A 576,716-nucleotide genomic window follows, 5' to 3' on the forward strand; every position below is an offset into this window, starting at 1 on the left:
TACCCACAGTGGCAAAATCGGGTTCCACTAACCATCGTGTTGCTTGCCCAGGCCCCAAAGCCTGTGTTGCCACAGCTTCGTGCAGCTGCTCTTCAGCCAGCTGGATTACACCATCACATCTGCCAAGCGCGGTGCGGACGTGGTCTGAATTGCTGTGGGCATTTTATGGCTCAGGCAGCATAATGCTGCTACCTTCATACATGTAGAAAATGATGGCACGGCCACTGCAAAGGAGTGCTGGGAACTACTTCAAATTGGATAAATACAAGACTTTTTTCACTGGAACAAACCCGGACTCTGTAATAGTTTAGATATGGTACTTGCAGTTTCAGTAATTTGAATATAGGAATTGCAAATAGAAATCCATCCAATTATAAAAAATCATGCAATTATAACAGTCAGTGGCCACTGATGTTATCTGCACTGCAGGTAAATATGGCAAGAATGTCTTGTGGCCAATATTTCTACTATTTGATGACCACATGATTATTTTTTGTTAGGTGTTACTATTTCCTTCTTGACTCATTCCTAAAAGGCACCGAAACATCACAGTCTTGTCACTCAGACAGCAGTAACTGCAACTGTCTTTACATCAGTTTTGCAAACCCGCATCCAGAGCATCTCCTACCAGAAGGGTGTGCGCTCTGCATCTTGTCAACTCGCAGTCCCCCCTTTTCTTTGACATGAGCCACACGATCCAGCTTCTCATTTGGGCTTGTTGAGACTGGACTGAGTCTGAGGGGGAGCTGTCTGCACTGCACTGGAGGTAATGCCACACCACGGGAAAATGAGGAAAGAAATGTCGATCTTGTGCAGTGAGGAAGATGATCAGCTATTAGCTGCCATTCTTCTCAGCTGGGTGGAGGTTTTAATCCCCCCACCCCACCTCCGGCAGCTGGCAGATCATTTCACAGCGGTCATCTTTATAGTGTCTGTGTGAACGTGGTGGTGTGCCTTGTACTTCTGAGCACACAGTTTGTTACTATCTTTTTTCATGTCCTGATCAGACTATTGCAAAACCCTATACACAGGCTCCCCAAAATGAGTCATGTCTGCTGGCATGGATGTCTGCAAGATGTTTCTGCAGAGAGGTGTGGAGCCATGCAGGAAGCGTGGGAGAAGACCACCCTGGCACAGGACAGCAGCTTATTTATTAGAGAGAACACCATAGTGGAAGAGAGAGGAGCTAGCGGGTCTGCGCTGGCTATCAGTTAGCTTCCAGGTAAAATGTAATGGGTTCATTGTGACCCCCAAAGCCCTGCACGCTGGCCTGGCTGCCATGGGGGCTGTCCCCCTGTGAAATACATCCCCCCTTGCATCTGCAGAGAGTTGAAGCTATGCTTTGGAAGGGTAATCCCCCAGAGGGACTCAGGGCACTGGGACATGATCCCCTCTGCACCTCCAGGTCCCCAACCTTTCCTCAGTTGTGGCATATTCTGATTTGTCTGGTTTTAGATGTGCCACCTGTGAGACTTTTCCTGTACATCAAATCCTACACTGGGAGAAGGAGCTGCATTACTCATACATAGTTTCAAAACTGTGGGTAAACTGGGTGATTTCTTGCTCCCATAGACGTATGACTTCATCCTCTCTATCTTCCCAACTTCATCCACTAGCACGGGTAGATTTATAAGATGATCCTCTTTGCTTCAGAGGCAGATCCATGCTGCCTTATCGCCAGCTGAACAAGAATTCCTTCCTTACCACCTGTTAAGTGGAAGGATCAGTGTGTGTTGAAGTGGAGCAGCTATGTGGTATCTCTTGGTTTCCACCTGTCAGTAAATTAACTGTATTCAGTTTCAATAACTTGGCTTTTCTTAATATGTTATTTCATTTCTTGTTATTTAAACAAGAAAAAAAATGGGTTGGTATGACAAAATTCAAACCCTCTAAAGCATAGTAGGCTAATACAATAATGTCTTGATATTGAACAAGTGAAAAATATTTTCCACTCAGTAACTCCTGAGCCTTCCATAGCACAGTTACCTGGACAATTTACTCAGGTTATTCGTAGGGAAGTTGTGATTAGCAGTGTGCTATTAATTGCTGAAACCCTGTGGTTTGCTGCTATTGTCCATAAAGGATAAAAAAATCTTAGGCAGCCCAGTTCATTTCAAGCCCTACAATTTACACTCGCTAAATTACTAGGACCAAAACTATATTCAGAAATTGTTCCATCCTACTCTGTGTGCTTCCTTACTCTGTTTCCTAGCATCTCCTTCCAAGTCTGTATTGGACAGTTACCTTACATGCAGAAAATAACATCGGTAAGACTTATCTTGATTTTTTTAATTTTTATTCTCCTGTCATTGCTCAAAAAAAACAAATTACAAAGCTGTGTACAAACTTATATTGAGAAATGGTAATGCAAATTTACACATCTTTCACACTCAATAGCTGTTTCTAGTAGTCTGCCTTTGTCCTTAGGATTTAATTAAATCTCTCACAGAAAACAGAATTTGCTAGTACTTGACCTTTGTTTTCAGAGCCCCAAAGCACAAAAGGCATTTAGAATCAATGACAATGCACAAAACACAATGCAGTCCACTTAGTGCTCAGGGCAACACAATGTGCATCCTTTATATGGAGAGACCCTGGGTTAAAAAGGATTAAAATTAAGCCACAGCATTCTTTTCTAGGTTGTCTCCTGAAGAATCACCACCGCTGCTTCAAGCTGATTATACATTTTGCAGTCCACCAGCACATGACGCCCAACGCTACCGCTCAAACAATCTTTTTCTCACTACATAAACTACATTGCCCTCCACTCTTTATTTGCCTTCACTGGCTTCCTTCCTGTCTCAACTCCTCACTTCAAGCTCCTCACCCTCTGCTTAAAGACCAAACATAATCTCCCCGCTCCCATTTCTGCTCCTGCATCCCCTTCCTCCCAGCAGGACTGCCCACAGCCTGCTTTGCTCCAGCAGCCTCTCCCCTTTTGTTTCTCAGCTGCTCTCTCCTGCATACCTTTAGCTTTTCTTTACACCACTTATATCCCTTCCTTATGTGGCTTTTCGCAGAGATGCTTTACACTTTTTCTTTCTTTTCTCACACCAACTTCTTGCTGGTTTTTTATTTCTTCTTCACTTTGGCAGAGTTAATAGCAGAGATTAGATGGATTTGTGATGAATACTCACTAAAGAAAAAGTGAGTAAAATTTTCATTCTTGCAAAACTCATTGAAACACACATGAAAATTAACACTCTCAGCTAAAACGAAGACTGTGGAAAGATAATTAAGGGGAAGTATGATGTTCAGTGGCCTTGAACTGTGTAGAAAGTGGTCACTGAATGAGAAACTACAGACAATCATTTCGCTTCTGGTCATGTTAACAAGGGACAGTAAGGCACACATTAAATATATTCCTTGAATTAGGAGCAGTTTCAAGTCTGAAACTCTTTTTAGCCTTTGCAGGGAGGCCCACAGTAGGAGAAAGGTGTGCTCTTCCTATCGCATCAGCCAGCCAGGCCCGTAACATTTCCTCCTGTTACTCCCTTAGTCATTTACCGTCTCACGAGCCACAAGGAAGCCCACTCACAGCTTCTTTCCCACCCAGCAGCAGGCTATACCTCTCCCTGCTACTCATGCAGCTGGGGAAAGTTTGTCTGCTTCCCTGAGCAAAAAAGTGGTTTTCTTCTGTCTTCTAGAGCAGTGTCGCTCGGCACAGCTTGCAGCCCCAGGGTTCACAGCCTGGCTTTTAGCTTAACTAGAACCTGGGCTTTTTTTTTTTTTTTTTAATTTCTTGTGGGAGTGGAAGAAGCAACAAATAGAAGTAATATATTTGAGGGAAATACTTGAAATAATTTAAATTATATTGTAACTGATGTTTTTGCCACCAGTATCCTGCAGAAGGATCACCAGGTTTGCTTTGGCATTTTCAGACCCCCTGTAATATTGCTCATGATTTCCACTGCCAAGGCGCCTCCTACGTTTATGGCTTCTGGGATGCCTGGTTCTGGCCCATACAGTACAAATCACATATTTTGAAGCCTTCTGTAGGAAAAGCAGAAGGTGTCCACAACTTATGAAAGCAAGGAAGACTGGGGGGAGATGCATTCCACAGACAGGGTGGCACTGGTCCAATTTCCATCCTCCCTGTTGCTTGAACTGGAAGAGAATATTTTTTTCAGAACAGATTATGCTCGTAGGTCATTTACACAAATTCCTGTAACCTCTGCACAAAATCTGAGGGACTTGCCATGGCCATATATATATATATATATATGGTGGAATCCACCTCTGCCTCTGCTGAGGCCTCTCCAGTGGCTCTGCTGGCAGGAGGTGCTGTGAGGATGTGTGAATCACTAAGGTGTTCCCAATTTCTTCAGGCTGTTTTACCAGCTGCCAGGCAAGTTGCACTGCCACAACCCCCTGCCTCCGGGACTCTCTCTTGCTCGTGGCCCTCTGCCGGGCTCTGCACAAGCAGGGGGGCCTGATTCCGCAGACGGATGAAGGAGGGAAAGGCAGATGTTCTCCCGAAGGAAAAAAAAAAGCGTGAACTCAAGTCACATCCTGTACCATGACTGCACATGCCTACAGAAAGTGCTCCATGTTACTTTGCTGCAGAAGCTGCCTCTCCAGGGCTTGCTTTTCCTTTGGTTTTCCTACGACCAGAAATAACAAATAACAAATTGGTAATCAAAACCTCTATCCACCCCTGAAGCCCTCTGCATTCAACAGAAACCAGTAAAAGGCTGATTTTCTCCAGCATTTTTACAGTAATCTATTAAGCTATTTCCAAATTGCTTGAACCAAGAATAGCCAGAGAATGTCAAGTCCTCCAGTACATGGCTGTACCCCTCATTTCTCTGTGAGATACATTTCCAGGCAAGGTTACAGACCTTGACAATTACATCAAATGTTCATATCAAGAAATGTTATGTCCAAGAGGTAGATAATTTCCCCCCCACCGTGTCCAGAAACAGGCAATATTCTACAACCCAGCTCCTCTGTTTCTTCCCATCACATACGCCAGTCACTGTTGTTTTCCTTATTCTGTCTTTGTCCAGAGTTTTGACCTCTGATTGACTTTGAAGTTTACATATGAGGAGAAACAGTCAGGCAGCTGCTAAAACAAGCAAGGAGAGATCAAACGATTCTGAAAGAATTAAAAACAAACAACTTTTATCTTTTTCTTTTGTGTTTACCAATACATTAACAGATCCAGATAGATGGAGAGATACACAAATACACATACATATATTTAAATGATAACATTAAAAAATTACATTAAAAGAATATTGTTTAGATTAGCACAGCTGAACATTGAAGGATAAGGAAATTAGGAAAATTAGGAAATACCAGATTAAGATTGCTATGCTAATTTATTTCTGCCACTGGGTGTGATTATCCTGTGTTGTACAGAATGAGGCATGCATCCTGTGGGAAAGTCTAAAATATGACTGTGTCATGGAAGGATTTGTAAGAAAACATATGCACATGGGGAGGGACAAAAAAAGATTACCTAGAGAGTCTTAAATCTGCCACTTTCTAATGCATCAGGAACTGACACTGTAGCTTAAATGACACTATTTAATGACTGTGGCATAGGGAATCAGATGTCCTAGCTTGTTTTTTAGGGAGAAAAAAGCTACAGGAGGGTAGCCCCCTATGACATGTATAGAGAAACACAGATTCTGGCCATTTATTCAGTAACACAAGCTGTCATTGCAAGCATTTATTTCATCAACTTTGGAGTGGAGGTATGATGTCAGGCATAAGTAGGAGTTATTTGGTCCAGATCCCGGAGCTGGAAGACCCATCAGTAGAAATCAGGTTTTGTTTCCTCTACCTTACTAACCCTTCCTAACCCTCTTCTCTATTAAATCCGGTCCAGAAATTTCATCCTACTTTTGCTGTACAGTTTCTCCTAATGCTTTGTTGCCTATTACTGTTTTAGTGTCAGTGAGAATTCGCGTCTTTAAAACGGTGATGTTGTCCAATTACTATATTGGCAGATTGCCTTGACCTTTCGTGGAGAAACCAACAAGAGAAAAGCAGTGGTAGTTCCCAACAGTTGCCATTTCAATGAATCTCACACAGAAATTCACAGAACACAGAAAAAATTTTGCCTCTGAGATGAATGACTTTGACTTCCAAAGGCCTGCCAAAAACAATAAAGACATTAAACTTCCCAAAAGATGTCAAATTTCCCAAATACCTAAAATATGTTTCTACAGATATCATACAAGTATGAATAATAATCTAAACCAGAATGTTTTTATTGAGAATAAAACTCTACTTGCTTCCTTAGAAACTTCCTTTTTTTGATTTAATAAGATTACCCTGGCCTGTATAATCTGAACTCTGAAGTGCTCTGTAACATGGGATAGAGACAAACCTGTCTGTGCACTCTCCTGCCCCTTGATATTGCTTATGCAGTTAAGATAATTTCCACAGTCAGCTAATTCAAACCTGCTTTCTTAAATGCTTAAATAGTGCTTAATTACAGGATGCAAATCCTACCAAATGACAACTCTCTGCGTGTCATTTTGCCTCTCTGCCATAGATAAGCCATTGTCTCTCATATAGGCCATAACAAACTATAAAAAGAACCAGTTTGGATTAATGGAAATACATTTTTCTGTGGTTTTTTTAATGCTGAATTTCACAGATTGTTAAGATAGGCTTTGTAGAGCAGAGTATCATTATAAACAGAAGTAGCGTTATCTTTTCAGTATGAGCTTCACAGCTGAAGCAGTTTGTGTACAGCTATCTTCTCCATCTATCCCTTGGGCATAAAGGCAGTGAAAGAATTCCTAAAGAAGGGAAGGAAATTGTGTTGGTCAAGATCAAATTGCAAGCATGCATAATTTGATGCACTAATGACTGTCCACCAGAAATTGCTGCAGGAGACTAGCCAAGATGTTAATTGTCCCAAGGACTGAGGTTTGATGCTTAACAAACATCTCAGTTTTGTTGTAGAATGAAAATTATGACAGCTGCAAAGACTGTTTGTCTTAGCTGAATGTGGAACAGTGAGTAGCGTTGAGACAAATCCTGATTTTAAATGAAAATCTCCTCTGCTTGCAGTAGTAGCTGTTGGTAGGGTTGCTGCAGAGATAGTGAGTGTAACTCCATAGCTTCAGTTTGTGGAGTCAGTACAAGGCTCCAAGGTTAATTTTGAGGCTTGAAATTAACTCAGACTGTAGAGGAGCATGCAATTTTGTATAGCTCTTTCCACTTTTGAAAATGTCAGGTTGTATCATAGAGACAGTCCCACATAGCACAGCGAAGTCCTCCTTTTGTAAAACAACTCAAAGCTGTATTTCACGGTCTCTGCATGGAAGTCTGCAAGTTGCAAACCTTGCATCTTGCCAAGTTGCTTGTCACCTCTCATCTCCAGACATAAGAGCCAACAAGCAGAGATGCTACTTTGTTTACTGTTTTCTGAAGCAAAGAGGTCAGTCAACAGTCCATTAAAAAGACTTACAGTGAATAAAATATTCCTAAGCACAGAAGACTCTTCTAATCTGACTTCTGCTAGGCAAGCCTGCTATTCATTGCCCCAGTGCTGAGCAGCATACATAGTGATAAGAAATATTTCTCTATATAGCACAGAAAATTTTCTTACTTTGATAGCTAGGATTTCGTCCCAGATATTGAGAAAACTCTGACCAAACTAATTGCTATCTGCATAGATCTGCTGCTCATGGATGGAGCAGTAGCCTCATACCAGCCAAGTAGTTGTTGTCCAGCTGGTGAATGATATGGCCTTTCTCTCTGATATTTCTTCTTTCCACCAGACTGAGAAGAATCCTTCTAAATGTATGTTAAAACATCTGATTTGTTGTAGTTGTTACTGTGGAAATTGTACACATTGTGGGCTTGGATTCTGCTTTTGGCTGAAGAAGGTTAGACTGCAGAGGGAATACTTGGAATTACCCAACAGCTATCACACATATGATGGATTGCTGAAGCATGTAGGTGATCAGCATTTCCCATGGGCACCAGTAAAAAGTCAAGTCCTTTTCCTGTGATAATCTTAATTTCCTACCAATATTCTTCTGAAATAAAATTTGGTAGCTAATGTTCATCTACAGCCTATATCCATGATTATTTTAGTTTCCTCTCTGTATAAGCCTACACAGAAAAAAATGATCCAGGATGAGATACATGAATTACGTTCTTGCAGAAGCTACTGTTATCTGTGCTATGATATTCCTAGACAGAGTTCTTGGAAACAAATGTAAGATCAAATAAAAATAAATAATGTTGAGAAAAAATAAAGATATCAAAACAGAAGAATTACTGAACTGCAGTGGTTGAAAGCTGAATTTTCATGAGGAGTACATCCAGATGCCTAAAAAAAGCAGGCACTTCAAAGCTCTGTACATCTGTATTGATGATGAGAAGTAACAGTCATGTCATGGCCGTTCCATGACTGCTACTGGTTCCTGAAGTCCTTGTGTACCTCCAAAGGATGCTGTCCAGCAGTCTCAGCTGATCAAACTGTTAAGCATTTTTTCTCCAAAGCAAAAGAACCTGGCAGCAGCCTGGAGCTCAACCTGGAGTAGGCTGGACAAGTTGTGAGGTGGGGAGAGCAGCTGCTCATCCTGTTTTTGTTTCAGCTGCTGCTTGCGAGGAGTTATTTATCCTGCTACACTTCACAGGCAGCTCCAACTTGCCATAGGCTTTTCTTTCTTTCTGCAGCATTCAAAAGAGGCAGGACTGTAAATCATCTTCTCTGATTACTCTGAATCACCTTAGCCTGCTGCATTTTGTGTAGGCGTACCCCATAGTGACCAAGGAGCTCGGGGTGGCTTTATCAGGCAGGCGATATTGCTGCACCTGCCCTTCCCCGTGTGCACACACGCCCCAGTGTGCAGCACCCCTTGGGGAGCACGTACCAGGGAGCAGCTTCACCCCCAGCGCCAGGGCATCTCTCAGGGCTCCCCTGCTGCAAGAGCAGGGGAGGAAAACCCTGCTCACCTGCCCTCAGGGGGATGCACAGCCAGCGGAAAGGGCAGCCGGTGAGGAATCTACACAGCAGGGACACCATCCTCTAAGACAAAAATCTCCTTGGACACTTGGAAACATTTTGTTTCTAACTGCCAGGGAAAATACTGACATTTATCTTTGGTACTGGTGCCAAATTACATTTTGGCTTGCTCATGCTGAGGAACTTTCTGGCTTGGAGAGAGAAGAAAAAGAAAGCAGGTAGGCCACAATCTTCCTTGCTGCTTTTTATTTTGCCCACCTCTGGGCTGCTGCCTTTCTCCTTACTCTGCAGCAATTCACGTGGGAGGGGGAAGAAGCGACTGCGGCAGCAAAGCATGGCAATGCACAACAGAAACTGGAAACAATAACCTGCATATTGGGACACAGTGACCAGCAACTCTGCTGGGAGCCAGGGATAATAGCCAGGGCATGGTAACCCACACTAACAGCTGGGAAAACTACTTGATGTGCTTCCAGGTTTGCTGGCCTGTCCTCCTCGTACACCTTCCTGGGGAAAGGTGTGGAGCTGCTGCTTGCCATCAGCCCCGCCGTGCACCTCAGAAGAGATTCTCCGTGCACTGAATACTTGCCTCTGGGAGGTGAAGAATTTTTGTTTGCATAAATAGTTCATATTTTATTATTTTAACTTACCCAATCATAAATTGCATTCATTATTTATTTTATTATTAGAAGGTGTTATGTAGTTTATGTAAATATATTTGATTCTCTAACTCCGATTTGGACTGCTGGCTTTGCTTTCCTAGGGAGGAAGAATCCTTGTTTTGGGAAAGTATATATCCACTTTCAGAGGAATTGCCAAAGGCTTGAGACCCAAATGCTGTCCTCCTGCACTGTACAAAGTGAGGAAAATGCCATTGGTGATTATTCCCTTGGGCTGAACTGAGGATGAGCGACAAAATCTGAGGAACATAGCCTGAAAAGGGATGAATGTGTCTGCTTTCTCATCCTGGTCTCCTCTTTGCTCTCTCTTACAGAAGATGTTGGCTTGGGTCAGTTTCTGTGTAGACAAGGTTCTTCTGAAGGGAGCTTAGCCTGGGACACTGGGGTAGCTGAGAACAGCTGCTGAGCAAGAACATTCACCACTTTAGCTTGAGCAAAACACTGTTTACCCCTTTCTCACTCATTTGCCTCTCCCATTTCCCTGTTTCTCACTGGAGGCAATGGCTGCCTGAGGCACGGGAGTACCAGCAGGCCCCGCAGCTGCTATGGCTGTCGGACCAGGAAGGGCACACCGAGCCCCACAGAGCAGCTGCTGCACACCCAGGACCCTTGGAAACCTGCTCTTTTTGCTACATGGCCCTGTTACCATGCCTAAAGTACCCCTGTCCAAAGGCCCTTACACACAGGGAGACGCCACTGCATGGTCTGACCTTCTTCATACGCGTATGCCACCCTGACTAGGGCACTCTGTCATTTACTTCCAGGTGCTGCTGTGCAGCATGCTTATGCATAGCCGGAGCTGAACCCCTTCTTACCACCACCATGCCACTGCTTTGAGATACAAGCAGAGGACCCCGATGCATACCTGCAGAGGGAGGTCTCTAATTGTGGTCCTAGCTGTGCTGGTGCCAGCACAAGTGTCCTTCATACATGGGAAAGCAGAGAAGGAAGAGGCTCAGCAGCTAGACCTGTAGCTGCCTGTGCTCAGAAAGTCTCAGGGGCTCAACTGTTGGCACTCAGACTTGCCTTTCTCTGGGTGTCTGCCCCCCTCCCACTTGCCCACAGCTCTTTTTCAGTCTTGCCTGTCTTCTTTGCAGGGGAGACCAGGAGGCTTGGGCCAACTAGTCCTGCTCACATTGGGTGAAGTGGCTTGGGCTCTGGTTCATCAGGACTGGTTTCTGCATATCTGCAAGGTTCCTTGCTCATCACAGACACTGCCACCCGTGGTGAAACCCCAGGTCCTCACAGTGGACCATGAGGGAAACTACAGCTTGCCACTGGCCAGGCCAGATTCCTCGGCGACACACTTGATGCCAGCAAGGGCAGGAGAGCTCAGGAAGGGGAGCCCAGCTAAGCAGCCCTGGGCATGGCACACGTGTGAAGATAACTCTGACCTGCATGCATAAAGGATCCTGACTCCCCATGCTTGTGTTTTTTGAGTCCTTCCAGTTTTAAATCTGACATATAAGATTTTCTGGACCTGTCTGTGGCAGCTTTGTGTTGTATACATAGTGGATCCAACCCACCTAGCATCAGACCTGTTGTGCACTGACAGCTGCTGTCGGGGCCTGCCTTTCCAATTGGGAGCTGGACGCTTTTGTCTGTGGACTTGTGCCTTCACATGACATTGGAGCCAATGTGCTGAGGGTTGTTTCTACTGCAAGAAGAAATTTTTGGTGGAGCTACTTTTCCTCTGAGTTAGTTATAAGACTGTTTCCTCAGACACAGCAAAAGCAGCCAAACAGCAGGAGGCAGTTCCTTTGCTTGGCCCCACTAGCTCCTGCCACCCAGAGCTCAGCTGAAGAGGCTCTTAATTTCAATTTTCCTCACAGACACATTCCCTCGTTTCCTCCCAGACCACAGGATCGAATATTCCGTTGTTGCTTTGTCTCACAGATTCTCCTGTCTTTTCTGCTTTTCTTTCATATATTTCCAACATGCACTGAACGTCGGCCATAGTCACTTCTTCTCTCACATGTGTCTTGTATGTCTGCTCTGCTACGGGCATTGACTTGCTCCTGTGTTTGGGATGGAGATTGCTACTGTTTGTATGGTCTAGCTACATGGAGATCCCTTTTCATGGAACTATCTTAAATGAGGGGCAGCAGTTAGTCAAATACATAGCTATTTAAAGTATAAAATAGCCAAATTCTTTGAAAAAGTTCACTCCTAACTGTCCCACACTCTCACCCAAAATTAAAAGAAACTTTTTGCTTTGATCCCCATGTTCTGTTTCACATATAGGGATGACAATCCTTCACTTCACTAGTATATTAGAAAGATAAAGAAATATATGCGTATGTGAAGCTCCCAGATATTACAATAGTAAGAAGCATAGAAAAGCCTAGGAAAGAGCTAATATCCTGTCCTTTGAAAATGGGGCTTGGGTCAAGGGAAAATCTCATGCAGAAAAACTCAGTTCTACCACAACCTATTCTTTCTTTTCCTGCCAAACATTCAGCCCACCCCCTGATACTGTGGGACATGGGGGAATGACTAGGGTAGAAGTGATTGCACCGCCTCCACCAGATTACGGCAGCAGAGATCCCCTATTCACCAGGGAGAATCTACTGTGGGAATCTCCAGTCGGTTTAAGTTCACGGTCTGCTTATGCGTGCATAAGCAGAGCAAACTTGGCAGGCTGAATGGTCTGTCCCTTAGGAATATTGACAGATGAATGTAAACTCAATTACCTTGCTTTTTCATTCCAGTTGGGTTACTTGCGCTGTGTACTAAATACATCAGCATCTGGAGTCACTTTGAACAACAGGAGAAAGCATTTTCCGGTGTCAAAAGTAGAATTTTGTACAGTATTTATAACTTGCAAAAAGTCAGGGCTTGGCTGTGCTTTGTGTCCCACCATCCTGAAAAACAAACAAACAAACCAAAACCTATGTAGGAGGTTCGTCATCTCCAAGGGCTGGGGTTTTTCTGGGGGGGTATAGCTAAATGCCTGATAGCCATTGTTTCTATAAGCCTGTAAAACTGAAAGATGTAAAACCAGCTCCTGAATTTTCCTTACTATTCTCACCACCACCACCATCTTCACTATCCATTAACCCAGCTCATTACTGAAAGCTGAAAACACAAAAGAAGTAAACATTAGTTAATAAGGTTTGCACCTGGGGGTGGTAAACAAAGCTGCTCTCCATGCCTATGAGCTCTTGAAGGGAAACTCGCTGCTGTAGGAAAGCAAATCTCAGCACACAAAGGACAGGTCTGCCTGGAGTAGGGTGTGTGTACAGAGAATGGGAAGACTATTTTAATTTTTCTGATTTTGTAATTAGAGAGGGAATGATGAGGAATCAAGTCTTTCCTAAATTTGTCCCTCCAATTAGAAAATACATATTTGACTTCTCTTTGTTTTTGTTGTAGCTAGAAGCAGAAATTGGTGCTAATCTGATTCCTTACTCCTCTGTAGTTTAGGACATTTGAAATCCATATTTTTCATCCTGCGGTTTTGTCTCAAATGGAGAGAATTGAGACTCTGTCTTGGACTTAGAGAATCAAGACTTTGTCTGAAATGCAATAATATGGCGCATGCTAAACAAAACAAGTCTTTGTGTACCATTGTTATCAAAACATTACAGCAGCAGGAAATAGCTAGACATGGACTTTCCTTTGCTAGTTAACTGCTACTATAGATCTGTTAAGGTTCGACTCATTTTACTTTTAAATCCTAGTGCAGTAGCTGAATGCTTTGGCAAAGAAAGAAACAGCATGTAAGACAGTTCTTTACAAAATAGTAATGCACGTATTAAATCAGTATGTTTTCACCTTACCGTTTCCTTCATTCAATCCACACTTCTCTGAATGTGACTTTCACTCCTGTGCCCAGGCGTGACCTCCCTCCCGCCTGCCCGGTGGAGCATCGCCAGCGAGCAGGCAGGAGCACCCGGGGCAAACTGGCTCCTTCGGGAGCTGCCCATCAGGGCCAGGCTCGCCCCTTTGGGCATCGGTCGCCAGAGCCAGGCTCAGTCCCAGTCTTGGAAGATGCTGCTGTGAGTTGTTTGGTGGAAGAAACATGCTGCACGGTTTAATTTCCATGGCAGTGTCTGCTCTCTCTTTTGGTGCTTTCCCCTGTGCAGGGCTATCGTCTGAAAGAAAAGCAAGCTCTATAAAAGCAGACCTCCCTAGGCATACATTCAGGGATGGATTTTCCTCTTCTCCTCTTCTGGTGCTCAAATCAGGGTGAGGATTAACTCCACTGAAGACAATGGACCCAGACCAACACAAGTCAAAGGAGAATCAGGTTGTAGCTCTAAGAAACAGCTATTCCTATTACTTCCCAGACTTTTATTGCTGCAAATATATAAATCTTTGTATTAAACAACTTCAAAGATCATAAAGCCCTAATTGTGTATGCAGACTACTAGTAATGCAGTGTGCTGCTGATGCATAAAGCATGCATAGATAGTACACAAATACACTCAGCCTGGGCTTAAATTTAGCTTCAACCACACAAAAGATATCTTTATAACTAAGAATGATGGGAAGAAAAATCTCATTCCAGACCAGATGAACAACTCATTTTTTCACTGATCCTGGATTTGGCTGACCTGACTTAAATATGACCTAAGACATTTCTTAGTACTTTGGAAATTGCATCAACATACTTGGGTTGGAGATGCCACAGTCAGAAAAAAAATGGGGATTCTATTTTTAAAATTCTGCTGTTCCTTTTAAAAATAGATCAGTGAAGCATAACTTATCCTGTAGCTGTAATTTTTCAGGCTAAGCAAACTCCAGTAATTTCAAAGGCAGTGGGAACAAGGGGTCACTTGGGGTCAGCCAGAAAAAAAATTAACTCTTTGTTCTTTTCCAGTAAAACTTTCATCATGTTATTATTGTTCAAAAGAGCTTATAAATGAAAAGGTAAGCTTTTCCTTGCAAGAAAGAAAAAAACTGAAAAAATATGTAGCAGTAGCGGTCTCAGAGATGTACAAGAATATTAATGAGGGAAGAGAAACACCATCAGAAATTCAGCTATGCATTTGTTCAGTACCTATCACTAGTGCAGGACTAGATCTGGCTAAGTGACAACTGTCACTAGGTAGCTGGTGTCAACAGGAGACTGCCAGGAGCTACGAACACCTTTCAGCAGCAGGAGGCTACGAGCCACACAGTGTACAGGCTTTTCCTGACATTACCATTGGTGCTGAGAACTCCAAAGCCTTTCCCTAATAACATATAGCTGAAAGTCTTCAGGTTTAGGGGGAAAAAAGCCACGTTCCAGCAGCATGACACCTGTGAATACTTAACATGAGTAGAACAGATCCTTGTTTCATGATCGTTTTGTACCAGACAGCTAGATATGCTTCACATAACAAATGTTTTATGAGCTAGTGTGTTAGGTGATTTTTAGATCATACATTTTGTATCAACGTCCAAATAACCGCAAAACACTGAAAAACCCAAGCATAGGTAAGTAGGCTGTCCTTGCCATTAGGATGTGTTTAGCTGAAGGATGGACTCCCAGCCTGAATTCACATCTTTGAGCACTGGCCATCCCACAGATAAAGTCCCTTGGAGTAAAACTCTGTCCTTACTTGACCTGTCAGCTGTAGCTCAGGTTTGCTGATTACAACAGGGACTCAGTTCACATTTACTTAAAAGTTATTTGCCATCCTCCTGGAAAGTCATAGGGAGATGAAATTTTTTTCAATACTTTTCAAGTATGGGAATGGCATTAAAAAACCCCAAACAAATCCCAAGTGGCTTCCAACTGGGTGAAGTAATGATAGTTTGGAACTGGAAAGGCTTGGCCTCTGTAGTTTGAGTGCCAAACTGGGGAAGCTGGGATAGACATTCAGGCTTGGAAAACACCAGCTATCTTCTGTTTGTTTGTATCTACATTTACGTTGGGATAAACAGCTCTCAGCAGAAGAAAATGTAATTCGTTGAAGTATTTCAGCCAAAGGACAGCAATTATAACAATAAGGCACTCCTCTCCCTACCTTCAAAGCATTTGCTAGTATCAACAGTGGACCTGAGACCAAGTCCTGAGGCTTAGATGTCTTCCAACTAAGCCACCTTGACACTTCAGAGATCTGCTATTTGCATTAGACACTGTGAAATGTTACATTTTCTAGCTACAGTGGTTTTGCCCCATTGGTTGTGGAATAGAAGTTACTTTGGTACACTGCAATAACGTTGCAAAGTCCTTCTTGATAAATTAGCTTCTTCATGCCATATTTGCAGAGTGCAATCAGTGGACAGACTGGACACTAATAAATCTCTACTCTCAGGCCATCCAAATAGTTCAGCAGTGCCCTCTGAAATGTCTGTGGTTCCTTAGTTGTCAGGAGATGTGTTGCCTTACTAAATCACAGAAATGTTTAATGATATTTTAACTTACACAGCACTGAGCATGCATTGTTTCTAGGAAAAAAAAAAAACCAAACAGATGTAAGGATTTGAAGTAAAAAAACCCTTGGTGGTCTGGAAGTGTATACCAGGAAGGAATACCCTGTAGCTACAACTTACAGTAGCTGCTCATGTTGGCGTTGACAAAACCAAAGAGAGCCTTCTTCAATGTTCCTGAGATTTCCACTAGTTGATCGGAACACTCAGAACCCTTTGAGCAAAAATTTCTTTTACTTTATAAACAAATGTCTGCAGTATATAAACTATTATAAAGAATAATTTTTAAAGGCTCAGTCATATATAAATTTATTACATGGTTTAAAAATGCTAAAGATAACTTTTAAATCAGAATGGTACGTTTGATTTATGCAGTGCCATTTGATTGATGCAGTAATATGTTTTGATCCTCACTAGGGTCTAAAGCACATAGAGTGCATTTTTTCACCTTGCTGTCTCAGTACGGATAATATAGTTTACAGCAGTCAGAGTCAGTGCAGAGAATTAAGAGATAAGACAGTTAATAGCATTTATTTCTGCTTTTGCCTCTTTGGCAGAGCTGCAGCAAATAATTCCACTGGGTTTGATTCAGTTTTACTGCCAGTGATACTTGAGAACTTTTGTAAAATACTTTACAATCTGTGGTTGAAAGGTGCAATATAAAGGTTAATTGTTCGTTTTGTGTGTTACTGGAAAAACTCTTCTGCTAAAGAAAAAAAAAAAAAGTAGTGCCTTCATCCTTTTTTCTTCCTTTAACTTTTCAAGTATTTCTAAATTTTCATTTTTGCATTTTCTTTCTAAAAAAAGCAGCCTAAATATTGTGCCATAATTACATTTGTGAATGACCCTAACTGGTGCAATGCAGACTGTCATGTTCAAAGACTACAGCTAGATCCTACATGAAACACTTCCCTGAAAATCTAGTCACCTCAGGCAATGGCTATTTTGAATTGTATAACCTAAATAGCACCAGACCACCACTCAGGTGAGAAATATGCAAAGAAAAAAACTTGAAGATATTTTAAGGAGATGTAGTTTGGGGACACAGTAAATTTGGCTTTAGGACTTCCAGTATCAGATCAGAAGTTTGCAGTCACACACTGTAAAACATTTTGGTAAAAAATCATGATTTTAGCTGAATTCTGTTTGAAACAATGTTAATTTTGTGCAGGTGGATCTTGGGCTTGTTCTGATACTGTCAGACAAGTTTCATCAGCCAGTTCTTGACTTTTTGTCATTTTTTCATCTCCAGGTCACTGTTGCTGGTTACTGGTGTCCTTTAACTGGAGATTCAAGTCAGAGCCTCTTTAATCTCTGTACTGCAGCCCTTCCCAGCTACCTACTTCACTTTGCCTCGGATGTCTTGCACACTCCGCTTTTGACCTCTTCTTTTGCATCCACCCTTTGTCTCCATCCTCATATGCTGAAGATGGTGAAGAGATGATCACAGAGCCAGAGCCGGGTTTCTATCTGTAAAGGGGCACACTAGAAGTCGCGTGCACCCTCTGTATTGCCCTAGCCCTGTCTGCCAAAATCCAGCCTGGATCCAGCTGAGGAGCTGGACACATGTTGGCAGTGTACATCACGATGGAGTTTACACTGCCATTTCCATGCAGATGTCGCAGGGTGGACTGGAGAGACCAGAGCGGTGCAGGGGCAAAGCTTCAAATTGTGACTACAAGAAGTCTAGTGACAGGAACAGATGGCCTGATGCAATAGAGGAGACCGCCTATATCCAAAGCAGGTACCTTGGCAGCTTGAGGGCAGACTTCCTTCCTTTGAGCCTAAATGATCTCTCATCAGAAAAAAAAGGGGGTTTCAGGGGTGGTGAGTGGGCTGTCCTAGGAGATGCAGCCACAGGGGAGAAAGATAGGCAGGCAGTGCCTTCTCTGTCCTTGGATGTTGCTTACAAGAGGACTTCGAAGTAAAAAAAAATTAAATAACCTGCCTCTGGCCCAAGTAAGGAAGCCTATTTGAGAGCTCTTTTCTGCTTGCATTTTGTTTGTTTGTTTTATTTCTTTTGTGGGGTGCTCTGGTTTTCTGGGCATGTTGCCAGGGGTTGTGTGCTTTGCCAAGTGGCAGCCTCGCATTCTTGGGCAGGCAACATCCTGGTTCCACCCTATCCTGAACGGGGTGTGCTCACACACCCGCATGTACTGTCAACCACACTTTATTTCAGACAGATGTTTGGTGAAGAGAAGTTAGGCTAAACCTGCATTTCTCCTATGAACTGACCTTAGTTAGTGTACCGGCAGCTATAAAAATGAGCTGTAGCTTGACACAGCAGTGTTGTATCCTTTGGAGAGATCCCGGGAGAAGAGATGCTCCCCGAGAGGCGCACAGGCTCTTTCCACGGTCAGGTTCACCGGGCCTTCTCAGGCAGCACTTGCTGTTGCATACTTTGACACAAATGACAAGGGACTTCAACCAATTAGAAATTATGTGGATCACTGTCACGTTCTCCAGCAGGGCAGAGATTTCACCTGCGGACCATCGCCCTCCACTGACGCTGCCCCCTCGCCTTCTCCATCCATCAGATGCCCATCCATTTCACACCTTCTCACTTGGAGAAACCCACCCCAGGAGTCCACGCACAGACATTTACTATTGCCAGGGCTGGCCCGGATGGGGAAGGAACAAACTAGCGATGCTGTTTAGGGGTCTAAACAGAAAGGAAAAGTGTTAGCTATCTGTGTAGCAGAGGAAATAAGAACTACCTGAATTTTACAACAGTGCCTACGGACAGAGACGTATAATTCAGAGGAAAGATGATAAATTTGCAGCGGTGAAAGCCAGGGAGCAGGAAAAGGCAGCTGGGGCGAGAAGGGAGGACTCAGCTCAGCAGACATGTGCTTCCCTGGAGTGGAACTCTGTTCCGGGGCAGCCACAAGCAGTGGCCGGGTTGCACCCGCAGCCCCTGCTGCGCTCACACATGCTTGCGTACACCCCGAGGGGGTGAGAGCAACCGGCTCGTTCGGGGGAATTGAAGTCCCTCCCGTTAATGTCAGGGTTCTCCTCATTCCGCCTCCCCCCTTTTGCCAGGCGGCAGCCGGGCCTCCGAGGCTCCCGGGCAGGCCACGGCCGCCCCGCAGAGCAGTGGGAGCCGCCCGCAGCCCGGCGGTCCCGGGCGCCCGGGCTCCCGGAGGCAGCGGGACGCGCTCGGTGCCCCGCGGAGGGGCTGCGCGGCCGCGCAGTGGCCGCTAGGCGGCACTGCGGCTGCGTGGGTGGCGCGCCGGAACCGACCGGGCCGGGCCGCGCTAAGCTGCGCCGCCGAAGGGCGGGAGCGCCGGCAGAGCTGGGACTCGTTTGGGGGTTTTGTTCCGTTTTCCTTCCTTGTGGGGAGCTGTGAAAATCTGTCAAAAAAGCATTCTATGTATTAAAAAAAAAAATTAATCACGTTTTTAGGCGCAGAGGAGAGGTTTCGTGGGAGGACGACGTCCTTGGCGCTGCTCGCGTGTGGAAGTGAATCCCCGGCGACCCCGTCCCTTTCCCCCGGGACCCCGGGCAGCGGGGCTGCCGCCGGGCTCGCAGGGGGCGGCAGGCAGCGCAGAGGGATCCCCCCCCGGCTCCCCAGGGCCTCCCCTTGGGGCGGAGCAGGAGCAGTTGGACGTGCTGCGCGCCCCAGCAGGGCTGTGCTGACCGGGTGGGAAACTCTCCCTGGAGGGCGAGCAACGATTTCTGCGGAAAGGAGAGAAGGACAGGGAGGGGCTGGCTTGTGGGCAGACGGGAGAAGGCCGCAGACGCGCGAGGAGGCTGCAGAGATGAAGAGCGGCAGAAATACGGACGATAACTGCATTTGGGGAAAAATGCAAGTGGCGTCACTGCTGCGGAGGAAACCGTGGGTGCCTCAGAAGGCTCTGAACAAGAGCCGTGGATACCAGACATCTTCACGTCAGAAAATGTGTGTTGTTAGCATCCCAGAACTTTCTAAGAGCTGACGGAAGAGTGCTTTGCGTCACTAAGACTCACTTTCAGAAGAACTGGAAGTCCAGTTGGAACAGTATTTTGAAAGGTATACAGAACAACCCGAGCAATTCGGGCTGTGACCTTCCGTCTGGCCCGCAGCCTGACAGTGCCTGGATTCTTCTGGCTGTGGGCCTGATGGAAGTCCATAGCCTCAAATGCGTGCTGCCCAAAATTACTGTGTTAATAAATACCAAAATAAAAGGAAGTACGTTATTTATGCCAACTGACACGGATTTACAGAAAGTAGATTCTGCTGACATAATCTAGTACTTTTTTCAGAAGAGTAAGAACTTAATTCATAAAGATAGGTATTTTCATATAAAACTACTATAAAGCACGAGGCTTTAGTTTTGCACAGTTCTTTGATCCACAGGTTATAGCTAATTAATATACCAGATAGTTCAAAATCCAGTGGTTAACTCAATTGTTAGTCTCAATGCCAAACAATCACTCATCATTGTTTCGTTGTTCAGAATCATTCATTGTTCAGAGGTGTTGACTAGTGGAGCTCCACCTGGATTCTCTCCTGGCTATTTTCCATTTTGATCTGTGATACAGAAGAAAACATAAACTCATTGTATTGCAACAGACCAGAGGAACAGAAACAAAAATAGGTCACTGATGTAATCAGGTGGTAAACAGAAAGCAGGCATATAATATGTTACTTTATTACAGGTAAACATGAAGCTACACATCTAAGAAGAGAGAATGAAGGCCACAGTAGTAAGATTGGAAACTATACCTTGAAGCAGTGGCTCTGGAAAAGAGTCAGAAAAGGGGGGCATAGGAGCTGAACAGAAACTCTCACCAAAAGGGGTCCTAAAAAAGGGGTAATGTAATCTTTAGGCATAAAGGCAGGGGAGTCTTGAGTTGGGCTAATGAAGTTACAGTATTTGTGGATTTGGCACTAATCCTGCCATTATGCTGAAATGCTAGGTCTAGTTCTCCCAGGCTCAGGTCAGGGAGGATTAGTGGGGGGAGAGGTCGGTGTCATTTTGCTGTGTTAGACCCAGAGCACATGAGAAGGAGCCTCTAATGCTCCAGGGACTTCACTTATAGGCAAGAAAATGGTGTAACATAGCAACCAGAATAGCAAAATTTGTGGAAAGCAGAGCTTTTTATATCTGAAAGATTGATTTCTGATAGTTATCAGGTATTACTTTCCTGGAACTGAAACCATTCAATATAACTGAATTTTTCTCATAGGTGGAAGTAAGTAACTTTGAGGTCAAGGTTTGCATGCTTCTCCCCTGTGACTGGGGACAAAATTATGTCCCCTAGCATAGTTATCTTAAACAGGAAAACCTTATACATTTCTGAGGATAAATGCAAGGCCATTTCTTTTACTGGACTTCTGAAAATACCAGACTAAATGACTTGATAGAGTTTCCCCCATTCAGGAGAAAGAACATATTTTGTCCCTCTGGCACTTCTTGGAAAGGAGGTGCAGAAAGAAAGGGTTTAGTATGTAACCGAGTTGTGCAACCAGCTCTCAATGCTGGTTATATTACCTTCCATTAATTCAGAGCTCTTGCTCAGTTTGCTACAGGGGCTCAATTCAAGCATCTTGGAAACAAAATCTGGCAAGAACAAGAATTTGTGCTTTTTCCAGGAGTTTCTTCAACCTCAGGTACCCCTCCCTGTGCCCTCATATTTTGCTGTTGGACTGCTTTCCCGCAGAGCAGCTAACGTCAACACTTGCATGTGTCCCTGCGTGTGGGTTTATGTGTATGCAAGCTACCTGCATCTTAACACCTCACCACTGCATTATTTCTTTCATGTTAGCTACAGCAGCACAGCCTATGTTACTGGGAAGTTAAAAGGACCTAAAAATATCCATTCTTTTGTACTGAGCTGGTACGCAGTTGCTTACTGATGATAAAAGAAAGGGACCCCTGGAGAGCACCTGCTCCAGCCCCCTGCTTAGAACGGGGCTGAGTTAGCACATGCTGCTCAGGGTCTTTTCCAGTCAAGTTGTAAATATGCCCAAGGTTGGAGATTCCTCAGTCCCTCTGGGCAACCAGTGCTTGAAAGGCTTTTTTTTCCTAATGTCGTGGTGGAATTTCCCTTCTTGTTCCCTGATAGGCAAGTGTCAACTGGTGTTTACAGGAGAAGGCAGCATGCTTGCTGGCGATGCGATGAAGGACAAACTTCTTTGCAGGGAGGTGGCATTTACATTCTTCAGCATGCTTTTGGTCTAACTGGTTGCTCAGCAACTTGTCTCCAGTGAAACCAGATAAGATTTGAGTAGCAACATTGTTCTCCCAGTCAGCGGGCAGTTAAACGACCAGGTAATTGACCAAAGTGTTTGATGAAGTCAAAGTAGACTCTGTTTCGACCAGTACTTTAATGATCATTGTGTTTACCTGTCTCCATTTCACGTCCACCTTCTCATGCCAGTTTTAGTAATTTCTGATTCCCTCTCTAGTTGCATCTCTTGAAGGATTTTATAAACTGTTCCTAATATCTGTCTGCTTTCAACTCTGACTTGCTGATAGCACTGGACTCCCTCAGGTCTTCCACTCACAAGTGATATGATTTTCCTCCTACCCTCAACTTCATTTGGAATTGAAAAGTTCAAAGCCTTGTGATTTTCAAGTTTACTTTTGCATAATGCTCAAGTTCCTGGTGCTGATGATCACAGCAGATGTAGACAGGACCCAAGCACCAAAGAGTATAGATGTCTGGCAAGCACTAAAAGTTCCCACCAGAGCTGGAGCCACCATCTGTAAGACAACACAGAGCTCATTTGGTACCTTAGAAACAGTGTTACTCTCAGGCGGTCTATTGAAGAGGTTCCTGCTGAGCCAGACAGCAATATGCCTTTGTCCTGGTTTTGGCTGGCATAGAGTTAATTTTCTTCCTAGTAGCTGGTACAGTGTGTTTTGGATTTAGTGTGAGAAAAATGTTGATAACATACAGTTTAGTTGTTGCTAAGTAGCACTTATCCTAAGTCAAGGATTTTTCAGTTTCCCATGCTCTACCAGCAAGCAGGTGTACAAGAAGCTGGGAGGGAGCATGGCCAGGACAGCTGACCCGAACTAGCCAAAGGGATATGCTGTGCCATAGAATGTCATGCTCAGCATATAAACTGGGGGCAGTTGGCTGGGAGGGGCAGATCACTGCTCGGGCATCAGTCAGTGGGTGGTGAGCAATTGCATTGTGCATCACTTGTCTTTTCTTGTTGTTTGGGGGTTTTTATTTTTATTTTATTATATTCCTTTTCATGACAATTATTATTACTACTATGTTTTATTATTATTATTGTTAGTATTAAATTTAATTTCACTTTAGTTATTAAATCATTCTTATCTCAACCCACAAGTTTTACTTTTTTCCCCACTTGTCCTCCCCATCCCAGTGGGGGGTGTGGGGAGTGAGCGAGCAGCTGTGAGGTGCTTAGTTGCTGGCTGGGCTTAAACCACAACAGCCTTATTTTAATTTTGGGATGCCAAAACCCAAGAGGAATCTTCTGACTTTCAACTACAAAATGTTACATAAAACTGAGTTTACCTATAAGGAAAATCCTTCCTCAAGGGCTAAAGGAAAGCAAAACAAACAAACAAAAAAAAGCAAGCAAAGGAGGGCAGAGATACCATACATGTAGGATTACTGATCTGAAAACACTACTGCTCTGGAAGCAGAAGTCCACTTTATGTGGTCTAATATTTTATGTCAAGTTCATAGATGGCTAAGTGTCATGAGTGAACATAGCAAGAGAATTAGCTGGCTTTTTGTTACTTCAGATGAACAAAAACTCTTGTAAACAAACTAGAAAAGCCAGAGGGATTTGTTTTGCATAACCTGGACCTACCCATTCTCTGGAGCTGCTGGGACATGGACCATTCTATACAATAAACACATAATAACGGAAATTAATAGAGATTAACTATTTTTTATGTTAAAAATAACCCACAGCACTAATGAGTACAGTTTTTGTAGCCCTTGGGATTTTCTTCCTCTTTTTGGCTGACTGGACAGCAGCTGGTTTTGGAACTGTTTCTAACCAGCAGTGCAAGCAGGTAGGTTTCCTTCCCTCCTGACAGCAATCACAATCTTGTCTGTTTAACTGGCAGGAGGTACCAAGAAACCTGTACAAAACCCCCCAATATATAAATAAAACATGACCTGAATCCTCATGTTGCTCATGAGGATCCAACCCTGTCCGAGCTGGGACTGAGGGCTATATATTGGCTGTTGCAGGTTCCAAGGCAAAGTGATGCAGAGGGCTAGTGCAGCAGCCTTCCAGGCTGACCAAGCCAAGTACAAATCCCAGCCCAGATTGCTTTCAAAATTCAAGTAGGGACCCTCCACTGATTCCCTTTCATTGATGCCACCAGAAGCTCCGCGGACATGCAAAAGTTGTATAGCAAGTTGTTAGTAAACATAACTCACTGTGCATTTGGTAGGATCATGTGCTTGAGAGACGGTAATATAGTCAAAGACAGAAAATGATACAAATCTTGACAAAACAACCGACTTCCCTGATGGCCAGATGAATGTAACTCAGTATTAAAACCAGTAGCTTTACGAGACATTAACCTAAATTAATCTCCCAGGAGAGTTACACACAGAGAAAGAAAAAGAGGGGTAGTTAGAAAAAGTATTTGTAATTAATACATTATAACTCAGATACAAATTTATTTTTGCAATAAGGTTTGTAGGCATATAGATACTGCAGCATTTAACTTGTTGGGGTTTGTTGGTTTTTTTCTTTTTTTTTTCAGAAACAAGAGAAACAGCTGGGAGATGAGTGGCTAAAATATTGTGTGTCTGCACACCTGTGGAGTGCAGGTTAAGACAGCCCAATGCCAAGACCCTAGAAGCTGCCCAAGAGAGGCGTGGTGGCTATTAGACATGTTTCTGAAGCTCTGTGGGAAACCTTCGCTGTGGAAAAGCCAGCTGGCAGGTCACACCCCACAGCACACACCTACTTTTCTATGTTCTGAGAGAACTGAGCCAAGCTATCTCTGCATTCACATACCTCTGTAAATTCTTTTGGAGAAGATGGGGAATTTATAAATATGGGAGTAGACAGCTCTGTAGGCTCAGAGATCTGCCTCCACAAGACTAAGAGATCTGCTGTTGACAGCACTTGAGCCTGTTAAGATAAGTGAATGCTGGACTAACTTCACTTAGCAGCTAAGCTTTTCATTAGGATAAAGTCTGGTCTACTGTGATGTGAGTGGACCTGGTAGGAAAACTGGGAGGGGAGTGACTGTTAGTTCTGGCAGCTACACAAGCCTGGGGAATTTACCCTAAGCTGCTATAAGTAGGAATTTTGTCTGTGTAAAGGGAACAGTGACAAAACCAAGAATGGTTAGGGCTTGTGCAGTCTTATCCACCTCAACTCAAAAGTATTTTCCATTTGTAAAAACCCCAAAATCTCAAACACATCTATAACTTTCTGACAGAAACAAAACGAAGTCACAAACCAAGATGAAAGTTTGATACCCTAGATAGATAAACCTCCATAGATTCTAGGTAGTGAAAAATGTAAAGTATTTTTTAAAACACTAAAAATGCCTTGCATTACAAACGTTACATTAAGGCCATGGGTGCTGTAATTGTGAGATGTCTTTCACCTTTAAAATGCCCAATTTCCATGGCTTGACCCCAGTTTGGATTCAGGGCCATTTTCTCTGCTATCGTTAACATTCTTGTTAGTTCATGAGCAGCACCTCTTATGAAGAGCAAATAACTATTTAATAAAAAGGCAGCAAAAATAAAGTAGCTAGTGTACTCACTGCCATTCCCCAGCTGGGTTTGGAATAAATAACCCAACGAACATCAGCCAGCACTGACATATTGGCTTTGATGAGATTCACTGCCCTTACTGATAGTAGCTACAGAAAACATTGCAAATTTGGAATTTAAAAAACTTTTACCATTGAGCTTCACTCATCAAACCATGTCAGTGCCATGAAAAAAACCACCTTTGTCAGCTCTACATTTAATTGCTTATATGAAACTGCCACTTTTCCTGTGTATGACTAACAAGCCAGGGGACTTACAATGCCTGACAGTGGTTCTGTTGCACGTGTCCAGTGGGGAACAACGGGGGGAATTTTTTTATATCCCTGTGGTAAGTGACCAGGTGATCACAAGGAAAGGGACTGCATTCACCTAGTATTGGTGGTATATAGGTGTGCAGTCTAATCTAGGTCTCTAAGCTCCTTCAAAAGTCAATGAGGAGAATGAGGGGAGAGGGGTTGCCTTTTGAAAGTGTTCATTTAAGAATGGGATGAAACTGCCTGCTGGAGGTGCCAAGTTACTTTTACTGTCTGTAAAAAAAAGATTAGAGCTCAAGTCTTAGACAGCTTAAAGTTAGGCAAGACTACCTCCTCTGTAAGTAAGCCCTATTTAAATGGATTATTTCACTCTAGGCTATAAAATAGTTTGATTAGATTCTGTGTTTGGCACTGGAGACATGCCATTTAGGGGTAATGGAGCTAAGTTTCAGTGGTGTCTCTGGGATGGTGAAAGAGCCAGAATATAGCTGAGTATTTTATAGAATAATCAGTACTATGCATACTTTTCCATTTTGTTGAGGTTGTTTTTTATATGGTCTTGCACTTTGAAAACATTTAAACAGAAGGTAGTATTCCTTTTTATTACACACAATTATTTAAGTAGCCATGGCAAAATTCTTTTTTTTTTATAGTATCTCCTGATGAACAAAAGCCTAACCTATATCTGGATATCCCTGGGGGGAAAAAAGTCCTCAGATCTACAGATCTCATCAGTGTCCTACCCATGCTTTCAAAGATACATGAAAATTCTTTATAATCTAGTTAAAGTGAACAAATCCAACTACAATCAGAAAACTCTTCTTGAAACATTTAAGGCAATCAGTTACCATGCTTTTAATTTTCCTTTTAAAAATGATAGAGTATTGATAACATCTTGTTGTATAGTAAAAAATCAGAATGTATCTTCCCACTGTAAGAGGTCAAAATGGATTGTGCTAAATCCATGGTGTGTAAAAACCAGGCTCAATCATAAAACCGGAATTCACACTGTATGATTCATTTCAATCAGCCACAGTCTAAAGTAATGCACAGTTTAGTTACTAAAAAGGATTCCACTGAGAGATTAGTGAATTCTGAAATCAAAATTTATACAAGGAAAAAAAACAATAAAAACTATGTAGAGGCTCAGCTGTGACCAAAAAAGGCTAGCTTATAGAGTTTTCCTTAACACAGAACTTACTTTTTCACAGTAGCTCTGATAGTACTAAAAAGGGGTAGTCCTTTTGCACTGCCTTAGCTGAAACAAATTTGAATTTCACAAATTATTTACAAAATTATAAAGAGAAACACTGTTACAGACATTGTCATGCAGCACAGTTATACAGGTGCCAAAAGTTCTTCCTGATCAAAGAATACCTTTGATTTAGGCAGGGTAATGCATTTTCCCTTTTGCTGGCATACAGTCTGTTAAGGGCATGCTTCTTAGCAAAGGAAATTACATCCTACTGTGTCTTGCACAATAGATGGAGTACAGTTGCCAACCCGTAAACAAGAGCTGACATTGCAATACCAAGTATTTTACAGAAAGTTCAAAAAAATTTGAGAATCTGACTATAGTTTCTACAGTCAGGGTGATTGAGATTCTAGTGATTAGCTCCAGGACTTTTATACAACCATCTGTTTCTTTTTGTGAAATGATTATCTTGTAACAGCGGTCATTCTGCAAAATCCAATCAAAATCAAGAGGGAATAGAAAGCATATGTGTGCCACTGACTATGTGGTACTGCAGGAAAGCCTGCTGATTAGTTGCTCAATTTCTATGGAGTGAGTAATGGAAAGATAGAACAAGTACGTTCTTACTAGTTGTAAGAAACACTCTGTCTCTTTCATCTTACTGTGCACTATCAACTTTTCTTGTAGGATGTGTGCTAAATATTCATGCTAAAAATACTGATGCCAAAATATGTATTTATAGAACATTTCAGTAAAAGAATAGAGATAAGAAAGCTTAGATATGATGACATTGGAATTACAGCAGTGTCTGAGCATCAGGAGATCTGAATTCAGTTCCTAGCTCTGCCCTCAGAGTTTCTGCATTACAAACATTTAATTTTACATACTTCAGCTCCCCATCTCCAGCACTGCTTCCTGTTTCATCCTATCCACCTGTTTCACCCATTTAGAATAAACTTTTTTTTCAGGGAATAGCTTTTAAGTATTTGGATAGTACTCATTTCATAGATGCCTCGATGTTAAATAGACCCAATACAACTTCACAATATTACAACCATGGAAAGAATAATTCACATCACAATAATAATGGGATAAAGGTATAAAGAATCATAAAAGACCATTGGTGATTCATGCAGAAAGATGAAAGTTATTTGGAAAGCTCATACCAGAATTACCCTTCAGGATGGTGCAATTTGCTTTAGCACCAACAAAGGAAGTCAAAGCAAACTTTGCAATCAGCTTTTAACAATGGCAAGACCAGGTCTATGGAATTCAGACAGTTAATTCAGGCAAATTTTAAATTAATATCAAAGGTTTGGTAGGTTGGATCAAATAAAACATTCATACTAATCTTTCTAGGATAGAAATGACTGTTTTTATTATGTATGAAATCGATAGTTCATGAATAACAAGAAATTAAGGCAGAGAGGTTTTTGAAATCTAATTTCTGACCTAAAATCTAATACATCATGTTATCAGTGAATATTTAAATGTAACAGGCATGACAAATATAAATACAAGCTGTAGTTCAGAGAATGATCTAAGGTGAACTGATGACCTTCACTTTTAGGAAAAAAAAAAAGGTTGAAATCTGTTGGGAAGTTTGCCCTCATGGCTAGGAAGGGGGGAACTGTCAATTCCTACTATCCACAGTATTTAGAACACTATATCCCAAAGGATCTTATTCCTATTGCTCTCAAAACCAGAAAATATGAGGAAAGTGAAGAGATACTTAAGGGCAGGGGGAAATGCAATCTATTATGAATGGTCAGGCCTGAAGGATACCTATCAACCTCTGTAGTTCCACCAGGGGCCCATCAATCTTTGCACAAACTGTAATGTTACATTATGTTCTTACACAGTCCTTTATAACAGAAAATATAGGTGATGGTATCTTGCCTTGTGAATATGAAAATGGCCAAACCCCAACCCATGAATGACAATTTTCTTCTATGTTGCCTGGTCAGGGATCAGAAAATGCTGCTTGCCAAACCAGGTGGTTTTTTGATACTGCCTCTTTACCTCAGTATTAATTGACATTGCTTCCCAAAGTGAGCCTCTAATTGCTGTGTGACTGCATGTCTGCTGTCAATAATTCCTAATGATTGACTCCAATTTCTCACTGCTTGAAGCTGCACTTTCTTGTTCCCTCAAACGTTCTTTTGTTCTCAATGCCTGCATGTTCCCCAAACTGTGTGGTCTCTCCTTTATTTCACTCCAGCAGCTGCTTTGGCATTCTGTGTCTTCTGTTTCAGATACATGAGTGGCTCCACGCATTTGTGTTGTGAATATCATGGCTTCAAACCCTGAAAGACTTTTATGTCCCCAAACGTTCCTGTTACAGATTTTATCCTGCCATCTGATGTGCAATATGGCCCACAGATGGTACAGATGAAACCACCCTACAAGCTGTAAATGTTGATAGTCAAAATAGAAAGTTAGAAGAAAACATATAATGAATGTTTCTTCCTTTTCAAAAAAGCAAAACAAAAATAAGTCCAAATAAGAAAAGGGTTACTACATTAAAGCTACCAGAATAATTCTCACTCATTCAGGAGATACCTCTAAGTAAAATTAAACAGTTTAAAATGTCAAGGGAAATCTAGACTGCAATTACTGGGATCAATTTAGATATAATTAAGTAATCTAGGTCAGAATGATAATATGGTATAGCAGATATTCTACAGGAGCCTTGATATGCTTTTAAATCTCTCATGAAGTTTTAATGGCAATAATAAAGTCACTGTCTAAATCTGTCCAGGGTCACATGGCAACAGTATCTCAAGGGTCTGACACTGATATTGCTTAATTCCATTATATTTTGCAGAGTATCAACAGCATAGTTGACATATACAGCATACAAGTGGACATATTAGAAGGGCAGCCTAAACTCTTTCGCAGCTATCTACTTCAAAGCTTCCAGAAAAATTAAGTGTACAACTTAGAATAGGCAAAGTGGCAAAGCTTTAGGACTTGATCCTAAAGCCTGATCTGACTAGGCAACGTGTCTTCAATTCTGCTTTCAGCTAAATTTTTAGCTATCTATTGTTAAGGGTCATATTATTAGCAACTTTATAAATACACAGATACCAAGATAGTTAGGCTAATGGAGGTAGCATGTGTTCAGGTAATCCACAGCTGAAGCCCAGCTCTAAGCACTTCAGGCATGTGAATAGTCCTGTCAAAGCCAACTGATTTAGCTATTTGCATAAATATTACATAATCTCAGAATCAAAGTAGCCAACAAACAAACTAGTTGCAAAGCTTTATTTGGGAGGTACCTTGTTTTTGAAAACAACTGTGACATGAGAACATATGTAAGAAAGTTGGAAAGTTGAGAAGTACCAAAGTACTACAAAGAAGCACCAAAGATGTTGGTAGGAAACCTACTTCCTTTGGTATTTCCTACCAAAGAAGTTGGTGGGGAAAAAGTGTGTATCCAGAAATATAAATTCATATGGATGCATAAAAGGCAGTGATGTATATATGTGTTGCATAATCTGAGATGGCTTGAATATTCTTTCCTGGCAGGTTTGCTATGAAGACTGCATAACGATACACCCCAACCTTTGGTCTCTAACTTATCTACACAAATACGCACACCCATTACTACACTTCTGCATCCCATTCAATGAAATGAAGTGCCAATCAGCATGTCATAAAAAATCATTGCTCCAATTAAAGTAAACCAAAACAGAACCTAGTAGTGAAAACCTCCTTAGTGCCTATCAGAAGGAGTGTGATTAATGCAGAAAAAGGCTAACTTTGTTGAATGTTCAAAACCATCTACATTATCTATTAGACAGACCTCCGTTTCTCATTTCTGGACTGAGCAGCAGTACTGCAGTGCCACACCACTGCTGTGCCATCTCTACTTTCTCCAAGAGGTAAGGACAGTTTTTTTCCTGCCACTTTTTGATGGAAAGTCTCATTATCCGTGGTAACGAGAACACTCACTAGGATGCTGGAACTTAATATTTTAGCCAGCAAATGCAAAAGAAAAGGATGTGAGAAAAGTACTGGACATCTTTTTCTCAATGTCACACCGCAGCAGGTTCCTGTCAAAGAAAACAAACAACACTACCACTTTTTTTGTCGCTATCACTTTTTTCTCAGCTGTTGAGGCAGAAAGATAGGACACCGCATACAATTGAGCCCTATAGTCCCGAGAGAAGAAAAGGGCTTTCTGAAAAGCTCTTAAGAAATATGCCTTTTGAAAAGCGAAAAGTGAAAAAGAGAGGAGATGGTTCATATGGTAGCTTAATCAATCAAAGGTAAAAGGAAGAAAATGCAAAATGGAAAAGTGAAAAAGAGAGGAGATGGTTAGTATGGTACCTTAATCAATCAAAGGGCAAAGGAAGAAAATGCAAAATCATTTTTCCCCAGTTCAACGGATATTCACCCTCAGAGCACCCTGCTGTATTTCTAGTCTCCTTGCCACGCTCCTGCTAAGTCCGACCTTCATCTTTACACACACTAAGAATCCAAACCCGCTGCTTCCCCATGCAGACTCGGGCTCCATTTACAGCTTTAGATGTTCCAGATCCTTCTGTTTCCATCCCGTCCAACACACTCAGATCCCCTCATCTCCCTCATCTCTACCCGCCTTGCCTTGAGCTCTGTTCAGTTTAATCTCTGACACAAATACGTGTACAGTGCCCTTCTCGAGTCCATCTCTGGCGTCCTCCTAGCACAGTAAACTCCTTCAGCTTCTACTTTGCCACTCTTGCACTAGCTCCATTGCTAGCGAACCCTGAAACAAGACATGAGGTGACCCCTCCAACTTCAAACTGCCCAAAGCCCTGACCGGCCCGCACCGCGGGGCCGCCTCTTACAGGGCAGTGCAGGAGGCGATCCCAGTGCCTCCCCCGGCCGCCGAGCCACACCGGATTTCTGACAGGGTTTTGACGCTTCCCAGCTGCCTCCTTGGCTCCCCTCCCTGTAGGACCTCGTCCCTTCCCTCTCAGACTGGAAGCACCCCAGCTCGCTCTCTCCTCACCCGAGCCTCGGCCGCCACGTCCCAGATCTCCCTGCCCTCCGCCTGCCTCCTCCACTAACCCGTGTCCAGCCCAGCGCCCGTTCCCGACCCATCACCTCAGTCCCCGCCACGACGCGGCCACCTCCCTTCCCAGCCCCGCCGTCCTGTCGCCCGGTGGACACCCCCTCACCTGAGCGCGGCACCGCCGCGGCCACCGCCCGCTCCCCTCGCCCGCCGCCCCCCCGACCTCTCTCCCTCCCCGCTGTCAGAGCAGGAGGGGCGGCACCTGCGGGTCCGCCCCATTCTCCTCCCCTCCCTTCCCTTCCCTTCCCTTCCCCTCCCCTCCCCTCCCTTCCCCTCCTCCCGGCGGAGAGAGAGACCGAGACCCGGAGGGAGACGGTGGCACTGAGCGGGACTGCCGAGCGCAGTAGCTCGGTGTGAGGGAGGGGAGGGGAGGGAGGGAGGGAGGGAGGGAGGGGGGAAATAAAAAAAAAATTAAATTAAAAAAAAAAAATTGAGGGAGGAGTGGAAGGAGAGCGCTTCAACTTCTTCTCTCTCTGCCCAGCAAGGTAAGGGAGCGGCGGGGGGCGCCAGGCTTTACTTCGCTTTCTCGCCGGTTTCTGGGGAGGGCACAAAGGTAGCGGGTCGGGGCGGCAGCGGCGCCCCGCTCGCTGGGTCGCGCTCGGTGTCAGTCACCCCGCGAAGCGCAGCACCGGGGGCGGCGGCGTGCCGCGGGCTGCCAGCGCCGCGGCTGGCTGCGGCCGTTGTCACTGGCGGGCTGCCGGTGCCCTCCCCCGGGTGGGTTCCAGCCCTTTGTTACCGTCCTTTCGGACCGGGGGGGGGGGGAAATGACCCCGCGCCGACGGGGCAAGGCGCGGGTGGGAGAGCCCTGGCCGGGCGGCTGTGGGAGCAAAGCAGCCCATGTGGGCGGGCGGGCGGCAAGCAGCAAAACCCCGAGGAGTGGGGGGGAGGTGGTCGCGGGGGGGTGCAGGTGGTTCTGTTGGAGAGCGAGCGGGCGGCGAGCTCTGCCGCCTCGCGCTGCCATGCGGGCGGCCGCCGGCAGGGGGCTCGGCTGCCTCGCCCTCCGCGCCCGGCGGAGGCTTCGCCTGAGGCGGGGGGCGGGGTTGGGGAGCGCCGGCAGTGGGCAGCCAGGGGCGGGGGGGGAGGTGTTGTTAGGAGGGCATTTCTGAACATGTGCCGGCTAGTTTTCTGGTTTTGAGGACGGGAGAACGGGGCGCCGGGTATCCTTCCCGGGGCGGGGCGGGGCGGGGCGTGGGTGGGCCCCGTCCCTGTAGCGGAGGGGCGGCGGTGTCCGCTGGAGGCGCGGCAGCCCAACGGGCAGTAACGGTCGTGCTGGCGGGCACCGAGGGCAGGCTGCCGTCGCGGGCCCTGTCGCAGTCGGCCCTTCGGTGATTCTTTCACCGTGGTGACGGCCGATCGACAGGTCTCGTTTGCTGTTGTGAAGTAAAGGTAGAGGGGGGGGAAAAAGCGGCTGCGATGGTCCTAGCGCCGGCTCTCCAAGGCAGCTCACAGGTTTATGAAGGGTCGCCCCGCCGCCCTCGGCAGCGGTTAGGTACCGTCGGGTTCGGTCCTTCCCTCCCCAGCGCTTCCCCTTCCTCTCCTGAAATCTCCAAAAGGTGAAAACTTTGTTTAAACCGTAGGATTTCGGCCAACCCAGAGGGTGGGCCAAGGGTTACTGTTTGTTTAGGCCCCAAGCCTGCAAATACTTACCTGTATTCTGAAATTTAAGAATTACCAATGGTCAGGTGGGTTTAAAGCACAGGAGACTTTTTAAGTTACCTGGTGGAAAAATATTTCCCATGCCTACTGCTTGTTAGTATGTTTGCTTTAAATACCCTGACCTTTTTTACAGAATTCCTCTTGGCTTTCTTTGAATTAGTGACTCTTATGATTTTTCCACTGAGCTATATTTTAAGCATTATTGAAATAATATTTCACATTTTTCATACTTTATTGATACCTTGTTACAAAGAGCTTTTTAAAACATTGAAATAAAAGGCTGCTGAAGAAGAAAGTGCTGTGTTCGTTTCTGTCTAGGAATAACTGAATTTTTTTTTTTACAATTATTACTGTTGTTTAGAGCTGAGAGTGAAGTGAGTAGGTGCATATTTTAGTTGTGAATATAGTTGTGTATGTGACCTCTAAAAGGACAGCTAAAGCTTTCTGCACTTCTAAATACTGTAATGAACTCTTAAGTTTGGTTTTTATTAAGGGATATCCCCTCTAAAGAAAAAGAAGGGTGGGTCTTCTATTGATTGAAAAGCTTAATACATATGCACCATTGGGATTAAAAGAAATTTCTTTGAAAATATTAAACCTTTTCCTGAAGAATTTATTGGTGAGTAGGACAAAAGCACTTATGGAGCTGGTGGATTAACTTTTTAAAATACCTTTAAATTCCTTTGCAAGGGAATAAGGATTTTGTGAGGATTCTCAGAGCTGAGAAATGTTTATTTATTCCTTGTTTTAATACTTGTGGATTTTGAACACATGCATACTTTTTCTCATGTATTCTCAAGTATTTCCAACAAAATGCTCCAGAAAGTCAATGAATAATGTTCAATATGTGCCTACCTCTTTAAAGAGTTGGGTTCCAAACCCTGAAGGTTTAGTTATACATCTGTTAATAGGATAACAAATACAGTGTATGTTTTTGTTTATTATTGGTAGTGTTTGTGCAAAACAAATTTTTCGCTAAGGTGTTTAACAGAAAAGGAATTTAGTTATAAAAACCAATATGTACATACAAGGAATTTTTATTAGTTGGGTTTGGCTGTAGATAATGTAAGAATCAGAAATAGTGATGATTATTTGGTAAGGCAGTTTTTAAGCCCAGGATGTAACACTAAAGGAAATAAGCAGTAATAGGCCACCTGATTACTGAGCTTTTATTGGGATAATTAAAATATGTGAAGTTTCTTAAGATGTCATGAGGACATCGCAGATGAAAGGAGGGGTGAGCTGACTATGTGAAAAGTTTGTCTAGAATGCAAAAAAGCACGTTTGGTTCAAGGTCTTCTTAAACACATAACTGTTGGCATTGATATTTGGTGGTTCAACAAGTCATGTCCAAAGTATTTTGCAGATACAAGGAAGAAAAAAACTTTGTAGTGTAATTTAGGAGACTCTAATTAGTTGCTATGGAATATAGGGAATGAGACTATTTTTTAAGGGAAATCTGGAAAAATCTCTGTACTGTAAAATATACTCTAGGAAATCTTATTAATGATAGCTAAAAAAAAAAAGAAAGTTTGAATGCATTTCTCTATAATTTTCGGTGTTCCTAGGAAATTTCAAGTGGGCATAGAACTGTAAGGCTTTTACTTTGAGCAGTGTAACCTTTTGTAGTATCTTTCATATTAAGCATTTTAGAGTGGTTTTTAAAAGTGCTATTATGCATTATATGGTTCTGTACCATATGTTTTATATTTAATTCTTTGAATGACCGCTGAAGTGCAGCCAACTTTGGGTGAATGTGGCAACTGTTAACTAGCGCTTAGCAACAGTGCACAATAATCAAGACGGGAAGTGAAGAAGAATACCATGTCTAATTGAAACTACAGGGGGCATTTAGGTAGGTAGGATGTAATTAACAAAACCTGGAGCTTGGACATGATATTAAGGCATCACATCTTTAGTCTTGTAAAAAGGATTGTGAAATGATTAATGTAAAAAACATTTCAAATTCTTGGTTTTATACCTCAGATGGATAGCCTCTTTGAGACATACGTGTTTTGCCTATTCTTGCATAATCATTTCTTACACATAATGCAGAAGACACGTTTTCCTTTGCTTCTAAAACAGAATCGTGGGAAGGAGGACTGTTGAGAGGACTGACAAATGAAGGAGTAATAAGCCTTGACATTTTGACAATGATGTCTTTTAGAGAATTAGTCCTGTGAACTACAGTTCATTAGATATAGTAAATGATTAAGATATCCCTAATATTCTGAAACAGGTAACAGTGGCAGTCATAAAACACTACATTTTTACAATTAATGTGTTGTTATTTTCTCTAAGAATCATTGACTTTCCCCAAATCCTGTCTTGTCATGACATTCCTTAAAGTGTTGTGAAAAGTGTTGCTTGTAAGAATATTTGTTCAAAACACTTTTGCCTAATATAGTTTCAGTTTCATTTTTTAAAAATTTCAAACCTGATCATTTTGTTTCATGCTGTATTCTGTGTGGAGATACATTCAAAGACCAATTTTATGTCTTGTATATCCCAAATGCATCTTGTTTCTAAGAACTCTGAAAATATCCTCATATAATAAGGAGAGAACTAGTAAATGAATTTTCAGTGAGTCATTACGGAGGCTCATTTGCAACTCTGAGCATGGCTAGTATAGCCCCTGTTAATGGATTCGAACTTGCAGGTAGGTAGTGAAGATGACCCAAAACCAAGGACCCCTGCTGTGAAGGTGCTTATAGTGGTGAACTACCCAGTAGCATTAGGCTCTTAATATTTTAACAGAATAATTAATGTTTTTATAATCCAAAAGAAAAAATGCAGAATATCTGTTGGAGGAACTTGTGGATGACAGAAATTTGGAACAGTGTTTATTCACAATGGGAACAGCCAAATTTTGTTCACTGTTGTTGTTGGCTTGGAAGTATCAAATAGATGTATGGAGCTCCTTATAGAAATGACAGGGTGGATTGATGGGCTGAGGCCAACTGTATGAGATTCAACACGGTTAAGGGCTGGGTCTTGCACTTGGGTCACAACAGCCCCATGCAACACTACAGACTTGGGGAAGAGTGGCTGGAAAGCTGCCCGGCAGAGAAAGACCTGGGCGTGCTGGTTGGCAGCCGGCTGAATATGAGCCAGCAGTGTGCCCAGGTGGCCAAGAAGGCCAACAGCATCCTGGCCTGTATCAGAAACAGTGTGGCCAGCAAGAGCAGGGAGGTGATTGTCCCCCTGTACTGAGCACTGGTGAGGCTGCACCTCAAATACTGTGTTCAGTTTTGGGCCCCACTACAGGAAAGACGTTGAGGTGCTGGAACGTGTCCAGAGAAGGGCAACGAAGCTGGTGAAGGATCTAGAGCACAAGTCTTAATGAGGAGTGGCTGAAGGAACTGGGTTTGTTTGGCCTGGAGAAAAGGAGGCTGAGGGGAGACCTTATCACTCTCTACAACTACCCGAAAGGAGGTTGTAGCAAGGTGGGTGTTGATCTCTTTTCCCGAGTAGCAAGTGATAGGACAAGAGGAAATGGCCTCAAGTTGTGGCAGGGGAGGTTTAGACTGGATATTAGGAAAAGTTTCCTCACCAAAAGGGTTATCAAGCATTGGAACAGGCTGCCCAGGGAAGTGGTTGAGTCACCATCCCTGGAGGTATTTAAAAGACATGTAGATGTGGCACTTAGGGACATGGTTTAATGGGACTTGGCAGTGTTAGGTTAATGGTTGGATTTGATAATCTTAAAGGTCTTTTCCAACCTAAATGATCCTATGATTCTGTGATGCTAAAATGTAATTATTTTTGGTTTGGGTGACTCCTGAAGCCATGTCAGCTGGCGTCTGTTGTCTTACTCTGTCATATAGTAACGTCACAGCTTCTGTGAAATTATTCTGGGACATGAGAGGCCATAGAGAATTGTAGAAATGACTGCTTTCATTGAAGTGTATTTAATGTAATTCTCACTGAGTTAGCATTTGAAGTTCCATGGCACTTCAGAGGTTTAATAAAAAACCCCCATATATGTGATCTGAAGATCTTGCAGCATGTATTGTCAAGTGCTTTCATTAATTTGCATTTAATGTTTAATTTTTTTATTGCAGTTATACTACAGTAACTAATAAAATGTTTGTAAAATATAAAAGATGGGAAGAACTGTATGTTGTGACATAAAATCACCAAGAGTGAGATGACAGCGAGCAGCCTGAGTCAGTATGACAAGATCTGATAGAAATCTTCAATTAAGATTCCCCATGTAAGGTTTTAGAGAGGTTATTTTGAGGTAGTTTTTCAAACTGATGGAGCTATGAACAGCAAAACAGTGTGGGCAGACTTAAGATACTGTTACTTAAGAGATTACCAGACATCTGTCATAGTGGTTCCATGAACAAGCGTGGAGTCACTAGTTTTATAAAATCCTGTGCAAAGATCCTTCTGTTCTCTGTCACCTACCTCCATCATAGTCCATAATTAGCTCTTTTCAAGACTGTTGGCATGATCTGAGCAGAGCACTTTGAGGCAAGTGAAGAAGTTAGTTACTGAATGTAACTGCAGTCTGAAACGCACTCTATTAATAGTGTTCGGTTTTTGGTTGGTTGGTTTTTTTTTTTTCCTTTTTTAAATGAGGATTCATCTGTGCATCTCACCAAAAGTAATAGGACTTCCCTGGAACATACAGTGTGAAGTTGTTAAGGTTAGTTACATGGATAACTGTTTTAAACTGATGCTTTTAGGGTGGCAAATGCAATTAAACATTTTGCTAGTACCTCTGTCATTTTGTACGGAATTCTGCTGCATCTTCTTCTGCAGCACTGACTTCTCTGTTGAATGGAGTGTATACCACCAAAATTTCAGAGAAATCAGTAGCCTTCTTTGGAAGACAGTATAGGCTGCTGTTTTTCTCTAGAATCATACAGCATTTAAATTTGGCTTCATAAAGAAGTATTAGTGTGCATATGAAACGTTTTCCCTCTAACATTCTACATATTTGAGAGAGGCTTCCCCCCTCCCTTTCTTTTATAATGCTACCTCCAACTTCAAAACTTGCTTTCTTGTAGACTCTTGAGTCTCTAGATGTAAGGAAACCTAAGGAGACTTTTTCTGGGAGTTTGATAATTTAATTATGCTAATTTGGTGGAATTCCCCCCCCCCCCCCCCCCGTTAATTCCAGCTGTCTTTTAAAAGATAGAGATGGTTCATATGCAATTTTAATGACAATGCTCAGTGAGACTATGTGTACTCTTGAGTTGTATGGTCCCATCCTTGTGTTATCAGTCCAGTGTAATTAGTAGAGTGTTTGGAAATTGCTGTGTGCCTGATCCTCCGCAATCTTCCTAGTAAAGAGGAAATGACCACTTTTTAAAAACTGAAATGTGGCACAGCGTCCTTGGCTTAGTGAGATCTGAGCTCTTTGGAGCTTCCTCCACTGTACCCACTTCAGAGAGATTTTGTAGTGGTAAGGAAGAGCTGTTGCGATAGCTGAGTTCACCTGCTTCTGATGCTGTAAGGAATCTGGGCAGCTACCTCTTTACACTGGAGTCATTGGTGAAATAGGGAAGTTCACAGCAGAGTTTCACAGTCGTTACTGTTGCCTACCCATGTTACAGATGTCTCAGGATGAAGAGCATATGTGGCAAAACCTTGTCTTGATGGCTATCAGTTTGGGATTTGTAGAGACCGAAGTGCTCCATTCCCTGTCCTGAGCCTTGTGTCCTTCCAATGCTGGTAATAGTACTTTGTTGCTATTAGTTCTTTGCTGACTATCGCCTTGATGATAAGGTGTTGGTTGTAACATGGTGATTTACAGTGTACGATTGCATCTCAGTCTTGCCATTCAGCAGATCATGCCATCTACTTTTACTGCTTTTGTTCCTGCCTCACTGACCATCTCCCTGTAGCTTGTCAGGAAGCCCCCCAAATTCTGTGTCCCTTTAGAGCCTTAGGTGGCTTTATTCTCCTTTCCTTTCACCATTTGCAGTCCACTTTGAGAACAACTGTTTCATAAAAGCAGCTTAATCTTGTAACTTCTTTAAACCACTTACATAGAACCAAATTCTTAGTGCAACTAGGTGATTCCTTTGAGAAGACTGGGAATTAGGTCTTGATTTTTACAGCTACAATGCCCTTCACTGCATCAAGAAAAGGGAAACAGCTTCCTGCCAGTTATGTTGTATGTGATATTTAAGAACATGGTGGTTTCCTAGTCTTGTAAGAAATGCTTTCAAAAATTCATTTGTATAGATGAAATGTTAAGACACTGTTGTTGTTACTCTTTCTAATCTTAATCTCTTAGAGAGAAAATTATGGCTGTGAGAACAATAAGAAATTAGGTGGATTAGCCAAGTGATCAGTACCAGCTCACAGAGGAGCAATTTTGAAGAAAACCTAAGGGGAGGGGAGGGAAAGGGCAAAGCCATCCAGGAAGACTTTAATGCCTTGGATAGAGGCACACAGAACTACCGATGGGGTGTCTAAAAGCAAAAGTTCAGAGTGGAAAATATGCATATCCTCACAGTCCCAATTGCAGCAGTTTCAGCAAACTTTGAAGTTTAGCTCTTGCCAATTTTTTTTTTTTTTTTTTTTTTATTAGGGGAGTCATCTCTTAGTTTCCAAGCCTCTCAAGGAGGGGGAAGATGACTTGCCTGCCAGATTGTTATTTTGCCTTCTTCCTCCTGGTCTGCAATCATGATTTTTGCAGATGTGGGAGGCAAGCTGGATTTCAAGGCCATTGAGATTAAAACGTTACCTGTCGCAAGCTTTTGTGTCAAGAGCTATGGAATCTTTCCTATGAAACAGCAGGACATCTAAACATACAGATTTTTTTGTTTTGTAGCATTAACTTAGTAATACCCTCCTTTCCTACTATGTGCCTGAGGGTGTTTTGGGTGCTGCATGGAAAATGCATAGTCAGTTGCCTCCTCCAGAAGTCCTCTAAGCTGTAGGCTTGACAAACTAGGGAGTGTAGTGTGGATGTGTGTGCATGTACACACGTATATATATATTAAAGGGAAAAGGATGTGAATTAGAAATGCTGGGCTCTAATATCATAATGGTCCAATGTCTTAATGGGTCATAGGATTCTCTAATGATTGTTTGGCTGAGATGGCTTATATTAGTCTGAACTCTAACATTGTGTTCACCATTTGCCTTTTTATGTGTGTATGACTAGACCAGGAGTTCTTAGTCTGTGCCACTAGTAATGTTATTCAAAACAGCATGCCTCAGAAGCTCTTAAGCAAAAGCCACCACCAAAAAACCACTTTAATTTTGAACAGCAGATGTGACCTTGTGGCAGAAAAGGCTGAGGGGGGAAAAAAAAAAAAAAAGCAGCATTCTTCTGGCTGTTCTCAGCTATCATAATGAACAGTGTTTGCTTGCTGACTGTCCAGCATGGTGGTTTTATTGAGAGCCTTGTGCCTGGTGGCTGTGCAGATGGATGCTCAATTTTCATCTGCAGCACAGCTGGCTAGCTTTCTGTCAAGCTTGGCTTTGGGGTGATTCCAGTTGTGATGTGGATTTGGTGTAGAAAGAGGGAGGCTGTGCTTGCGATACGGGTTAAGCACTCCCCTACACAGTGCAGTGTATGTTTTCAGCTCCGTTTGCTGTCACTGTAGTAAATCCATTTCTGATTATGTGCTAAGGCCAGACAGATAAACTGCTTGAGTTGAACTTGTGAAGATGCATGTGTGTGTTGCCAGAGTTCCTCCCACTGAAAAAGGCAAATCTGTATAACCTGTAGGTTCAGGAGAGTTGAAAATTCATCCTAACGTTGTTGCTTTGATGTCTGTTTAAAGGGGGGGAAAAAAGGTTTTCTTTTGATCACCATGTTTAAAGGATGCTGTCCCAGCAGTGTAATAAATGAGAATTGGATCTGGGACTTACTTTCAGTAAAAGACAGTATTCTTCCACATGCTTTTTAATTGAATTGTCCTGTGAAAATGGGCTCAACTTTGAATTCAGTAACATGCAGTTCAGGGTTTTACAGCTGAAAGAGAGAGAGGAATGCAACAGATGCTGCATAGTTTTGATACTTCTGATGTCTGATGATACTGATATCTTAAGCTTGTGTTCTCTATTCTGATTCAGTATATAAACAAGTACAGCAGGAACCTCAATGTATAACCTTGACACATGACCGGATCTTTGCTTTGTAGTTCATTAGTAGTTTGTCCAAATTGCAAAAACTGCATATTGGGAAACAGATAAAGTATTTGCATCAATAAAACATTTCATTTTCTTTGAGAAAAACTGTATTTTGTGCCTCTGACTTTTTATTTTTAAGAAACAGACCTTCAGTTCTTGTTTCATTGTAGTCTAGCTGAGAATTACTGAGAATCTCACATTTAAATTTGACAGGTTAGTAAGTCAAAACTATTGATGCAAATCAGCCATGAACCAAAATACATCAGAACAGGGTTTTATTTTCACAGGATTTCCAGTGTGGCCCTGCTTTGAGTGTGAGATTGGACTGGTTGACCTTCAGAGGTTCCTTCCAGCCCAAATTATTCTGTGATTCTGTTTTTTGTTATAAAGTGGGGTAGTACAAAAACCATAAACTAGGCAGTATTACCTATTGGTAAGATACAGCTTCCTGAAACAATTCATCTGGCCCAAGGACTTTGCAAACATACTCAAGGAATAGGCTACTGGCTGTGTGAACTGTTTTGGTAACCTGCTTTTCGCCGTCGTCTTTCTGGTCATTTTTCTGCTGTGTGCTAGATGTGCTTTCTGTATGTCATCAGAAATATGTGCTGATTGCCTATCCAGTCACACACATCAACGGAGAGACACAGTGAGTTCTGTTACTGGCAGCTGTTCACTGGTCTTGTCATGTTACTGGATGGCAACCCAGAAATGGTCTGGTGATTGAGGCATTGCGGGGCATCTGTTACTAGGAAGGCTGCAAAGCTTGAGTGACTCTGTAAGAGGTTGTTTGGCCTGTCTGGGATGGAAGATTGAGCATCAAAGGGTAATAATGATACCTGATGGATTGACATTGTTGCATTGTCTAAAATCAGTCTTTCTAGATTAATAATGTTAATTATCGAACATTTTACTCTAAGAAAACTTAAAATAAGCCCAGTACTATTAATTTTAAACCTTTTAATGTGTGCTTTATTTTAGTCCTGAAAAAGGAGATATTTGCTTATGTGATTTCAATCAATCACTTCTACTTATTATTTTGTTAGTTGGTGAAGTTTGGGAGCTGCTGTTTTCAATTACATGCCCTCGTGCATCTCTCTGATAACTGAGTTGTATGTGTGTCCATATGTTTTACTTTTCTGGACATATTGATTCTTATGTGATGATTCAGTATGTGGGTTGCAGTTTCCCTCTAGCTGCCATATTCTAGCTTAACATACTCCATATGTAGAGGAAAAACAGCCAAGTGTGGAAAGAAGGGGGTTGTGCTTTTTAGTTCCAATTATGAAGAGAGGAATGGAGACTGGATAACAATGTATGTTTTGCTGCTCCAAATGATTAACTGAATAAACCTTGGGAAGTTGAAGTTTTATAAAAAAAGCACAGCAAGGGGGAAAGAAGAACTAGGAATTGGCAACTAGAGATAGGATGTTCTTTGAGAAACTCAATTTTAGGAAGAAGTTGACTGCCAAGTTAACACGGGCCAGAGAGCAGAACTGTTTTATGATTCATAACTAATCCTTTGCCCCGAGGACAGAAAATGAGTGTATTTGAGGCCATATGCCTGGAAGGAGGCTGGCCTCAAGATGAATTCATTAAAACAATTCTGTCCTCCCTGTTCTTAAGTGCAGTTCATACTGGGAGGGACTGATAAATTTCTCATTAAAAAATGCTTGTTGAAAATGAGGTCTGTTCTGTGTGTTGTCACAGTGCCTTTCTGATCTGGAATAAATCACATAAACTGTGCTTCTTTCAGCCAGCATGCAGTGATAAGAGAATACACTGGTGAATCTGTCCATACTGTTGTCTTGTGTGCCAGGAAAAATAGCCCCAGACTATGAATACATAAGGAGAAAATAGTTTAAGAGAAATAGCCTCTTTTGAAATGGGTTGATGTCAAACTGGCAAGTAAACAGTTAAATGCAATGTTGCCATATAGCCATATGAAGGATAATATTCAGATTGTGATTTTCTTTGTTTTGGGAATGACCAGAGCAGGTCAGAGGTAACTGAGGAATGTTCTTGTGTTCTGAACATGGCCAATTGCTATTATGTTCCATGGCAAAAAAGATGGAGATTTGTTTGGATCATTTACAAATATACTTTTTTTTTTTTGCTGGAAAATGGCCTAGTTCAAGATAAAGAGCCAAGTTAAACTTAGTATAATAATAGATTGAGTTGGAAGACCTAGAGTTCTAAACTAGGAGTTTGAGAGCTAGAGAATCCAAAGAAAATCTGTTGTGATTTTTTTTTTTTTTTTAAGAAAAAGATACTGGAAAGCAGGCTCCTCAGACCTCACTTCATAGAATCATGGAATTATTGAGGGAGATTTGAGGTAAACTTGTGTCCTTCTACATTTTGAGCAAAAAATGTGCAATGTGTCTGGTGATTCCACCTTGGCCAAGGAATACGGAAATTTCTTTGGTCACTGAAGAAAAGCACTATGGCATACTTAAGAGGGGAAAAGGAAACAACCTTCTTTCCCCTCTTATGTGGTTCTCTCTCTCTTACCATGGCAGAGTGGTGTGAAGGACATATATTTGTGAACGTAAGAGAAAAGGCCTCTTCTAAAACTATGACAAATGCTTATGCAAAACTACAATGCAGTTTTTTTTTCCCATATGATGAATTATGTACTGGCATGCAAAAAGTATGGGGCTTCTGTTGCCATGGTATATTTCACGCCGTTTACACTGATGTTCAAAAAACCCAAAACCATCGCAGTCCATAATTCATTTAATATGCTATAGCCAAATTACTAACATTCATTAGAGAAAAATTGTAGTTTTTTCATGTCTTATTTAGCCAAATTCTGAATGTGTTAGAAAAACGGGTATATCAGTTCCTGAATAACTCTGGCTTAACTATCATTGCTTGCCTGATCAGAGACACAAGTTTCAGTCAAGAATTGGATTTCAGCTACATGGCTCTCACTAATCTGTGAAGAGGCAAGGAAAAACAGCTGTAAAAATGTTGATGTTGGCCATGGATTTACATAAATAACTTGCTTTCACTTGAATGCTCAGGGTGGTATTACAGTGTGGACTTGGGTCTGCAGAAGATCTGGTTTTACTTTGGAATTCTGCCACTGAGAGAGGACACATGGCTTCTCTGCACCTCGGTTTCCCTATGTCCAAAACAAAGATGGTGGTCCTCCTGGGAGTTTTTTAAGCACTATATTGCAGTAATGATCAGCCGTTACAGTCTTCTATGGCTGAACCTAGAGGGCCCTTAGTTCAAGTCTCCTGTCAGGACCTTGGGCTGCTGAGCTTCATGCTTCTGTCAGTAAGCTTTAGACATAGTAGACCAAATTGTGTTCTTGGCATGCATACAAACAGTTATTAATTTGGCTTTTGTGTTTGAACCTTCTATTTAATTTCAATTAACTTAATTTCAATTAATTGAATTTAAATGTCTCAGTTGCCGGTTTCCCTGCGAGATCTGGTTGCCGTGTGCGGAGGGCTGGGGCAGTGTCTCCACCGAGATGGCTTTGTGGTGAAATGGATTCGAAAGTCCAAGGCCCTTCGTCTGCAAAGCAGCCCGCGGCCGGGGCTCTGTTTACCCACCACAGTGGTGCTAACTGGTATCTGCATTGGTATTAAAGGAGTATATGAAACACCCAGTAAAAATAGACTACACTGTGTCTCACAGAAGGTCTTCAGCTGGCTAAAGCAAGCCGTAGTTGAGGAGGGAGTAAATAAAGCGTTTGCAGGCCTCATGCTGTCACAATCTTTCCCCTCCCCCCATACTCCCCCTCTTTTTTTTTTTTTTTTCTTTTTTTTGGGCCATATGTTTTAGTAGTCTAAGTATGTGTCAGTGGTAATCCAGGCTTTGCGCTTTTAAAGGATGATTAGCCAGTTTGTTGCCAAAGTGAGACTTTTTCTTCCCCATTTAATTTTTGTGAGGGTCCTAATTGTAAACTTTTTAAAAAAAAATTTATTGCAGATTACTCTTTGTATGACTAAATTTAACTACATCTCTCTTTGCGGCCTGCCAGCCTGTTAGCAGTTTGTATGATAGGGGGTTCAAACAAACCAGTTTGTTCTCTGGATGCTAATCTGAATTTCAGAGCCACTGTCCTTTACCCCCTGGCTTTCTGCTCCCCTCCCCCTCCTCCCTCCTCTCCAATACAGCCACATCGGGTCCCTCTCCCCTCCACCCCCCACCACCCCCCTGCCTTCTTTCATGCCCTGGCCCAGCAGAAAAGTAAATGTTGAATATCTTTTCCTACGTATCCCATACCCTGAATAGCTGATTCTCACGTAGGGTGGTTGATGTACTAGAAAATTAATGCTCTGAAAATTGAAATGGTTTGAAAGTCTGCTGGTCTGTATGTTACAGACATATTAAATATACCATGGTGCTTTGGGGGGATTAAATTTTTATGGATTTTTATGGGTTAAAGCAGGTACAAGGTTTTATGATGACTTTTAAAAAAGGGTCACCTCTTCCGTCATGGTGTGATCAGGGTCATGCCGGTTTTATATAAAACAGTCGTCAGGAATTCTCCTCCTCGGGGGAGTCATTTCTCAGGTCTCCAGTGAACCTTGACCGAACATGGAGGGGTTACTAACTAGCATTGGACCCCTGCTTGTAACCCACCTTCATGGTAGGTCTCATAGCATTGTTACAGTTAGCCACCTTCTTGTGTGAAAAAAGGGAAAAGTGTCTAGGGGGCATGCAGAAACACATTGTCATTGCATGGAATAAACCCTCGTACCTGTTATTTAGAAAATAAACAAACCCACAAACATACCTCCCTAGTCGATTGAAATGTATGTGTGTCGGGGAGGAGGGGAATAACACGTAGGAAAAGATTTATGCCTTCCTTTGGGCTGTTGCTTGGTAACAGAAAATGCCTCTTAAGCCTATTTTTGGAGAGGGGAGGGGTGAAACTTGATTCAGTGACCATCTGTCCCGAGCTGGTTGATTTCCTGTTGAGCTCTCCTTTGTTTCTGTCAAACAATTGATTGTTACCCTTTGCAGATAAGAATACTGTTGGTGACATTGCCCTGAATCAGCAGGTTGGCTTGTGGCAACCACAAAACAGACCTATTAAATTTTTTTTTTTTTTTAACGTTTAAGGGGTTTTGGTTCTTCTAAGGCCACTAACTGGTTTTGCTGGGGTCTGTTTATCTGTGTTGTGGTTTTGTTTTGTTTTCTTTTCCTCTTGGGGAATGCCCATAAGTACAGTAGGCAAGTGTAATAAATGTAATTGAAACATTTTTTAAAGAGGATGTAATAATGCCCTTTTTTAGTCTGAAATCGTTGAGAAAAAACAGCCATGGTTTTGGGCCCATTAAGCCTTTTGGCAGTGGGGGGGGAGCAGAAGTTAATTGAAGTCACTGTTGAAGAAATCCCCACTGTTTCTGTGAAAACAAAACCCAGATTCTTAATTGCAAATGCAATATTTGCTATTGTTCTTGCTTAATTGTCAGAAAGTCATTCTCTGTTAGAGTACTTCCCGATGCTTGCTTAGTAGTAGGGTGCTGGATAGATTTGAACTCCAATTAGATTATTTGTAAGTCATCTGCTATATTTTTCCTGTAGTTTTATGCATGCAGGGTGCAAGGTGCATGCATGTGCAAATATGTACGTGTCTTTTGTAGCTGCCATTATTTGTTAAGCATACCAATACTATTTCCTTCCCTGCCCTGAATTTCAGCATTCAGAGAAGAGGTTCATAGTTCTAGGTATCTGCTGAAGAAAAAGTAAGGCATGTGTGTCTAGAGGAGACAGGTACTATCTGCAAAGAGAGAGTAAAGTCCCTCAATGCAATAGGACAATGATAGTCACTGTTATTTCCTTCAGTCAGTGAAACTCTTTCCTGGAGTATTTCCATGATGCTGCATTACAGAGGGGGGGCAAGAAGGAAAGAGCTTCAATATAAATGTCTTAGTATCTTACAGGTCTTTGCTTATTTGAGTTCAGCCTACTTATCACTCAGTAGATGAAATTTGGAGGTAATTCCCAAAGGTCACTTCACAGAGTGGAAGGTGTTAGAAAAGTTCATTTCCCTTTCTCTTCTATTTTTCCCACATGCTCTCCAGATTGCTTTCCACAGGTAGACGAGCTGTTGTCTGCAGCTTTTCAACATGGTCCTGAATGTATGTTGGATTCGGCTCTTTTTGAAGTTGGTGGCAAGGTGCCTACTAAACATTGATATAGTGGATGTAGGGTCAGGCATACTTGTGCGATTTCCTTTCTTTTCAAAGTTGCATGTGGTAATTAAAAATCTGTGATTTGGCTTAATAAAGAAGGTTCATATCAAACCATGTGAATGAGCCTGTGTGAGCACTGTGGCTTGCTGGTTGATTAGCCCTTGCATCCTCCCTGTTGGTTGCCCATTTCCTCACCCCACCCCCAGCCTTTCCCCCTGTTTTGCTGCTGTTTGTTGGCTGTACACTGGGATCTGGCAGAGGAACTGATCCACTTGAAAAACAACTTCTTTTTCCAGATTACTTTTTAGGTGGATCAATTCCTTGATCCAGTTTACCACTGAGTAAAACGCCAAGCTTGGCTGGTGCAGTGGAACACATAGGGGTGGAAGTGATCAGTACTGAGTAGAATCTTTTTTTTTTTTTTTTTTTTAAACCATTAATGCCAATTATACTCTGAGGTGTTTTTAAACATGCATCCTCTGTTAGGTAGAGAAATCTTACTTTGGGATTAGTTTAGAAATTTTGTACACTGAACTGGTGTACAGACATCACTTCTGTAAAATTAATTGAACATGCATATGTGCTGCTTTTTGCCCTTCTTTTGGTAGAAAGTGATAGGTACCACCAACATGCCTTTCAGGTATTTTCAATCTGTCTTGAAATGACACTGAGATTAAAAACACATTTATAGAACTAGTGCCAACTAGCTTGATGTTTGGGGGCCAGGGAGTTTAAACTTGACAGTGAAGGAACTGTTCTGACCTGGTTTGAGAAGTGATTTGAGAACTGATTCAATTTTTTTCTTCTGCAGAACTGAGTTTCTGTGAGAAAAAAAAAAAAAGAAGAACTTGGGAATTTTATTTCAGGCTTGAAAACTCTGTTCTAGATATTTGGAACACAGTTTTGTGTCTGGCATAGAGAAATTGACGAGTGGTGGTTCTGCCCCAGATATTCAGTGTTCCTTTAAAAGAGTGTTACTAAGCTGTATAGCTCAAATTGTAGAGAACTGACAAAAAGTCCAGTTCTCCCAGCATCTGGGGTGAGCAGTTGAGACCATGGCCTGTGCTGATGATAGAGCAGGTGGAATACAGGCCTGCACTTACCTTTGTGCTTTGTCGGGTCGGGTTGTACTGTGCTTCTCCTGTTAAGACAGGTCTGATGTGTCCTTTGTTCCCAGATAAAACCAGCTACAGATTTGCCAGTCAGAAGGCACAGTGCCTGTGGCCTACCTTACACATGGGAGGGCAGTAATTCTAGAAAGGGAGGTAGGTGGGAGACTGCTATCTGCTTGGGTTCACCTTCTTGTGTTGCTGTTGCAAGGATGGAATTATTTATGTGTATTGTTTTGCCTTCTCCCGAATGCAGTCAAGCAGAGTATGAGCAATGCTATTCAATGTCAGGGTATTCTGCAGGGGTTTTGTTTTGGGAGGGAGAGCACAAAGGTAGGGTCATGATCAGCTGCTTTTCCATACTGGGTGAGTTCATGTATGCTCCTCACATACGTCGTTGTTACAATGCTCCTGTTGCAGCTCCGACGCAGCCTCCATTTACGGAGCTGATAGCAGTGCTGTTCTTAATATGAGTTTGAGACATCTCTCTCTCCTGTGATAAAAAGACCTGTTTGTGGTTTGTGGGAGAGAGTTTGGACACTGTAGCAATGACTTCCTGCTGTAAGGAGAAGAATGATGCTATCCTTTCCTCCCCAGCCCACACCCCCAACTCCAAACCCACATGCATCGAAGGTGAAAGTGCCAAGCTTCCCTTCTCCTAGGAAGGTATGGCCATCAGTACCACTGACAGGCTTTCCAGAGAGAAAGCAGCAAAACAAAGGTTTTTAGGGAGCCTTTTGTTTCCAACAAATGGCTTTCTGAAGCCACTAAATTGAAGGTTAACTTTGGAAAGAAAAAAACCTCATATATATGACCAACTACTTCATAGTCCATCACAGCCCTTTTCTGTGTTAGAAGCTATTTGCAAGGTAAACGCTCGCCTTTAGAAGAGCTCCAGGCCTTGGGCGTACTGGACTGTGCTTATCCTCTAATCTTTGCGTTGGCTCGGCTACTGACTGAGCTGCTCCACTTAGACCACTTCTGGCAGATTTATTTTCAACTCTCTGAAAGTGTGTTGCAGGAGAGCAGTCATTATGATCAGTTCTGCCCTGTAGTCTTCTGGTCATCTAACATGCCTCTTGGGTGATAGCTGTGGGTGGTAGGACTGCTTAGTAGTTAGCAGCAGTCTCTGTAGGAAATTGAAATTTCTGGGACTGCTTGTAACTGCAGCTTTAGCCGTTTTTTCATCTCTTGCGGTGAGGGAGTGAGATCCATGGAGAAGTTTCATGGCGGTTAGATGAAATCGTCTGATATATGTTAACTTCAGTTGCGTTTCTGCTTCTTCACAGAGTCATTCAGGGTGTAGGTACTGCTGGGAGAGAATCTGCCTTCTTCCTTGCTGTGGAGGCACCTTTTCAAGGGCTGGCCAAGCCATGGCAAGCAAGCTGACTCTGCTCAGGGCAGCAGTCAAGGCTACGCCAGGCCAGGCAGAAACTGTGTGCGAAACCAGTGTAAAAGTATGAAGCAAGATGTGACAGATTAGAGGGAAGCTTGGAAAAAAATAAAATTTCTGGTGATTTATGCAAACTCATACCTGGTTTTAATAACATGATTCTGAAAATGGTTTGTGTGCTAAAGAAATTCATTTAAATAAGTATTTTTAGGAAGCTTTTTTTGATTTCTCTAAACTCGTGGTTTCCTCTGACATCCTGTTCTCCTAAAAAATAGTTTGTGATTGTGCTTATTTTTCCTTATTGCATCAGAGAACTGAGTGACCAAAAAAAGGAGGGACTGATTGACCCGAAAATTGGACTTCTGAGGCCTAAACTATAATGTCTCAAAACCTGAAATGGCCTTCCTTCTGCATATGGCTGGATAAAATGTGCTCTTTTATAATTTGCTGGCTCATTGCTGTTGTGGATGTGCTTACCGTTGTAGAGATAAGCCTGTTTCTGGACACCTGATTGCACTCAGGAGTGGGGAATAGCAACTCCTTTCTATATATAATCTACAAAATGTGTGAATGGATCGTGCAAGAAGTATTCTTCCATGCATAATCGCAAATTGAATTTAATCTAGATAATCTTTTTGATTTAACTTGGAAGTTGCAGATGCCTAGAGATACACTGCTGTTTTGCCCTATGAGCAGTGCTTTGAGGGTGTAACTTCGGTGTTTATTGATGATGTTTAACATGATCCAGACATTCATATAGCATAGGGTAAAATAAGAGATCTGGACTATTGTGTTGCCACTGTGTGGTACTGCTTTATATATGTGTGTAAATGACTACAGCAGACTGAAAATAAACGGAGGCAGTAGCTCATACATGTATGAATGGTGTCCTGGAATGGCAATTTCTGTGAATGGAAAAGAAATACCTTATCAGTTGGAAAAGAACTGAGCGAATGTAAGGCAAGGTAAGACCAGTGTCTCTGAACTACTGTTACCTTTCAGGCTTTTTGATGCAAAGATTTTTGTCATCACATGACCAAGAAGGCCATTATTTCTACCTTTTTTTTTTTTTCCTCACTGAGCAAAAATAGGTTCCTTTTCTTCCCTTCCTTTTTTCTCACTCTCCAACACTCCTATGCTTTATCATTGTATCTAGAAAGTTGATCAGCCATTTAGAGAAAACTTAAGTTTTGATTAGTAGGCAGATATTTTGGTGGCTGTACTGCTGTGTATTTGTAATTTATGGTTGACCACAGAATTTGCGGGTGAGGAGAGTAGCTGACTTTCTCTAGCTTTCTGAACAGGCCTGGTTTGTACTCGAGGGGAGGAAACTGTGGGCATAAAGCTGTATGTGTAAAGTTCAAGGAGCATTTAGGTGTTCTAGGGGCTGGGTCTAACATAATCCACATGGCTGAGTTTCTTGCTCATTTTTCCAGTGGTTTTGCCTGCGGCTTTTTTTCAGATTGTTTTCCCAAGTGACTAGATAGCAGCAAAGAGCAAGGGGATGGACCTGGAATTAAGCCAGCTAAAGCCAGCGGTTGGGAGATCTTTGTTCTGTTCTGTCTTGACCACAAGCTTCCCAACAGACCTTGGTGGGGGCATGGATCTCAATTCTTTATCTTCTTTATTTGCTCTTCCCCCTCCATGGGTAAAGTGGAAATATAGTGTTATTTAAATAAGCAGCTAAATTCTTCTTAGTGTTTGGTGTTGAATTAACATACCCCGTAAAGCCTGTGAATAAACTGTGGGGTTACAGAAATGTCCTGGGTGGATATGTTGGCCTTTTATTTTTCTTCCAGTACATTTGTTTGAAGTGAATTATCTATTAAGTCCCAGGAAAGTGGCTCTTTGTTTTAGTCTTCTTTTTGGAATGCGATTTATTAGTGATATCCAGAGGGGTCAGCAGCATAAATAATGTTTGTTTCGAGGCTTTTTGGGTGCAAAGGGTGGGGAGGGGTTCACAGTGAAGAGAGCTGTTTTGTTTGGTGTGGCTAATCAGGAGTGAGGCTGGAATTGCTCATAGCTGTCATTCAGGTTTTGTTTCAAAGTCCAAGGACCTACTGGGAAAAACAAAAAGCTAATGAAAGCTGACTGTATTTCAACCCAAACCCTGTAGAATCCAAAATGATGTCCTGACACTCCGTGTATTCTTATTCTCCTGCATTCCCATCGTTACTAAGGTAACAGGTTTTTAGAGGCTTTACATCTTCATTGTCAAGTATTTGCTACACTTATTGTTGCTGTTTGCAGATTAGGGCAATTTAAACAATGCCTTTTGAAATGGGGACCAAAAAATACAAAAAGAAATATAGTAGAAATAGATGTAATGAATCAATTACCCTCTCTTGTTTAAACTTTCAGTGCTACTTCTCAGAAGCTACATTAAAAATGTCACACTGTTTTAGTGTAGGCATTTTAGGCATGGAGAAATGCGTTTTTTTAAGGTGTGTTCATTACAGGACTCTCTGAATACAGATAGTGCCTTTTCCAACCAACAGAATTGTCGTGAAGAAACTTAAGTTCGTATTTGCATCAGGGTGTTGCTTCTCTGCTTATAATACATCTGAGACAGTTGCCTGGATCTTGTAAGCTGTGTTACTTTTGTATTACTGCATCTGTGAAATCATACTTTAAAAATTAAGCAGCTGGGGAAAAATAGGAAAATACTTTTTCTAAGGAAGTTTAACTATGTGCAGAACTCCGTAGCCAAACATGCTTTATTGATGCCCCTCTGTGTCTGTTTAGCTCAAGCAGAAATATGTGTGTTCACATCTTCCCTGGAAAACTGGATTGTGGAGGAAATGGTCAGGCTTGTAAATGTATCTCCAAGAAGATGACTTTTTAAATTGATTTAGTTTCTGCTGGCTTCTTGAAAGTTTGTGCATTGCTGTAGCAAGCATCTTCTGCATCCGTGGTAGGAGAGCTGTTTTTTAAAAAATTGCTGCAAATGATAACTCTTGAAACTAGTGAGGACTTTACATTACACTGCTTGTGGGTTGACTGTTGGGTGAGTGATTTTAAACTTCTTGGGTCATAGTTTTCTTTCCATAAAATATGGATAATGCCAAGCTACAAGTTTGGAAGGAAAACTGTAGATCTTAATCTGTGTGTATAAAGTGCTACAGGAGGTTTTGATGCTATCTATATATGAGATTACGTGCTCAGATCATGACATGCAAAAGATAACGTTGGAACTCTTCCTATTAGTGATTTCCCAATGTTTCAGTTAAGGTACAGTTTTAATTGTATAATTAAATAATTTTAATAGTTTAATAACAATAAAAATAATTTAATAGTTTTAGTTATATGTGTGCTTTAATTTTAAAAAGCTTAGAATTCATTGCACTTAGATGCAGCCAACTAGTGATATGATTGTGTATTTATAACATAGTTCAAACAATTGCTGTTTTTGTAAAAAGGATGAAGTTTAAATCTTTATTGTTTCATTGATGTTTTTCAGTATGGCTTCTTTTTTTACACCCTCCACTGCCATTGCCTCCTAAAGGTTTTTTGCTCTTTGCCTGCTGCAGTTTAAAAGCTTTTAAAGCATCAGAGTTTGTTAGCACCTTGCTGTAGAGCGGCTTACGGCTGATGTCAATAGAAAGATAGTGTGAACAGAGTTGGAAGAGGCAGGGGAAACTCTAAAACGGTTGTTAAAGCTGTTTTAGATTAAAAAATACTACTTCATACATATTAAATAATTCACATTTCTGATCTTTCTTATTGCTAGTAACTGAGTTTGTTGCATCTCTTCATTTAACAAACTGAGCTGCTGATTATATTTTGACCCTGCATAAAAGCCCTTGTTTAAACTAAGTTTCATTAAAACAATATCTCTTTTCAAACTGTATTAACTACATGCCAGAATTTCAGAATAAGTAATCCTACAAAGTAACTTTCTAGGAACAGGCAACACTTTTCCTGTGGCTGAATCAATATTTTTAATTTGCTGCCTCTTCTCCCTTTATAATAAAGCTCTGTCAGAGTAATCGCCTTAAAGATGAGAGTTTCTGTGAGACTGAATGTGTGAAGTGGGCTTGGGATTGAGTTTGGGATGCAGTTTGTTTTGTAGCTTTCCATGTTGCCATCTTGGACATTGCAGCTGTTTTAGTGCTGACTGTTGTGCACAGTTTGAAGCACAATGTATGCAGCTGAGGTACAGTATATAATGAGTCCTTTTTGCCTGGCAGAAATCCTACTAGAAGAGAAGAATCCTACCAGACTGGGGAAGGTAGAGTTATTGTTCTTTCTGTGTGTCCTTGAAATGAGTCTGTTGCCATATACTCCGTGGCCCTTTATTGGACAAACCTATGCAGTGGCACTAATGGTGGGTGAGATCCCCATGGTGCTGAAATAAATCACCACCACCGTTTGTGCTGTCTTCATCTAGGCAAGACTGAGAGTATGCCTTTAGAGTACATTTTTTATAAGGTAGGTTATATAAAACAACATTCTTGCCACTTATTTGTGGCTAAATATAGTTTCTTTAGAAGCATAAGCTGGAGAGGCCCTGTTGAGTGCCATTTTACTAGTTTTGCAGATGCTGCTGACGGTGGTTTGTGCTTAGCTAGGCAAGCGGTTACCCATGTTTGGTTACAACCGTCACTACCCCCAGTATCAGCAAGAGGTAATTTTCTTGAGGTAGACAAGACTTAGGAGGCTAGTGTGCAGATAGTCTTTAAGTACAGAGCAGATTACGCCAGAGAAATGGAGGTGACAGATGGGTAGCTGACACTGGAGGGGTGAAGCGGAATACAGACTGAATTATTCCCTGCAATGAAGAACAGAAGGTGCTTGGCACGCATCTCTCAAATTATTTTGAAGTGTTTGTAGGGAAGCCTTTAAGTTGATTAGGTTATTTCCTTAATAGTTCTACGCTTATGGTTGTTACATTGCCCTGGACAAAGGTGTGATTTGACATCAAAATGTCTGTGAACCTTTAGCTTTGTAATAAGCTATTTATAACAAGAATTAAATCTTTCTGGTAAATACAAAAAGCTGAATGAAGGAATGTATATGTATGTATGGAAATATGTATACTTCTGTGAGATTCCAGAAGGAATGATCATCTTCCTTCCATCTCACTTAAAGGTATGCAGAATGCATAAGAGAAATAAGGTATGCAACTAAAAAAAAAAAAAAAAATCAAATCTATGCTGTGCACCATGGAATTAGAATTGTTTATTAAAATTGTAATTTTTGTTTTCATTTTTTTAAACTTGTTTAAACCTGTTGTCACATTTGCAGGGCTTCTTTTATTTAAATTTCCCAAAAGTTTTATAACAAGAGGGGAAAACAAATTCTTTATACCTCGTGAAGCTTTTGAGATCCAAAGCTACTAGTATTCAACATATGGCAGTTGTAAGCTTACTAAGAGTGCTTGTAAATTCCTTAGTTGGGAAAAAAAAAAAAAAGGTCATCAAAGTGTTAAGACTTGGACAGACTTGAATGCAGTAGGGTCCACAAGAACTTGCCTTTTTTAAAAAAATAGAAAATTCATACTGCTGTTTTATAAACCTGGAATAACCATTGAAAGTTAACGTGGCAGGAGACTGTAGTAACTCCCTGGCAGAATTCTTCCATTCTGTAGTAGGTACCTTCCTTCCCTGCTGGAGAAGGGATGAATGTTCACCCATCCCCGGTGTACAGAGCCCCTCAGAGGAAACCACTGTAGGGAGCGGGGAGGGTGTCTGGGTGCTTTATGTATGCTCTGGCATTCCAAATATAACCAAATATAATATAAAAGCATTTGTGTGGACGTCAAGGGATCCTTGCACTTTGCGAATGAAAACCAACCTTCCTCCTTCCCTCTTCTGCTCCCCCATCCAAAAGGCAGGAGCAAGTCTTGGGCAAAAATGGATTTTTCAACCCATTTTTTTCTTCACTTCTACCTCTTTTGGGTTTTTTAAGCAAGATTTTTGGTTTGAACAGTAGACAATTTCTTTTTTTTTTTTTAACAATAACTTTATGTTCTAATCAAACTGCATTGTAATCACTCATCAGGCAGAGGAAATAAATGGAGAACTGCAGAACTGGAAGCACAAAACTGTAATAGAACCAGAATTAGCAGCTGTTTCTTACTGCACCTCAGCGGGTACTTCAGGCTCATGGGCTTAGGTCAACATATCCAGTGGAGGCAGATATTGCTTGTTTCACATTTGGGAAATACAAGTTTATCTGATGGTTTTAATACCTATCAAAAGAAAAGAATATCTCTAGCAACAGAGAGAAACTGACCTTCATAAAATTAGTGAGTATAGAGAGCCTGTGTTTAAGCAAGTAAGAGTAGATAAACAGTGTGTGCAATTTAAATTAGGCTGACAAAAATACTGGTTTTATTTCTGTGGAAAAAATGGGGAGTAGGGAAAAAGAAGCAAATCTATGAACAAAATGCTTCTTGAAAATACATAACTAGAATCTGAGCAGTTAAAACCCCTTACTCCTTACTCTACATCCTGGATTTTTATTGTTGTATGTGTTAACCTGTTTTGAGCTGTTCTAGGAAGAAAGCTGGTAGGTAAAAGGTAGAGGGGATCCCACAGCTGAGCCTGAATTGAGTTTAACCAGGCCTCCCCACAGCACATGGACACCCTGCTACTGGCCCCTGTTTGAGGGTGCCCAGCACACTTCCACTGGTGTCTTACTGTGCCAGCAGCGGGCGAGCCACTGGAGCACGTAGGGTCTCCTCTTTCTGTCCTTGATCTTTTGTTTGGGATAGGGAGCTAGGTTTAGACTAAGGCTTTTGCTTGTTATGCTTGATTCTGCCACGTACAGAAATTAAAGAGTTGTCTCGGGAGGTTTCACTACCTTTTATTAAAAACGCACAGCTCTGCTTTTTGGAGAAAACGTAGTTGCCCAGAGCCAGAACCTACACGTTTACTTAGGCCAGTTATCAATGCAGCAATGCTGCCTTGGGCCTTGTATGCAAATGCTCTTCAAACACAGCACAAAAGAACATCCATTTGCTATGTGGAAATTTTAGTCTGAATAAAAAAAACAATAATAGAAACCCTATTTGGCTTAGCATAAATTCACAGCAAATCTTACATGCAGTTAAATGGAATGGTTTTACCCACAAAGAATACAAGTTATTCCCTTGTTTGAACCAGGAGCACACTAAGCATTCCAGCAATTAAATCTTGTTGGTTTTGCCCATACTTTCAGTCTTCAAAATCTTTTAAGAGATCTGCAGAAATGTATGCAATGAGTAAGAATGCAAAAAAACCCATTCTAGATAAATCCCATTTATCTAGAATTCTGTGGCCTGTGTTTAAAGCAGGTGTGACCTTGCCATCCTAAGAAATATGGTATTTAATCTCAACAAGAGGCAAGGAGAATCAGTATGTTACAAAAGGCAAATGTTACATATGTGGTAAGCATCTTGTAATAAATGGCAGGTACCAGATAAGCTTCAGTAATAGATATTTCATTAGGGTGTGACATTGAATTTGACATGAAGTATTTTGGACTGGGAAATCCTGAGGACAGGATTCTTCACTTCTTCATGCTGCCCTGTTCTGCTCCCAGACTACATCTCTCTCATGTTTTAAAATGGTGCCAATATCTTCTGTGAAGGTTCTCATTGCCTGGTTTCCAAGTGATTACACACAGTAACTGGTGCTTCCTCCAGTTGCCTTTGGAAAAAGAATGAGAAAGGATAGTTATGCAGAAAATGGGTGCTTAAATAACAAAGAAACAAAAAGCTATTTATTTCTGTTTGGGATTTTTCTTTGCTAAGCTTCAGCTTTTGATTTTGTTCCATATTAGATTGATGGGTTGGGTAGTGCCTGCAAGTATTCCAGGCATGGCTCTTACAAGACATAATTTCCATTTCTGTTTGTGAAAGTTGCAATAAACCATATACCAGCATATTTAATACAGAGTCTAAGTGTGCTAGCTAAAGAGCTTGTTCTGCTCTTCTTTCCATATAGGAATTACTTGACCAGCCCATGTGGAATACTGTTTTTCTGTCAACTTTTTAGATTCCGTTTTAAATTCCTTCTGAAATCTTCTCTTTCACGATAATCTTAAAGGAGGCTATACAATGGAAACCCTTCTCTTGAAAGTGTTTTGGACAAACTGAAGTATGTTAATGCAACCATAAGAAACTTAAACTTTCACGAGGCATTAAGTACATGTTCTTCACTTCAACACACTGAGTGATTAGATTGTAGAAGAGTCTACTAGGTGCTTCATGTGTGTATTTTTAGAAATGTATGTGTAATGTTTCTGTATATTATGTAAGTAAGGGTGCCAACCTTGACAGTGAATTCGACAACAGAATTTTGAAAGATGTTTGAATGCCTTTTTTTTTTTAAATAGCAGTCAGAAAGATTTTTTTATTACATGCCTCTCTAGATCTTTCAACAGTAAGATACTACCCTTCAGTGGGATAGAGTGTATTTACCTTAGTAAGATCCAGGTGTGGTTGAGCACCAGAGAAAACAGTTGCAGTTCAAGTGCCAACAGTCTTGAATTGTTTCTGACTTTTTTTTTCACATAGTTTGGCTGTTAAAAACAAATTAAACTTTGAGTTGACCTAGCTGTTTGCATTCTTACTCATTGCATACATTTCTGCAGATCTCTTAAAAGATTTTGAAGACTGAAAGTATGGGCAAAACCAACAAGATTTAATTGCTGGAATGTTTAGTGTGCTCCTGGTTCAAACAAGGGAATAACTTGTATTCTTTGTGGGTAAAACCAACCTAATGCTTTAGCAGATGTATCATTTCTAGAGAAATAGCACACTATGAAACATATGGATTATAAATGTGCATAATCTGAAACCGAAGATGATCTAAATCTTGTTCTCCTGAGCCATTAGGCAGCCTAGCAGTTTATTCCCATTGACAAATATAGCTGAGGAAGAGGCACAGACATTGCAGGGTCAAGCTATAAACTTCATTCCTGGCACAGTGGCAGCTCTTCAAAATGTCTTGACGACAAAGAAGAAAGCTCTTGCAATGTAAATAAGTGTTGTGTCTCGCAGCCCACATTGAACGAAGATGGAATGAAATGTAAGAATAATCTTTATTTTTGATGAAGTGGTTTTCTCTGATGGGAGAGCAGAACATAGAAATGATTCAAGAACCCTTTTGAGGCTGCAAGATTTTATCCACTTTATATCTTCTTAAAGCAGCCTGTGCTGAAGACCATTTGCTGTAGACCATTTGCTGTAAGAAACAGTGATTGAATAAGACAGGGGTTTCTCCTCAATAACTGCATAAAAGAGGAATTGATAATAAACAGTACAAACCTGTTATTTTGTTTCCCATCCTCTTTCCTTCCTATAAACTGACTTCGTGGAATTTCCACACACAGCCTTTGTAATGAGACAGTCTGGGGACTGACAAGCTGGGGAGCAGCTTTCCTTTTCACCATGAACACAATCAAGCAGAGAGGCATGGGTTGCTCAAGGTGGTTGTGCAGTCTGTCTCCTTGCAGGGTTTAAAGGCTTGACTGGGTAAAGCCTTGAGCAGCCAGGTCTGCTCTCACGTCTGATCCTGGTGTTAGTAGGAGGTTGGAACAGAGACCTTCTGACGTCCATCCCTACCTGAATTATTCTGTGATTCTAAGAAAAAGCAACAGTTAAATCTGTTTGACCTAATTAAATGCAAATCTTCCAATATAAAAGGCAGTTTTCTGTATGGGTTCAACAAGAGCAAAGTCCTGTTCCATTGTATTTGTCTTCACTGAACCAATTAGTGTATGTGCTCCTACTTGAGCCACTTGTACTCTTGATTTGGCTATAAAATGTATAAAAGACAGCTGCATGGTAAATTGTGCTTGGAGGGTGTTGCTTCTGTTGCAGTTCTGCAAGCAGTGGTCTTGGATCTTCAGCATAGTAATGCTGAAGTGGATTAGAGAGTTGGAATGACCCACTCTGTTATCTGTGGAACAGCTTTACTGTGGCTTGTGAATGATTTTTGTAAAGTATTAAACTTATAGAAAAATTCTTAAAGAATGTCCCATTATCGACATGGCAGCTCTCAAATCTGGGTAGAGAAACTCTAGGCCATGCAGTAGTTCTAAAGTAAATTATTCGTTGAGTAACCTCTTCTCTGACATTTAGTGCTTTAATAGAAAAGTGATTATAACATGTCTCATTTATTCAAACAATCAAAACTGAATGTATCTAATGATAATTAAATAGGCAATTTTTGTAATATTTGCATTAGCCTATGAATCTTTCTCATCATTAAATATACGGAGTGCTACAGCCTCTGGTTAGATAGATATTGGTTCAATACCCATAAGGGAGAAAATTTGCTGGGCTTCAGTGCTGTTTCACACTACTACAGTACTACTAAGGCTAAACAAGTACAAAAGATCGGTTGCAGCTAATGTTGGTTTGTAGCAAGGGATACAGTGGAAACCAGAAGGCCAAAGGGGTTGTCTTCCATCTGTGCTGAAGATGCAAAGTCATGCTAAAGGAAAAGAAAGATGACTTTGCCCTTTAGCCTGGATTTAATGTAGGTCAGTTGGGTCACCAGATGACATGACTTTAATGGCCAAACTGCTTTTAACAATTGCCTTGGGCAGTGTTTAATTTCACTGATCTTTGCCAGCCTTCAGGAGAAGAGAGAGGAAGAATCCACCTTATCTTCTGGTTTTCGCATGGTGTGTGCTCTGCTGCTTCTGTGATCTTTTATGACTGGTCAGTATAGAGCAACATGTGCCTATGTGATTATCCATATATGAAAAGTGTCGTTTACTTCCAGATTGCTCACAACCCATCGCACCAGGTTGATATTTTTTTTTTTTTAACCTCAGCTTCTTGCTGCTGAAGGGACTGAGCAGACAGATAAATTACATCCGTATCATCTTTGTAATTGCTTGTAATTTGTTCTTCCTGAAGAACTCAATCAATTCTTTACTTACAGATATCTATACAAATCTGTATTTATATTTGATGATTTAATCCTCTTTTGTGCTGAAATTTCTCTAATGAAACCTATTACCTAGTACACATTTTCTAGTATGGGACGAAGACAGTGTATAGTCAAGTGCAACATTGGTTTGTACTGAGTTTCAGGATGAGTTGATGAAAAGGTTTGTCAGCATTCATGGGCTGTTCAACTGCCATATGCAGAATTTCTGGTCTGCTTATATTGACCTATGATTTATTATCACTCTTTCACATGCAACATCTTCCTTCTTGTTGCAAAGCACTGTAACAGAATCAATCACATACTATAATAACAGGAGAGGAAAGATAGAGCTGAATTCCAATTGTTCTACTTCTTTTCTGTCCTAGTGATGGACTGGGATAGTAGTACAGGGAATATACAATATTCTCTTTCCAAAATTCCTCAGTATACATCTTACAAAGTGCATGCATGTGTGTCAGTTTTGTATAGATGCTCTGAATGGACTATTGCTCAGAAACAATGTATTGAGGTTGTAATGGAGAGTGCTATTAACATGCTAGCTTAATGGTCTGTAATGGTGGGGGGAAAAAAGACAAAAAAAAGAAAATATTCAGAGTTGGAGGTGGGGGGTGGGTGGCAGGAAGGAGACCAAAGCAAAAAACATGATTCTGCCATGCACATGCATCTCTAGTATACCTACATCTTGAAGGTCATGTGCAGTTTGTCTCCTTCCTCTCTCTTCTGCAATACCAGATATTAAAATCGGAAAAAATGCAGAGAAAGCAATAAGGGTGATCGAAGATGTAGAACAACTACTACTATGTAAGGAACAACTATGTTGACTAGTCTTCAGCCTTGGGAGTAAGACAGCTGAGGTCCATAAAATACTGTGGGGCAGAAGGTGATAGCTGTTCATGTCTTCTGTGGAAAAAGAACTGAGGAGCATCAAATGAAATTAGCAGGGGCCATGCTGAATGCAAACAAAAGGTGATAACTGCAAGTGTGAGGTGGGTTGTGGCACTCCTTTCTCAGGATGCAGGCGTGCTGAAAGATTAGGTGGTTTCTAAAGCAGCTGGATAAATCTATGGTTGCCGTTAAATGAGTCTTGGGCTGCAGATCAGTGGAGGTTGGGAGAATATTTTGAAAAATCAGTACTGCAGGAATGTCACAGCGTTTGTATTCTTCTCTGAGTACCTGCTGTTGGCTACTGTGTGACTTAGGGAAGGAGGCTTGTGGTCTGACATGCCATGTCTGGTTTTAGGTTGTTCTGACCACCCCATTGTTCTTCTTTGGTTGTGTGGGTCCCTGGGTTGGGCAAGGTGGGCTGTGGAAAGTGTTCCAGGTCTGTTCTTTGCTCGCAGTTTGTTTTCTGCAGGCAGTGGGTGAGCCAGATGAAAGCAGCATAGAGTTTTCTTTTCTGCACCATGTTGTTTTTATAGGTAGTAAAACTAAGTATTACAAGCAATTCCAGGAGTGCCAGAATAAAAGACGCCTAGTTTCCTAAAGATTTGGATTTCTTGGTTGATAAGCTCTGATTTAAAATGTTTTCTGTATTTAGGATGTGTTTAGGATCAACCCTTCCGATGGCTTCTTTTTGTACTGCCTTTACCTGTAGCTGAGACACAGTGAAATGTCCTAACTGGCTAGGTTTCCTCATGAATACTGAGAGGATGAAATGTCTTTCAGACCTCTGTACTGCTGTCTCATTTGTACAGAGTTGTGGGTTTAAGAGGTACTTGACAGAAAACATGGCAACACAAGCCACATTTCCCTCAGAAACCAGGCAAAAAGAAACAGTACAAAATAAATACATATAACACAACTAAACCAAATAATCTTTCATCTTGCCCCCAAGCAGTAATAATATAGTCAAAAAAGGCCTGTGAATATTAAAAATAGATTTATTTTAATCTTTCTAAAGTTTTAAGTGTAATACAGATTAGTTTCAATGCGCATGGCTATGCACAGGAACAGTGAGGTTTGAGTGTGACATCCAATTTTTCTTATGTTATTTAGTAGCTGACACACATGCTGTGTTCTTGCTGGTTGTTAACAGCATGTGAATTATGAGGCCAAAGAGGTCTTCTTCATGACAATGGCTAATGTTTGTAGAAATGCAAAGGTCATGATCATGACTACTTCTTTCTAATGCCAACTGGATACTGATGACAATTACTGAACTAGACAGATCTTAAAGGGTCAGTTTATTGACTTACCTTCCCTGCTTTGTGAGTGGTGATGGAGTCAATGCAACTGTGCTGTGCCAGTTTAAGTGAGTTTGGCCTTGGATAGTTTTCCTTCATGTTTCCATGAAAAACAGGAGCACCTGGTTCACTAGCTTTATTTTTCTGTAAGGTGCTACCTGATTAGCAATATTATTACCATCTTTAAAAGAGAGAAGCAAATCAACTTCTTAAAACACATTTTCTGCTTTTGGGATAACTTGCTTTTCCTCCTAACCTGTAGCTTAAACTTCAGTGGAACAAAAATTGATTTTGTACTTCTAGACCATATGTGTGGATGTTGACAGTAGTGTATTTTCAACAAATGAACTTCTTTTTATTTTGAATAAAGACCTCTTGAGTTAAGCCTAGGCTGTTCAAACTCAAACTCTTTACTCACCTTTAGCTGACAATATGTGACTGTATGTTTTGGGTTTTATTCAGGCATAATGTGTTTGGAGGGAACTGCAGCTGTAGGAAATGTGGTCATGGATTGTTCTTCTTTCCCCCAGCTCAGGTATTCAAAATTGCATGTCCATCAACTCCAAATTGATTCTGAACCAATTCCTCCATGGTACAGTGATCTTACATCTGTGTGTAAGTGTGTGTGCTGGACAGGTTGGGATTTTGGAAGTCTGCACTTCAATGTGTTGTAGCCATCCCTTACAAAGATTAAAAATTAGGAATGGAGAAGAGAATGCCATTATTTGGGTCTTTGGAAACCATAGTTTCCAATTACTGCACTGGGTGATTTCTGGAGTAGTAAGATACTAGACTAGTATTTTGAGAGAGAGAGAGTGCATGTCATGCACACATCAGGAAGCTGAGTCACAGCTGGAGTGGATACAGCACTAGGCAATAGCTTTCTTAATAGCCCGAGAAGACAATAGGCATTAGATGACCCGATCTTTTTCATCTGAAATTTTTGCTTGTGACTTTTTTCTTCCTAGTTGCCAAGACTAAGTGTGGAGGCCATCTTTTTATTTTCTTTTGTACAGGAAAGTTTCATCAGTGTAGAGCTGCTTAGTTTGAACCTGCCTGAATCTGTAACCTTGTCATGCTGGTATGGTATGTAGAACTTAATTTTATCAGCTGTCAAAACTGTTGATTTATTACTAAAAAGATGAACTTTGCTTTATGATGAGAATCTTTGTCTCAAAAGAGGCTGGAAATTACGCAGTAAATGACTTGGTGTTTGGTAATAGCAAATTTGCATGAACTTTGCCTTAAGTTAAAGGAGTTGGTCTAAAGCCGGTTGTATCAATACAGTAGTTGAGTGAAAGCTTAAAAGCTCTTGTTTGAGTCGTCTTGGGAGCTGGGGGGAGTGGTGACAAGATGAAGTTTAAAAGTCATACTAAGGTTAAAATTGGCAATGAAGGAAGAGTGACTTTTAGAAACAAATTAGAGGAAACAGCAAATACTTTTGGACAAAGATTTTTTTTTTTAAAGTAACTATAGATGAAACTGGTAATGTAATCTGCTGAGACTTGCAAGTAGTTTCTGTTACACAATTTAGTGTTCCAGTGCTTTACCAGACTTCAGTCATTTGTGTGAAACTTGGGCTTGCTGAACAGCTGTTGCAGACTACTCTGTCCCCTTATTTCAATTAAAGTAGTTGGCAGTTTTTGGCATCGGGCGCACAGATGGAGCAATTGCTTTATTTGCAGAAGGGAAAATACTAGAAAAACATTTTTCTTGCTTTCTTTGCCCCCCCCTTTTCTCTTTTTTTTTTTTTTTTTTTTAAAAGGTCCTTGTGCTCTAATTACTTTGTGCTTGGCAGGAGTAGATTTAATCTTGAGTTTGCATCTTTGCTATCCCTTTGGAAGTCAGCCAAAGCTATCCAAGTTAAAAAGCCAAAACTTTGAGTTTATTCATGTTCAGAAACTTGCTAGTGCTGCCCTGCTAAAATTCTGCCTTCCCTATGACTCTGTTACAGCCCACAGCTGTACAAACTTTAGTTGTACCCCTGGTCCTTACAACCTGTCTGAAGGTCAGGCACTGAAACTGAGATTTTTAGGGTTGGTTTTGTGTGTGTGTGGCTGTGTGTCTTTACTGGTTGGATTTAGGCAATGTGCAGGTGGAAGCTACTTGGCTTACATGGTGAGGAAATGGAAAATATTATGGGGGGAGTAAACAAGGAGGCTGAGAAAGACGGGAGCTTGGAGTGAGGGATGTAGAAAGTAAATGGGAATGAGAGTGAACTGGCCGTACAAGAATCTGAGGGCTTGGAAACTAAAGGGGAATCACATGCTAGAAGAAATCAAGATTGGTTTGATGAGGAGGAAGGGTATGGGATTCAGAATAAGAAATGGAGGTGAAGGGGCCATTGGAGACAAAGCTGGCCAATGACACTGAGAATATGTTGGCAATGAGTCTAAGGACTACTAAGGTGAGGGAAAAAAAGATGTGATGAAATGAAGTGCTTCTGTCAAATTCAGATACAAACATGGGATCTGGTTTGTAAGGAGCCTTTGGATGATGGGAGAGAGCTGCTGGGCTAGGATAAAATTTAGGACTGGGATGAGGATCCTATGGGATGACTGGGACTGGCTAGTGGAAGGGACTGGACTGGAGTTGGACAAACCAGTTGGGAGAGGAGGCAGGAGGGTTAGATCAGAATAATATGTTTCCACAGCAGTTCATCCATTGTAATGCCTAAAACAGAATCAAAAGGGGTTTTTAACCTTGTTGTTCTTCTGTTGTCAGTAAATGTCTCAAATCTATTGACTGACAGTGTCTAGCCTCATTGCTGGTGGTCTGCATAGAGCACCATGACCTGAGGGGAAGAACTCCAAAGACCTTTGCCACTTCCAGTTGCGAAGCAGACATGGGAGAAGTGAGCACCATAGTGCTCTCACTGATCTGTAGGAATACTGGCAGTGCTGCTTGACTTCTGCTTGTCTTCATGAAAATAGACCATCAACCAACCGCTCCCTGTTTCCCTGTCTGGGGTTTAAATATCTCCACAAGTACTCTATGATCACTGCTGTGGCTAGGACATTGGTAGGTTTGGCTTAGTGGTTGGCTGAGGCTGCTGCTGGGATAGAAGCAGGTCATGGTCATGGTCAGGGTTGGGAAAACCCAAGGTCAGAGACCAAAGAAGTACAAATGTGTTAATTTTGAGGGCAAGGCAGGGGTGTGGAAGCCAGGCTGTGATGTGGAACGTGGAAGTGCTGGTGTGCCAGAGTAAGCATCGAAGCCTGTAGTCTGGCTGCGGCAGAGGCTGGTTTCAAACTCGGCACCAGAACACAGGAACTCAGAGAAAGGAGTCTGGTGAAGCAGGGTGGTTGCTAATGAGTCCCTGGGTGTCAGAAAATAGGGTCAGGGATTAAGGCTAGAAATTGCAGCATAACACAAGGTTTTAGGAAAACTGGCAAACTCCCAGAAAACCTTCTGTAAAGATGTACCTATGGCTTTCTGGTTGGCCAGCAGAGTTGGGGATTCTGTTCAGTTGTATGTAAAAAAGGTTGAATCAAAGCATAGTTGTATAAGTGCAGATAACTGTTAGTGTTTTTTCTTAACATATTGCAGATGCCTAGGTTTCAGTCTGTAAGGGGAGTGTGCTACAAATGTGTTTGTAGTGTGTGGTGGTACCCTTGTGTTGTTCTGACTATGGCGGGTACGCTGGCGCAAAGGGAAGAAAAACATTGTTACACTGAAATCACGTTTTGAGCTCTGATTTTACAAAGTTTAATGAAGAAGGTCATGATAGCACTGTTAGGAGAGTAAAATCAGTTCTCTGGGAAACAGCTAAGGCCCTAAATTATTACAATTATACACTCGACTATTTCAGAAAATGAGAATTCTTAACTTTTCATTGAGGAAAAGAAGAAAGTGTGTGTGAAAGCTGGTCTGAAATGTTTAAAAAAAAAATGTAATTAGTGAGCTTTCATGTAGGTGAAACCAATCTCACTTATGAAGGCTAACTAGCCCTGCACTTTCATGACTGTAATAACGTTCATTTAATCCTGGCTGCTAGCAACAGAAAGTAGCTTAATATAATTAGTGTGGGATGGGCTCATCTGTGGGTGGCATGTAAGGTGATACCAGGTATCACTGAGGGGAAAATTCATATCTAGGTATCTAGGCTGTCATATTTCTACCACCACTTGCACAGTCAGTGGACCAGATTCCTGCAGCTCCAGTTTAGCCGTGATGGAGTGAGTGTGGGATTTTGAATCTGGATTTCCATGGGACTTTGGCTCCAACAAGTCAAGTGACTTCTACTGTCTTGTGTAAGGTGGAAACTCAGGAAGAACTAAGCTCAAAGACTTGTATAAATAAATACTGATTTACATTTTTTTGAGCTGTGGTGAATTATGTTGAAATATTCAGTGTTAATTCATGGTGGGTGTATGGAAGGGGAGGAAACAGGAACAGAAGTGATTCAACGTTCCTTCAAACTGTGTTAATGTATAACGCAGGTCAGAGGATTTTCCCAGTGGTTTGCACACTAGACCCTGGGTCACAGGAGATGCATAATCATTTTATTTGATTTAATTTGGTTTTCCATCTCTTAAACTTAGTTAATGTCATTGGGTGTTTGTTTGCCTGTTTTCTTTAATTTTGAGACACATATGAGGTGCTTTCCTACAATTTGTTTCACAAGACTAGGTGATGTTTTGGTATATGCACTTTAAAATCTTGTGGGTTTAGGGTGAGATTACCTTAAAAATTTAATCTCTCGCTGGTATGTCAAATTGAATCTGAGAAGCATTTCTATGTTACAGTAAAATTAATTGAGGGAATATTTGAAAATAAAACTATTTCTTCCTTTCTTTTCTCCTGCCTTCAACCAACCCCACTCCCAGTGCCCTAGGAATAGCCTATTAATGTATAAAGCTTCATTCTTCTTTCAAGACTGGTATTTAGTCATATCCTTATATACAATGTTGGCAAGTTGTGAAGGGGCACATCAAAAATTACAACTTTTATTTAGCTTTGTTCTACCTAGTGTGTTTGTCCTGCCTGGTTTTGGTGGAGAGAGCACAGAGTGTTGCACAGGATGGGATGGGGAAAGGAGACAGGGCTAAAGGAATATGCAGCGCTTGACTTCATAAAATTTGCTTTTTCATTTCAAAGCTTGAATTTTTATTTCATGTTTTGTATAACATGGGATTTGGATTCTCTTTTACTTTTTTTGAGTGTACCTCTATTTCCTAGGTTGTAGAAAAGTGCTGTTTATTAGGAAGCAGTCATAGGCAATGATAGCAAATTTTTTGAGCCTACACCCATGCCAAAGTATAATAAGGTTCCATTGATTGTAAAATTTACTAAAATATTTAACATTACTTCGGAGCACTGCCAATCCACAAATTTCTCAAGTATGAAGACAGGTACTTGGTGAGGCTGTTATTTGTGGTGTCCCTCCCCCACCCCCCACCTTGGTTTACTAATAACTGTCATTCTCTTGAAAATTTTCATCCTTCCCCACCCAACAACTGCTTTATAGCTGACAAAAATAAGCCATTTCCTAACCTTATCCTCTACCTATGGAGGTCATAAAAATTGCTAATGGAAACTCTGTTGCCTTCTGTTGTGTGATTCTAATAGGAAAGGGATCACTGCAATTTATGGGGTACTTACCCTTTTTGGTACATGATGAATGGCTCACTTCAAATGATGTTTCCTCATTGATTTCCTAGTATTTATTACCAGAAGCGACAGAGCAGGAAGAACAGCATTTAAACATGAAGTTGATTTTGAAGATGACATCTTTTCACTACAGTGTGAATTCATGGCAATATAGTTTTTGCCATAGTAGAGGAGCAAAAGACATGAAGTCAGTTCTTTAAATTGCTCTTAAGATTAGGTATTTCTAAACCCAGTTTTTGTTACGCTGTATTAGCTTACTTGCCTGTTCTTTGGTAGGGAGAGTGAGAGGCTTACTCCGTGCAGAGGTTTTCATCACACTCTGCCTATTTGTTGCCATGTTCTTGAAACAAGTACACGTGATATTACTATGTCATTAGTCACCTTGTCTATGTTGTCAAGCTCTTCGGGCTATTTACATTTAATTCATGGAAAAATCTATGTGCAAGTAAATTCTGTATGATATTTAGCAAGTGACTCTGAAATAATTGTATTTCTGTGGTATTGTTTTGTTTCATTACATGATGGTACATGAAGAATTAGAAGAATCCCTCTTAACCAGTTTCTCTCTGGTTGGGCTGGATTGACTACAAAATGGAAACTGTCCCTTTAGTTTCTGCAGTGTCCATACGGTCTTTTTTTCTGTGTGTTGCTATGTGAATCACTGGGCAAGACCACATATAAGCAAGGCAGATCAAGGGCAGATACAGTCCTTCAAAATATAGTTGTTTTTAAATTGACTAGAGTAGAAAATTAAGACATTTCCTTTCCAAGAAGGATAGCTTGTTTCAATTTGTAAGGATATTCCAGTTTTGCTGCTTATAAGACTGGCTTAGATTTCATTGACTTGACGGTCTTTGAATACTTAAAACAGTTATAGCTCTGCAGTAATAAAATTGTTTCATTTTCTTTAAATGTTAGTGTTAAGTCTTGTTTGTGTTCTTCATTTTCACAGAGTCCAATGTTGGGTAACTTGCTAGCAAAAATGAGGCTATGTAGGTTAGAAAAAAGCATGGAGTTTCAAAGTCACTTGGTAGCTACTATTGCAATTAGGTTTACTTTTAAATGGATATAAACTGTTCGTTTTTTTTTAAAAATGCACTATATGAAACCATTGAGGCAAAATGTACCTATTCCAGAGAATTTGTAATAATTTTGTTTTAACTTTCACTATGTAACAGCCCAGCTGTCAGTTATTTTCTTGCATTATTTTTCTGCTTCTTGAGACTTGTGATTATAACTTTGCTTTTTTCTCTCTTATTGTTACATGCTTACAGATTTTTAGTTTCAAACTGTGGTGCAAACAATGGAAGTGAAGAATAAAGTCTGCAGACTTTCAAGTCTGTGCAGTTTCCATTTCCTTCTCTCTTTCTGAAAACCATTTTGCGTAAATCTGTGAACAGTCTTTCAGGCTGCATACAGATGACTGGAAAAAATATTTCATATTGTCTACTTCCATTGCTAAGCATTTTAGAATTGGTCTTCAAATATCTGCAGCGTAAACATGCTGGATGTCAAATGAAAAAAAGCAAATACTATCATACCTCTCTGCTCGTATTTGGTCTGAAATGAGCTTCATATAAAGCACAAATTATTTCTAAATGAAAAAGCACTTTTCTGTAAAACCATCATTGCCAACTGTACTTTCTAAAATTAGTATTAACAAGTGTTCCATATTTAACTTTGCCTGCTTTCTCCTGTCCTGCTGCAGTTACTTTCAAAAGAAGGACTCTGAGGTTTGTGTGAGACACCTCACATAAAATAACAACAACAAAAAAATAGTTACCAGCATTGCAAACCACTAGATTATATGTTTAATTCATGTCGTGGGGTAAAAGTTGCCCTATAAAGGATTGCCTCAATTCCCACAGTGTTCAAGTGGAGCACAGTTAGTGACTATTCTACGATCCCTTTGGAAGGGGATGTTAGTTGGGCGGAAACCGAGTAATGAGTAATTGTGTGAAGAATAGCTGCAGCTTTAGATCTGTGTAATATTGGAACTCGACAGATAATTGAAAACATACCTTCGAAACCCAAAAATATTATCCGACTTGTTAGAAGGCAAGGAATAAGCTATATATTTTTACCTTGGGCATGTGTAAGATATGGGTGGAGAAAGGGAAAGAAAAAATACAGTTGGTTTCTCTGCTGTACTTCATCTCCATGAAAAATAACCATAATTCATTTCAACATATCTGCTTTTCTTTGTAACTTAGTGTTTGGTGTACATGCTTGAGTGGCAGAGAACAAAATGTACTTTTTGAAGATAAGAAATGTTCTAAATATTCATGATGAGAACAGCATGCACTGAACAAGCACAAATCATTCGGACACCTCTTTAAATTTCAGATGTTGAATTTAAGTGACTTAAAATTGGGCTGAAGTAATAATATAAAAATATACAGAAGCTTCTTTTTTTTTGTAAATTCAGCTTTTAGAATTTAATTGTACATCAAACAGTCTCTACATAACTGGCCCAAATCTGAGTTTAATAGTATTTTGGGATGAACTGTTTCCAGTCTTTGCTCTTCTAAACCAGCCTTGTCTCTGACAATGGTAGAAACATCTGTATTTACAGTCTTGGCTTTTGCTCTTGCTGGTGATATGGCCTGCATTGAAAATTTCAGGTCTAGAGATCCTGGCATTCTGGCACAGCTAGACAAGAGCATCTGAATTCTGGCAGTCGCAGAGCTGTGATGGGCATGTTTGTAAGGTTAGAACAACGTTGGTTTTGAATAGTGCGTGTTGCTGGAAGATGTCAGGAAATTTCAAAACAAGTGTAATTGCAATAAAACTTTGTCAGAATTTTAATAAAGTTATAATTGCTACATGAGTGTTCAAACCTATTTCACTTGTATCTTTACCTCTTCATTATCTGCCTCATGCTGTTAATATCTGAACATAAGAACTGATTACAAAAGATCTGATGTATGTTCGTGAAGTATTTTAGTGATGCTACCCAATTTTTTCATTACCTTTGTAGTAACGTTTGACAGAGCTTCATGGAACTGTAGACCTCACTGAAAAATACCTACCTGAATTATTAAAATTATGTATGACTAAGACTAGTGGAAAAATTCTTATGGGAGCTTTGGATATGATGGACCCTTTTCTTTATTCAAATAATTTATACTAAACATCTTAAGTTCTCTACAAACTACTGATTTATAATTTTAAGAAACATTTGTATTGTTTTGCTGTTTGTCTTTTAGAGGATAGATGAGAGGGTCTTGTAACTGAGAGGAATTGTGTTTTCATTATCAGTAATTCTATTGGGGGGGTGTTTTTTGGGTTTTGGTTTTTGGTTTTGTTTTTTTTTTTTTTGTGGGGAGAGAAATGTTATCTCTAAATACCATTACACTTTACTATTGGTCATGGTTGAAAATCTTATGTTACTGTAGTCTGAAAAGAGTTGGGTTTGGGTTTTTTTCATTGAAGGTGAATATTTGAACAGAGGTTTCTGTTGGAAATGAGAATTGCTTATTGCTTTGAGTTCCAAAAAGGCAGATTTCATTTAATCCACGCTAGCTCTGTACCACGGAAGAGCACTCCACTGGGCTTCCTTTTGCAGGTGCCAAGTTCTGCATTGCCAGAAGATGCAGCTGTGTCTGTAAGCAAAAAGTCAGAGGAACTGCGGTAGAGAGTGCCACCCACCAGTTTGTTTCTCACTACTTAGTGCTGTTAAATAAATATCTAATAAAACTGTTACATGTACTGGGCTTTTATCTGTTTATCCTGTGCCTTGTGTTTTCTTTCTTTGCTGTTTTTCGCTGTATCTGAAGCAAGTGTTAGTTGTTTTTTGTTTAGTAACTTCTAGTTTCCCAACTTCTTTTGTGGAAAGTCAAAGCTTCTGGCATCTGAGTTGGCAAAAAAAAAATTGTACCACCTCTCATGAAACTTCTTCATCGCTGTCACTCACCTCTAGGACAGAAATACATGCTGTTTTCAAAAATGCAAACTAACAAGCATTTGTATGTTTAGCACTCAGAGACATGACTCTTATTTCTGTGCATCAGAACTGTAATCAAACTCTATAAAATTCTCTGCTTGGATAAAGTTCATAGCAGCTTCTTGTTCATCAGTATAGTGATGGAAAGACACTTCCTTTGATCTAAGAAGGGAAACAATTTATAGTGTCCTACAAACAACTGACTGGTGAAACCCTCCCTCAGAGGGTCAGCATAGAGAAGATATCAGTCAGAATATTCTTTTTCAGTACTCTAAGATGTCATGCAACTTTGGGCTGGAGCTTTTTAGCTGGAGTCAGCTTTCCCTTTAATGTTCTTCCAGAGACTGATGCTCCTGGCATAAATAGGACTACACCTCCCTCTATCTGCCTGCTACTCAGACATCAGGAGGGGAAGGAAGCACTTGAGCTGGTTAAAACTTGTCATGGTGCTGTAAATGATGACTTAGAACCTTAAGCAAGCCAGAAAGTCATAGTGGAGGTTGTTAGTAAAGAGGGAAGCAAATTTTCTGACTGTAGGTTTTTTCTTCACTGGAATTACTTCATTGCCCAACTGCCCTTTGGTCTCCTCTTGCATGCTTTAGTATATGAAGAATATACCTCACTGTGTTATATAGAGATTCTCTGTTTGGACCTGACCAGGCTGGCTCTCCAGACAGTTGTACAGCTTTTGAGGTGGCATTCTGCTGGAGGTCCTTACTTTGGCTAGTCTAAGCAGTAGTGGGGCACTGCCACAGTATGTTAACTGCTGTTTTGCTTGTAGACATCTCCAGCTGGTAGCAGCTATCGTTCATTCAGCACTCTGTCATGGGGTATAGGCATACCTCATGCCATACCTAAATGCTTCTGCTGATTAAAAATGATTGTGCTGTACCTTGGATGAGTTTGTACTGAGAAAGCCTGACTGCTGCTGAGCCAATGTAGACTGGGATCACTGGCATTAACCATCTTACATATTTTCTAGCAGAAGGATCACATTAGCAAATAATACTCTACTCACTGTGGAATTACTTTTCTATCAGTCCCAGAGATGACCTATTCCACATACATACGTAGCATGGCCCTGAAATTATTCTCATATCAAATACCATGTCATTTGTTTACAAGCCAAATGGGTCTCATCTCTCCAAAGAGATTCCTCATTTCCAGTGAAGAACACCTTGCGCCCAAACTCTGCTAGCTGATGACTAAGTGCCCAAGAGGTACTTAGCATTGAGAGGAAAATGTTTTGTACTTGGTGGTGTGACAATTATTGCCAGCACGAAACCATCCACAGTTTTGTGCTCCATGAATTTGCTTTGAATGAATGTGCATATACTAAAGATCTTCTATTTAATATATACAGGGGGAAAAAATCAGTAACAAATGTACTGCCTTCTTTTAAAGTAGCAGTTTACTGTAAGGAATTTGATGTCCTGATCCATCCTACCATCAAACACAAAAAACATGAACGTGGTATTTCTTAGTATGTCTCTGCTGCAGTGCAGTGCAAAGGTACCCAAGCTTGACTGTTTAGAGAAAGGTTGGACTCTGAAAGACACTGACCCAAGATAGCAAGAAGCTCCATGTGAGCTATCCAGTCCACTGCTCAGAATGCACTGCCTGCAGAGCTGCCTGTGGAGCTGCCTGGAGCTGTGGGTGGGCTCTTCCTGGTTCTCAAGCTGCCTCCTGCCTCCAGATATCTTTGCTCTGCCTGTGCTGTGAAGATACAGCCTAGTTTTGGCTGTATGTCAGCTGCGTCCTATGTTAACAAAAGAAACAGTTTCAAAGGCACATCTGATCTTCACACGAGCTGCTGCAGGTCCCAATGCTTTCACCTTCTACCACTGGTGGGGAACTACTCCTTTGATTTCAGGCATGTAATGCAAAATTCAGCAGTCAGATACTGAAATTGTCCTATTTGTTCTCTGTCAGTCAGAGGTGAAGTTTAACGCCTAGGTTGCTTTTGGCCTTTGCAAATAGGAAGGGAAATACAGTCCTGTCAGATGAACAGTGCTAGCGATTCTTGTATAGTTGAAGGCTCATTGAAAATAATTCTTTGCAGTCCTCCAGTGATCTTTAATGCACTTGTCCAGCTCTGTGGTCCAGTAATACTCTATACTGTGGCAGTAAACACTTGGTAAATTCTTGCCACTGACTTGACAATGGAGAGAGGGAGTGCTCAGCTGAGGAGTAGAGAGCTTTTATGGACAGAAAGTGCTGTGATCCCCTCTACTCTGGGGAACTCACCTTTGGCTGGCCTGGGTGTTTGCAAGATTACAGCTTACCATTTATTGATTTTTTTATTATTATTTATTTATTTCCCCCCCTAGTTTTGACTCAGCATTCCCATTCTTAAGAAAATATCATTCCAACAGTGTGGGACTGCAATCCAGAAAAAAGTGCCATTATTTCTGACAGCAAACAAGGTAGCTTGGGTATGAAGGAAGGCGGCTTTCTTGATAGCCCATACTGGGCGAGAGGGAAAGAGAGGAGGCACCAGTCTTGCGCTTATTTTCACATTCCTTAAACCAAGATCTGCGTTAGGGGTGCTTGATATTGGGATTAGAGAATAACCTCGAATTCTGCACCCTGAGGTCCCCATATTCCTTCTGTTTCCCATATCCTTGTGTTCTACAGCCCTTTGTTCATGCTCACCTTTCCTCTGGACTTAGATTGCTCAGCTTTGCTGTCCTGTGTCTCGTCAACCGCAATGTAGTCCCTCCCAGCTTAGAAAGTCCCCTTTCCTCTTTGTCAACATGCAGCAGAAACTCCCTTGCTTCTCCCACCTATGCCCCTTTTGCCTCCCAACCAGCATCCTCGCTGTGTTTAGCCACAGGTCTTTGTGTTTGGATGGTCTGTTCACCCATGACAGCGTTCCCCTTCTCTGCCCCATCCATCATGTTGGCACAAGTACCAATAGTTCCTCTGTCAATTCCTGCAGCTGGCTTGGGAAACTATATGAGGAAAAGCAGGAAACTGCAGATGGCTGTTCCTATTGCTGCCTTAACATCTGCAAGCATAAAATGCCAGCAAAGAGACAGGGATATATTTCTCCAGGTTGTGGCTTACAGTCTTCTTTGCAGAAAGAACAAGTGGGTTTTTGCTCTTGCTCTGACATAAACAATATTTAACTTACAGACTGCTCCAACCTGGTTGGTATCCGTTGAAATTTCATGCAATTTATGGAAAGAACACTGTGTTCACTTCTTGAATGGCTAATTTTACTAAATTGATTTTATACATCATAGAGATAAATACTGCTAGATTTTCTGGTGTAACTGAACAAAAGACGACTGGAGAACTGGTCCAGGCCAGATAGCATGGACAGTTATTTTTATGGAGGGGTAAGTCCTGAATGAAACAGTCAAGGTCAGAGTGGTGCAGCTAAACCCAGGAGTTATTGAGTTCCTGTGACTTGGATGAAGCTGCCTTTCTTGGCAACCTCAGTAAGAGAACACAGACTCTTATATGCTTTTGCCTTGGTTGGTAGATTGGTGAGACAGAAGTCTGTACAGACTGTGGCCTGATTTATATTTGAAATAAGTCACCAAGAACTGAGTCAGACTTGCCCTGGCTGGGAGCAGTTCCCAGAGTGCCATGCCCTGGTCCTCTCTGACCTGAACTGGTTTCCTCTGAGACCAGCAGTTATCAAAGAATTAGAACTTTAAAAGGAGTGATTAACAAAATTTCCACACTCTGTGAGTGCAGAAAAGAATTACATGAACATATAATTATGCCCAAATCTTTTTCTTATCTTTTTTGGGGGGAAGGTGAGGGAGATGAGTGGAGAGGATCTACAAGACAGATATAAATATATATAATTTGTATATAATAAAAATATGTATCTATATTTGCATATTAATTTGCATATTAAGTGCCTGATTTTAAGGAGCATGCAGAATCTTCTTCTTTACATCAGGACATCTGTATTTTGGTTACACCAAATCAGTATCCTCAAAGATACATTACTAGAGTGGAGTTTGGTGTGGTTTGTAGTATCTTCCTTTTAGAAGGCATTTTGTAATGTTTTCCCCTTAAAAACTGAAATTCCTCACAATCTTAACAGGTAAATATGTTAGAACTTGGGGGAGGTAAGGGAAGAGGAGGAAATTTCAACTGCATTATAATAAAAATGATTTTATTTTGATTAATTAGGAATATCTAGCAGGCCCATGATTGGGAGAAAAGGAAAGGAGACCTGGGTGTATGATCCTGCTCATTAAGGAGAGTGAAAAAGGAAGCAACCATAATTCAATTCAGAAAGCATAGTATGCGCAAAACTTTTTCCATTAAAATTTCTACTCTTTCAGTGCCCCTTAGTGCTGACTCCCTCTCTACAATTTGTCTGGATTTTAAATCAGATCAGCGTAATTAGCTAACTTTACTTACTAGCTTGAGCTGACTCTAGTGGTACAATGGTTGAATTGTTTGCCATTATATTTGTTTAACTGCTGTAAAGTAAGTTTCTAACAATAGGTTCCTACACTTAAATAGCACTGTCGAGCACTGGTGCCCTATCAATCAGTCAGACCTTTCCCTCCTGCTGTCTGCTCTGATAGACAGTTCTGCTGATGTGGGGACTCTGGAAGAAGAGATCAGGAAGAAGGGATGATGGATAAAGACCATCTCCTGTCTTGGGAGGAAATCAGAAAAATCCTTTCTTTGACTATCAACAAGCTGCTTTGTCAAGGTGTCAGAAGATTAATTATGCTCATGCGAGAGGCGAGAGCAACTGTTTTCCCCCCTGGTTTTGGTGTAATGGGGTGGCATTCTTCTGAACTGTGGCAGAGAATTGCAAAGAAAGAGGCTTAAGAGATTTCAGTCCTCTAACATCACTGTCCCGTAAGCGTTTGTAAAGCTCTTAGGCATACATCCATGATACCGTGAAGTTCTGCTAGGAATTGATTAATCAAAGTATTTGTTTCAAGTGCAGTATGGACTTGATCTCCTGAAACATCTGGTGCCAACCGCTGTTAGTTTGTCAGCGTTACGGGTAGTTAGGGTATATAAAGATCAAGCTTTCAGTCAAAAGAGATGCAGAAAACCTTTCTATAGCATAACCATGAACGTGAAAACATGTAACTATTCGTTAGTTTTTGAAGTTTATAAATCACTAAAAGGGAAAATCTCCAGTAAGTGTTTGTGGAGTATTTTTTTATTGGAGTTGAGCAACGCTGCTTAATATTTTGGTTTATCCATTGTCCTTTTCTACATTTTTGAATAAAGTAAGCGTAAGGTATAATAAAAAATGATCTTACATTTTGAATTAATCTTTTGGGGAATAAATAAAATGTGCGAACTTGAATTCTGAACAGAATAGGTTTAGGTAAAAAAGAAAAAGTGTTTTTTTCTTTTAAAAAAATATCAGAGACTTGAAGAAAAACACTACTTAAAATATGAGGCCATTTTGACTATGTCGCTTGATATATTAACCGAGTCTCTTCAAAAGCTCTTTAAATCTTGCACAAACTACATCAGTTAAAGGCCTACTTCCGTTTGGCCTGGTCTGTGACTTAGTTCTGTGCTCAGATGGAGGAGAACATTTTTTTGTAATCTTCTGATTTGATATAATTTGGGGTTTTTTTTCTTGAAAGGGTGAAGTCTTGAATGTATCCAAGGGAACTGGAGAATTAAAGAGCCACATCACTTTTTTAGTTTGGTTTCTTTGGAATAGTTTTTCTGGTTTTAATGTTTGCAATGCTAGACTATGAACAGTGGTGTTCTGGGTTTTTTTTGGTTGGTTGGTTTTTTGGTGCTTCTGTGCAGCCTTCTTTCAGATTCATATCAGTTTAAGATGTGTTGAACTCTAATACGCTCTAGCTGAAATTGTAACAAACCCAAACATTTTAAACATGGATGTGCCTGACCTTGAAATGCTGCTGATAAAAGCTAACGCTGTTAAATTGCATGCCAAATTAACCCTCATTTCCAAATGCTTTGTGTATGCATTTCCTGTAGGATAGGCTTTGATCCTACCAAGCAACACTTCTTTTACAATCAGTTATTTTTAATGAAGGAAAAATCAATGAAAAGTTTCAATGCCTGATTTCAGCAGTACTGAAATGAAACGGGTTTTTTTTTGCATCCTGTTACCACTGTGCTTTGCCTACTGTATCGAATGCCTGACATGATACAGTGTTTTGACATAGAGGTAATACTGATTTTCAGCTTAAAACTTTATTTTCACATGTGTAAACCTTATCAAGGATTACAAGTTCATGTGAGAAAGGCACAGGAAACTGGATAATGGACTGGACAAGGAGTAAGTTTCTGAAGCACTTGGGTTTTTTAGTCTTATTGAGGCTTAGCATCAGTAAAGATGGGTTTTAATCTAAATCAGGAGAAAAAGTGTTGCTTGCCTCACAAATACTTTTTTGTGGAGGCATCCAGTTCTCTATTGTTTTAGCAGTTGTTTGTTATGGAGCACACTCAGTACTGGTTTATGTTTTCAATTCAGAAGTTACATTGTAGGAGCATCTGCCTGAGGAATCTATGGGTTTTTTGTTTGCATCTTCTGAGAAGTATGAACTTTGTTTGGGATTTAATGGGATATAATCATGTCCCTTTCTGGACCAGTGGGCCTGTGTAACTCTGGCGGTGTAAACTCCCACTGAAATCAGACAAGAGGCGTGAGCAGAAACTGCTCACATACAGATACTGGCTTTGGCTTGTTCTTGTCTGCTGAGGACCTCGAGCATTTTCATTTTAAAGTGAAAGTGCATCTTTTTATCCTCTGACAAATGAACCACCATCTGCATAAATTCAGTTGAAGGGGACATTATCTTCCTGTGTGAATTTTGGTGGGAAGTGCTTGCAGGCCATAAAGTGAATCATCAGTCTCCCTGGGCCGGAGCTGAAATCTTAGCCTGTCTCCCTGACATCTCCTCTGGGATGGTTAGCTTCCAGTCCTCCCTCCCACGTCCCTTCCCTGTCACTGTGCCTGGACCTCCTCTGTCACCCAGACCCATCCCTGGGCCCGCCTGCCCGGGCCAGGGCTGTGTCTTGTGGCTCCTTCCTGCATAACGCCTCTAACTCAGTGGTTTTGCTCTTTCATTTGGAGTGGGAAAAAATCACTGTCCCGGCTTTCACCTCCCATCTTTGTTGTGTCAGGACTGTGTTTGCTGGCCTGGACAAACGTAGCCTTGTGCCTGGTCTGGGTGAAAATTGTTTTCTGAGCCTGTCACCTGGATTGTGTTACCTTTCTTTTTGCATTCCGCTGCCAGCGTTTTCTTGTCTTTATAGCATTGGACCTAAGCTCTTTATCTTCTCTTTCAAGGACCTCAAATCCCTGAGGGTTTTTTCTGTCCGTTATCTGCCCCTTGTGTCTCCTTGTTATTGAGATGTCAGCCCTGGGACCCATTCAGCCCACAGTGCCTAATGGCACAGACATGGTTGACCTTGATCTAGGGCCAGGCCAGCGCCAGTGAGCCCCGCTGGGTCCCAGATCACTCACACAGTCTCACTTGTGTGGTGCTTTTGCATCTGCGAGGCATTTCGGCTCCGGGGGTGGGAGTGTGATTGCACAGAGCCAGCCCTCCGGCTGCTGAGCCAGTGTGGATGAGCCTTCCCTCAGCGAGAGGCAGCTGGTGGCTCTGCAGGTGCTAACTGTGCTCTGGGTTGTCGTCTTTTCACCATGGCTCAGGCCTGGCCTTGCTCCTTTCAGACAGAGGTGGTTAAATGTCTCTGCTCTGTCGTCCAGCTCTCCAGAGTTGGATTTTTCTGTTATTTGGTTTATTCCAGCACCCACTTCTCTGGGTACAGGGAGGTGACTGTATTCCCTTGTACGCCATGTTGTCTTGTGTGGATGCTTTGGAAAGGAGCCAATCTGTAGGTCAGGGTAGCATCTTTCCTAGTATATATACTGCCAGCTCCAGGGTAATACAAAGCATTGAAAAAGTATATTGTGCTTTACATACATACTTTGGTACAGGCACTTGACTATTTTAGAGCCTCAGGGGGGTGGGGAGGTGTGAAGAGTTGGGAGTCAGCAAGTTCAGAGTGAGAAGACTCTGGATTTTCCAAAGGCTTTGTTTTGTTTGTTCGTGTGCTTGTGAGTTTTTAAAGCAGCATCCTCTTTCCACTCTAAATACAAGAATTAATGTTACTTCAGCAAGTAAACCTTGATGCACAGTTGTTTCTTTATGCAAGCCCGTAATCACTTTCAGCCTGCTTTGAAGGACCCTGGTTTTGCCTCCAGGAAAATCTGGAGGCAAGGTTTCCAGCTTGTGCCTAATGGTGGGGATTTGCAGCAGTGTGAGTGGAAGCGGCCTTCCCTCCGGAGCAGCAGATGCGGCTGGTGGGGGAGCAGATTGCTCATGGCAGTGCTGAAGTGCTGGTTGGAATGGGTGTCTGGAGGTCTAGTAGAGCTCCTGCTCTTAACAGGACTGCTGCTAGCACTTGTGTTAAAATTCACGTTAGAGGAAGAAGAAAAAGGTGATAGGGTATAACCAAAGATGATATTGTATTATGGCTGAAGGAACCTTAGGAAATGCTAATAGCAAGAGGAAAAGGTGAAAGGTTTGTCGTTGCCACTTTTTAGCAGCATTTCTCTGAGAATTTAAGAGAAAATGGATTCTGCTGAAGTGACCCTTTTTTCACCTCTTGCTGGCTCTTGAAAAGCCTGTGTTCCCTGAGCCATCCACACAAACACTTACCCAAACAATGAAAAATCCAAGTGCACATGCTCCAAGGGATAGTTAAGCATCACTAAAAAAAATTCTCATCGCTGCTATTATGTTAGAGGGCAGTAGTTCCTAAGGAAGATTGATATTTTTTTTCCATTTTAATAACTTCAAAATGCTCTCAATCTATCCAGAAGGAAAATGTGATAACTCCTAAATAACTAACTAGAAGCTTTTTGAAGCCAGGAATATCTTTGTTGCCCTCGTTTTGCATATGTTTTCCTGTGACTAAGGATTTTGTCACTTAAAAATAACATTTAGAAAGAGATAAAGTATCTGATCTTGCCAAGTCCTGTACTTTTCTGTAGAAATACAGGGTAATTGAAGATGCTGTTTTTTCATTTTAAAATTGGGTGTACAACAGATAAAATGAGAGCTTCAAAACAGGCTGTTCTGGAAAGGAAGTGAACTTGAGAAAAATGGGCAAATTAACAGGAATTTTTTCTAGCCTTCCTTTTAGCACAAAGTGTTCTTGTTACGCTTGCTGACCCAGTTATTTCACTGTTGTTTCACAGCGTACTTATTTTCCCTTTGATTTTTTTTTTTTCTCTCTATATTCTTGGATAAGGAGTAATGTGCAACATTTGCCTGATACCTGACATTAGATCAAACAGTCACATCTCTGCCTTCCTAAATGAGACTATTTCCATGTAATACTACTTCTTATGTTTTTTGAAAAAGTATTCGAACCAGTATTTTTCTGTTTTGGCAGATTGATGGCTGTGAGTGGCACCTTGCAGTAAAATCAGTGTTTCAGTGCTGTCCATGTTGGGTCTTTTGTATTTATGGGGGAAGAATCCCTGATCACCAGGTTGTTTTCTGTGCAAACACTGGGAGAATGCTGGGACCAACAAGGTTGAGCTGACCTTATGTGCTGGCCTGTTCCCCGCTGCTGACTGTCATGTTTCAAAGGTTAAACTAACTGTGGATGAAATGTAATCAGTAGTGTGCTGGATCCTTTCCAGATCACACTGGAGGAGTGCAATAACCAGCATTGTTAGCTTTGGGAGAGCAACAGACAGAGGTCATTACCTGTGTGCATCTGAGCATGAGGAACCGACTGCCTTTCCTGCTACCTCCCATGTATGTTTATTTAAATCTTATCTGGAATTGTTATCCTGCTGGCCCTTGCTTTAAAAAAAAAAAAAAAGGCTGTTTATTCTTCATACACTGTAATTTTCATCTTTCTGTTGATTTCTCAGAGTTTCCGTGAGATCTCAAACCCTGCCATTAGGTGCGATCTGGATCAATACTTGGGGAAGCAGAAAAGGCTGGAAGAAAGAACTGCTGTGTTTTTAGATGACAGCCAAAAATAGGCCAGGGTAAACCAGATAGTACTCTTAAGACAGAGACATACTGCACCAACAAAGGAAAGGTGATCTCGGTAAAGTTTCTTTCCTTCGCTAGTGGGTAGCTAGGAGAAGAGCTGGTACAGTAGGAAGCTGGAGAGGGACAGAGAGCAAGTGTGGGAGGAGGTGGTGAAACAGAAGCACCAAAGTGAAGACAGCATCTCTGAGAATTGATTTCCTGTTTCTTTCTATACTCAACCACTCATTTTCCCCAACTCCACCTCTCATTTGTGCAGTACTTTCAGTCCTCTGCATTCAGATCTGCAGCAGGAGTCTGTTCCCAGCATCAGATAAAAAGGCTTTCTGGAAGGCACCAGAAGTGAGTAGCATATGGTGGGGAAGTACTGCTTATTGTGATGTTAGGGATTTCAGGGGTGACAGGTGGTGAATCCAGTATTTTTTCTGCCTATTTAGCTGTTACACAACCTGTCCTCTGAAACTGCCTGTGCAATAACAATAGACTTAAGTAGGGAGCAAAAAATTATCTTCCTTTTGAATTCTGTGGAAGGGTTCCTACTCCATCAAAGTGTGGTGCTTTCTTTATAGATCAGTGTATGGGTATGGCCTTGAAAACCAATACATTTAGCAGCAATGGAGACTTTTCCCTGGAAAGAAGAAGAAGGTGGATGGGGGACTCCCATTTCAGAGGAAGTCGGACTTAATAGACCTATAGAGAGGATTAGATTATTTTAATATATGCCTTTGTATACACTCCTGATTGTTATGTTATAATTAACAGCTGGGAATATGAATGCCTTTTCTTTTCCAGGATCTCTCTATATGGGTTTTTCAGTTTATGGATTTTGCAGTAGTTTACAAAGAAGCCCTGACAAGAATAGAGGTCTGTATTGGTTTATAGGAAGGTCAGCTCTGTACTGAGGAGCTCAGTGTAAGTTGGTTATGATGTCAGGAGAAGAAAATGCCGTTATCCTCCTTAGCCCACCTTTACCAGACTCTCTCAGGATTGTCATCACAAGCAGAGAGAGCTCCTTATCAGTGTTTCCATCTGTTGTCCCCCTCCTGTAATTCAAGAGTAGAATGATCTTTTACTTATTCCTGAGTCTTTATGAGATGTCCTCTCTACTTCAATGTGTGTGAGAGAGAACAAGGTGTTTTCTTCCTATTTACTTTTCTTATGAAAGTCTTATTTTTGAAAGGCCTTTTCTTTCCTTGACCAATTTTTTTTCTTTCTCTTCATGCCAGAGCACTGGAGATGTGGAAGAACTGAGTAAAAGCACTAGCAACTGTCTTATCCTTGTGAAACCTGAGTAGTATTCTTTCCCAGTCCCTGTGTCTTTCACCTTGCACTTTGTCTATGCTAGATTTTTTTTAAATTGTTCAAAGAGCAGCTTGGTTTCTCCACCAACCTTAAGATAAAATGCTTCAATATCCACTTTCATAAATGCTCCTGGACTTTTAGCATGCCAAGCAGTGTCTGGATTAGGCTTAATTTCTGTATGAATGATTTCTACTCTACTGGGATAACTATTCTGATACCTGGTATTTGTGGCCCAAAATTTTGCTCAAGTGTATCACTTCAGGGAGCTCTGCAGGCACTGTGGAAGTCTTTATTTAGAGGGCTTTTCAACAAAAGCAGTTTTAATGTGAGAGAGGATGTAGACCCAGTCTTCAGTCATAGAGGATGTAGATCAGCATGATTAGTGAAAATGCCCTGATCTGTTTGTGGTTTTTCCTATCAGGTCTGCAAGAAGCCCATCAATTTTCCGGTGTATGTGGGGGTCTTCATTCCAGGGACCTTCTGCCAGTTCTGCTGAGTGACCTTAGGAAAAAGAAACCAGTTTCCTCCACCTCCCAGGTGTTCAGTCAGCTGCCCAGAACTGGGTCCATGGCAATCCCAGCTGAGGGAGGACTTGTGAGTCAGGTGCTTGCCCCTATCTAAAAATAACTAGAATTCCCCGAAGAGATAAAGGCTTTTAACATTAGCATTTTCGGGAAGGTCTGGCTACACTGTGTCTTTCTGCACAAGCAACAGCAGTTAAGCAGTAAGTCCTGGCAGAGTTTCTGTTTTGCTGGAATATCTTAGTGATGAGGGAACCCGGGGCAGCACAACTTGAAATAGCCTTGCTTGGAAAAGCCCTTTGTAATTAAAATATGGGGTCTGCTTGGATTAAATATTTGAATATTTTTTAATATTCTGAACTGATCAGCTTGCCCTTTTGTTTAGAGTGCTCTGACATTTTTATTAGAAAGATAGTGTGAAAAATCATTAATGGTAATCTACTGTCCATGACTACCAAGCAAAGATCATGTTGTTTTTTCTCTGCAGTATAAAGGCCAACTGCATTGAAGTGGATCATTTTATGTGATTACTAGCTGCATCCATCTTCGTATTCAGGCTGGCTGATGGCTATAAATACAAACACTTAAGTGTTTCTCTGAATGGTGATAGGCTGAATCTCTGAACTTCAGTTTATTTTTCCTTCTCAGTATAAGGGTTCAAGATGACCCTGATGTACAACAGCATCTCATGCTTCCCCTCCATGTAGATTTACATAGCACATATGTGTGCACATTATGGCCACAAGTCATTTTTCTTTTTAAAATCTGCTTCCTTCTTGACTATGTTCCTTACACATTTCACTGCATTTTCCTCCTGTGAATTTATGAAGGCATGTTTACACCTGAGTGCTATTTTGGATAAGAAGATATCTTTAAAAGAACAGTAATAGAAGAGGAATTTCTACTCTGTCTATCTTCTGCCCATCCACCTTCTTTGTCTCCCAGATCATATATGCAGCAAAAAAACTAGGAGCGGCACGGATACCATGGTGATACTCCAAAGCAGAACAGTTTGGAACCAGAGGAAAACCACACATGCACATCTACTCTATACCACCAGACTCTTTTACTCTTGGGTTTGTTCTGATGTCAGTATGTTGGTACAGATGTCCTCGGGGGATGTCCATATTGTATAACTAGATGTGTGCATTATGTCTTTCCTCTGTCAGATGTGTTTAATGGCTTTGTATTTTGGCAAAGTCACCAGGTAGCAGAAGGTGTTTGCAGAACTTATGGCAAGCCTTTCATTGAGCCTTGATAGCAGGATTTCCATGTCGATGCATGCCATATATTTGTATCTGGACACAGCCATAGGTTGTCCTTTTATGCTGTCCCTCTTAGACTCTGCTGAGCTGTTTTTCTGGGTATATTTTCTCTGCACTTGTTGCTAAGAAGAATCAGTTAGCTGTGAATGCGTATGCTTGTGAAATCCCCTCCCTACTGAAGCTAACAGGTTTAGTTGCTATGTGCGTGCAAAAAACAGGTAAGAAATGTTGTTGTGTTAAAGTGGAGGCCTGTTTCCTCATCATGTGTCAGGCTTCTGTGTTTCGTGCTAGCAATTGGAGATGCAGCGATCACAGCTAGCAAGCTGAAGTGTTCTCTGTGTGCCACAGTGTTCTGCAGAAATTTCTTCTAGCTCATGGATATTTCATAGCAGGGCAATTTACTGTCTTGTGAAGAAAGAACAAGGCGTGTTTTGGCTTTGAGTATACAGAATCCTTTATTGTATACGACAATATTGTAGCAATTTTTCCGATTTTAGCCCAGAAAGTTTTGACTTCTATCACTTTAGTATCTACATATTCTTATGGACTTCTGTGTCTCAATTTTGCAGTTTGGTCCTCGTGATTAAAGTACACCTAGACTTGTTTCAGGATAAAAATCCTTTGTTAAGCTTCTGGTAAGGAATATAATATCACTTTTTCCTTTCCTGTTGTTGAGAGTGAGCAAGTGAGACATGCATGGGAGGAGATGGGGACTGGGGAGAGGAGGCAACCATCTCGTGTAATTACATGAGAATATTTGCGGTACGTACATTCTCTGCAGGAGATTTTTAAATACAGATGAAACTAATGAATCTTCTGTTCATCAAGCCTAGCAATACGTGTTAAGTCTTCTAACTGAAATCTGTACAACAGATTTAAAAATCATTATTAAGCCTTCAAAATGTCACAAATATTCAAAGGCAAAGAGGCCAGTTTACATCTTTAAATTATATTGCATTCAGGGATGCATTATTTCAGGAGCTTGTCCAAGACACCACACTGTCACAGCTTCATTGCTTCAAATGTCACTTCAAGTAGGAGCAGTTTTTATAACTACACAGTAAACTCAAGATGGCTTAATGGAAATGATTTCTTCATGTGTCAAAATGACCCCTTTGTTTCTCATTTTACTCTTTTGTTGCCTGCAGCTAATCTGCTTTTTGGGTTATCAGATCCAAGCATCTTACAATGCTGACTCTAGCAGCGTATTCAGCTGGAATGCTGCCTTTTGTTTACTGGTTTCACCAGGCCTCCAGTGCTTTCTTTGGTCATCTGGTGGCTCCACTAATGTGATTTGCACTCCCAGGCTCTGCAGGTAGTCATGGACTTTTATAAGGGAATTAGAGGAAAGCCTGCCACCCTGGTTGCTAATGAATCCACAGGGTATTTCTTGTTTGTGTTTTGTTTTTCCAGCTTTTTTTTTTTTTTTTTTTTTTTTTTTGGAAAGCAGACCATGATCTGTTTTCGGTTTTATAGATTTTTTTTTTTTTTCTCTGCTCGGACTTCAGTTCATAAAGTTGCTTTACCTGGCTGTGGTGACATTCATTTTGCTTTAAATAGAAATACCAAATCCTGTTGATCAGAACGTGCATTTGGGGTTTTCTCAGGATTTGTAAATACAGAAAAATAGATGGCTACACAAATATGCAAAACCTCTTTATTACAATAAATAATATATAAAAATTGTTCCTCGTACTAGTAGATGTAGTAAGGAGAGGCAAACCTCCACCTTCATGAAAATTCTTTCTATTAAAATAGCAAATGTTGGTATATGGAGGGAAGTTGAAGTGTTTTGCTAATGAGGCTGCAGCTGGAATCGTAAATTTTGCAAGCACACCAGAAGTAGATGCAAGTTTAGAAACACCCTCAGTGCGGTCTTATAATTTCGAGCCAGTGAAGGACATAATCAAGTAAATAACCTATTACAGTTTTTGCAAAAGTGCACAGATCTGTAGTTATACTGAAGGTTGTTTTGTTTTTTTTTAATATATGAAAAGAGTATACTCAGAAGAGAAAATATGCTCAAACCATTTTGTACTCTTTTTCTAAAGTAGAGGAGAGTTTCAGGCTGAGGAGTTGAGTAGAATGTCAGATGCTGAGTAAGATGCCATTCCTTCTTACATCCACAACCTCTTCCTTAAGTATCCTTGTGGATTTGAGTGGGGACTAATATAGTGATTAGGTTTTTTTTCAGATTACCCTTGCAGTTTTGCTAGGGCCAGAATTTGGCTTGCACAAAACCAAGCACAATGCCAATGTTTTTAAAGCTTCCTGCTAGTCTAATTCAGACTCACCCTACAGTGGCAGGATCTGCATGTTTTTATCTTTTCATAAAATATTTTTCATCGGTTTCTGTTGCTTTAGAATGGAAGATACCAAATCTGTGATAAAAACAAAATCTGAAAAGGACTTTGGAAATAAACGGGCCCTTTCCATGCAAAAATAGATAATATTCAATCTATTCTTATTGTTATTTACCTTGAGAGCAAGCCTATCTGTTTATCCAAGTCTGAGAATTTGAACTGCTAAGAGTTGCGTCACTGATATGTGGTTTATGGCGTTCAGTCTTAAGAGTAGAAGAAAGCTTTAGAAAAACTGAAGTACATACGCATGTTTCAGTGCCCTTGCTTTGTGCTGTTCTGTGATGTTGATGCTGTAGGATTTATCTGTGATGTTTGGAGGAGGTGTATGTTTCATTTATACATGCATGTGTTTATATTTTTAACATGTTAACTGAGTATCTAAGCATTAATTTCTGTTCAAAGAATGTCAGTAAAGTTGTGGAGTTCGTGTTTCTACTTCAGGAAAAATCATGTAGAAATTCAGGTGCAGGGTTTTTAATAGTGGGCATATAAAGCAAAGGTATATCGATTGAGTTTTACTAGACTGACAGCAGCACTGAAGGTCCTTGTGACCCAGAAGTTTGTGACCCATGAAATATCCATTTTCCTTCTATTGGTAATGTATCTAGAAGTACAGAGGACTGAAAAATGCATCCTGTGTGACCTAAAACACATTGATTATCTACAATTGGAAAATTATTTTGGGCTTATTGCTAAAAATATGTTTGATACTAGTAAATATAAGGGATAGGCTTAAATTATATTCTTAAACAAATGTTCCCTCAGCACAAATTCACTAAGGCAACAGCTGATACTTACAGGTATGAATAAGATCCATTACATTTTTCTTTAAAATGCTGATTTCAGATGCATGGCCATTTTGCTGATTCAGCTTCATCAGCTTGGATGCCAGTGAGCAGAAATCAAAATTTTGCTTTATAAATAGTACTTGTGTCTGATTGAAGGAGATAAATGACAGTGAGGAATTGGGCAGGGTTATTTCTAAAAATGGTAAATATCCAAGGTTCCTGAAAACGAGCCTGTAACACACACATACACCAGCAGGCAGATTTTACAGCTCTGTCCAGAGCACAGAAGGAAGATAAATCATGGCCACCCCCCTCTCATTTTTGAAATGGTTCAACCCTGGGGTTTAGCTGAAGGACTTAAGGAGTTTTTGAAGTGCAAATAGACTGGTGAAGAGTAAACCTTTTCAGAGTTTCATTTAGATGGATTTTTTTTTTTTCTATGTGGATTTCTGGCACCAGCTGACATCTGGAAGGCCACAGGATTTTTTTGTTTTTGATCAATCAAGCAAGCAGAACTTGCCATGGGGGTGTACGTTCTCTGCATACATATTGATCCTATTGTGTTTAAAAGTAGTTAATTTAATCGGGGCTTTTTGAAACCTTCCTCGGTAAGACTTGCATTAATGGAGCTGTCATTTCAAGGTCATGTTCCAGTGTCAATAACTTAGTGGTAATGACAGAAGTTACCTGTAAGTTTAATACCAATATTTTAGTTATTCCATGTTAAAATTGCATTGAATAAGAACTAATTTTATATACATGCATGTAAAAATGTTCAGTTTCAATTGAAAAATGTTGCTTTCATTAAATGAGAGATTTTCAAAGCAGTTTGGTGTTACTGAACACGTTAATACCAACAGTTGTGTTACTATTCACTGCTGTTTGGATTAGTACTCTTAGCCTGCCCTGTTGCATAGGGAGTTTGACTCCAAGAACCTATTTTGCACCTTGTCTCTTCTAGCAAAATGGTTGTAATGTCAGAGTTTTTATTCAGGGCTCTTTCTGGTAGTTTTGACCTTTTACCTCACACTTTGTCTTGTTTAAAAGCAGCAGTGTGCAGAAGATGGATTGCATATTAACTATAAACACTTCTTGCTACTGTGATAAATATTTGGAGATACAATGTGTAAGGACTGTCTGTATGATAAGATGCCCATCTGAGTGCAGAGTATAGATTTTATAAGGCAGGATACAGTTAACTACTTTTTGGTCCATATCTGAAGATCTTAGCATCAAGTATTTCAGATGAAAGCATTATATATTTTCAAGATTTTTCCTGTGAGGATATTAACTGCAGACTTTGTTATTTGCTGCTTTGATTTGATTGGGTTGGAAGGAGCTTCAGAAAGTTATCCCAGACATGGTGACACTCAAGGTACATTTGTGTTGGTGGCGAAAATTGGATTCAGCTGCCATGGCAGAATGTGCCTGTAAACCTCCCAAACTCAGTTTTCTCATTGCTTTTCTTGGTAGTTGAGGCATGCCTTGAGCCCTGATACTTGCTGAGGACTGGGGTTCCGGAGCAATGTGTACTGAGCCAGCTGGGTTGTGAGGTAGAAAGCGGAGTCTTGCATACAACTCTTTCAATCATGTACCAATAATTATCTTCTGTAGAGTTTCCTATATGTAAGTGTTTTCCCCAGTTGAATGGGATTTCATCAAAGATTTCAGTGCCACATCACTCGGTGGCTCAGAATGGGAGAGGAACTCTAAAGGTGGTATGGGGTCCAGAGTTGGGATCTTCTTTAGAAGGACCAAACTTGACTGGTTGTTAGTTTAATTTCCATATATTGGACATCCAAAACAGTACTGTATGGCATACTACAGGAAAATCACCTATATTAAAAAATGGTGTATTTATACCTTACTTCTGTACTTACAGTCTGGTGGATTGATGTTGGCTATGATATGAGAGCACAATAGAAAGATTCCAGATCAGGATAGGGACCTAAAATCGTAACTCATCACAAATTAATAAATATGGCTAAATACAATTAATAAATAAGGCTAAAGTGCATATTGTGATTTTTCCCAGACTTTACACTGAACAGAAGACGTTTGGTTAATAGGCCCCCTATCTTTGTTTTACACTCTAGCTTTTATGTCCATTAAAATCACATGCTGTCGATCTCATGTACTGTAATGATGGTTATTTCCTGCAGTGTCTGAAAACTGATCGTGAGAATCTGTTTAAAGCTTTGCTGAGAAAGAAGGGAATTCTTTGTGTCTCACTATAGAGAAGGGATTCCCAGCATTTGTGCGTCACTTCAGCGAGTATGTCACTGGGAGATGCTAGTATGACCTTTACTTTGTTAAGTAAGAGATTTCTAGCACCACCCAGGACTCTTCTCTCTTCAAAAAGTCTTGTTCCACCAACTGGATAGAGAATTTTGTGCATATTTCAAGTCAGCAGTTTTTGCTTCTGTCTTATTAGGCATAGAGTGCGGATCTTCGTTTAGAAACAGACATCATTCTGTAGACAGGTATGTGGGTGTTGGCTGGAAAATCTATCATTCTAATTTAATTTTTTTTCTAAATGGTGTGTGCTCAAATGTCAAAACACTGGGGGGCTGTTACTGGCAAATTACAGATTTATTAAGCGACATTAAAGTAATCTTACTCTGGCTACAGTATGCTTTCGTCAAGGGCACAGGCTTGCACAATGGTTCTGAATTCCTGTAGAATTTAACTGAGCAACAGCTGGTCTGTAGGATGTGTAGATTTTAACAAGGTAATGTTTGTGTTTTGGCGAAGTACTTGTGTGACATGCTGCTGAAACTGTTTCAAAGTGCCTTCTTCCTGCATTCAAGTCTGTAGGGATCCTGAGACAGTTTTTGTGTGAAATTTCTCCACTTTCTCTGTACCTCTTGATTTTATCACAGGTAAATTCTACAAAATTCTTCCATGGGGTATTAGGAAAAGAAAAAAAGAAAATAAAAAGGCCATCAACAACACTAACTACAGCTACAACAGAAAGAATACTCTTTTTGGCCTTTAATTGCGTCAGATTCCTGTTCTCCGCAAGTGGGGTTTTTTGGTTGTGGGGTTTTTTTTTTCCCCACTTGAGAGACATTTATGGTGCTGTGTCCGTCAGGATAACCCTGTCTTAGGGTTGAAGTTGTATTTCTCCCTGAGTTCCTAGAGGTGATGTTCTTTTTTGTTCACTCAGCAGTATGGTCATTCCTGAGAGCATCTGTCACTTTAGGCATTGTAAGATGGATGAGTCTCAAGTGAACTGCTGGTTGAAGCAAATGGTGAAAATAAGAAAAGACAAGGGGGTTGGGGGTCTTCAGAGGGGACAGACAACAAGGAAGCACTGTTAGAAATCAAAAGTAAACCAGGCTGTAGTGGAAGAAAGAGCCAAGATGGATCACATGTTAGCAGATCCCACAGGTCTTGGAAACGAAGATTGGTGGCTGATGAATTCAGAGGAGATCTTCTGCGTCTTGACAAAAATGCTGCTGATTTGTTTCCTACTTCCAGCAGATGATCTGAACATCAGATGAAGAAATTGGGTTTTTGTCACATTGTGTTGTAAGGTTAGGAAAAATTAATGCTGCCAATAATCAGAAAAAGAGTTAGTGATATTTTGTGTGTCTTAAATATTACGTAAGAATCTGTCAGTACTGAGTGGGCACGTAACAGTATAAAACCAAAACAGCATATCGACAGTTTAACTTTTGGAAAAAAACAGTAAACTTAAAATTTGTAGCCATTTGTATTTCAGAAGGTACTTAATGTTTTTAAAAGAGGGAAGATTCACTACAGCATCTCTGATTTAGCTGGACTAATTGAATTAGACATTTTAACAGAAAGAAAGTGATGTAAAAAGCCGCACATAAGCCCCAAGAAAACTCCCCCCCAAGCCACTGACAAGCAAATCCACCCCCCACCCACCCCAAAGCTGAGCAAAGGTCTGTGTTTGCAAAAGCAGCCGGCTAAGGACAAAAGGCACTTACATCCCAGTGTGTATCATGGTTTGGGAAGGGTCCAGGAGGATCTTGGCTTGAAAAATTATTTTGTCACACTATTGGCATTGGTCCATAAGGGGAAGCCCTGGTTGAAAGGCGAAGAAATTAAGATGATTAGAAGCTTTAAAGCTTCACAAACGGTGGAGTATCTCTCTTCTCAATGGATGTAAATAATAGATGAAAGACCAAGAGTGACAACAAAGGATCAGGGCGTTTAAGAGAATGTGTGCAGCCTGAATAGAGGTCTGTGGCCTAGGGCCAAAGGTCTTAGCTTTGAGTGTAATTAGAAGAAAATACAAAAATGTCATTACTAGCAGGTGAAATGTTCAGCACGTGTCTGAAAAATAGCAATTTCAGAGCCAGGAGCTGTTGGAATTGGATTACTGACATTCTGCAATCATTGAAGTCTCTGCAGAGCCCTACAGTTTGGTTGGGAGCTGTGTGTGTTAACCTTGTTGGCCATCTGCAGTGGATTCACTGTTAGCATGGCAGGGATGCACAGTGCAGGGTAGCATCGGTGGTTCCTGACAATAGAGTTGTTTAATGTCTTTCCTCAGAACACAACAATCCTACCCAAAACCTGTCCTGAGTGAGAGGTGAGGGTTATAGCTGCTGTCTTAAATGGGCTGATTTTTAAAAATGGGAGGAGGGGGAGGAAGCTTAAAGCTGTATTGCTTTTAATTTTAACACCTAGGTTTTGAGGTTTTGGTGTACAGCTGAAAGAGTCGCATTCATTCTGGTTTTGACAGCAGACCCAAGGCTGTGGTTCCAGCTTTAAGCCTAAAATCCCATTTGTGAGCAACAGGGAAAATTCCTTTAAATCTTTTGGCAAAATATTGTCCATTTCTATTGAGAAACCAAACCAGCTTGTGTGCCTAAGAAAGTCTTGTTGAAGTCCAGTCAATGATAACTTAATTTAAAGCTTTTCCTGATGTTAATTACTGTTCTGTACAGCCCTAGGTATTTTAGGAGTTCTCTTCTGCCTGCTGCTTGCTACACCATTGTTGCCATTCTTTGGGGTATTTCAGGTGTATTCTCTTTTATAAACTGCAATTTCTGTTAGAAATATTTTCACTTAAATACCTTAATGGGATGTCAGATAGGAAAGCAACCAGCTAATTCTGATTTCATTTTGAACATTGGTCTCCAGTTTAGCATAGATAACTGCTCACCCATTTAGTTTGTTTCTTTCTAACCAACAGTAAAATAATTATTTCTACATTATCATCTGTTTTTTATGTTATTGTAACAGTTAATTTTCTCATACTGATGTGCTAAGTTCCTAATATTTCATATAGTGACTTCGGTGCCAAAAATGTACAGATTCTGTGACAAACTTGTACTTCTAGTAGAATGGAGAGAAGCAGCCATGCAGCTTCAACCACATATTCCTATAAACAAAAAGATGCTTTTTTAAGTGGTAAGCCCTCCTTTCCCCACCCCAGTTCAGTTTTTGCCCTAGACCAGGTTTAGACCCAGGTTTTGTTGGCTTGTTATAAACTATACGCTGGCACAAGTAATTTTGATTTTTTTCTTCTTTCTTATTTTTCAGCTGTTCAGGAGTTTTAAACAACTTCGCAGCAAGACTTCACAAACTCTTAGCTGTATCCTTTAATCATGACTGCATTTCAAATAGGTTAAAAGGAATCTGAGAAGGTACCGTACTTGTCTTTCCTAATAGACAATACGCTGTATGTTTGTGTTCAGCATCTGCACTTTCATTGCCATTGACTGCATTTTAGGAACAGTGTGGACTGTAAATAATGATTTTATTTTTGCTTTGGGCATGTACAATGTCGAAGTTCTTAAAAAATCTTGAAATCCAGTTCATATAATTAAACAGCCTTCACCAAAGAGGGCTGATTTGTACTTCCATTTTTTTCTTATATATTCACAATGAGGTCAACGTCATTATTTAATGACAGTTCTTTTGAAGCTGTTTTACTTAGAAGCACTGCAAATACCTAAGCAACTAGCTAAATATATGTTTTATGCACTTGGAGGGTGGATGTTTGTTTGTTTCTTTGCCCTCTTGAAGGGTTTAAAACAAATGGGAAGAAGAATGCAGATCTTTGTAACGATCGAGATAGATTTGTGCTTCCAGCTGAGATTCTCACACATCTTTTTTTCTGACTTCTTAAAGGGGGGAGGCTTGTCTCAGTATACAATATTGGGCTCGCATAGTTTCTTGTTGCATTTAAATAGCCAGCGTACGGAGAAGGCTGAAGATCTATTCTTGCTTTATGACCTGTTGTATCCCTGGGGCAAGGGCAGCGCTGAGCAGAGCAAGGGGGTCATGGCCACAGCTCAGGTTCTGAGTGGTGCTTGTGGGTTCCCAAAACCTGCCTACAGGAACATTTTGCTTGGCAACATCTGGAACATGGTAGAAGTCTGGAAGAGGGGGGAACCTCCAGGATTTTGCTTTGCCAGGTGCTAGGAGGAAGCAACATTAGCCTTTTTGATGGGGGGGGAGAGGCAGATTCTGTGGCCCTGAAGTTAGGCTAAACAATTGCCGAGGTCAAAGGACAGCTGAGTGCGGTCAATGAGACACCCTGGGGTGTATTTTGTTACTTAGTAAAAGGAGCAGCATCCTAAAACCCTAAAGGATTCTCTTGAAAATCTGTGTTGTGAAAAGGTTTTATGAGTCTGATGGCAAAAAGTGCTGATTTAGCTAAGGAATGCTTGCTTTTGTCTAAATGAAAGGCTAATCCTTACCAAATGTTGGCAGCTATTATAGTGCAGTCAATGCAGGTCTGAAAGGACAGTTAGAGTAGAAGTGTACTTTGGGATTCCAAATGTTTATCATTTTAATGGTTCCATAACTGAAAAGATTTCTGAACTTTCACCTTTGATCCCTAAATTTATACCATGAGCAAAATATTTGAAAAAGTAAAAAGTAAAAACCTTCACTTATAAATTAAAAGACTGTTCCTTAGGGAGCTGCACCTGCCCAGTTATGCTATATTCGCTGACAAATTCGCTTGAGATTATCAGGATACTGCCTAGTTTAAACTATAACTTCTTTTAATCTGCTAACACTTATTAACTGGTTGAAAAAAATGCGGGTTTTTTCTGGTCTTGAGCAATTTTTGCTGTTCTTGTTCCAATGCTCACAAAAAACGCTAAAGAATGGGTTTTGAGTAATTAATTCCTGTAATTTGTTTAGCATTATCTTCCTTTAAAGCAGCAGCTTATTAACACTTAACATTTGTCATAGAAACAGATAAGAAATCAATGTCAGAGCCAAGACCTTGTAAATAACCCGAAAGGAAATGTAATAATGGCTGTCTTCACCAGAGAGGTGGGGGGGGAAGGACCAGGCATGTGGTAGAAAAGATTCAGTGCTTTTTGTTTTTCTTCAGAAGGGGGGGGTTGCTGCAAGACACAATCCGGGGCCTCCGACTCTTTGGCCCTACTGTCTTACACAAACACTCATTGTTGTATTAGGAAGAAGAAGATATTTGGGAGCCGGCGGTGGTGGTGTTTTTATAGTGACTAACCCGGTGTTTCACCATGATCTTTGAAAGAACACTGTAAGAAGAGTGAAAAAGAATAAATTGCATAATTTTCAAGGGGAAAAAAATGAGCAAAGAAGTTGACAATTTTTTGTTTTTTTGAAAGAAACATGCTTGCAAAATATAGCTCTCTGAAGAGCTTAATTTTTAAACTCTTTAGAAGTACTCTATACAGATGCTTAGCATTGATTTATGTCAAGGTTAAGGCACCTTTAAACAAATAAAGTTGGAAATGGATAAACCTACTAAAATACAAATTGCCTATTAAACACCGAAGATGTTTGTATAGCATTCAGGTTGCTACAAAACTGACACGTCTTGAAATTCTCCTGATAACCCCTTTTAAACTCATCAGGAAATGATAGCATGTGTGTTTGAGGGGAGACGAGGGAGCAGCCAGATAGGATAGAGATGGAAGGTCAGGCCTTAACTTTGACTTTTTAGGCTTCAGCTTCATGCTTTTGCCATAAGGCAATAATAAATGAAGAAAGGATTAAGGTGATTTATTTATCAATGAGATTGGACTGGCTTTTGCTGTAGGAACTCAATGAGATGTCTGTTTGAGTCTATTTTCAGCTTTATCCCTATAAACAATAAATATCACATTTTACATATATATCTATATGAAATTAAGGGCTATATAAAATAAACTGTATAATAAAACCACTTAGAGAAATACATAGTTGAGCTATAATGGTGCATTTTGTTTGTAACCGTAGAATTTAATTACTCTAAGTAAAATGGAAGTATATGGATTATTAAGATTTTTTCCTCATCTACTGGAGAAAATTGTTTTGTATCTATAAAGTGTTTATTTATGAGGTGGGGTTTTTTTCAAGCGGATTTTAGCCCACAGTGAGAATTTCATGCATAGTATTTATATTCTACTGTGGCAGCAGTCACAGAAAAATATTATGAGCACTAGTTTCTTGAGTGTCAGTATTTACTGGAAGTTTTATATGTATGCCTTCAAGAATGCATAGAACCTGTGAATTTTCTGTGTTATTGACTCACTAAACCATAATAGCAGCTTTGGGAATCAAGATTGCCTCTGCTAGCATGTTTATATTGCAGGTAAATTAAGTTCAGCCTGTAAACGTCATTAAGACTTTTCCTTTTGGGAGAAAAACAAGTAGAAAAGCACATCTAATGTCTCCAACAAATAATGTAATTTATTATAATTTTTTCTTCTTCCAAGATGTAAAGACCCCATACACAATTTATCATAGTGGGTGATGAGTTGCATCACAGAACAAATAAAAGCATTAGAAAGGTTTTTCTTTGCCAGACCTAAATGGCATTATAAAAATGCCATCTGTGGATATTTTTTCCCACAAATACCAATTGGGATTCCTGAGTATCTAGAAAAGGTAGCTTGAGTGTCCAAGCTCTTCTTTGTAGATATATCCCTGGATGTGATGTTAAAGTTTTGTTCTGTCGATTCTCTGTTTGTTGCAAATTTCATCTTAACTGAAATCTGGGATGTTGCAGAAGGCCCAGTAGTGATGTGCATCTTTGATCTCAAACAGGGGTTGCCTCTGGTGTTTTCAGAGATTCTGGACAGAGCTTTGTTTATTTTACAGAAGAATTTGTGGTATTCTGGGGAGGGGAGAAAGCAGAGTCAGCTTTGACACATGACGAACACGTGTAAAAGGAAAAGGAAGAACTCTACAAAGCGCTCTGAAGTTCATTTTCACTGAAATTACATACAAGAAATTTATTGGTTTTTTAAAATAGAAATTCTATGAGCAATTTAGACACTGTTTCCCAGCAGCAGATAAGTTGCAAAAAATGTCCGAATGATACTAAACTTGACATTACTTGTGGCTTTAAGCTGATTGTTATGGTTTTGACCTATGCAGTGTTTTCTTGTCCATTCAGTGCATTGCTTTTTGCACAGAAATGGCTGTGAAAGCTGCTGGCTTTCCTGGTTTTTTTGTCTCTGCATCATGGGCTAAAAGTGACTGCAGAAGAACGATGTTAGATATGCCTCTCTATCTAGAGACTGCATGGGAGCTTCAGATAAGAAAAGATTTGTTTGTTCCTTTCTAAAACATATTCCTGAGTTCAAAAGAGCAGAAATGTGATAATTTTGACCTATTTGAAAATGGTATTTTCGAAAGAGCTGGGCAGGAACGTGCTCTGAGGTAGACTTGATAAACATTTTGACACAACCTCTCTGCAAAAGAAGAGGGGCTTGTTTCCACCTTTGGTTGTTACTTTTTAGAGATTATGGTTTCCAAGCCTCATAAAAACAAGGAGAACACTCTTTCAGACTTGCCTTGTTTTCAGACAGGGCTCTAGGGAGGAAAACAGTCATTTTTTTGGAGGAGGTGAGGAACCAACAACCCACCTAACCTTCTTCTATCCAAGTGTGTTAGTGAAGGCAAGTTTGATTACTTAAGACTTTCTTTATTATTCCTTGATTTAATTTTAGTTTTTAATCTAGAAATCTGTGTTAGGGATTTGTTTAATAATCTTCCTGGAGAGGGAATGGAACAAAACTTGATGGTGCTTTTGGCAGGATTATGCACTTTACAGATGAAGGAGATGTGGGAAATGCTGCATGTGAGGCTCTTGGGTGCAGTGTCTTATCATTTTTACAGTGTCAAAGACAGGCTCTGGCTGTAGAGACTGTCTCTTTTTTTGAGTTGGTAACCCTGAAATTACTTTCAGGTTGCGTATTTGAAGAACTGCCATGCTACATCTCCAACTCTGCCAGATTTGGGGGGGGAGGGGTGGGGAGGGAAGGAAAGGATTGCTTACAGCAAAAGAAAGGTTGAAGTTTACAAAGTTCTACTCCAGTGCTTCATTTTTAGTCTGTTACAGCTGTCACAAACCAGAACATGCACCAGATAAGATGGATACTGTGGAAAAAGAAAACACTGAGTGGATGTTCCTGAAGAATTGGGCCATCTCTGTTTGGAAAATTTTAAGAGCCAATGTAATCTGTATTACCATTATGTCTATTACTTAGAAAGATATTTTTTTAGTAGTGTCAGTTAGTACGTGTTGTTAGAATTCAGAATTTTCAGAACAAGTAACATCTCTGCAAGATGAATAGCAATTAGTTTATATTGCTTGGCAATAAAAATTCTTTTGTCTCCCTTATTTAGTAGCACTTTCAAATGAGAAAAAAAAAAAGGAAAGAGCATGGGAAAAAACACTTTTACTGCAGTTGTAGTTACCTATGATGATTTTTATTAAGGATTTTTCTGTTTAATGCTTGTACTGTACAATCTGATGTTGAGATGTGTCAGAGTGGATTACATTTTAGCTTCTATTTTCTGTATCTTAGTAGTGAATTTTTATGCTGCTTTTCTATCAAATAGTGTCAACTTGGTTGGCAGTCTTAAAAAACGTCAAGCAGTGTGTATGCATAAGTTCCTATACAAATGGTAGCTTGTGCATACAAAAAATAAATAAATAGCATAAGCTATAATGTTTAAAACTTAGATTTTTGCAGCCTAGCGGCCTAAGGATTTACAATAATGTACATACATGTTTTGCTAAGCCATAGTGCACAGTCCTACTCTGTAGTCTTATTGAAGACAATAAAACAACACCAGGCAGGTGAATATGTACTTGCAGTATTGAGGTCTGAAGGCAGATCATGAGTAGTGGCGTAGAGCGGATGTGCAGGAAAAAAATTAATAAGAATTACAAACAAGTTGAGCAAACTCAATGGTTGGAAACAACATTAATATCATTAGTTTCATATGGTGGTCTTTGTTAGTCAGTTGTGTTGAGGAGTTGATAACAAACTTTATTGATAAGGCATTCAAAGGATGCTTGGGATTGTAGAAGTGCTCAGCTTCTACGTAACCAGACTACATATGCTTAATAGATCATCATCCCTTTCATTTTCATGAGCAGTGCAAGTTGAGATGCCATTATTAATGGTCCTTTTTATGTCATTATATGGCTCTTTTGAAACACTGGTAACTTTTCCTTTCGCTTTCTCAGGACAGAAGCAACCCCTCAGGGAAAAAAATACATAATTCATGAAAGTAAGCAATTAGTGAATAGTTATCAGCATTAAAATTGTTGACAAACATGGACTTGTGTTTTGTATTTGGAAAGATGTAATAAGACTGTTCACTGAGCTTCCCAGTCATGGAAATTAAAGAAGTCCATATACAGGTTTTAAAAAATGGTGTAATATTAGACAGTGTTCCATTGAAATAAACATTAAATCTCCATTAAAAACACAGCTTTAAATTAATTAACTGATGCATCTGAGAAGATAGTTTACATTGTAAATTATTGTAAACTACATAAATACATTTTATGTCTCTAATAGTTCTGAATAGTTTGTTTTAATTAGTAATTACAAAATATAGTTGTTAGCTAATAACTTACAAAAAGGTCTGTGTATTACTAGCAGAATATGTATTGTCAGTGAATGACTGTACACTTATGTATATGAAAAGTATATAAAAATAAAGTTTCAATAAAAATCTGTTAGGTTTGTGAACAGGTACCGATTTTGAATGCATGATTTGGGGAACAAATTTGGGCTTGGAAAAACTTTTCAGTAAGCAGCAAAATGCTACATGCATTTACAGTTATTTAAATAGTTATTACATTAATTACTTAGATACTACATTAGTTTTATCTGCAGTGTTATTAGTGGTAGTAGCTGAAAGGATTCAAACATGTAACTTGCCCAACTGCTAATACTCTAAGTTGTTAGGAGAATAAATTGCAATTCATGTCTGCAACTAATTGCAAAATCAAAATTACACAGCAAAAATATGCCTTGATCCTAGAGCTGGGATTAAACACCATTACTGATTTGGTTGTATTGCACTGGTATTAATAATGTGGTTAATGGTCCTATTGATTTAGGGCAGAGAACATAAATGGGGAAAGCTATGTATGAGCATGGTTGTTTTAAGGAAGCAGGCTGAGATTTTCAAAAGTGCTCCTTAGTGATTTTATTTGTGCTGCCTCTGCAATGAGTGTGTGAGCATCCAAGTGTTGAGCGCATACTGCTTTTAAAATAATGATGTCTTTTAACATTACCAAAACTTCAAAATTAGAAGCTAGGTTTGTAGGGTGATAACCTTTTTTTTTTTTTTTTTACCTGAAGATTTTTCTGTTGAAAGAAAAATGTACCCCTTCTGTTGAAGGTACATAGTAATGTTCCATTCCCTGTGTACATTGTGAAAGATCCCAGTAGCATAAAAGGATTTGCCCCATCTTCTACAAATTAATTTTAAAAACCCTAGAAAACCTTCACAGTAACTTAACTGCTACTTTCATATCATTTAAATGGGCTCTAAAAGCCTTGCAGTCAGAATAGGTTAAACTGACATAATTAACTCCTGAAAGCTTCTATATCATGAAGGATATAGGCCTATTCATGTAAGGTTTGTACTCCACTATATAATCTTCTCATTCTTGGTTATATACTACAAAGCATTTCTTTTTGTATTACTGGCAACTGAATTTTTATGAACTCTTCTACTCTTTTATAGCCCTTATGGTCAAATTTGTTGTCATCTGACTTCCTGTCGTTGTCCACAACCCTGTATCATCAACCTTTCCATGAAACACCAGGGGATGCAATGGGAGAAGACTAAAAAGGATATATATATTTTTTTAATATTATAAACACAAAATATGGTTTATTTATGTTTTCTAATTAAGTTCCTTTTTGCACAATAGGAAGGCAGAGGAGGAATAATGAGGGAAATGGTATATTTGCAAAAGCATGGTGGGGAGGGTAGGGTTGTGTGAACAGACGTGTGTGGGTGGATGAGAGTGTAAAAGAGGCAGTAAAAGTGTATGGGTGCATGCAACTGGTGACAGAATATATAGTGCCTATTTGTATGTGAGCATTTGCATGCATAAAACAGTCTTTGCCCATGAAAACAAGCTGTGCATTTACAACAGTGGTCAAAAGATGTTCCTTGTTTCCAACTACCCCACCAAATGGTATCAGCTACAGTTTTGCTCCATTAATGTTCCAGTCTCTTTATATTGCTTTTTCGTGTAGTTTTCCATATTCGGGTAGGCATATATTGCTTTAAATGCTTCTAGCATAGCATCATTTATTCACGGAAACTAGTCCTCCATAATTTTTGCACATTGTGTAATCATTGTAGGTGAGTTAATGTAAATTAAGTAGTGAGGTCAGATGTTTTCTTTCATCTGCTTGTTGCATCTGCTTACTGAGGAAATGGCATCAAATGAAGTTTGGCACATGCTTAATCCTTAAATCATCCTAGTCCTCACTAGAGGAATGTGTTGAACATCCCCAGTGCACTGACTGCACCAGTTTTCCTCTTGCTGTGCTGTAAGAGTTCAGCCTTCCTGGAATGCAACATTTCTTTTTGGAGTGGGAGCCATAACCTGGAGAAATGTAAAGCCAGTGCAACGTCTGTACAGTTCTTGTCACAAAGCTTCACATGCAGAAATCACGTGAAATGACTTCTAGCTCCAGTTTGGGGATAAGAACGGACCGTTGTTGGGTTTACGTAGTTTGATTCTAACTACACAGACTTAACTCAAAAATAGTGTTTTAAAACTTCAGATTTACAAAAGATTGCATCTACAGATTCTGGGAGAGTTTTATTAGAACATTTGAAAGATGAAGGAAAATGTGGGATGTTAGGCAATAAACAAGTGCTGAACTCCTAAGTTAAAGCTGCTGAACTACCATTTTGTAAAACTTGAGCTTAACTTGCAGTGACTTCTGTAACATTGCACCTCACAATATATTCTGTTTGATTGCAGTTGTAAACTCCTCTTTATGTGTACAGCTCAGTAAATAATACTGTTAAAAGGAACTAAAGAGACATTTCAAATTTTAAGTAAAAGAGATGAGACTGAGTTTCATTTTATTTTTCTTGGTGGTTTTCCTTTTTTGGTCTCAGTGTTACATCACTGCTGGTTTATACTGTGAAGCTGAAAACTCCCAAATCACTGAATTTTTAAAAATATAATTCAGACTTAATTTTTGCAGTATTTGGGGGTGATTTGAAGTTGACAGCTGCATGCATCAAAGTTCAACTTACTAACACCACCCTGAATTCAGGATAAATTTACCTTTAGTATGTTTATTGTTTTGTGAACTGTGCCTGAAGACTGTGGGTATAGTCTTGGGCTGGAAGGCATGGGGCAATAAGGGCATAGCAGCCTCCATATTAGCACCAACTGTGATTTGCTTTCTGCTTCGTGTTGTGGGGGAACAGCTGCCCTGTTCCACCATCCCGCATGTAGCTCTATTGTGTATCCACTTGTCTGTCTCTGTCCAAGGAATTATCCAAATCCCAGGTAATCTGATGCAATACTCTAAGTACAGATACTATTAATTGAGCAATAAGAGGAAGAACCTTGTCAGGAAAAAATAGGCATTCTTGAGCTTTCCCATTCCTCTGACACAGTAGTGGCAATGTCATCCTGAAAGACTAGATTCTAAATGGTATTGGATGCTATCAAAATTTTCTTCAAAATAAAATGAAAAATAAAAATGAAAGGAACTCCACTGTAAACAGAGTCAATACAAACTAGTCATTCATTTTTCCTGAAAGACTTTGTGAATGGATTATTTATCTATCACTTGCTACATAAGATTGTAAACTCTGTTACAGTTGAGTTTGAATATCCGTAACCAAGAGAAAAGCAGAGAATCTCAGGATCTTAAAAGGACTGGGGGGGGAAAAAGGGATCTTACAAAGCTTATGAGATAAGGGATCTGTTAATGAGACTACTCCGCCTTGCACTCTTGTATTGACTCACACATAAGTCTTTCCCCACTAAATACTACGGTTAATGCTGGATATATACTTTTGACTTCGAAGTCTACACTTTTAATTAGCGTATATATTTGTTATTGTCGTTATTAACAGTCATCCTTTCTGCTGTATGCATGTTCATGATACATCCTGATGACGCTCTAATGGGAAAAAAATACTACTCCCAGAACATCAATTAGAATGACGTAAATAATAGAAAATGCTAGCTGTACTTGAAACAACCAGTTCCCAAACAATTCTACAGCATAAATAGACGCCTGGTCTCTCTGCCTAAGATAACCCTTTGAGATACAGAAGCTGTGCTGGGCCTGGCAGTGCCTTTGTGAAGGAACTTGCTTTCTTTTCCTTTGAAGAGAAACTTTCCTGTGGGGTTAGGCCAGATCAGAAGCCAGATTATGTGTTTTGGAGAACACAATTACATCATTAGGTTAAACACAAAGTAAGGACTTGATAGAGCTGACTTAATGGAGGGTGTTTGCATCAGATTCATCATTCACTATCAGGTAATTGTGAAATTGCTTTAAGCCATAACAACAACACTCACCCCCTCCCTCATCCTCCAGTTCAGTTCCTCTCCTTTAAAGTCTCTGGGGTCATGACCCACCTGGAGGCCAAATATGTGGTATCTGGTGTACTGAATGATTTGATTATATTTTTACTAGCAGAGCCTTCAACTCAATGTGCAGTTGCAGCTCCCAAGAGCTGTGGGGTAACAACCCACTTTTCCAGAGGTTACTTTCTTTTTCTGGTATGTGAAGGACCATAGTCACCTATTTTTCTAAGTAAAAGTGGGTAGTGTTTACTGTACTTACACACTGCAAGTCTGCTGGACCTGGGCTCTGGTTCTTCTTGAACATCCAGTGTCATGTTTCTGCACAGATCTTTTGAAACCTGGATGACCGCATGGGACAAGATTATTTGCTTGAATTGACAAGACTTTCTTATAAGTTCAAGCTCCTAGGGTTGAAAGAGTGATCAGAATTTCCCTGGGTCCTTCACCACACATTTAAGTGATGCGGTGCTAAGATCAATCATCTTTGAAATTTTGCTTTTATTACTTCTGTCTGCTTTGATGGAAGCTCCCAGTAATTGTAGTTTTGCTTTCCATAATGAATGCCCATATTTAATTTTTTATTAAAACCTATAGCATTAATACTTCTTCACTTGTGGTCAGGTTAGTGGAATTTCATGATTGCCTTGTTCATATGTCTTTGTAAGGACCCAGACTGAGATGTGAGGGCTGCCTTCCAGCTCTGCAGAGTCCAATCCAAAACAGAGCTCAAAAGGTTGCTAAGAGAAGTAGGCAACTTAGGAATTATACTGGTGTCCAGTGGTGCAGGTAAAAGGAAAGGTGAGGGTTGGAATACTGTATTACAGATGTGCAAATTGCTTGTCGCTGGGAATCTAACCAGCTTTGTGCTGAGCTAGCTGCAATTAGTATGCATATAGATATGGAAAGAATTATTTACCCCCAAATCAAACTTCCTGCCCATTAGAAAATTCTCAGTGCACCCAAGTAGGCTCTGGCATAGTTTGGTGCAGTATGGCTGGCTGGATATAGGACAGAGGGTATGAGGGTGAGCACTGATATATCAGTGTTGACAGGAGAAAAACAGGCGTGTGAGATCTGGGAAGAGCTCGTCAGTCAAGTCCAGCTCCATTTTCTCTTGGACACCGTGTCAGATAGTCTCAACTGCACTCAACCTGGGACCGTCTTTCCCACACCTCCCCGAGCTCATTGCCACTACATCAGATGTGCAGAATTTTAGGGAAAACTTGTCTTAATTTCACTCTAGAAAGCAACAGGGATTTTTTTGTTTGCTTGTTTTCTTTTTAACAAATGGCCTCATACAGGAATGTAGGACAGATGTATTATTGGGGTAACTTTTTTTAACAAGCATTAATTTAGTTACATTAAATCATTGGTTTTGGTCATATTTAAATGCAGATATGGCAGGTACATATCTTAATAACAGAAATTTTTTTTCTTCTTTTTTTCTTCCTTTAAAATTCCACCAATTTAGTTTTCCTCCAGACTCTTTGCTGCCTCCTCAACCCGCCTCTGCACGCACGAGCACGTTTAAAGCACGTTATGCTCGTGCTGCCTCCTCTGCTGCTGCTGTGGTGTGCTCACTGTGAGCTGCCTCCCATTTACACTGGGAGGAGGAAAACGAAGAGCTTCCTATTTGCACCGGGTGTTCAGGGGTAGAATCAAAAGCAGAAATGCTAAGGCATTAATACCTTGAATTGTGCTCCTGGCTTTTGGGCAGGCTGGATCAGGATGGATGGCACAACCCAAACCAGCCTGCAGCTCACGGTTGGAGGGTCTCGCCAGCTCCTCTCCCCTGCAGAGTGGGAGCCTCCTGCTCCTCCCGCCCTTGCTCTTCCCCCTCAGCTCCCTTGCACTCCAAATGAGGCCCAGCTGCTCTAATGGCCTCGGGCGGTGTTAGGAAATCAGCTGCCCAGGACTGGCTCCCTGGCGCTGGTGTCCAGGGCTCCTAGCTTCCCCCGCTGCAGCCCAGCAGGACCCCTGGCCACTCTGCCCTCTGGTACCTCCGCCTGCCCTGTCTTGCACAAGCGCATCCCCGACAAGCCTTCCTCCTGCTCCACTTCCATGCTGCAGAGACCAGTGCTTACACAAGTTGCAGTACCTAAGCTTTCCCTTACTTGGCATTTCCAGTTGCAATCTTGTTTTCTCTTGGCAAGCTAGAAATGTCCTCTGGTAAAATTGACAACTTTCTCAGGTAGGTCCGCAGCAATCGCCATCCACAGGCAAGTGTCTTTGTAGAGATGCCAGGGAGACAAATTAAATAGCCTTGACTCACCAGCATTTTTGCTGTGTGTGTACTGTATTTTATTAAGAGTTTCCCATCAAAATGAAAATAGTTGGCATAGATTGTATACAACATATAGATTGTAGAAAATGCGGGAATGAACAGACTTCAGGCAGATGATGTGCTGTGGGAATTGCAAATTTTCTGATTCTTAAAGATTGATTCATTTTTATTATTATATTTTAACTGAAGTCTTTTCATTTGAATACATTCCTGAAATCCTACCTTAAGCACATCGTACCTGACTTAAAATTCCATAGCACAGAAATGAAATTTTATGGTATGCAATTTAATGATATAGTAGTTTGTCATGGTTTCACTGATGTTTATGGAAATATCATCGCTGATTTCAGTAAAACCAGGATTTCAGTCACTTAGCTGTTTTTCATCAATTCTTTGTTCAAAGGCACCTGACAGGATTTAGTGTACTGCAACCTTAATCCAACTTCAGTGTAACTTTTTCCCTGACTCACTTTGTAGTTGTGTGTTTGTACACACTCCCTGCCATTTCCAAATTTAATGAAAACTTACAGAATTAAAAAGAGAATCTATTTGTCCTAAGTATTTTATTGCTGCAATACCTGAATGCATCATGTTAAGAAATTGTGTTTATATTGTCTCTGGTTGGGCTAGGAAAATGCTGTTGCCCCAGAATTTATTAAAAGCCAGTCTAAGTCAGAGGTGTGGAATTTTTTTTTCCCCAAAGTTGTATGAAGTCTCTGACTGAACAGGGAACTGACCCTCTCTCCCAGGTTGGAGGTGAGTAATTAGATAAGCTTCATGCCTATCGATTCCAGTAGTATAATAATGTTTAGCTCTTAGATATTTGTCTATACCAGCAGATCTCAAATGCTGCTCTAAGTGGCTGTCATCATTATTGCCCTTTTACAGGTAGCCTTGAGGACCTTGAGCAACCCAGTGATAAAGCAGTAGGTTTTCTAAATGCCAACTTACCTTTCTGGCCAAGGTCTCTTCCTGGTCATAGGGCTAGGTGACACCTACTGAAGGGAAGTACAAAGATAACATTATAAGGTTTTGTACTTTTCTATCTATTGATTTAATTGGGGAAAAGTTATCTCTGTTGAAATAAAATTCTCCGAAAATGCAGTCTTGTATTCAGAATATTGGAAAATGTTAGATTGCTGTTTCTTTGGAGGAAATGTTATATAGTATAATGATCCAGCAAAGTGGAAAATTTCATGTTTCAATGAGTCTCCCTTAGCTCATTGTAAAACCTTCCATGGCCATCCTACTAAATGTTTACATTTGAGAGTCTGTATCCTAATGCTGGGGCACAAATATAACAGTCTATGGGCTGTATAATGTCACCCAAGGAGAAGTAATGATCTACAGGTCTGGTTGTGCTTGAGTATTTCATGAAGTTCATAAATTCATCATTGATATAAACATAAATATTACTTGTCAAAGCAGATATTTAAATGATTGTTACCACTATACTAGTATAAAGCCCAATTTAAAATAAAAATATTTCACAGCATTTGCTGTGTATGGTTTGGATATTTCTCTCTTTTTTTTTTTACTTACATCTTTTGTTGTAAGAGTATGATTAGATCATTTGAATTATATGGATCAGAGTACATGTAAATCATAGTGTTACACTGAAGACAAGAGTTGAAGACCCTGAAAAGACAGAGAACTGACCTTCTACATAATTTCAATTAATATTAGCAAGAGCAAAAATTCAAGTTATTGGCTGGCTCTTTGTATTGTTTCTCTGCAAATGGTGGCATACTGACAAGTAAGATAATGTGAACACACTGTTAGATAACTAGTGATGAAGCCAAACTTGATGTTTTTAATTTTCTGTGTTACACACCCTTCTGTAGCCTACTCTGAAAATCCTAAAAAAGACAATAATAAAGATTTTATCTACCCTCCATTAAATTCTACACCAGGCAGATTCTTGAGGCTGTTGAGAGGCTATGTATGCAGAAGACACAAAGCAGAGTGTTAGAAATGTGCTAAAAGCTGTTATCGAAACAAGAAGATACAGTCTACCAGATTGAGAGCAAAATGTGAACATGTAATACTAGTTAGAGGTGTAATTTTCACAGCATACTTTCTTACTAACTTTATATCACTGTCATGATGGATGTTAACAAGACCTCACTCTTCATTTGTAAATGCATTTACACATGCATTTTCCCACCCCCTTATCAGCTGTTTTCTTTGTTTTTTAGATCATGGGGAATTCATATGCAGGGCAACTAAAATCTGCCCGTTTTGAAGAAGCTCTTCATAACTCTATAGAAGCTTCTCTGAGATGTAGCAGCGTTGTCCCACGGCCAATCTTCTCACAGCTGTACCTGGATCCTGACCAGCCTCCTTTCTTGCCGGAAGGTAACCATGAAAGTATGGCACATTTCAATTGTTGTTTTTCTGTGTGAGAATAGGGTGGGATGCATTTCATTAAAAAAACCAAAAACTGCAAAGTAGTTCATTGTGTGACACAAAATTTGAATCTTAGTCCTCATTAAAGAGAAAGAATGGCATGCTGGTTATTTTAAAAGGAGATAGATGCAAGTTCTGTTGAAAAGTTTATTTTATTTTTTCTTCTTCTCAGATGTGAAGCCAAAGGTAGAAGAGTTGGATAAAGAGTTAGTACATCGATATTCACAAAATGGAAACCTGGACTTTTCTACCAACCAAACGGTTAATGAAATGGAAGACGAAGAGGACGATGAAGACATGTCAGATTCAAGCAGTCCACCAATCCCATATTCACAAAAACCTGCCCCGGAAGGGTCTTGCACTACTGATGGTTGGTATCCATTTTCATTACTGTGTGATCTTTACAACTAATCCTCAGTGTAACGCTCGCTCTCTACCATTAGAAACTTTTGAACTAGAATGGAAATACCTTTTATAGTCAAAGCCTTAAATCTGACTTCTTTCAGGACATAAAATGTAATGTATTATTTGAAAGCAGTGTCTAAGACTGACTGTGGCACTTTGTTAGTTTCTGAAAGCCCTTTATTTTCTGTGGTTATCATTGGTTTACTGTCCTCAAAGAAGTTACCTAAGTCAGCATCAGTACAGCTGGTTCTCAATCTGTCCCTCCATTATTCTCAGAAACATTGGCAAAGCTGGATTTAGTTGCTTTCATGGGCAGAAGGAAGAGTTTGGAGAGAGAAAATGGAGAAGAGACTTGGTGTTCCTTCTGCTGCCAAGGGGATAAGAGGGATAGTAGTAGAAACTTGTCTGTTTTGTCTTCCCCACCTGTCTGCTGGCCATTGCTTGCTTAACCTGAGCTGTCCTGATTGTTGTTCAAGATAAGCAAAATTGTTGACAGTATTATTTTTGTTTGGTTTTAAATGTGTTAAAGAAAGGGTAAGATCATTATGCATATACCTATTTGGACCAAGTAAACTTGATGTAATTGGTTCATCTTATCCCATAATTGTTCTATTCTGAAGATTTAACTTCTATTCATATTTATTAGATGTGCTTCCCTTAAAAACATCCCCCTGCCTCCCTCAAACACTTGAAAACAAAAAACCTTTCCCAAGCCCTTCTTGACATTTTATTCAATATCTTCCTGAACTATGGGCTTCCTTGTGCAGAGTTCATAAAAAGTTGTAATTTGTAGAATGGTTTTGTACCTTACAGTAGTGTATGGTTATATGCAGTGACAGAAGTAAGCACTAATCACCAGTAATTCTTCGACATCTTTGGGGGGTATTTAGTGGCAAATGTTGACATTTTTGCCTTTACCCCTTCCAAATGCAGCTTACATGAGCATATTTACCCTCCGTAACAATGTACCACCAGTTCCCTGCAACACAAAGAATAGAAAGGCTACTGGCTACCATGGGAAGCTGGGGAATATTGTTGGGAGAATTTGTTAATCACACAGAAGTGGGATTGCTATCCTTTGGAGGCTTGTAAATTGGTGGAGAGAAGGAGAAATTATAAAATCATGTATTCCTAGGAAGGTATTCTCAGTTGAGGACAAGTATCAATAAAGGCTGTAAAACCTCCTGTGGAGAGCAGGAGCAGTTCTGATCACTTCTGTTAAAGAAATGTAAAATAAACTGGGCAGGATGTGGAGGAGAACCAACAGGATGGTAAGAGGAAGGAGCTCTATCTAATGAGGCTCTTTGCCTACCAGGACAAAAGCTGAGATGGCATATGCTTACACATTCTAAACATACCAAGAATAAAACGCTAAGGAGGGAGAAGAGCCAGTCACGCCAACAGCGCCCTGTGGAAGTGTAATGGATGCATAAAATGGTTGTGAATGCATTCAGGTTAAAGGTTTAGGGTTCTTTAACTATTTGTGACACAGTTCTGGACCAGCCTCCCAGTAGCAGGAGTAGGTCTGAAAAACTTATCAGGCTCCAAGGCCACCATGCATTTGATTGTGAAAGAGCTTTTTATATGACATCAAGAGATCTTTCTCAGTCTCCATCACACATTCTGGTAATCCCTGGTTGCAATTGCACGTCCAGACAAAAATGTTAGTTGTGAGCTTGCAGATAAATGTCTGTGTCTTTGAGAGGTGACCTTCCATCCACATGCAAACTGTTCCATGTTTGCTAGTGCCTTTGCCACCGCAGGATTGCTTCATAAGGCTGCCCTTCCTGACATAGCACTGCAAGGAGGTGCTTAGCTCTCAAGCACCCACTGCAATGCAGACCTCTATGCTGTGGCTGCGTATTGCATGTCACAAGGTTATGCCTAGTTATGCTATAGTTACATAATATGTGTAACTGTATGCTCATGTATATATGTAATATTATGCTTTTTAGTATGTCCTGGAAAAAGGTGACCTTCTAGGGGTAGTTCTGTGTTTTGATTTTTATCCATAAGTCTCTTATGATCAAAGGACCCTAGAAGAAAGTTTCCTATGTTACATCTGCAGAATTTTAGGATTGTTCATTACTCTTTGTCAAGTTTACCATTCTGAATTTACAAAATCTGTCTCGCTCTTCAATGTTGTTCTCAAGAAGCTGATTTAAGAGAGCAGTGTTTTTTTTTATCTGGAAAAGGAAAGGAAAATCCGTATTTTTAAACACTGCTAATAATTTGTTAGGACAGTTTTACATAAGTGTTGAAAACACCCAGGTTCCCCAACATTCATGCTGCAGACCATATCTCAGCAAGATATTAATCTGATAGCTCATCTTTCATCTCATGAATATGCCCTTCCAGAGATGTAAGACAGGATTGCTGCCATTGTTTACATCCCTTATCTTAGTTATTTAATTACAAAGATAAATAACATTAGGAAAAGTTAAAGAATACTGATAGACTAATTGAAGTCACTGTAAGTGTTTGGATGCTTTAAACTAAGCATGTATTTAATTGCTTATCCAACAGCAAAACATTGGTACTAGAAACTGCAGTTCATAGCTCCGCTTGCTGTAAAAACTGTCCCCCACCTTTTAGTAGAGATGGGGTGAAATCTTCTTCCCTTCTAAGGTATTTGTGCTGTTTGCTTTTCCTGAATTCAGGATGTATGCCATAACCATCATATTATTTTCTGTGGTGACTTGTTCTTTTATTTAGATGGCTGAGTTGTCAGTCACATGAGTGCAGAAAGTAGATCTTAATGCCTTTTTTCATTGGTTTAAAAAAAACAAGTGCCTCACTAGTGACAGTTTGTTGGAGGTTCCTTCTCAGCTGGCCATATTAGATCCCTTAACTCTCCTGTTAAGGAGAGTTTTCCTTGTTTCTCCATTGGAAAGAGTAACTGCATTTGCTATTGATCCTTAGTATGAGTCGTAAAAGGGATTCACTTATTTTCAGGGGCTTTTTTTTTTTTCTGCTCAACACAAATTTTTGTAATTAACTTACATCTTCCATGAAAATAAGGTTTCAAGAAATATGATTCTTCATTTTCATACAGGTACCTCAAATATGCAACAAAATAATACAAGAAGCTGTTCTGAACCACATGTTTGCTGTAGCTTTAAAAGAGGCTGTTTCTAATTTGTAGAATAGCATTTTATGCAAGCTGTGGGAAACAAAATAGTAGCACCTTTCTTTTGTTAGTAAATCCTCAATTTACCTGATGCTTAAAGAAGGGCCAAGGTAGTTTCAGAAACAATTAGGTAAGCAGGTACTTAACACCTGATCAGTTACTGTGAAGTTACAATAGCAAGTGACAGTGACCAGTAATTCATATGTAATTCTTGGAAGCTAATTCCTTATGCAAATACCCCATTTATTGCAGTACAACAAGGGGCTGGTACCCCACATTGAAACTACTTCTTGTTACTAGTGGGAAAAGGGAAAAATATATACAAATTTCATTTTAAGAAGATTCCAGCACTTCCAGGTATTGACAGTTTTGGGTATACATTTTAATTTTCAGGAAGATGGGACTGGATTAATTTAAATGAAGTGATGTTGGAGAATGCAAATGTGCTTCTCAGAAGCAAAACCGAATAAATTTCTTTCAAAGAAAAGCAGATAATATCTGTAAAAGCTATTAATTATTCTTTTTTTTGTGACTGCTCTCAGTATTTGCAAATCTCTAATCAGAATATAAATGCCTGTTCTTTATTTAAAACAAAGCTGAGATCCTGTGGGAAGATGATTTTTTTAATGGAACAGCTCAGCTGTGTGCTTTTACTTTTTATAGTTACATGTTGGTAAACAATTTCATAAAGCGAAGCTAGTTTGTTTTAGTGGCTCATGAGTTTTCTCTTCTTCATACTTAGATGTCCCTAAAAGGTACGCAGGTCAATGTGACACTGAAGCGCCATTCTTTCTTCTTAAGAGTCATGCACAGTCAAGTGCTGCTTGACATAGAAATTTAGGTGCAAGCTCAATTATGAATGAATAGCTATGAAATGTAAATGGATTTTGCATGTTCTAATTCTTAAACATGGGCAGCACAAGTTCTGCTTGTACAGAGACATCATGTCTTCTCTTTCCTAATGCGGAAATGTTATCTCTAACAATTAAATATCAATGCAAAATCATGGTGAACAGAAAAGAAAATAAGGTTGGGGTCTCTGTGTTGCTTGCTAGGTAGAAAAAGACAATGTAGCAGAGAAAGGGGTTAATCCCTCCTTCTTCTCCCCACAGTCAGTTACTTGCTTCCAAATCAATGTTTCTTGGGTGGAATTCTCTCATTCAGTTTAAAAAAGCAGCAGGAACTTAAAACTGGAAGAGTGATTTGCAGCCCCAAAAGCCAAGGTTAAGAAGGATAATGAAGGGTTCTTGAGTATACCATCTACATGTCTTTGAAGGAGAATTCAAGACTTTTACTGCACAGAAGCAGATTTGCATTCTCTCCATATCTCCTGGTGGAAGTGAGCCCCAGCTGTACCTGGCCAAGCTCCACAGCTCTCCCTGGCTGCCTTGCTGCAGCTGTTGACTAAACAAGAGGAGACCCCTCAGAGGGTCTGAGGGTCTGGCTGTGCTGCCCCCTCTTGCTGCTCACCCATTGGGATCCCTTTCCCCTCCGCAGAAGGGGAGCCAGAGGAAACCTTTTAGTATCAGCCCTGTTACTTGTCTCGCTCCCTCAGAAAACAAGGTTTTGGCAGTTGCCTGTGAGCTCTGCTGCCCATCTGTCAGGAAGCTGGTAGCTGCTTTCCACTACTTCTGGCAGAGATGTAGAGATCCTAAAGGTACTGGATTTCAGCAAGATTTGTGAAGTTCAGGAGCTGGTTGGATGACATCAGTGTCCCCAGACAAATGTCCCCTGGGGCAGAAAATTAATTATAGCTCTCCTCTTACACAGCCTGAACATTACAGAGGCATGTGCTGGCTAGCCAGTCTACACATACATACCTCTGATCCAGAGATGTCGCCAAACAAAGCAGAGGAGGATGCCAGAGGAGATTGTGCAAGGAGGAAGAAGGGGAACATGGAAGGGATCTGAGAGCACTTTGGGTGGAGTAAAAGACGATACGGGGGGGTAAATCAGGTATTGTTTGCAGATTAGGCAGGATGCAGCATTTCTACAGTACTAGTCCTACATATCCTAAATGGTGGGAAATATTTAATATATTGAGATCAACAGTATCTCAGATGAGAGGCTGCTGTTGCCTGTGGTAGCAGACTGAGATACAACAGTTTGTTTCAGTGGGTACTGCTAAGATGTTACCGAGTAATACTTATAAACCTGTTAAGATGTTGTGATGGGTTTCTTAGGGTTTTCCTGCGCCTTCTGGCCTGGGGATTCATGTAGAATGGCGATGTGCAGCTGCTCAAAGTGTAGCTGAAGTTGTTTTGCTCCTAGCCTGGATAATAGCCGAGTCTTTGCTTTCGTCTCAGATGTTGTGGAGTGCTGGAGCATTGCTTCACCTCACTGGGACACCAAAACCCTCAAGCATCCAAAGAGGCTCTAAGTTTCTCATATGATATTCAGCCCTATCAATGTTGTGTGCTCTTTCTGAAAGCAAGTCTATATTGAAACATAACTGTTAACAACGTTGACAACCAAAATCCTGCTTTCTTCGGTGTCCTTGTATTGCCATTGCTAAAAATTCATTCAAAAGCCTCTTCTTGGTCACGATTTGTGCTTCTGGGCATTTCCTGAAAATTTTTAGGTAGAAACAAGGCTAAAGAGTAATTGTGTAAAAGCACAGGTTTAAATCTGTCTTGAAATCTTGCTACTCTTGCTGTTTCATAATCCTTATCTACAGATTTCCTGTTTGCCCACATTGTCAGCAGTGGGTAATTTTTCTATTTTAAGTCTAGATGTAGAGTGGTATTTTCTAAGCATGTCAGCTACTCAGATTTCACAGAATGCCTAAATATTTAAGGTCAGTTTTGAAAATTCTGGACAGAATACCCAAATGGCATAAACATTTGAATAAGCAAATTCTATTTTGAATGTAAGGGAGTTTTCTTCCTAGATTTATCTGCAACTGGTTCTTTCTAAATTACATTGAAAAGTCTAGATAATACTTAGCCTGGTACCTAGCCTTCTATTCTATTAGGATCAATATGTTTCTGAGGAATACACCTTAAAAAGAGTTTAACATACTAAAATCATATTGCATCTAATCAGAAAAGAATAATTTTTGTTTTAAATATGTGGTTTTAATGCTTTTCCCCTAAAACATATGTAACTTCTTATTGGTAAGTTATTGTTATAATCCATTGATTTGTAAATAAAAACTTTAGGCACTTCACTTTAATTCATTGGCTGGAAGAAGGCATGTGTGAGGGGTGAATCCAAGCTAGCTTTCAGCTCAAATGAGCTGCTGCTGGAACTGAACTGATTGAATAAATGAAGAAACTATTCAGCCAAGAACTGGTTCAGCAGATTGTGGGTGTAGGCACAAGACTGAACCTGTGTTGGACTGTGTTTTCAGCAAGTTGCTGCTTGCCAGGAAGTTCATGCTAGCTGATTCTGTGCATTCCACTTTGTGCATGCTCTATGCTTGGTACAGTTTTGAGATAAAAACAAAACCCATTAACTTTCACCATTTTTGCTGAAGGTTTAAACTATGGGGTTTTGCACAGTAGTGCAGACACACATATTAATAAAAGGTTGAGATGGCTCTTGGTTAAGTTGTGATCATGTTGTGTTTCCAGGTGCTTAGTCAGTGTCTTTCTCCAGTGGTTTGATTTTTTTCCTTACAATTTCTGTAACAACTATGGACTACTTGAATATATTTTAAATTAAATGTAAGTAATATACATTAATACCTGAAGTCTTAATAGATACTACAGTAATTTCAAATTTAGTTTGTTATGTTTGTTTTTAACAATAATGTGGATTATTGTGATAATTACTTTATTCTGAAGTATTGATTCATGCAGATGCATGCATGTGTTGTCTATGTTAGGCTGTAGCAAGAGATGGTCAGTGGATAAACGTGTGATGTCTTTGGATATCCTGAAATGGGGGGGGAGTTCTGCCAGCTGCTGCTGGGAGATGTGTGAGGCCAGACTGTAGCACTGATGTTGCAGCTGGAGAAGTGAGAATTGGAGGGGAACGCAACATAAGAGTCTGGTTTTTCATAAAACTTGGTAGTGCTTTCATTGACTTCTGCCTAAGGGAAATCAAAAAGCCTGGTGTGATCATATCCTTTACTGTGAAGGAAGCCACATGACTGTTGCTTTCTTGTATACCTGTTGTTTCCTTGCTTGAAAGTAGAAATTACTCAATAAAAATAATATGGTGGAGCTGTACAAAAAAGTGAAGGGTGATTTTGATCCCTGTAAGTCCAGTGTTGAAACTAATGGAAGAGTCTTTGGATGTTGTTTTTAATTTACTTAGTCAAAAGAATCTAACTTTGAAGCTGGCTTTGGTTTGAGCAAAAGATTGGACCAGCTGGACCTCCAGAGGTCCCGTAATTGCTCTAAGCTATCCTACCCAACCTTTTGAAAATCCCCACTGTGGCTGCTTGGCCAAGCTCACCCTGGGTTCTGAGCTCCCAATGGCCTCCTTGCAGTGCCTGGCCACAGCTCTGGGCTGCCTTGCCATACTTTTTTGTGTGTCCCAGCCTGCCACCTGCTCACTGCAGGACATGGAAGAGCAGAAGCTCTCTCCAGTCCCCAGTTTTGCCCACTTCTGCCACTGGCTTTAGCCTTACATTGACCAGTAAGTAGCACAAGAACCAACATTATGTTCTTATTTTGTGTGCATACGTGTGTTTGGGTGGGAAAAAAAACTAATTGGAGACTTGAAGTCATGCAGTCTATTGAGACTTCAAGAGACTCAATTGGACACTTAAAGAAAACATGGTGTACACCTCTAAAACCAGTGAATATTTTACTTGCTGGAACTCCTAAAATGTATAAACAAGTTAAAAACTGGATTTTTAAATATTTTTCCTTTAGTAGTCAGTATTAAACTTCAGTCAACAATTTTTATCATTCCTTTGTATTACTTAGTGAGGTTTATGTACAACTGCCAGCCTGTTACAAGCAACAAAGACAAAATTGGTTCTCTTGAAAAGACTGTAAAATAAATTTGGCAAAGAAAAAATACTCTTCGGCATGTTTTAAGAGCTGTTTTCTGTTATAAAATCATGAACTTCCCTTCTTATTTTGAATGTGTTTGAAAAATTGAGTTTCTCAGCCATTTGATATCTAGTCTTTAGAGACTTATGTCTCTTCTCTGCGTGAATGTGTTCAGGATCTCTTTAAAATAATGTTTATCTATTGTCTCTGAAACCCTGAGCTAGTGGATCTGATGAGATGCTATCTCCATTTCCTCTATTTCCCTTGAAAAGGATATATTAAAACCCCCAGTTTCAGCATCAAGTTGTGAAGCCCCATTTGCTTTTGTAACTGATAAAAAGAAAAAAATTAGATGAAATCTTTTGAAGATTTATCATTTGGTTTGGTTTGTTTTTTAGGTTTTTGTCAAGCAGGCAAGGATTTACGGTTAGTATCTCTGTGCATGGAGCAAATTGATATCCCAGCAGGCTTCTTGTTAGTAGGAGCCAAATCTCCCAACCTTCCTGAGCACATTCTAGTCTGCGCTGTTGACAAGCGGTTTTTGCCAGATGATCATGGAAAAAATGCACTTTTAGGTAAGAGATTTTTTTTTTTAATCATGCCATAATAATTCAGAGAAAAAGGTCAGTTCAAAATTATCTAAAGTAATTTCAGCTAATGACCTTCTATTAGAAATATGTTGAGGAGAGGCTTGTTTTTATTGAATTAAGTCTGTAGCTGAACCTGCCTTAAAAGCCCATTTTACAACAAGTCCCTGATTCCACAATTAACCACAATTGAAGCTCGGTGATTTCTGTGTGGGCAGAAGTCAATTGCAGCCCTGGCATTCTAAATGCGAACTATCCACATACTCTTTATCTCTACTGATGCTTACAGCATTTTCATTTAAGAAGAAATATGCTCATGCCACTGTTGAAGATGAGCTCTCTATTTTTCTGTGGATTAAGGGACAAATTCTGCCCTTGGCTCCACCAGGAACATTGTTCTCAATAGGAGCTCTGACGGCAGTTTGCTTCTCAAAATCTAATACATAGGGGAAAAAACCCCAAACATTTACATCATAATGGTTACATTTATGAACTTTAAATTTTAAAACAAGAACGCTTCTTGGTAACTGAAGACAGGTGTATGTGCACCTAGATATCCTGCCTGGCTTACAACTGGTACACATTTTAACAGGCCAGTAAAAGTGATTTAATGTATTTTGGCTCCTTTAGCCTGTTTTGAATTTACTCTCTCCTTCCTCCCTCTGGTCATTGTGCTGCCTAGAATATATTCAGAAAGACCTTTCAACAGGGAGGAAATTACAATAAAGCATAAATACCCTGATTTAACCATACTGCTCAAATTCTGGTCCAGACCAGCAATATTTTGCAAAACTATTAAAAGCACGTTGGTTTTGTACTTAGGTGCTTTAATGTTATTTATCCCTTAAACCCATTTAATATGCTACTACACACTGTAAACCTTTGGACCTAAGACAGAAATCCCACTGGCCTGAGTTAGATAGGAGCTGTGGTGTGATGTGCCCTTGCTGGGTACGGTTGGGCATGTGGGATCATGGGGTACTCTGGTGTATACCACCATCCTCAGAGGACCTTCTCTCCCACTGAGCAGGGGAAGTGTCAAGAGTTGATCAATAAGAACTATCTGATAGACAGATGGTGTTTAGTCTGATTAAATGTGGTACTACTTGTCTTTGTTGGTAAGCCTTCCTCCCACCCCCCCACCCCCCCCAGCTTTGTATCCATCTATTATCTCTGATATCATTTGATAATGAGCTAAGTGACTCTCATCTCTGCTCTGGCATTGCTGATGTTACATATTTAAATGCCTCTAGGCCTGTGTAACTCGTACCTATGAGCAAAGAATTGACTTGGTAGCTCTGTGAGACCCTGATGACTGTTTCTGACAACAGTGGAGATGCACCAATAGTTCCTGTGGGTTTAAGGGAGAAGGGAAGGACTGATTCAGTCCCAGGAGAAACAGGATAAAGAAATCTACTTCTTGGCATCCTCTGCAACATGATGGTAAAAGATGATAATGAGGCACAGTAAGGCTAAAGACAACGGCCTCATTAATAAGAGTTCTATGGAAAATGTGTTTTGTCAAAAAGACTGAATATCTTTTTCATAAAACTACAAATTTGGCTGACAGGTAATTGTAGGAACCAGTGTTCTCCAAGGTGCTTGGCATTATGGAAAATAAGGATAGTAGTGAGGATGAAAAATTGGTTCTGTTACAGATCTTGAACTGATTAGTAAATGGAAAAAAAGAAAAATGAAGCATTCTGCTAGCTATTAATCTGCCCAGCACTATTATAAATCATTATTGATGTTCCAGAAAGAATATAAAGTATTTCTTCATTAAGGGTTGAAAGCAATTCAGAGGTGAGTGGAGTGGCAAGTAAGCCAGAGGAGTTTAGTTGTTCAGCATGAGATAATAAAGGGCTTATTCAAACAACAAGGATTTTAAGGCAGGCCCATTTCAGAACATGCCGCGTGCTTTGTTCTAGGAGAAATTAGACCGGTGCCATCTATGTGCAACATTCCCATTAACATAGCTGTGAATGGCACTGGAAATCAAGGGTGCTTATAATCCTCAGTTTGGACCCTGTCCTCAGTCTGGACCCTGTCCTCCAGACCTCAACTCAAAATTTCACCCCCTTCTGTGAAACCATGTTGGAAACATTGCAGAAAAGCAGTCTTCTACCTTTGTTCCTAAGTCTCTTACTTTCATGACAGGTTGTAGGTTTTTAAAAACGTTCTGAAGCACTCCTTACTTTTGCCATGAAAATCTTGACACCTGTCGTGGTTTAACCCCAGAGAAAATTTGTTAGATATTAAGGTTGATTTTAGTCACATGAAGTTGCAGTGGCTACTATGGATTAGCCACTGTTTTGAGAGATGCATGTAGCTTGGAATCCATGGATTTTTAATGTAGAAAAAATTGATTGCGTTGGGTTTTTTTCCTTATGGAAATTTCCTAGCCTGGCATCATAGCTCTCCTGCTGCCAAGTAGTTATTCCTCTCTGCACTGCCTAGAGTGGAAAATTGGTGGTAGGATTTTGGCATAAGTTAGCATGACCTAGAAAGATGGAAGAGTTTCAGAAAAGCTAAGACTAAAATTTGCCTGTGTTTGGCTGCTTCCTGACACACGTGTGCTGTGCAGGGCATCTACTGAAGCTGTCTGGATGGAGGCCTCCAGTCTCTCTGAACTGGATGTGCAGGTAGGTTAAAGTGGCCTTATTGCTAGCAGATAGTACAAGTCATTTAATCTGTATGTATATCTTCTGCTTCACTCTTCCAGGATTTTCTGGGAATTGTATAGGCTGTGGAGAAAGAGGATTTCGGTACTTCACAGAGTTTTCCAATCATATCAACCTGAAATTAACCACTCAGCCAAAGAAGCAGAAGCACTTAAAGTACTACCTAGTAAGAAGCTCCCAAGGTGTACTGTCAAAGGGACCCCTTATTTGCTGGAAAGGTAATAAAGGTGCCCATTCACTTAGGGGTTTTTTATTATATTAGTCTGATGTTGAATGGAAAATTGAAAGTTGCAATTGAAAATGTATGCATTCAAAAGGAACTGTAGAAGATTACTTTCTTTAATGCTTGAAGGAAAAACTCCCACTGATTTTACTGACGTCTGGATTTTCCCAAAGAGATTTATTTAAGTCTTAATAGTAACCATACAATCGCAAATGGCCTTCCTCCATCTCCCCGCACTTTCAGTGGGAGCCCTAAATCTGCCCTTCCTAGGATGTGCAGCCATCTTGGTAGAAGAAATAAGGTTGCTCAGTCTGCTGATTCTTTTCTGTGCCTGAAGCAAGGTGACTCACAGCTAGGGCTCCAACGTTGGCTTTCTACTGATACTCAGCAGGTGCAGTTCAATCAGTCTAATGCCTGAGGATAGCTAGCACGCCATAAGATTAAGAAAGCTCAGGTCACTGATCTCAAGGAAAGAGGAGAAATCTTGCACACTCTTGCCATTTACAGTGTGTTTTACACTTTGGTTTACCCTCTACCACAGTAACTTGTGCAATATTGCTATGTGCTAAAGAGATTACATTTGTGACCCCAAGCCAAGGTAGCCATGGGGTCTGTTATTGAAGGACGCAGTTTTTTGGAGCTAGAGCCATGCAAAGACTTGAGTAGGTAAACCATTCTCTCCTTACTATCTACTAAGTTGGTATATATGCAGACTGCCTGTCTTTCTCAGCTGTGGTTTCACTCAGTAAAGACAGAGTTCGATCTGGTGCCTGTTGTTCCAAAGAGGATGATGTGAGGAGAGGAGAAGCTCCACAGGAGGACTGACACACATCTGAAGAGTCACATCCTCATGTGAATAGCAGCATGACACCAGAAAGAGATGGTTATCACCGAGCTGTATGAGTGATTATAGTATTGTATCAGTTAGTGGTTCAAAGGGATCGTGGCTTTAGCTGCTTTTCTCAGTTGCAAGTATAATTAACTACTGCTTTAGAGTAGACATGTTCTTCAGCAGCATTTTTCACAGATACTACAGAAAGATTTAATTTGGTAGCGAAGTTCCAAATACAGAAAAAGGAAACCTTATTTTACTTTTGGAATCCTTTTTCTGGAACCTGTCCCTGATGCTCATGCAGTTGGGGTTCATGTGTGTCCTGGTAAATGCAGTCAGGAGTAACGCATGAAAGAGGCAGATACTGGGGTCACTTTTGGTTATATGCTGATTGCAAGTGTTTTGAGCACCCATGAAAGTTTAGAAAATTGATCAAGAATTGACCTCATGGGCATTATTTTGATAGGCTGTATCCCCATATTGCTACCATCCATCTCGTAACCCTTCACCCTTTACTTATATTAAAGGTCTAATTAGAAGAAGAGAAATTCTTTTAAACACCCCCTTCTCTTCAAACAAAACCTGATTAGATCTCAGATTTAAAAATGGATTAATGTGTGATTTTTAAGGTGACTTTCTCCTCCCTCAACTCAGTTTTCATCCAGACATACACTTATAGTGCTGAGATGTCCCTGAAGGCATTGTGGAGGCATACTAAGACTCTGGGTTTCAGCACAATTTCCCCTTTTAAAGGGCAACATACGACGGTTTGTATAAAGGTTGTGCCACAGAAGTCACTGAGTGTTTCCTGGGATACGTCCAATACTTTCAAATCTCTTGGAAGCTGCGAACTGAAGGCTCTTGCCATTTTGCAGCATCTGGTCTGTATTTGCCTGGCCCTCTGAGTGGCCCCCAGGGAGGTTTTCTTAATTAGAAGACAAAGTTGACTAAACTGCAAGAGCCGTATTTTCATTGAATGCTGCCATTTGCCGCTGTTTGTTGTACGTGCTGTATGTATGCTTTTAACATTTTGTCACCTTTTGCCGCTGTGTTGCTGAACTTTCCTACTGGAAGGCAGGCCTTGTTAATATGTACTGTAGCTGCTTCGTTTGCAGAATGTAGAAGCAGGCAATCATCTGCTGCTAGCCTCTCTGCTAAACCAAATTCTTCGGTGTCACCGTCCACGACCCCAGAGGGTGGATCAGCTAATGGATACAAATCAGGGTTCACTCAGACAGGTAGGAGCTGAAAGTGCTATAAAGATAACCATTGGGGGTGGTAAGTTACCTCAGATATCGGTGGTTCAGGGATGCTGTAAACAACTGGGTATTTACCTCAAGCTGTGGATAGATTACAGCAGGGAGGATGCCTTTTAAAATTTGCTTTGTGAAAGATTAAGACCCAGGTGAGGCTGAAGGTTAGCATAGTCCTCATAAGAGTAGTTGATTAAAAAGTATTAAAAGATCTTTTGATTAATTTATTTGATCCTGTGTCTCCCTGTGTTTGTTTCATTTAATTTTTTGTGGATCTCAACTTGAATTACACATTTAGAGGGAGGTGTTTATGTAGTATATAGACTATTTGTCTTGAAAAGGAAAATAATCTCCTTTTCAGGTTAGGGGGGCAGCTTTTATTTATTTGCTTGCTTATTTATTTATTTATTTAAATTTTATTTCACACAAGAGTGTACTTAGAATAGCAATTTCCCCATACACATATAGTGGTTTTCTGTTATGTGAGCTAACATGCATCTCATAACTGTTCTAGAAAACTATTAATGACATACTTAAACAAGGAGAAACTGTAAAAATCAAATAGACATTGGCTGACAAAGAAGCAGCATCTTAATTTCATTTATCTATTTCTTTATTGCAAATAGCCACGGTGCTTTTCTTTGAGCTTTTTTTCTCATTGCTTTATTGCATCTTCATCTATGCTGTTATGTTTTTGTGTCTGTGCTATTTCTTGAAAAATTAAAACCAGGAGAATACTTTCTCTTAGTTGTTGTAATTGGTTGATATGTATGTACCATAATATATATTTCTCTAGAGAAGAATGAAATGCAGATATAAAAACAAGATTGTTAAAATACTTTTTCCACTTACAAAGTATGTTAAAAAGGAATAACAAACAAAAGCTGAACATACGCATTCTTATGAGGTTGTAATCACTGATCAGTATGTTCAGAGACACTTTCCCCAGGTGGTCACCCCTGTCTCTGTTTAGGAAGCTATATGCTTTAGGCTTTGGTTAAAATTAAATGAGAGTGTTGTTTAATCACATCTGCGTTTCATTGCATGATCCCTTGGCTTCTAGATCCTGGCTTGAGAACTGTGCAGATGCATGAGAACCTATTTATTTGAAATAGCAAGTGATCCAGTATTTACACAACTTTGTCTTCTATTGTACCTGCCAATTTAATAGATACACCTTTTATATACTGCTTTCTCCTTATCACTCACTGTGATTTTCAGTCTGGTTGGTGTTTCTGTGTGTCACTGTTTGTACTCTTAGGTCATGTTGTCAAAACCTTTTCATCTCCTTCTGCTGTTATCTTCTAGTGAAGATAATGCCACATGCATACATATGAATCCCCTGTGACCGGGAGAAGGGGCGAGAGCACCTTTTTTCAGTGGCGTGAATTCTGACATGTGTCACCTATGATGGAGGTCTGACTTTTTCTCTCCTAGGCTCTGCATAGCTGTTTGTACTTTGAGTTGACTTCTCAGTTGTTTTAAAACAGGACTACTTACTAGCAAGTTGCTTTCTGAAATTGTTTTCAGTTTGTTGTCAACTCATACCTATTTTTTCCTTTTAAAGTTGTGTAAATATTTCTGTTTTCTGCCCTTGTAAGTGAGCAGTTCAGTCTCTAAGTTCTAGAATATACCTGTAGGTAGATAGTTATGGGCACACTCAAGAGTATCGCATTCGAATGGTAATTTTGTGGTAGAAATTAGAGCACAAGAGAATTTTGAAATACCATAGTTAAAGTTGACGGTAAGGTGCGGCCATGACATTGCAGTCCAGTGTCAGGTTCTGCTTTCAAAATGGTGTGGGAAGATACAGTTCCATTGCAAAGGAGAGGTGACTGGCAATGAAAAATGGCTGAAACCTTGGACAGTATCAAAAATTCAGTTCTAGGCAGACACACGAGGGAAAACTTCATTTCAGGTGTTAAAAGGGTGTTAAGCAACTAGAAACAGTGTTTTACAATAGAAAGATGAACAATTTTAATAACTGGTAGTACTACAAGTTCTGCTTAGGTACCGGTGCGATGTTTAAACATATACCAGCCACATCTGTGTTCACAGATAAAATTTCAAGAAAATGTACTAGAACTAGAGAGAGAGGAAAAAACCCCAAAGCTTCTGGACAGTTTACTTTGAGGAAAACTTGAACACTGCATATTTGCTACATCATATTTAATGACACACCAGTGTTTTCCTCCAAAGCCCCTGACCCTGGTGGTCTATTTTGATAGCCATTCAGCATATTTCCTGTGAATGTGGACAAGGTTTTCTGGTGGAGCGGCAGCAGCAGAGGCTTCTGTGTTTGTTCCCCATCTCAGTTACTCTGGCAAAGCAGACTCTCCTTCCCACCCTCTTTTGCCAAATGGTGTGTGTCCTGAGGGTGACTGTAGTTGGTGGATCAAGTTGGTCTTTGCCTTCTGTTTTCTTTACCTGGCTGTTTTACTAGGACATCTGTAGGTGAACTTAGCCTACTTTGCCTGCTTGTTGCAAACTACTTTCTGGACAGATGCTGAGTTAATATTCTTTCACTCCTGTTAAGAATTTGGATTTGTAAGTGTATCAGCATCCAAATGTTGAATTGTTCTTGAAGTAAATTGTGGATATTAAATGCCTGATGTTAAAGTAGGGGCCTACATGCTGAGAGGTTTGGAATCAGTTCTGATTTATAGTTTAATATTGGGCAAGTATTAGAATTTGTTTGTTCTTCAGTTTATCCATCTATAAAATAAGGTTTATATTTTTCAGCCTTGGTAAAGTGCTCTAAGGAGTTGCTGTTTGTTAATTCATGTAATGAATTTGGGTTCGGATACCCTTCATTTCTTACCCAGACTTATAAATGGACATACACTTTTCATAGCCTTTTAGACAGTAGTGCTGTAAGGAGGTTATGTATTTGATAATTTTTTTTTCTGGCCTAAGTCAAGCTCAGCTGTGTCTGACAGAGGTTCAATAATTTGTTCTTGAAAATCTTAGGTGATGGAGATTCCACAACCTTTTTAGGCAACTTATTCCAGTGCTTATTCCCTATGCTTGCTGGGGGCAAGTCACATAAGCTCTTTGCCTTAGCTTTCACATCTGTAACATGGGATAACTGTGTTTACTTGCCCATCCCATGGGGGTATTTTGAGGAGCAATGACATAGCCCTTTCTGCAGTTAAAATATTTTTTGAGTGTATGTGAATGCAAAATATTGTAGGAGAGATCAATCATGGGTTCAGTAGATTATAAAATTCTATAGAAATGCCCAGTTAAATGTTTGTTACAACTCCTAAAAAATACAGATATATGGATATTTCTTAGGAGTGTAAAAAAATTGTTTGCATTACATGCAGACATGAGTTTAGATAAATGTGTATGACTGTTCATGTGTATGTAATACAAATTATACATGCACATATATATATAATTTTTAATCATTACTTAATTAAATAACTTCTTTTCTCAGATTCTTCAGTATTCAGTCCAGCAAAATCATCTTCTGCTGTTAACTTAAGTGGAACTCAAGACCCATCCCGGAACAAGAACATTGTGAAACCTCTGGCTCTGTCAGTACAGCTCGTAGGAAAGGCATTTTCTGCAGGTATGGCTTTTCTTTCCAGGATGGCTGAGAGCCAAGGGAATTACCAGCTTAACAGCCAAGAAATAAGGGAGTCATCTTTTTGGTGGAAAAAGGAAAGGAAAACATTCACTAGCATTCTGCAAATCTCTTGTATTCTTGTGGTCCTCTGAACAGAAATTTTCCATGGCCATTACTGTCCCCAAACTAAGCCACACCTTGGCTTTCAGATTTGACATTCTGGTAAAAGTGCATGTCATATCCCTCTTTGCACTTCCTAAGATATCTGAAAGAGCACAGAAGTCACCTCTTGATATCACACTGATTCTTGCCTCAGTAACTGAGAGCTGTGTGTTGTTCTGCATCTGTAACAGGTACAGTTCCTCCACATACATCTAATGGAATTTAGTCTCATTTAAAGGCGTTTTAATATCTGTGCTGTTTTAATTATTTATTTCTGTATTGTGTGTTTAATAATTAGAACCCTCAACTGTGGCATCTAAATCCCTCGCTGGTACTCTGTTGTGGTATTCTGATTGTTTATTACATTAGCTGGTTAGTCCTTTAAGCAATGAAAAAAACCCATCTTGCTTATTACAGGGAAGTATGCTTGAATAAGAAAAAATACAAATTTATTTGGCTTATATATGCACATGAACATTACATTTTATACATGATGTATTATATATGCTATTTTATACAATGTATGTTGTTATATGTACATAATATTATTATGTTGTATCTGATGAATCCTTAACAGTTCTTTGTGTAAAATACCCTTTTCCCCTCCATACCTGTGTAAGAGAATTTTTCTTGCACTGAAATTACTTCACACCATTTCAACCATTTCTGTGACTGACCCACATCCACCATATCTGTCTATACCAAATAGTTGACTCAGAGTACAAATGGGGAGCTTGCAATGGGCAAGTGATGTTATTAAAATTTTGCTAATTGGCAACCTGAGAATCTTGTGCCTCAATTTATTTGGATGACTGTGGTTGGAGAGTTCCACGTTGCATTGTTTTAAGCCAAATACCCACATCTCAAATGCTTTCTATTGCAGCTGACATTAGCAAGCTGCTGCACCATTTCCTGCTGTTGCTCCTGGAGTATGTTCCTGGGGGCTAAATCGTTATGGAGCTGGCAGATAATGGCAAGGACCTGTAGTCCCCACTGGGCTTCATGTCTGCTCTATGCAGTTTGTGCCTTTTTTTTTTTTTTCTTCTGCAAAAATTAGGCTCTGAAAAATAATAAGAAGGAGCTCAGAAGTGTGAGGATAATTTCTTGTGATCCTCCATTGTTGTAGTTTCATTTTGTGATCTGGATATAGTGGGTCCTGCCAGGGTGTCAGTCTTGCTGGGACTGAAGGATCATCTTAGGCAGAGGTAGCAAAACTAAGCATCGTTTGCCTCAGTAATGCTCAGACCATGTATACTTTACAGGAAACTGCCCCATCTTCCCTGTCCAGCCTCCTTTGCTAAGGCTTTAGATGAGAGCCACGTAGTGAATTACTGTGTATGGCACATGGACAACTGGGAGAAAAATATATAGATGCACCAAAGTGGCTTACAAATCTTTATAAACTGAATTAATGATATGCATTTTTTAAAATTTTCAGCATCTAAAAAAATGTGTCACAAACTTCCCAATAACTTTTTTTGTTTGTAGTTTTCTATTTTATTTTGGTGGAGTTTGTTTTGGATTTTTTTCTTCCACCTATCCTCCCCACCCTGAAATCTGGAGACCTCATTTCAAGGTTAGGATTTTGCAGCCTGTGCCCAAATTATTCTCTGTCAAGTACACTTCATGCTTTCCCTGGAGTATGTTTCTTTCAGTCACGCATCTTGCCTTGTTCTTTTGTGTCTGCATGTGGCTGTATTATTTTGTTTGTTTGTTTTCAAGATTGTCTCAAGCCACATGCTCTGTATTTTATTATACTCAGCTCCTCTTTCACTGCGTGCCACTGATGTTGCTAATGGAAACGCTAATGGAGGAAGAAATAATGTATTGAGTTCGACAGCCTCTCGGCCAATGCCTCCCTCGACATCTCCAAGTCCTGGCTGTGCAGCTGGAGACCAAGGTAAAGAAAACCTCTCTGTTCTTTTATTTTAAGCTGCACTGGCTGTTGAGACTGAAATTTGAGATTTTGTTGTTCTTCCCGTCATACCTGTTTCTACAATTCAGTCTTTACAGATCCATTTGGCTTTTGGCACGACCATTAATGATAATGTTGTACTTTTTAACACAGGTAACAACGTTTTTGACATCATAGTCTGGCTTTGTGTAAATCTAGGTGTAAACCTCTGGTGCTCTGTGATGTGATACCAGCTAAACACCAGTGTGAAACGGAAACGTGGGCTGGAATCTGGTCATTTGGGAGGATGGGTTTAGAATTATTTTTTGCTTTCCTTCTCAGCATCAATGTCCAGTTCTGGACCACCAAAGAAACGTCACCGGGGATGGTCTCCTGGGTCCCCAGTCCCACCTCCTGGTTTAGCAGTACCTGTTCCTACAGTTCGGCCTTCGGCAAGAACAGGTAAACCTTGAATAATACAGAGACGTCATTTGGAAAAACCTGTAGTCAGCCAGACCAGTAGCCCTATGCTGCTTCTCTTAAGCGTTGCACAGAAAACATAACTGAGCTTGCTGAAGTAGTTAAGGACACTGTGGAGAGTTTTTCAGATGCCCCAGAAAAGCACACATGATTGTCTGGTCCTTGTTGCCATAATCTAAGATGGAACATGGGGAAAATGAAACTGTTGAAGGAGAGAAAGGAAAGGAAGATGCAAATAATATTAATAAAAATCCAAAGCTATCTAAGTCCCCCAAATGTAACTCAGTTCTTCTAAAATTGTACAAGTGTATGGATATGTGAACATATTTCAAGGATTTTCATTAGCCTTCACCTTGGATGTTGTGTCTGTCTGGTGTGGCATGCTACAGAAACTGTACACTCCATTCCTGCACTGGAAAAAAGGCTTTATATAACTTTGGTCTAACAGAGGACACTGATGTCCACTAGGTCATCTTCTGTTAAAAGCATGAAGTTTGTGAGACCAAATATCTGTTGTGCATGGAAAAGCTGTAGGAGGGATATGTAACATCATGATATGAAATAGGATTAATTACATGTATGTGTGAATACTCATCAATTTCCATGTAGGTACCTCTTTATACATAACTATTAGTAAAACTGTTCACTATTTAAGCGCTTTTCAGTTGTGGGATTCAGCATACTTTGTAAAGGGGAATAAACAATTACTTATTCCTGTCTCTATAGAGTGAGAGAATAAACATACAAGGAAGAAAAAAAGCCATTTGTTAACATGCACAATGTATTTTTAACTCTGCCTTGGAGGGCTTGGTTTAGAGATATTTTGGAATGAATTTTCAGAGATACTCATTATAGGAAGAAGGGGGTTACATGGTAGTGCAGGCCTGACTACTTGAGCACCTCAAATCAATCGCAGCTTTTGTAGGTTTCTAGCTTCAGAGACCTGCTGAAGATACCTGATATAAGGCAATCTCCCCCTTTTTGTTGAGTTTGTCTCTGCCAATCTACTACCTCTTCTGTGTACTCCATTTTCCATGTGTCATTCATAGTATTTTTTTCTGTTTGATAAACAGTTTCCACTGCTAAAACACATGCATTCATTCATGCTGCCTTTGATGCTTTTCTATTGATGGCATTGTTTGAAAAATTTGTTACAAACCACCAAATGAAGCCTGAGAAACTTCTGAAGCAGACCTCACGCTGAAACCTGATTACAGATTACAAAATTCTTGCACTTTCTTTTTACGTGTGAAAGCTGCTCTTGCTTTTTCATGACTAAAGCCTAGTTTTTATTCTTGTAATAACTCTCCAAGGACAGCTTTGAGATTTTGGCCTGTTTTTGTTTTTCTTATCTACATATGTTCTAGGTCAGAAGTCAGAACAGTCTCTTGCCTTGAATTGAGAGGCAATATTGAGAAATAGCCTCCATCTTAGAGGTGGCCTTTTGGCATAGTACTTGGCTTTGTTTAAAGATGCATATTCAAACCTGTGTTTTCTCTCTCATTCCCACCAACAATACAGTGGTCAGAAAAAGTTTTATTTTAGGGGTGGGACTACAGGAGGATATAGGCTCTGAATTTAAATTACTTAAAACTATAGCAGGAAATGCAGAGACCTTTTGAATTTTATTACAGTTAGTGATCTGCAGTATTTTTTTTTTATTTGTTCATACGGCCAAATCACAGTATGAGCCTTTTAGTAATGGAAGCTTCTCTTTTCTTTATTTTATAGAGCCTCTTTTGTCAGTCCCAGTTCCTCAATCCATGCTAACTGGAATTTTACAGCCTCAACCCATCCCAGCAGGGGAGACTGTAATAGTTCCTGAAAACCTGCTGAATAACTCAGGAGTCAGACCAGTGATTCTGATAGGTAAGTCTTACACTGGGGAATCAAATGCTGCATTTTGAACAAATACATGCTCCCCTAGGAGAAGGGGTTTTTTGATTTCTTTTTGTTGGTTCTGGCATTCAGTACAATACAAAGTCAGTTTGTCATGGATGGTTTGCTTTAGTTGCTCAACATTTAAAATCAGAAGTTAAGCGATTTCTGGAGAACCTGATTTGCAAACGGGTCACGACTACGTCAAATTTATACAAAATGTCTGGCCAAACTGAAGTTTTGTACAGTCCAACAACAGCAATATCTCCATGTAGTGAAAATAGCTTTCCAGTGTAAACAACTTACAAAACAAGCAAATATTTCCTGCAGCATTTATAGTCCAGATCTTGAAGCTTCTGCATGAGAACCAGAAAACTGATTTGAACTGAGTAATCAGAAGTAAATCATAACTAACTTTTCGTCTTTTATAGTCCATACTTCTTGTAAGCAACTGAGATAACAGATCAGGCTTTTAAAATCCTTTAGCTGTATAAAGTATATTGTTAACCCTTAGAAAAACATTGCTTTTACTTTAAAAGTATGACTCGTAATGTGTATATCACTTTCAACCTGAGCTATTTGGGCATACTATATAACAAAAGACGGGTCAGCTAGTACTGCCAAAATTTTGATGAGTAATTTTTTTGACTCTAGATCTCTTCTCAGTCCAGCATAGTACAGATGGTTGTATAAAGTAGCTTCACTGTTAACATAACATGCCTATCAATACAATCCATGGAATAATTTATCACTGCTGAAGAAACGGAGAAGTTCTTCAAATCCTCACTTGCAGAGATAAGCCTAATACACACAATTCCCAGAGAATTAACAGGGCCATCTACACTAGTAAATCCATCAAGGACAGGGTTACGCTTCTAGTTTGTTTTGCTTAGCGTTGTTTTCTGGAAGCCTATTCTAAAGCTCTAGCATGGTGCTTTAACGGTTTTCAGAGAAACACTTCCTTATTAAAGACAAGGGTGCCTACAGTCATCAGCTTAAGTGCAAATTGAATGCAGCCCTTAGGCTCTTGGAGAGTTGCCAATGAAGTCCTCAGTTAGGCTAAATGTTAGTGGCCCTGAGAAACAGTGTCCTATTAATAGTACAGAACCAGATGTACCTAAATGGATGGGTTTGGCAAAACCTGTGTGGAATTTTTTTTAAAACGAAAACATTCTCAAGGAAAAGAGGAGTTAGCCTGTGCTCGTGTGCTTTACCTTACAGAACATCAATTTAGTTGTTGATGTTTATTTAACCTGTTTATGAAAACAGAATGGAAACGTGGCAAAAAAAAGTGAAATCAATCACAGCAATGCCACAGTGGCTGAATCAATGCTAGTGTGACTTATGCTGCTTTTATAATGTTAAGATCAATGTACTTTTGCTTCCATTGATTTTTCTTTTTTGTACACCATATTATGGAGAATCTGTATTTAAAGGTCAGGATAAGACCCAAATAAATAATATTCTCATCTGTATTTGCATAACAATAATTGTTACCCTGCTGGTATGCAATTATTGTTAGTTTTTGCAAATCTATCTGATCACTTGTAAAATACAGCAAAGGGTCACTGGCCTATCTCATTTATTTTTTAAGCAATTATAATGCCAAGAACAGTCACTGATGCAGCATATTTTGCAAGATAACATTAAGGAGAAGTTTGGAAATGTATACATTGTGCAAGATTTCATGTAGTGGCATATTTTGTAAATTTCTTGGGGGGGGGTGTTTCCTTTATCAAAGGTTATGGCACTTTACCTTATTTCTATGGAAATGTTGGTGATATTGTTGTAAGTCCCTTGCTGGTGAATTGCTACAAGATTCCACAGCTGGAAAACAAGGATTTGGATCTCTTGGGTTTGACCAGCAGTCAGCTGCTAAGTGTGGAGAATATGATTCTTTTAACTATCCAGTATCTTGTCCAACTAGGTAAGCAATTTGTCATAAGCACTTGTTTTTATTTGTGATTGTCCTTTTTTTCTCCCCACCCTCTTTATGTCGGTTTCAGAGCCAATTTTCTGGCTATTTTTGTGCCTGGAAGAGGTAAGTGGCTCCATCTAGTGTGTGTGACTTTGTTACTTTGTTCATCAGACTGAAGAAGCGAAGCGAATTTAAAGGCTGATACTGCTTCTGGTCTCCATATGGGGATTGACCAGGTCACCTTTGTGAAATGGATTTGCAATGCAGATAACTCATTTGCTTAGGGTATTAAACCATCAGTTATCACAGCTCTTTATTTAGTTTTGTGACAAATGCTGGCAGATGTGTGATGGTCATCATTGTTTTGGTGACAGCACCGTTTACATGAAAACCACATTTGTTATTCAGACTAAGGCAAGTGATTCAGTGAATATCTCATTCTTGTAAATGTTTTTCAAATGGACTCTTTTCAAGTTTGAGAGTAAACCAGTAAACCACATTTTCTTTCTCTTATTGCAGGTCCAGACATTTTTCCCTACCTTAGAGTAAAAAGCAGCAGTGTTAACATCTTGTAAATGTTTTTGAAAGGGACTCTTTGCAAGTTTGAAAGCAAATGAGCAAACCACATTTTGTTTCTCTTACTGCAGGTCCAGAAATTATTCCTGACCTTAGAGTAAAAAGAAGCAGTGTTAGCAGTAAGATTTTAGAAGTTAAAGAATAATGCAAGATAGTGTTGGGAAACTTCTCACAGCAGTCTCAGTCTTAACTTCGGTATTTGAAAAGATGCTGCCTATCATAGAGGAGTGTGAAATAACTTTTGTGAAAAGCACACTGCTTTTCCTGCACTGGGCTTCTGTTAGGGCATCTGTAATTCATAATGGTATGAAATGTGCAAATGTTTCAAAAGAAGCACAACTGGTGATAACCCTATAAAGTGGGGAGCAAATGTGCTCTGTGCAGGTTTCCCCATGGATTCTTATGATTTGCTTTTCTCCCTTGATGCAGTACTGTTACAGACAGGAAGGAGGCTATTTGCTGTGTTGTAATACTTTCTAAGTGACTCATTTTCTTTATTTATCATTCTCTGCCTCAGTAGTCCATTGGATGCCATGTTAGAACTGACAGAGGGTTTCTTTATTTTTTTACAGGCTGAATGTTTTTCTGTTGCCCTTCTCTCAGTGGGCTTAAATTTGTTATTTGAGTTTTTCATCTTCATTGGAAAGTTTGTAGAGTCTGCATGTTAAAACCAGCTGCTTCACACAGTTCTGGATTGACAGAGGCAGCCTGCAAATTTCCTGTGGGGAAACAGGTAGTCAGCTGATGCAGCATTTCCAATTAAAAATAAATTATTTCTTGAAACTCACTCAGTCAGTGAACAACACTCCAAGAGCAAATCCAACCGTAGATGGATGCAGCAAGTCTGTACTTGCTGCAAACTAGAGGAGGCTTCATGCAAAGCTTCTGGAGCTGAACTGAGCTGTGTCTAGCGAGCACCATGCCTTCAACGTAAAGCATTTCCCTTATTAGCAGGTGTTTAGTTTGGCTTTTGTTCTTATTGTGCAAAGCTGAATAGTTTTCCATTTGGCCTTATGTGGAGATGGGTGCCAGCACTGTAAGATGAAAGAGCCTAATGAGGAGAAAAGTAAAAATATTCTGCAGAGTGTGGTGATCAAATCATGTTGCTGGTTTGAATATTGCTACAAACTTAAAACTGTTGGAATTGTGACAGTTGCACTGAACTGTAGCCTTTATCCCATTTTATAAAATCAAAGCAGATTAAAGATGACTGGAGGACAGCCAGCTTCAAAAGTATTTGACAAGGGAAGAGGCAAATACATACATAAATTAACAGTTTACTCATGTGAGCCTCTTTTTTTCTTGAGAAAGTAGGACTAAAAAGTTACTCCTTTTTTCTGGAGCATATTGTGAAAGAATTAAGATAAAGGCAAAGATAAAAAAGCAGACAGAAGAGTGAAATAGATACTGAGTCTTGCCTATTTTTTTCAGATCTTGCTACCTGTACAAAATATGTTTGCAGATGACTGTGATCACAGATCATAAGAATATTATTTATGAAAGTGCTCCTTTTTTGAAAAAAGATATATCTGAGAATTCCTTTCAGTTTTCCTGTAAGATTATGACACTATTAATTGTAGGATAATGCTGTTGTGTTTTCAGAAATCAGCTGAGCAATTTCACAACGATATTACAAATCAAATTAAACAAAATAAGTGCATTTCTGATGCTTTCATTTTAAACCTGCTGTGTAGACTATACACAGTTAAAGCTGTGATTGTGAGCCATAGCATTGCTATAAATAAATTCCACTGACTGTGATACAGGAATAAGTAAAAAAAGATCAAGAGCTGTGTTTGATTTCAGTGGTATTTACAGTCTGTCTCCTGTACTTATTCAATTTCACATTTGTTATCTTTGGCAGCATTCATAGTGAAGTATTCGCAAGCTTTGTTTTTATACCTCAAAATGTGCATATTTGCAGTATGGGTTACATTCTATCATTTGTAATTGTCTGCTTTTTACTATTGCACCACCATTTCTACAAACAATCTCATCCTTCGCAGTGCTAAGGTCTGTGTTTTGGGTTTTCAGCTGGAGGAGATTTCTGTTAACTACCTGTTTAGAATTATAAAATTATTCTCCCTTCTCTCTTGTTGTGGTACATTTGAATTGCTTTGACTATGTGTATGCTGTGACACCCAGAGGTGTTTTGTAGTTTCAGTATCTGAATGCACATCCAGACTCAAAGCAGGAACAAGCCTCTGTCTTCAGTGTAAGGGGTATTCAGACACTCAAACCAAGAGGTTATTCCAGCAATTCTCCTGGTCTTAAATGGTTGGGGGAGTAGTTCTCTGTGGGATGCCCTGTGAAGTGTGTCTGCCCAGAAATGGATGGCATTTGAATATGTTGTCTTAAACTAGGTGTTTTTGGAAGCATAACTATGTTAATAAGGTCTTTTTCAGATACTAATATTTTATGGTATTATTTGTTTTGCAGTTTTGTTTTCTGAAGTCAAGATGACCCTTTGCATACTCATTTCTGTACAGAAGCTTCCAAATATTCCCTTTTAACCTTGACAGATTCCTGGTTTATGAAACTGTTCACAATCAAAATCTGCATCTATCATTTTGCCTTCCATCTCATCTGGTAGTAGTTCCATTATTTTTCTGGATAGTTGTGGAGAAAGACTGCCACGAGCCAAGTGTGGTATTAAACACTTCACTAATTTCAGTATCAGTGCCTTTCTGATAACTAAGTATTTTTAAAAGTTTTTCTCTTATAAATTATCTGAATGAAATTCTGTGTGTTCTCATACAGAAGTCTTTCCATTTGTACAACTACTTTCATTTTCTTGGATTCATGATGACCCCTGTGCCTAGAGCCTGTCTCTTAAGTAACCTCCCTCAATCAGCAAAAGCTTGCTTTTATTTCTTTTAGTGTATAACATCTTTTTTTGTTGTGGTGGTTGTGTTGTAGATAGACTTTTATTTCTGCAGAAGAAGATTTATCTCTCTGTCAATAAATGTCTATTTTTTTCTGTTTTGAGATCTTCAAAGACCTAGAATGTGTGATGTTTTCTTAGAAGGGAAAGAAAATATACTTCCAAAAAAGAGAACTATAAAGAGAGAATTATGCCCACGCTGCATTAAATTAGACTCATCAGAACTTTTCAGTTTTATCAAAAATGATAACAGCCTTGCATTTACAAGTCTATACTTGTCCTACCATCCTACGGTAATTGGATAGTGACACTCTCCATATGTTACTTCTCAAAAAGGCAAAATGACAACCGGCGGCAGTTTTTACAGATTCTGTATTGTAGGTTATTTATGTGCTCCCTGCCCTACTTCTCACACAACCTTTCTGTTTCCTTTTTTTCACTGCCCTTTTTGCTTGTTGACTTTGGCCCTGAAAGAAAGCCTAAAACCAAACCCAGCATTTCACATATCTCTGCTATTTAAGCCCCCTTTTTGTCATAGAAAAGCAAGCTGCTGAAGCATGAAGCTGTCTCCTTTGGCACCGACATGAGATCTTGGCAATTTAAGCTATGGTTACTTCTTACTCTGTGTTCATGAATATTTTTATCTTTTCCTGAGTATTTTTGACAATGAAACAAATCTTACTGAGCAAAATGTTAACTGAAGCTGAGTTGGGGGACTGATGCTAAGACAGGATAGCTTATATTTCTATTTTCCGATTCAAGTTCGCAATACAGTTTACAAATGAGGAATGAAAATCTAAAGTTGATATACCTGTTTACGTTAGAAGTTTGAAGATTTGTTAAATTAATCTAATTTAACTAAAGTAAAAGAAGAGGTCAAACCTGTTTGTTTACATCCATGCTTAGTCTACTTGTATGCATGATGAGAAAAAGCAAGACGAAGACCACTTGACAGGCTTTGTCATAGTGCATGGCTGCGATTAGACTGCCGAGGATAAGCATTTGAGTTTTCTGCTGTAAAAAACATATGCAGGCTATGTGATTAATCCTTCTGTTCCAGGCAAAAGGCACATATTTTCACACTCCCAAGTTTGTTCCACCAGTTTCTGAAGGTAGAAAAGCTAGGAGTGAGATGGAACACCTCATTGTTAAAAAAAAAGAAAAAAAAAAGGCAGATGGCAGGAGAGAGAGGCTTCTAATATGAAAAACCAAGAATAAGCCATGTGGGTAAATATCCACTGAGTAGCGAGTGGGTTTTGTCAATGTAAAAAATATGGTGAAGGAGCTTGTCAGATCAAGACAGACATGTGATTCTTCCTGGTCATTAACATTTTGATATGCAATACTGTTCTTCTGTTTGTTTGTTTTCAATTTAGGTCCTGACCAGATACCCCTGAGGGAAGAATTTGAGCAGATCATGTTGAAAGCTATGCAGGAGTTCACTCTGAGAGAGCGATCCTTGCAAATGAGCGCACAGTGTATCTCTGTGTCACCAGGTCAACTCCCTTGGCTTGCTAGGTTAATCGCTAGTGTGTCCCGGGACCTTGTGCATGTGGTCGTTACCCAGAATTCGCTGGCAGAGGGCATCTCAGAGACCTTGAGGTCTCTCAATGAAATGAAACATCAGCAAAAGCTACCAGATTATGTAGTTGCCATTTGTGCATCAAAGATAAGAGGAAATGAATTCTGCGTAGTAGTACTAGGTGGGTATATTGGCAGTACGCTTCAAATACCAATGCAATTTTGCTGAACTTATTTTCTCAAGTTATTGTTCCAGCTTTTAAATCCCTTTTGTTCTTTTTATTCTCCTTTGTGTTGTTACACTGCAATGTCCCAGTTTACTATTCCTCCATCAAGACTTGGAGTACTGATGTGCATGAGGATCTAGAAAAATAGCTGTGTGCTAATCATTACTACTCCTTGAGAGGCCTGAGAGTTTGTGTGTTTGTGTGGCTACCTTAGAAAATATCTTGAAGTGACCCAGTGACAAAACAGTCAGTTTGTCTTTCTCTGTTTTGTGCAAGAGCTGTGTTATTTCACACGGCAGTATTGGATTGACTGCAGTCTTCTGCAGACCACTGTAAAACAGAACATGCTTTTTATCCTTTTTACCATGTTGATTTTTAAATTCCACATTGGTGACTGGCTGTGATATTTGTGTGTGCATGAGTGTGTCTGAATGGAATTGAATTTTGACTAGTCATCTTTTCTTTGTAGGCAGATAAATCAGTAATGTCAATTTTTTACTTTTTTCACACTAGAGATAATTACTTTTTCATATTTACCCAGAATCCTCCATTCCATCTAAGGTACAAATACTTATTTTTTGTATCATCTGTCACCAAAAACTACGGGCAACAGCCTGCAAAGGATGTGCTAAACCAATATAAGTAATTCTTCTGTCACTAGCGAAATAGACTTGAGACTACTCTCCCAGTCTGCTGGGTAAAGGCAGTGGAGATCCATGACTGAAGATCAGCCCACGCTTCTAGGATGAAAAGGTTGTGTTGATAGTGCACTGTGTTAAAGATTGCTCTTGCTTTTTTCCCCCCCTCTTCTCCAGGTCAATATCAATCTAGGGCACTTGCAGAAAGCATGCTTACCACCAGTGAATTTTTAAAAGAGATCAGTTACGAGCTCATTACAGGGAAAGTTAGTTTCCTCGCATCGCATTTCAAGAATACATCTTTAGGTGAGTGATCCTAAGAAACAGAAGTTCTAGCCAAGACAGTTATTTCTTTAGGGTTGGTGTGTCTCCTGTTCAGCAGCTAAAGTGCACATGAATACAGCTCTGCCCTCTCCCCAGAGAGGCATTCTTTCTTTCTCTCCATTCACTGTGTGTAAAGGAGCATTCGTCTCCTTCACCTGTGCAGTACGAGTGTACCCTGTGGCAAAACATTTTTAACACTGTTTATACTGCTGAATGTGATGGTAGGGCACCCATAAGCGCATGTGTCTTTTCTTGTTTGCGCTTTCAGCACAGGTTTTAGAGGTTGTTTTATAGTCTGCGTTTCTTTGTAATCATCAGATGTCACTGCTAGCTGTAAAGGCACAGAGCTGAAATTATTCAGCTGTGGTTTCTTTTTTGGAATTCATTCAACTGGCAAATCAGTAAATAAAAGAGAAAAATATTCTCCCTCCCTCTCTTCCCTGTATCTCCAGTCCCCTGCCCTTTCGCACATTCGACGTAAGCTTTGTGAGAACGTGTGTGTACGTAATGTTCTACATCATTTGTCTGAAATGGCTTCCAGATAATTTGGTGTTGCTAATTCTTATCTAGGTGATGATTTGGACAAGCTGCTGGAGAAAATGCTACAGCAGCGAGGGGAAAGTGTCATTATTCCTTTTAATGGAGATGTTAGTGAGTGTGTGTCATCTCAGGAGGCAATTGCCATGGTTTCTACACAAGAACCAGGTAAATTTTTTTACATGCAAGATGTGAAAAAAGTGAGTAGTTTGCTAAATGTCAAAATGCATGTGCCTCAGAAGAGTCTGAGGGCACAGCTGTGGTCAGTGTGCCAACCTTTGAATATTAATACTACCACCTGAATGTAGTAATACAGCAGTCTCTCAGACAGAAAGTCTTTGTAGTAAACTTCAACAACTTTTTTCCCCTATGTTTTGTAATTCTTAAGCTAAAATATGTCATCTTCTGTTAATGCACTGGGCAGAGTAGAGAAGATGTTCCTTTGTAACATTGGCAGCGTGAATTCATCTCACCCTTTTGCACCTAGAAAAGGAATGTAATCTTGGGCTTAAGGCAGAGGGGAACTGTGTTCTTGTCCTGATATCTCCAGGTGTCCTCCTGTTTCTTAACTTTTGATATTCCTCACTTTCCACATGTAAAATGGTAATAATACGTACTACAGACTTGTGCTCTGAGGCTTAAACTTCTAGGGAAAGTGTTTTAAGATCTTGGACTGAAAGTGCTAGGCAAGTGTAATCTGTAATTTGCTTATTTATAAGAGATGTGTCTTATTCAGCGTAATGGGATGAGATACTTAGGTGCAAAAGATGAGCTAGGATTTCTTGTCTAAAAATGCTAATTACCATTTTCCCACTTTAGAATTCTTCCATTATTCAGAGCTTTAACCATACTTTCCTTTTCATATGACAGTAATGGTAAAAGATACACTAAGCTGTTGTGAACACCGAGATTCTTTTAGGTCTAGTATCAAAGCAAATTCAACCTCCAGTAAAGCTTTTTCACTGTGAAAGAAAGGTATGCTCTTGATTCACATTAGCTTAAATTAATCAGCTCAGTGTTCGTTCTGAATGAAAGCAAGGTGGTTGATAGTCTCCACATGGATCAGGAGATCCAATTAGGAAGGCTGCCAGGTACTTTGTTCTGGCAGCCCCAGAAGGACAAGTCTTGAGCTTCCTCACAGGATTAATTTGAAGGGAGAAGGATCTTTTGATTCTGTTATTTTTTTTGTTCTTACTATGTAATGATGTGCAGTGGTGCTTTTTTAGACATTCATGTTTTCTCAAACAATTATTCTGAGCTAGCTTTGTCTTTTAAATATGGCTGTACAATGGTTGAAGCTACTGGGAGTCTGCCTGAATAAAAAAAAGGAGAGGTAAGTCTCCTAGGCAGTGAGAGGGACCTTTCTCCCATAGCAGATCTAGTGAAATGAACACTGAGGCAGGTTTGAGCAGGAGATAAGCGTGCGTGCACACGTGCGCACACACGCACACACACGTGTGTCTATATAAAACTAACATACCAGGTTTTCACCCCAAACACCTTCCAATTTTCATGTAAATTGCAAGATTTGATAAAGTGGCTTATTACCTAAAAAAGCAACAATAGTTCTTTTTTATTAAATTTGCAGTAGGTTTGGGGTTTTTTCTTTGTTTTTTTTTTTAAGAAAATTACCCTAGGCAATTTTTATGGTAAGCAGTCCATTAATCAGAATTTAATTTGTAGTAGAAAAACTGACATAAGCAAAAAATGTAATGGCATTGTAGGATTTAATTTGGTAATCTGCAAGTTGAAAATATTTAGGGGCTAGTGAAACATGGATTGTTGGTCATTGAATTTACCTACTGGAAATTCTGAAATATAGGAACATGTTTTTATTTGAGGAAACGTGAATGCTCTGGTATGTGCATATAGAAAGCAAAACTCCAGTCCCACAGTTCTCTTTATTAAGTTCAAATAAATCTGAGACTAAACTTCTGTAAAAAATCAAGAAACCTCCAAACAAATAAATGCCCCCTTCAATAATTGAGATTTATTGCCTAGGTGTATTGCTCATCTTCCCTTTGCAGCTTATCGTAGAATCATAGAATACTTTGGGTTGGAAGGGACCTTTCAAGGTCATCTAGTCCAACCCCCCTGCAATGAGCAGGGACATCTTCAACTAGATCAGGTTGCTCAGAGCCCTGTCCAACCTGGCCTTGAATGTTCCCAGGGATGGGGCATCTACCACCTCTCTGGGCAACCTGTTCCAGTGTTTCACCACCCTCATCATAGAAAATGTCTTCCTTCTATCTAGGCTAAATCTACCCTCTCTTACGTTAAAACCATTACCCCTTGTCCTATCGCAACAGGGCCTACTAAAAAGTCTGTCCTCATCTTTCTTATAAGCCCCCTTTAAATACTGAAAAGCTGCAGTAAGGTCTCCCCGGAGCCTTCTCTTCTCCAGGCTGAACAACCCCAACTCTCTCAGCCTGTCCTCACAGGAGAGGTGTTCCATCCCTCTGATCATTTTTGTGGCCCTCCTCTGGACCCGCTCCAAGAGGCCCATGTCTTCCCTGTGCTGAGGACCCCAGAGCTGGAGGCAGCACTCCAGCTGGGGTCTCACCAGAGTGGAGCAGAGGGGCAGAATCCCCTCCCTCGACCCGCTGGCCACGCTGCTCTGGATGCAGCCCAGGGTACGGCTGGCTTTCTGGGCTGCGAGCGCACGTTGCCGCCTCACGCCCGGCTTTTCATCCACCAGTACCCCCAAGTCCTTCTCCACAGGGCTGCTCTCAATAATTACTATCAGTCAGTATATAGACATACAGCTATCTCAGTGCTGACTTAGAGTGGGGCTCAGTACTTCAGAGTAGAGCTGATGTACAAACGAACACCCAACTTACCTGCTGTCCTTTTAGAGTCTTTTTGGCAAGATCATTAATGCAGGCTCAGTTTCCTCAGATTAATAGGTGTGCTGGCTCTCATCCCATTGTGCTCTGAGCCCAGCAATCTCAGCACCCAGCAGCCGCAACATCCATGGCTGGTTCTCCCAGCAGGAGTGATGGAGGGATGCTCCTGAAGAACTGCAAGTTTCAGGAGGAGATTAGAGTGATGCATGTGTATATATATATATACACACACACACACACACACACATTTTTTTCTCATATATACACATTATTTATGTATATTTATGCATGTGTATTATGTATGTGTTGGTTCATTTAACAGAATGCATTTCACTGTTGTCATTGAGGCTTCCTTCGGTTGCACTGTGAAAAATCCTCAAAACACCTAGGGCATTTAAAAAATGGGCAGTGCTGTACTTGAGGTCTGACATGTAATCATATTTTGATCAAAAAAAGGAAGTTGACATTTGTGATCTGTACCCAGCTCTCCAGAGTGTTGGGATTTAGTCTGGTGATTGATATTTTTTTTCTGATAATAGAAGGTAGGCTATTTGGAGGGTCATGTTTATCGGGGGGGTGGGAAAGTAAACATGTTTCTTGTTGTGTTTTGTTTTCTTTTTCAAACAAACACACTCTAGATTTGGATGTTGATACCTTCCAAATTTACCAGCCACAGCTTACGGTTGCCAGAAAGCTCTTGTCCCAGGTTTGTGCTATAGCAGACAGTGGCAATCAGAGCCTGGATCTGGGCCACTTCAGCAAAGTAGACTTCATCGTTATAGTTCCTCGTTCAGAAGTCCTGGTGCAGCAGACACTTCAACGGATTCGACAATCAGGTAAAAGGGAGGGGAGAAAAAAGAGACTGTTACACTAAAGTATGTGATGTTATTAAATCATATCTGGTATAAATGAAGAAGTAAGTTGCTCCAACACGTATTTTGCATGTCCAATATTAGCTCCAATAGTTGGCATCACTGATGAATTCTAAATATCTTCCTTTCATAAACTGGGCCCAAGCTGTGCCACATGACTGTCAAAAGAAATTGCCATTTTCATGCAGATCTGAGGAATGTATGACCTAGAGAAGCATTCAACTGTTAAGAGAGGGAGTGGATAAGCAAATGCAGCTGTTCAGATCTTTTATCCCCTAGACTTGTTAGTGCTATTTGTTCTAGGTACACATTTGTGCATATGCTCTCACATGTATTAGCACAGATGTATGTGCAGGAAGCTCTCTTACTTGGTAGATAAATGCCTGAGTAATACAAGCACATTGGCACACAATAATTGCCATGCTTATTCAGATGGTGAGTTTTCTTGTCTGGAGTTGTGTGTCTGACCATGATTAGTACCAAATGCTTCAAGAGGAACAAGAACGCTTTAGTGGACAGGTTATGGAATATGTCTCCCTTGAGAATGACCTCTGTTATCCACTCTGTTAGTGACTGACATGTATCCAGAAAAGCGTGAGGGTTTCTTCATGGAGAAAATTGCTGTCTAATGGAACTAAGGACTATCCGTATAGGTGTTTGGTCCTTTTTAGCTCTTGATCTCTGATATCTGGGAGTAATGAAGTCCTTAGGATAGTTGTGTATTTAGGATTTTTTTTTTATCAGCTGAACATTTTTTTTTCCTGCCTTCAGCTTTATCTAATAATCCTTTGTATTTACATTTGAAAAACATGAATATGAGCTTCTGGTGTAATGCATCTATGAGTGGTTTTGGGTAGCTGTTGGCTTTTTTCCCCTCTTGTTTTCTACTCTAAACAATCCCACACTTTCTGATTGTGCAGATATGCCCTGATATTGCTCAATATTGTGGTCCATCTCTGTATTTTTTTTCTCTGCTTTGTACTATTTTACTAGTAAAACAAAAAGAATAAAATAGATTACTTGAAGTATGGGTTTCTTTTCCTTTCTAACATAACTTTATAGGGTTTTTTGTTCCATTCCTTGTTTCTTCAGACATTTTATTTACTTAATTTGCTACTACACTAAACCAGAGGTCTTCTGATATCTCTTAACAGGGTTTCCAATTTGTTTTATTTATTTTTTTAAATGAATGGTTTTTACTTTACTTTTTAAAATAATTTTTTTTAAATCATTAAGACCCTGGCAAATACATAGTTGACTGACATTTCACAGTGGCTTATTGCTGCTACTTTAATTCAAATGGTGTTCAAAGCCGTATACATTACATCATGCCTATATTATGAATGTGATGGCAATCTATCATTACAAAGACTGTTAGAGAGTAGTTGTATTGACAGTAACATTGAAGGCAGGCATGAAAGAATTATATGATATGATATGATATTAGTGAGAGTCAGTTTTATATAAATTTATGATTTTTTGCAAAGGAAAGGTCAGAATAACTTTTTCTGACTTGAGCAGGATTAATATATTGCCCAAATGTGGACAAGTTTGGCCTAGGATCATGAGGCACAGCTAACTGAGCGCTGATGTGGAAATTTTTATGGAGGTCTGAAGTTTTTTTTTCTTTTTGATAATGTGAGAAGTCTTTGAAAGGTCTTTAGCCACTTTTTGGAAGAAATCCAGAAGCCAAGAAGCACTTTTTGGTACTCATTGTGAGAGAAAATGCATTTGGATAATCATCGTCTTACTAGGGTGTATCAGTGATTTGGCTAAGTCCTGATATTGGTGGACATGTGGCAACCTACCGTTGACACTTCACGAGTTTTGGATGCACTCAAAGGAAAAGATTTTTGTTGTATTCTTCTTTCTGACAGGTGTCCTTGTGGACTTGGGCCTAGAAGACAATGGAACGGCATATCAGAGAGCCGAGAAATACGTGGTTCGGCTAGACAATGAGATTCAAACAAAATTTGAAGTTTTCATGAGACGAGTGAAGCAGAATCCCTATACACTGTTTGTGCTGGTTCATGACAATGCCCACGTGGATTTAACAAGGTAGGTACTTCAGTCTACCAAAGGAAAACCATCCTCTTCCAGTATCTTTCAGTTAGGTTTTTCAAAAGACTTACCACTTTAGACACCCAATGCTTTTTCTAGGCCTAAGGCATTTGTGCCTCAAAATCAGAAATCATCTTTTTTGCTTGCCTATGATATTTGTTAACTAATTCTGATTCAGTTGAAGATAGGTGAGACTAGTTTCAGATTTTTGGATCTCTAACAAGACTTTGTAGGGGTATGTGGTATGGTACTGAAGTCCAGGAAAAAGGGCTGAATTTTGCAATTTTCTTTGTTCCTCTTCTTTTTTTCCTATTCCGCCCCTTTTTCTCTACTCAAACCCAAATCTATCCCATGTTCACAAGCCACTCATGTTTTAATTCATGTTTTTATCCTTGATGATAGTGTTGTTTTTAATATAAGAAAGTTTACAGACGTTTAACTCTTTGCATCACCTGAAAAATGCCCTAGCTACTGTAAGAAAAAGATTTAAAAACCAGCTGTGTTGGATTTGGCCAGCGTTAGATCTGAACACAGCACCACATACACGTGTGCAAAAACATTTCTTCACACTGAATCACAACTTTGCTATGGAAAAAGAAAGAAGTAACTAAAGCTTATTATTCTGCTCTTGTTCCAGGAGTAAACTGAGGAGAAAAATCTTAATGTGATTTAGACATGGTGCGTAAGGCTGTGGGATTCATTTGAATATCAGAATTATAATAAAATACTTTCCTTGAAGGACAGCTGAAAACAGATAAAAGCAACATTCTTCCTTCCTTATCCCTACCATCACATTTTTGTTACTGTTATTGCTGTACACTGAATTTGGAATTCCTGAATATTCTGGAGGCAAAGATAATTCCAGGAGCTGAAAATCAGGACATCAGGAAACTATGAGGTTCTTTTAGAAATAAGTTGTTTCAGGCTGGAAAATCCACTGGATTTTGTAAAATTGTTACTATATCCTAAAACCACAACTCATGCAACAGTGTTTCTCAGTGAGAAGGCTTCATCAGCTTTGGCTTATTTTTTGTCTCCTCCACCCAAAGCTGGTTTAAATTGGCACACTAATTCACCTTCTCACTGTCAGCAGATTTTGGCCTTTTTATTGTTTTTTTTTTTTCCCCTCTGTTACCTGAGCCTACCCACAGGGAACACTCAAATAGTTTTGACATCTTCCATCCTTCCAAAGAGATTTTTGAGCTGTGATTCTCAGTGCCATGATCATTTGGAGATTTTTCTGCAGGAAGAGAGTAATCCATTGAATCTCAGGATGTCAGTAAGGCAATTCTTTGCATTCTTATTTCTGCAGTGCCATTTCAAGTTCCCTGTCACATGGTGAGCCTAGTCATGGTCTGGCTGATAGAGTTATTAATTGCAGGGAGGTCCTTGAAGCATTCAACCTCCTTGTTCTTCAGGTCAGCTCTTTTCCTTATGCCTTGCAAACGCAGCATTCCAGGATCAGCTCTAGCAATGAGGTACATTGGATACAATTTGACACTGTGGTAAGTGTTTAATTATTAATTTTAACTGTGAATTTTAATGTGGACTTCACGCCTAAAGGAATCTTGTAGAGGCATATTAAAGAAAATTGTTAGAAGGGAGCTCTTTCTCTGCTGGAGCTTGTTCTCTCAGGCTCTAGATACATAACCCTGGAATGCTGATGGTGGAAGTAGCATTGACATTTAGGTCCAGGAACTGCACATTTTTCTTTGGCCAGTCATGTAGTATGAGACATTACTTTCTATGCTCTGGTCAGACAAAGCTATGTAGACATGCCATAAAGCTCTGGAGCTGGCTTTCTATTTTCAAGCAGTCTGACTTTTGACTATAAGTTATATGTCACATAGCCTGTCAAATCTGTTCATTACTTCTCTGGTACTAATAAAAGTTGTGTGCTGGGTAGTAGGTGCTGTCATTGTGCAGAGAAGAGGTGGGAAAGGTCTGTTTGACATTCTGCGCCATTAGCTTTTTTCACCATTTCAGCCAGCTGATTCTGAGGATGTTTTGGCTAAACCTGCTTTAAAAATATCCTTTTCTCCTATTCCTTCTTTGTTATACTTATATCAAGTTTGACTTTACTGTGTTGAGTGGACCACTGGTGTCTGTAAAGTGTCTTAAAGTGGTAGCTGTAAAAAATAGTTAAAGTCAAACAGAATAGTGGAAATGAGGGAGTGAATGAATATTCAAAGTTTGCTTTTTAGTTGATCGTTGACGTAAGCCGGTGTGGTGACCTTCTGTAAAATGGTCTAGACAATTTTTAATTTCCCAAAAGTAAAAAATCAACAACTTTCAATCTTCTGATTTAAAAAAAAAAAACCAAACCACAAAAAAGGGGGTGTCGTGGTTTAACCCCAGCCAGCAACTAAGCACCACGCAGCCGCTCACTCACTCCCCCCCCACCCAGTGGGATGGGGGAGAAAATCGGGAAAAGAAGTAAAACTCGTGGGTTGAGATAAGAACGGTTTAATAGAACAGAGAAGAAGAAACTAATAATGATAATGATAACACTAATAAAATGACAACAGCAATAATAAAAGAATTGGAATGTACAAGTGATGCACAGTGCAATTGCTCACCACCCGCTGATCGACACCCAGTTAGTCCCCAAGCGGCGATCCCCCCACGCCCACTCCCCCCAGTTCCTATACTAGATGGGACGTCACATGGTATGGAATACCCCATTGGCCACGTTGGGTCAGGTGCCCTGGCTGTGTCCTGTGCCAACTTCTTGTGCCCCTCCAGCTTTCTCGCTGGCTGGGCTTGAGAAGCTGAAAAATCCTTGACTTTAGACTAAACACTACTTAGCAACAACTGAAAACATCAGTGTTATCAACATTCTTCTCATACTGAACTCAAAACATAGCACTGTACCAGCTACTAGGAAGACTGTTAACTCTATCCCAGCTGAAACCAGGACAGGGGGAGTCTGTATGGGATTAAATTACATTCCTAGTGATTATTGGTGATGTAAATGCACTGGAGACCACACTGTGCTTCCAGCAAAGGCCTTGTGAAATTTGAGGCAGCAAATATTCTGCCTTTCTGATTGCTGTCTGCAGATTTACATTTCAGCAAAAAAATTGTTAGTTTCTGATTGCCATTAGAGATGTGTAGAATCTGACAATCAAGAATAATTTTGGAAATTAATAATCCTTCTGTTTTCAGGTTCTGCTTTAAATAGAAATGAGATAACAGTTGTCAGTAGATATAAAGCCAGAGATAGGGAGTCAGAAAATAATTAGCAGGATTCTTGGGAAGCAGGGTCGATCTGCTTGAGGGTAGGGAGGCTCTACAAAGAGATCTGGACAGGCTGGATCGATGGGCTGAGGCCAATTGTATGAAGTTTAACACGGCCAAGTGCCAGGTCCTGCACTTCGGTCACGGCAACCCCATGCAGCGCTACAGGCTTGGGGAAGAGTGGCTGGAAAGCTGCCCAGCAGAGAAAGACCTGGGCGTGCTGGTTGACAGCTGGCTGAATATGAGCCAGCAGTGTGCCCGGGTGGCCAAGAAGGCCAACGGCATCCTGGCCTGTATCAGAAACAGTGTGGCCAGCAGGAACAGGGAGGTGATTGTTCCCCTGTACTCGGCACTGGTGAGGCCGCACCTCGAGTACTGTGTTCAGTTTTGGGCCCCTCACTACAGGAAAGACATTGAGGTGCTGGAGCGTGTCCAGAGAAGGGCAACCAAGTTGGTGAGGGGCCTTGAGCACAAGTCTTATGAGGAGCGGCTGAGGGAACTGGGGTTGTTCAGTCTAGAAAAGAGGAGGCTGAGGGGAGACCTTATCGCTCTCTACAACTACCTGAAAGGGGGTTGTAGTGAGGTGGGTGTTGGTCTCTTCTGTCAGATGTCTGGAGATAGGACAAGAGGAAATGGCCTCAAGTTGAGGCAAGGGAGATTTAGGTTAGATATTAGGAAAAATTTTTTTACTGAGAGGGTTGTCAAACATTGGAATGGGCTGCCCAGGGAAGTGGTTGAGTCACCATCCCTGGAGGTATTCAAAAAGCGAGTGGACAGGGTACTCCAGGGCATGGTTTAGGGGGCATGGTTAATGGTTGGACTTGATGATCTTGAAGGTCTTTTCCAACCGAAATGATTCTATGATTCTAGGACCCCCCCCTGCAATCACAGGTAGGAGATACATCGAAAAATTTGGAAGGAGCTATGTCTGTCTTTCCTAGCTGTAGACAAATAAGTTAAGTAAAAAACATTTACATTTCACTGTATTCTTTGAAACAAACAAATAGCATCACTGAGGGAGAATGAATGAAAAGAAAGGATACTTTGCGTTGGAAAATACTTTCCACTTATTTTTTAAATGACAAAAGAAATTAAAATTGGTTCCAGTTTTGCTTATGTTTTTGCTATCTCTGTATGGAACAGGATGACGCAGCAAGTGAAGACAAGCTGTACTTTGGTTTGAATGAATATAGCAAATCCCTCCAATGGGGAGTCACAAGTCCCCTTTTGAGATGTGATGAAACCTTTGAAAAAATGGTCAACACGCTTTTAGAAAGGTAAATAGTAACATGGGAGCTTGGGATTCTGCTTAATTGGGATCTTAAGGATACAGATATATTTATGAGCCCCATCACAGGGGGATGAAGACATGATGACCTTTGATGTTGATCTTGGAATCTGTGAAGTATGTGCAATTTTAATTTTTGTAACAAAGTTAATGCTATTAAAGAAAGAGGGGATATCCTTCATTTGTTTGTAGAAGAGATTGGGCCCATTCAGCAGCAGTCCAGGCTCAGCTGTGCTGCTCTCTTCTTTTGGCTCAGCCCTCACTAAGCTAAGAAAGTACCAGAGGTTTCATACCTCACCGCTTCTGGTGTCTCTCTTGTTGAGACTGCCAGCAGACTTGTCAGTGGTGGCCCAAGTAAGCAACAAGTCATTTCAAACCCATCATTTTTGTTATTTCATTAGTTGGCTATGGTTTTGGTTTCTGCAGCTCAGAGCCTGAAAGTGGTTTATTAGTACCCTGCAGCTGCCTGAACAATCTACTTCCATAGCACATACCCACGATGTAACTAAATGGGTACATTACAGGAATGAAGGCAATACCGTTGTTTCCAGTAATGTGGAGTTAACCTATTCTGCATTTCAGCAGGACAAATCTCTTATAACAGTTCAAACTATAGTTTTCGTTATATTTTCATATTTACTAGAATAGGATTATTCTGTCTTCAGTACTGTTTTTCCTATTTTATTTAGGTCAATATAATAATTGTAAATGTATCTATATTTATTAAGTAAAATACAATATCAAATGTGTTAAATTAGCAACATAAATGAATAATTAAGTACATTATTAATCCTTAATATTTATTATTATCTACAAATATGTAAGTAATGAATGTGATAAATAATAACGAGGTCAGTTAATCTTAATACATCAGTTCTTTAGGCTTCTTGTAGTCTTTCTGGTCAAGTCCAATGGAAGAGATAGTGGTCACTATTGCTCTCTTTCTGTTCTTAAAATGTGAATGGGGAAAAGGATGGACGAGGATTAGTGCATGTGCAAATACTATCCTGATATGAAGTTAGGATAAAACTAGAAACTGATGGGAGGTGAACCTCTACCTTGGAGCCAGGATATGCTTTTGCATCACAGTTTATTGATTTAGCCTCTCTTTTCAAGAAAGTGCGTTATTCCATCTGGGTGAGTGAGCTGTACGAGCTTACAAGTCAAAACATTGCAGACATTTTGGTATTATAAGAAAGGTGCCATTTGTTTTTGTAGCAAAAGTACAGTGGGTACTTTTATGGGAGGAGGAGTAAAAAGTGCTTTAAAAATTTATCCATTTAATGACTGGCTTATGGTACACAGAGCTAGCTACTGTACCTACTGGTTAAAGACAGACACAAAACTTTATTCAAATGGATCCCATATCTATTAAATTACTCAAGAAAGAGGCCAGAGAAATTTGGAGCTTTTAGTTGGTTTAGTCATTCGGATTTCTGTGGCGCAAGACTAGCACTCGAGGTCATAATAGCGTAGGTTTTTTCTGTATTATGGTGGTGAGTGAACTTATGGGGAATGCCTAGAAATGGAGTGCTTTTTTGCTTGACTAGGCTTTAATTTTTTTTTTCTTAGCATTTTACTTTGTGAGCTTATATCTGTTGTCACTGCATATAGCTGTAATGAGAAATAAACATTGGCTATGTAAGTTACAAGGCAAAATGGAAGTTCAGATTTGGCTCAGAGACAGCAATCCCTATTGGTAAGTCTAACTTTCTGGTGAGAAGTTGAGAGATGTGAAATTATGAAGTACTTCTCCCACAAACCACTTGAAGCAGCAATGGTCCTCCAAGTTCGTAGAAGAAAAAACTTGTGGACAGCAAACCAATTATTAGCCTGTGCTCTTAAAGTGAACCAGATCTGAGATGATCTGTATCTACGTCAAGTTAAATATCTTTAGCTGAAATTCTGGCCCAAATGAAGGTAACAGAAGTTTGTAATTCCAGTTACTTGAGCACTTGAGTTACTTGGCTCTTTATCTTCTGCATTTGGACTGTTATATGCATTTACTTAAAAAACAGATTTTGTGCAAAATTATTGTCCATAAAAATCAAAGGCTTCATTCTTTGAGTTCTACAGAAAAAATGGGTGCTACTTTACCACGTGGTCCTGGGTTTTGGCTAATTTTCAGACATTGCTGTGATTTTGCATGTGCTAATGCAGAACTGTATCTCCTCAAAGGTACCCACGGCTGCACAGCATGGTGATTCGCTGCTACCTTCTCATTCAGCAGTATTCCCAAGCTCTGATGGCTCTCATGACCATGGCCTCACTAAGAGATCACAGCACACCTGAAACACTCAGCATAATGGATGACCTTATCACTTCTCCAGGAAAGGATAAGAATGGCTGTGGCCACATGCTTGTCATTAGGGTGCCATCTGTGCAACTAGCCATGCTGGCCAAGGAGAGGTTACAAGAAGTAAGAGACAAGTTAGGTCTGCAGTATCGTTTTGAGATCCTGCTTGGGAATCCTGCCTCAGAGCTTACTGTCGCAAAACACTTTGTGACGCGGTTGAAGGTTAGCAGAAACTAAATATATCTTTGTACGCCCGTTGTAGTCATCTGACTGTTGTACACATTTTGTGTTCATTCCCACATGTTTATGGGTTAATTATTCTATAGGAAAAGGGTGCATGTTCTGTATCTGTCTCCATGACAGTTTACTGTACTTTTGATGAGCATAACTGATTTAGAAACTTGGCAGAAAATTGAATTGTTACTGGCCCATGAAGTCAAATACTGGATGTTATCTCTCTTGTTAAAGTTGAATGTTATTCATGAGTCAGATAAGTTTCGTCTCTGAATCTCAGGAAGCAGAGCTCAGACCTCCTTAGGCAAACTAATTCTTTCCACCAACTTATCTGTCTGTCTAGTGTATCTGTTGTCTGTTCTGTCCATCCATCTTCTGCCCTTCTGATAACTGGTAAAGTATTCTGTTTGTCATGGACTTCTTTTCTTAAACCACTGCACACTGAAAGCCTCTTCTGCACAGCATATATGCACCAAGCTAAACTTTTGCATGGATTTGTAAGAGCATGGTTCAACTAGCGAAACCCACTTCCTGAATTAATTCCTCACTACATTAAAGAAAGGGAAATGGATTGCCTGCCTTAGGTACCAGCCTGAAAGTAATTCTGGTTATCTATCCTGATCCTTGCTCTAAGCCTCATAGAGATATTAATTTTCCTTTCCTACTATGAGTTATACAGTGTATTCAAAACCACATAGACAAGGAATGAATTTTGTGAGCATTTCTTAAAGAGCTTGCCTACAACCAGATAAAACGTCCTTTAAAGAAGATACCACCACCTCTGCTTCTTGAACCTTGTCTGCAGCGGAAGAGGGAAGAGGGGAAAGTAGTAACGAAGGAGAAAACATGTGGGATAGCAGCTCTGTGCTGCTGGTTTTTTTTGGCTAGGCATCAATTCCGACCTTAAATCATTCTGGAGTGTGAGTCCTGTGAGGGCTTCTTTATGGCCCTGTGCTGTAAAGGGTTGCAGCCCTTACACGTTGCTGGAGCCCATGAGGCCTTTAGTGCAGATCAGGATTGAGTGTGAAGCTGTTGCAGGTGAATATCCATGTAGCCATTGATCTGGAATAGAGGAATTTAATCAGGCAGAGAATGAAAAAACTTCTAAATAATTCTTATGCCTCTCCCCCACATCATAAGATGCTTTTTCGGAGTAAACATAGATGTAGGATTCTGCACTTGTTTCCTTCCTTGCAGGTGACTAGAAAAAACCCGCTCAATTCTGAAACATGCCTATGAAGGGAGTGAGGAAAGGAATTCAGTTGCTCAAAGATAAGCCTGTAGTGTCTTTTTAGGTGGGTTATCCCAGTGGCACTCCAGAATGATGAAGGTCGCCTGTGAGTCTTGTGCTGGGCTGCCATACCTGGTAGTCTGATGCCTGGGATAACACAGGGTATCTGAAATGGTGTGAGCATATGTTTGGGCAACTGATTCCCATTATAAAATTCATCAGCTATGCTACTATTGAGTCTAGTTTATTGCAGACAATTTCGATTTAGTCTCCGTGCTTCTTGGCTTTTCTCCTTATGTTAGATGGAGTACTGAAGCTGGAGGACTAGAGCAAGTGGGGAACTCATCACTGCCTGTTTCCACTACGAGCACCCAGGTCCTTTTTTTTGGAGGGGGAGAGCAATGTGAGGCTAGTGAGTGCTTTTTGGTGAGGCTGAGGCTCTAAATGCTGGTCCCACCAATAACTGCTGTTGGTCGCAGGGAGGGTAAGACTTTATCCTGACCTTTTTCAGCAGCAGGGAAGGCAACTTTATAGCTGTTAGTGACCCCAATTGTAAAGTTTGACTTAACTTATCCCCTCTCCCTAAGAGGGCCTTAGCAGCACGTGTGGTGCCGCAGCAGTGCAGGGAGGGTGGGCAGCTGTCTCTGCAGTGCTGGTAGCTGGACTGTTCCCCACTCTGTCAGACCAGCCCTCTGGCCAGCCAGACAGGCCAGTCCTCTCCATTAGGGAGCCAGGCTTCAAGGGGGATGGAATACCCAGAGGTACAGAATGAAAGAAGAGATGGAAAATAATTTAAATAACTATTTTGTTGATGAGGCATGCTGTCATGGCATACCCTTTAAGTGTAACAAGAATCAAACTGTTTGGGAGGCATTCAGAAGTGAGGAGCCCAGAGGGCTGTAGCTCTCTTCTCCTGAGTAAGATGGTCAAGAAATACATCTTCTGTATGCAAGTTTACAGCTCAAAGCCCCAGGCACTCAGGCTTCTTTTAAGTCCTTAGGCTAGCGGAAAGAAAATCAGCTTTGTATCTGTATTCCCCTATTTCTTTTTCTAGCCATGGACTTTCGCAGAAACTTCCGTCACTGGAGAGGCAGGATAACACACAGCAAGACTAACCTTGATGAGGGAGAAAATACCTCTCTGCTGCTGAGGCTGCTTTACTGAGCCAGTAGATGTTGCTAGGTAGTTGGAGAAATAATTTTTTTCTGTGAACATGTTATACAGAGGATGCTGAAATCAGCAGGGGGAGAAATCAGGGGAAGGAGAATAGAGCCATAGCAGAAAAGGGGAATATTACTCCAAATTGTGCTTTTTCTAAGCTAAGAAATAAATAATCGTAGGGGTTTTTTTGGTGGAAATTTTCAAAAGGTCAAATGGCATGCTGAATCACTGATCCACTAGTGAGTCCTCCTTTTCAATCCCCTTCATCTGCCTGAGAAGATTACTCATAAAACACAGCCTTTCTGGGGAGGAGGAAGGGTAAGGAGAGAACAGGTCAAGGGTACAGGTTGAGACTAGAAGAACCAAGATGGAATTCAAGATAGGGTTCTTCTTGCAAGGTATGTTTTCCATAAAGCTTTCATAAGTCTTGTTGCTCTGTCAAGAGAGCTGTGTCTTGTCTTGCACATCTGTGCTGAGAATAATAATACATATATATATTATTTTTAATGGGCAGTTTGAGTGGTTAGGCTTGCTGTCATGACTCAGCAAAGTACATTCTGTCCCTCAGCTAGGTAATAGTCTTCTTCAGAACTGATTTTTTCTGTTATTAATAAGAAAGAAGGAAAAACTTTTTCCAGCAGGTTGTATGCTGTAGCTCGAATACTGATGATTCTGTAACCATTAGGGCCTCATTTTCTTGTCTGTTAATGTCTGATCAGCATGGAAGTGTGAAGTGTCTGCTTTATATGGAAAGAACTTCTCTGCTGATCTCCTGTCTTTACTGGTTGGTGATCTGAGAGGCTATGTTGTAAGTTTTCCTGGCGGTACCCATAATGGATTGACAGGAATGGCTGGATATGAACCTGCATTTTTGCATGTCAGCTTTATAATACAATTTCAGTGTTTGTAGAGATAGAATGGCTTGTTTTCTTTCTAAGCGAGAGTCTCTGTGTCTTTCAGCTTTACTTCCTTTTAACAGTTGCTGCAGGGTGCTCGTGCCTGTCTTGATCAAATACTGACTGTATCATCTGGAAGTCTGGGCACTGTGCGACACAGCAAGAAAGATATTGTTGCTCAAGATAGAGCAATGTTTTTAGGATGCTGCATCCATCACAGAGAACACAAATGGGCTCAGCCAGGTTCAGTAAGCTCCGCTGAACCAAGGGGACTGAAGGGTATAAGGACATGGGATGGTGTTACCAGCCTTTCCAGTGTTAAGGGAAAATGGTAGTTTGTGGTCTTGGGCCTTGGTAGACTGTAGGTAAGGAGTCCCTTCTTGTGGGATTACCTCCAGTGAAAGGGAAATTTTTTTTTCTTTCATATAATCTTTCATTATATAGAATAATTAAGCAAATATTTGAGGATCATGGAATCATTTTCATACTCCACTTGAAGGTCTTCAGGTTTACATTAATTTCAAGGAAATTTTAACTATGCCAGCTTGAAATGGAAGGGATCAACTGCATTTTTGTCTGACAGACCCCACTAATACCACACCAGGTGTATGCTTCCAGCACTGAATAACATATGCTGTGCATCCTTTTTCTGTGCATTTAGTGCTTGGCTAACACTTTGCTACCAGAAAAAATGCATGCCTGTACCTAAGGTCTTTTTCGTGTTGGCTGTTGGGTAAGCAAACTCTGTATACAAAGAAAAAGCAGGAACTGAAAAAAAAAACCAAACAGGTGAAGGTTTAGAAAGTGTCTTTTAAATGTGACTGGAAGTTTCTCTGTTCACAGACTTGGAGAGGATATGAGCAGGATGACTGGATCCCTCGCACCTATCAGGATTTGGAAGGTCTACCTTGCATTGTTATTCTAACTGGCAAGGACCCTCTAGGAGAAACTTTCCCCAGGTGCTGTTATTACTCTTGCAATATGGTTGTTCTCTTAACATGTTTAGATAAATTGGGGGGTGGATAAGTGGTTTGATACCATCTGGCTATTTTTTTTCACAAAAAAGTGTATTTTAGGCTTTATTTGGGAACAGTTTAAAATTTTGGAAAGTGTGGTTTGTGAAAAGTAAAGCTACTGTACTGTGTGGGTCAATGAATGTCTGTGCAAAGTACTGAGGAGCATAACTTATATGATTAATATTTTAAAATTTTATTTTATTTTTACTGGCTAATAAAATTATTCATGAATATTTAATAAGCAATTCAAGAGAGGGAATATTCTTCAAAGCCAGAGGAAACAAAACTTTCTTTTTTCTTGGGTTGGGTTTTCTAGGTCGTTGAAATACTGTGACCTTCGACTAATTGACTCAAGCTACTTAACTCGGACTGCATTAGAGCAAGAAATAGGCCTGGCATGCTGCTACGTCTCGAAGGAGGCAATTCGAGGGCCTATTGTAGCTCTTGACCTTAGTGAGAAGGAGCATGAGAAGGCTAATGGTAGCGAGAATGACTCTGATGAGCTGTTGATAGACTTGGACCGACCCCAGAGTAATAGCAGCGCTGTCACTGGAACCTCAGGTCAGTTATTCTGCTTTTGCCCTGAAAAACAAGTCTTCGTTCCTACATCATTGGAATTTGAATGCAAACATTGAGATGTTTAGTCAAATGTGGGTTGATTAGCTGCATCCTGCTGCAAGCTAGGCAATGAAATGTTAGTAGCAGATTTTTGCCATAGTGAGCAATTCTCCTGTGTACAGCTAAAAGGGGATGGTGTTGCAGTGGGAGGATGGTATGCCATAGCTAAGGGTCCCTTGTGAATTTTATTTTTAAACTCAACATTACACATTTGTTGCTAATTTAGCCTGGTGGATCCTGAAAAGATCTTAAAAATCAGAGTAGAAATAGATAGTATAAAATTTTAGGAATAGAAAAATGCTCTGTAACTGCGGGGGTAGCTATGGATGATGATGGATATTTGCCTTCTTGCCAAGACCAACAGATTGGTGGGGTCTGCCCTACTTCTTCAGGCATCAATGGAGCATCATCTCTCACCAGGCCTTCCCTTCCTTGCATTCCTCAGGCAATTCTGGGTCCTTGCTTTTGTTTCCCTATGAGTTTGAGGTATTAAGACAGCTGAACTGGACCTTTGCCATACACCAGATCGTCCCATACACCAACTAAACCTGACTGGTATGGAGGAGGGAGCATAGCCCAGTTCACATTAAAGTTGCTGTGAAATGAATGCTCTGTTCCCCAAAGGAAGGAGTGTCAAGTCAATCTGTGTATACAGTGGTGTCTTATACTTGAATTTCAGAAGGTTGTACCATCAAATCCCAAATCCCAGATGGGGAATGTTAATTAACGTACAGAGCTAAATGTTCATTTGGGATTGGGACACTTGTGTTTGGACTCTGAACCCTAACAGAAGGGCTGTTGCCTCTCCAGCAAGAGGGACAGATGGGTGTGTGTCAATGATTTCTTTTTAAATGGTGAAACACTGACCTAAGCCACATGATGATCTCGCCCAGCAGCACTCACTGAACAGAAGTGTTTGAAGATTAGGATTGTCCCATAGATCAAATGAGTTAATGATTTCTTTACATTTTCTTATGTCAGCCAGTATCTGTTCATTGCCTGCTCTTTGTTTCCCCAGGGTCCCTGGCAGACAATGGTGTGAGTTCCTCGAGTGCTGCAGACAAGTCTCAGAAGCAAGCACCATTGCTTAACTTTCAGACTGTGGCGCACAGCTCAGTAGATGAGGGAACTTACCCCAGTTTCACAGCTGGAGAGACCATGAAACAAGAATGCGACTCCCTGGGTAACCAGATGGCAAGCAGCACCACTTCGAAACTATCATCACTGTCTTCGGTCTCCCAGACGTTTCGGTGGCCTGCCCATTCAGCCAAAGACAGCAAGGCCCTCCGTGCTGCACTGCCACGCATCGTCATCCTGTCGAAAGCTGCCTACTGTCTCCTGAGCTCACAGAAAAGTGGGAATTTGCCTTCCTCCTCTTCCCTCCTGCCTCATGCTGACGTGTCTTGGCTGAGCTCTCTGAGGCCTCTGCTTCACAAGGACATGAACAGTGAAGAGCAGTCTCTCTACTACAGGCAGTGGACAACAGCCCGACAGCACCACGCGGACTTCAGCAATCAGGGTGAGGCGTCTGGCTCGAGGAGTTTTCATCCCAGGCGGCTGCTTTTGACAGGACCACCGCAAGTAAGAGAACAGTTCCTTCCTCTTGCCTTATTAGCAGGATGAGAGGACCAATGTTGAGGACTGGAGATTGTACTGTAAAGGCCCCCTGCAAGGTTGCACGCAGTGATGTATTTTGAGGTCAAAAATAAGTCTAATTTTAAGGTTAAGTCCATGCTGGAAGTGGTAAGGAGAAGATGGTGCTGTATGTCATTTTTAGCCTAAATGAAATACATGTGGATGGCACTGGGCATAAAATTGCCATGAGCATATCAGTAGAGAAGCAGTTATCACTGCTGATCTCCCTGTGTACAAAAATGATACAGCCTGTGGGCCAGGTTTTGCTCAAAGATCAATTTTGTAATACTGTTCAGCATAATGGGGAATATTATGTCTTGTTATGTTTTCAGGCAGAACTAGAGTGGGGTAAGCCCAAAGGCATTTATCTGAAACGTATCCTTCCTTCACGTTAGTCTGAGTGGGGATTTGGATTTTTTTTCCATCTTTGGCTCAGGTGGGAAAGACTGGCTCATACTTGCAGTTCCTAAGGATCCTCTTCCGCATGCTGATCCGGTTGCTGGAAGTAGATGTGTATGATGAAGAGGAGATTAATGCCAGTAAGTGTATAGTAGTCATTCTTAATATGCATTTTAAAGAGCCTCTGTTATGTATTATTCAGCAGTGACAAATTTTTAGGCTCACGGAAGGACTATAAATTACACCTACCACTTGTCTTGTTCATTAGCGTATAGCTTGACTTATTGTAGGTGTCTGCATATATTTAAATATAGATGAATAAAAACTAAATTTTATATTGGGCTTAGCTGAGAACTATTAAATGTATTTTGGATTGATATATTTGGATAGCACTAAAATGAAAGTGAACACAAAACTGTAAATGGGCAACATCTGCCCATGTTACCTCTCCTTGCTAGTTTTTACGCACTGGCTGCTTTTAAGCAGACAAGACTTTTAAGAACATTTCGTTTCTGGCCAAAACATCACCATTATTTATGTTCAAGTATAAATTAGATACCAATTTTCAGAAAGACTGTCTTCTGTCTGCAGTCTACAGATCTTATGCTGAGGAAAAAGGGAATGGGGAGCCTCTCTGGATTTGCGCTCATTTGTCAGATCTCACAGATCCTTTAACTGCTGTGGCAGGACTTTGCCCTGAGACGCACAAACCCTTTTAAAAATGAGTCCTCTTCAGGGTGTTCTTTACATAACTCTGTGGTGGTGTAGTGAAGATAACTCCATGATGCATAAATCTCATGACCATTAGACCAGCATCCTGAAAATGTAGTTGTTGTCAAACCTTTGAAAGGACTAATTTGTATTTCTACTTAGAAACTGCTATTAAATTAAAAAAAAAAAAAGTATTTTCCTTTGATTTGGAACTTTGGGGGCTGTTATTCTGTCATTATTTGAACTAAAGTACTCCAGAAACTTAGGATGAAATACCAAAATGTAAGAGAAGTTCCACATCATGCCGTCTGGCCTGTTGTGATCACAGCAACGTGTCACACCCCTGCCAGGAATGCGTAGAACTCCATCAGAAGAGCAGTTTGGGTTTATTTGGGGTTTTTGGTTGTGGCTTTTTTGCTCCCACTACCTCTATTGGAATACTTTTCCAGAGCCCTAGTGCTCTTATGATTTAAAATATTATTTTGTTCTCCAACCCAAAGATGTTCCTGTCCCAATTATAAACCAATTATAAACATTCTCTTTGGGACCAAAGAAAATATTAATATAAATTAAAATACTTTTTCTCTTCTTTTATGTTTGCTTCTATGGTTTAGTCAGGCTGGAATCTTACCCCCTCTCAGCGTTTCATCTAGATAGCCTGGATCTTCTTACAGGATCCTCACAAATGACAGGCTCTTTATTCTGCTTATCAGTTTAGTAGCTCTTGTCTGCGCATCTATTTTCAGTTTACCCTTCTGTTACTTGGGTGACCAGAACTGAATGTGGTATTCTGCAGGACATTTAACCAACCCAGCGTACAACATCTCATGTATTCCCCTGCCCACAATGAAAGCCCCATGACTGATGAAACCTATGATTGCACTGGTCTTTTCCATCCTCCCATTTCACTGGCACAGACATGTAGCTTGTACTTGTGGGTTCCTCTGCAACTCAGTCATTTCCAATCAAGGTGCTCCCAGCCTGCTGCAGAAATGCTTGTTATTAGTCCTTGATTGTACATAGGACTTGTATTTTTTCTGTTAAATATCATGTAGTTTCTGTTGTTAACAGTTTTCAAGGGCATTGAATTCTTTCTGGATGATCTTCAATTCCCTCTCTGTATTGACAATGACTCTTAGACTGTGCCACCAGCAAACGTAAACCAATTTTTTTTTTTTTTTTAGTTGGTGACATTAGTGAAAATATTAAACAGTATGCCCCTCTACTGATCTTTTAACTTCATTGGTAATCTCCACCTGCCTTACGGTGTTACATACTGCCATCTTCTGTTTAATCAACTTTTTCAATTTACAGAGCATTCACTGTCTCCATTTTCTTCAGCTGTATTAATAATTTGTCACATAGTATCATATCAAATATTTAAGTTCAGAAGGATAAGATGCGTTGCATTTCCTTTGTTCAGAGAAATAGATATATCATAGCTGTGTAATGAAAGTAACACAGGATTTCTTTGGTCAACACATGTTGCATTTTATTACATTTTTCAATTACCTCAACTTCTTAAATTATGTCCTTCACCCTCTCCAAGTTTTGAATATTACCAAGGTCAAAGTAATGGACCCAGAGCTCCGTAGACTATTGCGTCTCCTATTAAATGGTGATAATATATGTGCTATGCTTGCGTTGAAATCAGTCACCTGCCTGATTTCACATACTTGTTCTTTCAGAAAACTGTCATGGAGATTATTCTTTCTCTCTGTTTTGAGTGTGTATCAAGCTTTTAGAGTTTTGTTTCCATCTTGGCTTATAGTAAACCTTTTATTCCCTTGAAAACATAATTGTCAAAGTAAAAAGAAAATGAAAAAAATTAATTTATGTAGTTGAGGTGATACGGCAAAGAAAATTGTTATTTGTTTACATGCACTTTTCTGAGGTCTACCTCAGCTTGACATTTAGCAAAGCTTATTTTATCTCACGCTTGTTGACATTTAAGAAAAAACTTCATTCACTGGTGAGCTTTTTCCATTCCTCATGGACTTTGTTCGTTCTTAGTGTCCTTTTTGATGTAGTCCCTCTGAAGCCCTTTCCTCCTGGTGTTTTTATTTTGCTTGGTATGCTGGTTACTGGTTGTTTGGCAACTGCAATTCCAAGAAGTCCAAGTCTCATTCATAGGCAAGTCCCTGGTTTTTTCAGGCCAGGTGACTTACAGAGCGAGCTTTCTTAGGAATGGACAAACTAATATGCCTCGCCTGACTGTCGGCGTATATTAATTTGAGCATGACACAGTGCCAGTGAGGTTAAACTACTGCTGGCTCACATCCTATTGAGTCAGTCTGGGTAGGGTGAGCATGTGCTTGTCTGTAGACCCAGTCTTCGTTTCATCTGAATTTGCTTTTCTAAAATCAGTAACCTCAGTTACAAACCTACTTTTCTGTGTTCTTCCATGTCATTTTAAACTGAATTGACTCATGTTCAAGCTGCAGTCCAAGGTTGCTTTCTTTGGCCAGTGCTTTCTAATGTTCCCATTACTTACACTTAATTTTTTACTTTAGACTTATCTCTGTTGGATGAAAGCAAAGAAGTTCCAGTTGATCCTTGCTGGCCACATCCCATTTTCTAACAGGAGTGTGTCTTTTACTGCCTTTACCATGTACCACCAGCTACTAGTTCATAAATTTATACAGCCTCTTTTCCCTTGCTTTCATCTTTCTGCCTTTGGATACTTTTGCTTCTCGTTTACCCAATGCTCCTATTCCAACACAGAGAGGTTCAAGACTACACCTGTATCTTCTGCACAGATAGGACCATTCATTGGACCTTGATGAGGAGCACAGCAGAAAGATACCTATGAGGCTCCATCGCCTGCATGCAGTTTCCAAGGAATTGCCATTTCTTTGAAATGGCTTTGTGTGGATTATAATTTCAGTTTTGGTAATATTAATGATGGTCAAAGACATCTCTGTGTGTGTGTGTGCGCACACCTGTGTGAGTTCCTGTGCAATTGTAAATAAGCAAACATTACCATTCAGTCGGTATCTGATACTGCTTACCTGAAGCGTGTTGTTGCAGACCATACAGAAAACAGTGAAATTACTCAGTCTAGCAATGACCACTGGCCGGACATTGAGATCTTCAGCAAAATGCCTTTTGACCTGAGTGTACATGACCCCAAGTACAGAACTATAAGTCCTGTATACACGGAACAACTCTCAAGAGTGAAACAAGGTAAGTAAAATGTAGAGTTTTTTAGGAATACTTCCCTGCAAAGAATCAGCTTTTATTGATTCATTTGAACACATGAGTTCACAAGAGCCTTTAATCTCCAAAATTATATGCAACAAAACAACTTGTGTGTTCTTTACAATTGTTACCAGGATCACAGTCTCCATTTTTTAACACTCATAAAATTTCTGTTACTACTTTTCTTTGTGCACAGAAACAAGCAAAGAAACAAAATCAGAGGAACCTAAGAAAAGGGAGACTGTGTCCATGATGTTGACTAAATATGCAGCTTACAATACGTTTCATCACTGTGAACAGTGCCATCAGTATATGGACATTAATCCTGCCGCACAGGTTGGTGTCAAGGTCCAAGGGTAAAATGCATCCTTGATTTTTCTGTGGTGTCTCCAGGCGTACCGCTCTGGTCTCAGGACTCATGCTTTCACCTTCCCTGAGATGAAATTGTTTAATTCTTCCATTCTCAGAGGAGATATTGAGCTACAGACCCTGGAGCATCAACTGTGGCTGCTGCATTCTGCATGAGCAGTTCTCCTCTCCAGCTGCCTCTAACAAAGGGTGAATATTGTGACTAGTTGTCTCAAGCCAAAGCATTATTCAGCCTGCCCAGAGGGTTCACAGTATCTCGTGGGAGAGGACTGTAAAATTGAGATGCTTGTCTTGCCTAAATGCCAGCCATCCACACCTGTGATGGGAGACTGGAAGGCCTACTTCTTCCTCCCTTTGTATGTAACTGTGCATGCTTCTCAGCAGTAGCTTGTGAGTTACTGGACAAAAATTATCATCTTTAACTGTTTAGTCAAAAAACTTTTGATCTCTAAAACAGTTATGCTCACAGGAGACTGACAGGTGAGATTATTCCTGGTTAATAGCTCAGACATTATTTCTTAACCACCAACAACAGTTTACTTGGAAATTTCTTATCTCAAGTTGTTCTTTCCTTGCTTGCTAATCTTTTCCAACAGCTTGCTATTAAGCTAACACAGCATAGACATACTGACCTGGAAATGTACAATGTCAGTTACTACGGAACAGCACCAGCAGGTCTGGTTTAAACCTCATGCTTCATTAAGTATGTTGACACGAGCAAACCCAAAGGACATCTGTTGTTCCCTCCACCCATCTTTGTGCACATGGTCAAACATAACAACTAGTCATAAATATAAATATCTACTTGTATGTGCAAGTGTGAGTTGTGTATATAGAATTATGATAATTGAACTCAGGGAAATTACACATCCAAAGGGGAGTCATTGGATAGCATTATGAAGGGAGAGAGATTCTTAAATGCTTTAACAGAACCTAAATAAAGCCCCTCTCATTTTTCAGCTTTACTTACGGTAATTATTTCAATTTTTTACTAAAGATTAGAGAAAGCTGATTGCTAAGAGTAAATGATTTGACCTTGTAGTAAGACAAATGCTTCTGTAGGATGAAATCTTATCAGATACATAGGCACTTTGTATACACTTACATGGTTCAGTGAAGCGCTGTGCGAACTTAAGCTCACCCAAATTCTTCATAGCCTTGTTAATGGTGTGGTCTGCTCTGGGTTACCTAGCTGCTTAGAAGAGTATTGCCACAGGAAAAATACCATACTAACGCAGCCACACTGCTGCTGAGGTGTCTGAATGGCAGTGCATTCCGTGTGGAGGCGCACCCTTACACTACACTGCTCTTTGAATCTTTTGGGAAAATTTATTTGGACAGTTTGTTTCCTAGTGTATGTATTTTTCATTTCTCCTTGAGAATATTGATAAATAGTTTCCAGCTCAAATGGACTTCAGAAGAGTCCAGTTCGGCCAAAGATCAGTACTGGTACATAAAGCTGATTCTTTTAATATCAAGGCCAGTTACGTGCCTAAGTAATGTGGCTTGTGGTAGAGGAAAATGAGAACATAATAGAGTTAACTTCACTTACTGAAAGAGAATGTTTTGGATGTTTTTCTCTGATGGTTTCCAGTATTGTGACTGTAAGAGCAGGTTGTCATATACTCTTTATGTGTTGCCTGCTTGCAAATCTTTTTTTGTTTGTTTGTTTACAGATATCTGACTCCACACTGCATGCATTCACATTTTCATCCTCGATGCTAGGAGAAGAGGTTCAACTGCATTTTATAATCCCCAAGTCCAAAGAGAATCACTTTGTCTTCAGCAAGCAGGGAAAGCATCTAGAAAGCATGCGTCTCCCACTTGTTTCTGACAAGGTGCGTGTGCTGCTCTTACCCATCTGCTGGCTACATATGCTGAATGCAGTTAACTTGACATACATTTGCAAATTAATGGTGGTTGGCTGGGTTTTGTTTGTTTGTTTTCTTTTTGTTTTAAAGTCCTTTGCATAATTCCTGCCTAACTGTCCTTAGAATTGGAGTTTTTGAGGACAATCATCCCTTTTTGCATTCCTAGTGTCCAGTTCATATGTGTTGCAATGATCAATAATCTTAAAATCCAGTATAAACAATAAATAAATAAAAATCCATATCAGGAATAACCTGCTTTTTACCTAATATTACCAAAGTATCTCCTGTTCCAGCAGAATTTGAATGCAGTCAAGAGTCCTATCTTTACTCCATCAAGTGGACGTCATGAACATGGCCTCCTGAACCTCTACCATGCCATGGAAGGCATCAGCCACCTCCACCTTCTTGTAGTCAAGGAATATGAAATGCCGCTCTACCGTAAATACTGGCCCAACCACATCATGCTTGTCCTGCCAGGCATGTTCAACAATGCTGGCGTTGGTAAGAAACACTATCAATGCATTGCTGTGAAGATATCAAAATCCATGTTGGACGATGTGGATCATGTGGTTGAAGGAAACATTGCAGCAGCTCCTCACGTTCGTGCTGTGATAATAGCAGCAATATCTGTGCAAAATGCAATGATGTGTAAGAACTGCTATTAGGGACATGGAATGCATGTATTGGTCACTGCCTTCTCAGTTTAAATCTGATGTTTTATACACCATATTCACTCATTTTACTCAGCCCTGCTGTGTTTATTCTAGACATTTTACACGTGATTTTTCAAATTGCAACTTTTTTAGTTAGCCAAAGCTAAATATTAACTGCAGCTGAACACTAGGGGTTTGAACTTTGGACTTCATTTTCATGGATGCTGAGTTTTTCCTGCAAGAAGTTTTAAATAGCTTCAGTTTTAGAATCTCAGCTCCTTCTTGGTTCAAGTTACTTTATTAATGCCCACAAAATCATGTTCTGCAGAGTCTCTTAAAAGGTCCAGTCTTCTTGGTATCTGTCTTTTAGATTTACTCACACTGAAAAAGGGACATACTGATTTCTTTTTAAACTAAGATGTTACGAGCACTAAGTTCATAAGGGGTAATGACTGCAGATGCTCATGTAGTCTTTCTCTGGGAAGAGAGAGTGATAAAGTCTAATAAAGATCTCCGTATGTCTTCTTTATGGTATTTTCTCAGGTGCTGCCAGGTTTCTTATTAAGGAACTTTCCTACCACAATCTAGAACTGGAACGAAACCGCTTGGAGGAACTGGGAGTCAAGCGCCAGTGCGTGTGGCCGTTCATTGTGGTCATGGATGACTCCTGCGTCTTGTGGAACATGCACAGCGCCCACGAACAGTCAAGGTAAGTAACCACCCAGGGCTGGGGTCCCTACACTGATCCAGCACAGACAGCAGCACACCTGTGACTTAGGCTCATCTCTAGCATCTGACAGAGTATGAAAGTCCAGACAGCTGGAAAAGTTTGGCAGCTGAAACTGCTGGTAACATACTTGAAATATTGCTAAGCAAAAGCAGCTTTCGGCAGTGGCTTTGATGTAATAACACCAGGCTGCCTGTCCACAGGGCCTCACAGAGGTCATGATTCACTCAATTATTATTCAGATAGCCCAGGAACTGTACACTGAGACATTAGATATATTGTCTAAAATGCAACAAATCAGCTCTTTCACTCAGAGCAGTAAGGAGGCTGTTGATTTATCTTGATGACCACCAACATCCAACCTCCTGCTGTTGCAACACTCCCACCTGGCTCTACCCTTGCATCTGTGTCCCACAGTCAGTACCATCAACAACCTCTACTTGGGCTCGTTCTTTGCCTAAAGCCGGTCTTGCTTTTAGTGACTATTTGAGTGACTTCTCAATATGTTACTTCCCTGATTTGTTTTGATTCAGTTTATGTTTCTCAATGAAAACAGTTTATTTGGGGAACTTTAGCTTTTTAGAAAGCATTAAGCTCTTGCCCTTCTCAGTGCTTTTGCTGTCCATTATGGAGAAAATAGCCTTCCAGAAATGGTGCATAAGGTGATTCCTTTTCCCTTTCTAAATTGCTGTGTAAGACCTTATTCTGCTGAAAGGCCCATTTTCTTATAATGACTAAATTGATGGGATAAGATTAGTTGGCTGTTGTTTAGAAAGTCTGTGTTTATGTATATATTTTTACAGCATCTCGAGTAAACACTCTCAATTGTTAATGGAATTTTATGGTCCTTTGTATACACATATATGTATATATATGCAGTGTATGTTATATAAAAATAATAAGCTATGTTTATATGTTGTGTATGATCATGTTTTACAGCCAGTCCCTGGAGCCTGGGGGTTCCAGCAAGAATGTGTCTCTGAAGAGCGTCCTCCAACACATTGAAGCTACCCCCAAAATTGTTCATTATGCAATACTGGGTGTTCAGAAATGGAACAGCAGGCTGAATGCCAGGAAAGCAAAGGCTCCATTCTCCAGGTGCCACGTGCGTGATTTTATACTGCTCAACATAGATCTGACCCAGAATGTGCAATATGATCTAAACAGGTAGGCAATATATATATTTATGTGGTAAAAAAATATGCTGGCCTGATAAGAATCTTGTCACCATATTTCTGAATGCTGTTGAGATAAATAGAAAGATCCTGTCTAAGGTAACAAACGCAGAATCACAAAAATAAAATACAGAGTGATATATGTTGCATCTGAATGAATAAGGCATCAAATTAAACTTACCATCAGCCAAAAAAATCTGGGAGAGACAGACCATGAGGCAAGGGCAAGGGAGGGCTACAAAAGACTGAAAAGGCAGAGGAGAAAGAAGAAACTTCAGGAGAAAAAAGTAACCAGGAGACAAAAAATAGAAGAAAGAAGCCAAAATTACATCAGTCACAGGAAGAGTGTGCAGCTTCCAGTCTCTGGAAGAGGCAGGAGCCTGTCGCATGACTAAGAACAAGAGGTATAGGAAATGGTTGAGCCATTGCTATGTCAAATGCTATGAGGAGGGTTTCCTTGTATTTCCTTCAGAGTCAGCTATCCTCCCTGTTGCCACTTGGGTTTGCAATAAAAACAGATGAATAAATAACTTCCTACTATTTCCTTCCTTTTTTTCCTCTCCTCACCAAACTCCATCCTAAAGCATTTGCAGTAAAGCACTGTTATCATGGGGCTTTACTGCTAGTCCTCATCACAGACTGAAGCAATATCCAATTCCCCCCCTTCCTGGCCAAGTGAGTAGAATAAACCCTCTCTCTGCTAGCCACAGAGTGGCCCTGGCGCATCTCGCCCTGGTCTCCTGCTGCTGTTTTAAGGGATCCCGTATATTTGAGGGAGGAATTGTAGCCTGTCAGTGCAAGCCGGGGTCTGGTGTGGCTTCCAGAGCTCTTGATTTCACATTCTCTGGCTGGTTGAATCATGAGATGGGAATCAGCCCACAGAAGTGAGCAATTACATTGTAAATAGCACAGGATAAATGTTAAGTCTTCAGCTGCTTTGTATCCCACAGCCAAATATTTGTCAAAGCCACATTTATCCCCTGATTCCAGTTCATCAAAAAATATGTCATATAGAACTGGCTTGTTCAGAAATGGAGGTTGGTCACTGCAGAGCTTCTCCCAGTTTATATATATAAAAAAAGAACTAAAAAGAAGGAGAAAATAAAAGAGGAAAGGGTGGGGAGGAAGTGATTGATCCCAGTATATGACGAGGATGAGAGGGGTAGCCAGACTTGGTATGGGGAAGGTGCACATAGATGCACTGAATAGTGAAGACTTGCTTGGTCTTAAGAGGGCCAGAAGTTGCTTTCCTACACCGGGAGCACATTGAAGGAATCAGTCTTCAGAGCTGCGTAGAGAATTTGTATAGGCACCATATCAGATGGTTTCCAAAAATCTCTGCTGAGCCCGTTCCAGTGCATTTCAGCCATGGGTGTGTGAATGCTTGCTCAACACAGCAGCCACACAGCTGTTTTAGTGATCTTGTGTTTAATGTCTAGGTATTTCTGTGAAGATGTAGATTTTAATCTGCGGACAAACAGCAGCGGCCTGCTCATCTGCCGCTTCAACAACTTCAGTGTCATGAAGAAACATATTCAGGTTGGAGGACAAAAGGACTTTGTCGTTAAGCCAAAAATCATGGTGAGTGTGGATGTATGCTCCGTTGTACATAATGGGTAAAATCAGGACCTGTTTCCCCTAGAAATAATGAATTCTCTAGCCTTTTAGATTTATTTTGTGCTTATTTGACATCTGACATTCATGGCCTACTCCGTGGTAGGGCTGCCACGTCAGAAGTAGAAAATAGTAAATATTTTGCCAATTATAAATTACTAACAATAATCCTCCTAATCTATTAGAAGATGGACGGGGATTGGAAAGAGTTTGGTCTAGCTATTCAGTGGTATCTCTGACAGAGGAAGAATTTGCAGACATACACTCTGATTAAAAGCAGGCAAGTTGTACTGGACCTGGTTTTAAAAATTTTAGCACAGCCACTAGTTTCCAGTGTTTGCTGGTTTGTGATGACTTTCAGTCCTTGCACTTGCTGACAAAAAGAGACCTGAGGAAAGTCACTGAAAATTGGGACCTTCTGAAATCCACCCAGGAAATCCAAGTATTTATAAAAATGGTGAGGGGATACCAAATATTTTATACAGTGTATGTTACAGCTGTGCCGGCTTTAAACGGAGTTATATTTCAAAGGGTTGGTTTTAATCTAGGAATCTTATAGTTTGTGTTCCTGGTGGTTTTAAACACATCCCACACCATGTCTCTCTTAAAAACTTACCCCTGTATTTCAGATTTAACTGACTAAACCCCAGATTTGAGTATTTTGGGAGGTCATTTTCTGAATTTTCCTTTTCTTGTGATTGCAGTGGAATCTGTAGTGATGGACTGGCCTATGAGAAAACTCCATAGAAAACATTTTCTGTGGATGACTCCACACAAGGAGGATGTCATTTCCTATACTGTCCAGGAGTAAGGCAGGATGAAGGGTGTTGTGACAATTTGAACTCCCTATTTTATGTCCCTTCTTTAGGCAAGCAGATACCCACAGAAGTACTTAGCAACCACAGAACAATTAATTAATTTACTTCTGTGCTGTGGTGCTATATCAAAATAGAGCTGGGATTTTTTATTCTTTCCCCCAGCTTTCTCTCTCTTCCTGCCCTGTCATGGTGATCCCTTCCCCAGCTAGAGGAACTCCTGCAGAGAAGATACACTGAGTAGGTGAGTTAAAAGGGTCTCTGCTTGGTTTCATTGCAGGTTTCGGACAGCCTGGCACCAATAATGCCTCTTCAGTATGTCTGTGCCCCTGACAGTGAGCATACATTGTTGGCAGCCCCATCTCAGTTCCTCCTGGAGAAATTTCTTCAACATGCGACATACAAACTCTTTCCAAAGGCCATTCATAACTTCAAGAACCCGGTATTGGCCATTGACTGCTACCTGAACATCGGGCTTGAGGTACCAAATATTTGCAGGGATAATGGGGACCATTAAATGTAAACCTTTACTTCAACATGTGTCTTGTGTTGAAAACCCTTTCTTTTATGAGCCCTCAGCATCAAGGGTAGAGTTTGAAGACTTTGGTCTTAAAAAGTGAGACCCTGCTGTTGGAGCTAAAGGCCCAACTCCACTGGAAGAGTTGGAAGTGTGGCCTCCTAGCTGGCTGGTGTGGGTAGAAACCAGAGGTCTGTGATAGATTGATGTGATCTGCAAAGGAATTGGGCGTGTCTGTCTGAAATAATATTTCATATGAAGCAAAAACCTGAAAGTAATGCCATTCTTGACAGAACTTGGAGTACTGCTTAGCTGTCTGAACAAAAACTATCCACAAAACTTTTTAGATCACTGTCATACCCATACAGCCTTTTATCACCTGTGTTTGATTTGTCCTTGCAACAACCTTGTTTTGGCTAAGAGAGTTTCTGATATGACCCTTTTCTGGTGGCTTGCTTCGCTGAGGGACAAAGCTCATCTTTGTAATGCAGCTCTCCTTTTAGATGCTTTTCTCTTCATGAACCTGGGTTTCTAGGGAAACTAGTTTTTTGCAAGTATGTCTTAGATGTCTGTAGGTAAAGAGATCAGAATTTTTGAACCCATTGGTCAGTTTGAACTGGGTCTCAAGCAGGGTGAAAGTCTAACAAGGGTTTTGTTCTGACAAATTTTATGGAAGTCAGTGGCAGGATAGAGAAGAAACCCTTTGATACAGAGCAGCCATTGTGGCACTGAAACAGAGGAGCTCAAGCTTCAGTGGTTTCAGTAGTCATGGAATTGCTTACTGTGTTTGACAAATGTATCCTTTATTAGAATAACCTAAATAATCTTAACAGTTGTTATAAGCAGGTAATTCACAGAGAAAAAGAAAATCAAACTGAATTACAGAGAGCCCTGAAATAACATATTGCAGACTTGGTGACCAAATCTGAATCTAGAAGTTTGTCCCTTGTGTTGTTTCCTAGGGGAAGTTTGCTCAATACTGCATTCTTGTTGGATTGTGTTTTTACCAGCACCAGCTAAATCACCTGTTATCACTAAATTATATTCCATTCCACTTAAAGTCTTACTTAGGCATTTTCTAACACAGAAGTCCTTCCTTTCTTTTCCCCTTCTGTTTCAGGTGGCTATATGCTATATTAGTTCCCGCCCACACTCAGTCAACGTCAGCTGCGAAGGGGTGTTCTTCAGTGGACTCCTGCTTTATCTCTGTGACTCCTTTGTTGGTGCAGACCTCCTCAAGCGGTTCAGGTTTCTGAAAGGTAATCTTATTGCTCTGCTGGGCATCCTGGGTGCTTTCCTGCCAAGTAATAGCATGGAGGAAAAGGGAAAGGTAGAGGAATAACCAGGTTTATTAAACAGCTCAAATATTTTCACAGTTAGTGCTGCCATTGTTTTCAAAAGGAATAGATGGAGTGTTTCTTTTGGCAGTGTGTAAAACTTCTGTTCCTGTTGGTAATAAGTACAAGTAATTGAACCTTTGCTAAGCTTTGATAAATTACATTCATTAAATTATTTTAAAGTGACATCAAATGGAAATAGGTGCAGAAAAACAAGAATACATGGAAATCAGTCAGTGAATCTTGCAGTCAGCAACTTGAGAGTTTAGAGCATAGGTGTTGCTGATGAAGACGAGAAATTCTGCTCTAGTAATCTGTCTATAATGGCAATAAATATTCAGTACTGTAGGTCGGGGCAGCTCTCAGCTGGAGAATGATGGGGTCTACCCCCGCCAGAACTTTATAAACCTCGTCAAAACCTTTCTTCATCTTTTTGTCTTAATACTAACAAATAGCAAATTGCCATAGGTGTTCAGTAATGCTAAAGTGTGTTACAGAGCTCCAATGCATTTGTGGCGGCATGGCTGAGCCATTTCCCTCTTGTGCTGAGAGACGATAGTGCATGGGGAGGGGTGGGCAGTGGGGGTGACCCTGAGCCAGTCCCAAGAACTGCATTTCGGAGTTTGCTCCTGCACCCGCTTGCCCCCCCAACAGCGCAGGAGCCGTGCAGGAAGGTGCAGCCGTGCAGGAATGTGCAGCCGTGCAGCAGCCGCGGTGCATATGGTGCTGCCATCACCAAGCCCCCAGAGCTGATGTGGGCTGAATGCAGCCAGAGGGGCCACTTTGTTTGTTGTTTCTTGGGCAAGGGGCAGTTTCTTCACAAACACGGGCAGTGGATGCCTGGTAGGAAGGGCCTTCCCCTGCTCAAATCAAGCAGAGGAGGGATCTGAACCTGAGCCTTCCTTGTATCAGGTGTGTGGGCTGGAGCACAGAACAGACAGAGACCTGAAGGTGTCCAGCTCTCCTGCTCATTAAATAACTACGCAGTCTGGTGGAAGGAAGCTTGCAAGTTTTTTAAGCCAGAGAAATTAGGAATTTGGTTTGTTACTCTTCTTACAGTGCTTTACCAAGGGGAGCTCTCATACTTAAGGAAATCATAGCAGACTTTCTCAAGAGTCAGTTGTGAGACTGGTTTGGCTTAGCAGAATTTCATCATTGACCTTGTACAAACCCAAATGTCCCATGAAACAAAAAAAAGTAGGCTTTATTCTTTTGGTATAATTATCAGTAGTGATAAAGGATCTTGGATTCAGGTTAACATTCTCTCTGCTACGGTTGATGATACTAACATCAGTCAGGCAGCGACGTCCTGCAATACAGAGCAGACCCACACCACGCTTGCTTCTCCCTGTCCATGTCTTCCCACAAATGGACACATGTGCCTCTGTCCCAGGGCTCACGGGACTGACCTGAGCCTAGGCAGGCTGCTTGTTGACAGACCCTTCTAATACTCCTTTTACCTACCAAGCAGCAGAGATTTCTTTAAAATATCTTAGGAAAAGGAATGAAGGAAATAGAGTTGTTACTGTACTCTGAGAATCTAACATGCTTTTCAATTGAAGGTGCCACCCTGTGTGTCATATGTCAAGACAGAAGCTCGTTACGGCAGACGATAGTCCGGTTGGAGTTGGAAGATGAGTGGCAGTTCCGACTTCGGGATGAATTTCAAACTGCTAACAGTAGTGATGACAAACCACTCTATTTTCTTACTGGACGCCATATATAAGCTTCGCTAAGACACCGCTAACAAAGAAAAAAAAGAACTTCTTTTTTAAAAAAAAAGTACAATCACTGTGGAGCAAAGTGCAACCAATATTTATCTAGACTGCTCTAAAGGATTCCCCACAATTCTGAAGTAGGCTTTATTCCTAGGGTAAAATTTCCACATCAGTTACGATTTAAAGGATCCTGGATTCCAGTTATTTTCACATCAGTCACAACTGCCAACACTAATCACACAGCCCAAGCTGTAGGATGTAGGAAGAGGACGTAATTTGGTTGAAGAATCCTTTTTATATTCAGCTGAGCTAGGGGAAGAAGCTGCTCTCAGCAGCTGCTAGCTTGAATGTGTTACATGAAGCGCAACCCAGCATGTGGAATTTATTGAAGATGTGTGGAGGAGAGCCCACCATGTCTCTCCAGCTCTGTACTGTGGTACAGGAATACTCAGGGGTTTGAAACTACAATATAACATAGATATTTGTATTAAAAGGAATAGTCTTGTTCTCTGTGCAGTGTTAGTTTTAAATTTGTAATTGTGTATGTATTGAAACTGTCTTTGGCAAAATTTCCACAGGTGTTCAAAGTTTACCACTTAAACCTGAACAAATCAGCTAATGCATGGCAGGCACTGTACACCCAGGTTCTCCCAGCACCATTATTTCACCCCATTAGGCACCTCCTCCTCGACTCCAGGGACAAAGCAAAAGGCTTCAGGTAGATGCTCTCTCCTCAGTTAGAGGCCAGAACAACTTGCCAGCAAATCACCTTCAGTTTCTCACTCTCGTCAGAGTTTTGAAAACCTGTGGTCCATCCTCTTTTGCATATGGAAATGAGTCCTACTGTATGTCCAGTGCCTTTGTGGTGGGCCGTATGCAACTTACTCTCCGTGTCCTTTTCACTCAACTCCAGTTGGCTGCAGAGCTGAGATTAGGTCTGTCAAGTCGTACCTGTGTGTGAAGCAACATACCAAAAAATGTGCAGGAGGGCAACGATGCCCGAGCTGGACCTGAGGGAAAGAGAAGGTATTTTACAGTAGCTCCAGGGGGAGGGCAGGGGAGAAGTCCCAGGGCACTGGGACTGCTCAGGAGAGACTCTGTCCAGCAGCAAAGATCTTTGAATGCATCACCTAACACTGTCAGCCCTTTAGTTTTTGATTAACCTCTGTAAATATTGGTCGTAGAGGTAGTCGCACATTGTTCTACTTAGAAGCGTGTCACTGATCCTTGTTAAGTTGTTCCAGAATGAACTCGGTGCAGTAGCAGTTGGTTGTCAGGGTTAAATTGTAGCGGTACTCTCTTCTACTCATGCAGTTAGCATGGGTTACCCTACTGAGGTTTCCATACAAAAAAATATAATAATCTTCCTGCACCTCGTGACCCCTTTGTTAAAAAGACAAATGCAGCATGTTCTTAAAAGCGATTCAGGAATATCAATTTACTCCCCAAAAAGCAATGAAATTAACATGTCTTTGTACTTGAGCTGCGACTCATTGGAGAAGGACCTGCCAAAGCTGCATTTTTTTTTTTAATGCATAGTGTTAATTGAGCAACTTTTTTTATCTTGTGAAAAGAGATGTTTACAGATGAAAAAACATAATATATTTGACAGAGGCTAAAGGAAAATGGTTTGCATATGTCTGTGTTAATGTAGCTTAATTCTGATGCTGTAAATTTAGCGAATTTCAGATGGAACAACCCATTTTGGTAAATCTATTTTTTATTTTCCTTCAGACGCAACCAGCCTTATCTATTTTAACACTTAGAAGAAGTAGGGACATAACAGATGCTTCTTGAAGCTTTTGATGCACGCCTTGAATGTATTCCAGTAGTTCTGGTTTTGCCAGAAGAGCTTGAGGCTGACCCTGCGTCTTAGCATGGTGTAGAAGTTTCAAGTATTACGTGTTCAAAAATGGTTTCCTTTTTGTTTGTGTATGTGATGTTTGCACTAAGTTCTTAAAACTCCAGGTGCTGAGGCTACTGTGAGGAGCTAGCTCTCTGGTGAAGCAGTGCGAAATTGTCCTGAAGGTTGAGAATGCAGTCAGAAAGTCAGCATATTTGCCTGTCTTGACCAAACCCATTTTTGAACCCATTTCCTTAACTCTCTCTGGTGCGGAAGGAAGGAGTTTCAGTCACACTTTGGCCAGAGCGCACTAAACCAGCTCAGAAGGTGTAGGCCCATCCCACCAAACACGTTAACTGGCTGCCTGTGAATTCCTGGGAAGGAGACCGTTGTCAGACATCTAGAGTATTGCTGTTCCATTTTGGTTTCAAGCCTCACCATCAAGGCCATTCTTATGAATGTATTCAACTGGCCAGCGTTATATTTTACCTGTAGCTGTTCTTGTCTATTCACAGGTTAAATTTGAATGTAAACTAAGATTTAAAGAATCATATGCAGATGCTTTTTGCTTAACTTATGTAATTGCTTTTTGTGACTTTTGGAAGGGGGTTAAAAAATGTTGCTTTCCTAGTGTAAAGTTTTCTTAACCAAAAACTTGGTGAATTTAGCTTCACTAGTCAGTCTACCTCATGTTATTGTTTATGAACTGAAACTGCCTGATGTTGTGGCTATGGTATGTTTATAATGTGCTTTCATTAAATTTGAATATATTAAGTTACCATTTAAGACTGCCTCTCTCTCAGCTGGTACTTTGCGCAGGGCATGCCCTTTCTGTCTCTCTTCACACACAACAGTGCTTGCCCCTGAGAAGCCCACCTTGGGCTGCTAATATTAATCCCATGTATTGATTTTACAGAGTTAGCTCTGTGTGCTGCCAGTGCCGGAGATCTTTCCAGCTGGGTACCTGTGACCTGGGAGAGTAGCTTTGTTTCAAACAGATGACATGGGGGAGGCAGACAAGCTGCAAATACCAACTTTTAGCCCCCTTAAGTACAAGGAGTTGGAAAATGGGCTTGGGTCTGGCCACGCTTCCGTGTTGCTCAGGCAGCAGCAGGACCTCAGCACTTCTTGCTTTCTGAGGCCACCAGCAAGGATCACCTTTAGTGATTTTCTGTGAACCCACATCACTTTTTTGACATGGCCCTTTGCAGTCCACTCACCATGCCCTTGAAAATCACAAGTTGCAGCTTGCAAACAGCAGCCTCTACAGACCTGAATTCACCACCTGTCAGCTACTTCAGTTTTTAATTTCTCTGAGTAATGTTCCAGAGGTGGTGTGAGTTCCTTGCTTTAGCACTAGACCAAGGTAAGGACAGTGCAATACAAACAAACAAGTGTATCCTAACTGAACATCATAGATTCCAAAATTAAATTTAAAATTATGTTTGTTTTTTTTTAATTAAATCTTTCCCAACTTAAATTAGGGTTTTAAGCTGTTATTCAAGGCTGAAGGCATCACCCCTCACCTGACTGCAAACGCTGCATCAGGATGGTATGGATCTGGAGCTACAGGGGAGCTGACCCTTGGGGGGGGGTCAATGCAAATGCATTGTCACAAAAGGAATTCTGACCCCAGGCAAGCAGGAATGCAGTGATGGTGTTCTCCAGAGCCTGCCGTTAGCCACTGTGGTGATACTTCACATGCAAAAGTATGAAATATTCAAAAGATTCATTCACACTTAGCGTCAATACAGAGTAACTTTAAAAAAGCTATCAAGTATTTTATTTTTAATCTATCTACATTATGTACAGATCAAGAAAGGCCACAGCAGTTTTTCAACATACAAACCCTTTAAAAGAGGAGGAGAGATTTATGAAGGAGTGACAAGTATCAAAGTGAAGTCCACTAACAAAGGTATATACTCAGTACAGTACTTGAAGAAAAATGATGAGCGAGCACACCGGTCCTCAGGGTCTGCATTCCACCTTTTACTCTGCAACTAATCTGGGGGAGCAGTGGACAGGGGTAGAACAAGTTTCCAACGCTGCCAACACTGAGTAGGCTCCCTTACACCTCGTAGCGCCCAGACACCACTGTTCAGTCTGTGAGGGTGGTTGCCCACAACAACTGCACTGTTAACGCTTCTTGCCTCGATGCAATTGAGCGCAGCCTTGAACTCTGTCAAGCAAGCAGCCGTTAGCGGCCTCGCCCAGCTGCTGGGATTGGCAGTAGGAGATCAGCGTTACAGTACTGAGAAGCACTGGTATATCACCATGTTAAGAACTTCAGGATGTACTCGTCAGCAAGACTAGAGTCTTTGCATCAGCTTACAGTCCACTATATGAACAAGTTTCTGCTGCATGTAAACATGACTAACTAGATAAAATACAATCAAACTTTTGTAAAAGTTAATAAAATATCTTTCTTTTAAAAAAACAAAGTTAGCCTATTACTGCATTGTTTACAATTTTAATAAAATAGCACAACCTTTCGGTTGTTACCAGTCCTGAGTTCACTGTAATAAAAATGGCCCTGGCTTCTGCTGAACATCTGCACCCACTCGGTACGTTTTGGCAGAAGTCTCCCCATAAAAACAGAATTCCTTCGGGAGCAGTTAAGTCTGGTGCTGTCCGTTGAGGAAGTTGTATACCAGGAACTGGCCGGTGCCACAGTACTGCGTTGCAAAGAGTTTTCCATCAGGAGTGGGGTCAGAGAAAGCAATTTCTTCTTTACTTAAGTATGAGCCATATATGAAGTTACTCCTGTTTAAAAGGGGGGGAAGAAAGAAAAAAAAAAAAAGATAATTACTCTCAGGGGAATAATGCAAAAATATTTATGCTATGAGGAGGCCACAAACCATTAATTACGTGGCACAGACATTCAAAAGGAAGCAGCTCTATTAGGAGGAGATGGCTCTATTTATATGAGCTATCTCCTCCTTCCAAATGGTAAGGAGGATCACTTGTTCTGGGAGGGTTTCTATGAAGTTTTGGTATTTTAGAAGATGCCGGGTCCTGCACTTCAGTCACAACAACCCCATGCAGCACTACAGGCTTGGGGAAGAGTGGCTGGAAAGCTGCCCAGCAGAGAAAGACCTGGGGGTGCTGGTTGGCAGCTGGCTGAATATGAGCCAGCAGTGTGCCCAGGTGGCCGAGAAGGCCAACAGCATCCTGGCCTGTATCAGAAATAGTGTGGCCAGCAGGAGCAGGGAGGTGATTGTTCCCCTGTACTCGGCACTGGTGAGGCCGCACCTTGAGTACTGTGTTCAGTTTTGGGCCCCTCACTACAGGAAAGACATTGAGCCATGGGAGCGTGTCCAGAGAAGGGCAATGAAGCTGGTGAAGGGTCTAGAGAGCAAGTCTTACGAGAAGCAGCTGAGGGGACTGGGGTGGTTTAGTCTGGAGAAAAGGAGGCTAAGGGGAGATCTTATTGCTCTCTACAACTACCTGAAAGGAGGGTGTAGTGAGGTGGGTGCTGGTCTCTTCTGTCGGGAGGCTGGTGATGATAGGATGAGAGGAAATGGCCTCAAGTTGCAGCAGGGGAGGTTTAGATTGGATATTAGAAAAAATTCCTTTACTGAAAGGGTTGTCAGGCATTGGAACAGGCTGCCCAGGGAAGTGGTTGAGTCACTATCCCTGGAGGTGTTCAAAAAGCACGTAGACAAGGCACTTCAGGACATGGTTTAGAGGGCATGGTTGATGGTTGGACTCGATGATCTTAAAGGTCTTTTGCAACCTAAATGATTCTATGATTCCATGTTCATACAGGGAAATTACTTGCGAGCTGGATTAAGAGTTCAATTTCAGAGTTTTTAAAAAAAAAGTTTGAATTCATTCCAACTATTTATTTCTTCATAGAAAAGAGACTGCTAGGACTATGACTACCATCACTAGGAATGAAAACATAAGCTACAAACAAGTTTGGGTGCTTATAGAGGGGGCTGAAAGGACCTGATGAAATTTCAAGCTCCTGGTTTGAAAAAAAAAATTTGACATTTAGATGAGAGCACATCTTGGATTCATTTAGAACAACCAAGAACACAACCTCAAGTATCATAAGTGATACACTGTCAGTAATAATTACATGAAAAGGAAGATTCAATTTGCTTAACTTCTTCATAAAAAGTATTTTAGGTATGTTTTATTCTTATCTGAAGAAAGAGGAGAGAAAGGATACCATTGTACTTTTCTGGATGGCTATGTGAGCAAATTTAGAAAATTGATCTCAGGTTTTAAGACCTCGATCAGGGAAGGAGGAGGTAGCATTTATGCTTGGAAACAGAATAAACTCCCATTAAAGTTAAGTTTTTTAATTCCTATAAAATAAACTTGCTTGTACTTGCAGAGCAAGTATGAACTTTGATCATACGGACATCTCCGTTAAATCTTGAGGAAAAGACAATAGGAACAAAATCCTTTTTAATTATTACCAGCTTTCTTCCCTTCTCTTTACTGTATTTAGGATGATGATTTTGCAACGTTCTTAAGACTGACTGACCAGGTTTTTGCAACTCCAGGTCAGCTGTGAAAGCTCGAGTGAAACGGAGCAGACATTCTCAAAATGGACTTAAAAGTCCGCTAGGGTGCCTTCAACATTTTGAAGTGAGGATTTAGCTGGTAACCAGAATTATCCTGTTCAAACTACCTTTTGCTATGAAAGACATTTAGGTTGAAGTTTCACTGGCTGCTGAGCAGATCTAACTGCTCACTGCCATCAAAAAGCAAGTCTCACTCCTTTCCTTCACCTTCTGCAATTTTCTGGGCTCCCTTGTTTACGCCAACTCTAGAGCTCATCAGACCTTTCCACAAGCCAAATGAGCACCAGAACAACACAAAGCTCTTTTTGGTGCCCCTGTTTTCTATGAACGTAGCAATGAGCAAACGGAAGGCCAAACAAGCACAAGAGCACAGCAAAAGGTAAAATGCAGTGCAGGGCTGAGAGGAAAACTGAGACCTCTTCTCGCTAGCTGCAACAAACCATTAAAATTGATTCTAAAGATCCTTTAGAGCTGTAACTGAGGGAGCAACTCCAGCATCGCTTTGCAGAAGAAATCTTTCCTTTAGAAACAGTTTCTAGGAAGCTACTGAATACACAGTTAAAAATCAGCCAAAAATAAAACGAAAGCATCAAGTTAACTTGCTTATCTGAATACAGCTTTACAGTCAGTACTTCAGACAGAACATGATCTGATAAGAACCTTCTAGTTGCTGCACCAGCCAGGCAAGACGCGTTCTGCAGAGCAGAATAGCTCTGCTAGGCTTTCCAAATACCCAAGAGGGCGAGGATTGGCAGACACAGCAGCACCCGTGACCACAAACTCCAACAAGATGGGGCTAGCCAGGCATGTAGAGCAAACCTGACAACCCAGCAGTAATAAGATTTGGGTGGTTCTTGGCATTACTCTGAACAGGCTTTTAAACTTCTAGGAAATGTCACTGGAAGAAACCTACAGTTTGGAGATTCAACATTTTTAACATTTATCTAAACAGTAGCGCAGATGTTTGAGTCCTTTTATGGATCTAGCACTTAGCATTCAGCTGAACACACTCATCACCAGCTATTAGAGCTCCATGGAAATTGAAAATATCTCAAAAGGCTCAGTGAACCTGAGAAAAGCAAAAATAAAATACAGTTGGAAGCCACCAGACTATATCAAATAGTTCGGTACTCGTCACTGTTCTCTCCCCCTTACTACCTCTAAGGAATGGACATTCAGCCAATGGTTAGGTCCCAGTCCTTAACACTTGGGTAATCTCACACTTTGACCAAAGACAGTCTCATTTCCTTCCCTCATAATTACCTCAGAGGAATTTACCCAAGGCCATTGGCATTCTGCTAGGGTGACTCATTACAACTGCACTTAGCAGAAAGATTTCTGTTAAAGACAAGCTATTGCAGAACACTGACATTGGTTATTGAATTCCACATAATACTCGAACTGTCAACTGTGCTCAGATCTACATCCCCAATATCACCAGCAGCTTAAAAGTACAAGCTTGAGACACACAAAGCCATAAATGTCTTGGACTGAGTTCTACCTAAAACACATGTAACTGAGGAACTTTGTTTATATTACCTAAGACACTCTATCATCCGAGAAGCAATCTTCTTTCGACGCATCATGCTGAATACCCATATTCGACTAATGCCACAAATAGCAGGTTCTGGAGAAGTTGAACAGCACCATGCTTTCTGTCTTTCAAATATGACTTTCTCATTTTCTGAACTGACTTCCGGAACCTTCTCTTCTATAACTCTGTAGCCCTGCAAGTGATGTAAAAAATATTTGTCACTTCATAAAAGCATCACTCATGACTAAACAAAATAATTCTTGCGTAGTTTATTTCAGTTAAACATACTTACTTGCTAAAATGCCTTACCAAAAAGACTGCATATTTATGTCTCATTTAATGTCTCTTAACAGTTTCAAAATTGGAACAGATGATAAAAGAATAAACCAAAAAACCCTGTAAAGCTTATCCGATTTAAAATAACAGCAACAAATAATCCAATTCTTACTACCATCTGTATTAAAGTGTTTGCATCAATTCCTCTGACTTCGACTAAGATTGTTTTGCTTCTTGTCTGCTACTCCCAAGGGACAATAGAAAACACCACAGTTTACAAGGCAACAGACAGAATATGTGACAAAGTTCTGACATCAGTTTTTAGTACTGCAACTGGCAGTATGGCTTCTTGTCCTGCTCTCCACTGCACAGTTCTGCCCTCCACTTCTGTTTTCTGTGGAGCTGTTTGACCCTGCGGTGATTCAACTCAAATCCTACAGAGTACACACTTTTTCATCCACGTTGGATTTCTGCCAGGCAGGAAGTTGAATCTGCTTGTCAACAAGCAAGAGGAGAGCCAAAGCTAGCATAAGAATAGCAGAAAAAGAAAAATTCCACCCTTCGGCTGTAGCAAGCAAGTTCTTAGATGAGCAGGTCTTAGCCACGTATGATACCATACATGTGTCTCAGCCCAGTGTCAACTATACAAAAATGAGTAACTACATTTCAGAATGGTCTGCCACCAAAACTCTCTTCATTTCTGGAAAAGGCAAACATGGAATACTTATTTGCTAAATTGATAGACTTAAACTCCAACATAATTCTATAGTTTCAGAATGTCTAAAGAACAGAGTCACTAAGCACTGACACAGATTGCCTTTCTCCAACTCAATCACTTACCCACTGGATATGTTCAGCAATTAAACAGCCGATAACTTTTTTGTCATTAGAAATAAAAAGAAGAGTTTTAGTTCTAGAGTAACACATGAGCGGAGCTTGCTGAAATCCCAAGTCATTGTCTACCATTTCTCTAATTTCTTCAACCTGTCAAAATAAGTTTAAATGCTGCATAAGAAACACACGTAAATACACGTTTGTATAAATTTACATAAAAATTACAGATCTGTAAAAATGCACTAAGGCATCTAGAACACTGAAAGCTATTCCAGAAGTCAGGGATCATTCTAAGTGACCTGCAACACATCGGTCCACATAAACATTTCTTAAATAATACTTGGCTGGAAATAGGAAGAGTAGGGACCTCTAAGTCAGCTTCCATTAAGTCAAAACTTCAATTAGGCAAAGGCTAATAGAGAGAATGCAGATAATCAAAGTATGGACTCTGATATTCTAGAAGTAAATGAGCTCAGTAGCTCAGTTGAAGGTTTCCTGTCTGTTATTTTTAAAGTCTTGAAAGAACTAATCCATTAAGGGTTTTAAGCAGATGATAGCAAGCACAGTGCCAAGGCGGCTAGAAAATATATGCATTTATTGTAAAGGAATGAATAACTGTCATCTCTTTCCTCAAGCTTTCTGCTCTTCCATTAGCTTTGCAAAGAGTAACTGAAACTAAAAGTAAAATTTTTAGTTAATATTAGCAAATTTAGAAGAAATATATAAACTCCAGCATGAATGTGAACAAAAGCTTATGCATGAGCTGAGATTTTACTGGGGGATTCTTGTGCCTACAACCGGGCATTGAAATAGTCTCTATCACCCCTCTGTCATCTCACATGAGGCAGAAATAAGGTGGCTTTTCCTATGTGGTGCATTAAATTGCATAAGCTTCTTTAATGCATATTGTAGTTACATTAGTTAAAGCAAAACTAGAATTACTGATGCTATGAATATATGAAGTTAGCACTGATCACATGGAAATTGTGTTAAAAAAAGAAAAAGCTTTTAAAATAACTTTTAAAAGGCATGGTATCGGTTACTCTCTACTTTCTCATCTAACCTTCAGGTACCAGTCTTTTAATGACAAGTCCAATTAGCCAATTTGAAACACTAAGTAATCATTCTTGAAGTCAGCCATCCATGGTTCTTGACAGTTGTAGATTCTCTCAACTTTAACCACACAGAACTACAGAGAACTCTATCCTAAATGATTTCATTTGCTACAGTCTTCCTTTCCTCTGCCCCACTTAGGTATTTTAAGTAATTTTTTCTTCAGCCATTTTAGTAAAAAATGAATGTGCAATGAATGTACTAAAATTAAGACAGTACCACCAAAGAAACAAAACTTAATAAATAAACTTATCTGCATTAAATATTGTAAAAAGAAAATTCACCATTTCTTTTCAATTCAGTAACTTAAAAAATTCTATGTTAGTCTAAAGAAAACCCACTACAGTCATGCCATCAGAAAGAGCTGTCTTGGGCATCAATTCTGCCTCCAGAGGTCCCTTCCAACCTCAACCATTCTGTGATCCTGTGATAGTGGTACTGTAAAGAAGCACCCGTTAGTCACAGCAAATCCCCAGCTAAACAGAATCAATGCCATGCTACTGAAAAAACAAATGTAATGCCATATTAAGATGTATGAACACAGGCTAGCCAGCAAGACACCAAAGTACCCTGCTGCTCTAAGTCTCCACTGGTGTACTGTGCCCAGTTTTAAATAAAGAGTTTCAAAAGAGGCATGAGACATGGCACAAATAGAGATAATCTAGAGGAAAGTACAACAATGATCAGAGCTCTATAAAACATTACTTAGGAGTATGAACTAAAAACCAACACATCCCGTCAATCTCCTTAAGGTGAAACAATTAGTTTGTTCAGGCACAAAAAAGCTGTTGCAGAGAGGAAAAGGGTGTTTTCTACAGCTATGGCAGTATGATTAGCACTAAAGAGCTTAAATTGCAGTACTGAGGTTCTGTTGGACATTTAGTGAAAACTTCCTACTGTTACAGAAGCTGTTAACAGACTCTGAAGAGGTCAGAAAAACCTCCAGTGGTAGAAGTTTTAGAAAACTGTCAGATGCATCATAACCAGAGCTGATCCTGCTTTGGACATGGGACTGGACTAGATGACTTCAAGGCCACTTTCCACCTAAATCTGGTTTTATCCAAAAGTCATTTAGAGAATGGTGCCATATTCGTGCTGTGTAATAAAATCAATACATTTCAGTTGGTTTAAATATACTAGGAAGTTTATGTTATATAAAATACCTGGCAGACATTCAGCAACTATATTAAAAAAAATTTTAAAAAGTCAGTTGGTTGATGCTGTTCCCACCCCTGCCTTCCATTCCTGCTCAGACCCATCCTCTCTATAAGGAGAGCAGCAGTGCATAAGAGTGAGATGTCTGACCTGTTTGTGGAAAAAGCTACAGAACCACTGCAGTTTTGAGTCCAACTTCAACTGCTTACATGTGAATTATACAAACTTTACTGTGAACATTCTCATTACTTATACGAAAACATCAAACAAGGTAAGGTACACAAGTCCAGTCCTTTTCACCATACCTTTTTAAGTGCATACTTTGGGTCGTCAGGAAGAACCATTATTATCTTTCCATCAGGATATTCAGCCAAAATTCTCTCCTTTTTCCAACCCTAAATAAAACAAACACTTATCTAAACCATACACAAGATGTACTTTTACAAATAGAAATTGCATATTATTGTTCTAGACACTGAATTTATGCAGAGACTTCATACTATTTAGCAGTTGTTTTGCTAGAGAAGGAAACTTCAGCTAGCTTTTTAAAATGAGCACAACAGACATAATATGATCTTGTTTATACAATAATTTATACAATAGCCTAACTATATCTAGAAACAATTTGTGAAAGTGTCTTATAATTTCCCAGCTAGATTTTCTTCCCCCAGGACTGCAGTACAAACTGAATTTTAAAATAGAAGTAGCAAACTTGGCTCACATAACTGATTTCCAAACCTATGTAATACTTATTTTCCGAAGTCCAGTGAATGGGAAAATCCCTAAGTTTTAATAAAAGATTTCTTTTTAACATAGTTACCTCCACAAATACACACTCAGTTTTAAAGTTTGGCATGCGAAAGACCTCCAGGAGGTTCTAAGTGAACTGATTGGCATGCAGTTGCCCAAAATGTAAGGAATAGGTTATTTTGTTACTGGTCATAACTGTTAAAGCCACAAGAAGGATACTAGAAAAAAATTTATAACTACCTTCTAAGAATCTAATGGGGAAGGAGGCTACGTTGTGTGTATCTGAAGTATAAACATACTCAAAAAAATAGAGGTAATTAACTCTTCTTCAGATCCACACTCGTGGTGAATAATGAGCAGTACCTGCATGGAAAAAAACAAAACAAAAAAGCCACTTAAATCTAGTAAGATGGGACTGGTAGATATTAGAACTCAAGTTGCTTTGATGGGACCTAAAAATACTGAATGCAGAAGTAACTTCAGCCACTAAAAAGGCTGATCTACAAGTCTTACTCAAAGCAACTTTAAATAAAAAAGCCTTTGAAGAAACAATATTGATGGAATAATTCTCATTGAAATCTGTACCTTCCCATAAAATAACGTTCAACTGAAGACCAAACAATGGAATTTGGCACTGAATGAGTGTCATATATACTACCACAAAAAAATGACAAACTTAAGTGTTAAAATACTTGATCTGTATCTCATTTTAATCATGCTGATGTTACTCCCTTACCCCAAACAAGACATGAAGAGAATATTTTTAGAAATTTATCTACTTGCTGGTAGCCCTGGAACTATTTAAGTATGAGTTTAGCACCCAGCATGGCAATGGTTGCAACACAGACACCATTTTAATCCTGTCTGCTTTTCTTGTCAGTAGTACTCTCAGTTGCACTAAATACCAACACAAATGAAGATCCTATTTGAATTTATTTATATTATGGTCTGAACACAAAAGGCAGTAAACAGCAGTGTCACAATATTCAGGTAAGCAGAAAAGTGCAATTTGTGGGATTGTGACATGCTTTTTGAGACTGTTAGAAAAGACGCCAAAGGATTCAGGCAAGGATTACTACTCTCCAAACTCAAAACCCATCCTCTCTCAATTTTTTGTCTTTTGCCGCCTTTTGGCTACCTTTTTACCTGTAAAAGCTTTCTATAGCCTATTTTAAACCAACTGTGACCATCACTCAGCAGATAAATGCAATGTGTTTGATAATCCTACCATAACAGCATCCAGAATGTTGCAGCCTAATGCAGAGCATTAAACTCTGAATTTTAGGTTGGAGGCCTAATGCAGAAAATTCAACCCGAAATTTTAGGTTAAGGTATCCTGTTAACATTATAGCCAGGTATTTCCAACAAAATGAAATCTGATGGAAGAAAACATTTCTGAACATCATACTGCTGTTATACTTTTAAGCAACAGTATATTAGCAGAAGTCTAAAAATAATTCTGTAAAAATGCAATAATTGACTCTCTAATACTTAGAACTCATTATTTTCATTACTGTCCACCTGTTCATTTCCTTAAGTGATTAGTATGATATGGGGACTGATCATATTCACAGGAGGGGTAGTTTCTAAATTGAAGTATTTTGGAATTTATTCAGAACTGTATCCTTTAGATGAAGCTTTCCAAAAAGTTTCTGCAAACCCTAAGCTCATCCAAGATTTTTAGTGAAGACATTTTAAAGTCATATTCCTTTGTTATTTATGCAGCTCCAAGAATTTAAAAAAGAAAAATGCACGTTTCACGTAAGTAACTGCATCTTCAGTATCCTTATTGTTCAGTCTTAGTAAGCAATGAACTGTGCTTCCTTTAAACCAGACAATTGGAAGTAATGCACAAGATTGGTCACAGCTCTGTCATATTCTAACATTAAAGCTGTTAAGGAAAATGTGCTATAGCTTCAGCTGGGATTGATCCTATTAGATATCTACGATACACAAAATATGCTTTAGTACCAGTATCTTGTATGTGGTTTGAAGATGATTTCCCTTAACACACCTATTAACTTTTTTTTTTTAACAAACCCCCACTATTTTAACACTATTAAAACAAAATACAACAGTCTGCAAGGTATTTCAATCACTGAGAACTAAAGTAGGACTCCTTCACTCAGGCAGATGGCAAGAACACCTTATTATAGTAAGAAACAAAAGCATTATGTCTGCAGTATACTTTATAATATTCTACTGCAATGTCAGAAAAATTGCTTTTCTTTTCCTTTTAATTGACATTACCTTAGGGCATTAAGACTTATTTACTGTTGAATCAGATGCCCAAGCATTGATATACATTGCTTGTGATGACCAAAGAAGTTAAAAGGAAACCTATTGTTCCCACCAGGATACATGTTCTGCAAGGCCTGGAGTACAAGAACATGACTATACCACTCCTCCCTGATATTGGAAGTCTACTCTCAACAACAGATTACCTATAGCCAGCAGCAGCAAGGCACATATAGCCTAATCACCACAGCTGAGCAGACTGGTGCTGTACAGCCCCATTGGTTTGAAGTAACTGTTGCAATACCTTCCTCCCCTACATGTTATGTTACAGGTATTTGTAATCGTTTGAGAAAATAAGGCAACTCTGCAATGCAAAGTTAACTTATTTTTAACCTACGTCTAAATTTTCCTCCCAATTCAAACAAGATTAAAGATTGCTTCTGCTTGTTTATTAAAGTGCAATGGCAATAGAATTACAAAAGAAAGAAATAATTCAAAAAAGGGCAATACAGACAAGCAGTTGCTACAACATCAGGAAATAGTACAGACAGTAATTACCACTACACTGTGTAGTGCATTGCTTTCACTGGATATTATGTATGTATATAACGAATGATGTAGAATACAGTTGTAAAGATGGCTCCAACATTAATAGCACGGTAACTGAAATGTTCAGTGCTCAATTTCACATGAATTATGTTCTGCTTATAGTTTAAAATAATTTCTGATGTAGATTTGTCTTTAAAAGCATAAGTTAGAAGACACAATAGACTGCTTCCAATGCACTTCCTCATGTTTTAAAAGTTCTTATGTTAGAGTAGGAAATGGGAGAGCAAACCTGGTATCTTTCTATATATGTCAGTTCTGGCTTGTCTGTACTCCCTATTTCTCAAATGAATACAAATACATGAAAATTGGTGATTTTTTTTCTTATACCATTTTTTCCTCAAAAATATTCAGGTAGTGAGGAAAATGTGGTTAATACTGTGTAATTCTTGGTCTTCACTAAGAAAAGTATTCATGAAATTTTCCCCTAATAATCAAGTTTAGTATGAAATTTTGTGCACTTTTATCCTTGATAATTTGTAGCAGAGAAATGGGTCTACTACATTCTTCTTCCTGACTCCTTCATCAAATTACAGATATTCTGCCTCTTTTTCCTATGAACGTAATACAGAGAACGAGATTTTAACTGTAGAATACATTAAGATCCTTGGATGTAACTACTAAACACAACCCTCTGTAATAAACTAAGATTCTCACAGAAGATAGCTAATGGTAAGAACTTTATTTGAAATATTATGAAGTTTTATATTGTATAGATGTATCACTTTTGGATTTAATGCAAATCAAAACAAGCATGAAATCTTTCTAGGATGACATGAAGTTCATCATCATCTTGAATCCCAATATTCTATTAACCTAAGGCCCCAAGAAGTCAAATGTTGCTTTTGCTTTTTCTTTTTTTTTTTTTATCTGAAAATCATAGGAATCTCACAGACGGGCTTGCATGCAGTTACAGCAGAATAGCAATTTAAAACTTATCAGATTAGACATTAGCTCACATAACACCTTCTTCCACTTTCTTCAGCTCAAGATATTCTTAACTAAGAGGATAAGCTTGAAATACAAACACATTAACTGCATTCACATCAGGCACCTGAATCCACAGGCATTTCCTAACTTAAGTTTCTGGCTGTACAACTTAAAAGCATCATTAAAAATAACGTCTTGCTCTTAAAAAAAATTTACAGAAATACTAAGCTGATACTATGTGGTATCACAGAGAGGATACACAACTGATATTGTGTGGGATCACAGCTAAAGGATTTCATAAAACTGAACCACGTATCCATCCCACAAAGTTATCCATCCCACCAGAGTTAACACTCGATGTATATGTCACCACTCAATGCACACACATGCTAGAATGGCATATTTTTTCTGGAGACTTTCAGATGTCTGAAACCAGAAGGACAGAGAGACAGATTCCTACATTTGTCTGCAGTAGGGGACATCTCTCACACTAATCTATTCCTGCTCCAGTACTATCCTTGACCACCTTACCTTCTTGCTTGTTCAATTTGCATGCTTCTATTAATAGCAAATGGCACCCTTCAGAAAACCCATTCAGTCCTTGCCAATATTCTGTTCCCAAATCTAGAAAATGTCATTGAAGTTGCCAAACTTTCTCTCTCCACAGAAGGCCTAAAATTTCCTTATTGTCTCTATCAGCCATCCATGACAAAACAAGTATCCCAATACCATCTCCTTGCTAACCTGCCCTATCTCCAGGGGGCATCATGGAATTTCTAGAGAGACCTAAAAAGAAATTTTTACTAAAAGAAACAAGATAGGCCTTTAAAAAAAACCAAACAAAATTATATTTTGTTGAAGACATGCAAACTATCTTCTGGCTACTCAGTACTTTCAAAAAAACCAAAGCAGCTGCATGCAGGTGGGAAAGACACTAACAATAAAGTCCATTTTCACAGCTCACAGCAAGAAGCTCTAGCTTGGTAATGTATATAGGCCTTCTTTTTGTGATTCTGTGAAATGAATCATCAATAGAACTACTAGGCATGTAACGAGACACTCAAAAGGGAGGAAAAACTGAGAAAAGTCTTCTCAAGTCAGACTGGGACTGCATCATATGGCATGAAAAATGTGAATGACAAGAGAATGAAAAATGCTTCTAAGATACCTTAGAATGGCCTCCAAATCAACAATAATACCAAATCTATTAACTACATAAAAAAGAGTATCTGGAGAGCTAGTAAAGTAACATACCAAGGTCACCAAGACCAGATGTTCCTGGACCAGAAAGTCTAACCAAGAAGTTACCAAGACTTTCTCTAGTACAATTTTTTTTTAAACCCATGATGCTACTGTCCAGTTAACACTTTCTGTCAGGGAAAGGAAGGTAGTTATAGTTTCAACACAGTAACTACACACAAATATCTAGAAACCAAGCATATCACACCTCCAAGCCATCCTCCCAACAATCCCCACTAGAAACCTCCTAGCAAAACTAAGATAACTAGCAATCATTCTTCTGGTATTTCTGGATGACTAAGAATTAACAAGTAGAGATTTGGTGTACTAATTCACTGGCAAGAAGGGTGATCTAAAATTCAATTATTTTCTAAGAGGAGGTGAGGATGTTTCTGTCATGGACATTATCACAATACAATCAACCAAGAACCACTGACTATGGGTCAAATGACTAGTGCTAAAGACTTATCTATTTAGCATGGCAAAAGTTACTTACCCATGCACAAAACAGAGTGTCAATCAAATTATTATGAGAAAAAAAATCAGGCGAGGGGAATTTAAAGCCTCATAAGACTCCTTCCTTTGCCTCTTACTCTACAGTTTCTATTCTAGAATAACCATCTAAATCATCCCTCTGTAGTTGTCTATGATGTCACAAAACACAACTAGAATCTTAAAAGATTTCAGAGAGAGAACTGTTTACTCACTGAACTGACAATACAAATAATTTGCTTGAGTACACATTGTGTGAAGTTTTAAAAAGATGCCTAACAACTGAGAAAACAATAGGGAAACTTTCTAAACTTAAAAGCATACCTAACTTTATAAATAGTTATTTAGTTCATCATGTTGTTACTCTAGACATACATACAAGTGAGAAATTTCAGCTCTTTCAACCTCCGAAATACTTCAGTGCAGCTTCCTACCTACGTGAACATAGCAGCTTTAAGTAACTACTGAACTCATCTGCCAGCTTCTGCCCAAAAGAACTAACACCATCTTCTGTAAATTATGTTTACATCTTTGGTAACATTCAAGATCTGAAAGTACTTGGGGCGGGGGCCAGGGGGGAGGGCAGAATGGACAAACAGGAATAAAATGGGGAAATGTATTATATGCTGCCATTATAATGTACTGTGTTCCATCACACTTTCTGTCCTGTCTCACCCTACAACGTAGCTAATGTGTATCAGAAGAGATCTTTCAAGATGTCTGGATTATTCAGCAGAAACTAACCAAGAACAGAACAAATACCAGAACTATTTACCAGATAGTTTCAAACACTTTAGCTATGAAGATGTATCTTTATATTCGTAAACAGTGGGATACAATTGAGCTTGAGATTTAAGAGTAGCCCAACAGCCATTTCGTACCTACATGAAATGAATTGGTGGCCTCAGTTCAGTTATCCTGGAGGTCTTATCTACTCGAGTGTAGAGTACTGAAGGTAACATGTGTGATAAAGAAAATAGACTTTGTGGATTCTATTCTGGATTTCAGACATGTGAACAGGTATTTCCTGTAAGTCTTGTAATATCAGCTAGTGTGAAGTAGCTGATTTTACAATATACTTTAAATTGTACAAAATTTTTCAAATCTGAGGTTTAATACAAGAGATAGATACAGCACATATAATGAAGTTATGGAATCATACTTTGGACTTTAAAGATTACAATCACACTATAAATCCAGTAAAGTTTCAATATACTGTGAAGTTGTATCAGCTGGATTCCTAGGCAGTCTCTCTTCAAATTACACATAATTAAGAAAAAGTAATTTAGAAGTCATCTAAGATTACACAATTACACAAACAGTACAATCAGCTCTTTATCTGACTATTAAGCCAACACAAACACCAGTTGTACTGAAACCTGTATTTAGCACTTTCAGAACAGTGACATTCCTTGTTTTCCTATCACCACCCTCACCCCCCACCAAGATTAGGGAATTGTAACCGAAAGAATACAATGGCAATGAAACACCACTATCCTACTAAATATTTTTATACATTACATATAACCTGTCTACCATGGCTCTTAAAAACACTTATTTCCCAAAGTGGATTATTTATAGCCTACTATGATACTAATCCATTAAAACACAACTTAATATAATATGAATTGTAACTAGTACACAGCAAATAAAAGATAATGCTTATGTCTTTAAAAAGATAAGGTTTTCATACCACATATTTTACAGCGCTTATGAACTGGTTATGAAATAGCAGATGCTGGGTTTCATCCTCTGGATTTGACGCAGTGTAAAGCATTCCACAAATATTACAGGAAATAGCACCAAATCTCTTCTGTCCTGCATCCTATTTAAAAGGAAAAAAAAAAAAAAGAAAAAAAAAGAAAAAAAAAGAAAGGTATTTGTCAATTGCAAGCACAGTAAATACAGTTCAACAGAACTTTAATCTAATCAGACATGCCTTTTATAACTTATCTTCTGGAAACTCAACACAGAGGCTAAAATGCAGTGAAACAGGAGAAAGAACAAGTACAGAATTTAGAATTCCATCTTTCAAAACCCCACACAGCCTCAAAAGGCACAGGCATCAATCACAGAGCAAACTCTACCTAACATTAAAATTAGCTCCACCCCCATTAGTTTTGAACAAATTACTTCTCTTTTATTTTATGAAATACAAAAAACAGAGAATTTTTCCTTCGTTACCCTATTTGCAGTAAATACAATCATCTTCCACAAAGAAAATTCCCACAGACAGCCCCACACTATTTGGTTCTCCCTACAGTTCTGCTGCTGCCTGACTTTTGGTTGTGAGTTGTTTTGCGGTAGGCCAAATGTGAGCCATTTTCCTGAATGTTTGGAAGCATAATATAAAAAACAATAGTTACGGAAATAATCGTTAAGATCAGCAATAAATCCGCAACAGCTGATCACCACCTTTTAGGTTTTTATGAAAACCAAGTATTTCAAGGCAATCAAATAGCATTATGGTTTTTATCCCTCTCTTCATTGATTAAAATCCTCATTTAATATACTGTCAGGACTTAAGTCTTAACTCTTGGAAACAGCTAACAATGATGTTTGACATGCTATCTTAATTGTACAGGGTTCATAACTTTTATTTTTCAGACACTGGATAGCAGCTACAATACAAATGGAAGATGATACCATTTTACTCATGACCCTTTAGATTATGCTCCTACTCTATAACCATTACCAAATTAAGGGCACTACTCCGTACCTATTGCTTTGCTATTTATTCATTAAAAGTGTTACTAATTTGGAAGTATGCTCAGATTAAGGAGTCAGTGCCTAATAAAGAGTGAAGTGTCAGGTGCAGGGAGTGCCTTTTGTGAAGAGCAAAAGAAGACCAGTTAGATTGAAGTCTCTAGCCAAAAGGCATGTTTTAAGTGATGGCTTAATGCTCAAATACATTATATTTTTTTCTTTAACTACATTTGGAAATTGAGTTTATGTAAGCAGCAATAAATGTAACTTTTAATCTATTTTAACACATACAACAAGTGATAGAGGAAAAAAAAGTTATTTTATATTCTAAAATAGGATATGATATAAGCAAAAGACGACTTGAGAGTGTTTTTTAAAAGGAAATTTATCTGTGTGCACAAATTGAAAGTGCAAAATTTGCAAGAAAACAGATCACCTGAGCTTAATTTTGTTTTCTAAGAGCTGAAAATATTCATAGTAAAAAAGCCTACTTTATGGAAGAAAGCATTCTGCAACACAGCAAAAGTGTTTATGAATCAGTTCTTACTCCTTCCATCTTCAAAGATATGTTTTAAGTACATGTAAGAGCTACATGACAGCTCAGTTCTCCACACAACAGCAACTTATTTCAAGCAGTCATTAGTGAAATCTAAAATGTAGATATCAGTTTCTTTCCAACACAAGACTAAAGCTACAACTGGCCAGGCAAATTCAGAGTTGAACTTCTCTTTAAGAGCACATATATGGAACTCAGCCAAAAGAAAGAAGCTCAATCTGAGAAGTTATTTCTTTAACAGTATTGTCAATTTATACATTCCTACTGTATACAGAAGGAGAAACAGAAGTACATTAATTTTCTGAAGGAAAAAAGAAAGATGAACCCTGAGGTTAGATTTGCAAAGTCAGAATAAGATGAAATTTCTAAAGGTGTAAAAGTTGAATCCAAGACATTTTACTTTACCTGCAGACTTTCTTTAAAGCAGCAAGGTGGCCCTTCTGGCCACCAAAATATATACTGCATTTCAAGGGTTTATACATGAAAGGTGAAAAAAGTCAGTTCAACAGGAAGGATGACATATGGCGATTATCTTAAGATGAACCAATTGAACCAAACTCAGTAGTTCCTATCTTGAAGATGGAGAACATATCCCCTATACCTAGGGTAGGATAAGTGAAGAGGAAGTCTACTTTGATGCTTGGAATATACTTCAAAAAAATAAGACATGTAAATTAGAAAATAGCTACATAATGCAACTCTTAAAATACTTAGCACAATGCAGTGCTGCAGTAAGTCTCATGAAACAATTTATTTTCAAATGATCAAAAAGCTAAAGGTATTTAAGCCGAAGTATCTATTAGTTTACTACCAAAAATCTCAAGCCAAAAAAAAGCCTAGCTGTGTAGGAAGTCATCAAAAAAATTTGGGGCAAGGATATCCTCAAAGTTGTCAGGCTCCTTAGCTCATCCCATCTTGCCTTGTAGACACATATGCTGTTTTGCAAGTCTCCAGGAACAGATTATTTCCCTGGAATAGTACTGCCATATTGTATTTTACAGACTGACTTTCTTGGATGTTGCAGGTATCAGTGGGTTTGGGTTTTGGGGTAGATTTTTTTGTTTGGTTTTTGTTTTTTAAGGGTTTCACTGATATTATTTTTACACACATTCAGTTGTATCAATGGGCTACACACAGAGGTTAGTATTAAGAATCTGCTATGTGAATTATCATAAAAAACACATTATAGTATCTAAAGCAATCTTTTGAACTCTGTAGCCCTAACAAATGCTGACTATACTTTTCAGCAAATACTTCACAGTATCCTGAGGGCAGTAAAGAAAATAGCCTTTTTGTGTAACTGAAGTACTATTTCAAAGCCACACCATAGGACATAAAGCTTCAGACAGAAAAAAAAAAAGCAGCTTTGTAAATCCAATGCAGAGTACAACAACAACAACAAAAAAAAAACAGGACATGCAAAATAAAGTCAGGAATTATGAAGAATGCATTCGTGTACTTTAACAAAACATCTACAGAATCTGACTATTTTTAACCCGATGTCATTGCATAAGCAAAATTGGAAAGGGCATGCATCAAGAGGGAAAAAGTGCTCCCAAACAATAATAGTGCATTAAAGGTTGCCAGTTCTTCCTAATGGGGAGGGAAGAATAACAAAAAAACCCCCAACCAACCCAAGAACACCTTATGCACCACATAGGAGAGTAAATAAAAAGTTAAAAGTGGGATTTGGGGGGGGGGGGGGGAATCTTCTCAGCAAACATCAGATACTGGGTACTAGAGAATAAACTGTCGATCTGTCACAACTAGAAAAAGATGTAAGAGGTTTGACTCTCAGAACTGAGACACATGTTTTTCAGAGCAATATTTAAGAAAATGTGGGGTTGCAGGCAGAAAAACGTGTTACTCTATTTACAACTCAATTTTCTAAACAATAACAATAAAGAGCAAGGATACTTTTATTTCCTAAGCAAATTCTGCATGTGTAGATGGCAATTAAGCATTCCCGACAACTCAGGCAATCCTCATTAATATAAGCACAGGATATACAAGATCCACTGTTTCAAGGCTAACTGTAACTGAACATTGTGACAATGTTGTCTTAATCTCCAGAAGGGTTTCTTAATTCTGTGTTAGACAGAAAGAAAAGTCTTACCAATATCTTCTTTGAGAAGGTGCATGTCTGCTGATCCTCCATATGTGGAATAAGGAGCCCTGCAAGCAAAAAAGGCATTTGGTGCCTCTGTAGGAGATGAAAAGGGGCCTTTTTTTTTTTTTTTTTCTTTTCTCTCTCTTCAGACACAGATTAGGTCACCTCCTTCTTGATTACCTAGTGTTAGTTAGAGGAAGATTATTTTTTCCTCTAGTCTTTTCACAGAGCAAAGAATAAAACCCAGCCATAGAAACAGGCAGGCTGGAAAGGAAATACAAGAAGAGCAGGAAGGAACAACACAAAGATTTTTGGGCTCTCCACAGAAAATGAAAAGGTCAAAGAATGCTATTTCAACGAAAGATGCATTCAAGACTGAAGCTGATGGGTAGATCCCCTTGCTGACCAGGAGGATCAGGAGACATGACCCAACTCAGAAACAAGTTTCACTTTAAAATGAAGAATATGGAATTTAACGACAACAAAAAAACAACCAACCAAAAAAAACCCCCATCACCTGTACCCATCTTTCTGAAAAGCTATTTTAGCCAGAGGATATAAACCAACTTGAAACTTTCAGAACTGTAATGTATCTAATTTTATTTCACATATTTGAAAAATTAAAATAGAGGGTCATTATCCATCATGAAATGATATCTTCACTGGTCATTAGCTAAAGCAATATGAAAAAACCACAAAAGTTAAAAAACAAATCTGCACAATATTTACAATGGAAAATTAATCTGTTCTCAACCCATATAAAAACATTATTCAAGAATATTACAGAGGGTGTTCCAATGTATACTTGTTTTGGCTGGGATAAGGTTAATTTTCTTCATAGCAGCTGCTATGGTGCTATGCTTTAGATTTGTGACCAAAACAGCATTGATAACACAGGGATGTTTTAGCTATTGCTGCACAGTGCTTACACAGCATTGAGGCCTTTTCTGTTTCTCCACTGCTGTGCCAGCGAGTAGGCTGGGGGTGCACAAGAAGTTGGGAGGGGACACAGCTGGGACAGCTGACCCCAACTGACCAGAGAGGTATCCCATACCATATGGCATCATGCTGAGCAATAAAAGCTGAGGGAAAGAGGGAGGAAGGGGAGGACATTTGTAGTTACGGCATTTGTCTTCCCAACCGTTACACATGATGAAGTCCTGCTTTCCTGGAGATGGCCTAACACCTGCAAGCCAATGGGAAGTAGCGAATAAATGCCTTATTTTGCTTTGGTTGCGTGCACCACTTTTGCTTTACCTATTAAACTGTCCTTATCTCAACCCATGAGTTTTCTCCCCCATTCTACTTAGGGGGAGTGAGCGAGCAGCTGCACAGTGCTTAGCTTCCTGCTAGGGTTAACCCACAACACAATGTTGGTAGCCTTGTGCCTGAATTCCTGTATCAGGTCTGCAGCTAACCTTACAAAACATTTCTCACCTTCAGGACAAAGGACACCAAACACAACCCACCTGAATTTGCTAGAGAAAGCTGGGTTGCTGCAGTGAAGTAGAAATGGGAAGGAGTGATAATAAGAAAGGATGGCCATTACTGCCCCCCCTAAGAGCAAGCTGTCCCAAAGGGTAAGATTTTTGTGGGAAGAAAGGAAGAGTGACTGCTCTCAACTACCAAACTCCCTCTCCAGTCACTTATGCAGTAACCACTGCCTTGTTTTTACTGGGATTACAGGAAAGAAAAGAGGCAGTACTTAACTAATGTGAAGAACAAAACATTGCCCAAAAGCCATTCTCCAGTTCTTCAGAGAAATTGCCAACCAGACTATACTAGTTTAAGAAACCAGCAGCTTTAAATGGTCATTACACAACTCTCTTCAGGCTCATAAGAAATCACTTTTACACTTATTATTTCCAATGAGGACTGTGTTTTCAGCTTAAATAAAAATATTTCTTTCATATATTACGTATTTCAGTCAAACAGGAAACTATGTTCAAGTTCAACCAAAATATACATAAGGAAAAATTCCAAGCACAATATCCAAATGTGTAAACTCAATTAGCCTGCACATCACTTCCACATATAGCACCAATTCAAATCTCAGAATCAAAAGCATCTTCCACCAAGCAATGCTGATCCATGCATTTGCTGATGCTTATAAAGATCATCCACATTTAATCATGTTTGCTTGCATCCAGGCACTAACTCAGATCTCTAGAAAGACAGAAAAGTCTCTGTAACACTATACTATCTTTTTATCACTTCAGTGACTTTAGTTGTTCATTCTTTTTACACGTTCTCTCCTAAAACTGATGAGTATCATTTTCAAAAGTCTAGTTTAATTTTCAAAGGAACATGTCTCCCTAGTGGCATAAAATGGAAGAAGTATCCCTGTACCTCATAGGTCATTATTTAGAACATTCCTTTGTAGCATTAATGCTTTTATCGAATCCTATTTTTATGGTCAAAATTTTGTCATGGATCTGGCAGGCAAGCAAAATTTTTACAAGAAGCAAACAACTGACTTTCCTTGACTTGGATGTAAAGCATATCTCATTTTATGAAAATTGAAAACATATGCTTTGCACATTTGTATTTCCTTCCATTTCAGAAGTTAAAGGAACAGATGATTTCATGTTCAAGTTCTCGTATTTGCACATCAGATTGAAGTACTTGGAAAGTAAAGAACAATTTTAGTGCATTACTCTATAAAACTTCCAATATGGAGCTTCACATAACTGTCAACCTACCAACTGAACATTTAAATGAAGTGTAAGAGGGTACAGTTCACAAATATTCAGAACAGACTACTTCTGCAAACACCAGGTCATAGATTTGGAATATAACATATTTTTAGCCTCCAGAAAAACAGATCATGCTCTCCTTGGTCTGAACCTAAATCTTTGTACATCGCTTCGAACACCACTGTTTCCTGTCACTGTTTGTTTTACGAAGTTTGTTGCGGCATTAGATTCCTTGCTGTTTTCAGTTGAAGTTCTACACTCTGAAGAGACTTGCTTTTTAAGATGTGTGACAGCAAGCAAATCTGAAGAAAACAGAAACAACTCATCTTTTGTCTTAGTTGTACCTCGACAAAATGAAGATAATTTTGTGTTTGAAAGCTGCTCAGATAACTAGATGATGTGTACCAAGAAAAAGAATGGTGCACGTACAGCTACTAAATATTTCTTCTACAAACAGAAGTTGTATTATTTTACTACTGTTACAGCCAAATAGCCTTAAAGCTTGTTAAAGACTGTATTACTTAAGAAAATAGAAAATCAATCTATTCATTATAGCAATCATATGGGGTAAGATACATCTTTAAGGATTAAATATAAATAAATAAAGCATATTGTGGAAAACAAAGACTAGTTTTACCATAACACCTCTCTAAATACAGCTCAGCAAAATGAAAAGGTCAGAATACACAGACAATATTGTAACATCCCAGACTTTGAGCCTCAGATACTGTAAAGACAATTAAAAGGACAGATGTCAAACTTAAATACAAAAGACTAGGAAAATTCAATAGCAAAAAACCAGCAAAACAAAGATAGCATATCATGTGATGAGTCAAACTAAGCCCAACTATTTTTTCCGCTTCAGTTACAAAAAGAAAGTAGTATTCTGTACATACATTAAGATGGACTGGCTTGATGGATCTCCAAAAGAATCAGATCTCACAGTAGAGAGCCCAAAATTGCACCTTTCAGGCATTTAATTTTTTTTTTAAAAAGTGTAACAAAGTGCAAGTTAAATGCCCCTTGCTAAGAATAAAAGCATGACTTCCCAACTCTGCTCAAGGTAAAGAATAATGAAACTGCTCCTCTTAATACAACATGCCAGAAACTTGAAATAAAAATGATTTCTAGCTATTAACTATAAAATTTTTTACAGACACTATAAATGCTAATTTAAGTGATTTGACTGTGTGTAGTAAGACTGCTCTATGTATAGGAGAAATTTCAACCTGAACAGCTTTTAAACCAAATGAATCTTTTCTCTGTTCTCAGAGGATCATTACAGAAGTACATAAACACCTTTGAAAATATTTCCTAAAAAAAAAAAAAAAAAAGACCAGCCATTCAGAATCCACATTTAAGAAATTCACCACTGTTTTGCAAACAAAACTATTAATTACATAAGGCACCTTATTGTATTACGTGCATTTAATCCACAATCTTTTGAGTACTTGTACAAGCAAAGTCTGGTACTTTAGAAGTCACATTTAGCAATTTTTGCCCTCCAGATGCCAGCACAAACTATTCTAGACATAACTATGTCTCGTCTCCACGGTAATTAATGTCAAGAATAGTATTTTACAAAATGGCTTAACAAATATTTGGATTCCTCTATATGTTTTGACAATGCTAAAAGCAGTTTTTCCCCAGGTAAAAGAATAATAGAGCAATACCTTACCTAATGCTCTCTTGGTAACATGAACTACAGCCATTACCAAAATGCCCTTTCAACACAATAAAAAGCCTACTCTGAACTCAATGAAGTCAAAGTGAATTAGATTTGTATGAAGTGCTGAAATATATTAGATATTATGAAGCTGTTATTTTCACATTTAAAAATTAAATACAGTGCACTCTTGCATTTTCCAGAAATGCACACAGAAAACAAGAAACTAGGTCTCCCCCATTTTCCCTAGTGTTCTTCATTGACGACCCATTCTTTATACTCTAAAATTTTGCTGGGTGAATAACTTAAAAATTTTATTGTTGAATACCAAGGGGAAAAAAGTATTACTCTCCTAACTTGGGCTGAAAACACAAATACTACCAGCATAGTCAATAAGTTGCAAAAAATCTCTTTGTATGAATACTGCAGAGGAGAACTACACAACCTCTCTCCTCAGTAGCTAAGCAGAAAGTTCTGTATGTCTTCTTGTCAAAGATCCTAGCAACTCTTCAGTCAAGTTGTATTACTGTATGAGCAAAAATTAAATTAGCTTTACCGAAATGAAAAGGAATATTCTTATAGTCCTTTTAATATAGTCAAGATATTTAATAATGCATTTTAACTCTGTTGGTAAAATGAGTTTTAAAGAGGCAATAGCTGAAATACTTCTTAAATGTTAGATATGGTTCTTTTATCACCCTGTGACTAGGCATTCAAGTGCCTAGATTTGTATCACTTTAGGCAAGTAAAGGATATGTTTATCAATTTAGTTCTCAGAAGTTCTGATTTTAAAATATTTCAGCATGGTGACAAGATAGTGTTCAGAATTCACCTGGTTCTATTTTAGTTAGTATTTCATGTGTATAATCCATGTGTGACATTAAAAAATTGCAGTTTAGCAAGACCACCAGTGATACATGTGAGAGGGATAATTTCATAAGAAGCTTACTACAAAGTCCTCCTTCCTAATGGCCTGGATTCCTCTCTCTCTGTAGCTTCCCAGCTCCAGCCTTTCATTTCTCAAGGATTGTCCCATGTGTGAATTATTAAAAACACAAAATGAAACACAACCAAAACCTCCAATTGTTTCACTATCAAGTTGTGTGATTCAAGATAGAAAAACGACTGTGTGCCACTCTCTTCCTTCTCATTGTGCATTTTCTTATTTTAAAAGAGATACCTGCATTTGGTAGCCAATAGCAAAAAGGGTAAGAACAAATAACCAAACTAGTATTGCTGTTTAAATATTATGGTGAAAATGAGCGCATCCACAGGAAAATCTTTGTCTCAGAACAACGGACATTTGAATGATGCAGGAACAAATCTGTTGATATTATTTTTTCCACACAATCTGCCAGATGCACCTCCCCCTATAATTCTGAAATTTTAAGAAAGATTTTGCACATAAGCAAAGGCAAATTCATTCTCCCTAAAACAACTGTATTTTTACCGAATAGCCATTCTATTAAAAAAATGCAGAAATTTGTTCTAACAAGAATCGGCTTTAAATGTTAAGTTTGTCTGCCACCATTTTTCCATCAACATTGAATAACAATCTAGTACAGGTTCTACTTTCACAATCATTTACAATGGTAACAGTAGTACGTGTAAGTAATGATTTTTAGACAAGTTCATAAAAACACAGCAGTGCAAATTCAAAAGTAATTTCTTCAAGAAGCTATAAGCCTCACTAAAAAGGTATTACTTACTATGATCAGCTGCTTATCACCATCTTTTCCTGCTTCTTTTAGCTTCTGAATATGTTCCTCAGATGGTAGGAAGTTACTGCATTTTGATGCTAATGAAGGATTTGACAATGGAACCCTTGAAATATAAATACATTTCATGTTAAAAAAGGGACTGCTTATACATGTCATCCTAGATACTCAAAGCCATCATGATTAGTACAGCTAAACTTTAATGAGAAGCAAACCCAAGTTAATTACCCAAAACACAGTCCTATATATTTTAATTTGTAATTCAAATGGAAAAACAAGGAAATAAAAGGATTAACCAAAAAATACAGTTTGTGATTAGCCTAATCACAAGATTTTTTTAATAAAAAATTTAAAATATTAAATTTATAATCAAGTGGGGTAGGTTAGTCACAACCATTAACACAAGCATTTAACTGAGGCATTTTCAGAGCATGACTGATGGTGCCTAATGCTACATATTTCCTACTTAAAGTTTAGGTTTCTAGTTCTAGGTATCATACATCAGGCTGCTAAAGCAGACCATGTAAATATTCCCACAAATATAAGTGGGAAATATAAAACAGATGTCATAAATCTCTTAAATTCAGTTTAAATTTATTCTCTTCTAATGACTGGCAGTGAAGGGAGGGAAAAGAGGACCTGAGGAATAAATGGATATCACTGAAATCTCTTACTCAGTTTAAGTTTTCTCTTGTCACGACTGAAAGAAACACTGGAAAATACTATAATACATCAACAACAAAGTTATTCTATGAACTTGCTACTATATTCAGGAGAAAAACAACATTAATTCCAGGTTTGGGTAACACTTGTGGAGATCACCAAAACACACACAAAAATACTCGTACTTCAACTAGGTTTTTACATATTTTCTGTTTCTTACCAAACTTAAGATATAGGGCCAAACACTTAATTGTAGCAGCTGCTGTAGTACAGGTAGCAGGTTAGTTCAGTGATTTTCAAATTCAGTACTTTTTCAAAATATTCAGAATTTCAAAATGTTACTGAATATTCAAAATTCAGTAATTTTTCAAAAAGAAAAACTCTTGCCAGACCTTTTTAAAACAGCATTTTTTGTGCTAAAACAGAGCTAATTTTTTTATTCCTGTCATGTGCCCCAAAATTTGCATTAAGTAGCTACTTCAAGGTTTGCCTTTTCCCACTGCAACCTTTTCTTACAAAGTCCTAAAGAGAGCTACACTGTAGATATGCACATTACTCTATGTTGTGCCAGGAGTACCACAGAAAGAATGATGGCTTAAATCTCGGATAGCCTATGGAAAGCAGGGTAAGAAAGCTCTCACAAGAAATATATAAATACAAATAATAGTAAATCAATATGGGCTCGTTCAGCTAATAAAGTTAATAAATGTGATTAGATACCATAAAGCTGTTTGGCAGTTGAGAATAAAAATATGAGAAATCAAAGTTATTGTAATATTTATTGAAAAAATCTAAAAATATTCATTTAACTAGTTTTACATGTACCTTACCACCCATCTTCTGTGAAATTCCATAGTAGTAGAGTTTTTTAACACATACAAAAGGGCTGGTTAGCCAGAATTGTTAATCTGGCCTCAGATAGATGTAATGAAAATGAACTGCATCATTTCTTCTTGTCTCCATTATGAATATAGAAAACAGTATCAATATACTAACCACTGTGCCAACTATGTTGCTGTTCAAGGTATCAGGTACGAAGAAATTATTGAATTATTATCTTTAGCTTGTAATCGGATAAAACCAGAGACTATGTCAGAATTGTTCAAAAACTACAAGAGTCAACATGATCAAGGATAAAACACAAATTTGAACTGTTAGTAGTAAGAACAATTTAGTTAGCAGTAAGAACAATTTAGATAGTAATAAGAACAAGAATAATTTTTTATGGCAGCTGACACCTTCATTTCACAGCAGTCACAAACTACCCCAAATTAAATCCCCTCTTCCTCACCTAAAAAGATTTCATATATACAAGACTCCCATAATTTAAGGATTAGAAAACTCTTCCAGAAGTAAGTGAAGTCATTCGGTAAGTGAAAATCATGTGGTAAACCTTTCCCATACTCTCTCATTATCATCTGATTTGAGGAAAAGACCATTAGAAATGTTTTCCCAACTCTGTTAAATTCTACTTTTTAAAATAAATGTGCAGTTAACAAATATCTTGCTTAATAATTTTCTTAACAAAATAAAAACATCCCTTAATAACTGGGTAAAATGAAAGTCTATTTTTATAAAGGACAACTTATTTGAAACTGAAAGTTGAGGCTGAGAGACAATAGAACAGTTAGTCTTACAATAAAACCTCTCATAACTCTACAGAAGGTTACTGTAATTTCATAATATCTGAAATACTATACCTGTTCTCAGTTTCAGAAGTTTGATTTGTAAATGAAGTATGCGTCAACTGCTTGGGAGCCAAACCTACAATTAATCAAAGATAACCTCATTATAAAAAGTTTTTAGTTACAAAGGAAATTTGAGCTACACAAATTGTGATTTGTAAAAACATATTCAAGACAATGTTGCAATTTGTTTGTGGCCAATAAAAAAAGATGCAACCTTGAAGCATTATTCAGATATTCCTCCACATATACTTAAAAAAATATGGAATTTTCTTCAACGTTTCCACAGCAGTTCTGCAGAGCAGTTTGCCAGCAGCTAAACAAAGCCAGTAGTGAAACTACATGGGAGTTTAAATCTGTTTATACCAACACCCATATAAATAGCTCTATGCACAGTATTAGAATCATAAATGTATAGTATGCCCCCATCCGAGGTGTGTTTTATAACACTTAAGGAGAAGAAACAATTAAGAATAGCAAAAGAAAGAAAAAACATTTTTTACATTCTCTAACAGTACAGCTGGAATATTTTGCCCTTCAAAAATACCCTACAACGGCAGGAAAAAAAACTAGTTAGTAAACCTAAATAGTTAAACAGTGCACTCAAAATCAGGTTCAGATCAAAAAAAAAACCAAACAAAATAACCCCAAACAAAACCAAAACTCAAACCAAAACAAAAACCCCAACAAACCAAAAACTCAAAAGCAAAAGGATGAAATATCAAGAGGGAAGTTAATGAAGAGACATGTTAGTGATCCATTGATAATATTGCTTAATCAAATGTACTTGAGTCAAAATATTCACATCATGCTCATCATAAGGTTTGACAAACTGCATTCACAGGCTGAAGTGAAGACTACGTAATAAAAACAGGAGAGTGATTACTCAATCAATAATTGGATCAAGATCAAGTAGAACAATTTAGCAGAAAGAAGTGCAGATACTTATTCAAAGGAAGCGGTAACCAACAGAGAATCCTCAAGAGAAACCGATCCAAGAGAAGAACCCAACTGAAATGTGGAAGTTTTACTACTTTATTACATGGAAAAGGAAAGGATTTGGTTGGGTTTTTTCTGTTTGTTTGTTTTAAAAGTTGTTACTTCACTTTTACCCAAATGGAGCATATTTAAGCATTAAAATATTCGTGCATAAAGCACAAAGACGCACTAAAATCAGCGCTGCGTAAGAAAACAGACACCTCTCTCTCCCACTACACAGCCCAGAGATAAAAGGACGTTTGTTGCTACTAAAGTGGCCATGGGTGTGACACACAAAGAAATATGAAAACCCTGGTGAACAGTTCCAACCCCAGAAGTTTAGTTCTGGTTCTGCACCAACTGTACCTTATTCTGTGAAGCACTCCTCTGGAAGGAAGACTTATGCTTCCCATATAACTGGTCAGAAGAAAAAGAAAAATTAGTAGTAAACAGTTACCTTGAGGTTCACTTTCTCCAGGTTCTTTTTTCAATTGTTTTGGTGGTTTAGGAGCTGTAACATACTTTACTGGAGAACTTTCCAGACTTGATTCCAAATGTAATTGAAAGTTCTAAACAAAACATAAAACATTAAAAACACAAGCTATTTAATGCCTCTAACCTATTAACAAAATCACTGAGTTAACTTCAGTATTAACATCTCGAATACAGTACCAGTTTTCTGATTCCTATGTTATTTCAAGCAAACAAAATGCAATTGATTAGCTAGTCCATATTGAAGTTTGTGGTATTAATTTTGCAAAAAGTCTTTTTCATTTTATAATATAACCTTGTAAAACACGTCCTATAGAACACCTTTGCCCTTAAAATCTTAAATTTTAATAGAAGCTTATTCAGATAGAGAACACTTTTTTCCCCTCTCATTTCTTTTAATACACCTTTTCAGCACAGAACAGCTATGCAAGCTTAAGTGATCAAAAAGCATCCATATGAATCTGTACAACTTCTGTCTCCAGCAGGAAATTTTATTGATCAACATTTACTTAACTACAGAACTTAGCAGGGTGGAACAGATTCATTTTCCAGCTTACTATCATCCCATCTATGACAATACACCAGTAAACGATCTTTAATACATTTGAAAATTTTAAGTTACTGTAAAATAAAGTCATTGTTAAAACAAACTTTCTGAGCACGGCATTCTCAGGAAACAGAACAGATTGGGAACACCCTCCCACCATATACTATAATTAAAATTACGTACCTCATCTGGTCTTGGCTCACATAAATGTTTTGTCAAATTACTCAACAAACCATTTTCTGCACCTCTCTTTGTGGGCTGTTTTATTTCTTTAGCTCCAGCTCTTTCAGACGAAGGATCTGATTTCTCCTGCACACAAGTTGCACTTTCATTCTCAGAGACTCCTGTTATTGACAGCTTGCCTTGTGCCTTTAAAAGCTCTGCTTCTGCAGCTATTTGACTTGCCTCTGAAACTTCAGGGTAATCTTTTAACAAAGAAAGCTTGAGGGCATTTGCAGAATTTAAGTTACTTTGTTTCATGTTACTAGCTTTCAGTAATTTAATTTTGGTCCATTTAGAGTTTTTGTTTGAGGAGTTATTTCTACCATTCAGAGTGCATTTGACAGGCATTCCTTTTTTGCTAGGGAAAAAACGTTTGCATTGAGTACTTTGACTAGGTTCTTTCTGAGTAAGCATTTCACTTTGTTGAAGCGGTATTTCAGCATGCTTTTCTTCTGTTTTTCTATACTCAGCATTAGGGGAATCTTTTTTCACCTCTACTGTATCTGACTCAATCTCACCTGCGATTTCTTCACAAAGTTCAAGGATGCTTACTCTTTTGGATTTTGCATCATTCTCTGGTTGATCAGCCACCTTTGTTTCACTTACAGATAGCTGTGAAATCTTTTTTGGTTTTGTACTGTTTTTTACATTCTGATGCATTTGTTGCTTTTCCTTAGTTACCGTCTTAGAATTTGGCTTAAGAGAATCTGTTTCCACTTTCTTTTTGTTGCTAGGAATAGGAGATACAGGGCCTGTTTGGTCTTTCTTAACTTCTTCAAGACTGTCATCAGGACATAATGATGACCCTTGAAGGTTGTGTTGAAGGCTGTTGGAATTACCATTTTTATTGTCTACTTTACATTTTTTCTCTTTCAGAGAGCTGGTCACTTCTACATGTATTTCTTTATCCTCATTTGTATTGTTTGGTTTTATTTTTGTGTTTTTCTGTTCCATTCCCTCTCCAGCAGATTTAAGTACTGCTGCTGCAACACTGTGAGTGGGTCTCTTTGCCTGGCTACTTTGTTTAACTTCCAATGCTTTTTCTTCTTTAACTTCTCTGTTGCGCAGGGATCTTGCTGGTACATGTAAATGTGTTAACTGTTGCAGTCTCTGTGATCTCCTCATTACTGCTGGCTCATTTGGCGCAATTATGCATTTTGACTTAGGGATTTCTTGCACGGATTTTTTCTGGCATACCTCCTTATTTTTTGTAGATTTAGGTTGCTGTTGGACCTTTTTGTCAGGTATTGGTTTATTATTCGAGTTGAATCCTGATGATCTTGTAGTCATGCGCATTCCTAGTTCAGGTTCATTGGTGTTGTCACTGAAAGATTCAAATAATTATTTTTTCAGCATCCAGAAAGCAGAATTTGTCATAAGACTCTTCTCATTCCTACTAACCTCTGCCTTTTTTTTTTCTTTTCTTTTTTAAAAGACTAGATCTTACACGCTCAACTTTTAGAATAATTTTCTCTAGAATCATTCTAAAAAGACTTCAGTTCCACCTGGATACTCTTAAGTGTAGTACTTAATGTTTTTTATGCATGGCAAGACTGAACTATGAACCCACATGTTTTAACATCTCTAGCAGTTTTTAATTGTTGACACTTGTGGCTTTCAAATGAAGTATTAGATTTATTTTTGCTTCAGAAACTTTTTTGGAGGAAGTCTTTCTGGATTTCAAGACACTAACATGGTTCCAGAAAAAGATTATGTAGCAGATATCATACTTAATGATTTAAGGCTGATCTTCACACTAGTACTATTTAGCTGTATATTTAACTCAAATTCATTCTGCTTAGATTGTGTCTGCACTAATTTAGTCTATTAAGATAACCTAGAAAAATTACTTTTTTTTTTTTGTCACTGACCTGTTTGATTTGACAGAGGTTTTGAGTACAGTTTTCTCCTGCACTGCGCACCGATTTGGCTTTGATTTATTTGAGACATGTTTTGTATCTGACACCTCTTTTTCCTTCTTCGCTGATGACAGTTTGCTGTTCTTGTCCAGCTTTGGACGTTTAGCAGAAGGCTCTACTAACATAGACTTCCTTTTCTGAGCTGCCATTTCTGTAAAACACAATAATTGATTCAGCTTTCAGAGTCTTTGTCAACTGTTGTTACCTTGTCAGTTAATATAACCGAAGATTTGCCTGTTTTACAAAATAAGGTAACTGATACTCACTTTTCCTTTTAGACGCCAATCATGCTAACTGTGATCAGAAAGCAAATCATCAAAGCAATCTCAAATCAAATTACATTTATTTTACTTACAGGTTTTTACAAGAGGTAATCGATGTTTAGGCCAAAGTAACTTATCAAGGTGTGCCAAGAGCATTCCTTATGTATATGCTTACGAACAGGACGTTTCATGCCACCTATGAAGAATATAAAATGTTCATGCAGTAAGCACTTTATTAACTTCCTTCTCAGACTCTGAATTTGGCATTCCCACCCTCTTCGTCCCTTCAAATAATGCTTAGCTTTAAAGTTTCTTTGATAATCAATTTAAAAAAGAAAAAAAACCCTACAACTTTTATTTCCATATCCAACAATTTTTGGCATTTTGCTGTCTTAAGCATTACCCTTTTACCTTTTGAAAGGTGGCAAATAATAGTACCATTTGAAAGGAAATTTCTCAGCCTTTCACATTTTTCCAGAAAATAGTATGCTGCTCTCTTTCACAGCCCACGAAAAAGTGGGCCTGCTGTCAACCCTGTGCCTCACAGCAACAGTGAATAAATCCATTAGACTCTACTAAGTTTTGTGGCTGCTACTACAGAACTTCATAGACATCAGCAGCCACCTATAACTGTTCTCTCTAATATGACTTAAGCTACAAATCAGAGACAGAAAGCCTAGAAAGTAGCATTATTTGAGACATTTGCCTTGGGCAGTTAAAGATGATGTCTTCATGAGAGCTGGAATGGTGTTAACGACGCAGAAGTTAATCTGCACAAGAGTCTGAATACTAGCAGAGATCCTCAGTAAAAAGTCTTCACAGATTCAGTTGATCATACCTTTCACATTTATTTGTGGCTTCTGAAACTTTTAAGTTCTCTTATTCAAAAGACACTGGTTTTGTATTATAGCATAAGTAATAATTGTTCAGCAAAGTTTCACTAATATCTTTTTAAAATTAAGTTTACTGGAAGACTCAGCGCTCAGAACTTCCATATCACCATTTTAGGTCAAGAATTATCTATTTTTGCCATTGACAGACTGACAAAGAGATTATATTTCTGTAACAAAATTATATTACTTTTCAAACCTTAACTAATCTGATGTTAATTTGACAGATTTTAAGGTCAAACAGGAACTTTAAGTTACCAGTTGTACAAGACAGACCAGATACTTTCATTTTATTACAACTACGTTAAGCCTTCCAGTATTGACAAATGCATGTCTTTCTCTAACAATTTGAAAGATACTTACATTATGCTCTTTTTATTAATTACTCACTATACAAAAGGAAAAATTAGAGCTGTACTTTTTCTTTTCTTTCAGACTTTAAATTGTCCTTAAACTCATTTTCATTTATCCACTCTCTTATGAAGACACTTCCAACCATGCAAGACTGATAATGCTCAAATTCCAGGCAACAGTGCTGTCCTCTGACTTGCTCCTTTAAAAAAGCTGCATGACCAGCGAATCATATTCGAGATATGTTTTTTTAATTCTATGCAGGGAAGAAATCTCTAATAGCACTTTTCATGGTGCTATTTCCACGTCTCTCCCTAAGGAACCAGAATTTGTATGCCTTACTTCTAATAGCTCATGAGCTCCATGACACTTAGCAAGCCTACAGGTTTCCACTAGTCAAAGATTATCCATCAGAGCCACAGTATAGCCACTCACCCTGAAAATAACAGCTCTAGTCGCTGAATAAGTCTTCAGTCTTATATTCTTTTAGTTTAGAGCACAACATTGCCATTCAGAATTTAAGAACACCGTGACACATACTGTATACACCTAGACCTTCTTGGTCTTTTTCCAGACATACACAGACATCACCGTCACTCTCGGCCACATGACATGGCATACTCAGGAAAGACTTTCAAGTACAAAACAGAAAATATAATCCTTCCCTCACCGGTATTGCCTCTCAGGACACTGACAAGTACACTCTCTTCCCACAAAGAGAACCATCTCTTTAATAGTCATTGCTTTCCTACTAATACTTTGCACAGCAGAGCAAGGACTTTTCCAGACATTCAAGAACTGGCAGTTTCTGCCCTGAAGAAGTCCCTCTAGTAAAAGCCAGATTATGGAATGAAGGGAAGACACAGAAGTACAAGAACAAACTACTCAACAATCAAAGGTTTTGGTGCACGAAGTAGAGGAAAAACAGAAGCACCAGCTCCCACACCCTCAAATCGTTAAGGCAGGGGCGAGCCCTTGGTCTCTGCTGAGACTGGGGGCCCACCTGCTTGACAGGGCGCTGGGATCCCACGCATGAGTCTCTCGCAGTGACGGCCGCGACAGAACCTCGCAGCCCCCACGCCTTAGGTGCCGGCTGAGACCCCACGACGGAACTCAAGAGGAAGGAAGAAAAGGGAAGGCCTCCAAGTGTGGCCCAGTGTCATCCGCCTCAGCGCCCCGCCGCCACAACCCTTCTAGAGCAGGGCCTGGCAGGGAGCCCCTAAACCTGGGCGAGAGTTCCTCAGGCCAAGGCAAGGGCCGCCGAGGGGCACGGCGGGGGCTGCGGAGGAGCAGCCGTACCCCGCAGGGCGCTCCCCGTCCCCCAGCTCCCACTCGCAAGCAGTCGGCGAGAGGGTATCGCCCGCTCACTCCCACCGCGATCGCGGAGACAGCGGCGGCCGCAGGCAGGCCCGAGCCCGGGCCGCGGCCGGCGAGGCAGGCCCGAGGAGGAGACGCCAGCCTTTCGGCCCCGAGGCGGGGGCAGACGGCACCTCTCCGCCCGAGGACGGGCTACCGCTCACAGAGCGGGGGGCGAAAGGCTGACAGAAGCCGTTGGCACGCGGGGCGGGGGCAAACTTCCTCGTCCCCCCGTGCCTCCCCCCACCGGCGCGAGGCGGCCGCTTACCTCGCGCGAGTGTCAGCGACGTGCCGGCAGCGCGAGCCGCCGTCCTCGCCCGGCTCGCCAGCTGCGGGCGGGGCGGGGAGTGGGGTGGGGGGAGAGGGAGGGGGAGGAGGGGGCGGGGCGGAGACGCGCGACGGGGGGGGGGGCGCGCACGCGCGCGCGGAGCCGGGGCGCGGGTGGGGGAGCGGAGGCGCGCGCAGGCTGCGGCGTCGAGGTCAGCGCGGCTCGCGCACCCTGCGAAGCAGCGGCGGCGGCGAGCCCGAGCCTCCAGCCTACCCACATCCGGGCACGGGGCAGCCGCGCCCCGCCCTGCCCCACCCGCCGCCGCTCGAGCCTCCCCCCGCCGGAGACGGGACACTTCCGGCGAGTGTCGGGCGCAATGTCGTTTGCGCATGCGCAGCGGGCGCCGCGGAGGGAAAGGGCTGTGAGAAGGCATGGCTGGAAGTGTGCCGGAGCCGCCGCACCGCCCGCCCGCCCGCCCGCCCGCCCTTGGGGACCGTCGGTGTGGCGAGAGGTCTGTCCCCACCGCCGCAGCGCTGCCCCCGTCCCGTCTGGCCTGGCGGCGTTATCCCGGCGGCTCAGCCGGCTCTGGCCTGGCCCCGGGCCGGGGTTGGTTGGTAAGCCCCATTCTCTGCCATAAGGCTCCTCGCCTGCCAAAAACGAGGGGGAAAGCGGCACCGCGTGCTGACAGGCCGGTGGTGACAAATTGACTTACGTGGTGGCCTGCAGTGTGCCAGTGACACCTCATGACTGGCAGTCACAGCTAAATGCAAAGTGAAAAATCTCCTCAAGTCACACTTCCTGGTAATGGTGGTGTTACAGCAGCATGTGCTCGCAGCAGCGTTTCCTAAGTGTTTCTGGGCCACTTCTTGCAAATATGTTTGGAAATCATTCTATGATAGGTTTGGTGCTGTACTGGAAGTGATCTCCACTCTTAACACCACCTTTGGAAACTTCTCTAAGGATATAGAGATACATTTGGGGGTTACTGGGGATTTCCTGCTGATCAGCTTTGCTTTAGGTGCACAGACAGCAGTCAGTCTCCTTAACGCAGGTGCAGCATTGTGCCAGTGTATGTTGCTTGAGCGTAAAAGGAGGATGAGCACTTGTCTGTGTCTCGGAGACTAAAGAGGCATTTTGGATGTGTCCTGGTCCTGTGCAGTGTCCGCTTCTCTCTCCAGAGCAATGAGTTCACTCAGTCACAGTTCACAGCCTTTTTGAGTCCAGTGAGGTTTGCTTTCCTAAGTTTGGTAGTAACCCTGCAGATGCCAGCTAGTGGTTTTAGAAGCTGTGTTCTGCACCGTGTTTCACAACTCATTCTATAGCATAACCATGTATTTGTGATTTTTTTTCCATTCTCTGAGATATTTCTGTCTTTACTACGCTGGGTAATGGATTTGTACCTCATCTAACCTTACGTTGTGGCTTCATTGCCTCAGGATGTTTCCGTGTCTGAGCCTATGTCTACATTGGCAAGTAAGAGAAGTTCTGAGCGAAGGAAGGGGAGCTGAGGATCTGACATCCACACCACTGACATGCCAGTCCAGACCAGCTTTAGTCTAGTCCTATGGATGCAGTGACTGCTAGGGTTGGAACGCATTGGGTATGTTCTGGGGATGTATCTGTTGGCTTGGTTTCCTTCAGAAGGAATCCATTATGCACACTGCAAGACCCTGCATGACAAGTGGGAGCAGTGAGAAGGTTTCCTTCAAAAGTGCGCTGCTGATCCTAACTGGAATATTGATGTAGAGATGCCTCACGTGTACCTAGTGCACTCCATCCATATTACTAGGCTAGGGCTGACCTGAAGTACATCCTACCTGAAATGCATATAGTATGTGTATCAGGATCTCAACATTAAGTAGCTTTGCTGTGCATACCCACTCCTATCAGTATGTTCTACTTGCTAATATAGACACAGTCTCAGTTTATATGGCTGTAAATTTACATAGTGATGCGTATACATCACTGTATCAGAATGACTGGAGAACAGTGTGGTGAACCTTGGTATTTGCCAACCAATGACTGTGAAAGATGTTAGAAGAAAAATTTTTGAATGGCGGCATGTGACAGGGTTTGTCCCAGAGATTTCTGATTTCCTGTACAGATTTCTGGTTGCAGTTTGCTGATCTAACAGACAGACCACACAAGTATTTTAGTACTTGGAAGCTACACAATGTAAACAGTCTGCAAATAATATTTTGTTAATGTTTGAAGTATTTAAAAAGTGGTTATTTTGATTTTTATAATAAACTTTTTAGACCTTTTTTATAATCTTCCAAACATTTTATTGATTTCTATAGCTATTACATTTATGGGGTCAGTTGTTGGAAATTGCAGGCAAGTTGCTGAATAGGGTAAACATTTTTATATATGGATCAAATTACCTGGAGATAGTTTGTTCTGCCTGTAAATTTTTTTTTTTTTTTGTCTCTTTTATTAACTGCCTTCCTTGATAAGTCCTCTTTCTGGACATACTAAATTGAAGCACAGTTTGTCCTAGACAAATGGAAATTTTCGGCAGCTGCAGTTTTTTAAAAAGCTGATAGGAGGAAATGTTATTTATAACTCCCTATAACAGCTCCTCTCTAATGCACAGTAATCTGCTGTGACTTTACAGTGAACACAGCAACATGTGGTCTCCTGCTCTCCTACAGTAACCTGCAGAATACTTTCCACATGAAGGATACTTTAATCACTGGGTTGCCTGTAAATTTCCTGGAGGATGATAAAAGCATTTCTTTATGTTATTGCTAACTTTGTAAATTTAACATGAAGTTTTCCCATCCCTCTTTCTTAGGAACATGAAGCAAGTAAAGCTAGATTTTCTCACAGTCTTCTGTGGAATAGTAATTTGCTGTACAGCAGGGAAGTAGTAAAGAAGCAGGCATTCTTATAAAGCATTAAATTCCAAAACTTTGAAAAACTCAATTCATGGGATAGAATATGAGTAAATTTCCAGTTTTCCACAGAAGGTGGCAGCATTTTGAAGCACTGATGTCAGCGTGAACTTGCTAGCAAATGTCACTTTGCTGAAAGAACACAAACTTTACAGAAATTCACTCTCAGAAGTTGTGGTGAGTATGAACAGGAGTGCTTGGGCACGGATTTGCTGTAGAAGCAGGGCACCTGGGGAGGGAGGAGGAAGATTTGCACAGGTGGAGTATGTGGATAGGACAGATTTAACCCCAAGAGGATTTTGTGTTAATTTAGCCTTGTTTACCACTACTGTAATACTGCTGGAGTGCCTCTGGACTTCAGCTAAGTGAAAAATGACTGGCTTATAGGTTATGCCTTTTTTCACAGGAGCAATAACGCAGCTGATACATGGATCATCAGGGAGTGTCCTGTTGGGCTGCAGCTTCGGGAGGTGCAGTGACCCTGTGTAAGAGATGTCACCAAAAAGGGGAAGCCTCTCCCACTATTTTGTCCACTTTCTTTCCCTACTGTCAGCAGTGAGCTCCAACTCCTTACCTCATAGCCACCCTCTCTCTAGCACCTGAGGGACCCCTCTAGGCAAGCAAATTTAACTTACTGAGCTGGCAAAAAAATAACCCAGTAGGAAAACTGGATCATATTCTGCCAGGGCAAGAAAGGTGGAGGACCATAGGACTGGAATCAGAGAGGATAAGAAAAGGCAGGGGAGGAGAGAGAGCAAGCCTTCCCCTTTTGGCATGAGGGTGTTGTTAACATTGGCAGCTGCTTGTGAAACTGCAGCCTTAGGGCGGTCTAGGTAGTTACAGGATTGAGCTCTTGATCCCAAGCTCAATCACAGCAGTCCTGCTAGCACACAGATCTTGCAGCCTCATTTGACATGCTCACACACTCCCAGCCTGTCTTACTGCTTATCAGACATCTCATCTGAGCAAGGAGGTGGTGACTGACAACCAAGAGGCAGTAGCTGCTTAAACCTCTCAGCTGTAATTAACCCTGCAGGCAAGAATGCCTCAGACAGGCTAGCTAAGGCCACATGTGAAGCTGATTTAAACTAGCGGTTTTCTAATCACTAAATATATAGAATCTTTAAGGAACTGGAGGAGCAGCTGAGACAGCATAGGGCCCTGATTTCCATCCATTCCGCAGATTCAAAAAGTTCCTCTATCCTCATCTGGGAAGAAGGAAGAGGCTGATTTTTGCATCTCCAGTAGAAAGAAAGAGGCAGGAAAATGGGATCCCTCAGAGGAAGAGATGTTTGCCAGTGAGAACTGCTGGCTGTTGTTGGTGCTGGTGCATTTGGCAGATTTTTTCCTTCTCTTCTGTTGGAATTAAAATTTAAAAAAAACCTATGGCCAGGATATTCTACAGCAGATTGGCTGCAGGAGTTATTTTACTGGCTGGTAAGAAGCACCACTAGCTTATTGTGGGGAGTGGATCCAGCATGTGTGATTCTCTTAGGCTTTTTTATACCTTTCTCCATTGCCTTGAGCATTCTAAGGCTCTTTTTGACCAGCTGGCATCCTGGGATGAGAACTACAGCATGTGGCTCAGGCTGAAGGGTGCCTGTGCGTGATGGCAACTCGGTGACTCGGGGAACGAACATTTCCTCTTTTTTTCACAGGGTGATGGTGCATTGAGCTGAAGCGGCCCAGGGAGAGCATGGTGTCCTTGCTCATGAGCACCACGTGCAGGGCTAAAGTCCTCTTCCTGGCAGGTCTGAGTCATTGGCATGACTACAGGTAGCTGTAGGAGTTGTAGGTGAAAGAGGCAGTTCCTCTATGAAATTCCTGTGTAGATGACATGTGGGTCAACAGGGGTTGGAGGGTGCTTTGACTGCCTGGATTTAAAGAGCTTTAGAGGGGATCTTGCTAAGAAAGGAGGGGGCCGATGCTGAAAATGGAGGGGGGGGGGGAATTGGAGCTTTTTTTTTTTCCTTTGGTGTTTTTCTTTTTGCAGGGAGGCAGAAAAAAAAATGGGCTGGGACTTGTCCAGTTTGCTCGCATGCTGAATGTGAGATTTTTTGAGGGGATGAGGGGAGCAGGGATAGAAAGGACTGTAGAAAGCTGTATCTGGAGGGAAGGCTGGCAGCTGGTATGCAGAGACTTGGGGCCAGGCCAGACAGTGGATATGAGAGTGGTGCATAGGGGCTCAGACAATTACAGAAAAAACGGAAGGGGGCCGTTCATTTGGGAACTGCTAAGCAAGCTGCTCCATTCTGTTGACTTGAAGGGCTGAAACAGTTGACTAGTAGATCTCAGTTGGAAATGGCAACCTGCAGCAGGGAAGAGGTAAGGAGAAGCTTCCTAAACCACACCTGGAGAGGAATTCTTGAAAAGGGAGCCGTTTTCCAATCTCTATAATGGTCAGTCTAGGCCTCAGAGTGATCGTGCTCTGCTACAATCAGGATGTTGATGCCTGAAGTGTGATACTCGATGCCATATTGACAGGACCATGTTGACCTGCCTGGAGTGACTAGTGCTTTGACATTTCTTGACACCAGCTCCTGTAGAGTTGTAGACTGTCCTCCATAGCCCATTCTAAGTCTGGTAAACTGTGCTGTTAGATGTCTTGGTTTCTAAAAAGAGCATTAATCCTTCTTCTGTTCAGTGTGAAATATATACCATGGGTTAGTTTCTCTGCATTCATAGAACCATACTTTTCTATTTGAAATTTTCAGTTTTTCTGTTTGCCAAGAGTTGACATAATAAATTACAACTTAAAATCTTGGTCTTTATGATCTGGTACTAAGACAGCTAAGGTCACAGATGGCTCTTGGGTGACCAAAGGCTTCATAGATAAAAAGAACAGTACCTTGCATTGACTCCCAAGAGCAAATTGAGAAGAGGTGGATGTTCTGGAGCACGTATGTAATATGTCCTGTTTTGAGCAGAGGGATTGGACTAGACAATCTCTAGAGGTCCCCTCCAACTTCAACTACTGTGTGATTCTGAACTAGGAAGAAAGTTTTCTTTAAGAGATGTCTGCAACCTTTGTGACTTGGAATTTCATTTTCATTATATTCCATCTTTCCAGTAATGAGTACATTGATAACTAACGATTTTCTCCCACCTCCAACATTTCATATCCCTGTTGCTGCCTGGATACTCCAATCACATGTAAAGCCAAATAAAGACCCTATGAATTCACACTGTTTTGAATAGAGGGCAAATTCTGGATTTTGGCTCACTGGTGAAACTGTGTGCAAGGTACAAAGATATTGCATAGCAAAAATGTTTATGGCACTTCTTGCTAGCCTGTGTGTCCCCTGCAAGAACCAAGGTGTCTCCATTATATGTTTCAGAAAATCTGATTGGGAAAGCTTGAAGATATCCATAGTAAAATTTGATTGTTGCCACTTTGGACACTGTGCTTTGAACAATGCATTTTCCCTAATGGGGTGTAAGGAAGAACACTCTACATTTGGGGGAAAAAAAACAACTTTGTAGACATTTGCTAGATGTAGCTTTAAAGAGGAATGTTTCATGGGGATTTGTATATGGGATTAGACCTAAATGAAATAAGACAGTGCAAAGAGACAGAAATTCTGCCATCACGTTACTTTTATTTAAACAGGCAGGTGTGCTTTTAATGTAAGTGATTTTATTTTTATTAATACTTGATGCTGAGTTTTGAACAGTACTGTACCCAAACAATTTTACAAATATAATGCTCAATACACTGTTTATTGCTCATTGGTTTTGTATGAACATAAAAACTGGAAATGAATGTAAGAATAAATAAGGCACCCTACTAATACGCTGATTTCACGTATTGTAGTAACATGCACAAAATTTCATTTTGCTTTCACAAATCACTCTTCTCATTTTCCTTACTAGAGAAAAAATAAGTTATTTGGGCAAGGGGCAATGCTTGTCTGAAAAGTCAAAACTTGAAAGCGCTTTCTAATTTTTTAATTTAACCTTCCACCTTACAAAACTAGCTTTCGTAGAGCATGTCCCAATTTCTTTTTCTGAAGACAAGAAGTATTTTTGTTCTTCTTTTGCTGTTACTAGGAAACATGCCTTGCAAGAGGACTGTTCACGTACTGCTTGAGACAAAAGACCTGACTTGCTTTTTTATCCGCATTTTCTTCTTGTACTGACCCCGCTCAAAAGACAAAAATGCAAAGGCATCTTTACTGACTTATCTTGTGTGGCTGGGCCCGAATCAGTGATCAGCACAAGGTGGGAGCTCCACAGAAACTGCTTAAAAGCCTTTTTTTAATTTCAGGATGCCCAAAATCAGGACTTCCCAACAGTTTCACAATACCTTCTGTCCAACTGTCTTTTTTACTCAAAGGTCCATGTTGGCTCTCACCCTGTTTCAGGGCTGAGGAAAACAGTGACACCTCGGCCAGCCTCACAAACTTGTAAGCTGCTAGGGCGGAAATCACTTTGCAAAGGCTTCAATGATTTGACAACCTATTGCCGAAGTGCTGACAAATGATCAAATAAATGAACCAGAGAGATGGGGCTCTGACCCCACCACAGCTGCCAGCTTTCTTTAAACGGTTTGTTATATTCTTTTTAGAAATTATCTGAAACAATAGCAGAGACAAAAGGCTTGGATTTTTTTTTTTTTTTAATTTAAAGCAGATCATAGCATGATTTCCTGATGTTCTAATGTTTATTCTTTAAAACTGAAATGTTCTTGTGGGGCAGTATAAACGTAACAGATAGAATCATCGAGTTTACCAGTTATATGAAGTATGTATTACATATATGACAACACCCAGCTTTACATGAACATTGAAATGCAAGATGTCTTTTAATTACATAAGTTATTACAGTACTGTTTTAAAGGAATCTTTTGGTTATATGTAAACACTATAAATTAGCTGTTTAAAAAATAATCGCGTAAGACAAGTATGGCATTGACATAGTTTAAAAAACAATAACTAGCCCTAAATCTGAATACTCTCAGGGTAGAACAGCAAAAGTGGTTATCAATCTAATGCTATGGAATAACATGCTGAAATATTGACTTATGTGAAGAACCAGTGCTTCTTTGTGTTCCCTCCTTTTGTTTTCACACTTTAAAATTTTCACTATCAGTGCCCTAAGGAGTGGGCCAACTTCTTACTGTGTGTGACAGGGTAATATATGCTATTTTGAGTGTTGCCATTCTCATATTAAAAGCCACCTAAATTAAGTCTCCTAAATATTTACTGGTTTAAATTAAAATCCTGAGGAATTATAATTTGTTTACTTGATGGTTTTGGTTAAGTGCAGTTTGATGTATGCAGAATGCTGTTTCATTTAAGATCATTCTTAGTAAGGCATATTAAAAATAAATATAAAAGTGACAACATAATATTTAGTTTCTTGCTACAAAATTTTAGGCAAAAAATATTTTTGCATGTAGTAATGGACTTTATCCATTTGCTGGCTTACAGGAGTTAAAATTTGTGCATTAAGCTTAACTGCCCTTGTCAGAATGTGCCACTGTGCTATAATAGTGGTCCAAAGCTACATGCTAAAGATCTTATTTCCATGCTCAAACATAGCTTGCACAAACTGCTTGAAGACTCTGTCCATGTAAGTGCACTTCCGTGGCCATATTCCTTCCAGAAAACCAATATGGCCTCCGCACGAAGTCAGAACCAAAGCAACGTTTGCATTTTGTTTGGCAGTTTCTACTGGTATAGCTAAAAAGGGGGAGGAAAAAGTTTTAAGTCCTTATCCTTCTATGAAATGCCAGCCACTGAATAATTTCTCTTAAATGTTTCTCACACTATATATGAATAAATATGGACAACAATAACATATGCTTAAATGTACTGCCCGCAGGACATAGAAACATAGCTGTGTTAAAAGCCATTTCTCTCTTCATCATTAACTCGCCTTATCTGTGTGATTTTTCTGGCTGCTGTAAAAGTTTCAGAAATCACTGGGCTTCATCTTTCTTTCAGTCCCACTGATGGAAAAGCCCCCATGTTAATGCATATTTACAATTCGGTATAAATAGTGTAAGTGAAAGGACAATCGAACCTGTAGTTTTTAACCTGTGTTGCAACATTTAGGTTTGGAAAAACTGAGGAACCTAGGACCTTAATTATGAAACCCGTTCTTTTTGTAGGAGACTCCAAACACAAAACCTTTAATGTCACAATAAGATTTTGTCTGTAAGAGATCCTATCAGCTAATATTAAAGATTATGCTGGGTTATCATCATTGTATCTGATTTGCCATACACTTACACCTGCATGTTTAGACCATACCATGCAAACACACTGGGAGACAGTTCTTGCCCTGAGGAGCTCATAATCTAAATATGCAAGGTAAACAGAAAAAAAGGAAGGGCAAACAACCACGCAAGGACACAGAAAGCTGCTCTGCGTCACCCAGTATGTTAGTGGTTCTCTACTGAATAGTGACTACTAGAAAATGATTTAATTTGGAATTTAGATTATTAGAGCAGATACTACAAGGATTTTTCTTTTGCTGGGTTAGTTTTCAGCTGGATCAGCTCCCTGATCTGGTTGCCCATGTTAATGCCAGTATATGAATGGCAGTAGGCACAGTCAGATGGGGACTGTGGTGAGGTAGCCCTTTCACTGACAGCCTACAGTTAGCTTACAGTCATCAGTGAACTACACCTGAGACATGCGCTGATCCTGAAATGTGCAGAAAGGGAGACTTCAGTGCATTTTATTTTGAATGTGCACAGATGTGTGGCTTTATCAATGCTATCACTTCAGCAGTTCACTTTGTGAAAGAAAGTAAAGGTCAGTTAGCACAGTCTGACATGCGTATGACTTTACAAATGGCATTTCATTGTGATGGGATGACACTATTACCATATGAACTGGTTGACACAACAGTGGAGCTTTATGGTGCTGTGGTGGTTGTGCTTTCAATATACAAATTAAGTTATTTAAGCAACTTCCCCTGAGTTTTAAGTATGCTAAATATACTCCTGAACAAGCAGAAATCCCAATACATTTCAGTGAAGAATGCCTTTTAAAGTTCTACTTTTCAAATAATAAACTTCATGGAAAGGAAAAAAGTAAAAATCATACAGGATTTTTTGATTATTCAGGATTGACAGAAAAAACAACAGCAAAAGATGACATGCTTTGTCCAGACAGAAGAGAGTAGTAGGAATTTCACTGTATTGTCTAAAGAAGGTTATGATTCCACAAGAAGATAACTCTGATTTTAAGTCATACACTGCTAAAGTAAAAATACCTTGGCAGTACAACACAAAGCAGCAAGTCATTTGCAGGATTTCTATTGCTGCCTCATCTATGTTAAAGTGTTTTTGAAGAGAGATTTTTAATCAGGTTCACTTTTGGGGGGGTTCAGTTGTCCACATCCCTTTCTGACGGAACTTCCTTCAGAGACATTTAAAGCAATACTGAGGCAAGACTAAAAAGAAAAGTCAATGAAATAAAAGCCTAGGGCCTGCCAGCCTTGACTGGGAAATAGCACAGGCTGAAAACAAGAGATGCAGAAAACTGTGTTATTTCTTGCAATCCAACACGTGCATCATTTTCAGACTCTAGGCTTGGCAAGCGCTTGTCTGGAGTTTTGCATGAGTTAATCTGCCCAGCAATCTTTGATAGGGCTCCCTTGGATTCTGTGGGTGAACACATTGCCCTGTACAAAGAGAGTGGCTATGATTTATGTCAGCTTCTGCCGACTCCAAGGGAATTTGCCCACTTATCTCTACCAAGCCATCTGCTCCTCTTCCTCTAGTAGCGCATGGGCCGTGTTAAACAGAATCCTGATAGGAAAGTGGGGATCAGACTCAAGCCCGATTCCCCCATTCCTGCTTCAGGCAATGAATGAATCGCACTTTCCACGGCCGTTCTGCAGCTGTCTCCCTTGTCACTGAGGGGGCTAATGGACAGGCTTATATGAAAGGGTATGGGGAGGAGTGTGTGAGGAGAGACAGATTTGATCTCCAAGAATCAGAGATAGCATGAGAACTGCATTGGTCCTAATAGATTCAGGATCAGCTGCCTGCTGACCTGAACACACCTCTTGACTAGCTAAGATTGTGCAAAAACATGGCAGTCGTTCTCTTTGTCAGACTAGTGTCAAAGGGTAGAGAGAAATATCCTTTCTTGCCAAGAAAGCGCTTTGCTGGCGTTGTGGAAGGGAGATGACAGTAAATGTCTCCTCTGCTGTGCCAACCCAGCTGGAGAAGCCCTTACAGGCAAAGCTCACTGTGACCTCAGCATACCTGTCATTCAGAGGTTGGCAGCATAATGATACCTCCCAAATCAGTTTGCTGGTAGTTAATTATTCATTCCCAAACTGATCGGCAATACTGCAGTGGGTGCTACGCACTGCCTGCCTCCAAACAGCTACAGCAGCTCTCTCCTAGAAGCCTACCAGCACTAGGATGCTGGTTATTTTCTGTGCCAGGTAAGGTGCAAGCCACACACAGGTCTTTACGAATGTCATCTTCCCCATCCCAAAGTTTTCCCTATTCTAACTAACATGTGTTTACAGCAGAATTCTGCCACAGATCATCGGCCTTATCACAAGCTCCAGCACTGTGCTGAATATGCAGTCATTTGCTTCCCTCTGCAGTGAGGATTTTCAGGAGGTGCCGAGTTTGACCTGCTGTTACCTCTCTGCTCTTACCTCCCCTGTGGTGAACAAGAGAGCCTGCCCTTGGCATAGTCGGTCTTGATACAGTTGGGTCATCATTTGTATGACTCCTCCCCAGCAGAGTTTCTTGCTCTGCAGCTTCTCAGGAGAGAATTTAATATGTTGTGCTGCTGTCCAGTGCCAAAATGCAAATGATGCTTGGCTGTCGTGTGGTACTTTTCTCAAGGCTGTTTCTAGGGACTGTTAGCCATCCACAAATAAACCCACAATGCAACAGAGCAAATTGAGCAATCTAAAGGGCAGATGAATGAAGCGCTGGATGTGATGCACTCTAGGATATAGGATGGCATGACAAAAGATACTACTGTTCATTTTTGTCCACATGTAACCTTGTACTTACATTTCTACTGACCAAAATCTGTACTGCAGTTTGATCTAGCAGGCATAGACCTGTTATTTCTGATCACAGAACCACAATGTAAATACATATGTGCAGAATTACCTCATTCAAAGTCAATTTCTTGTACATGCTTTGCAAAAAGTATTTTTTAAAAAAGAACAATAGAAAAACATACGCATGAAGAAGCATCAGCTTAAATAAGTCACTGCTGTCAGACTTTCTGTTCAATTGTTTGGTTGATTTCTCCCTGTTCCTTAAACTCTTACCCTAATTGTTATCCCTTTGGGCATTCCTTGGCCATTTGGTCTCTCCAGACCAACTTCATTCAACTGTGCTGTTTACATAATAGGATACAAAATAACACTTAAAAGCAATTACTCAAAGTTTGGATTCAGAGGGACAGAAAAAGTTCAGAGAGTTCAATAAAAAGTATGACTGAGCTTCAGACATGCACTTAACTTGGCACAGTGGATCAGGAGGGAGCTGGCATGATACCTAGCTTAAAGGGCAGGGCTTTCAGCTTGGGCACAACACTCACCAGCGGCAATTAGCTAAGCATTAGTACAGTGAAATTTAAGTCAGATGCCTAATACACTGCTTAAAGTCTCCGAGGAGAAAAATGCCACTTCAGATGAAAAGTTAAATGTGACACTGATAATGAATGCTATCATTCCACCTTCTTGATTTATTTTTCACACTTAAAAAAGGGCTTGACTTGGTTATATTACATATTTCCTGAAGCAGTGGCTCGTTTAAATAAGTTATGGTGAAAGAAGTGTCATGCAATGAAGAAAGCATTTGTTTTCATTCGTTAGTATTATGCAATATGAGACCTGCATTCCTGAATTAAACTACAGATACACCAGCTGCCAAGCTCTATGAACTTTAAACAGCAACGTTAAGGAAGGACTGCAAATGAATTGTTTCTTCCTAACACTGGATTGAGATCAAAGGGCACATTTTCACGATATATTCAAAAATAATTGCTGGGAAGTACAAAGTGTACCAAAAAGCTACATGAGAAAAAATGATCAGGTAGTAAGAGGCAACAGAGACAGCATCTGCACTTTTTAAGGGAAGTCTCTCTTTAGGTCCATATTGTATAGTAACAAAGCAGGCTTGGGTTTTTATCCCCCAAGCTCTGTTACGGAAAGATAGATGTGGCTGGCTTTTTATAAAGGATATTTAAACACAAAGGAATTCTGGCACAGCTTTTTCCCTAATGAATTTTCTAGGCCTGTTTCCCTGCTGTCGGAAACTACAGCTATCTACAACAGAGGTGGAAGGTAGCTTAAAAGCTAGTAGGTATTACTGGGGGGAGATGAGGGATGAAATAACCAGTCCCCAAAGTCAATAAAAGGCTGGGATCTGGATGAAAGGAAGTTTTGTGGCTTTGAATCCATTATACAGTTGTGAGCGGAAACTGCCTCTGGTTGCCATAGGCTTACATATGTCCACACACTTTTAAGTCAGAAAAAACAAGCCAGTTGCCAGAATAAAGTCACCCCCCAGAGTAACACCAGTCCTTTATGTTGGCTAACATAAAACAGCCTGCAAAAGTGTCAGGATGAATGAACTCCAGTAACTGACAGCAGCAGCTGTAATTTCTAGGCTGCTAATCAGGGTGCCCTGTGTCCCCTGCCAGTGCAATGTTTCACATTGAGGGTGCATAACACAAACGAAAAAGGAGCCAAGGATAGACACACATAACAGAGTCATGCTATTTGCTGTAAATCAACATTGTCCTGGTGGCCCTTTCTAAGGTAATCTTGTCAATACAAGGACAACAGTTTCCGGCCAACAGCATTAAGTCTGTGAACAAGGAATAAATGAAAGCCTAACCAACCAAACATTTTCATGGAGATAGGCTGGTTAGGGTCAGAGTTTAAGAGAGGATGGACAGTTATTACAACAGACTTAACACTTCTTGTTTCAGAAGTGCTGGTGCTCTACCTCACTCCCTTCTACACTGCAAGACTTCTAAGGCATTCTGACAATAGGTTTGATACTTAATCCTACACAAGAGACCATCCCTATCATCCACTGTTCACCAAGAGTTGTGTTTCTTTTAAAAACCAGCTTCAGGGGAGGAGACATCTGCTACAGCTGTATTCTAGGGGACTCAATCTTTTGGCTAGTCAAACTACACAATCACAGAACTGTTGAGGTTGTAAGAGACCTCCTGAGATCATCTAGTCCAACCCCCCTGCTCAAGCACGGTTACCTACAGCAGGTTGCCCAGGACTGGGTCCAACCAGCTTTTGAGTATCTCCCATAGATGGAGACCCTACAACCTCTCTATGCCAGTGTTTGACCACTCTCACAGTAAAAAAGTGTTTTCTTGTGTTCAGACTGAATTTCATGAGGTCAAGGTCAATGGTTGGCTCTTGAGAGCTGGAGGTTATATTCTAAAATGAAGAGACAAGGGAATGGAGTATCTGCACTAGCTTTAATCTAGCTAACAAAGGTCCCAGTCCCAGTGACAATAGGCTGGAAAAGGTTAACAAATCCTCCAGGGACAGAGGCACACTGTCTGGTTCCCTGCTATTGTTACTTGTGCTAACTAGCTAGCTTATTCCTGCCACAGTTACTACTTCACTTTAGAACAGAAACCACAAACTGAGCTAGAGCTAAACATAGAGGTGAAGCCATTGTTCCTTCTCTAAGATACTTAATGGCAGAAGCATGGCACAGCAGATCACTCACCTTGCAGTACTAGGGGGAAAGTCATCCCCAGGGTCATAAGACCCATAAAAATTTATCTTCAGAATCACTAGCCAGATTTTATATTTGCACACATATTTTAGGGTCACAGCCCCATCCATTCTCATTTCCAGGACATAATATGCTTCTAACAGAAACAGTAACTGGCCAATTTCAAGGAAAAAAAAAAAAATCCCACAGAGGCTAGTAAATACAAAGGGACTAACTCTGTCTCAGAAAGTCCCCGAACCACAAATTGTTAAAGGTGGATACAGTATTCTGGAAGAATATTGCTATGTTTGCCCAGATCTCATTTTTTTTTAAGCCTCTGTTTTGGCCAATGTAAGGTATAGGTAGTTTGGCTAATCCAGTTACCCTTTTTCCCCCTCATATTAGGTGGCCATCCCCTCTTTATATTGTTCATGCATAGCATGGATGTTTTTCGTTCAAGCGGAGAAGAAATCAGACTGTCTTTTTCTAGTGCCCTCTACCGGAGAGGCCCCTTCTCTTTGTGTCACATTTGTCTCTAACAGGTCTTCGAACTATAAATAGTAGTGTAAGTGTGTGCGTGTTTCTGTATGTGTTGCACATCTGCCTACAGATAAATAGTACATACACACACAGTCTCTTCCAATTCCTTCATTCTGTTTGTTGTTCTAGACTGTTTGCCTACTCACTTTGGTTTCATGACTCATTCTACAAGAATCTCACTTGACTTGTGGTGGCAGAAGAAAACTTCCCTGAAATAAATCAAGTGTATAAACTTCATATTTAAAGGTGTCAGGTGTTCACTGCTGAAGACTGTCCCCTCAACCAGCTGTTCATTATAGTGGTTTTCCTCCACATTAGCTTTTGTTCTCAGACACTATAACGAATATATAGACTGCAGGAACAAGCATGTCTTTTTAAGACAGTTAAAAACAGGGTTTTGACCTTTAGATCAAAAGCAAAATGTTCATAATGATCATGTGTGTGGCAGAAAATAGAAAGAAACGGGAAAACAGTTTTCAGCCTGTTACTAGCTGATATTGCTGCTTCATCTTCTAGTTAGTTTCTTATTAATTTCAACATGCCTCCTTCTAGGAGCTCACCTTCTCTGTATCTCTTCCCTTACCCTAGATTTTGTCCTACGTGCTAACTTACATTTTTTTCTTACTTTTAATTGTCAGGCACTGGAGGTGGCACAGGAGATCAACAGCTGAGGATTTCAAGTCATCTGAAACATAAGCAACTTCCAGACATTCCTTGTAAGGACTGGATTGAAAATGGCAATAAAAAAATACTTGTTTTCACTTTCATTGAACTCTGAATGTCTACAATCCAGACATCTGAATCCGAGTTCCTCATTATAGGCTCTCTTCATACTTGAATAGAAACGGGTGCTTCCAAGAGGGCAATACATGTAATATCTTCCTTACAGTGAGATAACTCACACCCTAAATGTGCATATTTCTTTCTTTTGACTGTAAAGAGTCTATTAATGGCTAATGACTGCCACCCCATGTGCTTCTGCATCCTGTACGAATCAGGTCTCTCCATCATCAGCTGTTTTACATGTGTCTTACACTGTAAGTAAATTGCAAGACTGATCTATCCCTGAAGCTTTTGATCCTATGTACAAGTAACATTTAAATACACATTTAAGCATTTAAATACATGAGTTCATCCCCAGACCGATGTAGTTTGTCTTAATGATTGCGTATACAGATAAATATATTTTTAAAAGCCTAAACTTACCATGACCTGGTGAGAAAACATCATCCACAGAGTTTAGACATAACACTGGAATTCCTACTGACTTCAGCTTGCGACATGGGCTAGCATCTTCATAGTAGTCATCAATTGTACGATAGCCAAACATGACTGAAGTGAACTGCTTATCAAATTCTCTAACAGTTCTAGCCTGAAGTACAGAATTCAAACAGGGAACTATGTCAGCATTTGGAAAACAGCATCCAGCTAAAGCAGAAGTAACATTTTCACATACCTTCATCACAAGATCCATATCAAATAATTTCTCCAACATTTGTCGATGCCTAAAAAGAAAGAGAGAAAAATTGGAGGGCTTGGTTTTTTGTTATATAAACAGATGTAGAAGTCCTCTGCTTTACAGATACATTTATAGAAATAACTCCCTAACAAGAACATGCTTGTTTTTAATTTTCTGTCATATTAAAAATCTGCCTGGAATCCAAGAGCACAAGAATTGTTCATCCATATGCAGGCACATCCAGCAACATAGTAAGAATCTGCCTAAGTCATGAGAAAGATGCCAAAGATAAGAGAACTAAATATTTGGGAATACAAAATACACCCTAATATTATAAAGCAAAGGATGAACTAGTCCTTTCTGTGTTTTTACAGTCAACACCGACTTAAAAGAATTAGTATACATACATATATACTCAAAGTCAGTATGTGCATGTCTAAAAAATTAAAAAATCCATTCACTTCATCCATAAATATAGAAGTACATTGGTCTTGTACCAAGTCCCTTGAGAAGCAGAGAAATTTAGTCACATTGATGACAATCTTTCTTGCAAAGATCCTTTTGATTTCAAAACTTACAGAAAAATGCAGACAGAAGAGCTGTGAAGTGTTGTTACAGCATTAATTTTGCCAATATTATTATACCTGCTGTAGATCTCATGCTAACATCCTTCCACCTTGCTAAACAGTTCAGAAGGCAACTCACCTGCTGATAGAGGATTGTAGACAAGTAGTCAAGTAATAGTTGAAAAGAAGCCAGTTTAGTGGCTTCTCCAGAGATTCTACAGATTCAAAAACATTCCAACCCGCAGAGAAAATTGCAGCTGCCATTAAAGGAGTGTCTCTGCCAGTTTTGCCCAGGTAATTTAAAAGAAGCATGCTACAAACAGAAATGAAAAACAGAAACATATATACTATCAAATTGTTTGCTTCAATTTAAAGCAAATATAACAATCAGCCACCTTTCTGTCTGTTTTTCAATAGTTTCTTGTACCAGCCCTACCGTTGTGCCTAATACTTCTGAAAGGTAGTCAATGTAATCAACATATGACTCATGAAGTTTGCTTTCTCTACTGTCAGAGAGGAACTGAGTGCACTGTGTAGGATGTGGGTAGGAGTGCATTTAGAAATAAATAGAGATACTAGTCTTATTTATATCACTAAAAGGGAGGAAAAGGTCAGAAAAAAGTATCTGACTCATGGAACAGGTATTCCCAAGTTGTAAAATGGTAAAACAAGCTCTTGGTCTTCCTGATCCGATAAATCTGATCAATGTGCCTGACAAATGCAAGCTGCCCCTGGCACACCTGCCTCACTATGAAGTCTTTTGGGTTGAAGGTAATTCCTTTACCCCACCTCACACATGAGAGAACACAGCCTTTAACACAAAGTATGTAAAGAATGAAGTGTTGGATAATGAAAAGAACTAGCAAAACAAAATTATGAGCCAAATAAATGGCTTAAGTCTTGCCTTTCTAACCAATTGCAACTTACAGTCTCTACTGCTGAAGTATAGTTGAATTGAAAAAACAGGACAGTTCACCAGAACCTGACCCTTCAAATGTAGAAAAATTAAAATAGCAGGAAGAGAGTAAAAGAAAAATACTAACAGAAAAGCTGTAAGTCTTACTTTACTGCCTGAGGCCCCGAAGTTTACAACCAGCATTTTAATACCAAGCCTTTAACTCAAAACATTACAGGTTTTACAACTTAATATAGCTCCCTGGACCACCAACACTCTGTACCTTGGCTTCATCTACAATACTTCAGGAGACAGCAACCTTTAGCAAAGACATCATGAACCAGCCTGCCATCACAGAGACTTTATCCCCATGCACTACCTACCAGATCATAGGACAGCAGTGCAAAAGGGAAACCAGTCTTTGGTATTACCAAAGACTTGCCAGTTGGTGGGAACCAGCAGGAAAAGAACAGCAAACAGCACTTGGGAGTGAGCTCCTGCCATCAGCTCACACAGTTGAACCCAGTAAGGAAAGTCACCTGTGGCACATATAGGAGTCAGGTAGCATATGTTCCCTCTTACCCACAGAAGCGGAACCTGTGAGTCACCAGTCAATATACTGTAAGAACACTGAACCATAAACCAATAACAAAAAGAAGTTGCAGTAGGGGAAGAAGCCACTTCTCTAACAGAATTCACAGAATATATGTGGTAGAGAGAAGTTTTAGGAATCTTTATGTTAGAAAACAAAGTCCCTTTCTGAAATAATACATACTGAAGATCAATAGAACCAGTGGGCTTTCATTTACATTTACACCTTTGTGAAGTGAGTGTTTATTTTTCTTCTTAATTGGGCAAATGTGTCCTGTATAGATTAACTGGCTATTCAGAAAATTTTGAAAAGGGATAGATAACAAAAACTATTGTAAGATTAAGACAAGTGGATCATTTTCACAATATGCCCCTGGTGAGATCTCTGCTCCTGCTTAATTTTAAACATGCCAGTGCTCCAATTAATTTTGAAGCATGGAAACAGTCCTCATGTGGATGATTAAAGACTCTTCCAGTTTTCTGTACAATTAAGCATACACTTTCTCTTTGTGGTTCAGGACATTACAAACATATTGGAGGAGGAAGGTGGAACATCTTGCCTAAAATCGCCCAGTGGTGGTGGTGCGGTAAAAGCCAGGAACACAACACAGATCCCCTGTGCCATACTAACAGACTCTGCCACTATTGAGGATACCATAACTAGGTTAAGCCAAGGACAGAAATGACACTAAGGGCTGAACTGGTCTTTTGTACCAGTCGCAGAATGGCTAGCTTCTACTGCACCTTCAGCCCTGAAAACCTCGTACTTCACCTACTACACCACAGCCCTCTTAGTTCTGGTGTAATGGTGTACCACACATGAAGCTACCCATGAAGAACTACTATGCTTTAAATCTGTATGTAATCATTGAAACAAGCCTCTACTGCAGATTCTTCTTTGACTTTCACCATTTCCACTGAAACATGTTTTTGCAATACATCATGTTATTTCGTGTTTTGCACGCAACAAAGTTTAAGCAGGAGAGAGATAGCATGCCAAGAGAGATAAGAGCCAACAGGCTTGCTAACCTTGCGAAGAAAAGTTTTAAACTAGGTTTGTCAAGGGAGGGAGAGCAAAGCCTGAAGATAAGCGAAGGCTTGGCAGGCCCTGATGAAGCACCCAAGGGATAGCATAATGGGGGAGGCTCTCATGGGCAGCATGACTGTGGCCCATCTCATGTGCTAGCACATGCACGAACACACAGCATGGGAAAAAATAGGAGGAATTAGAAATCTGTGCATAGTCACAGAACAAGTTTATTGGATCACAGAGACATGGAGAACTCACAGGCAGACAAGAGTGTGCCATGATGGATGCAAACAGACTTCATGAAGGCCTTGAAGGCAAGAAGGAGGGTTTGCACCTTAGACAAAGAAGCCATTTAAATGCACAGAACTTTTCCCTGGTGCAGGTTATAAGCCAATTCAGAGCTAATAGGTCAAAATCAGATAGGAGGTTAACAAAGGGGATATCATGGTGGATGTCTGCTATAGACCTCCTGATCAAGAGGAGTAATTAGAGAATCCAAGTCTTTGGACAGCTAAAACAAGCTTCATAATCAGCAGGCACAGGGAACTGTAACCATACCAACATCAACTGGAACAACAACACAGCAAGGCACAAGCAGAACAGATTTCTGGAGAGTATTGAGGACAACCTTTTGATACATGATCAATGACCCAAATAGGGAAAATGTTCTATGGATCTGCTACTAACATGTAAGGAGGAACCTGTCAGGTATGGAAGGGTACAGAACAGTCTTGGCCACTGAGATTATTCAATGGTGGATTTTTAAGATCAAAAGTGAGAGGGGAAGGTAAGCAGCAGAATTATAATACTGGAGAGAGTTGGCTTTAATTTGGTCAGGGATCTGGTTGGCGGGATCGCATGTGAGATGGCCCTGATGGGCAAAGGGGTCTAGAAGAACTGTTTGACCTTAAGGATAACAGAACATAAAGCACAAGTGTACATTCCGATGTGCAGGAAGTTGAGCAAGAGTGGCAGAAGACCACATAGAGGAACAAAAAACTCCTGACTGAGTTCAAGAAGGAAGTATCCTGAAGGTGGAAGGGGGCTGCCTGGAGAAACAGTCATTGCCCAAGCATGCAAGGATGCGGTTAGGACAACTAAAGTTCAGCTGGAGTTGGAACTAGCAAGGGATATGCAGGACAACAAGAAAAAGGCTTCTGCAACAAGAAAGGCTTCTGTTGCAGCCTTTCTTGTACATTGGTACAAAGAAAGGCTCAGAACAGACAACATCCACTCCCTTCCTCTCATCATTGAAGCCAGTCATCTCATCATAGAAAGCAATCAGATTGCTCAGGCATGCTTTGTCCTTGGCGAATCCAGTTACCTTCTTATCCTTAATATGCTTGGAATTGGCTTCCAGAGGATCTTCCCAAAGAACTGAGGTTAGGCTGACCAGCTTTTATTCCCTCCTGGGACCACTATTCAACAGAGCAGGGAACCTAGTGACAAAAGATTGTAAAAGGCCAAGGCTACCTGTCTTCCCTGTTTTTAGTGCTGAGGTCTGTTCTCAGGCCTCGGAGGTCCCTGTGCCTGGCAGAGTATAGGAGAGTGAATTATTACTCATGGCAGAAGAAGATCGAGTTACAGCTCAGTTATGCAAACTGGACATAGATATGTCAATGGGACCAGGTGAGGTGCACCAAAGCTCCAGAAGGAGGCAGCCAATGTCATTATGAGACTGCTCTCTATGACTTTTGAAAGGTTGCTGCAACTGTGGGATATTCCTGATGCCTGGAAAAAAGGCTCCCCTCTACAAGAATGGCAAGGAGGAGGAAATACAGGCTGGTCAGCCTAACCTCAGCACTTTGGGAATATCCCCTGGAAGCCATTTCCAAGCATGTAAAGGTAGAGAAGATGGCTGATAACAGCCACCATGGATTTACCAAGGTCGAAGACAACCTAATTGCCTTCTATGATGAGCTGACTGCCTTTGTTGGTTAGGGGAAAGGAGTGGATGTTGCTTATTTTGACTTTAGCAAGGCTTGTGGCAGTCTTCCATGGTCTCCGTGTAGCCAAACTGGAGGAACATGGTTTGAATAGGTGACCTGCAATGTGAGTGGAAAACTGACTAGACCACTAGAGAGTGGCTCAGAGAGTTGTGATCAGGAACTTGAAGTCCAATGGGGGTGGTTGGACTGGTTACTAGTAGTGTTCCTCATGGGGTCAATACGGGGGCCAACACTGTGTAATGTCTTCATTAACTGGATGATGAGATGGAATGCACCCCAATGAGCCTTGCAGGTCAAATTGTGGGGAGTGGCTGTGAACTGGAAGATAGGGCTGCTATTCTGAGGCACCTCAACAGGCTGGAGAAATGGGCTGGCAGAAACCTCATGAAGTTCAACAAAGGCAAGTGCAAAGTCCTGCACCTAGAACAGATTAATAACTGGACAGAGAGCAGCTCTGCTGAAAAAGACCTGGGCAAACTGAACATGACTCAGCAATGCACCCTTGCAGCAATGAAGACAACTAATGGCAATGCTGTGCTTTGTTAGTATGAGCAAAACAAGCAGGTCTAGGGAAGAGTTTATTTCCCTGTATTTGGCACTTAGGAGATTGTATCTGGAGTAGTGTGCCAAATTTGGGGCTTCCCAGCAAGACAGACACTGACATACTGGAAAGATTCATATGTCTTGATACTGAAGACACTGGCAAAATCCCAGCAACATGAATGAAAAAGATGGAAGCCTTTTAAAACAGGCACAAGTTACTTATTTGATTATCAATAACTAAATTGCTTGAACAAATCTGTATTTATCCCAAAGCTCCTACAAGTCATTAGTAGATTAATGTCAATATACAGGGCTATATCTGCCCACCCTCCATAAAATTTATCAGAACAAAGGGAAGTCTCAGTAAGTTACTGTGTCTGCAGTATTTCTAATGGAAGTTCTCCTCCCCTATGATTTTCATTAAAGAGGCTGTCTGAATATTTCTCCTAGCTTCTAGCAGTGATTTTTCTAAGCAACTGTGCTATCATTGTCTGTTCTAGCTGTGCTTTCTGGAGTGAAGCCAGGACCCAGCAAGTATTAATACCACATGCTATGCCAACCCATACTGGTTTCAACAATACTACTTCTTGCTTCTGAGCCAGACAGAGCAGATACCTACATCTCTTCCAGCTTAACCTACCCACACACTGCAGAACCCAAACAGAGTGAAGATAAATCTTGTAATTTCCAGAGGTTGCTAAGAAACATGGTACGTTAGCTCTAGTTCCTATTTTTTATCCCTCTGCTCCAAAGACAGCTTTCCAAAGATTCTATTGCCCGCCTGCTTGGCTGTCAATCTGTCTGCCAGTGTTTCTTGTCTTTCTCTACCCTCCTCAACTTTTAAATGTTGGCCAATTTTGACCTTCCCTGACACAGAGCTGAGATACTCAAAGATACGAAGTTTCTAAAAGTCCTCTGAATATTGACTGTTAGAAACAGACCCAAGTTAGTTGCAGTTCAGTAAGTAATGCAAGTATAGCAGAGTAATAATTTACAACCAGGCTACAACAGTCTTATTTTATGATCATAGTTAAACTGAGACTTCTGTTGCATAATACCTTACCCTCCCATAGAAACACCGGCTGCCATGAACGGAGCTGAAGGGTGCAAGCTGTGTACATGATGAATAACGGCCTCTAAATCCTCTGTGTTAGCTGCACAGTAAGTCCTTGGTGTCTGTAAGGAGTCAGAGGGAAAAATGCCATCATAAGCTTTTGTATTATCCTTTAAGGACAAAGCAAACTGAACAGTGGATCATTTATATAACAAGATAAATTTAGCATTTATCATGAAGCTGTGCTAAATGGCAAATATAAACCCAGAGTATTTCACAAGGAGGTGGAGGAAGGAGTTATACTTGTTATCATTACAAAATAAAACACATGACAAATATCCTCAGTATCTGCAACCTTCCGGTCATTAGCTGAAATCTAAACACAGAGCAACGAGCTAAACTAGATAGAACTAGATAGGCATGAATATTTTTAAAATACCCCGAGGAAATGGAAACATATCATAAAGGCTGCAATTTACAGAAAAGAAAGTTATCATGACAATTTTACCATCTTCACCCACATGCAAATGCAAAAGAAAATATTAGATTTCAAGTTCTGACAGCTAGTATTTGAAAAGTAGCCAATATTTAGATTCTACACACAATACAAGCAAATAAATAGATAAATAAATTCACTAGTGTCACTTACCTAATTTACTAAAATATTCTATTAACTAAAGCAATGAAACACATATATATTCCCCCTTCTCTATCTACCATCAGTGTCTCTTCAAATCTTGAGCTGAGACTTGGAATGACTTCCACTGGCATCAATGGGATTTGGGTAACCCCTTCCCTGCTTTTGAAGGGTAAGCACAGCTTTTGAGCCTCACTTGCACAGACAACTGCTACAGGCCACAGTCTGGGGTACTATCTGGAGCAGTATAAGGGAGATAAGTCCTTTTAGGTACAACAAGAATCACAGTAAATAAGTTGTTTTCTAATGGTGTTCTCTAGATTTCATCTACAGCAATACAGAGTTGCTACTAACGTGTTAGTGACCTTGACTTAACTATAGGTAGTGGCTGGCCTGCCAAAATTCAGTATAAACATTAAAACTAAATATAAAAATACTTAATTATGAGTTAATTGAACTTATTTGTTTGTTGCCTGAAGCAACAATGTATTTTAAGGGGTTTTTTTTTTAAATTGCTTTCAGTTAAACAGCCTGGATATTTGTGGGCAATTTTAACAAGTTTAATTAGATGAAACTGATTACTTAAAATACATTTAACAAGAATATTGAAATCCTGAAGTCAAAGATAAAAAAAAAAAGGATAGAAAAGCTAAATCTGGGTAATTAAAACTGAAGATATTCTTAATTTCCATTTATGTTGCATTTCCAGTTCTTGTCCACATGAATCACTCTTCACTGTTTTACACCCTATTAATTATAAACAGTGTGAATGTGTTTTATTTTAATTAAATTTTCAAGTTCACAAGTTAAAATAAATTATTTTTGGTAACTAGGGTCTAATGTATTCCAAGTGAAAGTATACTTGATTAAAAGTTTACAAAACTAGAGAGATATCTTGCATTTTAATTTCAGTTAATTCCTGACACTTTGATGTCTATCTATTTACTCATTGTATAAAGATATTTTTAAAACACCATCTTAGCTCACATTGACTGTGGTCAATCTAATATTTGATTATTCCATAACAATAATTCACAGTAACTTTCAATAACAAATGAGAACAGCATTTTAAAACTGATTCTTTAAACAGCTCTTATTTGGTGTAAATTTGAATCTATCTTTAAAAAGACTAGGAAAAGAACTACCTGCATGACTGTTTTCTACTGTGGTGCTTGACTATGCTTCAAACTCATTAACTAGGGATTTTATATTAAAATGTAGAAACCCCTCTGCAGAAAATGTGATAATTTCATCTGGTTTGCTTCACAGTAAGATCTTATAAAGCTTAAAGATGTAAATCTGATTACAGTAAAATACACACAATGCATCCAAACAAGAGATCTTTTCTCTTAACGATTCAGAAATTCATCAATAAGGACTTTGTGTGTCACAAAACTGCTTTGTAGAACCATCTCCAAAAGTATGGAGAAAACTACTCTTAACATGGCAATATTTGCATTGAAATGCTTTATCTGATTATGGGAAACATCTGAGCTTTTTAAACTTTGGAACCAGGGGATTAAAAAATGCAAAACAATACCGAGTATTATGCACAATCATTACAGCTGCAGAACTGTCAACAAAACGCATATGAAGAAACAAAGCTTATTCAGCAATATTTCATCATGCCTTGTCCCTAGCTGCAGAAAATGTTTAGCTTCAAGACTTTGCCATTTGTGGAATTGCCAGTTATTTCTAAGCAAACATAGTATGCCTGTCCCAAATGCAAAAAAATGTCTTTTGTAGCTGATTTTGTGTCATAATTGCTGAGAAAAATACAAGAACACATTTAACGTCTAGGATACGGCTACCCATAAAAATCTGGTTCATTAATTCAATAACACATAATATGGATCAATTTTAATGGCACAACTTTTAACCATATGAAAATCTACTTTAAACTCATATTGGCAACTCATAGTGGGAAAGTAATTACGACTGCTTATATTTGGATTTGTATGTTAAAACAATGGGAGAAAATTGCATTGATTGAACAGAATTTCTTGGATGTGTGCATTTTAGATACCATAGTATTTCTGGAAAGAAAAATGTAAGGATTTTTCATTTTAATGTTACAGATATTAATAATTTAAATTATTTCCTAAAATGAAATGTTCACAAATTGTGTGTTGACCAGTTGACCTCTCTGAGTTTTAAAATAAAAGATGGATATTGGCACATGATTGATCTACTAGATGACTAGATTCTTTTCTCTGCATTTACAACATAGGCTGTGAGTTTCTCTCATTTAAATCCAGCTGTACAAATAGACATAAATGATTCCATATATACTGCTTATAAGTGAGAGATGTTTATCTTAGAAGTCATCCTTACCAAAAGATCCTCACCAGCAATTCCCCGATTGTTAAAAACCACGCATCTAAAAATTGAGACAGTAAATTCAATTATATACATTGTTCACTCCACTAAAAAAGATAACACACAAAAAAATGAAAATGCATAAAGAAAAATGGGCCAGTTCTACGAATAAGTTCAGCACATTAAATATTTAAAGTCCTACAGATCCTGAAGTCTGACCTGAGTGGAACAACCTTGAAACCAAAATGGAGTTCACTGAAGTCAGTAGGACTCTGTATGAGCTCTGTGATTTGCCCATCAAGGTCAGATTGCAGAATGAGAGCCCCAGCATTTACCTGAAGATAGTACATGCATCTTGTTCTGCCTGCACTCTGAGCTGGCCAAATACAAGGCATAAGCTCTGCCAGTGCAGGGCTGAGCCTAAAGCAGTGCTCTGAAAGAGAATGTCAGAGATCCATGTGTGGACATCCTCCAAAGCTACATAACTGTATTAAATAGCAAGAAATGAGCCAAAGCAAAATTATGACAGCTGCATCCAAGTTGCAAGTTCTTGGGGATGGGATGCCTGTGGGAGTCTCTGAGTTTTCTAGCAGTATTACCATGATTGAAGGATCTATGCTTTCTTAAAAAAATCTTACTTTTCTATTACTCTTCTACCATCTCATTGTAATAATTCTGTTAAATAATATATACATATTTTAGATGGGTTAAAGTATGAAAAATTACTTATTTTGGTATTTTTCTCAAATGTTGCTGTTTAAAAACAAAATTGTAACATTCTGTTGAAATCTGACCTAAAGCTCTCCTTTTTAATGCTATACCTTCTTTTCTCGGCTGATCAAATGCAGATATTTCTGGAATTCTTTCAGGAATACTTAAAAAATTAATAGTAAGAAGTTGTTGATTTCAGGGCTTTCCTCCTCTGATATTTTTTGCTGGTAAGTTTTAAAGTGATTTTAAAAGTACTTTGAACAGTTAAAGTGCTACTTTACTTGCATAATTTAGTAAAGCAGTCATCCAAATCTCCAAACAGAGATAGCCAGACATGTAGATAAAAGTTCATATATATGTATTTAAAGAACTTATTATAGTCAGTACCAGAAGCCAATCTGCAAAGACAAAATGTAATATTCCAAATACAGATCCTGGAGCAATGACAACTTATTTTAAAGCACAGCAGCAGCAATATGATTACATAAAGGAATCTACTCATCAATTAATCCACTTGTTTTACCCAACTTTGACCAGAAGCCTTAGTAACAAAACTAAATAAAGCAGTGACAATTAAGAGGTGACAAACCTCTTCCTTAACCACCACCAGTAAGAGCAGTCTAGCTCTCCTTTCTGCACTCATAAATTTGAGGCTGCTGAATCAAGCAATTTTGGCATTCAGAAGCTGACCTCCTCTGAGGCCTGCTGCCAGCAGCCCATCCACATAAGTTTTCTTGGAGCTCAACACAAACCCCTTCTCTAGAAAGCGTAAAGGTAGCACAAATACTGATATAATTTAAGAAGCAGCAGCAAAGGCCTATGCAGACTTAGCTTGTTTTCACTGCAGTCTCTGGGGCACCTCTGTAGATATTAAAACAGCCCTTCCGAATGTACTGCCTGTTATATAATTCTACTATTATTATTACTAATAATACTTTCTTACATAAACTAATGTCTTTAGATTTCATTTGCCTTAGGAAGGCATCTTACACATATACATACTTATATTTGATCTTATTGGAAGAAGCAAAATACTAGCAATGAAATACAACAGCACCTATATCCCAGCGTTTCACTTTGATGGATCATATGAAGAATGTAGGATTCCTTGCTTGTTCCTGTCAGGCCAGGCAGTAACAGGACAGTGGGTCTTGTGCTGGCATCCGGATAATATAAGCTGTCATTATTATCAAACCAATCCAACGAAATCTGTCCTCCATCTGCTGTTTTAATGAGCTCACTGAAAGGCACATTTTGAGACAACACTGATTAGATGGAAAAATACATGCATACTATTAAGAGTACTTACAGTGTACAAATTACCAGGTATGAATTCTGCATTTTTAATTATGCTTTAATACTCAAAGTGCCACCTAACAAGGTATGTTTGCATGTTCACCGTTCAGGAAGAGCCACACCTACAGCTGACATGAGTTAGCACAGTCAATTTGTGGAGTAATTCCTGTTCCCAGTAAATGAAGAGCTGGCCTTTCATGAATTGCTGCTGATGTACTGGAAACTTGTAACTAGTATGATTTTTGGCATTGCCTTCTATTTTATATAGGCTTGTGTACTGCAGATTTCTTTGGATCATCTGAGAATCTTTTGATAGCACACTGGGCAACGTGTTAAACATTTATCACATTTTTTTCTCTTTATCCAAAGCAGCAGCATGTATAATGGCACTTTGTTATGTTTGAAACACACGGAACGCAGACACGCACTACTATATCTTTCACCGTGTATCTCCACAAACTTTCCTAGAATGCACTCTTAAACCATGTATCTTAAGAATGCAAAAACTATTATAATATCCCAAGAAGCTAAGCATGCATTAAACAATGACAAGAAGGTTTCATTCTTTTTTTTAGAAACAAACAGCATCTTCCCTCTTCCTGGCAATGAAGATATTGTACGAGACAGTTGGCGTAGGAACTACCAAAATGTAAGCCTACCTTGCATTTGATTTTTCAATTGAAAGTCTTGATAGCACCTACTTCATATTTTAAAGCTCTTTAGCCTTGTTGGACTCATTAGCTCAGCTTTGCCCTTTTTCAGTAATGGGAAGTAGATGTAATGCTGGTGTGTACTGCCAACACAATCTCAAATGGTGCAAAATAAGCATTGCCCCATGGAACTATGTTTCTTCCCTCACAAACCTTGAAATAGAGACTATACAAGAAGGGCTAGAAAAAGTGGACATGGCCATACCACTGAAAAGTTTCCTAGTTACTAAAACTAAGGGAAGCTGCTAAATGCTAAATCTATTCTACCATGCAAACAGAGCTGAAACAACTTGTGCTGCATCCAGGTTCCAGCGCATAAAAGTACTTCTCCTTAGGTCTTGTGCCAAATGCCTCATTTGCCAGACTAAGTCTCATTTCTGTGTGAGAGAGATCAGCCGAGGACAAACACTAACTATAAGTTCTTTCCCTTTTAGAATTTAGGCATCAAAGAACACAATATAAACCCCACAGGTGAAAGTTACTCTGAAAATCCCAGAAGTTTTATATATTCGAAACAAGGCTAAATGTGGCCATGCTATGGTTAAGATAGTACCTGTTGGTTCAATGGACAGATACAGTGATTGCATGACCTTTGCAAAATGATGGCATTCAAACATCAGAATATTTGATATACCAGATGACTGTGCTGCCATCCAGAGAGACCTCAACAGGCTGGAGAAATGGCTTGACAGGAACTTCGTGAAGTTCATTGAGGGGAAGTGCAAAGTCCTGCACTTGGGAAGGAACAACCCTATGCACCAGTACAGGCTGGGGGCTGACCGTCTGGAAAGCAGCTTGGCAGGAAAGGACCTGGGGGCCCTGGTGGACACCACACTGAACATGAGCCAGCAATGCTCCCTTGCAGGAAAGGCGGCCAACAGCCTCCTGGGCTGCATTAGGAGGAGCGTTGCCAGCAGGTTGAGGGAGGCCATCCTTCCCCTCTATTCAGCACTGGTGAGGCCACACCTGGAATTGTCACCAATATTTCAGTGCTCCAAAACTCTCTGAGCTAAAATAGGTCCATTTTGGAACCTTGACCTTTTAAACCTACTGTATATTGAATCCAGGATAGAGATGGTTCCAAGTCTATGACGGAGTTGTAAAGGCAGGCATAAAGCCAAAAAAAATGGGCACAAGCTTGAGCAACAATGGTAGCTGTGACACAATCAGAGTAAGGTAACTGCTGGCTACCAAATCAGTCACTTTCCAGAAGAAAGGCACTTACTTCCTGTACCGTACTTGGGGTCTAGAGGTGATAAAGGGACGCAGGAGTGTCTGCACCCGACCTTCCCAGCACCAAATGGTGGGATAGTAAGTTTCGGTCACAACAGGGCAATATTCCTCGAGAAAGCGGCAGAAACGGTCATTGCTGGCCACCAGCTGGGGTTTCTAGGAAGAGAGACTACAGTCAGGCAAGGGCATTCATATAAAAAACAAACTGACAAAGAAAGAGAGAAAGAAATGAAAGCTTGTTTAAATCCTCTCCCAGTAAACTGGTTTCTTTCATATAATCATTTCAATGCTTTTTCCTGTCATGGTAAAGAGATAAGTAAACAAACCCCAAATGAAATGCCAAAATGCCCAGCTGAAAAGTGAAATGCAATAAACGTAATGGATTTCTTACCTATTTCTAATAACATGCTATTCTAGCTCTACTTTTACCAGCATTGTATCTTTCACTGACAAATCAAAACCACACAGTCTCACAGTAGGTGAGAAAGATTTTACTGAATCAATTTTGTTGCACCGCACAGAAATGACGTTTAATCCGTGTAGTTTGACCGTGTACCTGCAGTACCTGTTTTAACCTAGTAGGACACTCCGTCTCCCATCTCATACTATGGTACACAACTGCATTGGTTACTCATCTCAATGTTCTGCATGCAGAGATTTTTCTCACAGCTTCTGTTTGTATACCAATTAACATGGAAATCCCTGTACACCAAACATCCCATGTTTTAGCAACCATGTTTCTTAAACTTCTCTTTTACGCTGACTCTCTAACACACAAGCATTAACAGGACAATAATAGATGATTTGAAGAAAACTGTTACACATATACAGCCGCAGTGGCATGTCCTTCCTTCCTTTTTCTCCTCTGACCAAAATCAAGTACCCTTTTCTCAGTGAAGAGGAAGGCTATGTTCTCAGCGGTTCTGTGAAGGACTGTGGCAACACACGTCTTCCACTGTCATAAATCTTTTGATACGCATATTTTCAGTTGATTAGGCATTCAACGAGGCACTCTCACCACGGGGCCACTTTAGATCAGATCAGGCTCACTGTATCCAAATAATTTGCGAATGCCTAATTTATCCGTGAAACCAGTACTAACCAGAAGATGTGCAAGAGTGTCCTAGCCCCCAAAACACTGCAATAGTGGTATGATGGTATCGAAGGCAGACATGAGGGCAGCAAACTACTTTATTGCCTGCCCTGTTAATAAACCAAAGAGGTTGGGTTTTTGTCGTGGAACGGAGGGCTCCTGACCTCCCTTTCCAAACCATCGCCCCCAGCCAAGTTCTCCCCCTAGTACGAATGCATTTCGGGGACGCCTGAGGCCAGAGCCCCTTCCCCTCCCAGGCCGGGCACGAACAGAGGAGAGCTCCCTCAGGCCGGCCGGCCCCCGGGGGGCGGCTGGCGGGCCCCAGCGGAGGAAACGCCTCAGCGGTTCACGGGGGGCTCAACGGCCCCGGCGGGCGCGGGGGGCTGCGCGGCCCGGCCCGGCCGGGCCGCGGGGACGGGCCTGTGCGGGGGGCGAGCGGCGTTTCGGCCAGCCGGCACCTCGGAGCGGCACCTCCAGAGGAAGGACGGGGCGTGTGAGGACGAGGCGGGCGCAGCGCCCTGCCCCCCGGCCAGCCATGTCAGGTGCCGACGCTCCCCTCGCCAGAAGGGCGCCGGCTGCCTCCGCTAAGTGGGGTCGGTCGAGGTGGCCTTCGCGGGATGGTCCCCGCCAGGACGGTCCCCCCGCGGCGGGACACCTGCGGAGCCCGCCCGTCCCGCCGCCCTCCCGCTCACCTTGGCGATGCTGCTGAGGTAGTAGCAGGCGTAGGCGACGCCGAAGCCCAGTACCAGGGACAAGCCCACGCCGGAGCCGAAAAGCCCCACGCGGACCTGGCTCTCCAGGTAGAGGGAGATCTCCCTGGTCAGCACCTGCCAGTCCATCGCACACGCGGGGCGGCAGCGCAGCGCACCCCGGCGCGGTGGGAGGAGGAGGAGGAAGAAGAGGAGGAGGAGCTGCTGCCCGTCTGCCGCTGCCGCTGCCCGCGGACCGCTCCGCGCTACAGCGCCGCCGGCGGCATCCCCGCACCGCCCCCAGACCGCCCCCGCCCCGGCCGCCAAGGCCTGTGGGGCGCCGGCGGGGGCCCGAGGCCAGGACCGGGTTCGGCACGGAGAGGCGGGCTGCGGGCGGGCCGGCCGGCCGGCCGCCTCACGTAAGCGGGCCGCTGGGCTGGGCCGGGCCGGGCCGGGCCGCGGCGGCCACAGCGTGGCCCGCAGGGGAGGAAACCCTGAGGGAAGCGGCGGGGCGCGGCCCTGGGCGGCGTGAGGCACCTCGGCCGGTCGGCAGGGCCGGCTTCTTCACCGCGCGGCCGCCGGCACCGCCCGCCTGAGGGCAGGTGCCTTCCTAGGGCGCCTTCGGTGTCACCTTACCCCTGCGCTTTCCCTCGGGCAGGGCGTGTGGGGTCAGATAGGAAAGGGTCCCGTCCAAACCCGTCAGGAGCAGCTGATGCAGGCGTGTGGAAACTCAGTCACTCCTGGACAGGCAGTGTGTCCCCTTCCCAAATCTTACCCGTACAGGACACAAGTCCTGCATAGTAGAGGAGGAAGAAGGGACGCTGGGGCTTCCAGGTGCAGCACTGGTTAATCGGTAATTTCTGTCTAAATATTTTAAGCGAGACTGAAGCATGCAACTGCTTTTCCACTTCTCACTGTTGTTACAAGGCGTTAGTGGGGATCAGAGAGGAGCAGATGTGTTCTCTTAACTCCCAAGAGAAATTCTGCCCGCTCCCTTTTCAGCTGTGTGGATTGTTGCATGGAGGCCCTCATGTGGTTGCCAACTCAGACGCCTCCCCTTTCAGCTTCAGAAAAAGGCACACAGTATCTTTCCTTGGCAAAGTCCTAGCAGCGCAGCTGATAACACAAAGATCCTGGAGCTGAGTGTCTGCTATTTGAGATGCGTGCATGCACCACAGGACACAGAAGTACTTTCCTTCTCCTTATTTTATGCCTCAGCTCCATGAGCTGTTGAGAGAAGACAGACTTTGCTTGGTGAGACTCTTCACTTCTTACCTTATCCCTGTTTTCTTGCTATATCTGAATTTTAAAATATAATTGAACTGGGGCCATGACAAAAAAAAACCCCAGGAATATAAGAGCAGAAAATGAGATGTGGCCTATTTCAATTGCTTCTCCTTACTTGGACAAATCTTACCAGAGAGATTCTTCTCTGACATAAAGCATCTGGGCCCAACTTTTTCCTGTTCACCATGAAATAGTGGTGGCAAGCTCTTGGATGTTGGGCCACAGCTTAACTTAGAAAATACTGAAAGGGACTTTAGCTTTCTACACTGTAGAGAAAAGTGCTACCATGGTCATATTCTGTAATCAAACACTCTGCTTTGGTGCAGCAATGGTGGATTCCAGTCCTGCTTTGACAACTATCATGAAAACCCATCATAACCTCTAAAGACTTTGCAATCAGATGGTTGTTTCTGATTGCATTGCTAATTTGGATGTGGGATTTGGAAATGTCAAGCATGTTTTACCATTCAGTCTGACAAGTGGAAATCTTCTACTCATTACCTTCTTTTTCTTCTCAAAAGCAGTTTGTACAATTTTAAGAATTTTTCATTAAAGAATCAGAATGATAGAAGTATGCAAAGTAATTAATTGACATCATATTAAGAAAGGTAAACTAATAAGAGTGTACTGCAAGGTTCTGAAGAAATAAAAAAATACGTATTCTTCCTATCCAGTCAGTTGTCCAAAGTTTCCAGAGACACAGGGGCAGAGCTATTGCAACTGTTGAAAAGAGTATGGGTATTAGTAAACAGAGGCTAGGAAGGATCTGGGGTTTGTTTCTTCTCCCTGCAGCTGTTACAGAAAAAGGAAACTGAATGGGTGGAAAACCTATTGTCATCAACACAGCGCTTCCTCTGCTTCTGCTTACGGAGAACGGCCATACCCAGGTCTTGGTCCTCACTTGCTGGGAATGTATGTTGTACATACAGATAAAAGGATTTATCATGAAGGAACAGGATCCAGTGTGAGCAGCTGGAGTAGATAGCTTAGTTCTGAGAACATGTAGGCTTCATCAACAATGTGAACTTGGGCATCTTTGGAGACACTAATTTGGCTGAACTGAGGACTAGGCTTTAGGATGCAGAGGAACCTGCTACTTTTGAAGAAGGAAACTCGTTGCTTGCCACAGACTGTTCTCCTGCATTCAAGTCCTGTGCCCATTAAGCTGAAGAATCCCTGAGCCACCCAAAAACTAAAGAAAAGAAAAACCCCAAATGGCTGAGAAAGAAGAGGACACAGAGTGTGTCCATGGGGCTTGAAGGCTTATAAGTGCATATGAACACATTTGACCAAAAAGCAGAAGGCATGGCTGTTGATGGTTAGAGAAACCCTTCTGAGGCATACAAAACCAGCAGTTTAATGACTTGATCAACAATCTAGAGAGATTGAATGCATGAAAAAAGATCCAGACAGTAAAGGTTGGTGAGGTTTATCTGATCTTTGACCACTACCCTGTGTTGATTACTCATGGGAATATTGACAATGTCAGGCATATATGACATGCCATAGGCAAACTGAAACAAATTACATGTACTGAGAAGGGCAGAGGGTTTTTTGTTACTGTTTAATCATGTTGCTACAGTGTCAACTGCAATAATGTTAGTAACTTCCTTCTATTTTAAGCAATTCCCATCAGATCCTCCAGTTCCAGTGCTGGGTTTTTTTTTTAGTCTTTAAAAGGTTATCCTTCAGCCTACAACACATTTTGCAGAGCTGAAAAAGAAAACACTGTATTCTGCTCGTATTACAACCACTTCCAAGCAATTTAGTGATTGCAAATTGTGTGTGTGAAGAAAGCAAGGTGGTCACTATGGTGCTTTGAACTCTGTCCACTTTTTTTTCAGAGAAAGATAGTCCTACATTCCCAGAGAGACTTGCTATTTGCACTATGCTCTCCCCTCTCTAAGTGCTTCATAAAATGCTTGCATCAACCCAGCTCTGATGGATTATAGATTAGGCAGAAAGGAAGGGGCACAGGATTGTTGTTTCGTATTGTCTCCCAATTTATTTTGCTTAAGCAATAGATAGTAATTTACAGAAGCAATTGGTTAGTCACAGCTTAATTTACATTTTTAACTAGGAGGCTACACCAGTGCTATGCTGTCTTTATTTTTTGTTAGGGGAGGTGGTTCTGTGATCATTTGGGGTTTGAGGGGGAGTTAATACATTCTTGCTGATGTTCCAGTGGACAACTGCAAGCTGGTCCCAGCACAGTTCTCTGTAGCCTCACTCTCAGAATTTATTTCAATAGGTGCTGCAGCACCTCTGAGGAGAGGCAAAGTGACTTTTAACTTCAGAGTTTTAAATTCGAGGTTCTGTTTGTTTATATTCTTTTAACATTTGTTTAACTTTAGCATTCACGTAACAAAATGGGAAGAATATCTTTGTGTTAGCCTGACCTATCTTTGGAATACTTAAAAAAATGCAGGTCCATGTTTAAAGAATCTGAAAATTTTTCCATCAGTGCAGGGAAGAGGGCACTCACTGTTCCTGATATTTGTTATCAGCAGGGGAATAGGAGGAAAAAAGTGCATTTGGAAAATTCAAGTCAGCATTTCTCAAGCCTTCCTCATGCATATTATAGATGTTTTTCTTTCCTTAAAGTGTGAATGAAGTAGGGAATTAATGAAGTCAATGTAAAAGTTCTATGTTGGACACTCTTCAAATTTCAGAGGAAAAAGCCAGGCTGTGGTTATGTTTGTACTCTACTCATCACCTTCTTTTTCTTCTCAAGTAAAAGTAGTTTGTACAATTTTAAGAATTTTTCATTAAAGAATCAGAATGATAAAAAACCAATGATTGTGGCATTAGGTAGAGCTGCTTCTGTTTGTGCCTTTCTTAAGCTTTGTTACTCTTACTATTACCTCCATATTCCCATGCATCCATATCTTTTTCTTCCATGCTTCTCTTCACTCCCTCATGAAATATTTCTCAGCCCTTTCCAGTGATAATGTTGGAAGGAGCATAGGACTCAGAAGGAATGTTTTGTACCATTTGATTTAACTTTCTTTAGCTATGTTTCCTTCAATTAAAATGTGAGTATTTCAGTTCAGCAGGTGTAGATTACAAATGCAACCACATAATTTAGTATTGTTTCACTCTCTGTTTAGGTGGTTGAAGATACCTTCAACAGCTGCTGAAACATGAAGACTGCCCAATATTTGTCTCCCTTGGAATGACTCTTGCAGGATCTAGTCTACATGAAACCACCTCCCTACGTTTGAATACAGCTGGCAAACTGCTAAATACAAAATTGCGGTTAGGAGAGGATCAGACCGATTTGACTCATCATCATGTTAAATAATGGTGATGAAACTTTGTTTTGTGTCAACTCAAATGTTCACAAAGAGTTAAAATAAAGGTTAAAATTCTCTGATATATAGCAGAGTATAATTCTCAGAAATGTGAATTAACCGAAGATTGATTATTTTAATCGGAAACCAAAGGTGACAATCCATGGCATGCTGAAAACTGAGAATATGAGACAGTACAATATAAAATAAATTGAAAGCAAGCAAATATACTGAGGACATTTTTCTTAATTTTTTTTTTTTTTCATTAAAAATGTTAACAGAAGCTGCTACAGAACTTGGAGAATTTTCATAACAGTACAGTAGAGCTGGATGTTGAATCTAGGTTAAATTTCCTCCTGGCTCCAAGGAATCTTTATTGTAGCTTAAAGTTAAACATTCTCATTTTTATTTACCTATTTTCATTCCTTTATAAACACTTCAAAGTGGATAAAAATTTGCATCTTTATTTACAACCAAACAACTTCCATATACATTTGGTAAACTCTTGTTCTACCTACATCAACAGTATGGCTCCAGCTGAATTCAGCAGTCAGAAATATGTCCAATGAATCCTTTTCCTTTAGGCAATTTCTTAGATTTTTCTTTAGCATTTTAACAGTGAAAATTATTTATAAGCATTAGACACAATCTTAAATGAGATGTATATTAAAAATGTTTACTTTATGCAAAGCATTTAGCCTTGTTCAGCAACAGATTTTTTTGTTGTTGTTGTTATTTTTGAAATTTTCTGGTTTCAACAAATTTCAACAAGTCTATTAGAGTGTACTGGAAATCTTACTTCTTAGAATTTAGGTTTACATAATGTTGTGACTGGGACTATTTTCTTATGACAAAACATACAACGTTTAGATTCTGCTTGAGTTACTCAATGTTTGTTACTATTTTAGGAGATTATTAAAATTAAACATAGATATTATTCAGTGCTTAAGTCATCTTTCAGGCATTACTTAGTGCATATTGAGTGCCTTTGTAATACAAGACAGACCTGTACTTGACTGTAAGCAGAGGATTAGTCCCATTGATTGCAACAAAAATTATCATGCACATAAATTAGGAACATTCTTAAAATATCTTGATGACCCATGGAGACAGTTTATTTTCCTATCAGTCTAAAGATATGACCTAGCTGGTTCTGACTACATTTGAGAATTTCAAGTAAGTATTTTCTTTACAATCTTTACAATCAGGAAATCTAATACCAGGAAGAAATTAATTCCTCCTTCCAATGCATCAACTAATTTAAAAATCACCTATTAATAAAACACCAATATGTGGCTAAACATTTGGAAATATCACGTAAGTATACATTTTTTAACCCTCTGAGATTTGCTGAAGTAGGAGAATTTGTATAGATGTGCAAATGCGAGTACATGGTATTGTAGTGTGTATACCCTAGATTGCTGCAGAATTTTTACTTATTTTATTTTGTCTTTGAATATTTAAAACTTCAAGCTTAACTTCACAGGTATGTTGTTTTCTCTCCACTTAAAATAGTTCGGCTTATTAAAACTTAAAACTTTAACCAAGGGAGAAGATTCCATGATGCTCCTGCTAGGAAAAAATAACCTTCTTTATCCTAAAATGCTTTTTTCAACATGTTGAAGTTTTTAGCCAGATACAGAAAAAAATTCCTTCTTTTTAGCAAATCTCCATGGAATTAGTTTTGTTTCACAGCAGGAAAATGAAGTGATGTATTTATAATCTATTCTCTGCTCAGCTGTTTTTCCTTCCTAGGAAAAAAGTAGCAGATAGAACTCCTTAGGGAAAGAAAGAGCAGCATCGACACTGTGGGTTAATATATGTGTTCTAATTAACAGTTTCATAGAGGATGCCAGTAGCATAGTAAAAACCAAACCCACTAAAGGAATTTACTATGTTGCATGACAGCTTGCTCACTATCTGGCATTAAAAAATATTTTAATCTTCAGAAACTAGGAAAAAATCAATGCCAACTATTCATGACATTTCTGAAAACTGAGGAAGAAATTGGATTGTGTTATGGATAATGAATCTGGTAAATAAAGCAGTGGAAAGAGTGCAACAAGTTAACAGGATAGGTGTGTTTTAGCATTAATGAGAGATGGTACATGGCCATGGGATGGCAGCAGAGGCTGAGGAATTAAGTTTTTTTCGCCATATTAAACTACGGATAAACAGGATATGCCCTGAAGTACCTAACTGGTTCATCAGGTTCGAGAAAATATACATTATGTATATTTTCACTTAAAAAGATGTGGCATGTTGAACAAACCAGAAGTTTCTGCGGAGAGTGATTATATACTTTTCATTTTTTTTAAAATTACGTTTGGGGCAATTTTTTGTCAGTAAAACAGTAGTTTTAATCTCATTTGCATATATTACCATCTTTCTTCCTCAGTTAGTTGAGTTAGTTCCACCCAGAAGAGTAGGCATATTTCGATAAAACCAAGGCAGTTGCTTACTTTTTCCTAATTCCTTTTCCGAATGCTTTTGTCCTCAGGAAAAAAACTGCATTATAAAAACCCCTTTTGGGGAAAATCAGAAAATTAAAATCTAGAATGCCTTCAATTTTTAAGAGGAGGACTAAGAAAACTGCTTGTTCTAATATAGAGCCTTGAACTGAGGAGGCAGAATCCTTGGACTCAGATTGGTATAAATTAATAAGATCTACCTTTGTATTTTAAAAAGAAAACTACAGTTTGCTCATTATATGTAAACTAGATGCTCTTTCTCAACTGCTTGGAAGCTATTTTTATATATCCTTCATACAACAAATTCTGAGAACTCAGCATTTGTGCAAGATAGTAAACAAAACCTCAAAACTCCATAAGTTAATAATTGTCTTTCCAAGAAGTTGGGATTTTTTTCTTCTAAACCATATAAAAGCAGGCTTTTCACATGGGATTCTCTCCTGCAATAGGCACAGTCCTCTTTCTGCATTGCGTGTTCCAGATCCTACATTGCAAGTTCAGCTTTAATCAAACAAGACAGTCCAGAAAAACTTCTATCAAACTCTCTCTTCAATCCATGCAAATACTTACCTTAGGATTCCCTGCTGGAGCGTGACATTTTGCAGAACAGAAAGACAACCAGGCAGAGTTTAGGCAAGCAGCTCTCTGGAATGGCTGGCTTACATGGCATAGGCTGGATGACCTCCCAAGTCCTATTTCATGTGACCCTGTGAGGGCTGTCTTGAGGATTGTCTTACCCTCTTGGAGGGTAGCAGCTCCTCTTACAAAAAGCCAATACGCTCTTCAACAATAACAAGGAGTTTAAAGGGATGTCATTAGGTTATGCACAGCACTGAGTTTGCATAAACCAGAGGTCTTCTCTCTTGGCCCCTCGCTGGATTGTTCTTATATGGCAGGAAATAGTGAGGAAGACCATAATCACCAGCTGGAGGATGGTGTAACTCAGCAATATACGTAATTTTGGGTAGCCAGAAGGGAACTCGTTCTGTAGTTCTTTTTGTGCACCCAGATTCCTGCACTGAATGCATATTAATGAGTCTTTGCAATTACAGGTGAGTATGCCTAGAGCACTGTGGATTCCCTTCCCCCAGCCTGTGATTTAACTGCTCCGTCATGACTACCCGAGGTATTCAAAGCCAGCACTACCTCACAAGGCAGGCAGCAGTGGTTAATTACAGCAGCGCTGCTCAGGTAAATAAGGCCTTTGGCAGATAAGCTTTGCTTGCGTAAGGCACTACTGCTCTGCCAGTCTGCCCTGGTGGTCTCCTGCCATAACAGGGATGGCAGAAAATGATATAGGTCTCATGCCTCTGCTGGTGCTCGGTTTGAGGAGGCTTATGTGTGAGTATGATTTCTAGATTGTAGACCCAAAAAGCAAAGAAATAAACCTATACTAACTCCAGTAGTCAGGTTTTAGATGGCATTTTTCTCCACAATTTGAGGCCTGATAGATTAAATTACCTGGATTGTGAGCACATGTTGGCTCTAAGGCTGTAAAATACCCACTCTGTGCGATAAAGTCAGAGCGGCAAATGCAACTTTAGGAGATGTGATAAACTCTCAGCATTCATCAGAAGAAAAGAACAGTGCCGTTGAGGGACCAAAGACTTTTTAAAGACAACTGAAAATGCCACATGCATTTATTCTGTGCAGAACCAACCAGCCAACGAACTAACCCCCTCTGCCTGCAAGAGTCCCTAGGCCAACACGATTTTTTTCAGTTGCAAAGTGAATACGACTTCTTTCCTTAAGGTATTGCTGTGTCCAGTTTCCCACTGCAAACAAAATGCTGATGCACACCTGGATTTTGCAAGTAAGTCATCTGATAGAAAAAGCAGGTGAGTAGTTGAGTAGGATAGGCAGGGTCTATTGGGATAGACAGAGTAGGAGTGGTCAGGAGAAGGATTATCAGGAGAGAAGAAGCTCCAGGACAGTATCTGCCCACATGCACTGCTGCTGAACTGCAGCAGCAGACTTTCTGAATGTCTATAATTCAGAATTTCTTGGAAAAATAAATACAAGGGATAAACTCTTCTGATTTTCTCCAGGAGTACTAATTCTGTTCTCAAACTTTGTTGGTTTTCCTGGCACACATTTCCTGGTTGCAAAAAGCCTTTTATCCAACCCTGTCAAGGAGCAATAGAAAAACGTGCTCTGGGTTATCCTTAGATATGCATGAACGTTATCCTTGCCCATAACTATGAAAGCATGAAAAAGTAAAATGAGGCAGATGGGAACATTATGACCATAGATAGAGCCTATCTAGATCCTTCAATAGAAAGGGAAATTCTGCCATGTGTTACGCATTTAATTTCAATTACATGTACCAAATGTAATAACCTAGTACAAGCTGCGGGTAGCTTTCGTATGGGGAGAAGCATTTGCAAGAAAACCCAAACTGCCTGGAAATTGCATGCTTTCCTAGGGTGGTATCTGCTAGTGTTTTGAGGTTTCCACTGCAGAAGTAGAAATCAGACACTGCTTGAGAGTGCCTATTGTCAGGACACAATTTCATGTTTAAGGCGACATTCTTTAGCCTTAGCATGGGTTAGGAAGGAATGAATTATGTGAGGAATGTGGTGGTAGTCTGGTGGTTACATGTTCATATTATTCTGCTTTGCTGTACATATTGTGAGAAAACTACACAAAAGAAGTCAGGAAATGATCTCATAGACTCTTCTAGCCATATTAATAACCACGAAGGTGGAAGGAAGCACTGAAACAGTAAAAATACCCAGGACACAAGGGTAGCTGGGCTGCCTTTTATCAGCCATTTCCCTGTTGACTAAGAAATGGTATTCTTTTGTGTGGTTCAGACTTGTCTGTCCTTTAAGATAGAAGCTTTTAAAAAGTTGGCGCAGAGAGACAAAAACAATCGGAGGACCATTTTTAAAATGAAGAACTGTATTCTATGTAAGATTACCCAGGATGTGTGGAGTTAAAGGAAATCCTTGACTATTGTGAGGGTGAATGTCCTTCATTCTTGCTTATGGAGAGGGTAGTTTATGAAGAATTGTATTTAGGTATGTCCTCCACGAGGGATACCCTGACGTAGGAAGGGCGGGTGGAGATACAGGTTCCCCCACTCTGTTGACTGGAGGACCTGAATACCAGCTAAAAAAGCTCCTGGGCTACGGAAGTTTATTTTGCATCTTACATATAGACTTGCTTTCCAGGTGAGTACAGCCCCACTATCTCACCTCAATAGCGCACAGGACTCGTGTCCACGGTTAGGGAAAAAAAAAAAAAAAAAGAGGATTTCAGGGCATAGAAGTAACTAGAAAACGGGGGAAAAGCAATACAGGTATACCTAAGCTCTATCGCGCGAGACTTAACTGATACAATTTAATTTGGGAAGGCTGGCTCCGCGGAGGGCAGCCGCAGGAGCGCCCTCCCTGCTTCTGCCGCCAAAATCACCTCAGCGCCGGGCGGGGTGGGGCCGCTGCCCTCGGGGAACTCAACGCCACCCGCACCCCCAGAGGAGACCGCCAGGCTGGTGACTAGCGGGAGCCCCGGGCAGTTCTGCCTGCAGGGGTAAATAAATCCCTCTTCCTCTTCCCCCCTCTGCTTCCTCCCATTTCCACCGGCACCGGCCCGATTCGGGGAAGGCGGGGGGCGGGGCGGGGCGGCGGCACCAGAGCAGCGGCCGCGCCGGTCAGTGCTCACCCCGGCTACGCAGGTGGCGCTCGAGTGCCCCACCGCCTCGTCCGTGCCCCGCCGCGCTGCGGCTGCGCAGAGGCGCCGGGGCGGGCGCATGCGCAGGACGGGAGGCGGGCGCTGACGGCCGCCGCCGGTTTCCCTGGTGCTGCCGCCGTCGCGGCCGCAGTTCCCGGATGTAGCGGCGGGTGCGCGGGGCCGGCGGTGGCTTGCCGCTGTGGCGTGCGGACGGGAGCCGCGGGCCGGGGCGGGGGGAACTGCGGCGGCGCTGGGGATGGGTGCGTAGGTAGGTAGGTAAGAAAGAAGTGAGTGAGTGAGGAGAAGAGTCGGCCGGAGCCTCCCGCCGCCCCGGTCGCGTCCCCCGGCCCGTCGGAAGGCTCCCTCCCCTCTGCCTCCCCCGCTCACCGTCGCGTCCGGATTGCTCTTCCCCCCCCCCCCGCCCCTCTTCCCTTCTCCCTCGCCGCACCGGCACCCGCGGCCTGTGTCCTCCCTCCCTCCCCACGCCCGAAGCAGCCGTCCCCATCGAGGTCCCCCTCCGCCGCCTGCGGGCTGCGCGCCCCCTCCAGCCGCCCCGGGGCCCGGGCCCGCGGGGCGTCGCCGGGATGAGCAGCTCGCGGAACAACCGGGTGATGGTGGAAGGAGTCGGGGCCCGGGTGGTCCGGGGCCCGGACTGGAAGTGGGGGAAGCAGGATGGCGGCGAGGGCCATGTGGGCACCGTCCGCAGCTTCGAGAGCCCCGAGGAAGTGGTCGTGGTGTGGGACAACGGCACCGCCGCCAACTACCGCTGCTCCGGGGCCTACGACCTCCGCATCCTCGACAGCGCGCCCACCGGTGAGCGGCGGCTGGGGGCGGGGTGGGAGGGAAGGGGCGAGCCCGCACGAAGCCCTGGCGGCTGCGGGGGGTGCGGGGGGCAGCGCCCGAGGGGCCCCGCGGCGGGGTGAGGGTCAGGGGCCCGTCCCTGGGGGCGGATTGCGCCTCTCTTTTCGCCTTTTTCTCTCGGTTTTGCGGGGGGAAAGTCAGCTGCCCTCCGTCCTCCCGTCGCATGGCTGCGAGTGGGTGCCTATGTGTATGTATACGCTAACTTAGAATAAATATATAGTGTGTGGCAGCGGGGAGAGGAGAAGTTGTCCTGGGGCACTTAAATTGGGGTGAACAAAGCCAAAGTGATCTGCCATAGAGAGCAGGCTCCCGGTATGATGGGGGCGGGGGGACAGCGGCGGGAGGGAACCGAGAGGATGGTACCTCAAGGTTTTGTTTTGTTGCACCCCGCCCCGGCCTTGAATCTATATTTCAGAGCTGTTTTGTAAAATGGTGACAGTCATTCTGAGTCAAGTATAGGGAGGACTGCAGAAAAGAGGTGTAGCACCTTTTTGCTAAAGATTACATCAAGTGGTTGAAATAGTGTTTCGTCTTGTAATCTGCATGTTGCCTTTTATCTGTATTGCCAGACCTGCTGTAAAATAGTGAAGGTACTGGAAAAAAAATGCAGTCGTTCATTCTTTTAATTACTTAGCTGCTTGATATTTATGCTTTAAATTCAGTCAGTTTGGACAATGGATTTAGATCTGCACTGACATTATGCGGCAGTGTTAGTGTTGCAAACGCTGCAGGGAAATGTTCGTTTTAGCACCCGTTTTTACAGTGAAGACTCGCAAAGAAAAAGATATTGTTTAGTTTCATCAGAAATATAGTGAGGTGGTTTTGGGCCGGGCAGGGTTGCCTCAATAATGAGGTGATGGGACCGATTTGTTGGGGTACTTAGATGTACTGTTTTTGTAATATATTTTTCATTTGGAATACGTTGGAGAGGAGAGAGCATATTTGAGCCAGCTCTGTGCAGTGTTACAGAAAGGAAAATTATAGCAGTGGGTAACAGGCTTTTGAAGAGACAGCATCATGGAATTCATTCTAATTAATTACAAAAATGTTGCTAAGAAAAAAACCAAAACACCACACATTGCATGGTGAGCCTTTGAGATTGCTTTAATTTTTCTGTGTCTGGGTACCTTCCTCTCCCCTGGCCTCATGCTCGGTTTTCTATTGTTGTTTTGAAGGGTAGATGCTATTAAAATGAGCTGAAAATCTTTTTGAAATGGACCTTGGAACAAGAAGTTAAGAGTAGTCTTTCAAGTTGTCGATCCTTGTCTTGCAGATGTTTATGCTTTGAAACTTTAACTGCATTTGATGTCCTGTAGAAACCAGTGGGACTACTTCTGCTTAAAACTGAAGTATATGCATAAATGTCGAATATGAGCCTTCAATGCTCATTATTCTAGCTCTGCTTGACGTGTTTGCAAGCTGACAGTATCCTGTTAATGGCATCTGGAAGCCTACACTTACTCAGTTTAAAAGGTCCTGGTTTTTGTTTTGGTTGGGTTTTTGCTGCTTTATTCCTTCTAATTTTCAGTTATGTTTATACTTTTGTATTAGAATTTTAATTTCTGCTTCAGGTAGGACTATGTATATTGCTGTGGGAAAAACTCAAGCATTGCTGTTTTTAGGCTTTGCAAAATGGTATTTCTCTTCCTGAGGTTTTTGGTCAACATGTGCATCATCCTCACGGAACTGCTGCGTGGAGCTACCCAGGGTTGCTTTTTGCTAGAGGGAGTTACTTTTGAGGTCATGATTCCCTGGAGATAGGAAGAGTAAAAATCTGTAAAGTAGTAGCAGCAAAAGGGCAAAGTTAGTGGAATTAGGATGCTGTCAGTTTGGACTGAAATCCTGGTTTTACTACTGATTCATTTTGTATTCTTGGGCAAATCACTTCCCTTCTTTGGTTTTCCACCTTTTGTGTCCTTTTTTTGTAATTACTTATTTTTCTCCGTGGTAGTGACTATCTATTGTTTAGAATAAGGGACTCTGACTTCGGTTGATAGTTTGATACTATCTCTAGGGGCATTTAGATAATTTTGATATAAATAGTTACAGGAAAAGTGGGATTAGGTGACAATTTCTAATGGTAGTACTAATAACGATGCTGTTGAGCAAGGAAATGTTATAAAATATGGGGTGGGTTTTGGTTTGATGATACTTAGCACAGTGTTAAATCATGGCTCTTACGGTTTAAAATGAAAAAAATTTTCTCTGGTTCATAAATTTATAGTCACAACATGATTGTAAGTTTATAGCAAGAATAAATAAAAAAATACAGCAGTAGAAAGCAAAATTATATTATTTATTGCTGGGAGTTCTTTTTTATTAGGTATTCAAAACCAGAGTTGATTATAAGTTCTTAAAAGTGGTGCTTGCAGCCAGAGTTGCTGCTTTTATGAGTTTGAGGCCTCTGCAGCCCGAAACAGTAGTGATGCATCAGGAATTGACTGTGTTATAGAAGTAATTATGAAGCTCATTCTATTAAAAAAAAAAACCAAACCAAAAGCAAAACCTGAGTTTGATACATGTATGTGCATCTATATGTATGTGCCTTTGATGCCAGAACGATGCTTCATAGACTTAATGACGTACTGTTCTTGTATTTTAATGGTTGTAGGCTATTACCAGCATTGCAAGGCTATGTTAACTTTTATAAAACTTAAATAGCCTTAGTGCTAAGATTTTCAGATGGTCGTCTTTAAAATAAATACTCAATGTTGATTTACATGAAGTATCTCTTGTAAGCTATTTGCTCCAGATGCAGTCATCTGGGTAATGAATAGTTTGTGGTATGAAGTTTTGTTTTGTTTTTCAGTTATGTCTACCAAGCTATCTGTATTAACTGCCCATTGGCGATCATATTTACATTGGCAAGCATTTTTTTAAGCAAGACAGAGCGATTGAGAAGGATTAGTAAACTAAGAATCTGAAAAGAAATGAAATTTCAGTTAGAAGAAAGGGAACTTCAGTTATGTCCTGTGTAGCGGGCTCCTAAATGGAGTAAGTGGTGGGATGCGATACATTAGCAGTGCAGTGTGGTTGCCCAATTACTCGCAAATAAATCCTGGTCTTTCTGTAAAGTAGCCTTTTGCCAGGATCTAGGAGTCTTGAGAGTCCCCTTTTTGTGGTAGTGTTGTGGAAAAGAAACAGAAAGGAGTAGTTTTCTGAGTTGCTGAACAGAAGCTAAAAGTATATAAACCCAAGCTTCATATTTAGAAGGGAAGGCAGCCTTTTGCCAAAGGTAAAGGCTGTACAGTAGTATGTTTGTAGAGAGCACTACTATGTTCACATAATACTCATGATTGTTACAGAAACTTTGTGTTTGTTCTCTTTCTGAAGATTTGCTTTCTACAAAGCTTAGGCAAAAGTTTGTTTGTCATCCATTTCCTCTTTTATATGGTTCTTTCAAAGTAACAATGTTATTTTCCTGCTTAAAATATTTACCCAATTGTGTTTGAATAAGGGGAGGTGGTGGAGGGGCTGGGGTCAGGAAATGAAACCTTGACATGGAATTATCCCACAGCTAGAGCAAGCAGTTGTGCAGCATGTAAAGCTGTATGTGCTGTATTCTGCTAATATTGAAAATTTAGGTGTTATCTGTTGAAGATCTGAGTGGCTTTCTGTACTTGTATTAATAGTTTTCTGTAACCCGAAGAGTTGCATAAATCATCGTGAAGTCATACATGTCAGAACATTTTAAAAGGTAGACCACCTCAGATGATTTATCCTGTGTATTTGTTTATTTGTTCTTGCTTTTAGCGCATTAAATGTAATTTAAGGCAAATCGTCTTAGACAAGATTTTTTTTTAGTGGCTACTTGTAAATACTTACAGAACCCCACAGAATTAAAAAAAAAAAAAAATCTAATAGCTTCATGAGCAGTGCTACTTGGGAAGCCTGTTTGTTTGTTTTTTTAATAAACATGTCTTTTGTTCTTCCTGCCCTTCCCCCATGTCTCCTACACAGTAATATTCTCCATCCTCATGTATCTTGTGATACCCTTACCAGATAGGACACATGCTTTGGCGAGTCTGGCATCTCATGTATATAGTAATTGGTCAGTTGGCTGCTGCCAAACAGGGTATTTAATAGATGAGTTATGTTTGTGGGAACACTGATTTGAGTTTTCACACAATTTGTTGGAATCTGGTTAATCTCTAAGAATTCTTTGTTTTCAGTTTGCCTGGAGCCTGGCCATAAAAAATTATCTCGAGGAGAAGAACAAAACATTGCTATTGCTTTTTAAATTGGGGTGTAAATGAATCAGTTTTTGAAGTAGTTTATGATATCCCTTGCCTGATGGTAGTATTGTCATTACAATATGAAAGGATTTTGGCTTATTGGAATTCTGTAGAGAATAACGAGTCCATTGGATTTTGTTGGTTCTTAGAAGTAATTGAAATCACTATTAACTTCTGTGCTTAACAGTGAGTGGTATGGATACCCCTTGTACATCTTATTTTACTGTTAAAATGTTCTTTTATTGGACAGCTGTATACTGCCACCTAATTATCTTTAGTACAAAAGAGATTTGTAACAAATTCAAATAGCAATTTGAGCAACACTGCTTCTATTTTCTTCCACAGCTTTAAGAGTGAGCATGGGTTTTAAAAACTTGTAGGCAAAGGCTGTAAAATTCATGTATAAAAGAGTGGTGACAGAGGAATGGTGGGCTCCATCATGGTGGGCTCTGGGTAATCCAGAGAAGATTTGGGAATAGATGACAAAAGTAAAAATAACTGTGGCAAGGACATAAAGGTAGGAGACTAATATGAAATGCAAATAGTAAAAACATTAATGACAAGTGGAGATCAGGAATACTGGATTTTATGGTGTACTAAGGTTGGAGGGACATTAGGAAATTACAGCTATTTAAAAGTAATTAGGCATGAAAGTACCCGTCTCATAACCTGGTTTCTTTTGGGTTTTTTTCAGTGCAGTATGGAGGGTGATACAAAACCTGTTTCATTTTGAAATAGCCTGCTCCTAGGAAATTTTGAAGAATATTTGGATGTTTAGTTTTTGCCTTATCTCATTTTAGAGAGCTAAAGTGCTCTTCTGGTTCACAACTGGCCAGCTACAGGGCTGATGTTTGAATTCTGAAGTTTTTATGGCACTTTAATGTATTCCAGTAGTTTAATTAAGGCATTCTTTCCTAATATAAACTTTGTAAAGTTTGTGTTTCTCAACCTTTCTTGAACAGTCTTCCTTTCGAAGAGTGGAAGCAGTTTATATGACAGATACAGGTTGCATTTGGGTCAGGATTTCAGTTTGGCTCCAGAGCCTACACTTGACCCAGTCTCCTGGTTGTTCCTGTGTACTGTGCTTCGATTTACATCACGGGGTGGTTTTGGAGCACACAAGCTGGTCTACTCTTTGGTGAAAGTAAATTGAAAGATATGATCTCAATGCTGATGAGCATTCAGTCCACAGGGCTAGAGCAGAGCTAGTCTGAAACATTAGAAATAATGTCTCCTTCCCTCCCCCCAAATGTGTATAGTGCCAACATCAGGTCCTCTTTGGTGAGTAGTTGGTGATGAGTAAATGGAGACCACGGTGGTGCAGATTGTCCCCTTGTAGCGCCACAGTGGAGCAGGTATCCACACTGCAGCCTGTGGACTGCAGCCTATGTTCCACGCTGGAACAGGTGGACATACCCAGAAGGAAGCTGCAGCCCACGGAGACCCCATGCTTGAGCAGTGTTTTCCTGAAGGACTAGCAGCCCATGGAGAGGACCCATGCTGGGGCAGGGGAAAAGTGTGAGGAGCTATTATAGACTGACCGTAACCCCCCATTCCCCATCTTCACCGAAATTTCTTCATCAAAAGGGTTGTCAGGCATTGGAACAAGCTGCTCAGGGAAGTCGTTGAGTCGCCATCCCTGCCGGTATTTAAGAGACACGTAGATGTGGAGCTTAGGGACGTGGTTTAGTGGTGGACTTGGTAGTGTTAGGTTAATGGTTGGACTCAGTGATCTTAAGGGTCTTTTCCAACTGAAATGATTCTTTCTCCCCTGGGGAGAAGCAGGGAGATAGAGGAGTTGGGAATGAAGAAGTGAAGTTGGATCTGGGAAGAAGGGGGAGTGTAGGGAGAAGGTGTTTTAGTTCTTGTCTTTCTCACCATCCGCTTTTGTTTTTAATTGGCTATAAATTTAATTTTCCCCAAGTCAAGTCTGCTTTTCCTGTGATGGTAATTGGTAAGTGATTTCAGTTTTATCTCAACCTACAAGCTTTTTCATTTTATTTTCACTCCCTGTCCTGTTCAGGAGGGAGAGTGAGAGAGCAACTGGGTGAGCAGCTGGCAGCCAGCCAAGGTCAACCCACCACACTTGTGTACCTATAATATCTAGTTCAACTTCAAAAAAAAAAAAAAATCCTTCAACATTCTCTAAAACATACAATTGATTTAAATAGTTCATTTTATTTGTATTATGAACATGAATAAGAGTTAGCTATTACATTTTGTGATCCAGTAGTAGCACCTTGTTTTACCATCTTTTTTTAGCAGATGAAGTTAAAACTCCCTCTTAGTCCACTGTCACCAGAGGCGTACAAATCTACTTCTCCCTCCAGATTTCTAGTGCAGTGGCTAAACGTTCTGTAACAGGATTACTTGCCTGCTCCTGCCCTGCAATGCTTTGTTTGTCATGCCAGCAGTGTTGTGCAGCACCACGAAGAATGGGATTGGGAAACCAATCCAGCTAAATATTTTTCCTCCTGGCTGTTTTCCAGCTGGGTATGTTTCTTGATCCAGTTTACAGCTCAGCTCTGCAAAAAGCTTTTGCTGGCATAACGGAAAGAATGGAGTAGCATGGTCAGGTGAGGCATGCACTGAAGTGGGTGTTGCTGTTAGAAACGTGTGTCAGGGAATGGATGAAGAAAGGCTATATCTATCAGGGTGGTGTTTAGGGATCTATGAGATAGAGATGTGACTCCCTCCATCAGAGACTCCAAATACAGACATGCACTGTTCTCTTAAGTCCCAGACACTGTAGTCAGTAAAAAGACTTTTGTGTCAAGTATCTTTGTATATTTTTTTCTTGATCTTTCCTAAGGAAAATTTTCTGAGTTCTTCCACAGCAGCTTTTGCCTCACTGGCTAGAAATGTTTAGTTTTTAAGTTTACTGTGAGATGACCTAGTTCTGTATTGTATGACTTCTGATTATACCTTTCTTTTGCCCTCTTGCCTGCTGCTTAAACAAATTGAAGAATCCTGCAGCACCCAATTCCTTGGTCCTTTTACATCCAGAATAAATGTGATCCTTGGCAAGCTGTCTTCCCTGAAGCTCAGCAACTGTTAAAAAAAAATTATCCAAAGTTGTGTAACTTCTCTATGTGAAATACCAATTTAGCAATCAATTAAAAAAACCAAAACACCACCCCTCAACCCCAAGCACCATAAGTAGTTAGATTTTTTTAAGCAAGGCAACAAAACCCTAACAGGTTATCTGAATCCTTTTAATGCACCTGCTTTTTGAAGACTACCAAAAAAAGAAAAAAAAAGTAAAATGGTTCAATACAATTCATAGCAGTAGAGGCAGCCACCACGAGATCATAGCTAAGTACTGTCTTTTTGAGTGTTACAGGTAATCAACAGATACCGGTCATCAAAGTCTCAGTGTACATAACAAGAAAGAGAGCTTTCTTCTTGATGTTAACCCTCCATTGATGGAGTTGTGTGTGGAGAGAAAAATGTATGGGTGATTTCCAAGTTCTTGTTTTGTAGAAAAATAGCATTTTTAGTTGTTGTTACCAGGCAGCAAATACTTTTTAAATATAGAAAGTTAGTTAAAAAGGATGATTATGGTATATGAGGTGTGTTTTCTGGCAGTTGGAGTTAGCAAATAATGGTACCAGTTATAGGACTTGTCTGTGCCAGACCTTCAAAATTTCAGCACAGACTTTGTGGTCAAGGTATGGATGCCATGTTAGTCATGAACCATTCAGGAATTACAGTGATCATTTAGTATAATGTCAGCAGTTGCAGGGTTTTTGTTGTCACCGAAGGCTATCTTTGACTGCCCTGAAGAGCTGCTCAGATCTCTGTGGTGCTATGTGCAGTCTTTGTTCCAAATGTGTGGCCTTTTCCAGCCTTAACTAAATATTTATTCCAATGTTCATGCATCAGGAAAATTTTTAATCATAAGGCCAGAAATCTTCCTAAATACATTTATAATCAAGGCTGGAAGAGGGTGGAGTGAGAAGTTTTCTTGGTTAGGAGAAATGAACATGGGATGATTTTGCTGGCATTCAGAGGGACCTTGACAGGCTGGAGAAATGGGCCAACAGGAATCTCATGTAATTCAACAAAGGGAAAGGCTGAGTCCTGCACCTGAGGAGGAGTAACCCCTGCACCAGTACAAGCTGAGGACAACAGGTTGGAAAGCAGTTTTGCAGGAAAGGACCTGGGGGTCCCAGTGGACAACCAACTGACCAAGAGCCAGCAATGTGCCCTTTTGGCAATGAAGACCAGTGGTAGCCTGGGCCGTGTTAGGAGGAGTGTTACCGGCAGGTTGAGTGAGGTGATCCTTCCACTCTGCTCAGTACTGGTGAGGCCACACCTGGAGTGCTGGGTCAAGTTCTGGGCTCCCCAGTGTGAGAGACATGCACGTATTGAGTGTGTCAAGCAAAGGGCTGCAAATGTGTTTTAAGGGATCTTAAGGCATCTGGTAAGGGGAGAGGCCGAGGGATCTGGTGTTTAGCCTGGAGAAGAGAAGGCTCAGGGGGATCTTAAGAGTGTATATAAATACCTGATGGAGGTTGTAAAGAGGATGGAGCCAGGCTGTTGTGAGTGGTGTCAAGTGACAGGACAAGAGGCAATGGGCACAAATTGAAATACAGCAATTTCCACTTAAGCTATAGGGATGATTGAACATTGGAACAGGCTGCGTTGTGGAGTTTGTATTCTTGGAGGTGCTCCAAACCTGACTGGATATGGTCCTGGGCAGCTAGCTCTAGTTTACCCTGCTTTGAACAGTGGTGGTTAGAGTGGACAATCTCCAGAGGTTACTTCCAACCTCATCTATTACATGATTCTGTGAAATGATCAGACAAGAAGGCATTTCCTCCTTCAGTTTTACCTCTCCAACTGTTGGGTTTTTTTCACTGCAGGTGGCTCAGCTGTTGGACACAAGTGACTAATAGATTTAGGGTGAATTTGGCAGTTGTTTCAAAAAGCATCCCTTCTGGAGGGGACAAAAACTGTTCTTTTTCCTCACTAATTTCAGAGTGATCTGGGTTTTTTGGCTGTTTTTTTTAAGGGTGAGCGAATAGGAAAATTCTGTGTTATTCCAACCTTTTAGTTAGTGCTCATTTTTATCTTGTGCTACAGACTGTATGCCAGTGCTTCTCTCTTCTGTTGCTCAATTTTTTCCAAATGGCAGCAGAATTTGATTTTTTTTTTTTTTTTTTAAAAGAAACTGGTGGCTGTTCCCTGTATTCAGAATGCATGGATGGAAACTGCCTGTAACTGATCACTTTCACTCCGCTGTAGCTTGGCAAAGCTGTAGGAGTAAGTAGTCTTGAGAACTCAGTTTTTGTGGAAGGCTGGGCAAAGCACATGCTGGAGGGTTACATCCGGTCTGTCTCTGGCACATTCTTTTTGAAAAAACCAACATGTAAAGCAGTAAAATGCTTCAAAAATGGTAACAGATTTTCATGAAGCTAATGGCATCTATCCAAGAGCGCTTAATTTTTTTCCTATATAAAAAAGAATAGAAATAAGCATTTATATTTTCCACTGTAGAAAATATGTAAGTCAAACCAATGATTTTCAAACTGTCACTCACAGTTGAACACAGTAGCCTTGTGGTATGTGTTGATAGTCTTAATCCAGAGATAAAATTCCAGATTGTCGGTATATTTTGATGTATGCATTTCTGACCCTTTAACTTGTAGTTAAAGGATTTCTCATTTTCTTTCTCTGATTTGTATAGATGGAAAAAAACCAAATGTTGTTTTCTCAGCTTTTTGAGCTGAGAAAAGATAGAACATTTCAGGAACAGACTGACAACTGGAGATATGAGGCGAAGTCCATTATTTTTTCCCCCCAGTCGTATAGGCTGATAGGGTATCACTAGCAGCCTTTCTTTATTGTTACCTTTTTAGTATATGGTTTCAAATTATAATGGTGCGCAACAGAAATCTGTGTAGTGATGTAGCAAAGTTGTTAGTCTTTTTTTTTTTTTTTTTTTTTCTCCCCACAGGTATCAAGCATGATGGGACTATGTGTGATACTTGTCGGCAGCAACCCATCATTGGCATCCGATGGAAATGTGCTGAATGCACAAATTATGACTTGTGCACAGTTTGCTATCATGGGGACAAACATCACTTGAGGCATCGTTTTTACAGAATTACCACACCAGGAAGTGAAAGGTAAAATGTAATTTTTTTCCCCACAAAATTAAATAGGAACAGTTAATTGTGGTTAAGTTTTAAACTGCAGATTTGGTTACTGAAACTTGGATTTGGTAAGATAGAGGCTTGAGGTGTAGATTCTGTTACTGATTCTGCCTCTTTGTGAGGGAGGGTAGCTAGGACATTTCGTTGGACCTTGGAATACATGAAAATTCTAGAAAGAATGGAGTAGAGAAAAAAGTTAGGATATGATTATTCAGTTTCTTTTAATGTCGTTGCAGTCTTCCTAGTTCTTGCGTTATCGTATAGCAGCCTTAAAAGAAAGGCAATTATCTTTATACAGTGTATAATCACAAAATGTTTTGTCAATGAATTCCTGAATGTGAAAGTTTAATTAGGTTCAAAAATGGTATAGATAGATTGAGGGGAAAATACCCTCCTTGTGGGCTATGAAAACCAGAATGACCTGGAGACAAAAACTTTTACTTGAACTGCTTAACCTGCTCACCACAGAAAGCAGAGAAAAGATGCTGTGAAGGGTTGTTCTACCCTTGCCTTGGTTTTCATGTTCTTTTCTTAAGCATCTGTTATTGTCTCCCAGCAAAGACCTCTGAACAAAATTGGCATTTAGTGTGTTCTTGCATAGCTGTTCTTGACTTTAAATAACTGTCTAAATCCAAAGCCCCTCGCCGTCATGATTTGTCTACTAGTTAAGTGAGAACAGTGGTATTTGCCTGTTACTAAATACTTTGAGAGCTACAGTAAAACATTGTGTAAAGGCCACATGCCGTGGTATCACCTCTGTGATCTCTCCAGAATGTTCTTTCATCAAATCATTGGAAGCTTTTTTGTTAGATATGATACTCGGTTAAATGCAACGTGTGTAAGACAACATTTATTTCCTCCTCTTGGAGAAGTAAGGTTTACAAATGTGTTGTAATTCAGTGATGTGCTCTCATCAGTGCTTTTACAGTTAAGGGAAGTGGTTGGAGCACACAAACCAAGTTCTCGTATTGTGTCTTGTAGGGACTGTGTTTATTTTCTCAAATGTTTGCCTTGAAATTTAGCTATGGCTCAAATGCCCAGGTCAGTGGTTTAATCAAAAAGTAACTTCTGTTTTCTTGAGATTCATGCCAGCAGATCTAGGTACCATATCATGAGCTTAGTGTCTCAATTATAATGTTTAATGCAGAACAAGGCTTACAAGTTGGATCCAAGAGTAGAAAGTGCTGGCTTAGTGTAATTAATAGAGAATAGCTAACAAAATACAAATCTGTTTTTCTATTTATTTCTTTTTAAAAAATCTCATTGCTTCTGAGAATGCTTGCAGACTTTTTTTCTTCTATTTTTTTTTTTTAGCTGAAGTTTCCTTTGTAGTTTTAAGTGGTCTGTTATGGTGTATAAAGCATAAGTCTTATTTTTTGGAGATAGATTGTATGCAACGTATAGAATGGCAGGAAATCTTTTGCATCTTGTCACTTTCTCCATATCTTTGTTTACTCCATTGAGCTCTGTTTTGCAACTCTTATCTAGAAGGCAGCTTCATGTGCCAAGGAGCTGTTTCTATTGGGTCAAGCTTAGCTGAGAAAAATTGATTAAAGTTAACTGTTTGAGGGAGGAGAAAAGGGCGAACCAGTGGTATTGAATTTGAGGGATATCTCATAGGAAAAATAGCAAGAAGCATCTAAGGACGTTTGGATGAAGGAAAGCGTAAGCTCTACCTATTTTATTCTTGAGTCTGGGATGTCATATGGGCAGCATACCAAAGTAATGGATGCTGTTTTTGTCTCAGTTTTGTAGGTGTTGAGAACTTTCTAAAATGCTGCTATAAACAACATATCTTTGTGTTTTATATCACTCTCTTATATTACTTGGATAAAAATGGCTAATTATTTTCATGCTCTTTGCATTGATTCTAACAGTTTAACTTTTTCCTTGTCTGCCATCTGCTGGATGTTAAAAGTTTAGCAGGAGGGTGATACACTTCCTGAAGAGGTCAGGAAACATTCAGAATTTCAGCTGAAAAATACTTTGTCTGGCAACATTTTCCTGGCATGAAGTAAGAAACCTGGTTGCATGCAAACTGGTGGCTTTTGAGATGACTAAAAAGGCAGGAAAATGTTTTTCTGTTTTTTTCTATTTGTAAGTTAAATACTCCTGAGCTGTTCTGTTTGGGCTTATCTACTTCAGTTCTGTTGAAGTTGGAGGGAAAGAAGAGGTTTGCTTTCCAAAAATAACATATTATGACTGAAAAAATGGATGCTGATATATTGACTTAAATTTGCCAAGATATGCTATAAGAAGTATGTAGAAAATAAACAGACATGGAGGGGAAAGAGATGTAGCTCTTACTTAATAGCATAATTCTGAATAAAAATGGCAGGGCAATTGCAGGGCAATAATATTGGCCTAGGGTGCATCTAAGAGAAACAGAAATGTGTTGCTTATATGACTCTCTCTGTTTCTTTAATGATTTCAATAATAGTACAGATCTATATGTAAGTGGTTACAAGATTATTGCTGGTAGTAGGAAGTTTGGAGAAGAAATTATCATTAGAATTAAACACTAATTATGAACATACAATAAAGCAGACTTAGGAAGATCATGGTTTTTTATCTTGTGGGCTGCTGTTCAAGTGGAGAATTGAATGGATGCGATTCATGCACCAAAATCTGTGTTTGTGGGGTTATTTTTGTTTCAAGATGCTATCCTTCCTTCCCATCCCCAAAGATTCATTTTGGACTTTCTTTATTATCTTGACATTTGTGGGTTCTTCTCTTAATAACTTCAGGGTATTGTTGGAGTCTCGCCGTAAATCAAAGAAAATTACAGCAAGAGGAATCTTTGCAGGTGCCAGGGTGGTGCGAGGAGTTGACTGGCAATGGGAAGATCAGGATGGTGGCAACGGGCGTAGAGGAAAGGTAAAAATAAAACTGGTTTTAATAAGAAGATGCATTTCTGCATGCTCATGTAATGGCCTCAGCAGCCTTTCTAATTTTAGTGTAAAGATATCATCATAAAAGTTACTATTTTAATTTGCTGGATGTTTTTTAATCTTATTCTGTAATGCTCACCCATTTAGAGGGAGGAAGGGATGTATACTGTGACCAGTTCTTTTAAATGTGAATTTGCATTTTTACAATACCAGCAAAAATTTTAAAAACTACTGAATTTTTGTCTTGGTTGTTCTGTTTAAGGCTGGCTTGTAACAGCATTAAGATCTTGGGCATATTTTGACATTACTAGAGAGCTGATATAAAAACAGAGTTCTCAAGAATAGCCCTTTCTGGTCATCACTGCATTCTGTAGTCTTATTGCTTGTGGGTCAGCACATTTGTGTATCTTTTGCTCTTGGTTTTCAGTGCTTGCATTCTGGATTTTTGTTTTTCACCTAATAATTTCAGGGACTTTTCCAGTTTAAAATAAAAAATTTTGCAAGTGTTGGATGTGGATATTATATTACTGGCTTGGGACATTATATGAGTGTTTTTGATATAGTTGTATTAAAATATTTGGATTTATTGAAAATTGCATGGAATAATATGTTGCTAATCATAACCTTTGCAAATTTTTCCATTTGCAACTTACGTTTACCTTCAGAACTAACAAAGGTTTGTTATAAGTACAAACATACAGCAGGGAGTGTAAAATATACTATGACTTCTATCACCAAATATGAGATGTTCTAGGAGATTTGCATGCCCTTATATCTTGGTGAACTGGTGTTTTTTTGTTGCATTCATTTTTAGCACACTTAAGCAGCGTTTAAAAGAAAGCGAAAACTTCCTGAATAAGATATTTAGCCTATTTTATATCCTAGACATTTATGGAAGCTTTAGGACTTTTGGGGATTTCATTTTGGATTTTATTGAGAGGAAATAATAAATTTAAATCTCTTAAAGCAAGGGATATTCAGAAGCAGCTTTTTTCCTCTTGATTATTTACCCCTTGCTGTGAATTTGGCAAGGTATTTTGAAATCTCTGAAACTCTGCAAAATAAGAGTCTTATCCTGCATTGTCTGTTTTATGTACTAAACTTGAATTAGTGGGATTATTTGCAAGCTGAAAATATGTATAGATGAATATAAATGCTCTCAATGAGGAAAAGCAGATGGTACATAGCAGAAACAGCTTTTAAATAAATACAAATAAAAATTAAGATAAATTCTGGAAATCGATTGGTTTTGTTTTTTTTTTTTTAATAGGTGTTTTCAGAATGTGGTGCATAGCCTCATGATTTCAGAAATGTCAGGGAAAGCCCTTTTCACTTTCCTCCTTTTGTACTGTTGTTAAACAGATTGGCTCTGGAAATAAAACTTTGTCTCCTAACATAGTGCACTGCCACCAGGCCAATGCAAGTTAAACCAGACAAACTGAAGCAATTAAAATAGTTTTCATCCTGTTTTTCTTAGTTAAATGCTGCTTCTAGTAAGAACATGTCAAAGTATCATAAATAAAGTTTTACAGTTCAGATTTTGTTCTCTACTTACATAGTTAGATCACCTACCAGATATACAAAAGAAAAATAGGCCTACAAAGTATATATTCAGGCTGCCATCTTAAGACACCTAGGGAACACTTGTGTCATACAGAAAACAACTTCAGAATAAATTTTATTAAATTCAGTAAAACTGCTGTATCCTGAATTATTTGAAAGCGATGAATGAGGTTTTAATTTCAAATTGTGCTTCTAAGTCTTTGTTCTAGAAACAATTTTCTTGTTTTTAAAACTGAATAGGTAACTGAAATCCAAGATTGGAGTGCATCGAGTCCACATAGCGCAGCATATGTTCTTTGGGACAATGGTGCTAAAAACCTTTACAGAGTTGGCTTTGAGGGCATGGTAAGTATAAAAGAACACAAAGGGTAAAATGCATGGTGGGGGAAGGGTAGTAAGAATAACTTGTTGTGCTTTATTATTCTGCTTTTGGAATATCCTTTGTCAGTTTGCATGCTATTAGTCAGGTCATTGTGAATACAGCTGTATGGATCATGCATATGTATTAGGAAGAAAGCCTGATCTGGGAATTTATAAAACATGTGAATAATTAAAGTAGGGGCTGGTTTCTGCCAGAGTGTAGTAAATGTTTACATTGCATACATGATTATCTTAGTGTGCTACTATTGTGCTTAAATTAAAATCCAGAAGAGGAAAAGAAGCTTAGTTACAAACTTTTTAAAGACCCTATTTCTTTAACTCCTGATGTCTTCAGTTCACTTCAAATTTTGGTGTGATTACTGCAAGATTTGCAGTTTTTACATTACTGGCAACACTCAGAATCCTCTTGAGAGCAATTTTTTTGTCAATGGAAAGGTGTTGAATTAAGTTACAACCTTAATTTGCTTTAGCACTAAATTTTTTTTTCACTTCCTAGCTTCTACAGCTTTAGAGAGAAAATGGGTCAAACTCTAGCCTAAGTGCCTTCTGTTGCTGGGTTTTCTTATCCTAATGTGGGTCAGGGGAAGGTTACTTTGATTATCAACTGCTTATAACATCTTAATTAGCATTTTATTTGCATGATTTTTGTTTGATACTGCAGAGGAAAACCATGTTAACCTAACATTGAAGTCAGATGTGTATCAGTAATAAAATGTTAAACAATGACTAGTCTACTTTTTTGAAAGTAAAATATTTTGCCTGATAGCCTCACTTGAAATAAAGTTTATTTTTATAATAAAAAATAAATACTACATACCACTGCAGTAAATACATTTTATCCTTAGCATCTTCACTCATTAGAAAAGCTGACCTGCACTAAAGGTGTTTAGTCTTTTTAAACCTGACACTAAAATATGTAAGTCAGTGTTGAATTATGTGCTTCATGGTTCCCCCCCCCCAGTTCTAAAGAAAATTCCTTCTATACTGGCAAAAGGGAAAGGAAGTTATATGTAGTATTATATTATTAAACCAATGGTTGGTATCTTCCCCCTTATATTTGATAGTGATGCATGGAAAAGGAAGACAATTACAAAATCTAGATAGAAGGAGATACAGATCAACTGATTTTTTTTGTGTGTGTGTTGCAATTTCAGTTACTATGTTAAAATTTGTGGACTGCATAGTAGGAGTGCTGTGGAATCATTAAAGATTCCTTCTGGTCTCAGAAAAAAAACATGTAAGAAGTTATATTCTATTCTGAAATAGTTATTCCCTTAATAATAAAAATATATTTATTATTTGTAAATCAACTATATTCTGTTGCCAAACTATAGCCACATAAAGAAGTGTTAAATATTTGTAGAATGCTTGGTTAACTACTGCAACTGTAAATTTGAATGGATAAGTGTGACCCTTCCCACAAGATTTGTACAAATAGAAATATTTGGTCAGTCAATTAACAACAAAAAACTGTTAAAATGTGTGTGAAACTACATATATGTAAATATATATACACAGGATAATACATAAATCATATATGTACACATATATGTATAAAAAGGATACTTTGAGGCTCTATATGTAGTGCTTACCTGATTGTAATCGATTCCTACAATAATTTTATGTTTGTTGGGTACTTTTATCAAATGCAATTTTCACTTCAAACAGAATGGGTTCTTGAATATCTGTGATAAATAGTCACTTGAATGTAATGTTAAATTTTATAACCAATTAGTTGCTTGCTAAGTGTACAATTCATTATGATTGTTTACTACTGTTTATGTGCTGTTATGTAAAGCTGACTAATAGACTGTCAGAAAGTTCATATAAAGTTGGGACAAACTTGTCTTGGGACTTAGAAATTGGTTAAGAATGTCCAGAGAATGTGGAATCAACAATACTCAGACTGTGTGCCCATGTAAATACAGCTGGGAAGAGACCCCTACTTGCAAATGAATAACACTTGACTCGGATGCAAATGGAGCTGATTAAAGAAACACAGCTTATTATTGTAAGTCAGGGTTGCTTGTTTGATAGCTGACAGGCTGCATCTGGTCCTCAAAATTAATCTATCTGGCCTGCCAGCTTTTCCTTGGGAGAGATGAGGGTTGGCTGGTGGGGCAACAGGTGCTGGCTGAAAACTTGCATTTATTTGTGGTCAGATCCTTAGAGGTTTTATTTGAGTTTGCTGTTGCTGTGTATACATACAAAGTGGTTGAGAGGGGTGCATCTTGCCTTTCTTTGTGAAGCCTGGCATTTGAATCTGGGAATTTCTGCTGCCACAGGCCACAAATTCCCAAACTGAAATCTGTTTTTATGATGCTGTTAAGCTGAATAATGTTTGCTACGTCCATAGTAGGAATAAAGTACTGTTGGCTAATATGGTTATTGACAGTGCTTGCATTTCATATGTGTTCGGATTCTAGAGCCAGACTGAGATGTTAACCACATTACCTGCTTTTAGAAATGTGTGAACATAGCCTTTTGCAATAAAAAGATACACTATGTGGAATTAGAGAGTTAATGAGAAGTTTGTGATTTAGCTTTTTGGACTTGTTTCTGTGTTTTATTTCTTCATATCACACAGCTGAGAATGTAAAGCTGGTAACTTCCATTGGTTTTCAATAAGCATTATATTCTACTACTTATTAATAGAATTATTTTACTATAAAAAAGAAAATAGTTCCGTCAGCAGGAGTGCCCTAAATCAATTTCATTATTTAGGAATCGGTTTTGTGCTACTGAAGTTCCTTGCTCTGTACCACTTGCCTTTTTTGCTGTGATTAACGTTCTCTTCTTTTTCATTATGGAGGATCTTGCTTTAATCTGTGTAGGCTCTGAAAGAAGTAATGGTAGTTATAATCCATCACTGTTACAGTAATCTGTAAGCCGTTTGTGTCCTTTTTTTTTCCTGTGAATTCTGAATAGTTGAGTGCATAAGAGAAATTGAGAAGATTCCTTGCCTTTGTGTTTTTGACATTACTTTAAATTTTCTTATCCTGATTGATACCTAATGTCTGTTCACCAATGTTTATTTGGATTATTCTTAAAGATAATCCTTGAAATTACTCTAGAGAACTTTAAGAATGACTTAACACCTTTTTTTAAAAAAATAAAAACAAGGTAAATGTCTTCACATACTTGGCATTGTGGGTGAGTATTATAAAATATATAGAAATACGCTTTCTCCTGCAGTTACAACTGTCAGATCTGTAATGTAAGTCAAATCTTCAGCTCTCTAATCCTTTATTTTGTCCGCAGTATGTTCGAAATGAGGGGTTTAGGAAGCAGCAATAAGAATTTTCATTATTTTGTTCGTTTAGTGTCCTTTTGTTGCTTCTAGGTGCTGATCAAAACTGATCTAAAACACAGAAACATGAATTTTGGCCACCTTTACACATGCAGCATGTGTGTTTTATTACATTACAGTGTAGCCAAAGTTAGGTGGTTAATTGTTTGGAATCCAGAGAGGAAGGAGATATTCATACCTTGTGCATTTATGTGCATTTGTCAGCAGACTTTGTTTCGCTCCTTGTTTATGTAGTCGTACTTCTCTACATTTCTCCTGTAGCCTCAACCAAGCCAAGTTTTTCATCTCTCCATAACTGAGTTGCTTAGAAACATATTTCCGTTAAGCAGAAATGTACTTATTAATCCTTTTCCAATTTTGTTCTTTACAGTACTAACCTACAAGGAAGACTTTAAAATGATCCTCCTTAAAAAAAAAAAAAAGTTATACGTGGAAAGTTTTATATCTCACACGTCTTTGTCATTTCAGTCACTTTCTCTACCATCTTTTGCTTTCACTTTTTTCAGCTTCTTGAAACTGAAAATGATTTGAGTTCATTAAATTTGAAATACAGCATTTCTTATAAACCTTTAGCTAAAACTTACGGATTTATCCAGTCCCTTGTTGCCTTAATCAGGTGACAAAGCAGCATGCACTGGGCTTTCTCCATTTGCCCTGTTGTGAGTTTAAAGACTTAAAATGACTTTTAAGGGGGTATTCATTGGTACCTCAGATACCTGCAGCTGTGGCACCATTCCTGCTCATGCATCTGTAAGATCAGTATTAATTTCTCTCCTGGCATTTGCTGCTAGTGTTGGATGCTATTTCAGTGCATCTGGATCAAACATTCTTCTTTTTCTTAGCAACACACCTAGTTTTCTTATCAAGTCTGTAGACTCCCCTTGCTGATTTTAATGGATGGCATTCCGTATTGATAGGAATAACTTAATAGTTATTCCAATAGGCAGCTCCTCCTTCGGTATGGTTTCTCTCTTCAAGGTCAGGGATGATGGTGCTTTTAGACCAATCTGCCAACACTGTAATGTATGTTTTTTCATTCTCTGAAGTTATGATGACAAAATTGCTGCTGTTTTTTCAATGGTATAATTGGATGGTAAGTCAAAGTAAACAGTTATGTTTTCTGTATTTCCCATTTGGCTGAGCAGATCATGATCTTTATGTAATCCAGTCTCATACAGCTGGAATGCAGAGGTTTTCAGCAAGTCAGAAGGTAGATGTTAGAAGACCAAAGTTCTTCACTGTAGGCAAAAAACCCCACTGCTCATGTGCATTAGCTGTTACTACTGTTCTGAAAGTCCTGTTGTGCAATGTTTTGTGCTCGTGCTGTTCCTTCAGTTTTCATTATAATGATTTCCTGCTTAACTGGGGCTTCTACCTCTTCTCTAACTATATACAAATTCCACAAAATCTGTAGCTTGTTTTTCTGTTTCTTGAAAGAATCCTATTCAGGGTTCATCGAATGATTTGTCCATCAAGTTAGTGTATAAAAGCTTATGTTTTGTTTTCATCTTTGCACGTTTGTCTCTACCATGTATTTACACCCAGCCTCACAGTTGTTACTACTTTTTCTGCGCATGGTGTCACTGTGAGTCTGAAACTTGTGTTTTAATGTTCCTTGTGTTTTGGTACAGTCCTTTTTGCACTTATATGTCTCATCTCCAAACAATCTGCTATTTCAATCCATTTACAAGACCCAGGGAGACTCATAAAACTTGTAAAAATCCTGATAGGGTTCTCCGAAGTGTGGTACAGCAGAGCTGGCAGCAGCAATGCACTGTCAGCCTGGTGTGGCTGGGCTTCGGGTGTGTTTGTGCTCCATCCTCTCTTAGAGGGGCCTCTTGCCACCCAATCTCCAGGGGAGGATGACCAGGAGCTTAACACCACCCCTGATTTTTTTACTTAAACTACTTGGGCAGAAGAAAGCTCGTTTTCCTTTTCTGATAACTATAGTAGCTGAGTGCTAGAAGTAGAATTATAGTTGCTTACCTTACCCAGCTTTTGTGGTACTGAAGTACAACTAAGTACCGTTTCCTATCTTAAAACTCCAGGATCTTTTTTGGGTTTGGCTATGTTTTTAAAGATATTTGCAGGCCCTTATCATGTTGATGTTACTTTTCTTAGTATTGCTGTTTGCAAAGTAGCTGAAGGAACTCTTTTCTGTATATACAATATATATGAGTTAGGTTCGTCCTGTCAGTGCCTCATCTTTCTGTGTGTTTTGGGTCCTCAATGTTTTGGTGAAGGCTTATGTAAAGAAAATAATCACGTTGCCTTGCTTTTCTGTGATACTTAGATCAGACTCTTGTTTTACTCCTTAGCGATCTAACATTGACTTCATCATGTAAGTGAAAGGAAGACGGATGTGAAGCTCAGGTTGAACATCAAGCTACCACTTAGTTTTACAACCAAGCATATCATTATAATCCAGAAATAAACTATGCACAGGGCACAGTGTACAGGCAGGGTAAAAAGCGAGTGCAGATTTGTAGGTTTCTGTTGTTTTTTTTTTTTTTCTATAAAACTTAAGGTATCTTAACCTGCTTCCTAATTATTTCTGCTGCAAGATAGTAATTACCCTTTTACTGAATATTTTATTTCTTCTGCTAGCTTTTCGCCATCAGTCTGCTCTGTATGTTAACACTTGCTGTAACGCAAGGAATCGTTACCCAGATTTTGCCTGGCTGGGAGGAGAACCACTTAGGACCCTCTTGCGCTCTATTCTTAATGCTCTGAAGAGTGTGAAAACAGCTCTTGTATGTATACTCCTGCGCAGACAGCTGGTTGTTGCATAACACGAAGAGTCTGCATTCAGTGGGTGAGACCAAGTGCTCCCGGGCACATTAAATCTGTGTTGGTCTGGGGGAATGAATGTGCTTGCCATCTGGGATGGTCAGCACAGCCCCTTTGTCTCTGGCTGAATTAAAGCCAGCACCTGCCCACCGGGTGGCAGCATTTTGTTGCCAGCCTGCTGCTACTGCTGGGCTGAGCAAACTCTGATTTCTCATAGAATTTGAAGAGCAGCTAAATCTCATTATTTTCATCTGGCTGTTTTCATCACTTTTTGAAAAGGTGGCGGTACATTCTTCGTAGATCAGGATATACGCTGAATTTTGTATTGTTTCTGGCTGCTTAGCAGTTACAGGTCACTGAGGGTAGTATTGCGTTCATCAGTCCCTTGATAATTTGGAAGACTTAAGAGTTTTCATTTTAATCCTTTTGCAGGAGCACACTCTGTCAATAAATCTGGGGTTGGGAAAATTAATTGTTAAAGTATTTGTTTTAGTTCTGGTTGATGATGTCATAACCACCACCTGTCCTTTATTTCCTCCCTCATCCCACAGAATATTCTGACACATTTTGCAAACAGTTTCCTATCTCCTTCCCAACTCATCGTGCACACAAAATGTCCTTTGTTTAGTGGGAATTGTTCCATAAGGAGCAATGGCAGATGGTAGCCATTTGGCTTTAAGGGTTACACAGGGGAAAAAAAACTAAAGGAGAAGAGAATTATAGGGACTCCGCTGGCTTTATGAATAGGAGTTGGTTATCACGCTCGAAACTTCTGTTTCTCGGATAATGTGAAACAGAGTCTTTCTGAAGGATGAGCTTTAGAACTTTTCTGTTTAAAAAGATCATGTTTAGCTCAGCATAGTGTTTTTTGAAAACAAGTAATATCCTTGTGTTCTGTATATTCTTAATTGGAAATTCTTCATTTTGTAGAATTTGAATGTCAGGTTTTCTTCTCCAAGGTAAACATGTATCTGTCAAAAAGGGTTGGGAAGGGGGAACAGCACTGGCAGGCATTAAGTGATTTGTACAGGAAAGGCTGTGGCCTTGAGCACTGTCTGCAGTTTTAGTTTTTTGTTTGTTTCCTTGTGTTCACAGACTTTTTTTAAAAGGAAGGATAACTTTATAAAGCAATGCAAAGGAGCTTTGTGTTATTTTAATACCTCTCCTTGAGTTAAAAATGTCTCATCCTTTATAGCCCTTTATATTGGTAAAGGTTATTAAAATCTTGAGAATGTCAAGGCTGATAGATTGGAAAGTATTTGAGATTATATGCATCAGTAACAAACTCATGGGGTATGTTTTTTGTACACATCATTTTCAGCCTTTCTTAATTGAGTATATTTCAGTTCTAGTTTCACTGACTTATGTTAACCTAGAGACTCAGTCAGCGAGGACTAAAGTTGTCTCAATCTCTCTCCGTAGTCTGACCTGAAATGTGTCCAAGATGCAAAAGGAGGCTCTTTCTACAGAGACCATTGTCCTGTGTTAGGTGAGTTGAAGATAAAGTAAATCTATCTTGATGTGTGTTAATTATACTTAGTCTGGATTTCTCTTTCCTTTTTAAATGTTATCTAAAAGGACTGTCCTTACTAGTGAAATGTAAATGCTAGCATTTCTATGATAGCATTTTTATGCATTAATGATAAATTGTAACACTTTTCTAAATGTATTTGGTATCAGTGTGCCAAGTGGATGGCAAGGGAGCTGTTAAGTGTTGACTAAGCAGTAAATTGAGTCATATGTCTTGTGTCCTGTATTTCTAAAGAGCCAAACATAGCTGTGCATTCTTGTAAGACTGTCTTAAATATTCAGAGATGTTCAATGAAGTAGCATGTACATGACCATAAACAGGAGTCATTTGAACATATAACTTAACCTGTTACTTTATACTAATACTAGTGTATGTTGTGAAATCTTGGTTGAGGTTTTCTATATTAGCTATTACACTGACTTATTCCTTTAGTGTCTTAGCTGGCCTGTAGACATGTGCAGAGTATAAAAAAAAAAATTGCCAGGTGTTTTGGTTTTTGAAATATGGGCAAATTTTTTCTTAATTATTAATGTGTATTTCCTTGGGAAGACAGCTGGTCATAAAACTGGACACTACAGAAAATTTTGCTTTTCTTCTTGAGTTTCTTATTATACTTAAATGCGTAAAAAAACTTAGCTGATAATACTGGCTTTTCTAAAGTGATGAGAATTCTCTGTTTACTAGTCTTAATCTAATTCCTTGCACAAGTACTTGAAGTATGACCTGCAAGCACTATTCTTTTATTGACAGCATTGGTGAAAAGGTGAAAACAGTAAAGGTCTGTTTTGTTTAGTAAAAAACAGTTGTTGAAGAAGTCACTTAGCTATTTACTGTCAAGTAAATGAATTGTTTGAAAGTAAAAAGCCAAGGCACTCTGATCTTTGTATCTTGCTTCTGTACTTAAAATTAATTTTGTCATTTTACTCTGACATGAATAAAAATAGAAAAGTAGTAATAGGGTCTTACTGGTTCTTTATTACAGAGGTAAGCTTAGGTTCTTATGCGTGCCCTCTATTTATTTTGGTTCTTGCTTTAAAAGCACAGGTCTTTGTTTTCTGCATGTAGCTTTTAGGGTGATATCGTATTTAAATGCATGAATATTAATCACTAAAGATAGTAGGAGACTATTCTTTGTTAAATTCTTCCCCTTCCACTATATTAAGTTGCTCTTAATGGATGGCGATGAACTCAGTTCATCATTCTTGCCACATTATGCTCCATCTTCTCAGTCTTACTCTTTGTTATAACATCTGTCCCTTTTATTTGCCTTCTGAATGTAGTACACACATACATTCATGCTGTGAATTTAAATGTATGCTTGCATTAAAAACTAGAAAGTTATTTTTGAAGCTTTGTGATATTTGAAATAGAGTGAGAATAATACTCCAGCAGGGGCCTAATTAATAATGGAGTAGTATGTAGTTGGGGCAAAATACTGGGACTGATTTTGTTCAGTACCACATTGGTGACCTTGACAATGAGATGGAATACAATCCCAGACAATTTGCAGGTGATAGCAAGTTGGCAGAGGGGTGTGGTTGAAAGTAGAGCTTTATTCACAAGAGCCTCAAGGAAGTGAAGAATTTGGTGAACGGAGACCTCATGGAGTTCAACCAGAAGTGCAGTTTTGTACTCTGGTTGAAATAAGCCTATGTACCAGGAATTCCAAGACTCGTAATTGTGAATGCCTGAGTGAGGAGCCTTGCTGAGGAAGACCTGGGTGTTACACTGAATGCCAAATTGAATGAGACAGCAGTGTGCTGACATTGCAAATAAGGCAGATTTCATAGTCGGGTATATGAGGAGGATGGTAGGCAACAGAATAGGAAAAGTTATTATCCCTCTTCTCAATGGTGATGAAGTTGTGCCTAGAATTCTATGTCCTGTTTGTATCACTGTGTCCATCTCCTCTTCCCTCCCCTCCCAGTTTTGAGAAAATGTAGAGGGTCTGATGGTGGCCTGCTAAAGTGATTAAGAGACTGAGAGGATGTGATTTGCAAGGAGGAGGAGCTGGGCTTGTTTAGTCTGGTAATAAGGAGGTTAACAGGTAATTGACTAGCCACCTACAACCACTTGAAGGGTGATTGAAAGTGATGGCACCAAAATTTCAGTAGTGGCAAATGACATAAAAACAAATAGTGGTGGCCTTAAGGACACCTCAAGTGACTTAGGAGGTTCAGATCAGATATTGAAGAAATTTTCTGTTAACACCTACAGCTCTATATTGCAGTACTGGAGAAAGTTACTTGAAGAGGTTGTAGAACCTCAGTCCTTGAGGGCTTTCAGGACTCAGATAAGCAAAGCCACAGCTGACATCAGCTGGTTTTTAGTTTGGCTTTGTGTGGGATATCAGACCAGATGACCTCTAGAGATCCTTTCTTCCAACTAATGCTTCTATAATTCTTTTCTGGTTTATAGCTCTTCCTTTCTTAGACTTCCCTGTCTCATCAGGGCTGTCTCTGGGATGTTTGCTGTCTTAAGTTTTCTGTCTGGTGAGTTCCATATCAGTAGCTTTTCTGAAGAATTAATTGTTAACTTTGTCCTTAGCAGAAGTGGCTGTTCTCCATGTTATGTGTGTTTTGCTGTGAAGGCTGCATACTTAAAATACTGTTCCATCTATAGGTTCTTTAAACTAAGACCAGGACAGAAAGAAGTCACTGAGTGGTCACAGAAGTCAAAGTCCATTGAACACGAGCATTCATTAATAGCTGTGTTTTCTTTCTCAGCAGTTTCTCTTCAGTAGTATCAGATTCTCTTCTTTGCCATTCTGTCCTCTGGAGACTTTTAGTGCTGCAACTAGTGCTGCCAACACCTGGTGTGGATTTCTAGAATCAGTCTCCCTCCAAATAACATTTTTGTCTCTGTGTCAGGCTATTTGTTTGTACTTCCTTATTGTTACAGTGCAAGGACCCTTTCTCCATTATTACCCCTTGCTTGGAAGAGGAGAAACACGCACACACATCTGCTTAGAGACAGCCGTATTACTAAAGGAACTCTGCTCACCCTGTCCTTTGCCACTGATGTTGCCATTGAACTCAATCTACATGACTTCTACAGTTGTTGTACTCTTCACCATTCTGTGGATGGCACGAGATACCATCCTCTTGTTCTGGCAGTGAGAAGGTCCATAAGTGTGTTCTCTTATCAGTTTACACAGCTTGATGTGTTTGAATGTATGCCATTGCCCTCCAGCTAATGAATTTTTGCTATGACACATCTTTTGGAAGCGGGCATTGTCCAGGGAGAATGTTTTAATTTTAAATTTGCAGGGGTTTTTTTGTTGGTAGTCATCTCCCTACTTAAAAGGTTAAAGATTTTCATCACTGAAAATCATTTTGCAGTATTCTTTTGCCAGTGTTTTCTCTACATTCAAGTACCGACCCAATTCAAAGCCGCTTTCTGTGGGCCTTCTGCTTATCTTTCAGCCTCTGAGTGGATAGATGGCACTTTGTGTATGACTCTTTCAAAATTATCAGAGCTTTTATGTATCTAGATGTCTAACACCATATGATAGCTGTTACCATCCCAGTTAGAGCCCATAGTGGAGCCTGTCACAAGTATTTAGCATTTGCCAGTGTCATTGCTATTTGCCTTGAAAACTCAAGAAATGCACAATTCCATAGCCAGAGGTTCAGAGGTCTTTTTCACCTGTTCACTCCCTTTTACCTATTGGCCACTACAGTTGCAGTCATTGAGTCTCAGAAATTAACTTCTGTTCTTTAAATTGTGTGGAAAATTAGTGTGGTCATGTAAACACTTTCTTCTTATTCCATTTCAGGTGAGCAAAATGGTAACAGAAACCCTGGTGGGCTGCAAATAGGTGACCTTGTAAACATTGACCTTGATTTGGAAATTGTACAGTCTTTGCAGCATGGTCATGGAGGATGGACTGATGGCATGTTTGAAACTTTAACAACAACTGGAACAGTTTGTGGCATTGACGAGGATCATGACATTGTAGTACAATATCCAAGCGGCAACAGGTTTGTTACATAGCCTTCATCATTGATTCTCATAGACTTCCTTTGCCTTCAGCACTTACGATCACTTGGTACCAGAAACTTTCTGTTCTCCTTTTGTGTCTGTTAAGATTTCTGTGAGAATTTTTATATTCCTTCTACAGTGTGTAGTGAGGGCTTACCTTTAAAGATGCTTTAATGGGAAAAGGAAGTTTGTTGCCTCTCTCACTTGGTGAAAATTTGAGTCTAAAATAAGGAATGACTTTCTGGACTACTTATTTCCAAAATGTGGTGGTTTAAGCAGTAATTTATTTTTTAGTTACAAAGTATCCCATGGTTTCAAGCGGAATGGTAATAGCAATGCATTGCAGGTTTTCAGGAAAATGGGTTAAGAGGACAGGTGACAAACTTTTTATGTTGGGGATCTTGTCTAATGTAGAGTGACCTTGGCATGATATGTATCTACTGTCCTATTATTCAAAGGAATGTAGTTTATGTAAATATGGACTGAGAATGGGAAGTGTTAGGGAAGCTGTTGCCAAAACCACTCCCTGCAAGCAGTTTAGGTTTGAAATTTGATAAGCTGCATCCATGCTAACAGGATTCAAACCCAGCTCTACAGCTGCATCTGAGCTAACATGTCCACATGGTTTTGTGTTGTCTTGCGCTCAAGTATTGGGCTTATCTTTAAAAAGCAGCTGATGACTGGAATATCATTTCAGTTGTATCTGGAGACTGACCTGTTCAATTTGTCCAGAAAGGATTAACAGTGCATTATTCATTCAGGCTTTCCCTCAATATATTGTTTGTTAATATTGCAAAGTAATGCATAACAAAGCTGTTTCCCCAGCTAACACAAGCTGAAGGGATGCAAGTGGCTTTTCTTCTGACAGTCATGGCTGCAGAGCCAGTGAGAGGAGCTGCTCTGTATTGTGATTTCCTCCCTGACTTTGCCCTTTATAGAGATTATCTGATGCTTCTCATCTAGATCACATAGCTGAATGAAAATCAACCCCAGACCAAATGGCAGGTAAAGGAGAGGTCACCATATTATATATTAAAATATAACTCAGCATAAAAATAGCTAAATGCCTCTAAACCAGTAAAATTTATAGTATAAATTAGGATAGTTTGGTTAAAAATTGAGGTGTATCTAGGATATCCGTTTAATTGAAGAGTATTTTATAACTGAATGTTGCAGCTTTGACCTAGAGGGGGAGGGGACAAAATTCAATGTTCTTCCCATGTTGTTTCCTGGCAGTCCAATCCTTTGTGAGACAGCTTGGCTCTTCCCCTTTTCAACCAGAGTTGTCTCCTTCTCTCCCTGGAAAAATTAACAAACTGTATAGCTACTTTCAGGACTATTATATTGCTGTCAGCTTGCTTCCCCTTAGGCAGGATATTTCTTCATTGCTTTTACAAATGCACATCTCTGAAGATTACTGTGGAAATATTCAACTAATGAGCCACAGACAAGTTTATGGACAAAAAATGGTTAACAACAAATTGCAGACAGTTTGTAGGCATACAAGCAGAATCTTGTCCAACAGATAATTTTTAAACATTCATTTCGCTTTGCATGTTTAGAATCTACTTTAAATGATTAATTGTCTAGGTGGACGTTTAATCCAGCTGTTCTCACCAAAGCCAATGTTGTCCGAAGTGGAGATGCTGCTCAAGGTGCAGAAGGAGGTACCTCTCAATTTCAAGTGGGTGACCTTGTTCAAGTATGTTATGATTTAGAGCGAATCAAGCTTCTTCAGAGGGGTCATGGAGAATGGGCTGAAGCAATGCTTCCGGTAAGTAGTTGTATGTTTGGATTCATAGAATGGTAAAACTTGTATAATATTTCTAGTTATGCTTGGTAATAAATATCTGGAGGTTGTGGGAGTCAAAGTGATTTTCTTCTAAGTTGGAGAAAGTGTATTTCATCAAACGTGGTGTAATACTTGCTCAGATGTAGTAGTCTGCTTAGCCTGATGAAACTTAGCTAAAGGTATTGGTGACTGTACTATTAAACAATGGATTTGATAAAATTTGTGACTTACTATAAAACATTTAGGTTTCTAAATATTTTATTTTTAGTATTATTTGCATTTGATGTTTTCTTTAATGCAGACTTTAGGTAAAGTTGGTCGGGTCCAGCAGATCTATTCAGACAGCGACTTAAAGGTAGAGGTTTGTGGGACATCTTGGACGTATAATCCAGCAGCTGTCTCAAAGGTGGCATCAGCAGGATCCGCTATAAGTAATGCGTCTGGTGGTAGGTTTGAAGAATAACCAGTAATATATGTATGTCAAGTATTTGTGTTAATTAAAAAATGGTTAATAAGTACTAGCACATGGTTTGTATGAAAGGTTAATAATACTCAGGCTTGGGGTTTGGCTAACTGATGTTATACCTTTGAGAAAGATACAAGAAAAAGCTTGCAGTTGGTATGGAGATGTTGGTGGTTGTTATCGAGATAAGGTGCAAAAACTCCAAATCGAATTTGGGTTTCTGTTTGGCCACAGTGCAGGGATGTCTTTGGAGGTCTGCTCTAAGGACTTTAAATGATTGGAAGGGACACTAGATTGGAATAGGGACCAAGGCATGAAGAGAGTGTCACTGGCTGTAGCAAGCAGACTCCTTGTTTAATAGGTGGTGTGGGATAGCAAGCATAAGCGAGGGATCTGTTGCAAACGGTTACTCAGGATAATATTCTTTCCGTAAAATTTTTGTCTTAAAATCTAGTCAGACACCCTTTGACTAATTACAGTGGGATTTTTTTGGTGTCTATGTAATCACATTTCAGTTCTGTTGAACCTGCTCTCATTCATCTAATAATGAGGCAGAAAGACTATCCAAGTGTTTTATGTTCTGTTGACTGTTTCACAGATCAATTAAACTGAAATGTTTTTTCCTTTTTTTGGTCACAGCTAGTTGTTTTTTTCTCTTCACATATTTGCTTTAATGCCCAGAAACCTTTCTACATAGTTTTCTAGACTTTTTCCTAGGGAGGCATAAATAGAATGAATTTTCTGCAATAAAGACAGTCGCAGTGGCCTTAAAATTAGCTATAAGAGTAATAGGACTTAGTATTTCAAATCAGAGGGCAGGATATACCCAAAGTTAAGCTAGAAGACTAGACTTGTTATATCAATATGTAAATTCATGTTTTTACCTCATCCCCACCCTTCTGTATTTTGTGGTAGGCAAGCTATTTGTGGTTCAATCAGCTTTGTTTTGAAGTGTCTGATGTGACAGTCTCAACTGTCTAAAGGCTATTGGAGTGCAGTGCTTACTCGGAACTGAATAATAACTTACAGCTGTCATTTTGTGGTGGTTTGTGTATTACTATGTACATGCCTTTAGAAACACAACAAATTTAGCTGTTATTTTTCTGTTTTTCTGTGATTAGAATTGTAATCTTAATTGTCCTTTGTTTAATAATTATAGAGAGATTGTCCCAGCTATTGAAGAAATTATTTGAAACCCAAGAATCTGGAGATCTCAATGAAGAATTGGTTAAAGCTGCTGCTAATGGAGATGTTGCTAAAGTGGAAGACTTGCTAAAGAGACCAGATGTAGATGTGAGTGTTCTGCTTGGGGAGGACCTGTTCTGGGGACCTGTAATAATAAAGGAAGTGAAGCTGTCCTACATACTCCTTGCCAGTCAGTAGTGTGTCTGCATAGAAGTAGTACAGCTGGTTCCAGTGTCTCTTCTCCCATTTGTTGTCCTATGAAATGTGTTGGGGGGGTGTGAAAATAGTGCTTTACACCCTTTTTTGCCAGACAGATTTTGTGTTCTATTGTCTGCTGTGAATTAAAATACCTTCCAGCCTCCGTTTGCCAGAGTCGGGGCAGCGAACCAAACATTCACAATTAGTGAAGGGTCTTCAACTTCTTTTTTTTTTGAGGGGGATAGAAAGAAGGAGAGTAGATTTTGGGGATTTTTTTTGCTGTTGTTGTGGATTTTGTTTTTTTAACTCATGAGGTAGATCATCTAATCTGTTCTCTGTCAGATTCCTTATACCAACTTGTCTAATCACCTAGTACTGAAAAGTGTAAAAGAAAATGCTTAAGAATTATAGGACTTGGTTCAGGGAACATGTTTTAAAATCACAATCACGTGTTTTTCTCACTACAGCAGTAGTAATTTTTGCAGATAAGAGACTAAACTCCTTCAGTTCTGAGGATTGATTTGTAGCTCAAGATTATACAAAACATGGTATTTTGTTCAGACTGACTCCTCTTGTTGCCATAAATTAGAAAATGAAGTTAAATATACAGCAGAGCAGAGGACTGGTATCATTCTGAGACCTGTTCTCAAAATCTTGCCTTTACAGTAGCTGAAAGATGAAAGTTTATAATCCAACTATTGTTAGGGTCTTAACGTTTGAAATAAATGCATTTCTGGCTTCTTTCCTTCAATCTAGCTAATGTTACAGAAATGAAATAGAGAAGACATAGGAGATCATCTATATGTGCTAGAAAGGCAGCTGTCTAAAAATTGTTCATTTGATACTTTCATATGTATGCTGTTGCTTTAAGTTTTCTAATACACTTGCATGTATACTGCTAAAGTGTCTCATAGCTATGTGTGTATCTTGCAACTTACCTCAAAGTATTGATATGCTTCCAGGTGAATGGACAATGTGCTGGACACACAGCTATGCAAGCTGCTAGTCAGAATGGCCATGTCGACATTTTGAAGTTGCTTCTGAAACAGAATGTGGATGTAGAAGCAGAGGTAACCTAAATATTTCAAAATACACTTTGTGTCTCCTCAAGTTTTAAACTTTGCTAAATAACAATTTTATTGGAGTTGCCTTCTTTTTAAATGTCAGAGTGAGTAAAAAACTGTTTTTCTTGCTGTGATTATGTTCCCAAATTTGCCTCCTACTAACAATATTACAAAGGGTCAATATCTAATTCTTTAGCACCTGTAATTAAGTGAAATATAATGCTAATATAATAGAGCTGTGTAAGCTAGTATGTGATTGTAGCAGATGAAGCCCCTTCTTTATTTCCTTTATTTCATTTCAACAGTAGAATGCAATAGGCTAGCACGCTGCCTGTGGCATTTGGAGAAAAAGATGTTGGATGTTACATCTCCAACTTCAGATACTTACTGTGCTGCTTATGTACATTGTTCAGTTGGGAGACAGTTCTCCATTCTTAACTAAAGCAAATTTGAGCAGAAAGTAATAACAGTATCTTTGGGTATGAAATGCCAACTCTGCTTCCTGTTTTTCAGGTGTGGGTTTGTTTTTTTTTTTTTAACTTCATCCAAAATGGAAGGAGTTCTTTTGTTTAGGTTTTTTAGAATTATTGTTTGTGAGAATATTATCTATCAGCATACTGTGATATTTGCATTTTGAATTTATTTTGCCTTGTTTACTTACACAGAATGCACTGATATTGCAGCCTTTGTTCATTTTGTGAAGCACAAGAAGGAGCTGTCAGATTTCTCTTAAGAATATAAATTAAAGCCTAACAGAATGCTTAGAAGTTAATAGTGTGCCCAGTCATCATTTGCATAACAGAAAAGCAACTTTACATGCTTGGGCATTTAGATTTATATTGTATTTGATATACGGAAGTTATAATATGTTAAAACATTAATGAAGCAATGATGTAATTCTTGGAACTAAAATTGTTTTTATATTCACAGATACACCATTACTTTGTAAAGGTTTTCTGCTCAATTGTAAAGATGGCTTAGATTTGATGCAGTACATACTTGCTGTGGTCTGATTTCTGTGAAGTGGTTTCATTTTAGAAGTAGTGCTTTCACTGCAGTACATAGCATATACAGTTACAAACTAGACTAAGCTGCTTTTCATCTGTACTATGGGATCAAAGCTGCTGTGTTAAGTGGTGGACTGATATGTTCTTCTCTGGTATAAGGAAGGGTTAGAAGTATTAGAGAGGGAAGTAGAAGCTCTGCTTAAACAGCTTCAAGATAATACATATGGTAATCTGCTAGCAGTAGAATGGTTAAGAGTTCATGTTTGCTCAGGCTTCAGAAGTATTGTAACACTAGTATTAAAAAAAGTTTTCAGGGATTTTATTTGAATTTTCAAGCCTTTTTCTTGTAACTGAGTTGCTTAAGTGAAGATGGTAGTCCTATTTAATTATATAATTGCATTAATTCTTAAAATTAATATATAATTATAATCAATAGATAGTATAATTACTATATAATATGATTAGATTAATGATTATATGTTTCAGGCTTTAAAAAATGCCAGCTGCCTATAAATTAGTGATATGAAGACCCAGCAGAGCCATCCCATTAAGCAGAGAGCAAAAATTTAGTCTGTTTACTTCACTGTTGTGGTCTGTGGCATGGAAGCAATGGATAAAAATCCTTACTTTTCCTGTTTTATAGCTAAGTTGGATATATTTACATTTACAGTCACTGCTGCAGAGTATATACACTCATGATGACATTTTCTGGGTATGGCCTCGTTGTTGTCTCCTCTGTGCTTATGTCTCTGACAGCTTTATGTAGAGTACAAGTGGCCTCTGTTTAGTCAGAAAACAATTTGTTACTGATAGGGTTCAAAAAGCCTGATGTAGATACTACATAGTAAAAATACATAGCCTTCTAGTCTGCGGAAATTAATGGGTATCAGTTATTATATTGTCAGTATTGACAATATTGTTGGCATGTATAGAAATATAGTACTTTTAATATTTAGATTTATATCTGAATATAAGTCTTAGGACAGATGCTAAATTAGTTGCTAGCTTTTCCTAGGTATATTAATATGCTCCTGTGTAGAAAATAGACAGCAGGATTCAGGTCCTGAGATTATTTGTTTTGATGCTGAGCTAAAAAAAAGGCACGTGCTTTCTTGGACCTCTTCTCATTAAAGTAGGAATTCTAAACATTAAGATTTTATAAAATCAGGGGTTTGCATCTCAAAATTGGAATATGTTAAAACTGTAAAATATTTAATAAATTATAGGGGGTTTCATCAGTAAGTATCTCAGTGTACTTTGCAGAGTGCAAGTATGAAAAGACAAATTACTACATACCTGTGAAACAAAGTGCTCTGTAAATATAAATGTTGTAGCAGTCTAACACTACTGTCAGGCTCTTGATAAGTTTCACCTCATAATGATCTTTATAACCAGATGAGAGATACAGAGAAGTTCCCCTTTCTGATCCTTTCCCCTTCCAAATGGGCAAGCTTTGCCTTCTTTTGACTGTTTGTGTTAGATGAGCCTGAGAAGCAATCCTGCTGTCTTAGAAGACAATTTCATAGCATGAGTTGATTTGGAAGGCATAAATATATCTTGTTTTCAAAAGCTATTGAAACTGCTGTTTGCTGCACTGACTGTCTTGAAAATCGTATTCATATTTCAAAAAAGATATATTTGATAATTAGCACATAAGTCTCCTTACATCTTTTTTTAAAATGCTGTAATTAGTCTCATTGTTCTCTTGTAATTGTGCAAATACAATTTATTCTAAGAACTATTAATTTCTGCATTGATGTAAAATATGTTAGAAATGTGTTACACATAATAAAAATAACTTTTGAAAGACACTGCTGAAGGAGAAGCAAATTGATAAGAGAAATTAAGCTTACCCAGGAGAGACATCCTGTGCACCCTTGAGCAGTCATGATTTTTTCCTCCTTATAGTTTTCAGTATCTCTCTTTTGTCAAAATTAAATCCTATAAATACATAGTAATATTCTACTGTGCACAAAAATTTAGTTAGAAACTAGCTTATGGAAGTTATTTTATTGAAATCTGAGATATATAGATATATATATACACACATACCTCCCATTTTACTTTTAGCTTTTGTATACTGTCAATAATGTTGAAATCACTTGATTAATATTTGAAAATGTTTCATGTAGTACAGTCCACTCTTACAGATGTTAAAATAACCCAAACTGACAAATTTATGACTTTCATACCTTAATACTCAGTTTGGATGAAACTGAAACAAACTGAAAATAATCAGAGCTTTAATGCTCTGAATTATCATCATAGAATCAGAAATTCTAATTAATTTCAGCATCAATCCAAAATTTCCTTTGGAAAAGGTTTATAAACTGAAAACTAAGATACGTGTAATCAAACCTAATAAATACTAGCTTAACTGTATGAACAAGGCAATTCTCTTGTCTTATACCATGATTTGGAATCTGTAACGCTTCCTGGGTTGCAGGAATGGTTACCCTGGGTTACCAAGTATAACGTGTTTGGGGGTTGGGTTTTGTTTGTGGGGTTTTTTTTTGTTTGGGTCTTTTTGACAGTGGTTGTTTTGTAGTAAAAACCCAAATGAATCTATTTGAGTTTCCGATGAACACATCACACAAAAATTCAGGGCAATGGTTGTATATGGTATAGAATATCATATGCCGTAGAATATGTATGTTTATATATGAACAGACTCTTCATCCTCTATTGCTGTGGTTTGAGCAATTGTTTTAATTAAGTATTTGAATGGTATAATTTTTCTTTATCTTTAAAGAGAAATCAGATATGCATAATTGTCCAGTTTAAATTAATCTTCTTGTTTAAATGCAAAGGAAATGTGGAATATACTGGGTCAAATTAATGTTTCTACTTTAGGACAAAGATGGAGACAGGGCTGTCCATCATGCAGCCTTCGGTGATGAGGGTGCTGTGATAGAAGTTTTGCACCGAGGCAGTGCAGATTTGAATGCTCGCAACAAACGCAGGCAGACTCCACTTCATATTGCTGTCAACAAAGGTCATCTGCAAGTTGTAAAGACTTTACTGGACTTTGGCTGCCATCCTAGTCTCCAGGTAAAGTAGATATTAACGTATATTTACTTTTTAACTACTGAATTTTATGATCTGCTGTATGTAGTTGCTCTGTATAGGTGATAGAAGAATAATGGAAAATAGGATTGAAAGGAATGGACCTTGTGAAGTTACCTGTACCAGCCTCTAGCTCAGCATGTGATCAGCTGTAATAAAAATGCTATTAAATCTATTTGTTTTCTTGACAGCTAGATAGGCACCTGATTTATTCTAGCCAGTTGATGTTAATTGTTATTTTCACAGACTGTAGTTATCTGTAATTGTTAACTTTCTTTCCAGATTAATTCCCCCTCTATCGAATCCACAGCTGTTGGCTCCTTCTGCAAGGCACAGCTTTGCATTTTTTGGCTGATGATACTGTGGAGTGTTTCACTGAAAGAAACCTTTTTTCAGGATTGACCTATCATTGATAAACTATTTAGCCAGGTTCTCTTTTAAAAAATGTTCAGCCTTTTATCTAAAAAGCCCTTGTACATAGGGCCTCCAGTACCATAATTTCACAGGGAGTTTTATCCATAATGAATGTGGTGGAAGCTGTGACGTAGGACTGCAACCTCCTGTTGGGAAGGTAGAAGCCTGCTATCAAATAAGCAGGCATCCACATTCTGCATGAGCTATATGCAGCCACATGCAGTATATTAGTAAAACAAATCAGAATGGGTAAGTTTGAAGAGGTTTGCAACAGAAAGAAAAAGCTGTAACGTTCTGGGCAAATCAAGATACACAGTAATAACACATTTACCTCCTTGTTTTGCCATGTCAATGATCAGTGATTTTTCTGAAGCTGTATATCCACATAAAAAAAGATGAGGAAACTTTTTTGAAATTAGTGAATATAGTGATTGTTTAGTTATCTGCTTCCACCTGGGTTTATAGGTACTGTCTTGATCTTCTTGAGGTTGAGCTGTTAGCCAGCTAACATCTGTCCAGACCCTATTTAGTATTTGTTGAACAGTAGTTACAATAAGAAATCTGATGTGTTGAGCCCAATAAAGGGTGACTGTGTATCATATAATGATACATGGGTAGCCAAAATCGATGTGTCTGACTTTAAATTATAGAATTCTGTCTGGATTGAAAAATTCAGTAGAATGGTGCTATGAAACTCTGCCTGGAAAATATAATTGTCATTGAAAATAATGAACTTTCAGATCCTGTATGTGTGCTGAGGAACTCTGATGTGCAATTGTGAATAGGCGATTGATTTGGTGGATGAGAGCACAGGGAAGGCAGACAGAGGCATGACTGGAATTTAGCTGGCCAGCACTGTACTACTCAAGCAAATTCACTGTGTAAACAGAAACATGTTTGTCTGTAAGCAGTAAATTCAGGAAATATGATCAATTAAACCAAATAAAAGCTACATAATTTAGTTTTGGCAAACTGGTTCACACTGGTTCAAGTGTTTACATATTCTGGCACTCTTTGTTTGGCAGTTTTTGATTCTCTCTGTAAAGACTGTAAAGATTTGTTTTTGTATTAGCGTATTGCTAAAATGTTCAGTTCCTGTGTTAGTTTGCAGTTGAGTCAGTGTCAGTGACAAAAGACTTCCTGACTTATATGGTGTTAGAATTTTACTGGAAGCATAAATCTAGAGAGTTTGCCTATATAGCAGCAAGTAAGCTTAAATGGATGTGTTTTCTCACTGTTAGTCTAGGGCATTCCTTTTCAGTCCAACCATTTGGGTCCTTGAATAAGTACTGTACAAAGTGCTTCTAGGAATAAAAAGTATTTTTCCCTTATTTGGGATATTTGAAAAATAAAACATCAAGCTAAAAATATAAATTCTTTGCCTGTTCAATTATGCACTGAAATATTTTCATGTACCTTGTGTAATATAATCTGGTATTAGCCACAAGAAGTTTAAAAGCTTAATATTGCTTATGACATTGGCCTTTGCTTCATGGAAAATGATCTGCTTCAGTTAAAACAAGAGATGTGCCTAAGTTTTTCTTGGACTGCATTTTATTTTAATTTGCTTATGCTTTTATTTCACACTGTCTTTGTGGTATTGTCTTTTACATGGTTAATTGCTGGCTCAATCTTAGCCTTCATCAGTCAGAATTCCCTGTCTTCCCCCCTGTCTGGCTAGTCTCCTCTCTGTTGCATTAATTTTTGTTGCTGTCCTATTACTCATAAATTGTAACTTAGGCATCAACTCCATCTGGATATGAGGCATGGAGAAGTTGATGTCTACACCAGTGTCTTCAGTACTATCAGATGCAAGGCATGCATGAGTTCTGGTAGTAGTGTAGTCATAGAAGACTGGAGCCCTGGGTGGGTTCTCACTGAAGGGTTTGCAAAACCCAGAGCAAGATCAGAAAGTAGCTTGCTCTGAACTCTGCAGTATAGCAACACTTTTAGGTCTGAAGAGCTGTTTTGTGTTTGTGTAGTCAGTTTTTCTAGGGATATTTAAGCATCCTTTTTCTTCAGTGTGGATGCATGTAAAAATTGATGTAAGCTGTTTCTGGTTTTAGGATTCTGAAGGTGACACTCCACTTCATGATGCAATAAGTAAAAAGCGTGATGATATCCTTGCTGTATTGTTAGAAGCTGGAGCAGATGTTACTATCACCAACAACAATGGGTTTAATGCTCTTCACCACGCTGCACTAAGAGGAAACCCTAGGTAACAATTGGTTTTTAAAGATTATTTTATCATTTGTAAAAGGAAAACAAGTGCATGGGAGGGTAGAATTATGGTATTCTTTCAAAGATCCTTAAACCTGCATGCAATTATTTCTTAAATTTTGATGTTGCGTAGATATGCGTCTTTCTAATACTTGGGAAGCCATTATTAGAATGAAACTAGTAGTCTGCTCAGTTTAATGCTGTATTCGGGTATCTCCAAATCCTTGGGAAATATCATGTGGCGGCTGTAAAATTTTGCCAATAAATGTTTTCATAAGCAAGTTATTAAGTAAAATCTTAAGATAGGATTTGTAAAAATGTTTCCTCCCCCTTCTCAGATATTGGGAAAGGGATTTGAGTTTTTAAGAAATATGTATTTGTGAATAATTATTATTAAAGGTACCATGCAGTTACAAAATGATCTTAGGATTGTTGCATTAAATTGTATTTGTCAGTACAAGAAACATGTAGTTTTGTTTTCTTAAAAGTATGTATACAAGGAATTTTGTATTTCAGCTTTTATATAGCAACTTACCTGAAAAAGTTAGTATTAAGGAATAATTTTTTTGTGCTAGCTGCATACTATACATCTACATTCAATCTTTGGTTAAGATAGCTTTCAAAAACTATATTGCATAGATGGAACTTAATGGAAAACTTGCTACATTGCTGGTTGCTTGTTACATTGTGGATAAATGGTATTCTTCAGAGCTGTCAGTCTAGCAAGACTTCAATATGTTCATCGTGTGGTGGAGAATTTGGTGTAGTTTACATGAAATAAGTGTCTGTGTTGTTTAACTAAATTCTGCTACTTTTCACTTGAGTGAAATTGGACAAATAAGGCTGTATATTAATGTATGGGAATAAAATCTGGGTTAGTCTCAGATCATAGCTATAAAGACTGGTAGTTAAAAAGTAAACATAAGCATTTATACATGTATATAGAATGGAATCACGCATCACAAAGTAAAAGTAGTGGTTGGAAGTGTTGATAGGAACAATAAATGTGTTTACAGTTTTCTACAGTGTTCATAAAATGTCTATAAGAGAACATGTCAAGGACCTAGTGAAGGGAGCTTATTTTTGGCATTCAGGAGACAATTCTTTCAAGTCTGACTTGGTAACTTACTTAACACAAATTCTCCTTATTTACACAACAGCATTAGCCAGGAGTACTGTTCCCTGTCTCCAGTTACCTAGATGGGGTGTTTTTTGGTTTGGGTTGTTTTTTTGGTTTGGTTGGTTTGTTTGTTTGTTTGTTCTGCAGTGCTTTCCTTAGGCTCTTGTGAGAGGCAGGGAAAAGGGGCGGGGGGGGGTGGGGTGAGGGAAGCTCTTCATAGGGATGCTGAAGATATTTCTGTGTGTGAATGTTTTAGGAGCTGCAGGCTTTTTATTTGATGGAGGGATCCAAATTGTAGTTCAGACTGGATCAATTTGACGGTTGGCAGCATGTGAGGCATAGTGCAATTTTTCCCAGAGCCTTCTCTCCTTTACAAAAGCTTTTACTGGAAGAATAGGAAAATGTTTCCAATATTAGTGATTTGAACCCTGTGTTGGTCCTGCCCATGCATGGGTTTTCACTTGCATCTAAAACAGTTAGGTATCTAAAGCTGTTAGGTATCTATTTTTTTGGTTGCAGTTACATCTGAGCACTTCTGAAGCATGTAAAAAGAGAGAATCTTGTCTCCATCACAGAAGTAGTAGTTTTATTTGTTCACAGCATTAGATATTTTATACATCAACCTGGGAAGAAATTAATGAAAACAAAAGCAGAAGAAATCTATTTTGAAAATTTTTTAACTTTGTTTTTGTCCTGGCCAAAAAATTATTATAATAATTTGATTAATTTAGGAGTTAAGTTTTATATTATTAGGATTTTAGTGATGGTCACTTATTTCATTGATTCTGTAGTTCTACTACTGGCCTCTTTCTGAATGAAACCAAAGGTTTTATATTTGCCACTTTGTTTTTCTAATCTGATAAAGAACAATGGATATTACTAATCTATTAAATGCACTAAGCACCAGCTATTTAAAACACTGTTAAAAATAACCACTTGAACTTTAGCTTGTAGCTGGTATGGGTCACAAGCAGAACATAATATATTCTGCTTGAAACCTTACTTAAGGACCTGTCTTTCCTAATCTAAGCTTTCCTGTGCCACCTAAACTGGAGTTTTTGTGGCTTCAAGCTGTGGTGCCTTATATGGAATACAGTGCACTAAATTCCCCTTAAGGTCAAATATATAAAGAAATGTTATTTTATGAAAGTTAAACATATATTCGTATATGTATGTAAGTGTGTATGCATGTGGGTGTAAATATCTACATTTATAAAAATAAAATACTTACTATGTATGTAAGTATTGTTAAAGTCCACATCCATCTTCCTAGTTACTGATAATAAAATAAATGCATGTGTTAAGTGTGTGGATACCACAATAAAGTGAACTAGATTTCTACAGAATTTTTTCTAGTTGATATCAAACAGGTATTTGGAACCAATTTCATCTTCAGTGCAACACCTATTCTGCTTCTTGCTTGAGTTCTGACCTTTCCTAAGAGTAGGGAGATAGATCTCTACAAAAAAAACCCCAAAACCAAAAACAAAACCGCAAACTGTGTTGAGGAGAACATTTGGAGGTTTTTAATTTTTCATATGAAAATGAATACTTATATTCTATTTTAAACATTTGAATATTGGATAAATATTATAAGAAAGAAAGCATTTATGTCAAATAGCTTAGATATTTCTCAACAGTTAATCTTACATGACAGTTTGGCGGTGTTTTCCAGAAGTCAAGGTAAAGTGTGTTTTGGAGACCATCCTATTATTAGTGGATTATTTCTCCTTTTAATAATTTGCTCCTGTTCATACCTTGTGAATTGGTATAGAAACAGAACTTTTGGTTTTCATGCTAATGTGTAATGTCGAAATGCAGATTGGATGCTACTCACTTTATGTTGTAGGTAGCTTTAAACTCGTGCATGGGAGAAGTAGCTGAAAAGAAATTTGAAATGAAGTGTGGGGAAGTTAAGATTTTGTTTAATACATGGTTTCTTGTACATGATTTTTAACTGAGCCAGTCATATTAAAAGTGCATTTATTTTGGACTTTTTTCAAAGTACTGAAGTACTGTGAACCTCAAAGCTTGGCAGACTTTGCCTTTTCAGTGTTAATGAGATTTTTCAGACAGAAAAAAGGAGAATAAAATTTGAAAATATTGTACAGATTGGTTATTTTTTTACATGTTATCAACTCTTGGTTGTGTTTGATCTATTTGCATACCTGTGACTTCAGATTTTTGAGCTGAAGACATGACTGAAGTGTAGGCGTATTTTATATCCATTGCCCCAGTTAGTTTTAGATTTGCATTGTATCTTGTGAAGAAAGCTTTATTCACACTGTAGCTAGCATCTTAAATAGAGGCTGCTTTTAGAGCTGACCTGACTCTGCACGTGCTTACGACTAGTTCTTCAGAGCAATAAATTCTGCTGGACTTTAAATAAAAAAATTAAAATAGTCGGGTAAGATGCAGATTTCATATCTTGCTGTCCAATAGCAAGGAGTAAGTCATCTTTATGTTCATAAACTAGCAAGTAGGAGGTTGTGGTTTAAAATGGAATTGTATTTTTTTCCCATGCTTGTCTTATTTAGTAGATCTCTCCTTGTTTTTAGACTTGCAGATGATTTGAGCTGGTTGGCAGTGGAATTTTTAACTGTTTTTAGCAATGTATTTGAGAGATGGGGTTTCTCACCTGTACTTAGTGTTAATGAGTGTTTCAGGGACTTTTGTGTTATATTGCCATGGAGGTCCTCACAGAGACAAGTTGTGAGGTAATTAAAGAGTTGTACAATTATTTTTTTAAGCCAGTAAGAGGATTTTTTGCTTTCAGATTTGCAGTTCCCACAGTAAGCGTAGGTTGAAGCTTAGTTGAAGCTGAGTGCAAAAAAAGCATGCTCCTAAAACCCCTTATTAAAGTATTATGTCAGAAAATGCTTTGAAAGAAGACTTTTGTTCAAGTTGATTTGGAGAAAGAATATAATCTCCATGAGCAGACCTATAATTAGATGGCAGATCAGCCTGTAGCTGTTGAGGTCAGTGACAAATTTATTATCTTTAAATAGTAAATAATATGCCAGCATGTGCAAGATGGCAAATACAGTTCCTTCCTTGTGGAGTTTCCTCCCTTGTGCAATTAAAAAAAAGGGAGGGGGGGGGGCAGGGTGGCACAGAAAGAAAGGTGCCCCGAAAGCAAACTTACCCTCCATTGCCAATACTGTTCATCATTGCTTCCTTTTGATCAGGTTTTTTTGGTCAGTTCTGTTACAAAGGGCAACATACTTGAGGAAAAAATACAAGAGACAATAAATCATTGGAAAATGTGTTTATTTCACTGTTTACCTGTTGTCTTTATAAATGTTGTAAGAGATCAGTTTCCACTGAATGTGGACAGAATGTTGAACACCAGTAGCTGTTTATTTACAAATAAAACCTTGAAATTTTGAAATGCAGAATTTGCTACATTCCTTGTTACCTTCCATCTTCAAGGTGCCTAGAATAGTTGAACTCAACTGTAGAGAGGACTGCGTAATTACTCTGAGCAGACTTAATGTCCAGTTTTAAAAATAGGAGAAATCCTGTAGTGATCAATGCATAGCTACAGCTGGTTGAAGGGGACCAAATCCATTGAAGAGGTGATTTGGTTCCATTTTACCAGCTTTAGCAAAGCATTGGAGTGCAGGAAGGTTATAATTCAGTAATGCATTTTTAAGTACATGAACAGTTCAAAAAACATGTGGCTTTCTTCTGTGTTACATGTTTTGTTTCTAGTCAATGCAAATTTAAATTCCTTCACTAATTTGGAGACGGCAGAATGGAAAGCTGTATACCAGCAAGGCCTGTACAGTATCCAGGTTTGTTCCTTTCTCGAGTATTTCCTTGAGGATCTTTGGATGAGTCTCAAATCAAATTATAATTACAGTTTTAACTTTTTTCTGTCTGCAATAATGAAATTCTAGAGTAGTGACCAGAAACTGTAGTCTTACAACTTCTACTCATGTAGAGCTCCCTTGCCTCTTCATGTTAAACTTTACTGGGGAAGAAGGTTTCGGTTTCCCCCCACACTCCCCCCATTCATTTTTTGGCAGTTTCCCTTTTGCAGCTGCTTTAATGCTGTAGTTGGTTAGCACAAGTATAAATGTCAAGTGCTTTCAATTCCATTACTGTATCTCTGGTTAGTATTAACTTTTTAGGAATGATTATATAATATAGCAGGATAGATTTTTTTTTTTTTTTACCCCGATAGTACATGTAAAAATGTTTAATGCCAGAAAAATACAGCTTTTAAAGAATTATCTGGGGTTGCATCTGATTTCTTCGAAATTAAGCTCTTTAATACATTTGTGCATGCTCACATAGCTTTTTTTAATGTTGTATGCTGAATTCTTTTTTGAGCTTTGACTGCGGTGGGAAGTAGGGGGCAACCTTAGTTCAAGCCATTCACTAGTAATGAGTATGTCAAGTATAGTCTACATCTGTTTGTTGCGTAGTCTGATGCTGGTGAGAAGATTTATGTAAATACATTCCCAACACTATGTATCCTAATAGAAACATAGCAGGTGTGTCACTTGGACTTAAGCATTAAGATGGCTATAAAATTAGTTTCTATTTTTACCAGTTATACAGGAACTGTTTTACAGATACAGCTGCTCAAGTGCGCTTTTGGATGGCAATAGAGTTTCATGTACTGGCCATATCGGGACAAAAAACGGCCGTGGAAAAAAAGCCGTGTAGCATTTGATAATGTCAGCATCTGTTATCCCTGTCAGTCACACAGTTGAAATGTTTGAGTTACAACTGTGTCAGCAGATGCCCAAAGTTCAACGTGTGCTCAGTTAAAATTGAACAGCTGATCTAAGTGATGGATGTGACATTTTGGAGTGACTGGATATGTATTCTTAGAGATATGCTAACATGAACTAGCAGGAAGCAATGTCAACATATAATTTTAACTTTTGTATCACTCTGAACTGTCACTTTGTTTCGGAATAGCATTGCAATGTTATACAAAGAAGACAAGAAAGAACACAACATGATGAATTGCTACCAAAAACCTTTCAAAATAAATTTAAGCTGTTAAAAAGTTGGTCTCATTATATAGTGGAAGCCAAATCAATTGGTGGTGAGGACAGGAACTCTTCAGGAAAAGAAGTAAATGCTTAGCATTTAACCCCTCTGTAAAGCTGTTAGTAATACCAAATTGCTTCTATGAGCATGATCAAGTTCAGTAGCATTGCTCCATTTAGAAAAGCTACTACAATTTGATTTGTTTCCTACTGTAAACCAGGGTTCAATTTAGATGTTAAGATAGTGTAGTCTTCATGCCAAAATATCTTCTCAGAAGTAGCTTTTAAACAAAATATTAATATTTTACTTAAGAAAATGGTTCTGATAAGATAATGTTTCTTGTATGTATGTTCTGTAGTTTTAGGTAATAAAAATAGCAGGCTATGTAGACTATTAAATACTTGAGAATTATGTGAGTATTTAAAAATAAGATTCTCCATCTAAAAATTGTGCATTTCCTTTTTTATTTTTCTTGGTTTTTTTCTCCTAGACATTTTAGTAAGCACAGGGGTACAGTTAGAATCTTTAATCTAGGCCAAATGTGCCTATTTATTCTGGACGTATCCTATTTAATAACTGCCTTTAGAAGGCTGCTGTCATGAATAGGAATGGCTGGATTGATGAGCCAGGAGGTCTTTACTCATATTTTTCCTTGTTCCTGAATTTGATGTTGAGTGTCTTTTACTTAGGGATGGTATATGCCGGTATATTTTAATTAATACCACTTTTAGAACTTGAAACTGTTGCAGGACTATTTCTTATGTAGTTCTTACAATTTTCTGGATGCTACAAAGTCATATTTTCATGGCCAATTTTCTTAAATTTGTATTTAAAATAAATTCAGCTTATTTGAAAATAGTATTTAAGATAACTTACCTTTTAGGTTGTAGTTGTCATTTGTGTTTTCATTTAGGAATCTGTCAATAGCTTTAATCCGCTGACTAGCAACTGTGGCCTAGAAATCTCTGTATTGTCACTTTCTGTGCATAAACCTGACACTGCACTTTGTGTCGAAGAGCTCAGTGAGCGTAATAAGTGCTGATTTGGAGAAAATTCTAACTTAAGTCTCATATATTAAATTGCAGAAGTTATCATACTCAATTATTTTGGCTATCCGTTTCTCTAAATCACAGCCTTAATTTCTGAGCTGTTTCTACTTGTGTCTTAGTTGCAACCTGTAGATTAAATATTCTATGGTAGATGTAAATTTAAATATTACCATCTGAAGTACACAGAACTGGCTGTGATTAGTAGAACAATGGCTTGTTTTTGATGAGATATGTTTTGATAATCAGGCTTTTAAGATTAGTTTAGGATCTATTAAGTGAGGAGTACTGATAATGATAAATTTTGCAGCTATGCTGCAATCTTAATTGGTGCATTTCAAGGGTTCATTTCCAGCCTTGTTTTGAATTCTTTGTTTACAACTAATGTTCTGTTTATCAGCTGTGAACAATTCTTCCTACCCACTGTTATAGTCACTTAATTTAATGTTTTGTGATTTGTTACTAACAAGTATGAGTTATTTTGGCAATACCAGCTGACCCTTAGCAAGCTAATTTGTCACATGAATGTCATTCAAACAAGAGGGAAACCTGTTTCTTCCAACAGCTGTTTAGTTTCCTCTTACTGGTCGTTCCGTGCCTGCCAAAAATACATACTTCTTTACATTCCATAGCATTGTATGTTCATATGGGTACATAAAGAAGTATGTACTCTGAGCAGGTACACAGAGTTGCTCGACTACCTGTCAGATGAACCTGAAAAGTATTTTGCTGCTTTCCCTCGCTGTCATTAGGTAAAACTCAGGCTGACAATTCTTGGGTAGAACAATGTTATGATTAACTGATGGTAGAAAATAAAACTTACTCTAACTGAACTTTGCAATGCAATTTACCTGCACAGTGGCTTAAAGCTGGTTATAGTTCATTGTTCTGGGATGGCATGGACTTTAGAAGTGCTTTTCCAGTTTTTTGCAGCCTCTTGCTGTTCACTCTGAGTGACCACGTTTGAGTGGAGAGTTGAATCGCTGGTAGCTTTGCAATGTGTTTTCTTGGAATTTGTAGTTGTATTCCACTGTAAAAACTTCAGCTTCCTCCCAGGTCTTCTAGCTGGTGTACAGTTTGCATCTAGTGTCCTGAAGGGAAGTATAGACTCATCTAATACGGTAGTTATAAACTTATTTTCCTACCCTCCCCAGTCCCACTTCCATGCTTTTGGCATCCCATCCCATATTCTGCAAACTCTTTGGAGGTTTATACTTATTTCTGCTGTAGTTCAGAGTAGTTCGAAAAAAACCAAACAACCCATAATAACAGCACATGCCACTGGTGATCCTGCTTATTGTAAAGATGATGACATTGAATTAAGAAAACAACCTCTAACTGCTGTGACAGGATTTGGATTGTTAGGCCAAAGGTCACATGTGAAAGCTAATACCTATTAAATGTTTCTGCAAGCAGCTTTTCTCATTTTTTAAAATTGGCACTCACCTGCTTCAGCCAAAATCTTGTCCACACTTGAAATAATTGAGACAAAAAAAACCACCAAAACCCACCCAAAAGTCCTCAAATAAACATACCCCAAGTTTAACCCTGTTTCGTCAGACTCTGCGCCTTGGTTTGGAATGGTAGTTAAATATTTGATGTGCAGTACAGGTTTGACTTCTAAGGGGCTGTCAGATACAGCTTATGGTTGCTTAATTTGTATTTCAGGAGCTGATTGGGGCTACAGTACAGAGTAAGCTTTGTCTTTACAGCATTAGAAGGTAAATTTGAAATAAGTTTAACAATTAGTAAATGTAATAGTCATAAGGAAAGCTGAGAGCAGAGGAAGTAAGAATTTCTGCAGCTCATGACAAAAACCTAGTGCAGCTGACAGAGAGCAAATCAGAGTGTAGCAGTAGCTAGCACAGTACTACAAGGAGAAACAGCAATGCAGCATTAGAATCACAGCAGTCACATTCTAGTTTTTAAGTAGGTTGTTTTCATGTACATCTGAGATAAAGCACCTTGAAAATTTTGCTTAGACCTACTTGAGAACTCAGCATTGCACTACCACACTGTTTATTAGATTTTCTTTTTAAAGTTGGTCATTTTTGTAGTTGTGCATAGGAAGATAAGAATATATTTCACTGAAATGAACAACCAGTTAATGGCATTGCAATTTTTGAGTTTATCTTCTTTAAAAAGAATTCTGCCTACCAAGCAAGTTGGGGTTTTTTGGCTATGAAATTTGGATTAACGTTGTTTTCTTTCAGCCTGCTCTTTACACTACAAATGCTTGATACTTTAACACACTCAAAATTAAGCTGTTCCCAGAGTAGAGGGATTAACATAACAATAAAAAAACATTTTAGTAAATAAGATATACATGCAGAAAGTCATAGGCATCCTTTAAACGTGCAGAATAATGCAGGTCTCCTGATGTTCTATTACCTGTAAGCTTAGTATCATGCAGCATTTGCAGTTGGCAGAGAGGTAATGACCTAGAGACACATCAGCAGCAGCCATCTCATCCTGAGTGCTCTCTCACTCTATTCGCTGAATCAGCTCTTCATTACATGGGAGGGGGAGGCAAGGGGGGGTGAATGTCGGTGCATACAGTACCTCACCACCTTAAATAGATAAAACTTAAAAGAAAAAAAAAAAGCATGAAGACGGGTGCCTAATTGGCACCTGCTGCCTTTCTTGGAATGCTAAAATATGGATGATGTTGTATAGAAATTATACCTTATGTCTGCTGGACTGAGAGTTAAGACTCCAAGGATAGATGCTAGGAAGCCAAGGGAAGGTGAACTTAGCCCACTGTCAGATGAAAATAATCGCAGGCAAAAAGTAAAATAAAAACCCAACAAAAAACCAAAACCAAGCCCCCAAAAGTTGGAGTTGCTTCCAAAAAAAAGAAAAAGGCACAAAAAAAGCGCGATCGTCTCCCCCCACCCCCGGCAAATATTGGTTTCTTCTAGTTCCTTAGATATTGCACTGCATCTTTTCTTGCTTGAGGTTATGTTTCCAGGCTTAACTGTAGGCAGGTCTGTGTTGAAGCTACTTTCCATCTTCAGAGGTCAAGTCTGCTAGCGAGGTCAGGGCTCCCACACGCACACTACAGAAGACACTAACCGTATTTCCCACTTAGAGGGCACGAGCAAAACTGTTACGGCTTTATAGGCAGCTAAGCATTTGAAACATGCACTCCCAGGCAAACAGGCTCTCTTGTGCCTCTCTCTTCCCTGACCATATTTAGTCAACCATTGCAAAAAATAGTCTCTCAGCTGTCGATTGTCGATCCGGCAGCGGAGGGAGCCTCTATCCGGCTCTCTGCCGATTGATTGTGCAGCCTGCACTTCCACCGCCGCTCAGCCATTTGTCCCCAGGTTTTTTTAGCACTGCCAAATAAAGCGCTCTCTCGTGTTTCCAGTTAGATTTCCCAGGTTTTCACTGAGCTTGCGCTCCTACTAGTAAACCCTGATGAGGTTGTCACTATACTTAGAAACGGGGTGGGGGGGCGGGTGCGGAGGAAGGGGGGGGGGGGGAGAAAAAAAGAAAAAAAAAAAAAAGAAAAAGGCAGCCCTGCTAGTAGCAAGCCAAGGCAAGGGCTTCACGCAGATACAGAACAATTAATACCTTGCGCTTCCACGGCAGGTTGTGTAACCTGGCTTTTTGATCGCTGAAAAATGCCATGAGTGACAACACACTGTTTAACCTGAGATCTAAGCGGCCTTGCATACGTCCAGTTTTAAGCTTTCAACTGCAAAGTGTGCTGTTGTTATTTATAAATAAGAAATTGGTGTTGATTTGTGGCCCCATGTCGCCATATTCAAGTCAAGTTAGAAATTATTTGAAAAACAGATACCTTTGCTTTAATTAGTAAATTCATATAATCCCTTACTGTTATGTTTTATAATTCCATAGTAATTTGTTCATAATGCTTAGCTATAAAATTACTTTTAAAAAATAAATGCGTGTGTAAATTAGGTGCTACCATTCTTTGAAAAAACTCAAATGTTTTAGAAGAAAAGAATAAAAAGATAAATCAAGTGAACAGCTCAGTCCAGTAATCTGACTTTCATGTGCACGAAATTGGCCTATAACAAGACCAATAGTTACACATTCAAAATATGAAAAGGGGATTTTCTTATTCATAGGGAGTATATACAATGTTTTCTTCAGAAAAGAATACAGTAAGTGAAATTTAGATATTTAAATACAACACTCAGGAGTGAAAAAGCTGAAAATCTCTCAATCTAAAATTAAACAAACTTATTAAATGAAAATGTCATCTCAATGAATATTCATGTAATTAGTAGTTACTAACATGTTAAAGTTCGGTACTGTAAGGTAGAATGTGAACTGCAAAGTCCTGAATGGACCGCTATCTTGGATTTATACTTTCCTTGCTTACCCTTTTTGTGTTGACTTTGTCCTGTGCTTGGTAGCTGCTTACCCCGTAACTTCTGTTGCAGTGTAGCTTTCTGGTAAAAGTCACATTTATCATTTCTCTTTCTTCAATTTCATAATCATACACTGGAGACAAAATTGTTGTGCAAGATCTAGGCTAATACAGGATACATTTTTGTGAAATCCATGTAAATTTATATACCTCGTTGTTTCTTTAGTTTCATGTATATTGAAATCGATTATTCAAATACCAAGAGATACTTGAAAATCTGAGAGACAATAAGAAGGAAACAGACTGCTTACTTAAACTTCTGTCAGCTGAGCCATCAGTCAGATATGAAATGTTAAACGCTAATTTTGAGATACAGTGTGCTCAGTAATACCAGTCTAAGGTATTAATCTATTCTTTTGTTACTTGTTACTGAGGGATACTTCCTTCTTCGTTCTTCCAGTGTAACTCCCTGTACTGCACAGCGAGTGTGGCATGAACCAGATCAGGGAACTGATTTGGCTTGAAGTTGTGTGCTGACGTGCACTTAAGATCATATCGTTGTCAAAAATAGCACTGTCCTGCTCCTGTGTTACTTCTTGCACTATGTTGGTACAAATATTTCTTTGGCTTCACAGTGAGAAGGCTCAGAGTACTATTCTGTATGAGAAATAATCCAACAAAAAGGGGTAACTTTTTAGATGCTGTGTTTGGACCACTTGGGGGGGGAGGGGGACGGGTGGGTAGTTGAGCAGAGGTGGTAGTCAGAGGACAAGAATGGGATTAGTAAAAAGTAGTCTTGCTTCTATTGCGTTGTAAAACGCATATCAGACTACGTAGCCTTGAAAGAAAACTTTGCAATGGAAACTGTCTTTAAATCCGATCTGTTCCTTCAACTGTTTGAGGATGTAACAGGAAACGGGTGAACAGGTTTAGCTGAGCTGGGGTGGGAATAAGTGGACAAGAGGAGGGTGTTGGGGGGAATACTTCAAGCCAGGATTGCTGTAAAATATCTTCTGTTATAAAACCATGTCACACTGAGACAGTGGAAAGCTGACCTGAGGGAGGAGAATGGCAGGAGAGTAGAGAAACTTGCAGTAGAAAGTGCACTGAATCATTACAACCCCTAGAGATACATTTCCTGATAAGTTTATGCTGGTCTAAGACTTGCTTCTGGAAAGGGCAGTCTGCTCTCCCTGCAACTTTAGCTTCATCATTTCCTTACTCCTATCACTTCTAGTGATGGTGAAGTTGCAGGGTAAGTTGGATTATCTCATTGATCTGTCTGAAAGCAAACTTGCCAAATTAAGAGTCTGGCAGGTTGCTTCACTCCCTAGAGACAATGATGTGTCTGTAGAGCCAACATAATGCAGGAATTGAAGTGCAGGGAAAAGTGGGATTGTGTCTTTCAGTAGCCATTTAAAGTTAAATGTGCTTATGCTTATTGGGAAGTAACCTCTATTTTTTTGTTCTTTAAAAAACCCAAACAAACCCCAAAAGGCCAAACAAACAAAAGCACCCCACCACCATCTCACAAACCCTCAACCTTCTCCTTTTAAATCATTCTGCAGTCAAATTGCAGTTGGTAGCAGATAATCTTCCCTAGGTTTTCTTGATATATTTTTTTAAACAGGGTGGAAGGATGCCTTTGCAGTTAAGAATGCTAAATCAGGAGTCTTTTCTATACAACAAAGTGCTAGTTTCATTTTGCTACAAGTACTTTTATCTTGTAGATTTTTCAGATAAATCCATTATTGTGTGCAGCATTCTCAGGTAATGCTGATGAGCATCTGGAAAAATTCTGAGTAAAATACTGCATAAGGAAAGAGATTTTATCTGTAGGTTGATAATGAATAATATACCATATGTTAAAACTTTTGGTCATAACAATGATTTTTTTTATTTGGTATGTCTAACGATGTAACTGGTGTTGAAACAACTGCTCTGTGGCTAAAAATGAATTAGTGTATTGTTCAGATCTGTGATGCATTTTATGTTGCAAATATAAAATTCATGCTGTTGAATTTGCATTCTGCTATTATTTATAATTTGAATACATCATATATATGTTAAGCCATGGTTCCAGACTCTCTAAAGACCTGAATTTAAAAAAACAAACAAACAACAACAAAAACCACAACAAAAAAAACTCATGTGGCAAGGTCAAATTAAAGGTGCATTCAGCAGCATTTGGAGTTATTATTCTACATCTCAAATGCAATGCAGTATAAATGGGTGTTCCTTCTACCAAATCACTTCTAACTATTAGAGCCTGGACTGTCTTTTATGGGTACAAATTAAGTGAATTATGGTGGGCTTTATAAGTCACTGTACCCGCAACAGCTGAGCCTGGGAAAGCAACAGATACCTTGAACTCAGCCCCCTAATACTCACATTTGCTTTCTCATTACCTTTTACACTGAGCAGGTGTTAGCTCATATGAAAGAAGAACTAGTTTCCTCACCCCTTTCAAAGCTTCACAGACAACTTCCTCAAAAATTTTCACTGAAGTTTTTCTTTTGTCATCCTATCTAGAAAATTTCGGAACTTGCAAAAGATCATCCAACTGAAAAAGGCCCAAAATCTTTATCAGCTTCCTGCTAATCTGAAAATACAGCAGACCAACAAATGCCAAAGTTTACCTGTTAAAATTTTTTTTCATTAGTAATGCTTTAGTAATGATCTTTAAATAGCATAGTGATAACAATTTCAGTGTTTTCGTAAGGCTTTTAAGCATCTTAACTATAACCTTTGAAGCTACTCAATTAGCCATGTAATCTGTACAGTTGAATACACTGAAGATGATAGTCTGAAGAGTTTTCTTCAACTGATTTCATGCTCATGGTTACCATTAGATTTGCTGATTTCTTAATCTTTTCAATACAATTACAGAGAAAGTAGTCTGTGGTCTGTTTTAATGTATACAAGATGACAAAAGCAAGTTTTCAGGACCACATCTGTGTTGTGGTCCTGAAAATGGAGTGGTACAACTCAGCTGCTTCTTTAATACTTTGTGTGGAAAAGTGAATCAAGAATTACTGTGTAATTGGCATGCAATATTAATCCACTAATATGACTTTTTACGATACAATGCACGCTTGTTCCAGTGAGTACTGTTCTGAATGGTAGCCACTTAGCTGTCAAAATTTTGGCAGCAGCTCTAGAAAATCCTGCAAAATAGAATAGCTGTAGGAAGGAAGGCTGCAGCGTGAAGGAACAGGATCTTGTGCATTGAAAGAAACTACCTCCCAGCTAATGAGAAGGATAATGCAGCCACTGAGCATCATAAAAGAATTTGCTATTTGTAGCATATTAATATCTCGCAGAATTTTAAGGTGTCATGTTCATAAAACTGTCCTTCCGTCCTGCTATCCAATAATTTAGCACAGTCTGGAAGAGAGAGAGAGATGCAGTCTCTGCTTGCATAAGCAGAACCAACTGAGGAGTAGTTACTGGCCCTCTGATGCTTTGCTGTGAAAAGTAAGATAAAAATCTATTACATATAGAAGCTGTTTGGTTTTTTTTTGTTGGTCCTTCTGTTTTTTAAGTGGGACCAATGCATTTTAAAAGCATCCAAAAATGTAGCAGGTATCTCATTTGTATGAAAGCAAGATACCCCCAGATATTTTACAGTTGAACTTCAGATTAAAATTTTCCTGGTATTTGACATCAAACTAAACAGGGAAAGGTTTGAAAGAGGATCTTGTAAGGCTAGCGCTCTTGCAAATATTAGGATGAGTGAATTTCTTCATAGCATACAAAATATTAAGTCAATTAATTTCTTTTCTTTCAAAGATGAGAGGTATTAAAAAAATGGCAAAAATAATCTTTCTGAAGTATGTTCACTTCTCAATGCATCTGTTAAAGTGTGTGAATGTTCTTTAAATTTTATTTTATTTATCTGTGGAGTTGGCAGTTTCCTTATTTCCTTACTGAAGAAAAGGATACATCATCTGAGTTGGTTAGGACAGTTCCTTGTTTAGTGACTAGAGCTACTTTGGAGACAAGCTGGCTATAATTAGAGATTTGAGAGTTGGTGCCTTCCCATAGCGTTCCTCAAGTTGTAGTTGCAGTTGTGAAAGAAATTTCTTGACCTTGGGTTTTTTTTGTAGGTTGTTCTTGCCCCCCCTTTTACTGGTCACTCACAGTGGTCATGTTGCTTCTGTCAGTTACAACGAATTTTCAGGTAATTTTTGTTGTGCTGTTTAGATGATCCACAGTAGATACTCTAGAGCCTTATGGGGTCTTTAGAAGCACTGAGCCTGGCAGGTGAAGATAAAGAGCTTACATGACACTATACCCTGTGGGAAGCCACCGTATAGACTGGCTTGTGCTGCTGGTGGTATTGTGTGCTCCTGAGGCATGCTCTGTATCAGCTCAGCTTTCTAAAGAGCTGATGGTGGTGTGCCCAGGTACAGTCCAGATATGACACAAACCACAATGCTCCAGACTTGCTCCCTCTCTAAGGCAGCTAGAAACAGTTCTGACATTGTGAACCAGACACATATTTATATCCTTGGTTTGAAAATACATTGTTTCATTACAAAAATAAATTATGTTTATCAATGCAACTACTATTCGTTTATTTCATCACATTTCATAAAGCTTTGGTAACTTGTATTTTACTAAATTATGTTGTTAATTTTGGAAACTCCTGCGTAAGTGAATCTCTCAAAGAATTAATGTTGGTGTTTTGGTTGGGTGTTTTTCCCCAAATATTCTAATCTTTTTTCCTAGCATGACAGAGCTGTAGAAGGTGTTATGAATAGAAGCTGAGCAATGGTTCACAATGAGCAATGTACAATCTGTTAAGTGTTGTTGTCTTATTTTGCTGTGTTTATAAGTGATTTGGACTGTGAGGAAGTGAGAAGCTTAGTCCTGCCAGGAAAACAAAAAATCCCAAGAGGCTGAGAATGGTTTCTTATTTATTTGCTTACCTCAAGAAAGCTGTGATTATGATGGAGTCTAAAAAGACCGAGGTAACCAACAGACTGCAGAATGCATTCAGTTCCTGGCCAAGTGCTTATGTCCACTCTGTGGAGGACAAACCTCCAGAGCAGCCTGGCTGTGGATGCTCCACGTAGCAGTTGGTCGTGGGTCTCCTGTGGGCCTCTGTGATCCTGCTGCTTGAAGATGCAGTTCTTGCGTTGTGGTTCCTGCGTTGTGGCTCCTTCACCTTCAGACACTCTGAATCTGGGGAAAAAAGTGACTATTACACTGCAACTGCCAGGATGGTATATTAAGTGTGAAACTTGTGAATTTATGTTGTGTACTCAGTGCAGTAGCAGGATAACGTGGAGATGCTTAAGAAGTCAGAGTCTGTTAGGATAGCATCCAAGAAGTGTTTAGGAAGGAGTCCACTGTCTTACTGGTACAGTAGTCTACATCATGGACTCTTACTTCAGCTTTTCAGGAGGGCTCGTTGGAGTGAGCTATTCCCAGAACCACAGCTTTTTGGTTTGTTTGTTTTATGGGAAACTCATTGGCTTACTCTAAAAGAGAGGTTAGGATTGAATATCACTTGTACAGTGTGGATGTTCAAGGTAACAGATTATTGGAATGAATTAGGAGCTCAGTTATTACTTGACAGCACAATCATCTTATTGCTATCTGTTGAGAATATTTTTAAGTAAAAGCCGAGAGGCTCATTTTATGAGGATATTTCTGAGGCTTATTGAGATCCCACATTTTCAGTATCAGGTGGCTAATGAAGAACTGTTTAATTCAATTATAGTATCTGCCTTGCAAGGCGTTCTGTGACTGAGTGGTTCCACTTGCATTAGCTAATATTACTTGGATATTAAAGTTTTGAATTTTGTGAACAAGCTCTGTTTCTCCTGTAAATATCATGTTGCTTCAACAGTAGGGAAAGATCAGATGACAGAAGAGGTTTTCTGGCACAAGATTGTAGCAGTTTCTGGTTTTCTGTTTGTCTCTGAGGAACTGTTGTAAGGGAGCTGCGTGTGCTCTTTATAAAGATACGACAATAAGGGAATTAAGTTTGGTTACTTACCTATTCCAAAAGCTAAGTGAAGACACATGAACTTAAGAAAAGTGTATTTCTGAGAGAATACAAGATTGAGCAATTTGTTTATCTAGCGTTGTGTTATTAGTATCCTTAACACTGCAGTCTTTGGACTTCATGGATTTTAGTCTGCTTTAATACTCTAGTAATCGGGTTGCTTTTCCCCACCCTTGAATGTGTAAGATAATAAATCCCCTTCCTTTGGTAGGCATCTTGGTAAGCACATACAGAAGTATGGTGGAGTACTAGACACTGGTATGGTATGTGATACTCAGCCATTATCTGTTATGAAAATATTCCACTAATACTCACTTTACAGTTTCAGCATTTATTTTGTCTGTGGCTAAGAGGTCTTACTCCAGTTTTATCTCAGAAATTGAAAGTCTTAACTGTTACAGCCCATGGCATCAGTTTACAAAGTGGTGATTTTAAAGAAATCTAATGTGGTGGAACTTGGTCATTAAATAGTTAAGGATGCTATAAGGATTTTGAAGGAGAACATTTCTGTCTGTGTTTCAGAATTTGCATGAATACCTTCTTTTAAGGTAATTTTTACTGCTAGATAATATTCTTCTGAAAAAATCTGATTCCCACACTCTGTTTTGGGTGTTGCATGGTTTGTTTGTATGCTTTAACTAGAAGGAACCGAACATGAAATTATTATGCTTTGGAACTGTTGGTATAGCTTTTCACCCACTTTCTTTTTGAAAAAATACTAATGTTATTTTTAGCTACTACTACTTTGTAGTTCTGAGAAGGAATATTGTTTTACTGTATCCTCTTGTCATTCAACAAACACATTATAGGTGCATTTATGCATCTCTGCGTGTTTATTTCAGTGCAATGCGTGTATTGTTGTCCAAGTTACCACGACCATGGATTGTTGATGAGAAAAAAGATGATGGTTACACTGCCTTGCATCTGGCAGCTCTCAATAATCATGTGGAAGTGGCTGAACTTTTGGTGCATCAGGTAGGACACTCTTCTTGGGAGGATTTAAATGTCACACTTCAGTTAACCATCTGATGTGGAAATAGTTTGCTTCTTTACGCCTGCAATCGCAATGCAGGAGCAGTGGAGCAGGGAAGGACACGTGGTGAGCTCTAAAGGTCAAACTTGCCTTTGAGATCATTACAATGGCCTAATGGTGCAGAGGGACTGAAAAATTTGATACCTAGTTTGATTCAACAGATCAACATCTGTACAGTGAATAATTAAAGTATTTAATCACTTCTGCTCTCAAATTTCCAAACTAGGAATCCTATTCGGGGTTGTATTCAGTGCCCTAATGGTCTGCCTTGCCTGCAGATGAGTTGCTGGGATGATAACACTCTAATCCTTTGAATGTCTTTCAGGGCAATGCTAACCTGGATATCCAGAATGTTAACCAGCAAACTGCGCTGCACCTTGCCGTTGAACGACAGCATACACAAATTGTTAGGGTAAGTATCTTATTTGCAGTAAACCGTATGGTTAATGGTACTTGACTCAAGCTGATTGTAGCTGTTAAGGCATGAGTACTTCATGAACATTTAAAAAATGATTTAACAACATGTAGCCATTGAATGTTTGTATGATTAATTTTGATCAATTCAGAAACATGCCAACTTGCACAGAAGGTCAGTCGGCAATATGAAGGATGCTTCGGGAATGCGAAATTTTTGTACACGTGCATTATGGTTTCCTCTATGTGGTTGCCAATTCCAGCATCCCTCCTTGTTGAGTAAGGGAGAATGTGTTCCTCTGTTACTTGAGTGAGTCTTGTCCTGTAACGGGGCCTTCAAATAGCATTTTTGATGCCTCTTGCTGTACGAGTAATTATTCTTGCTCATAGCTTTTGCAACTTGTAGCCAAGTGAAACATCTTTTTAGGAGTTTAACTACTTTCCAGTCTTCTGCGTGTGTAACTTCCCCTGTTCTTAGCTTTCAATTTAATTTAACAAAACTTTCTTGCTGGCACAGGAAACGGGAGTCTGGCATGGCTTGCCCGTTCTGGCCTGTGTGCACTGTCCATATGGGACCTATGTGACTTGGTGTCTGGATTGCTAGCGTGGGCTGTTGAGGCTCAGAGAGCACTCACTGCTGTAGGGGATGTTCCCTATTAGTGAATACATCAACCTGGCCTTTGCCCTCTGCGTAAATTTGTTTAATTTGTCTTTGTAGGGTGAGAGTCATCTTATATTAAAAACTGTCTTTTATTCAGGCCTACAGAGAATCGTCCCTCCTATGCAGACCTGTATCTGCGGTTCTGTTTAGCATTATTTTGCTGTAAGGTTTCTCCATCTCCAAGGGCTGATGGATGTGATCCCATTACAGTGAAACATGTGATATGGCCCTATATCTGGAACTGCTTGCTACCAAAAGAATGGTTTCCTAGAGTCAGTGTCACTTGCATCCTGCAAGCTATTTGGCAGCTATATTTGGTGAGCTCTTGTGCCCTTCTGGAACTGACACAGTACCTGGGAATACAATACTAATGTAGCAGATGAGCAGGAAGGTAGGCATGTAGAAGAACTAGTATGTATATTGGGCTGATGTGCTTATATCTGAGAATGTTTAGGTGAATGACCCTGTAGAGTATCCATACTTCAGAGTTGGATTAACTTTGAGAAGTCCTAAAATAACTCATGCAGCCATGAAAAGAACATGTTGGCTCCGTATTTCAAAATTAATTCCTATTGGGTACCTTCCAGGGCTGGGTTGTACCCTCAGGCATCTGTGGAATAGTGGTCAAAGGTAGCAGGGTTCTTTTAAAAGCCCTGCTGCCATGACAAAGAGTGGTGGTTTGTGGTGTTTCGGGCGTTTTTTTTAAGAATTTTTCTTTTTTTTAAACTTCTGCAAAGGCTTTGAATTTCCATGGTAGTCAAGGATTCCAGGATGCTCTGAAAATAGTTCTCTTACAGATTTTCTTCCAGGAGAAACTCTTAAGCAGTAAATAGCTAGTGGCAGACACAAGATATGAATATGAGAAAGAAAAATTGGGCCAGAGTAAGTCCATTTAGAAAGTGTAAGAAGTTGGGGGGAGACTGTTGCAACTATTAGCTGGTTTTCTTTGTTTCATTTGTGGAAGAAAAGGTTGGGGAGAACGGTAAGCTGCAGCCGATTACAAGCAGTTATTTCCTTGAAAATTAAGTTCTGAATTCCTTTTAAGCTATTTTCCTTTTACCCTTTTCTAGAGTCTGAGATTCTTTGGTTCCAAGAGGCTGAGATCCTTGCAAGCATGCGAGTTCTGAAGAGGAAGATCCCCATTCATGCATTCCTGTTTCTAGGCTATGCCTTTTGTCTCTGCTGCTAATACAAATTTTGCAGCGTAGCAAAAGCTCAAAACTAAAGTTAAAACCTCAGCTGCTATCTACAGATTTCTGAATAGCGACAGTGACAGGGTTTGATTTTTAGGGGCAATTGTTATTTGTCAGTATGTGTTGATTTTTGTTTAAGAGCATATCTAAGGAAGTTCTGGTATATTGAATTATGGGAGGGCTGTACACAAAGGCAATATGAATAGGAGGGCCTCTGCAGCCTTATGCTTGCTTTCATGTCATGTGACCTGGAACATGTGTCTAAAATTAGCCTTAAAGACGAGTCTTACAGTTCATTACTTTCCAAAGTGTTTTGAGATAGTATTTAATAGTGTCATTGGTTTTTATGTCTTCGGCTGAATAAGAGTAAACCTATGTACATGCTTAACTACTTTGCTAATGGGAGGATACTGTAAATTAAGTTGTAAAGTGTAACGTGGTGTGAAAGTGGTGATTTTTGAGGTCATTGAAACCTAATTGTAAAGAATACATATGTATCTGAAGTATTGCCCACTTGTTCTGTTTCTGATACATTGCTGTAATATGTTACATTGTTTGTTTGTAGGCTGTCTTGTAAGAATTAAAAGGTTTTGGACAGTAGAAAGAATCCTCTAAAATAGCATCTCTTGTAGCACTCCCTCAGAGCACAGGCAAGTGTTAGGCTTCTGCTGAGATAAACTTGATATTTAAAAGAGATAAATGCTTCAGTTGAGGGCTGAGCTCCAAGTATGGGAAAATAAATTTAAATAAATTCAACTGTGAATTGTAGCAAGATAAAAGAATAACCCTTTTGGACCTCCTAGAGCATCCTAAACCATAGTTTCCTGAAATTAGTTTTAGAAGGAATAAATAGCTTTTTTTTGAGTTGTAAATTCAGTTCTCTCTTTTCAGCTCTTAGTCCGTGCAGGTGCTAAGCTGGATATTCAGGATAAAGATGGGGATACTCCCCTGCATGAAGCTCTGAGACACCACACCCTGTCACAGCTCCGCCAACTCCAAGACATGCAAGATGTGGGCAAGGTAGATACTGCTTGGGAGCCATCAAAGAACACAGTAAATAAAATGCATTTATTTATTCCTTTTTTTTTCCTGTATGTTTGTCTCTTTATTTGTCTAGTTTGTCTAGTTCTGTACTGTTCAGCTGGTTTTTGGCAGCATAAGTTTACGTAGACATTCTGCATTAAACTGCAGTGTAGGCAGAAAACATATTGTTATATGTGGCTTTTCACATGTAGTCATTATCTTTGTTAAAGAAAAATAGGGTTATTTAGTTCAAAATATTTCTACAGATCTATCTTCCATAGTGAACATATATGGCTGCCAAAAAATGAAAAGTAGCTTTTTAGGAAAGAGAAATAAACAGTATTACAGTACAGAATAAGACTAAAATTGTTTTCTGTGATGCAACATCTTGCATGTCTTTGTAGCTTTAATTGTTTAGCTGCTTCTATAACCTTCTGAAAGTTATTCTATTAGAATGAGGCATTCTTAATCTTTGTATGTTTATTGTTTATCTTTCTGACAGAGTTCATTTCAGAAATTGTGCTGTAGTAAGGAAGTAGTCAAAGAAACTCCAGGTAATAAAGGTCAAAATGTTTTATTGAAAAAAAGGAACTCTCACACGCAAAAAGCTGTGTGAACCCCATATGCAAAGATGAAGTTTATAGTTTTGCTGGTAGGCAAAGGAGAAATAAAATTCTGGAGTGATTGGGATTGAGAAAAACAAACAATATTTTTTTTCTTTAAATATTGAAGATGTACAATGCGACAGTGGATTAGATTTGCTGAATCATTAGTTACCAGTGTCATAGTATTTTTTCTAATTTTAACTGTGGGTGGTAAGATTTTTGCATTTCATTCAAAAAAACCCCACCAATTTTATTAAAAAGCCTTTGTTCAAAACAGTAATTCCACTGTACAACAAATGTTTTTCAGACTGCTTACTTAATCCCACTGAAATACACTAGAATAAACTTTGAAAAGAGATTTAAAATATGACTGATGTATGTAAGAAAATGCTTGTGTCCCTTTAAGTGAGAGGAGGAAAGCAATTACAGTTCAGTTGCTTCCATGATCTGAAATGGACTCTGTGAGAAGTGGCCAGAATACTTTGTATGCATGTATTTAATTGTGAAACGAATGAACGGGAGATAAATACTTTTCCTCCAATTGAGCATTTCATAAATAGGTTTCTCTGTTGCCCATCTTGTTAGTGGCATCCACAACAAAACTAGAGTTTTTGTGTTTTGAGTTTTTCTAACACAAGTAGTGGGTTTTTTTCTACCACCTTCCTAAATTTTAGTTTGGGGGGATTTTGTTTTGAAGAATTAAGTTTTTCTTCTAGTTTCATTTGAGATGTATCCTTGGTTTAAAAAAAAAAAAAATTATACTTTTGGTTTACTTCTATTAAAATAATAATAATTTTTTAAAAAGGGGGGGGATGACACACACCACAACAAACAAACAAACAAAAAAATCCCTGCATGATTGTACCTCTGATCACCTAAAAATGTTCTAATGTTTAAAAAAATCGTGATCAACCAGTACCTTCTATATTAGCTTACTATTGGTCATTTTTTTTCACTTTGTTTAGCTGCAGAGAAAGTTTTTGCCTAACAAACAAATTTGGGAGGTTTAAGTGGTGTGGAGAAGATATGTGCCCTCAGAGAAGTGGTGAAAACTTGCTTATTTTAATTTTATGTGGCAGCAGCATGAGATGTGGCTGAAATGTAAAAGATGGAGTAAAGCCTGACTAAAATATACCTGAAAACTCTTTAAGATGATGAGCAGATCAAACTACCTTGACAATGTTTTGTGGAAAATATTAATTGAGAACAATACTTGTACCTATCTACCTTTATTTAAATAAAAGTAATGTAAAAACGCTATAAACTAGATTTTACCTGTAAACAGTTTTAATAGTAAGCCGTCTTTGGCCCAAAATCATATATTAAGACAGGATCTAGGCTGCTAAAATATGTGCAGGCATCTGGACCTTTAAAGCTATCCAAGGATACGTTTCTAATTTGTCTTGTGTAGAATTGCAAATACAGGTGATGGATAATAGAGGATAAATAGGATTAATAATTTAGTCTGGGAAACAGTAAGGCTTTCTTTTTGTGAATACAATGGCTTAAGTTAAATTGACGGAATATTTATTTTTTTTTAATTTTTATTAGTTCCTTTAAAGATTGGGAAATGTGTCAGATTTCTTTGATCTATGTGATAGCGAATCTGATATGTAAATATTTAGTATTTTAGAGCTCATTTTTGCTTGGCTAAATTTTAATTATCTTTGGACTGCTGTCTTGAAGATACCAACATACTGAGCCCCGTAGGGTACCTCTTTGTATTATAGTACTTCAACAAATAATGATTTCTATTTTATTTTTAGTTGAATGAACTGAAAAAGAACAAAAATTTCACTTGCAGGGTTTTAGATGTTTTCCATATTCGATAAAGTTGGTTGGACAGCAACTTCATTGAAATTCTACCATTTGTTACTTTTTGCTGTGAGCATGGTTTAAAATATGAAACAATACTTTTTACTGATATTGTGAACTCATTTCATAAGTGGAATTATATGGAACGAATTCTGTAGCATTGATTTTTTTAGTAGTTCCTTCTGAATGTCAATATTAAGCTGTTGTAATACCTAAACCAATTTTTGTCAGGTTGTTCTTCAGCTGGTTTTTTGATATTTAAAATGCATGTAGTGAACAATCTTGATAGTACACAAAACCCTACACATTTTAGGTATCAATCTGAAAAACATTTCTGTGTTCAAGAGCTATGAGCAGTGAACCCCATTTCTTTAAATAATTTTGAAGTTTTTTTATCCAGCACATTGTGATGATTGTACAGCTGGGAGGAGAAAAATTTTCTCAAGTACAGTCCCCACCACCACAAAAAAAGTAGTATTAGTTGCTTTATTACAGATACAGTGTTCCTTGGTCTAGGGTACTTTTTATCCTAAATAAATGTATTATTCCCCAGATTCATTCAGTGTAATTTATTTTAATATAGGTATCTTTCAGGCCCTTAAAATGTTTTTAAGATTCAGAATGATGTCGCCACCTAAATCCTAACAAAAGAAAGAAACTCTAATGGAAGTCAGTTAGGTGTTTATGGCTTCAAAGATAGCTCAGTAGTTACAATTACTTAAGATGATATTTATACTGTTTGTGTGGATTACACTGAGACTTCTCCCTTGCAGGTGAATTGGCTGGGACTGGCTTGTGTTGATGCATCTCAGGGCTAGCACCCTCCAGAGGAGGCTTGCTGCAGCCATACTAGGCACTAAGGCGTAATGGGTTTTTCTGTGCATGGGTTGTTTTGGGTTTTTTTTTTTCATTCTGTGTGCCTGAAATCTTGCCGACTACCAGAGAAATGTCATGGGATGCTATATTGTTCTGATGTTTTCAAAGCATACAGCACACAGAGGCATTTTAGGATTCAAGATTTTCTTGAATAATTCTGGTGACTGTTCCAGGCAGAGGAGCCAGTCTTGGCGTAGTGTATATCCACACCAAGTGAAGCAAATGATCTGTGTTTGATTTTCCTCTTGGAGACAAATAGCTGTTTCATTCAGGAACAGCGTAGGGCCCATAAGGTGTAAGTGTGGATGGCAAGAGAACTCTTGTCCCAGCAAACAAGGAAGGACTACATGGTGTAGGCATGCCTTCAAAAAAGTCTATTCTGCCAACCTTGGAGCAAATCAGCTTTCACTAGGTGTTGTCCTGCCTTGGCTGGATTACTGTCATGGTCCAAGGTACCTGGACTGAAGCTAAATAAAATCTCTGCTTCACTTCAGCCAGTGCTGTAATTGAGGTGCAGAAAAACAGTCTGAATTTATAAACAAAAATGTTCTGTGATCTGGACACCACAGAACAATTTCTCTCCATAACTTACTGGTTTTCCTGGTATGAAGTCTTTCAAGCTATACTGTTCTTACCTGATCACAGGGAAGAATGCAGGACCATGAGTATCTGAATTCATGAAGTGACCTTCAAGAGTCTTGTAGCACCTCAGTAATACTTACTGATGTGAGAACTCCTAACTAGAAAAAAAACTTATAGACTGAGGTTTAAAAAAAATGCTTCCCTAGGAAACTGGGTGGCTGTATGATAAGGATAATCTTGCAGTTATCAAGGCAGGGCAAAGACTTCTAATAGATACTTCACGTGCTGCAAGACATGCACCCAAACCAAGGCTTTTTCTTCACAAGTCATCTCTGAGGGATGGGGGAAATAACTAGAGGGATTTTGAAAACTGTTTTCTTCATAGTTCAGACTTCAAGATACGCAACCCTTAGGGCTTCGGTGACAGGTATCTGGTATTTTAAATTCATTCCTATATGCTGTTGTGTCTAAAATAGCACATCTAGTTCTTTAAATACTAAATGGTTGTTAATCCAGCCAAAATTTCTTAATTTTTAGGGGTGATACTTGACACCCAGCTTTTAGAAGACCAGCTACAGGGATAGATTGTACAAACTGAAAGTGGCATAGAAAGATGTTACATCAGTCAAGTTGGGCACTTAATTAATGGGAAAAAGGTGCATACAAAATCCTGCCTCTATCCTACTGTCAAAACCTTTATAATTCTGGAATTCAGCACTTAAAACTCCTTGAATTGGAGCTGTCTCAGCTGTGCCGAAGTGGTTCCTTTGAATATAGTCTAGTATAGTTGGCTGAGGGATTCTTAGTGGTGCCAGCAGTTTCATGTTATATGTAGACTGCATTATACTTACACATTTTATCTGATCAAGCTTCAATACAAAAAAAGATGTTGGGAGCAGGCCCAGAATGCTCCAGAGTAAGTGAATCCTCTCCTTGCTGGGCTACAGTTGAAAGCCTTCTCTCTTCATTTTTCTAGTTGGCCCTGTGAATCGTGCGTAATAGGTACGCTAATACAGAAATAGAGTAATAGTTGTAAAAGGGCAAAGGAGCATCATATGATTAGGATGGGAGGACAGGTATGTGAGTTTAAATCCCTCCAGGCTGAGAAGGCAACTGAAATCAAGTCTTTCTTGGGCAGGTAGTTTACTCACTAGACTAAAAGTAAGTATGTATTCATTTCTCTGCCTGACTATGTTTTCAGTCCAAGCGTGGTGGCGGTAGCATTTTGTCTGAACTCAGCAATTTCAGTGTACTTTGAGTGTATTCTGAATATACCCACTGGGACTTTGCCCTTTACAGTGCTTATATAGAAGGACAGCCACTTCACAAGTGAGTATAGGTGTGCTGGAGTTTGAATGCTTCAATAGCTGAACTATTCCGTGCTGATTTTTAGTTCCTTAAAGGAAAGTTGAGTATAGCTGACTCAAAATTAAGCAACCATGTGATTGTTTTGATTTTTTAGTTCTCGAGACGCTTCCTTTGGCTTACAGATTTATACATATGTGCGTGTATGTGCATGTGCACATGTCAAGTAGTTTTCCTTTAGCCAGACTATTCCTAACTGTTTAGAGAGTCTCTGAAGTTGCTTATGTATTTGTTTTCTTTCAGTTAATAATGGGACTTGGCACTCAGGGAGCAGAGAAGAAGAGTGCAGCATCTATTGCCTGCTTCCTGGCAGCCAACGGAGCTGACCTCAGCATTCGTAATAAGAAGGGTCAGTCTCCTCTCGATCTCTGCCCTGATCCTAGTCTCTGCAAAGCATTGGCTAAATGTCACAAAGAAAAAGTCAGGTTTGTATATTCATAAAATATGCAGTTTCCAAATCTCTGCTTTCTATAGATTAACTAATGTATTTAAAACATTGTACCTTTATTAGCAATAGTGTTAAAACATACAAGCTTTTTCTTGACTTTCAATTAATTCTTTATTTTCTATGGTACATTGAATGCTATTTACAAATGCATTAGTTGAAACTTACACAAGTCTTGCAGGACTTTCATATCTGTTAATATGGGAGGGAGGAGAACGGGAAGGTGGCAACGTGCAGGTGGAGGTTGGTAGAACTTCAAACCATCCCAGAAAGGGGAGTGGGGTGGAAATCACTGAAGGAATAACTAAGCATTGCAACAGATTGCTCAGGGAGGTTGTGAAATCTCTGTCTGTGCAAGTTTTGAAGACTGGAATGGGCAAAGCCCAATATAACCTGGTGTGAATTCGGTGTTGATGCTGCTTTGAGCAGGTGACCTCCTGAGTACCTGTCAACCTGAATCATTATATGATTCTGTAAAAAGAGGAGGACAGGCTGGTCTGATGTTTCAGAAGCACTTCTCTAGGAATTGTGATTTCAGTGAAATGTCATGTTATCAAGTACATGGAGTATGAGAAGTTTCAGCTTGCTACTTGTCCTAGTTTTGTTCCCACTGCTGGCTTACGTGATTCCCATCCTTAATACCTGTATGGAAATCAAAAATGTACTTTCAAACTGTCACAAAGAGAGACTGTTTTCGTTGATGCTGCCCTGGTGTGTAAGGTGCTTACTCAGAGTCTTTCTGTCTGCGTCTGTCCATCCGTCTCGGCCTCGTCCCTGTGGCTGCTGCTCTTTCTCGCCACCTTTTATGGGCTGGTGAGGGCCGTAGGGACGAGCTGCTTAGGTTCAACGCGTGCTCCCTCCGCTGGTGGAGCAGCGGCATAGGACAAAGATCCGAGGGGAACTCACTGCCGGGAGCCTAGGGCTTCTTTTACAAGCCTGTCACTTGCTAAGTATTGGAAGTATCTTCAAGATTAAGGTTTTAGGCTGTGCTGTTCTGAATGTACAGGGTATGTCTCTATTAATAAATTAAACTGTTAGGGTGGGAGGAAAGGGTTTTTTATGTTCACGAGATACTATTCTAACTTGTGTGGCCTGTTTCTGTACAGTGTCTTACCTGAGCATGTGACCTTGTACTCTGGTGTCAACTGTACGTTTGGGAAAATGCAGTTTGGATTGCTTTATGATGCCTAAATGTGTAGGAATATATAGATAAACAGCCAATGGATGTGCATTTTAAATTAAGTATTTCAAAAATTCTTAAAAGTAAGTTTGACTGCAAGGTGTCTTCGTAGTGGTCAGGTTGGTTCCCGAAGTCCATCTATGATCAACAATGATTCTGAAACCTTAGAAGAATGTATGGTGTGTTCAGACATGAAGAGAGATACTCTGTTTGGCCCCTGTGGACACATTGCCACATGTTCTCTGTGCTCACCACGGGTGAAAAAATGCCTCATCTGTAAAGAACAAGTTCAGTCTAGGACAAAGGTAAAAACTTCCAAAGTTTATTGGTTCTCTTTCTGTTTTTAATGGAAAAGTAAAAAAAGAAGTCAAGGAAAAGTGTGGTGTATTTTAAGCGGTATTTTGCCTTACAGGTGTCTCACTGGATGGAATTAATTTTGCATCATAATGATATCTTGTTCCAATGTTGTATGTTACTGTTTTCTGCTTGCCTGTGCTCATGTCCTACTTGCCCCTCATTCTCTCCCCACCTTGCAATGTCTTTATTGTTCAGGTCCTCAGAGTTCCTAGTACAGTCACCTGAGGATGCTTTATTTAAATAGATTTTTTTTTTCTTCCCCCTGCATGGTATTTATTTTTTTCCATTAAGAAAAAATTATTAAGAAAAATTTATTTTTTTTCCAATTAAGATAAATTGCTGCTTTTCCTGAAGTATAATTTCCTTCAGTAATATTCAGTTCTTCCGAGTTCCTTTATTCCTTAGGGCTGCTTGGAAAGATGATTTGCCTGTAAACTGAGTTAGTTAATATGTGCTTGTTTTTGAAGTTAATTACTTTCAGCTTTCATGTTTTTTTTCTCTGGAATCATGAATTTAATCTCCTTTAGAGTATCAACCAGTTGTGCCCTATTTTGAGGACCTAATCCCAGTAAGGTCCTCAGGTTTCTTAAATGGTTGCTCCCAAGTATTTGTGACTATATGGGTACATCCCCATTGCTTTTCTGTTTGAGTATTCTTTTATTCCCCATAATCACCAAGTCTTGTCCTTCTGTTGATTTTTGGCTGTTCAAACCACCCCCCCCCCCACCCCCCCACCCCCAAACAAAAAGACCGAAAAACCCCTACACAGGGGTTCCATACACAGGTTTTCTGATCTGTAGAAAACACGCTGTATTCCTTTTCTCTTTTTTCCAAACACACTTGACTAGTCCACTTCTGTGGTATGTGTTTTTTTTCTCTACCTCAGAGTAAATACAGGAATTGTAAATATGAATTTGTTTTTACTATTCACTCTCTTATTCTTTCTTCTTATACCATTCACTATTCTGCAATGCATATTTTCAAAGGCCAAACGTTAACGTAGTGTGAGCTCCTTTTCTCTAGACTTTCTTTATAGTCAGTGAAAAGGTTCTGCCACTGGGTGATTCAGAGCAGCAAAGTAAGGCTTCTACTTCCACTCGTCCATCTTAAGAAGCTAATCTATGGTAATCAGCTTTCCCAGGTGAAAGCTAACCTTTGTGGATAACCTTCCTTTGATTTCTTTTGCTAAAGTAGATTGAGAGAGGGGAATACCTGTTCAATACTTCTCTTACACTTTTCTGTATAAAAACTTATGGTAATATCTACAAAGCTAAGAAATGAGTGAACCTGGACAACAGTTCTGTGAACTGGAAGAGGTGGTCCAGGCCAGTATGAATGGAGTGATATGAGGTGTCTGTGGTCACACAATATATACAGTTCATCATATTAAAGGGCCTGAGAAACCCTAACCCAGAATATTAAAACAGATTACTATAAAAGTCTCTTAAGTGAATTTTGTAGAATTGTAGAATAGTTTGGGTTGGAAGGGACCTTTAAAGGTCACCTAGTCTCACCCACCCTGCAATGAGCAGGGACATCTTCAACTACATCAGGTTGCTCAGAGCCCTGTCCAACCTGACCTTGAATGTTCCCAGGAATGGGGCATCTACCACCTCTCTGGGCAACCTGTTCCAGTGTTTCACCACCCTTATCATAGAAAACTTCCTTCTATCTAGTCTGAATCTATGCTCTTTTAGCTTAAAACCATTACCCTTTGTCCTATTGCAATAGTCCCTAATAAATAGTCTGTCCCCAACTTTCTTATAGGCCCCCTTTAAGTACTGAAAGGCTGCAGTAAGGTCTCCCCGGAGCCTTCTCTTCTCCAGGCTGAACAACCCCAATTTAAGTGGAACAAAGAAGGAGAAAAGAATAAAGAAAAAGAAACATACACTGCCTTAGCTGCTTCTCTGTGCCTGTCAGTCTACTGAACACATAAATACTGCCAGCAAATATCTATTCTTAGAAATCAGTGTGATAACTCATTTAAGTTGCATTTTGAGGTGCTGAATTAGTTAAAATAACAGGGGGTGGAGCTTCTTGAAGTCCACATGCCTTGCCAAAGACAGTGTAGAAGCAAATTAATGTAGAGAGCAGGAGATAAACTTTTCTCATATGTGTGTTTATTGTTCTTTACAGATTGAAGAATGTGTAGTATGTTCAGACAAAAAGGCAGCAGTGCTTTTCCAGCCTTGTGGTCATATGTGTGCCTGTGAGAGTAAGTAAACTTAATGGAAGTTCTTTTTGAAGTAATCTTGAAACAGAACATTTTTAATCAGATTGCTAAAAGCTCATTAGTAATCTGACTTCAGGTCCAATTTACACAATAGCCTGGTGTGATAGTCAGAATTTTGGCATTATTAGGTGTGCTGGTAATGAAATAATTGGAGGACAAAGTGGAGATTTTAAAAAAATTCAGAAAGCAAGTGCTCTTCCATCTGAATTGTTTAATTCGGCATAGGCTTGCTCAGATTATAGAAGCCTGCTGTATATCATTAAAACTTCTGAAGTAATTAGAATTAATTTTATTGCTTTGTTGCAGCTTTTTGGGGGCATTCAGATGTGCAGATGCCGTTTTAAAAGAATATTATAAATAAATATTTAATATGCTTCATTACTAATGTACAGATTTGCACAAGGGCTATATTTTTCCCTTAAAGACACATCATATATCTTTGCAAAGAGCACCAGTTATGATTCACTCTGATTTATCTTGTGTAGAAAAAAAAGATGAGATCTCCAGAATTTTTTTGGTTTTGAGAGTATGTAGATGAGAATGCAGCCATCACCAGACATTTCAGGGCATTGTTGAAGGGTCATTTGCCTAGAGAAGAGCAGTCCTTGTTGCTGAGGATCTACATAAGAGGGAAGGTAGTCATTCCCATAAGTAACTGCTTACTTTGTATCGCTAAAGAAGTCTGGTTTCTTCCTCTGTTCTGGCTGAGACACCTGACATTGAATCACTACTGACTTTATAGTTATCCTGATCTGGCCTCTTTCACTGTCTGCAGTTGAAAGATGATGAGAGAAGTTTTTTTTATTAGTTTCCCAGGAAGAGGATAGCAAAAAGATTGATTGCTCTGGTAAAGGATTTCAGCAGTGCAATACATGTCACCAAGTCTAAGCTGGAACAAGGACAGCAAAAGTTTTAACAGATGTAGATGGTTTCTTTCCAGATTATTTTCTGGACATCTTGTTCAAGCAGGATGAGAGTGAGTCTTCAAATTTCTGTAGTTTATAGGACCCACTCTATTGATTCACAGTAACTTTCAGCATTTATGAGACAATCTTTTGCCTTTTGTAGAAGAATTACAGCCTTCTTTCTAGGATTATATTGAAAGATATAGGTTTACTCTTTTAAGGGTAAGGAGCCACATCTGTTTGCACCTGGAGCATTAGGACAGTAAGTGAGATCCTTTGTTCTAAAGGAAGAAACAGGTAGTCAAGACGTTCTTGGAAATTCTGTTCTCAAGTGTGTGTGATTTTACTTTTTTAACTTCTGTAATTCCTGTGGAATAGACATCCATTTGGAGAAAGAGGAACCTGTTTGCTTGAAATATGTTAAAAGATAAACAGAATAGGTTGACTTTGAATCCCAAACAAGACATTGTTTATAGGTGTTATTTGCAGAAAATGATGTGAAGATGAACACAAGTAGTTATTTGTATTATAAGCATTTATTATGGCATTGCTATATAGTTATTGTGAATAAACAAACTCATGGATAGCAAAGAAGACAAATGAAATATCAGGATTCAGAGTTGATTTTTTTCTCTGTCAGATTGTGCAAGCTTGATGAAGAAATGTGTACAGTGTCGGGCAGTGGTTGAGCGAAGAGTGCCTTTCATAATGTGCTGCGGAGGGAAAGGTACAGAAGATACCACTGATGATATTTGTGAGTGACTCCAAAACCCATACTCTTTCACATTCCATCACCAACTTCTTATTCTCATTCTTTTAAGTGACCTAAATCTTTCCTCTTCTTTTTAAAGAAAAGTTTAATAAGAACAGTGCTAAGTCATGTATCCGTTTGCTGTTTGCACTACTTTCTACATTGGTAGCAGCAGATGTGATGGTAATGCCCGTCACTACACTAAAGGATTGCTTCCAGTATCCAGAGTAGAAGCTGAAACATACATGACTTCTTGGTGACTTATGTCCTATGAAGCAAAAGCTGATGATTGTCTGTAATTGTGCAAATGAGCAAATAAATGTGTTGGGGTTTGTGGTGTTTTTGTTTTTGTTGGTTTTTTTACTTCTGGAATTCTCTGGCTGATAAAGGAATGGTAAATATTTTGCTCCTAAGTACGAGCAACTTTCATGACAGATTGTTCAGTTTTACATCTCCTGCTTTGACTAGTTTTTAAATTTCTTGTGACTTCTCTGAATAATTTCTATGAATTATTTGTATTTACTCTGTGTATGTATGTGTGGTATGTAGTGTTTGAATTGAGTTTATGTGAATTGGAATATTAGGTCAGTCTTGTCATACTGTTCCTAAATAGATAAATATAAGAGTAATCCTTAAAATCAGGTTTTTAATACTCATGCTGGCAATTTAAAATTTGTCATTTGAAATACTTCTCAATTCTTCTGTTTCTTATAGTAACATTGCTTCCCAGATGAGTCAAATACAGGAATATTAATCTGAGTTTTTTCAAATTTTGAACAAACTATTTCCAAGACGCTTGTGCAGTTTTGAACACCAAATAGAATCGGCTGTGTAGATAAGAAGTCTTTTCAATGTGAAAGGATTTGGCTTTATTTTTCACATGTGCAAAAAAATTTACTGCAGGAACTTCACTGGCAAATAAGAACTCTGAGAATATTAAGGGGCTACAGGCATTTTGAGCATCATTAATGAGGAAATATTGTCAAAGAAGCACTGCCACTAACCTCAGGGAAGTTCTTTGTGAATTGAGCTGCAGTGATGTAGTGAATTTAATAAGATTATCAAATGTGTTTCACTAATGTTATTTCAGATAATTGAAAAATGTGGTTAGTACACTGGAAATAATTATACCTATTTCATTAGGTTGATGCATAATCACATATCTTTATTTTCTCTAAATTACAGCAAGCGGAAACATTCCAGTTTTGCAGAAAGACAAAGATAATACCAACGTCAATGCGGATGTACAGAAGCTGCAGCAACAGTTACAAGACATCAAGGAACAGGTAAAAGTGCTGGATAGAAATTTTATAGACCACTAAAATAATTGAAAAAGCCAATGCATCTTCTGTTACTTAAAACTGTCCTGGTTTCAGCTGGGATAGAGTTAACTGTCTTCCTAGTAGCTGGTACAGTGCTATGTTTTGAGTTCAGAGCGAAGAATGTTGATAACACTGATGTTTTCAGTTGTTGCTCAGTAGTGTTTAGACTAATGTCAAGGATTTTTCAGCTTCTTATGCCCAGCCAGTGAGAAAACTGGAGGGGCACAAGAAGTTGGCACAGGACACAGCCAGGGCACCTGACCCAAACTGGCCAACGGTGTATTCCATACCATGTGACGTCCCATCCAGTATAGGAACGGGGAAGTGGGGGTGGGGAATCACCGCTCGGGGACTGGCTGGGTGTCGGTCGGTGGGTGGTGAGCAATTGCACTGCGCATCATTTGTACATTCCAATCCTTTCATTATTGCTGTTGTCATTTTATTGGTGTTATCATTATCATTATTAGTTTCTTCTTTTCTGGTCTATTAAACCGTTCTTATCTCAACCCACGGGTTTTACTTCTTTTCCCGATTTTCTCCCCCATCCCACTGGGTGAGGGGGAGTGAGTGAGCGGCTGCGTGGTGTTTAGTTGCTGGCTGGGGTTAAACCACGACAAAAACAAAGTGACATGCGGAAGCGCTTCAGTTCTTAAGTTTTAGTTAAATAACTGATATTTTTTGTGTGGTGTGGCTTTGTATGTCTTCTATGTACAGGTTAAAAAAAAAAAATCAAATGGCCATGTTTGATAATCAATCTATTATAGTGTCTGTGTTAGCGTGACTAAAAAAGGATGCTCTGCCCAGTCAGTATGTTCTCTGCCTGTTTAGCTGACCTGAGTATATAGGTACAGCAGAAGCTGTTTGCACAGAACAGTAATAAAAGTAGATATTCTTCACTATTCTGTATCTGCCTGGATCTTTACTTGTCTGTTCATGAACTGGCAGTTACCTGTCAAATGAAGGCTGTAGTTTATGTACACTTAAAAAAATTGTGTGGTTGCAAAATTAAAACCTTTGAAAGTACTCTACATGTAATTTGAATATTCAGAATGTAAACGTTAAGGTTTGTCTTTTGTAATTATGCATAGTGTTTGCAGGAGGAAATTTTTACAAATTGACTATAGATTGTATTGATTATTCAGTGGTTAAGTTATATGCAATTTAGAAACCAAATGAAAACCAAAAATTAATGTTTCTGATAACTGACACTTACCTATTTGTTACGTCTGTAAGTCTAGTTCCATTAGAAGCGCTTAAGTAGTTGTCTACATGCAGAACTTCACTGTGTTAAATTACTAAATTATTTCCTTGCTTTTCCATCTGATCAAAGAAAAAACTTGATTTTGAGATTTTTTTTCAGCAGTAAAGGACCTGGGGTATCTGACTATTGCATTAACTTACTCTGTTAGAACCCTGATAATGTGATTTTTGGCTTCCCTATGTATAACACATTTGGAAGAAACTTTTCATGGATACAGGAAACAGAGAAGCGTTCTTGCTGTATTACTTGCTTTTTCCTCTTGTAGACTTAGAGCAGTCAGTAATACTTCAGTGATGGCAGCATCACATATAGTCCTGGTAGTTGTTGCTCTCAGCTCTTCATGTGCATGAGAGCTAAGACTAAAGTGTTTAGATTGCCAGTTTTAGGGCCTGTATCTCTAAATGCCTTGAATTTGGGAGCTGATATGCTGTCAAGTTTTAACCTCAGTGGCATGTCTGTGAAGAGCTATTCCTGTCATATGGAGACTTGGCCAACACCCCAGTAACAGAAATTCAAATATCCAATTCAAAACAGATTCCTGTGTAGTTTTTGTCTGTAAAAGAACATGCAAATTGAAAATTGTAATTTGAAAAATGCATGTCTGTCTTGATGATAACATCTGGAGTTTCCAGATATCTCTGATGTCTTGTACTGTTAAGCTTCTGTTTTACTTTTTAACATTGGATGGAAAGAATAAGGTTACTGCTTTGGCATTTAAAATGATATATGCAAAACATGCAGATAAATGCTTAAATGCAAGTAATCTATTTTCTTCAGATGTATTTTTTTCTTTTCTGGTTATTTTAGGAGTTTATAAAAGATTTGAGTTCTGTTTGGGTGTGCTAATACTCTTATGTATAGGGATGTGAAAGGAAAACTATGTTACAGTTTTTCTTCTTGGTTAGATGTGATCTCAGTTTTTTCGGTTGTCCTTAGGTGCTCTTTTATTCTTATCAATTTTGTCTTACCTTTGGGATTTGGTAGCCAGAAGCTTTCTGGTATCAGAAAGTTATGCTGTATTAGGGGGAAGAGAATAATTACTTTATATGTGTCATTTTCTACTTGTGTTTTCTGGTTTTCATATTTGCAGTAGTAAGAAAGATCTAATACTGGAATGCTTTGAGAATTTAAGTGCTCTCTTTTGCTTTGAAATGCCCTTTTGTCCAAAAATTTATTTTAAAATCAGTATAAAACTGAAGATTGTTCAGTGTCTCTGACCAGAAGGGGGTGGTTCTGGTCGTTCTTGTTTGCATCTTGGCTTGAGGCTCTTTCATGTTTTCCTTAGTGTCTTTTCTGCTTAGTCTTGTGATAGAGCAAGTTGAATTTGATTAAAATTAGTCATCTCATCTTTTAAATTTGTGCTTGAAATGATGCACAGAATTCCACTATAATCGTGTATTCTTTTGATTTGTGCTTTAACAGTTGAGTCTTCACGTTACCTTGATATTTTTGTACCTAAAATTTGTTCTCTTTCAGCAGGTATAATCCTATGTTTCAACTCATACCTTCAATGATAATCTAATATGTTAGTGCAGCAAGCTTTTAAAACCATTTGTGGTGCCAGGCAGAAGTGATGCTGATGTCACAGAATCTCCCACATCTGATGACCACACCATTCTTCAGGGATTCCCTGAATGTGAACCCTTTTGACTGTAATTGCAATACCTTCACTCCATTTCATAATCACCATCATCTGTCTAATATCTTACGTATGTTCCTTCACCATACTTACATCACTTTCTCCTTAAAACTAAATTTATTTTGTCACCGTGCACCTGTATATTGTTGGAAAAACTGTTTTTAGCAATAAGATTGATATTTCAAGCAGTTTAAAACACCTTGTTAGTGGTAAAAGTTGATTTGAATTGTACATCCAGTTATACTTAAAGGTACAATAAGCACTTTTTCAGACTACTTTTACTTACTCAAAGAAGTAATTCCCACATAGAACAGGTATAGTGCCTTTTTTTACCATTTGTTTTACTTTGAAAGATGGGAGTCAAATGTTTCATGCAGATAAAGTAGAGTGTAGTTTCATGCAGAGAATATTCTAACAAACTAGTAATACGATAGAAACAGATACTGCTTATTTCCTGCTGCTGTGGCACAAATTGGGCACAAGGCATGCAGTGAGCTTTCTTCCACTGTAAAAGTGTATATAAGCTGGTGGTTAAGTAACGAATGCTCCTTGAAAGTTGGATAAAACTCACTTATTTGGGCTTGTATCCCACTGGGAAACTGCTGAAATAATCAAGAAAATCCTTGTCAGAATAGAATTGCATAACAAACAGGAAGTTTGGTTGTTCCTGCCAGCTGAATTCTCCTACTGTATGAATTAACTTAAATGTTAAAATAGTATCATATTAATAAATTAAATAGCTAATGTATTTTATATACTCTGCATTTGTACTAAGCAGGATAAATGGGGCAATTTGCTAATACTGCATGCAATTGCAGAAAAGATCTATAAAATTAAAATGTTAGGATTTTTGTGCTTCACTGAATGAAATAATCAAAAGTAATTGCATTTGAACAGATTTTTTATTATTATTATTTCCGAGTCCCTTGATTGATGTTTTTATTTTCAAATGATGGTGTGGCATTTGGAGAGAAACAGACTCTTGTAACTCCAGTAATTCTGACATTATATTTAGGCACAAAAGCAAATAATTAAGCTAAAAACGTAGAACAAAGTCTACAAGTTTTTTCTCCAAAGATAAGATTTGGGTTTGCTTTGTCAGTCCTTTGTCAAAGGACATCATGTCAATACTATCAGGTTATAGACACTTGTCCCACTACAGCTATGTATTAGTTGGAAATAGCTGTTTCATTGCTATGTGAAGGCTGTCTTACTGGAGGAAGAACGGTCTAATTGTCCCATTGGGATGTGAAAGTGATGACTTGGTGTGGATGGAAAAATGAGCAGGACTGACTGACAGACAGTTGGTCTTTTGCAAATTTTTAGTTTGAGAGTGTTTTGTTACAGCACTGTGGAAATTCTGACAAAGCTGGAGCACAGCATTTTTGGGAAGAGTGAAGGGGTTTTTTTAAACAAAGTGACATAAGCTTTTATCTGGAAGTTTTACATTCCTGATGGGCCATTATACTGGTATCCTGAAGATTAAAATAGGCATTTTGCCAGATTCCATGCCAATTTAAACTCTATATAAGCAAACTGATGGTGAATTTTTTTTTTGTGGTCAACTAAGCTATCTGCCCTAGGAAGTAATACGTATTGATTCCATAGAAAGTATGCTTTAAAGGGTTCCTGCTGTGGATTCTCTCTCATGAAATGAACAAACTGAAGTAAACCCCCAATGATGAGTATGGAAACAAGTCACAGGTGCAAGGTGGTGATAAAATGAATTTGCATTTGAAATATGAGCCCTGTCAGTATTTCATATTAGATGAACATTTATAAGTGTTTAGATAGGAGTAGTGTGTCTCAGATCTGAGGACATCTTAGGTTTGATTTGTTGGACTATAGAATGGTCTTAACAATTACCATCTGTTATAATATCTATTCATTTACTAACTTTTGATAAACTGTTATAAATTAAATCCTAATATGGCTGCAATATGTTTATGGTGAAGGAACATGCCTTACCAAAACTTCAGTTTCTGCATGTGACAAAAGGTGAAGGACATTATTCCTTAGTGGCTTGGTACAAAATGAACTTTGCTGTTGAAGAACTTCAGGAGATCTTTTTGGGGCATTGGCTGTCACTTCAATGTTCAGCAGTTAAAACTGATTTTAAAAGTTTGCTATGCTACTGTTATGACTGAAGGTCACAGATTTATTAAATTGTTCTTAATTTGAAACTTAAGGTGTTCTTTTGGTTGAAAATCTAGATAAATTCCATCAACAAAGGCTGGAATTACCAGTATTGAATCTTTACGTATAATATTGATTATGCAGCATTTTTATTACTTCTGCACGTGTTGAGTACTTGGTGTTTAAAGGTAAGTATGTGAATGGCTAGATAGCCTGAGAAGAAATTGATAAATCATTACCCAAGCATGGCACACATAAAAGCTGTTTGTGTTGTTTGTTCCCTGGAAGATTACGTGACATAAAGGGGAATGTTGCTGAAGAATGTCTTAATGTTGCAAACTTGGGTAATGATATTGAAAATGTGATGTCAACCTACTACTGGATTGTCTTACTTAAAGGGATCATATTTGGAAAAAAGCTACATAGTTTTTGTGTCCTGATGGGGTAGGAAAAGCCCAAATATTTTAAGGCAATGTGAAGTAAAAAAGTGGTTTTTAAAAAAATGTTTAGTTTTCAGTTTAGTGGCTGGGTTATGCTATGGCAATGATCTGCTGTGCTTAAGATGACATATTTATTGTTAAATTTCAGTAATTTATATATTGCATATTCAGTACTGTATCACTACCACCATTGACTATGTAACTTGTCAAAATCTTTTACAGACTATGTGCCCTGTCTGTTTGGACCGTCTGAAGAATATGATCTTTCTCTGTGGCCATGGAACATGTCAACTTTGTGGAGACCGAATGAGTGAATGCCCTATATGCCGCAAGGCAATTGAACGAAGGATCCTTTTGTATTAAGTAGTGGAACCAGTGTCTTCTATTAGCTTATGAAATAATAAGGACATCTTGATGATTTAAATCTCCGTAAGTTTGAAAGGCAGTAAAGGGTTCTAATGAAAACATTTCTAATACTGTAGCACAGGTTCATTATATGGTAATTGTTTTAAGACTGTGAACACACCAAATAAGAGAACAGTATTTGAACAGTCAGCTTTTAGCTTTACTCTTGGAAAACATCTAAGCCTGAAGCTAATTTAAAGCAGTCTTTTTTTCATTTTCTTTCTGACTCCTCCTTCCCTTAATGTTTAAAGGGACAATCTTATTTTGGTTTCGTTCATGTTTTTTAATGTATGTATCAGGTGTCAAGTGTTGTAAGGGGGTTTTTTATATTGCCAGTTAATATCAGATATAAATATTTAGGATTTTTTCATTTTATGCTTCTCTGGAGAATAGTGACATTTCCTGTGACAGTTATGATTCACAATAATTTTTGTCTTGAAATATACAATAATGCAAAATCAATACAAAGTGTATACACAGTAGTAATAAATACACAGTTCCCATAAGTTCAGGCCTCAAAATCTAAAGTTAAGGTAATTCTGTTTTCCTAATTCTTTTTCACTAGAACAAGCCAGAATTACTTGAAAGTATTCCAACTTGGCATCAATTGAATAATTCAGCTGAGTAAGAACTGATCTAAAGCATCCTGGGTGGGAAACAGGAGTTGAATGTTAAATACTCCTTGTCTGCAGGAGGCACATATTGTAGCATAGGGCAGGTAAGTGCTCCGTTAGGCTTGTACTTTCCAACAGAGAAGCTATATGAAGTGCTGCTTTATAACACTCAATACTTGGATGCCATCACAGTCCTATGGAAATAGAGACAATGACTGAAGGTATCACTATAGCAGCAGCTGTAGTCTTCTATACTGTAGTCACACCAGATGTATGTGACTGCATACAAGTTTGTGATTGGACTCAGTCGGCAATGTTGTGTGCCAGTTGAAATTAAAGTATCAGTCTGATGCTATTGTGGTGCCAAAAGAAACAGCTGAAGTAGAAAAACTAGGTAAGCTAACCAACATGCTTGAATTATTAATATAGGCGTCTTATTAAAAAGTGAAAGAGCTCTGTCTTGTACTGGGAAGGCTACACAGTGCTTGCCTTTCCAAAAACTTAATGAGGAAGAATGTTTGCAAATCCAGAATCATTTTCACACACTGTCTTTGGATTCTGATGTCGAAGGTCAGCTAGTGTTGTTGAGGAAGCTAGTAAGTTCATTCACTCTAATTAGTCTGATATCATCTGTGCAATGTGCACAGAGTGCAAATGTTTAATTGGATAACACTTAAATAATCGAAGGATGAAAAACAGAAGCTCAGTTGGAAGCCAGAGGGGATCCTAACAAGTAGGAGAGTTGAGTATATGTCATTGTGCCTCTGTCTTCAGCAAAAGATGAAAGTGTAAATCTCATTGTTATCATCATCACTATTATTAGGGAGCAAAGTGAAAATAAGAGAAAAATCAGTAAGGCATTTATCTCTAATATACTGTAAAATCATAAAATGTAAGAGTTGCAAGCTTTGTTTATTATGATTATCCCCCAGTATTTAATAGCAGTTTTGAAATTGAATTAAATATCTCAGTTTGTTTCTTGAAACAATCAAGAAGGCATCTAATAATATATATTGTTCAGGTGTGAGGTATGCTCAGATGTTTAAGTAAAATAATTTTCATTTTTTTCCATTTAGTAAAATACATAAATGGTCACATCAGTACACAGTGATTTAAAGTATAAAGACAACCTGAGAGGCTAACAGAATGTGCTAAATAGTTATAGCTTGTTAACTTCAGTGTAACTATGTTTGACTTTTTTTCCCCAAACCTACTGTCTTTCACTTACTATATCCCAAGCTCATATGGCACTTCTCAAAATTTGGGCTATTATTACCTATTTTCCATTTGTCGAAATACTCTATACTTTTATGTTGGGGTTTGGAGGAATCCCTTTTTGCTGAAGTGGATACTGAAAATTACACTGGCAAGAGAATAAACAAGTTACTTTGTAAATGTGAAAGTTTGATTATGAGGTGGTGTTCTTAACTTGGACTGGGCGAGGATATAGCAGATTTGCACAAGTACTTGTGCCTTGTTAGCATAGTCTTAAAATCGGTATTTTAGCTTCTTTTAAAGACGTGAAATGGTCTTTTAAAAATAATCTGATTTAAGTACTTATTGTGTAGATATTTTCTAGAGATGAAGTTTTATGTATGCCTAATTATTTTTAGCAGTATTAATTGCAGTTTGTGTAAACACTAAATTGTTTGAAGAAGCTGCTTTGAGCTAGTGATTTAAGCTTCCTCTACAAAATTAAATGTCAGAAACTTAATTTTACTCTTCCAGTAGCAGCTGGTGAACCGAAGAGCCTATCCTGTTCTTTGTGCTGCATGGGTCAAGTTTTCACTTAAAAAAAACCCCAACAACACTACAGACTAACTTTTAGCAGTGCTACCTCCTTTCTGTCAAAGTACTGAATTCTTCTCTAGTTGTTCTTTGTCTTTGGGAAGGGATGGGGAACACATCAGTTTTGTTTTGCTTCATCAGTTTTGATGTCTGAATACATTGTGAAGGTTTTTTACTGACTATAAATTACATACAATATGTGTGATTTACCACAATGTACATTGTATATCATTCTTGCATAAGTTGCTGGAACTCATACTATTGTCTTTTTATGCATTTCATAACTTGTTTGTGTTGACAAAGCAAAACTGTTATCTGCAGAAGTTTTAGCGTGTGCCATTTTTATAGCTAAGCCTGTGGTAAATACAAAAGTTCGGGCTCAGGGCTTTTTAACAACTTAAACACATTCACAATATTCTTCAGCACATCTTGGAGAATATTAGAGATTTAATGACTATACAGTGCCTTGATAGAACTATTGAATGGGCAGCAGCCGTAGAGTCCTTACAGAATGCAAGTATCTTTTGAATCCAGTTAATGAGTTGATGTTAATATAATTGTAAAACCCCTGCCGTGGGTTTATAAAATTGTATATACTTTCTGTACAGGAAAATCAGCAAATTTAGGTATTGTTAAGCTTTCTGAAAGTTGTTTGATTGTTGCACCAATCATGAGGGTCTGCAGGGCATAGTATTCAAATTTGCAGAAGGAGCATTTGTGGCAAAGACAGCTGATAGAAGTGTTCTGTATGTGACAGTTTTAGTGTGAGGGGAGAGGTCATTGTATAAATAAACATGTAAAAATACCTGCTTTACTCTGGCCCAGTAAGTCTTTTATAAGAGAGAGAGAAATGATCAGCAACAAATCTGTATGTCTGCATGCCATTTCATAGTTAGAAAAATTTAAGTCTCATTTTGCGCTTCTAGGAAATACTTTCTTTGTCCCAAGCTTAGTGTCTTTATGAATGCAAACTATTCATGTTAGAAAACTGGTTTTACTGAACCACAGGAACATTTTTGCTTTTATTAAAACCAACTTTGTATTTTCGGTAAATTGTAGATTTTTACATGACTGTTTATTGGAGAAATTTAAGGTTGTCTGTGTGAATGTAGTGGATTTCTGTATGCAGAAAGCATTATATAATTGCTTTCATTAAAACTGCTTAGCAAGGTCTAAGCTTTTCAAAGGAAATGCTAACATACTGTATGGTTAATAAAACTTATATAAGATGTATACTGACTTTTTCAAAAGGTTTGATTTAAAAGTGTAATTGGACTGAATTAATACTGGTTTTTGAGTGTACATCATTGGGAAGGGAGTAGTGGCTTATATGACTTCCTTCTTCTTGGTTGTAATGATGTTAGATGTCACCACGGAATTAGAAAATTGTATACCCGAACAAATGTTTGGTAACTCTGTTAGTTGTTGACATACAATGTTTAAAAGCACAGGAGACTTCATTTATTGAGAAAGTTTGCAATCCAAACTTCAAAAATTCTGGTTCTTTATAATGTAACCCTGAAGAGTAAGTTTGTAGCAACATCAGAAATGCTATGTGCCTTTGAATCTCCCAGATACTCAAATATTGTTTAAGCAGCACAGTAGAACTATGAAGGGTGGATTATGTTGTAACAACTAAAAGGTTGATTTAAAATATTTATCTATGGCATATGTGCAAATTTTTCCTGTGTAATATGCAGTTCATAATGCTTATTAGAGCTGCTGTTAAGTTTATGTTAGACTCTGGGTTTACTTATAATTGAATGGCCTCTACAGATCTGGCTACGTGAATGAGATAATTTAAAAATCTCCTGCCAGATAAGGTAACTCCCATATTCTGCATATTCTGAGACAACAGTTGCTGCATCATAGTTTATGCTTTCAAGATTCAATTTAATGGATGCATTAAAAATATATATAAATACATATTTAATGAAGGGCAACAAAACCAACCAGACTTCAGTGGCTTAGTGTTTTAATTTTTCATAGTGTACAGGTGAAAAATGAATTGACAGAATAAAAAATTTGTTGCGCTCTTTCTTAGTTTCTTTTCATTTTTCAAGATTTCTTCAACTTTTGGTTTATATGAAAACACAATATTTTCAGATATATTTTTTTAAGAACTTTTTATTTGAAAACGATTGATGCAAATTGTCAAAATACATTTTAAATAGCCAGTTCTTTGTTTTGGGACTTACAAGCCATTCACATACTTCTCCATACCTGTTCATTGAAAGCAATGGGAGCAGTGCTGGCATAGGTTTAAGACTTGGTCTCTGCGGTCTCTCGGGTTTCAGCCCCTAATATTGGTCACAGTGGAAACAGCTGGTTTTGCTGGTGTTTGATATTGATGTGTTTTAGATTTTGAGACGGCTGCTTCATACTGTACAATATAATTAATGCAAGATTTTATAATATAAATACTGTATGTTATAATTTCTGTATAATTTACTTTGCTGTTGTAACCAATTCTAGCTGTGTCCAGTATGCAGCTGTCTGTGACAGGAATGATGAAACTCCATGGAGGTTTCCTTTGGATTTGACAATTAAGTGCAGAGGGTGGTTCTTCATGGGTGTAGTACTCTGTTTTATTTAGGGAAGAAAAATTAGCAGCAGTATTTGAATAAAAAGTGATAACCTTCCTTTGCAGACTTGGTTTTCCACAATATGGAAAGGTAATTTCAGTTAGTCAGAAACAACATTGTTGAAGATCTTGTTGTGCTTTGTGCAGCCCTGTTCAAGTCAACAAAGTAGCATGCATTGGAAAGCTTTTCCTTTAAAGACTGAAACCTATCAACTGTTCTTGATACTTATGAAAAGGTTTTGGCTGAAAAATACTTCAGGGATTTAAATACTTTGTTCCTTTTGCAGTAACAAGTGTAGTATGTCCAGGCTCTCCAGGAGATAGTAAGTTGTTTGTTGGGGGGTTTTGGGGGTTTGGGGTTTTTTTGTTTTTTTTTTTTTTTATAAAAAAGCAGTCTTTAGAGAGTGATGCTATGATGGATTGAAATAATTTAAATTACATTACAAATCAAGAACTGTGCCAGCTGATAATGTATAAGTTTTATTCTGTAACAATGCAAGACTTTAAGTTATAGGAAATTTAGTGCAAGATCTTATTTCTTACAGTTAGGATTTGTTGATGCTTACTCGACTGCCCTAAAGAAGTTAATAAAAAACTTAATTTCTGCAAAATTGCCTAAAATCAGGAAAATACACTTGTGAGACTATATTGACGCCTTGACACACTATAACACCATTTCACTGATTTTTTTTTTTTTTTTCCTTAATAAATCTGAGGGAGGTAAGTAGACAAACTTAAATCTGAGCTGATTTCCCCAGTGACGCATGCTTTTGCATCCTAAAATGTTTGAGTATTTCTTCCACAAGGGGTCAGTAGCACCCTCTGTTTGTGACAAGGTTTTTTGTAATATAAGCACAAAGCAAACAAGGGATAAGGATAATGATAATTGCATTAATATGTGGGTGGAGCAGACCTCACTTGTCCCCTTCTTCAAGCAGGCTAAGTATAATTAGCTTATTTGCTGACTTCAGTAAGCACCATATTCTATCCTCTGACTCTCATGTGACATGAACATTGCTACTATTGATTAGGGCAAAGTTCCAGTGGAGTGTTTACCTTTAGCTCTAGTTGAAAGTATTCATTTAGTCTAGGTTTTTCCAAAAGTGTGCAGCTGGAGCAGATAAACTATATGAGAGAGCTTGTCCAGTGGGCAAGGGAAAAGAATTCTTGTATGAGTGTCCCACATATTCTTAATGATAACCACAGTCTCCCTAGATGGCTAGAGCTGATTAATATTTTCCACCCTATAGTAACACAGCTTATAGTTAAACATGCTTTGAAGCCTATCAGTCTGCTCAGTGGAAGGAATGTCCAGCTTCTCAAGGCTTCCCTGAGTATGCAAGTTACTTGGAGACAGAAGTTTGAAGTAACTCGTTGTCTTTCTACCAAGAGACTGAACAGACCAGACAGCTATTCCCCAGACAAAAATTTCCAACCTTTGTACCAAAATTATATTTCACAAATAGGAATCCAGGATGGTCGACGTAATTCAGGTTGGCACAGGTTCTTACTTACGCTTGCTGAATTAACACGGGACCTTGCTTACCTTCATGTTTGCAACTCTTGTTATTCTCTTTCACATCTGTTACGGTTTTTGCTTCTCATGTCTTCAGTGCTTCTGTCCCCAACTACTCAAGTCTTCGATTTAAATTCTTATGTCTGTTTTTTTGATAGCAGAACTGTGTCCCTTCCTTCTTCACATGTCCCTTCTCAATGTAGTTCTTTCCTCCATTACACTGAGGTTGGCACAGTGCTTTGGCATAAGCACAGTGGGGCCCTATCCTTGTGTCTGACTCCACTCTTAATTGCATATACTGACAGGAGGAATTCCTGAATTCAGTCTTAGCAAGATTTCGCATTAATTTATCAACATCCCTTATTTTTCTGTATTGGCAGTGTAAGAAAGAAGGTTTGGCTACCACCTGAGGAAAGGGTAGGGGCGCTTCTTTTAGTCTAGTTGCAACTCTTCTCAACTATATGAGGAAGATCAGGAACAAGTAAATGTTTCAGGATTGTGTGGTTTTGGTTGGTTTGTTTGTTTGTTGTTGGGGGTTTTTTTTACTTCTATAGGCTGCCAGAAATGTTCATTACTACTGTATCTCAGGTTCAGTTTTTGGTGACCAACTAAAGTACTTCTCAAAGAAACTCAGTCTGGATGGAAGTTCCTGTCTCCCTAGTAGTGTGTATCTTGCCCACTTAAGTTGCCTGAAGGAAGCCTGTTTAGTTCAGTAGGATCACTTGCAAGAGCATGGGTCTTTTGCAAAGAGAAGGGTTCTGTTATTGGGCTTCTTGCTGCCTCCGTAGAGAAGTATGGAAAAAGTTCTGCCTCTTTGAATAAAGTAAGTCTGAAACCACGTTCCAAGTAATACACTTTTACTAAGATTTCATAATCCCTACTGTGTATATGAACATAAGTGCCAGGTCCTGCACTTCGGTCACAGCAACCCCATGCAGCGCTACAGGCTTGGGGAAGAGTGGCTGGAAAGCTGCCCAGCAGAGAAAGACCTGGGCATGCTGGTTGGCAGCTGGCTGAATATGAGCCAGCAGTGTGCCCAGGTGGCCAAGAAGGCCAACGGCATCCTGGCCTGCATCAGAAATAGTGTGGCCAGCAGGAACAGGGAGGTGATCGTTCCCCTGTACTGGACACTGGTGAGGCCGCACCTCGAGTACTGTGTTCAGTTTTGGGCCCCTCACTACAGGAAAGACATTGAGGTGCTGGAGCGTGTCCAGAGAAGGGCAACCAAGCTGGTGAGGGGCCTTGAGCACAAGTCTTATGAGGAGCAGATGGAGGAGCTGGGGCTGTTTAGTCTGGAGAAGAGGAGGCTGAGGGGAGACCTTATCGCTCTCTACAACTACCTGAAGGGGGGTTGTAGTGAGGTGGGTGCTGGTCTCTTCTGTCAGGTGGCTGGTGATAGGATGAGAGGAAATGGCCTCAAGTTGCGGCAGGGGAGATTTAGGTTAGATATTAGGAAAAATTTTTTTACTGAGAGGGTTGTCAAACATTGGAATGGGCTGCCCAGGGAAGTGGTTGAGTCACCATCTCTGGAGGTATTCAGAAAGCGAGTAGATGGGGTACTTCAGGACATGGTTTAGTGGGCATGGTTGATGGTTGGACTCGATGATCTTGAAGGTCTTTTCCAACCTAAATGATTCTATGATTCTGTAAGGTATCTTGTGATATTCTGTATGAAAGCTATATAAAATAAATAGCAATTATACAGCATTTATTTCCCAGTGGGCATGTTATATAGTTTGTGGGCTTTGAAATAAAATGCTATCATTCTTCCTTTCTTCTTCCTTCTTTGTTGATGAGACCTGTAAAATACAGACTACTTCAGATCTATCTAGACAAGGTTGCTTTTCCTAACACAAAGGCCTTAGTTAAGCTGTTTCTAGTATAGCCTTACAATTCAAAGCATCATGCCCAAGGTTTTTGACTGTATTTGTCTGATCTATAGCACATGGCACTTAAAGCACCTAATTCATATTATTCTTGGGTTTCGGTCAGGTGATTCTGAGTGTTATGTAAGGCTGAGGGAATCTTCATGTAACTGTTGTCCTCAGAAACTGTATTCTCCCACTACTTCATGTGGAGGGCACGGAGTCTGGAAGCACTTAACGCCTTCTTGTTGGGATAGAAAAGTGTGTTAGAATAAGGGCATGAGGAAACCTAAAACTAAACTGCAGTCATAGGCCTAATTCTTAGGAATTTTGTGAGGTAACTCAGCAAATTTGCCTGAGAGCAGAGTCGTCTCTTGAAGAGTTTTAAATTCTTCTGTTCCCTCTCCTGAAAGCTTGTATCATGGATACATTGAATCCTGCTGTAACCCTGCCATCTCCTTTGTCTTGCATGTCCCACCACCCTGGATAGGTCCCTCCACACCAAGTCTCCCTGGAGTAATATGTCCTATAGTTGAATTGGAACTATCCCATATGTGGAGAAGGAAGGTGTGGGAGTTACCAGTCCCTGATGCAGAAGTTATGGATCTGCTGTTCTACCTAATGCAACTCTCTTCTCATGACATGCACAGAGGATGTAAAGGGGTAAGTGATCTTGACTTGGATTTACTGTGAACTGTGGCTGTCTGCAAACAGGCAGCAGTGTAAAAGAGCTACTGCAGCTCAACTGCTCAGTAGTTAGCTGTGCGAGGTGCTTGCCCTGCAGCAGGCAGTAGTTGGAGACCACTTAAACTTGCAACAAGTGCTGCAGCCAAGTAGGGTTGAGTGGGCCAAGCCCTCTGGGCATCTACTTGTCCTGAGCTGACGTTGCTTTATTGGTAAGTAGCATGGAAATTAATTAGATACGAAAAGCATATCTTCATTAACAAGATTGGGATACCAGACATTTAATTTTAGGATTTATCTGCTATGCTGAATCAAATGGTAACACCAAGATTTGGCAAGCTGTTGTTGAGCGCTCCAGGAAAAATTAGTCATTGGCTGATTTCGTAGTTTTGCTTTTGCAGGAGTTTCTCAACTTTGAGGAGGTAGTCAAATAGTCTTCAGAAAAGAAAAAAAAAAAAAGGCATCTAGACAGGAGGATTTAACAAGGGAAGTTTTTTTTTCTATTTTTTTTTTCTCTCCCCCTCTTCTGGATGGGAACTGTGCCTAGTTTTCATTTCCCTTGCCAATTTTAATTTAGCCAAAAATGCTGCCATAATTACTGCTTGCTGGCTGGATTGGCTGAAATCAAACATATATCCCATGTGTCTGTCCCATCTGTTCCCGACCGCCACCCTACCTCTCCCCAGATCCTCCTTCTGCAGGGTGTGAGGATGCCCTTGTGGGGTTATAGGAGAGCTAGTGTTATCCTCTGTAACTTTCCAGGACAAGGAAAGGACTTTATTCTCTAATGTTGATTTGGTCTGGTCTTTTTCTGTCCATCTTCAATTATCAAATATAGGTCTGCCTTACTGTTTTCAGATGGCATGTAACTTTGAGAGGAAATCAATGGGGACATCACTGCTGTGCCTGGTGTTCTTGGATTTGGCCCGTCCTTTCCTACAAAATTAGGCCTGATTGTTTTATCAGGTGCAGGTGTTTAACTGTCAAGCTAGCCAGCTTGAATGCTCATAGGAATATTAATAGAGGTGGCCTGGGACTGGCAGGTTTTTCTAGGGAAGATAGGTAAAGGCTTAACACATCCTAGGTTAAGGTTTTCCCTGTCATGGCCAAATGCTAACTTGGGCGATGCTATGTGAGCTGCAGTGTTGCACCTTTGCTTGAAGGGTAGGTATAACTTAAGGCATCTTCATGGCACAATACTGTGTGAGTAGTAGCTAGCAGTGAGAGCAGAAGTGCAGTGCATCCATGATAACGTAATATTCTTCATGAGTTGGTATATCTGGCTTTTCTTGAAGGGTAGCTAGCCTGGGAGGAGGTCAGTAGTACCTCAGGGAACCTGGACATAGACCATCGCATGGTGCTTGGTACACTTACCCCAGAACTCTAGAACAAGGTTGCTCAGCAGCTGTGTGTATCCTTGGATTGGTTGTCAGTGGATTAGAAACAAGGGTATCTAAGAGGCACTGACTTTCAATGTTTGGGTGAAAGTGTCCCTCCCCATATTTTATTAATTTATTTCCTCCTGATACAGAAAAAATATCTGAGGGAAGAAGGGAAGCTAACAAGCCTAGCTTACTTTGCTGTGAACTGTGTATATAGAGCATTGAAGACCTCTGTAGATAGCTGTGAGTCTGGATAGGCAAAAAAAGGGGGAGAGGGGGGAGGAGAGAGGGGTCTTTAATGATGTGTTAGGTTATTGATGGAATTTCTAACCTAGAAGAGAACTGCCTGCCGGGGAGCTGAGGTGGGTAGCGTTACCCACAGTAACGGCTTGCTTGTGTGTAGTTCATTTTTATTATATTGTTCAGGTGAAAGATAAGCTGGTGGCTCTGTTAAGTGTGGTGACTAGCTTGGAAGAGCAGCGTGATTCTGCTGAGCACAGCTGCCAAAACTGGAGCAAGCCAAGGGAGAGCGGTTCTTTTGTCAGGGACAGAAATGTGGTCTGACACAGCTTTCTTATCAAAGGGAAGGATTTTTTGCTTCAGGATGAAGTTTGGCTGGGAATGCATTGGATAATTTTTTTTTTTTTCAGCTCTGCGGGAAGTCCTGTATAAATGTGTTTTCCATGAGTATAATAGTTCTGCTTCTGACCCTCCTCTGGAGAGAATGTTAGTGGCCGTAGATGTGGGAAATAATGTGAAGTTGACTAAAATGCTTTCAATCTAAGTCAGTCAGTAAACACACCTTGTGTGCTCACAGCTAGGATCCATTTGCTCTTGCCTCATGCCATAAAGCAGGCAAAAATTGGTTCTCTTTTTTTTTTTTTCTAATTTTTATTCCAAATATTTTTGAAGTTTCCCTTGATCCTTTCCAAGCTGTCAGGCTGTAGTTAAATTAAAACCTAGCCTTTTCCTTTGGTGAACATTTTGTGTAACAGGAGCTATTTGTTTGTGTTCCAGCTTAAACTTGGATAATTTTGTTTAAACATGAAGAACCTACATGTGTTATAGAGAAATTGCTCTAATAGAGTTGAAGAAACAAGTCATCTTCTAATTGAGGCCATTAGACTGGGATTTGTTAGATTTGGTTTCCATGGGTTTGGTTTACTCAAGTCACTTAGTTCTGTGTTTCCCCTCTTTCCTATGTGTGAAATGAGAAAAATAGTGCTTGGGAGTACTGAAAGAAATCTGCTGGTGTATGCAAAGAAGCCCACAAAAGCATAAATTAGTTTCTGAGTAGCTAAAATGCCTCCCCTGCCAGTCAGGCATGTGGTGGTGTACCAACTCAGTTTAGTGTTTTCCTGATGAAAAACTAAAACCTAGTACTATAGTGCTACTTCACAGTCTTGCCAAAGACCAAATAGACTTAAAATTAACTTATATCTTCCACCACCCAAGCAGTAGGAATTATTAATTAACTAGTAATTACATACAAATGTATATTTTATTATACTTAAGTAACCATTGATCATTATTTACTTATTAAAGCTATTAATGGAAGAAAGCTGTATTGAATACAGGTACTGAGTTATAATATGAAGCAAGCTGACAAAATGCCAGCTTTTTGGTGGCAGTGTTTTTCTGAGTCTCTGTCTTGGTGATCTTGTCAGTGTGTTGAAGCATTTTAGTAATGAGTCTCTGAAACTCGACCTACCACAGCCAGTGGGTGTCACTGCAGGCATTGGAGTGAGGGAAGAACAATTTTGGGGAGAAGGAATAAAAGTTCAAGTGTAAGTTGGGTTTTTTTAAGCTAGAAATAAATACAGAAAAACAAATAAATTAAATCCTTGCTTACTAACTGTGCAGTTGCCAAGATTTTTCTTGGAGATACTTAAAAAAGGTTTGAAATGCTTAAAATTTTTTTTTTAAATAAGTATCCTGGATGGCCAAGGCCAGATCCTCTGATAGAAGTCATGTCACTGCCAACTTCCATAGTCATGCTGACCCCAAATGCCCACTTGCTTCCTAGTGCTGAATGTTACGTACCTCATGGATGATGTTGGTTTAAAAAAAACCACAAAACAAAAACCCCACAGAGCAGGCTTCCCTTAAATCCTTTAAAACCATGTATATGATTCTTGGTGTTTGCAGATCTAAGTGCTAAAGGTCACTCTGACTCAAAGTGCTCATCTTCCCCAGACAGCTTGCCATACCCAAAACCAGACTAGCTCTGAAGCAAATGCCCTTTCAAGCTGGGTGCCGTGAGAAGATGTGCATATACCCTCTCGGCCAGCCCTCCACCTCCCACCATCGCACAAATAAACTAGCCACGCAAGCTTTGAACTGTTTACATGATATACATTACCTAACGGTGCCTGCACTTTTGGAAGGGCCTCTCTTACACAGGTCGTTGCTAAGGCCCGTGTTGTCTCTGCCTATGTTATCATGAGGATGACAGTTTAAACAGGCCTTATCACTGTGTATTCAATCAAGGTTTATGAGGGCTGATAAAGATGTCACCTAGTTGCTTTGTATGTTCATTAAAACCCTATTCCCCAGTAGGACTTTGCTGTATTACATTATTTTTTTTTCTTCACTGATTTTTGGCTATCTTCTGAAGAGAGAGGTATGTGTAAGAAGGGAAGGCATCGTGCTTACTTCAGTATTTCTGATATTTCTGTGGGGAAGAACTAAAAAAAAGAAAAAAAAAAAGTAGCTTGGTTGGCAAAACCCTATCTGTATTTAATATCTTATTTTATCATAATTGCTTATTTAGTAATTCAATAAACTTTCCTAAGTTTAGCTTACGCATGGCAGTAAAGGGACTTGTGTACACTTTATCTGCTGTGTTGTGTTGCTGCTGAAGTTAGCTCAGGAGGGGCTTGGTGCTACTCAGTTATGATATAGGATGTTGTAGATTGAGCTCCTGTTGCCGTTTTTCCTGATGGAGACTGCATATTTGCAACACAGAAAAGTAAGCCTCATTGACTTACTGTTTTGGTTGCATGTCAAAGCTGAAGAAATGATTGCAATAAATAAATAGGTAATCATATAAAATGTATCAATAATTTTCAGGTTATCTGGTTGTGTTGAACAGTAATAGAAAGTAGGCAAAGATTGAGTCTTTCTTTGTCTTGTCCTGTAAGCTCCTTCATTTCAAAGTGGTTTTTTTCTCAACCCATGTCCTCTTCCTAGCTATAGTTTAAAATAAACATGTTGTCCTAACTGTATCTGATACCATGTACAATTCAGCCAATCTTCAGAAAAATCTCATTTCTACAGTGAGCAGAAGTTGCTCAGTTGCATTTTTAAGTAAAATTTGTTGTAAAACAAAACAAATATACAAAACCATAATGAAAAATTATTAGTTGCAGCTGTTTGCTGTAATATAAAAGAGGGAAATGTCAAAGGAATCTATTGGCTAAAAAGAACTGAAAATATCTAACAGACTTAAGACCCTAGTTCAGGCACAAATGAATTGAGATTAAGCATCTATGTTTAGGCTCTTTTGAAAAATGGGAAGAAACTGAATATTCAATTGATTCCTTAGATCCCTGGGTCATAGTGAATTCTTGTTATTTATGCTGCAGCATATTGCCCTCCCTGCATTCTATAAACTTTGTGAATACTAATGGCTGTTGGCATTTCAGAAATTATTCTTTCACTTTGTTTACAGTTTTGCTGCTGCTGGCAAGCGTTGGACTATCAAAGGCTTTAATGCTGTGCATGTGCATTTCATAATAAAATGTTATTCTATGAGGATAATAACACTTACTAGAGATCAGTAATAAAATGAAAAACAGAGCCTCTCCACCATCACTTGTTAACACTTCCAATGATTGTTTGCTTATTAAACTAATTTGTTATATGCTTCCATTTTAGCTCTATGCTGGCTGGCCTGAGCATGAGGCACTTGTGTATATATAATACTTATGAATAGCTGTGTTGGCCTACTGATCTCTGCAATAAAAGTTACTGTAGCATGATCTGGTCTGCTTTTTGTGAAATGTTTTATATCAGAACCAATTGTTGACCCCTGCCTTAGCAATTCACTCTGTTTGGCTTTAAACAGTAGTCACAATACTCTCTAGAATATTTGCCTGGGATGAAGCTATTTTACTTGCTGTACCGGTGTCCATTTAGCCTTGACCATGAAATACTCTCTGGTCATCTAGTAGTACAGTATTTTTTGAAGCAGAATCACTATTTTGTGCTGATAGGATCCCTGGAGTATAGCAGAGTGGAGTCCAGTGTGACGCTTAGGTCTTGCACCTTAGTGCTTCATGATCACAACACTGTGCTTTCTATGTTCTGTTCTTTACTATCACTGCAGAACATCTGTGGGCTCCAGAAGGAGGTTAAGAGTCAACTTTACTAATGTATTGTGCAGACAAATAACAAAAATACAGGTTTTGCTGAAAACTGTACACAGCAATGCCATCTACCTGCCTGCTTTTCTGAAGGAAACATATTTGGACAACTCCATCTTCTGATTTGGATATCTCCAAGAAACCTTTATTCATATTTAGATTCATATTCAGATTTTCTATCATTTTTTCTGTGATTTGTTTGTTTATTTGTTTCTTCTAACAATATCTCTTCCCTCTGCTTGCCTTAAAACTAAACAAACAAGAAGTGGTTATCAACCTCTTGTTTTGCTTAAAGCAGTCAACTGTGGGCATTCTAAAACCATAATTGATGTGCCTTTTGGTATTTTTGGAGATAAAATAGAAAGTGTCTTGATTCCAGCCAACTGCTGAGTTCAGGAAGCCTCATACACTCAGTGAGCAATTTTGGCAGGGTGTGGAAGGGGAATCTGTAGTATGGCAAGAAAAGGTACCTTCGGAAGGGATTCCAGTTTCTGTGCTGAAGTCCCACCCAGACACATGTGCTTACACAAATTCTGCTGAATTGCAAGAACGTGGTTGCCATCCAAAAGCTCATCTGGCTTTGAATGTATTTCTATTTCCACATTTAAATCCAGAAAGTTTATGAAAGCAGAGTATTAGGCTGAAAATCTGGTGATAATCCAGTATAGAAAAATAAACTGGCTTAAATATTAACAATACCAAGAGATCCCTGGTCTGTTTCTAGCTACCTGAATGGGAAGGCATTCTCAGTGCTGAGTAATTGACTTTTTTCTTTCTATTCTTCTTTGGATCGGACAATATATTCAGTTGTGTTCACGCAGCTCTCATTTCAGCCATGCCTAGTAGTCATTCCACCTGCAGTATCAAACCTTGAACATAGAGCTGGACAGAAACTACACTTCACTATGGTTCTTGGCATTGGTAGTTGTCTTCACAGATGGATCTTAGGCTGCTATCGCCATCCTTGGGAGGAGTGTCAAGAGGTATCGGAAGGTTGCAGTCACTTCTCCCCTTCCATATTGAGAGGGGAACCTTGGCAAACCAGAAAGAAGAGGGGCCCTGTTATGGGAAGAGCTGTGAATAATTGCGTGTGCCAATACCACTGCCTTCCGGGAGCATGCCGCTGCCTCGTGAAGGGAGGTGTGTACAACACCAATAAAAGCACAGTGGCGGTGCTGGTAGTGCCATTGCTTTGCTGCGATGTGTTGTGTTGTAGCCATGGCACTTGGTGATAAATGAATGTGTGTGGGCTGTTGCTGTGTTGAGGTATGGTTAGATATTTATTGATAATAGCCACGCTAGTCCCGTCTAAAAGATGACTGAGGCCTCTGCAGATCTGTTGAGAAGACGTGCTCGCAAGTTTGCAACATCCGTATGTAGGTCGGTGTTTACAGGCACTTGAAGGCTTACCAATGGCCCACCTTGTTAGTCCAGCTCCTATAGAGACGTTAGTAGCTCCATGTGCTGGGAGATTGCCAGCCCTTGTCCATGAGGATGTGGTAATTGATTTTTCTCTGTTGAGAAAGAAGAGGAAGAAATCTTCTCCCCGTCTGTCATTCTAGAGCAATTGCTTACAATATTACATGATTTATTTCTTCCTGCCCACCAGAAATATTCAGGGATATACAGTGAATGTAAGTTTAGGGAATAGGCTTGTTTCTTCTTAAGATACCTTTCACATATCTTTAAAGCAGACCTCAAAGACTGTTGATTGAAAACCATTACCCTAGAGAGCAGAATGGCTAAATCCAATCAAAGAGTTTATCCCACAGGTATTTGTGTACCTCCCGCAAATTTATGGAAGGGTCAATAGCACTGATTTACTAACTAGAAACGTTTCATTTTGTCTAATTAGTGAAATTACAATGCAGGCCAGCCACAAAGTTTTGTTGTTGTAACCCTTATCCACCTTCCCTGCAATGCTACCTCTACTTGTGCTAATCTAAATGTAAATTGTAAGCTCTGTGGGACAGGGTCTGTCCCTTGCATTTGAACCACCACTCTCCCTTCCTTTTGTGTGTGTGGTTTTGTTTTTTTTATGAAACATTTGTGCATGAGCCTCAGAGCAGAATGCCTATCGCTTGCCTTATGTGCTCCTTGATGATTCCTAAATTCATGTCCTTAATAGAGACCACTCGTGGCCTCCCTTTTCGACCATGAATCAGAGTATCTGCAATAAGCCAGCAGCACAGAACATATTTTAAGATCTTTACAGCATGTCCCACCAGAGCCTCCTCATTTCCCCCATGACCAGGAAAAATTAATTGCCTGTGCAAGATGCCTGATGATCAACAAACTAGAATTGTTTGAGAAAAAGAAAAAGAAATGGGTGGGCGGAGGGAGTTACAAAAAAACAGGGAACACCCTGTAGTTGCTTCTCCCCCTCACGAATGGAGGTCCTGCTCCGGCACAGCTGTGGCAGTGGAGCCCGGGCTGGGAGAAGGCTTTTGGATACGTAGGCCTCCGGCCATAGAGGGGTTTTATGGGTCAAAACCAATACCTGTATGTTACTCCACATAAATAAATCATATGCCTGTAAAATACATGCTACAGTTTGCTGCTGGGTCCTGGGGGAGTAGGAAAGTAATTTAGCACAGCTGGATGCTTGTTCGTCTTATAAACTGTTTTATGGTTTAAAAGAATAGCTTCCTAAATCGCTGTCTTATGAAAAAGCAGGGTGTGGGGCTGCACCAGAGTGCAAATGCACTGGTGTCACTTTAATTAAAAAATCTGCTCTCTCACTTACCTTCCAAAACATCCCCGTTTCCTCTAAGGAAGGAATTTTTACCTAATCCGAGTGAGCAGCTGTTGTCTGCCAAATGGCCAGCCTGTGCTCCTGGTGGAGTTTGCTGGGTGAGCAGCACTCCCCCTCTCCTGTGCTGCGAACGGCTCTGTGTGAAACCTCTTCCCTCAACTTGAACTCCAGTGAGGAGTCCCTGCGGCCTGTGGAGACTGAATTAGTCGTTGCAGCAATAAATACTCATTTACAAGGCGCCCAAAGCCCAACACAAGCTAAGCTGAGGACCCATTGGAGATGTTGGGATGCTGAGAATGGCTGTGTTGGTGCTAACCTCTGTGCTTAATGAGCCAAATAATTTCTTCACCACCACCCACGTCAGTGAAAAAAAACAGGCTTTTGCAAGCCCAGTGAAAGCTGTGTGAATTATTTGAGGGGCTTGGAAGACTGCAAGTGTGGAATCAGTGCTAATTACAGAGATGCTTCATCCTAATGCTCTGGTGCCTGTGATCCATGTAAGGGAGCAACCTGCCACAGGCTAGGTGCTGCAGCCTATGTGCTTAGAAACTACGGTGAACGGGCTGTAAATATCTGTGCATTCAGCTCAGCTATCTGAGGAAAAGTGGAAAACCAGTTCTGGTGTTTGATCTACATGGCTAGCAGCAACCCTGCAGTTGCTCTCAGCTGAAAGACTTACAAATGCCAGCCAGCCCAACAAAATGTTGTGACCAGTAGTAGTGCCAAAGATTCGGTTTCTCCTCGATTTCTGGTCTATAAAATGCTCTGGTAGGTTCTGGCAATGGGGAGTTGGAAGAAAACTGTGGCCCAGGCTACATGGAGAACGTGGGCCCCTGTCAGATATATGCCCCCTTTTAAAAATGCAAATTGATAAATAAACACCAAAACAATAGGGCTCTGCTAATCCTTTTACAAAGGGTAAATTGCTAATCTAACTCCCTAGCCAGGATGGCTGCTTCACCTTAACAATAGCTTCATTTATACCTTATGTTTTACTTGTAAACTGACGTGTAGTGAATTGGAAAGGGTTTCAGCTCACCTGCTTGGTGGGGGAGGGCGGCTAATCCTTTCATGCCCTGCACACGCGGTGAGCAGTGCTGCCATTTGATCATACTGAAGTAAAAAGGCCAGCGAGGCACTGCCAAATTTTCAGCCACGTTAGACTCGGTTGTGCTTGTGCTTTAACAATACTGCCAGTGTCTCTGGTAAGGGTGGAGAGAAAGGTCTATTCATGTCTTCATGTAGTGGGTACCCGAGGGCCTGATCTTCAGGGGCACTGGGCACCCCCAAGAAAGGGTGCTGACCTTGCTGACTTTCAGTGACCCCGGTTTTCTTCGCTTTGCAAGAGTGTTGAGTCCTTCCTAATGAATATTGGCAGCCATACCATGTGTGTGCCTGTCTTTAATGGCCTGCTCCTGGGTGATGAGGCCATCACGGAAAACCAGCAGGAATGGAGAAGGGTCCAAGCATGTTTGTCCACCACGTTGCCCTGGTAGGGGACCAGGATCTTGAAACAGAGGCTGTGTGGTGGGTTACCAGAAAGGTGGATTGGTGCCAACAAGTTGATTGGTAGGTTGTGTGAGCCTTTGCCTTGCCTAGAGTTCATGCAGATTTTGTTAGTTTAACAGAATTGCTTGTGGTAATATTAGGTAAGTTCTGGCTTGGAGTTTTGTCCTCAGCTGCTGCAGCTTCTCTTTCTTTCCTACCTGCATTTTTTTTCCTTTTCTTTTAATTTAGTCTCCAGCATTAGATCTGATCCAAAGGGATGGAAATAAGATTTTTTTTTTTTTTTTTTTCCTTTGCTGTGTTTGGTCAGTGAGATGTTTCCAAACCCATGAGCCTGTTTGGGAGTGAAGGAAATGTGGACAATCCATAGCTGTAGAGTCACAAATTTAGGACAATTTGATGCAGAAGGAAGACTGAACAGACATATCTCAGTAGACAACAGACCTATGGGGTGCTCTCTTCCATGTAACCAGCTTTATATGAGGATAGAAGAAGAAAATCAGGATGTTTTCTATTTTTTTCATCCCCAGAGGGATTATATTTATCATGTCCCAATGTCACGGGAGATTAACATCAACCTGTGTGTGGAGAAGTTGCAACTGGCATCTGGCAAAGCAATTCATGCAGCTTGTATTTAAGGGATTCTTTGGAGAGGGAGGCAGGAGCAGTCATGGGCCAAACGTGGCAGAAAGACTTGGAGGGTATTGGTCAGACATTGCTGGTCTGAGGTCTTCTCCTCACTACCAGGAGAGAAGTGTTAATGCAGCATCAGCTCAAAGTAGCCAAGTAAAGGATGCTGTAGTCTTTGTATCTGTTAGCAGATTGAATTAAAGACTGTGGGAAATGGGTTATTAGAACGTAAAACCTACTAGCTCATAAAGACCTACAGTTTTGATTATTTTTTAAACACAGATTTTTTTACCTCAGCTAACTCAAATTAAGAGTGCCTGTTCCTTTTGCTTTGGTTAATGAGGGCAGAGCTGGCACATGTAGCTCCAATAGAAGAGCTATAGAAAGAAGCTGTTTCATCTCCATTTTTGTCTCACAAAACTGAGAAAAACTTACACATGAAATTATTGGTCATGATTTTTATTAGAACTTTGATTCAAATTATTGAATTTGGGAATTCAATGTGTGATTAATGAACAGAAAATGTAAGTACCTATATTTAAGAAGGTAGTGTTATGGGATTTTAATACCTACTCTCTTGTCAATCTAGCCTCAAATACTAAAAAATACTCAATACAGATTTTGAGGGAAAGAATTCTTAAATACATGCAGGCAAGTGACCAAGAGAAAAAAAAAAAGAGCAAAAACTACTCATGACATATTAGCAGGGTTGTTTCCTTTTGTAACGTAACTGTGTTTATAGATAGAAAACACACAGTTTTTTCATCTTTCACAACTTTAAGCATTTATAACTTTTAAATTTCTATTCTCATAATGTTTGAATTCTGCTAAAATTATTATTTAACATGGGTAAGGAACCTAATAAGGCAACAGCAGTGACTTATGTGGGAAAAAGAAATAATAGATTTGAGGGAGTTTTCTTGGCAGAGTTTCATAAAAATAAATCTGGTGACCAAGTTGCATTAATATTTTCACCAAGCGTCAATGTAGGAGTATGCTGATGACCTGGAGTTGGGAAACATTATCCATAAAGAGCGGGATCTAGATCTCCACAAGGAGAATGAAATAATCACAGTAGCAGAAGCAATGTGAAATGTAATACTGCAGAAGATAAGATCTCGCAGCACTTAGGGAGAAATAATAAACATTTTGGCAATGAACTGAAGCCGAAGGGTTCAGAGGAGGTGAGAGCCGGGGTGCTGTTGTGAGTCACAGGAAGTTTGAGTTGGATGCGGTACCGGTGCAACCCTTTCCAGGGGAGGGGGAAGCATTGGAGTCATACTGCCGAGCCAGGTGCTGGTGAGAGAGATCTCGTGTGAAACGCTGCATACGTTTCTGGGCAGCTGCCTTCAAAGGAAGAATTAAAAAAAAAAAGCAGTCTGTGCTGAAAGTAGGTGCAGCGTAGGGCTAGCGGAATAACCAGGAGGCTGGAAAACCTGTCTTGTGAGAGGCTAAACCAGCTTCGCTCACATTCAGTAACTACAGAAGGGGAAAGGTGCAAATAAGAGTAACTGGAACTGAAGGACAGTGAGGATAAGAAAAAATCCTTGAACTGTAGATTTAAGAGCATAGGCTGTAGATTTAAGAGGAAATTCCCACCATTTGAGAAGTGAGGTTCTGGATGAGCCTTCCAAGATGAGCAGCTTAGACAACCTGATGAACATTTAAAGTGTTTAGTACATGCATTGGCAGATTGGCAAAGACAGTGGGCAATCAAGCTGGCAGCGGGCAAGGCAATATTAACTGTAACTCTGGCCTATGTTTGAGGGATCCTTAGGAAAGAGAAGGGCAGGAGTAGTCATGAGCCAAGTGAACTGTGCTGGAAGGACAGAAAAGATGCGGGGGCTTTAGGTCAGGTAACACTTGTCTGAGGTCTTGTCTCCTCTGCCAATAGGGTGGTATTAGGCAGCTCAGAATAAATGTAGTCAGGTTTGCTAGATGGTGAGTTTTTAACTGGTGGTGGAGAAGAGACACTTGTGGTAAGTGATGGAGGAAGACGGCAGATTTTATTTCTGTATTATTTTATACACGTACACACACACACACATATAGGTTTCATGAAAAGCCTCAGTATGTCTAGGCAAGGAAAGTTATCCTGCTCCAATAGGGGACTTAGTTTCCAGTAATATTGCTTTAAATTTTGCAAAGCAAAGGCAAAACACCTTGCCTTTCTCGTAGCCATCCTTGCTTGCAGCAGGCAGGGGCAGGAATGAACTCCCTGAGCTGATGAGAGCAACAGCCCTTGTGCAATCTCTTGGGAGGTGTAAATCTCCATGTGGAGTGAGAACTAAGCACTGGTTGAGCCCATGCTTGGAGCTCTGAGACTTGCAATCTGCCCAGCTAAGTCCCCTTTTGGACTGGCAGCACAACCGTGTTGAAACCTTCTGTGAGACCCACAAGACTCTTGCTAAAAGAGCAACTGAACAAAGGTCAAACCCAGAAAGGGAGAAAAAAATCCCAACAACAAGAAACTCTAAAACCTGTGGGAACAATCATGGAAGGAGAGGAAGGAAGAGTGTTTCCTGGAAAATAAAGAACCTCATTGAACTTTAAATCTAGCCCAGACACCCAGAGTCAGCCCTGTTATGTTAGAAAAGCTTAATCCAGCAAAAATGGGGAAGAAAAAGAAGTAAAAATGCTGGAGGAGTGAATGATAACAACTTGCCCTTGTGTCATGCTCCTTCACATCCCGACTGCTGCATGCCACAGAGGGATGCTGTGTGCAGCGATCCCTGTGACCAGGCTGCTTTGTTTCTAGATAGAGAAGAGAGGGGAAATGCATGCATGGAACTGAAGTGTCTTGGTCTGGATCATCCAGGAGAGGAGGAACGTAATTCTGGACACACAGCTGAAGCTGACCTACAAAATGCAGTCGTTTGGCTGCGCAGGAGAACCCCCACTCTGCCATCCTAAGCACATGCTGCGCAAAAGTTAAAAGCAATCGCATGAGAATTTTAATGCCATATTAAATGTTGATTCATGTATGGCTGGAGCCGTAATGACCTGGAGGGCTGGTGTTTGATCCAGCTCCAAAGTGATAAATTGATCTGTAACTTACGCCAGTTTCCGTGTGGCAAAAGTCATCTGCTAGAGACCAGTGGTGAAGGGTGTGACTTGGAGCCAGAGCCATGTCCTCCTGGGATGGGTGCACACATGGCAGTGTGAGTCACTAATTGCCTTTGGGAATAGCCCCCTGCACAGGAATGTTATCAACATGTCCGCATCTAAATTATTCCCCACACACCGCAGTACGCAGACCGCAGTAGCATCGCTGGTCGCTAACTGCCCGGAGTTACTTGCACATGTTCAGTTTCTTCCGCTTGAGAAAGGAGCAGATGAAGGGCTTTAGCAAAGAATTCCTCCCGATCTGGCCCACACCAATGGTAAACAGCTTTTGCCTCTGATCACAAATGGCATCAAAGAAGACTACCCTGTTACCTCTTTTACTGTTGTTGTTTGGTTTTGATCACTTGAAAAATAAGGAATATTTTTTAGGAAATAGATGGAATTTTAAATATATATCAGATGTTTAGGCCAGATGCTTATTGAGTCAATGAATCATTTGCAATTGAGAAATATTTGCTCTCTCCACATGTTACTGACATCAGGAGTGCTTTTGTTATGGAGCCATATGGAGGAATAAGTCACTCTGAGCAATGGAGTGAACTGAGCTAGATTTTCATCAGCTTTCACCAGAGTGGATTCTCTGAGCTTGGGCTGTTCCATGACTGAACCATGCTGGTCTCTCTCCACACCACACACCACCACCACCACCACCCCTGCCTTGTTCTTCCCTTTTATGCAGCTGTGTATTTTTCTCAAGCTTTGTTGAACTTGGTAACTTTGAGTTCAGTTTGTCAAATTTGGTTTACCCAGGGTTCAGTTCCATAGGATGCTGAGCTAAATACAAAATGGTGTAAATCTTGCAGTTGATTTGTGATCATTACCATAAAAAAGGAGGACTGTCTTGAAGTCTGTGAACACTGATGAGAATTGGGAGATCTGTGTCATCTCCTAACCAGCAACAGTTCTCATGAGTAACCAATAATCACTATCTGCCTTGTTTTCCTATACCTCTGGATCAAGGACAATATCTACAGAACTTCAGAGGTGCTGAAGTTACAGTCCATTCATATTTATAAAATATTTACAGGTAGACAGTTATACTTCATGAGTATATTATTATTGTTCTAGCCAGGGCTGCAGAGAAAAAGAATAGTTTTTGAAAGATTCAAATAGCAGTCTTTATCCCAAATTAATGTTGGGATATTGAGAAGGTAAAAAGATCTTGAACTGTGTGTGGAGTTTAATGGGTTATCCACATAGATTCAAAATGCCATCATTCCTCTGAGAAGCAAATACACTTATGTACTGCGTCCTACATGAAATGCCATTGTATTTTTTTATTTCTGACATACCTGTTGATTTCTCTTGGTGGGCTTTGGGAGTCAGTAAGGCCACTGCTCTTCTGTGCCACCTACTTAACTGAAAGTAGCTGTAAAGTTTTGGCCAAAATTTGTGTTAGGATTATCAAGAACCCAACAGCCTTATGGACTCTGGCAATGAGAAGAGTAACAAGTGTTGCATTTATCTAGCTTGCTTATTTAGTTCTGTGGATAGTTCCTTGATGCTATCTAGGCAGTAGGTCATACAAGCGTTTCCCCAAAGCTATCTGCCCAACAGGAAATCATGAAAGCATTAGACATGTGCCAGCTGAAAATCCCCTGCTGAAATGCTGCGGGGTTTTGCTATATTTCTGCAGTAGGTGCTTTTCTCTGACCTTGTGCATGAAGAAACCTCCCAGACTGGAGCTGGACCAGAAAGGAGATGCTAGACAATATGGCAAAGTTGACATTTTGAAACTATTTCCACTTATTTAAACAAATCTATTACCTGTTTGAATACCTGGAAGTACTCCAAAACTTCAACAGTTTATAATTTTCTCGTGTCTAATTCCCTGGGTTTATTTTCCCAGGCCTAGTAGCTGCTGTCTTGAAATGTTCTCACTAAGAAGGCAGAGGTCCCTGTTTTCACACTGTCTTCATCTATGCAATAGCAGGACTGGTATTACGGTGTCGCTGCGTTACGCCACCATCCTAAAAGTCTAATAGTGTTCAAGTTTCAGGTCTGCAGGATGGGAACAAATGCTCTGGGCTGGTGGTGAGCAGCAGTAAGGTCCTCGCCTTGAGGCAAGGCTATAAAATCTAACTACAGCAGATGGCTATCAGCACAGGAGACTGCAAGAGCTGGGTTGCCTACCTGGGACAGGGGAATAAGGAGCTGTTCGAGGGGTCTCGCTCTGGACTTTTAGAAAGGATAAAACCCAATGCTTTCATAAGCAGTGACCGGGCACGTTATTGCTTTGGTCGCAAGGGGAAATCGCCGAGGTGTGTGCTGTTTAGAAGGATTTAAAAGTAGCTTGATATATACACACAAGTGCTCTGTGGCATAAGCAGCTGTATTCATCTAACGTGTTAAGGAAAAAAGTGCTGCGAGGGTTGACAAGTCCCCTTCCTTCAGGCTATAAACCAATTTCTTGTTGTACCTTTAATTCCCCTCCTCTCTCAATAAAAAAAATGATCCTCTTGGCCAGGTGCAATTTCAGAAAGTAGTCCCTGTCAAGCAAAGGCATTGGCCAGTGTCCACAGGACTTTATTATTTAATAAAGTACCACAGCAAAATATGACAGAAGTCCAACATTACTGACTGCAAATAAATAAAACACCGGTCTTTGACCATAGGGAAAAACTCAACCTATTTTGCACACAAATCTCTGGCCCTTGAAGAGGCTGGGGGAAGGGAAATTTAGTTCCTTTCATAATGTTAACCAGACTTCTTCCTAGTCAGCGCTGAGCTTGCCATTTTGTCTTTTCGGAGTGGTTTTCCTGAAAGTCAGAACTGGGAATCCAGCTGCAGGGGTCCAGACTGCAACTGAGCTTGACGGGCAACACATTCTTTCCAGCCTTCAGTATTTAGGGTCTCTTCTGTTTTCCCTTTTGTGCGGTTGCAGCCTATACTTCCCATACCTTTTGGGTAAAGCTTAGCATCAGACTCCAGAACGCTGTCTTCTCCTACCTGTCTTGATTAGTGAAATAACTTTTGACAAGCTTTCCTCCTCAAGTCACTTTACTAGCACTATCTCTTACATCTTCTACCAGGTGTGAATGGCTCTGCCGTTTTTTGTGTTCCTGGGGTTTTGGCTTTATTTTTTGTGAAGAAGGAATAAAGTGTGGGTGGGGACAAATGTTTCCAAAGAAGCCAGTGGTTTGGAGTAATCTTTGCTGAGGTACCAGGGCAGGTATTTTGTGACAGATTATTCAGCTACTTAGATGGTGGGGACGGAGGTGCCTCAGTGGACTCTGGTGCAATTAAGAACCTAAATCACCACCCGCTTTTGAATGTTTGAACCAAGACCATAGGAGTATGGCTGGATTATACTGTTAGAAGTCCTAATTCCCACTCTGCCTTCCACCTCCATGTCAGACTGATTTCCAGTGGGTTTTGCACCTCTATATATTCTATAATTTGTATTCTTGAGTTTACACTTTGCAGTGGCAGAGGAAGTCTCATGTGCCTTAGGGACACTTTCCTATTGTGTTTTAGCTTGGCATTCCTCATCTTAGCATGTTCCTTCATTCAGTTTCTGTGAATGAGGAGACACTTTCCTGCAGAGGAACATCTTCCCCCACAGCTTGAGCCTGAGCCATGCCTGGGAGAAGGATGCCTATCGTTCAGTTTGAACACAGCTCCATCGGGTGATATTGGCGGACCAATACAGCTATTTTCTTTCCCTTTCTGTTGATTATAGTTGGGTCCCACAATATGGTGATTTAAACTCAATCTTGTTCGTGCTTCTGATATACTTGCCTGCTCCAGATTTCTTGTCCCTGCTTTCACAGTCCTTGAAGAATGACAGTCACCAATTGTCAGTATAAGTGTAGCCTCCACGTATCCATGTTCCTTGAAGTCCATCTGTATTCTTGCTCTTTATTTAGGATGAAATGTCCATAGCACTTAAGAGTTGAGCACTTTTGGAAAATACAGTCTTTATCACATGCCTTTGTCCACACCAGAGGCCAAGGGAAGTTGCCTGATGCATGAGGTGTGTGGAAGGAGTTAACTGCTTGTGAAATAAATGGAGACCTCACAGCATAAGCAGAAAACAGTTCCTGGCAATATCAGAATTTGCTTTTCCTGCTTAAAACCCCATTCCCTTTCCTTTCTGAGCCACTCAGCTATGGCTCTTGATCTTCACTTCCTGACCAGTCACTGTAGAACTCATTAAAGGTTTGTAGAGGCCATGCTGGAGAAGAAATCCTGTTCTGTTTGAAAACCACTTCTATTTGTGTTCTCTTTTAAATGTTATGTAGAAAATTAGTCACGTGTGAGGAGAAAAGCTAACATCTCTTGTAGCTGAGCAGTTGAATGCTCTATATACCTGGGCAAACGGGTTGTAGAAGCTGCAATTAACCACCTTTGACTGTCTAATAACTTCAAGTTTTCAACTTTCATGGCCACTCGTTGGTGTTTGCAGAGCATTCCTACAGCATATGGTAACCTTTGGCCCAGCACAGACCTTGAGGAATAAGTGCAAAATCTCTGTCAATCCCATATGGGGCATATGGTTAATATTACACTATGACTTAGCTCTTATTTGTTTGATTGTTTGTTTGTTTTTGCTTTAAGTACATCTAAGTCCATCAGCTCCCATTCAATATCAGCTTTAGGCCTGCCTGAAAGACTATGTCGATACTAAAATACAAAGCATCTCATTTGCAAGACAGTCGCACATAGGGTTCTCATTATTTCAGGCGCTACGCAAACATTTTTCAAAGAAACAGTTCCTGCCCCATGACGTGCTCACCATCTAAAGAAATGCAGCAGAAAAAGGGGCAGGAGGCAGAGGCACGAAGTAATCCTGTGGTGACTCAGATGAGATGACACAGCTGATGACTGATGGGGCCAGGAATAGGACCCAGAAGTTCTCGACCATGTTGCCTCTCACCCACTATGTTCCCAGGGTGGATTGTTATTTTAAATGTTTGTGAAACATCTGCATAAAAGAACAAGTCATAATCCACCAATTGAACTTTTCCGCCTTTCTGTTCTGTCAGAAGCATTGTTTTAGAACCAAGGAAGAGGGACAGAAAGATCTGTTAAGCAACATCCCACAAGCAATATAAATCTCCTGAGAAAATAATGTGGCTTCTTCATCCTATCTGATTCCTGAAAGGCTTTCATCCCTCATAGGATGGTATACGCTTGGTGTCCCCACATGTTCCTGAGGAGAAATGCTGTGCTGGACAGGCGGCGGAGCCCAGCTGGGATCCTGGCAGGGCACAAGAGGGGGGATGAAAGACAGTGGGTGTCCTAGCTGGCTTGCTAGCATTTGGATGCTGTCACTTCTTTTCCTGCATCTTAAAGGAGACAAGGGCAGCTGTATGGGAAGTTAAGTCTCTCTCTCCTTTCCTCAGCCTTGAAGGGGGGTGTTGCCATACCTGTGCCTCCTTATTTAAATTGTTGACTTCATGTGATGTTTAGCCTTAGTGGCTGACAACTGTTTAATTTGCTTTTCTGTCTCCCTTGAATAGAGCGTGTGAATGCTCAGATAGACAGCACTATAAAAGACCCAGACTAGGCACAGTCTTTCATCCAGGCTTATAGCACAGGACAGACTCAGGAAGGCTGGGGACAAAGTGACCAAAACAGCAGGGGAGCGCAAAGGGCTCCAGAGCTCAGGTGGCCAAAGCAGTTGATGGCATCTGCTCTGCCCATTTCCTCGAGGTGCCTCCTCGTGCAGGGACAGTGGCAGAGGTGGAGGTGTATGTCAGTCGAAGCAGTTCACAGCTTGTGGTGTTGGAGCAGCCCCCCTTTTATCAGCAGCTGGAGCCGACAGGGATGTTGCTGAGGTGGGAGAGCTCATGTTCTCCTGCTGCTGCCTCGGTGCAGGGACCCAGCAACCTCCAGGACAGGGGAGGTGGCAGTGGCAGATGATTGTGCTTTGAATTGCCGTCTGTCTGCTCAAACACTTATAGGACCTTGTGCCTGCGGGTCTCTTGGCTCCCTGTGAGCATGAGTGACCTAGTCCCCATGGTGTTCCCACTGACCTGATATATTTTGTCCCTGCCTAACACAAGTGGGAGCTCTGGGCACCTCAGAAAGTCAAGCCACAGGCTTTCAAAATTATGCACCCAAACAGCGAATGACCCAAATTTAAAAGACTGTTGAAAATCTGAGTTCTAACAACTCTCCCCACAGCTACAGCGAACCAGTGGGAAAGTCAGCCTGCTCCATGGTGCTCGGAGGCAGGCGGTTACATGCGCAGAGGAAAAGTCAATGCCCCCCCCCAAGTAATTCTAGCATTGAAAAATCGATGGTCTTTGAAAATACATGTCCAAAAATGTTTCCTGCGTCATTCAGAGGTGTCAGCAGATTGAAGCACTGTTGGGAGAGGAACTGTAAAAATCAGACCAGCTTCTTTCCCTCTCCTTCCTAGTGACCATTTAGGTTAGGATAAAAGCTGAGTCCAGGTTACCTTTTCTGGGACTTTTTTCTGGGAAGACATTGATACGAAAGCTGGGTAAATGATGGAAAAGTACATAATCTGAGAGATTGCTGCAGGGACTGAGGTGTGGAGAAGTGAAGGAAGACAAACTGTCAGTGACTGATTTTCTTAATTTCTAAGTCATGGGGAACAGAAAAGTCTGCCTGATGGTGACTGTGCACTAACTTAAAACGTTAAGATGAGCAGTTAAAAAATGGGTGCCTAAATCTAAAACTCCCCTAAATCTATAGTTAAGCATTTAACTAGAGAGGCTGCTGAGGTCCGTGGGTGAAGTCGGTTTGCTGGACTTTTGCAAAAAACCTGAGCATCCAGCAGCTCCCACTGAAGTCCCAGTTAAAATATTTTTCAATTTCCCTAAAGTGCTGAATTATGGACTTAAGAACCCGACTCTAGGCACCGTTTTTGTCTGTGTGAAAGATCTTGTTACAAGTATAATATAATAAATTGTAGTAAAAAGATTTACAGCTTTTTTGCCTTTTTTGCTAGTGAATAGAGGGAAAAAGTCAGGGTGGTTTGTTTTTTTTTTTTTTTAATGTTTCTCAGTCAGTAGGGATTGCACTGGGAATTGTGCTAGGAGCTTTTGCCTCCCAAGCTATTCTCCAAACAAGGCTGTTTTCCCTGAGCTGGCTGAGCTGGCGGGCCCGCTTGAGCATGGGCCCTTCTGGCTCCGAGCATGCACCGAGGATGTGCGGGGGCCCCTAGCTGGTGCTCTGTGCCAATAGGAAGTGGTGACAAGCTGTCCTGACCCTCCGAGATGAAGGACATGTTTGAAATTTCCCTCCTCACGTCCTCTTCTTTTCAATTTTCAATCTTACCCATCCAAACTGTGCCCAGAGCATCTCAGCGCTGCCCGCAATGAATGCCGTTTGAGGAAAAAAAAGACAAAACGCAGAAAAAAGCCTGTGGCCATGGCAGATCTGTGAAATCTTAAGGCAACTTTGCTGACAGTAAAACTTCTGCAACTTCAGCAAGTGGCTCTGGTCCCTCTGGCTGGAGAGCCATGTTTCGTTATTCCTAATTAATAGCGAGTGGAGGTGCGGGCAAGTGCCACGATTAGTACAGTACCAAAGTGCTTCTTCTCCTGACGTGCCCCCCATCCCCGCTTTCTCCTGCCTGCCACTTTGTCCCACCTTTTGTCACCATCTGTACATGGTTAGCTGGAGAATGTTTATTATATAATTTAGTTAACTTTCGAGCTGCAAGCCTGCCCGTTTGATGTGCCCTCCTGTTAATGCAAAGCACACCATTACTAGTTAATGATCATGAACTGTCATCACAGTCACTTTGAAAAGGTGACAGTGATGAATGGAGCTGGCGGCTCCCAGGGAGGTTGATCACTGAATGGACAGTAAAGTTTATTTAAGCCCTGGCCTGATAATGGCTCTGCATATTTCAGATGGGTTGTTTCCACTCACTTCTGGGATAGCAGACATTCCCGAAATGATGCATCCCGCTGCCGCCCCCCACCCCCTGCATCCTGCTCTCTTACGGTAAGAAAAAGTCTCCCCATTTCTGCATCTGCTGCCCTAACTGTTTCCCCATCCGTGCTGCAGTTCTCCGGCCAAAAGAGGGAAAACCCCTGGGCAAAATTTCCTCCAAGCTTTGAAGAAAGGAAAAGCCCCTCTTGGAGTCATTTCCCGAATTCATGCCCACAGCTGCTTCACAGGCTGGGGAAGGGGTTCATACTCCGATTTAACTTCCAGGTCTTTTCTGGAAGGATCGTGGCCACTTGCCTAGCGTGAGGTCTTGGGGATGGGACTAAAAATCAAACCTGCATCTCGTCGGGCATCCCTAACAGGGGCTGGCAGCCAGCACCAGCAGGCCTCGGAGCTGGGAGACAAGCCGGAGCTTTTGGGTTGGGAGGCTCAAGGTCCCAAGATAAACAAATCTGCTGGTGAGAGTGACCAGTGTTAGGTCAGGCTAAGGGTCGCTCGAAGGTCAAGCTGCCCCGCAGCTTGGATATTTTGGTTGTGTATTTACCTTCCCAAAACGCACAGTGCGTTGGAAGGCTCGCTGCTCCGGGTGGCGGAGCCAGGATCAATCTGCCGGCTGGTCCCCGGGGGGGGACATCTGTGGGACATCTCCTGGGAAAGACCGCCAGGAGAGCAGGGTCTTGGTGGCACGACTGGAGAGAGGGAGGGAGAGGGCCTCTGAAGGGCAATAGCTCTTGGGGTAGGCAAGGTCTCTGTGCATCTGTAAGCAGGCAGAAGGTGCACAGGGTGATTTATGTTGGCATAGCCTCTTAGCTATCATTTTAATGTATGCTGTGTGGGAAACACTGGTGGTACAAAACAGACGTGGTTTTCTCAAGCTATGTAAAACCAGGAGCTTCATCACCTGACAGGAGCCCAGGCTGCCAGACTGCACTGCCAGAGCCTCACACATGCAGCAGTCAGGTCTGGCTTAAAGAGCTGGAGACTCTTGAAAATCTGAAGTAACAAAAGTCCAAGACGCTCCTCATTTTTCCTTTCTGACTTTTGAATCTTTGGAAGATTTGTCTGTCAAGCTTTGCTGTATAGCCAGGAAGGCTAGAAATGCCCTTTTCTTTTTCCTAAGGCGTGAAAGTAGAGATATTTGATGAAAAGACATCAATAAAAGCTTTAGGGAAGACATACCAGTGTCTACTAAGAGTTGACAACTGGCAACGCTGCAGAAGCTCAGCTGCACTGACCCTCACCCCAGTACTCCAGGGACAGTTCTTCTTGGGACTCTGGTTGGGGCATGCAGGCTACAAACAAGCCAGTGCTTTCTCCAGTTATTATCATGATTTTAGTGGACAGTACTGCAAAGATATGTATGTGGTGGATGTCCCGTGACCTATATGGTGAATGTCCCGTGAATGCCTAGATGTCCACCTTGTTCTCTTGGCTCACCCACTTGTCGGGGGTGGTCCTCCCTTACCCCACGGGGCTCCCTAGGCTGATTCAGAGGAAGGCTGGCAAGGTGAGATAAAAAAGAAAGGACCTACACATCCATCTAGAGAGAACAAGTAGTCCTCAAAGCTTTAATATGGGTGCCCAGATGAGAGGAGGGAGGGAACCAAGGGACACAAAAAGCTGTGTTGGAGATAGGAATGACTCTTGCAGCTTGGGTAGAGTCACAGCCCAGAGGGAAAGGGTTGGGAAATTTCTACAGACACACACACACACATAAATGTCTGAAAAAGTTACACTGAAAGCATTTATTGCTACATCATTTTTGATCTGTTCTCCATCATGGCCACAGGATGCCTGACAGTATTTTGGGGCATTATCCTCGTTAGAAGGATGAGGAGCCTGTCATCCAACGATAGCTTCTGGACGATCTGCTGGTATATAGTACTTGTATGGCATGAACAAAACAAGGAGGTGTTAGGTCTCAGCTACACGAAAAAATCGTATCAATTTAAGTAAGTAATGATTTGTCTAAAGTTTAAACAATATCAAGCTTTACTGTCAAAGCAAAATAAGGACACTGCCACAAAGGAGCCACATTAACCAGCCCCTTTATAAACTGACACAGCTTTTTCTGGTAGACGAGTCTATAAACCACTTACTGGTATCTCAAATGGCAAGTTATCATGCACATTTAAGGGGTAACAATGGGCTTTTAGGAAAAATAAATCAATGGGTAGAATTAATGATCGCTTTCATTGTCAAAATAAATGTTTTAAGTGAGCCGCAGAGAGGGAGGCAAATTATTCTCATGAAGTTCTGAGGTTTGGGGGCGATGCCAGGGAGCTGCCGGTGGCAGGGGGGCTGTAGAGCCCGGGCAGCACGGGTGTTCGCAGCAGTACTTCAAAGCAGAGCTGTGTCCTTCGGAGAGAGAGGTCCCCGTTGGTGGCACGCGGGGAAGGCAGGAGGCCACGCACCAGCAGTGGCACCAGGCTTCACCGCCCAGAGATGCCTTCCTTCAACCTTCCCGGCACAAAGACAGGGATGAAGGAAAGCTACCCTCATCTCCCTGCTGCCTCTCCAGCCCCGTGTCTGCAAACATTTTAGACGCAAAACTGCTGCTGTTAACTGCCAGCCCATTGTCTGCGAGTGACAGTTTTCTCTGAAAGTCACTTACCAGGGGGTGAATGTTGATTGAGCAAATGAACACAAAGTGGCCGAAGCTGCTGGCTGTGAATTGTGCTGCTGTTAGTTTAAACAACTTGAATAGAAATGCCATTATCCGGGGTGAGTTGGGGGAGCCGGGAGCAATATTCACAGAGAGCAAAATTTGCCAGCCGTGGCTAGCACAGCGAGATGGGTGGAGCATTTGGCCTTGATTGAGGTGTCACCCTGGGTATGCTTATTGTACCCATGCTCCCTCCCTTCCAATGTGATTTAATCTGAGGCTTCTCCCTCCCTCTCAGTCTTCATCACTCTGCAGTGTTCAACCTGTGCTCCCTCTTACCGGCACAGCCCAGCCAAACCACCCACAGCCAATGGATCTGCTCCAGTCTCAGCCCGTACATTCCCAGCCCTGCATGTTCTGCCTGTTTATTTCCCCCTCCTTTCTATGGGTTGGTTTATACCTTCTGCAGTTGGTGTGCAGGCCAGCACGGCCAGCTGGTCAGAGGATCTTACTGGGCTCTAGCAAAGCTGAAGCAGAAGCTCTAGCTCAAATGGGGCTGGAGGGCATCCCCTCACTGGTGTGATAACACCCAAAAAACTGCCTTCAAGGTGGGGATCAAAGGATCTCTGCTCCATGCAAAACACCCACTGAACCCCCCCTGACTGATGGAAGGGCCATGGGGACAGGGGAAGAGAAACCACTGCCCGTGCCACGGCTTGGCCACTGCCACGGTATGGGAAACAGTCGCACAGGTAAGAGGAGTCTCCAAGGTCTGACTCACAATGCCGTTAGTGTTACGGACTTCATACAAGAGCGGCTTCGCCTTAGCTGTGTTTGCCACATCCTTTTCCCGAGCCCTTTTCCGGCCTCTGCCACCAACCTCGCCGCCACGTGCGAAGCAGCACCCTTGTGCAGAGGGGTCTGTCCCCACGATGAGTAAGGAGATGGCTTGGAGAGGACAGCGGTGCCCAGATCGGGTGAACTCTTTGGCTGACAAAGTGGAACAAGAATGAGAGCCCTGAGCATTCAAGGGGGTGGGAAAACAATTACCCAAATGGAAGACGTGGATGTTGCCAGATCAAATGGTGGTGAAATGAACATTTAAGAGAGATGAAACACCTGATAAATTAATATCTGCGGTAAATGGGATCTGGTCTGATTCCCATGGGTGGGTAATTTGTGAGTGTGAGGCATTGTGGCTGCAGATAGAGGTAAGCAGGATGTGTTATTCAGATTATTTTCTCACTTGAATTTGCTCAGAAGATGGGGGATCTTCCTGCCTTGCAGCCCCATGGGAGTAGCAGTGTTGGTGCCCAGCGTCTGAGTTTCACGGGGAGCAGGATATTTGATTACGGGAGACAGACGTTGGTAGCTGATGGCATTAGTGCTGTTTTCCCAAGCTGGTGTGAATGCAGTAAAGCAAATACTGTATAAAAGCAAAAGTCTTCTGTGCTTCCTACCTGGAGGGCACACCAGTTTGGCTTGCTGCAGGAGGAATGTAGCATCCCACAGCTTGTAGCTCCGCACCAGCAGTAACAGGAGCTGCCAAGCTCCTTATGGAGGCAAGAAGTGATTCATACCTCGTGCATAGTAAGGTCTAGCCACCAAGACCCTTCAGCTCTGGTCTGAATTAATTGCCCCCACCTCACTCTGTGCTCTGCTATGCACAGGCCCACACCAAAGCTATCACAAGGCCAGATTTTCAGCAAGTGGCTGGAGTGCTGGGGCAAAGGACAGGGAGCCAGCAGCATCTCTGTCTTCCTCTGTGCAGGTGCTGTTGGGCAGCCTCATCCTCCACGCAGAGCAGGTCTGTTCACGGGGTGGGGTGGGGAGGAGAAGCTCTCCACACTGGGAGAAGGGATGGCACCAGGGACACCTCGTAAGCCCCCCGGGGCGCTCGGCGAGACTGCCATTTGTTTCAGCAACACAGTGTAGTCATGGGCACAGCCGGGGCTTATGTGAGTCCAGATAAAATACTGCTGCTTGTTAACACCTCCGTGCCAAGTATCAGCACCAACCCTGAAAGCAGGGAGTTGCCAGTCTTCAAGGGGGTGTGCTGCCTTGCTCTGAGCCTGGTGGTCCCCGCAGCACGGTCCCAATGCCCAGCTGGTGGGGGCGACTGACCCCCTGCCTCGTGCCAACGCAGTTAACCAGACTGAGCTGATCCCTCCAGCACCAGTCTTGGCTCTCATGGCCGGTACAGTGCACCCAGCGAGAGGGGTCAGGACAGCAGAGCCTGCCTGAGTGAGGGTGATAGTCTCTGTGCTTTGGCTGGTGGGTCTGGACATGGAAAGCATCAGTACGGGGCAGCTCAGGGAGCATTCAGTCTGGGCTGTCACCCCCACACAAAGGATAAAAAAGGAAAGAGGAAGTTCTTCTGTGCTAGCAGGTAAAGCTTCCATGTCGTCAGCAATATCTACACAAATAAATTAAATGAGGCCAGGATGTAGCTGTTCTATATCACTGAACTGTTAGCACTGTACCTGCATGGTTTTGGCACACGCCAGTTACCACCCCCCCAAGATGTGAACGTTTCAGGTGTTTGTGGCAGCTGTGCCCACCAAGCACATCAGTTGTGGCCAGTCTGTTTTGAGAGGCACAAGAACTGGCTGCATGGCTGTGAACGGCACTGGGCTAGTAGACTTCAGGGCCAGGGGACAGCCCTGGAGCATTTTATTTACTTACAGAGATGTAACCACCCTTTACTTCCCTGCTGCAGTGTGCACTCAGCGCTAGGCTGAGCTCGGTCCCTGGGTGATCTTGCAGCAGGTAAGCAGCATGGCTTGGAAGAGAGCCCCGGCTTCAGGGAAACTCTTTCAGGGCTCCACACCCTTCGGTTTTACACTGCATTGGGTATTACCCCTTTGCTGGCTCCATCGTCTTCCCAGAGCAGCCCTTCTCCTTCTGCACTGCCTGCTGCAGTGCCTCTGTGTTGCCCACGTCCCGGGAGCTGGTGCTTAAACCTTCCTGCGCCTGCGCTCCCCTCTCCCTCATCCCCACACTTCATCCTTCTCCTGACCGACTGTCCACACCTACTCTTCTATCACCTCTTTATGAAAACACTTCCCCTGCACTGCTTTTCTGCTCACAAGAGCCACACACAGAGTCATGTCGTCACGCACATCGGCTGGCACGACCGCACTGACCGCTCGGGCAGGGGTACGGGCAGGGGACACACGCTAACGTGGAGATGTCACCCTGCTGCTGTCCACGCTGATGCTGAGACAGACAACACAAAGGGAGCTTAATGCTGTTTTCGTGGCAAGGCCTTCATTTACACCTCAGCTGGTATAAATGACACCAGGTTTTAGCAGTCAATTTAATCCTTTTACTTCTGGTGCGAAGGAATGTGTGCTCGCCAGTTGGAGCTGCCCCACACAGACCTGTCCTCAGCCTCCTCCTTTGCTCCTGGAGGTAAAAAGTTCAGCAGGACTCTGCATGCAGAAGGGTTTTCAGCATCGTCAACTCGCCGGGGAAACGGTCAGTGTGCAGTGAAGCATCCTTGGGCGCAGAGATGAGAGCGTGCCCGCCCCAGGCTGGGCGGGTTATAGGCTATACATAGCTCAGGTCCTGGACCGGCAGACAAAGGGAGCCTGTAAGGCTGCTGGGATTTGTGGTTATCAGCGTCCAGGGCAGGAAATGTCCCACACCACAATAACCTCAACTCCACCTTATGTCAGCAAGCCCTACAAACAGAAGGACCCAGCCACGGACTTTTGCACAGCCTGGTACTGTACACCGGAGCCTGCTCACATGGTGAACGGACGGAAAAACAACACGACTGGCCTGTTCTGATGGCAAGCAGATAAACTCTTGCTCCGCTCAGACGGGTATTGTTTCCTTCCCACAGGCCTTCTTGCTGCCACCACCGAGCACACGATAAAGCTTTGGCTTTTTATAGGGCTTCTGTTTGAGTTTGTGCTGATTTCAATGCAGTCATTCAAAATGAACGTGCTTGGTGAATTGTTAATTCAAGTGCCCTGGAACATGGCAATTAGGAAAAATGTAAAGATTATTATTAACTGGTTAATTCTGGGTGCTAATTCCCACCGCCACTTGCACTAGAGGTAGAGTTTCTTCAGCTTTCCACAGCAGTCAACTTCAGAGCCAGGGCTAGCAAGGAAGGGAGGGAATATGAGCAGATGTAAAGAGCTGTATTTTTAGTTCTAAGGCCATAATTTTGGTCAAACTCTGCCAATGTTGCTGTTTCCCCATCTGCTGCCCCAGGTGGCTGGGGTGGTCGCTCCAGCCTGGATTCCAGCAGAAATGAAACCAGACATTCACATAGGCTTTGTCAGGTACTACATCCCAGCACATCCACGTATGGCTAGAGACAGGAAACACCTATGGGACCTTTTAGAACTGAATCCTTGTGTTGCTTATGGCCTAAAGTACTGATGATGAGTTCAGCTGTTTTGCCGAATTCTTGGTGCGTTACGGCAGCACCCTGGGATCACCATCCTGGGCTGCCTGCTGATATCCTCTCCCTGTGCGGCAGCACCCGGATGGCAGCCACGCACCCAGGCACGCTCAGGCACGAAGGGAAGGTGGGAAAATGCCCGGCGCACTTGGGCAGGAGTTTGGGTTTTTAGCTGGATGGTTTAACACAACAGCCTTTGGGAGAAAATGTAGCGCAGGTACTCTAATGACTGACAGCCCGTTTCCTTGCATTGCATTGCCTTAATCGGTGCTTCCTATGCTATTTTAAGGCTGAATGCTCTTTCAGGAAAAATAAATGGATTAACAAGATCTTTACAACACAAGCAAGTATTATTAAATGCTCCTCTCCCATGTGCAGCCCATCCATAGACCTTTCCCTTGGTATATCCTCCATGCCCTTGTCCCTCACACTCTGGAAAACAACGGCCTCCTTTAAATATGTCCTGAGAGGCTGAAGTGACTTCTGTCACTACCATGGTCACATCTGGCTATATGCATCTACAAGGATGTGGCTCTCTAATCCTTCAGACCACTTTGGATTTTCATCTGTCGTGTACTGCACAGGCTGTTGAGTCTTTTTTCCAGTTCAGGTAGCTCCCTGCAGCAGGAACATATTTTTTTTGTACTGGATTGTCTGCAGCAGCTTTTTATGTTTCCTCTGTTTGTGAATTGATTTGTTTCTGCTCTGGTCCTCCTTGCCACATCCACCACACTCACCATAATTCTGCCTACGCTAAATCTTTGCCTCCTGTGAAAAGGTTAATTTTGCTTGACTGAAATATGCGGTAGAAACATGGGACAATCTCCCATGTCCTTGTAAGTCATGTGTTTCTCCTCTTTTCTGAAGCCAAACAATACCCTACAATTGGGAAAGACACAACAGCCTGGGCTCTGATGCAGCACAAAGTCTCTGCTCCGTCAACACAGTCAGCAGCGGTACTTGTCAACATCGAGTGTGCCCAAAGGTTTGGTTTGCTGCTGCTGCTGCTGCCGCCACTGCTCAGATTGGGGAAACAACCAAGACAGCTTCACTGCCCTGAGAATATGCAAAACTCAAGTGAGAAACAGTCTCTGGCCTGAGGAAATTGCAGTCCTGTTAGTCAAGACAGATAGAGGCAGGGAGAGGAGGCATGGGGAGATGGGGGCCAGAGGGAGGGGTAATTAAATCCAGGTTCCTGCTCATGAAGGGCTCTGCAGGGGTCTAAGTTGCTCACTGAACCAGACGCTAACTCTAAATAGATTTTTATAGCCCCTTTTACTTGATCAGTGAATATTTAAAACAATATTTTGACATTCCAGCTTTTATTTTATTGTGTGCTTCTGGCAAGGGTTTTTTTTTTGCTGCAGCACTAACTCAATAAGCAGGTAATTTCAAGCTGATGTGATATCTCCTGGTTGTAAGGTCTTTCTTTGGACACACTGTGATCCACCTGAGGGATGGCTTTGCTCTGGTGTTGTCTGAAACTCTCAGGCTGGCATATGCAGCTTGTGGAAGGTGCCGAGAGTCTTTTGCCTAAGAGCCTAATAAAATTAAACACTGCGACAATTGCTGTGGTCAGAGCAACATCTGCTTCCTCTGAAATATCACAAGCATGGAACATACCAGGCCAGAAGGGACAGAACTGGGGAAAAAAAATCTTCTAAAATTAAAAAAAAAAAAAATACCCTTCAGCAGCTACAGCATGTCAGTGGTACATCCTGGCACCAAGGCTGGCCCAGCACAGGCGCGTGCATGCCTGCGTGCCAGTAATGCCATGCTGGCCGACACTTAGCCTCCTGGGAGCCACACGTCGTCCCTGCAGACCCAGTTGCTGCCTCGTGTCCTTGGCACCGTGTGGGGACCCCCCCATGCTGGTGGGGCAGGAGAGGACCCCCGGCCAAGGAGTGGCTCCTCGTGCCTTGGGTCCTCCCCTGTCGTACTAACCTCATGGGCGCTTCTGGCAGGACCTGAAGCATGGGGACTGTGACCAGCAACACGGAAACCTGGAATTATATTTGTTATGGGCATGTAAATGCCGATACATGTGCATGTAGACTTCAGTCTCAGGTTGGATTAGCTCCATACAGTAAAATTGAGTCATCTGGATATTTCTGTATCGCTTGCGCTTTTGTTGCCCTCCACAGGAGGCACAAAGTGACTCCTCCTGCACCTCCAATCCTTCTCTCTGCCACAGGAAAGAAACGTTTGGACAAGTTTTCACCCTGATCCTCCTCCTCCTCCTCCTCGTTAAATTTAGCACAAGCTTGTAAAGCACCATCAGGAACAGCAATTAGGGAGCTGCGTGTTTTGGTTCATGGTTATCTGCAAGGTCAGAGAGAAGTACAGCCTGTGTTAGTGAAGGTTCTTCAGTGCTCATGCAGTTTAAACACAGAGGCATACATTAAAAATAAAAAGAAAAGCAAAATGTATTAGTCAGTCCTGACTCTCACAAACCTAAACCCCTTCCTAACCCCCCCCCCCCCCGAAATTGCTCCATCCATTTGCAATATTGATAAAACATAATCAGCTATGTTTAATGGAGGTTAGCTTTGATGAAGGCTAGGAAACTCAATGAAAAACCTGCCACCATGCAGGGCTCCCAAAAGATACCTCCAATCTAAATGGGCATCTCCCTGGGGATCTTCAAACTAATGGCATCCTGCTTGACAGAGAATGAGGCCAGAGGATTTTCATGCTCAGAGTGTTTTACCATCCTTTGTTCTTTTTTTCCTCTTTTTCTTTTTTATCTTTTCCTTCTCCCTTTCTCCTTCCTGCTCAGCATTACCCTCCCTTTGCTGAAAAAAAACCCAAGAGGACTGAAAGTCCTCTCCCATGCTCTGTCCCCACTGCTGCATGTGCTCTCCCAACATTTTTCTTCGAGCATCCTCTGTTTCTGTGCCAGACCGCCTTCATCCTGCCTCTGCCCAGGTTCCCTTTGGTCTCTCGGGCTCTCTCCTGCCCTCACCCTGGTCCCCCTCTGCCTCACGCCAGGTCCCTGCCTGTCCACGGCACTGCTGGGGACAGCCCAGCGGGTGCTCTCTCTTCCACTGCCATGGCGGTGGCACCACATGTGGGAAGAACAAGCATTTTCTACAGCATGAGAAGGGGGACTGGGATGCTGCACCAGTGGCATCACTCATCACCCCCGGGAAAGGCCAACATCTCCCTCAGGCCCAGCCTGGCTTTGACTTGCTGTGGGCAGCTCTCCAGCCTTCATCCCATCTCATTCCCTCTGTCTCCCTCTCCCTTTCTCTCTTCCCCTGCCTTAGTCCACGTTATTTCCATTGCAACCAGACTACCTTCACTTTTTCTTTTCTTTAATGGACCCAGGCTGAAATGTGTCTGAATGGTATTTTTAGCGGAAAGCTTGGCAGCCTGGCAGTCCCTGGGCGTTTTGCCACCTTGAGCGAAAAATGTGCATCGGCCCGATAAGAATTACAATGGGGTCCTCAGGGGCCGCGAGTGGGGAGCGCCCTGCCAGCTGCCCACCTGCTCTGTGGGGTGAGGGAGGGTGGCCACGGGGCTGCCCCCAACCCGTGCTCACCCCCCCATCCCATGCCCTGCCGTGCAGGATGGCTTAATGCACCTGTCCCTGGCCTCTGGTGTATGTTTAAAGGTATAGCAGGAGGGGTTCCTGGGGAAGCCATGGGAGTTAAGTGGAAGAAAGCTGTCGCATGGCTGGAATAGGGGTATTTGCTAGGTGCAGTGTTGCTGCAGGCCATGTGAATGGTCCCAAAAAGTTTCCCTTGATGAGCGTAGCAGCCAAGTAAAGGCAGGGACAAGCACAGCTCCCAATATCATAGCCTGAGGGTGGCTTCTTTTCCTCTGCTTTGTCCCTTCAGCAGCGGCAGGGCTGGGGGTGATGTGGTGGCCCCCTCACAGGCATGGAGCGAGCTCTGGGAGCCGGCAGTGTTTGCCCCAGTGTTGTGGCTGGCACAGCTTGCTTGAAGCTGTTGTCCGCTGACATGTCAGGCAAAATATTTGCAAGTGGGGATGGCCTGCCATGGTGATTTCCAGCTGCAATCAATAAGGTGCTGTTGTGGGATTTTAATTTGAAAAATAAATGTCATGTCTGGCTAATGTTTTTTAATATCTAATTTCCCCCTCACAGTTCAAGGGTCTACATCTTACTTAGAGAAATGGCAACAACATAATTAAACGTCCTGGGAAATGTATGCAAAAATGCCACTTTTTCCAAGCAGGATATTTTGTGGAAAGGGGAGATCGTATAAGCCAATGCACTTAGTTTGTTTATCTAGCCTCCTGATCACCCTAGCTACCTCTATAGTCAAGGAAGGGAGAGAAACTGCCTCAGGAAGTATTTTCGGGGGTAACACAGATGCTCTAAATACTCTTCAAATAGGCCTATCTTTCCTATCGACACCCCAGGGGGAGTAGCTGGCCGGCCATGTCAGGGACTGGCAGCTGTAACGACCTTTTCCAATCCACACCGCTCCGACCAGACCTGCAAGGACTGGGCCAGGCAAGCGTGATCTCCGTCTCCGGACAAATGGCTCTGTCATCCTTCTGTGCAAAGTGGAATAATTTCAAAAGGAGCTGTGCCTGAAGGCTGGTGGTGAGGATGTTTATCTGGCTCTGGGTACATAAGGGTGGCTGCCTGCCTGCATGCATACAATGGGGCATCCTATGCCTGGAGCACAGAAATAGACAGAGGGATTGGAAGAGGTCTCCAAAAGCATCTCTCTGCCCAAGAAGTGACCAACTATACACACGTTGTGTTGTGAAAGATGTTCTTACATTACTCTTAAGGATGCTCCTTGCCACTAGAAAGATTTTTCACCCTATCCATTATGAACAGGGGAGCAGACTTGTTCCCCTCTTCATCTATGAGCTGTTTTATGTAGCTAAGGATTGTTACTGCATCCCCATCAGTCATCTGTTTTTTGACCTAAGCCATCCAGTTCTCTCAGCCCTCCTGTGCAGGTTGTGTTTCCCAGACCTCTGCTGTCCCTGGAGTCTCCCTAAAGGGTCCACATCTTTCCTGAAATGCATTGCCCCAAACTGGCCACACTATAACAGCAGCAGCGTACCAGGACTGCACTGAACAAAAGGGTAATTTCTTTGTATGGGCAATGCTGCTCCTTATTCCTTCCAACATGATGTTTATTTGCTTTATTAGTTTTGGTCTTGGTTTTGGTAATAGTGTGATTTAGAGTCTTTTCTACAGAACTGCTGCTTAACCAGCCATTTCCACTTAGTATTTGTTGAGCTGATTATTCCTGCCTAATTGTAGATCCTTGCACTCTTCCTCACTGAGTTTTGTTACATCATTTCTCTAAATTGTTGAAACAACGTCTCTTTTTTTCCCTTTTTAAAAATTTTAAATTCTGATCCTCTCTCCCAAATACCTGTATCTGCCAGATTTGCAGTTGCAGTCTATATTCCCTCGTGCTGTGACAAATGATGCCGGGTAGAGCTGGGCACCAGCCCTGTGTCCCTCTCTGTGTCTCTCCCCTTTTTGACAATGAACCACGAACAGCTGCTCCTTTGAATGGGTTATCCAACCAGTTTTGCACTGAAACTGTATTTTTCTGTTTTGCTTGAAGATACGTGAGGCAGCTTTGAAGGCATGTGAGACAGCACCAACCCAAACTCCAGACTGTGCTGAGCAGAGAAGATGCTGCTGGCAAGACAGCGGGGAGGACACCTTGGCACAGACACCTGTAGGGTTTAGGTGTTTTGCAACTCAGTTGGTCCATGTCTTAAGGAGCCAGGTATATCCCAGGTGTCTGCAGGGCATAGTGGCACCTGGGCAGAGAAGCGGAGCACCCAACCTTTGTAATTTGGTGCCTCTGGGACCGTTAAGGGTTGGTTTAGGTACTCGTGCCTGTTTTCTGGCTCCAGCTCTCGCAGTGCAGCTTTCCCTGTTAGGCCAAAGGGCACAAATGCACATCAACTGAAATGTTTCAGTCAGTCATGTTCATGTGTTTGGAGATGCTGTTCTGTAAGAAAAAGGCTTTCAGTGTCCATGAACTGAAATTTTTCTTTTGGAAAAATTCTCTGTCCAGGAAAATACTGAGAACTTTTATGCCAACTTACTGATGAGAACAAATATCCAGATACTGGACAGGGCTGCAGCCTCCAAGATCCCAACTCTTGAGCAGCTGCTGGATTTTGGTTACCATTAGTGCCTTGTGTTAAAAGCCAGTGGGTTGCTCCACAAGCTAGGAGCTTGAGTTACTGTCAAACCTGCATCTCACCTTCCCCTCACCCCTTCCCGGTATTAAAACCTTGAAGAGCTGCAGCACACAGAACAAAGGAGAAAGCAATAGGAGAGCAGCAAGGTCACACATCTGCTGCTTTCCACACTTTCTTATCTCTGACATCATGGGCCTCAAGGTCTTTCTTCTCATTAAAACAGCTGAATAATTGCAAACTGTACACAAACTGACTAAACCTGTGGCCTTCTGCTTTAGTCATAATATGGGGTGTCTGGCCAGGGAAGATGTTTCTTGGCGAGGCTGGGTGAAGGGGCTGAAGAAATAAGCAGCTTTGTGCAAACACAGCAGGAAGCCTTGCCTCTGCCCCCATCCCTTGGGCTGACAAGCTGCAGGACATCCAGCCGGGGAAGTGTGGTGCCATCGATGGTGCTACTGAAAGCACCGGGATGTGACCCCATCCCACCCTCAGGAAATGCAGGGCCAGCACCGATCTTTGGGGAGCGCTGGTTTGTAATGACCACACCAGTGCTGCCTCTGCTTGAGGTTTACTTCGTTAGCAGTGGAGAAATAATAGGCCAGGGATGGGAAGGGGAACTATGGACTGGGAGAACTGTGGAAAAACAAAGGATAAGGCATGTTATGGGTGAGGATGCATTAAAAAAGAAAACAGAAAAACGAGGAAAAAGTACCCTGAATCAACAAGTCTCTCATACAGCTTGGATTTGTTCAAGCAATGCCAGCCTAAGCTGACCTCAGACCCCCCTGTCTCTTGTATCTCTTCATGTCTTTGTCTTTTGGACAGTCATTTCTCAGGTCTGACCATTGCACATATCCTTGCTGGTGTGTCTGTGGCTGCTGTACCTCAAACAGATGCTACTGGGATTTCTGAAAACCACACCTGCGACCACCACCCTGCTAGTCCTGGTGAAATTCATTAATGGCAAATCATTTGTCATGACATAACGTAGGATGTAAAAGATCTATTTCTGGTGGTTGTACATGCCTCCCTGCTTGGTGATTAGTGTTTAGCATCTGGAAATGCAACAATCCGGGAAAACTAAGGGGTTAGCAAGCGGATGGGGGTGGTCTGCACTGTGAAAAATTATATGCACACTGAAGTAAGTGGATAAAGATGCTCGTGAGGTTCCAAAACTTTTCCTACAGGAATAGAAATGATTGTGAAAGATGAAAATCAGGAAAAATTGTGTAACAGGTGGCTACTGACAGCAGCAGCTAAACACAAGTGTTAGTAGTTTTAGTCCTTCCTATGTTATTTGTGAAAGGTTGGAAGGCGCTGGCAGTGCAGCTCTGTGGGACTCCCACTTAATGCCGGCCTCACAGCTCCTCCCTGCATTTCGTCACTGTGGTGAGCCTGGCAGCTTGCCTCTGGCTGAAACACATCTACCAGCTTGCCACCCTTTGCTGGCATGCTGTTCATCCTTACTGGTAAAAATATAGTTCTTAGTTCTCACATAGCTTTTTTTTTTTAATCTGGCTTCAACTTCCAGCTATTTATGTTGTGTCTTTCTCTACCAAAAAGAAGTGGGTTTTGCTGCGTGACACCATTTCCTTCTGAATGAATTTGTACCATCAGCAAGTCAACTCAGCCTTCTTTTAAAAAGCTGAACACTGAGAGATGGTGCCTTTGATCTGTGTTTTCCTGCACATTCTCCACTTCTTTTGGCATTTTTGGAAGTGTGGACACCAGACCAAGAGCCAGTAACCCACTAGCGCTCTCTCCACTTCCCTGCCCGTACTTGGTGGGACCCCTTTACACCCTTAGCAACCTACCAGAAGCAGTAGGGACAGAGGTAGAGCTTTTTCCTTTAACAAGAATGTACAATTCTCCAGGTGCATTATGGTTTTATTTTTTCAACCTTTTTTTCTTTAAACACTGAGTCTTGGCTGCTGCTGGAAGGAGATTGCCAAAGTTTCAAGCTGATTGGGTTTTCCTTGGAAATAAGATATCTAGCAAATTTTCTCTTTGTGACAGGTTCTTAGATCAACATGCTGCTTATCTGATAAAACATTTATCAGAGACAACTTGTGGCACATCGCCCCGGTCCCATGGTGCAGTTCCTGTATCTTTACTCAATTGCTTGAAGACAATAGAAGATGACACTGCAAACAGTAAACAGCAAATGTTGGCAATGCGCAGGTATCGTCTGCATATCATTCCACAGTTTGAGCAAACCCCCGGTCCAATATGTACTGAAAAATGAGCAAAAGTTGGCAGGACCGAATGGTCCTCTGCTATAATGATGTACTGGTGGGAGTACTGTGGAGCATCCGGCCAGTGGGAGCTGGACCACTGTGCCAAAATTTGTGTCTTCTCCTAGACAGAGATAGTTTATTAATGGATAACTAAGTCTTTTAAATGATCTTCCTCTGGGCCCTGCTTCTTGAATATTAGTACCTGTAGACTAATGCCCACAGACAAAGGAAAAAGAGAAGAATAAAAAATGCAAACTAGCAACAGTGATGCTTGGTATAACTGCAGGATATAATAAAGCCTGGGTGGAACAATTACTCCTTTTGAATTTTCTAAACTTTTCATGCAAAAAAAAAATCCAGTTCTGATGGCACTGAATGTATTGAAAGAAATCATTAATTGTTCTGCATTTCGTGTGGAGGATGAACCTAAGTAGCTGTAGGTTCTATTGAACTACTGAATCATCTTTGGCAAAGTGAAGTTTCCTGGAATTATCCCAACAAAGCCCTCCAGAATATCCATTCTGCAATTTAAAATAAGATAGCAATGCAGGTTTATAATTCAGTGTCAAAATGGTGCAAAATTTTGTAATAGTAAAATAATCTGCAGAATAGAAATTATCATTTCTAACCACTACTAATGAGAAAGAACAATAATTTAAGTCTGTCAGAGCTGTTACACACAGAATATCCCTTAAATAAACCTATGGCTAATGCGTATCTGCTGATATGGGTATAGACACATCTCTTTTACATAAGTATAGCTTCAAACCTGTGGAAGCAAAGCCACCCTGATGTGCAGGACTCTTAGTCATCCTCTCTTCTCTCCTCCTCAGATTCCTCCAAACTCAAAAGCCAGAAAAATACAGCCAGAGCAAGCATGAGAGTGTCAGGGATAAATAACCCTACGAGTACAAACTCCCTGGTAGGTCTTTCCTGATGAGCAAGGTGGGACTCCCACAAAGATTTGAAAGGTGTCCCCCATGCTCAAACCATCCAGGTTTGCCAGCATTTCTTCAGCGTCTGGCTTGAAGTACTCAGCCTGAACGCATTGCCCTCCCACCCCCAAATGCTTCTCCCCCACTAACAATGATCAGCATTTATTACAATGTCATCTGTAATGGATTACAGCTGCCCAGGACCTGGGGAAGCAGGACTCCACAGCCTCTCGCTGCTTCTCTTGTTAGGATCATTCATGTTGCTGCAACACTTCGAGATCTGGGGATCTTGCTGTCATATACACACACGAAGGCAACATCACAACCTCTAGGATGTTATCTAAGCAGATACCATAGGGTAGAGGCAAGTGAGCTCATGTGAAGTCCTCGTGGCAGGTCAGATGTAGAGGTGAGCAACAGGACCAGAGTTTCCACATTCCCACGCCAGTGCCTGAGTCATTGGGCCCAGCTTTCCCATCCTTAGTGCCTTCCCAACACCCATCTTCAGCCTGCACCCATGTGGTCTCGAACAACAGGCATCACTCCTGGAAGACCTTGTCTCTTGATTGCTTCCTCCTCTGACAGTGGCATTCAGAACTTCACCTCTTAGCATCGCCTGGGACATTTGTAACTGGAGTCTCCTCTCAGGCAGCATCAAACACTGCTGTGCCTGCAGATTTCATGTTCACCCTCTGCCCCAGTGTCGCCCCACCTCCCCTCTCCCCCCACAGTGGGTGCACTTCCAACTTCAGCCCTTCTCCAGGTACTTCCTGCAAAGCAAAGCAGCAAGAAGGTTGTCCTGCTAAAGGTAACATTCATCATATAACTCACTACTGACTACCTCACCTGTGAACTCTTAACGAGGATTTGCAGTCTGTAGCTTGCATCTGGGGAGGCTCTTCCCCTTGTTCAGAAGCTGTGGTGATGTGGAGCTGGTTGTTACCCAGGGACTACAGGAACCTGCAGCCTGAGCAAGGCTAAGCTCATGCAATGGTCCATTTGTAATGCTTCCATAACTAAACTGGGCACTGTGGAGAAGGGTTGTTTCATCCTAAGAGACCTCAGGACTGGGTTGTGGAGTGGCTTTGATGGGTTATAAGAGATGTCAGTAAGATCACTCTGCAAGCTCTGCAAAAAAGATCAAGTATGTCTTCCAGAAATTAATGACTTCTTTATTTTCTTCAAGTGCTACTGAGGGCAGAGACACCATCATGGTTAGTGGGGATTTTCATTGTCTGATGACCCTGTGTCCTATGTTTGTACCTAAGAGCACCCATAGCTCCTTGTGCCTGTCCTTCCTCCCCACCTATGCCAGTGCCTTTCAGATAGGGAAGCCCAGAGCACTTTTCAGCTGAACTGAGTATCCCAAAGACACTTTTAGATGAAGAACCTAACTTAGGGTGGGGAAATGAGAGCTCAAGGTTAAGGCAATAAGAACTAGGCAGAGCAGACGCAGGCTTTCAAACCCTGAGCTGGTGTCTCAGGCTGCAGGAACACGGCTTTTCCTTGCTTATGTTGCCCACTCCTGCAACCAGAGTGCTGGAGACTGGAACTGCAGCTACAAGGTATGGTTTTCATTTTCACAGGGAAGATGGAAGAGGTGAGAAGAGAGACATCCTGATTGGAAACAGAGAACACCAGGGGTCCTGATGGAGCAGGCTCGGCAGTGGGTGACTCCTGTGGGAAGGTGAGGAGGACACAAGGTGGGAAACTGAATCCTGCTAAGTCACCCTTGCACTGAGTGGTACAAGAGCTGAGCAAAATGGAGTGGGATAGCGGGAGAGGTGATGAGGGGTGCCCAAACAGATTGTGTGGGACCTGCCTGCCTCTGTGCGCTAGGATTAACCTCCTGACACCAGGCAGCTGGAGAGCCAGTGAGGGACCCTGGGGACCAGGCAGGATCCTGGGGAGACCTGTTAGCACAGCTGCGTGGAGACAGGTCTTGCAAAAGAGAAGCATCTCTGGGAGTCAGAGAGGAAAATCTCTGCATGCAAATGAGGAGGGAAAGAAGATTGGCTGTGGGTGAGTATCGGGTCAGGGAAACAATTTCAAACCAGGAGGACAAAGCCTGTGTGTAAAGTTACATGTCTCTGAAGACATGCAAGAGAGAAATCTCGAGGTGATGTATAGAGATGTATAGGTAAGAGCGTTGCTTTCTTAACAAAACCTAGGGGGCTGAAACCCCTCCAAGACTACCCTACCCTTCTTCTTCCACTGGAACAGACTCTGTTTTGTTGTCAAAAGTCATCTGTCACTCAGTCCAGGCAATCCAGGTAGCTACTGGGTTCAGTGAGTGTGGTTTGCTGTTGAAGATATAACGCACTTTTGAAAAGCATCTGCAGAAATTAAGCAAGGACTTAGAGAGCAAGACTTCATTGGGTAAAAGAGTATAAATGTTTCTTTTGGAGGTATAGGCTGTGAATTAGGCATCGGCTGCATAGCTTAGTGGTGGGTCAGAGGAGACTGCTTGCAAACTTCTGACTCAGCGTTTAAATAGTGACGTGTTAAATGGGTTATGAATTGAATCTGAGAGTCTGAATTTCAGCGTGAGTACCTGTATGTGTTACCAAAAGAGTGTTTTGAATTCTCTACCTCTCCTCCATGGAAAATTAGTTCAGGTATTCTTTCCATATGTAGCTTCATGCGCCCATCTTTTGAGCTGTCATCCAAGTATATATACTCTTTACTGGAGCAAGAGCTCCGTGGTTTGTTTCAGTAGGCATAGGATAAAATATGAGATGTGACTATTGCTTACAACATCAACTGTAGGGCCAAATTCTGTAAGAGTTTTCTGGAATGGAAAATGCAGAAAACCTGCTCTTTGCAGAAACTCTGGAAACGAATGAGAAAACAGGAACGAAGAACTAGTGTAAGATCCCTCCCTGAAAAATGAGAGGTAAAGCAAGACTGAAAGATCATTTATGGCCTAAAAATGAACCATAAGAAAAAATTTGCAACCGAAGTGAGATTCACGCACTCTTCTCTGAAGCTGTGTTGTCTTGCCACTGTGATCCCAACATGCTGCTTCACCATGTAGGCTTGCTATTCTCTAATCCTTTCTTGTGACTCATTGCTTCTGCGTAGGCCTTTGTTCTGCAATATTTAGGGGTATGAGTTCAGTCACATTTCCAGAGTGTTTCTTGAGAAAACAGCATTTTCAGACAGACCCTGTGTCATGGTTCCTGTAAACAAATGATGGTTAAGGCTAATAATGGTTTTACAGAAATAAAACAATTCTGATTCTAGCTAAAAGCAAAGGTGTGGCTCAGTTTCTTTTTTCTAAAGTCCTTGCAGCATTCTTCTGAGCCATAAACATTGATTCTCTGGGGAATAGCTGTGAATAAGTGCAGAAGGGCACATATGATCCTGATCCCAGGGTTCATCTATGGGTTGTGTGGCCATCGACTGGTGCAGTATTTACATTCTTCCAAGGATAACTGGACCCTAAACTGTAACTATAAATAGCTGTGATTTGGTTCTACTTTAACTGGTGCAATTTCTACTAACCATGTAGTGCATTTTATACTGGTTTAAACTGAGAAAGTAATTCCAGGCACATATTGACCATGCATACTAACCCAGTCCAGGGCAAGGCACGTTTAGAAGGGGTTGTCACCTTGGAGCCAAGGTGGCCGGGACTCCTCCTGGAGCCAAAATTGTTCACGTCAGTCAGCTGTGGGATCTCTGCTCCACAATCTTCTGTGCTTCTGGGGCTAAGTTTGGAAGTCACTACACCTGGGATGTAAAATCACCTGTGTCAAAGAAGTTTAAATAGAGGAAAGAGGCCTTTCCATGTAGGAGAGTTTTTCCAGGGCAACATATTCCTGATGAGCTCCTCAGCTTCCAGAACAGCAGATCCTTTGCCAAGTTCATGTAATCTGCTTTAGAGCTGACCCCAAGTTTTTCTGTGTACAGTGCCTCTTCTGCAAGAAGAATGGCTGCAAAGGAGCCTTAATTAAGGGTCTCTTTAATTATTTATTTATTCAGAGCACACGTTCCTTCACATTGTATTCACTGAGCTTTGGTCAAATCCCAAGTCATTGTCTGCCTGCACACAAGTATTTATCTAAAGGTATGGGTTTAAACTGATTAACTTGCACTAGAGCAAGTGCCTATGTAGGCACTGATATTGGCTTAATACCTTACTCAGAAGTACTCTGAAGTTGGCTAAGGTCTTGTACGGATCCTCTTCTTAAAGAGTAAAGTGTTTGCACAGTGGCAGGACTCAGCTTTACTGGGTTGTACAATGGCTGAGTTAAACTGATACAGCGCTGAGGTGTGTGAAAGCAGTATGTCTGGAAGCAGGCTGCAGGAGATCTGGAGATGGAGGACCTCAGCTGTGTTCTTGGTAATGGAGACTAACTTTGTTCTTTCAAAGCTTCCAGCAAGATAATGCCATTTGAGAAAAAGGTGAGCAAAAGCTGCTGGTACCTTCCTCTGGTGTAATGTGTCCTTGCCCTGTCCTGGAGCAAACTCATTTGCTTTGCAAAGTGCTCACAGATGCCTGGAAGTGGAAAAGGGTACAAACCTACCCCTTCTGACCCAACTCCATTGCTAATGAAGCACACACATATATTTTCTGCCACTGGGGTTGCCTTCCCACTTGGGTGGATTCAAGCTGCCTCCTGAGTAGTTTAATCCTCCTCACCCACGAGAGAGACCAGAGCAGCAGCAGAAGCGCCCAGCTTTATCAGCTGCATTTCTTCCTTTGGCTTATCAACAAACGAACTCCCAGTTGGCTTTGTTTGACTTCTAGGGTTTATTGGATTTGTTGCTGCCCTTCTTCATTTTCATATTAAAGGCTAAGGTTGGGCTGTGATCCTGCTACTGTAGCCTCCAGCTCCTGAGCTGATACTACTGGCTCTAATTGCTCAGCTGCCTGATGTAATCACCAGGAGGTATATTTTAGTGTGGCTACAAGCACTTCATATTTTCTCCCCAGCCAGGTAAAAAAAAAAAAAAAAAAAAATGAAGAGGAGAAAAAAAAAGAGTCAATTGGCTCTAGGTCTGTCAATAGTGACTAATCAGGTGCTGTACAATTAATTATGAAGGGGTGTCATTTTAAAACAATTCTGAGGTGGGAAAGAACAGGCCTGGGCCCTTTACCTGCTGGCACTGTTTGTGTTGCTAAGCCAATCCAGGCTGCGTCCTCTATTTCATTTACCTTTTAAACTATTGCCCCCGCATAAGTAAACACTTTCTATAAAGTGTGTATGCATGCATGTGTGTAAGTGGGTGGAGGGTGATCTGGGAAGCTCTCCGCCCTAGAAAAGAAATTAATGATGGAGAGGAAAAAAAAAAAAAAAGAGCAGCATAATTTGGCAGTAGTTTCTGAAGAACAGCAGGAGATAATAGCAGGTGGATGAAACAGGAATAGCATGAAACAGTCTGGGGCTGAGTCCCAGTAACCAGAATTGCTATTAGATAGGGGGGGAGATGGAGGTGAGAGATGTCTCTGCAGTGCAAACGCAAGACTGCCCCGAGTGGGGAGCTCAGGCTCCCCGTGCTGAGCTCCAGCAGACACCTGCCAACCCGTGTCGAGGGGGCAAACCCCCGTCCCGCCTAAGCTGGCTCTCCTAGGCTCTGCTTGAGGCAGTGGCCAGCATCTCCCACCCACCCCCCAGGGGATGCAGCTGCTGAGAGCAGGATGGCGTGCCTTCTCTCCATCCTGCTGGCAAAAATTAATTGTCCCTTGCAAAGAAAAGCTCATTCTTCAAGGAGGATGGCAAGGGCACGCTGAGGGCACTGACTGGTGAAATTAGCAGGGTGGGTAGAGAAATGTATTCACGGAAATGACAAAACCTCTTTTTAATTAGGTTAATAGAGACAAAGTGATGGTGTTAAATGAGTAGTGTCAGTCCAGTTCAAGAACTGTCACACATTGAGACCGTGATCACACCTCTGATGCCTGTGTCTGGTGCTTGGGGTGGCAGAAGAGATGGGCTGGGAAGTCAGAGTGGAGGATGCCAAGGGAAAGCCTCTGCTGAGACCACCTCCTTGAAGATGCTGCCTGCAAAAGAGATCTTCTGGAATGGGACAAGGGGCAAGCGTCATGGGGTATAGTGGGAAAAATTAGAAATACCCCGTCAAATTGTTTAGCTTTCTAACACAAAAGCTCCAAAATGCCCTTTGGTCAAAACTTCTGCCTGCAGCACTTGCAGCTCTGTTCCATGGGCAAAAAAAAAAAGGTAAATTCCTGTGTGAGTGTGTGTGCATGTGTAATCACTAACATTGCTTTTCACTATAATAAATGTAGAAATAGATGGATTATTCTGGAGAAACAACTTATTTACTAAAAAATGTATTTTAGGACCAAAATGCCAAGGCACAACAAGTTCTCTTTTTCACTTTTCAAAAGCAAGCATGTTGACTTTTTTTCCCAAAATTAGTTTTCTTCACTTCATTGGCTAACATTTTAAATGAAAAAAATCATTAAAGATAGAGCAAAACATTTGATCAAAACACACGTATATTTTATTTAGTTAGAAGCCTGCTAAAATCTTATTCAAAGTAATTTTCACAGCTTTGGACATATCTCAGGATCATTGCTGACAGAGTCCTCCTCTCCCCAGTCTTCAAAGAACCACATTACATTGGCTTTGTTAATAGTGAAACATCATTACATTGGCTTTGTTAGCAGTGAAACATTTAGTACCCTTAACCTCAGTTTCTGTCAGCATTCTGATGACAGCAGCTACTGGATCCCTGCCGCAGCACTTCCTTGCTGTAATGAAATGTGGTGGCTGGAGCTCCGTGTCAGAGGACTTTGAAATATGATGTGAGGGCGTTTAGTTCGTTGGGGCTGTACAAGGTAGGGGTTGCCAGGCTGGTTTGGGTCAGGAGTCTGTTCAATCCAGTGTCTTGGTTTTGAAGCCTCAGCAAGTCTTGCACTGAGATCACAGAATATATATTGCCCAGAGTAAGGGTTTTTACCTGAATCATCCCAGACCCAGGCAGTCCCTGCAGGAGGGCACCCGTGGCACCATGCAATAGGTAACACAGGGTTATACAGAAAAGCAAAATTAACGGATGTAAAAGTGGAGGTTACAACATACACATATGCTCAGATACTGGTGTAATGAACGTAGTATAAATATTTAGATGTATTCCTACATTTAATTCTTAGCCTCATCATTCTTATGTCAAATGGTTTACAAAAGGCAAAACTGTATTTCAGTTACAGGCACAGCTTCATAATTCTTCAAGTTAATTAAGGCATCCAAAAGTGCTTCATGTCTGTCGGCCTCCACTTTGTAAATGGTACAAACCTGTAGATAATTAAAGACTTTTTATATCAATGACAGTAATGGCAATTTAGGCCGTGGATGGCTGTCCATAGCACATCTGTAGCTGAGTGTCCAGCCTAGGAGAAAAGCGGCAGCTGTGGGTGTTGTTCGTACATCTCCTATAAACAGATCGTTGCTTGTGTCATGTGTGCAGACATCACATATGGGAAGAATTAAGCACGGTTTGGGATCTCTTTATATTAAGTCTAAGTGAGCACACCGTTCTCAAGAGTGTTGCTGTTTAAGCGCAGGTCATACTGAGGCAGTGTGTGTCCCTGATGCCCGGCCCGCGACCGCTTCCCCAGCCCGGAGCTGCCCCGTACCACTGGCATGAGGACAGTGAATTTCCCTAGGCTCAGTGCTGGCACAGCACAGAAACGCACCGTCCCTGGGGGGGTCCCGGTCCTGGTGCAGACGCAGAGTGGTGCCCTGCGGACGGACCAGCGTTGTGCTGATGGGCAGCCAGGGGTGCTGGGACGCCTGCGCCAGCCATTGGGTAGGAGCAAGGGGCTGGTGGGCCCCACCTTCCCAATATAACTGCTGTGCTGCGCGGCTGGCATCGTCCCAGGGCACCGTTTGTTGTTCTGTTTCTTTCTCCATCTGGTGCTTTTATGCAAAAACTGCATAACTGACTGCACAGGCAAAGGAGGAAGAGGGGTGGTTTGTCCCCAGCTGGGGTGTCCCCTTGGCAAGGGGATGGGCCTGCCACCCACAGCAGAGGGGGTCCACGGGGGATCTGCCCCGGGGCCCGAGGCTGGGCTGCCAGTGATGGTCCCAGAGTCTTGCTGGGGCCCGAGGCTGGGCTGCCTGTGATGGTCCCAGAGTCTTGCTGGCAACTGGGATTAGCTCGGTGCCAGGCGGGAAATCTCCCTTTGCCAGGGGAATCCCTACCTGGCCACTTCATAGTGGTTTTAAGGACAGCAAGGAGCCTTATCACGTCTCTGCATCTGCCCCAGATGCTTCACATTCCAGCAATGCTCCGCAAATGTGCTGAACCCTGCAGCATCTCCTCAAAGAGGGCTCACCGCTTGCCACCTCAGGGGCTGGCAGCCTCCAGGCACAGTCCCCAAGCCAAGGGGAAGGGAACGGCCCTGCTCCCAAGGATGTCCCTGCAGAGGCAACAGTAGGTGACACAGCCCTGCCCCTTGCCCGTGTCAGCGGGACCGCGCATGGCAGCGGGTGCCGTGCGTGCAGGGAGGCTGGACTGCACACAGCCAAAGTTCAGGCAAACAGAGGGGAGAGGAGAAATAGTTTCCAACCCGGCAGCACCAAGGCCTCTTTGGCCACCTTTGGGTTTCACCTTGAACCATAGCCAAAGTGCGGGGTGCTGCTGGGACGGGTGTCCCTGCAGCAACAAGCTTGCAGCAGCGTATGCCTCTTGGGGAGTGCTCTACTCCCAGAAGAGTAAATAATTAATAAACGCCTCTCACAGCATCTTCCAAAATGCTGATACCTGTCAGTCCGGAGCCAGACCCCAGTGCTTTGCCATCCCGTTGCCATGCAGAGTATCAGCACACCTTGTCCTCTGTCTCCCTTCCCCTATCTCCCATGTCTGTGCTGTTTCGGGGCTTCTTTCTCTTTGAGAGGAAACTCGGCAGAAGCCTAGCTATTCAATACTGTTTCATATTATTTGTTGTGAAACAATTTAATGTGTTTATGACGCTAAAGGTCAGATTTGACTGTTGCCCAAATTTCTAAAGAATAAAGAATGAATCAGGCTGAAGGGGACTTTGTGGCATGATCAGCTGGAGAAAGAGAAGGGGGCTAGTGAGAATATTTAACTGGAACAGCAAGGCAAACTTACCTTCAGCTCAGGTTTAAAAGGCTAGTCAATCATTACACATTTTTTATTATTTACCTGGTACAAAATCCCCCTGGGAGAAGAAGTAGAAAAACTCACAGGCCACATTCTTTCAAATTTTTAGTAGCTTGCTCAGCACTTTTTTTTTTTTTTGCTATATCTCAGGACAGTTGGAGTGGTATTGGTTGCGTTGGTGCCTGGATAGATGAGAAATAAAGTGGAAGCACATTGTGGTTGCAGCTCCAAGCAGGGGATGTTTGTAACACTGAAGAGACCAGGGCCAGCCAGGGACTTTGAGAAGGATGGTAATTCTCACACAGTCATCAGAAGACAAAGGTTGCATTTACACCTGGCCAGAAGGTTTAATCATCTACTATTTCCAAACATTGCAGGCTCACAATCTGTTGTGTCTGAGATCATAAAACATATCACAATCTGGAGACAAGAGACCTGGGGCTTGATTGACCAGAGCTTATCTTTTCTTTTTCTTCCTTCTTATTTTTCACTCCATTTTCTGCTTTTTTTTTTTTTTTTAAGATGCTTTGGAAAGGACTTGCTTTGATCAGAAAATTCTTACCCAGTGTAGCAGGAAACGTGATGCAAAACAATTCTGAAAACCAGGGATTAATGGGCAATTTTCATTCCTCTTTGCCTCACCGTGTCAAGAGCTCTTGGGAGACAGATCACCTGGTTGCTAGAACCTCCCTCCCAGGCTTGCAGGGAAAAGAAATTGTGGAAAAGGGACCAAAAAGAGAGGAGTATTTGAAGAGAAGCAGGTAGAAACCTCTCATAGGTTAGTTTTCCAGGTCTTACCACAAAAGTAACTGACATTCAACCACCTGAAACACTGAGTGTAGGTGGCTTTCGTCTGTTTTCAGGGGGAGGGTTAACTTATGTTAACATTGAAAGAGAATCTGGCTGTGATGGGAGGGGTTTTGGGTAATGCTAGCTCCATTTTTGCAGTTTGGGTTTCCTCTGTACCTGTGAGGTTAGTGAGGTGGTTTATCGAGCAAGATCAGGGACTCCTATTGCAAAGAGAGGTTCAGGGAATGTTATTTCTGCTTCCTTCTCCCCATTGCCTCTGCAGGGTAACCACCCTTCGCTGTCTGCCCCTGGCCAGGCTGCAGAGAGGAGCAGGGACTTAATGTGGGTGGTGTTTCTCACTGATATTCCTGATGGTCTATAGGACAAAGGGTGGAAGGGCCATGCCCTGGCCCCAGCTCCAGCCTCACTCAAAAGGGTTGCACCTGTGTCAGGGAGAGACCCTGGAAGAGATGATGTTGCTTTGCACCTCCTTTGGGTGTTACAGTTGGAATTCATCAAAGCACTTAGCACTGGGAGGAGGAACTGGCCCTATTGAGATGAAGGGTTGCCCTTGCTGACTTCAAAGGGGGCTGAGTTTAACCCTTTGGCTTCAGAGGGGTTTGAGCCCCTGGTTGGAGCTAAGCACATGCTGTTGCAGGGTTGGGACCATCCTGTCTCTATTTGGAAGGGGAAATAAGTAGTTTCAGTTTATTCAGTTTCAGTATATCATCATCTACCTGCTGATGCCTCTGTGTGTTTTATTACTGCCAGTTCTGTAACCTTCCCCCTCAAAAAAACAGAGTGGGAGCAATAAGAGCTTCCCCAGGAGCAGCTCATTAATCAAGGCAGGCTGGAGGGCCATCTGCCCCTGGTGCTGCCAGGTGCCCTCCGGGTGTCCCTTGCCTGGCTGGGGCTGCCCACCACCTGATAACAAGTGGCATCTTTGATGTTGTCTAGGGCAGTAGTCACACACAATTGCATAATCAAGGTCACTGGAAAATTACACAAAACTTTGCCCACGTCTATTGGAAAAAAAGTGAAGCACTTGCAAAAAAAAAACCCACCCAGACCTCTGCTCATGCCACCAACATGCCACTCTGTGTGAATGGCACGTACAGTGCCGAGCTGTCCCCTTACTGTATCCTGGAAGCATTGATGAAAAAATAATATCCTCCACATAAATGCAATAAAAATTTTCTCTGGTAGCCACATGAAGTCAGCTCTGTGGTTTTTCCCTCTCTCTCCTTCAGCTACAGTTTCAGTTAGATAATGATGATGTGCAAATACAAGAAGTAATATTCTCATGCTTTGCACTGCTGAGTGCTGTCCTTTCACATGCCCTTATGAGCTATTATGTCTTTCCAAGGCTACTTTGCAGATGTAGGAAACAGCCAGGTTGAAGATTTTTAAATGAAAATAAAGAGAAGAAATTTCAAAATTTATCTTCAGAAAAAGAAATTTCTTGGAGAAATTTCTGTTATTCCCCCAACATTTTTATGTGTTAATAAATCTGACATTTGAAAAATAGAGGGGTTTTGCTGGGGTTTTTTGCCCTTTTGGTTTATCACCTTTCCCTGCTCCTTTCTTTTTTTTTCCTTTTATTTTTTCCGCTTCTGTTTGTGAGAAAAAGAAAATCATGGAGATGGCATAAAGAGGAAGAACTTGTAGCATGAAAGAAGCCAGGGCTGGAAAGTGAAACAAGAAAAAAATGCTGAAAATTTGAAATGTTTTCTTTTTTTCTAAGAAAAAGCTGAAAAAACACTCCTAACCCCTGAAGGCCTTGCTGGGCAGGTGCTGGGTGGTGGGGAGGGTGCAGGTCCAGCCCTGTTTACCCAGCTGGACCAGCATGGGCTGCATTTCCTGGCTGCCCCTGAGCGTTACTGTCCCCTGTCCATTCAGCAGGGATGTCCCAGCGTCAAGACAGGGCCTCCTGCAACACCCACCTCTCTGTATTGCTTCATTGGAGAGAATGCCCCATACACTGCTGGTTTTTACACCACTAACATCTACGTGCCACAGAGGTCCAGGTGGTGTTGTGCAAGGCATCATGATGCCACTTTGAAAATCTTATGCCTTTAACTCTGAATTGACATTTCTGACTAGCCCCTCTTGCAGCCGAGTAATTTCTGGGTAATTTGAGTGTGCCTCCTTCCAATTTCTGTCCTGTCAAAGCTCTTCTTCTTGAAGCCTCCCCCAGCTTCCTGAGGATGGTTTGATAACTGTCAGTATTCCTGGTCATGAGAATATTGTGGCAGGACTTTTTAGCTTCTCTTTCCGTAGACCCAGGTAAATTAATAGTTTGAAGTGTCCCCTGTCATTCTGTTGCTTCATAACTTCTGGAGTTCAGGTGTGCTAGAAACAAAGCTGTCTTTCCCCCCACGGTGGAAGGGCTCTCACTTTTTTTTCTTCACATCATATGTGGAACAATGGTTTGCATCTGTCTTCTTAACTTTAACAGCTTAAAAGTTTAATGAACCCTTTTTCCCATTTTTATTTGTGAGGAAGCTGTTAGTAAACATCCACATTGCTTTCCTAGCCAATGTGTCACATCATCTAAAGACAGATCATCCCCCTTAATCACATCCATAAGCCAGGTGACTTAATTATGGTATAGGAGTTGAAGTGAGGGCACAATACATCCTCTTGACTTGACTTTGCATCGTGATTTGGGTTTGCTTTTTAAATTGACATGGTGGGTATAAATCCTTCTGTTCAGGACACTAAAATTAATAGGGTTGTACTGCTAATGTAATCTCTGATGGGCACTTTGTTGTGTCTTAAGATAGTTTAAATTTCCATTGTCTAACTGCATGCTGCAGTAAAAAAAGAAAAAAAAGAAAAAGATCCATCCTAGAGAGCTCCTAAATGCCTGTGGGCACCTTCCCATGGCTGGCAGGTGTGCAGCCAGGTATTCCACTTGATGTCAGCTACCAGCACCTCTGTCATCAAAAAAAGAGTCACTTTCCAGTTTATTATTATGACCGATGAAGCATGTAGGTCAATCTCTCCAAGAACTGCTGGTTCCTCGCTCAAGAATTTGATGAACATTAAACATTTGGGGTGGAAAGCAGATAGGAGCGAGTACATGGAGATCTTGTTCTCCCTTTATTATCAGTGTAAGAAAAACTTCAGCAGGCCCAAGGAAGCAGCTTGTTTAGCATTTGTTTCCTCCAAGGGCTGTTACATGTGGTTTAGCTCTTGAAGGCTTTCCTCTGCCCTCTGCGGCGTGGCAAAGTTGAGGGTCTGCACCACGGTCCGCTGGTGCCCCAGGTCACTGCAGCCATCCCACTGGCGAGCAATAACGATGTCAAGCAAAGCTGCTGGGTTAAAAAAGGCCACTTTAAAACCGCAAGCTCTGATCCTCACTGTCTATGGGCCAGGCTGGGCAGCGAGTGCAGCCCTAGCACCCAAACTATTTGGGGAATCACCTTGTCCCCATGGGAAGGGATGGTTTTGGCAGTGGGGAGCTGGGAGCTACGCAGAGGCAGCCAAGCCTCTGCGTGCCCGTTCCAGCCAGAGGGTGCCTTTTCAGTGGGAATTCGCAGGAATCTGGCTAAACCCACTCCTGGCCCATTGGGGTAGTGGGGCAGGCATGGGGCCGCGGGTGGGGCAGGGGTCTGGAAAGTCAATAAATTCAGGAACTCCGCTTGCTTTGTCGCTTTGTGCAGAGAAGTAACAGTACTGGCTGGGTTATACCTTTCTTGCACATACCTCAAGAGTTTACTGTCACGCTCACAACATTTCCTGGATCAGCAGAACTGCTCTTCAGCTATAATTTTTGTTGATATATCTTGCTTTAAACCTAGAGAGCACTGATGGAGGCCTCAAATCTGTAAATCAGCTGCACTTTGGAAAACAAATCATCGTGGTGGAGTTTTGCCAAGCTAATTTTCTGTGCTCATTCATTATTTGGTTTTCACTTTCCAAGCTGATTTAAACAGACTGTGTTCTAACTGTACCAGTTGCATCCAAGATATGAGCCTGATTTACACTTTGAAAATGTGAACTGCTCCATGGATGCATTTCCAGGAGGAAGAATTGCTACAAAGAGGGGTTGTTCAACAGCAACCATAGACCCTATAGACAAGAGCTTGCAGGTTGCTTCTGCTTACCTGCTTGAGCTGGTGAGACGTTATTACTGAAAGGAAAGCCATGATCTTTCCATGTGCTACAGCAAAAGTGGTGTCTTCCAGGGAGAAAATAACAAGACAGCACCAAATGTGATTTCCCAGCAGGAAATTAGAAGATTAGAAGATACAGTGGAAAAAGCATCTATAAAGGTAAAGCGACACCTGGAAAAAGGGGTAACAGAGAGGCAATGTGGAGATGTGGCATTAACATCTACTGTCTGGGAACTGGCAGAGGTGGAGAGGCATCATCCATGGCCTGAGAGAAGAATGGGAAGAAACCAATGGAAAATTTGATAGTTATTTAAGTGTCCACATAAAATCCAGCTCAACAAAGCTGAGCTTTCACCCAGGACCTCTGCAAGGGGCAGTGTGAGATGGTGTGGTTTCACCAGCACTGAAACAGCATCAGGGAGGACAGCAATGGTTTTTAGGTTTTGTTCTTGGGTTCAGGGGTTTCTTTGGTTCTGAGGTTTCCTATGGTAAAGTGAGACAGATCTGGTAAAAAAAAAATTACTTGATTCAAACACTTATCCTGCACCATTAATAAATGTTATTAATCTTAATTATCTATTGATTAGAAGTCAACCTGTTAGAAAAACTTTCTCTCCCTTTTTCAACCTTCCCAACACTTTTTTCTCCCCTGTGACAGGGTGAGATCAGAATTTTTTAATTGCCATAGTGGGCCAGACCTTCACCTAAAGTAACTTTGTTCCAGTTACAAGCAAGGCAATATGAAAGTGGAATTGCTGTCATGCAGTGCAGTTTCCACCCTATTTTTGTAATTCCTGTAAGTCTGTGTAATTAGACAAGCTTTGAGATGAACCCCACAGCCGCCTCCTTTGCTCACGTGAAAGCCTTTCAGGCTTGCTGAAGGTTATTACAATAATACTATATTGGCATGTTAAAAAATACCTATAATTTCTAAGAACACACAATTGCTTACATCTATCATAAAGTTTTAAAAAAACAAAGAGCATTTCTTCAAAGGGAAAACAGGTTTCCTTGTTATTATTATTGCAGCGTCCTTGGTTCCCCATCTTGGTGTACCATACACCATATCACCAAACAATATCACCATACAGGGAACAGTCTTGTGTACAGACATATGAAATCCAGGACTGATATATGTGCATGGCTGAAAAAAGAAGCCCGGTATGTAAAATTCTCCGATTTCACATTTGTCCTGGCATAGGATTAAGGAGATTTAAAACAGATGAACAGGTTCACATAAGAACAATTGTTATAACTTCTATCAGAATGGTATCATTGATATCCTCTTTAAAATGGTTTATGTTGCCAGAAGCAGAATGAAGAAGCCTTTTTGTAAATTCACATCGAGTCACCTGTGCTAAGACTGTGTAGACCTTCACAAAGTGCTTGGAAGGGCAGCTGCTGGAGTTGAGGGGACCCTGTTTATTCCAACTTCTGTGAAATTTCAGGTACATTTCTCCAACGATGAATAGCAAGAATGGATGCCCTTGACAAGCTCTTTTATGTGGATAGTAGTTAGTAATGGTAATCATCCCACTTGGTAATCTGAGTAATAATCACATTGGCCCAGCTCTGGTGTTCCTACTGGTACCTCAATTCACTTTACCGTAGTCAGAAGCAGGTGTCCCAACATCCTTTTTCGATGGAGATGATCACAATCCCTCATTTTGGGTATGTCCTTCTTTCAGGTAGATCCCTTGAGAGATTGTTATCTGCATTTCAGTGCCTACTTCCCCCTTACAGCTGTAAGCATTTTGAGCCACATCTTCCTAGCATCTTCCTTGTTTTTACTGGTTCCAAGAAGTTATCCTAGTGAGATATCCAGGAACCAAATGTGGTGGCAGGGGTGTTGCCAGTTCCCCAATAAGATGACCGACTGCATTTTAGAGGAGGACGGTTGTGCAAGGATGGGCAGGACAGATGGCTGAACCTGCAGAACGAGTTTCAGCCATAAATGCTCTGAGCACCGTAAAGGTTCCATGGCTTTTCTTTTTTTTTTTTTTTTTTTGAAAGCTGAAATATATTTGGGAAGTACTTGTTCAAACTACAGACTCAGTCAAATATTAACAAGTGGAAAATGAGGAAAAAAAAAAGATACTTTGAAGGGCTCAAGCATATGTGGGTTCTTGATGTATTTGCCTAACTATAATCACTGGGGCCACACTTGTGACAGGCTAAAACATTGCTGTGAATAGAAAGTATACCATAAGGGTTCTCAAATATGAAAGTGGGACTGGAACAAAGAGCAGGCACCAGACAGACTTCCCCTGTTAACGATTACTGGCCTGTCACCCTGGTGCCAGCAGTCTCAGAAATCCCGTCGGGAGCAGGCGGCACTATCTCGCTCAACGTGACTGGGCTGCTTTGAAACCCTGCCCACAACCTCGCTGTATTCCTCGCTACCACCTCATCGCAGGGCAATGAACTTTATCTCTCTGCTTTTAAGAGTGTTTGCTTTAAAGATGATTTACCACACTTGACAATTACCAAATTTCCTAAATTCAGCCTGAGGTATTGTTGTTATGTATTTTGTGCCATGCAAAGCGGTACCTCGGCCGCAGAGCTGTAAATCTCTCAGTGTGCAGAAGGTCACTCTTGATGCATGCTGAAGGTCCTCGAATGCTGCTTCCCTCTGCAGTCCCACAGCTCGGGGTGTTAGCAAAGACACAAGAACCTTCTGACTGAAAGGAGGAAGAAAACAAAACTGTCACCCAGTCTTGCAGGAACATCAGCCCACTGGTGAGTTAGGACTCATCTCACCGTCTTTGTCTGAAGGACATGAGCTGCAAGAGCTGGTGTAGCAGGGAAAAACACACAGCTGAAAATGCTCCAGAAAAAGTTTTCAAGCTTTTTTTTATTTCTCTTTTTTAATCCATATTTTGATCATGTTAATCAATGGGGTAGCATCTCCAAAACAAGACATACACATCAGTAATGAACGTGATCCATTTGGTGCTAATGTGATTTTTCTTTATGTTGTTGCTGACTGAAGCAGTACAGGAATGTTCTTTCTCCACTTGAATGTGAGGCAATGCAACAAGTTATTGTTTCATTTGTATTTTGTTGGGAAAACTATCAAAACCTTTACATTAGAACATTTGACAACAGTGTCAACAACATTTCCCTGGACTGCTGCTTAATATATTTTTATTATTTGTTTTCCATATGTTAGTTCTTTTAATCTGTTCTTATTAAAGTCTTCCATGTTTCAGTAATATTGTCATTGTGTTTCTTTTGAAGGAGGCAAGTGTGTGTACTGAAAGATTAGATTATCCTGTTTAAAATAAAAAAAAGAGAGAAAAGGGAGAAATGTCTTCAAAATGAAGTACATCAAAAGTAAAAGTAGGTGACAAATGTTAATATTTGCAAAGTACTTCTGCTTTGATCCTGCATTTCTATTTTTTTAAGAGCTTGACAAATGTATCCTGTGGTTTGGCTTCAAACCTCTTTGCCTAGTGCTTTACTTGACCCACAATCCATTTGATCTTCCATTTGTTTTTCCTTCTGTCCAGGAGGCCTCCGGACTCAATAAAAGTCTAGTTCTTATCTTCCACTTGCTGCTGTTCAGAGGCATCATTTTTTATATTTGGTGGGATTAGGTTATTGTGTCTGTTTGCTTAGGCAGTTTCTAAAGGGTTATTCATTTTGCTGTTATTGTTTGGGATGGTTCCCTTCCCATTTCCATGCCAGTAACAGCTATATCAGATCAGGATCTGGATCACCTGATTGATTCTGGCACTAGATGTGAGGAAGATGTGGACGCTGGAGTGGCTGGCTTGGATGGCAGGCTGCCACTTCATTTCTATCGTACAATTTCCAGGCATGCTGCACCCAGTACCTGAGCTTAATATTATTTAATATACTAGACACTTTCAGGGGCTCGGGGAGGGACTCCGCCAGGTATAAGGATCCTATTGATCATCTTTTTTTCCCCCAAAGCTATTGAGCACTGCACCAGGTTCCCTCACCTGCAACCCAGTAGTTACAACTGGAGACTGGCAGCTGGCCACAGCTGGCTAAAATGCACATGCTTCTACAGCCCCCAAACACCCACCTTAGTCTGCCCCCCCGATCCCAACCCCAGTATTGTCCATCATGTGCCTAATGTCCTGCCTTCAGTACACTGCTTGCCCAATCCCAATGTTGCCCAGCTCAGTAAGAGCCGCCCCACTGCCTGACAGCCGGGGCAATCTGGAAGCTGCTTCTACGAATACTCACGTTGGCCAGAAAAGCCGACATTTGACTTACATCCTGTTTTAGGGTATCAGCTCCCCCATTTCCCCTCGAGAGCCCTTCTCCCAAGAAACCATAAAGCACAACTGAGGGAAGCATGGAGGTTTGAGCTGCCATTTCAGCCAAGTAGGCCAGGAGGTGCAGCATCCTCCAGCCATCCCCCCTACGAACCACTCCACCAGCTCCAGGCATGGGGGCACCTCTCCACATCTTGTCCTCAGCAGCCTCCCACTGTCTTTAAAGAAATGGAGAATAAACCATAAACTGAAGTCAATGATGCCCACTTATGTGTCAGTCTGGGAAGCATCTGCCCCAATTAAATGCACCCCCAAAATAGTGCTGCCCCAGGACTTTGGGTGATGACAGAGAGGTTAGCATTATTTATGCTGCTACCTGGTTTCAGGACAGTACATCTGCCAGGTCTCCCATGTGCTGTGCATTTGTTTTCTGGTGACACGTTTAGGATATCATTTGCATTGCAGATGTGTGGCTTTTCTGCATTGCACTCAACTTCTGTCCCCGGAAAAAGGTATTGACACAGTGAGATTAATTCCACTGCCATCGCAAGAGGCATGTATGTTTTGAATAAGTGTGAATGTGAGGAAAGAAGGGGAGCTCCCTTTTAGGAGCAACAGTTACAGTGCCTTGCTTAACTGCAGTGGTTAGGCAGGATGTTATAATAGTACAGAGACCTTTGCGGCTACATTTCTTGTCTTTAATGGGAGTATATGACACCTGCCAGCTCTCCATCTGTTTCTCTGTCTTGCAGAATACATGCCATCGTACAAGTGAAGAAGGGAAGGTATGCAGCAAAGCAGACCAGGGTTCAGATTTTCATGGGTACAATCATCTGTCAATTTAAAAAAAAAAAAAAAACCAACACATAAAAAATTCTGAGAATGAGGAAAACCATGATGATGGCACTCAGAGATTCAGAGAGAGCCTAGCTAGGTAAACACTTCATCACTGTAGCGGCGTCCTCTGTGTTTGTCTGTCCCTTTCCATTCACTCATTTTTCATGCAGAGCTATTTCCTTTTGCTCTTACAAGTATACAAATCCTTCTTCTGGCAGCTTTGTATCTTCTAATATTTTACAGTTAATAAGGTACTCTGCCTTTTGTGGCATGGCAGAATGCTTTTCTTCAGGTGAGAACTATTTTGTTTTCTTTTTAAAAAAATGGCACTAGGATTTTGCACCTTACTTATTTCAGGGAATATCTGCAGCCAGATCAGCTATTACTTTCCAAAACTGTTTTCACAGGCATTTCCTGAAGACAGACTATTAGATAAAATGCTGACTTTAGCCTTTTCTTTATCCTCTGCATAGGGTATTATTTTATTGCTCTTGTTTGGTTTTGCAGTTTCTTTTTCTGGGTTTTACTGAAAGTTCTTTCACCAGTGAATCAGGAGATTTGGTGCCAGTGGTGTGTCAAAGAAGCTGTGCGTGCCTCTGCTGGATAAATCCCTGAGCTTGCTTTATGATTTATAGCCAAACTAAGTTAAAAAATTAATCATAATTAAGGAATGAATTAGATTTAAAAGGTAGTCTTTGCAAGGATTCCTATGCTTGGGGGATGCCTCTGATGTACAAAGGCTGCTGTAATGTCTCTTATTCCACCTCTCAGTCTGCAGGAGTCCAAGTGGAGAGTAGAACTAACAAATGCTTCATGCTGTGCTGTGGTCCTCTCCACTGTCTTGCCAACCTCAGGATGCCAGAAATATTCTCAATCTACCTCTGAACAGGTCCAGTCAATCTTTAACTATTCAGGTGCTTCTGAGGCTGGAAGGCTGCTGCTTTTCCACAATGCTTATCATCAACTGAATGCAAAAAGCTGTAGTTAGTTACTCCTTAAGTACAGTGCTTCTTTGTGGGGAAAAAAAAAACCAACAAAACAACCAAAACCATGAAAAATGGAAGATGTAGACTAATATGTAATAATATTAACTGGTTTAATAAAAATAATGTTTCTCCCCTCCCCTGTAGCCTTCTCCCCACACTATTATCTGGATATACAAATTTCCTTGCATTTCCTGGAGTGACTCACAGAAGACCACGCATAATCTTCATGCCTGGATGCTGGTGCCCTCAGCAGTAATTGCTTGATTTGCATGAAGATGGAATATGTCATTGCTAAAGGGAACAGTGTACACAAGGTGGAGTGTTGGGGGTCCCGAAAAGCAGCCTCTCCAAGGAGCTCCTCTCTTCCTTGGACAACCAACCTGCTGGGTTGTCTCTCTGAACTTCAAGCTAACAGGAAATGCATCTTGTAGAAGATGAGAAATTTTGAACTACATCTAAGCAGCTGAGACCCAAGGGAGGGGATTCATCCCACTTAATTGAAAGTTAGATGTTTATTTTCAGCTAATTGTCCAGATTAATTGATGGCCTAGGAGATTTAATGGCAAGGAGTGATTTAACCTAGTTTAGTCTGGATGCTTATGCCAGGATGAAACAGGTCACCTTGCAGAGATGCCTATTTCCCCATAAACAAGACAGCTAACTTGCCAAGATGTGTAACTTTTGCGTGGCCAAGAATCCATCCTCCAAATATTTCACATTTCTCATGCATTGCATGGCTTTAATAGATCATTAGTTCCTTAAACTCTTCTCACTCTCTGGATGTTACAGGAGGGAGAGTGCAGAAGGCTTATGCACATACAGTGGGTACAAAGTGTATGTGTGTGCTCCTCAATGGGGGGCAAAAAAGGAGAGTGAAGAATGCAGAGAGAAGAAGAGGATCCAGCATCTCTCTGAAGAGCACTCCAGAGTGCTTGTGCTGTGTGTGCCTGCACTAGGGCTTCTACTCAGCACTGGTGTTTTGTTATCTCCAGCTTTTTTACCTGCTGCAATCACATTGGCATCCCAAGAGCTCAAATTCTGTGTGATCCACCCGGTGTCTATTACAGTCAGGCCGGATCCTTGTCCTGGTTTCCTAGGTCTGGTTATAATGCTGCTTGTGTAGGTAAGCTATGTAAGTGCATGCATGGGTTGACCCCTTCCATGGACAAGGACTAACTATTTGGTGCCTGAGATGCATTTCTGTGCAGTGCAGTTATTTTGCTCCTCTGGGTCTCCTACTTCAGACCTAGCATGACCCTGCCTGGCGGGAGGTTTCCCAGCACTGTGCCTCTGACAGAGCTTGAGCCAGGAGGGGCAATGCCAGCTGTGGCCATCGCAGAAGACCCCTGAGGCTGCGCTCACGTGCGCTGGCTTTTCTCAACACCGTGCAATATGGGGAAAGTCTGTCTTCTGGTTTGCATTCGTGGAAGTGTGAGTGGCTTTTTGCCTTGGCATGAGCAGAGCCGAGAAGCCTCCAGGGAGGATGGAATAGCAGAAAGAAAAGTACACGCAGCAGTTTGCAGAATGGAAACTTTTATAAGTTGGGGTGGTTCACCGTTGTTATAACACCTGTCAAGGGTAGGAAATAATACCTTGACCCTTCCCTAGTCCTGTTCAGACAGGTGTTGATACAGTGATGGATGTTACTTACATAGGGATAAGGGGGAGGCAGGAGGAGGGGCTCATTCTTTCCAGAGAAATAAGTCAGGTAAAAGGTGCAGATTTAGCAGGTCTGGAAATGCTGGGCAAGAGCAGGGAAGGATAAGCATGACAGAAAGCATGTTAAGAGAAGGCAAATGAATATAGCTTAAAAAATAAGTAAGCAGAGTTAATCAAAAAGCCCAGACTTGAACCAACCTCACACTGAAACTTGAAGTTTGAATGTGCAGATATCTAATATGAACTATTTTCCATTTTAAGGAAGGGGGGTCATTGCTGGGTCTGACCAGAATTGGCTTGCAAGGTGTAGCACCATGAAGTGTTCAGGCAAGATTTGTAGCCTGCCTTGAAACAGGAAATACTGGAAATCACATGAGAACTTGTGGTGGATTTTTAGTTCCATTTTGGAGACACAAGAGATTTGGTCTTGATCTGGCAAGACAAGTAGCTGTGTCTGACTTTTAAGTGTGTGAGTGGCTCCTTTACTTTTGTGGGACTAATGCAGAGGCTCAGTGTTACAGCAAGTGTTACACAGGTAGAGACATACCCCACAAAAATCCTTCCTTCGTGTGATCTTATTAGGTATCCAGGTATTTGTGAAACATCGAGAATGAGGTGAATGCCACCATCTTGTGAAGTTTGTTATCACTGCAAGCTGCCTGGGTTCACCCTTTTGCCCAATAAGATGCCACTAATGTGAGTTATGCAAGTAAAACTAATAATTTTAGTTTAATGTCAATCTCTCTTGAATAGTTTGTTATTGCCTTCAAACAATTAATTGGTAAGAGCAGCAGGGCTATCTGAATCTTATGCATTATTTGAGGTACCTGCATATTAGCATTAATCATTGACTGACCAAGGCAAATTTTAAAAAGGATGGGAAAAGAGATAATCTTCTGCCTGTCCCTTCTGCTATTAAGTTTATCCTTCTGCTTGATGCCAAAGATACCAGACTCACTTTCTGTTATTGTCCCCCCCAGATGACTGATATAGGCAGTGCCCATCACCAGCACAGCCACCTTTTATGCTCTTCCCCTCCCCAAAAATCTGCCAAAGTAGTGCCATACAGCACAGGAAATCTGCTCTTGTGCCCACAGAGCAGGGCCATGGGATGCTGGGCTTCTCTGTGCCCTGGCCTTCCTCCTTGCTCCCTCATCTTCCCTTTGCTGGCTCCTGTTGCATTTGGAGCTGAGCAGCTCAAATCACCTTTGTTTCCCCAAGCCCAGTTATATCACTTTCCTCTTCCAGTTGACTTTGCCTCCTCAGAAATGGACAACCCAGTTCTGCCAAAGAACAAGTGTTGAAGGCTGTAAGTGAAGGTCCTGGGCAATCTGGGGCTTTTATTCAAGGGTCCCATAACTCCCTCAGGAAAATGGTCATCATGGCCTTTATTTTGGTCGTTACTATGGCTGTAGCCAAAACCCAATTTGCCATAGCTCTTTCTGCTTTGTGCATGAGAGCTCTGGGAGTTTGGCATTCTGCCTTGCTTGGCTCTACCATGGTCTTAAATGACAAAATAACATTTCAAGAAAACACTGAGGGTTTCTTTTTTCCCCCAATAAATCATCTTCCGTGAAATGTATCTGAAAAATTCCAGGAGGCCCTCCCTTTTTTAACACATCCCACCCTATAGACCCAGTGTTTTTCCACCGAGAGCAACTGAGTTTTTCTTTCTGCTTTGCTTCTCTCTTGCCTTCCCCCACACCGCCCATTTTCTCTCTTGTACTATTACCTTAAACAATGCCTTTTTGGAAAGCGTACTCTTTCTAGAGGGGCTTTGTCAAAAAGCAAAACAAAACCACAAAACCAACAGCGAATAACAAACTCCCCCCAAATCCCCACAGAAACAAATAAGATGACTTTGAAATTGAAAGCACTGGCACACAGAGCTGCTGAGCCCAGATGTTACAGCCTGAGTAAACTGCAGTTGCCCTTCAGTTGCCCTGCTGACTTATTTTTTACCTTCTATCTGATGCTCTTCCATTGAGCCCCAAGGTTTCCAGACTCAAGTACCAACATCCACAGAGACCAGCTAATTGGCAACAAGAGACTGCAGTGTGTATAGAAATCATGTTCCCTCTGCTTCCTCCCTCCATGCTTTGGTATCTAAAAGGGCTCTCAAGGAAGGTGGCTATAATGAAAAAAGTGTATTAGAGACTATATGCTCATAAGTGTGTAGACAAAGGGAAGCTGAGAAAGACCACACTGAGCTGGAGCAACTGGCATGTACTAGGATGAGGAGGTTGTTTTTGCCAAAGACAGGGAGCTGCTGTCCCTCCTCCCTCAGTCCTCATGAGCTTTCTGGGAAAAAGAAAAGCAGGTGCCCCATCTGCATAGTGCCACATGCCCTTAGCTAACCCTCAAACCTTTTTGTGGGCAGAGGACAGCTGAGCTCTCCCATTCCAGGCAGGACCCTGAAACTCCCTCTTTCCCTGCAGCTTGACTCCCAGCTAATTATTTTGTGGTGGGCACCGTCAAAATAACCATGCCATGAGAAGACGCCCTATTTGCACCACTCAGTGTTCCTGAAGGACAGACAGATGGGGCTCAAGGGAAAAAACATGTGTAGTCCTTTCTCATTCCTTTTTAAAACCATACATGACTCTTAATGTTACAGCCTCACCAAGTATTTGGAGACTGTGTTTATAGTCCTACCTTTGGAAGGACCTTAGGCCTAGTGGTTTTATTATATCATTGTTTATAGAGGAATTTCTGTATTTTAAACTATCCTCTGGGCCCAGGGCTATATAAAATGCTCAGGCACTTTCATTGTATTCTGGTGATTATGAATATGTATTAATTTTTTTAATGTCCTGCCACCTCTACGGTGTTGGTATCACAGGTCCAATTTCTCCTGACAGATACTCCTGGGTAAAGTAGCTCACGCAAGGATCATGCATATACAATTTGTGTTGAAGCAATTGTATATGACCTTCTCTGCATTGTCCTACCAATGACCCCTTCTGTAATCAGGCAGAAATCATGCTCCTGAAGAGTGGGAGGTATTACTGCTTCCATGCTGGCCTGTTCCTGGGCCCCTGCTGCACAGACATTGCCAACAGTAACAAATTGCTCTGAGTTATGTGCAGCGGTTTAGTGATGTGGAGTAGTTATTTATTAGAGAGGGAGCTGAGACACCAGCAAAGGGCAAAGGAGTGAACAAAAGAGAAATCCCAAGCCAAATGAAATGAAGCTGTCTCATCTAGCAGGCTTCTCGCAACTGATCTCCCATTTCTCGCTTCTGGATCACACCTTATTTATCTAATGGGGGATCACATGCAGAGTTTTGAAAGTAAACCCCTTACAAATAAAGAAATGTCCCCAAAGGCTGAGGATAAAGATGACAGAGTTGGACTAAACTGCATTTCCAGAGGTGGCAAATCAATGTTTTATTGTATGTTTAGCCACAGTTTCCTAGGTGTAAACCTGGCTGCGATATTGATTGCATTGCTCAGAGGCACCTTTCAATTTGAAGATATGTGACAAAAATAAGGGACCTTCTCCAGCGCACTTGAAAGGAGAAGGCAGCTCCAGAAGAGTGAGGGCCCTGTCTGGTAAAAGCCAGGTCAATGGATGCCACTGGAACAGCGTTGATTGCCAGGAGCGGAAAGCCAGGCCCTGTGTTTGTTTTGACTTGAAAAAGAAACTCCTAAGTTTAACACCATGGGTCTATAATGTGGACATTTCAAAAATGAAGAGCTGTTTATGGTGATGGTTTAATGGTTGTATTGATGTGCAAAAGCAATGCCATTAGATTACTGGTCTGCAAAGATAACTAAGTTTCACCCTCATTGATTCAATTCAGTTTGCCCATAATAGGTTTCTTGCTTGCTTGCTTTCTTCCCTTCCGTTGCTTACTGTTGACCCATATTAATGGTCAGTACATTTGACTGATACAGAGGCCTGAAAAGCTGGAGATGCTCTGGAGAGGAAACTGTCAGCTCCTGAGGAGCAAAGGGCTTCACAGGCAGAATGAGATACAGCAGCAACATGACCCAGACATGTTAAGATCTGGAGCAGAAGAGCGGGGAAGAGGTGTTGATGCAAACTCCAGGGCAAAAGCAGGCTATGCTGAATAAGTGTCTCTCTCTTTCCTGGGCCCCTGCCTGGGCACCAGAGCGACTTGATTTGCTTGTGTGATGCACCAGAGAAGTCAAATGTGTTTTTCAGTTGGATCAGCAACTGTGGCACATGTCGCTGGGAACGGAGACCCAAGGAACTGGTGCTGAGCGCTTTGCTTAAGTTATCCTTCCAAAATCCTGCAGCACGTTGGGGAAGTGGCTTCCCCCAGGCTTTTCACATGCAGAGAGAGCACCAAAGCAGCCAGCCACATTTTTAAATAGATGTTGATCCATGAATTCTGCTGGGAAAAAAAAATAAATCTGACCTTAATAGTGGCTACAAGCTCCTATTCAGATCTTCCTAACCACTGTTGGGATCTTGTCTCCAGAATCAAAGTTTGCAATAAAAAAGGAGGTTGGCTTGATTCAGGTCAAATCAGCTCCTTCCCAACAAAAACACTGTGCCAAGACCCTGGGCATCAGTGAGGCTTTCAGTTAACAGCTTTGGAGGGTCTGAGGGCTGTATCCGCAGGGACTTGCTGCAGAGGCTGCAAAGCTATACATTGCTCAGGTTAGCCACCTGTATGCAAGGCAGGGGCTGTGCATGCCTTCCCCAGGGACAACTGCTAGCAGACCACTTGTGAAATTGTTCATTTTGTAAAAATAAAACAAAAAAAAAGGTGGGGGGATTTTTCTTTTAAATTTGGGGTTTTTTAATTATAAAGCTTTGAAATACTGGATTATATTTTTCTTTTCTTCTTTCTCTTTTCTTTTTTTCCCTCTTGCTGGAGAGTGCAATAAGTGAACTCTTTCAATTTCCCTCCTCTCGCCTTTCCCTGATGATTCAACATTTCCTCGGCTTTGGAGGTGCACTGACCAGTTAAAGCAAAAATAGGCAGATCCTGGATATGTCTCACTCACCAGAAAAGAAAAGTTGGGGGAAGAAAACGTTTCCAAGTGTTTCACCAGTACGGATCCTAAAATCAGTTGAAAAGAAAATCTGCTGAGACCTGAAAACTGGAAATAACATTGAAAGTCCAGCTCGCCCCTGAAATGGCACTTCTGTTATTTGGCCGCCATGAGCAGCAATGCACAGGACGCTTCTCACCACCTTGTGAGCATACAGTGAAAATTTATGGGAAGCTGCAGCATTTCCAGTCCAGCGTAATGGACTTTAATGCTTTTTTTATAGACGTCAGTAACAATGTGTCTAGATCCACCCAAAACCCCAAAGCCAAATCAGCTTGGGGATGGAATAGAGGAATTTCATTTTTCCTCACTTTCACTGCTGGGACAGACAGCCTTCTTCCCTTATGAGGTAATTTAATTTTCACATTATGCTTTATGGGATATCCTTTATTTACCTAATGCTTTCCTGTCGAGTCTTTTCAGACTATGAATCTTGTATATTTTATATACACAAAGGTGACTTTTCCTTCCTTTAATGAGCGTGGCTTATCAGTGCAGGCAACCGATACTGGACTCATAAATATGTCACTCTCGGGTTTGCGGCAGCCCCTTCTGCTTCGTAAGACTGTTCCTTGCTGCTTGCTCCTCCCTTTCTCTCACTGCATCTCCGTGGTCTGCTCATCCCCTCGATGCTGCTGAACTCACCATTGGCTGGTATAAATAAATCACTGATTTAAGCTATAGGTGAAAATCATTGTGAAAGGAGCACACAGAGGAATGTAATACAAGGTCGGTGGAGCCAGCGCCTTCCGACTCCAATTAAATATTTCCTGTAAGTCGGTTCCAATTGTGCATCTTGTAAGAAAGTTTGAAAGCAGGAGCTTGAACTCTAAGGGACCCTCTCGCCTCGAAACCTGTTTCCTGTTTAACAAGATTTAACAAGTACAACCAAACATGCGCCATCAGCAACAAAAGTCATTGTAAATGGCTCCAATGTGCAAAGGTGCTGGGTTTCCTCTCGGCCCCAAACGCCTACCGACCCCGCCAGGCCATCACAGGGCGGCTGCGGCAGGGTGGCATGGTGCCCTGATGCCACAGGACTGGCGTAGGTTCAGCCGTTTTGCTGAGAGAGGTGGAAGGAAAGAAGGAAAAGCTAACCTTTTCCTAAAGGGTCAAAGCTTGTTGGGTGAAAGCTTCATGGCTTGGTCTTACTCTCCAAGGAGTTTTCTACAGAGAATGTGATCACATCTACTCTGTGCTGTCTGCCTCTTCAGCTTGAAACACAGCCTCGCTGCTTACGGAATGCCTCAAAGACATCACTGTGGTGCCTGGGGCAGGCTGTAGCCCAGCCTGAACTCCCTGCCCAGGCAGAAAAGAGGCCTAAAGCAGAGATCGGCCACTGCCAGCCTTTGGATGTGCAATCAGATATGGGGACATCGGTCGTGAGAGCCCCAAACTTTAGGGAGTCCACAGGATGCCCGCTTCTGGCTGTAGATGCAATGGGGACACTAAAAACACGTTCACTGTGGCTAGGCGTTGAGAACACAGTGCTGTTTCCTAGAGGGCTGTACAGTGCTAGGAGACATCCATACATGTGTGTATATATATATGCACTCATATATAAAATACATATGCATAAAAAAAATGTGTATACATATGTATCTATATACATCTAACTGGTACAAATTTCTGTGCATTATGCATATAACTCATAGTAGAAGCTCTTGTAGCACACTCCCTGTACCTCTCTCCCTAATTCAAAAGGCCTGGGACTTGGGATGAATCCTCCAGGTGCTCCTGAGGTAACAACAATAACAATGACTGAAGCAACAATCCCATCAGTTTACTGCAAACCATAGTGGCACTTGTACACCAAAAAATACACATCTGACTGAAGTTTCCAAGTGCATAACCCATGTCTTGCCCCTCTTCTGTAATCAGCTGCTCCTCCCGCTTGTGCCATCCCTACAGCAGCCAACAACCAGGGCAAGGCCTGCGGCAAAGGGAGGACATCGGTGAAAAAGACCAAAACAAACAATGTAGAGTGGAGCTTAATGTGGTGGAGACAGCTCTGTCCTCAATACTGCTCACACAATGCTAAAGACATTTCAGCCACGGATGTTAAAACAAGAATAATTTTCTTTAAGGAGGTCACGAACTTGATATATAAGATACATTAAAATGATTTTCTCATTGTCAGGGAAGAGGAGAAGCTTGGGAATGTGATATGGGCTCCTCAGCTACATGCTAAATGGGCCATTCTTTATTTGAAATCTGTCATTATGGCATAGAGTTCAAGTTCGGGGAGGATAGCACTTTTCTGAGAGAAGTCTCCTCGGTCTTTTCCTTGACTCCCCAGGCCCTGCTCAGCCGGGAGCTGAATTTGCCCTCTCTGCCTGCTGCTATGCATGGCGTCAAAACAATGGGCCCGTGCCTCAAAGAAAGGTCTCTGCAAGGTCCTCGTCATCCAAAGCAGAGATGTGCGGGCATCCCTGCCTTGTGGCTGAGGAACGGACACCCCATCAGGGATGGTCTTCCTTCCTCCTCAAGCTGCCCATGGTTCTTCCTCGCCATGGCTCAGGGCAGTTTGTCTCTTCCCACATGCCATGTCCCGAGCTCAGCCTCTCTGGTGCTGCCTGGGACCTGCCAGCCTTCTCCAATGTGGACACATGCACGAGGAGCGAGCAAGAGCAATGCTTAAACAAAAGCCTTCAAACAGCCAGCCCAGTCTTTGTGGGAGAAGGTGCCCAAGGACCTATTCATATCCCCCATGCACCACCAGTCATGACAAGACGGCAGCTGGCTGCCAGGCTGCAGCGGGTTATTTACATTGCCTCACGTCTGCCACTGGCCCGGTGCATGCCCTATGTGTGCAGGCGGTGAGAGATCAGAGAGGTGGTTTTCCTGCGAGGGACGCAGGAGGGATCTGTGGCCATGTTTGCTTAGCAGGTTTTACCAACTGAGGCTTTGCTGACCACATCCACCCCGCACTGCAGCTTGGGCTGCCACTGGGCAGCTGGGGGGGAAGCATCTGAGGATGTTCCTAGACCTGCTTGCCATGGACCACCAGGCTGTGTTACCCTGCCCTGGGCTTGCTGGTGAGAAGCCTGTTGGGCCGTGTTTGTTCCACAAAACCCCCCTTCCTGGAAAGCTGAGAAGTGGGCAAAGCTGGCCGGTGCTGCGGCCAGTGCAAGCCAATGATGCAGTCTGGGGTGGAGCTGGTGTTTGGCTGAGATGGGAAGTGCTCCCAGTTTCTCTCACCTAGACGTAGCATCACTTGTCACAAAAAGGGTGTGTGAGTCTACTTTGGTGCCTATGTGCTGAAGTGTCTAGCTTCATCATCCTAAACTGACTCCAAAACCACTTGTAAAATCAAGACATTGTATAATGCTCTGCTGACTTCAGCAAAGCCACCCATTCCTGCTGTCTCATGGCAGCACAGGGGCAGAAGTGTGATATTCTGGGATCTTGGGATCCAGTGCAGCAAGCGAGTTTCGGTGCACTTCTTCAGAAGGAGGAGCACAAGGAGGAAGGCAAGACTCCTGCTTGTGAAACCAACAGTTCAGACATGCAGCTTGGAGGAGACCTGCGCAAAATGGCCATGTGCAAAACAGTGGCACAGGGGAAGACTATACTTCATCTCCATGCATAAAAGGGCTTTGATGTACAATAAATTTGCACCAATGGGCCATAATAGAAAAGTTTTGGGCACTGTTAAAGAACAACAGCACCTGTAAGTTGAAACTGAGGTGGCTTCCTTGGCATTAAAAGCTGGACATAGCCTCTAAAAGAAGCAGCTCCCAGCTTAAGGAGCCTGAAGTCTCACTAGATAATATGCACAAGGAAGAAGGAAAGCAGTAAGGTTTTTCCCTTGTACGGATGGGAAACTGAGGCATACCGTGACCCTGTTTTCTAAGAGTGTGGCTTGGATTTACACAAGGTCTCTGGAGCACAGCTGGGCATTAAAATCAGAAACTGTGTCTTATGTCTCTGCTCAGGAGGAGGAGGGGATGAGATGACTGGCAAACATTTCCAGACAGACAGTGAAGCAGATTAGTACAAAAGAGGATGCAGATCTCAGCCATTCAGCTGCCAGCAGAAAGGAGGGGGAGTACGGTTAGGCAGCTGGTGGAGAAACAGGTGCAAAGAAGGTTTCCTGACAGCCGTGCTGTCATCCTGCTTTGAACTCTCAGCTCCTCAGTAAATCTTCCCTCTTGGAACTCTCTTGTCAAAGTTTCATTTCCTCACGTTCCTAAAATAGTTCCCGATAAGCAACTTGTCCTGCTGGTAAAGCCCTTTTGGTTACTTTCCTAGAAATCTATTTTCATGTTTTCTCACTGGGCTTCAGCTGCTTGCATTCCCATTTGGAATAAAAAAAAAAAACATTGGTGAAAAAAAAAAAATCCAGCCAAGGCTTAACACAACAAGAAGGTGAAATGTTTATGTTTAGTAGCACAGCAGGACCTTGTCTGTCAACTGAATTTCCAAGCAATGCCATTAATTTATGGTGGCAGAACTTGCACCTAACCAGAGGGTCAGGGGGAAGAAAATATGAAAATTTATTCTTTTGCATGAAAAGGATCTGCAGGAAATACAGACTTTTCACTTTCAGTGGCTTCTTGCAGGGCATTTTGTCTTCACGCTATAGGCAATGAAGATGGGATAAAGCAGAGGTGGTCAAGCTGCAGTTTTTAAGGCACAGGGGAGCCCTTGTGCAAGGCAGGTGTTCTTTCTATGCTCAGCTCAGAGATACACTGGGCCTGCACTGGCACAGGCCTCCTGGGCAATCCCAGGTGGTGGAGGAAGCAAACTGGCAGAGTATACTGGGACTAACATGACCTCGTAATCCTCCAATCCACATCCAGATCATCCCCACGTCATCGGAAAGAAGTGGGGAATCACTGCTATCCCCAAATAATGAACTTCTGCCAGATCTCCTCCCTCAGCTTTCTGATGCTGGCAGTGGTGTGCTGTCCCACAGCTCTCACTTGGAAAAGATTTTGACACATAGCTATGAAAATTTGCCTTGGCGAAAGTTGGCCATCCTGCTTTGTAGGGCAAGAGTTTTCGGACACTCATAATAATACACAAGCTTAGGACTATTACAGGAATGGGAGTGCTGGAGGGAATAAAAAGTTTGTGGGTGGGGGGCACTTGGTTGTTTGTGGTCTCTTTAGGTCAACTAACTACCATTCCTAGGGGCGAGTGCAGAGGTCTCTGTATAAAAAGCTACAGTAAGAGAACGAGAGGTGATCTTACTGGGATGGCACCAAGAAAGGATGAAGAGTTTGATCCAGAGTGATTTGGATGCATTATGGTCAAAGAGTGGGTAATCTGATGAGAGCATCCAGGGAACAAGGCTCTGCTCTTAATTTGAGTGCAAAGCTCAGACAGCAGCTTTGTAACTTCTGAGGACCAGGAAACCAGGTATCAGAACTGTGGGTTTCTCTTCTGAATGATTTTTAGTCGATTTTGGATGTCTAACAACAGATGAAATAACTAGTGCCAATTCTGAGGCTGTTATTAGAGATACTTGTTTTCACATGCTGTGCCAGGACTGTTTCATAGGGTGAGAAAGGCAGAATGAAAAATGTGCTAAAAGTGACCTGCTCATGACAACCCTGCTTTTGATTGCTCAGCAGCATGGGGCAAAACTGGAAGCCTGACGTGGGCAATGGCTGCCTGGAGCCCTCAGGACAATTTATCCAGCCTGTCCCCCAGCCCTGGTAGCTTTTTCGCCTGGGAACCTCTTGGCACCCCAGATGAGCTATTCCGGTGTTGCAACTTGCCCACAGTTGCCATTTCTTTCAGGGCCCCTTTCCTTCAGAGACAGTGGCTGGGAAGAAGTTGCTGGTCCCCAAAAGGATCAACCTTTCCAATGCTGGTTCCCTAACCATCCTAGATGGCTGTACCATTTTTCCCAGGTGACAGGCAAGGGACACATGTGTGCACACATGCAGCAGGTCTGGAGCACCTCAGTGTCTCCAGGAAACGCGGGACAAACTGTACCTGGCTGTGTGGGTCTGCTGGTTTGATGAGGAAAGGGAGGGGACTCCCAGCCCTCTGCTCCTACTGCAGGAAGATGCAGGGCTCTTCTGAATGGAGGCGTGGATAGAATTTCACAAGCTTTAACAATATTCCTTAATAGATAGGTCATGACAGTGTAGCTACCCCATTAGTAAACAGCATATTGCTGTTTGATTTTCATGTATTTCTTCCCACTCAAGTCTGACAGAAACAAAAAATACTGCCCCCAGCTTAGTACCCAAACTGCACACACCCTAAACAAAGACACACATTTTTCTAGAGTCAAGAAGTCTTTCGTGTGGGTTTGCAGTTACTTACAGGCATTTGGGAGGGAATCAACCAGGTACCAGGACAGTAATTCCTCTAGTGTACACCAGATCTGAACAAAATACTGTGCTTCACCCTCTGTGCTCAGAAAACTGCCCTGCAAGCAAAAGCCTAGTTTCTCTGGGATCAGAGAGATCCACCATCCCATCGGTTGTCCTAGAAAATCACATTCATTTGGCCTGACTACAAACTCTGGATCAAATCACCGTCCCATTTGGGTTAATGGTAGTTTCTCATTGTTTCTCATAGTTTCTCACTGAGTGCCATGACAGCACAAAAAGGCTCCATCCCAGAATGCACCTAGGAGTGATATTTAAAACATCTTAGAATTTAAACATTTCAATATTGAATATTTAAACATCAGTGTTGGCATTATTTCCCAACTTACTGAAGATGGGTTCCCTAGTGCTGCAAGGGGCTCCTCACTGGTGCCTGAATACCATTAAGAATGTTTGTTTCCACTTGTCTTAACCCTAATAATTGCAGCAAACTGATTTTAAAATAGTGAATCAGGAAAATCTGCAGAAATGAGTAGCTTTTTTGTGTATATTGCACATACTAAACATGCAGAATGAAGAAAATTTAGAGTCATCAAAGCACAATTTCCAAACAGACTTGCTTCATTAAAAAGCCATTTAGCTTCGTAGTTCAAGGTTAAGTTTGTTCCCAGAAGATGAGGTAATTCAGTAAAATAATAATGCTCCCATTAAACAAACCCCGTAATAGAACTGAGCCTTAGCGGCTGCAAAGGAAGGAAACTGTAACTTCTGTCAAAGCACAGGGATGAGATTAGCATTAATAAAGCATTCCTTACAAAGCAGAATGATAGTATACGGGGGAAGGCACATCCAAATAGCTCTCGTTTCCACAACGTTTCCTCTCAGATATGGGCTTTTTAATTAGCCATCGGAAAGAAAACTGAAAGTGTACTTTCTCCTTCTCAGTTTCTCCCTGACTATTAATCTCCATGCTGAAAATGGTGCCCCCGGTCCATCTTACTGTTATTAGCTAGTGGAGACGTAAAAGAACTACATTCATATTCCTTATCACAGCCCAGAGGTATTTCCTTTGTGTTACGAGGAGTATTTTGATTAGTTTTGCCTGTGTCTGCAGGGAAGACACAGTTTATATTTTCCACAGCTAACATCATTTCTAGAAATAAAAGTTTGTTCCAGCACTTCACGGTATTTGTTAGTGGGGTTTAATTGCTGAGGGGGTTTCATTGCTGCGCCACAGCCGTTCCTTTTTTAACTCCTCTTGGTTTCATGACTAAGCTTGAGGCAAAAGATTGATAGTGGATTGTTCCTGGAGCCAGTTGCTGATTTTCGTAATTTATTTGAGGAATGCAACTTTTCTCCCCTGCAGCTGCACTGTCCATCGGCAGATGAGGATAGTCGCTATTTGCAGAGCCACAGGGGTATTCTGTTGGGAGGGATTTCAGAGGGTTACCCAGTCCTTTTTTACCTATGTCTTACCTTCCCCTAAGGTGTTTAACCTCCTTTTAAGAGCACATGTGAGGGGGATTCTACAGTCTTCTCTGGTGGACCTTTAATGTTGCCTGTACCTTCCATCTGCCAACAGAGGAAAAAAATAGTCCTTTTCTCTTCGCAGCAGCCTAATTTATATATTTGAAGCCCATTACCTGAAGACCCACTTCCTTTTTCCTTCATTGGATGAGACAGCCCCAAAACACTCAATTTCATTCCAGATGATGCAGCAGGTGGGGTCTGAGCCCAGGCGGCATTTTTGAGGTAGCTGCCACTGCCAGATGTTCTCACTCCTTCTTGTCCTCCGAGCTTCCCCAGAGCCAGGGTGGTAGAGGGGGGACCACGCACAGCATTTCCAACACACAGCCCAGGGTATGTGCATGGGCAGACAAGCTGTCATGGCATTTTTGCTTTCCAGTAGGAAAAGCTCCCTGGCAAATGTGGTCACAGCAATTCAGGATGACACAGCTCTGTGGTTCCCTGTGGCTTTTTACCACATGGAGGGGAAAGGAAAGAGTAATGTTCTTCTTCCCCTCTGCAGAAAGAGGATGTGGCAGCTGGGCTGACAGCCGCCAGGTAAGAGCCATGACAGCACCCAAAGCCCAAAAGAAGGTTTGCAACAAACTTTGGTGCTCACTTGTTGCTAAAGTCTCACCACAGAGAGAGAGAGAAAAAAAATCATGGTGCTTCACAGGTGTACAGGCTTTGCTTGAGGGAACTGATGGGGAACATTACCCACTTTCAGGTATAACAGGAGTAACACACTCACATTTACACTTTCCTTCTTGAGGTTGCTAATTTTGCATGACTAAATTAGCTGAGGAAACCAGATTTAAAAAATCAAATGCTGACAAAGTTCCTGCTGGCTCAAGGAAAAGCAGGGCTGCATTCTGCTTCAGTTTATCTTTTGTTTCGCTCACAAACCTGAAGCAAGCTGAAGGTTTAGGAGCACTAACTGGGGATCAGAACAAGTCCCTAAATAATTTTATGATTACCTGTATTGTTTTGCATGTGGAAAATGTTTTTAAAAAAAACAAACAAAACAACAATGGCAAATGGGCCCCTGATTCATGGATTCCTGTCACCTCAGACATTTCCTACTTTGGCAGCCTATGAATATGGCTCCAGATGAAGGGTCAGGGTACGCTTCACTGTGAATTTGTTTTCTGGAGCTGTTATTAAGCCCTCCAAGTGCTTTTACTCTCTGTAGTTGCTATTAACCTAAACCATACAGGTCAGGGTTTTGCTTACTGGAATGACATGGCCTTCTGTAGAGCAGCCCCCAGGACCTAGCCGAGCCATTGCAACATCTCACATGCAGTGGCAGCAAGCCAGGAGCATCAGAGACCCAACGTGTTGCACCTCAGGCCTGTGGAGGGAACTATCAGCACCCAGGGCTGACACCAGCACCCAGGAACTCAGACACTGGGTGCCCAGGCCACCTGCCACTTCTCTTTGTCACCCTATATCCCCAGTCTCCATAAGGTATGCAAGAGCAATGCTCCTCATGTAAAGGCAGTTACATACAATGGGTTAACCCCATATTTATGGAAGATCTGGAGCAGATTCCTTCCAATCTTATAGCATATACCTCAGAAGAGTCTTCGTCTACTGCAGAAATCTCCCTGTGCCCTGCAATCCAGGGAGCAATAAAAAAGGTATCTAAAAAAATGTGGCACCAGTGCATAGTCAGCAGTGCTTGAAATCAAAACAAAGTCTTCAGCGAGAAAAATTAGCTTCTCACCCTGGAAAAATTCCTGATCCCCAGTTTCCCAAAATGCCATGGCAAAACATTATTATCTTGGCTCTTCCTAACTCTAGCTTGTGTTATTGAAATGGCCTGAATGAAGTTATTTGTAGTGTGTAGCTCGTGCAAACCTTGTCTCAGTTAAGCCACTTAATTGCTCTTCTTTGGGTTATTAGGCACTTGGCTCTTCTGTAGTAGTTCTCCTTGTCAATGCCGAGATCTCATGACTCACTGTCATGAGGAAGGCTTCTCCTTCCTGCCAGTGGTAATCGGCTCACTACCCAATCTCCACTTGCTCCTGCAGATGGGAGCACACCTCCTGTCTTTGTTGCTAGCTTCAGGAATGCGTCAGAAATGATTGTATTCAAATGAAGGTAGCAAGGTAATGCCACTTTCTCCTTTAAGAAACTCTGCAGGATTGAGGTGATGGTAGATAAACTTCCTTATGCTATTCATTAATATTGAATCATTTATCAAATAACTGTTTGGGAAGTATTGCTATGGCTTGATTTGGAGATCTACAGCCAATGCTGAGTTTCTAATAGATGCTAAAGTAGTTCCAGATAGTGCTGTCACCCAGAGAGGTGACTGAGCATTGCCTGTTGTATCATTCATAAATTTAACCCTTACTGGAGGCTACCCCAGGCTTGAGCCATTCTGCCATGAAACCTGATTGAGGAACCCTGTTCACAAGTGCATCCATCCCTCTTATTTAGTGTAAAGCAGGTGCTTTAAGCTCTGTGAATGTAAAAAAGTGTGTTCCTGAACGAGGGCTAGTATGAATAAGCTCTCTTAAAATCATGAAAATTAATTTTTAAACTGACTCCATTATGAGATTTTACTTCCAATAATGCACCACTAAAACTCAGGAGCCCACTTCAATTCATGCTGAAGGCATTTAAATTTGAACGTATTTAACATGCTGGGGGTGGGAGAAAAAAACAGGAGAGGGACTGTCTTATACAGCCTTTTTGGGGGAGGTTTTTGTAGTAAGTGCCTGCTGCTGGCAGCTCTCAGGGATGGGATGTGAGGGAGGTCTTTAAGGGCTCAGCCCAGCACTTCTCTTCTTCCTGCAGATTTCTCAGGTCTCTCCCTTTCTCCATCCTCCATTATCTTTCTCTTCTTACCTACCTTCCTTCTAGATCCAGGGGAGGTCCTTGCCTCCTCGCTAGGCACTGAGGCTGTGTAACGCCTCCTGCACTTCATGTGAAGCACCATGTATTGGGTTATAAGCCATCTAGCAAAGGGTGTTTGCTTCAGGTAGGCAGTCAAACTGAAACACAGCTTCTGGAGGAGATTTGCTGCTTTGGTTTGTACTGAATTTTATAACAGCTCATGATGTCTGTTCCATCATGGCTGCTTCCTGATGGCCAGGCCACTTCAGCGAGCCAAAGGGAATGGTAGTTTTACCTGTGACACTACCAGAGCAGTCTTCTTCTCTCGCTCTGCCAAGGTTTGCTGACTTTGCCAGCTACTGGAGCTTATACAGCTGCACACCTATAAAAAAAAAAGTCCAGGAACATTTTTTTTATGGGGCTGACCCAATCTGTCAGTCCATGAACCACCTTTACAAGATGGGCATGATGCACACCCACCTCAGCGGTGGTGGAACAGAGCCCGGCAAAGCTCTGCAGGGTGCAGATGAAACGTTTCCTGGCTCATGAAAGGGTGATAACAGCAGCACCCAGGGAACATTCCCCTCCCCACCTACTGCCACCACCTTCATTCTCTCTTGAAAACACAAACAAGCCAACTCAATTTACATTTTCATAGCTGGGAGTAAGTGATTGCTAGATTAATGAGCACTGCTATTTATAGCTAAATAATCACAGTCCTAAACAACTGCTTAGAGGCATCAGTGTGGAAGGTAAGATTCTGGACTATGATTGAAGGGATTCAGGCAGTGCTTGTCGTCAACACTTCCAAACTACAAAAATGCTTTACCATATTTTGGACAAACTGAGGGAAGCTGGAAGAAGAGAGATATGTGATCAGTGTATGCAGACTTGGCTTGCTTAAGGGAGTATGCTGGCCTTAACACTATTCCGAAAAATCACTTTTGCTAAGCAGCTTCCTTTAACCATCTTACATGCCATAACCCTGCTTGGGACTTTGGCAGCACGCTGTACTGCCCATATACAGAGGGTACCCGACATCGTTCCTCCCAGGCCAGAGTGCATGAAGAGTCCTTGCAAGCCAGCTCTCCCCTCCCTGCCTTTGGCCAAGTTTCTGCAAAGTGAACCTCTTGGTTCAGTGCAGTGCTTGCGAGGCACTTAAACCTCTCTTAGCCCTTAATGAAGTTTTTAAAAGGGCTTCATAAATCTTCATCACTAAGAATTGCTTAAAGCCCTGCAGGGTTTCTCCAGTGGCATTAACCACTAAAACAAGTAGACAGGCTCAGGTATATTTATTGCATTCGTCTTCATTATTCTATGGATTTTCCTTCTTTCTAGTCTTTTACATAAGCTACAGCCAGGAAAGGGAGCACAGGAGTGGGAGCTCTGAGTCAATACCTCCTGTCTGGCAGTTTGTAACCATCTACTACAACTACATCAGATCAGTCCTCTGTTAGGAATGTTTTCTGTGCAGACAGCAACTGTGTGCTCATCATTTAGCCTTCCGTATTTAAATCATCATATTATTCCTCATTTGGGAAAGAATCTGATTTTTGCCTTTCCTCTGAAAGCATGCCTCAGGTCACAACCTGACAGCTCCAAAATGGATTAGTTACCTGCCTGCCCTTCTATTTTTTTTCTTGGAATTTTGGCTGACTTCTGGCTTTTTGTAAGTAGCATGAGTCTTCTCTGAAATAACTGCCAGCCTGATGGATATGTAAGGGTTACTAGGAAAATACATTTTTTTTTTTTAAATTGCTTACATACCATATATTGTGGCCTCCAGAGTGAATGTGTAGATTCTGTATACTTTGTATGGGTTGTTTGATGCTTTGCCTCTGGAAAGTGAGGATAGAAAAGACATGAATGAGGTTCACAGACAAACAGAAAAACACTCCCATGCAGGTAAAATCACTGAAATCAGTAAGAGCCTATCCTCCCTGTGTGATAGGAAGGAGTTTAGAAATGGCAGATAAACATTAAGTAGCTGAACACATAAGGAAGTTTATATCTTACCATAGTTTGAAGAAATGGTTTCAGGGCTAATTCTGCAGACAATGAAGGACTAAGGCTCCATAGAGCTCTTGAAGGGTTGCAGGTCCTTGTAGTCCAACTTGGTCCAGCCAAGCTTGGCCCACCCCATTCCATCACAAAATCACACTTTTATGAGCCAGATGATTTTCAAGGGTGTCTTTTCGTTAGGTATGTTGTTTATGCCACCAGGATACAGTAGAGTGCCATGGAAGTGCTCCTTTAGAGCCATTGTGGTGTTATTTTAATTTAGATTTATTTGCATTACGAGAAGGCCTACTAACCTCAGGGAGGACTGGAATGGTGCATGTGGAGCAGAAGAGAAGCAATATGCTTGCGCAGGCAAACAAGACCTTCTTATTGAAAAGTTTGACACTGAAGTCTTATTCCTGCCAAAAGTATCAGTCATGAGTAACAAAACCTTCTAGGTCCCTAGTCTAGGTCAACAATGAAAGGAAAAATAATGGCTGATGAACACAGTGGAGGCTCAAAAGCCATACTGTGATGTGTAAGGTGCGTTACCTGAGGCATTAAAGGAGAGGTCCAAACTCACCTGAATTGGTATTTCTTCCATTGACTTCAGTGGGTTCTTGGTGATGTCATGCTGTGATGCTGTCACATGTGAACAAGTCAGATGATTGCTTTTAATATAGGGAACTGTAGGATGGGTTATATGATGCACTGTGTTGTTTGCTCTAGAATGCATTGGTTAATAATGTGCTAGGGACACACTTCTACCCTAATGGGGAGAAGATTACATATTATCTGACTTCCTGTATGCTAAAGGCTATGCAAGTTCAACCAAGTGCTTACATTGGTGTATCCAAAAATTCAAATTAGGTTGCAGCTTTTGAGTCCTCAAGAGACAAAAATCACAGGCAGAGGACAGAAGAAATCAAAGGACCACTGTCGCCTTCGCCTGAGGTCCGTGAAGTGGCAGGAAGTTGGAGAGATAAGAAAGGAGATTTCAGCAAGTGACTCATGGCCTGTGCTTTAAGAAAAGTTGGAAGAACCCCCAATCCTGGCCAAAATGACCCAGCAGAAGTTCTTACTCAGTCCTGCATCACATATACAGCTTGATCTTTAGCACGTAAGCAAAACACGTAAGGCTGTGATCAGACACCGGCAAGGGAACACAGCTGAGACATGTAGGTGGCTGTTGCCCTGTGGCCAAGGTGTTGTCCCTGACAATATGCCTGCTCCTAACCCTGTCCATTTAGGCCTTCCACTGACTGAAAGTTAGCCATCTAAATAAATGTCTTTAAGGATATAGGCCTCATGATTCAGCTGAGGCTTTGCCTGCATTGTTTCTCCATGATATAACTCACATGACTGCAAACCTCTAATGTGAATGAACCAGGCTGGGGTAGGAAAGCAACGCTGGTCCAGCACTTCTGTGCTAGGGCTTTGCAGCAGAGATGCTACATGCCTATGAAAATAGCCAGGAAAGGCAAAGTTTAAGTTCATACAATGAACTATCACACCATAGTCCCATGATACAGTGCCTTTGGCAGCTAAGCTGCTGCAACCAGGTCCTGTACCAGATGCTTGTTCCCACCTCTGGCCTGCCGTTTGTCACCTCCTCAGTCATGCCAAAACAACTGCGTGTAGAGCGGTGCTTAAATCAGAGCACTGAAGTGATGGAAGTTAAAAATAAACCGTTCACAGGAGGAGGAGAGGGAGAGCTATTTTTAATTGTAATCATTTCAATAGTCTTTCTTCCAGTGTGGTCCCACAAGGAATTTCATTAACACAACTGGGAGAAGGCAATGGATTGCTGCGCTGGCACTGGGGTGACTCCTCCAGGCAGAAGAGTCTCTCCTTGCAGAGGGAGAGGATTTCTTAAGCCAGGATTGCAGCAAGGCCAGTGTGCTGTAGAACTGCACTGTCCAACATGCAGAATTATGACTTCCCTACCTGGGTCAAAGTCAGACCCAGATCTCCCAGGCTCTCCATTTGCTATTCTGTCTCCTAGATCATCATCGCATTCATTTTAAAAAGTATTGTATGCAAGCCAGCATTATTATTATTATTAAATACAAATAAAGAGACACTGAGGTTTTTTCCTGTTTTATAAATAAATACTCCTTAGAATCATTCTGAATATTAGCCTCCTCCACAATTTGCTATAGTATGGGTAGATGTAACCCATTAAAACCTATTCAAATACAAAATGCACAGTAAATTGAGAATACAAAACATAAGAAGAGATGCAAAAAACCAGTTTTATTTAATGAAGTTCATTACATGATCAACAAAGAAAATATTTGTAGATTCCTTAAATAGCATTAAAAGTTCAAGGAAAAACATCTGAAAAGAGTTCAAAAGGTTGCAGCACAGCTATGACTTGGAAATTTGCAGAATAATTCAGCAACTTGCATTTGGTTTGGTCTGCTCATTTCTGTGCTTTGATGAGATTTCCTGTGAGCAAGTGAGTTATATGTGCAGAGCCTTGGTTATGTCTTACGGTTCATTGAGGCACCTCAATAATTTGCTTCTGTTTGAACATGAAATGCATCCACGTGCATCCAGATGCTTCTGCTGGATTACTCCAGAGAGGCACTGCACCAGTGAACCACGTAAAATACAGACAGTTTTCAAACTGCTGTCAAGTCTTGAAATAAGTAATTAATTACTTAAAATTTTTCTGTTATTAACATTATTAAATGTTTTCTGTGACATTGATTGAGTTTCAAAGCACTTTTCAGCAAAATGGGACAGTAGTTTAATTTCCAGCACACAGAAAAAATGAAATAGTATCCTGAGTCCCAAATCAAGGCATCCTCCTTCAGGACTCCTGATTCATGTGCTGAATTGCACCAGTTCCTGGATGCTTGGGTATACAAGCAGGTTTTAAATTTAATTTACTAGACTTTCAGTATGTTTAGTATGTCCTTCAATTCTATTCTAATAAACAGAGCCAAAGGCAGAGTGAGCCGGTTTTGTAACTAGATGATATAATTGTCTCATGAACTCTGTACAAATTACCTCTTCTCTGTATTGTTTTCACAGGGTATTGTTTTTCTTGAATAATATGGCACATATCCAGTTTGTATTGCAGTCAATAAATTACCCCAGTTTATAGCTTGATGGCCCACAAATGAATAACTGGCATCAACAAAAATAATAAAGTCTTTCCCTTTTTAGTACTGTCAGTACTCTTCATTCAGACCATTAAATTTATTTTTAATTATTAACACATTTCCTTAAAAGCACCTTTTTGCTTTTTTTTTATTACCAAGAGGTAACCACAGATGAACCACTTTGCTCAGCTTTTAACAAATTTGTGATTCTAAGGTTGACACTAGAGTGTAATGATGTAAAGGAAATTACATTTTATTGCATTTTAATTAAATAGGTCAACTTGTGCAGGCCTTTCTCCAGCAAAACTCCCACTGGAGTTTGGTCCTTCATCGTTAGACTTTATTTACTTCTTAAGCTTTACACAGCAGGTTTCTGCTTTCCAAATAGAGGACTGATAAAATAATTTAATCCATTTAACAGTGTATTTTTGACATTCGGACTGACAGATGCTGGGAAGCATTGTAATGCTGAATACCATAAAGGATGTGCATTGTTATTCCTTTTAGTTAAGTGTAATTCTAGGTGTGCTGGATTCAGCTTTTACACAAAGAGTTGGATGGGTTCAAGGCAGCCTGTGAGCCAGCCCCAGCCTCTGAAACCCCATGGGGTGGTTGGCCATAGCTCCATGCTCGCTTTGGGAGTATGGACCCAGGGTGGCACTTCTTCCTTGTGCTGAGGAAGAGCACATTCGGGGGCCCTGTTGCCTCCTGGGCCCTGCTGCCGCCCTGGGGTGCGGGGGCTGCTGTGCGTACCCCGTCTTCAGGCAGCGAGGAGGTGGGTAAGTAAGTCCTTCTCCCTTTGCATTGCACCTGGGCAATGGCACCCCCCTTGTTACCGCAGCTCTGGCCTGCTGTGCTGACTTGCTGACTCCACACTTGTATTTTTTCCGTTTGCTTAGAAACAGTCACAGAGCCCTGAATGAGACCGTCCCCATCAGCCCCCCCTTCCCATCCACTTTGCTTTTCTCTCCAATTCTACCCTCAGTCATAACAAAATGGCCAATATGTTCTGCTTTCACTGTAATAACACTGGCTGTATTCAAAATGCCCAGATGACATGAAGAATTCAGCCAAAATACCCACATTTAACATTCAGCCAAGCTCTTCTAGGGCCAGTCCTGCTCATTTGGTCCAATCCCATTAAATTCAGGGGGCCTCCTTTTCTAGCTGAGGTTTAATTGTTTGCTTTCCAATTCTCTGCGTACATTCATCCTAGTCAGCTCTATGCTCCACAAGTCCAAATGCTGAGCTATGGTTAGTATATTTCTGTACAGAATATTTTTAACCTTCTAGTAGCTACAGCTCACAACCATTAGTTTCTCCTCTCTACGCTTATTAGAGGAAACACTTGTGGGAGATATGTCACCTTCTGGACCTCAGAGGCACACATAGTTCCAAGCAGGCACAAGCAAAATATGTTTTTTTCCATTTCTTGCAAGCAGAAACGAAGTTAATTTGTTTAGAAAACTCCTGCTAAAGGAAATGTCATTCAACAATTCTGTTGAAGCTATCAAAAGCAAAACCAAATGGATTTGAAAACTTAGCACAGGTCACAGACGCGGTTTGTGAGATGAGTAGTAACTATTCTTGTAGGTAGTAAGAACTAGAATAAGAGTATAGCTTAAATTCTGGTTTTAGGCTGAATTACACCCCCCTCCAGTTCCATGAGTGAAATATCTTGGAGTATATTCATGTTAGCCCCTAACTTTTCCAGTAAAAAATGTTTAAAACTTTAAACACAAAGCACAAACAGCAGTTTAAGCCAGTTCAGGGGCTGTTGCTTTCTCTGTACCCTGGTGACCAGCCAGAAAACAGCAGGTTTTGCTGTGGTTTCTGGTGGCTGAGCAGGAACAAGGTGTTGAGATCTTGCCTTCTGGTCCAGGTGTGACAGATCTTTCCTACTACCCCAGGTGTGACCCCATTACCAAAGTGAAAGAGAGAGGAAAAAGCAAAACACGTTGCCTACCCTCTCAAGATGAACCCTGTTGATAATTTGTGTCCAAGTTGATCTTTTTCTTTAAAGGGTTAAATAATTCAAAAACAACATGAAAAGCTTTATTTTGGGTAAAAGGAAATGTTTTGACAGATACAAGCTTTTTTGGAAGGAAAGAGTTTGGCTTAGCATAGAAGCTGAAACACTTTGATTTATGTAATGTTACCTAAAGCTCTGGTCACTACAGACGGGTTGGTGGTCTGCGGGGAGTGGTACTGCGGAGGGTGTCACATTAGAGGCATTTGGGGGAAAGCTGAAAATAGCTGGAGAAAAGCCCTCAAGCCAGCTGAGCACTGCTGAGTTTTCATCTCCCAGCGCTGCCATGGCTCTGATAGTTCACCTCTATTGGATTTAGCTGTGATGCCATGAGATGCTACTGCTGTCACTGCTCTTGTCCTCCTTTCTGCTGCAGTCCCTGGCCCGCAGAAGTAAGGGCAAGGTAAGTTTACAGGGCCATGGAGCTGGGATTTGCCATCTTTCATGTTCATGCAACAGCATGGCATCTGCAGCATAAAGAGATGCTGTTAAACCTGACAGAGCCTGACATAAAACACGGAGAGCATCTACATTACCTTTACTGTTGTTAACTTCATTACAGGAACTACAGTAATTGCTGAGTTAGTGCTGATTGGGTTTGTTTGGGACCAACAGCTTCCAAGCTGTGACAGCAGAAAGTTCTGCATTAGCTGTCCAAATATTCATCTGGGTTTTGGGACAGGATCTGCTTAAAGCCAGCTTGGTTAAGCTGCAACCATGACTTGAAGGGCTGAGTGGCAATTCTTGTTGCTAACCTCAGAACTGATCCATTCATTAGCAATGTTTATTGCTTCAACAGGTATTTCCATGGAGGTCTGAGGAACTGCTCTTTGTGCTTTGGTCATCATGAACAAGGACGAATTCCAGCTGAATGAGTAGCCTTAGACCATTTTAGGATCTGGATAAATAAGCAGAGACACAGAAGCAGGGCTTCTTTGTAAGCACGGATTCACATGCACTCGAATCAGTGTATGATTCACTATCAGAAAAACCAACCTGCAGCAATATCACAATGAAAATGCACTGCTGCAAAGCAAATAATATATGTAAATTTATAGTGAAACTTTTTTTGCGTTATTTCACAGGTGAATATTACAGTTGTCTGTGGCTAAACTTATGTTTGATTGTCATCAGTAAATGCTAAATGCATGATCCAGATACCATCCTGGTTACTGGTGGATGTTAGCAGCAAATTCCTGAAGTTATCCTGTAATGCTGTTGCATGGTATTACGTTCAGAGTTTATTGAAAATGCCTAGGACCTTTTTTTTCTTGAAAATAGTAGTCACTGTACAGCCTGCCATCCCATTGATTTACTCTGAGGACTGGTTACTTCAGAAAAAGGCTGCTAACTCTATCCACATTATGAACACCGGAAAAAAAAACCAGCAACATCGGGATTACTCCCATCTACTTTGCTACTACTGTGTTACATCTTTAAATACTAAAACTATTGTGGCCATCAAGGACTATAACTTAAGAAATTATGTATGTAAAATGTATACATATAAAAAATGTAAGAAATTATTACAGCATGAAAAAAATCCTTATGTATATCAGACTACACTACTTCTTGCTCGTATTCATCTAATTGGAATTAAAATGAAGTTGTTCACCTCCTTAAAATTCAGTCATCTGTGACCTTTTAAAATAAGTCAATAACGGCAGTGGAACGATAGATTATAGCCACCTAGTTACAAGCATCTTTGAGGACAATCGGCTTTTTAATTGTTCTTTTCATTGTTTGAAAATACTGATGTCCTTTAATAATGAATTATAAATTCAACGTGGGCAGCAATAACGGCTGTACAAAACCAACCTTTTCCTAAAGTAATCGAAAAGTGCGAATTATTTGCACAGCCTCTTTGGTCCTGCAGGCTTAAGAGAAACGGATAAACACTGCCACTGATTACATGAACGAAATGGAAATTGCGGCATTCACACGGCGAACGTATATATTTATACTTTTAACTGCAAACAAAAGGTTGTGTCCGAGAAGCCATTGACACCGGGGGGGGGCGGGGGGAGAGAACCAACAAACACACCCCGCCCCCCCCCCAAAAAAAAACCGAAAAACAACGCAAAAAGGGTAAGAAAAGCAAAAAGGGAAAAAGGGAAGGAAGGCGTCGGCTCCTCGGAGGTGAATCAGCAGCATCTCTTATCTGCGGGCCGGTGGGGATGGGACCCGCCTGGCCGGGACCTGCCTCCGCGGCTCCCTCCGAGACCTCCATATATCAAATGAAGGGAAAAGCCGGCGCCTGCGGGGCGGGGGGGGGTGGCAGGCAAAGCAAAGGTTGGGGGGGGGGAACACGCATTTTGCCTGTCGGTGAGGCCCCCCACGTCTCGTCGGAAACCTCCCCCCATCTCCTCGGTCTCTGTCCTACCTCCCGTGGTATGCTTGCACATACCTTCCGAGGCAGGAGCCATCCACCTACTTTCTATAGCAGCGAGGAGCGAGGCTATTAATAGGCTGTCTAATTACTCCGAGCTGTTAACTCTGAAGTCTCTAATTCTGTGATGTGGTTGTTTTGATTCGTTTTTCCGATCCCGTAGGACTTGCATTTACAGAACTGGTCAGACTCGCTCTGGAAGATATTATTTTAACGTTTTAAAATCAACTGTCATTCCAAGCAGGAACAAAGTCCCCAAATTTTGACATTCCTCACGAAAGCAGCAACTGAAAACATTATTAGTTCGGATCAAGGGAAGCGTTTTTCTTGGCTAAGGTTGAGAATTTCGTTTTTTTGTCTGGCGCTTGGTCTCAGACATTTCGGTAAGGCAGGTAAATGCCAAGGAAAACTGTTTCAGAAGGGCAGGCTAGGGGTTCCCACGACACCGAGCGAAACAGCACGGCTCCGCCGGAGCTCAGCACGGACACGCGTGAAACGGGGCTACTCCGGCAAAATGCCTCCAGGAGGACGGATTCATTTTGTCCTGTGAAAAACATTTCGCTGGAAGATTTTGACCGCTTCTGATGGTTTATTTTATTTCCTGGGCAGAGAAATAAGAAGGCAACCGTGCGCGGGGCGGCGGGGGGAGGTTTGTCCGGCAGGTTTCGATGCAAAAAACGATATTTCCTTCACGGTGTGCGGTACTGGCCCAGGGAATACTTCGTGATGGGGGATTTTGCCTGTGGGTTGTTTTTTTTTGTTTTGTTTTGTTCTGTTTTGTTTTTAAGTGAAAAAGAATTAAGTCTCAGCAACCTCTGCTGTGCGGATGGGGGCGGAGGCAGGATACCTAATTGCAGGTCGGATTTGATATTGCCTAACATCCGTGATAAGGAACGGAAGGAGGGTGAGGAGAAGCCCTGCTCTGAAGCGGTGGGGAGGAGAAGCCCGGCTCCGCTGTGCCCCGCGTTCCTCCGTTTCCAGCTCTCTCCCACAACGAGCTCTCGCAGCAAGAAGCCCGAGAAAGGTTCCCCCGGGCTTTCCGTGTCCGATCCATCAGAAGCGACCCCTGAAAGCCTTCCCCAGCACCCAACTCCGGGGCGTCCCGCACGGCCCCGGGCGGCGGCGGCTCCGACCCGCCCCGCGGCCCTGTCCCCCGCGGCGAGGCGGCGAAGCCCCTGGGCGGGGGGGCTTTGCTGCTGGCCTCACCCTGCAATTAAAAATAGTATGTAATGTAATATTCATCACGGCGAGGAATACATGAAACACAGCCCCACCGCTTCGTAGCAAGGGCATTGAGGTACCCCTTGATAAAAGAATCAAAATTAGGCCATTTTAGTCACCGGTCCTCAAAAACCCTTAAAACCGCAGAGAAGCAATAAAACCAAACCTTAGCTCCTCATTTTCAAAGCCTCTGTGTATGTGCTGGAAAGAGACATCCAACAGTGCGTATGCGCCTGTTGGACACAAGCAGCTAAATCGCAACCGTGTTTCTTAGGGTGCTGCGTGGGTCCCGGCTGCCTTCCGGTCACCCCGAGAGCGGGAGTGCATCGCCGTCGCCCTGCCCGCCTCGCCGGGGCTCACCATGCGTGTACCGCGGAGCGCCGGCTCCGGGGGTCAAGTTACGCGGCAACAGGAGCCTCTCCTCCGCGCGTTTTGTTGATTTTAATTCTTTTTTTTTTTTTTTTTAAAGGCTGAAATCATTAACCAGGCGGACCTCGGAGACTGGCGGGAGGGCAAATAAAAAAGAAGCTGCAGATCATTATTTAAAAAAAAAAAAAGAACAACACAAAACCCACACTCTCAGCCACTGCTTGTTTCAGCGCCAAAGGTTGAAAGACGCCGTGGAAATCACCCAAAAGCACGGCGGCAGCAGGTCACCAGTGACGGGGAGGCCGCTTACTGCAGGGGGGGAATAACCTCCTGCCCCGCTCCCCGCCGCCGGGCACGGCTTCAACCGAGGGGAAAGGCGAGCCGCCGGGCGGGAGCGGGGAAGGCTCCCCGGAGCCGGGGCAGGGTGTCCTGCCCGGGGCGGGGGCAGCCGGGGGGGGCCGAAGCCTGCTGTCTGCAACCAGCGAGAAAGGCTGGGGCGCCGGGCAGCCCTTCGCTAGGAGTTTTGGGGAAAGAAAAAATAATCCCTCCTCATCCTTGTGAATTGGGCGCTCCCCCTTGCCATGGGACACATCTGATCGCTGGCAAAGGGCACGCCCGCCATGCCCCCCCCCCGGTCTACAGAGGACCCTGCTGCTTTGGGGGTCGAGCTCCACGAAGCGCTGCTCCAGCTCCCGAGGCTGTCCCGCCCGGCCCGAGAGGGAGGTCATGGGCGGTGGCAAAAGCCCCTCTCCCTCGGCTGCCGCTTAAATCCCCCTTTCGCCGGCTGGTGCGGATTGCCCCGCCGGCTTCGGCCGCCGCGGGGCTTGAGCCCTGCGGGGCGGGCAGCGGCGGGGAAGCGCGGAGCCGGCCGGCCGGCAGCTCCCCGCTGGGCCGGTCGCGCCTGAGCGCTACCGATGCCCCGATCGATAAGTCCGTTTCAATGTCACAGCCGCTGGGGAATGGAAACACTCCGTATCGTGGGGTGGCCTTGATAAAAGTATATTTTAAGTAGCGCGGATAAGCGAACGGGAGAAGAGAGGGGGAGAGGTGCCGGCACGTCGCCTGTAATAACTGCTACGCTTATCAGCCTGGCCTAAACTCCCCAGCAGTTTCTAAAGTACATTACGTTACATAAACACGGCTCGGAAAAGAATACACTCCATCCTGCGATAGTCACCAAAGTGACCCCTCGCACCACCTCGCACCCCAGCCCGCCGATCCCCCAAGGCCGCAGCGCCCCGGGGGCAGCGGGGCCCGGCCCGGCTCCCGGGGGTGCCGGGGCCGGGGGGGGCGGCGGGGATGCGGCCGGACCGGAGCCTTCCCCCTCTCCCTAATGCACCCCTGGTAATGGATCAGATTTGCAGAGACCCGGGAGCGGGGGAAGGAGCAACCACACCGCGCCTGCACACGGCTTTCCCCCAACCTTTTTTGGGGAGGTTGAAGTGCCCATGAGGAGAATTTGCCTTAGTTGGATACAACCCTCTTTTTCCCGATCTGCCTCCTTCCCTCTTTGGCCACAGCGACCAGGAGCCGTGGTTCCCCCGCTGGCACCACCTCCCCAGCGGTGCCTCTCCGCACCGAGCATCCCCCAGCCCGGATTTTCTCTGCAAAAATGCCTTCGCACTCTCCCTGCAGATGCTCCCCGGGGTGCCCACCCCGGCCCCGGGACAGGAGATATCCGAGAGGCTCCCGGAGCCTCGGGGGGAAAGTTACGTCAGGGGAGTGGGATTTGGGAAGGGAGTGACGTCATGAAGGTTTAGGAACCGAAGGCCATAGGATTTGAGCGGTTCGAAAGCAAACCTGAAACGAAAACGAGTGGAGAGGAAAGGGGTGATTGGGAATGGTTTCCCACGCTGGTCCCAGTTCAAGCCGCGTTTTCTTATCGGGTCTATCGGAGGAAACAAAATGAAACTTGTAGCCCGGCTATAACGTAAACAGGCTAATCAGCGGAGAAAAAAACCCGAGGCGCCTGAAGTGTAAAACACAGGTCACTTCGGAGCCAGGGAAAGAGGCGCCTGCCAGGCCAGCGCGGCCGTTCTTCCTCCCAGCCATCTTTACCGCTCGGGCAGGCAGCCCCCGGCCCGGGGCTCTGCCGCCCACCCTGGGGGCACACGGGCACGGACACCCCCTTCCCCCCGAGCAAAGCCTGTCGCTTGCAAAAAACCCCATGGCATTTCTCGCCTTATGTCCGTCCTCACACGTGTTTGAAATACCCTCGGGTTTAACTCGAGAAGGGACGTCCAAAAGACTTAAACGAAATGCGGAGTGTGAAACCGGTAGCTCGGCCCTTTTCAGCGCAGAAATTTGCAGTGGCAGCACCCAAGCAGGGAAGAAGCGGCGTGGGCATCGACACCCGTGGCTTCCCCTGCTCTTGTCGCGCTTTTGCAGGTAAAAAACCCGGGAAAGTGTTCTGCGAGGCAAGTGCGGGTCGGAAGGCACGCCGGGCGTTTACAGACAACGAGTCGCTGCCCACGCTTGCAAAAGCGTATTTTCTATTTAATATTACACCTACTAAAATAAATCTAAAAGTAAAAAGAAAAAAAAATCACTTCAACCTGGCAGGGTGACCAAGATATTATTTAGACAGAACTGACAGGAAAGAAGTATCGCCTTTAATCATACAATTTAATAGAGAAACGGTTTCTCGGGAAAGTGGTTATTTTCCGATCAAACCCCTGCCGCGCTATACCACAAAAATTAACGAGCACAATAAAACTTGGAGGTCGCAATCCGCTCACCCACGCCGGCAGAGCGGATGACTACAGCCAGAGTTTTACCGTACCCCCAGACACTGCAAATTCTTCACCTCCCGATCACCTTGCCTGGAAAGACCGAAAGAAAAGCCGTGCCTACCCCAGGAGCGACGGCACCGCGCATCAGCAGGTTTGGGCTCGGTTTCTGTCTGAGGGCTCATGTCTGCCGGCTGCCGAGAGCCGGGCTCTGCTCTAGTCCAGCCCTTCGCCGCAGATGACTCTTTCTGTACAAACTGATGATGACAGATATCCAGCTGATAACCTCTGGTGAACGAAGTTATTTTAATTTCCAGTCACTTTCCTGCTAAGTACCATATCAGTTTGTACACAGCTGAGATAAGAGGGCTGGGGGGGGAGGGGGGGCGAAGAGAAGAATAAGAAAGAAACGGGGGAAAAATGCCTACCGCCTGCTGCTGGGGTGGACACATCCCACATCCCACTGCTTGCTTTGCCTTCACCTGACGGTTGGGGCAACTCAAGGAGGAGCCACATTTTTTCCCCTCGGGTAGCTCTGATTTTAACGAGCAAAAATAAGGGGATTTGGGGGCGGCAGGGCAGACGTTCACCTGGTTGCTTAGGGCGAGAGCCAGACACACATCCTCCCGGGCCGCAGCCCGGGGCTGTCCGCTGCAAGGCCGGGAGGCGCGGGGAAAAAAACTTATAAAAGGTCAATATTCACCCTAAAGAAGATATTATCGTGTGTGTGTGTATTATTTCTGGGCTAAAAAAAAAAAAAAAAAAAGACTCGGGCATCTGGGAGGGCGAGTCCCCCTCCGCTCTTCCCCGCTCCCCGAGCAGGGGTCCGCCCCCCCCCACCCGTGGGCACCCTGAGGTGCCCCCCGCCCCCCCCCGGGGGCTGCGCCCACTCCCGCCCCCGGCGCGGCCGCGCTGCGGTCCGGCTGCCCGCCGGGACTGGCACCCCTGTGGAGCTCCGTGTTTGTTTAGGGCTCGCCGAGCCCAATCAGGGCCGGCTGCCTGCAGTTTTCCGGCAGGGCTGCGAGAGGCGCCTCCTCTCTCCTTTTTATACATCGGCTTCGGCAGCAGCCGCCGGACTCGCCGCCGCCGCTCGCCCCCGCCGCACTGGATTTACCGCCCGCCGCGGCCCCGCGCCCAGGCCCCATGCCGGGCACCGGCAGCAGGTTTGGCCCCTCGCTTCTCCTTCCCCCACCCACCCCTTCCCCGCTCCTCCCGCCGCGATTTCCCGTCTTCTTTCCCGCTCTTCTGCCTCTCTGCCTTCGGCCGCTGCGGGAGGAAAGCGGCGCGGCGGCGGCTGCGCCTGGCTGGGGGAGCCCGAGGGAGACTTTGTGGGCAAACATCCGATGCCGGTGCCTGGAGCCCTTATCTGCCGGAGCCTTATCTCGCAGTTATCTCGCAGGAGGGAGAGACGTATTCGGTGCCTATCTGCGAGGGGGCTGTGTGTGCGTGTGCGTCCTGTATTGATGTGCCTATGGTTATCTGGAGAGCCCCGAGGTGGGCTGAGAGCGGAGAGCCGCGCTGCCCGCTTCTCTTGCTGTCACTTCTCTGCCTCCCCTTTCGCTTTCCGTCCCTTCTCCGGGAGGCTGGGCACCGGGGGGCTCTGTATCTGTTTGTCTGTCTGTCCGGCCTCTCTCAAGCTGGCGGCTCCGCAATGCGACCGGTCATCGGCTGGCCGCGGGCTGGGTGCCATCCCCCAAAGGTGTGCTCGGGCTCCGGGCAGGCCCCCAGGCAGGGCTGCCGGCGGGCACCGGCCCCTGCGGCAGGCACAGCCCGCCCGGCCCGGCCCCTGCCGCGGCCCCTGCCCCGGTGCCGCCGCGCACACGTCGGGGCCCGGCCCGTGCGCATCTCCCGGCTGCCTTTCTCTCCTCCTCCTTTCCGTGACCTTGGGCTGGAAATAAGCAAACAAGCGAGGCGATGCGCGGAAAAGCTAACATCGCTCTCCGGAGAGGTAACCTTAAAGGGATCGCCTTACTGATTGTTTTCTCGGTGGAACCGAGTCAAATGACTCATTCATTGAAATAATCATAGTAACAACAACGACAGCAGCCAAGGAAAGGGCTTTGGCACAGACCGGGAAAAATGCCCCCCTTCCCACCTCGCTCCCCTCTCTCCCCACGTCCTCCCGCCCACCTTCCCCCCGGCGTGCTTCATGTTCAAATCCGCAGCCCAAGATGCGGCGGGAGAGGGGAGCAGCCCGCCGGCGGCGCGGGGAGCGGGGCCGGAGTCCGCAGCCCTGTCCCCGCGGGACCGCGCTCCGCGGGGCGCGGTGCGGGCGGCGGCTCCTGGCCCCTGTTGACCTGGGCTGCCTGACCCCATTCCGCCGGGGCGAGGGACAACAGCGCCGAGGCGACATGACTGATTAAGCGCTCAGAGGGTCCAGATAAGCCCTGATGAATCTCATTAAGGGAGGGAGACGGGCTGTCCTGTTTGCTAACTTTGTTGTTATTATTTCTCTCTTCCCCCCCCCCCCCCCGCTCTTTTGTGTCCTCCTTCCCCGCCCTGCCCTGCGGACCCCCCCTCCACTCCTCCTCCCCTCCTCCCCCTTCCCCATCCACACCCAGAGGCTAGAAGGGGACCTGGATGGCCGTGGCTGAAGGCGGCTGCTGCGCGGTGAAGCGGTGCGCTGCGGACGCCGGCGGTTCCTCCTGCCCTTTCGCGACCAGGGAGCCGCGCCCGTCTCCTCCTTCGCCCTCCTCCTCCTCCTCCTCCTCCGGCTGCTCCCAGGGCGAGCGCGGCTCCTGCAAGACTCCTCTGCCGGAGCCCGACGGCAGCTACCGGCCGGCCCCGCCACCGCCCCCCGCCGCCGAGGGCAGGTCGCTGCTCGCCCCCTACGTGCACTTCGGGGCCCCCCACCCCTCCGGCCTGCCCAGCTGGGAGGACATCCTGCTCTTCGCGGATTTAGACCAAACCAACAAGCTGATCTGGTCCAGCCGCGGCCCCAAGCCGAGCGCCCTCGGCGCCGAGCAGCCCGAGGAGATGTACCAGACCTTGGCCATCTCGGCCGCCCAGGGCCCCACGCCTTACGACGGATCTCCGGGCGGCTTCATGCACTCCACGCCTAGCTCGCCCGTCTACGTGCCCACGACCCGCGTGGGCTCCATGCTGCCCACGCTGCCGTACCTGCAGGGCAGCGGGGCGGCCCAGCCCAGCCACCCGGGCGGCGGCCACGCCGTCTGGTCCCAGTCGGCCGCGGAGAGCCCCTCATACAGCACCGGCGGCGGCTCCCACCCCTCGGGCCGCTTCCCCTACTCCCCCAGCCCGCCGGTGGCCAACGGGGCCTCCCGGGAGCCCGGCGCCTACAGCAACAGCCTGGGCGCCAGGGACCAGTACAGCCCCCTGGCCCGGCCGCTCAACGGCTCCTACCCGGGGCCCTACACGTCCTACGTGGGGCCGCAGCTGACCCCCGCCTGGCCCACGGCGCCCTTCGAGAACTCCATGCTGCACTGCCTCCAGGGCCGGGCCGCCCCCATCCCCGTCCGGGCACCCAGCGCAGGTAGGACCCGCTGCCGGGGGCGCGAGGGGCGGGCCGGGCACGGCAAGGCAGGGCAGGGCGGCCGCCGCATGTCGGGGCCCCCGGGGGGTGCCGGCGGGGCGCGGGGAGGCGGCGGCGGGGCTGGCTCGGCCCGGCCCGGCCCGGCCCGGCGCGGGGTTCGCCGGCTGGGCGGCGCGGCCTGCGGCGGCTCCGATGCCGGTGGCAGGACGGCGGTCCCGGGACCGCGGCTCTTCTGGCGTGGAGGTGGCTCTCGTCGTTTGCGTGGGATGGGGGGGGGGGGGAACACACCCCCAAAAAGCGGCGTTGTTCGGAGCACGGCAATCCGGGTTGCAAACCCGCCGTTCCCTAAACGAATCGCCCGGTGCAAGCCTCGCTTTTAAGCTTCCCTGGTCCGTACATTTCTGCTTCCCCAAAACGCGGTGATCTGGCCACGAAATGGTGACAAATTCACTGCTGCGAATTCACCTTTCTTGCAGCGCGGAGGAAAATTGCAGGGGTCCGCTTAACCCCTTTTGGATTATTTCGACTACAAACCCCTTAGCTGCTTCGTTAAACGAGAAAAGCAGCAAAGCAAAACCTCTGATACGAACGAGAAACCCCGTTTCTAAACTGCTGTTAAAATATGGCACCTCCTGATGGGATTTTACTTTCGCTTCCGAGGTGTCCCGTCCTTTTTTTTTTTTTTTTTTAGTTTAGGAAATTCTCGGTGTCAGTAAATTAATTGTAGAAGTGGAGGTTGAGCTGCGATAATTTAGTCAGAGGTAGAAAGATTAACGATTATTGCAGTCTCTTCAGCTTTAGAATACATTTATGTATCTATAAATACAGACGTATAGAGAGGGGTGTGTGGGGGTTGTGTCTATATATCTCTCAATATATCTATGTATATTTACATATATTTGTGTATATTTATATATATTTATGTATATATGTGTATGTATACACGCGCGCGCACACACATTTGATCAGCATTTGCTTTAATCATAAACTCCCCACCAGGTCGGTATATTTTATACACACTGTGATCTTCTCTTTCAGTGCAGTGTTGCAGAAAATTACTCGATGGCTTTTCATCTTTCCAGAGGGGTGTAGACGATGCTCCTCCTGTCTCCCGGCAGATTCAGGCATTTTAAGCCTCCCGCTTGGTGTTTACTAACATGACAGAGGGAAGAAGACTCAGTTGTAGTGGTGGTGGTAGAAGGGCAGAGGAAAGCCAAGAAGCCATGTCTCAGGGCAACACGAAAGTTGAGGGTTTTAACTCAATTCCCAAAAGTTACAGTGTAAAACTAGGTGATGGAGGAAAAAATTCCGTTTGTGGGGGTTTTTTTTCTTGGGTTTGGTTTTGGGTTTTTTTTTCCGGGAGAAAGGTGGAGTTGGAGACTCCCGCGGCAGGGAGAGGAGAGGGCTGGGGGAGAAGGAGCAGAGGAGGCAAGGAGCAGGGCGCCGGAGGAGGCTGGGGCAGGAGTGCCAAGCCAGCCGGGGAGGGGCACGGCGGCTTCCCCTGCTGCCGGGGGTCCCTCGCCCGCCCGCCCCTGTGTCCCTGGGGCCGCCGGCCCGGCGGGAAAGGCGCGGGCAGCGGCTCGGGCAGCGCGGGCCGCCGCGGCGCCTTCCTCCCCTTTCCCCAGTCGGTGCCTCCGGCCCGCAGTGCTGGGAAGCCGGGGGGCAGGGGTTGGTCTCTGGGTGAGGGGCAGGATGGGCGCCGGGGGAGCTGCATCGCGCCGTAACGCCGGGCGAAGGAGCCCGGACCTCCTGGGCCACGCGGGTTTCCTGCTCCTGCAAGAGAAAACGCGGCAGCAAAGCCGAAGGCACGCGTGCTCCCGTTTCAAATCATCCTGTCAGCCGTCCGGAAAATTGTAGCCGCAGTATATTTTTACGGCTAAATATTAGGCAGTTTTGATACAGCTTTCTTAACGTTACTTGTAGAGTTACTAATACAATATCTAAAATTTGAACTTTATTTTGCTTTCCTTGGAGGGAAGTATATTTCTCACGATCTAAGGGGAAAAAAAAATCTTTAAAATGCCCGAGAAATATTGTCACGGCAGAATTTCTTTCTGCAGGCACGAAGGTAATGTTATGAAGTAAACAGCTGAGACAAATAACTGTTTAACTTCCAGCGTCCTTGAAGCCTTAAGCATTTCCCTGATTACAGGCTTCAATGGCGCTTTTAGTGCAAAGATTAATAAATCTTAGCGATGTGCTCAGAGCTACGATCTGACAACGTAAGTTGAACCGTGCTCTCTGGACTCTGCCGTGTGCCCGTTCCTGTTTAGCTCCTAATAATCTGCAAACGAAGGGAAGAGAGAAATGTATTTCGGTGGGTGCGGGCCAAAAGGCCGTTTCTTTCTCAGCTCAATGCCCGCCGAGTCATCGCAGCCCTCTTTCCAAAGCTGCCTGACGTTTACAAGCTCTCTTTTGCTTTACAGCACAAAGCTGCTAGCGAAACGTAAAAGAATAACCCAATGATGAATTAAGGCAGGTAGCGGAGGGGATGGAGGGAGCAAAAAAAAAAAAAAATCAATGACGAAGCTATGAGTCTGAAACAGGCTTCCCTATGCTCAACTTGAAAGCTGCTGCAGAAATCCAAACACCTTCTTTTATTATTTCTGCACAACGTGGCACGGTATATGTAAAACCCATCTTTATTTCCCCCCCCCGAAATATGGAGAGGTGAGTCAGAACAAGAATATAAGGATTCACAGGGGTGAAGGTGTTTGCTTTTATAGGTGGGTTCTCTTTACTTTTTGCCGTGCATTTAGACCCTTTTTTTCCCAGTGTTCAGTAGCTATGAGAGCAGGAGGCAGAGCACCGCATATTTTTCCATTTCCTCCGTTTCCTACCAGCCAGCTCGAATTTGACAAAAGAGCCGAGGCGAAGTGCTCGCTCCCTGTCGCTGCCTTGGCACACCAGAGTCCCAAACGCTGTCTCTAAACTTGAAGTTTTTACTAGTTGCGAAGCATTTAAAATGAGAGTCGGGGTAAAAACTCCTTGCCCAGCCTCGACCCGGGGGGAATATTGGGCAAAACCACCGCTTCTTCTAACCCGCCCCTGCCAGGGCGGGCTGTGGAAGCGGGCTATTCTGGCAGGCACCTAACTCCCCCTGCCCCCCCGCAAAAGCCAAATGTACCCCCCTCTCTGCTCAGTGGGCACCACGACGGGGGCTTCACCCCTCGAGCGGACCCCGCGCCGCTTCAGCCAGATTTCCGACGGGCCAAATCCTGACGTGAGTGCAGGGCTGCCGGGCGTCGCCGCTCCGCCTGGCCGGTGCCCCCAGCCCGTCCCGGGGAGCACCGGCTCCGCTCCGGTTTGTAAAGCAAAGGTTGCGCCGGGCCGGCAGCGAGTCTGGTACATTTAAAGAAATTAAAAAAAAAAAAAAGAGGATTTTTTGTAAAAAATCACCGCATGGCCGCGATCACTGCCGGGGAATTGCTTTTCCGAGGGCTGAACAGCGCCGGTTGCTTGCTTGCCCGGGGCCCGTCTCCCGGCGCGGCGGGGCCGGGGCAGCGCTCCGCGGGGCTGCGCGTCCTCCGGCGGCCGTGCCCCACCGCCTCTCCCCTCTGCTCCTGCCCCCCCCCCCCCCCCCCCCCCCAGAGCTGCTGGAGGACCTGTCCGAGAGCCGGGAGTGCGTCAACTGCGGCTCCATCCAGACCCCGCTGTGGAGGAGGGACGGCACCGGCAACTACCTGTGCAACGCCTGTGGGCTCTACACCAAAATGAACGGCCTCAGCCGGCCCCTCATCAAGCCCCAGAAGAGAGTGGTGAGTGGGGATGGAGGGGAGGAGGGGACGAGAGGAGCTGCACCCCGAGGGACACCCAGTCAGCGCTAGCCAGGGGGAAAGCAGGGGCAAGGGTGGGCCAGCACAATCAGAGCGTGTTAGCCTGGTGATCCCCCTGGCTGCAAAACCAAAGCGGGGCTCCTAACCAGGTTTGCAGGCCAAAGTGGTCCCGGTGAGGGGCAAAAGGGCTGGCAGCCCTTTGGGTGCTGCTTCAGGCCCACCTCCAGGCCCTGCGCTGGCGAAATCGCCCTCTGCCCCCAGTGAGCCACACACAGGGCACGGGCCGGCCTGGCTTCTTGAGTTGATAGACCCTGTCGGTGAGGGGGCATCGGCGGCTTGGAAGAAATTTGTGCTGCTGATGTTGGACGTTTCCAACAGAAAAAAAAAAAAAAAATCAAGGTTGGAAAGTGTTTGTTCAGAGGGCTAGGAATTTCTCCAGACCTGCTTTGTTTGCTGAGAGCTCGATCCTTGGGAATGTAAGCAAGTTTTGTATATAATTCAAAGAAAACCAATTGTTTAAACAATGATAATAGCCTTTGTTTTGTTTTACTCCTAAGAAATGAGCAGCAATTTTTCTAAAAATATACTCCTAAAACTAGGGGGGGAAATAAATAGTACAAACCAGAACCCCTGTTTATAACTCAGGCTGGCACTGAATAGGCAAGGAGAAAATTTAACAAGTGGGAACTGCACATTATGTTTAGCAAATCTGGGTGGAGGTCAGCAGAGAGAAAGAATACGCTCTTCAGTAATGGCTGTTACCGAGTGAGCCACAATAAATCACGCCAGTATAATCCAAGCTGATGTTTGGACCCTTGTGTATGGAGACAGTGTATCAAACCCATCAGCCTTTCAAGCCCCTTTCAGTCACGCCAGCTGCTTTGCTCCATGCCTGTTTTCCTAGTGTTAAAACACATCCCATTCTTTATTTCACAATCATTTGAATTTAATGCCCTTACGGGAGCGGGGGTGGGGAAACAAAAACCAAACCCGTGATGATCAGAGCAGACAGTAAGCGCTCAAGAACCAGCCCACCTCTGCTTAAAGACCTTTCTTTAAGCCAAAGAGTTAATTTAACTTTAATCCAGAGGTTGATTACTGCTGGGTACCCATTTTTTCCAGCCCGTTGTCCACTACATTTCATGACACAAGGTGTTATCTCATCACCAGGGACAAACGCAGCAGATGGGCCAGATCTGCCGCTTGTCTGAAGTGTCAGAGCTTGACTGGCCGTGGCACGCTGGCCCAATGCAGATTTCAAGTAGCTGATACCTGGCTCTGGCATTTCTGTGTTTCTTTTCTTTTTTTTTGAAGGAGAGGTGGGGTTGAGGAGACTAAAACAGAGTCAAACTGCAGCCCGATTTCAGCCTGACACCTCAGTGAAATAACTCTGAAATAGCTCTGCGTAACAATCCCTACCGAGTACCCCGGCCATAACTATAAATCAAGCATGACTGTGTGTTCATACAGTTGGAAATATGTAGGTGAGAAGGGAAAATGTTTTGAAAATGCTAAACATGTTTAGATTGCCCCAAAGTTTCTGATAAAATTCCTGCAGCAGAACAGTCATTTTAGCTTCAAAACATGCCCAAACCCCCCCTGTTTGTTTAGATATAGGAATGCGCAGAAGCTATTGAAATAAAATATATGAAGATTTATACCAGACTGCATACAAAAGAAAGAAAGATTTAACAGAGTGAAATGTCTGACAGCATTTCACTTGCAAAGAAAGAAAACGAAGCATATGTGTTAAAAGCAGCTTTTTTTCACCTGATCCATGTAAAACTCTATTGAATCAAGGGGTGCAATTTGGACGCTGTGTGCGCATGTATTTAATAACAAGGCCAAAAATTCTGTTTTCATGAGACCTGGATTTTTAAGATTAAAAAGTATATGCATGTACTTCAACCTATATTACACTTGGCTGGGTTTTTTTTGCTGTGCAATTAATAATGGATTACTGATTCAAAGTTACAAAATTCGTATTTAATCTGGAATTCTTTCTGAGCTGTGGTGTAAGATGACAGCTTACTGCTAAAGAAACTTGAACAGATAAAATTCAAGAAACTCGGTTATTACTCTGGAATATTCTTCATTCTCAAAACATTTTTATCGGTTTCCCAAGTGGCAGGCAGCTCTGCGGTATCAAAGGTGACCGAACTACGTCTTAACAGCCCAGGAGTAAATGATTCAAGAGGAAGGGCATTGTACCCTTAAGTTAGTAATTTCAGTTATGGGCACTTTATAGTCAGAATAAGATTAATGCAATCCTCTAAAACTGACTTCTCCATGTAAACTTGTTCAGCTGCCAGACACAGAGCTAGGCACAGATTTTTTTTTTTTTTTTGACAATACGATACTTTGAAAAAGACTAGATTTATGATGTAGCTGGAATTCTTTGCTTGTGATGAACGTAAAAGAGATCACTTGTTACAGGGACTTTTATAACCCATTCACCTTCATTTCACATGTTTATGAGGACTGCCTTCACTTATGATATACAGCCTGCAGCCATAAAGCTCTGGGTTATACGGTTATTTCTGATACACGGTTGCTTCATCTTGGCTCCAAACTCCACGGAAGAGTGTCATAAATGGCTTGTTTGCATTGGGGACCTTGTTGTCACCCACCAGCTTTTCTGCTGGCCGAGGTGAAGCTCTGCTCTGTAAAATACGCTCCAGAGGCACATTGTTTTTTGCGTGAGGGTAAAATGGGCGATGATTAAAAGATCTTTTTACAAAGATGCCACTGTTGTACATGTTACTCCTGTGATGTCCAGGAAAGTTTTCCCCAGCCGTGGTGCCACCAAGGGCAGGTGATTAAAGTGGCTGATTTTTCCGGTAAGTTGGGAGTATTGGTGGCAGGTTCAGAGCTGCCTCTTTGCCCACTGCACAGGGGAGAGGGCGTTGAACCGGCTGGAGAGGCGGCACAGGGGTGAAGTGCCTTCTCCTCAGCTGGATGGAGCTGTAGTGGAGATGCTTCCTAGCTGTCCTGGTGGAAGAAGAGCCAGTGCCTGGCGGTCTGAACAGAGGTCCCTGAGTCAGCAGCTCCCAAATGTGAATTTTGCCTCTGCCATGACTGCGCAGAGTTGCAGACTCACAGTACCTCTTCATGTCAGCTTTCCAGTCTCTGAAATGAGGATAATCTTGTTTTAATTCTGGGACGTTACTGATAGATGCTATAAAAACCCCTCCTACTGTCCCCGCTGCGTGTTAAAGTACTTTTTATAAACTGTAAAGGCATAAATCATTTGCTCCTGCCCGCCTGTTTATGCCTGTGTTTGCCTACGCTTGCCCCTAGCCCTCGTCCCGGCGCCTAGGCTTGTCCTGTGCCAACTGCCACACCACAACCACCACCCTGTGGCGCAGGAACGCGGAGGGTGAGCCTGTCTGCAATGCCTGCGGCCTCTACATGAAGCTCCACGGGGTAAGCGGCCGCTTTGCCGAGGGAGATTCCCTGCCGGTTCTGATGCTCCTTTGGGGAAGGGGTGGTCCTCCCGCCGGTGGGTGCCCGGTGTCTTTGGAGGGGTGGCATTGGGCTTCCTCAAGCTGGGTCAATGTTTCTGTTGATGCTAATGGTCTTGGCTCACAGTTTGGACCATGGAGTTAAAAAAAAAAAAAAGAAGGATAAAATGACTGAAAAATGCCCAGCATTAGAAAATGGTTATACCGTTTTAGCAAGTTATGGTTTTGACAAGTTAATGTGTTTGCCGTTGTAGCTCTCCTGACAGATCTGTACAAAGAAACCACCTCTGGATGAGTGGCAGGGGTCTTTTTGCCACCGGGATTTAAACGAGCTCTGCAGTGGGAAAAAAAACCCCTAGACCTTTAATAAGACAGTTTTTCATGCACAGACATAGCTATGCCAGCAAAACTTTAAATGTCATTCCAGCCTTTGCTAGGCAATAATAGAGGAAGAAAATAGCTCTGTCCTCAATGTGGTGGAGTATGTTTTGGGTGAGACTTGGAGCCTGTTATGCCCCTGTGGATTAAGTTACAGTCAAGCAAAAGTGTTTGAAGAGTTAGGGCATTCGGATTGATTGGGACTTAGTCTAGTCCTCAAGGAAAAAGTAAATTATATCACAGGTTTAAACATTATAATGATAGTAAGCATATGCCTGAATTGTCTTTCCCCAAACTCATGTTATCATTAAGTTAAAATATATTTTAAGCCAATGTTTTCTGTATAATGATTATTGTTGTGATGACACAGAACACAAAGCTGATTTCCGAGCACATTTTCCCCATAAATATAAATTTGGATACTATAAGGCTGTATCACAGGTAGAACTGCTTATAAGATCAAATACTAAGTCGATTATGGCCTAAAGCTTCTGTCCTAAGACACTTAGTGGCAATGATCTGGTTTGCGTAGCTGGTCCATAGGAAGAGGAATATTTTTTCCTCTCATATGCATTCTTGCTTTCCAGGATCAGCCACTGGAGATAATTCCTAACTGACTGGAATAAGGAATCAGGGATCAGATATACCCTGTCCAATTCAATTTCATATGACCTGGGGCCAAATGATGCTGTTTTTCCCTAAAAGTGTGCTGTTTATCTGTGGACTGACTGAGGTGTTGGAAACAGTGTTTAGCCCACTTAAAGAAAAAAGTTTCCCTGCTTGCTTTATTCAGATACAACTCCCCGTGAAACAACCCATTGCTTTGCCGAAATAAAATGCAAAGTTTTTTTGGAATCGCTACTGTGACACAGGAAAAATTTACTTGCTATACATGACTTCAACAGGCATTTTCAACATCACTGTTTGATCTTGTAGTGTATTTTGATTTTTTGTATTAGAATACATATACCTCTGTGATTGATGTGGAAATTTAATTTTTTCAGGTTCCCCGACCTCTTGCTATGAAAAAAGAAGGAATTCAGACCAGGAAGCGAAAACCTAAGAACATAAATAAGTCAAAGGCATGCTCTGGTAAATATAAAAGGATAAGACAGTTGAGCTGCAAGAGTTTTTTTCCCCCTGGCTGGAAAATATTTGTTTTTAATACTGGTTCCCCATCTTTCAGGTAGCAGTACTACTGCGGTTCCTATGACTCCAACATCCACGTCTTCTACTAACTCAGATGACTGTAGCAAAAACGCTTCTCCCAGCACACAGACTGCAGCCTCCGGGGTAAGCCGTAAGCCGGTGTTGGTATCTGTAAGCAGGCTGATCACTGTGCAATGTTATCGCAGCTTTTATCTTATCTAGCAGAACAATAATCTAAACAAACTTTCCAGTTTTGTTAGCTGGTACTGGAACAAGATTTTTGGAGGATATTACATATAGCTGTAAACACAATGACAAGCTGAAGTACTTTACAAACCTCTTAATTAAGATCTATATAATTTTTATGATTAAGTTAACCACAGTTTAACCCCAGACATTTTGTTTTGAAGTGTTCAGGTTCTTCTATTTCAAAGGTTTTCTTCTGGAGGAAAGACAATAAGTCATGCCCAATTGATCCTTTCAAGAAACAATTGTGCATGTACCCCTTTTTTTCTGAAATGATCTGAATTTATAATTCAAGGCACTGGTGCTCTCACGTTTTCCAGAAGCTGTTAAATATATATGCATTTGCACACATTATCCCAAATGACTGGTATACTCCAGCAAAACTTTATCCTGCTGTATGGAGGGAAGAGCAAAGGTTTTTGTTTTAAACTGAGATGTGCACTTAAACCCTGATCCAGACCCAACTGAAAACAGGCTGGGGCAGCCCACTGATTGCAGTGCGTAGATCAGCCCTCTCCTCGCAAAGGGCTCTTCAGGGGCCAGATGCTCAGCATCTGGCAGCACTGAGCTTCAGAGGAGCACCAGAGGAGCACTGATCATCCCCTGCTTTAGTTTTGATCCTTATTTTACATCATGTACTCAAACCATCTCAAACTTCCTTTCTTCACTCAGTTAGCACGTGTGACAACAAATACTAGCGCTAAAGTTGCAAAGCTTAATGTAGATTAATTTCTAACCCCTTGGCTATACATATCCGTATCCACACTCACTCCTCGGGCCTTCTGTATCCTTTAATCTGCCACATCATTTCTTTGAAAAGCTTTCCTAATGTGGCTTTCTCTACTCCTTTATTAATAAAAAGAAGACATTGTTTATAATAACTATTTTTCAATATGTCTCAGCATTCCCACATCCTAATTCCTGATGTACAAAGTTTCATTGTAGAAGGGGAGGAAAAAAAACATTTTTAGCAAATGCGATTGTTTGTGGACTGACAGGGCCACCCAGTTTCAGAGGCGCTGGGTTTTGGGTTTGGATGCTGCCAGACAAGGATATTACTAAAAGGGCTTGTCTTTGACATGAGAAAACCCTGTCAGTCCAATAAAATAAACAGATCACATCAAAAAAAGAGAAACACTAACCAAAAAGTGAACTGTTACTGGGTTTCAGGCTCCCCCCAGTGAACTACTATGCAGTGTTTTAGGCTCTCCCCTAATATTTGCAGCGGAAAAGATGCGGCCAAATTTTCCTCAGATTTTCCTTACATTGCCTTAAGCAGCACTACTGATCCTGAGGAATGTCGTGAGATTTATATAATGGACAGAATTAGAAGGACAGTCCCAGCTGAGGCCGAGGCAGCAGTGTAGGCCGTAGGCAGCGCAGCCGTGTGCTGCTCAGGGGAGGAGGGGCCATATAGACGAGATCCCATTTCCCCTATGCTGTTGCCTTCTTGGCTGGCTAAAGCCTGCCTTCCTTTCTGCAGCCCTTCTCCCTAGGAGAGCATACCAAACCTGTTATTAATAATCTTCATGTTATAATTTTAATAGTACCATTTGTAATATAATTTTGCCAGGTAGAGTTGTGTGGGTACCAGAGGAGAGTGGGGTAGGACACAGTTTGTCAGCCAAAAGGCTAGCTGAGAGCTGTCTGCAGCTAAGAGAAACTCCCAGGGAACTTGAGGCTGCTCTTAATTACATGAAGGAAGGCATCCCCCAGTGCCAGGACTTCAGTTCTCCCTGATTTTTCTGTAGTAGATCAGGCTGCGAGAGGACACTTGCATGAAGGCCAGGGAAATCTGTCCCCTTGTATCCAGCAGGCAGGACAGTAACATCTGCACAGCCTTTCCCCCACTGTAATTCAGTCAGATGTAGCCTGCATGTGCAAAGCACTTGCAAATTACCTCTTGTGAAAAATTTCAATAAAAGGAAGCAATGGAGGGAGGCTGTGAAGTGCGCTGAAGCGGGGAGGTTGCAGCAGCGACCAGACATATGGGCATCCCCTTGACTCTCCCCGACGCTACATGAGGGGCTAGTGATCTCCCACCCCTGCACTCCAGCCTCGAATGTACATAAATGAGGATGGGATTTGCAGGGGAGCAGTTGTCAGGACATGTTGCAGGTATGGCCACATCCTTCCCTTGGGGTCCTGGCTTTGCCCAAGCATCAGCAATTCAATGGCATGAGGACAGGGAAGACTGGAGGTGGAAAGCAGAAAGTGGTGGCTGTTAAGACTGGCTCCTGTTGCCCCAGACTTCATTTGGGAACATGATCACTAGCTGCAAAGGAAGTGAAATAATTTCTTATGGGCCTAAATCCCATGGGAGGGGCTGAGTGTTCATAAGGGCCATTGAAGCTGTCAGGAGTGAAGGGATGTCAGCATTTTAGAGCGAGACAGCCTGTAATCTGATCACACGCTGAAGCAAAGATACTCTGCTAGACTTCTATTTTCCTTGATTTCCACACACCCCCCCCAACTGAGTTGACCCATTGATAGCCTGAAGGTTTGTATTTATTCTTAGAACAGGCAATGGCTTTACACAAGGAGAATAAACTTCTCCGGGCCATGTCAGGAGGGAAAACCCTCAGATGGATGAACCCAGGCTCTGTAATCTTTGGTCACTTTAACGAGAATGACATCAATTCCTGCCAGCGCTGCTGGTGATGTTGCCGAAACAAGGGCACCTGCTGGAAGAGCGAACCTGGCTCATTCCCCGCATGTTACACAACTGGCATGGCAACTTGTTTTTGTTTTGCTTTGGTTTTACTTCTCCAGCCTTTATTCTGTGAAGAGGGGAAAAATGCCAAATTGACATTAGGCAGCGAAATCTGATGACGTTTTAGAAACTGTTGTCTGAAATTCACAGCAATGTTTTTGCTAAATGAAACAGAGAAAATGAATTCCTCTACTGGTACAAAAGCAATTTATTATGCCTTTTATGGGAGGCTGCCAAAAGAGTTCCCAGTTATGTAGAAATCTAATGGAAATGAAATTCAGCAGAATTCATTTGTGTCAGTAATATTCACTTTTCGCCCTACCTTTCTTTATCTCTTTTAAAGGAAAATAAAGAGGGGAGGGCAGAAAAAGAGAAGGGCAGCAATTACTCTTGGAAATGTCTTTGAGGCTATCCATTTCATGAAGGGGATCTTATATGATGCCAATTTTGAGACAAATTAGCAAGAACCTTAAATGTTGATTTTATGTTCTAGCTGAAGTTTAAACATTTAAAAGATATGATTAATGAATTGCTGTGGGTGCAAAGTTGATTTCAAACATCCCAAAATGTAGAAGTGTTTGGATCGGAGATATTTCGTTGTCCCATTGCAAAGGGGCTATGTGCCAAATTCACATCTGGATCTAGGATTTAGGCCTATTTCTGTTTTCCTAAGCGGTATAAGTACTGGGTGTCCTGTGTTACTAACATGGAAAAGGTCCAGCTGCATGATATATGAAGTTGCCTTACATCCCCATAAAAAGAAGATTTGAAGGTTTCAGACAGCCTGCATCTGCATCTATACCTGCTCTCCCTTTGATGCTGCTGAAACTGTACAGAGAAAAGCTACGCAGAGCAAGTTGCTAAATAAAGGGCACGGCCTGTAGCGCACACTCATCCATTTCCATGCAGGAGCTCCAACTAGTGTGATTCCCAGAAGGACTTTATTCCCTTATTAGGATAAAAGGCAGTATGAAAACTGCTGTAAAATCTGCTTTTTATGGCAGGACATGGAAGCTCCTTGAGCCAGGGCTGATGTCAGTAAAGGCTCAGCAGCACCAGGGGAGCTCCTCTTTCAGAAGACTCTAGCTCGCCCTTTGCCTCCAGTTTGGAGCTTTCTCAGAAGGACTGTAATCACACACCATAGAATAACTTTGGACAGTTGTCTTGCAGGTAAAACTAGCGCTTACTTCCCTTGGAGGTTTACCTTGAAAAGTGGTTCACAACTGGCTCTTCAGTGTTGTAGGGTGGAAAGCGAGAGAGCTGTCTGAAATGGCCTCAGCAGGTGGTGAGCTAGCAGGAAAATGCATTACTAACTGTCCCCAAAATGCCTGACAACCTGGGCTGAATTATCTGAACAGCTTCTCCTACATTTGCTTTCTTTTGTTTTCAGAAGACGGTTCTCGAGATGGTTAGAGGTGGTGTTCTTTGCTTCTTTTTAAGCAGCAGATTGGTAAGACATTCATGCAGGCTATAGGGGAATCAGCCTCCATACAGTATCTCCCAGAGTCTGGATGAACCAGAGACTCGATGTCTTAAAAAAACTCTCCTAAGCACCTGGATATCGGAAAGCTGAATGGCCAGGGGTCCTTCAGACTATCTGATAAAGATTTCAGTTGGTATAGAATAATTTCATAGCCGTCAGGACAGAGTTTCCATGAGAAAGGCTCACCAGCATGGTTGGTAGGACTTTCACCTGGAAAATGGGAACACGGTGCCTCAGTCCTGGTATGAGTAAATATTTGTCTAAACCAGGTGGAATAAGATCAACAGGAGGCACGAGGGACATGGCAACCTAAAATACCAAATAGTCTGGTAGTCAGGGCATTATGCTGGGAGATCTGATACTCCAGTGTAAACCTTCTCTTGGTCTCCTGCTCTCCTGTGTTAGTCCTCACTCCTGGACAAAATTGGATGCTGCTTTCTTCTCCCCACTCAGTATCATACATTCAGTCATTCTTTTTTTTTGCTCCATGTACATGTATCCAAAAGAAAGCATTTCTTTTTGTATCAAACAGAACAAAGCAATTCAGCTTTTTTGCTTCAGTGAGGAAAACCAAGGAAAAAGAGTATTTTTGGTTCTACCCAAAACTTCTATATGCATATGGACACATACATTTTGCTTGGTTTCGTTTTATTGCCAAAGCAACAAAGCCAATTACTCATACAGCCCTCGACAGCAGTGGGGTCATCAGCTTTCCCAAGCCATGCTGGAAGTTGCCTCCCTTAGGAAATAAATGAAGTATTAGCCACAGATTTATGTTGCTGTAATACAAAGGAGAGATTAGAAGATATGTAAACATACACGTCTGCAATATAAACAAAAGGATCAATTGGACTAGCAAGAAATGACAACTTTGCGTACTAAGAGGGTCACTAAATCAGAAAAAAAAGCTGTGGTTTTGCAGTGCCGAGACTTGCTCTTCAGAAACCAGGGAGTGACAGTATTGGGAGAAAGTGCTCTTGGTGGGGATGGCAGTTATTGCAGGGATGCTGAGGCTGGAAAATTGAGGACTCCACCACAGTTTCCCACAATATGTTATATGTGAAAGAAGTTTTTGCAAGTGCGTTTCAGCTGACAGTGCTTATCATTTAAGTGTAGTGAAACTAAACTAGGCTAACTGAAGAGGAAGAGAGTGTCGGCTAAGACTCAGCTTACTACAGACTTAATTGTAATGTTCAAAATTCATGCAGCATTTTGAACCTGTGAAGTGGATAGAGCAAAGGTCTATCTGATAGAGCAAAGGTCTAGATCAAGACCCTTCGCCACCCCCTCCAGCTATTAGCACAACTCCTTGCCCAGAGCTTTTGCCTCTCAGCTGCAGAGGTGTGGGGGGACGCCGGGGCAGGGGGTGTCCCTCCCCTCTCCCTGCTCTCCGTTGTGGGCAGATGGTGCAGGAAGGAGTCGGTGCAAGATAGCAGGAATCCTTCAGCCAGAGATGCTGGTGCTGTTCTACAGGCCAAGCAGCCTGGTTTTGATCCAGGCCAGCTTTAGTGGGGGTGAATTTGGCTCCAGGGTATTGACAGCAGGTTTGAGTATGATATAGGTGTCTAAGTCCCTCTGTGGCTCTGGCTGAGGTCTCCCTGTGAGCATGGTGGGCAGGTCCTCTACAGAAAGGCCACCTCTAATCCAGACAACCTGCCTGGGGGCTGCCCCATGACCAGCTCCTGCTGGTTTGTGTAAAAAGAAGAACCTTTGCAGAGACAAACACAACCTTCCTCTGTTTGTTTGGGGGGCAAACTCTTCCCAACGGGCTTCATTCATTTTTTCCTTGGGAAGCTGACCTTCATTTGATTATCTATCCTATTATCAGATTTCAGCAATAAAAATAAATCCATTACCTTTTTATTGATAGAGCCAGCTGTTGTGAATTAGAAGAGGTCGTTGACTGCAGCAGCATTGTTCAGCTTATTTATTCCAGCTGACAAACGTCCTCTAACAACTAACTGTAACCTCTGTCATCTTTCATCCCTTAAAGCTGGAGAAGAAAAGAGCAGAGGTAGGCAGGCTCGGGAGCAGAGCCGTGATTCAGCCGCATCCTTTTCATGAGCTAAAGTTTGTTTTCCATGTCTCACTTTGGGAGCTGCCTGAGCTGTCTGGATTTGTCATGACATTACTGGGGTGGGGTTTCCAGGCCCAGCGGTCCTGCCCAGGTCCTGCCCGCCCTGGCTCAATGGAGCCAGGATCCGGCCTTGGTTGGGCAGGGATGGGCAGTCTTCAAACAGGACGTGCCTCCGTGTCCTCCCTTCTGGGGTGCCCGAGGGAGGGGTAGCTGATAACCCCACATGGAAACTGTGGGTCCCTGCGCCCCACCTTTGTAGGGCTGAATCAGGAAAAGGGTGAATTATACTTTCCAAGCCCGGAAAAAACAGGTAGTGGTAAGATACTTGCCTAGCAGAACAACAGCAGCAAATATGGGCAAACGGTAACCTTTCAAAGCAGCTCATGTATTTTTAGCTCAGGTTGAGCAAACACTGCTCAACTCGAATTTAAACCCTTCTTCCACTGTGGGGAGACTCAGGCTGTTAAAAATTGTCTTTTGTGCTAACAGGGATCTATTTGATGTATTAGAAATAAAAAAAGCCTTTTTAAAAAACTAGGCTGATGCAAGACCAAAACCGGACCCAAAGGTTAGCGTGAAACTTGCCTCATTGAATTCTCCGTGCATAGTCACAGGGAAAGAGGGTACAGAGATTCGTTGTCACTGATTGGCAATTGTGTATTTCAGAGAGTGATAAAACGTATTAAGATTAGAGCTGTTTCGGCTGTTTTTGGGGGGCAAGCAGTTGTTCCTTCCATCTCTGCATTTCTGGGTAGCAACTGATGGAGTGGGATCCTGGTTGATGACTGGGTAGAAGAATAGCGGCAATCAACCATTTTAATAAAAGCTACAGAAAATATTGGAGTCCAGGTTATTTCAGACAAAAGTGACCGCTGGCAATGAGTATCTCTTTCAGAAGGTGAGGTTTTCGCTGGGTTGAGCACAGCAGCAAGAACCCTGCACAGGACTGTTTGGAAATTACATTTGAATAAATGAAGCCTTGCTTTTCCTATGTCAGGACTGCTAGCTTGGCACGGCTCCAGGAGAGCCAAGAGCTCTACTCTTGTAAAATGATTAAATATGTATACTTTTCACTTAAACAGCAGGCAGGAAGCTTCTGCAGTCACAGTTTAGGACAGTCTTTTTTTTTTTTTTTTTCTTTCTTTTTAAGGAATCTCATCTGAAGACTATCCATTAACAAGTAAATTAAGGTTTTAAAGTTGACATATCCAAGAGTTAATTTTGCATGAAGTCAGCTCTTAAACATTTCCTTTATCAGGTGAAAATGTTGCCCCTTCTCTCTCTGGCACTGCAAATTTTTCCTCTTTAGCGGATCTGCTCAGCCTCATGGAAAAAATGATCGCTTCTTTGTCTTTGTAACTCTCCATTTCTATGTTAAAATAAATGGACTGGTTCCAGTGTAGTTCAGAGGTTCATCTTTGTGCCTACCAGGGCTCCCCTGTGTGTTGTCTTGTGTGTGTAGCTGGCGGAACAAAAAGGCTCCTGCTTCAAAGGCGTAGAGTTTCTCCACTTGAGATGAAAGGAGCATCTCTTTTAGTGGCCAGTCTTACAGGGGTGAAGTGGATGTGGCTAGCATTTTGAAGGGTGAGGAATGATTTTAGGCATTTCAAGGTCGAGGGAGCCAAAGAAGGTTGATTTCCAGGAGGTGATCTGCACCCACTGCTGGAGAATTGGGATGTATTGGGCTTCTCCCACTGGGAAGCAAAACTATAGGTGCCACCACTCCTGGATCACTTTTTGGTGTTGGCATCTGTGTCCCTTCAGTAGGGGGCAGTGGGACACACGCATGTTACCTTCTTCATCGTGGTCTGATTTCCAGGTTTTTCTGCACATCACGCGCTTTCTTTTCCACCTTGCTGTGAAGATAACCACGTGCTGATCTCCAAATGCAGCTGTCACTCCCATCAGCAGGACTGAACGAGCAGGCTGACCCTGAGACATTTTTTCAGTTTCAGGATTTTGAGGCACGGGGGCAAGCAGAGGGCAAACCCAGGCTTTCCACAGAAATCCTGGGATAGCAGCTGTGCCCTGAGCCCACCGTGCTCCCACTCACACCCTGGTGCGTGCAAAGCTCACCCGCTCAATGAAATCTCTCTTTGCTCTTTCCCCTGCTCCAGGTGAGCTCGTCAGTGATGTCTGGCCCAGGAGAGAGCACCAGTCCCGAAAGCAGCAACCTTAAGTATTCAGGTCAAGACGGGCTGTACACAGGAGTCAGCTTGACCTCCACGGCCGAAGTGACGGCATCCGTGAGACAGGATCCCTGGTGTGCCCTGGCTCTGGCGTGACCCGGCGCGAGGGAAGCTGGATCCCGGCTCTGCGCAGCAGCCCCCAGGTGTCCGTACACGGTTTCTTCTGCAGAGCGGTCGCCGCGGCAGTGGGAGTGCTGGCAAAGACCATTCCTCTGAAATTGTTTTTGTGCCTTGGCGGCAGAGGTGTTTTTCAACCTTCAAAAGAGGGTCTGCTGAAGCATCCAGTTCCTCATCTATGCAAGAAAAATATAGAGAAAGCAAATGCCCACCGGGGGATAGCTAATGCAGCCTTACACTCTCAAAAAAAAAGAAAAAAAAGAAAAAAAAAAAAGAAAATTGAAAAAAAAAGAAGAGATAAACCTAGACCTATTGATAGATTCCAGAAATACATCCTCGACTTACCCAGCAGTGCTGCCTTTCTGATTGTATAGTTGTTTTTACTTTCTCATTGCCTGCTCCCCCAAGAATTTGGCGTAAGTCATCAGTGTCGGGGGGGAGTAGCAAAGGCCTTAATTACCAGAGATAGCAAGATATTTTTTGACGAGCATCAGAAGTACGTACTGCTTGAGTTGGTGCAGACGTCTCACGCCGAACATTTGATGTCTTCACCCTGTCGGTCCTCTCTTCCTGTGCCCTCCATCTTCAGTGTGCCTTGCTCTGCTCTTCAGAGCCCAGCTATGCCCCTGGAAGAAATCACAACATTTGGTACAAGTCTCACAAGGTCCAGCTTGTTAAGATTTTGGGGTGGGGGTTTTTTTTTGTTTAAAATATTTACTCACTTTGCAAGACTGCGATATAACTTTTAAAGTACACTGTGACTGAGGTTTATGAAAGTTCGTATTTTCTGGCTGAACTGTATAGAGTCAGTCAAAATTTGTAAACAGGGTAGCAATCAGATATTTTTCTTCCATGTATACAATAATTTTTTTAAAGAAGTGCAATTTGCGTTGCAGCAATCAGTGTTAAATCATTTGCATAAGATTTAACAGCAGTTTTTATACGAATGAATGAATGTAAACATTTTAACTTAATGGTACGTAAATAATTTAAAAGAAAAACTTAACTAGGCATCCTTAGGCTTTTTAGTGCAACAAAAACCCATCCACTTTCTGTATTTCCAGTTGTTAAAGCAAGAGTTTCAAAGAACAAGCCTTCTCTCAGGAAAATTGCCCTAGTCATTTGCTCCAAAGTGTTGTACAAAAATGCAAATGCATCCCCAGGGGTTTTTTTGCCATTGAGTAAGTATGTGCTGGAAAGAAACAAATCGCAATGAAACTTTACTACCTAACTGATACATATGTAAATACTCCATAAGATATTTAGGCATCTTGAAAATGTAGGATGCAATCTGTATAGTGTGACTGACACATAGGTTAGGTTAGTTTCCATTGGTTTTTAAGTGGGATGTCATTTGGAAAGTTGTTTCATCAGAGCTTTACAAATAAAAGGGTATCATTTTGGGATATTTTTTCTTCCTGTACACTGTGCCGCCTTCTTTGTCTCCAATGCAGTTGTTAAGCTACATTCAAAGCTATGGAAATGTACCTGATGTGGGCGGCGTGCCTGATGGCTGCAAGGAAGGTCTCCAGCTGAAGTGCCTGCTCTGGCTAGCTAAGTCTGCATTGCGTGTGGCTTTTCTGCAGCTCCCCTCACTACGCCTTCTGATGATATGTAAAACTAGGGCCTCCACCTACCAACACAAGACCCTCATGCACACGCAGGAGGTTTTTTCTGATGAAAGTCTTGGGAACTGATCCCATGCTTTGTGAGAACTGTCATGGTTTTGCTTGGCCTTCACACCATAGCTAAAGGCTATCACCAGGTCCCCTATGTGTGCAAATATCAGCCTGTCACCCACTGCAGACATAACTGCGTAAGGCCAACTGGGTGGCAGAGCTGTTGCATGCCTTCTGGCATCCTCTGGTGGCCAAAGGTGAAGGGCAGCAAAAACTGAAGGCGCTGCTGCTGCTGAGAAGAGAAGACAGTGAATTTTAGCTACTGAGGGGAGTGGAAAACCTTTTGCTGGCTCTGAGGACTGGTCCTCTGCATTGCTCAGCTGATTGGAGCAAGACTAGCCACCGAGTGTGATTTCCAGCTATGTCAGCAGTACTGTGGGACCGGGAAGCTGGGATGCCCAACCTCTGTACCCAGTGATGCATGGAGTGGCTGCGATACATCCCTTCACCTCTCTGAGCCAGGCCTTCATTTGGGGTGAATTGGGATAGTTCTTTGGCCTCCAGTGAAGCTATGTTGATTTGCACCAGCTGAGAATCAGCCTCTTGGTTTTCCAATCCCAACAGTCGAGGCCACCTCCTTACCCCAGGGGTATTGTGAGGACTGCCGGATGAACACTGCAGCACAGCCCTTGGAGGGGAACAGCTTCTAGCAAAAAGGGGTCAGGCCAAGCCTTCCCTGGGGTTTGGGCTGCTCTAGCCAGCCAGGAGTGGGGACCCATCACCCTTCCTGGTGGGACTGTCACACCAGGCTTGGTTGCAGGGCCACCTCACATCCTTGCTCCCTGGGGGTTGATGTGACTGGGTACCCCAGCTCTGCTACCCTTGGCGACATGTGGGCTTGGATCTTGTGATTTACAAAAATAAATCCCTATCTGAGTGCAAAGTGAGCCATGCAGAGAAACATTAGGTTCAAAAAGCAAAAGGTGTGGAGAAGAGGGTGAATATCTTTCCTTTTGAAGCATTTGTTGGCTAAAATGCCCTTTTCTGTGGTTTTCCAATGTTGACACTTAAATGGATAAAAAAGCTGTTGCTAACTGGTGTTGAAGAGTGTTCAGCCTTAGCTGGGGTTGGCATCCTTTTTTTTTCCTTTTTTCTTGCCCGGGGTGAAGTTTGGTGTGCCACTTCTGAAAAGCCTAGCACAAAACTCACTGCCAGGTATGTCAGAGCTGTATTGCTTGGAGTTATCATAAAACAGGAGGTTTAGAGTAGCATGTCCCAGTTTTGGGCTGCAGAAAAAGTCAGCTGGTTGCTGACTGTCTTGCGTGGAAGGCCATGCTGCTTTGAAACCCTATGGCACAATTTAAGAGGGCTCCCAGGAGGCCCTGCTCCCTTCTCAGCACCACCTTAAGCCAGGGTCTGGCTTGGGGTGGTTCCTGCAGATAAGTAGTCTTGCAGGGGGCATAAAAAGATGCCCTATGTGAAAAGACTCTTCTTGGATCTGAGGCTGAAAATACTCTTTTAGGCAATATCAGGGAAAAAAAAGAAAAAGAAAAAAATAGAAAAAGCAACATTTCATAGAGAAGGTGTTTCCTGTTATTTCTTATCAGCAAAAACATCAAGAATGAAATATTTTACCTCCTTGGACCAGAAGCAGGGCTAAATCAGGTTTTCATCCCTCTGCAAGAGGGGAGTGCAGTACCATGTTGCCTTACTGTATAGATGCTGAAGAGCTCAAAGCCAGGTTCTGTGTTATGATTTTACATGGAAAAAGACTGTAAGAACAGTACCTCCCTACTCACCTAAACTGCTCTCCAAGTATATTGATTGCTGGAGCTGCTACTGCTCGACAAAATAAAGGTTTCTTTTTTTTTTTTTTTTTTTTGTAAATTTTGCCTTTTAGTCCTGCTGAGCTGGCATGGCTCTGAGCTGGATTTTGCTCTGGCTCATATATCATCAATAGCACTGATACTGATGGACGGCCTGGCCAGATGCTTTCCTCACTTATCCCTGTTTCTCTTCAGTGACAGCCTCTGGCATGGGCTGAGAAAGAACAAAGAGTTTGACCATGGATCTCGGTTACTAGTGAGGCTGAACGAGCCAGATTGACCCCAGAGAGTCTCTCTAGTACCAGAATGAAGCTTCAGAGTTGACATTTGGGGAAAAAAAAGCATATGGTTATTTGCCATGTTAGGACCTTTTCTCTGGAAACAGCCAAAGTTAAATAGCCAGTGTCTCAAGGCATCTGCTTCAGGGTCCCCCACCAAGCAATACTAGAAGGCTCACATTTGCTTGGGTGGCCCTTCAAGAGTAGACTGCTCCTGGCCATGTGTGTTACCCTGGGCTCCAGTCTTCCCTAGGTCCCAGGGTTGTTTTAGTAGTGTTCCCATCACCCTCACCCATAATCATATTTTTTGTGTTCAAAGTGCTTGAAATAAGTTGAGATCCCTACCGTGGTCCAGAATGGTATTTTTCAGCATGGCATTGAGGGCATATACTGGTGTGGTACGAGTGCTGTGGAGGTATGTGAGGGTGCAACAGCTGCTGGGCTTGGGTTGGTGACCTGGGTAAAGTGGAGAGAACCAGCCTTGGACAGGTTGCCCAAAGGGAGTCAGAGGCGCCTAGCTGTTTCCAGAACTGCAGGTGGGCTTCATTACGTGTGTGTGATCAGAGGGCAAGGACCTGGGTATGAAGTGAGGAGCCAAAGTAGCTGATTCAATTTGGTTTTCTTGCTGCAAAGCTAGACAGAGCCACGTGCCAGCCCTGTAACATTTGCCATGTAGAACTTCGATAATTTACTGTCTGTTCCTGTGTAAAAATAATATCACTTCTGCTGCTTTCCAAGAGAAGAAGGGATTTAGAAGTGACACCCTGTCCCTGCTACTATGAGCCTTAGCTGAGCACAGGCTGCAGAAACCCAAAATGGACTTCAACTCTTCCTGTGTGCTCACAGCTCCAGATATTCCTTATCCAGCTGTCCTGAACTTCATTCCTCACAGATCCTCCAGTTCCTAAATCTGTATATACTGGACATTCCAGGGTTGTGTCAAACACACTGAATTCAGTATTAAAATATAGGGCAAGGGTTATTGCAGTGGGCCAGTGAGAAGGAAACGGAGGGCTTGAGGAACAGTTTCAAGTGCCTTCTGCTCCACATGTTTCAAAAGCCTTGAAGTCTTCGTTACAGGTTTGTAACGTGTTTTGGAATCACTTCTTAATCGTTCCTTAAAGATATCTGATGAAAGTTGGTATAATATGTAGGAGAGGGGAGTAGGATTTAGGTGCCTGGGTGGACACGTGGTCAAACGAGTTGTCAGAGCAATGTAGTAACCAAAAGTGCTAATGTACTCCTTGAACAAATAATCAGGAAAATACTGAGTTGGAGTAAGGAGGTAATTTTACTTTGGGATGCTGCATCCAGACCTGGCATCCACATTTGAAAAGGATGTTGAAAAATTGGCGAGGTTAGGGAAAAGAACCACAGAAATTATTTAAGGACTGGGGAAAACGTCTGGCCTTGCCAAATTTAAAGACCACAGTCTGCTTAGAGTATCTAAAGGAAGACTAAAAAGTGAGTAGTATAGTAAGTCCCTTCACAGGGAGAAAATGGTAGGTGCTAACAGGCTTTTGACCTTGCAGAGAAAGACATAACAAGATCTAGTGGCCAGAAGGTGAAGACGGATTAATTCAAAAGATAAATTAGCTTCAGATGAAACAATGAACATAATTAGTGATGGGAGCGACAGCAAGGGATGAAGACGAGTGCTCAATCTCTTGCCTTTGCAACAAAGTTGGCTGGAAGATCAGCTTTAGCCAACCAAAAGTGACTGGGTTCAGGACTGAGATGGTTACATCTGCTGCATCGTGATTTATAGTCCGGATTAGTTTCCATTTGGTCTGAAACTGTATTACTTTTTGGAATGAGACCCAATGCTGAGATCTTGAATTTTTGTCGTTATTAAAAACCCCATGGCATCCTTCCTGAAAGCCGTGGTAAACACTGTGGTGTTTTGACCCAGTTTCAGCATAATTAATTATTTTTTGCCTACCTAAAATGTCCTACTTCCTCTCCAAAACTGTCCTGCATCTTTATTGTTTCCTATTAAATACATCCTGAGTTCCACAGAAGAAAAGGCTGTGTTTCAAAGTTGAACAAACAAGACTTGAAAATCTGTCACCTCTTATGGCATGGCACACAGGCAGGGGCTGCTAAGCAGCTTGCTGCTCTTGGAGAATCAGGAAGGAAGCCTTCTCTGAAGACCGAGGTCTGCAGGTGTTCTGTCTGTGACCTTTTGATGCTGTGAAGCCCACAGCCTGAAGAATGAACAGAGACGTATGCATCATCTTGCAAATGTGGTGATTTTAAAAAAGAGAGTGCAATGGTAGATTTCTGTAGTGCACCGAACCCCAACTGTGATCCAAATCCTACTTGTTCTTCTCATGGGAATAAATAACATTTAAAAAAAATATCATGCTGCTTTTTGTGCCTTGCTTAGAGAGGACCCAGTCTTGTGGCATGAGAGGGAGAGGGAGAGGATGTGCCTCGTCTATTTGGCTGGTTATTCATCTGACCCCTTTGCAGTACAGAGGAGCCCCAAACCAGCCGGGCAGATCCTGATGAACATTCACACTCTGAAGAGGGTTTGCATAAACTTGGCAGACACACCTCCCCTGCCTCCTGCCCCAGAGGCAGGAGTGGCCTTACTGACAGGAGAGGCTGTGCGCATTTGGCCAGAGGCCTGGGGAGGGGAGAGGGAAGGAGGCCTGGTGGAGGGGAGATCTGCTGTGCCTAAACTGCAGTGACAGGGCCATAGCGGCATCATGAGGAGCTGCCTGTGGGCAGCCTCTGCTTGCTGTGACTCGAGGTGCCTGAGGATCAAGAAGCTGAAACTGGCCATCACTGAGGCTGCAAGGACCTCTGGCAGTCTGGGGACCCCCATGTGTGTGTGTGCACATGCCTTCATTTTCTTAAAATTAGATCTTTCACTCTTCTATCCTTCTTCTACCATAACCCACACTCGCCTGTAGTTGTTCTGTTTTGCCTGAATCCAAGTTTATTAAAAGAAGAAGTGCTGGGATGACGGGCCATCTCCAGATCAGTGACAGAGGTGAGGAGCAGTGCCTACTGCAAGGTCTGGGCAGACCCGCCTGCCCCGGCACTGCGCACCCAGGGCAGGGGCACCTCTTGGGTTTTCCACGGCTTGGACAAGAAATGAGCCATACCCTCTGTTCTTCACAGAATCAATGAAGTATGTCACAAGGTTCATTTAATTTAATTTTATTTTAAACTATTAGGAACATTTCAGCCTGGAACAGGCTCCCAAAGACAACAATGCTCCCTTCCTTAGAACAAGATGATATCCTGTAGCTTCTAGTATCTTTGACTTGCCTTTTTAATTTTTTTCAGATCAAGGTGAGAGCCTGGAGACTGGAAAATAACATTACTATTCTACCCAATGGGAAAAAAAAAAACATTGCTTAAAACTTTGACCAACAAAATGTTTATGCTTCATTGCAACCACCACATGATTCCTTCAAGATTTTTGAAAGAACTGTGGCTACACTCAGAATAGGCATGGAGAAATTATACTCCGTACAATTTAGTGTCTCTCAGAAAATTAAAAAAGGCAACTTCTCCCAAAGAATTGTTAGGATTAACTGTGCACTAGGCAGAAGGAGGCCAGTGGTGTCTTTAAAGTTAGAGCTCCCACTTTATTACCCAGTCTTACACTTTGCTCAGAGTAGTGATAAAATTCCTGGGACTAAATGAAAGCTTTGTATAAGCAGGAAATTCAGGAAAAACAGCTTGTCTTTCTAAGTCTCCATGATCAGTTTTCAGCAAAAAGCAAGAAACTTCAAGCACAGATCCCAGCAGAATTGGGCTTTGTAAACAAGACACCTATATCTTACCATTTCTCTGTGGCTGAATTCATCAGGGAAGACATGGATAGGCACTGACAGCCGTGTGCCATACCCCTTCTCCAGTGTAAACCAGTCCTGATCCCGCTGCCTTTAATGGTGCAAGCAGTTTTCCCTTGTGCAGGTATCTAGGGGTGTGACCTGGACCACTTGCTTCAGGATTGTGCAACAGGGTCAAATCTGTCACACTGCAAAACCCTTTCTTATCTAAAGCAAAGGATTAGCACTTCTGAAATAAGCCACATATCAAAAGCTCAGGGAAAAGCTGAAAGAAACTCATATTTCACACCTGTTATGTACTGAGGCACTATGATACTGATGTACAGTCTGCTTTCCCTGTTCCAGGCAACCTAAAACGTCAGGATGCTTCACTCGTGATTCAATGTACTCCATTGATGGGGAAACCTATTGTTAACTGAGTTTCAGCCATACATGGTTCTGAGAAATCTTTTCCTTGCCTCTCTGTCCGCACAGATTTACACTGAGATCTTCCGTATCTCTCCCAGGCCTGCTCTTGTTCCCCTTGAAGTCAGGAGTGAAACTCCTCACAGCTCAGTGGCAGAGGTGAACTCTGATTTATAAGGACCTTCTAAAGAGATGAGCCCAGCCCTAAATTATGGCCATCTAGAGCAGGCAAGCACATGGGAAGCAGCAAGCTGTCTGGTTCGATGTAAAAGCTGCATTAGCTACAAAGGCAAGGAGTACGTGTTTGACACCTTTGTAATTAATGAGACTACCCAAGACAGCCACCTAGAGCAAGCCCCAGCCATTGGGAGGAGCCTCGTAAAAGGCAGAGGAATTCAGGACAGGATTCAGCTAGCTTTCCCAGACAGTTTGAACAGAGCAGTCTGTGGTTTAGGGGCTTGCCAGGTGCCAGAGCTATCAGGCAATCTTGGCCACCAAAAGCCCAGGCTACCACCTGTACCTGGGGGAGGGCAAGTCAACCCCTTGCCATTGGGGCATCGAGTGTCATGCTCCCACCTCCACCACCTAAGTGGTGGTGCAGGAGAGCAGAGGCCACCTGGGATGCTGCTGAGAGAGCTTGCACTTTGGGCCCAGAAATTCTGTCTTGAGCAAAAATGGCCTGTTCAGAGGAGAACGAATACTCCCTGTGTTAAAAAAAAATGAGCGTGTGCTACCTACTCAGCATGGGTGGGAGGGAAGCAAGGTAATAACAGTCAGATGGAGCTCTGCTAATAAAAGGTATTGCAACAGAAGGCAGTGGGAATATACTTTTTTAGGGAGAAGACTTAAAATTAAGGACAGCTGCAGCACAAGAGAAAAGCAGGATAAACCAGAAGCTGTAGTGTGATCAGAAGATCAAGTCTTTTCAGCAAAGGTTTTTGAAGAGATTCCATTTGTTGTTGCCATTTCATGAGTTGAAAGTATCTGTTTTTCAAAAAAGTTTCATTTTCATCACAACCAGGCTCCTTTGATAGGAATACAAACATTTTGCAGAACCTCTTTGGTTGAGAAAATGCTCTAGAATTTTTGGTTATATCTTGCATTGTACATTTTCCGATGGCAAACTTCTTAGTGGAGCTAAGGGAAATTTATAATTTGCCAAACTCTTTGTTGCGGTAATTTTGGCATGGTCTGCACTTGCCCTGCTTGCATTGGAGAATACTTATGGGCACCCACAAACACCATGGCTATATGCTGTCCTGAAGACAGCTGCCCCCAAGAGACAGTGTTCCAGAAAGGCAGAACCTGGCCATAAAGTCTGTATGAGTTTAGAGATGTGTAGAGGAAAAAGAGCCCAGATTAAATGGATCTGTTTGGTAAAATCACTCTAAGCAGAGAGGGGGCTTCACCATGGAAGCAGAAAACGTAAAAGCATTGGGGAGAGACAGCAGTTACCATGTGAGCTCTCTTAATCAGCTAATCTCATTAGCCGTGCTGTCTTCAGCCTCATCAGCAGGTGAATGGGGGAAAGAGGAAGCCGCTGACACCGTATTTCTGGGGTGTCACCCTCAGCTGCAGGACAGCGCCTGATACGTGAACGCCAAGGCTGTGTCTCAGCCAGCAGGCTTGGACAGAATGCATGCGGAGAGGGCTTCCCCGGCCCTGCGGAGAAGCAGAGTTCGTCTCCCAACCACAGATATGATTAGATTCACTCCTCTGTTTTCTGTGTACTATTGTGCTTCTATGAATTAAATATGTAGCCAGGGAACAGGACAGCACCCTTCTATTAATAAATACAGAGCAGATAATTGAAAGAATAAGTGTGAGAGCTTCATTGTTTCAAAAGTTGAGCAGTGGACCTGAGGCATGCAGTATGTTTTTAATTAGCATTATTATTTAAAGTGAGCAATAGTGGAAAGGCTCCTTGACTTCTCTGATAGCATATTCATTAGCTAATCAACAGAGCTATTATTTTCTTTGAAGTATGCCCTACTCTACCGTACTAAAGTGCACATGCTGATTTTCTGGTAAGGGTAATTAAAGGGCATGTCATAAACACCACTGATGTAATGGAATATTGTTCTTTAACCGTCTTTCCAGTTAACTCTTCCACATGGAAAAACAGATATTTTGCAGCTGACCCTCACCTGTGTCAAGCATTCTCCATCTACCAGCATCACTGTCGTTTTGTGAACGCACAGCAGCAGAGGATATAATCTTACATTTATGGCTTCCCGTGACCATGAAGCATATGCATTTGAAAGTCTTTGCAAAAGCCTTGCTGCTGCACAGAAGCTTTTTCACAGAATGGTCTCGTGCATGAGTTTCAAAGGAGAACCTACACCTATGTAATCTACATTACCCAGAGGTAAAGCCCTGCTGGGGGTGGTGATCTCTTCAGAAAAGGTGATCTCTTCAGAAAATAACAGCTGGGCAACATAGATGGTATATACTTTTCAGGTTTTAAATAGAGATCTGCTGTATGTATAAGGGGAAGGCCAGGTAGGTTGGAAGAACTGTAGCTGAACTATGCATTTCAAGCATACTATCTCTGTATAGCTCCACATATGGGCTGCAAAATTTGGAGGATCTTCAGCACTCAAGTCTGAAAATCAGGGGTGCTTTGCATCCAGCAGAGCTGCAGACTTGTAAATGCCATAGTGGCATGTGGGTGCATGAGTGAACAAGGGAACATCAGCCCAGGTGGTTCCTTCTTCTTGCTTGCTTTCCCTCCTTCCTTCCTCCCTCCTCTCCTTGCCTCTTTTTCTCCCTCTCTCCCTCTGTTTCATCCTGTGCAACTTGTTTTTTTTCTTCTCAGCTACAGGGCGGTCTCCCATATATTTCTGGACAATTGAAGGACTTGAAAAATCTTTAAATCCACAGCACTGAATAAAACCACTTCCTGACTTTTTTTTTTCCACCCTGTTTATTACGTTCCTCAATATAAGGAAGTGGTAGCCTCTCTAATGAAGTTCAGGTAGAGGTATCATTTGAGACAACAGCAATAAGTAGGTCATAAAAATAGAATGGATAATCATCTTTCACTCACACAAATGAAAGAAGAAAAAATATATATACCAATAGGAAATAAAATGCAAAGCAATTCATTTCAGACTATGGCAAAATATTTTTAACTATATATTTTAAAGGTATATATTCCTGTTTATCTCAAATATGCCTGTTTCCAATGCAGATGACTGGCTTCATTTGTAATTTAAAGCAGTGGCCAAATTTCTGTTCTAATTATGAATCAGACCCACTTAAATCAGTATTTACTCTCTGTTCAAATGAAAATTATCAAACACAATGGGATAAACCCAGTTGTACAGCCAGGATACTCACATGCTTTCCCATTACTATCCAAGCTGGAAAATGGCCTGTCCTCCCTCCACCGCTGAGATATATGGTGGGGCTTATTATCCCCATTTTATGGATCAACAGGGATGAGAAAGCCTCTGTAGTTTTCCTGAAATCTCACAGGAGTCATTCATAGAGAAGACATTTACTGAGTATCTTCTAGGTCCCAGGCCATGTCCTAGCTGGTGGACTCTGGCAGTATTCCACCAGCGCCAGGACATAGGCAATGGTGTGTGACAGCTCATATTGGTGACTTCTTGGCATGGTTTTGGTTGGGACCACCTAGCACTTTCCCAGCTGCTGCCCATGGTTAGGGAATACCACCTGGACCAGGGATGGCTCCCAGTTTGGATTGCTGCCCCTCTGCTTTGGAGGGTAAGAGAGCTTAGCTGGAGGGACATAAGCTGTGCTTTGCAGTACTCCTTTGACTGTTCCCTGGCCCGTTTTATTTCCCAGCATAGGTACAGCCACTTGGTGTGTATTTGTGGTGTGTGTCAGTCTGCTTGCATGGAAGTGCCATATTTCAAGCCTGGTTGGTGAAGAACGAAGAGGAAACACGACATGAAATGTGGATGAGTCTTGTGTGACCCTGAGCCAAGTTTTGCCTTAAGACTGGGGATATTTTTTCATGAAGGCAAGTGATTCTCTGCCTATGCAGTGTCAGCACAAAGCAGAGATAGGCCCCAACACGTGACTCTTTAGTGACTAGTTTGAATGGAAATGTGTGATTTCTGAACAGATTTATTGTGCAAGCAAAAATGTATTTGCTAAAGATTACAGCACTGTGTTTGCTCTGAATGCTGAGCCTGGGAAATAAAGACTGCCCTGTGTGACTTTTCATAACACAGTGAAATAAGGTTTGTGGTGTCAAATACCTGTTTTAACTTTGTTATCCCCGTCCCATGTTCTGCAGTGCAGGGATTAGGCAATGGAAGCAGAGCAGAGCCAGGGATGCAGAGACCTCTCTGCGGCTCAGACTCCAGACCCTGCATCCCATGTGGATGTGGACAATAGACCTACTTACCACTCATATGGCCTCAAGGTCTGTGCCAGGTGTGGACAAACAACCTACATGCCCATGGCTCCCTGATGTTGCCAAAATGCTTCTCTGTACCATATGTAATGAGGGGGACATTGAGGAGCTCCTTGGCTCACCGGAGTCCCCGGAGTCCTTCTCCAGGCTGTCCTCAAGCTCCTTTCTGCCACCTCCCTCTCAGGGAAGCAGGGACCCAGGAACCTCTGCTGATGAGAACCAGGACTCAACCTTGGACCTCTAATAAGTCATTAACACTTCAGATATTATTATTCAGATAATATTATTACCTTTTACATCAGAGGTATCATATGTTGTATAATTGCATAGCTGGCAGGCTTTTGCAGGAGTTAGGATTAGGATTCTGCTACTGTGACCATTATCCCTGAAATACAGCAGCTGAGAAGCTGAGTCCCCTCCCCTTCAGAGCTGTTTTGCAAAGTGGGTTCATGAGCATTTCCACTGAGGATAACTCATAGGCCACATAGTCTAGTGGGCAACCAACCATCCTGATCTGAGAGCACAGGTGTTCTGGGAGTGTGAACTGTGTGGGTAGGTAGACAGAGATGTCTCAGGCTTTTTGATGAAGGAAAGTGAATGCAGAGTGCCATTTGGGGAATTTTCACGAGTCAAAATCCACCCTGTTTCTTTTGTCTGTTTTTCATTTTTAAAACACTCAAGTGACTGATCTGCAACGTGTAGACCTCAGTTTGGTTAGGAACTGCAGTTAAGATGTGCTTGTAGACAAAAATTAAAAACCATGATCTTACAGGCATGCTCAGGGTCAGCTGATAAAAATAATTCTTTTGCCTGTGTGTTGAATCTAGTTACAGGTCCCATCGCTCAATTTCCCTGGCAGAAACACTCCCGAGACTTTCTTTTGCTGATACTCCGCCACACTGTTTGGAAAAAGAAACTCAGCCAACTGCTAAGTTATCTTGGAGTTGTCCTTGTACAAGGGAAAATAGGGCTTGATTTGGTCTGGCAGTCTGCTAACATTTGCTGCCATGGCATTTTTTTGCCAGTCTTCATGACACCAGTGAATGGAGGAATGGCACAGCACATGTATTTAAGGGGGGTTGTTCAGTGTAAAGGTGTCTGTAGGAGGAGTAGTTTCCTGAAAGGAACAACCAGAGCGGCTGACCTTGCACTGATTTTGCTGACAGTTCCTGCTTGAAATAAGGTTGCCCTGGTCTGGTGCAACATCACTCACCTCCAGCAAGGGAGATTCAAACTATTAGGAGACACATAATTGCTGTATAAGGAGTAATACATCCACAGGAATCCCTCTGTACCGAACATGGGATCTGAGCATGTGCAGGCTCTGAAGGAACTCGGCTCCAGACTGAAGGTTGCAGTGGGTTTACAAAACAAGTCTCTCAGCTCTGCACATCTTCACACATCAGATTGCAAATTTAGTTCTAGATCCCAGGTCAAGTAAAAGGCAAACAAAGGGATAATATCCTGAAATAAGAATCAAAATAATCTCCAAAGTACTTGTTCTGCAAGGCTAGCAGGAGCAGCATCTCCATAGCTGTTACTTAAAAACATGAAAATTAAAACGCGTTGTTGAAATCTGATTTAAGGGGCTGGACAGATTCAGGTGCAAGGCAGAAGATTGAATGTTTTGCCTCTTTGCCCTCCTCATGCTTTATGTGTTGGAAACCTACCTACCTCTCTGCCTGTTAATGAACATCTGCTTTTGATTGTCACAAACCCATATATTTCAGTAAAATAAACATACCTGATCTCCACTTGGGAAACAGCCTATTGTTTCTGCTGTGCCAGGTTCAAGCATTGCTTTTAAATCAGAGATGGACATTTTTTTTCTCACTTGCCTACTAGTTACCTTTAAGGGCTAAATGACCCCAGCAGGAATTATGCTTCTGTGTTTGGACTAGCTGCAGGACATGGGCTGAAATGTTGCCTTTTCTTTGGTGTCTGATGTGTCCTATGTTGAAGGACTATCTTCAGGGTATACTGGCTGTTGGTGCTAGAGAATAAATACATCTTTCCTATCTCTAGCTAATCCTGTGTTAGTCCAGCTGGACACTGGACTAAATGCAGATGACAAAACCAGGGCTAAAAAGCATGGCCTTACCAAGTCCTGTTCATCTCACCTGATAACACTAAGCTACTGTCTTTACTGGAGCCATGGAAGTTGTTACCATTGTGGCTGTCTATCTGTCTGTGAGACTTCATGCCTGACAAGGGCTCCAGAAGCCTGCACAATAGCCAAATAAGAAAAACAAGTATGTGCACAGTCACCATGAAAGCTCTACAGGGCAGGAGCTCCTGGTTTCCCAGAGCAGATAGACCTTCACATGTCATGACGTGGTGTTTACTGCTTGATGACCTATCGATCTTGTCATGCAGCATGAAAATCACTGTTTCTACACATGGGAAAAATCAACATCTGTTGATTTCATGTTGACTATTGTACTATATGATCATGACCATTTCTAGCATGATTATGGTCTTGCCTTATAACACTGCTGAGACCAGCTGAGATTCCTCACCTTCACCTTTTCAGTCTCGGTTTCAGGCAGTCTCCATAACTTTTTCTGAAATATTGGCGGTGGAAGTGACTTTCTGCTCAAGATAGTAAAAGGTTCAAGATTTAATCCCTCCCCTCCCTTTTTTTTTTGTATTATGTCCTACCTAGATGGCAAAAAAGCATTTATCAGCCTAATTGTAGGGAAAACATCCATGCGAATGTACTGGCTCAGACCAAGGATACTTCTAGCCCAATAGTCTGTCTCTAAAACTGGTTACAAAAAACTGGCTACATGCTTGGGGAGTGTGAGAACAGGGCAAATATGTATAATGTTTTCCTTTGATTCCCTTGCACACTCTGACCATTTTCAGCTCAGAACTTTTTGGACTTTCCTACCCACCACAGTTTATTTACGTAGTAGTTCACAATGGATCGCTTGTTCTGTTCCCCCCTGAGCCCATGTAAACCACGTGCATCCTCGGGGTCCTTTGACAAGAAACTGCACAGATCTAGCACCTGCTGCAAGAAGAACCACCCCTTTTGGCTTGTCATGTATCCAGTTCCTATTAGCTTCATTTGATGGTCCCTAGGTCATCTTTTGAAGATACTGTGGACAGCTGATCCCTGTCAAGCCACTTCTGATAAATGACTGTCTCCAATATCTCAAAACCTGGATCCCCTGACAGCATGCTGTCCACATCAAGTTGACACTGCTTATTGGTATTTGAGAGGAGTATGGTTGCCTTTAGGGAGTGTTATGTCATCCTCCAGGGGGGTACACACAAAGGCCATGTTCAGTTTGGGAGAGTTAGTCGATAGAAAATGAAGATAAGTGGTTTTGTCCAGAAGCCTGTACTGCAGAACTGGCCTGTTTGTGCACAGCAGGTCTCTCAGGGACATCCAAAAGCATCAGGCCAAGAGCGCAGGCACAACGAGACTGTCCTACACGCTGAACCTGGCCAAAGGCACTGGACTCGCTGCTGAGGAGAGCAGTTAGCCAAGGGCATGCCATAGCTGGTGTGGGAGAAGTTCAAACTCTGTCTGGACAAAGTGCCAGCAGAAAAAAGAGGATATCTCCAGGATCCCCAGCTATCTCCTGATAGCTCTGGTTAGGCAGAATTGTGTGTTGGCAGATGCTCTCCACCCTCTCTGTTGTGTTGCATGCTTGTAGGTCTCCTCCTTGGCTTACTGCTCAACAGCCTGTCCTTGCAGGCAATTTCTACTTTGCTAAAATTAATGCCATGGCTGCCTCTGGACAAACGTCTCTGATTGCCCAGATATTAGCAAGTTCTTCATGCATATCCCAAATCTAAGCCAAATTAAGGCCAAATCTGTGTTCAGCTGAGCTTTCTTCCACCCCTGCCCCCTGGTTTCCACTCAAAGACGGTCCAGGCTCTTTGCTAAAGGGTAGAGATTCCTCAGGCTCTGACCAGCTGCCTGACTTGTAGGACTGGGGCAAATACAAATATAGTAAGCTCATAGAAATGGTGTACCCGTTTGATTGCAGGTATCAGTATGGATCAACCAGGGACTTGCTGGAGTGGTAGCCACTGGCTAAACCTTCCTCCCCAAGGGGAATGCCACTAGCACATGGCTGATGCTGAGGAAGGCTGGAAGGGCTGCAGGGATTTAGTGCATGCACTGCAGACCAGCGTTAAGTTTGGGGTCATGATGACATATGGCCTGGGGTATGGTCAAAACATCTTGGACACAAGAAAGTGAGTGTTAAGAAAACAAAAAATGAACAGACAATACTTTATACAGGCTTCATTTGGGATCAGGATGAAAATATGCATCATTCCTTTTCTTTTCCCCTTTTCAAGCATCCACCATTCTGTATCACTTATGATTCATGCAGCTGCAAAAATACAGGGACTGTGGAGTGGGCAGTGGGGGGACACTGCTGTTACTTGCTATCACAGCAACTGAGAATAATTCATGGAACGATTCAATGAACTAATATTACCTCATAGTTCTCATTTGAGCAGCATAAAGTAAAGGTTAGAACAGCAATGCTCACCTTCCCCTACCCCCAAAGGCAAATGAACCATTAATGCTGCAGTAAAGCAGCAGAGCAAAGGTGTGTTTGCCGCACAAAGTTGGTCTCATAAAACTGAACTTTGCCCAAGACTGAACAAAATTGTAAGAAAGACACAGTTGACAATTAAAGACATGCTTTTTATAAGGACAAGTTATTTATGACCTTCATCTGATGTTTCATAAAGTTTTAATTTTGTTACACAACATCCATTCCTTTCATGCTGTGGCAGGAGAGATGTCAGGGCATTAGGACAGATACAATAACCACATTTTTTATGCTTACTTTTTACTGAGCTACCTTCTCCCCTTTAAAGTGTTTTATGGTCAAGTTGCTCTATTTGCATAATTACTGCCACATCACCAGTCAATCAATTTTATGTGTTGCTCTCTCAAACCAATCTAAAATATGATACGTATATAGAAACATCACCCATGATCATACAGCCTTCACATTTATTATTGCTTCAGGTCAAAGAGATATGATAAAACTACCCTCTGTTATTTCCCCCTCCCTGCCAGCTTCTTTCATTCACAATTCCAAATACTTTATATCACACAGTAGTATTGTTTATCAGCAATTTTATTTTTCTCTGACTGGGAGACAAAAGAAAATAAGTAGTAGAGCAAGTCAAAACAGAGCAAGTAACTACCACAGGCAACTATGAGAATTGCTCGTTTTTACAGGTGCATGGAATCACAAGCAACTGTACAGATTGGTAGGCTTGTCCCACAGACATCTGCAGGAAAGACAAAAATATTCCTGCTTTCTGGGTAAATTCCAGACTTGGAAATATGTGGTTTCAATGGAACCTGAATTCCAATGACAGGAGAAACTTGGTGGTTCTATTTCACATCTTAGTGAAATATTAAAAAAACCCCTAAATTCAAGTTAGATGAGATGACAGACACAAGTGTCATCAGAAGCTAAGACGAACAAATTCTTTTCTAGATTTTACATATCAGTAAAGAAGTGTGACACAAGTCATCACTGTTACAAGTTACACTGGCTGGATCTTGCCACCAGTCCATGTGATAGGGAGAAAAATCAGAGATATTACAATCATTGATAATAAGAGGTACTTCTTGATTTCTTGATGGCAGGAGTTAGCTCCCAGTTATGAATTATTATAGAATTAATAATCTGATGATGTTCTTTAAAATTTTTTTGCCACTCCTTGCTAATCTTCCGTCCAAGGCACACCACAACGGACTTGACTTTTCATCCCTTCTTAATGCAGACTTACTGAGTGTAAAAATCACGTGTGAACATTTGAAGGAGAAATGAAAAACTAGCTTGTTTCCTTCATTAAGTAAAATGTAATGTATACTTATGTATACATAATGTAACTTATAAAAGTTCTCACCTCCAAAAGATCCCAAACGGAGCCAAACAAGATGTAATATCTCATTTCAGCTGACCAACTAATTTATCTTGTTTTCCTCGGTGTCCAAAGTGTCAGTGCTGTATTTTTTTGTGTTTAGATTCAAACTCTTATGGATCAGATCATAGCAGTTTGAAGTGAATGGCAAAATTCCCACTGATTTTCACCAAACAGGAGTTTACATCTGCTTTAATAAAAGGTTTCTTGGTTCTTGCTGCCCTTGTCTGGGTGGTGTAGTCCTCTGTTTCCTTGTGCTGCTCTTTAGCTCATTGTTGATCCAAGCTCTGTTATTTGCATGCTGCTAGGAAATAATCCAGTGTGCTTTAAATAGGAAAACTCAAGAAGAAGCAGGAAGGTAAGATGATTGCTATTTGTGGTTTGAAAGCAGATTCTTCACTGCCAATGAAATTGTTATAGGCAAATAGTGATTTCTTTCAAACAACTTTCATGGCAACTGTTGACAGTTTCCTTCAGAAAAGCCAAGCCTCACTGTTTTACAAATAATGTGTTCAGTCTTATCCTGACACAGACAATATTATCAACAAGCTTCTGTCTTCAGCTCAATAAAAAAGGCTCAATAAAAGAGTCTTTGTAAAAAAATATAGTGACAAAAGCAGCATACGAGGTAAGACAATGTAGATCATTTGACCAACTCGTATTTGGCTGGAGGTTTGGGGTAGGTGAGGAGTGTTGCTATAGCATGTGCTTGGTTTTCCTCCCATAAGAGATGAAGGTGTGGTGGGAACACCAATTCTCATACATCTACCAGGAGACACTACTCTGAAGCCTGAGGCGACAGGAGCATGTCTATTAATGAAAGCCAGATAAAGCTCCATTCAAGTTGCTTCTTTCTTTCCACTTGGAGAAAATCTGGATTATTAATTTTTATTTGTGCAGTTTGTGCTGTGTTCTAGATGGATATAACCTGCATATTCATGTGAATATGAAGCTGAAAAGGGAAGCAATGGGACAATGTGCCCTGTGGTGGCATCAGCACCTCGCTGACCCGTCAGGTGACCCACCTGCTAGCCCACACAGGCAGGGCAGCAGCTCAGTTCCCTTGCCAGGCTGAGACGGAGCTGAAATCGCAATCCTATGATTGAAAGATGGAGAGATGCCGGGCTGTGAGGTTCTACCAGTGCAGTATTGACTAAGCATTGGCACACGTTACCCAGAGAGGTTGTGGAGTCTCCTACCTTGGAGGTATCAAAAGCTGTCTGGGCATGGTCCTGGGCAACCAGCTCTAGGTGGCCCTGCTTGAGCAGGGGGGGTTGGACCAGGTGACTCCCAGAGGTCCCTGCCAACCTCAGCTACTCTGTGATTCTGCAAGTACTTAATCCAAGAGACCACTACCTTCCCAGCTGAGCCATATATGTTTTTCCTCTTCTCCAAGCAGTGTTTCCTACCACCTACCAATTTTGCAAACGTCACTGGTAGTTTTACAGCCCTTCCTGGAGCGTGACAGTGTGCTCACTTGGTTGTCCCTGAAAGGCTGGGGTATCATACGCATATCTATGCACATATGACAAAGTTCAAACATAACAAATGTGTAATGCAAAGACTAATCTCTCTTGCAGCTCATTTCGAAGCGTAACACAAGTGACTTTGCTCTGTTGAGCCAGATTCTCTTAGGCTCCAGGGTGCTTTCTTGGACTACTCTTTCCGGAGGGCTAAGCAAGAAATTGCATTAACAGGCTGTAACTCTGTACTTCCCAGGGTTGTGGGCAGGGTCTCCTCAGGAGAGAATCCTTGATTCAGGAATTCACTTCCCTCTTCGTGTAAGAGAGCTCCAGTTTATTGACTTTCCCAACACATTGCACAGGCTATCTATTTACTCAGGCTTTTTCTGAACTGGTGGGTTTGGTGTGGAGGATCTTTGACATTTCCTCATGCTTTCATTTCTTTGAGAGATACCCGTTTAAATGCTTACCGGTTTCCAGGCTTAACTACTTGTCCCTTATGACTCCTAAAGAAACGTGGTAGATGTACAAAGCTGCAAAGAAAAAAAAAAAAAGATAAATTACTCTCCTCCCCACACAAGCCTCTGTACCAGTTCTTTAGTAATTAAGGGAGGAAACCAGACTTCCTCCTTCCCAGTGATGCCAGACGTTGCTGGCCTGGTCCTTGGCAGTGCCGGTGCAGGAAGCATCCCTCATCCTCAGACACTCACATCCTTATGGTCTGAGGAGAAGCTGGCAGATGAGTGCAGCAGGGCCAGCCTTACCAACAGGAACAATCTATCTGTCTCCTGTGGAGCACTCTGGAGATCAAAAAGGATGTGCTGTTATTAGCTGTGCTCCCCACTGGCTGCAGCAGGCCAGCATGGGCCAAGTCAGGACCGATCCTCCTGCCTAGGGAGAGGAGGGAGGAAGAATGAAGGGAGCAGGGAGAGGGAGATTTTTGGACTGAGTTGATAGCAGAATGAAATATTTTTCAAGCTGTAAATCTATTAGATAAACTAATCTCAGGCATTATGAGATTCCAGCTGAAATGCTGGAATATGCCAAGCCTCTCATTTTTACTTCCAAATGTTGAGTTAATTTGGATCCAAACTGAGCCAGATTGCGCCTTAGTGTAAGCAGGTGCAACTCCACTGGCTTGAACAGAGTTACACCCACTTACAACAGGGCTGGATTTGTCCTGAAGTGATTTAAATAGGGCAGAGCAGAGCACAGATGTTTCCAGTGTTTCATCTTTGAACCGTGAGCCACATGAGTAACAAAACCCCCTGTATTCTCAGTCTCTCTTGCACCGAGCTGTGGCCTGGTGGAAGGCTCTGTTAAGTGCAAGACCTTACTAGCTTTCCTTTTTTTGCTCATTTGCTGCCACTTTTACCCACTTTCTTTTCTTCCTCATCCTTGCTTTTAAGATATACCTTCAGTTAATCTGGAATATTTTTGGGGAAAGACCTGCCACCAGAGTGAACGAGAGTCTTGTGGATGAATTCACCTGACCCAGATGTTATCTCATTTCCTTCTGACTTCAGTGTAATTGGATACTGGAATAATACTTAGGTTGTAATTTCACTGCAGTTTTTGTGGGCTTTATGTTTTTCCTATTCTCTGTATTATTTAAAATATAAGATGAGCTGTAATACTGGGAATCTATACGCTTCCCAACAAACCTAGTGACTGTCGCTGCTTCCCTGTTCATTTAATAGTAAGGCTGAACACAGAAGCAAGGTTATGTACAGAAGATAATAAATGATACATTGACCTGGCAACGCTACTTGTTTTTAGGATAGATAATAGGTATATAACCATAGATAGAGTGAAAAACAGTGTGGATACAACTAGTGTCCTGGATTATTTTTTTTTGTGGGGAAACATCTTTTGGCTAATTAACTTAATTTTGAAGTTTCTCCCTCTGTCTCCTGTTTGGGTTTTTTCCTGTCACAACACTGAATGAAGCAGCCACCCCACTGCATCCAGGGGTCAGCTAGAGCCTGGGCTGGACCCGCCATGCTGTTTTCCCCAGCCCAAATGGCCTGGCCCTGTGGCTCGGATCAGAGGCAGGACGGCAGGACGGCAGGATGGCAGGCGCTGCCCCAGAGGCACAGGAGGGTCTCAGCTCCTGAGCGGTTCCCACAGACCCGGCAGCGGCACTTGGGGGGAGCTCAGGCCCCATCTGGAGATCAGTATCACCTGGCTTTTATTCTCTGACCCGGATACTCACAGCTCACAACCACTGACTCTTCCTCCGTGCCCCCTGGTGTGTGCAGGACAGCCGTGTGTTGTGTTATCCGCTTCCTTCTGTCATTGCTCCCTGCCACGGCACAGCCGAGGGAGCCCCGCAGCCCAGGAAGGAAGGAAGCCACTAACCCACTGCCCTCTGCCTTCATGGGAAACGCTCTCTGAGCCTTAAATCGCTTCTTTGGTGCCTGTGGGGTAGTGAAAAAAAAGTGCATGCATTAGGTTGCTTATTCATGCCTGGTAACCATGCCTGTGCTCTTCTGACAGAGGCCCAGCTACTATTTGCATGAATCGCTATTTTTCCCATTTCAGCAAGTCCACGAGCAGCCCCAGAGGTGTTCAGCATCTCAGCCAGGGTGTCAGTGGGTCCCTGCCTGCCAGTCATGGGTGCACCCTGGGACAAACACCCGTGCAGTCCAACACCAGGGCAATTACACCAGGCAGGTCTTTGGCCAGTTGCTGGCTTGGTACTTCATCTAACACTGATGATGCTTTAACTAGGCCTGTGCAAAGGCTCTGAGTTTACCCATGGGAAATGGAAAGATGCACTTGTCCTGTGGGGCCAGAGGAATGTGCAAGCTGAGACACTTTCTCTACTCTGCAGTGTCCCGAGGCTCAGCTGTCCCAAGCACTGCAAGCCAGTGAGCCTGGCTGCTCTGCTCCTTCCCACCCCTCCAGACACCACAGCTGTCTAATGGCCCAACTGGGTAAGCTTCAGACATTTTCAGGGCTTTCAAAGGACACTCATGTTAAGGAGTGAATCCTTAACATCTAGGAAAATATGGACCTTCATAAAGATGCATATGAGACCATCTTCTGGGTCTTCCCAGATGACAAGACACTCTTTTCACACTGTAACTCCAGTAATTTACTTTCCTTGAATTTCAAACAATATAGGCAGGCTTGCTCCTGTGTCCCTGAACTGACAACAGGCTCTTTAGCAACAATAGCAACTTCAGCTGCAGAAAATACTTTAGGTTCAGGCCTGGAGGATGTCAAGCCTCATCTTGCACTTCCCCTTCAGCCATCCCTTTTGTTACTCAGGTTAATATTCTTGGCTAGAGCAGCCCAGGCTGAAGGAAGAGGAACAAAACATTCAGTCTTTTAAGCGGTCAGCCTTATAGTTGTTTTTTTCTTGCACTGCAAAAATTTTACCTAGTCTGCTTTCAGGATAGGACCTTGCAGGATTCGTATCCTGGGCACAAATGAATCTATGTGCTCTTGGACTTCAGTAATACAAATCTGTGCACATGCTATATCAAATCAGCGGTCAAAATGAAGCAAGGTGGAAAAAAAAAGATAGTTGTACAATTTCTAGCTTTTCTTCCTATAAGTTCAGTACATTTGAATTAATAAAAACTTACAAGGGGCTGGGCAGATATTCAGAATATGACACCAGATTCCCTGGGACAAGTTTCCTTTAGAGGCATTCAGATTTTTTCCCGAGCTCTACCTGGAGTCCTCAACCTGTGTCCTTGTTTGAAGGAAAACATAAGTGATGGTAACTCCTTCCCACTTGGGATGCTAAAACAGATTTGACAGGGGATGGTCCTGACTCCACTGCAGGAGCCTCACTTTCTTCTGTGACACTCTTTAAAATAATTCACAGCCTTGAACATTAAAGAAGCTTGATGATGCTATGACTTACCTTTAGATGAGACAGCTGGTTCATCTGAAAGTAATTGCTCCAAATAGCTGTCATGTAGACTGCTGCAGCAGTTACACTGGGCATTTGCTTGGACATTTTCATCTTTCATGTTTTTTTTTTCACAGGCAGTGGAGACTCAGACCTGGGCAGGATGCTGGTGCGAAGGAACATATGATATCTGCAACCCTGCTGTACAGCATCCGTTCAAGCTGTTCAAGCAACAGCTAGACTTTCTGCTCCGTTTATTTTTCAGCCTAATAAAGTTCAATAATTCCCAACTTTCATAGATTTAGAATAATTTAAATAATTCTAATAAATAATATAATTTATTATCATGCTGTAGTTGCCTTTTATATTAAATTTTGCAGGACCCTCAGTGGAATAAGCTATAGGTCTGTCAAATCTTCATTCCTACCTACAGCTCCATGCTTCAGTGGCCCTGCTTTGGGCAGGAGGCTGGGCCAGGCAGCCTCCAGGGCTCCCTTCCACCCTGGATGGCTCTGTGAGTCTAAGACATGACTCTCTTGCAAGGTACATAGGCATTAGGCACTATGCAGGGCTTTCCTGACACCTGAGTAGGATTACAGAGTGTGTCCTTGTCTCCATTTGCACAGCTATCAATGTTTTTGAAGTCTGTCAAATTAGCCATCCCCTTCAAAATGCAATCCCATCACCTGACTTGGCTTCTGTGGAGAAATACTTCCATTAACATATTGTAAATGTTTCATGCTTTTACTTCAGTGATTTCTGTCTCTGTAATGTTCAGGCAAAATCCAGCCAGCCCTGAAGTTAACACGCATTTGTTCTTGTTTCCATTTCTCATGTCAGTAATGTTTTACTCCTTGGGAGACATGCATGCTTTGGGGTCTCTGCAGTTCTTATTCAGTAGATAGTGCCCAATCATCGAGAAGGGGTTCCTGGCATAGGCAGGCAGGGTAAGGAGGCACAGGGTGTCTCCAGAATACCCCAAAGTTAGTTTTAATACCCACCCCAACACACAGGTGCTGCCTTCTCTTTCATTCAGAGCATGCTTTCTTCATGGCAGAGCAATGCTGTCCATCTCCTGTGAACAGGTGTGAAGCTTGCAGCTGGATTTGCTTCCCCTTAAACTCAGCCAAAACGAGCAACTTTCACTTTGCAAGTGCTCTCCAGCTGAGGGGCACAGGCAGAGTGAGGGACATGTCCCAAGCAAGTGCTTGCTGCTGCCTCTGGGACGTGTGAGAACAGAGAGATTTCCTTCGTGAGCGAGGCAAACTCTGCTTTTAAAAATAACAAGGTCTATTATATACATGCACAGGTATTAGATTTATTGGTAAAGACAGATATATGTAAATCAGTAGTACACAGACACCAATTCTGATACTCCAGTAGGGCCGCTACAAGTGAAAGCGGAATTTAATCTCATATTTTCATAGATCTAATCTGTCCTGTTCATCTTGTTTCTTCAAAATACCCAATTACATCTGACAATACAATTGGAAGACATTTATTACCATCATTAGTGGCTTGGGTTGAAATGGGCTGTGAAATTGTGTGCACATTAACTTGCACAGAACTGAGCGAGCCAGAAACCCTGGGAATTGATTTTCTAAATGGCTGCTGAGCTCTTGTACTGGATACAGAGCCACTGACACACATGGTGGGTGCGAGCCCTGGAGCAAGGAAAGACACAAGAGAAACAGTCAGTCCTCTTTCCCAAGCCCCCATTTGTGGCTCTGCCCTGGGCTGAACCATCTCCCACCTTCCGCCGGGCATGGGGAGACTGAAGGCGTTGGGGAGGGATGAATCTTTCTTACTTAAGACCAGGCTATTAATTCTGCAAGTAATAAGGCAACTATAAAAGACATAGGACTAAACCGCTATTTAAATTTTAAGTACAGGTTTATCAAAGAAAACTATGACAAATGGGAGAACAGGAAAAGATCTCATTTTCTTATGTGTTTCAAGACAGCTAATGAGGCTGAGCCATCTGGGAGATCTTGAAAAGAGCATTATTCCACACCCTCACTCAGCTGTAAGGTACCATATTTATTCTTTATCAATTGCTAAAATTCCCAAGAGTAGTCTTATTGCTGGCCATGCCTCCTTCCTTCATAATTTATCCATAAGCAGCATTTGGTTCTTCCAGCAAAGCTCCAGCTAGTGCTTGCCACAGGGAAGGTTCCCATTGCGATGCCACAGACAGCAAATTGTGAGAGGACTAAAGGTGTGCCCAGGTACACCCAGGTATAGGCAGCTGCAGGGGTAGATAGATGCATTTTTTAAATAATCACCATGACAGGGAAAGCAAGCCACTTAGTGATGAGTAATTGCCAAGAGTTGCTTTCAGTATTGCCTATGGGGAGAAAAACTAGTTACATACCTGGGCGTTTTGCTGCAAGAACTGTTTTCTAGAATATTTTCCTGCTTATTTATACTAATCCTGCCTGCAGCATCTCAAGACTCAGTCCATGCCCATGCCATGTCCATTCCTATTTATTCCATCTCTCAGATATCCATCTATTGAAAGAAAAAAGTCCTTTCACTGTCTCACAAAGGTGTTCTCAGGACAAATATATTAAAGATTAGGAGACAGTGTGGATACTGCAGTTACTGGACCATACAAAACCCTGAGGAATAGAACTAGGACATTTTTATACCTTCATGGATTTTTAAAAAATTGCTTTTCTTTTTCAAAAAAAGCTCAGTGAGCAGGAGGTAGAGTTTTCTAAAGTCTCACATTTCTGTTTCACATTATTGGTAGTTTGGAAGTGTCATTAAATAATGTTGCAGAAAGTTAATTATTTTTAGTCAAGCAATGTAACGTGGCAATAAAATTTTCAACAAGAGACCTGTTTGAAAGGTCCATAACTTCATATAAATTGCTAAGCTAAATATCTTTCAACACAGGTGGAACAATATTTGTATGGTTATGGACAGAGCTGTAGAGTTTAGCTTGCTCAAGACCATTAAAGATCTCATGCTTATAGATGAACAATAAATATCATCAATGCAACCTGTAAAACTATCCCCACTCGGACTTGATTTTTTCTGAAACAGCATTGCCGGTTTTGAAAATTGAAGGTCACTGTGAAAGCAAAAAGGTTTTCATGTAAAGAAAAACCTGGCAATTGTCTTAATAAAGTTTGATTTTCTTTTGATTTAGCCAAAACATAATTCCTGAATGATTGAGTTTTATACTCTCCCAAACAGAAACAACATGGTAACAAGCATCTTCTTTAGATTTTGGACTCCTGGAAGTAAATTATTACATGATTATTTACTAAACTAGGAACACAGAGGAAATTTCTAACTTCAGTTTTCTCATGTACCAGTATAATCTTTCAGACAGGATTTACTTTTCTATGAGATGCATCTATACCTGCTACTTATTGTGCCACTAATGGAAAACTGAGGGGAAAGACATTAAATGCTCTTTCGCAAGGACTTTCCAGCTTCATACCATGTTTGGATGCACACGTGCTAGGTCATCAAGATGCCAGGTCTTTATGAATGGAGGAGAGTATATGCTGAATTATCTCACCGGTATTCCGCGTGCAATTTCAAGGCTAAACAATGCGTGTCTTTTATATATGATTCATCTCCTAGGAATTCATGCCTTCATAGCACCTTTTCTAGAACAGGAAATAAATACGTGTTGCTAAGCTACTTTCGTGCTTTGAAAAATCCTACCGCCGTTTCCATTGTCCAGTTTGTGCTCTGAGGGCTGTGCTCCATCACAGAGACTTTTTTTTTCTCCCATAATGAATACCTGCTATTTTTACCTTTGCCTTACTTTCCGATGAAGGTAGAGTCACACAGATTCCCTGCATGTTTTGCCTCTTACACCTGTGCCAAATGTGTTCTGGCCTCACATTGTGCCATCTGGCTGGGAAGTGCCCGGAAGATGCAGATGAAAATTCTCCAGGCACTGATGGAAATCCTCTGGGCAGTGAGGCACTAAGCCAGCACTGGTGACCTTATACTCCTTGCTGGAGCACTCCCTCAAGAACATGTCAATGTCTGGGCTGGGACACTTGGTGCTCCAGCCAGTGCCAGTGCTTTTGCCTAGCAGCTGAAGTAATCTGCGTCTCAAGGATCCACTCCCCCATCTTTCCATCTTCAACTTGGCTGCACATAAACTATACAGTATGCAGTTTATACAGAATTACGTCCCACCTGTACCTCTTAAGAGTAGCTGTATTTAGGTTAGCTAGGTTAGGAGTCATAAATAGGAACGGCCAATGTGATTGTACAAACTTTCCCCAGATCCCAGCCAATATTGTAACTCCGACCTGTAATGCACTCTCTCAGCAATTCCAGTACTGGGCGTCTCTTAAGCAAATATGGCTAATCACTTCAACAGGTTGCTGACTTTTATGAATTGAATTGCATAGCAAATAGCTGTGACAGTGTGTACAACATTGCCAGACAAGAAAACAACATCATTATGTAGGGAAGAATGTGCCCCATCTCAAGAGAAGAGCAAAGAAGTTGTACGCTACTTCTTTTAAAAGAAGGGTGTTACTTGGTGGGGGAGGTTGTTCTTTTGTTGGCTATTGTTTCTATCTGGGAACCTGGTGCTGAAACAATGGGCCAGACACCCGGAGAGCTGGATTCTGGCTCTCCATTTTCCAAGACGGGCACGTGATGCTGAATAACGTGTAACAACACAGCTGAGCAAAGGCAGGTGAGAGGCAAATCCTGCAAGACACTCGGCTACCTCAGCAGCGGCAGAGAGACGAAACCCTACCCCAAACAAACCAAATACACACCGAGACACTGGCTTTCTCCTGGTACCTACCCGCATTTTAGATGCCGTCCCTCCCGGCAGCTCCCCTCCCTTCCACCCTTGCCCTGCGGGCCCAGAGATGCCTGGGGAAATGCCCTGAAAGGCTCCTGCCTGCACCGCCTGCCCCACCCTGCCCGGTCCCTCTGTCTGGCCCATCCATGCCCTAGAAAAACAGCTAGGCAAATCCCCCCATTGAAGGAAACATCTTATTTCATCAATTCTGCCATTGGCAATCTTCTCCCACTTCCATTTTCCACCTCTTGCCACGATTAATTTCAATGGTTTCGGTCTTGTCACACCTGAAATGCATTTTGGCCACATCTTTCTTGCAATATGTAGACTGGATTTACATTATAGTAATTCAGTTTTCTGAAGGTTTTGACACAATTAGCTGGTCAGGCCAGCTGAGCTGTAGATTGTTTTCTACCGTACATTCAAAGAGCATCCAGAGCAGTTGGAATACTCTGGAAATCATTTCCCTGCAATTTTCAGCAATCTAATACAAATTCCTGGTAAAATGATACATTAGTCACATATTACACAACATGTCTTTCTCTAATAACTTACAGCTCATTTTAGCTGTACTAAAAATAGTGGTTATAACCCTCATTAATTATAAGGATGTTGGACAGTAAATTGCTACAAAAAGCTTTCATGCCAGGAACTGCAGCTCCCTTGTTTGTATTTGATGTCTGTATTATGAGACAAATAATGTTTCCTCTTCCAAAACCACAGGCCCTGGCCAGAAGGTCTGGCAAAACTCTCCTGAAAAAAACAGGGGATAGACTATGGGGACACACAGGCTTCGGGGGGGGGTCTCCGATACCTGGAGTTCGTGAAGTTCCTCTCCATCCAGCTGCCCTGAGCACTGGGGCAAAGGGTTACTGCAGAGAAAGACTAGGAGATCTGGGAGATCACCCTGTGATTTTGAAAAGGGGTTACCTCCACAGCAGATTTTCTCTTTTCATAACTTAAAAGATGGAGGGGAGGATAGGTAACCTGTTCCAGGCTCAAAATGAGACTGAGAACCATCTGGGCTCTTTCTACCTCATACACCTGGAAATGGAGAGTCTGCTGCCTAAAGGCTTCTTACACACACTTGTGGCACCCCATCTGTAAGTTTTCCCTGGAGCAGCAGTGATGCAGCCTCGCAGCACAGCACCAATGATGACAGAAAAGAATGCAGCAAGCTCCAGGGCTTGCCCCTGGTTTTGCGTCACAGGCTTCAGTGAGGTCATGCAGCCGGACATCTAGCTAGGGTTGCTTGTGGCACTTGCAAGCAAGATCTTGATTAATACTGGAGAGAGCGTGACTCTGCAGGGAATCCCATTGATTTCAGGAGGCTATTTTCAGCATGTGGGACTGAAGGTCGTTAAAATTGGCAGCACTGCACTGAGGTTAAACCAGCAACGTCCCTTCAGAAGAATTTTGTTTGGAAATCTGTTTGCATCCAATGGGAACACAGGCAAGTGAGAGAGAGATGATATTAGTCTACAGAAAAGTGACTGGTATGAAAAAAGTGGACAGGGAACGACTATCAAATTTCTCGAATGAAAGTTACATTTCCACAGCAGCCTAAACTGACCTAAGACAGGCCTTGGCCATCCTGTCTTCTCCCACTAGGTTGGAAATCAAATCAAGTAAATAGTATCCTGCTGGTCTCACTCCATGAAGCAGCTTAGCATGGAGCTGGATGAGCACCTCCTGAGCTTGTGTGAAGCTGAGGCCAGGGCCAAGCAGAAAGGCAGGATGCCACAGCCCTGGTGCCTCCCCCCTTGAAGCTGGTGGGACCTGCCTACCCTTCCACAGCAGGCAGCAAAATCCCCTGGGCAGCCCGCACTGCAAACCCCTTGTCAAACACACCCAGTGTAAAGTCCAGCATCAAACAAAAGGAGATCCTTTTCTCCTGCAGAAATGCAGAATGAAATGGTGGCACTTTCCCCCCAGCATGTAATGGAGGGATGAAGTCTACAGGTCTGGGGAGAGGGTAGAGAAATTCAGGGAGGACACATCCAGCAGCCAGCTTCTGAAAGCTGAGAAGTTGTGCTGGGAAAGGATGGTTTCATAAAAGATCTGCTGTTCCTTGTGCACCACCTCCCAGCCCCTTCGGTGACAGGCCAGGGGACTGCTGGTAGGACAGCTCAGACACTGCTGTGCTCATCAGCACCTTCTCCTTATTCACTCTGGTGGCTCAGTCTAGTAAAGCAAGCAGAGAAATTCACTGTGTCAGAAGAATGACTCCCTTTTCTGCAGTTTTCTCCTCCTTAATTCAGCTTCATCCTATGTCTCATGACATAGGAGTCTTTGGGTATGTGTAGGGTTTCACTGCAGTAGTCATACAGCATGAAACCTCCACTAACCTAACACCATTACAGTACAATTTCCTTGCTAAAATACAGTGGTGTAAGCTGGTATAATAAGGCACTCCATCATTTATTGTGAATGAGGACCAGATCCAGAAAGCTCTCTGTCACTGCATTCTTCTTTGTCTCAGATTTGATGGATTTTCTCTGAATATTTTTGAGTTTTGTTTTTGTTTGGTTTTATCACCTAAGTATAGTGGTGATGATCATTACAAAATGCTGAATTTACTTCCTTTGAGAAGGCCAGTAAAATCAAAACTCTTTGCAGGAAACCTATCTTTTTGTTCTTCAAAACCCAGAGGCTCCAACTACGTTACTGTGATATATTAAAATAGGCTAGGCATCTGCAAAACAGGACCTCAAACATTTGCTGCATTAAAAGTAGTCAGAAGGCATAGCTCTATCTCAAGACGTGGTGCAAAAAAATGACAGTAACACTCCAAAGCCCAGATCACATAAACTGGTTAGTTAACGTGAGCTTGCCAACATCTGCTAGGACATTAGAGTAACAGGACCCATGCACGGGACATCCAAAGTAGCCTCATTAGTTTTGAACAGTCCCATCCCTAAACTCTTTTAAATGCCAGGAGTCAGCTAAAAGTTGGGTGTTGTGAAGTTTTCCAGCAGCGAACGCGAAGCTGAGCTTCTCTTGCTCCTTGCCTGGGCACAGGGAACATTCCCAGACTCACTCCAGTGGCAGCGACAGTGAGTAGAGTAGCATTGAGGAGAATTCCTCAAAAACACCCGCTCAAGGGCCACTTCGACTCCTCAGTCTCTTGCTGCTCCTGCACTCCTGCTACGGCAGTGACTGGGGAGCATTGCAAAACTGTTGCTGCATGTAGGCAAGGGATCTGCTGGAAGCTGTCAGGTCCGGAGGTCTGTCCTGGTTTCAGCTGGGATAGAGTTAATTTTCTTCTTAGTAGCTGGTACAGTGTGTTTTGGATTTAGTGTGAGAATAATGTTGATAACACACTGATGTTTTAGTTGTTGCTAAGTAGTGCTTATCCTAAGTTAAGGGTTTTTCAGTTTCCCATGCTCCGCTAGCAAGCAGGTGTACAAGAAGCTGGGAGGATGCATGGCCAGGACTGCTGACCCGAACTAGCCAGAGGGATATGCCACACCATAGAACATCATGCTCAGTATATAAACTGGGGGGAGTTGGCTGGAAGGAGTGGATGGCTGCTCGGGCATCGGTCAGCAGGTGGTGAGCAATTGCATTGTGCATCAGTTGACTTTTTAAAAATTTTTTTATTTTATTTTATTATATTCCTTTTCATTACAATAATAATAATTATTAATTATTATTGTTAGTATTACATTTTGTTTTACTTTAGTTATTAAATCGTTCTTATCTCAACCCACAAGTTTTACTTTTTTTTCCAATTCTCCTCTCCATCACACTTGGAGAGAGGGCAGTGAGCGAGCAGCTGTATGGTGCTTAGATGCTGGCTGGGTTTAAACCACAACAAGGTCGCCTTGTGGATAGGCAGGGAACAGTAGCCCAGAAGCATGGCTAGCTCACGTCCTCCTGCATGCCCTGCAGCGTCATGCTCCGTTAGACAGACGCTACCAGCATTAAAAGCAGGGAGTACGTGATTAAGGAACTTTCAGGTTTCTTAAAGAACACCTCCCAGAGGAAACTAAGTGCTTCTGAGGGCTAGCAGACAGGTGTTTGCTTTCTCTTTTCTGCAGCCTGGTACTAGAGTGCTGGCTAGCACATGAGAAGCTATTTTTCTTATTCGTTCTTCCAAGCTTGACCGGATTAGTCTTCTCATCCAACATGCTGAAAGAAAGTCATTTGTGCAGCAGTTCTTGGGTCAGCCTTTTATTCATCCCTAAACTGTTAAGCGAGACCTTACTGGATCTGTATCGTGACCTGTCTCAGAGCCCCATCTGGGCTGGTAACAAGTACACAAGGAAGAGGCCTAGACATTGCAAATGATGTTGCCAGAACTTCTCCAGGATTAGAGAGCTGTTTTCATCCTTTCTATGCTTTCTGGCACTGGACCTGTTGCAGGACTAAGTGGCCCCTTTCCTGGTTCAGTCTTGGACACAAGTTGCATACAATTTCTAAACACAGGAATCAAATAAGCTATAATCTAGGAAAGGAATATAAGGGTTGTCTCTTCCACCAAGGAAAGATGTCTCTAGAGCTCCTTGGTGAAAATGCCCCTTCTGGTGTGGCCCTACCCGCTTTTTTGTGTAGGAACGAGCCCTTTTTCTCCCCAGCTGAACGGAGCAGGGAGGGTACTGAAGAGGCAAGCCACCAGAAGAATGCAGAGCAGTCCCCAAAGAGCTGTGGCCTGGAAATTAGGCAGAAGATATCTTGTAGCATTGTTTTGTTTGTATGACTGGTGGACTTCCCTTCGCCACAGGGCTTGTGGAGGCTTTTCATTTAGCACAACCAGCAAGGAGCAGCTGTGGCAGTGGCTATACCAGTTAGCAGTCCCTGAAATAAAAAGCTCCATACAACCTATTTATGTTGACTGCTTTAGCTGACAAAAATCACAAATTGTGATTTATTTATACTCTTGTCATAAGATGACCACTGCCTCTTACCAGGCGGCAAGTTATAAAAGAGTCATTCAGAAATTCATTGACATTTAGGATAGCAAAGTCAGTCAGTTCTAAGCTGATGATGCTAAACCGTCATGGAAAGGAAATAAAACTGTATTATGGGCAAGACACTGCCAAGTCATGTTACTATGCTTAAGTGACAGCTCCAAAATGAACATAGAGGGACCTCAAGCTTTTAAGCCCAAAACTGTGAGATGGAAAACATGTATTCAGCTGCCTAATCTTGGAGACCCATAACTGAAAGTCTGCAGGGCATCTAGCTTCAACAGGTCCCTGTGGGGACAGCAGCACCATATGACTGACCTTAAGTCAGATATCTAAACTCCCTGGGTGGGGGCGAGGTGGTGAATTAGGGTTTGGATCCACCCTGTGCAAGTGCTTTCTGCTTACAGGCGGCTTCCAGCTCAGCATGGAGGTATTTTTGGACTGTCCTTTGGAAGTACCTAGCCCTCTTCCCTCATGATAGGATCAGTCTTAATGCTGCATTCTTGGTTCTGTCGCTACTACCCATTACACATACTTAACTGGGCACCTAGTCCTTTGCTGGATGTGTCCTAAGGTTTCCTAACTGTATTGAGTGAACACTATCCCACAAATACATTGTTTTTAAATAACTTTATTTGGCCAGTTTTGTATCTCTCCTTTATTGACCGTTTGCAAATGATCTCCTGGCAGGCAAAACGACACATTGTAAGCATATATTGCAGATTATTCACACCACAATTCACACGCTATTCCAATGGGCCCTAGGGGGAAAAAAATCCGCTAGAGTAGGACGCTGGGAAACTGTCCTTTATTCACTGTTAACTTCAGCGAGGGTGAGGCAGTCCAAGAGGCTGGAGAAAAGTCTTGTGACATGTGCATAACATTCCCTGCTGCTCGCTGGAAAAAATCTGCATTTATTAGAAGGAGTAAGGGATTCCTGACTGATGGAAGAACATGACTCTGCTCTCTGCTGAACTCTAAGCATTACAACTGGTCTGCATTTGAGAGTCAAAAATAACTCTGTTTCAGAACTGGTCTGAGAAATACATTTCTTACTGCCACCTTATGCTACATCAGGAACCATAGACTGGCTTTCTCCCACACTTCGTTTTCTCGATTCCCTGAGAAACTAAGGGACATATAATGTCTCTTTCCATTTACCCCATCTATCAGACTATTATCAGCTAAAGCCATTTAAAGCCATTAATGTTTCTGCTTTTACCATAACAAACAGCTTACTTAGTGAGCTCATTCATGAAAACTAAATTAATTTTAGAGGCTAATAATGACAGATAGAGCTCGTGTTATTTTTACTGAAGGAAAGATGTCTAATTCTAGGCTTACTGGTGGTGCTTATGTCCAAGCTGCGCCTGGGCCACAGCCACTGGATGCTGGTGAGGTTCCTCTGATGCCATGCCAGTTTTTCCCCAAGGGAAATTTGTTCCTCTTTTTAGGTACGAGCATCTGCCTAATGTGCTATTTATAACATTTATTTCACAGAATCTCATTTAGAGCTATAATTGCATTCAGAAATGCAATGAATGAAATTAATATATTTCTGAAAATACTTTAAATGCTTTGGGAATGATAAAAATATTAATAAAGAGATCCTTGAATACATTAATGAAATTAAGTCAGCATAAACAAGATCACATACAAATTCACTGGTTTTGGTGGCATTATTTCTGACTTTGATATTGATACTGGTATAAGCAAGAACAGAATCAGGTCCTCGGTGTTTTCCAAAGTTTGGAAGGACATCATGCATAAAACTTAATGCTTTTCAGACTTTGTAGTTGCATACACTCGTCTGAATTCTTCTTTTATAATGGCCAAGCCATTAAAGGGAGACCTTTTCTACCCCTCTAGCATGTAGAAGGATTAATAAATCAAGCAATTTCTTGCAGGCCAAAGTAAGTTGGCCTGAAAAAAACTTTGTGTAATATGCAGGATATGTAGCTGTGATCTTCTTTACCCTAATAATATGCTTCTTTATACTGCATATGTAATAGTTGTTTAAAGAAAACATAAAATCAATATTCTTTTAGAAGACAACTTTTTGGTTGAAAAGATGTAGCAATAGCCATGCATGTAATATAGTTTAACAATCTTAAATATTCCAGACAGGAAAAGTTTTTTGTCAAAGTCTTTGACAGTTTAAACTTTAAAGCTTCAGCAAAACTTTTAAACTTTTAAACTTTGAACCTGTTTGAACTTCATTTGATTTATGAATTATTAAATGTACCACTGAAATTCACCGTCTTTATTTTCATCTAGTAAAGATTTTTTGTTTAAAAGCTACAGATGAAGAGTGGGAACTAAGGAAATGCAGCCTGAGGAGATTATAGCCCTGTTTTATCAGAACAGCATTCCTCTCAGCTGTATAAAACAAAACCCCAGTAAAATATTTAGAAGTGGGAGAGATAAAGGACTAAAACTGGTATATACAAAGGGTGGGGAAAATGAATGCTAAACTGGAAAGCTGGATTAGGCAAGATTTTGAAAATTAGATACCTCTAAATTAATTATTTAACTCTTCCTTCACATTGTGCTCCATTTTTCTATGGCAGGATTAAGAGAAGGGCAGCACCGGGTTAACAGTGTCTTTAACATGAAGTCAAGGGCAGTGGGAAGGAGGAAGGCATTACTTTAGCAAGTTGCTCTAGAGGAAACAAATCTCTGGAAAGGGAAATGCCCTGAATGGCTCCCAGAGTCTCACGCCAGAGTGCTGGCTGTAATTTATGTCCCGGTTGATGGGGGACCTACTTAAATCATGGCACTGAAACCATATAGGTATAAAATGGAGAAGGTAAGTGGTCGGCGCCTCTGCTGTACCAGCATTCACATCCTGCTAATCATAGCTCTTGTACCAGCATGGTCTGGGCACTGCACAAGGATCTTTCCAACAGCCTTTTGAAAGTCTGCCCTGGAAGAGGCACCCAGGGACCGTGGTGGCAGTCTGTGCACAGGCAGCAGGTATTTATAGCCTGTGTCTGAATGAGTCTGTACAGATGCAGTTTATCTGGGAGTGTTAGATACTGTCTGCATATTGATGATCCCTTGCTAGCAGGATAGAAGGAGAAATAAATAGAAGACAAACCTGCCCGTTTGCTATTTAATGAATGGCAAAAGTCTGCTTTGCTGACCTGCTTTGGGGTATCCTTAGCAGGACTAGCTGAGTTCCCCAGGGAGGACACCCATCTCCCTGCCAGGAACAGAGCAGAGCTGGATAACTGCATGGCGAGAGGGCAGGACAGCAGCACGGGCTCTCCTGCTCTTCCCTGCTGGGGTACGGTATCGCTGTGAAGGCAGCATTCAGCAGCCACCAGGAAACACGAGCTGCTTCAGCCCTCCTGTATGTCTTCCAGCAACTGTTGTCACAGGGCAATCGCATTAATAAGGCCAAAGATAAAAGGGATAAAGCACATGGGGAAACTGAATGAAACTGGAGCTGCATGAATGCTGAAATACCAAAACTTGGCAAACATGTAATGTCAACAACGTAAGTTACAACTGAGCTTCTGAACTTGCAGCAAAAGGAATAGAAGCCAAAGGTAAAAATGAGGAAAAATTGGGAAGAGGGAGGGCAGAAACAAGGTACTCCTCAACCCGCGCATGCAGCCATTGCAATAATCCACGCAGCATCCAGCATCAGGTTACGCACTGAAAACAAGGTCTTAAATGGGAGAGAAACTAGATATGTGAGTAGTTTTCTCTAATAAGGAGCTTTTTGTCTAGCTGTTTCCTTATACCTTGTTCAAGATGATGTCGTCTTACATGAGAAAAGGTGTAGTGTTTTTACCTGCTTCCAGGTGGAGCAGAAAATCAAGGCTATTCACCAGTGAGGTGAACAACACCAGGACACTGCACCTGAGTAGACGCCCTACAGTGTGCCTAAGGATGGGAGAATCAGGAGCCTTGGGAACTGATTTAATTCAGAGCACTTCAATTTATCTGATGTTGAGTGGGTTTTACTGAGGGGCTGCCTTCAAAATAGGGCTACTTGACATTTTTTTACTCTGGAGTGTATTTGCTTAGAAATCTGAAAAACTGGAAGGCTTATGGATAAGGGGAACTGTGGAGAGGTGCAAAGCCCAGCTACAGGACACTAAACCACAGACAGAGGTCTGGACACCAGCAACCATATTAGTTCTGTAAGACCATTCATGAGCATAATGATTACAATCACGGAATTGGGCATTTGGCACACATTTGCTTACATTTCCTGAGCAGAAAAATAATAGTGCCATTCTTTTGCAGTGCCAGCGGAGTTTTGCTCTTTTGTCCGGAGCCAGGCTCTAGAGGCTTTTCCTTAGCAAATGCGTGCAGGGGCACTGGCACAGGTAAATTAGAGAAAGTTATGGACAGCTACTGGGTAAAGCATCTGCTACACAGTTGAAACTCAGTACCCTGTGACTCTGTGGTGTTTCAGAACTGAGAGACCCTATGCGGTTACTAGCCTTCAGCAATGCTGTTTTAAACACATAACACATGCTTGAATTATGAGGACAGTTTCTTGATTTCAAAGAAAATTAAATCATTCAGCCTTATCCTGAAAACTAGGTGAATTGGGCAATATTTGTTTCCCTCAATAGCTATGTTCACAGCCACTTGTGCGTGGCCACGCAAGAGGACTGACTAGGTATACCATGGTGAGAGTCTCTGCAGCCATTTGTTCCATCACATCTCACTTGTGCTGTCTCTAGGGATGCACTGAGACAATAGTAACTCAAGACAGAGAGAGGCTTTAAAATCTGTGTTTTCTATAGAAGCTGAGAGAGAGAAAAAAATTAAATAATGCCTGGCTCCAAAGCCTAGGAGACTGGCAACCATCTCAGCCCTCAGTGTGGAAAAGCAGCTATCTCCCACCCACACAGTCAGTGTTCTTACAATGCATCCTGTGAGGGGCTTTCTGGATGAAATCATCACAGGTTTGTGTATAAACACATCCCCTCCGATCCCCAACTGCTCTGGGATCAATTTCTCTACCAGCAGTGCCATTCAAAAGGTAGGCCTGTGAACAGCAATGGAGCTTCCAAACGGAGCTGCTTGGAGCAGCGGTGCTACCCTAGCTGTGTAAGGGTTCGGTAGAACTACTACATGCAGTTCTACCCATTTTAAAAATAAACTCATTGTCGCTTTGGCTTCCCTGCAGCCTTTCTGTTTTGTGCACAGTCTGAAATTTCCATTGGTGCCCTGACCCAGCCAGGGGCTTTGAATCAGCTCCGTAGGAAATAGGTCAGTCCAGAGCAACCTGGTCTGTTGCTAAAAGCAAGCCTGTACTTCAGGAAACAACCAGACTGAAACAAAAAGAAAGAAAGAGGAAAAAAAAGGCATTGCTCTACGCTTTTCTATGAAATCTGTGGCAAAATTCAAGGAAACTGTGTACATCTCAGGCATTTGAAAAGAAATATTCAACAGTGGAATTTGTGACTCATGGAAATGTATTTTAATAGTTCTTGCCCAGCACAAAGACGGAGGAAAACATGCAGTCAGGGCAGGTAGAGAGTGGCTGCCCCTGGACTCGGCCACTTCAGCTTCCAACACACTTGAGCAGCAGCAGAAACACGGGTAGCAGGGATTAGACAACACTGCAACAGCTTGGAACTAGCAAGGCCGAAGGACTCTGACAACGTGAAGATTTGACTCATAAAGGCCTTTTTTTAAGCTCGGAGACCTTTCACCTTCTGTTTCCTTTGCCTTTTATAACCGTGTATGGGTCTGCTAGGGACCCCTTCCAGTGCTCCTCGCCCCCAGAAAGCCGGCACCCCACTGGGCTCTGCTTCCAGTGGAGGTGGTCTAATGTGCCCATAGGCTGCACGGAGGGGTGAAGGGATGGGGAAGCAAAGGGGCCCACGGCACTCAGGGCTCCCAGTCCCCGGGGTGCGCCAGCCATGTCCCCCACCCAGATACGCGTAAATTTGGCCTTCAAAAGGATGTGGGGGGACACGCCGGGAGGGGCTGCGGGGGCTGGGCGGGGGCGGGCGGTCTCTCCTCCCGCAAATTTTGGCCGGGCAGCCTTCCCCCCCTCCCCCCCATCCCGTCAAGCATTTGAAATATTTCCACCCTGAAGTGGACCAGTTTCTCCCGCCACTTGTAGTGCTTGGCAAACAGCGGCGGCCGCGGCGGGCCGGCACATCCCGTCCCGTCCCGTCCCGGGCGGGAGGGAGGAAGGTGGGTGCCGGCCCCCGCCCCCCGGCACCCCCCCCCCGAGTACGGCGTGGGCGTGCGCCTCCCCCAAGTGTGTGTTTTGGATGAGGCAGCGCATCAGCTGCCTGGTATCAGCGCTGCGGCTCCGGCGGGGCGGGATGGAGGCTGAGCAGAGCCAGGCTCGGGAGGGTCAAGTACAGGTTGCTGCGCAGGAAAGAGCCGGGGGAGGGGAGCCTGGGTCACTCCTCTCCGCTGTCTCTCCCTTTCTCTTTTTCCCTCCCCCCCCCTTTTTTTTTCCCACCCCCCACCCTTTTTTTTTTTCTCGGCCCCCCCCCGCCCCCTCCCAGAGAAGGGGATGTTGGGACTATTCCATCAGTGTGGTATGTCTGTGTAAACATCATTAGCTCCTATGAGCTGACACGCTGGAGATTTTCATTTCTTCTTACAAATCGCTCCCTTCCACAATAAAAATACCACGCATATTAGGCTGGATGTGTTCGGAGGGAAGATGGAGATGTTTATTCTCGCTGCCTTTGATCTCTCACAAAGCAAAAAATGGTCTTGGCAGAAGAATACCACCAGAGACAGGAGAGGGTCAGGGTCTCCCCGAGGGTGGCTGGGCACGCCTGTGGGCTGCGGTGTGAGGGCGGGTCCGGTGCGATGAGCCAGAGGAGTGAGGCGGCAGCGCTGCCCCGGGGTACCATCCTGCACTCCTGCCAGGCCAGCTGAGAGGCCCTGGCCTTCAGCAGCGCTCTCCAGAGGAGCTCAGATGGGCTGAGGGAGGTAAGGCTGTTTGTGAAAAATCTCGTCTCCAAGGTACATGTGGGAAAAATCGCGCTTTTTTTTTTTTTTTTTTTCCCCTCTAAATTCTCTGGTCTCTGGGGTGTGTGGCTGCCAGTGAGGTTACTCCATGCAGGGAGCTGTGCACGCGCTTGGCTTGGCCAGGCTCTGCAGAGCAAAGCACAGCAAAGCAGAGCCCAGCAGAGCCCAGCAGAGCTGAGCCAAGCGTGCTATCTCCCTTGATCCGCTCCTTATCTCTGGGAGCAGTCGTGGCAAGCAGGGAGCTCCGGCAGAGAAGCTTCCCTCATCCACTTCCCCCTTCTGTCTGTTTGCCCTGGCAGCATCACAGCGCTTTAGTAACCAACAGATGTCCACACTCTTCTTCTTCCAAAGCTCTCTTCATTTTGCTTGCCTCAATGCCTTGGTAGGTATTAATTGCTTCTCTCTCCTTAGTCATTTTGGGGGGGGGTAGGAGGAGGAAACTTGGTGGGGTATCCTCTGTGTAGCAACAATAAAACCAGTGAGCTCCCTGCAACTGATTTTAGCATTACAGGTTTGGAGGTATTCCATTTTTTACACAAAACATAAAAGTGGGATAATGTTAAGGACAAAGGAGTCCAAGAGAGGCAGGGCTTTCAAAACAAGACTCTCAGCTACACTGGGTTCTTGTGCTTTCTCCAGCTCATGCTTTGCCCAGCTCACCAGGAGAAGGCAGCAACCTCCACATGGCATGTGGGAGTCCTCGCAAACCTTTGTGGCGAGACTTCAGCTGATTTTGATAAGCCCTACATCCCAAAGGCAGTTTTGGTCCAGGGACCCACCCAGATCCCAGGCTTCCCAGGCTCTCTCTTTTTGCTTTCAGTAACGTTTGCTTTTTTCTCTTTCTAATGGTGTCTGTGTACCGGGTCATACAAACAGCAGAAGCCCATGTAATTAAGGCTGGTGCAGACCTTTTTGTTCCCAGCCGTCCTCCCTTGCGTGAGCAGGCAGCCCTGCTGTAGGGTCACTGTGCTGAGAGGTGCCGGTTCAGTTGCTAACACAAAGCTGGCAAACACCAAACGTCAGCCTCTTCGCCTCCTCAAGGCTGATCCCCTTCCAAGAGCATGCATGGCGTGTGCTGCAGTGCAAACCCATTAGTCAGACTGCATTGGGTAATCTTTCCTTTTTGTCCTTTGGCATTTTCTTTTTGTACCTCAAACCTCCTTTCCATAAATCTCCAGGATGAGGGTGTGGGCAGAAACCCCCTCACTCCCCAGCCAGTTCCCCCAGTTCATCGGCTCAGTAGCCTGGTAGGGTTGTATCAGAGCATTCGGCTTCTTCCTCCCACTCACTCTTACGGTGATTAATCAGAGAGCTTTGTTCATCTAGGATGCTGTCTTTTCCCAGGCAAACTGAAATCATTGGTATCAAGAGCAAGTCTGGAGGGGTTTTTAACAGGTCTCCACACATAAATGGTTGTGTGAGGTGGAAAATCCATAGTTGTGAGATAGCAGGCTACTACTGCAAAGCAGTTTTGCTTTCGACTCTACCTATGTATCTAGAGTTATTTCATGTCCTTCAAGCCCTCTGTTTTAGAGAGATACCTGGGTAACAAAGGAGAGCATTTTGCTTAATAGGTGTCAAAAGTCAGAGGTCAAACGGAGTTATAATTTTTCCTGTGTCTGAGAATCTAGCCCTCATTCTTTGAATACATTTATATGCCATGTGATTGCAGTGGAGGGACCGATAAGCCTGGAGCCCACATCATGACCAAATAGTGAAGGAGTTAGGAATCCACATTTCTCAGCTCAAAATGAAAAACTGGAGCCTTTCAATCCACATAGGAAAAAAAAAAGATAAAAAAAAATTCATCGATTAGGCAGAAAAAACAAAGTCATGAATCCAAAGGTCTTTGTTGAATTCATGTTATTCCTTTTATCCAAATAAGTAAAAATGGAGATCTCAAAATGTAGTTCTCTAACTGCAGAGGAGGTAATGCTCATTTCCAAGTTTGGAGGATCTGTCCTCATGCAGCCAAACTTGTGATTCCTTTGGTGTAAGATTTTCCTAAAGGATAAATGTAGTAATTCCAGCATCACTAATACATTAATTATGCAGATAATGCTGAAATTACTAGATTGTATGATTTTAAAACATCTGGTTTATAAGACCAGATGGTTTCCTTCCCTGCTAGGGCATGCAGAGTGACCTGGCTATTGCACATCACACTGTTGGTGTCAGATGATTCAGCCCACTGAGTGATCCCGCAGCCTGAACACTCTTGCAGCAAGGATGTCAGTTTTTCAGTGCCGGGCATCCATGAATGACATTCTATAGAAACAATGTGCCCTCATTTTTATCACCAGAGCTGCTTGAGTACCTAAAAATTATCTTTAGTAAATAAAAAGGGGGGGTTACCTCTGCTCACCCTTTTTTGTGGCTTCTGCATTTATTCAATGATAATAGCTTAACAAAAAATTAGTAGAAGTCTATACTGAATCAGTAAATTTTTTAAGATAATATTGATAGAAAGACAATTTTTAATTCGCATATGCTGACAATCACGTAAAAATAAGGCAATACTACTTAGTTTTTCCTAACCTGGGCTCAGTGAAATGAGCTGTAGATCTCTAGCCAGAACTAATGAGATCTAATCTCAGACCTGCAGTAGAATCACAAATAAGCAACCATCTGTTAACAGTTTTACACAGCAAAGTTTCTTGAAATCATACAAAAAATAATTTTGAATAAAGGCTGTTAAAAATCTCATAATTTATTTGCTGACAGCTCACAAACAGAATAAGCCAGGCCCGCCAGATAAATTATTTGCAATGAATTCTTTGCTCAGATCTAGTTCTCCTCCTCCTCCACTTCAAGCAGTATTTTTAAAGTGAACAGTCACAGATTACTTGGATTTTCACTCCAGAGATTTGGAAGAAAAAGAGTTCACAAAAACAAGTGCTTTTTTCCCCCCTTCATTTTGTACATTAATGTGAATTCCAATATAACACGAACATGACTGCTCTAAATTGTGACTTAAACAGGGCTCATCATGCAGAGCATCTATTGCTTCTGTCCCTAAATTAGGAACTGCTGGCTGTTTCTCCTGAAAGGGTCACCAGTATGAACTCTTTAGGCAGTAGAAATTCTTGTGGGCAGACTTATTGTGCTGGCCACAAAGCAAATTGTAAAGAACTAAGAAGGCTTTTCCCAAGGCTAGCTACCAGCACATAGCTTAAGGAACACAAAAATTATGGAACATTCGAAAACTAAAATGGAACATTTTACATGTGTTTTTTTTTTTTAAATTATATGAATATATGTCAAATACGAAATATGATACATTTTTCTGTGGATATATGAAAAACTACAGACTCCCATTTAGAGAGTTGCCTTCCAGTGACACATTCCTTCACACCAATGTCAACTGCAGGGGGACTGTAGTATCATTTTCCCTTTGTATTCTTTGAAAACCTTTGGTAATTGCAAAATCACCAGCTATCTTGAGGTTAGCTGCATGTATATTTTATTTCAATGTTTCCTGATTCCAGATATATAAACCATTTAGTTTCAGGATGTTTCTTGCTGGCACTAAGTTATTCAGTATAATTACTCTTTTTGAACTGCTCTTCACATTGTTGTGTTTCCTACTGACCCAACAAAAAGCCCAATTTTACCCATGTAAGCAGTCCCACTGGCTTCACTAAGCTTTGATAAGATGAACTGCTGAGCATCCCCCCCATTGCCAGCTGTGATCCCACGTCCCTCTTCTTCCTTTGTGTTGCTTCAAGCCAGGGCAACCTTACAAGCATGTGTGCTGTAGCTTGGAAAGCCAAATCATATGCTGTTTATCAGCTTGCCTGGCATGGAAAGATCAGTAAGAGCATTCATTTATGGACAGAAAACCTCTGCCTTTCCCATGGCCCTGGATGCTCTAATAACATGCTCCCTGAGGATGCCCAAGCCTTTGTGTCCCCTCGCATCTGCACCGCCTGGCATCCAGATGTGGGGTGCCTCCGGGCAGGGGTCCCCAGCACTGTGTATCCTGTGGCTGCGGAGCTGGCAGAGGGAGCCCAGGGCAGCACCAAGCTCTCCTTGACCAGTGCTGCGGCAGCACCACAGACCTATAGGTGCCATGTGAGGTACGGATGCCACTAAGAACAAAAGGACTGAAGGCCTGACTCAGCAACTGCTGAGGTGCAGCCAAAAGTGATTAGGAAATGTGTGCTTTGAAGACTCCAAGATGCAATTCCTTCCTAACAAGGAAGGGGACAAAGCAATTCAAACTATGTATAGAATTTAAGGCCAGAAGAAACCACGTAGCAAAGCATTGCTTTATAATATATAACATTATCAGCTGCAATCAGCACCTGTGGTAATGGCCTTTTATATTGCTGAAATAGCATCGTTGCATTGTGTTTACTCAGCAGGTATCAAATGCAAACCTTAGGAATATGGTGTGGCATATCTAATCTGTAAGTTAAAAACACACAAGTAATAGGGAGAGAAAAATTGCACTTTTCCATACCTGCCTACCAGTATCTCAGAGCAGCACCTGAGATAAAGTATGTTCTGCTTTAAGCAGTGCAGCATCTGTAATACCAGTGTGCGCTTTACAGATCTGGATGAGACTTTCTTCATGTTTACCTGCAGATGCAGAGCCAGTCTGAGCACTCAGCTGTTAAGTGGGAAAGCTCTCTGTTGCAAGCAGATCCCTTGAAATGACAGCCACGTAGTCCATGCTCAGGAGCTCTCTGCAGAGAGCATATCCCACTAATGGAGGTGTTCTCCTCAATGACAGACCTGCTTACTTCCTCCTACTTTCAAAAGATGCTGAGAAGCATGCTCAGGCATTAACTTCAATTTGACTTTTTGGTGAATTGCTGAATTCACCACTTTGGTGCAACTGCTAAATACAGTTTTCTTCCTACCATTTACACTTCGTCTTGCCCCTAAATGACTCTCTGCTCTGGTGTCAGACTCATCAGGCTCAGAATGGAAGTATAAGGTGGTGTTGTCATTGTTGGCACTGGCAAAATTCCTGTGCACTTTCGAGGTAGCAAACAGGTTACTTTTATTTTCATTAGCATCAGCTGGCAGGGCAATCATTATTTGGGATTGGTGACAGCATTGTCTGAAGTCAGTCCTTTGGGTCCAGGTCTGGCTCTTCGGCTTTGAAATGTCTGGCAAGACCTAATCAGTGGTGCAACAGTTGTTAGACACCCCAGATTTCCCCATTATACAGTGATAATCAGCACTTTTCAGGGCAGGCAGCTCTCAAGCACCTAGAAAAACAGCTGCTGGCTGATTCCCTCACACCCAGGCGATGCTTGTGCCTGCGGCAGCCCCAGGCAGCACTGCACCCGGCGCCACTCCAATCTGAAAGACAGCCCTGCTTGGGGAGGTATGACTTTTGATTTAGCTGCCCTGCCAGAGATGGTAAGTTACTCACTGAAACTGCTCCTATCCAGATTTCTCTCCAAGGTGTTATCTGGGCTGTTGGCTGCAAATGCTAGCGCATGAAGCACTGCTCGGTGGTCACCCTTCCTCTCCCAAGCTCATCATTTTTTCCCTGTAAAATTATTTTGCTCACATCTAAAGTTCATTTAACATTTTAACTGGCTAAAGTGTTTTCACTCCTTTATGGAGAGCAGGTAAATGTCATATGCCAGCTGCACTCAGAGGTGCTGTCTTCTCCTATTGAACTTCCCTGAGGCGGCAGGTAGTCTGGGCAGCAGAACAAACCTACAGCCCCAGGAGCCAGGAAAATGCCCCAGAATTGGCTCTGAGGCCATTTCCCACCAAACTGAAAGCTCCTCTCTCTGCTTCACAGCATAGCTCTTAAGTCGCAAACTCCCTGGCACATGAGGCAAGCTGGCAAAAACTGACGTCTGATGGAAGCGTGGCACACCACTGCTTCCCTGCGTGATGTGCCAGAACTGACAGGTGGGAATTCAGACTTAAACTCAGTTTTCTATTTTCAGTGACTTCTAGTGCTTTTAATGACTGTTTGTTTGATTTGAACTCATCGTTCCCTGGGTTTTCATTTAGAGAAACATGAGAATTAGTCTTTTGGGGGACAGGATAGGTGTTGTTACAAACTGCATTAGAGGACGGTGCATCACAGCCACTTTCTCTCCCTCTGTGCTCTCAAAGATGGCAACTTAATGCTTGTTAAAATATTATTTCCTGGATAGTTCCAAATGTTGCTTCCTGGGTGAAGAAATACTAAAATAAATAGAAAATGCTTCTTTGAAAAAACAAACAATACTTTCAGGCAAAAAAACACTAAAATCTGCCACATTTGATAACAGTGACAATGGAAAAGGAAATGAAACAAAAGCATATGCTTAATTTTAAGAAAAAAAGTAGCCCTTTGGAAGGGCTGTAAGCTGTAAAACGACAGAGTGTCTCACACTGTAGCAGTGAAGCCCAGTTCTAAGTGGATTCTTCACAAAGGGTATGAAATGCTTCTACAGTTAGGATGTTTTTTCATTCACAGCGGAGCCCAGGCAATAGTCCTCCATCATTAAGTTTTTCTAAATTCTCCCAAACAATTTTATTGTGAGTACAATACAACCTTGAGAGCAGTCCTGGAAGATATCCGAATGTCCAGTTCTCAAAACAAGATTTCAACATGCGTCACGTCCCTCCTTGGATTATTTTGGCCAAGGGTGATAGGATCAACCAGAATTCCAGGTTACAGTTCATTAGTCCATGACAGCTAGATTATCTCTGTCTGCAAGTGGGGCAGTTCTGACCATATGCACTAGGATCATTTAAACATTTCCTAGGGTACTTATCTTGATGCAAATTTTTGTGCCTCTGAGCAAGAATAGAAGCAATTAGACCTGAACTGTAGGTGTAATCAGCTAGCTAAGCAGCTGACAATTTATACATGATAAATTCTGCCTCAGATGTGAAATTTCAGATGTGCAAGAAGATCCTTTCAAGTCAGGATCCTCAGAAATGCACCTTTAGATAGAGCTGGGCTATTTCGTACAATTTGGCTTGGTTTTGTGCTAGGCTGGGGAATTAAAAAAAAAGTGCTTTAAAATCATCCTGAGTTAGTGAAACAAATTATCAAGAGCATGGGTGATTAGTCACTGGAACGCTTTGCTCTGGGATATGGTGAATGCTCCAAAGCTTGATGTCATCAGATCAAGGCTGGACATCTTTCAGGAAGGTTGTGTGTCAGACAAGAGAAGTTATTGAGCTCAGCTTGTGATTATTTCTACATCCGAAGTGGGAATGGCTGACAAGAAACCTGAAAAAGTGATGAAAATCTGTGAAAGCAGGTTAGTGAGGTTCCTTATTTCATCTCTCAGTGTAATAGTCAGAACAATTCTGGGCTCAGAAATGAATTGAGTGTTGCCTGAAGAGTGGCTGAGTCAGTACAGCTATCAACTCCCTCTCTCAGCGCTGCATCGGTTCCGTAGTGCTGACAGCGGTAAAAAACTTGTTTATTGATTGTCAATGAAGTATGACTTGTATATGCAGTCTTCAGACAGTTAGAATAGGAAAAAGATGATTTTACATCATCAGTAGTCTGGCTATCACCATGTATAGCTGCACTGAGCTGATCCAATTATCTCTTCTGTTGTTGGTTGGGTTTTTTTTAAGGAAAATGACTCCCATCTTAGAAGAATTAAATATCATCCTGGAAAAGAAAATGTTGACTCAGATAAGGAAAAGGACTGCTGGAAACATCACAGAAAGTAAACGCTGCCTTTTATTTAACTCTTTCCTCCACATTCCCATGGGAAATGTGCAAAGGATGAGAAGCAAAAATGTGCACAAAATACAGAAACTGAAAAAAGTGAAAAGAGAAAACAGAAGTAAGTGATGTATGTCACTGAAAAATACCCTGAAATGTTGGAAGAAACAAATATTTTAAATCCCATTGTCCCCAGGCACTATTCTGCAAAAACAGTACAAAACCATTTCAGTCTGTTCTAGCGATGACTGTAGGATTGAGCCCCATGCAGAAAGCCAAAGCAACTTCTGTGGCTCCCATAAGATACAAGTCCTATTTTGAAGGCAACCTTTTGCAACAGATGAGTACCACTGTTTAAATAGATGCAGGCAGCCCTATCTAAGATGAGACAGACATTATAGTCCCGTTTTAGCAGCAATGCTACATCTGAAGATGGTCTTTCCTATTTTTGGGTGCTTATCATGCATTTGATTTGGGGCCCACTGTGCTAGGTATAGCGCAAACCATACCAACAAAGCAAAGCTTTGCTTGCAGATTTTTAATGGCCCTTACGTTTATAAAGTGGGAAAGTTTTAAATATGCGGACAGTATAGAAGAATGACATTTGTCTTTTGTGTCCTTTTCTGTAAGAGCAGGGCAGTCAGTATTCAATGACAGAATAACAAGCTGCAGAGTCAGACAATAGGCGACACATGGATTTTGTTTCAGCTGCTGTAACTCCAAAACTGTATTTCAGAAGTTTCTGAATTCTCCCAGACTTAGTGGTTCATGCTGACAAATGTGCTTGGCACACAGTAAGCAATGTGATTTAGAGTCACACCTCTGTTACCAGGTCTCCAAGCACATCAGCTATCAAAGGTGGACTCATTTCTTCATTTCCCATGTGCAGCCAGGTTATATGAGCAAGATAGAACCCAGGGCTCTGCCCCACTGAAAGAAGCAGCCCAGGCTATTGTGGCGAAAAGCACAGGAGATGCATGGGCTATCTGACTTCAGGCAGAGAAACTCACCATATGCACCAGAATCATTCAAAGCACAACTATCACAGCAGGCCAAATTTCCAGGGGCACGTGGCACCTATGTCCACTCCAGGGCAGATTTAGCGTATCTTTTGATTCTTAGAAGGTCTCAGTCTAGTCCTTTTTCACTGCTTTGTAGCACATTGTGAAAGCCCACAGGACTGCCCCATGCTTCTCAAACTGTGTGTTTTCTCCGTAGTCTTTGCACATTCTGCCATCGCTTCTGCCCAGAAGAGCATTACCAGTTAGGTGGGTGCCTGAAGATAGGAACAGGGTTTGTCTTGTCTTCCTTCCATTTATTGTCTCAGGTGATTCTACGTGCTCAGAGGGGCATTTGTGGATGAACTGGACTTGCACAGACCATCTTCATTCATGGGATTTTTGATGTCTGAATGGCATCAGAAAACTCAAAATCTGGGGTCCAATCCTCATTCCATGGATGGAAAATACATTTTATATCTCCAGTGGAAGCTAATACTATAACGAAGCTCTCAGAACCAAGCTAACATGAAGCCCATGTGTATATACTGATATGGCAGCATTCTTTACACAGTATTTATGACTGCAACTATAATTTAAAGCAAGATGGGAAATGATTAACTACCTCAAGTTCTCATCCCCATCCTTGGAAATGTGTGTTCAGATCCCAACACACTCAATGGACGTTGTACGAGAGCTACACGACAGAGCCACTTTTCAGAAGACTGTACAGAGCAAGGCCAGGGTGCTGCTTGCTGTTAGCACTCTCCTAAATTCATTTTTCTCTTTTCATTTTTTTAGTATTTCTCCTCCTACACCTTTGCCCTCTTTGCTTTCTGAACTCTCACAGATATTTAAACATTGGCTTTGGTACTGAAACTGGGCCCTGATCTCATGTGAAAAACAAGGGAAACCTTCTGAAGGAATAACCTAAGTGTAACACCAGATAAATTAAAAGTGCTCTCTGCTGTCATTCAGCAAAGCCATGTGCAGACAGAGAACTTTCACAGCTATTAAAAAAAAATGTGCTATTTAGTGCAAACTTGCCATCTGGCTCCTAGTGCTGGATTCCACTACAGTGTGCTTCTTGAGATTACACTCATCTGCCAGCCTCCCCCTCGCCTCTCAAGGCACTTAGGAAGACTCTTCTGGGAATAGAAAGTGAATTATTTTATTCCAATCACTATGCAGCTAACTATACATGGTAATTAAAAAAAGAGACAGTCTCCTGCCATTGGAGGCAAAGGTTTTCTTGCTAGTCATAAATAATGAGTGTTCTTCGGGAAGATGAAAAGATATTTACTGAATAAACTGGTATACTGTTATCACTTTGATGGCCAGGCAAAGATAATCAAGTATTAAAATAGAAAACAGGGGAAAAATATTCAAAGCTGAGGTTCTTATGCCATCTTTAATGGATGCAGTTGTTCCGGATGATCACAGGCGTCTTTGAGCACAGAAGAGGTGGGGAACATTTATCTCTGATTTAAACAGCCATGAAGCCAGTGGAGTCCACCAGGATTGAATGTGGTTTTCTGGGAGACCTCACCTCCTATGGACAAGGGAGTAGCTTTATTAATCCCAGTGGCCTCAGTAAATAGTGTCTTCCATATAAATGTTCACAGGATAAGGCTGGCAAGGTGGAGAGCTTTTCTGTGCAGTTCCCATTGTGTGTCTGGGAAATATTAACATTCAGGCACAGGAAAGTGCTCTTGCTTGTACCAAGCACCGCTGACTTCAGCTGTGGGAGACCTGCAAAATGCAAACCTCCCCAAGGGCACCCACTCACTTGGCAGCTGCCCTCTCCTGTCTGCAGTCCCAGATGACTCACGCTCTCCTCACGCCCTCTCTGCTGCTGGCCTTGATACTCCCTCCAGGCTCCAGCCAGTTTGCTGAGCTAGAAATTCCCAACAACACACCACGGTTCATGCAGCTCTGACCCCAAATCTGAAATTCCCAGATGGCTCAAGCTCTTCTGTTTTCTGACCTAAAAGTTTAGCTCCCTGATGACTCAAATGCACCCAGTCTTTTTTTAGCATGCGTTTGAAAAGCTTTGATAATTTTCATTCACCTGCAACTCCTGTCTCAATGTCAGGACTACCAGCTCTAAATGACCAAAAATATCATGAGGCATACACTCTTGGTTCTGTCCCACTCTGTAGTCATGATGCTTATTTGAAGAATATAATGAGCTTTTCATTTAGACTTTTGGTTTTGGAGCCTTAGAATGAACTGAAGTTATGCTGCCAGGACCTTAAAAAAACAAACAAACCCCAAACCAAAGAAATCAGGGATTCTGAAAAATTCTCAGGACTCCTGGAGCTTAGCATTTGGTTAACCATTCGGTTAACAGGAAATTTGAAATTCCTCCTTGGTTCAGCTGCTTCCCCTTCAAGCTTAAAACTACATCATGATTCAGGCTCCCATCTTGAATCTGAAATGTGATGACTCCCCCTTGCTTTGCTGGGGGCCTTCCAAAGTTTTCTGGATCTAAAATTTCTTATGCATAGCTCCTAATGGGGTTATTCCCCACTGAGTCCTAAACTCTTGCTTGGGTTCCCAATAGGCTCTGCTTCTTGCTCCCAAGACTGAATTTATCTTATCTCACATATGGCCTCTACTGGCTCCTGCTCATTGGGTTTTTTTTTCCTCAAGAGATGATACTCCCCCATGGTTTTGTACTCTACTTCTGAGTCTGCCAAGTAATATATAGCATGTTATTCATAACTCCGTAAGTGTGTTCCGATAGACCAGTTCATTCAGTATCTTTGGTCCTGCTGATGTCACAGACCTGGTAGTTTGTGAGGCAAACAGTCTTCCATTTGCCAAGACTTTAATGTCTAATGATTAAAAACGCATTAGGAGAACTAAATATCCTCGTATCATTTTGAAACTCCTATCTGGAGGATACAGAGTTTTACGGATTCACATCAGCTGTAATTCTGGTCCCTGACAAAATAAACTGCCAGAACATGTCCATCATGTTAGCTTGGTGTATTTCTAAGCTCATTCTCAACATCAGATTCAACTACCCTTATCATTCTGAGTCTTCAAGATTATGCCAAGAAACCACCAACTTCCAAACTCTGCAAAAGAGAGAGCCCAGGTCTGCTTGATGTGTTAGGGCTGGACTTACCCCTTTCTCAAACAGCCTAGCTCCACCAGGGTTTACAGCCTAGTCCTCCAGCCCATAGCCTGACCTCAACTGCTGCTAAGCCCAGCAAAATGCAGTGACATGGAGTGGACCCAGGCTACAGACAGTAACAAGAATGAAAATCACAAGCTCTGGCTCCTGCTGAAGTCTACCCTCACCACTTCTACAGCTGACACCTTTCAGTGTCCCTTAGCTAGCTGTCAGCATCACTCTTTCGGTGATACCCCTGCCTACATGACTATGTTGGGGTAGAGCAGAAACTAAGAGCAGAGACTAGACTGCTGATAGACCAAACTTGGCTCTAGTCTGGTGTCCTATGATTCACTCCCACACTATTGTTGCCTATTAATAATAAGCTTTTTCCAAGACACAGAAAATGGATTACTCATAGATAAGACACTGAGAATAAAATCTTGTCAACACTGTATATTTAGAAAGTGACTGTGGGACAAATCCAGGTCTGTCCTCCATTCGGTATAGAGTTAACACCTGAAAGGATTTGCTTGCTGCAGGGGACAGTACCCAGAAGTACTCACCACCTTTTCCTCTTGCCATACGTTGGCTATCTGGACCCATGGCTGCAACTTCATACGTAATTCCACAGTGTGGAGAACAAAGCAGACAGGTGAGATGATACCAACATTTTTGATGTTTTTCATTGTGCCCATGAACAGTGAGTTTCCTGCAGTAAGATGGGAGTTTCAGAAGTTTACTGAAGCCTTCCTGGTCTTCTGCTCACCTCTCTTCCTTCCTCCAATGCTCTCACGCTCCTCCTCCAAGAGGACAGAAAGGAAAGCAGGACTTCTGCATCTTCAGCACCAGATGCCCACTGAAGTGATGATTTTCCCCAGAATGCGTGTAAGGGCTGCCTTTCAAATGCAGCATCTAAGGGACCGTTTTAGTGATGTCTCATGAGGCAATTTTATTTCAGAGTTTTCAAGACTGAAAATGATGGGTTAAAAATGAATAGATGCAAGAACACAAAGTATGCATATGCCCCAGAAATCAGCTCCTGGGACTTACTCTTGCAGAGATCAGAAATGACCAGTTTCTGTCTTCCACCAGTCTCACTGCATCATCTTTGTTTCTCCAGTCCATGAAATATCCTTCTTTACATATTCAGAAGTTCAGTAGCATGATGCTTCTAGTCTCACAGAGTCTTTTGGACATCAGATTATGGACCCTCGGTGTTGTTTCAGCCGCTAACAACTTGCGTAAGCAATTTTCCACTAGGTGGTCAACACTTCCAAGCAGGCTTTGCTTAACAGAACCTAAATCAGTTTAAGATGCTCTTTCACAGCTTTCCTCACTTTTCAGTACTGGTGGGTGCTGAAGCCATGAGTAATTTTCAGTGAGTTTGTACATGGTATCTCCACCATTTGCCCCTAAAGACCTCACAGTGAATGGGTGCATCCTGACATGGAATCCACCTCACCAGCTTTTCCAGAGTGATGCACCAATGCTTTGATCCTGGATGTTAAAATTTGCTTTTTGAAGGATCTGGTGGCCTGGCCAGGTACTTCTGTGAGGGGAAGAAATGCTACCCGCAGAGTTATTGACAAAGATGGCTTTTCAGAAGACTCTAGAATTTGTATCAGAATCCTTGCCAGGCATCATGACTCTCTTTATTTTCATCTCAAGGTGGAAAATGATCCAAATTTACCTATCCTCTACTAATTTTGAATCATGCCAAGCTGCATCCAGGATTAAACTGAATTTCTGAAAAGTCTCAGATCTGTGTAAAGTCTATACATCAAGACAAAGAGTATGTCAGCAGCTGTAGTGCCCATACTGGTAGATTTTCTGGGCTGACTGTGCATTGAGATTGTGGTGGAGATGTGAAAATATCGACTGCCCCTCTAGACTGCAGCTGGGGACGTATTTCAAATCAAGATAGTAAAGCATAAATGCTATTGAACAAGGGACTTGTAGGACTTCAATGAAAAATCCTATTTACATGTTTTGCCTCTCCTGGGCCAGAAAGATGAACTCAAAATAAGGAAGGCAAAGAAAGGCAAGGAGGGCAATCAGGGAATAGAGAACACTTCTTCTGAGGGAAGACTTAAAGAGCTTACTTAGCCCAGCATGAGAAAGTCTGAAAGGGGAGATATTTATACATAAATGCATGAGGTAAGCACCATAAAAGGAGAAAATCTTTTTAGAATAAGGGATAATGCCACTCCCGATGGCATTCCCTGCAGTAGGACCAGATCTTGAGTATCTCAGACTAGGCCAACATGATAAGGTCAACTTCAGAGTCATTGTTAAGCCCAGACATGCAGACTGCTCGAGCAGTCCTGCTTCTCCTCACTTCCCAGCCTGCCCATCCCTCTCAGTGTATGGTAGACTTTGCACACAGAAAGCCTATCAGCAGCAACCAACAGCTCTGTTCCTGACTCCTGGACCTTCAGCATCCCATTTCTTCCCTTCGGCATGAGTGGTGGTGACTGATCGTGACCTCACTAAACCTTAATATCCTGAATAAATACATGGCTTCCAGATTAACCAATGCAGCCTGCTGTCTTGTTCTAGATGTGGCACTGAGGACAACTGATCACTCTGTTGGTTCAGCCCTAGGTATAAATCCTCCTGGCACATCCCACATCATTAAAAACCAATGTTAAAAGGCATTTTTCAAGCATCCCTTCAGGAACTATCAAGGTAGGTGGTGATCTACTCAGCAAACTACGTTGCATCAATACCATTGCGTAGCTTCCCTTTGTACATGATGAGAGATTGATGGTGTTTTGACATTGTGGATTGTTATTGTGACAGCATCTAAAAATGACAGCTTGGTTCATCTCCCAAACAATTTACAAACATTAATTTCAGGATCATACAAGAATGATGTGCTGTGTTTACCAGAAAATGTGAAAGAATCCTTCTAAGATCAACATGCTATGAGTAATAGATTTCTTAGGAAACGACCACAGAGTGTAATAAGAAGAGTGTTTCTGCAGCCACTGGCAGTTGTGTCCATAGAAAGCAATGAAGTAAGGCTGGGAATCTGTTTATTTACAAGTGAAGTGTCTTTCCAGTAACAGTGGGAACACTGCAACTTAAAAATAAAAAATACACACAGAGACGCCTTACTGGGTTGTATTTTAATTTAACTTGAACTAGGCTGGGAATTCATTCCCGCTGCCTCTTTGATGTGGCAATAGGAAGTGAAAGAATGTTCACAGTTTATGCATTCATTTCTGGGAGAGGCAACACTGAATTCCTTGTGAAAAAAGTGTATTTTTGCAGTGGGAAATAATTTTTCTCCAAACTACTATTAAATTTTCTTTGCCTGTTTTTTCTGCCCATCTTATGCACCCAAAGGTCGAACATGCACAGAGAATAGAGGGACTGTCACCTACCCATGGCCACTTATGTGCATGTGCAATAGCAGCTCCAGATGCCAAGCCTGGGTGCTTTGTAAGGAAAAGCTATGCAAACCTAGTGCTTGTGAACTGACAGGGAATGGACAGCCAGGACAATCATAAAAAGCAAGTCAGACTAGGCATACAGTCTTGTCATAAGTGGATATGAGCTCCTTCTGTAACAGAATTATTACTGGAGTCCTTACTTGGCAAGTTAAGGCCTAGAGCTGCAAAGGTATTGAGACACCTACCTGCCTCTTCAGAACATATGGGCAATACTTTGGTGCCTTGACAGACTCTGTTGCATCTCAGCTGCTGCCAAATGCAGCAGATGTCCAGATGCCTTAGATGCCGTGATGTCCCTTATGTCCCTTGTCTTGCTCCATTTCAGGTGACACAAAGGCACCTTTATGCAAAAGCCATCCTGCAAAAGCCATCCTACAAAAACCTCTAGGAAATTGCTGGTGATTTTTGTATTCTCAGCCAGTGCATCCATCCACCTTAGCCATCCTCCCCCCTCCAGTTCTGGTTCACAGGGTGGAAAACAGGGATGTCCTATGCAAGCAGCTGACCAGGCTTAGTCTGCAGGAGGATTTCTGCCTTGGGAATTCAAGATGGGGGAGGTGACCACCTCTGACCAAGTAAACCACATCACACATTAAAGTCCTGCTTCTTGCTTCATTTCACTCTTTGTTTAGGTCCACACTCCAGTCTGTTCTGAAAACTCTTGATTACATGCATGTGTGTCCCCTTTTATTACACAGGGACACTGGGCACCGATTCATGCATGACTCAAGGGTAAACAGGAGAGACACTGTAGTGCCCGTGAATCTGCACCAATTCCCTTTGTTTTCATGTTTTCATCTGATGCACACACCTTAATTTTCACACCTGATGTGACACTTTAAATCAGTGGCGATCAACTTTTCCATATCCAGTGGCAGGGGAGGGCTGAGATCCTCCATGGTTACCTGCCCAGACCTCCATCCCATGAACAGCGCAATAGCCTGTCCACATGCTGTAGACAAAACATATTGTGGAAACATTAACCTTACCCTGTGCACATGGTAGGGCACAGGCATCTCCTTCTCACCTGCAGCCCAAGCTGCTGCCTGGATCTGAGGAGTACCCAAGGAAAGAAAGGTGGCAGGAACAAGCTGCTCCTGTCTTTCCCAAAATCTCCTGGGGGCTGAGTGAGGAGCAGGAGTGTGTGAACAGTCCATGTTCACATAGGAAGCCTTTATTACCATGCCCAGGTATGACTGATACTCACCTGGAGGGAAGTCTGATAAGATGGTGGTGTTGTCCCTTCACAGCAATGACCCAAATACCCTGCCTTACAGTAGCCCACCTGAACACCTTGGGCAGCGTGCACAAGAACCATTTTTAACACTGCCTTTGCCCTCAGCTGTAAGTGCTACTTCAGATTACCCAGAGAACCTGACTTAGGCAGACCTTGGGCTTCTGTACAAGAGACAGAAAATAGCGCATTTCAAATCTTACACCACAGAACCAATTTTAACCTAACTGAGTCTTCTGGTAGAGGCAGGGAGACGTTTTGTTCAACGTCTTGCTTTTCCGTGCGACCCTCTCTCTCCATCCCAGGCTGCTCCATTACTTTCTCTGTCTGAAAAAGTTCGTATAGAGTGAGGGGATTTTAGGTTTCCGCTCATTGGACTCTCCATGACCTCCAGCTGCTCTCTGGTGCTTTGGCGAGAGGTCGGTGGTTATAGGGTTTTGGTGAGAGGTCGGTGGTTATAGGGTACTAATTGCTCCTTCTGAACCAGAGCCCAAGGCCTTACTTCCACAGAGGAGCACTCAGGCTGTGATACTGCCCAGGGGAGAGAGCGACAGGGGAGGGCTGTTGCAAACCTGCAGTTTCATCAAAGGTAGAACAGAAAACAAGAAAAAAAAAGAACTTCTCTATCATTCCCTCTTCAAGTTCTCGCTGCCACCAATAAATCATTAACCTCGATGATTAAATTAATATTTAAAAGAGTGCGCTAAAGCAGCAAAGCTGGGCCAGTTGTCGAGGTACCGTTTCCTCATCGCACATCCCCTCCTTTTCCCCCTCCCCGTGCCAGCCCTGCTTCGCCCAGCGCTGATCTCCCGGCGAAACCCTTCGGCGCGCACACGCGGGAAGGGAGGTCGGGCTTGTTTTGGCAGTTTCAGCTGCGTTTATCCCAGATAGCAGCTGAATTTTATCAGTTGGTTTAGCCTTTGGTCTGCAAGAGACAAACTATTATTTCACTCCTTTTTAAAAACAATACTCGAGTCGTCGTTGGAAAAAAAAAAAACAAAACAAACGCGCGGCGGGTGCGGAGGAGAAGCCCGCGCCGCCGCGCGCTGCCCGCACCGGCCGGGCGGAGGGCTGAGGCCTGCCCCGCGAGCGCCCTCGTGCGCCGCCCGCGCCCGCCGCCCCGCTCCGCGCCCCGCGCCCCGCGCCCCGCGCCCCGCGCCCCGCGCCCCGCGCCCCCGCGCCCCGCGCCCCGCGCCCCGCGGGCGGGCGCCCCCTCACCCCCCGCCCCGCGCCCCCGGATCCTCCGCGCCTCGGGTCTTTTGGGTGCCCCCGCCCCGCCAAAGAGGCGAGTCCGAGGCACTTGAGAGGTCTTCCGACGGGACGAGGCGGGCATGGAAGGCCTCCGCCCTGCGAGCGGGGTATCAGCGGCTCGCCCCCCCCCCCCCCCCCCCCCCGCCTTCCCCGATCTCCGCTGATTTGTGTCTGGGCAAGGAAAATAAAGTTCAGGAACGGGTAGCGGCAAAATGAAGCGGTGATAAAGCCAGCCCTCTCCTAAGGAACAAACCAAAGAGTGTCTCATGCTGCTTACGAACTTCTCTCCTGGTGCTGTGAAGGGTATCTACACGGTCAGGTGGGCTTAATAGATTAATTTAGTTAGAGTAAAATTCAGTTTCGTTCACACCTCAGCCCCCGTCTTCTCAGTGCCGGTGGCTTCGTTTGCAGGGTGAGAATACAGGTCGTGATTATTTTCCTAGGCTCGTTTGAATTTGTTCACCTTGAACAAGGTTTCTTCCATCTGAGCATAGACCTGCCAGCACATCTGTCCAGCAGAAAAAGGTATGAATTTTTGTTCTTATTAGCAGCTTTCATACTAAAATCACAGCAGGGCAAATACAAACCCCAGATATGAAATATAAATAACAAACAATGCCCAGATTGGAAACTTTCTAGAGATTACATTAGACCCTGGAACAGGGCCCCTGACTCTGTCAAAGAAGTGTTATCTTGAGATTGTCAATGCATGTTTCAGGGTAAGAGTGACTTTGTCCCCAGAGACCCAAGGGAACATAGCAAGTGACATCAGTCATATTTTGGAGACTGCAGAGCCTAGCGTCACTAAATGTCAACCAAATCTCTGTACATGGGTCTCTTCAAAGAGTCATTCCTGAAGTGCTGAAAGGTGAGAGGGGCTAACTAAGCCAATTAAAGAAACATTTACTAAGTAGGGGAAGGACACGGTGATCTACAGACCAGGTATATACCAATCTGTTTTGTTTTCCTTTAGTTTCCATCAAGGCCGAAGTGGGTGGGAAAAAATGCCTCTCTACCAGAGGTAGGACATTAGCTGATGAAAGGCAGGAGGCTTACGCCAAAGCAATGGTCCTTTCTTTTTCCCCTAGAGCTGATGTTCTGTCTGTTCCACCTCGGCATTCCTCGCGAAGCCAGAGACAACATGCCAGTCTGCCCAAACACAAAAATAAAACACCAGACAGGCTTCTCTGGGAAAAGCAAAGTTACATGGGAAAGAGGAGTTGCAACTGGAATTTACAGGAATGCTAGCAGTCATGCCATCAGGTCAAATCCTGATCCTACTCGCTTTATTGTAAATAAAGAGCGGTCCCCGGGACACACCAGCTACGGCAGTTCCTTATTAGGCCCTTTATTCATAAGTCTGAGCTCTTCAGAGGTAATTAAGTGAAGAGACATTTTATGGCATTGAAAAAAAACCTTTGTATTTTCTTGGTGAAACCAGTGTTTTTCCTTTCGCAGAAGCTGACTCATCTAAAAAGTATCCACAAAGGGATCATGCAAATATACATAGGGATACAAACAGACTGGGCTTTGTCAATCGGTCCCCTGTCAGTTACAGGCGGAACTAAATTCTGCCTTGGTGTAAGTCGATGGCATAGTTTTGAGTACCATGGAGCGATGGAGGCAGAGGCGTTCTTGCAGGTCTAGCTGAAGTGGTTAAAGAAACAAGCCATTACCCGCTGCCCCTGCACTGGGGGTTACCGTTTCCACAGCAGAGTCCGATTGTGCAAATGGAAATCACGTCTGGGCAAAGCCGCCAGCTTGGCTCAGCTCACCTCCTGCAGCAGCTCAAAGTGACTTTGCTGACTTTGTGCTGAAGCTGATTAGCTCACCGAGTCTGTTTGCTTGGCTCAGCTGAGGACATGGTAACCTCCCACCCAAAGGCACTCGCAAAGACGAGATAGGCAGTAACATCTAAAATTAGGAAAGCCCCTTTCTGAAAAGATCGTGAGTCTGAGCTTTAAGGGAAGAATTTGCACACGACATCCTTATCTGGGATCTGAGTTCAAGGCTGTTTGTATCTTGGGTGTTGGTTCAGTTCATTATGGAGATAAGTCCAAGCTGTGAAGTTTGAATCTGAACCAAATTTCTCCATAGTTTGAAAGTGTTAGGCTCCATCGTTTTGGAAAGGGCCTATCACTGCTACTAGGTCTTTTAACCTGCAGAGCAGATATAGATATAATAAAAAGAGAAATGAACATTAAGAATTCATCATAACTGCACCAAGCTGGACCCCCCACACTTTCCAGAGTCTCTAATTTATAAAGAAAGAAGAAATAGTAAAGCATAAACACGAACTGAAACACAGCCAACATTTCAGTCAGTGCAGTGCACTTATTACGTAGCTGCTATAAATATATTCTGCTAACGCAGGAAGTTTGGGGCAAGAACAAGAACAAAGGCAATTAGCTATACTTGTTGCAATTACAAGACACTTGAGAAAATATCATGTGATATTTGGAAGTATATAATTATAAGCAGAAGACTTCTATCAAAACTGTTTGTTTAGTATAATGAACGGGGCAGCAAAAGCATGTTCTGTGTATATGTATCTCTGTGGCAACACCACTCCACATCATTGAGGTATAAACTATAGATTATACAACTTCAGGTGACCCAAGATAGGAAAACGATAAGAGGCAACAGAAGGGCTGAGATAGAAAGCAGAAAATAAGGAGAGAGATGGAAGCCAGTGGCAGCTCTGTTTAGTCAGCACATGCTGTGAAAATAAAAGATTAGATCTGACACTTGGAGACATCATTTCAAAGGGCCCTTCATGCTTGGGTGTATGGAAAGTGAGCCCTTCGGGTCAGCAATGTGGATATTCTTTGGGGACGTTCATAGAAAATTTAGCTTCTTGTGAACAACTTCTTGTGATTTGGCTTCTTGTGAACAGCTAAGAAGTTTGGTCTCAAGCCTACAAATGTTAAGCAAGGGCAAAAGAAATTATAAACTTAGAGCTTGCTCCTGAGCCTACTGAATCCCATGAAAGACTTCACCAGCATCATCTGGCTTTTGTTCAGGCTTAGAGTCATTGTTACAATTACTGACAAGAACGTAATACCACAAAGCAAGGTTTTGCAGGCGAACAAGTGCAGCTAATCTTTTCGCTGCACCTCAGCCTTGAGTCTTCCAGGGATAACTTTGTTATACAGTCATCTTGTTTCTCCTGGTTGACAAGAAAATCAGCTGTTGGATATGCTCCATATGACACTCTTTATCGTGTTCATTTTACACATACACTGACATCATCCAAACTAGGTAGTCAAGTGTTTGGCTTCATTTTAACAAATGTTAAACTGTTAAAATGGAGCTGAAACTGAAAGTATCCAGACTGGCTCTTTTTTGACAGTTCAACAGCGGGTAAAAACATTGACATGAATTGTAGTGAAATAGTTAGCAAAATGGAAATCTTAGAGTCTGGAGAGGAATAAGGTAGCAAACCCAACTAATCTCCAGCACTACATGCTTCCCAGGACCATAATATTTGAGCATCTCATGGACTTTAAACTACTTATCCTTTCAACAAGCCCAGGAGGTAGGTGAATAAAAGGCTTGCATTTTATAGGTAGCAGGCTCTGCCCAGGATGTTCGTGGTTAGGAGGTGGTTGAACCCAGGTCTCCAAAGCCCTCAAGCAAGACTCTTGTCCCAGACTGGGCTGCTCTTTGGGAAGAGGCAGAACATGGTCTCTGCAGTGCAGGTCCTGGAAGAAGCAAAGGCTGCGTCTCCCTGCTGCTTTTCAATTTAGGTTAAAGCCAATGGAGAGGGAGCTGGCAGGGTAGGGCATGACCAAGGCCAGGAGCACAAGCACTGTGGAAAAAGAACTATTGGAAAGCTTAGAGAAAACCTAGCATGAGTATATAATATTTTTCTTTCTGTTTTCCCCGCCTGCATTTGAAGCAGGGCTGAGTGTTTCAGTCTTCTACGCACAGAGCTCTCCCCTTGCTGCACTTTCCTCCATAGTGATTTACAGACTGCTGTCCTCTACTTCATTCTCCTTCTCGGAGAGATTGCCAGTCCTGTCAGCATTATCCTCTCTGACACTTTGCTCTGGAAATATTTCAGGATCAGACATGCTTTCCTTGCTTTCGCTGCCTATATTTCTGGAAGGGCCATCAACCAGACAATGTTTTGCACCCGAGTCTGATGCCAGTGCCAGAACAGGGATGAGTTAGCAGCCACTTAGTCTGCAGAGTCTAGTACCAGCCTCGCTCTACAAACAGTAGCAAACCTGAAAATCCAGGGAAACAGGAAGCCTCTTGAAGTGCAAACCTTTCCCTTATTCAGACCTTCTGGCTGTAGTTGCTGATGGAAAGGAATTTGCAGTGGGAATTGCAGATCAACCTAAATCTCCAACTAAATATAGCCTTGCAGTGGTGGGGGGAAGGAGGGGAAATATAGGCAGGAGATGGAGACCCAGGACTACTCCTCTGACACACAAAACCTATGTTGAGAGTAGTTAGGCATAATTAATTAATGATTAGTTTTCAATAGCAGGGTTTACGTATTTAAATTCTAAGTAGAGGGAAGTTGAAACAAGGGAGATTCTGTGTTCAAAAGACATGTTACAAAAAGAAAACATGTGTAAGTACCAAATATTACTCACCGAACAAAAATAAAGTGAATGAGTCATGATATTAAACAACTCTATAAACAAAAGTTGCAAAATGCCTGGGAAGACTTAACTAATTCAATTGCTAGTCATTATGTTCCAGTCAATGCGGTCTTCCTCTAGCAGGCTTGAAAAACTAACGGGACCTTGGTGTGAACTGCTGAGGAAGAGCATGTAATATAAGGGCTAAGTGTGCACGATAATGTCATCTCTTCCCCGCAGAACACGAAACATCTGAACAATGTGTTTTCAGCTCTCTCATCCCCTACTGACAAACTTGCTTTGCAAGGAGACGTAGCCAAAATCATGGATTTCCTGCAGATCTCGGGCAGGAACAGGCTCCAGGGAAGACTGAAAGAGTTGGGATTTTCATCTTAGCTTGTGTCAAAAGAATCAGGAACATAAACACAGTTTTCGTTTCAGAAAAATAACAGAGCACCACCTGAAACAATTTTGCAAAGGTCTGATTTATGATTGATGTCCATCTGGACAGGGCTCAGCTCTGTCTTATCCCCTGCATCATTTGGAGGTACCTCCAGTGCCAGTGCCAAGTTTGGAGAGTTCTCAGAGGGTAGTGAAGGTCCTGATCAAGCCTGAACCTGGGATGGCACAGTTTCAGGATGGAAAGTCCTCCAGACTCTGAAAAGTTTTCACTGTCTCTCTTAGGGTATCTTCATATGTTTTCTCCTCTCTGGTGTGACCTCACTGCCCCTCCAAAACCACCATGTCCGCTTGGGTTGTGGTAGATTCATTCTGGGAGAGGTTTTAGTGGAGCTGCTGGGAAGAGCTCTAAAGTCCAGAGTTTCTGAAATGCAGACCGTGCCTTGACATGTATGTGAGTGCTAAAAGGTACTTTCATCCCTACCGTTTCCATGCCCATTTAGGAGAAGGAAAGCTCCCTCAGGCACCATATGGGGTCTAGGGGACTTGGAAGGTGAATTTTAAACGTTTGAGCTAGTAGGGGTGGGTTGAATGCAAAACCAGCCTGACTTATGCATTGCTTCAGTGTTCCAGCTTGTCTTCTGCATGTCACACAAATGTAAACCCTAACACCGGTGAGATCTGAAGTTCTACCTTATGCAAGTAATTTTGCTGGCAATGTGATGCTCAGTATCTACTACTGCAGACTGGTTAATGTGAGGCTTAGCTTGACACAGTGGTATGAAATACAGCAAAGGTGACAAAGTTATCTCTGCTCTTGTTTATTGCCTGAATTCAGTTCCAGTGTTTATAAGACAAAGAACAGTATTCCAATAGCAGAAAAAAAAAAAAAAAGAGAGATTGAATTCAGTAGTTCATATGAATAATACTTGAAAAGACAAACAGTGTTTGGTTTAGTTAATATATTGCTCATTAGTGAACCACAATGCAGACATTTTTTAAAAGACTGCAATCACCATGACAACCTGATAACATTTAGTCACATCATTTCCGAATATGATTATCCTCCTGAAAAACTTTTCTTTTTTATGAAAACAGAGGGCAGATTTCAAGTCTGTGGTCTGTTCTTAAGATAACCTGTTAGTTCCCTCTTTGAAAGGCACTGCAATGCAGTGGGAAAATGCAAGGAGGAGTGCAAGAGAGAGATAAGCGGAAGAAGGGGACGTGTATTAAAATTGTAATCCCAAGTTGAAGGAAAATCTTGCTGTCCCACACTGTAAAACCCATACAGAAGGGGTGATTTGCACATATAATATCGACTGTAGGTTTCCCTTCTAACAGGATCTTCATCACGGTGCCACAATCCCATGGTGGGGATAGGGGTTCAGCAGCAATCAAGCAGATGTCACTGCAGGACCAAAAGGACATGGAGATCAAGACCTTTGGGGACATTCATCCTCACAGTTCTTCAGTAGCACAGCAGAGAAACCAGCTGCAAGTGTGAACCTGCAGGATGCTTCTGGGCCAGCCCGTGGGCAGGACTTTCTGGCCTCCATACTGACTTGTCCCTGAAACCCTGAAAGGCTCGAAATGCCTCGGGGTGCTGGGCAACAGATCATGTCAGGGGGGTGCAAAACCTGTTGTCGTACTAGAGAGTGGGGAGGACGCCTGCTTTTTCTCCCATGGGCCGTAGCTGGTCCAGGCAATGGTCACACTGGTACACAAGGCATGGTGGCTGTGGTTCAGCCTTCGCGTGCAATGCTAACGCAACAGGTCAGCCCCCAGTAATTCCCTCCTGGGATGAAGAGAGGTCGTGTTTTCCTGAGAACATCACCTACTTCGTTTTCTGAAGCAAACTACTTTAAGAGTACAGTAGTCTACATCCACTGGCAGCTAACATAGCTAAGTGATGTGGCTTGATAAATAGGTTGAATTTATCGGTAACCTCTGCTGTCTTACACTGATTTACTATCATCATCTCAGGCACTGCCAAATTATTATTTTATTGGGAAGGAAAATAGAGGTACCACAAAGTGACACTTATTCCTATGAAGAATTTGGCAGGCAGCCGTGATAAGAAGGACTCAGTGGCCCGAGTCTGATCCTCCCAGTGGGACTGCTGCAGTGCGAGGATTCCCTTACTAGTATACAGCAGGAGCGGAGCCTGCAGCCCCCCTTGGCTGGCGTCCGTGGCATCTCGTTAGGTTAATGTGTTTTGGATTAAATGTTTGCAAACTCCAAATCTGTGCAAACTTGCAATTGCCTGCATAATTAATTGTGATTTCCTGACAGAAATTGTTGCAATTAGATGGTTAAGCACTCGTGCTTCTGGTCCAGACGAGATGACTGCCGGCAAAGTCACTGGTCAGGAATTTGCAGAAAGCCAAGAAGAGAGTGTGCAAGGGCTGTTGAAATAAACTTGTTCTAGAAGTCTGAATTAATTGAATTAATATTCAGGGGGGAAATAATGTATTTTTATTGTCCAAATGAATATAGACAAAGGACCCAAAACCTGTCACTTGAATTCAGAATGCTTTGGATTTAGGGGTTTGGCTTGATTTATGAAGACATGGGGCCACTCGACTTGAATATGTTTGGCACTGAGGTTTTGCACCATTATTTCTGAATTCTCCTGGGCCGCACAGGGCAAAAATCACTGCTAGACCTTGTTTTCATGGCAACCCAGGATGTGATTCCCCCCTGAAGGTGGTTGGTACCAGTGCAGGGCTGAGCAGCTGCTCCAAACTGCTACCCCGCTTCACACCTGCCCTGGTTCCTGGTTTTACACAAGAATGTGTGGGACAGGGAGACTTCATAAGGACTATTAATAATGGGGGTGATATATACGACCTTACTTGTTATTATCCTGACTGCAAAACAACCTGGTCAAGAGCTTGAACATGGAAAAGAAAACAGGCAAACAGTCTTGAGCAAGACAGCATTGCCAGAGGTCAGGCTGAGACGGCCTCCCAGGAGCCCAGCCTGAAGTGCACAGCTGTCCAACTGGCTTGTTGGTGGGTGCTCTGCAGCGCTGCAGGTGCCTTGTGGGCGCTGGCCATTGCTCCCAGACCGATCATTGCTGGCACAGTGAAGCACGCCAGGCCTCAAAGCCATTTAGCAGACTGCCAGGGCACCAGCTTTCTGTGGTAGGAAGGAAACACTTGCAAATAATCCTCTTAGTGTTGTCTCAGCTTCATGGAGAGAGCATGGCTCTGCTCAGATGGCTGTTGTCCAAACACAGGAGCACTTGTGGACCGGGCCATGGGGAGCGTTTGCAGAGCCCTTGCCTTGGCATTAGTTGGAGAGATACCAAAAAAGGTGGCAGACATCCAGGTGTTAGGGACTTCGGTGTGCCCACAGTCATTTTCCGTGGGATCACGCTGCAATGTGAGCACAATTTAACCAAAACACTTTTGGTGTTTGTCAGAGAAGGTGGCAGAGGGCAAGCAGCAAACAACGTGATGTTTCTACATTGGCTTCCCTTGCGGGCTCTGGCAGGCTGCTGAAGCGAGAGTTTCTTCCCCAGCTGTGCGCAGAGATGGTATTTGGGAGTGTGTGATCGAAGGCAACGCAGCTTCACGCCAGGCACCAGCCTCCAACATCTCAAAGAGATGCTGAGCTCCACTTGGCCCTCTGCACAGTGGGAGTGGGAAAAAGGGCTGAGGTTTCTTATCTCTTATTTCATAATTTTATTGCAATATTGTGGCTGATTAAGTACTTGAGAATGACTCTTCATGCAATTTTGGTTTTGCAAGCTCCTTAGGGACAGGTCCTTGTAGCCTGTGTTGCTCCATTTCAGAATGAATAAAGAAGGCTATGTTAAACTGCCCTTCAGGAATTACAATTATGAAAAGCCTGTAAAATTATTCAAAACACCCCTCCATATGCTCTTAATGCTGCCATGCTAACCTTCTTCTGTTTTTAAATGATAAAAGTCTTTACTCCTGAACTAAGGACGAAGGTCCAGCCCAGAACTACACATTTCATAGGAGTTATAAGCTCCTCAAGACAAGTGGCTCTAATGGAAACAAAAACAACTCTGTAATGGTAGCAGGTGCAAAATGAAGCAGTACATTAAAAATAGCCTGGCTGCATTCTCCAGTGGCATGAGTTCTACATGCATATCACTCCAAAATAATCCATTTATCCTTTCTCCCCATGGTTACAAGGAGCCAGCTCCATGCTGTGTATCCTGGGGCTCTGCAGGCATGGCTGTGAGAACTGAAGCAAAACCACAGCCCGCCAGCCAGGCACTCCCCTCTGCCTTCCTTTTAACGTCAAAACCTTTTCCCTGGCTTCTCCCTGCTGCAGGTGGGGGAAGGACTTCAAGAAGCCAATGCGTCTCTTCAGCCTCTGATAAGTGCTGACTTTATTTCTAAGAGTATAAGGTTAAGCTGATTTGCATTTTGCTAAGGAGGAATTTGGCTCCAGGACTGTTTCTGTTGCAGCATTTAGTGATCATGAGCCACCCTGGAGTTTTGAGAGCTGAGTAGCTTCCTATGAAAAAAACGTATTTCTCCTTTAAATTGCCAGCATTTCATGAGCAGAACCCAACTTTCACAGACTCCACCTAGCCTTTCTGCAACTTCTGTCTGCCATTTCTTCTCCAGGCCCAAACGCTCACTTCATCCTAGGCTTTCTTTCTTTCTTTCTCTTTCTTTCTTTTCTTTAGGACTGCTTTTTGGTGTCATCTGGTGACCTCACAGGATAATTGTTTTTAGAATTCCTCTCCACCTTTGCATTTGCCAGTCAGGTATTCTGGTCAGCTGACTGAAAAGTGATGATGGATGTAAAAGCTGCCATGGTGCTAAAATCATGGAGCACAGTCTTGGAGCCCCTGGACCCATCCCGAGGGCAGTCACCCAGCCTCACTCAAGTGAGGCTTTCGTTGGCCCTGTTCTTTGATGAGGGCTCCTCTGGGTCTTGGTTTACTGCAAGGGTATTCATTTTGCTAATGAGTGGAAACATCTGAATAAAAAATTTTCAGGCAAAATGAAAACTTGCAAATAGTTCATTCTCATGCTAGTCTTTAGGCAACAGGAAGAGCTAAAAGACACAATTTTAATATTGTTAATAAAAGCAGCCTTTGGAAGTTGAGTTGTTGATCACATATTTATTCCTTTTTCCCTGGGTCCGTTCTCATGGCAACCTGTTGATCTCAGCAGACAAGGGTGTTAGGCCAAAGAGAAGACCTGGAGTAGACCAACTGAATCAAAGTCTTAGTCATTTCAGTGGGGGCAGCGTTTGTCTGTAGACTTCAGCCTTTTAACAAGCCAATTTGTGTCTCCGCTGCTCAGTACAAGGTCTGTCAAGCTGTGGATTCAGAGGATGTCAATGAAGTTCATCTGCTGATGGCTGAACATTATTTTATCTAGATAAATGTTTCACAGGGCACTTCCCAGCAGCTTCTGGGCTGCATTCAGTGAGCCTGGAGATATGAGGCCCTTATTGCAGTTGGTTTATATCACCCATCATAAATTAACTCTTCTAGCGTAAATCAGCTTGTCACAGCTTAATGCTGTCATGTATGCAGACCTAGGTGACTTGCTGTCACAAAGACTCTCCCATGAAAATGTGGATGCCCTGGGTGCCTGGGCAGACCTGCTCCTGCTCCTGCCCCTGCCCCTGTCCCAGGGGTGCATGCAGCAGAGCTTGGCTCTGGCAGCCCCCAGTGAGCTGCCTCTTTCTTCCAGGGACTGGCTGATGTCCAGGCCAGCGTGAGCAAGTCACTTGGGGACACTTTCACGTGCTGTGGTTTACCCACAAGCAGCAAACATAGCTAATTTGTCTAAACTAATAACTGCCTTTCAAAGCATGGACTTCCCAAGCTGTTTGGAAGAGTAGGTTTTACTCCATGACTGAATGCTAGATATTAATCTTTGTTTTAAGCTAGAAGATGACTCGGTGGGGGGAGTAATTTTTTTTTAATGTCACATATTAATTCACAAGCTTCTACAAGGCTAACATGCCAAGCCCCACGGGAAGGCCAGTTTGACTCTCCAGTAATTGACTCTCTTCTGTGTGGGGCTGTTCTTCTCTGATGGCTGGACTTTGGCTGGTGAGCTCAGTATTTATGATACCCTGCTGTGGTAAGGAGAAAAGGCTTTGCCTGCTCACCTGCTCAGGTCAGCTGGCCTCACCTGCAGTGCGTGCACTTCAAATGCTCAAGGACTCCAGCAAGTCTAAATCAAGAATTTAATTTGTAGTGCCAGTCTTGGCCATCAGCATTTGCAGCCTTCTGGAGTCACCAGCAAAGCAACTGGAGATACTGGCCAACACTTGGTTAGCCAGGCTTTATTGGCAGACGGTTAACATAACATAGCCCTTCCCTGTGGCTGTAGATTCTGTAAGCTTGGAGGCCTTGCTCATATTCCAAATCCATGCTCTGTTTATATTTTCTTTGTCCTGAACCAAAATTGGCCCCATTGTGTGGGAGCAACACTGGAAAAGAAAAACAAGAAACATCCACTGAGAGAAAATGGATATTGTGGGAGCTGAGGAAATGCACATACTTTGCTGATTCCATTTTCTGATGATGTCAGAGTCAAAGAATATCTCTAAAAAAAAAAACCCTCAGCAACTTGGAATCAAAAGCTCTGTTCATCACAGTCTCTTGTTAAAAGAAGAAATGTAAACACTCTCCCTTGCCACCCCCACCCCCCGCAACCTCCAAGAAATGAAATCTGGCTCCATTTGGATGGACCCTCAGATAGAATCGAGGGTATGTCTCCAGGGAGGGAGGCGTTAATGTACCGGGGGAGGGATGGAAGGGGGGACAGGAAAATTTGATTGGGCTATGTGAAATGCAGGGATTCAAGCTGCTGCTTTTCATGGAGGCTGAAGAAGGGCAGCTTGACACTTTACAGATTGGGTGTAATACACAGGAAATTTGTCCTTTCTGCCAGAGCAGTCTAGGGATAGGGCTACCCACCCCCCCCCCCCAGCCACTTTGCTTGGCTGGTAAAAGCTCAGGAGAAAAGGGTTAAATAAATGTTTGTGATATGATAAGGTGCTTGTTTATTCAAGGGATGACAGATTATTGGCTCCCAAAGCAGGGTTGAAAAATAGTACAAAGGAGCTGGCGTTCCCTTCACTGATGTGATTTCCTCCTAAGGTTTTGCTCTTTGGTAGGAACAATATGCGCTGGGAATTAAGAGGGATGACTTTATTTCAGACTGGAACAGACAGACTAAGAGCTGCTTTCTGGAGTCGCTGACTCTGTTTTTGTGGGTTGGTTGTTTTTTGTTTTGGTTTTTTTTTCCTTTCTGCTGTATTTCTTCTCCCAAACTCTTTGGAAATGGGGTTATCTCCCGTCCAGGAGGAGCACCCAGCATAGCAAGCTGACTAGAACACTTCAGATTAGGGGTTTGACCCTTTTACTTTGTACATAATTTTCTATTTTATCACCACGTGTTTAAAGCTAGCTCCTGCTTCACTGCCCTTGGATAAGAGCTCAGGTCCTCACCGAGTGCTGCACATAAGTCAATAAAAGCCGGGCATTACAGCGGAGATGACGGCTGCCAGAGGGCTACACACACTTCTTGCAGACTGAACTCTCCTCTCACAAAAATGCTGGTGAAATCCAGAACAGGTCTCTTTGAGTGCGACAGACAGACACTGAACCGCAGCGTGCACCCAGCCAGGTGCCTCTGTGACCATACCCCAGGGAGTAATGCTGCCGCAGGAGCATGGAGCCAGACCGTCATGCCTCCCATACAGTTAGCCCTGAGGATCTAAGCTTTGAGCTGATCCTGGCCATGGCTTGTAGGTAAAGATAGAAAACATGCCACTTCGTGCCAGTTTCAGATGCCCTAAAATTGTCTTTCATTGCTCCTCCAGTGCAGGCTGGGATGAACTCCTCCCTCCACCACAAAATCGCTTACACCGAGGGGCTGGGGAGGACCTCAGGGAGGAGGGTACCACGCAGGGTTGGGGTGCTCCTCTCTAACAGGGGAGCTGCTCGGGGCCAGTAGTGATGGCAGCAAAGCCCAGCCCTGCTGTGAGAGCATCTGCACACCACGGAGAGGTGGGGATTTGGGTGACATCAAGTGTTTCCGATCACTTATGACATCCTGAAAACACCTCGCTGGCCAAACGCCTCGCAGCACCAGGATGATGGTCCATCAGTGCCATCGGCCAGGGGAGATCTTCACATTGAAACTTCACATTATTAGGACAAATACACATTGTCTGGTCACAACACAGCAAAAGGCGAGGGGAGGATTTCTCACCAGCACAAGACGCATGTGACAGCTCGGTAGCGGGGACGGCGGTGGAGATGTGGCTCCGCTGACATCAGCGCCCAGGCTGTCACCCGGAGGGGCAGCTGTGATGTTCAAGCTGCACCAAGCTGGTTAGGTCAGTGTGCTTCATATACTGCAGGAGAGCATGCTAGCGGTCGCTCATTGGGAAAATCAGGCAGTAGTTCCCATGATCCTGGAGTAAATGACAGTTAAGCCACACATTTGTTTTCAATGCTTGGATCTGGCACTGGATTCCTTTTTGAATGAAAACTATGCCAAACATCTTTTATAATTTTTTTTCCTCAAGCAAATATGTGAGCAATCCAGCAGTGGAGTGCCAGAAACATTTGCTTTCCTTCCTAAGAAGTGGGGTAAAGAAAAAAAACCACCACACACACACACACAAAACAAATTTTATTTAAAGGCTTAAAAGAGGCCAAGTGGCTTTAAACACTGGTAGGACTGGGCTGTAGAACTCTGCTCCAGTGTGTGTGTGTGCATGTGCAAAGGAAGGGAGAGTAAATACGTATGTTTGAGGGGTATGCATGGAAAAGACTTCCACACTATCTATTCCTTTCAGGTACTGCACTGCCTTGCAAATGAATGCACATACATAAAAAGAAAAAAAAAAAAAAAAGAAAAAGGGTCTGAATCAAAGCTAAAGACCAGAACTTGGCTTTTGAAAGGAAAACTCTGACTCATTTCATGGGTAAACCCAGGAGTAAGCTATGGGAGCTAGCAGATCCACATGTGTCTTCAGTGCTGCAGCGGCATGGGTCCAAGCAGCAAAGACATTGCTCCTAAAATCCTTGGAGCCGTATGCATTCATGGCAAATAAAGATCAAGCAGAAGCAGGGTGCAGGCTGTGCTAGAAGGTGGATTAGCGTTCAAAGGCTGAGTCAAAGGAGAGAGGAGAGATAAGGCGAACAGCGTCATACCAAAGACAGCTATTAAATGTAGCGGTAATCTGCTGAGCCACAGCCAAACAGAGCCTTTTCGCATTGTTGGGTGTGAATAACTCAGGGACAGATGGGGGGGCAGGGGGTGGGGGATGGATGGGTGAAGGTCTGTCTGAAGGCTTGTTCCTCAGCATTTCCAGGCACATGAAGTTCCCTTCTCCTCTATTCCAGCTGGTCCTGCTAGACCCGTTGCTGTGGTACCTGAGCCCTCCACCTTGCAGGAGACTTAGCTGAACATTGAAGTTGGAAAGTGTGTGCCAGTCCCTGGTCCCTCATGTACAGAGTGGGGGCCTGTACCCAGCCCAAAACCCCAGGGAAAAGGAGTCTGTAAGCCTTATCTCCCCTACAGCTTCTCACTGCAGCCTCTGCTAATTTAACTTTCCTGTTCCTAACTGCATTTCATCGTGAATGCTTAAATAATTTGTACTGGCTTAAATCTCCTTTGAACATCCTATTAAGATATTTCTTCTTAATTAATATTTAGTTATTAATATCTTAAGAGAAACACTTTGTCAGGTTTCTGGTACAATATTGAATTAGCCTCTGGTTCTTGTTTCTTTGTGCATCCTTGCTAGCTTTTATGATCCCATTACATCTCTCTGAATGGTATTTTAACATAATTTCAGGCTCTCACTGTCTCTATGCCTTCTCCTGCACTGCCAAAACATTTACTAGGACCAGGAGGCCAGATGATCCTAAAACCACGTCCTGTGCTTAGTCCCACATCAATAAAAAAGCATTAGTATCATTTTATCTATACAGGAGTCCTGCAGCTATTCACAAAACCCCTTCGAGATGCTCCTTGCTCCCCTGCACCCAATGCCCATGATGTTTTCATAGGCAGTTTACTCTCTGGCATGCTGCAGGTCAAGTGCTTAGGAAGGAACGGTGCCTATGTATCCCAGAGAATTGTGTTTGGTGGTTTAGAGCAGGTATTTCTATGGTCTTTTGGAGAGTTGTCCTTGGTGCTCTGAACCTGGGTGGAGGTAACACTTCCCCAGCTGGGGTACAGTCCTCTCCCAGTCAGTGGAGTGAAGTCAGTTCACACCAGGGTCTGAACTGGTTTGAACAAACATTGTAAAATATCCAGCTCTGCAATGTGTCAGTAATCTCTGCCAGTAGAAATATTCTTACACATGTCCTTCAGCTGCCATTTATATTTATCCACAAGAAAAGAAAGGGGGGGAAATTTTATTATGGGCACATACTCCTGCCCCTACCTGTATGAACAAACTATCCCAACCCAAAAAGCAACAGCTTAGGATGAAAATAATTTCTCCTGTACAGGGAGAAAAATAGTACTTCAATGGGATTGCATATTTTTAGTTCCAGCTTTTGTTTTCAGGATGCTCTTTCAATTTGTGGGTCAGGTTATGTCAAATATTTCCATGCAGTGTTTCGCAGAGGAGGAGAACAGACACCCCTCTGGCTGCTGAGCTATTTCTCTTCTTGGACACAAAGCTGGTCTTCAACCAAGCCAGGGTAACAGGTTAACAGAAAGTCAGGGGACGGTCTTGTAGGATGCAATATTTCTTCTCTAAGAGACTAAGTGGAACCAGAGAAGAAGGACGTAACATCCTGAGGCTGTGTCTTTGCACGAGGCTCACCATCCATCGGGGGGACCATTGGCCAAGGCTGAACGTTAGCCTACTCACCAAGGCTGTTGCCATCCAGCATTTGGGTGGGACCTGAAACCAAAGGCTGGCTTGCCAGGTTTGCATAGGTCACAGAAAGTGATGGGCTGTAACACCCAACACCCAGGCACATTCAGGGCCTCCCTGCTGTTACATGACAGGGGACTGGGAATTAAGGGAGCTCTTGACCCAGTCAGTCACCACATCTCCATCCCTCATCCTCACAGGCCAATTCGCCCAGCCCCAATCGCAGTTCCACCATCATACTGCACCAAAACCATGCCACTGAGCGTGGCATGTGCCCTGTCTACCCCTGCCCACCATAGCATGCAGCAAGTACTTTCTTTGCTGCGATTACCGTGGTGGCCGATAGGCCTTCCTCCTTCCCCTTACCTCCCACCCCAAGGGATCACATGCTGAAAGCAATGATAGTTTGGTTGCTGATGCAGTTCTGCAATGATAGGGATCACAACCAGCGAGACTTTGATTACAGCCTTTTGAAGATGAGGCAAAGGCTGCTGTTTACTGCATCCCTCTGTCACCACCAGTCATATGACTTCCTGGCATTGCCTGAAGTGATGCACAACCTCCGCTTCCCCAGCACAGCTCCGTCAGAGATGTCATTTTGCCCAACGCAGGGGTAATCCCTTCAGTTGCAGGGAAGCAATCGATCACGTACGCAGCCTGCCTGCCTCTTGCGCAGTGGCACTAGGCTGGCTGGGACCCCCCCCGGGCCCCCTCCCTGCCGGATACACACTATGCTGCAGGAGAACTAATGATGCTGTAGCAGCCCCAACTTCTGGAATTTCCTGGCTTTTCTTAATCTTAACATCTCATTAGCGTTTATTTGCAGATACATATCCTTGTTCTCTTCTCACACAGGCTGCTGTAAATCACCGCTGCCTCTGCTGCAGTCAATGTGGTCACTTCAGAAAGGAAAGGCCAATTCGCAGAGGCAGGGCACTGCTGCCAGCCTCTGCCAGAAGCAGTGTCTTCATCACCACGGCCTGCATCTCCCAAGCTAATTATGCCATCTCCAGAGGGCAAAGCGAAACCCAGCTCCTCATCCAAACTTTCATCATCTTCACCAAACTGAACTCGCAGACCTTCGGGGACTTGCCCTTTGCTAGCTCCTACTCAGAAGAAAGACCATCATGTCACCTTTTTGTGGAGCAATGGATCCAGCCAGCCTCTTGATAAATGAAAGAGTTTTTTCGCAAACATACTTTGAGCAAGCAAATGCTTTATCTGAATGTGTAAAGCCACTGTTAATATCACATGCACTAGAAAGGCATGTAGTTTTATTTTTAGCTAAGTAGGAAATACTGAAGTTAGTGTTGTTATTCAGAGGTTGAAGATCAAGTGGCAAACTGGTTAAAGTATAAACAGGACTGGAGAGAGATGAAACGGGGAGCATCTGTCTTCTCCTTATTTGCTTATGGTGATCACTTATAGTCAATATTTTTGCTATGGTGTTAAAGCTGCATTTTAAATAGAGATTTGTGGTTGATGAATTGGTCTCCAGTTATTGTTAGAGTTCATGCATAGCATACAGTGTCAATCATTGCACCAAAAGTAGATTATCCAAATGATGGGAAAATCTCTTCCGTTGGAAAAAAAATACTGTTTTTATAGGATTTCCTCTCCTCTTCAGCAGGAGGCTCAAATACCCAACAGTGGAGCAGAGAGGCAGAGGCAGAAGAGATCTGATAGATCACTCACTGCCTTGAACCACAGGTGGTCCCCGTTGCCTGGCTCTGCATTCAAATTTCCCAAAAGATTAAACTTTCCAAAAGATCAAACTTTCCAAAAGATCCAAAAGACCAAAGCACGAGCTTGTTGGCCAAGCTGCCACCTCTTCCTGATGCTGCTGCTCAAGCTTCACAGGATTTTGCCAACTCATCCCCTCAAATCCCTCTTGGAGGGTGGCCCAGGCACCTGATGACTGGCTCACCAACACCCCACCATCCCTCCCCATGGCAGGGCCAAAGCTGTTCCCCAAAGAGGCACCAGCACACCGAGATGCATTGGCCATCCCCATCTCCAGCATTTGCTCAGGGCTACAGACACTCACATTGCAGCCGAAACCTTGCTGCTGAAAACTGAAGCTCCAGAGGAGAAATTTCTTCTCCACAGAGCTCTACTCTCCCACCTCTCCTCTCCTCTGGGCCTTCCTCAATGCACTGCAGTCCCACCCCGAGGCAGAAAACCCTCCAACACCACTTCACCTTTGTGGTGGGTGACTGCAGCACACCCATGGAGAGGAGTGACCATAGCGAAATGGCCACTCGCCCTTACTGTCCCTGCATCCCTGAGAGCAGGACGGACGGGACATTTCACAGCATGGCACCACAAAGGCATGGGACCCCAACTCCAAACCCTGCATCCACCATGAAATACAATGCCTTGGAAAGAAAGCTCAGCCCGGGACAGCCCGGCACACAAGCAGCCCCCACGGCCGTCTTCTTCATCACCAAGAGCGGATGTGTGCCCCGTGGCCGCCTGACACAGTTGTCCCCAGCCCCTGCGCCCAGCCCGGCCTGGCAGAGGAAGATATTTGCCTCTCGTGCTCCTTGGAGAACATTCCTCAGATAAAACTGGGTTCATAACGCATCAAAATATACTAAATTACAGGAAAGCTGTAAAAAAAGAAACCGATAAACTGTATACAGATACAGGATACTACAAGATGTAACCTTAAATCAATATACACCTCATAAGAAATCTTGCTATACTTAATGTGTACAAAATATGAAGCAAATAATTACATATCAGTGTATATTTCTACAGGCTGTTTTGGTTTTGGGTTTTTTTTTTTGTCTCAGCCTGAGATGAAAGCTAGCATTACAGATTTATTCTAGTGGAAATGCTGATGTTTGTGTGAAGTGAACTCCTTCTTTGTTTATGTAACCCCGGGTTTTCAGCTACTTTGTCAAATAACTACCTCGTCGTATTTGCTGGCTGGCAGAAAACCTTAGCTTTGTTCCACAGCTGTAGTTACAGTCAGGATGATACAACAGGCACGCGGTTAAGGGGATTTTAAAGCAGCTAAAATGCCCTGGGAGGGTTCCTATCTCTAAAGGTGGCAAATTTTGTGGTGTTGGTCTGTGGGATAAATCTCGCACAGAGGATGAAGGGGGAAAGGTAGTGGTTAAAGACTCTAGTTTGTATGATGCTTTCTCTCTGAAAAGACAATGCCCTTAATAATGTGCTTTAATGTTTGGTCAGGCCGGAAGTGGTCAGGCACTAGGGGATGGTTGTAGGTCCCTTCCAACTGAAATATTATTCTATTCTATTCTATTCTACTCTATTCTATTCACATTCTTATCCCTGCCTTGCGCTACACCGCACCTGAAGCAGAAGAGCTTTTGCTTTCATACCTTTGCAGTAGCTAAGGAGGAGACTTTGCTTTTCATTGCCACCACGTCACTTAGGCACTAGGAATGAGGACCTGTGAGCACAAGTAAAACACCTGCATTGCTGAAGGTGATCTGAAACTCTGTCCATCCTCCCAAGCTTACTCCCTATGCAGGTTGTCTGGCTGCGCTGTTCACAACCCTGCTGGATTCAGCCCAACATGGACCCGTAAATAATGAAGGGATGAGTGCAACGGGCCAGCCCAACAGAAGACATGTTCTGAGTGCGGTGGGCATTTCTGGTTCACGCTGCCCACCTAGCTAACACACATGTCCTTTCCATTCAGGTTACAAGGCAAAATCTTACCAAATTAGAGCCTAATTTTTCCATTCAACAAGTACAATTCCTGCAGAACTCTGCAGTCTATTTTAAACAAGGGATTAGCAAGCACTATCAGGGCAATCTTACACCATTTTTATCAACATTTATGTAAAACCACTTTTCATGTGTATATATATCTAATTGCTACTTTTCTTACTGCCCCACTCATTAAAAAGTACTTCTTTCTGTCTCTGGTTAACATAATTTTCCCATTTTCTTTTCCCCCTCTAAAACAAGAGGTTGCCTTTTTAATGGGTTGCCTACTAAAGAAAATATGAAATATTTTTTCCACACCTTGCCAAAAGTTGTCCAAAATGAAACAGTGGCAGGGTCATGTACATCCAGATATGTCAAGGCTGTAAGGGTAGTGGGGAGAGAAGCCTGTCTGTAAGTGGGGGGTATGATTCATTTGGATAACAATAGAGTCCACTGCCCTTTTCTACCAAATGTTTTTAGTTTGCCTCAAATAAGTCATTGTCTAACTTGTTTAAATCTTTCCATCTCTTCTTGAATTATTGTTGGATATTTGGGAAACATATTTTGGGGGTTTTATAAGGGGGGGGGGGGGGGGGAAGGCTGATTGCAATCACTTCCAAATAACACTTAACTCCTTGACACAAGGTCAGCAGGAGGGTTCGTGCGTGTGTGTGCGTGTGTGTGTATGTGTGTGTTTTCTTTCTAATCTGTGAGCTGTTCCCTGAGAGACACATTGAGAACTGGGGCTTGTCTGCTGACATGTTTTACACAGCTGATCCATTAGGATCCTGCTCTTCCTAGCCTCCATGGCACCGCTTTGATCAGCGACATGTTTAAAAAAAAAAAAAAAAAAAAAGAGTAAAAGGCAATTCTCTGATCAGGAATCCCTCCCCTCCACTAAATCATCCCGGGCACTTTAAAGCCATAGAAATCACTGAGGAACCCCTCAGCTCTGTGAGGCTTCACGACTGCTCTATGCTAAAACATCCAGATGTGATACAGCAACTTCTTTTGCCCAGCAGCCTCTTCTGCCCGGCTCTGTGATTAACCTGTTCCCTGCCCAGTAAGGAGGCCTTACCAGCCCCCACTGCCATGTCTGCCTTCCAGATGGGATGCACCTGGAGGGGCTTGGTGCCCATCACACACCCTGGGCATGAAAGGCAAATGCCAGCACAGCTTCACCTCCCTGCCTGCTTGCAAAAACTTGCCTTGCCTGGAAAATTCGGCTGCTGCAGGATGCTGACACTGCCTTTCCGTTGAGGAGGTGGGTTTTCATTTATTTTTGCTGAGCGCCTTTCAAAAGGTCAGTCAGAAAAATCATATGGCATGTCTCTGCAAGAGGGCACGGAGACAGGGATGGGTGCAGATGTGCATGCTTAGCCTGCCACTGCTGCCCAGGCCAGATATGTACGAAAATGCGATTGCAGAGACAAGCTTGCAGTATATCTCAGCCAGCCTAACAGCTGATATGAGGCACCAGGGGCACAGAGATTTTGCATAGGCTGTGGATGGTACAAAGAGGGTGAGTGATGCTCTATCCATGTGGGAGCATCCTCTGACAATGCACAGGCTAGACACAGCCGGGCTGTGGCCATGTCCATACCATAACCCCTTACGGCATATACACACACAGCCAGACAAGGCCTCACCAAGGGGTGAATGAACCCCTGTGCGTTAATCCCAGCAGTCAATGCTAGGAGTTCCCAGGTCCAGCTCAGCATGGCTGCTTGCTCTGGGATGGCTGCTCCTGTCGCACTGGCAGGCAACCAGATGCAGCAGTGGTCAGGGACTGCTGACAGATGTCACCGCTTTACTTTTTGGCAAACCCTGTATGATAGACACCATTTCTTCAGCTGTTTGACGCCACTTTGGAGTACCAAAAAAATGACATCTTCTTTGGTGCTTGCTGAAGGCACACGTACTGAAATGGCAGCAGGAGCAAAGCCCAAGAGCAAGCCCGAGAGGAAAGGGGGGCAGTTGTACAGAGGCCCAGGACCCCTGGCAGTGAGCGGGGAGGTGAGGACAGCCAGGTGTGCTGCCACTGCTGTGACAATCCAGATCAGCTTCCCCACCCCTCCTTTTTTAATGTCCCTGAGTCTGATGGCGTCTTCACCTCGGTCACTTGCTGGGCAACTAGCCAGTAATAACCCTGAGGAGCCCAACTAACAAAATAGTCATCTCTGCCTTCCAAGCCAAAAAGGAAAGTCTTCATTGTGCTTGTTTCTTGCCACATTGACATCTCACTGGGATGGAGAGCCAATGAACCCAGGATAATACGGTGGTTTGAACACTAAATAAGCGCTCTGTGATGTTCATTAGCAGCAGTTATAGTGCCATGGTGGTACTAGCACATGGTGGTACTGATTGCTCCCCTGTGTTCAGGCCTTCAAAGTGACTGCAGTTTGCAGTAGATGGAGTACATACCAGACATTGCAGAGATCCGGATGAGTTGTCCACTGCTCAAGGAAATCCCCTAAACCACAGTTCTAGCAGCTTCCCTTCTCACCCATCTCACCCCCCACACATTAATTCCTTGCCTTTTTTGAGCATTTTTCACTGACTTGAGTGATGAGAGGGACTTTTTGCCCTGAATGTCCAGCGTGCCCTTTTTATTTGGTTTACAGAACAAATAGGGATAATGTGATGGAAGATCTACCTTTGACAGCCTTCTTGAGACTGATATTTTGGCAGTGCAGAAGTTGAGGAATCACTGAAATGCACTTTCTTTTTTCTGTACCCCCGGTGCTGGCTCACACATAGCTCTGTGATTGCCACATCCACCAACTCTGCAAAACATCTGGGTCCAGCAGCTTGTCTTTAAGGCAGATTTGAGAGCATACACAATTTTAGCTTTGGCATGAGGCATTTGCAAGAATTTGAAGGTGTTGTCATCTACCTTGTTTCAGGGAGGCTTTTCCATGTCAAATAGTGGTAGTAAGACACCCCCAATTGTTCACATTTCCCCTCAAAGTCCTTGCAGCCTGGAGGGCACCCCTAATCTGGGTCCCCACCACCCCATTGTATATCCTACAGGCCCTCTCTGATGTGGCACTCGTGCTTTGTTTGGCAGGCCCAGCTTAGCAGAGAATTAAAAAAGAACACAAATACCCAGAGTCTCAGTTCACTTATGCTTCAGTTCAGACCGCGGCTGGAGGATGATCTCTTCAGCTCTAGGCTTTCCTCACAGTATAAATCCCTGTGACTGGATCCCATAAAACAGTCTCATAAGCTCTCTAAGAATTTGTCGGGATGCCAGGTCCGGAGTGCCTAGCCCTCGCAAAACGAGGTAGCTGAAAGCAGCAGAGTGAAAAGAAGCCAAACACCTTAGTAAAAGCAAGGATTAAGGAAAAAAAAAAAAAGCAAGCCACATTAAAAAAACATCCATTTTTTTCAGGCCATTTGCAGATAAATGACCTCCTTTCTTCTAATTAAAGAAAATGTGCAATTAGCTTAATCAGATCTGTGGGAAGAAAAGCAGTCGCTGAGTCTCAAAAGGCAGGTTCTGAGAAACTGCAGCCAACTTTTCCTGGGGCCGACTGGAGACACTACATCAGAAACAGCATAAGCCCTGCCAAAGCCTTCTTCCTGTGAAAAATGATGTTTCAATTTAGGCTCCTGTATATTGTTTTCGTTAATCTCCCTCTCACTTGCTTACTCACTTGATCTCTCTTGCTCTTTGACACTGTAACTAGAGGCATGAAGTATTGCCTTGTATCAATACGGGCATTGCATCCCAATTTCTCAAAGAAACGAAGCTAAGTTTACCACCTCAGTTCCCCATCAGCCTCCACGTTCTTTGTACCTTGTGATCTAAAGATGGGCTATTTCATGACACCACACAAGGGCCAAAAGAATTTGGGGACTAGAATATAGGACTTTCCTTCAGGAAAGGAAAACAGGACTTGTGCAATGGGAAAAGGTCTTGAAACCCTTAGCATTTGTGGGGTTGAAGGTCCTGAGATGCTATTGGAAATCCTGGGGAGGAAGCTGAGCTCAGAGATCCATCCCTCCTCTCTATAGACAAAGTGCGAAATTGTGCAAACTGCAGGGCCAGTTCCCTTAACCCTTTACTGGGTGTAACTGCCAGTAACCTCCTCTCACTTATTCCACAGGCATTCAAAGAATAGAAAACAGGCAAGGAACCGTATTTAGAAAAAACAACTGTTTTAAAGCATTACCTATCCAAATAGTTTTAAAGTCCAATTTTCTTCCTGAAAGTGGGGAATATCCCTTTTAGTCAGGCAGAGTAAAGAACCAGCCCTACGACGATCTTGCAAACCCATGAATTGGGCTGCAACTGGGCAAATGGGGACACAACTAATTATCAGAACAAATAACCCTTATTCTGTCCATTCCTTACCATGCATTTCCTAAGGGCATTTTCTAGCATGTGGTGAGCCATCTCTGCAGCCAAGCAGGGGGTTGGCTTTTCTGTGGATGTTGCTCCTGAGAAGCGAGAGAGAGATGCGAAGTCCCCCCTCGTTTACCCATGGAGGGTAGTGTTGGCATCAGTGTTTGCTGGCTCTGCTGCACTCCCAGTGCAAGAGATGAAGACCACGTCACAAGTAAGTGACTATGGCTCCTGTTTGATGCTCTTCAGTGTGTTGTCAACATTATTCTCATACTAAATCCAAAACACAACACTATACCAGCTACTAGAAAGAAAATTAATGCTATCCCAGCTGAAACCAGGACAACCACTTACTCAGCAAGCACCTGCTCCTGTTCATGCCCACCTGCACTTCAGCCTATTGCTAATATGTCTCGTAAGACTTGGGCTGACATTTCATATGGGAGCTTTCCCTGTCACCGCAGGTGACAATGTCCCAGTTTGCCTGTTTCAGATGTCCTTCTTCTGTCCCATGGGAATGACCTTGACTCTTTGGTGAGTGACTGGGTTTTGTGGACAGCAAGGTCCACGTCTAGACCTGTACCTGCAGGGGCAGGTATGAACTGGAGATGTTGTACTAGTTCATCTGGCTGATGAAGTGTCTCCACGACCTCCACATGTTGGCAAAACTCTGGTTGCTCATACACAGGCAGTAAATACCTCCAAAACCAGACTTTTTTTTCTGATTCTGGAGGCATCTTTTTTTCCAAACCCTTCTGCCCCCAAGATTTTCAGTCTTTCTTATTGACATTTTCTAGAAAACACACAGATTTTGAAATGTCCATGTGTTCTTTTTTCTATGCTTGTTTCAGATTTTTTTTTTTTTTAAACAAGTAAATGCTCTTTTTTTTAGCTTTGGCCTGGGTTTGTTTGTTTGTTTGTTTGTTTACAATTTTCCACGTAGAGAAAAGTTAGAAATGCTGTTCCAAAGAGTAGAGGTTTCCCTGCTGTTGCCTGTGCTTTCTTGTTGACGCCTAATTTTTTTCCGCCACTGGATAAGGGGAAAAAGTCAGGGTTAAAAATAAAGATGGGGCCCTAAAATATCTCCAAACCAACAATAGGAACGGATGTGTTTATTTTTTGGTTGGTTTCCAAAAATCCAAAGGAGGTAATACTTTATGTTAAAAATATTTATTAGCTCGGGTAATGAACACATTCAGATAAAGAGCCCGTTGCCTGAAGTGTGAGGCAACAAATAAGCTAAACCTTGCCTATTTTACATCATGTGATGAATGTTTCGGTGCAAAACCAAAACGTCTTGACCAGTCAGGAGGGAAGAATGTGCAAGTCAGTGTCACACAGCTCAGCTTGCCCCCGTTCGATTGGGATGGGAAAACAATTGATATCCCCTGGGATGGATTCAGCTTTGCCGTCACCCCCAGGCTTATTTGGGGGAGCTACAGGGTACAAACTGGGGGCTGCAGCCAACCCTCACCACCAATTTCTAGCAGCCACCAGCCTACAGGGTGGGTCGAGAGAGCAGTGTTTGCGTACGTGTCCGTGGGTCCCGGTGGACCCCCGGGGATTTGCCCGGCGCGGCAGGGGCCAGCAGGCTCCCTGCCAGCAGCTCCAAAACAGCGAGAGCTAAAGGCTGGCCTGAGTCTCTGAAAAACCCCATCAGTAACATTTCTGACAAGATAAATTGCATTTTAAATGTGGAGATGACCTTGGTAATCAGAAATAAATCAGCAGGATAATCAAAATTGATGGGTAAGTCAAATCTAGAAAATTTATATACTGGAGCCCTATAGAATAGCTTGGAAATCCCCATAAGTTGTGTCCTGGCTGAAATTTTGGTCCCTTTGCTGTAGTAATTTAAACTTTTTTATTTACTTTGGCACTCCTCTGTTCAGTGACTTGGCCTGTTCGAAATGCTTTGATATGTCCAGCAAGAATAAAAAATGTAGAAGTCAAAGGGTAGTATCTTGGTTTAGGACAACTGTGAACATGAAATTTAATCCTGGGCTTTGCAAGAGGGACTCTCTAGGACATAATGGGGGGGAAAGCAATTAATACTACATTAAAAAAAAAAGAGCAGTCCTTCCTTTTCACTTTGCTTTTCAATGTCCTGTAATTTGGGCCAAACCAAACAGTGCTTACGCCACTACTGATGTTACAAGTTCATGTACCGCTGCTGATGTTACGTATATTAACACAGCAGTCACTGGAAAGGAAAAGCAAGTGTAATTTGTCCAGAACACGGACAAAAGGAGAGTACAGAATGAAGCCGGTCCTCCCATTACTTTTTTATTCCCTGCTGTTAATTGCTTTCTTGATACACCCTTGCTTTTGTCTTTTTGACACATAGGCTACCATCACGCTCCACAGCTACCAGAGCCGAAATTGCTCCAAGACCCATTATCCCTTAAACAATATTTAATCTTCAGGCACTGCTCTGACACTCTTCTAAAACCTGTTTACTGGCTTCAGTGTAGTTAGTCCTGCTTCACATCAGTGCAAGGAAAGTAGAGTCAGGCCAACTCTCTGATCTACTCAAGCCTGACATGTGGCTTACACTGCTTTTATATCGATCAAGAATTTGGCCTTGAGATCTCCACACTCTTGGTTTGACCCAGTGTTTAAAAAAAATACTTCCAAATCTGTGCCTCTCTTTTCTGCCTTTCCTTCATCCTTTCCAGACCACTGCATACACTTCATGTTTGCAAACTCGACCAAAAGTCCTGGACCTCTTACAGGCCATTTATTGCTTTCTTGAGTTTACACATATCTGTCTTCTTAAAAACATTTTGGAGAGAAGCATCACTTTTTTGTAGGGCTGGTAAAGATTCTTCCACTGAAACTGCTCTGAAGTAAAGTTGGTTTTTAGCTAACAAGAAAAAGTGTTCTTCATAAAGCATGTCAGGGAACAGTTTCTGTTTTCCATTGGCAAAACTGCATCTTGAGATTTCAGTCCCTGCAGCTGTCACTTCGGTGCCCAATGTTCCTGTTTTCTTCCAGGGGTCTGTTCAATGCTTGAGTGATATCTTCAATGCTATAACCCAGAGATTTTCTCTCAAAAGCACTGTCTGTCCCTTTACTACCCCAGGATCTGAGCAAGGAGTTTGACATGGCATGACATGACAACTCCTTCAGAAGTTCTCTGATGGAATTTCCATCTCAGTCTTCCTTGTCTGGGACAATATATTTAAGCATTTAATAATCAACATGGGACAGGGTAGTTATTTTCTGACCAGCCTACTTGCAAATTTTAAAGCCCTTTATATATTTAAGGTTACAGTCCTTAACTTGGGCCAAACAATACCACCGGTACTAACCAGCTGATAGAGAAGATAAACAGCCAGGCAAAGAGCTGAAGGACTGGGAGAAGGATATCAAAAGAATTACAAATTATGTTTTTGGTATATGTATTGAGGATTGAAGATTATTGAAGATCAAATCTGAGGAGTCGTGTAGGTGCTAGGTATGATGCATCAAAGGAAAGTAACTAAGTTCATTGACAAGTGTTGAAGATGAAAGACTAATGGTTAACAAAGAAGCTGGAAAACAGCTCAGGAAGAGTCTAAGAGAGGTATGGAGGCACATCAGTGAAAAAAATGTGTCTCTGTTTCCACACCATGAATTGCTTTGATTCCCTGTTTTCCTAACATGGAAGACCCAATGCAACAAGTGGTGCTAGTGGGGAAGGACACAGCTAGGCCACATAAGCACACCACATCCAGGTCTGAGCCATCTAACCATCCTTCTCTGATCATGGGGAAAGACCCTTTGGATGGCACTTTGGGGAGGACACATCAGGCACAACCTCAGCGGAAGATCTAGCTCAGGGATCATGGAGCAGGAAAAAGGCCACACCACATCTGCTGCTGCTGAAGGAGATACAGGCTTTTGGGGGGTGTGATGGGAGAGCCAGACATACAGGACTTCAGTCGCCCGCTGTGGAGGACCTGCTTATTATTAGCAAAGGGGTCTTCTCGTACTGAGACCAGATATGTGTTCAGCCACTAGACATGCAAGGATTTGGAATCATCTCAGTCTGCTGTCTCCAGAAGCAACTGCTGCCTCCAAGCAACCAATGAAAGGACTCTCTGCTTAGGATTTATCCATTTGTGGTCTAACCTTTTAAAATCATTGATTAGGTGTAACATTTTACCATCTTCTTACTGGTTTCTTTCTCTCTTATTACCCTTTACCATGATGTGAACTACATTCTGATGTCATGTGATATTTTTCTGCACTGAAAAAATATGAGGGTTTTTTGGGTTGCTGTTTTTATCTTGCAGATACTTATCACTGGTTTAGGGAAAAAAATTGCAACTTGATGGCTCAGGACTTCAAGCTACCCCCTTCCCCACAGCAATACCAACAACTATAAGTGCAGCTTATTAGGAAATAGAGTGTACAGCAATGCACACATAATAAGCAGTTCAAATTCTGGTCATGCTCAGACATCAGTTACTGCCATAATTTTTTGGCTTTGCATTAACTCATTGAGCAGGAGCCTTGGCTTGGTCACAGCATTTTTTCTTGTCTGAAAGATGACCTGGTTAATAGAGGACAAACACTGGAGCTCCTCTGTTCTTTCCTTTTGCCTCTTACACGTGCATACACATACTAACATGCCTATACATGTGTTATATATAGATATAATACACACACATATATAGAACACTCATATATACATATATTTTATATATATATAGGCAAAAAAAAGAATCCTCATACTCTTTTCTAGTGCCAATGCATGTGAAGACTTGAATGGGCAGTCTGCTTCTCTGCTGTAGTCTTACATGCTCTCATTTCCAATAATACAGCAGATGCCCCTAGATCATATGGAGGGGAAATAGCTACACCAGCTGCTTCTGGACAGACAAAATAGGCTTTTGTGGCTATAATGTAATGTTTTCCTTGAAATATATGTTGTGCCATAGGAATAGGTGGCATTCCAGGCTCTTGAAGGAACATACTTTTTCTTGGAACCCAGGTGAAGTATTATCTATCAAAAACGTAAAATGACCATCAGCAACAGCAAGGAAATTAGGCACTTGCAAATGCAAACAGTCAGAAACCTGGCTCTTTTACTCAGGCGACAAGTGATTTCTGCTTCTTTTAGGAGTTATGCACAGACAGTGATACTGTCAGTTCACACATGATAAAACTACCCCAGCCCTAAGTGCCTTCCCAAACTAAGGTAGGTCTTCAGGGTTCAGCTGCAGGTATGTTGGGTTGGATGGATATTTGGCCAGCCCTGGTTCAAGAGGCTGCACTTGCAGCAAAGCTCCTGTCCCCATGTGGGAAATGCCAGGGGACCCAGAGAGTGGGGTGAGGTACCAGCCATACCTGCCTCCACAGGTATGATATAGTTGACCAGGTTATTAGGGCCAGCCCATGACAGCAACACTGTGTATATGTCTGGTGCCTCCTTCAGACACTCTGGCAGCTTCTTTGCTGTCACATTACACTAGTTAAATGAAAAAGGCAAATGATTTAAGCACTGTTCCAGGTGTGCCATGCAGGAGAGCCTCATACCCAAAATTTGGGCTGAAAATAAATGAACCTGGGGACATGATTTTCTGAGGCTCAGGTTACAAAGTTCTGAAAAATCACAGGAGTCAGAGCTTGCTCATCACCTCATGCCGTAGTTTACACTGCTGCAGACAGGGAAAACAGATGTAAAACACCTGACAGTGTTGTAAAATGACTGCACAAGCTGTGAGGCAACTGAGGGGTAGTATCTATTGGTGCTGCTGAAGGTGGAGCTGGTCTCACATTTGTAAGAGCAGTTGGAGGATGCAGAGAGCTGATTTTAAAGACAAAAAATCAGAAGGGCTCTGACTGTCCCAGCTTTCTAGGGGTGGCAAGAAGGCTTCCCAGTTCTTGCACACTGCTGCTCTGGGAGTCTGTCTTCGGTAGGATACAGACCGTTATCCTAAAAGAAGAAAGCAAATCTGTCCAGAGGACTGGAGCGTCCCTGCATGAGAAGGCGAGGAAAGCTTGGAACAGTAAAATCTTGTTTGCTAATGACAGTTCTGAGAATTTAAAAAAAATGAAGTGGGAAAAAAAAAAACCTCCATGAAACGTTGATTAGATGCCAGTTCACATAGCTCTCCTTGGCTACTATGTATTATCATTATTTCTTTAAAAGACTAATAGATCCTATTCTTGACAAGTGCAAAGCCAGGAGGTGGGATCTTATCTGGTATTTTCATTTTTTAGCCCACAAGAGGCAATGATTGTATCAGAATATTATTTGTCTGCCCAAATCACATTACTGTGTGAACCTCTGCAGAGGACTTCCATTCTCGGGAAAAACCGTTCTGTCAAACAGAGTGCAGAAGAAACACTCCTTCTCATCCTGGTTAAGCCAGCTCAGTTAGGACAGAATCTCTTTTCCTAGGCTAAATCTCCAGAGCCAACATTCAAATCTGCATTTACAGTTTTTACCTGAAAATCGCTACACACAGAGCAGATTGGGTCTGGCATATGTGAAAAAGCTGAGTGCTTGAACAGCTGAGTCACATATATGAAGCGGTGAAAATGGTAAGGTGAACCTCAAGAGAAGGCTAATGGAGCAGAAATGTGGTTGGGCACATCTGATTTCCCCTCACCACGTGGGAAAGATGGCTTTCACTGAATGGCTTTTTGAGCACCCAAAAGTCAACTCATATGCAAAGAGCTTTGAAACTCTTAATATGGAGGTGTTTTAAGAAATATGTGGGAGATCTGCTGGACAGATTGGGTTCAAAGCTTCCATCCCAGTCATCCTATAAAGCCCTAGGGACTTCCAGCCCAGTAAAAGTAGCCCACAGAGATCTTCATGTTCTCAACTTGTCTTCTGGATGACATTAAAGCAGAGGCAGTCCCAGAAGGCAGGCACTATCCTTAGCCTTGTGCTTATCTGTCAATGCACATTTTCTCCAGCACTTAACATTACCAGATCCTGACTCATAAGACTGGCTTTGCTTTTTTATGAAGCTACCAAAGGGTCCTGGTGCTAGCATGTGTGTGAGTGTCCTGATAAGGGTATGACAGCGTGTGGGAGGCCAGGGGCCTGTAATGCCACTGGTATGTTGAGTGGGGAATTAGCTGTGTGTGTGGAATGACCTCTTCTTCCAAAACCTTTCCAAGACAGAGGCCAAGGAGAAAAAGCAGCAGAGACAGTTCAGGGTTCAGTCCACTCTAACAAAACTTTCCATCCTCATGAATGGAGCCATTCACTGGATTCTGCTTCCCATTTTGCTTCTGTATCCTTTTCATCTTAAAATAGAGAACTTCCTCTCGGGGGAATAATTTCTGCCGTAGCCCAGCCTCGGTGATGTCAGTGGAGTTACACCAAAGCTGAGGTTGATCCCCATGTCTCATTGCCAGCAGGTTTTCTGGAGTTAGACCTTGGGTAGCACAACACTGAGAGGCATTTGCACTGTTTTGGCCTCAGCCTGGTTCCTCTGAGAACACTGTCTTGCAGAAAGGATTAAAAAATAAGGGGGAGAACCCATGAAAATGTTGCAGTTGTTTCTGCACAGAAGAGTTTAAAATGGAACCACGTTTTATGGAATTTCTCATACACATCCTTTCCCTCCCTCAAATTTCAATGTTCCCTTTTCTTCTCTTCTCCCTGTTTTTGACATATTGCCACTGAGTGAAATGAAATGAGAAATAGCCAGGGGCTTGCTCTGACATTTTCTTCCCCACCCCATCCATCTGTCCACCCAGACTCTTCTCAGTTTTAATTTTTATTTTTTTTAATAGTATGGAATGGTAAAAAGGAACTGTAGGCTATGTGTACTCATTTGCTGTAACCCACCCATTCTCCTATTCCTTGCCACCTTTCTTATCATTCCTTCAGCATTTTTTTGGACCATCTAAAGCTGAAAAAAAAATATCCCTTGTCTGCAGATTCACTCCAGATTGACAGGGAGGGAAAAATCCGGCCCAAACATCTGAGATCAAGAGCTTTATGGCCTAGTCCTGCCTAATTTTAAGGCATTTTATATAGCAGAATTGGAAAGAACCAAGAGACACAGCACATGTTCTGAAATACCAAGAATAACAAAGCAAAGGCTTAACGAGTTCCAATGTGTATGTCTGCTGTGAGTAATGATGCTTAATCCTGCTACAAAATAATTCCTTTATATGTTCTTCTGTTTTTTAAAAAATGCATCATTGCTGCACTGGGGTCATAAAAATTACGAATATGTTTTCCCATGGCATGAAGCCATAGCATACTGTAAGGCATTGTGCTGGGCCATTATACACAGCCTGTAATCAGAAACAAATGTATTAAGTGAGATGATGTGATGTTACATGAGAAAAGTGAAAATAGGGCAGGGAAATGTGATAGACAGTGACTTGGACCACAGCATCCGCTCTGAACAGCCCCTTTCTCTTCAGAAATCAGAGGCTATGCCAGAAGAAGTTTTGTTTCTAGATCCTGGTCTAGAAAATAGAGTCAAACTTCTTGGAAGAGGGAGGAAATAAAACTTGTCTGGGAGTTAGAGTAGGCAAAAAAATACTGAATTTCCCATTCAGAAAGAGAAATACTGCTATGCTGGTGAGGGTGGTTCTCTGTGGTGTGCATTAGCACAGGCTTGGTGGTGGTCTCTGAAATGCAAAGGAGCCCATCCCTCCACTCCTCCAACTTACAGGCTTGTTGCAGAGGTCCAAATGTTGGCCATGACATGGTAAGAGCTATCATTGAAGAAAGGGCTCTTGTTTCTTTGGAGTTTATGTTTCTGAGACTTTGCACCAGTACTGCCATTATCAGCTCAAAAATTAAACCTGACTCAGATTAGGAGAAATGGAGCAACTAATTTGTCTATTTGCCAGTGTTTATTTCCTAAAAAAAAAAAAAAAATGCCGTTTGTGACAGCTGCTTTAATTTCCAGGAGTATACCATGACTTCAACAACAAAGCTGGATTTTAATTTATTGACTTTGCAGCACGCAGAGCAAAAGGTCAAGTAAAATGAGACTCCTTTAGAAAAATGATAATTGCTATTAAGAAGCATATGGGCCATTTGAATGCTCTGACACTTTATTTCCAAGACCCTTAGAAAGGCCTTTAGAAACTCTTAAAGCTCAGCCACTCGAACCCTTTGAGAGATGTGCAGACTGGGCCATAACTGCAATGTGCAAGTGAGAGCAGTCTTCACCCCAGCAGCAAAGCAAGTTATGCTCTTATTTCCCAAGTGTTAAAACAGTGGGCCCTAAAATGAGAGCAGTGCCCAGAACAACCTACCTTCTATCCACTGACATTTCCCTCTGATGGCTGTCCATATGCTGGGATGCCCAACACACAAGGTTTTTCATCCAGTTCAGGCGAAAGCTGTATCAGCCATAGATCCCCTGCAAGCCACCATAAGTAAAAAGCAGAGAGTAAGATCATCAGAACTTAATCATGAGGGCAGTAATTCATAAATTATCTAGAAAGCAAATTGCTTGGACAATACTGCTTTCTGCTTTCTTTTTTCCCCAAAACTGCCTGGTTTTATCAGCTGAGTAGGGCACAATAAAGAGTACCAAAGGACCTGGATAAATAAATCCTACGTAATTATTGACAATTGTCTTAAGAATCGTCTCAGCAGTAATCTTAGAAATGGTTCGAATCCACTTAAATCTGCAAGACAAGCAGTTGCTTCTTCTATGCCTTCTGCAGAAAAGAACTGTCTGCTCAGCAACAGAGGACTTGCTCCATTTTTTCCTCTGGATGTACAAATAATTGATACAAACAGGAGAATTACACCTTAGGCATTATAAAGCAGAGCCTTTTCTTCCTAGTGTCTGGATCATGGATGAAAAATTAGTATCTTTGCAATGGAAGAAAAGTTGCTCAATATTTGATATTTTTGGACTGTGCAACACAAACGTGTATTTATGAACCACATCAGTAAGCCAGGTGTCTGTTGTAAATCCTTATGTAGCAGCATTTGCTTCTTTTCTATCCCTGTTTCTCCCTTATGAAACAGTATGGCAACTTTAAACCATAAATAATCACAGTTAGGGATTTACCATAAAGAAAATCTGAATAACACTCTGCTGATTCCAGTTAACTTCCCCTTCGCATGAACAAATCCCCTTAGTGGATGAACCCCCATGCATCTAAAGCTGTTGAGACCCCTAAACACAGGAGGTAAACCATATGCATTGCATCTGTTTGCTTTAATGAAATGATTGATTTATTGGTCACATTTGTTTTTATCCCCTGGGTTCTTATCAGAGAGCTCCCAACATCAGTCAAAATCACGGCTGTCATTCACTACGGCACAGTGCAACTCAAAGACTTTCCCAGTGCTCCCAATTAGCAGGGAGCCTTCCCCAACACCACCACCCCCCCAGCATGTCCCCTGCCAGGGCACAGATATCCCCTTGTCCTACAGTTCTTTGCTTCCTAGAATAGCTAGATTTGAGGACGAGAGCCTTCCTAATGGAGCTCGAGTGCATTTGCAGCACAATAGGTCATTTCTGGCTCACTTGCTTTCTTTTCAGCTCATAGGACAAAAAGGGACATGCTTACACCATTTGCTTACATTGGTAGGTAAAGAAAACCTTAAATGTCGCATGAGTCACTTGCACTCAATTTCTGCTTGTGTTATTTATTCCCTTTTAAGATACCACTTTTATTCTATATGTGACCTTCAGCAATGGAGCTGATAACAAGAACGCTACTTTGGAAAAGTGAAAGGTTAAACATTAACCAGAAAAATAGTTCTAAGACAAATATTTTGAATGTTTTTTTCCTTCATATTTGGAAGTAACTTGTCACTTCCCCTCTTACCACCCTCCCTCCCCCTGCCCCTTATTACTGTTGTGCTGCTGTTCCTGATACTTGCTTGATGCAGTAAGCACTTGTACCACCACAAGATGGACTCCACTCCGCCTACTATGAATTGGCCAGATCTCTTTGCTGGATGCAAGCTCTTGCCTGATTAGCTTTTCGTTAACAATTTCTGGGCTTTCTCGCCTCCTAGGGAGCGCACCCAAGAGAGAAGCCCCCATCACCATGCTCTGAGACAGGGACTCAGCTCTGTGCTCCCTCTTTTACTCCTTGATGCACATGGGGAGAGAAGAAAGGAGAAAAATAATATGCGAACTGGGGAATGGGGCAAAGGATTGTCCGAGCTTCAAAAACACTGTTTGAGGTTGACGCACTGATTTTAGCAGATGTCTTTTTCCTCCGTGACCCACAAGCTTCACTCAGGCATAACCACTGTCCCCAAGAATTTGAAATTTATTCTACAGTGTGAGTCAACTGGGGTAGGGGGGAGGGTGTTGTGCAGCTTTGGTGGTTAAGAAGTCTTCACATTGGTTAAGAAAGGACTGAAAAATAGTCTCTGCCTTCAAAGCTGAGTGCCTATTTTACCTGTGTATTGATTAATCTTTTTTATGTGGAGACATGCTTGTTGAGATCCAAGTGCTCTGAAATTACTTCAGCTTTTCTGCTTTAAGGCAGTCTCCAACCTCAGTCACAACAACATCAATCGTCAAAAAAAAATCTGTAAATCAATGATGTTACTTCTGCTCCCACCCATTTTTGGAAGCCCAGAACATGGGACATGCATGTATTTTATTCAGTAAAACAGCCTAATTGCCTGGGTTTTGGTTAATTTGGGTAGCAAAAATAAACCACCAAAAGTAAAGATGAATGAAACAGCTAAGATAAAACCAAAGCCAAACAAACATAGACAACAACAAACTAGGTGGCTGGAGAAGGGTAACTCCTGCTCCGGGAGTCATTCTGGGTGGTCAAGGCTCTGTCTCAGCCCGCAGCAGGACGGGGGTCCTGGGACACAGGACCAGCCCCCTTTCCTGCTGCTTCCCCTCTGCCCTTTCTGCACAACTGACACCCCCGGCCATGTCTTGAGGTTGTTCAATCTGCCCTTCACAGTGCAAACATTGTTCTACTGGCAATATTTTCATCTACCCAGAAAAAAACCAAAACAAGCAGCAAAAACTGTAACAAACCCGCAGACAATCCCAGCACCTTTATTGCTTTTTAGCACCACGGATTGATAAAACCCTGCTATTTGTCTGTATATCTCACCCTGTTCAGTCTCCGAAGACTTGTAGACTAAGTGATGTCTCATACCAAAGAATGACACCAGGTTAGACTATGCTGTATGAATAGAGATTTCCTTTCATCACTTCTTATTTTGCCATACTTCAGTAAGTCCTCTTGTCCTTTGACATGGAACCAGGTGAATAGAAACCTCCTGGTCTTCTTTGGGAAGATTTATTATTTCATACGATTTCCTCATGTCTCCCCTTATTTATGTCTCCCACAAGGTAATCTGTGCTGGGATAACAGACTGCTCCACCAGTGTTGCTGATGCAGCCAGTGCCAGAGAGTACCAGAAACCTCCCATCATAATTTCTTTGCAGAAAATTTGCAGCCAGGGTCACAGACCCATAAGGCAGGCTTGGCTTAAGGCAACTGGGGCCTGAGCCTACCACAGTGTGCCTTCTCCCAGCCCTCCCAGCCTGGCCCATGCTCTCCCCCCTCTCTCATCCCCCTACTCAGCCCTCCTTCCCCAGACAGACGATCCCTCCCTGTCGCCTCCCTGGGATGGACTTCTTCATTTTTCCTTAGCCAGCTCCCCTGGACAGACTCTTGGTTTCTCACTGACTTGTTGTGCTGTTGAGGTTTCTTGGCCTGGGTCCCAGGGTTCCTGCCTTAATCCATCCCTTCAAAGAGATTTGGATAAGTCTGGATAAGCTTCCAATCCTCTGGATGCTTATTCAAAGTGCGAGGCTGGGGGAAAGGGGGAGCATCCCTGAAGGAAGCCAGAGGCCAGCTATGTACAGTCAAACAACCTTTTTTTTTCTGAATCAGAGATACATCCCCAAATCCCTCAGCACCTGTGTGTCAAAATCTGCATTTACGTTAGTAAAAAGGCAAACCTTGGCCCATACATCCTGAAGCAAAATGCCTGGACATTTAGACATAGAGAAGGGCCAGCATCTTGTCAGGGTGTCTGTTGCAGAGTTAAAAACTGGGATTCATTCTTTCAGGAGAGCTCGGGTATGTTTACATACCATTGGGTATTTTAGGGGTGACTCACTACAGAAGTCCTATCTGAAACCAAGAAAGATCATAGTTTTGAAATCAAATGCACTGAAGAGGTGTGAACACAGCAACAGATCACAAAAAAATGTGAGGCTGGACTCTCCAGCCTGCGGGAGTCCTGCTGGGCGGCAGCCTGGGTGGGGGGGTCCCTGCTGCGGCCAGCCACTGGCTCTGGGAGCATGGGAAGGGTGAACCAGCTATAGGAGCTGGGCCCAGAAGGAAAACTCTCTGTACCATCCGCCATCCTCCTCAGTTCTGATGTTATGGATGGGCTGAGAAAGCGCCGTTTGGAGCTATTTCTGCACGTGTTTTGGGTGGTTCCGGTCCTGGTTTGAAGTTGCTGGCACCTGTTGTGAAACTAGGCATTTTCACAACATTTCGGCTGCACCGGAGTTAGAAGCAGATTTCAGCCCCTCTGGAACCAAAACCAGCATTTGCTCAAACCACAGTTAGTCCAGTCCTTCCCATCAGCATTCAGGATACATTCATTCATAGTTTAGTTTCCTGCTCCAAACATGTTCGCTTTGGGAAAACTGATCTTTATTTTCCATCCAAATGAAGCCCAGTTGTGTCCTGTCCACCAAAAGAACAATCTGGCTTAAAGCAACTTTAAGAAAACCACTATCTGATGTCAGTAAATCTCTGTCTATGCTATAACTGCTTTAAGTCAGGAAGCAGTGGGTGTGCTGAAAACAACACATAAAGATAAAGATTTCCAGTGCCAGGAACGTGAATGTATTTTGGAAGAAAACACAGGGGGCACTCTGTGCAGGAAGAGGTGAAAATATGCATCAGCCTGCGGAGCCTGCCAGTGCTGCAGCACACACGCGCCGGCTGTCTGGGGAAGCCACATCTTCAGATGGAGAGAAGGAGGCACTGGAGAGTCCTGAACACATGCAGAGTGAATGGCTGCTGCTATTATTCGCTTATTTGTCTTGCAGCAGAGCAGTCTGTGTTCCTCTGTCCTCTAGGAGCTGAAGGAATGCATCAGAAGACAGCTCTCTTTTGCAGGAATGGATGTTGAACAGTTCCTGGGGGCAGGAGAGGATTTGGCCATCTGGCCATGTTGCACTCCTGGACTCCCATGGGGACCTACCCTTGTCCTTTCCTGAGCAGAACAGGTGTTGCCACAACCAAACCCTTACACACTGGTCAGGCTTTGACCCTACAACAACATGCAAACCCTCAAGGAAAAGGGCATCTATCAATCCTGTGGGCTGACTGTGTGTCCCTAGAAAAGCCACTATAACATGTGATGCTGGAATAATTCCACCAAAGCCAAGGATATATCTATCCCTTGCCCAGCATATGTAAGTTAGAGGGGAAGAGAGGTCATTGCTTTCTGTTAGATGTATACCTAGTTATCAACCTACTTCTTTGTCTTGTTGCTAGTTTTCCTCTTACTTACAATGCAGAACAAAAAATAATATTGGAAGTATATATCCACTTTGTTACTGGAGCACTCTTCTTCTCCAGGAGATATCATCTTTTGGGTCCCAGAGCATTGCACTTATAGGAAAGAGAATCAGACCTCTGACCAGTTCCCTACTTAAAAGGCAGAACGTTTTTTAAGCCATGAAGACACACAAGGCAGTAAGTTACCAGTTTACAGCGTATTTTGACTCAGAATAGTAGCACATCACCTGCATCTTTTACTAACAATGCTACTTACACAGCTTCATTCATCCCAGAGTATCCCAAAGCTGCTCATAGAGTAAAGTGCTAGCAATCTGAGTTCCACTGTCCATATGTTTTGTCTGCCATTAGCCTTCCTCAGTCAACTTTTGTGCTCTAACTCTCTTCATAGTTCTTTTGGGAGGGAAGCAGAAGGCACATGGAGGGTTGCAGCTCTCCTATCACCCCTTGCCAGAAGGGAAAAGGCAATGGCAGAGGGCCACAACAAAGGGTATTGCCTTAGCTTGCAGAGTGTGCATCCCACGCTGTGTCGTTGGGAGGTTGTGTGGTGTTAGCAGGGCTGGGGTGGCAGAGTGGGGGAGACAGCACCTTCTCTTGTTCTGGGGAAATAGATGTCCCAGCAATGTTCCTGGATCACCCCTTAGAATACAGCCTTACAGACAGGAATGCTATGACCACGCATAGTCTCTGCCTTTCCAAAAGTGGATGGGAATGGTGGTACTTACGGGAAGCCACTGGAAATCCTGGCCACAGTAAATCTGTTTTTTAAAAAAATCTAATTATCAGAATAACCATGTGTTTGTGTGACCTTTGTACACACTTGTCTCTAACATAGGTTATAAAGGCTTTGGGCAAGAGCCCTCTGTGCTCGCCCTCTCCTACTCCATATTCAGACATGCCTGTGAAGCCAACTGTATAAAACTGTCATGGATTCAGACAGGTCTGGTCCCAGAGCGTCATGCTGTACCCAGCATCTCCAGGCGAAAACTGACAAGCAAAAAGGCCCTTCTGGGCACATCATCCGGTCTCCGGCCTCCATAACGTTACTCATTCCTTGCTGAACTGCAATTGCCTTTCCAAAGCCAGAGAAAATAACCTGTGCATTTAGGGACACTTACACAACCTAAAAGATCCAGCATAATTCTAGTGAGCACAGCCATGGTAGTGGTCTGGTGCCAGGTATTCAGACAGAGTATATAATAAACGCAAGAGAGCAGAGCTCATGAAAGTAAGGGCAAGAAGCATGTTAAGACACAGGAGTTAGCCTGACTAAGTCTGGCTTTTCCCTAAGAGGGAGAGCAAAGTGCTGTCCCCTGGAGCCTTCTAACACTGAAGCTTACAATAATAATGAAATCTCCATGGGCCCAAATGTGCCTCCCACACACATCTCGGGTAGGAGCTTACCACACAAGGAGTCCTGCTGAAATGAATGGGCTGTGTGTGGATTACAAGACGCTATTTGGAATAACAGAGGGTGACCTTGCAGACATTTTCCCATTGTTGTTCCCACTGTCCGTTCAGTATACCTGGCTTTAAGTTCAACTGTGCCTCTCCATGAAGGAAATGAAACACAGGGAGGGAGAAAGAGGGAGGGAAACGTATTTATATAGGGAAGCATGGTGTAATGGCTGAAGTACAAGCCTAGAAGACTTGGTCTCCAGCCTTGGCTCTCCCACTGACTCCTTCTGTTATATGGATGCAGTCTTCCCATCTCGGCTACATCCATCTGCCAAACGGAGCCTGTGAGTCGGGCGTTCCATGCGAATTCACGTCACAACGTGCGCAACCCTGGTGACATGGGGCTGGAGAGGGTCCCCCAGGATCCCACCACCCGTGCATCGCTCTGTGTGGGTACAGCCCCTGAAAGGGGTCATGTGGCTGTAGCTGTGAAGGAGGCTACGGCGGTGTCCTTTTCCTGTTTGCGTTATATCTGGGCTGGAGGGAGGCTGCAGCATGATGTCAGTGTGTAAACAGGGAGGTGAGTGTCGTCAGGGCTCGGGGGGTGGAGATGAAGGCATGTCTGGCTCCCTGGAGGGGGGAACGGGGAAAAAAATCAGCGCAGATAAAGAAACATAAAGGAAATGGCAGTGGAGCCATGGAGGAGGCGGCAGGGGAGAAGGGGAAAAAGGCTGCTGTCCCCATGCAAATCATTTGGGAAAACAGTGCACCACCCTCCGTTAATTCCCCTGATTAAAACCACATTAGTTTGTAGGTGTCGGGGACAGGCAGCTGTTTTCAAGGAAGCCCTGGCTCCACCAGGTCCTTGCTTGCCGGGCAGCGGCGGCTCTATCTGGAGGTAAATGTCAGCAAGGCGCGGAGCCTGCCGACGCTTGTCCTCCTCCTGACAGGCCCTGGCCAATGTCCTGCTGCTGAGGGTCGTGGTAATTTACGTCCCTTCTGTGTACATTAACTTATCTGCAGCAGAGCTGGCGGGGCTCTTTCAGCCAGGCTGTCTCCTCCGCAGGCTGGGAGACTTTTCCTGCCTGTGGGACCCGGAGCAGGGACCGGCTGCGCGCCCCTGCCAAGTTCCTGCGCCGGACCAACAACAACAAGCAGCGCCGCGGAGCTGGCGGCCACTCACCCAGCCCCGCCAGCATCACCCATGGACCCCGTGGACCCCATGGACCCTGTGGACCCCGTGGACTCCATGTCCCCTGTGGCCCTGCGTGCCCTGGGGAGAGGGGAGGCAAGCAGCTGCTGGAAACCAGGCACTTGGTTGTAAGCCCCCCACCCCGACTCTCCTCCCTAGTTTTATTCTGCTGTTGCTGCAGCAGCTCAAATGGTTATTTATTATTTGCAGCTCCCCCCGGGCACTTTTCCCATCCCTCCTCCCCTGTCCCCCATGGAAGTAAGCAGCCTTCTCATGCAGGAGGCAGATATTTCCCACTGGGCTGCAAATTTTGGTGGCCTGGCAGGGGTGACTATCCTTATGCATTGGCTTGGAGGGACGTTAACATACAGGTATGCTGTTATCAAAGGCAAATTCACTCTTAGCCTGGGGAGACGAGTATCCACTGGTGGTGACAGGCAGTCATGGAGGCACCATCTGAGTCTTCCTCTGGGCAACACTTTTTCCCATAAAGCAGGGAATTTCCCTCACATCCGCGTAATGAATTTCTCTATCATGCCAACATGCACAATTGAACACATTTATTCATCCAGCAACTCTAAGGCGGTTTCTCTGATTTTGAAATTTTGGGGGCCATTGCATTCAGACTCACCTTTTATGTGATTATCCCCTTGTGAATCACTGAGTCCTTACTGGAAATCAGAAAAGATGATGCAAACCTGCCCACTAAACTCCTTTTCAAATTTGCTACTATGGCCTATTTGTCTTCAACTAGGTTAGGCAAGGCTGCCCATTACCATTATGAAGCCCACAAAAATATTGAAAGCAGAAAGCAGCAGTGGCAAAGACCACGTGGTCCAGCAGGCTACACCCATGCCAGTTCACCCGGAAAGAGTTGATTTGCCAACCTAATTGCTATTAGGAAAGAGGGGAAAAAAAGAGTTGATATTTGTAGCAATATCAGAAAATGTGCCCCCTCACACAGTCTTTCAAGATTTCATGAATGACCCCCATCAGATGGCTTGCTTTGGTACCTGCAACGAGCCGCTGTTGTATCAGGTTGTATCAGAAAACCACCTACAAACTCCTAAACTGTCACAGGAATGCTAACAACCACAAATTACCTTTCTTATTCACAAGGATTGAAAACTGCATCTTCTTAGTAGCTATTGGCTTGACACCCCCCCACACTCCCCGTATGCTTTACACATATATCTCAGCCTAGTAATGCCTGGTGTAGCTAGTAGGTATGATACTGACTGTGAGGAAAATTATGGGTCATGGGTCATTTTCTTATTCTCCCAAAGCTCTTAGTGAGAATTAAGCTACTCAGAATAGCAAAAAAAAAATCAGGTTTGTGGTTACAGGCCTTATATCCCTGCTCTTGTTCTCCCCAGAAGCTGCAGGTCACCCTTTACCAACTTGAAGCTGTGACAAGATGAACAACCCCAAATCAAGAGACAGGACTCACAGCAGTAACTGTGAAATACAAGACCTGTATTTCCTGCTGAACAGTCAAATGCCACGGAGCAAAGACTGGGGAGAGAAGCCAACACACACAGGTTCCGAGCATGGCACAGGGTTTGCAAGTTAACGTCTAAGTCTGTGTTTCCACTCTTGCCACGCTAATGGGTCTTTAATTCAAGACTCCATGCCTTCCACTGGTCTTGAGAGAAGATGCAGATAGAAGCAGGGTACATGGGAAATTTGTGTTCTTTGGCAAGACAGGAGAGCAGCAGCAGAGCCATCTGGTCTAACCACAGCCTGCAGCAGCAGTTCTGCGACACCTTGAGTGTTCCTCTCCAGAGAGAGCTTGCAGGGGCTGTACCTACAGCCATCATAAGCAGACTGAGCAATTCAGTGCTGTCATGTTGCGTGGTTACCTTGCAGATAAGATGGGTGACTGCGCCTATTTGCACGTGGGAAAGAAAAATGTCTTGCTGGTCTATTCTTGCAAGTTTAGTTTTTGGTGGTCTAAGCTGCCTACCAATGAAGCATATGGGCGGTGTAACAAGGGATATTGCAGCATCTCCAGTTGTTAAAAAAAATTTAGAAAACACATTCACACATCTTTCCCTGGTGTTCAGGGCCAATTTTTTTGCCTCAGGACATCCCACCGGTGAGCTCTCATCCTTCCAGCCACACCTGGGCCCCAACAGTGGCTTCCACCTAACAGGATGGCAGCAGATTTCATGTGTAAGAGGAACATGGAGATTTCATTTCAGAGATAATGTCTATGGCTGTCTACAAGTGAAGGCAGTCTTTATGCACCGAGGAATTTCAGGGCCATATTTTCAAGCTTTTTTGCATGCTCCGTCTGGAAATACCAGTTTCTTTTTAAAGGATACTACATGTTTGTTGGGAGACACCAACAAGGTGGCTGGTGGCTTAGCTGGTGGCTAAGATCCACTGACTTTTTAGGCATCCTGCTGCCTGGGAGGATCTGTAGCCCAAAGTTAGGTGCCTACAGCATCTGTACAAGGTGTGTAGAGAGTTAAGCACCTCAGCTGTGGAGCTACCTCAGCTAGTTCGGAAAAATGCCCAGGAAAGGACTTTGGCTTGAGCTCTACATGTTAGGGATCTAGAGAGTTTAAGCCATGCTTGGAGAGAAGATCTTATGTTCATCTGAAAGATGAGAGCCATTTCCTGAAGACAGTCCTTTTTAGAAAGTGTGCTGGCAGTGCAAACAGCAGGAGAAGCATTTTTGGATATTTAGGCATTTTTATGTTGAATATTTCTTGTATCAAGCACTGGACCCTGGTTTTGCTCCTTCAGGCTAGGTCCATAACCACTGGGCAGGCACCCCCTTTCTCTCCTCACCTATATACTGTGAAAGTAGCTCAATTTTCCTCCTGATTTAAGTCCCTCACTGGTTATACAAATAAAAAATAATCAAAATGTTCACCAATAGATGTTTCATTAAATATCAAATGAAAGTTTCTCATGTTTCTGTTTCTCCAGCTACTGCCTTTTCTCTCCTGGAAATGTTTTTCTTCCACCTCCCATGATGATTTGGTCTTGGTCTTGCTGGAGTGAACAAGTAAATCAGTCATTTGCATAGACAAGGAAGAATTCCTATGGATATTCCTGAAAAAGATGCATTACCCCTCAATTTTCACATTGGTAATAATACCATAAGTATAGAGAAATAAATTAGGATGGAATCCATCTATCACTGATCTTCCTAGGTGTAGCGTGAAGAAATCTGTATTAGAAAGCTATGTGACTTGCATAGCCCTGCATTCCTAATTGACTGTTCTTCCTCACAAAGGTCTTCCTTTAAGTGCTGTATTTTCATTTGCAGTGTATGGTAGCAACTGTCCTAGGCCCAGCTTTCAGATAGGTACCTGTACAGGAGAACAAGCACTCTCTAAGGATATCCCTCATCATTTTTTTCTGTAACTTCATGGAATTCCCATGGGGAAAAAAAAGAATGCCTGGATTGTAGCAGGAAGACTTCTATTCTCCAGAACTACTTCATGTTTAGTGAAGGTCCTAAGGCTTGATGTGGTATTTGTGAAGTTCACTGTGCTGCAGACTGTGCTGTTTTGCCCCATTTTGACTGAAAACTCACCAATCTCTTACAAATTCAGGCTTTGGTTACAGACTTTCATTTTTAAATATGGCTCAGTCAACACACCAAGGTGAAATGTCCCCAAGCTTTTCTGCATTTTGTTCTAAAGGTGATAACACAAGAGACTGGGATTTTCTGTGGAAAAACTGACAACTTTTTTCCATGTGAAGAACTCTCATTGTTGGTGTTTTCTGCTGAAGACAACACAAACACTTGAGTCATGAAGCACATCCCTTCCTTCAAGCACTTCCAAGTCATCATTTGCCTGTGTACGTTACTGTGTTTTAATCTGGTGTTATGAATTTTACAGATGAGCAGGAACAGGGGGTGGACGGTGATGGACACCCAGAGCCAGAACAGAAATAGAAGGAAATGATCAGCTTGGAGCCCAAGCAGACACGGATATGTGTTTCTTTCTGGAAACCACTAGAATGCATAAAAAACAGATTTAATCATATACAACTGAGTTTGAACCAGCATCACTTGGGTGCTCCTCTCCTGAAACTCCAGAAAAGATTTCAAAATAGCTCTTTGTTTTCTCACTGAACATCACGCAGTCCTTCTGCCAGTCTTTCTTAAGCCAAAAATCACTGCCAAGTCATAGGCACAATGTTATGCATAGGACATAACTTTACAACCACTTGATGCAAATAATTATCGTTAAGAAAGAGCAGCAGAAAAGAGCTAACAACCTTGCCTTTTTTACACAGCTATTTCCATGTATTTAAGTTTTACAATGAGCTTTAGAAGAATAGCAACTAGGGTCAGTGGCATAGTTAAAATAGAGAAGTGTATATATCTAGATATCTGTATGTTCAAGATAGAGCAAGTAAAAACATTACTGAAAATGTACAGTGCCAACGCTGTCTATTCTTCCAGTTAAATCAAAACTCCAGTTAGACTCTGTTTTTAGTTCTTACAGACATGCCTCCCAGAATCATGTGATTATATGACAATCTCAACTTTTCCATCTTCATGTTTGCATGGGAATCTTGAAAATATGTGCCTGTGGGCCACTACATTAGGATGCAGGGGAACAGGCCCATTCTAACGATACTTAAAAATCTCCTGGTGTTTAAGAGAATGTCACCATTTGAGGGTTAGAAATATCACAGTACCTAGCACCATTTTCTGTTAAATCATGAATGCCCATGAAAGTTCATCTCTTTATGCTTACAGGCAGCTGCAAGGGAATAAACTGAGCAACCCACACGTTCCCTTCCCATCCTGTCTATGATGCTAGGAGTCATGAATATCCCTTGATCAAGTCACACACAGGATGAGATACTAGAAGACTGATTCTCACCCTTTGATTCCTTGTTTTCATTTTACTATAAAAGACCCTTATCTTTGTCAAGCAAGAGCAGGAGTTCTTCCATCGGCACACACGCAGCAGAGATCTCCTTGGCTCTGACAGAGGCTTGTCAGCTTTCCCCACCTGTCAATCTTACCCAGATGTATTTGCATAGACCTGTTGATTTTGCACACAGTACCAGCTGAAATTTGAAACTTTCCAAAAATCATACAAAGAAAAGAACATTTCTGTCTGAAGTACTTTTATGGCAAGTTTCATAAACCCTTCCAATCGCATTTGTAGTTGAAACACTGGCAGCTGGGTTTTTTGTTGTTTTCTTTTCTCTCTCTCTTTCTTCTGGTGACATTGCCAAGCTGTGTTCTAGTCTGGTGGGCACTGGGGAAACGAAACAAAAAGATAATTGAAGGGCTTCTGGTAAACTTGAATTTCTCTGAGGCAAGGACTTGTGCTGTGAAGCAGTCAGAAATCCAAGAGCTCTCTCCCAGTGCGTGCACTTTGCCATCGAGGGGGCTATGTCATTTCTTTGAAGCAGGCTTTATTTGGATGGGCAAAACACCAGAGGATGACGTAAACCTCTAAGGATGATTACTTGGGTCCTGTGTCCGGCTTATTCTCAAAAACTTGCCTTGAAAATCTTTAGAGCTGCTGCTCTTTTGTCTGTCAGCAATGAAAACAAGGGAGATGTTACTGGTCACAGAGCAGCTAAATCAAAGGACAGGCATTGTGCTAGGGAAAAGTTCCCTTGATGTTCTCTTGTCCTCAGTACAATTAGTCCTCTCTTTTTTCTGGGGAGGTCTTCAGGTAATAGAAGTGCCATCTTGGTGGACACTATGCAAGATCTAGACAACGTAGCGTGCAGTTTGCCTTGGTCGGACACCATGAGTTCATTGCCCACCCCAAGGTGTCAGTGGTCCTCAGGGCTGTCACCCACATGGAGCTGGCTGGTCAGGCTTTGTAGTTGCTAATGCACATTCAGGGATGGCAGTGATGCTATATGCTTTCCCCTGGCATCTCAGGCAGCTGGATCCATGCAGGCACAGAAGGTAGTAAAGGTCTGTAGTAGCCCTCTGCACAAGCCCTGTTGCAGGGGCCTGAGGATTTTGACAGTCACACAATGAAGCTGTTGGTGTTCTTGCCATTTTGATAATGACAAAAAGAAAATAAGAGAAATTGAAACGTGTCTGATAATCATCATGTGTCATAAACTTCTAATCTTAATCTCTGTCTTTTCACCCAATGAGTCCTCGATTCCTCGTAATATCCTCCTACGCCCGCCCACCATTCCTGTTCCCAGAACGAAACCCCCAAATTCCCAGCAGTCTTGTGGCAAAGTACCAAGATCAAACTAATAATCTGAGAATTTTTCCACTTTCCCCAAATTATTCACAATGTGACAATCGCCATATATAACAAAACAAAGTCATACTCATGCTAAAATGCTTGGGTTATGGTTTATTTATCCTATTTGATTCTGTACACGCTCCAAAATTACATTTGTCGTAGGAATATCTGAGCTTCTTGCAGTGATGCATTAAGAAATGTCTCCCTCATCCAGCAGCGGAAAGCGTGCAGGGGAAGGTAATCTAGAATTAGACACAAATGCAGACACAATACAGAAAGTCTCATCGGTACCAACTGTGGAGAGCAGTAAGCTCAGCTCTTGGAGATGTCATTCCATTCCCTGCCACTGGTCAAGGCCTGAAAAGTCCCTGCTTTCTGTGCAAAGAGTTTTCCCTTTCTATCAAGGGTCTTGTTAGAGTAGAGGATGTTTGACCACAGCTTTCATCCCAGAGCTTAAATGCAAACTTTTTAGATTCTCCACCCAAGCCAGGAGAACATGGAGATAGTTAACAAGACCATAAACTTGATTCGAATCCTGATGGGAGGCCGTTCAAAGGAGTAGAGGACAAATATAACAAACCTGGAACAGCTTCAGCTGTTGAGAAAACACAGGACCACTTTCTTCACACATCGATTCTCTGAAGGCTTTCTACGTATTGCATTGCTGTAGCCTGGCCAGGAAATGGCACAGGCATGAATAACTGGAGCCAGACCACTGACTGTCAGACTGGGAGAAAATATCTTGACCAGCTCCAGATAGAAGTGGACATCACTCTTGCCAAACCTCTTCAATAACCCTAAATTCAAGAATAAAAAAAAAGAAAGTGAAAAACACATTACTGAGGATAACTATAAGGAGCATCACATGCCGTAGAGAGAAAATCAGAAATGTTAAGGTATAGCACAACTTCCAAGGGATGTAAAATAATAATGAGACATTCTTCTTCAAGTATATTGATCCAACCTTTTTTTAAATTCAGTCTTCAATAAAAGACTCAACTGTGATCAAATGTCAAATGCAGTTAGCACTGCTGGCAAAAAACTCATTGGTCAAAAGTTTCTCATACCTCATTAGTCAGGGGTAAAGCAGAAGAAAATGCCAGATTGTTAACTGTTATGCAGTTAGATATTGTCAAATGGGTTTCACCTGATGAAATTCACTCCAACAAATTTAGAGTCAATTTCAGTGATCTGAAAACTCCTCAGAGATGGGAGAATTTGTAAAGTACCAGAAAAGAGCAAATATGCTACTTTTTTTTTTTATAAAGAGAAGTCCATGAAGCATAGTCTGTCTTCTTGATTTTTATTTCCAGAAAAAAAACAGAACAGAATACCACAGCCAGGCCATCAGATGACAATCAAACTACTTGGGAGATAACAGCTGCAGAGGAACATGACTTTGTCAAACAAACACAAGCTCTGTCAAACCCAACTTAATTTTCCTCTCTAGCAGGATATGGGTCTTTGTGAGTTGGTGTCACATATCTGGATGCTAGCAAGGCTTTCGACACTGTTTGTATGACAGTTTCCTAAGGAAATTTTAAGAAAGCATGAGCTAGTCAAAACCATTGTAAGGCAGGTGCTCAGCCACTTGGAAAACTCTACTCAGAAAGTAGCTGGAAATAGATCATTGCCAGACTGGAAAGTTTCTTTGACTGCAGTTCCACGGGGGTCCATCTTGGGTCAACATTTTTACTAAAAACTTGGAAAATGTCAGAAGGGATTTCTTACTTCTTGGAAGGGGCTGGAAACATTTTGGGAGGTTAGATTAGAATTCAAAAGATCTTTACACATTGAAGAAACAGTATTAAAAATAATATTATCAGTAAGGACTAAAGTACTACAGCTAGAAAGACATTCTCAGCTGTCAAAATGCAAGTGAGGGGAAGAACTGAACAGGCAACAGTTCTTCCAAAAATGAACTAGAGAATGTGGGGGACCACACATTGAGGGTGAGTCAATTTTATAATACTAATGCAAAAAAAAAAATATCCTGTAAATGATGGGGATTTTTAAAAGGGAACATTTTATTTAAGACTCAAAGAAATCCTTCCACTCTACTTAGCACCTAGAAGGCATCTGCCAAAGAACTGTGTCCATATTGAACAGATATTTCATAAAAGACTTGGACTAACTGAGGAAAGTCAAGAATAACCAGAGGTTTTGACAACATGACTTGTAGAAAGAATGAAAAAAATTGGGTTATTTAGTCCAGTGGGGAGATGTGATAATACTTTTCAAATATATAAAATGCAGCTGCAAAGAAAAGACTAAAAAAGAAAGTTCTTTTTGTCCATTGCAGATAGAACAAGAAAATGTGAGCTGAAATTGCAGTGTGGGATATTTCTTTCAAACATAAAATGAAAATTTGCTAATGGCAAGGGCAGTTAAACACTGGCACAGATTGCTAAAACTACCGTGGACTATTGATGGTCAAGAGTAATTTGGGTGTTCCTCTCTTGCAGGCAAATCACAAAGTTGATACCTTTCAGTTCAGTGGTCCCTACAGTTCTGCAAACAGCAAGGAACACAAGAACACCCTTAATCCATGGGAGTGACTGACCAACTCTGGTGCATGCCTCCTACCAGGGGCAGCACATCTGATGCCACCTCTTCAAAAATCCTTTTTTTCTGTCAATATCTCCTGGGTCATCACTGGCTTTACCTTTCAGCAAATAGCCTTAATCTATGTACTGCTCTCATCCAGATAAAGTAATCGTGGTCACATTAGCCAAGCAGCAGGACCATACAGCAAGAAGGTTGATCAGAACTATCTGCCAAGAGTGCACGTAATTAGACTGGCAGGAAGATATTGAATAGCAGAGGGGAGAGAATTGATCCTTGAGGGACTTGATAAATGCAAGGTCCAACAGCAGAAACATAGCTTTCTACCACTAGTTGTCACTGGCATCCCTCCAAGAGGGACCTGGCCATTTAGTACATTACCCTTGGCCCCATGTTAACACTCTCAAGTGAAATAGGAGTATCTTCAGGTCAAGAATGTAAAATGTTAAAAAAAGATCTGGGAGGATGAAAATGGATGGCTGTTTTCTATCTATTGACAAGAAGAGATCGTCCATCAATGCCACTAAAGTGGCTTCAGTTCAGTGTCCTGGCCTCAATACAAATTGTGCCATCTCTCATGCTAATTAATATCATTGCTATATATAAATGTACAGGCTGTATTTCATCTTCCCATCAGGTACTGGCCTGAGCAAAAGGAAATCTATTCTGATCTACAGTATGCCTACAGTCAATATATACTCTATACTTCTTTCTTCCCATTGGATGGCTAATTTTTTCTGCAGCAGATATGCTAACACAGCTTAATTCAGAAGCAACATTTCTCACAGTTCTAGAATGAAATTGAAATACCCTGTTGGAAATAAAGACAAATAAAATTATCCAATAAGTGCATGCCAAGGCTGAAATCTTTGTAAGCACTCTTAGGTAATTCCTTAAAAAAAGAGAGATCCATTATGCCCTAACCTGCATTTTGTCACCAGTGTTGTTCCACTGTCAAGAGAAAGAACTGAGGAATGTCCGCAGACTTGTTATGACATTAATCATATTAAACAAGGCATGTGAACAACAACCACAATTAAACTGTAGCAATCAAAGACATAGGAAGCATTTACATTTTGGAAGACCATAAAGTTGTATGTTTTACTTAGAAATCACAAAGGTTGTGTCAATCTATAAGACAGGAACTATATACACATCATTCCTAAAAAGTAGCCCTATCTCAGGCAGAATTTGTCTGCATCTCCAATGAAGAGTCAGATTGTTCACAAGATACTAAAAACTTGACCCTGGTACACAGTGGTATACCCTCTCCAGGCTCTAATGAAGTATAAACAGTTCAAACGTATCTCCTAGCATCCACTTCTCATATGGCTACCAGAAAAATGCCCACCAAATAGCCAAGCTAAATAACTTTTAGACTCCCTGTACAGAACTATAATGCCTCCCAAACTGCTATTTCACCACTGGGAATACTGATGGGCTCATATGAATCACTGATTGTAAACACATCTGCACTGAGGAAATAGGCTTTTTTCCCCAAAAGGGTTTCATATTTCTATGTGAGAAGTCTGAATGGTGAAGTCAAGATTCCTCTCCTAATCTGAGGTTGCTTAGGAGCTCCACAGAGCTCAGGTTTGTACTTAGGGCAAATCAGAAAATGATACTGTGACACCCCACCTAGACCCTGATGACAACCAAATGCTCCCAGACTTCTAAAGTATTCAGCCCTGGGTTCTAGCATAAGAACAGTTTGAAGATAAACCTTCAGTGACTGTACACAGCAAAATCATTGTCAAAATACTGGACCTCTACCTTCCAGTCATAAAGGTGATCACCAAGTATGATTGAAAAGTGCTTTGCATATTCTGCTTTGCAACATGGTTTCCAGAGATAACACTGTGAGAACCAACTTGTTCATGTACTGCTTTGGGCAACAGGTGAGATCCTTACAAACAGGGCATGGTGAATGAATCGTGTGCACATGCCTACACTTAAGCATGCATCTGTGCAAGCCAAAACTGAAACAGGAGATTCGTTAAATTTGCTACTGGCATTTGTCTGATCTGGGAAGATGCTGCTCATTGCTCCAGGATTTAGCAAATTCAGGAGCTGGGTGCGTTACAAGTTCATCTGCAGTGGCCTCCTGTCACCAAAGCTTTGTTGTTTTCTTTACTATTCCTAATTAATTTTGAATGCACAGAGCAGTTACTAGCAATACTCCAAAGACAATAATGTCTTCCTTGGCTTTCCAATGCTTAAAAAGCATACAAAGCTGTAGGTACTGATGTGGTGATTACAGCTGCCTTCGAGCCGCAGGTTAGACAGACCTGCTCAGCAGAGTCACTGCTCTCTGGCTCCTCAGCTTCAAGGACACTACTAACAATCTTTCTTCTCTGAGGTTAAGATGGCCTACTGCCACTGTAAACACAAAATCTCACTTACATGGTTGAAAGATTAAATATCTGATTAAAATTTCTGGCTGCTAATTTGTTGAACTTGGCCATAGGGGTAAATTTGAACTACATGATATTCAATTCTACATGCTTAGGAGTAAGGGGAGAAGAAAAGAAGGGGGATGTTTTACTTCAAGAAACAGCAAGGAAGTCACATTTCAGCTGAAAATCAAGATGGAGGATATGATTCAGCTGTGTCCAAAACGAGACAAACTGAGTTTTGGCAGGTTGTTCTTCTTAGAGCACCTTCTGCAGGAGCGGGGCTCCATGCAACCAAATCAGAGTGTGAAGTCACTGCAGCCACCTAACGTGCCTTTTTGAGATGCAGCACCTGCTTCCAGCAACATGGCTGTAAAACCTTGCCAGAGGCAGAGTTTAGGGACAGTCTGCAACTGAGGCTGAATTCAGCAAGGGAAGTTGCTGGGTTGGATCAGGAACTTCTCAGTCTCCATGGATAACTTAAACTACCACCTGAGCCCTGGTTCATCACACTTAAGAAATCTCACAGGGGTTTCTGGGGGCAGACATATCAGTCTCCCCCCCCCATTTCTCCAAGATTTGTCCGTAGTAAAGAGACCTGGGCAGCCCATATCCTTGAGCAGAGTCCTTGAAGGGGCTGGGGTGTGCTCAGCCAGCATCGCATGCTCAGAAACAGCAGACAAGTTCTACAGGTTATAATAAAATGCAAAGGATGGGTTTGTGTTTTTACATTACAGGGTTCAGGCAACTCTGAACAATTTTTTTTCAGAGACAGCAAGCAGTTCCTTCCTAACTGCAAATCTGCCCCTTGCCAAATTTCATAATTTGCTTGCTCCAAGCTATGTTAAAGCTCTGCAAAAGAAAAATGATTGGAATCTTTTTATAACGGGAAGCATTAGGCAACTTTAATATAGGAACTTTTGGTGCTCCTATATTAACTCTTTATTGTTGTGGCTTAATTTGACATGAAGGTTTCAGACTTGAGCCTCATACCATTTCCTTGGAGCTGTTCTTATAGGACAGGAGCCTCAAGCAAGCATATTTCCCCACAGATGTTATAATTCGCATAGTAAGTATCAGAAATAATCACAATCTTATAGCAAGCTATACTTATAGCAAGGACTGCAAGGCGCTTATCGCTTCTGCAGTCAAAATTGACTGAAGAGGATATGTTTAGAAAACTACAGATTATATAAAAGCCATGGTTTTGTCCTGACGGTCCTGGTTCGTTTTACCCACACACCTGTGAAGACCTAGTAGGGCATATAACACCCCCCAAGCATGACTTTTCAGCTTTATTTTTAGCATATTTTCAACAGTCATGTTCCTTTCGGACTCACTTTTCACTGCAGCCTTTGTAGAGACTTAATGCTGCAACAATTACTCATACCAACCACATTGCCTCTTTCTTTTTCTGTGCAGCTATGATAGAGCTATGTTTTTCCCCAAATGTGTGCAAATCCCTGGCGTGTGTTTTATCTCTTCAAATTCAGTACAGTGAGGGTAGATCCTGAACAATCTTAACTCAGGCTGAGCAATGACCAATTTGTCTTAATTGGTCAGTGAAAGCTCATGGTATTGCTTCTGTTCCCAGCATCAGGTTTCATTCAACAAAGTCAATGAGACACATCCATGTACTTAAAGTTAGTAAGTATGTTTTTCAATTGGGGTCTGGTTGTTCTTCAGAGCAAATATTGACGTTTCTCCCCAAATTGGCTTTCCATAGCACATTTGTGCCAATAAATGTCACTGTTCAAATGGGAAACAAATACACTAAGGTGCAAATACAGCCAAAGCAAATTAATTCAAGTAGATATCCCCAGGCAATGTTTTGCTCTGCCACCAAATGGCTGCAGGCAGTGACTGGGAGGGAGCCTGCTGTGCAAGTTAAATGGCAAGAAAATTTCTAAGATCTGAGGAGCCAGAAGCTCTGGGGAGCCCTTCACAGCCCCTCTGCCACTAGCAAGACATGAGACTTAGCCTCTCAGGTGTTCAAGCACCCAGAAAAACTCAAATAAAAGGGACGCTATGGGGGACACCTGCAGAGGCAACCAGCATGCCCTTGATGTTTGCCACCCACAGTTAAATCCTGCCTGCAAATAGGAGAGTCTTGCTTATGGGTGTATGGTAGGCAGGCAGAGGCCACCTAGACATCCTTGTTTATGTAGCTGGGTGACTGACAGAAAACCAGGGGCAACTCCCAACAGACAAGTGAGGGGGGCTGAGCTTCTACTGCTGCTGCTGCATAAAATTGATTAGCAAAGTATGGCCCATAACCCCTTGTAACCTGTAAATGCTTTTGCAATGGTAACCCAACAGGTAGTTTCCATTGTGGACATCCTACTAAACTAAAAGGCAGTTTTGCTATGGAGGCCCCAGCTGAGCATCCTACTGCTTAGGTGAATATTCATCAGCAAATCTTGGAGGGTCCCATTCAGAAAAGGCTTTTTTTTTTCTTTCATTGGCCCACATTCTTTTGTAATAGTGTCATGCCCTGTTATATTTATCCCAGCAGTTGCCATACCCCAGCACGGCTGGACAAGCCTGGTCTTCTTTCTGTCCCAGAGATGAAAAAGACATTGGACTTTGCTGCTTGGAGCTCTCTGCACAGGGAGGGGGAAACCTGCAGTGCAAAGGGAAAGCAGGGAAGCAGACTCAGCTCCACACTTCTGAGCAAAATATGCAACTTGATAGCCTGAAAATGTCATTGGCTGGAAGGCAGCCGTTTACCTTTAAGAGTATTTAAAGTATGTTAACTACAGACCAAAAGAATACATTGTAAACACAACATAATAACTCTCTAATAGAGGAGAGAGGCTTTTTATTTACCTACCAGAGACATTTGATTATCAAGCAAAATTGCCTTGTGAAAAGAAAAGCACTCCATCACCTCGCAGCCTCAAGTGCCAGCATACCACATATAACTTTAATGTGGTCAGTATCTGTTTAGAGGTCACTTAAAAGGTAACTATTTCGAAAAATGCATTCATATAAACATAAGTTTTAATGCCTTTTGTGTGAAATGCAAAAGTCAAGTCTTGAATGCCTGTGCTCATGAAAGATCATGTAGTATTTTTAGCAAGATTAAAGGGGTTAATCCTGGTCAAATTCCACTTTGAATACTTGCACTCTGCCTACTTTAATTCTCCTGAAATTTTAACTGTACACTGTGTTCTCCTTGGCTTTTGCCCTAACGTGTCAGCGTTACCTAGATATGACGGCATTTCAGTAGCACGTGCAATCGCGGGGCTCTCCACCCCAGCTCTCTCTGCGCCACGCGGCTCCGCACTTCTTTTCCCTCTCCTGACTCAATTACTGGGTCCTCATGGACCATTTCATGGGGACCTGTGGAAAAGCCCTGAACAAAACAGGCTTAGCCAGGCCTGATGAGGACCAAGTGAGGACATTTCATCTCTATTTTGTTCATTGTTGAGATACCCAGGAAAGAAATGTGCTATATAAGTAGGAAGGACCATTGCTATTAATATCAACAAGTAGTAGTTATATCTAATGCCTTCCTTTTCACTTAACATTTTTGGTGATAAAAGGATTCTAATTAAAAATATAAACAGGTCTTTTACATTTTGTTGTATACTTATCTTCCACATGTGCTTGTAATAATCTGCCTTCTTGCCAACACCATCTTGTAAATGAGATCCATATCTCAAGGGTTTATCCTGGTTAAATAAACTGAATTCAATAAAACCCATCTTCAGATATTCCACATGTGAGAGTTATTACTACACTAACATGCTACTGTTGCTTCTGTTACCTAGTGTTACAGATGCATTAACTTCTCCCCTTTGCTTGAGTTATGCTCCACTGTATATCTAAGATAAGAAAATGGAGTGCCTGGAGTCTGTTCAGTGTTATCGTATAACAAACAGTGACTTTTTTATTGAAGGAGCTCCACGAGCAATGCACGTTTTATTGAAACTAATTCAGAGGGAAAAAAAATATTTAAAGATAAATGTTGAACTAAAAACGAAGTCATGATGTTATTTGCCCCCTTTCTCTCCCCTTCCCTCCTCTTTGCCCCCAGCTGGTAAACCTTGTGATAGTGTCGCACAGGGCTGCACAACATTTGTTTGCAGTCAGAGCTCAAAGGTTATGGTGGAGCCTTATAGCTGCACCCAGTAAAATTGGCATTAGCTTTTCCTGCCCCCTGAAATCATTCATTCACCATCCTGCTTGCTTTGAGCACCTCTGCAGTGCCTGCAAGCTGGATTGTGGTCAGCACAAACCTCAGAGCAAAACAAACAATTGTATTTGAGCTCCACAGGGTTTCTGGTTTGTATTTTTTTTTCTGGATGACTTCTTCTAGCAATCTAGCTTGAACTTCCTGCCTTGTTACTGCAAAATGATCTGATCCACTTTCTTTCTCAAAAGCACCCCCAGGCCATCCACTTATCCAAGCAAAGCTAGATACCCATTAAAAAGTCACAGCATTTCCTCCAGAATCCTTCCGTTGTTGTTTGGAAAAGAGTGCAGTGGACATCTGGGTCTTCTTCCAAAATTAGCCTACAGACCCCTCTTAGAGTGGGATCCCAGAAGAAGAGCACAAGGATAAGATCAGTTACAACCACTCTTCCTGGGTTCCTATGGCCAAGCCTCCCTTCATCTCCATTTCTCTTTTTTTTTTGAGTCTCTTTTTCCTGTTGCCTTCCCAGCAAGGAATCTGCTGTGTTGCATCACAACCATCAGATGGAAATCTTCAGTTCAGTTTGCAGGGACACGGACAGAGTAAAGGCCTGACCCTGAGATACACAGTTGTTTTGATTGGCAGTGAGAGATGTCCAGAACAACTCCAGATGATGGATTAGAAATACAGAACCAAGGTTCTCTCGAGATGACCACAAGGCAACTCTTGGCCTGTCAAAAAAATAATTAGAACGGCATTGCAAATAGCAAGGCTTCTTTTGCAACATTTATAGCAAGTGGAGGCCTCTCAGGGAAGATTTCCAGGAGCAGAGCCAAATTCAGAAATAAAAGCCAACAAAAGGAAGATTTACACCTCCATGGGGAAGATAGCCAATAAGATTTCAAGGTGGATTTTGAGACTTTGGCTGCTGAACTACATTTTTCAGATTTTTCTCTTTGATTTTAATGAGGTGAACTAATGCTTTTGTTTACTTAAATAAATAATAATAATAACAGAAACAAATACCAAAGAAGCATCTTTTCTGAGCACCAAGACCTGATTTTAGGGCTTCATCTCCAGCTACCCTCTCCTATTGGTTTTTATTTGCAAAAGCACATCCTGGTGATGTGATCACGGACACTCTGTACTAGGCACTGTTTAAACCGCATAGCATAAAGTCTTTGCCCCAAAGAGTTTGCAATGTCTGGTTTGGGTAGGGGAATAAAAATGAAAAAAATAAAAAAGAAAGGAGAGAAACTAGAACTAGCACAACATTAAAGTCCAGTGTACCAGTATAAATCATATCTGACACCCCGATGGGCATATTGTGTAGAAATAAAACTACTACCACATTCTCCTGCTTTAGTTCCCCTAGAGGGTTTTTCTTTCCATGAGCTACTTGCCTTTTTCTCCAGGAGTACTATCTCCTCTTTGTCCTTTCTGCACCCTCGGCCACGTTTTTTTTGCCTGTTGGCTTGGGATGTTCTAGCTACACCCTATTTCACTCACTGCTCACATGAGGAAGTAGAAGACTCAATGAATGAGTGAATAAGTCTGTTAATCAGGCAATTGTCTTTTTTCCCTCATAGGATTCATCCTTATCTTTAAGTAAATACTAAATCTGATGTCAGGAAGAAAAGGTTTCACACATCTGAAATTAAAAAAAAAAGACATGGCAATATCTTTGTGCTTGAGACTTTATCTATTAAACATGAGATTACCTCAGGCCTCTGGTTTTTGCATTTGTAACCCTGGTAAATAAATATGAAATGATCAGAAAATGTTAACTAGCGGTTGTGTAAACAGCAAAGGCTTCCTACATATAGGCCATAATATGGCTTTGGAAAAGGTTCAGTAGGTGCTTTGTGAGTGATACTGCTTTGAAGCATTGTATCAAGTCATATCTTTCTGGCAAAGCTTAGAAGTTTTTAAGTGGAAGTCTCACGCTGGGAATTTTCATCCAGGCTCAAGTCTGTTGTTAGAGGAGCTGAGACCTGGGAGGCATCCCTGTACCATGCCACCACTATTCTCTGAGATGCTACGCTGGGTTTCAGGCTAACAGGGTTTCAGACCACAGACTGGGGCTAAGAAACAAAATGATCTGAAGACAGTGTACTAAAAAACACCCTCTTTTGCTTGAAGCTAGTACTTGCTAGACAGGTTGGATGCTAGGTCTCAGGCTGGGAGGGGCAATGATGAGTCTGTCCCTGTTCCCCCTTGCCCTGTCACCCAGGACTGTGTAGACTCCAGATGCAGCCCTCCCTTGGTGGTTTCCTTTCCAAGCTGAAAAGCCTTGCTCACAGATTCACTGCATATGTGGAAGCCTCTTCCACGCCTTTAGTTACCTTCGCCGCCCGTCTTAGGACCTGCCCATCTTCTACTACAGAGATGGAGGGAGGGTGCAGATCTGCACGCTACTCCAGGCACAAGGAAACAATGGGTCTATTCGGTGGTGGCACCATGATAGTCACTGTTTCTTTCTGTATATTTTTCTTAATGCTTCCTATTATCTGATTTACTTTTTTGATTGCTACCAAGCACAGGACTGACTTTTTCACGCAACTATTATAGCCTGAAGATCTTGTTCACAAGTGATAGCAGCATGGTCCTTAGTATTTTACATTTAATTTCCAGATAATTTCCTTCCATGTGCATCACCTTATGTTTATTTACATGGAATTTCATCTGCCACTTTACCATCTGGTCACTCAGTCTTGCAAAACCCTCTGCAATTGTTTGCAGCCAGCCATCATCTTACTATCATGAATAATCTAATAACATCCCCAATGTTATCTGACTATTAAGCTCCTTTCCAGATCCCATGTAAATATTTTGATCAAGGGTTTTAGCACAGACCTTCTGGAACTCCACTGATGACAATCCACTGTGAAAATAGACCATGTTTTCAACTCTCTTCCCATCTTCTAAGCAATTATTTATGCATACATGGACCTTCTATCCCATAGTTTTTCAGTTTCTCTAAGAGTGGCTTTTGTGGTCTTGCAGAAAGAGTTTTAAGAATTCAGTAGACTGAATCAATGGAATATCGCTACGTATTGGCTGACTCCTTCAGAGAAATAGGATTTCATAAATAAGATTTTAGTAGAATTTTAATGACCTCCCTTTAAAAACATTATGTTGACTTTTCCACAGCACAGCATATTTATCCATGTTTATTAATTATGTTCCTCATTATTGTTTCTACTGCTTTGCCCAAGTGTAGACATCAGGATCACTGGCCTGTAGTTTCCTTGAAATTCCCTTGAAAAAAGGTCTTTTTTGGTTAACACAATAAAAAATAGCAGTTAGTTTGCCAACTACCAGTCTTCAGTTACCGCACTACTTTTAAGCGTGAGTTTAAACATCACAGTTCAGTTATTTCATCCTTGGATTCCTCTACAGCCATTGGGTAAACACCATCTGGTCCTGATGACTTGGCATTGTTCATTGTGCATATGGAGCCCATAACTGATTCCACTGGCACTTCAGAGACAGGTCCTCTGATGAGCCCCTCATAAATTAAGATCCCATTAGGGAACCTCCCCAGACTTTTCCACACCTTCTTTTTCAGATGAAATCTTGCATTCCTGATCTTAAACAATAATATATTACACTTATGCAACTGTTTTAGCAGCAATGGGTCCTACATTTTATTTTAAAATTTGCACAGCAAGAAGGTGTGTGAAAATAATTTTCAAAGTAATCTACCTACCAGAAGAGCTGCAGCTACAGTGGATCTAGATAGGAAAAACTTCTGGTATGTGTAGTGATTTTATCTGGTATATATGTCATGGACCAAATGCTGTCTGTACTGTGTGCAGACTGTGGGATCAGTCAACCTAGTACACAAGGTTTTCAAAGCTGACAAAATCATCGTGATTTAAAGGCTAGTTTAAGTTTTACTTACATACTTCTGTTTGCTCAAGGTACACCCCTCCATGGTTCAGGACTGTGACAACAACTAAGCTGATATCGTTCCATTAAAATGTCAAGAAAACCCCTCCCTCAAAGGAAAAAAAAAAGAAAAAAGAAGAGGTCATCAGCTTTCCCAAATAAGTGTAGAAATGATCTCGTTCAGAGCAGTAAAGGCAGCAGTAAGTGTCAGACAGCTCATGGTCACTTATGCAGAAGTTTCTGAATTGCTCGTAATAAGACAGCATGCAAAGAGTGTGAATCGTGACAAAGATCTAACACAGTTTCTAATAACAAAGCTCTTGAAATGTTCTTCGTTGTTAAAACACAGGAAATCAACAAGATGGCTGCTAAGGAAGCAACAAATTTGTGCCAAAATGCTACCCGTGCTCACTTAGGGAGGTGTATTGATTGTGAACAGGGGTTTTTTTAGGAATATTTTTTGCTGAGAGATTAATGAGTATTTGTGTACATATTGTAACACTTGTGCACAAAGAAATGGTGAAAATGAGATGATGTGATTTCCCAAGATTTACCCAGAGATAAAATCACATATCTTGGTAGGACAAAAGTTTCTGTGTGTTGCCAACACCAAATGTTGCCAATCATATTGCCTTTTTCAAATAATATAAAAATTAAAGCTTTGATAAAAAGAACAGATTTTACTTTGTGGCCAATGACGACTCCGCTGTTGTAATATCAAAATATTTCAAATAGCTGCTGCTCACTAAACAGATGAGAGGGGAATAATCTGTCGTCTGCTTTCAATGAGGCACTGAGACTGCATTAAAATATTCCATACAAGCAAAAAACGTGCTATAATGACACAGGTCCATGCCTCCGTATCACTCTTTGCACTGATAATGCTTACGATAATTCTGTGAGATACCTATCTGGCCATAAAGTAATGAAAAATGAAAACAGTTATTGACTTCCAGAGAAGTGGTGAGCTTATGTACCGCCTAATACAGTAATGTATTGTTCAGATAAGTTACCATTTGGTCTGGAATATTGTGAAACACAATATTTCAACACTCTTCCCCTCCTGCCAAGGGAGCTTCAGAATCACAGAATACAGTTTATTTTGAACATATGGAAAAGTTGAGGAATGTCCTTCCAGAGATAACCATCTCTATAACCTGCAGTTGAAAAGCTCTTCAGACCTTTTCCAGCTATTAGACAATACTTCTGTATATTAGTTGAGCATTTCCCACTTGCACTTTTTTATGTTTGGGGGGAATGGAGAGATGTTTAAGTGACTGAATACTTCTTCCGCGTCTCCTGCAAAACAGTCTTAATATTTTTATGAAAAGCTTAAAACTGGAACAATCTGATTTTGGACATGCTAAAGATTATGGCATAAAACTAAAGGATAAGTTACAACAGTCGATAGCAAATTACTTGTTCATAAATATAACTCTTACCTGGTATTATAGCAAAGGAGGAAAAATGGGAAAGAATTTCATTCATGGTAGCGCTTCAGCTCTAAAATGCCTGACTTTACACTCCACCTTCACGATATTGTTCTATCTTGATTTGCACTTGATTCCTTGGAAACAATGATGATTTTTCAGAAAACTGCAGGCATTGATAAAGGGGTAACACTTGACAAGAGGTTGGGTGCAGATTATTTTTATGAGAAATACTTTCATTGAGACAGTCACGAGTATGTGTGTACATAATCTGAGTTGTGCATAAAGAAATGGTGCAATGTTCTATTTTCACTTACTACTTCTCTCAGTTTCTTAAAATTTACACAATTTATTATGCCCATTCCTACCTCAAATTCAGCAGTGGCAAGAAATTTTTTTCTCTGTTAACACACTAGGAGAGACTGCAGAAGCCTGTTGAATGTGTGCTTTTAGCCTGAACTTCAGGTTAAAACTAATTACAGATACATAAAGAATTTTTTTAATTAATTTAGTTTTTAACTAATAACTAAGCTATATGGAAATGTTTAAAAATATGTAACAGCATTTTAAATAACACATTGCAGCTTTATAATAATTACTTTGAATTGGTGTGGTGAGCTACCCTGGTGCTATTTGCCTGAGCTACAAATACGGGTAGAGCTACCTGAGGTTTTGTGGGGATTGTAAAAACCAACCTGCAAAGGTGAACAAAGGCAGATTTTCCACCTGGAGGTCAATGACGCCATAACCTGACTGCTAGCAATACCAAAACAAGGTGTCATAAAACTTGGCTAGCAACAGTTGTGTGACCTGGTGACAGAAATATACCCGGCACCAAGGTACTCTGCAAAGTCTCCCCCGGGGCTGTGCCCAAGTAGCACAACGGCACTCATGTCTTTCCAGTGAAATGTCTGGGTTAGACAGACCAGGTATGAGGAGCAGAGCACATGGCCACAAAGCACCCAGTCAAGCTAAGGAAGCTATGCCTCTATGTGCTCCATTGTGCCCGGTCTGAGTGTCTGTAAGATCTGGTCCTTGGCAGTGCATTGCCCCATGCCATGGTATTTCAGTTTCTTTTTGTTCACAAAGAGCTACAGACCCCTACAGTGCTGTATAAATAATATGCATTTTAACTTGCCAAGGACAAATCAAGTGTTTTATTTTCACACTCTAACTTAAGAAAATAAACATGAGCTGCTGGGGAGTTCAGTAAACTTGCTCCAGTGAACTGGAGGGGTGGAGTGGAGGATGGGCAACAGCATGTGAAAAACTTCCATTCAGTGGGAATTGGATAGCAAAGCAAATAAAAAGTTATACTGTATGTGAAAAGTCTAGGATACAATACTGAAAATATCCAGGTATCACTGTACAAACCAGGAATACATCCTGACATCAAAAATTGTATTTTCTATTCCTAATCAAAAAATCTTATAAACTCCAACTATCAAAATACAATACTGATTCAAACAAAAGAAGAAAACTTCCCTGCCTTTCGCTTCACCTTCAGGTTCCCCTAGTAACTGTTTATATTAAGGCTGGTGCCGAGGAGAAATCTGGTTGACGACGCTGTGGCAGTGGTAGGTTTTTAAAAGGAACTGCAGATTTATATGCTCTGACAGGGACTGTGATGCAAGAGCTCTGGCTGCATCGCAACATATTAGAAAGACATTTATTGCATTGGCAACTTTTTCTCTCTTTTTTCAGCAATTCACGAGCACTTTAGCACTCTTCAAGAGAAACAACTTTTTCTTTTCAGTCTTGATTCTTCACAATATTTCAAGGGGACAGGGAGTCATGTGGGGAGCTCTTCAGCAACCATACCTTTAACACCCACTTCTCTGGCCCACAGGGCCACAGACTGCATCTCCAACAAGTAAGCAAGCCAGATCTGAGGAAGGAGGATACTTAGAAACACGAAATCACAGAATGGTTTGGGTTGGGAGGGACCTTCAGAGATCATCTAGTCCAACCCCTCCGCCATGGGCAGG

The 576,716-nt window shown here is 41.7% G+C and overlaps 5 protein-coding genes and 3 long non-coding RNA genes across 22 annotated transcripts; 5 read left to right on the forward strand and 3 right to left on the reverse strand.

Moving 5' to 3' along the window:
- Positions 1-32,619: 32,619 nt before the first annotated feature.
- On the forward strand, positions 32,620-177,821 carry GREB1L (GREB1 like retinoic acid receptor coactivator). Of its 3 annotated transcripts, none has more exons than XM_052787420.1 (34): positions 32,620-32,703; positions 95,044-95,147; positions 109,808-109,979; positions 110,191-110,388; positions 118,901-119,077; positions 121,812-121,988; positions 123,941-124,063; positions 127,521-127,655; positions 129,577-129,714; positions 130,051-130,170; positions 131,920-132,057; positions 133,808-133,993; positions 138,821-139,147; positions 140,008-140,136; positions 140,725-140,859; positions 144,176-144,373; positions 146,287-146,467; positions 147,783-147,975; positions 150,854-150,987; positions 153,177-153,516; positions 157,660-157,775; positions 158,149-158,393; positions 159,469-160,031; positions 160,522-160,624; positions 164,226-164,381; positions 164,593-164,732; positions 166,442-166,603; positions 166,933-167,137; positions 167,833-167,998; positions 168,956-169,183; positions 170,631-170,772; positions 171,901-172,101; positions 173,258-173,396; positions 175,037-177,821. In XM_052787420.1, exons 3-34 carry the CDS (start codon positions 109,811-109,813, stop codon positions 175,198-175,200), a joined length of 5,928 nt encoding a protein of 1,975 aa, XP_052643380.1. In that variant the 5' UTR covers positions 32,620-32,703; positions 95,044-95,147; positions 109,808-109,810; the 3' UTR covers positions 175,201-177,821. The 3 variants fall into 3 exon arrangements, with proteins under 3 accessions (XP_052643380.1, XP_052643381.1, XP_052643382.1); XM_052787421.1 differs by having other exon boundaries at positions 109,808-109,967; XM_052787422.1 differs by lacking the exon at positions 123,941-124,063.
- Positions 177,822-179,123: 1,302 nt separating this feature from the next.
- On the reverse strand, positions 179,124-213,916 carry ESCO1 (establishment of sister chromatid cohesion N-acetyltransferase 1). Of its 4 annotated transcripts, none has more exons than XM_052787104.1 (12): positions 213,827-213,916; positions 211,054-211,157; positions 210,651-210,849; positions 208,741-210,103; positions 207,976-208,087; positions 206,556-206,619; positions 204,184-204,298; positions 194,434-194,565; positions 186,791-186,880; positions 184,224-184,367; positions 183,113-183,300; positions 179,124-179,798 (listed from the first exon to the last, which is right to left on the reverse strand). In XM_052787104.1, exons 3-12 carry the CDS (start codon positions 210,845-210,847, stop codon positions 179,651-179,653), a joined length of 2,553 nt encoding a protein of 850 aa, XP_052643064.1. In that variant the 5' UTR covers positions 210,848-210,849; positions 211,054-211,157; positions 213,827-213,916; the 3' UTR covers positions 179,124-179,650. The 4 variants fall into 4 exon arrangements, 3 of the variants coding, with proteins under 3 accessions (XP_052643064.1, XP_052643063.1, XP_052643065.1); XM_052787103.1 differs by lacking the exon at positions 213,827-213,916 and adding an exon at positions 213,206-213,524; XM_052787105.1 differs by lacking the exons at positions 184,224-184,367; positions 213,827-213,916 and adding an exon at positions 213,206-213,526.
- A 415-nt stretch (positions 213,917-214,331) lies between these two features.
- Positions 214,332-220,219, forward strand: LOC128141954 (uncharacterized). Of its 2 annotated transcripts, none has more exons than XR_008235231.1 (3): positions 214,332-214,597; positions 217,130-217,208; positions 218,382-220,219. It is a non-coding gene; the product is annotated as an uncharacterized LOC128141954 (long non-coding RNA). The 2 variants fall into 2 exon arrangements; XR_008235230.1 differs by lacking the exon at positions 214,332-214,597 and adding an exon at positions 214,627-216,900.
- An 83-nt stretch (positions 220,220-220,302) lies between these two features.
- On the reverse strand, positions 220,303-245,970 carry ABHD3 (abhydrolase domain containing 3, phospholipase). 4 transcript variants are annotated; one of them, XM_052787401.1, is made up of 9 exons: positions 245,737-245,967; positions 243,944-244,107; positions 241,770-241,952; positions 240,017-240,062; positions 237,055-237,167; positions 231,123-231,296; positions 230,415-230,463; positions 230,165-230,330; positions 220,303-222,407 (listed from the first exon to the last, which is right to left on the reverse strand). In XM_052787401.1, exons 1-9 carry the CDS (start codon positions 245,881-245,883, stop codon positions 222,229-222,231), a joined length of 1,221 nt encoding a protein of 406 aa, XP_052643361.1. In that variant the 5' UTR covers positions 245,884-245,967; the 3' UTR covers positions 220,303-222,228. The 4 variants fall into 4 exon arrangements, with proteins under 4 accessions (XP_052643361.1, XP_052643366.1, XP_052643363.1 ...); XM_052787403.1 differs by lacking the exon at positions 220,303-222,407 and adding an exon at positions 222,414-224,130 and having other exon boundaries at positions 245,737-245,969; XM_052787402.1 differs by lacking the exon at positions 220,303-222,407 and adding an exon at positions 224,129-224,196 and having other exon boundaries at positions 245,737-245,970.
- A 167-nt stretch (positions 245,971-246,137) lies between these two features.
- Positions 246,138-250,543, forward strand: LOC128142458 (uncharacterized). 2 transcript variants are annotated; one of them, XR_008235406.1, is made up of 2 exons: positions 246,138-246,586; positions 250,131-250,543. It is a non-coding gene; the product is annotated as an uncharacterized LOC128142458 (long non-coding RNA). The 2 variants fall into 2 exon arrangements; XR_008235407.1 differs by lacking the exon at positions 246,138-246,586 and adding an exon at positions 246,617-248,438.
- Positions 250,544-256,551: 6,008 nt separating this feature from the next.
- MIB1 (MIB E3 ubiquitin protein ligase 1) lies at positions 256,552-340,194 on the forward strand. 4 transcript variants are annotated; one of them, XM_052786936.1, is made up of 23 exons: positions 257,200-257,272; positions 260,130-260,314; positions 266,729-266,823; positions 267,518-267,689; positions 270,464-270,593; positions 272,411-272,515; positions 280,074-280,140; positions 283,961-284,165; positions 285,757-285,940; positions 286,260-286,404; positions 287,581-287,714; positions 288,767-288,874; positions 292,729-292,926; positions 295,422-295,573; positions 313,958-314,090; positions 314,474-314,560; positions 317,308-317,469; positions 322,926-323,107; positions 324,420-324,612; positions 326,801-326,879; positions 328,443-328,556; positions 329,739-329,839; positions 335,574-340,194. In XM_052786936.1, the coding sequence occupies exons 2-23, from the start codon at positions 260,310-260,312 to the stop codon at positions 335,712-335,714; spliced, it is 2,892 nt and encodes a 963-aa protein (XP_052642896.1). In that variant the 5' UTR covers positions 257,200-257,272; positions 260,130-260,309; the 3' UTR covers positions 335,715-340,194. The 4 variants fall into 4 exon arrangements, with proteins under 4 accessions (XP_052642894.1, XP_052642895.1, XP_052642893.1 ...); XM_052786934.1 differs by lacking the exons at positions 260,130-260,314; positions 266,729-266,823 and having other exon boundaries at positions 256,552-257,272; positions 328,443-328,529; XM_052786935.1 differs by lacking the exons at positions 260,130-260,314; positions 266,729-266,823 and having other exon boundaries at positions 256,552-257,272; positions 317,308-317,436.
- LOC128141791 (uncharacterized) lies at positions 299,949-306,159 on the reverse strand. 2 transcript variants are annotated; one of them, XR_008235173.1, is made up of 3 exons: positions 305,437-306,159; positions 305,143-305,336; positions 299,949-303,842 (listed from the first exon to the last, which is right to left on the reverse strand). It is a non-coding gene; the product is annotated as an uncharacterized LOC128141791 (long non-coding RNA). The 2 variants fall into 2 exon arrangements; XR_008235172.1 differs by having other exon boundaries at positions 305,143-306,159.
- Positions 340,195-435,161: 94,967 nt separating the features above from the next.
- Positions 435,162-456,580, forward strand: GATA6 (GATA binding protein 6). The gene is made up of 7 exons (XM_052788267.1): positions 435,162-435,235; positions 436,634-437,565; positions 441,157-441,323; positions 444,642-444,767; positions 446,188-446,275; positions 446,370-446,476; positions 454,969-456,580. Exons 2-7 carry the CDS (start codon positions 436,653-436,655, stop codon positions 455,134-455,136), a joined length of 1,569 nt encoding a protein of 522 aa, XP_052644227.1. The 5' UTR covers positions 435,162-435,235; positions 436,634-436,652; the 3' UTR covers positions 455,137-456,580.
- The last annotated feature ends 120,136 nt before the right edge of the window (positions 456,581-576,716 follow it).

The sequence above is a fragment of the Harpia harpyja genome, chromosome 5, assembly GCF_026419915.1.
Source record: "Harpia harpyja isolate bHarHar1 chromosome 5, bHarHar1 primary haplotype, whole genome shotgun sequence".
NCBI classification, from domain to species: Eukaryota; Metazoa; Chordata; class Aves; order Accipitriformes; family Accipitridae; genus Harpia; species Harpia harpyja.

Bases quoted from the DNA above. Each gene is read 5' to 3' on its own strand.
- GREB1L (XM_052787420.1), top strand. From the start codon at position 109,811: ATGGGGAATTCATATGCAGGGCAACTAAAATCTGCCCGTTTTGAAGAA. The intron at 164,382-164,592 runs GTAAGTAAAATG...CTTTGTGCACAG, and splicing joins ACTCTCAAGAGTGAAACAAG to AAACAAGCAAAGAAACAAAA. The intron at 166,604-166,932 runs GTGCGTGTGCTG...CTGTTCCAGCAG, and splicing joins TCCCACTTGTTTCTGACAAG to AATTTGAATGCAGTCAAGAG.
- GATA6 (XM_052788267.1), top strand. From the start codon at position 436,653: ATGGCCGTGGCTGAAGGCGGCTGCTGCGCGGTGAAGCGGTGCGCTGCG. The intron at 444,768-446,187 runs GTAAGCGGCCGC...TAATTTTTTCAG, and splicing joins TCTACATGAAGCTCCACGGG to GTTCCCCGACCTCTTGCTAT. The intron at 446,477-454,968 runs GTAAGCCGTAAG...CCCCTGCTCCAG, and splicing joins CACAGACTGCAGCCTCCGGG to GTGAGCTCGTCAGTGATGTC.
- MIB1 (XM_052786933.1), top strand. From the start codon at position 257,044: ATGAGCAGCTCGCGGAACAACCGGGTGATGGTGGAAGGAGTCGGGGCC. The intron at 280,141-283,960 runs GTGAGTTGAAGA...ATTCCATTTCAG, and splicing joins AGACCATTGTCCTGTGTTAG to GTGAGCAAAATGGTAACAGA. The intron at 326,880-328,442 runs GTAAGTAAACTT...TTTCTCTGTCAG, and splicing joins TCATATGTGTGCCTGTGAGA to ATTGTGCAAGCTTGATGAAG.
- ABHD3 (XM_052787401.1), bottom strand. From the start codon at position 245,883: ATGGACTGGCAGGTGCTGACCAGGGAGATCTCCCTCTACCTGGAGAGC. The intron at 244,108-245,736 runs GTGAGCGGGAGG...CTCTCTTCCTAG, and splicing joins ACCTCAGCAGCATCGCCAAG to AAACCCCAGCTGGTGGCCAG. The intron at 237,168-240,016 runs GTAAGGATGACT...GACTCCTTACAG, and splicing joins TTGCTGGTGAGGATCTTTTG to ACACCAAGGACTTACTGTGC.
- ESCO1 (XM_052787104.1), bottom strand. From the start codon at position 210,847: ATGGCAGCTCAGAAAAGGAAGTCTATGTTAGTAGAGCCTTCTGCTAAA. The intron at 208,088-208,740 runs GTACGTAATTTT...TGTTTTGTTTAG, and splicing joins GTGAGCCAAGACCAGATGAG to AACTTTCAATTACATTTGGA. The intron at 204,299-206,555 runs GTATAGTATTTC...TTATATTTCAAG, and splicing joins ACTTCTGAAACTGAGAACAG to GGTTCCATTGTCAAATCCTT.